Below are 478,154 nucleotides of genomic sequence, written 5' to 3'. Positions count from 1 at the left end.
TTGTCATCGGTCACGACAGCACAACGAGATGAGATTACTGGTTTTCCGGGGTGTGCAACCAGAGCACAAGACAAGACACGTGACATTTCACAATATGTACAAAATACGGAATCGTCTGTAAATATGTGCAAAACAATAAATGTGTGCAAAGCACAATTGATAGGTAGGATAAGGTGGTGCGTTACGTAGGGGTTGAGGAATATTATTTAATCTTTTATTGATTCTTATTCAATTTTATTAAAACCAATTTCCGTTTCTTCGGAATGGGGTGGGTGTTCTGATTATGCTTCATCTGTACGTAATTTAATTTTTGAACGTAACATAAGTTGTTATTGAGACATTATGGACTCGCGGATTAGCATCGTTATGCAAGTTTGTACTAGAGGATCATTTTTGTACAAGGTGATCTTCGCGATATTAAGAGACGTAATCTAGCTCCTTCATCGCAACGAGTCTATACTGGAGAAGGGGCTGGAAGATGGGTGCATGTGATTTCAGGAGGACAGGAAACTGAAAGTGAAAAACCTTAAAAGGGAATTGAGGGAAAATCCGCACCCCCACAACCTTCCCAAAAGCCCGGTTATTTCTGGTTTGTGAAAGAGAAAGCGGTTTTTCTTTGAAGGGGAGAAAAAAAATCAGTAAAACTATAAAGTTGTACTCAAAAGCAAAAAACATTCGACAAGTGTCATCGTATGCAGAGTGTATGTAATGTAATTTATACGAATTGATTTTTTTGTTGTTGAGAATTTTAATATTTAAAATACACACATTGAAGTTGAATATGTAGTCAAATTTTATTAATAAATCTTATGGTGCACTTAATAGATTCATAATAAATCGTAACGACTGGTGCTCTGCTTCTTCCATTTACTACAAATATCCCTTGTTTGTTTCTTATTCTACGCACAGGTAAGTGGAGCGAGCAGCTCATTGGCCTACAGAACTGACAGGCGGGCCAATGCCAATGGCTGTCAATTCATAGGTCATCAACCTGCGCCCCTGGGTTTGTGGTTGTTCTCACTGACTACAGTATACATGTATTAGGGTCTCGCGTGCATCTTTCTAGCCAGTTCACAGTGTCCGTCTGCAGATAACAGCGCCTCCACGGGAATTCAGAGCACTTCCACATGGAGTTGCTGTTACAGGCAGCCAGCACTAGTTCCGTCTCAGAATGTTGATACCGGCAGAAGCACAGTGGCCATGCTGGTTTCCTCACATTTTCACCGAGGCCCTTACACATCATGTTGTTTTTAGAGTGTGACGTTCGCCATTCCCATGCTTCTCTGTCTTCCTGTCCATTAGAGGTCAGCCATCACAACACGGGCGTAAAACAATACATATGTCCAGGCTGCAGGATTTACATAGAGGGCGCATGCTAAGAATATAAATACATTCATTTGATGAATGGAATGGCGTGGAATTCTGCTTGTAGCTGAAGTTAGGATGTACCACAACATCCTCAGCATCTGCAATGCAAGCGGAAACCCCAGAAAGTAAAGGTTCAGCACTGGGGGGGGGGGGGGGGGGGGATGGGGCATCTGTAACAATACACAAGTGACTTTGACCCCCATTTGTTATTGTTTTTTTTGTTTGCCTATACACACTCCCAGCCTGAAACTTCCCCCATGAAAGTGACTCAAGCACAGCTTCTGCTGAAAACGCAGGACTTTATGGCTGTAGTGGAAGCCGTGGCATTTCGATGGCAGGTAGGTGTGTTTTAAACCCCCCCCCCCCCCCCCCCCCCCCCCATATCTCCCTGAGTGGATCTGTGCCCAAATACTTGGTGGACCTTACTCTCGTTCCTATCTGCAGAAAAACAAAACAATAAAACAATTAAAAGGTGAGGAAATGGGTCCTTTGTCCCCTTTCATCATCTCTCATAGTGTCATTCCCATTTCTGCCTCATTTTTTGTTTTGTCAGTATTGCTTTTTCAGTTCTAACAAGGTTTGATTATCCTTCAGCTCTTTCAGTAATTTTTGTATCTTATTTTATATAGCATTAACATAGTAACACAGAAGATCACATGGTTCTAAATACTGGAATACTAATGAAATATGCTAACTGTGTTACTGGAGGTGGGTTTCATGATGAGAAATAACAAGCCTTATATAGATTCGTATTCATTCTTGTGGGAAAAGCTGTTCGTCATTCTTCAGCCATCACTCTATTTTTAAGTTTCATGGAATACCGGCTAAAGGATCAGGAGGAAGTTTCGCTTTGTCTGCCACTAGGTGGCAGCACGCCCAGACTAACTTAAATGTAAATTTAAACAGCAATTAATCTAAAATCTACTGGAAGTTGGATTTTCGACATTCCCATCACTTCATTGCCCAGGTGTTAATGGTTTGGAGCACATATCTTTGGGCTTTGGGATGACTTGGCTGCGGAATGATCTGCGAGTTCTCAGTGTGACAGGGGACGGCTGATGAGAACGCAGACACCAGACCGACGGGAGCAGACAGGAACTAAATCTAAAAATGCTGCCTGAATACAGGTACAGCCAATAAGCAGAGCAGGAGTATGACTTCATTTTGCTGCTGACCTTTTATATACAGTGTACCATTGCACTCATTTTGTCTATAAAGCCCCAGTCGCTAACTGAGGATTTAATCGGCTTAAAGCTTCATTCAAAAACATGCGCGTGTGTCTGGGTGGCTGGGTGTGTCTGTCACTCCTCAGGTTTCACTTCCAGTCCGTCTCCTTATTCTCGGACTCCCTCGGTACATGTTGCAGCACCCAATGCTTTTCCTTTTTAAAAATAATAATTGATACTGATTTACAGAGTAGTGGGAGGAAGAAATCTGCTATTAATTTGGCTCAAGGACAAACTGTATAGGTCCCCCTTGTGTCACCAAATCCCTCAACTTCCCAATTTCTCAATCCCTCCCTCAACTTGCTGCTTAGGGCAGCCACCTGTTGTGGTACCCAGGGAGCTGGGGGTTAAGGGCCTTGCTGAAGGTCCTACGGATTTGCTGAGGCTGGGTTTGAACCGGTGACCTTCTGATTACAGGCACACAGGCTTAGCCCACAGAGCCACACGCTGCCCCCACTGCTATCGATGAGCTAAACTGGAGCAGCGTCACTTAGAAGCACACGGGAGCGTACTCACCCACGGGGGAACGATGCGGGGTCCTCGCCGGGAGGATGCGAGCGAGGGAACACCAACGGGAGGAAAAGGGGCAGATGGAGAGAGGCGAAAGAAAGGAAAAGGAAGAAAGAGAAGGGTCAGAGAGCAGGAGAGCAGCAGGGAAGGAGGATAGGTTGGTTAGCAGCCCGTCGATGAGGGGCAGGCTGTGCTCTGCCTGAAAGCGGGTCTGGTTTAAAAGCAACGGGGAGGGAAATGGGTTAATCATTACCCTGCCAGTCAATATTTAACCGACTTGGGGCCCCTCCCATGGGCCAATGTCCAGTACACACAGGCCCCCGCCATCGCAGTGATGGCAGCACTCTGACAAGCACTAAACACCTCCGCTTTAGAGCAGGGATTATTTCTTTAATCAAAGGAATCTTTGCCAACGCAGCTTTTTAACACACTCACACAGCCAGGAGTTGTGTTTACGTAGTGCACGGTTACAAAGTTTTGCTTTTGAAAAACTTCTTGAAAATCAAATTTTCTGCTGTTTCTGTACTGTTCTTTTAATATCAGAATATTACCTTTTTTATTGTTCATTTCGTGCCACAGGTGCCTGCAATGGTAAGATAACAAAAATAATATTCCAGCAAAGCAGGGGTAATCACTGGCTATAATTTTAAAATTTATAAAGGCTCGGTTGACATGATGACAGTGATATAAAAAGGTACTGTGGGGAGGATTGTAAAGCAGTCGTCATTATTACTTTTTAATACTTTATTATGAAATATTAGTCAATGAGAATAAGAGAAATAACAGAGGTGGTATGTACAGAGTAATAGGGGAAGAAAACTGCTATTAATTTGGCTCAAGGACATACAGCAATCAGCCATAACATTAAAACTACCTGTCTAATACCACATGATGTAACAGAAAATGTGACTCATCAGACCAGGCCACCTCCTTCCATTGCTGCATGGTCCAGTTCTGATGCTCACATACCCATTCAGCAGTGGACAGGAATCAGCATGACCACTCTGACCAGTCTGCGGCTACGCAGCCCCATGCACCACAAGCTGGGATGCCCTGTGTGTTCGGACTCCTTCCCATCATAGCCAGTATCAGCTTTTTCAGCAATTTGTGCTACAGTAGCTATCCTGTGAGACTGGACCAGACCAATTTGCTTTCGCTTCCCACATACATGAGCCTTGGGCACCTATGACCTCATTGACAGGTCACCAGTTGGCCTTCATTTGACCAGTTTGGTACAGTAGGTACTGACCACTGCATACTGGGAACACCCCATAGGACCTGCTGTTTGGGAGATGCTCTGACCCAGTCAACCAGCCATCACAATTTTGCCCTTGTCAAATTCGCTCTGATCCTTACACTTGCCCTCTTTTCCAGCATCCAACACGCCAGTTTCAAGAACGAACTGCTCACTTACCTAATATATAGTGGCCCCCTGACAGATGCCTTTGTAACGAGGTTAACCTCTTAGTCAGTGGGTTTAATGTTATGGCTAATCAGTATATGTTGGAAGTATCCCAGTGTATGTTACGTATGCCGGTGTCTTGTTATGGAAGATGTGCCCACTAGATGGCAGCATCAAAGACCACTATTAATCAGGGTCACGGAATGTGTGCTGCCAATTAGTTTTTATTAAGGTGTAGACTTTGGTCTTCTTATTGAGACAAGATTAGGACACACCTTATCAATGCAATCACAGTAAGAAAAGCTTTTGCACGCACGTGAAAATTACAGTGTTGTATTGCTTTATTGCAAGACACAGCAAACTCCGAGTTTCAGTAGGGTGGAAGGAAAGCACATAAAGCAAATAGACACGGACTGGAACAGGCTAAAGGACAACTGCTGATATGAAAAACACCCCCCCCAGAATTTATGGCACAAGTTATTTAAACCCATCCTATTATATTATGTGTAATATGCAGTATAGTATAACATAATTGATTGGCTGTTTGCATGCAGCTTCATGTCATTCATAATAGACAATGTTGTATCTCCGTAAGACATCAGCAACTTACTCCTCCAGTTACAGCAGGTTCATTCACTGACAGATTCTGCTAATTATAAGTGCAGTTTAAGTTAATCCATTTCTCGAGGTCATTAAGTGGCTGTTTAATTGGGATCACACATAGCGACTGTACCTCAACAATGGGTCACAATAACTAAAGCATCTTCTGCCACCATCTCCACCCACACACTCACCCTCACCCTCTGTATTTACCTCCACATCTTTTTCTCTTTCAAACCACCTTTCCCTGAATGTTTATTCCATTTGACACGGTTGTCTGCTACTTTAGGTTTAATTTCTCTTTGTAAATAATTGTGAGGATTTGGATGGCTCTGTTTTAAAAGCTTCTTTGCCAGACTTGCTTATTTCAATTTCAAACTGACAAAACGGAGACCAAAGGCAGACCTTTCCTAAGGACTCAGCATAAATTAATTTGTTCCAGTTCCGGTTAATTAACAGTATGCAAACTTCACTCGTTCTGAATGCTGGAAATTGCTGTTTATTGGCCTCCAATGAGATACGGGGCAGGAATCTCTGTTAGCAATTCCAAAGGTGCTTGTTCCTGTCTGAATTTCTCTTTTCTTGTAAGCTGCAGTAGTACTGACCCTTTTTAGAAGTGAAAAGTGGAACTAATTCTACCCCATGGTCCGAAACCGACCCCAATTCCTTGTGCCTTGTTTTTTTCTCATAGGGCCGCCTTCCGCATCCAGAAAGCATTCAGTATTTCTCAAAAGCTGTAAGAAAAATACAGTATTTTTCAAAAGCTGTTTAATAAACTTCCTCTGTGACTGTCTAATCTTAGTGGGTGGGGAGGGTTGTTGCTGGTGGTGAGCAGAGTCCAGATTGCAGGTGAGATGCAGCACGGCCACCCCAGGTCCACCGATCCTGATGCTCCGTTCTTGGCTCTGAGGAGATCCCAGCAGAGCAATGGTCTCATATCGGCAAAGAAACTGTGATGCTCTGTATTCTCTGCAGCCCTCCTGTTCTCTTGTCTTGCTCCTGACCACTGGGTAGTTATTAAAAATGTGTACTATGGCAGAAGAAAGACTTTGTGGCAGATTAATGTCGCGTTTCAAGACAAGCTGCCCTGTGACATTCTCTCTCGGAATGCTGAGGTGTGTGACAGAGAGTTGGATAGCAGGCGGCCGGAAAGCAAAATCACACTTAACAGCTGTCATCCTCAAAAAATATAATTATTTTTATTGTAATTCAAATGCTTGTTCTTCTATAAAACATTATGTCAGACCTCATACAACGTAAGTTAAGGCTTTCTTTTAATGCATGTTCTACTATGCTGTCATCGGAATATTGTCCATATAGAGGCGTAACCAATTTGAAACTTGTAATAGATAAATCAATTGGAGCTCATGATATATTAGAACAATTCAATCCAGACCTAATGTAACTGATTGTATATGTTTTATTAAAATGATATTCCATTATTAGTACTTGTTGACTTAGCCTTGTTGACTTAACTGCGGACATCAGTAAGCAAGGCTATCTTGCTTTGACAGGGACTGCTTTCAGCCGTTGGAGGTCACAGTGGAGTGACATCAGCAAGCAGTTCTAGTCCTACAAGATACCACAGAACTGTTCATGTTCTATTCTCCACTGCCATCCATCCAGAGTGAAGGTACTTCCTCTCTGCATTTTATTCTGGACTTAAAATCCTGGCCCAGTTTTCCAAGTCTAATGGGAAATCCACTCCCTCACTGCTATACCAGGAGCTCATATGTGTGCACAAGTATGTGTGCACATTCTGCTACTGAATCGTAAATTTCCTAAATGCCGTGCAAAGGCTGACGCCCACCAGGGGGCACTCTGCAGCTATGAATGATGATCAAACATGCAGCCACATACGTGCCCCTTATTGCTTTCTCAGAAAGAACAGCAATTACATGCGTTCTGGGTTTGCCACGATGCCACGTTTCACAAAACGGTCGTTTGCTACCTTTCTCTTAATAACCTTCAGCTGTTCTCCTGGGCACCATCAAAGGAGTCCCTGCTGATGTGACGCTTTTAAAAATTGCATTCATCCCCCTCCAGAAGATCTTCATTTTAAAGGTCATTACAATGAGCCTGACTGCGAGAAGGTACATGTTGACTTAATTAGGAAATGAGTAACATTTGAAGTAAAGATGACCCATGGTATCAATGAGGAGTTGTACTGTGTGGAAGGGTTTGGGGTGCTTGTGGGGTCCAGTATTTGACATTCAGGATGACTGTCTTTTTCATCCTGCTGATTTAAATCACAGTTGTGTGTGCATGCGTGCAATTGCTGTTATACTCAGTGCTTAATGAAGAAAAAAAAAATCATTAGTGAATTAAACTAGAAAGGAGATCTAAGTGAGTTTTAGAGTGCTCGTCAGTAATATGTAAGAAAATTAAATGTGACTTAAGAGCATTTTCCTTGCTGTTTTCATTAGATTTGAGGTCGCCATTTCAGGGAGGCATCATTGCCCCGGTTCCCCATGATTGCTGGTTCAGGCTTGGCCTGTCTGGTCTGAGTCTGAATGTTGTTGCTGTGTGTGTGTGTCTGTGTGTGTTGTTTCCTGATGCAGTTTGAATGAAACCTCAGATCTGAACCGTTTGTGTTCAGGTTCTCTGTGACGCCTCAAATCCTGCATTTGTCCCATCACTCGTTACTGATAAGTAGCCACAGAAAATGGATGGGCAGGTTTTCCTCTCGGTATTAATTGTACCATGATACAGGCGCAAGTGGCTGGATAAATGACACCCTGCATGCAACAACGAATGTGAAACATCTGTGGTTTGTCTGGTAAACGGCCCCCGTGATGAGCCAGGCAGGCAGAGAAGAACAACGCGGATGAAGGCAAGACTGTCAAGTCCTCAAAACAAGCATTTTCATTCCGCGCTTCAACTTCTGACGTACCCTGTATTTATGCCTGGTTTCGGGGCGAAAATGTTGGAGCTTGTCAGAGGAAAGAAAGCGGTGATAAACAGAGAGGAAAATAGAGAATTAACGCAGAGGAGGCGGCCTGGACAGCCACTAAAGACAGAGGGAATCAGGGCAATGATGAGACAGCGAGGAAGTGAATTCTAGAGAGAAAAGGAGAAGAGTTATGACAAGACGAAGAGGACTGATTCAAAACAAAATGGTGAACAAAACACTCTAAAAGGAAAGAGGGGGTGCTGCGAGGGAGGCTGGGGGAGACGCACACACACACACATGCACCCACAACGAGCAGACTGGCACACCGACAGAGGGAGGGGGAGAGAGAGAGAGCAGTCATTCCAGTAGCCTTTCATCTGCCTTCAAAAGACGGTGGAATAGCAGCAGAGGGAGATGGTATGAGTGACAGAGTGAAGAGAGGCAGTGGGGAGAGAGACTAGCGAGGAAGTCCAAGAAAAAAGCGAGAGGACCAGCCTTGGAGATCCCAGGTCCCCCCCACCCCTCATCGCCCCCCACCCTACTCCGGAGAACGCCAGAATACAACGAGCGGATAAAAGAAAGCAGGAGTGTGTCAGAAAGACAGAGACTTTTGAATGTGCGTGGATACTACATGGAGGACGAGAGGGACGTCTGAGTCCACAACGGGAGACGGAGACGGAAGGAGATAGAGGGAGAGGAGGACATTTCCAGGTCTGTCTTATCAAACTGCAGTTTCCTGAGGAAGAAGAGACCACAGCATGAAAGCGAGAAGTTCGAAGTAGGATGAGAATCAGGAAGACTGAAGGGGAACTCCTTCAATGTGTTAATTTTCAGATGCCGTTTTTTAAAAAAAGAGACGTAGGGTTCAATATATCTGTCAGGAAACCACAGTCAGAACAAAAACAGGAATTCATTTTCCTCCAAAGCATATGGTCCCTTCCTCCCGTCTTCATCCGTCGTTTACACCGTGTTTACAAAAGTGACAGATCAGGCAGTGGATGGAAGCGACTGCAGGAGAGAAAGTGAGAGGGGGAGAGAGAGAAAAAAAGAAGAGGAGAAATGTTCTGGATGGTGTTAAATGCTATTTGAAGAGAGTGTAAAGCGCTTCACTGGCTTAGCCTGGCAAAGATACAGGTACATTTATATTAACATTAACTCTGTAATACAATAATCATATATTGTTAGCTTCATCTCACGCAGAGCTGTGAAACAATGTAGGTATTAGCCAATAAGTTATTTGACATTGTAAAGCATTAACATATTATTATTCTTGTTATTATTATTGTATCTGCAGCTATGTATAACAAAAGTGAAAAATCTTTAAACTCCCAGAATAATGAAAAAGTGATTTCAAGCTAATGGCGTGTCTAAAATAATTATGAATGAATATTACTCATGTGATTACTATTGATTTTCCTTATGGATCTGTGCTATAATAATGCAGCACCATTGTTTAGCAATAATTTTCCTGATTTTTTAATTTTATTTTACTTTTAATCATAATCTGTGTTCTGACAGGCGACTTTAATGGTGAAAATTTTCATTCAGTCAAACACAAAGTTTCTGCAATTTTTATTTAATATATTGAAACGCATAATTTTATGCCAAAAATCAGTTTTGCCTATCACTCTTATTTAGCTGTTTATGAGAAAGAAACGCAACTTTACCAAATGATAACCCGAGCGGGGGAAATGCGGAGTGAGACGAAGTGACTGTGATGCGTAGAGACGGAGAAAGTTGAGAACGGAAAGGCGAGAAAAGGCGATAAAAAAGAAAAGCAAACAAGAAGAGCATCCTCATATAAACACTCTGAAAAGCGACGAAGTGCGTGACACGGCGGGTGAAAAAGCCAGACAGACAGCCGCCACACGCGTTTGCGAAGGAACGGGCGTCAAGAGGAAGACGCAGACAGCCGCGAAAGGACGAGAACCCATCACTACTCTTTCGTTTCTCTTTGTCCTTCTGCAAGTCGAGGAGTGGTAAAGAGACAGAAACGCAAGGAAGAGCATAAAGCGAGCGGAGGGAGGAGGCGCGCCGGGGGGGGCGAGAGCAACACCGCCGCCCGGGGGAGCGGCAGCGCGTTGCCATGGCGTTCACCTTCGCCGCTTTCTGCTACATGCTCACGCTGGTGCTCTGCGCTGCTCTCATCTTCATCGTCATCTGGCACGTGAGTGCTGCTCTCGTTCGGCCCCCGACCCGCATGCACGCGGGTGTACTTACCTGCACGCGTACGTACACGTACACGTATGCACCCACAGGTACGTATACCTTTACACGCTCTCCCTTTGTGGAGAGCCATAACCTCGTTTGGCAGGTGTTTAAAGTTGTTATTTAAATGAGACTTTCGTTTGATTGTGTGGAGAGAAAATCACACATTTCCAACTGGGTATTTCACTAAGATATTGACCAGGTGTCTAAAGATTCCTAAAGATATGTATAAATGTATAAATACAGAAAAGGGTCTAAAAATGATAAAGCTTGAAGTCATTACATGTTTTATCTATTGTATTACCATGAAAAGCACAAAAAAAAATTCATTTCCATTTTTAAGCAGATACTTTTGTCCAAAGCAGCATACAACTGAGGCAAATAGCAAATTACAACATGCATACTGTCAAGGAGTCAACTAGGATTAAGCGCAGCTAGGCTCAGCTTTCAGTGAATGTTCCGGTACAAGTGTGTTATACTGATTGCATGGGGAGAAAGTGATGGCGAGTAAAAAGGTCCCGAGGTCAGTTGTGGAAGAGGATGTAACAGCGTCTTGAACACAATGTGAAGCATCTCCTGGCCACTTTCTATTCTTTGAGCATCGGTCCTAATGCCAGGACGATGAACATGGTGAGACACTTAAAACCAGAAACTCAGGCATTTCAGAAGTACAATTTCTGCTGTGGTAATACTGTATTGATGGGTCACAAATACTTAGCAATAAATTCAGTTACTACTGAAGTGTAAATCATGAACAAATATAGTCGCTACTTGAGATAAAAGATGTGTCACGATTCATTAATGATGAACAAACATGAGATCAGTATTTCACTTGTCATTCATGGATTTTTTTCTTCAGTAGTTCCTTCGGTGATTCACAAAGGTTTACAGAAATAACAGATATAGTAACAAATATAGTAACCACTTGAGATACAGCATGCATCGTTATTCATTAATGATAAATTATCACAAGATCAGTATGTAACTAAGACTTAGTTTGTGGTTAATTAATACTTAAGTAATAGTATAATACTATGTTATTTGTGCCCCGACTAAACTGTTACCTATGCTCTTTAATAGCAGACTAAAATCACCTCGTAAAACAAGAGAGCTCCCTCAGTGAAATGGCAGCAGGGTGCAAAGAAATTAATAACAAAATGAGTAATGGAATTTAATAAGCGCCATGGTGACGGACTGACGCAATGCTGTGTGTCAGTGAAGCATAAAGAGGTTTCAAGGCATTTTAAGACGGGGTCTTGGCAAAGTGAAGCAGACAGGCTGCAAATCTAAGTTCACATCATCAGCATATGAGCAATGATGAAGTGGGTGGTTTTGTCAATGTATTTTACCCAACGATAATGAAAGTAAGACTTAGGACTTGTATGGGACTATATGATTAGTATAATCAATTCATTGATTGATATTCAACACAAACATAAGGTGACTGCCTTAGGCAGCTGCACATTCCTTATACTGGAATAGGTTTTAAACTATATTAATGGCTTTTAATGACTCAGACTCCATTGACGCTGTAAGGTCTTGGAACATCAGACAATTTTTCTGTGTTTTTTTAAGCATAAATAGCATGCATGAAGCTTGTGTGCTCTTAAAAAGATACCCCTGCATGGAAATAGTCACAGTTTGCAAGCTAATAACTCACAGAATACTTTCTGCAAGCAGCTGAACAATGCAGGAATATCTGCACAGTCATTATTAGGCACCATGAGTTTGTGTGAACATGATAACTCAGCCTAATCAAGAGATAAACATAATGGTTCCTCCACTGTGAAGCTCTTGTGCAGTAGGACTGCGTGATCGCTTCATAGTTACCATGGCGCCTGCTTATGTGCTCCTCTGGTCACTATGGCAACCGCATCTGTTTACACCATGAGAGTGATGGAGAAAGAGAGCAGAAGTACACAGTAAAGTGATGCGAGTGAAAGAGGAGCATGTAAAAGAAATGGACAGATTTGTAATAACGCGTAGCCCTGTGAAACCGAATTTCAGAAACCTGTGGGGAGATTTGCTATTTATGGAATGAAAAAGTCGTGTATTGCATGAGATCCATCCAATCCTTCTCTTCTTGGAGTGGCCATATTTCACCATTGTGCTGTCATTTATAAGTTATTTATTGCTTTTTTTCTTAAAGAAATGGATTTCAATCATTATGGCACTCTGAAAACAGACGAAACTTTTAATTATGGTGGTACTAAGTGAGATAAACAAATGTACACAAAAGTCAAGTAAGGATTCTTCGCCAGAATAACTGCCAGGGCAAAGATGGTGGTAGCATTAGCACCGCTCTGACAGCCGGTCATGAGCAATGCGAGACCGTGGGGCGGTGCTTCCTAACAGGAGACTTCCAGAGGGACGTTCTTTGGTGTCTCCGTGCCAGTGGTGCCCTGGCATGTGATTGCGGCAAAGAGCAGAACTGGCTGATTAAATCAGCACAAAACTGTCGTCGTCTTAAATCCAGGACAGGCAGCATCAGAACAATGCAGTGTTAGAAGTGAAAAACATTAGTCATCCACAATTTTACCTAAGTGAGAAAAACAAAAGCTGCACACTGTCAGGAAGATATTAACCGTGATACACCAGCCCTTCTGCATTATCATTCTGGAAATATATGACTTTGTAGTAATGGAATTAGCTTAACCCCCAAGGGGGTTGGCATGCCTGCCTGCCTTCGCGCTACCTACTTCACATAGGGTGAACCGTTTGATTAATTCCTTGTATCAGTGAACTGCAGGGCTGCTCCTTCTCTTTCTGTAGATTATTGCCTTTGACGATCTCCGGCAAGACTTCAAGAATCCCATCGACCAGAGCAACCCCACCAGAGCAGTAAGGCTATTGTCCTTTCACCCCGGTCCTCATTAGCACTGTTCTGTATTGTCTGCTTGAAGGGCGCGCGCCAACCAAATCACTGGAAATCAGATTATTGGAACATAAGTTACATTTCATTAGCACAGGTGTACCCGTGGGCACGGGTTTTGAAGCTATAAATAGATGTCACATCTAAATCAGTAGCATCTGTTATTATTTAGCCCGAGGCAAATTAATTCAAAGCTACATGGAGTGATACAAGGTATTCACCGCAAACTATCAGAATCAGAGCTGACATTCATTAGCATACAGGATTCAAAATTATTATTGAAACTTTATTACAAAGATTATGGCGATGCATTTTTATGTTACTTTAAAAAAAAAAAATCTAATTAGTTACAATTTGTTTTTCAACCGTAGTTGTTTTATCTAGCCACTAACTAATATGACAGTTGTACTGAAAATACTCCTTCTTTAAATATACTATTGTCTCATAGAGTTCATTTAATAGAATGCTTTTATAATGATTACCATAAAAAAGAGAATTTTACATGCTAAATGACTGGATAACATTAACAATATCTACTGAAGAGATGTGATCATTAAGTACTGTTTAGTTCTCAAAACTCTTAGCTTATCCTTTGCTTCTTTATTTAGAGGGAAAGGATAAAGAATGTTGAACGAATCTGTAACCTGCTACGAACTGTAAGTTATTCTTTTGTTTGTTTGGATCGCATTGCTTACCTGTGTGAGAACACAATGTGTGTATGTGTGTGTGTGTGTGTGTGTGTGTGTGTGGGGAGGGGAGTTGTGTAACAAGAAACCAATAGATTTCAGGTATGAGGAGCTTACCCAGCAACCTGCAGGAGCTGGGGGGAGGGGTGAAGGTCTGACTGGCCTTCTATCAGAATCTATTTTGAGAGCTGTGACAGATTGATTCACATTCCTTCTGCACCTGTGTTCGGCCTCCGAAAGGAGCCGATTCTTCCCCAGTCCCGTGGTTTTTGGGTCTGGCTGCGGGTTTTTGCAGTGCAGTAAAAGCGCTACAACCCAACAATAATCACAGTGAATGGCCCATCTGTAGTCTTTCTGTTGTATACACTGGGGCTGCTTTGGCAACAGACTGAGGCCACTTACAGCTAAGTGGCGGAGGGTGAGAGACAAAGTGGAAGAGAAATAATCAGACTATGGGGGGGGGGGGGGGAGAGAGAGAGAGAGAAAGAGAAATATTACATCTGTGCCCAGTCAAAGGTCTGGTCTTTAAATGTTTTTTTTTTGTATTTTACAAAATTATCGCATGGTGTTCTGTGTCTGAACATTCTTTAATGTGCCGGAAAGGCAGTGTGTCTGACAGTGGCTGTATGATATTAACCTGCCTGTATGGGACATACATGAACGTAATCAAGTGACCTTTGTATGTGTGGTGCTTCTTTGTGTATGGTCAGTACTGTGCAAAAGTCTTGTGCAGTCAAAGAAAATGTTTAGGGCTATTTATCTCGGTAGCAAGTGTCCATTTGCTCAGAAAAAAACTATTTAAAATTAGAAGATATGGAAATGAACAGTACTACACTAAAAAAATTAACAAAATTGATTCAGTTCTCCAAATATTTACTGATATCTTGCTGGATGGCGAAATGAACACCGCTTCAGTTCCCAAGCCTCTCCTCAGGGGCACCTCAGTCATTCCACGAATTCATTAAATTTCACCACTGGCTCAATTAATTAAGTAACTTAATTAGTTAAATAATTTGATGAGGTTTTGTTTAGCCCAACAAGGTGGGGTAGTGATCAAGTGAAAGAATAAATTGGTCTTTTGGATGGTTTCTGCAAATACTGGGCTGACTGAAGGAGAGGTTTTGTTATGGCTGTACAATTCACTTCAATTCAATTGTATTTGTATAGCGCATTTTCACAGCATTACATTGTCTCTAAGCGCTTCTCATTATCCCTGCCAAAGCCCCCAGTGAGCAAGCCAGGGGCAACGGTGGCAAGGAAAAAACTCCCTAGATGCAAGCTGACATAACTTGACAGACATTATATCATAGATTTACGTCAAAATGGAGACGATTTAAACATCATTTTTTTTGACTGCATACGGCCTTTGCACAGTGCTCTGTGTAGTCCTCACATTGCAGGTGGCATAACAGTAACGTTTTGCCTGTAGCTGGTGGTCCCTGAGTACTGCATCCATGGGCTCTTCTGCCTGATGTTCATGTGTGCAGCAGAGTGGGTGACCCTGGGCCTCAACATCCCCCTGCTTTTCTACCACCTGTGGAGGTACTCTGTCCTGCAGAATACACACTGCACTCAGCACCACACGCCAGTGCAATCAACTGACTGTAACATTTTTGTTACACGACATCCAGCTGCCTCCTCACTGCTTATCCTGATTGGGTAAACCCTGTGTGGGATGTCAGTTCATGCCCTCTCGACCATGCAGGTGTGCATTATGGGAAATGTTTGAGGAAACAGGAGTCCACAGAGGAAATGGAAAGAATGTGCAAACATCAAGACTGGAGCAAACTGGATCTGTGAAAAAAAATATAAATGTCTTTCATTTATAGATAAATCAGTAAATATCAATTTACATTTATAAACATAAATACCAGTGCAACAGAAAATACAAAATGATGATGATGATGTTATTATTGGTGCTGTTGTTGATGAGGATGCTGTTATTGATGATGATGATGAATCTCGCTGCTGTTGATGATGATGCTGATGAGGAAGCTGTTGCCAATGATGGTGATGATGCTGTTGTTGATGATGATGCTGATGATGCAGTTGACAATGATGGTGATAATGCTGTTGTTGATGATGATGCTGATGATGATGCTGTTGACAATGATGTTGATGATGATGTTGATGATGATGATGATGGCTGACGCACCCATCTGAGATGCATTATGCTGACCCTGTCCCTGCCCTGCCGTAGGTATTTCCACCGGCCCGCTGATGGCTCAGAGGTCATGTACGACCCAGTGAGCATCATGAATGCAGACATCCTGAATTACTGCCAGAAGGAGTCCTGGTGCAAGTTGGGATTCTACCTGCTCTCCTTCTTCTATTACCTGTACAGGTCAGTGGGAGCCTGTGGTATTATCAACACTATCTTCACTGTGCTTCACTCATTATTATGAACTTACAATATATGTAAGAAAGGGGGAACCAGCTCCATATTAATGCCTATGGGTTTAAAATGTGATGTCATAACACTTCCTGTAGGTGTAATTTTACCTTAGTGTATTTGCTGATGTACTTATATATCAATGTGGATCCCATTCATATAGTATCCCATCAGAAAATGCTGGACCTTAAAGCTCTAAATATGGTTTATAACATTTAATACAGAAGCATAATTAGAGCATTTTTTTGGGAAATATGGCATGGATTCATCCATAGTTCGGCAAAGACACACTGCTACCACTGTTAGATTAGCAAATAAAAATACACAAGTTAAATAAACAAGGTTCGCACAGCCAGTGCTGTCATATGTGCGTGGGAAATATGGGAAATCAGAAGTAAATGGAAGAAGTTCCTGCCACAGTTATACTCCCAAAAGATGGTTATTTATTCTCAGAGAAAAATAATATTGAGCAGGATTATTACCATGTGCCCAATAACATAGATATAGTATTGGTCTAGGAGACCAAGACATAGGAAATATAACAAGAAAATATCATTTAAATAGTTCAGGTAAACATGCTACTGTTTTCAAAGATAATATGAACCACATAGAGCAAATACATAACTATTGTGCTAATTTTCTAATACGATTTCCTGTCTCCTTCTGTCTATGTGTGATTTTCTTTCAGCATGGTATACACCTTGGTGAGCTTCTAACCTGGGAAGACAAAGGCGGCGATCCAGAGAGCGTCTTACCCATTGCTCTCCTTTCCACTACACCTCATCACTCCATCCCAGGACGCCACGTAGCTCACTCTCCTCTCCTCGGCCGCTGGGCGGGGAGAGTGTTTACCAAGCAAAACAGCCGGGGGGGGGGGGGGGGGGCACATTTCTGACGAGGGCCGAACAAATAAATGCAGGCGGAACTTTTCCAAGCACAGAGACGTCGCCACTGTGAAAACTGAAAGCAGGGAGGAGGCCATGATGTGGAGAGGAAGGAGAGGAAGATCCCAGAGTTTGAGTCAGGATTGTGGAAAGCGATCGAGGAAAGCAGCCAGCGCAAAGCGAGGCCAGATAACAGGCCACCGGTGTAAAACGGCAGCGAGAATAATCAAAGCAAACAATAACTGGGAAAGCACATCCACGTTCCTCCGCACTGACGACAGATGGCGGCGACAGCCGGGGCTGGCGGCTCAGACTGACGACGGTGGAAATTCGGCCTCTCAAATTCCCAGGACACCAGAGAACACGAGGAAAAACATTGAAGTGGCTTTGGGATGAATCCAGCGATACAGAATGATAACATTCTAATTAATGCATTAATAAGCATCGCTGCTTTGTTCAGCAGCCTCTTCTGTACACTAAAAAATGTTTTCTAATTCTCTAAATGCGTTGAGCCTTCAGTGGATGAAAATTACATTAGGCACCGTCCTGTTCCAGAAATCCTAACAGCTTTCACACACATCGCGTTTTCAATGGGCAAGACAAATCTAATAATTGTGCTGCGGATTGGCCCAGCGGACCCTGGGGCCTCCCATGGAGTGAGGGGTGGTGAGTGGTGGGGTTTGGGGGGGGGATGGGGGTGAGGGCATAACCACTAGTCATTGTCCACTCAGGTCCTCATCACCACTTTGTACCAGTACTTACGTTCTCCTCACTCCATCAAGTGCTTCTTGGAATGGGAGGGAAATCCCACCTATTGCCAGGACCTCTTTGCTAACTGGTGTTCCTGATACCTCTGGGCGATGTTTACAGTGGGCAGCTCTGCATCCAGTGACTTACAGTACTCCTCACAGGAATGTAGGGTGGTGTGCAGCCGTGCGGACATATAGAGGACAGGACGGTGCAGTACGCTTGTTCCGAACTGCACTGTCGCCTCCTGCCGACTTGAATGTATAAGCCATGCGATGGGAACGGGCTATCACTTCTTTACTGTGGAAAATACCGGATTCTAAGGAAACCTATAGTGGGGCCAAACTCTGAAACCAGAACCGGACGAAATTTCCAAGGCCCACACCAATGAACTTTTAACTGACCTATTTAAAAAGCCATGCAGACTGAATCTCTGAAACACGATGACAAAGCAAGACAATAACAGCCATCTGGAAGTGAGGCTTGGCGATCGTCTTTGCAGGTGCAGCTGTCACGGGCTAGCAGAGCCTTCCAGACTGGTTCATTTTGCACAGCGTGATATATACACTTGTAGCTCATTGGCTTTGTTTAGTTTTTCATGCCTTACTCAATAATTAGTTGACACAGTGAACATCTCGCACAACTGCAATTTTTAGAGAACTGAACATGCACCATAGTGATATTACAAGAAATGATACTTAATTAATTCACAGCATAAAAATACAGTTCTATGGCTTTCTACTTCACTTTTAGATTATGTACAGATGTTAGCAGTTTAACAATCACTGTTTTACTATTCTCAAGCAATTTAGATCACATGTTGTAAATAACAGTTACACAGTCGTTAATGTACTATCGAAAACAGATGAGTAGACTGTGTGATTTTGTGAGAGTATCCATAAGTCTGTACACAGTGTTTACCATGGTGGTGTGTGCCTTGGCCTTCCGTCCACAGTGAAGCAGACGAGGCACTGCTTCTTCACGGGCAGCAGGCCAGGCTGTGACAGAATGGCAGGTCGTCTCTGTATGGGAGCTGCTCGTCCAGACAGCAGTTACGCCGTTAAGATGGTGGGCTGCATAGAAACAGCCCCTCCTGACCTTTCTCAGTCCCAGATGTCCGCTTTTAATACTATTCCAATTTCATCTTTGACGCTATTCCAAAGCTGGGAGGAAGAGCCCTCCTGCTAGGATGATGAAATGAAAATCGTTTGTTTGCCAGAAGACGATGACGGCCTTGCTACGCTTCAAAATCAGAAACGCGGCTGTTCTCTGTGTAGATATTTCAGATGAAGTGTTCAGAGTCCCGAGGGTTATTCCAATGGTGGCGCGGAAAATGTATTAACGGGATTAAGAGGCGTGTCATTTACATTTCAGGAGGCAAATTAAACAATTCACGTGCAAAGAGGTTGCCTCTACAGTCAAGTTTAGTAACACTCAAGATACTATTCCGTTTCAATAACACTTAGACTGTGCTTATAGTTATAATTGATGACAGAATAGATGACATACGTGTAACAATTAAATATTTTAGTGTAATGCAGCCGAATGTATGACTGAAAGTACGTTCAAGGTATTTTTCATTTTTTTTAATAAAGCTTATCAAAGCATTCACTGCTTAATGCACAGAATGGGCAGAAGGGGAGACGTTCAGATTGTTAGTATAATGGTGCCAGTTTCCTTTTTTTTCCGTTAGCAGAAACCATGGTAACGTTTCTTGAATCTTTCTAGTGTTTTAGGCACGAACCAAATGTTTTCTATTAACATCGTGGGCCACTTGTGTATGACTGTACTTTGTTGTGCATTCCTGGACAACGCACGTCAGTCAAGGACAATCAGAGAAGCACAAAAGGTGGGGGGGGGGGGGGCGCAGAACCTCATGTCACTTTGCTAAAGTAGAAGACTCTTTGTAACGGTCTTTTCTATCAAATAATACAAGTCACTATATGCTACTGTTGTTGTTATCAGTTTGTATTTTGAACTGATAGGATATTGTAACGCAATAGGAACCACTGTAATGTATACAGAAGTCATTCATAAGCCTTGATATTATAATAAAATAGCAAATAGGCAACTCTGGGCTGCAGTGTCTCAATATGTTGTGTGTGTACTTTAAAAATGACGATGATGATGCGATGGTGTGATTAATATGGGGGCATGGGATTAATAGCCCCCACCCCACAAACAGGCTCTGTGTTTGTGTCTTAATGCTCAGGGACATGAACCCAGTTCAGAGGCCCCCACTCTATCACTCATTTAATAAAAAACACACACACATCCCACCAAAAAATTTCCGTGATTTCAAATTTCAAAAAAACCGTGATTGTGAAAAAATAGACAAATCAAAAGCAGCTCTGGAACCTAAAATCAACAGTGACACAATAATGACATCAACACCGACTCTGGGTGACATTATTGTTTCCAGGAATTTCCTTCCGGGTTTCTGCTGAGCTGTGGAGTAACATAAGAACATAAGAAATTTACAAACGAGAGGAGGCCATTTGGCCCATCAAGCTCATTTGGGGAGAACTTAACTAATAGCTCAGAGTTGTTAAAATCTTATCTAGCTCTGATTTAAAAAACCCAGGGTATTAGCTTGCACTACACTTGCACGCTGTGTGTAGAAGTGCTTTCTCAAATCCATTTTAAATTGTTCTCCCGCTAATTTCCACCTATGGCCATGAGTTCTAGTATTTAAACTAATATTGAAGCAGCCATTTAGCTGAACAGCATCCAGACCTGTTAAAATCTTATACACCTGGATCATGTCCCCCCTTAGTCTCCTTTGCTTGAGGCTAAACAGAGGGAGCTCAGCTAACCTCTCCTCATAAGACATTCCTCCAAGACCTGGAATCATTCTCGTAGCCCTATGTTGCACCTTTTCCAAGGCAGCAATGTCCTTTTTAAGGTATGGTGACCAATATTCTAGATGGGGTCTTAACAAGGAATTATATAATCGTAGCATCACATCCCTTGACTTAAACTCCACACACCTAGAGATGTAACCCAACATCCTATTGGCCTTTTTCATTGCTTCCCCACACTGGCAAGAGTGGGACATGGAAGCATCAACATACATACCAAGATCTTTCTCGTAATCAGCTACCTTTATTTCAGTGGAACCCATAAAATATCGGTACTTTATATTTCTGCTCCCTGCATGGATTACCTTACATTTATCTACGTTAAATTTCATCTGCCAGGTATCAGCCCAGTCACCAATCCCAGCCCAGTTAGCCTATCCTGGAAGCTATAGGCACGAGGCAGGGAACAACCCAGGACGGGGGGCCAGACCATCACAGCACTCAACAAATGGGAGAGAAATGTCCTAGAAAAGCAATATTGTGCATCTGAAAGCACAAAACCTATGTCATCTTAATATATAGTAGCTGCAGTGTAATATAGGTTAATTGGGCCAATTGACATACACATAATTTGGTAAGACATACAATATAAAGAGCAAATCATTGGTCAATGGCCAATTCCAATTGCAAAACACTATTCAATAACTCATATAAGGCATCATTTGATGCCATGTGATTGAATGCAGAAAGAATAATATTTGTCATTCCAAAATATGAAAAGCATTTTCTACAAATGTAATCAATGAAGTCAAGCAATGACCTTATATCAGATGAATCCTGCAGCTTTTTCAAATGATTGTAAATGTTCTTTTACATGGACGTTCAATATATAAAGCATGAATATAAATGACCTAAACCTGACCTGAATCTGAATATCCATCCATCCATCCATCTAGAACAGCATTAATGTAAGCATAGGGGCAAAGATACCCTGGACAGGACGCCCGTCGTATCAGATACCTACAGCATCAAAACTGACTGCCAAGGCTAACACACATGGCATTGATTTAATCAGCACTAAATTACACTCTATTTAACAAAAGGCAACATTGAAAAATATCACATATCTAGAAGCTGAACTCGTGCTCTGTTATTCCCCAGTTTAAAAAGGTGACATTCCTCAACACTTACAGAATAAGGTAAAAAGGTGTTCCAAAATTCCTATAATGGTAAATTAATAAACCATTATTACTTGTGTATCTCAGACTTACAGCTGCATGTACAGCAGACAAATGTGTCAATGAAAAGGTCAGGGTTTTTTATCGTAAATATGCTTTAAAAGAGTTTACATTCAAAATAAGTGATTCCTGTAACCCAGGTAAGTCCAGTGAATCCATCCATCCATTTTCCTAACTGCTTATCCTACTGGGTCACGGGGGGTCCGGAGCCTATCCCAGAAGCAATGGGCACGAGGCAGGAAACAACCCAGGATGGGGGGCCAGCCCATCGCAGGGCACACTCACACACCATTCACTCTCACACGCACACCTACGGGCAATTTTAGCAACTCCAATTAGCCTCAGCATGTTTTTGGACTGTGGGGGGAAACCGGAGTACCCGGAGGAAACCCCACGACGACATGGGAAGAACATGCAAACTCCACACACATGTGACCCAGGCGGAGGTCCAATGAACTGGAATAGGAAATCCTTTAGAGGTTAGAAAAGACAATGCAATACAGAGTGTGATATAGAGGGGTATAGTGTGTGCTCAGAACCAGCCCCTCAGTGAGGTCTGCCAGAGTGCTCCAATATTTGCCCAAAAGGATTAATCCACCAGCACACTGAAAACATAATCCATGCAATGACTGAATAAGTAGCAAAGATCAATTCTCATAAACTCTGGAGCAAACAAGACAGTAAATATTTCAACTACATGCTCACGCAATTGGAACATTTAAGTGTTGACCTTGCACTTTTCAAATGTTGTTAATTTTTTTTCCTCGTTCAAACAGCTTTAGGATGCTGCTTGTTCTCTGCAGCATTGCTGAAACTATGGCAACACCAGTGGAGAAATCTTAGAATTTTGGTGGCAAAAGCAAAAGAGAGAGGGAGAAAGAGAGAGAGAGAGATTCTGTCATTCTTTATGGTCACCATGGTAACCAGAGCATGTTAGGCTCCTATTCATTGAACACTCTTTCAAATCGTAATATCATCCAAATATACTCAGTAGTATTTTTTCACTGTAATTTTAAAATATTTTGTCCAGAGTAATTTTAAATACAAATGAATCATTAAATTGTATTTTTAAAATAACAATGAAAAACACATTCAGCGCATATACCTCCCTTCTCGACACAAACAGTACACAAATAATGACCATTTCCACACTCCATCATCACAATCATAATATGATAATCAATAGTATGTATTATTTGCCACTGAACAGCCCCACAGCCCCTGAGCTCTGTCAAGGCTGTTGCGCTGTCCTCTCCTCTCTGCCCCTTTACAAGTTCTCCCTCCGCACTTTTCTTTTTTCTATTGCTCCCCTGCTTTTGAATCCCCTTTCTCTCACATACTCTTACTTCACAAAGAGGAGTTGCCATGGAAACTGGTTAAAAATGTATATTTTTTTGCTAAAAGCAAAAAAAACAAAAAAACAAAAAAACAAAAGTCACTCAGTCACAAACCTAATTGTTTTTTAACAATCAAAATGTGCGACCTCCCTCCTCGGTTACATTGATGCCTAAATGATGGATATTAACTGCACACTTCACCTTACTTGTTCACACTAGTTGCCATGGGATACTGCCATTGTATCCTCCAGAACTGTAAGAGAATTTGGTACATGCTGCAATAACTTTTGGGACAATGAATTTAGCTGAAAACGTCTGCATTGTGCAATATACTGCGGTTGAATCGTTTTATAGTACATCAGGGCCATCAGGGGGGAAATTATCTGTGTAGTTGGATATTTTGGAGGTATTTTGGCAGTGAAATCGTTCATTTTTATATGAGTCATAAAAGCACACTAAGAGGTTAAGGGCATATATATCTATGTCAGGCATAAGTGTGTGTGTGTGTGTGTTTTGAACTGTGGATGAGAGCATTTGTACCAGCCAGGAAGACACATAGTCATAGATGCATACACACATTACACAGGCAGTCAGACCGCCGCAGACAGCGCTGATGCATACACACATTACACAGGCAGTCAGACCGCCGCAGACAGCGCTGATGCATACACACATTACACAGGCAGTCAGACCGCCGCAGACAGCGCTGATGCATACATGCACGCAGACACACACACACTGACAGGCCAGCCTGTGAGACAGCAGGAATGGGGGTGTCAAGAGACCCAAAGTGAGATGTAGCCATCCTGTGCTGTTAAGACACTGTCCATGTCAGATCTTCATGTACATAGATGATAAGGGGAAAAATAAGGTGAAGTGAGGAGGTTAGGGGTTCACATGGGGTGGGGGGCATGTGACCAGGAGGTTAGGGATGGGGTGAGGTACTTCTCTTATACCTGTTAGATTTGGGGGAGTGACCAGCAGGTTAGGGGTTAATATGGGGGGGGGGGCACTGCTGCTATAAGTATTAGACCAATATTTTACTAAGTTTAATTATTTAGTTTCTCTAACATGTGCCAATGAATGCTAAGACTCACTAGGAGGAGGTGGACTGTCTGACAAAAACAGGGAAAGAGGATGAAATGAAGGCCATATGTGGGGCAGCGAACTCTGCATGGCTGCCTGTCACCATAATACCCACATCCCCCGTCATACCTGACTTTTATTACACACATCATAATGATCGCGATATTTCAAACTAAGACATCCGACTCTTGGAGTGGCTGAGCTGTTGGCATCCCCCCTCTGCTGTGTGTGTGTGTGTAAGTGGGGGGCAATTTCCTCCCTGAGTCCTGAGACGTACAATTAAGCTAATTGTTTTTCCCATATTGCCGCAAATATGTGTGTGGGCCCTGTGATGGACTGGCGTTCTATCCAGGTTGTGCATGTGCTCTGCTTCCCAGGATCAGCACCAGGCTACCCAGGAACCCTGTCCGAGATCATCTACTGGATGCTCGATAGATGATGAACATCTAAACCTTTAGCTGTCCAAAATGATGGCCCAGGTTAGATGTTAGGGTTACACTGCATTTAAACTCGTCAACACCTCCAGGATAAATAATGAACCCTTTGCTTTAGATTTTAGATTCAAGATCTTCATTGTCCACTGGAATGCTTACCCATTCAGCCACATTGTCATCTATGGACATCAAGAGGTTCTCATCCACAGTTTTTCTGAATTACTTGTCATATTGTAGTATTAGTTGCAGGCAGAATCACATGCTAGAGCAGGAAGTAGCTATGGGGACTTCAATTGGATGCCGGATTTCATCTGGGGTTAACAAAATAATGGGGAGGGATGGAGCTCATTCTGACGCAGCAGAAAGAACATAGAGGAAAATAAACCAGGCTTCAGGTTCTAGATCAGGAATCAGTGTCTGGATGTATTCAGATCAGAAAAAATAGAAGCCAATTTAATATCACCTGCAATAAGGCACAAAGAAGAGTCCTCATATGACATCACCTGCGCCCCAGGACATCACACACCTCTCATGCATTTTACCTTGTGCAGTGCAGGACATTCTCATTTGTTTTCTGCACAGAATTCATGTAGGTGTTGTCTTGTTGCTAACTGGCTAGAAGCTTAGTAGCTTCTGATTTGTAACCACAGCTTGGTCACTTTACATAGCAGATGCCATTTTAAATATAGTTACTGTGTCTAAGATGCACATTATACAATAGGTACCTATACCTAACCTGCCACTTCATTTCTATATGTTTATGGAGCTGTTTCATGCCCTGTGATGGACTGACATCCAGTTCAGGGTGACTCTCTGACATGTGCCCCCTCCAGCAACCCCTCCACCCTCAAAAAAATGAACTGTATGCTGGGTAACACAGCTGGAACACAGATAAGGCTGGTTTGTAACAAACACCACTATTCTGCCCCAGAGTTAAGCATTTTCATTTTCATCAAAGATACAGCACCAATAAAAAGTCTGGACACACAAAAACGGGGCCCATTTTTAAGACTCTAAAATTTGAGAAAAGTTTGAGATGTTGAACGTGTCTCTTGGTCGTTGCAATATTTGATATGTATAACTTCATCGTCTCAAGGTTTTTCGCTATAAGGTTACTGACACAGCTAAAATAGAGACAAAGAAATTAAAAGCAGATGTGTCCTGACTTTTGACTGGCCCTGCACTGACTGAAGGTGACACAGGACACAATCCTTGCTAAAATGTGCAGTTTGCCCTGCTATTGCAATTGGCTCCTCTCTATCATCCCCATGTTTGAGAAACATGAGGAAGCACAGGCGAAGGCACCAATCGTGAGGAAACACAGGCGAAGGCACCAATCGTGAGGAAACACAGGCGAAGGCACCAATCGTGAGGAAGCACAGGCGAAGGCACCAATCGTGAGGAAGCACAGGCGAAGGCACCAATCGTGAGGAAACACAGGCGAAGGCACCAATCGTGAGGAAACACAGGCGAAGGCACCAATCGTGAGGAAGCACAGGTGAAGGCACCAATCGTGAGGAAGCACAGGCGAAGGCACCAATCGTGAGGAAACACAGGCGAAGGCACCAATCGTGAGGAAACACAGGCGAAGGCACCAATCGTGAGGAAGTACAGGCGAAGGCACCAATCGTGAGGAAACACAGGCGAAGGCACCAATCGTGAGGAAGCACAGGCGAAGGCACCAATCGTGAGAAAACACAGGCGAAGGCACCAATCGTGAGGAAACACCAGCGAAGGCACCAATCGTGAGGAAACACAGGCGAAGGCTCCAATCGTGAGGAAGCACAGGTGAAGGTACCAATCGTGAGGAAACACAGGCGAAGGCACCAATCGTGAGGAAGTACAGGCGAAGGCACCAATCGTGAGGAAGCACAGGCGAAGGCACCAATCGTGAGGAAACACAGGCAAAGGCACCAATCGTGAGGAAACACAGGTGAAGGCTCCAATCGTGAGGAAGCACAGGCGAAGGCACCAATCGTGAGGAAACACAGGCGAAGGCACCAATCGTGAGGAAACACAGGCGAAGGCACCAATCGTGAGGAAGTACAGGCGAAGGCACCAATCGTGAGGAAGCACAGGCGAAGGCATCAGTCGTGAGGAAACACAGGCGAAGGCTCCAATCATTTCCAAAAGCAATTGGCTCCATAACTCATTTACACTAAACGGCTGCTAATATTTGGACTCCCCATCCCATGGGCTGCATGGACAGATTTATACCCCAATAATGCAAATTCTACAATATTGACATGGCCTATCAGTAATGAAAGGTCAGTTTAGGAATTGATATTTCGGTTCTGTAATAAACTGGACATTGCATTGCGCTCCACGCACTGATGGGAAATGCCACTGTGTCAGACAGGATTCCAAACCATTGACCTGGGACCTTGGACCTGCAAAACTAATTAAACTCATATATTTTAAAAGACCCCATTAAAGGCCTGTAGTTTCTTCCTTAATTTCCCTAAAGGAGGTTCCTTCCCTACTACTGGCTGGTGATGCCACCTTCCCATGCCCTTATGAGTCTGAGACACTCCCCATAGACCCTGCTGTCATTTTTGTCCTAAATCCCATTACAACTATCGCTGCCTCCACCCTTCTAGTACCCTTGCAGCCTGACCAGTGACATTCTTATCATAAAAAGCTGGTGGGTTAAATCAAAGCCATTTACTGACTGGTTCATCAGCTGATTACATGACTTAGATGGAGACTCATGCTTTGGCGATGGTGTGAAAGTTTACCGAATAAACAAGAATTCTAAGATTGGAAAAGCACTGCCAAGAAGCAGGAATGTGTAGAGAAACAGGAGTGAGGGAACCAGGAGAATCTGAATCATTCATGAGGACTTTTGAGGAGTATGATAAATTTACTAGGCGCTATGAACTCGATCACCAGCAGAGAGGCGGAGGGGAAACTGAGAAGGAGAAGGTAAGACTGGCGAAATATGGTGTGATGGGCAAGGAAGCAATGCAGCCAAAGGCGATCTGCATATACTCTAAATGCACACTTTTGGTTATTTTTCAGCCGTGTTCCGTATGGAGCGAAAACACAAAAATACACAGCACGCCCTCGCGAACACCAGATCACAGTCAACAGGCACAGAGGCACTTTTCGACGAGATGGGGGGGGGGGGGGTGGTGTATGTACAGGAGAATCTCTCCAGACACTGGGCCACGAAAAAGACTGCAAGACACTGAGTAATCGCTTTGCAAATAATTTCTCAGAATGAGTCACTGCTTCATTATTTCGGTCTACCTATATACCGCTGCCATCAGTCTTACATTATTACATAACCTCTTACATGTTATCTTTAATCTATATGGAGCAGCTGTCACATTTTTTCCATAAAAAGCTTCAGAAGTTTGTCTAGAAGTAACAGTACAAGTGCTGACATAGGAAACTGAATTTAGACAGACTGGATGTATTTTTATTTTTGAGGAAATACCTGACGGAAAGGAACAGACGGAATCTGACTCATAAAGTCTTGTTAAGGTACATGAAACAGGCAAAAATGTGAACCCTGCAGTGAAAGATGTGGGGGTTAAGAGGCAGAGAGGAGATGTAAGAAAGGGAAAAAGTAAAGGCAGGAAAAATGTTACAGAGAGTACAGGGGCAGGCAGGGGAACAACAGGTGGCCGTGAACAGGAGAAAGAAATGGCTGCAAAAGACACATTTCCAATGAAAATGCATCAATATGCTCAGTTGTAGTTTTATTTCATGAAAAAAATAATACAGAAAAATACACTTAGGAATCACATCTCTTGCTGCTTGCGGCAGCTTGAGGTTGCGACGCGTTACACAGCAAGAACAAAATGACCAATCTTGAGGCAATATTACCCTAACTGGTGTCTAAGCATCCCTTATATGTCAGCCACAAGCAATCAAAATATCAGCCAAAATCCCATTGCCAGCTCTTAATTCATGCGACCTATGCGATCTGTCTCGTGCACAGAAAGCCATCAGACCGGTGGACCACACACAGTGCCCTTGCGTCGTCAAGGCAGACCTGGAAGCGATGCTTCGCAAAACTAAAGGGTAACACACATACAGCAGGTCTCATCACATACTGGATCACAGACTCCGAAAACCACAAGCAAGCAATTCCCCCAGGCGTAACACTTGTGGGGTACACAAAAGGCGTCCAATAGCCCCATACACATACACTGCTGTACACTCGCTTGCACAATGCTTTCAGGAAACAGTTGTCATGGCAACAGGGACAAGTGTTACCGTAGCAATCAGACAGCACAAGAGAGAGAGCGAAAGGGAGACAGGGAGAGGTGTTGGTATGACTAACATTGTCCTATTGGCTATCGACAAAAGAGGGAAAAATGCAGTCTATTAGCCTTGGGTCACAATATTAGCATTACCATCTAATATCTTGCATCTTTTCGGATAAGACGGGCAAGATAGTGAGTAATACTACTGCTTCAGACTTCCAGAAAGTGGGGTTTGAATCCCTGCCCTGTAGTTCGCATGCGTTGCTATTTTCCAAAAATACAAAGACATTAGCTTAGACACACTGATGTCTCTAAAATGCCCACAGTACATGTGTATCGGGATCGGCATCCCATCCAGGGTACCTTCTGCCCCAATACTGCCTTGCACAGGCTCCAAGTGTGTGGAATGTATAAGTTCTTCCCTTGCTGTCGTGTAATTTCCTCTAGGTTCCCCGAATTCCTCCTGCAGTCCAAAAAAAAAAAAAAACAAGCCTTAGGTCAATTGGAGGTGCCACATTGTCCGTAGGTGCCAATGTGTGTGTGTGTGTGTGAATAGTGTATGAGTGTGTCCTGCAATGGGTTGGCCCCCCATCCTGGGTTATGCCTTGCGGCTGTATCTCCGGATGGACCCACACATCCCTGTAGAGAACAAGTGATATAGAGAATGAATGAATGAATTACATTACTATTAACATCCATATAGGACTCCTCTCAGGTGTTACACAAGTCGTGTATATTCTACGAATCTCTCACCTAAAAAACAACATATCGAGCATGCAGTTTAATAATTGCTGGTTAGACAGGAGACATGGTGAATTGGAGACACTCGCTATGTTCCCATGGCAGCCGAATGTTGTCATTAAAATGCCATCGCCAGGTGGACTGCTGAGAAAAGGTCAGTACATTAATTGGTGACAAGAATGTAAAGAGGAAAAGGTGTAAATGAAAATAAAAACAATGTTCCCAAAATGTCGTCTGCAATTAGGTCATTTAGTCTAGAAAATATACAAGTATCTGTAGAAGGAGGAGCAGTGGAGATTAGGAACAATGGGATTCAAGTTTTTCCAAAATGTCGTGAAGGAGAAGACATCAAAACAAGCATAAGGCCGTGTAGAAACTGCAATTTACAACGTTAATAATACACTCTCACTCATTCGTTCATGTTCCACGAGGAAGCGTACAATCACACTGTTTTTCGATGCGCGCACAGTTATGAAATGCTAAATATTCTTGTTTGCAGCTTTGGATCAGTCGTATCTAGTGTTTCTGCAGATCTGGGAACCGATTCAGGAAAAAAAATGGTTAAAAATACATCTAAGTATTGCTGCGAACACTGTGTCAGTGTTCCGTCTTTTTATCACCTTGACACTGACGAATGCATCTCCACCATCAGCACTTATCTACACTTAGTACACCCACTCGCTCTGAGTCACCCGCCAAGAGACAGAAACTGTCCCATTGACTCTCACCCTCTCTCACTCCCGCACGCACACACACACCAATTCACGGCGACACAAACCCTGCACCCAAAGGTTTCTCATGCGAAATGTAACAAGTGCGCACCTAGCGTAAACACACACGAGGGCCAGCGTTCATGACTGACGCATTCATTTACATATACAATTACATACAGAGTAATATATTCTATTTAAAACTTACGCGTCCATGGCTTACGCAACGTGATTAGGGGCGCCGTGTTCTGGGGAACTGCAGGGGTGACACCTACTGGACACTTTCAGCTACTACCATTCCACCTGTTCCAAGTGTTCTCGAGGTATTTCATGAAACAGGTGTATGAATATGCTAACAAAAATCAACACATGCATAAACTGAAAACAACGTGGGCATTACGTGGGCGTGAAACCGAAAAGTGACGAGCACGTACTTCAGGCGAAAATAAAAATGTAAAAAAAAAAAAGTTTCTTCTTTATTATTCTCAATGATGAGATTTAAAAAACAGCAATCGACAACACCAATGCTGATCTGTGAGTATTTTTTTTTTTTACAGGGCCAGGAAAGGGCTGTTTCTGAACACTGTTCCATTACAGAATTACAACCAAGGGCCACACAATGCTTAACATCAAGAATAATCCTTCATTTCATGTAAGAAGTAACTTACGAAGTATATTACATACAGACGCAGTTTAAATGTAAAAAAAAAAACAGATATAATATATAAAATCATTTTTCATCCAGACTTTCTTTGCCCCGGACGAGTATATTACTGGCAAACCTCCAGTACCGAGTCAGACCCAAGCTGACTTCTTCCTTTGTATCAAACTGGTCAGATGCTGCACCCTTGGAGGAACATCACCACAGTGGGAAACCAAGACATATCAAGAGCAGAAAAATGTGGAGTCTCTCACAGACACGCATGAGACTCTCCTTATGGACAATGAACACATAGCCCAAATGAGTCACAGTCAATATTATTTTTTTATAACTTTTCTCATGTCTAGGACAACTGCATATGAGATAATAAAATAGTATTACCATATTACCATGACTCAGTGCAAAAAATTCAATGTAATCCAGTCATCCATCAGATAGACTCACAAAGTTATCAGACCAGGGGCGTCGTTAAAACTGTTTTGGGGGAGCTTTAGCCCCCTCCCAAATAAATATGTATTTATTGGCCTAAGTCATGAATAGTTTGCCATCAGCCCTCCTATCGATTCATATCCATTCACCCCCCCCCCCCCAACAGACAGAGACCTGGGCCAGGAAAGTGGAGGTCACTCTAACGAACTTCTGTCAGAAATTCCATCGGATACTGAAAACTCCTGGAAGTGAACATCACCCGCTAAGACTTACATGTGGAACTTCTACTCTCACTTCTGCAAACACCTACTGTTGGAAAGAAAAACATGCTACCATACCTATATACATTATGTAATGTATTCAGGCAAAACACAATTTAAAAAAGCAATTTATTAAGTCACAATAGTTCTTAATATTTAGCAGAACATAAAAAAAAAACGCGATCACCGGACCTTACCTTCTATGTCTCTGCCCTTTGAACGTTACTCCTTATCATGTGTGATAAGATATGAAAAGTACCAGAACAGCTGTTTTAGACAATGCTGTATTCAAAGTCATTCTGAGGAACAATGTGAATTTAAGGAGATGCTGATTACTTCACCTACACTAGTGTTTAACTCTAGCACAAGGAAATACCTAAATGAATATGAATATATAGCCCCTACATGAAACTACTGCTTGCTGCATGACTGATCTGTAAGGAAGAGAACCAGTGTATTAATAAGCGCAGTGTATTTATTGTTGTTCCACTCTCTGTTTTTAATCATCCAAATTCCTTCAGTTCACTGGTTGGTGTTCCGGTGTTGCCGTCCTCCCAGGGTTTCTCTTTAACTTCACTTTTTGGCAACAACTAGGACAGCAGACGGCACCAGACCTGGGGGAGGGACAAAACCAGTGAGAAAAAAGACATTTTATTAAGGCTTATTTTACCCACACCTACTGACATCAGCTCAACAAATGAATGCAAGACAGTGAAAAAATAGAGCTTAATTAAAATGATTTATTACACATCCGTGTATATTTGATGTGTTTACACTTAGCCGGAGTTAAAGTTTAAAATTTCATTTAAAAAATATGTTTATGTTTTTAAAATAGCTGCTGTCCCAAGGCACTTCATACTGGATGCAGTAGTTACTGAGACCCCAGGCTACACCCTCATACAACAGGCTCCGCCCTCACACCCTCAGGCCCAGGCCCCAAAGGCTCCGTCCCCCCAAGCCCCAAAGACTCCGCCGCCCCCAAGCCCCACAGACTCCGCCGCCCCCAAGCCCCACAGACTCCGCCGCCCCCAAGCCCCAAAGACTCCGCCGCCCCCAAGCCCCACAGACTCCGCCCCACAGGCTCCGCCTCCCAAGCCCCACAGGCTCCGCCTCCCAAGCCCCACAGGCTCCGCCTCCCAAGCCCCACAGGCTCCGCCTCCCAAGCCCCACAAGATACGCCTCCAAAGCCCCACAAGATACGCCCTCCAAAGCCCAACAGGCTCCACCCTCCAAAGCCCAACAGGCTCCGCCTCCCAAGCCCCACAGGCTCCGCTCTCATGTCCCAGGTACTCACCGAGCTCCCGCAGGGGCTTTTCCATGTCCATGTCAGTGTAAATGCGCCGGGGGTAGGGGGACAGCAGGGTGAAGTCCTGGCCTTCCACCCCGTTCATCTGCACATAGACTCGCACTGCAGCCAACGGCTCCTGCGCCTTGAAGACAGCAGTCAGGGTGGAGCCATCCAACAGACGCACCTGGGAGGGTGCAGGGGAACAGTGAAATGAGGAAAGAGTGCCGTCACAATGCGCTCCCCCCCCATCCCTCACACACACAACTCATACCTGTATCCGAGACTCGTCGTAGTCCTTCTTGGCTGGTGGAGGCCCTTGGCTACCCGAAGAGGCAGAAGGGGTGGCCTCAGAGGGGGGAGATGTAGGAGAGACCACTGAGAAGCCCCCCCCAAACTGGGAAGACGGACAGTGCACGTTGGAGTACAGCCAACTGAACAGTGACTGTGAGCCATATCTGCCTTTCATTCTGAATTAAACAGGGCCAGCAGAAGTACCACGATCATACATTTAATCATTTTATTAAGTCATACACAGCAAAGTAGTGACGACCGATATTATTCAAAGGAAGAAATTTGTATTTATGCAGTCTGTCGCCCAGGTGGGTGGTTCATAAAAAGATCTAATATACTTAATGACTATTAGATAAAAAAAAAGTTCTATCACACAGTTCTGTTACATTAATGAAGGCAACAGAGATGTTTCAGTCTAGTCAGTATCTCCAGCCTGCAGACATCTTCTTCTAACAGGCATAACAGACTCTAAGAATCTGAAACAGCAAGACAGAAGGCTGATGGATTCTGTACCTTCTGCGCTCTCTCTTCTCTGTCCCGGGCGATCTTCTCCCGAACTCGCTGCCTGGACCACAAAATAAGAAAAAAAAAAATGAGGTCAGCGTGAAGAGGTTTCAGTATTAAGGCAGTGAAGGCCAGATGACTGGTAATCTACTAGACCTGAGTCCCAACAATGAAATTAAACAACCCACATGGGATTCTCAATGGTGAAATGGAAACGCATTGTAATATAAAAGTCAGAACTAATGTCCATCTGGTGATGACACTATTTGCTGACATCATTGCCACCATTGCGGGTTTGTTTGTCAATGAGATGTTAGTGCTTGTTGAACTGCTGTTGTCTCCATCCATCCAAGAACAGAAGACCTGCACTTAGCGTCAGCAAATTTGGAAGTTAGCCCAGACGCACTTGGCCATCCTATCCTCCATCTTCTCCTTCCGCCGCTGCTCGGTCAGCTTCTTCATCTCCTCCTCCTGGAGCTTCTGCTTGACCTGCAGCAGCTCCTGGCCCTGCTTCCGTCTCTGCTTCTCCCTCTCCACCTCCTCCCGTCTCTCCCGCTCTCTCCTCTCCTCCTGCTTCACTTTCATCAGCTCCTCCAACCTGGGTGAAATACTCGCATCAGTATCGTTTACCTTGTTGTTTGGTCACAAACGGAGCAATGAGTGCACACAAGTAATTAGTTATTTCTGCTACATTACATGGCATCAGTTAAATGACATACAGCAGTTAACTGGTAATAAGATATACCAGCATTTTCAGTAATTTTAAATTACAATTAAGAAACAAAAGCAATTAGCAGATACTAGGTGCAAAGCAATGAAACTCTTTGAATGCTCATTTGTAAGTTCTATGGAAGTCCTACAGAAACACAACCTATATAGTTACAACATTTAGAAAAAAAAGGAACATCCAAAACACCATTTAAAAATGAACAATCCCCCTTTTCCAAACTGCGACCTGCCAGTATTCATTTCACCCATACTCCCACTTACTGTTCTCCCGCGCTCTCACACACACCAACCGTTTGATTTGCTCCCGTTTCTCCTCTTCTGTCATTGGTTTCTTATTTCCCTCCTCCAGTGTCACCTCAGCCCCCTCCTCTGCTGCTACAAGGTGCATACAAAAACAGCTGGTTGGATGCCAGGACGGCAGCGTGTATGGGCGCAGCGGCCCGGAGCTCTAAACGTAGAAGCCGATCTTTCGTAAATTTCCATACACACACAGAATACGCACTTTAAGTGTTCCGACTACTAGCCGTCATAGAATCACCAATGCTGACTATACAACAATGTTGCTATCACATTCATCTTAGCGCCACAATTGCACTCTGTGTAGTTCATTATACTGTGCAATATAGTTGACCATGATCATTATTCTGCAGTAATGCTACAATCGTCAACCGCTGCCTTTCTCAAGTGCAGTAATTTATCTCATGTGCAATAATTCATGTGCAACATTTCTCTTATACTTTTATACTTTGTATTTTTCTTTACACTGCTATATGCTGTTATTTTCCCTTACATTTTCCTTTTAGCTTGTATAGTTTTTTTTAGGCCTGTACAGGATGATCCAAACATCATCTCATTGTACAGTGATAATAAAGATATCTTGGGTCTTGTATAAGATTAAAACAGTACAAACTGTTTTATGAAACAAAAACAGGCCCACAATCCAATGGTTTCCTGGTACACGTCGGAATCAGACGGTAAGCAGCTACAGGGCTGTGCGGATGACAACCCTGTGCATTACCTAGTGTCGGCTCTGTTGGTATCTCTTGGCTGTCATTAGACACCAGGACATTCCCTGCCGGCGGGACGTAAGGCTCATCGATGTCTGGGTCATTCTCATGTTCCATCATCCTGTTGAATGATTTTTATAGAGACAAATTAATAAACAGGGCATCATGAAGTCATGCATGACTGGTACTTCCTGGCTTGGTAAACTCACCAGTCCATAGCTCTCTCTATACCCTGATTGCCAGTATGTGCAACAGCCTTCTCCCTATGAACACAACAGCCATCAGGACAGTAACCAACGCATAAAAAGCTAATTAACATAAAGCAGATGCATAGAGTACGTAAAAAAAATATATAACTTACGCTCTGTTTCTGTCAAAGCCCATTTCCAACAGGCTGTCTAACGTCGTGCATTCCGCCATCTTACTAAAAGGAAAACGGGATTACTTAAATAAATAGTACAAAATGAATCACACGAATCTATAACGTTAAATTTGGAGTATTGATGGTATAAATACATGCAACCAAATGAGTTGCTGGGTAATATTGTTACCCATGGTAGTTAACTAACTTGAAAAGACAGTATCTGGGCATGCGGTGGTTAAAAACTAGGATGATGTAGTCTATATGTAGCTAACGTGCTGTCTGTTTCTATCCTAGCATAGGTAACTGTAGTGGTAGTATGTTATCTGGGTTCGTAAAGACGTTTCAATACCTGTTGTGATTTTATTGTGGTTATGCTACAGCTCACCTAACAAAACTTTATTACACATTAACACTCAGCTGAATTCTATTTTGCGATCAGCAATATTGTCTTCTGTTAGCAAAATATCATCTGCTTACTCACAATCACACTCGCGAGCTTCCAGTCCGCATGTAACTCTACGGATGCCCGAGGAGAACAAAAAGAACGACTACCCGGAACGCGTTACACTCCAACCGGGAAGCAGTTGCGAACCTTGGGCACGTATACATTATTTATACTTAAACTACAGTTTTACTTTTATTTTTTTCATTAGCGAAGGAGTGCGCTTGGATTACAGCGCGGACGGACAAAGGGCTTCTTTGCCATAATCAGTTTTCGATATTTATTTAAGTTTTCGATATTTATTTATTATTCATAATATTTTTGTGCAAATCAGTGACTATTCTCACATTCCCGCAATGCTAACTTTTACATTGTGTGTTATCAGTCATTGGGTTTATTTATTTATAATTGTCTTGTCTATCTATTGACTTTACGCTTATATGTGGCAGTGCATTTTTAAATTACCCCATATCCATGAATATGCTGAGATGGGATGGTGCCCCATTCTAGGTTGTTCTCTGCCTTGCGCCTGTAGCCTCCGGAATAGGCTCCGGACCCACCGTGACTATGAACAGGACAAGCGGTTCCAGGAAATGGATGGATGAATATCCATGAATATGCTGAGTGAGCCAATGAAACCATACTTCTAACTTAAATCCAGGCATATAAAGTTCTGTATGAACTTCTGTATTTATAGTGAGTGAATTTATGGTCCTGGTCTTTATTATATGAAATTATGTGCTGAATATGCACTTGGCTGTCACTCCATCCATTTTCTGTAACTGCATATCCTATTTGGGGGTGGGTGTACAGACCCTACTTTGGAGGCTACAGGAGCAAGGCAGGGAGCATCCCAGGATGTAGCACCAACCCATCACAGTGCACACTCACAGGCCATTTGGTAACTCCGATTAATGTTAGCATGTTTTCACACAGGGCAGCACAGTGGTGCAATGGTTAGCGCTGCTGCCTCACAGTGAGAAAGTTCTAGGTGTGATCCTGGAGCTGGGGATAGGTCCTCTCTGTGTGGAGTTCGCACGCCCTCTATGTGGCTGTGTGGGTATTTGCCAGAGGCTTCGGTTTCCTCCCATGATCCAAAAGCATGGAGGGCTGGTTCATCGGCGAGTGCTAAATTAGCCGTGTTGTGTTGGTTCCTGCCTGTGCCCCTTGTTCCTGGGATAGGCTCTGTGACCCCAGTTAGGATTAAGTGGTTATGGGGATGGATGGATGGATGAATGGATGTTTTCAGACTGTGGGGGGAAACTTCACAATGGCATGGGTAGAATATACAAACTTCACATATACAAATCCATGACAGAGACTGAAACCCAGGTCCCAGAGGTGTGAAGAACCACTGCACCCTCCTGCAGTTACTACATTTTATTTAGTACCAAGTAGAACCCATTTTGGCCTCCAGAGTTGCTTAAGGGTAGACAATTTGTTTCTCCAGAGAGGCTGTTCCACACACCACTGCTGTACTGAGCTGTTATTTCGGCACTTGTGACCTTCCTGTTACCTTCAAGTTTAGCTATTCAGCCTTGACCTTCCTCATTATTAACAAACTATTTTTGACTACAGGGATGCTGTTTTTTCATCTCATCATTCTCTGCATTCACTAGACACTGCAGTGTGAAAGATCACAGGAAGCTGAATGTTTTTAAGATTCTGGAACCAAAGTGCATGACACCTACAATCACACCACATTCAGACTCTATTAGGACGCACATCTTAGTTCTCCTAATGTTTACGTGAACAATAAATAATCCTGTTGCTTTGCTCTGTGTTGTATGTGTTCAGTTTCAGCGACAGTTCGGAGGAATTTCATGCATTAGTAGGTGTGCCTGACAGGTATTACGTGTGTATAGTATACAAAGTGATCTCTAGCATGAATTATATACATGTGTAACAAATGTTAAAAAGCTTTTTCTTTTTTTAAAAAAAAAAAGTTATGAATACGAAATCCACTAGTAAAAAAAAGTTACATTTACTAATGCTGATGTCTAGCTTTTAATGGGATACAGCAACATCATATTTATTGATAACATTCGATACAAATCAACTCTTATCAGAGTAGGTAATTTACTTAGGGGGAAATATCATATTGATCTTTCCAGCAAGGTTGAGAGAAAGCAAAGGCGTGGTCATGAGCCTAAACGTTTGATGCAGGAAGGGTGAGTGAATTTGGGCTGTGATGAGGGACCTGCAAAAGGTGAAGAGAGGACTGATGTGTGTGAACCACAGGATCCTAAGGCAGCCAGCAGTGTGGTGTATGGGCTGTAGCAGGAAACACTACACCCTAGGGCTGGGTGATAACAAAAAAAATGTTATATTTTAATATTAAAATATGCATGAAAAAACACAGATAATCTACTAAACAGCTGGTGTTAAAACCTGCCAGCCGGGGGGGGGGGGGGTGGCGATTGCTGATCATCGTATTTTTAGTCTCTTTGGAAAATAGGCAATCAGCAGGTTGGATTTAATTATGATTTAAAGACGTGTCATGGAGTATCTAAAGAAGGTGGTTCACAAGCTTCTGTTAAGCACGAGCTAGAAACTACCATCATTATAATGGACGTTTATGGTACATACACTGTTACCATAATAAAATCAATGTGTTTGCTTTGTTTTTTGTCGGAAATGTTGGCTAAAAGCGAATTCATAAATCTTTCTCTTGCTTTTTGTGTAGCCTACTCTCCCGATGTCAACAACAATCAGTGGTTAATCACTGTCAGACTGCGCCACTGGGTTACTTATCTTGTGACAGCGATTAGCGATAATATCACCATGTCGCCCAGCACTACTGTGCACCTGACATTCAAACTCAGGCAGAGAAGAAACAAGTTAAGACTTTTGCTTACAATTCTGATACAATATATACAATCCAATAAGCAAAAGACTACTTTTCTAAAACTATTCAACAGATTTTTAGATACATGTTCCACCACCATTAAGATTATGTACTTCTGGCTGTGTAAACACAAACAGCAGCAAACGAAGCAAAACACTCTAGCTCACTGTTTGCCTAAACTGCTTATTCAGTCGTACAAAGAGAACATCTTCGAGGGCATCATTACTCATGCTGGGTCTGAGAGACAGGATATATCTGAGGCCTGAGACTGTACGCTGTACACTAACTTGTGTGACCGGTAGAGGAATTACATTAATGGCCAGTCTATACAAGTCAGGGTTGATGATAGAGGTATTCAACCAATATCTGAAGATATTTTCCTCCCTCTTCAGCCTTTCTTGACTTGCATATGCGTTGAGAGATGACATCACTGATGTTTTACACTTCATACCCTCGCTGCCAGTCTCGCGCTCCCTTGCCACAAGCATCTGCTCAATTTCATCATCTGCATCACTGGTGCCAGGTTTCTTCAGTAAATGTGTAGGAGGTGCCAGCTGTGTGTTTGGTGTGAGAGTCTGGATCATCCCCCAGGCTTGGCACAGGTGTCTTTTGGCCTGTTCAACCTGAGCCTCAGTCAAAAGAACTTTATACCTGGGATCCAGAAACACGGCAGCCAGAAATGCTTCATTTTCAAACAGCATGTGCTGGTGTCGGTTTAAACACTCCACTAACAGGGCTGAGAAAGGGCCGCCTATTTTGTCAGTTTCTATTTTGCATTTGAGCCAAGCACCAAAGAAGTCGCCGGCGGTCATCTGATCCAACAAGAGAAGCTTTGTCGTCATTTTTGCAGGCTGCAGAGTCCAAACCAGCTGATTAATCTCATCCCATTCGGATTCGTTTAAGTACAGTTCTGGAATAGTGGGAGCCATGTCTTCGCAGAAGGTTTTCAAGAGGCAAAGTCGCTCAAGCATATCAAAAGTTGAAAGCCATCGGTTAGGATAGTCAGTCACGGCCTGTGTTTGACCCAATCTCCTCAGAAACCCGGACACATTTGGGGTGCATAATTTCTCACAAACGTGTCTTGCCTTAGCAATTAAGCTAGATGTGTTTCTGTCTTTTAAAGCGTCCTCAACGGCCAACTGGAAGGTATGAGCAGAACATCTGCGGCCTTTCAGAACTGGACCCCCACTCCCAACACTGTGAAGTTCTCCATTCACATTCCCTGATGTCTCATAGATGTCCAACATGAGGAAATCATTGCTCTTTTCTGAAGCCTGTCCACCATTTCCATCAATGCCAGCCTCACCTGCATGCTTTTCTTCATCTCTATCAGCTCCATCAACCTCTGCCTCTTTATCACTATCTTCTGACACTAGACACTCTACATCTAGCAATGTTCCACCATCATCAATAGTGATGGAATAAACCTGTTTTAAATCTATAGCATACATCTTCAGGACTTCGCGCACAACTGCAGATAAATAACGGTCAGTGTGTTTTTCATGGAGTTCCCTAACAGCCAGTGTTAGGAGTATAATATGCTCACCTTCAGTGTACTGGACATTAATACCAAGGACTGATCGGTTTTTGTACGAGGCAATGTCCACCTTTAGCATTAAAAGTTTGTCCTTGAGTCCATTCCGTAGCTTTTCCCGGTCCCTTTCAGCCACTTCTGATACCATAGTACGAACAGTTTCACTATTTATTATGACAGTCTTGTCTATAGCCTCAAGCAACGGATCTATTATCTTTCTAAATCCTGAATCATCCATCAAAGAGAAGGGTCTGCCATTGACAGTAATGAGCTCAACACAAGCTTCTCTGAGGGAGTCTGGTGTGATGTAGACAGCTTCACACCGTGGTTGTTTTGCAACAAGACAGTCTATTGTCCTCTGATTCTCCATGTTGGAGACTGGCCTCTTGTAGGCTGAAGCTGATGGTGTGGAAGGGTCTTCCACTCGTGTGGATGTATGGAGTGTGGCAAAAACAGAAGGGTGCATCCTCTGAACGTGTCGCTGTAAATTGCCACCATGGTTGCCCGCAATCTCAGCTAAGCATCCTTCAATCTGGCAGCGGGACTTGTTGGAAATGGGATCATATGAAAAATAGAGTCGCACGGGATTCTCCTGATGCCGACCCATGCTGCAACTGAAAGAAACCGGCAACGGAGAGTTCTCTGCATTACAATGCAAATATTTAAAAAAAAAAAGTTAACAGCCAATAGATGCTGGTATTATACCCCATATGACCATTCATCAATGCTGCTCAACGACTCAACTGAAAATTCTCAATTGAATGTTGCTATGGATTAAAGCAGGGCTGCACGATTATGGCAAAAATCATAATCACGATTACCACCCTAATAGACGGCAAGGTGCCGCTTTTATGTTAAATATATTTTAACGTTCATCCCGATCATCTAATTACGTATGTATTAAGTCAATTATTACGATTCGAATAAGTACAACTGGCCAGCTACAAAAAACATTACGGTATTTTTTTTTATTGAGCTGTAATGTATTTTAGAAACGTCTTTAGCTCGAGTTTATTTGTTTCCATTCTTAATACATTTTCGCTTTTTTCTGTTCTTTTAACCATTTGTGCCCCGCAAACAATACTTTGTAACTAGAGCTAGAGGATTAGACGCCTGCAAATAATAATCTAAAAATACAGAGATAAAAAGAAATGTATGCCAACGGGGAATTTATAATTTCTTGCTTATTTAATATCCCCGTTGCTTAACTTTTCACTCACCTGTGAACGGTCGGCAGTTACAGCGTGTGCGCAACACAAAGTGGGAACGCGCCTATTGGCCAGTAGGAAGCAGGAAATGGAATGGAAACACATTTCGGCACACGTCAAATGTGTCTGCTCAGCAGTTTACTTAAATGCAAATTATACATAGGGTTATATAACGTTGACAGTGTAGGCATTTACATCTTTAACGTCACCTAACAAACCAGTTTGCATCATGTCTTATTTTTAATATCTGGATTTATTTGTATATGAACAATAAAGTTTGTTCAATTTCACTGACGTAATACGCATCTGCAGACGCCGCTGTCAGGTCCCTTCCGGTCTCCGCATGCGCAGACGTCTCGACATTGAGTTGCGTTGAGTCTGAAACCGTATGTAATTGCGTGACACTGGAAGCATAGAAAAATGTCCCGTGTATGTAAATGCAATCATATCTACATTTTGAATTTATAAGAGAGTACGGAAACTTTACTTTAAAGACAGTGCATAACACTAATCCTTCATTATATTTCTAGATTTACTGATATGTAGGATAAATGCTAATGTGTGTGTCTATATAGGCATACCCATAAATGTAGAAATGAATGAAACTGAAAATTTTGCTGTAGTCTCAATTTTTTCCAGAACTGTGGAGGTCCTCCCACTTACTAGAAAATTTGATGGTAAGTGGCAGGATTGGCACTACAGCCAACAGAAAAAACACACTGGTCCATTTGGGCTAGTGTGGTGCGGAGGTATCACCCATTGCATGGCTGCACTCAGGTTCGCATCTCTGATGTGGTTCGCAGTGTTTTGGGTGTATGCACTGCAATCAGTGCACGCCCCCTTACCTACACCCTGGCCCCCTTGCCTGCTTCTCATTGATGAAGGGCTTCATCTTGCTTTATGGGTCTTCAGCCCTATTTCTAGGAGCTATCTTTATTATTCTATCTTAATAAATTGTCCTAGCAGTGGACTTCACACCTGCATTTAATGTTTCCCATTCTTTTTGAAGGTCACCCTCCAATTTACAAGGCACTATCAGTTAAGTTGATGGTCATCTGTGGCATTAGAAAGTTGCTCCTGCCCTCCACCTGGCTGGATTTTGGTCATTGCCAGTGTCTCCTTCCTGCTTTACCTTGTTGTTGTGTACTGCTGTCTTAGAAACTTAGAGCCTGGAAGCACAACGATCATCAGAGTGAATCTCTTTTTCCAGAGCTGTGTGTGTGAGTGTGTGAGAGAGAGATACAGAAATCATAGAGCACATTCGTAAATTTTGGCATGATTTAAGCAATTAGGTATCCAATTTAAATGTACCATTGTACACTTTGTACTACAGCTATTGAAGCACTTTATTTTTAACTTGATGGGCAAATTACAAATTGAGAAATATACTCAATCCCGCCCAGGTCTTTCGATCTATAACATTGGCTGCATACTTTTGAATATTACATTTTTTTCCAAGATGAACTGTCAGCCAAATTTTGCTGACGTATGTCAAGAACAATGACCAGCTTACAGTCTTTTCCTAGAATTCGAATAAATTAACTGAGTCAGGGAAAGTGGTATTGAGAATACGGCTGTGAATTTACTGCCTTTAAGAGCTGCTGCAAGGGTGTCATGCTGGGTTTGTTATCACTGATAACCCATAATTATGTATTACTCTCACTTATTAACTATCAGCTATCCACAACAATTCAGGATTAAAAAGCACCTACATAGGCCAAAACAAGACTGGCCTATTTAAAGCACTTAGCCAACACCCTCATCACTATTGATATAAAACCATCACTATTTCCCACCCTCCTAAAATAATTTGTGAATTGTGAAATTCAACTTTATAAAGAAGTAAACGTTACGTAATTACATCTTTGATTTATGTACACATTCATATTCTGCTGTAGTCTAAAATAACCAAAACATTTGTTTTTTTTAATTCTGGTGTAGTACCTTTTATTTTATACAAAAATATGCAAGCAACCTTGAAATTGTTAACTAAACACGCAAAAAACAATTGTAATGTGTTCACCTATTCTGCAATTTCCGGAACATTTTAATCCAGCACACTGTATACTTAGTCAAAACTTTGAAAATAAATGGAATGGCATCGTTTCAGACATAGAGAGGTGCAATGGACTTAATGGACAGCATCCTTTTGTGCAATCTCTAATGCAGAATGAAACCTCTACAAGAAGCCACACTTCGGGGGGTGGGGGGGGTGGTGTTACATTTCTCATCCAGACTGACATGTATAATTCAATTTTTGTTCAATTACCTCAACTTCACAGCTACAAAAGAACGCTATTCCCAATCATACCAACATTAAAAATGTCTATGTCAAAATACAAAATATCTTACTATCATTATATATTCAGGTACAAGGTGACAGTTAATGTCGCAGTTATGGATACACTGTTTCATCAAAGCTTAAAATGCATTTATATACACACACACACACTTAAAAAAATCCTAGTCTACTTCTGGAATGATGCTTAACATAATATGACGGGAAGATTTTGTTTGTTGCACAAAACACTTATGCTTCCTAAGGAAGAATCAATTCAGTTTGAAAGTCTGCATAATATACAATAACACAAAAACCAGAAGATACAGAAGGCAAGTCATCTATAGAGAACAGTTTAGCAAGACACACTCGGGGATAACTTTCATTGATGGGTCTCTGGTCCTGCGATTCTTAAGGACCCCCACATGCATGGCCAATCAAAGTCAGATTGATGCACATAATACCTCAATCATTTAAATTTTCAATTTACATCAGGTCAATTTAATTAAATGGAGATTTTTAAAACTATGTAATGCTATCAACGTGCTATCAGGAATTATGACAGAAAATTGTGAACGACATGTAAGAAATTGGACAAGACTTCAGCCAAACAGAATCCCAGTAATTTGCAAACAAAGCAGCATTGCAATAAGTCTGCACAACCAACTAACAATTAGATGAAATCCCAGATATTTGTTTTTTTCTAAAATCAGTCTGACTTCATAAACACAGATTAAATTTAGCAACATTTAACATATATGCACATTTTACACATTAAAAAGCCTACTGTTCAAACTGTTAGGTATATAAAAGTATTTACTTGCGGGTTGTCACTGTATTTGAGCATGAAACAGTTTTGTGTGCCAACAGTTTCACTACCATCCAAGGTTCTTCTGAAGTCTGTCTGGTCTTCCACATTCTGTGCTGTTTTTAGCTGGGAGGATAGTACTGATTGTAGTTCCAAGGATTCTGGTAGCCATAAGCCCCATATTGCTGTTGCTAAAAGAGCACAGGGAACAGAGGCAAGTGTGCGAGAGAAAGAGAGGACAAGCACTGAAAAGGCCATTCAACCAAAAACGATCATATTTCACTTTTAAAAAAAGCACCGACACACTGAGAAAAGCGGTCTAGCTTCAGTACCTGGTACCAGCCTCCGTATCCATAGTGAGAGCCGCTCATATCGCCACCCATCATTGGTGGAGGCGGTGTTGCCATGGCAACGGGAGGCATCGGAGGTGTGGCCATGGAAGGTGCTGGCGCGCTCTCTTCTAGTTTGCTCATCTTCTCAGGGTCATCGTTGTCCCTAGAAGGGGTAACACAAATTGTAACTCAATGTAAAAAAAAAATAACAATTAATGATCCATCCATCCATGTTCTGTAATTAACATCGGCATGTGTTTTTGGACTGTGAGGGGAGACCAGAGTACCTGGAGGAACCACATAACCAACCCACAGGGGCAAAATCAGAATCTGAGAGGAGGGAGAGCACTGTCAGGTACGGAGTGGGGTGGGGGAGGGGGGTGGCAGAATAAGCCACTCTGTACCTTATTAGTCATCATATGTATTTATCAATGCAATCAACAATGCAGCATATTCATTTGTCATTATGCTGTTTTAGCACTTTAAAGCAATACAAAAACTAAAATTGTGATAAAAAAAAAGTTATTTGTATTTAATAGTGTTTAATGATTTAATGTTGAAGGAGGCGGAGCTGTGCTCCGGCAAGGTGCGATTTGCACATAAAGAGGCGGAGCTGTGCTCCGGCAAGGTGTGCTTTGCACATAAAGAGGCGGAGCTGTGCTCCCTCTATGTTTAAACCCTGCCAGCCCATGCTTACCCATTCTCAGCACCTCGCTTTTTGCTGCCAAGTTCTTTCAGCAGCTTCTGATGCTCGTCGTAAACAGTCAGGACGCTGGTAGAGAGGAGAGACAGTCACCTTCGAGGTACAGTAAGAAAAGCCTGAGCACTTTGCAAGACCCAGCGCCCACTGACCTCTGCACCGTGGCCCCGAAGTCTTCAGCGAATTGCAGGCCACGCTGGGAGAAGAGCAACTTGGTGTGAGGAGACAGAGGGGCCGCCAGGGCTCGGCTCACACACTGCTGCACCCCGATCCCGTTACCTCGGGGGTCCCCCGCCACCTCCAGCTCTAGGAGGTTCAGGTGTAGCTTGCTGTTGTCCTGGCGGGAAAACAAAAACAAAATAAAATCAGGGGAGCAGTGAAAGAGGAGCGATTAGCACAATTAAAAGGAATGAAGCAGGGATGCAGAAAAAAAAAAAATCGTCGGAAAACTTGAAGAACGTACAGATGCTCCTCAACTTCCTTCCGATGGGGATACATTCCAATGAAGCCATCATAGAGTGAAAAATACGCAGGTAGATTAGGAATATATGACGTGTCACACTTGGGTGTTTAGTAGACATAATGGTCTTGGGGAAAAAGTGGCTAAATAGGGAAAGAAAAGTGTTACACTGTTAAACGTGATGTGAGATGTTTACGTGGCGCGGCTGGGTGGAAGCTACCATCGGCTGCGGAACGAATCAAAATTCAAAGTTTGTTAACGTTCGAATGCTCAAATGCGCATCGCTATCGCGCCATCATGATGGCAAAATATCATGAAGTCGAACCACTGTGACGATGTTTTAATGGGGACTTTGTGCACAGAGAGGATATTTGTATATGTGTCTCCATCTGGTTAGCGCACCGCGCCTCGTCCCCAGCTGCCGCTCACCGGGCTAAGCTCGATGGCCTCCAGCAGCACGCTCCTGGCCTTGGCTGAGTTCTTGGACAGCTTCAGCAGCAGCCTGGCCAGCTTGATGGAGTAGAAGGCGTGCAGCGTGGGCGTTTCCTTGCTCTGGAGCACGGCCTCCCGCAGCAGCTCCTCCGCCTGGTCCAGCCGCCCCGTGCGGCGCTCCAAGCCGGCCCGTCGCAGTCGCACCATCGCCAGGCCAGGCATGGCCTCCTCCAGGCTCTTCAGCACCCTCCGGGCCTCCGTGATGTTTCCTGGGAGCGGCCACAGCAGGAGTCATTACGAGAGAATAGCAAGACTACTGCCTCTAATCTGCATCCGGGAGAGGCAAGGACAGGGCAGGACGGCTGGGGGGCAACCGTTTCCCCACATTTACACCCCAAATCAGTGTTTTCCAACCTGGTCCTCAGGGACACACTTCCTCTCTCCCCACTTCCAGGGGCAAAAAATGTGGACTGTGTGTGGGTCCCTGAGGACCAGACTGGGGAACACTGCCCTAAGCCATGATTTCAGTGTAATCAGGGAGCTGGAAGGAAGAAAAAACCTGGACTGTCTGCAGGTCCCTGAGGACTGGACTGGGAAACACAGTTTTAGTGCAATTAGGGAGCTGGGCCCCTCCATTGGCACAGCGGCAGCAGATCATGGCACAGAAAGCCGGGACGCGAGCGGGATGTCTCACCGTGCCTCTCCTCGAAGGTGGCCCACTGCAGGTGCATGCTGGGCTTGTGCGACAGGTGGACCTCGCAGGCCCGGCGGTACACGGCCTGCGCCTCCTCCACGCTGTGCTGCTCCAGGAACCGCACATACTGCCAAACGCACACACGCCACGTAAGGTAGGGTAACGGTACGATACCGGGGCGATCGTCAACACAGACACACAGGCGACGGGTGGGGTAGCAATAAGCACAGAGTTAAATAATGCGCTAAAAATATCCAATAAACTATGAAAGCAAAGTCTTTCTGTAGTTCAAAGGGGTCCGAAGCATTACTTTAGGTGAGGAAAAGCTGGATAAAGCTGGTCTTCCCAGATGTGAATATACATCTGCACACACCTCAGTGATACCAACGCATCACACACGCATCGTGTCCTCATTTTAGATCTGCCAGCGAAAAATACTACCCTGTCAGATTCTGTTCAGTCACATTCAGGAAGCCCCGCACTAACTAATGCTTTTGTACTTTATGGTCCCATGCTGGCATATTTCCATCCCTGATGACAAATAATTTATAGCTAAAGGGAGCTACAGTTAAAGGCAAAGGGCTGCAGGAGGCCTCTGGGGGGGGGGTAATAATTCTGTAAAGGGGTAAAAATCTGTAATAATTACAGCAGCAGGAATCCTGGGTCTCGTGGGACCAGTGTTTGGGGGTTGGGTGTTTCTCGATACCAAGAACATGGCAATAAATTGTCTTGCCAACTTGCCTCCCAAGAGTGAACATGTGGCGCAGTGAATCATGGGATATGTCTCGTTTGGCGAGGATGCAACCCATGTGTCCTTGATATTTGGGGGCGGGGCAAGAACGACATCCGGGGATTCCTGTCCTTTGTACTTATGTTCTTGAGAACTGGAACTGGTCTTCAGCAATGGGAGACTATGTAATGGGTACGGGAGAACACGACCGAGGTCGAGTTCGCAAACTGAGAAACACCGCTTGTGTTCCTCAGAGCCTCACCTTGGTCCATAACTCCTCGTACAGTGCGCAGGCGATAAGGCAGCGCTCGAACAGCACCAGTACGCGCCTGCGTCCCGCCCGGCTGCCATCGTCCTCCGCCTCGGGGACCCTCTGCTCCGCCTCACTCATCTCCCAGTCCAGGTAGGAATGCCAGGCCTTCAGCTGGGCTCGGTCCAAAGGCTTGACGTGGAAGTATGGCCTCTTTATCTGGAGGGAACAAACGAACAGTGCAAATTAATATACCAGTCAGTTAGCGAGAGTCAGTATTGATCTGGGTCTCAGTCAGTCTTTTGTTCCCACTTGACTGAACACAAATGGGACACTGATACCGAACTCAGTTAATTATCCTAAATAATGGAGAAATCTCCAAGGAATTAACTATAAATAAATCCACATAAAGGATGTCTTTTTGCACCGACATGCCTAGGGATAAGGCAATAACTAATTTTGAAAAATAAGCATATTTATAAATAATCATCAACACCATCGTCATCACTTAAATCACACATCCATGGTACAACTCAATATTTTATTTAACACGTCTAGATCTCATTTACCAGACAAATATATTTCTGGATAGCAGCAGATAGCTTGAGGCTAATTAATCATCATTAGTGGTTCATTTAATAAATAACCATCTCAACTATATCAATAGGCAAGTCAGTCACCACATCAACAATCTTGTTTTTCCCTCAAAATAAGCACTTGTCACTCTGTCAGTGACACTGACGGTTCTGCTTTGCTTGCAAGGATGGAAAAAGTCTTTTAAAATCATCCTTTAACTTTACATTGCCTGAAAAGGGAAGACTTTTCTGATGCTGCCTGCAAATAGCTTTTATTTGGTTCCCAAACTTATAAAAAATATATATATATACTGCCACACCCATGCTGACAATGTCTAAAAAGCTGAATCAGGACTTGGGTTTAGGGTACCGGGTTCCTGCACAGAACACTTACGGCTGTTACTTACTGAAAACAATAAAATGTGTTTTGATTTATCGATACTAAATCAGTAAGTGGTAAACATGATCACAATTGGATCACATCCCTCTGGCAAACCCAAACTATCACTAGCAGCTGAAGGCCATGAATTTCAGGGGTACTGCAGACAGACTCTCTCTATCTGCAATTACCAGCTATGTCCCTACCTTGTACCGGGTAGAGAAGGAACTAAAAGAAAATTTAATGTCACGAATATAATGACCAAAATTGTCACGGTTATCAGGATTGATTATTTTTAAAACATGCTGAAAGTGTATCAGTACTTTCTGAAAATTAACTAAACAGTTTCACCAAGTTTTATATTGAAAACCACAAACTAGAAGCACTGTGAACTTTTGTTTGCATAAACGGCAAAATAAAAACATGACCAATACCTCATGTAAACGTATGAAACCCATATCAGATACGCATTTCCATGAAAAATCTCCAGGTCGCTGTCGCTGCCTTCCGCTGTGTTTCCACTGACACACAACAATCCCATGTCGCATTGCTCCATGACTGATGCTGCACAGGACTTAAGGTGAGCTATTCAAAGCGTGATAATCAGCCAGGTAAAAGCTGAAATGGTAATACTAATGGCGGTTTACCATGAAACTTGCAATCGTTTCATCTTTACGTAGTACCCAGTGCTTTGGGAGAGCCAGAAGGTCACTCACCGCCTCCTCAAAGGCCCACCGCTTGCCCACCTCCAGCTCCGTCTGCTGATACAGCTTCTGTCTGTCTGCTAGCAGGAGCTCCTGCATTTTCTGTACATCCTCCTCCTGGATGAGACAGACAGCGTTACTCAGCTGCTGAGGCAGGTCGGGCTGGCTCTCGCATTGCCCTCCTTGCCTCCCGAAAATCCTCGTCTCCTCACCGTGTCCTGATCCTTCGTGTTGCTGTCCTCCGGGGTCTCCTCCCCGGGGGGCTTCTCCTCAGACTCCTCCCCCTCTACGGGGGCAGTCTCGCCCTGCTGGCTCTGCTGAAACTCGGCACGGAGGCACTTGTATTCCTCCGGGGGAAGGAGGTCTTTGGGGTGGTGTGCAAAGAGGTGAGCTCGAACCCTACAAAGGCAGTGGATTCTGAGCAATCCTATAAACAGCGACTGCTCTCCCCTCATACACTGTTTGCCAGAATGTTCAATTCAGCTGATATATCCTCATTACTGAAGGCTATCTTGCTCACCATGGACCAGTACAATTAATGTAATGAGCTGGGCAGGTCTGCTGGGATGATCAGGATCATATTCGCCTACACTGCTTAGGGCAGGGGTGTCAAACTCCAGTACTGGGGGATGGAGCCCTGTGTAGTTTAGTTCTTTCTCTGTTCCACCACAAATGATTCAGGTCAAGAGCTGTGTGCTAATTAGCACAAGGAGGTGCAAGGAGTTGAATCTGGTGTGTTAAATGAGAGGAAACCCAAAAATGCACAGGGCTCCAGCCCCCCAGGAGTGGAGTCTGACACCCATGGCTTACGGTGACATCACTAGGGGCAGGTTTAATGCCTTACTGAGCAGCCCATGAAATGATGAGAGAGACCAGGTCCTCGTGGTGGCATGTGACGGAAGGGGAAGGCTACCTCTCGAAGTGACCCCTGTAGAGCTGCGTGGGGATCCTCATCACCCTGCTGTAAATGGCCGTCACCGCCCGCAGGTCGCCCTGCTCCCGCTCCCAGTCTGCATACATCTCCCAGAGGCGATCGGAGTGGAATTCAAGCCCCGCAGCAGACACCGCGGCCTCGAAGGCACTGGAAACACAAGGTCCCAGCGTCAAAAGACTCCCCAGTTATCGAGATATGAAGACATTTAACGGCTGATCTTCATGGTGAGAGTACAGGATTATTAAAATAGATTAAACCCAAAAAGTAAAACTTCAAAAATAACTATAAAATATTACAAGCAGTTAAAATATTCTAAATAAGAGCTAAAATTATTATTAAGAAAAAGCCACTGGTTGGACTTTACTAAAAACCTCTTTTACAGAACATGAGAGACCAGGTCACAGAAAAACACAAAGTGGACAATCCTGGTGCAAGGGGAGCTTGGTCTGACAGCCGCAGACGGTTTGCCCTAAGAACAGAGAGCACACTGCACCCAAAGCTATGTCTGCGGTCCAGTGATTAACAGTGCACGTCAGTTCACCAGCAATGAATCCCACTGGACCGCCAGAGGACTGAAGAGCAGATAAGAAAGCTGCTGTCCGACAGCATGGCGGTCAGGCAGGCTGGGACTGACCTGCGGATGTGCTGCGTGGACTCCGGCAGGTTCATGTTAAGAGTGTCCTGCAGCAGGGTGATGTAGTGGATCCACAGGTCCAAGCTTAAAGGAATGGCCTTCAGTCCGCGCACACACACCTGCAAGTAGACGTCCGTCACACACCGGCACTGCCAGTCACGTAGCCTTTCAGAAAATGCAGGGCATTTACGTTTTTTTTTTTTTAATTAGCAGACGCTTTTGTCCAAAGCGATATACAGACGAGGCGAACAGCACATTACAGCACGTGTGCGGTCAAGGAGTCGTCTAAGCGCAAGTGCGACTAGGCTGAGCTTCCAATGAATGTCCGGGTAAAAGTGTAAGCAGAAGCTCCACAAAATCCTCCAAACAAAGCAAGAACTTCACAAAAAATTGGTCCTATTCAATGAGCAGAAAGTGCAACATTCAGAGCATTCAGGGGTATCCCTGGAATAGAGGGATCTTGTGGGATTGAAAAATGAACCGAGGGCACTGTTCTGAGATAAACGTTTTCTATGGGTTTTCTGCCTATTGCTTCGAATAACCAGGCACGTGACTCTGCAGAGCAGAAGGATGTCCTACAAGGCTAAGCAACAATGCAGGACTGAAAGAGGAAGCAGGAACACCTTCTCATTTCTGCACATCACTGCCACCTACCTCCTGAGCTCTGATCGAGTTCCCCGCGCGCCTTTCCAAGTCTGCAAACTTCTTCCAGTAGCCGTAACAGAGGGGGTACCTGACCAGGAAAGCCCCCAGCGCCCGGCGAGAGGCTGTCGTGTGACTCTGTAATCAGAGTGCAGGTAGGATCTATTATTCCTTATAGTATAACTTGGGTAAATACTGCCGTCTTATTGTTCCAGAGATGTCACCTGGGTGTCGATTACGTTCATGTAACCGTACATGTAGTTCCGGCCACTAAATAATCCTATATATTTCATTAAACATGTTAATATAAAAACACGTGTGACTTTTTACTTATAAATAAACAGTCATTCTTACAGCATAATTTTCCATAGTTTTCTAAATGCAAGTGCATGTCTGTTAATGGTTTCTATGGTAATCTAACAAACTTGCTGCTTCCGGTGAGCAGCCCGACCACACATTCTGTCCTTATAGGGACTATATTCTTAAGAACACGTTGGAACATTACTAATTGATAACTGAACTCATTTTCTTTGGGAAAAATTAACTATGAATAGGTCGTTCTATTATTTTCTATTCGTTGAGCTGTGGTGGAAGCGGGATAAAGCACTTCAAGGAGTGCTGTTATACGAAAATAATCAACAATAATGATAATCATTACAACCAAGGTGCCGTTGATTATTTTCATACAGCCACACACCTTGCCATGGTTCATCCCTTACATAGCTGGTTGCTGTCTCATGGATGCCTGTAGTTGTCCCCTAAGTCATATAAGTGCTGTAAGACAATATGTAAGTCGCTCTGGCTAAGGGCGTCTGCCAAATCCTGTAAATGTAAATGTAAATATAAACCTAACTGGAACAGTGACACAAAACACAGCACCTTTTTATCACAAAACTACGCCTAGTCTCTACTCACCTCTTGTTCACAGTACTGCAGGAGGTCCGTCCAGCTGGAAAACTCCTGTGGGTTGTCATGGGCCACCCGCCACAGTCTGTCGAAATCGACGGGAAGCTCGCCCTCCTCGTCATCGCCTTCCTCCAGGGCTGTCGGATACGCTGCAGTACCGCCGACGTCCTGCGTCTCCGCCGTGTGCTCCGCCGTCTCCTCGGGCTGAGAGCTTTCCGGCTGTGGGGGTTGTGGGAGTTCTGGCTGCTCGGCAGGCATGACCTCAGGTGGGACGGGGGTTTCTGAACAGGACAGCAGAATGCTGAGGTCAGCGTTTGGGTCACAATGGTGCTCTTCTTGTAGTGATTTGTTCAATTAAGCATCATTGTTAATGCAAGTTAGCTTATCACTAACACACACAGACACAAACACATTTATCTCCAGCTTTAAAATCAATAACATCAATTCCATGCTTAATTATTCCAGATTAGTATAAGAAGTGGATAGGACACATGTAAAATGAGAACTCTCTTCCTTTCATTACGAGGTAAACAAATGCCTCGTGAAGCTGTTTTAACAATTACTTCAATTTGTTCAAACACAACAAAACGCCAACACTTTCTGATCGTTAACTATACTATCAGGTCCAAGTTTAACACGTTTCTTCCCCAGTGTTTGTGAAGAATAATTTATAAAGATGACCAAAGTCCATCCATTGGCCAAGAAACGGAGAACTTAAAAGCAAACTCATGATAAACTTAAGTTCGTCCAAATGCGTATCTCTGTATCATACTGACAAATAGCCACCGTAGTTATACTTTTTTATAATAATTAGTTGTAATTTGTGCATTTCTTATACTTCCTGGAATACAAAAGGTGTAGTTTCGTGAAACAATACATTACACCTGTAGATCACACTAACCTACTCATTCAGTAATAAACAGGTGAAAGAATATTCAGTCAAGAATTTCCTCCTCTTGAAACCAGTGAAATAAAAAGTAGAATGACTGAAGGACAGATAACGGTCATGGAGAAATGTTTATGCCTTTTGATCGTTTATACGCAACACTGCACGAATCCGCTGGCAAAAAACAGTCAAATACTGCCATAATACATTTTGAATGAGTCTGGGGGAAAACAAATTACACATAATGCTAGTAAAATTATGAACGCCGCAAATGACAAGAAATCGTTAGAAAAATCTCCATTTCAGGCCGTTTAACCCAAATCGGTCTAAACTAGTCAAAAAATAATTATATTCCAAGCGGAACGTTATTTGCAAAGCCAAAGGCTGTGCGTTTCCTCAGTTAGCTGCCAGCTAACGCAGTAACCTGAGCTTCAGCTTATCTGCGTGAATCAAGGCTGGCTCACCGCCCTCTTCAGTCTAGCAATTACGCGCCAGAATCGCATCAGTTTTTCGGCAACATCAAATGAATATGCATTTAATAACAGACCTAGCTCTGAGCTCACATCCCCGTTGCTACTCATGTCCAGTCCTTCCGCCGCCATGATTGAAGATACAACTGTACCGCGGTGTGTGACGTCATCAACATGGGACAAAGGCTATGGCGACTCCGGTGGCGGTCGATCACCTGTTAGCGGTGCCGTATAATATATACATTTCTATGCACGGCCCTGATGCGTACAATTACAATGAATGAATGATATGTCGTTTCATGAACTATCATGCTACACTATAATGAAGCGTACCTGTAATACGCAATTTAATGGCGACGGCTGATGCTTGGTATTATTTACTGAGGAACTAGTGCCTGCAGGGGCTGGATTCGTTATCGTTAATTATTAATATGTATTTTTTTTAACTACAAGTTTAATTTATTAGTGTCCGAATATCACTTAAGTGTATTGCGGGTTCGGTCATTTAAAGTTAAAGAAAATTTACAGTATGTGCTATGAAATGTCTTCCAATCGTATTTATAGAAATAAAAGCTTGTTTTTCCTGTTCAATGATCTTATGAAATATGTAGTCATCTTAACACTATTGAAATAGCAGCACATTGCAACTGGAGATGGGCAGCCAATTACCATCATTTTAGGTACATACAGGTAGGACACAGTAAAAACTGAAATCAAACTTTGGGAATGTACGGTTACTTTTTTATTTCCACCAACGCCTCCATTTTATGCAAATCGGTGTCAGCACCCCATTTAGACATTTTGGTCAAAGAAAAAGTTTTATTCACAACAATTCTCCAAGAAGCATTACACTAAAACAGACAAACAGTGATGCTGAGGACACTAAAATCTTAATTCTGACAATATCTCTGTCCTGACCAACCATTTACTTGATCTTTAAAACCAATGACACCATGCCATTCATTTGCCTCAATGTAGTGAAATACTGACTTCAAAAAGGACAATGTTGCAGATTAAACACACAGAATTCGACGCGGAATTATGCTGTACTTCACAGCGGTGCAGCCAGGCGCTGGCTTGGTAGTCACCCTGCTCTCAGAGCAGATGCACCTTTTAATACCTAGCCGGAGGTACAAAACATATTTGTCCTTAATAAAGTCAGTTTCGACAGCAGAAGACAGTATGTTTCAAGAAACACTTCGGACCAGTGTCACACCCAAATCTCTTCCTCACATATTTGGGCTGAATTTTAAGTTTGGACTGACTTTTGAAAAACTAATACAGAACATTGGGAGGCTCAAATCAAGCGCATTTCAAAAAAAAAAAAAAAAAAAAAAATCAAGTACAAAAAAACAAAAATGGTACACAGAACCAGGAAAAGAAACATTGCCAAAGCAATTTCACAAGTGAATTGGCCCCTTAGGTTTCTCCACCCTTTTGGGCTTCACCATGTCAAAGCCAACCCCACCTCCCTGTTATAGCTTAGACCACCAAACCACTTCAAAGAAATAAAATAGTTCACAGGTCAGATTCATATGTGTGTAAAGTCACATTGAAATTAAGAATCAAACCCAAATTTTACTTGTATTTTAAATGAAGAATCAAACTGGCATAATTCAAAATTGGCGGATTCTTGATTTTAGGTGATAACCGTAAAACAAGATCCACGGTATTCAATATTGGAATAACCAAGTATATAATTGCCTTTTCCAAAAAGCAAAAAGGTGTCTGTAGCGGAAAAAAAGACCTTGGAATTACTATGGTTGGTGGGTAGAAAGTTAATATGGCCACTTAAGGTCTGTTTGGTTTAAACAAACTTTACATCCCCAAATAACTTTCAGGCTCATGCATCAACAAACAGGGTGTGGGGACAAAGAGTGACATTTGAAGGGTTAAATCAGGAAGTGCCTTTGTAAACATTCTAGACAATATTCAGAACATAAGTGCCATTACTGCCAAATCATTTAGATTTTCAGACCAAAATTAAAACTAATATCTAAGAATAAACCGCTCACAGGGGCAGCGGTAACTATTGAAGAATTCTGGGAAAAGAGGAGGTGAAATGTTACTTTATCTAATTTTTTTTTTCCAGACTAGCTCACACATTGTTCCCATTCTTACAATTCTGACGCAGAATGCCAGGTGTGTGTGTGTGTGATCAGTGCAGTCCTGTTCCCACGTATCAGCGTCAGCTTGCCGGTGCGTGATCTCGGTGATGCGTTGCACTAATGCAACACCATCATCCAGTTCGCTCCAGCGTTGACGCCTGGTTTGCGGATGGTTAACAATGACAAGGAGGTATCAAACTCAAATTCCAGTGGAGATTCTGTACCATCTGAGGAAGAAGATGAGCATCGTTTAGCACAAGAAAAAACAACATCAACAAACTACAGAACGACCCTATTAATAAATCACGGTAATATTGAATTAAATATATAATCATTTGAAGGATAACGTAGACATGTGCCAGATGTGTTCACTGACCAGCAGCCCTCAGTGTGACTTTACTGGGCTTGTTTGCCCCAATAATCAGCACTCTCTCAATCCAGGATGCGGTGGAAAAACTGGAATCTGGCACCAGATTGCTGAGAAAAAGAGAGAGGAGAGAGCACATCTCAGCATGAATGTGTACAGAACAGAACAGAAGCAGAGCTGTGGAGACAGACAATTATTGGCATCAAGTGCAACTCTCCATCATCCAGTTTACAGGTGTGTGTCACATAGAGAGAAGACAGAAAAAAAAAATTAAAAAAATCAACAAACCGGGAGACGAGGGCGTTGTTGGCAAAGGTCAGCTGCCTGTGAATGAACTTGTTCTCCTTGTAGGCAAAGGTGTGGCCATCATCTATGTACAGCTCTCCCTCAGCAGTCCTCTGTCATGACAGCAATAAGATTAAATCGAGCTCCTGCTCACCACATATTCATCAGACTCAGTAGTAACAAAAAAAAAAAAAAAATAAAAAAACAGAAATAAAAGCCAACTGAGGTCCTCCATATTCATTATATCACACAACGTATCATTTGTGGCACTCCAGCAAGAACTTCAATGGATACTTGCGCTAACGTTACTATGAACAGAATGAAAACAAGGAGTGGGGGGGGACGACATATCAAGCTCCACCCCCCCACCCCAAAAAAAAAAAAAAAACATGGCTCTGGTGGTACAGGGACAGAGCAGTTTTCGGAGACCGAAGTCATGGACAAAGTGCCACCCATCACTGACTAAAGGAGCAACACTCAGCATCACACACCTGGGGGCTGAGAGCCACAAAGAGGGTGTAGGGGTCATTCTCCATGCAGGAGGTGGAGCGCCGAATACGCAGCTTCCGAGGAATGATGGATCCTCCTCGCTGGAACACTGGGATCTGAGGACAGAGGAAACCCCATCTCATCTAAAATGACAGTACCTAGAGAAAGGTTTTTTTTTTTTTTTAGGTACCATATTTACACATTCTTGTATAATTATAAAAGGCATCAAAACTATAAAATCTCATGTATGGAATTATACACTGACCAAAAAAGTATTAAAAATATTTGTTAGGGGGGCAGTTCTGTGGTTTGGGACTCAGAAGGTTGCCAGTTCAAATCCCTGGGTCGGCAGAGTGATCCCTCCACTGGGCCTTTGAGCGAGGCCCTTAACCCCAATCCCTCCAGAGACTGGCTGCCCCCCCACTGTCTCCTCTACACCAGGTTCATGAGGTGGCCTCCTGGGATGCTTCTCCTGCTGTCCTGAAGGAGGTCCCACATACACGCCAAGCACTGGCTGCTTTTCCTTTACTCTATGGTCAAACTCCTCCAAAATCATCTCTACTGTGTTCAGGTTAGATGGGCAGGTCATGTGATGCGATTATCACTCTCCTTTGTAGGCAGCATGGAATGTCCAAACTTTTTACAGGCATTGTAACTGTGATTAACACAAAGAAAAGCTGTCCGAACAGGCCACATTAATGACGACAACTGGGTGCATAGCTCACTTAGGTCTATAACTGAGCCCTGAGTTTTATTCAAGTATATGGTGGGTCCAGTGCTTAAAGCACGTATTAAATGCACAGCCAAAGCTTAAAAACACATATCTTACAGAGCTAATGGTGACAGGAATATAGAGGTTCTGGGCTCCGTTGTGCTTCTGGAATGTGTGGACGTCGTACCAGACCTGGGATTGGCAGGAGAGATGGACAGGAGGCGTTAAGCTCATAACACAAGAGTTAACAAGCAGTGAGCGAATCATAACAGTGAAAGAGGCGGCGGATGGAGCAAACAGGAAGGAGCAAACAGGAGGAGAACGCTACGGTCTACTCACCTCGCCACGGCCAGGCAGGTAGGCAGTGACCCCCCGTGCCCCCTCCTCGGTCACAGGGTGAACCAGCAGGTCTCTCCCTGACAGAGAAAGTCAGGTCAGCAGAGCTGACTACAGTAAATCTACAATCATCTACTCAAGTCTGAGGAGGAACATAGCGAACTAAGAGTCAATTCATACAGACCTGTCAATGACTATGCGAATATCCAGACTTTTTTTTCCACTATGTCAGTAGTGAAGAACAAAATAAACCTCAATCCACACTGATAGTAAAATTTTGCTATAAAACAGGGGCATTTGAACCTATTTGCAAGATGTAAAACGGCCAATGTACATGAATATCCGAAACACTCGAGTTGTGTCTTAAAGGTGCAAGATTGCATACGTCAAATGCAGGTCATGTAGGAGTTTTTGACATCTTTGTTTACGATCTTCTACCGCTTGATGACAGACTGTCCATTGCAAGTTAGCTATGGCCAAGTCTCTCTAATCCGCAGATCTCCTGAAATACCAACCCAGCAGGAACTGGTCATCCATGGTAAAGGTGGCTGCGTCTTCAGGATACTCCACCCACAGTGGTCTGCGGCAAGGAGAGGGAGTTAATGAGGGGAGGGGCTAAAGTGTGGGCCGGTGCCACAGTACCTGCGCTGTCGGCTCACCTCATGATGGGCTGGCCGGTGCGGTGGGCATGGTAGAACAGCTGGTACCAGTAAGGCAGCAGGCCATAGCGCTGGCGAATGGCCTCACGGATCACTGCTGTGTTCTCTGGCCCGAACAGCCAGGGCTCACGGCGGGGGGTGTCCACATGGGCGTGAGCGCGGAAGAAAGGCTGGTACGCCCCCGTCTGGTACCAGCGGACTAGCAGCTCCGTGCTGGGGGCTTTAAAGAAGCCGCCCACATCAGCTGCAGGGAGTGGGGGCACACAAGGATTTATTTGAACACAAGAGACAGGAAATTCAGCACAGAAGCTTACTGTTCTGCAGAAGTGGAAAGTTCAGGTCCAGAAAGTAAAAATGCAGACCAAGGTTTTACTTCAAACAACCCGTTGAGTATAAAGAGTCACAGAGGACTCAGCTGGCCGGTTGAAACAAAATCTTGGTCTGGATTTTTACTTTCTGGACCTGAACTTTCCACTTCTGCTGTTGTGTTTTTATGCGAGGGACATATTCCCCAAGAAAAATGACCACTTTCAGATCAACTCTCAAAATATGAAGGATTTTGAAATCCAAATCTCGGACGAAAGAACGAAAATTAGCCAACAACAAATCCAAAAGGAAGAGCCGGGGAATTTGCTTAAACAAAAACGAAAAAATAAAATTCATACACGTGTGACCATTAAAATATTTCACACACATATAGCACCACCGATAGGTCACAGATATGAATTCCCACAATTCCCAAGTCACGCTAAGCTCCATGGAACCGGAATCCCGTCAGACTGGGTGCCAGACGCAGCTCTGAATAACTGATAATCTCCCCAAACCAGAGACGGTACTTTCTTCATATCGCTATGGAAGGCAATCAGTTACTGACAATAACACCCCCCCCTCACCCCCACAGAAGGAGATCCCCACAAGGCCCAGGCTCAAACACATGGGGATGGAGATCTTCAGGTGGCCCCACTCCGCAGCATTGTCCCCCGTCCATACCGCACCTGGGGAGAGCAGAATTTTTATAAACAGAGAGAAAATGGAGACTCAGATCTACAAGGCTTGTACTCTACTGTCAGCTACAGAGTTTTTGCCATCAAGTGCACAAACTGTGGAATCACCGATTTGAAAGATTTAACCCAATGAATCACTCATGGGAGTTTTACATACTCAAAAATGTTGAGGGCAGAATGAAAAAAATGATTGACCAACCAAACGTTTTGGTCCCGCCTCCTCTGTAATCGGATTGGTTTAGAGAGAACCAATCATTTTTTGTTTTGCTCTCAAAACATTTTTGAGCAAGTCAAACTCCCACGAGCCGACGAAACACGACTTACCTAATCGCTGAGATCCAGCAAAGAAGGCTCTGGTCAGGACGAAGGGTCTCTCCACACCTCCGGAGCGCTGGATCAAGCCTTCCGCTGTGGCCATTTGCTGGCGGAGCAGAATGGCTACAATATTATCACCAAAGCATTCAACAGCAATACCCTCCACGGCTGTGTAGAAGCACACAGCCTCCCGGCATATCACACCCCAACCCCCCCATCCGCACCCAGGCTCCCCATCCCTCACCACGTAGAAGCCATACAAGTTGTGCACGTCCCTGTGCTCCCACGCCCCCTGGTGGATGGCGTCCTTGTGCATGGTGACCTCAGGCCCATTGAATACGGAGGGCTCGTTCATGTCGTTCCAGGTGTACAGGTTCTCCATGGAGCCCTGAGAAAGGTGGGAACGGGTGGGAGGGCAACGCATAGAGGAGGAAACAGGAAGAGAGCAGGCAGGTGGGCATAGCACAGAAGCTAGGGCAATTCTTCATAAATGCAAGCAAAACAGTGAAGCGAATCAGATACCAAATACAGAGATTACAAGGAGGCAAAGGCAGTTTCTCACCTCATACTGATCGTAAGCAAACATGCTAGCCCACCAGGCTCTCATATCAGGCCTGGTGAAGTCAGGGTAGCCGGCACTGCCTGAAATGACGGACAAGGAGGAAGATGGTAAGACACAGCCCTGGGACGACAGACTCCACACAGACAGACGCACATCTCTTTACCTGGCCAGCACCAGCCCTCATAGTCAGCGCCATCTTTGTTTTTAATGTAGAAGTCCTTAGCACGAATCTCATTGTGAATTTTATACCCACTGTCCACCTTGATGTGGGGGTCCACTATCGCCACCATCTGGACAGCACAGGAGGAAAAGTAGAGAAAACCAGAGGATGAGGGAATGAGGGCGACTGCTACTCACACCGGTCACGCAAATTCACACAGACCTTGCGCTTCTTGTCCATGAGGCCTTGTAGCATTTCACGGGGCTGGGAGAACTTGTTGGAGTCCCAGGTGAAGTAGCGCTTCCCGTCCGTGTGCTCGATGTCCAGCCAGATGAAGTCGTAGGGGATGTCGTGCTCGTCCAAGCCGGCGTCCACCGCCCGCACGTCCTCCTGGTCGTTGTAGTTCCAGCGGCACTGGTGATAGCCCAAGGCGGAGAGCGGGGGGAAGGACTGCGTGCCTGGACACAGGACGGCACCCCGAGCGATGTCAGTTTGGGCGTCCCGGCAGAGTCGGGACAGCGAAGTGCCAGGACAAGAGGAGACAGTCACCTGTGAGGGAGGCGTACTGGGCGAAGACGTCCGCAGGCTTGGGTCCAAGCATGATGAAGACGTCGATGATGCCACTCTCAGACATCCAGCGGACGTCCGTCTGGGGAGTCTCGCTGGCACCCTGTACATAGTCGAGCATCTTTCCAAACACCGTCTGGTGGGAAAAAGGCAGAAGAAACTAAAAAAAAAAAGTGACGCCAACAAGAGCAAGACTGACATGAAACAAAAGCAAGCAGCGTGTGTCACAAGCCATCATGGTTGCTTGACTGTGGCAAAAACCGTAATCACGATAATTCTGGCCAAAACTGAGATCACGACTGTATAACAAGATTATTCGTTAGCTTTGTAAATATCAAGCATACATTTACCTCTTTAAAAAAAACTTCTCTTTTTAAACAGTGTATTTCTTTGCAGTCTATATACACAACAACCAAGAAGCAAAAAGGGTCTGGAAAGGGGTGCGCTGCATTTATAACAAGACAAAATGGGAGCATCACTGAGAAACGAAAGGCAGCATAATAATCATTTTATTGCGATAATTTTCTTTTGATGATTTCAATTACAATTTAGGCTTCCAAAGGTTAACATTTGATTAAATTGCCCAGCCCTACGATACATTTATGGACATTGAAACTAACTAATATGGCATGAGATCAATTTTCATAGCTTGAAATCTTCGTACTCAAGAGGCCTACCTTCCCAGCAGTGTTGGAGCTGATATCCACCCAGGTCTCTGCGGCATTCAGCCAGAAGATACCCATAGTCCTCTGGGGACTGTGGGAGAGGAGCACGGGCACGGAGCCGTACAGCGCCATGGGGTTGTACAGCTCGTATTGAAACACGTCCAGGTTGTATAGCCTGTAGGGGTCTCCTCCACTGTCAGAGACAAGGGGACCTCAGTGCCTCGTATCAACAAGCGTTTGTTTTATATGTAACCATAAACCAATCACGCTGGACCATAAAATCCTGTAGGCTTAAAAATTCTTAAAGAAACCTGCATCTGCTTTAAGTTACCCCCACTTAGCACATTACCCAAAAAGCATGGGACAGCCAAGTATCCCCCCACGTGCTAAACCCAAGCAGCTGATCATCCAAGCCTGCTTGCCTGGGCATCCGGAACACTCCGGCCAAGTGACTCGGAAGGGACTTACTCTGTGGTTTTGAGCTTGAGGTCGTCAGCGTGCTCAGGAATGCCATAAACGTGCTCCACTCCCGGCAGGGAGAAATCTAGGCCGATGGACGAAGGACCTGCTCCCACACCAAAGTCAAACAGAGCAGCAGTAAGTTCACTCACTAGCAGCTGAGACGCAAACCTGAGTTATACGATCCATTGCAGTCTGTCCATCCATCGCCTGTAACTGCTTGTCCTATACAGATTTGCAAGGGTCCAGAGCCTATCCTGGAGGCTATAGGCACACGAAAGGGAACAACCCAGGATGGGGCGCCAACCCATCACAAGGCACACTCACACATGCACACCTATGGGTAATTTGGACTATGGCGGGAACTTGAAGCACCCAGGGGAAACCCCAAGATGACACGGGGAGGGCATGCCAACTGCACACACGTTGAGCCATGGCGGAGACTCAAAACCCGGCCCCCCGAAGTGTGAGGCAACAGTGCTAACCAATGCGATGCCCTCCATTACACTCCATCACTGTCACTAACTGAGAAGTGCTCAGTTTTACAAAGCCGTGTAAAAGCCAGAAACCATGAGGTCAGAAGAGAGGTTCCTAAATAGGTCCATCGGTGATGTTCCAGAATGACGAGACTCAAGAGACACAGTCTTTTGTTCAAAGCACAAAGCTGTAGTTAAGCGGCGCTAATGGGTTTTGAATACTCAGGCGACTATACCCAGCGAATGGCGGATACAGTGAGGCCTCCCCTCCCCCCCCTCCCCCCGAGAGGCCTGGGTGACGAAGCAGGACACACCGTTGGGTTTGCTGTCCGTGTGCGACTTGAACGTCTCCTCCCACATGCCAGGCTCGTCATCCTTTGCGCTCTCTTCATCTGGTCCCTGAAAGAAAAGAAACGTTAATGACACCTGAGAAACAGCGGCCAAGCAGGACGCCGCCAAGCAGCAGGCAGCTGATGGGGGGGGGGGGGGGGGGGGGGGCCGTAACAACAGAACGGAAGGAGGAAAGAGCCACATAAAGTCAGAGGAGCGCCCCACCTTCTCGCCAGGAGGCTGGTCCGCGTTGGCAGGATCCTCCGCTCGCTCAGACCCCTCCGGGTCGGATTGACTTGAGGGGGCAAAACACAGCGACACAGGAAGGAATTGGGAGGAAGGGAAGCGGGGGAGGGGGGGGGAGAGAAAGCTAATTACTATCAAAGCCAGGCACACAGAGAAGAGAGGAATGAGTTAATTCTGCACTTCAAAGAATTTATATGAACGGCCACATCCCTCATCCAAGACTAATTCAAATCAGCAGAGGCTGCTTCTTACGCCTCGTAAGGGAATTAGATTTAGTCAGTCACAGGAAAGCCAGTCAGGAGAACGAGAAAAGGGAACATTTTATGGGCAAAGTACAACCAGCAAAACGGCAACTTCAAAAAGAAAAAAAAAAAAAAAAAAAAAAAAAAAAAAAAGGACCTGAGGGCAATTAATAGATTATATTTAAATACAGATCAGATTACTGCCATGGGAAAAATCCCAGCCTGCAGTTCAGCGAGTCCAACCACACATCCTGTCTGTAACAGCGCCATGTTATTCGGTGCAGCTTCCAGGAAACAAGAGCACGGCACCTCCTCTTACTAAGAGTCACAGGCAGGATCAGTTTATTTCCTGCTTTCACAATAGCAATGTAAGGTGCAAGCAATTTGCTCATTAGAGAGCTTATATTATTTTAAGGTCATTAGGTGGAAAATTTCTTCTGTTTCAGATGACAAATCATGCTTTCCTGATTGTATTAACACTACTGGTGGCGGCCTAATTTAAATCAGCATCAGCCAATATCTCATCAGAATTTTAATACCAGTAACTGCAACAATATTTGTCTTCTGTCACAGACGGGACCCTTACAGCAGGGGGGCTCCATGGTTTAATTACACACTTTAGTCTAATGCTCACTCGCAATGTCGCATGACTGTTCGGTGAGTACCCTTCGCTTCCCTACGACGTCTTTGCGGACGTTTCCAAATGTCGGAGCCCAGATGGTCGTTTCTCAAGACCGAGCAGCTGGCTTCAGCCACTATCTGTAGGTCTCTGGCCCAGCTAGACACAAACACGGGCTCGGCGCGTCAGAATGATATTCACAAGAACACAAAACGGGCCCCTCGATTACGGCACATCTGAGGACGAGATTCATTCCATCAGAACCTCTTCAGTAAAGACGCACACTTGTGCGGCAAAGCAGAGCCTCCACTTCCTGTGGAGGCTGAGCGACACAAGGCCTCCCCCTCCACCGCCGCCAGAACGGGTGTAACAAAGAGCATGCAGGCCGGCTGCAGCCCCGTCTCTCTTGGGGATTGCAAAGCCTTAAGGTGATGATACACGACAACTTTGAGCAATGTGGCCGAGGCAAAGGACAGCTCATTTGGACCTGGATGGTCACAAAAAGGTGCCCCATGCACCATCACCCTTAGACTGCAAGTCCCTGCAGCAAGTAGCAGGGATGCACTGGTCCGATTTTTCAGCTCCGATACTGGGACCAATACCCGGGTTATGGGTCGATCCCAAGTACCGATCACAGATGGGACTCAGCTTATTAATTAATAAGCTGTACGTCTCACTGTGGAGAGGAGACTGATTATTCTGTTATGTTTACGGTAACAAATACTTGACTTAAATACCATTTTCCTACACAAATGTATACTCTGAGTTTATTATGAGCAGCCAGCCAGCTAATGGTTACTTTCAATCGTTAATCCATATTTGTTTAAACACCCTGTGCGGGTTCCAGGCCATGAGTAAATGTAACATACCTGCGGCAATGACAGAAACTACGAGCTAAGCAGTCGCAAGCTGCGCATTTCTCTGTATGCATGTGATGAACTTCCACTAGATGTTTAGACAGGTTGCTCACGTTTTCACTGTGAAAAGAAAAAAGACTCGAGCATTGTCAGCAGACGAGTGAAATGTAATTATACTTTTGAGTGTTTAGGTAACTCCGACACCGTCGCTAAGAGTGTTCGTGCGCGTACTTCATGTTGCTGTGTAGGAGAGAGCGTGAGATCGGGTGTGCTGCCACGCACGCACGCACGCACGCACGCACGCACGCACACCTCTCTTCTAGGTTAAGAATAACGAAAATGCAGACATGTACACTTCCCCTGTATATCAAAAGTTGCAGCAAAAAGGCAAAAATGGCCAAAGCCACAGACTCTGAATTCATCCATTTGCTTCCCCCCCCCATAGTACCCGAATTGCATGTAACTGCAAGTGCTTTGTGTATTGGGATATTCCACTAAACTCTACACCCACCCCACAATTTAAAAAAAAATTTTTTTTTACAAAAACAATTGCAGATAACTGTCCTACTAGTTGTTAAAAGCACAAAATATTTCCAGATCATCACCCTCTTATCTGATGTTCTTACACTCCTCCTACTATGACATGTATGCACGTGATGTCACAGGAGGTGGAAGTCACTGCGTTCACACCCACCAATTGACATAAGCATTCAGAACGCCACAAAAATATCTAAAAGGGGAAAGAGCCACCACACGACTGATTGCACAAATCAATTTCAAACAAAGCCCTTTCTGTAGCTGCTAAGCCTCCAGCGTTGAGAAGAAACCATCTCACCCTTCCCATGGACACATGGACCGTCTGACAGAAGCTACAGGAGCATCTGAGCCACGTCTCAGGTTCAGCAACAGCGTCTCCCTCACGGCTGCCACTACGCTGAACACCATCACTAACCCCCCTACCCATGTCTAAAAATACCCGCATTCCTCCCCAATGGCACTAGTCACTTTACCCGACTAATTATCTATTTATAAGGAAAAAGACACTATATTTATTCCACTTTGTGCTGCCATCATTGTTCACGCACATTAATGCACTATGCATGCATGTCCTTGAGTTCAGCCCCTAATCTTGCATCATCCTGCATTTTGCACTTTGTATAGTGAATCCCTCCCTTTGCCACTTGCTGTTTGCATGTTGCACCGCAATCCAAGAGAAGTATCATCTGGTGCCACTGTGTACCTTCATATGGATGGCATGACAAAAGCCCACTTCACTTGACAAGAAGCAAATCAGGTCACTGTGTGGTTTAAACGATGTCGTTACAACAACAAGCAGCCTTGCGATTGCAGAAACTCAGTGGGCTGACTGAGTTCATCCAAACCAGGCAACACGTTACCAAAGATCAGCGAACAAAGTAAAGTACATGTCACGAACAAACTCCAAACCAGAGTCTTCAGCGTGCTCCATTTTACAGAGTGTAGAGCGTAACCTTTGAGTGTGAGCACGGAGAGTGATTACGACACTCTACTCACGTGTCCTTTCGAGGCCGCAGGTGCTCAAACACCAGCAGGCCACGGGAGTTGAGCGACAACAGAACCTGAGGTCCCTCCATGATGTCCAGGCGGAAGGGCTGGGCGCTGACGATGAGGCGGCGAGCCTCGGCGCCCAGCGACAGAACCACGCCGTTCTCGTCCCGGGAGACCACCGAAAGACTGCAGGCAAGGGGACATCTGTTAGCCGACACGCTATCCGAGAGCCCGGATCAGGGATCAGCAGCTCAGTTAGATCAGTACAGATCAAGCTGTTTGGCGTCACCCTATATACACTCACGGCTCAGTTGGCGGGTCCGTGACTAGAATGTCCGGCACCTCGTACCGAGGCTTCAGGGGCTTCAACTCATTGATCTTTACCCGGGTCATGTTGCCCTGGAGACGGTAAAGCTCAAGCAGCAACCGCACCTGCATTCAGTCAGGGGGGGGGAGTGCATGTGGAAGTCAGTATCATGAAAGAGATATCAGGAGAAGCCACAGATCAGCATGTAGAGAGTTCAACATTTCCTCGAGAATCCCCCACAGCTGAGTAAAAGAATGACTGGCTGAATGTTCAGATGAGCTTCATTGATTCCGAAGGGGGAATTTTTAGTCAGTGCAAAGTCATCGTGGAGTGATGAACAGACAGACCTTGTTGTTGTCATTGATAAGCTGGAGAGTGAGGCGCGAGTCACTGAGCTCCAATGTGTCCAGAAGGGCCCGGTACGGGGACTGGCCTGGCTTCATGGCCCTCTGCCGCCTGCAGGCAAGGACGCCGTGAGCAGCTGGTCACACATCACACGCACACAGCTGATAATAAACACAAGTTGGAAGAAATCTCTCCCTAGACGATTTAAAAACTACTAATATCTCACCGGCATTAACCAACTGCACAAAAATACTGGTTTTGCGATCTGCAAATTAACTGTGTAATTCTAAGTGAGAATTCCAGTTTTGTTCTTGCTACATCTCATCGTAAATTATCAATCATTATTTCAACAGTTTACTCTGCAATTCCACACCGGCCAATAGGACAGGAATTCTTTTCTTCAGCTCAACCATTTCTAATATCCCAACCTTTGTAACCATTAGCAAAGTTCTCATGATGATCACATCTGAGGATGACCCAGGAAAAAGATAGGTGGCTTGTGTAGATGTTTTGTACAGTGGCCCTGTTCCAGGACAATTCAATTACAATCCTTCAGACGAGCACAAAGACGTTTTTGTTCCAGCCAGACACTAAACCACCTGAATTATCAAACAGTCTTCAGCGAATGCATTTAAGATTCTTTCTGGGCTCTTAATAGCATAATGGGAGCTAGAAAGACCTTCTAAACTTGGTTCTCCAAGACAACTGCTTAAAAGCCTGGCTCTAGGATATTCAGTAACTTTGTTAGAGCAGAGGCTCTGTTACACATTAGCTAATGCAGCAGATTAGACATTAGCTAAGGCAGAGATGCAGACAGCCGGCATTAGCTGCCGTTTTGTTTTCGCGGAGCATCAGCTGCATGCCAAATGACCCGAAGATAAAAGGCGTAAGAAGGGCGTGTTCCCATGGGAGACTTACTTGCAAAATGCACTCTGGTCACAGGTTTTGAAATTGCCGCGATCCACGGCCACAGTAACGGTGAGGCAGAAGGAAAGCCAAGCTGCCCAGAACATCCACATTCTAAAGAGGAAAGACAGGAGAGGAAAGCAGAGATACAGGACATGGGGGAGAGGTGCGGAGGACAGACAGAAGACATGGTGTTTAGGATGAAACTAAACAAAGAATCTGGGCAGAAAACAAAACGCATAATTTTGGATATCCTTCACACAAGTACTATAGAAACTGACAAAATCGTAATGTAGAATGATGACAAAAATTTCAAGGCTCCTTTAGCGCTCATTTCAGCCTAATGACTTCCAATAAAGGCTTTTACCTTCATTAGTGTGGTATCATCATACGTAATACTGTAACAATGCAAATGCCCATGGGAAGCAAATGTGTGATGCAAGTGTGATGTAATCCCAACTTCAGTAACTGTCCATAAAAACATCCCATAAAGCTAATATTATTTTCAACGTAATCTGAGAAGGATCATGTAGAGCCACGAGAAACCGAGCAGATTTTAATTGTGCATGCTTATCCAGATCAAGACGATGACAGCAATGCCATTCATTCAATCGCATTCAGACAAGCTTTTCAACAGTCGACTTAAATAAAAGCACAGGCATACACTACGGTCTTAATAAAGGCGATACATAACAGCGTATAGTTTCGTCTTAATACCAAACACTATGCAAGTAACAAGTCGTTTCGCTAAACAGTTAGCTGCCTAGCTAGCTTCATCAGTGCCGTTCTTTGCGTTAGGCAAGTAATCCGCACAACTGTAATCCGGTACCGGTATCTGACTTTGGACACTAACTCTTTCCTACAACATTGTCGGCTACGCTCTTTGGTGAAGCCTGACGTGCAAAAGTTATCATACGTTCAGCAAGCAGCAATTGCGACTAATAGTGAAGTTAAGACCATAAGCCAGTAATTACGATTCTGATGCATGTAAAGGTGGCCATGCAGTTTACGACATAATTCCAAATCGCATGTCCGCCAAAGTGAGCGAATACTACAATTATGTGTATTTGTAGAATAAATTAACCTTTGCAATTACAGTAATCACACTGTGTCGAGCATACGGACAAAGCCTAAGACACATTTTCGTTTAATTACAGCGGTAATCTTTTTACCTCCCCACGAAAGCAGCCATCTTGGTTAAGCTCTGCTTTCTTCGGCCAGCCCCCTACTTCCTTTCTCTCCACACGGACACGTCAGCCACTTCCGATTGGCTAATTCGACGGAAGGCGTTACTTGCCGAGCTTTCTCTGGGCTCTTATTGGTCAGAGGTGCAGAGCCGTAGGTCAGCGGCATGATACATTTTCCCGGCTATCAGGCCCGGCGTGCTGCGGAAGTTTCTCAGTTAAAGAAACCGGAGAGTTTTGAGTTGTACATTTACACAATGCTGTATAATTGCGTTTGTAATAATGATGTTAACGACTTGGAGTTAAAATTTAATGTTATTTAAATAAATTATAAGTACCGAACCGACAATGATTTGGAAGTGAAATATGACCATCCCAGTAATGGCAGTCGTTTGTTTCTAGTCGTAAACACTTATTTTTCACTAGGTAACAGTTTTTTGACGAGTACGATTGTACTCGTATACCTGGAAATAATGATAATGACAAGCTTGGACACCCAGGCTTTTCAGTGCTTTTGCTGCGGGAGACCTCCTTCGTCCGTTTGTCTTTAAGATGTATTTACGGTGGCAGGGTCAAAGGTCCTGAATCCTGATTCAATTGCTGTACAAACTGAATTTGCGCAAATGAATTTGTACAACAAATATTGCCTTTATATATAAAGGGCTAAATCTGAGTAGGGATTGTTTTAGTTAATTCTGTATAAGCCAGCCAGTGCTGGCAGGCCATAGAACTTGTGGTTTTTCAGTTAACTGGAGACAGTACAAACCAAAAGTTTCTCAATCAGGAGAGTCTGGCAGTGCTTTAGATGGCAGGAAAATGGGCTAAACAGGACAAATATTTCTGCCAAAGCTAAAGACTACGGTGTTTTACATGGTGACTTGCGCCACATTTATGAGGTAATGCTGTCCACATGCTGGGGGGGGGAGGGGGGCTGTACTGTACAGATGTACTGTTAGCGATTTTGTTCAAGTTTCAGCACTGGGTGACCTGAATTGTCCTAGCTGTGGCGGCACAACTGCAGCAGTCTCACAGTGATAAGGCCTCAATAGCTGCGAGGCCTCCAGCATCCATTTTGGGAGCAGCGTGTGGCTTGGGGGCCTAAGTCTCTTTGCCTGTCAGCCCTTGTGAAAGCGCCCTAACCCCAGGTCCACAGGCGCCTTAGGTGGCCTACCTTTTGCTGTGATCCCCAAGCTTGCACTCACCTATATGTCAATCAGAGGGAGAGCAGGATGGGGTAGGCAAAGAGGGATTTCCTCACAGGGATAGATAAAGTATCACTACGGAATGCGACTGAGATCACCGGAACCATCTTTCGTTAAACAACCACTCAAACCACCATATACAACAACACACCAGCAAAAATCTTAGAAATTTTTACTTTCTCTCAGTGTAATAGAAAAAGATGGTTTACAAGAAATACCAGAAATTAATGAAAGCCTACACAAACTGCAGCACTGTACTTAAATCATAGCATAATATGCAACAAGTGTCCGGCTGTGTAGAAATGTTATATTCTGGCAAAAATGCATCTGAAGCAATGTTCAACATCTGCTTGCATAAGCAGACATGAAAAAAACTGTAACATGTAAATTTGCAACAGTGTAACTAAATGCTACTCTAACTTCCAAAATCCACAACATAACCCCCTTCCATCTTCCAGTTCCCATGTGCCATTAGCTCCGACAGTGTCACTGTCCTTCCCTCTTCTATGACAGCTGGAATCGCCAGCACAAGTGACCCAACTGGTCAATGTTTTTGTGTAGGACGCTGTAAAGTGGAGCAAGGTAGCGAGAAAGATCTCCATCCCTGGAAAAGTCTCTGTAGAACAGACCTTTGTCGGCACTGAAAGAGAACTTTTGTGGCATGGGGCTGTTCCCTCGCATGTACTCCCACACGGCCAGTAGCAGGAGACGGACCTCAAAGGGTGTGAGGTGGGGGATGATCTCATGGACGTTGCTCAGCACAGGAGGCAGAAGCTGGCCCTCTCCCATGCAGGACACCAGGAGACAGGAGGCTTGGAGGTGCCAGGGGGAATCAAGGGTCAAAGGCTCTCTGGACGACTCCCAGTGGGCCAGAAGCGTGGCAAGCAGGCCCCGTAGAACCACTGAGCAATAGCACAGTGCAGGCCGGCCGGCAGCAACCACACGCAAGAGGTGAAAGAGGACGGGGTTCTGTTCGAAGCAGCGGCGGATGTGGATATCTCTCTCTACGGTGGTCCTGGCGTGCTCCTCCGGGGGCCAGACGAGCTCTCCATTCGCCACGTCAGGACACACGTTCTCCACCAGAGCCATGGCAATCACCTTCGCTGCTTCAGCACTAATGGGTGCCGGTTCTTCAGGAAACGGGTACCGGGTGCCCCCAGTGCCTGCACCGTTGCCGGCGCCGCCGCTGCTCGAGCCGCAGCAATGAACGGCCACCGCTAGCAGGATCTGCACGTTCTGAGTGACCTGATCCGGATCGGACTGCGGAAAGGAGTGGGGTGTTTTCAGCCCTCTCCCTATAACCCCGGCGTGAAAAACAGACCACACGCTGCCAGAGAAGTTAACTGTGGTCCCAAACTTGCAGTTGATATCAAGCAAAGAAGCTCCTAAGTCTGGTGTTAGGGATGGAGAGAATGAGTCTCCATCAGAATTTTCTCTTTGGCCGCCAAACAAGTCAGCATTCCCCCTGTGCAGAGCACCTTCCACCAGCTGCTGGAGAACTGCCTTCTGGGTAAGTGGGGAGAAGGCGGCCAAGCGGGACAGCAAGCGGGTGGAATAGCTCACCTCTTCTCCCCCCGTGTCTTTTCCTACACTGGCTCCAGCCCTTCGTCGCAGGGCCAGGAAGAAGTGCGCCACCGCTGCTCGAGAGATGACAAGCAGCTGGGCGGGAGAGGCGGCGCGGGACAGTTGGCTGCAGGACAGGAGCCGTGCAGCAGCTCGGGACACGGCCGGGTTTCCGTTAAGGAGTAGCGGGCAGAAATCGTGCAGGTAGGAAGAGATGGCGGCGCCAACCTGGGACGCCATGGAGGACTGTGCCACCGCGCCGGCTCCCTTGGCCTCATCGTCGCTGCCGTGTATGACAGACGCAAGGTTGTTGAGCAGCTGCCCAAGCTCCTTGCAGCCCAGGCTCTGGGTGTGGATCTGAGCCACGCAGCGCACGACGACCGCCGGAAGGAGTCCAGGCAGACAGGTAGATAGAGGGGCATGGAGCTGAGATGCTAGAGCCAACTCCTCCGGGCTGCGAGCCAGAGTCAGGAGTCGGCACAAGGCTTCGGTGGCCACGCTTGGGCCCCCGTACACGGAGAGCAGGCAGAGCAGCTGGTGCAGCCAGAGGTGCCGCTTACGTTCCAACCGAAGGGTCTCGGCACAAAGTTCCCCCACATGCCCCCGCAGCTCCTCCAGGAAAGGGATGATGCGCGGCGGCGACGAGAAGGAAGAGGAAGACGAGACGGGGTAGACATCTTCACCGTCGGGCCGGTTATAGACCAGTTTGTGGAGGTGCAACAGGAGCAGCTGCAGCAGCCGGTCGCAGGCTTCTCTCACGCCCTCCTGCGGAGCTGGCACCGATCCCGACATTATGACTGAGGCTGGAGTGGCAGTGTCCACCAAGAAGCGCAGAACACGTGGCCCGCCAGCGGGGCTCTGGCTGATCAAGTGCACGGTGAGGCCCACCATGTTGTCCAGCTCCTCACGCTGGAGAGCCTGGAACTGATCTTGCAGCTGCAGCAGCACCGGGGGCCGCAGAAACTCCACCAGCTCAGCAGAGACGGCACCAAGCAGGGTGGGCGAGAGCGCCGCTAGCTGTAGAAGAAAGGGCACCGTGGCGCGGCGCAGCTGGGGAGAATTGTCACGCACCACGGCACCGGCAGAGGGTTGGGCAGGACAGAGGCTCTCCTGAAACATCCGCAGCAGCTCCTTCTTGATGCTGTCGGCATGACGCGACGCCAGATGCCCCAAGATCCCCACCACGGAGCCAATTTTGGGAATGCGGCAAGTCTTCTCCATCGAGGTCAGGGCCACAGAGCTCTGCTGATTTGGGATTTCAAGGGAGGCGGCAGAACCCTGGTAGCCATGGGCGCAGAAGTCTTTGAGTCCACAGGCCAGTACACGACTGATGATGGTGCCCGGGAAGGAGGAGCCGATGTGGGCGACCACCCAGTCGAAATGCGGAGAGTGCTGCACGGATGTGTCCAGCAGAGCATCCACGCAGGCATCCGGGCACCAGGCCAACATGGCCGCCAGGCACTGCGAGTAGCTCTCCATCAGAGACCGTGTGGCTGAGCAAGACATCCACAGCTGCAGCAGCTCGTTCAGACTGGAGGAGTGTGGAGCTCCACGCCGACCTGCATGCTTGCTACTGAGCTGGCCTAGGAGCTCCACCGCCCAGGTAGACACCAGTGGGGCCCAAGCTTTGGGGTTCAGTCGGATGAACTCAGAGAGGACACCGTGGATCTCCTGGATCACATCCTCCAGGCCCAGGGTGCCACCACTGCCGATGCCACCATCGCTCTCCCCCTCCAGGTCTTGCAGGAAGGTCAACACATACTCATCATACACCCCCCTCAAGTGCTCTAGGGCCGCGCCCCGGCAGGCTGGTACGGTCCGCAGCAGACGGACGGCACAGCGAGCATGGTCCCGCATGCTCAGCTTTCGGCCTTGAGCCTGGTCCACCCCACTGATGAAGGCCTTTATCTCTAGGGCCAGCTCCTGAGGGCTAAGATTCAAAACAACAATGGAAGATGGGGGCGAATGGATATGAAAAGCAAAATAATAAAAAGGAAGTGGGGGCGGGGGGACAAATGAAAGTAGGACACAACATAGAATTATTTGGCATGGTTAAGTAACACAAAATGCAGAAAACGATTTATGTGCAGTAATTTAAGGTTGCACACTGCATATGAAATATATGACCATCATTAAAAACCATTAAGCAGCAGACATAAAAAACATAATTTGTGACATGCAATGCTGAAAAAACAACAAAAGAAAACCCATCCAAATAATTTATTTTGCAGTCAATAGTCTAACTAAAAATAACCGCTTAGCACAGGGAAAATGTGACATAAGTCACTTATAAAAATGTTATAATGTGGTCTTCAACCCAAATAAACCATACTGGTATACAGAAAAAGGAAGTACTTTACCTGATACTAGTCTGTAGTGGCTGCGAGGGCTGCATTGCTGTAAGTGGCGCTCCGTCAAATAAGGCAGACATCGTTCAATTTTTCCCAAGTGTAAAACATTCAAACTAATTTCCAAAAAAATCCTGTAATTACAACACCGTATATAATCGATAGTGCCTGGACGTTAAGTAGCAAAGACAGACGAGTTTGTTTCCTTTGAAATGTAGCCGCAGAGAAGACTGCCTACACTGCTGTCACATTTTAAAGATTCCCACTAGGAAACAATGAATGTGCACATCAGGTTCCGACTGCTTTTTAAACCGGTTTACTAATTTCTATTCAGGTTTATTTAAGAAGACACTGAACACCGTATTAAATGCATCATAGACTAGAAAAGGGGAAATGTTCGGCTAATTTCAACTGCATGTAAATGACAGCTACTTATAAATTGCATATGCAAATCTTGTTAGGTTTTAGTTTCTCACTTTTCATGATTAAGCCTGCAAATACAACGAATCCTTTGAGGATTTTGTGATTAGGAAAAAATCATATTAAAGGTAACCTTTGCTTGACGAACGTTCACTTTACGACACTTTGCTTTTACGAAAGACCTGCATTACCACCCGTTTTAACTAAGCGAAAGAAATCCGAAGAGATTATTCGCTTTTACGAAAAAAGTAGTAAAGCAAAAAGTGCTTAGCATTTGTTTATCAGCGAGTCAACTATTCATGCGCTGAATAATTCGGGTGAATAGTTTCTGCGCTGAATAGTTTCGGTTAACGACGGAACAAAGATGGTTACGTTACATTATAAGCAGAGCTGGAACATTCTTGTCGCTTAGAGACATCTGTCGTAACGTCGTAGCGCTAGGCTTTTGTGGTGATGCTGATATAAACAAACCAACTACCCTGCCCGTCGTATAAAATATAGCACTGTCAGTTATGTACACGATATAATACTTCATAATGATAACTATAAATTGAGCAACTATATTACTGGTTCAACTATTTACTATAATGTACATTATATTATTTTAGAATGTACTCTTTCTACTTATAGCAGGTTATACCATCTAGGTTTGTGTAAGACTATGACATTCTCACAATAGCCTAGTGTCATATTTCTCAAAATGTATCCCTGTTGTTAAGCAACACATGACTTTATTTATTCTTGTAGATGAAGATACACTGTACATACATTATTTCTACTTTATATGGGTTGTGTATTTATCATTCTTGCTTATACTAAATGTTAGTGTTATTTTTTTGTGTGTGTTATTTGAATTGATTCCGTATGTTAGTTTTTCGGTCTGGGAATGCTAAAAAAAATTCCCTATATAAACTAATGGTTTAATGCATTGCTTTAAAGAGAAACTCATACTCCTTCAGGGTGTGACCAGCATTTGCAGTTCTTACTGTCTGGTAATTTATAGCTGTAAATCTGGAACACAAACTGAACCTCAAATCAAAAAGTCTGTGATGAGTACAGTATACGGATGTGTAGTCATTTATAAGATGGACGATTTACCAAGTATTTATTCAGTATTAGGGTAGGGCATGGTGTAGATGGAAAAAGGGGACAATCCGTGTGGGCTCCAAGACAAAAATGATTTTATCAAGGCCGTAATTATATAATTTTTTTTTTTTTTGGGGGGGGGGCAATATTCAGATGTGCTCACAATACCCCCCCCCCCCCAACATGTATTATAATTACAGCCTTGGTCCCCCTAGTGTTGGGTCCACAGCCATGGCCTTGGGTATTATTAATAAACAGAACTGAACAGAAAAGGAGTAAACCACAGAAGGAGGAACCGCAAGAGGTCACAACTAAAAGAGGAGAAATAACTAAAAAGAACCATGAATAAACATACTAGGAAAACTAGGCAACACTAGGGAGTAGGGTTAAGGAGAGAGGCGGAAGCAGGCTGACCAGTGACGCATGCAAAATATACCAGTATGAACGAAAGCGAATGGCCAAAGCAGAAATTAAAAAAACAACGAGCTTCATTTGCATAGGATACCATCGTCAAAGACAATATTTCAAGCTAAACAGGTCTAGATAATATTCATCTAGAAATAACATACAGCAGTAAGCGTGGTAGTAGTTGTAGTGATGAATAGAAAAAAATATATAAATGTATACTCACCCAGCCAAGCAAATGCAGTTTGCTGTCAGTATATAATTGTTCAAATTGTTAATGATTTTGTATAGTTGAGGTTTATGTTAGGCAAACGTTGGTCTGTAGTTTATATGCCTTACGTTTTTCTTTTGTGTATGTGCTTGGTTTTTAGACCGGGCAGACGAAATTGCCCGGCCACTGTAACTTGGGCAATTCAGTCGGGTGCTTAACCCACTGATCCGACAGGCGAGTATGGATTCGGAAATCTAACCCAATTGCTAAACGTTAATTTATTAATGTATGATGATTTATCCTTTACTAGAAAAGCATTAAAATAACCGGAGAAGTCGGTTATTTAGTGTATGATTCGTGTATGATTTTGGCACTCACACCTAAATACCGCTATTTAAAATCAGTCTCTTTCTGCCACCACTTAGGCTCCGCCCACAACATACGTCAGGGTCTAAAAGGAGCCGAGCAGCTGATCGGTCCTGGTAGCTCGCGCTGTGGCGCTCGAGGGAAACGGTCACGGTCACGGTGGGATACCATCTCATCTCCGATCTCCTCTATTCGGGTAAGTATCCTTTCGGCTTCCAGTTTCCCCTAAAAAGTAAAACCTGCGTTCCTAAATTATCAATCAAGAAAGGAAAAAGATTCACAAGCCTAAATGAGCAGATCGAACGACGCAAAATGTTAAAATTATATGATGAGCTACTTCATAAGTAGTCGGAAAGGTTCTTGTCGTTAGCTAGCTAAATCTGCTGAAGAAATAAAACGCTATATTTAGCAACTTGTCAGTTATCTACGAAGGTGGCAAACGGCTAGCTGCACATTTAGCAAAACATGTTTTACTTCTTTTACTTGGAATTGTCATCAGATCGACATCTAAGAGTTGGTTAACCGGGTAGCTACAATATCCTAGTGGGTTGATAATATTCACTTTGTTTAGTTTGGAAATTCCGCAATAGCTTATCACCGGTAGAGTTAAAATGATAATTATCAGCCTCGCTAAACCTTGAACCAAGTTTAAGATACACGGGACTGATTCAGCAGTTACATTGTTGTAAATGTCAAAAGTCAAAGTGTCAAAAATATAAATCTGCGCGGATGAATGGAAGTGCCAGGTAGGTCCTTTTATTATACATTTAGGGGTATAGTTGTGCGAATACGAAAGTTAAAACTTTGAGGCAAACTGATTTAAATCGAACGAATTTCATTTCGCGTTTCTCATTTGGTTAATGTTGCACCTTGTATTTGTGATTATTACACATTAGTGTTCATCGTAGATATCTATTCCTTATTTATGCTGGCTGGAAAGTTGCCAAACGATGTTTTGTTACTCTGTGCAGTGACCGAAAAAAATTGTATTCATATTTGTTTTTCAGTGTTTGAGGATTCAAACGAGCGGTATTTATTCCTCTGTCTAGCAAGTTGTAATTGTATTAAAATCAGGCCAGAGACCAAACTGTGAGATCTTCATTTTAGCTATATTTGGAATAAAATATTTTTATATATATATTTTTATAAAGCTCTTAACTGTAACACAGTACTTGACGGAGCACAAATACTTAGTAATAAGTTACTACTGGAGCACAAATCTTGAACAAATACAGTCGCTACTTGAGATACGATGCGTCACAATTCATTAATGAACAAACATAAGTATTTGACTTGTGTACGTTATTACTTGTTCATTCAGTAGTTCCTTCAGTAGTTCACGAAGATTTACAAAATTAACAGATATAGTAACAAATATAGTAAATATTTGCGATAAAACATGTCACGATTTATTGATGTTTAATTCACATGAGATGAATATATAACTAAGACTAAGTTTGTGGTTAATTAATACATAATAATGTAATACTATATTAATTGTGCCCTGTCAAGTAAAGTGTTACCCTTTTAACCTGCTACAACCACTGGCTTGGATTAAGTGATTGAGGACAGAAAAAAGATTGGTGCATCCCTGAAAGATGCAAAGAAGATATCGAATAGGCTTTAGATTAATATTGCTTTCATAACGTGACAATAATGACAACTTGGTAAATATATATGTATTTACCTTATTTGAAACCTCAGTTTTCAACTCAATCATGATTCTCAATTCTCAGCTTGAAAGGTCTTTACAGAGGAACAGACCTTTGACTGTATACACTGATTTACAATTCTACGCCATAACCTGACGTGCACATCCCTCCTGAAAAGTACACTGCAACCACGTCTCAGCGATGCAGACTGCAAGAACTGCACGCTTGGTATTGTTCGTATTTTTATAGGAGCGAAGACAGTATACACCCCGATGTACTTATATTGGCGACTGAACCTGAGGCGTTAGTTATATCTAATATTAAATAGTGTATTTAGTTAATTAGATATAACGCTTTGGTTTCACTTTCTCTCGCTTCTCCATAATTTGCGCTATAGACTCGCTGCTAGCATTAGCAAACTCCGAGTACTCTGCACTGTGATGCGTCTTCTGATGTTTGATCAGATTCCGTGTGTTAAATGACGCGCTGTCCCTTCCTCCCCTTGAATCTCTAGCAAAACAGATCTTACAGTCTGTTTTACTTCTGTCGTTGTCCCTTATCTTAAAATACGGCCAGATCGCTGACACCTTCCGTATTGTCTGCATTTATCCTTCCCAAATGTTTCCGGTTGACAAATGTCTCGCTAGATGCCAAAATTTGATTGGACAGCAAAAATAAGACAAAAAACAAAAACGCGGCTTTGAATTTTAATGTAATGTTCCAAACTGAGTGGTATCAGGAAATTTTTACGACTTTTGGCCCGATACCTAATGTCGGTATTGGTGCATCCCTAACATCTTTTCACAGTTTATTTACTTAATAATTTCATATCATATAGTTTGCATTCTCTGATTCCCATATTCTTGTGATCAGTTCGATGATCCACTAATTGCTCACAATACCCCCCCCCCCCCAACATGTATTATAATTACAGCCTTGGTCCCCCTAGTGTTGGGTCCACAGCCATGGCCTTGGGTATTATTAATAAACAGAACTGAACAGAAAAGGAGTAAACCACAGAAGGAGGAACCGCAAGAGGTCACAACTAAAAGAGGAGAAATAACTAAAAAGAACCATGAATAAACATACTAGGAAAACTAGGCAACACTAGGGAGTAGGGTTAAGGAGAGAGGCGGAAGCAGGCTGACCAGTGACGCATGCAAAATATACCAGTATGAACGAAAGCGAATGGCCAAAGCAGAAATTAAAAAAACAACGAGCTTCATTTGCATAGGATACCATCGTCAAAGACAATATTTCAAGCTAAACAGGTCTAGATAATATTCATCTAGAAATAACATACAGCAGTAAGCGTGGTAGTAGTTGTAGTGATGAATAGAAAAAAATATATAAATGTATACTCACCCAGCCAAGCAAATGCAGTTTGCTGTCAGTATATAATTGTTCAAATTGTTAATGATTTTGTATAGTTGAGGTTTATGTTAGGCAAACGTTGGTCTGTAGTTTATATGCCTTACGTTTTTCTTTTGTGTATGTGCTTGGTTTTTAGACCGGGCAGACGAAATTGCCCGGCCACTGTAACTTGGGCAATTCAGTCGGGTGCTTAACCCACTGATCCGACAGGCGAGTATGGATTCGGAAATCTAACCCAATTGCTAAACGTTAATTTATTAATGTATGATGATTTATCCTTTACTAGAAAAGCATTAAAATAACCGGAGAAGTCGGTTATTTAGTGTATGATTCGTGTATGATTTTGGCACTCACACCTAAATACCGCTATTTAAAATCAGTCTCTTTCTGCCACCACTTAGGCTCCGCCCACAACATACGTCAGGGTCTAAAAGGAGCCGAGCAGCTGATCGGTCCTGGTAGCTCGCGCTGTGGCGCTCGAGGGAAACGGTCACGGTCACGGTGGGATACCATCTCATCTCCGATCTCCTCTATTCGGGTAAGTATCCTTTCGGCTTCCAGTTTCCCCTAAAAAGTAAAACCTGCGTTCCTAAATTATCAATCAAGAAAGGAAAAAGATTCACAAGCCTAAATGAGCAGATCGAACGACGCAAAATGTTAAAATTATATGATGAGCTACTTCATAAGTAGTCGGAAAGGTTCTTGTCGTTAGCTAGCTAAATCTGCTGAAGAAATAAAACGCTATATTTAGCAACTTGTCAGTTATCTACGAAGGTGGCAAACGGCTAGCTGCACATTTAGCAAAACATGTTTTACTTCTTTTACTTGGAATTGTCATCAGATCGACATCTAAGAGTTGGTTAACCGGGTAGCTACAATATCCTAGTGGGTTGATAATATTCACTTTGTTTAGTTTGGAAATTCCGCAATAGCTTATCACCGGTAGAGTTAAAATGATAATTATCAGCCTCGCTAAACCTTGAACCAAGTTTAAGATACACGGGACTGATTCAGCAGTTACATTGTTGTAAATGTCAAAAGTCAAAGTGTCAAAAATATAAATCTGCGCGGATGAATGGAAGTGCCAGGTAGGTCCTTTTATTATACATTTAGGGGTATAGTTGTGCGAATACGAAAGTTAAAACTTTGAGGCAAACTGATTTAAATCGAACGAATTTCATTTCGCGTTTCTCATTTGGTTAATGTTGCACCTTGTATTTGTGATTATTACACATTAGTGTTCATCGTAGATATCTATTCCTTATTTATGCTGGCTGGAAAGTTGCCAAACGATGTTTTGTTACTCTGTGCAGTGACCGAAAAAAATTGTATTCATATTTGTTTTTCAGTGTTTGAGGATTCAAACGAGCGGTATTTATTCCTCTGTCTAGCAAGTTGTAATTGTATTAAAATCAGGCCAGAGACCAAACTGTGAGATCTTCATTTTAGCTATATTTGGAATAAAATATTTTTATATATATATTTTTATAAAGCTCTTAACTGTAACACAGTACTTGACGGAGCACAAATACTTAGTAATAAGTTACTACTGGAGCACAAATCTTGAACAAATACAGTCGCTACTTGAGATACGATGCGTCACAATTCATTAATGAACAAACATAAGTATTTGACTTGTGTACGTTATTACTTGTTCATTCAGTAGTTCCTTCAGTAGTTCACGAAGATTTACAAAATTAACAGATATAGTAACAAATATAGTAAATATTTGCGATAAAACATGTCACGATTTATTGATGTTTAATTCACATGAGATGAATATATAACTAAGACTAAGTTTGTGGTTAATTAATACATAATAATGTAATACTATATTAATTGTGCCCTGTCAAGTAAAGTGTTACCCTTTTAACCTGCTACAACCACTGGCTTGGATTAAGTGATTGAGGACAGAAAAAAGATTGGTGCATCCCTGAAAGATGCAAAGAAGATATCGAATAGGCTTTAGATTAATATTGCTTTCATAACGTGACAATAATGACAACTTGGTAAATATATATGTATTTACCTTATTTGAAACCTCAGTTTTCAACTCAATCATGATTCTCAATTCTCAGCTTGAAAGGTCTTTACAGAGGAACAGACCTTTGACTGTATACACTGATTTACAATTCTACGCCATAACCTGACGTGCACATCCCTCCTGAAAAGTACACTGCAACCACGTCTCAGCGATGCAGACTGCAAGAACTGCACGCTTGGTATTGTTCGTATTTTTATAGGAGCGAAGACAGTATACACCCCGATGTACTTATATTGGCGACTGAACCTGAGGCGTTAGTTATATCTAATATTAAATAGTGTATTTAGTTAATTAGATATAACGCTTTGGTTTCACTTTCTCTCGCTTCTCCATAATTTGCGCTATAGACTCGCTGCTAGCATTAGCAAACTCCGAGTACTCTGCACTGTGATGCGTCTTCTGATGTTTGATCAGATTCCGTGTGTTAAATGACGCGCTGTCCCTTCCTCCCCTTGAATCTCTAGCAAAACAGATCTTACAGTCTGTTTTACTTCTGTCGTTGTCCCTTATCTTAAAATACGGCCAGATCGCTGACACCTTCCGTATTGTCTGCATTTATCCTTCCCAAATGTTTCCGGTTGACAAATGTCTCGCTAGATGCCAAAATTTGATTGGACAGCAAAAATAAGACAAAAAACAAAAACGCGGCTTTGAATTTTAATGTAATGTTCCAAACTGAGTGGTATCAGGAAATTTTTACGACTTTTGGCCCGATACCTAATGTCGGTATTGGTGCATCCCTAACATCTTTTCACAGTTTATTTACTTAATAATTTCATATCATATAGTTTGCATTCTCTGATTCCCATATTCTTGTGATCAGTTCGATGATCCACTAATTTCCGTATAAATTTATAGGTAAGAATTGTGGGGGAGACGGCTTTCAAAGAGAAAAATACCTTTTATTGAAGACAAAAGACTGTATCAACAGGAAACCGCTGTCAGTTATGGCCCCGACCTTGGTAAGTTATGTGTTGTTTTTACACCAGTGATCGCGAACTGTCCCATTCTATCTTAATGTATAGCTCAGTTACACTAATAAGGTGGCTTTATTCATTTGACTTTATAGAACCCTAACAAATACTTTCAATTTTAAATCTGAAACGAAAACTATAACAAAGGCATTTCGTCAATCAAAATTAAAATGAAACTAAAACCGCAAGTGAGGCATGAAAATAAAACTGAAATTAAAACTCCAACACTAACTGAAAAAAAATGAGTAGAAACAAAAATCTGTGGTTTCCATTTTAAACTTTATTTTTGATTTTAAAAGCTTGCTTGCAGACTACCAGCAACCAGACGTCCCTCCTCTAAATAATCGATAGTAGCCTATTATAAGCATCTCAAATTGATAAAATTACATATGTCTGAACCTTGGTGCAGATGAAGAGATTAGAGATTAGATTAGGAATGGGTGATACTACTGATAATGACAAAAACAGAAGATGTGTAATACGTTAGTTAAAATCGCATTTAAATCATAGAATCAGTATCAGCAGCTGTAAGAGTTAATATGCACCTATCTGTAAAGGAAAAACTACAAAATATGTATCTGTAAGCCCATCCTCTGCACGGATTTGACCCCACCATTCTCCTTGAAATAATTTTCAATTTGACCACTGGGAGTGATAAGTAGTCTGGTCTTTGAACAGATGAACATTGCAACAACAAGACTGAGAAAAGTGTTAGAAACATTTAGCCTATTTATAAGGTTATCCTCCAGGGCAGGGGTGCCCAAACATGTGATCGTAATGAGCGTCACAAGCTCCCATGCACTTGGGCGCGTGCACCCATTTCTCAGCGTGTGACTAATCGAGGACAACATTTAGCACGCAAACATGTCAGAAGCCAAAAGATCAAAACGCATCATTTTCATTCAGAGTAGGAAGAGGATTATTTTTTTGTTTACTCAAATTCGAAGTCCATATGTCTTGTATGCAATGCGAGCGTGGCTTTACAGAAAAAGGGCAATTTGGAGCGGTATGTCAAAAACGATACACAAAAGCTACGAGACCAAGTTCCCCGCTAAAAACAGCCACACGCAGCCGAAAAGTGCGAGAACTGAAAAGTTAGCAGCACAGCAGTCAGTTTTTACCTAGCTGCATCTTCCCAGTGCCAGCAGCCCCACTAAGGTAGAGAAATTCATTTATTTATACTTATTCAATTTGGAGAAATACCTGGATTTGCAGTGTGCATGTTAAATATGTAGAAAGGCATCAGCTAGAGTAATAATAAAATAAAAGAGTTACAGGTATGGCTCTTTATTTGAACTGGTAGATCTCTGCACACTGGCCACTTGAAAAGTAGATCTTGAAATCGAACCCTAACGATAAAAAACTGTTGTACATCTTACTGGCTGCGAGTAAAAAGGCCCTCAGGAGGAGATGGATCAAACCTGAACCACCGACAACTGAGGACTGGATAAATGTGGTGCAAGGAATTTATACAATGGAAAAAGTGTCTTTCTCTCTTAAAGTGCAGAGGGTTACCTTGTACAAAATATGGATGGAATTTGTTAAGCCTGTTAGGTCTGATTTTCTATAAATCATTCTGCTCTGTATGTTGGTGCGTGGATTCGAACCCTCATCTCAGTGATGTGACTGTAATCTGGCTACCCCCCCCACCCAAGTTCCAACGTTTTTATTTTTTTCTCATAAAGGATAAAATGTGAAAGCAAAAGCAATGCCAACAGTCATGTTACTGTAATATATTATGTGTTTTCTCAATAAAAGAGTTAATATATACAAAAAAGTAGATCTTGAGTTAAAATAGGTTGGGCACCCCTGCTCCAGGGCAATGGCTATTCATTTAGCATCTGGGCTGTGCCATTGATTGCCAAGCACTACCCCCTATACACACACGGTAGGCAAAATCTACCGAGGGCTTCTAAAACTAATACTTTGGTTTACACTCAGCATGCGAACACTTGTCAAATCAGATGCAACCCTGGATACATGGGCCATGCTTTCACACCATTTGGCCAATCAGATGAAGCCCTGGATACATGGGCCATGCTTTCACACCATTTGGCCAATCAGATGACACCCATGCTAGCCAATCAGATGACAGTCATGCTAGCTATTCTTGCTGAGGAAGGATAGTTGAATGAGCAAAATTTGGTTTACAAAGAGCTACATGCTATTCCCCACCATTGACAGAGAGAGAAACCCTTTAGCTTTGTGGAATCTCCTCCAGGTCACTTATCCTAAACTGAGCAAACGAGTTTGGGATTATCTTAGTATAACTGCCACTAGCTCACCCTCAGAGATGCTCTTCGGCGCATCAGGGAATGTGACAACATGTCAACGTACATGTTTGAAACCTAGTAAAATTAACATGCTGGATTTCTTGGCCAAGAAAGATAATAACTAAGGTAGCAACTTGCCCTAAAGGTTAGATATTGTTCCAGATTCTTATCTGTTTTTATTTTCTTTATTTAGTGGTCCTACTGTATTACAGATTCACCCCCTCCCATACTATAGATCTCTGCACCTCTTTGGGCAGAGTCGGGGACCTTGATAATTGTAATTAATTGTTTTATATTGCCATGTTTAATGTTTTATATTTATTTAATTATGTCATTAATTATTTAAGAAAAATTTGTGACAAAGTGAATTGCGATGCAACGATTAATTGCAGTATCGATACAGCTCTCATATTGAAAATATATTCACATTAAGGAGGCTTTATGCAATAATGATTGGCATCCTATGTGGTTATTAAAGGATAAAAAAATAAAATTATGATCTCAGACACAAAAATGCATGTCATGTCATTCACCCAACTGCATTTATTTTCAATAAGGTGTATACAGAATTGTATACTTCCGTTTAATTAAAAAAAAAAAAATTGTAGGTATCCGCCTGGGTCACATGTGTGTGGAGTTTGCATGTTCTCCCCATGTTGTCGTGGGGTTTCCTCCGGGTACTCCGGTTTCCCCCCACAGTCCAAAAACATGCTGAGGCTAATTGGACTTGCTAAAATTGCCCGTAGGTGTGTGTGTGAGAGTGAATGGTGTGTGAGTGTGCCCTGCGATGGGCTGGCCCCCCATCCTGGGTTGTTCCCTGCCTCGTGCCCATTGCTTCTGGGATAGGCTCCGGACCCCCCGTGACCCAGTAGGATAAGCAGTTTGGAAAATGGATGGATGGATGGAAATTGTAGGTATACAGGTAAACAGTTCACTTAGGTGCGTAAGAGTCAAATTTTCACTAAGATGTTGCCATAAGTGGCACTAAATATGTTAAAGTTACGGTAAGTGGAAAGGTCGCGCAGTCTTCTTTATTATTACTAAATTTAATTTAGACCTAGTGCTTAAGTGTCATGTGGGTTTATTCAGCCTAATTGGCACCTCTCAATTGTCCGTTTGTGTTTGTGTGTGCGTGTGTATATTTCCTGCAGTGGGCTTGTATCCCTTCCAGGTTGATTGGCTGTCTTGTATTCTGTGCTGCCTGGGATAGAGTGCAGACCCCACTGTGTCCCTGACTGGGATGGATGGATGGATGGATGGATGGATGGATGGATGGATGGATGGATGGGTGAATACTGTGTGTGTTTGCTTGAGTGACTTGTCTTTTTTTCAGTATGATGAGAAGCCGAAACCTGGTGACCTAATTGAGATTTTCCGTGGGACGTACAACCATTGGGCCATGTATGTTGGAGATGATTACATCATCCACCTCGCCCCACCAAGTGAGAACATGGACCTGAGAAAGCTGCTGTTACATACTTCTGTTTACTCATTCTTCATTGTAGATGTCTTGTTATCCGTTATTTTGTTTTCGTGGCTTTTTGTCATTCTTCTCTCTCTCTCTCCCAGGTGAGGAAGCTTGTGGTGGTGCCTACAGCATGATGTCTGTGTTGCATGACAAGGCCATTGTGAAGATGGACAGTCTGTGCCATGTGGTGGGGACCAGTAAGTTCAGGATCAACAACCTTCTGGATGATAAATATGAGCCCAGGAGTGTCAGCTCCATACTGAAAGATGCTCGGAGTTGGGTGGGTCAGGAGCTGCCGTACTGTGTCTTCCGAGGCAACTGTGAGCATTTTGTGACAGAGCTGAGATACGGCAAGCCAGAGTCCCGACAGGTGGGTGTCTTATTCAATGCTTCCAGAGGCAATAACACTACTCCTTGTGTGTGTGGTTTTAAAAAAAAGTCTACCTCACTTTTTGTTCATAGATTTTTTTCACCAGGAAAATGCTGAGTGATTCTTAAGGCTTGGATTGCCTGGGAGTCATTCTGGGAATAATGAATTTAGTTCACTGGATATTGTTCTGTATTTTGAGTTACCTGTTCAGTCACCTGATCTGAATATAGACAAGAATCTGTTAGATTAAATGGAACCAGCTATTCAGGGGAGAGATGCAGGTTGCAAACTTTTGAAACCCAGTAAAAATGGCATGTGGTGGTGAATTTTTTTTGCCCCTCTGGGAAATTCATGCTATTCGGGGAACATAAGAAGATGAACTCAACTGTTATGTTGGGTGTGCTATAAATGAGAATCCTGTTAGCCTGATTTGCATTCAAAATAATCAAACTTCTGGCAAACGTCATGAAAATCCTATCCTAAACTAGTCCAGGTCAGTGCTTACTGCAGAGAGTGTGTTTGGTTTGTCTTTGTTCTTGTCAGGTTGAGTTTGATTCTGCTATTTTAGGAAAGCATATCGTGACTTATAGAATAGGTAATGTAATGACCAGCAGCCTCTGCTGCCCACAGGTAATCAGAACACAGACCTTTTAAATGCTTATCCTGGTCAGGGATGCAGGGTAGTGAGAAGATTCGTAATTCAGATTTATGTTATTTGCTGTTAAGTGCTGAGAACAAATTTCCCGTAGATGTAGGTCTGGTGTGCAGGAGCTTTAGAAGCTAATGAAGCCACCCCTAGCATAGGCTTCAGACAGGAAGCATTGCTGGGACTGTGCAAGCAGGAGCCTCTCATCTATAACGTGAATGAAGTTTAGCAACTTACAGTTCAAAACACACCTTAATTTTGAGTGACATGTCCATCAACTGAATGCTAATCATTTTTCTGCACCTTTCAGTTTGATGAACTGTATTGTTCCCAAAAGAACTGTATTCGATTTAGAGTTGCATCAGTTATTATTAAATAAATATTGCTTGTACATACAGGGGGCGGCATGGTGGTGCAGTGGTTAGCACTGTTGCCTCACGCCTCTGGGACCCGGGTTCAAGTCTCCGCCTGGGTCACATGTGTGTGGAGTTTGCATGTTCTCCCCATGTCGTCGTGGGGTTTCCTCCGGGTACTCCGGTTCCCTCCACAGTCCAAAAACATGCTGAGGCTAATTGGAGTTGCTAAAATTGCCCGTAGGCGTGCATGTGTGAGTGAATGGTGTGTGAGTGTGCCCTGCGATGGGCTGGCCCCCCATCCAGGGTTGTTCCGTGCCTCGTGCCCATTGATTCCGGGATAGGCTCCGGGCCCCCCGCAACCCAGTAGGATAAGCGGTTTGGAAAATGGATGGATGGATATTACATACAACATATTGGAAGTTTAGTATGCAAATTGCAATTAAACTGTATTTATGCTGTTAAGAAATATTTGTGACCAAACACTATAGAAGCCCACTCTGTCTCAGCTCTGTGTGCATGTCTGTGTGACTCTGCAGGTGCGTGATGCCGTGCAGACGGCTATAGGAGTGGGAGCTGCTGCGATCGGTGTGGGTCTGCTGGCTGCAGCTGCTGTCGCTATATTTGGTAGCGGGAGGAAAGAGCGGAGGAACAGTCAGTGAGATGAAGCTCGACAGTGGAGGTGGAGGGTCAGCTTAAGCACAAACCTGCACAAACAGTGTTCCCCACCCAGCCTGAATGACATCCTGCTTCCTTACTGCTCACTGCTGAAGTATTTACTGGGAAATCTGTAAATGTGTGTCTATCTCAAAACCTTCTCAACCTTCAAATTGATTTTAATGCACAATGGTAAACTGATAACTGCCAGCAAATGGATACTGATGTTTTGCCAAGCAGATAAGCTGACATAAGACTAGTGAGCTGAGCTCTTTTTGATGCCATGCAGTGAGAACTGGAATGATTTGTACATTTACATTCTAATTGTTAGCTTTGTGCCAAGGATTTTTAAAAGTTATACTCTGCAATAAAGGGTAATTTACATGATCTAATACTTTTTAAAAACTGAATATTTATTAAAGTGATTTTTGGAACTAATCTGTTAATTTCTTAAGGAGAAATTGAAACTTTGATAATTCACTTTATATGACCTGACTGTTTTGCTTTCTCTTGGTGTTTTATTGTTTTCAATATAAAATAATTAAACTGCAATAACTGATTTGGCTGCTTCAATTCAGTCTTTCAATTCAGTTCTATCTGTATAGTGCATTTTCATAATGCTATATTGTCTCTTATTAACACTTATTATCTGTGCCCAATGGTTGGTGTGATCTATTGTCAGTTCCTTTGAAATCCCCCTCATCTAACCATTTTGAGACAAATCACTCCGAATTTGAAGCAACAGCACTAGCTGGCAGAATTGCATTTCAGAAAAGTGGTTTCCTTGTTTCAGCCTCTTCATAGTATGAATCGTCCTATAGGTGGCGCCCTTTCCTGGGTTGCACTTGTAGCTTCCGGGACAAACTCTGGACCCCTGTGATCCTGCATAAGACAAGCAGGTATACAAGATGCATGAATGGATGGATGGATGGAACGATGAAGTCATCCTATGAAACCACAGAGGTCTCTCCCCTCCCTCTAACATGCCTGCCTTTAAGCTCTGCCTTGAACATGAAAAGCTTAATTCAAATATCTGGACACTATCGACTGAGAGACATATAACTGACAAATAAATGACATATACAGGCAGCGCTGAGATGTCATACAGGCTGAAATTGCTCTGATTTTGCTGTAGTACTGTTTCAGCCTCCGAAGATGCAGTAACAAGACAGGCACTTTCCAGTTTGTCTTGTCGTCATAATAATAGTGTTAGTTAATGCACTTATAACTGGGCATTTATTGCCTTGGTATACTTGTTCGGTATACTTATGCTTAGTCAACTCCTCCACAGTTCATGTTAGTACTGTGCTTTTTGCCTCAGCGTCTGCTGAAAAAATGTAAATATGCAAATGAATAATGATTCTTACAATAGACCTACCTGTGAAATGTGTGCTGTGGATACAATTACAACTGGGTACGATAAAAATATTGCCACATCGGCCACCACTAGTTGGAACAAAAAGTAACGTTAGTTGGTAAACTACTTTATCAGCTCATAATATCAGCCATATTTAAACTGATTGGCCAAGTGCCGGTTAGTGCCAATGAGGAGAAATGAGGATGAGAGGAATCAAAAACTCCCAAGTACAGAGAAAAAAGGCCTCTGGGGGTCCAAGGTCAACTTGCTTAGCTGGATAACCTGTTGGATTTAAGGTAGACTGAGCTAAATGGAGTATTTTTGTTCCCATACATTTATCAAGAAATCCAGCTTCATGGATCACACCCAAGACTGAAAGGCAGGAGAACATAAAACCATCAAATAAACCGGGAACTTGGTGTTTACATCGAGGGGTGATAATAAGGAACACGGGGATATGCAATCCAACACATACAGTGACCAGCAAAGGCAAAGGACAAGGGCAGGCATATATATGTGCAAGTGTATGTGTATATATATACACACACACACACACACACATATAGGCCCTATATATATACATTCTCTACGTGTTATATAATATTCCATACCATTCGTTCGTGACATTATACCTCCCAGCGGGTTAGGGACTCTTTTCTACGTCATACCGAAAGTACCGAAACAATGAAAAACAGAAAGTGAAAGTGACGGTTCTGAGGTTATATTAATCCACGGACAAACGTTCTGCTGAACACGCCCAACCACGGATTTATTTATTAAAATAATAAATACATTCGATATCAGCCAAATATTTTAAAAGTTAGGTACTGTAGGGGGCTGGTTGTACATCTTAGGTTTTCCCCTTAATTAAGTATGACCTGAAAGGTTTAGTTTCTCTTTATGTAAGGTATTTATATTTACGGATACTGCACGGAATTCCTTAAACGGTTTCCTTACTTAGAGAAAAAAAACTTTTTAGGATTTACTGCATTAAAAGACATTTTACGCAAGTAGTATTGTACGCTTTCCAGAGAGACTGGAGGTGTATTAAGGGTGTTACCCTTTATTTAAAGTTCACTGAAAGTTCTTATTTGTGTGGTTCTCCAGTAAACAGCAAGTCAAATTCCTTGTACAGTACATGTGATCTTATTCGGCCAATAAAAACTTATTCTGATTCTACAGGATTAAACATAATCGTTACATTAAAGGACTGATCTAATAACATTATGCTAACCTACAACTGCTGCTGGGGATGATAGGGAATGCAAATTCCCACACTATAGTTCATATTTGTATACATCGGGGCGAAACGAGGATCGTGTAATATGTAGAGTTTTTCAATGAGGACAATAATACAATTACATTCTTAGAGGCGGTATGAAGAAATTGAAACTTACAGGACCGATGTTATATACTTTGGCGCAAAACAGAAAGGTCATTAAGGGCCGACGCTGCTTACACGTCCCTCACCACAAGCCCATCTATACACCGACAAGGTAAGAAAAATGATAAATACATTCAATACCAGCTAAATACTTGATAATTAAGTACTGTTAATATCTGATATTTCACACCTTAGAACCAGACAAGCGCCAAATGCTTTGATTTTTGTATCCATTAACCTTCGGCTCGTAACTTTGGATATATTCATTTCTTTCAGATGTTATAAAGAAATAAATATTTATATAAAACTATATATTATTGTCTGTCAGATCACTCCAAAAGTTGGCAAATGTACACAAAATCAAAGATACAGTAGAACCTTGGGACTCGAGCGCATCTTAACTCGACCAACTAGACATCGAACGGGTCTGTCGATTTTATTTCAGCTTGTACTTTGATCAAAATCTTGCAACTTGACCGTTTTCGCTAAAACTTCTATGGGTCGGGATGTGTTCAAATAGACCATTTCGGACCTCGATTGGGTCGGTAGAGAACAATCTAGCCGTAACTCAACTGAAAACTCAGATCAAGAAGAAATAAAACAGACCTGCTAAAACTCTCAGTCTCTGAAACAAAGGCAGACGGACCTGCTGGGATGCTGATGCCCATGAATCGGTCTCAGTCTCATTGTACCTCTCGACGGAGATCGGCGTGCAAAAGCTGTGTTCGATGTCATATTTTTGTGCTTAATCTACAGGACATTTAGTGATCATGACCCCTTGAAAAGTGAGCAGGCGCAGGTTGCCAGTTTGTACAGAGCAATTACGACGCGCTTTCGGGTTGAACAGGTGGTGGGTGGCTGCCCGTGACTGGCCCAATAAAAGGTCCGGTTTGTCGGCATTTCAAATGTAGAACTAGACATCTAAATTTTTTAAGCCAACGAGCGAGATCCGTTTCCAAAGTCTGTCTTTAAGTCGAATTTGTAGATGAGCCAGAAAAAATAATACAGTGCATAATAATAATAATAATAATAATAATAATAATAATAATAATAATAATAATAATTATTATTATTATTATTATTATAGTAACTACATACGGCACTGTACTGTACCTCGAGCCGACGAACCGCTGAAACTGCGCAATATTTTCCACGAGCGTCACAAAGTATTATCTGCGTTCGTTTTTACGTATTTGTCGCAGATGTCTGCATTCCTTATTACTTATGCTGGTTGGAATGCCGCTAATGCCGCTCTGCGCAATGACAATAAAGATTATTTAACTTCTATTTTCAGTATTACAGGATGCGAATGAGCAACATTTATTCCTCTATCTAGCAAGCATGTAATTGTATTAAAATCATATCATGAACCAAACTGTGAGATGTTCAGTTAAGCTATGTTTGGAATCAATTTAACATAATTATATAACATATTGGTTTTTGTCATTTTTAAAGCTTTTAACCAAATATTACTAGTGGTTTGGATTGTCACTTTATGGAATTACTATTACCCTAAAACCTACAGCTCGATGACCCACTAATTTTTGTATTAATTTATAGGTTAAAAAATTGTGGGGGAAATAGCTTTCAAAGAAAAAACCTTTCATAAAAGACAGAAGACGCTCTCAACAGGCAACTGCTGTCAGTTATCATGGCCCAAAGGATGGTAAGTTTGATGTTGATTATATTAATGATGTTCCCGTCCAACCAGATTATGGCGTTATATTTCCACCTTATTTCTGAGCACGCATTTGATTGGTGCAAGTACTCCATTCAAGACACTGATTAATGACATAACAGTCCGAGCATGACAATGACATAACCGCCCCTCGGTGGTCAGACTGGCTAAAGCAGCCCCAGTGGGCTCACGAGGGACATAAAGTCTCTGTCTTGTGTCCATTTGGTATCGGCCTCTAGTAGGAGCTTCAGTGGCTGCTTACCCATTCTTAGCTGTGTAACCATCAGCCTCTCATTAGCTTTAGGACTGTTTTTATAGCAATTTTTATAGATGACTGACAGTGCAGGAAGTTCCTTGCAAAATCTTACAATACTTACTGTACAATATCATCAAAAATACAGGAAACAAAGTGAGACAACTTACTTTTGGTTTTCCCGTGGTCTTCAGCTGGCTGAGATAATGCAAGTTCCAGTTAAACATATAACTTGTGGAATGTGACAAATTTCTTGGGATGGAAATGTATTTTGGTAACAAGACAAAAATGTGTATTTTAATTAACATACTACTGATTTACTGTAAAGAAAATGTATGTAAAGCATAAATGGGAAATACTGTCACACAACAGTACAAAAAAAAGTTTTTTTTAAGGTTTTTAATTATATTTCAAGGCGAAGTATAACATTAGTGAGCATAAGTGAACTAGTGACAAACTACTTTCTAGGTAGTTATTAATGTTTTACATTAGGTATTTTTAATTTGCCATAAGGACATTATGGAGGCCACTTTTCTTGACAGTAATATGTATTATAAAGCTGCTTTTCATGCATATTTATCTGTATAATGTACTGTGTACAGAAATGGCACAAATTCAGCAGAATATTAAATAACTGGGATCAATGTTCCTATTAATGACAGTTGGACACTGTGGAGGAGCCAAAACAGAACTACTTGAAGTTTGTTCATCAAATGTTGCATAACGAAGGGCTTTGGGAAACACTGGCAAACCTCACTTGTTCTTTACATGTCATTTGCTATCTTGTTTGTTATTCGTTTACATTGTTCGTCATCAGGAAACACGTCCATAATCAATTAATCAAATCACAGACTTCCCATGCATTGCATTGTCCACTGAATAATCATAATTGAACTGAATTGCCTTGGAGCCAACAATTTACAGCCCTAGTACTTACTGTGCTTGTCTGATTTGCAGGATCATGTTGAGCCAAAACCCGGTGACCTAATTGAGATTTCTCGTGGGATATACCAGCACTGGGCCACATACGTTGGAAATGATAATGTCATCCACCTCACCACACCAAGTGAGAGCACAGACCATGTTCCTGAGACAACTTAGTTTACCTTCCATCTAATTTTCTTGCTTGATTCATTTTTTAATGTAGAAGCAGTATCTTCTCAGCAGTCTAACTGATTTCATGACTGTATCTGTTTCTCTCACCCAGACGAGGCAGGATCCAACAGCACGATGTCTGTCTTGAATGACAAGGGCATTGTAAAAATGGAAAAGCTGTCAGATGTGGCAGGTGGAAATGAATACCGCATCAACAACCGTATGGATGATAAATATGAGCCCAAGAGTGGCAGCAACATTGTGAATGATGCTCAGAGTCTGGTGGGTCAGAAGGTGCCATACAGTGTCATTAATAGCAACTGTGAGCATTTTGCGACAGGCATGAGGTACGACAAGCCTGAGTCCCAACAGGTAGGTGTCTTATTCAGAGCTTTCTGAGACAGTAACACTGCTCTGTGAGTGCCTGTGTGTGTGTGTGCGAGTGTGTGTATGTGTGTGTGTGTTTGTGCTCTGAATGGCTTTTTCATAAGGTCAGTGTATAAGCTCAATGATAATACAGTGAGCCATAGTTTTGCATCTAATATGATCATACTTCTGACAAATTTAATGAAAAAACTCTTTGTAAGGCTGAATGCCTATTTTAAACTAGTCAAGTTCAGGGCTGGCTACAGAGGGTATGTTTGTAAAGCTCTTTGTGATTCTGCTATTTTAGGAATGTAAACTGTAGTTTATTAAATAGGAAATGTAACTACCTTAGACTGAAGTCATACTTTAACTAGAAAAGATGGTGTTGGAGCAACAACCCTGTATTCCCTGGACAGCCCAGTCAGTTTTATTTGACATCAAAACACGTACAGGCTGAAAATAAAGGGTGGGGGGCAGTAATTTAAAATGGAGACAAGGTTCAGTGCAGCAGGAACACTAACTACTAAGGGAGACAGACCAACAGCACCAACACTGAACTCCAACAAAAACTCCATCAAAAGCTACAATGATCAAACTGGGGAATGTGGCAAAAGCAGGTATATATATACACATATAACAAGGAGTCAAGAAGAAGCAGGATTAAGTGATTGACGCATTAAGGCCGGAAACAGTGAAGCATATATGGGTTGACCAGTGACATCTGCTGAGCAAACAAGGACATGACGGGGCTGACTGGGACATCCATCCATCCATTTTCCAAACCGCTTATCCTACTGGGTCGTGGGGGGTCCGGAGCCTGTCCCGGAAGCAATGGGCACGAGGCAGGGAACAACCCAGGATGGGGGACCAGCCCATCCTGACCGGGACAGATCCTGACAAATATCTCGAAATTATGGATGCACAATCCCACTTTATCTGCCCTGTTACTAATACCGATGCCGGGGCTTTGGGCATTGGCCAGTATTGAGTATCGATCCGATATCAGTATTTAAGCTGTAGGCTTTGTCTCACTGTGTGGAAGAGACTGTGATCATTCTTTTATGTGAAAGGCAACATCAGACTTATCTTAAACAAAGCTTTCTTCCTAACTTCGTAAAACAAAATGTAACACATACATGCATATATGTATAATAAATATAAATTCAGTAAATGTATGTATATATGTATGTATGTATGTATGTATTTACTGTCACAACATAGGTAAGGGAAGGCAGGGGACCTGGATTGCAGGAGACCAAGAGGTTTATTCAGTAATACCAAAAAACCAAATCAAGACACCAGGCAGATAGAATAGTCGGGGTCGGAAGTTCTAAAGGTTTGGTAGCCAGATAGATCAGTCCTACGTGGAGAGACGAGACGAGGAAACAGGAACACCGAGAGGCACAGGCAGGCAGGATGGGCAGGGAACAAGATGTAAGAGATGAGAGACAAGGGACTTCAGAGTTCTCAGTACAGTGCATTGAACATTTTTTTAAATGTCCGAAGCCCCTCCAGTGTTCCATATGTACCATTAGGGAATCTATTGCAGTTCTTACTGTTACGTCATGGAAAATCCTGGTCATATTGCAAAAGAGAAATAAATAGAATATAAATATTTAAGCATATAAAAAATTAAATGATATAAATAAAAATTTCAGACATGGACATTTAAACACACACAAAGGGACACAAGCAGCTACCTAATTGATGGGGAAAGATTCTGCGATTGCTAGAGGAAATCGTACAGGTCGGTGAGTGTGAAATGAATACGGATTACATGGGCGGAGTGACAAATACAGGGCTGTCCTTTCTGATGGCCTCCCTTTCTAGTTTATTTATCTTTGAGGGGTAAAACTATATACAACATATTACAAGAGGGAGTGTAGCATGCAAATTGCAATTAAACTGTATTTATGCTGTAAAGAAATGTTTGTGACCAAACACTATAGAAGCCCGCTCTGTCTGAGCTCTGTGCATGTCTGTGTGACTCTGCAGGTGCGTGGTGCCGTGCAGACGGCTGCAGGAGTGGGAGCTGCTGCGATCGGTGTGGGTCTGCTGGCTGCAGGTGCTTCTGCTATGTTTGGTAGCAGGGCGAAAGAGCGGAGGAACAGTCAGTGAGATGAAGCCTGACAGTGGAGGTGGAGGGTCAGCTTAAGCACAGACCTGCACAAACCGTGTGCCCCACCCAGCCTGAATGACATCCTGCTTCCTTACTGCTCACTGCTGAAGTATTTACTGGGAAATCTGTAAATGTGTGTCTATCTCAAAACCTTCTCAACCTTCAAATTGATTTTAATGCACAATGGTAAACTGATAACTGCCAGCAAATGGATACTGATGTTTTGCCAAGCAGATAAGCTGACATAAGAGTAGTGAGCTGAGCTCTATTTGATGCCATGCAGTGAGAACTGGAATGATTTGTACATTTACATTCTAATTGTTAGCTTTGTGCCAAGGATTTTTAAAAGTTATACTCTGCAATAAAGGGTAATTTACATGATCTAATACTTTTTAAAAACTGAATATTTATTAAAGTGATTTTTGGAACTAATCTGTTAATTTCTTAAGGAGAAATTGAAACTTTGATAATTCACTTTATATGACCTGACTGTTTTGCTTTCTCTTGGTGTTTTATTGTTTTCAATATAAAATAATTAAACTGCAATAACTGATTTGGCTGCTTCAATTCAGTCTTTCAATTCAGTTCTATCTGTATAGTGCATTTTCATAATGCTATATTGTCTCTTATTAACACTTATTATCTGTGCCCAATGGTTGGTGTGATCTATTGTCAGTTCCTTTGAAATCCCCCTCATCTAACCATTTTGAGACAAATCACTCCGAAGTTGAAGCAGCAGCACTAGCCGGCAGAATTGCATTTCAGGAAAGTGGTTTCCTTGTTTCAGCCACTTCAGAGTATGAATCGTCCTATAGGTGGCGCCCTTTCCTGGGTTGAACTTGTAGCTTCCGGGACAAACTCTGGACCCCTGTGATCCTGCATAAGACAAGCAGGTATACAAGATGCATGAATGGATGGATGGATGGAACTATGAAGTCATCCTATGAAACCATAGTGGTCTATCCCCTCTCTACAACATGCCTGCCTTTAAGCTCTGCCTTGAACATGAAAAGCCCCCCAGCATTAGGGAACACATCACTACCCTGCTTGACATAATCAAGTTTCAGTTTTATTCAAAGTAAGGATGCACCGATTGTATTTATCTTGGCTGATCCTGATTGCTGATTTTTTTTTTTAGCCTGACCGGCCGATACCAATCTTGACCGATTACAGTTTTCTGAGTAGTCATATCATGATACTTTTAGTAAATATTACCATCTACAATATACATCAGTATTTTTTGAATGTACACAGTAATGTTAAGCAATCATTTTGCTAACTGGTTAAAAAAAAAAAGATAAATTATTTTGAATTCAATGTCTAGGCACTATCGACTGAGAGACATATAACTGACAAATAAATGACATATACAGGCAGCGCTGAGATGTCATGCAGGCTGAAATTGCTCTGATTTTGCTGTAGTACTGTTTCAGCCTCTGAAGATGCAGTAACAAGACAGGCACTTTCCAGTTTGTCTTGTTATAATAATAGTGTTAGTTAATCCACTTATAACTGGGCATTTATTGCCTCAGCTTCGGTATACTTATGCTTAGTCAACTCCTCCACAGTTCATGTTAGTACTGTGCTATTTGCCTCAGCGAACGTTTTGCCCAGGGGCCCACACAACCCATAATCCGTCCCTGCCTATATATATACATTCTCTACGTGTTATATGATATTCCATACCATTCGTTCGTGACATTATACCTCCCAACAGGTTAGGGACTCTTTTGTATGTTTTTACGTCATACCGAAAGCACTGAAACAATGAATAACAGAAAGTGAAAGTTACTGTTCTGAGGTTATATTAATCCACTGACAAACGTTCTGCTGAACACGCCCATTATTAAAATAATAAATAAATTTGATATCAGCCAAATATTTTAAAAGTTAGGTACTGTAGGGGGCTGGTTGTATAAAACGTCTTAGGTTTTCCCCTTAATTAAGTATGACCTGAAAGGTTTAACTTCTCGTTATCTAAGAGATTTATATTTAAGGATGCTGCACGGAATCCCTTAAAAAGTTTCCTTACTGAAAGAAAAAAACCTTAAAGGATTTACTGCATTAAAAGACATATTTTACCCAAATACTATTGTACGGTTTTCAGAGAGACTGGAAGTGTATTTCGCAATGTTTTTAGAATCGGTCTATAGTTACTCTAGCAAACAAAGACAACTATGTGGTGAATCTGTTCTGTTATTATGGTGGCCGCTTTGTTGTTTTGTTTATCGGTGTATAACAGATATTTTATGACGTAAATGAAAGATGCCATCCAAGCAAAACAGGTAAAATGACGTGTTGATGTCTTGAACAATAAAAAATGCTGAACGTTATAGTGGTTTCCAAACGTCACCTACCCGCAGTGGGTTGTTATTTATGTTTCTTTAAGTTTTACATAGATGCCTCATACTGTACTTGTCAGCGCGCGTAAACTCCACTGCCATCCTGTGACGGGGTTCTATGGGATTAAATTAGTGCCAAAAGTCGCGCACGTTTTTTTTTTATTCTGGTCCTTAGATCTAGTGTCATACTTCATCACTTCTATTGTTTGTGAAAAGGTTTACCACGATCAAACAGAGCAGCCACTACATCATCATACATGAACAAGCACCTCACAAAACAAAAACATTTCATTTTCATAATTAAAACTTTTGAATGGTAGGCTTAGTGTGTGGATCAGAGACAAGATCTTGACACCTCATTAACTATAATTTGTTCTGTGAACAGCTCAGATACCACCTTCTCGAAAGTCTTAGCTGCTAGTAAACCGTGGGAAAATAATTTTTTAATTTTCTTACTGCCATCTCGTGGCCAAACGTAGGTACTGCAATTTCGGGAAGAAATCATTTAATTGTTTTCAAACTGCAGTACTTAAATTTTGCCACAAGACGGCAGTATAAAGATCGAAAAAACATTATTTTACTAAACAAAAACAGTTTTTTTACGCAATAAAGCAATTTTAATATTGTTTCACTTTCCAAAAAAGTTTTCATCAATAATTACCATATAAAGCGGCCACAGGACCGTGGGAAAATCATCAATTTAATGTTTAAATTGCAATTATGGGGGGAAATGATAATCTGAATATTCTCATAAGGCCAGCAGAAGGTAGTATGTAAAATTAACAACTATTTTCCTTGTACTGGTTTGTAATTCTGCTGAGGCCCCATGGGATTAATAATTTGCCCCATCTTGTTCTCCATAAAGGCAAGAACAAGCTTTGGGGTCACAGTGAAGAGACTGCTACCTTGAGGCCCCAAGGGTTTTCAGGTCTTGTTCAAAAGCCTGTGGACGTGTGGCTATCCTGCCAATTCCGAGCACGAACCGTCGACCTTCTGATCACAGCCACAGAGTCTTAGTCTGCTGAGCTACACACTCATTATATGTATTTTATTCTTCTGACCCTTATTCTTAAGTTGTTGTAGTGTTTCCATCATATGTAAGAGGGCCTGCCCATCAGAGTAATGTACATCCTGTGACATGTATTGACTATCAAGACAAACTGAAACACGGTGTATTAGGCTGTCAATGAGTACTGGACTAGGGCGAAAATCTGTCTGATAATCTACCTATTAACTAGAAGAGTACAAACTGGAGACGGATCCCCTAATACAGAGGGATTAACGTCTGTGCCACATCCAGAACCATTCAGTGTAGGAGTCTGGTGGTTCTACTGGATACTGACAAGTACCCAGCCCCTTTGTTCCCTCTGATAATCATCAGTCCTCCTCTGAATGCCTTCTCCACTCTATTCCTGAATAGGTAGACATTTAAATATGCTAGCAAGATCAAGGTATTGGGATAACCGTTAGGTTCGCTGTTCAGAGAGTTGCAGTCAAAACCATCATACACAGCGGCCCTTTCTGGATAAGATTACCTCCCTCTGATCTAACAGGTCAAAATCAAAGCAAGGTGCATTGCAATGTCTGACACCCAGCACACTACAGCATATAAAATACAGGTATCCATCAGCTTCCGCATTTGGAACCAGGACCACTTGTTGCAAGTCAATTTGGGCGTATCTCAAGTTATACGAGAGAGGCAAGACATTAAGGACAGTATACACAGTACTGAAATAATAATGTACATATCAAACCACAGCACTTAATAAACAGATACTGCACTTACATTTCACGAAAAAAATAAAGCACAGATTGCACTAAGAAATCCAAAGATGCATGTGATAGCAAACAGTGGGAGCTGAGGGAGAAGCAGTGGTGAAATACTTTATTGTACAGTACAGTAAGTTTCTTTTTATACAATGAAATAGCATACAGGGGGCGGCATGGTGGTGCAGTGGTTAGCACTGTTGCCTCACACCTCTGGGACCCGGGTTTGAGTCTCCGCCTGGGTCACATGGGTGTGGAGTTTGCATGTTCTCCCCATGTCGTCGTGGGGTTTCCTCCGGGTACTCCGGTTTCCCCCCACAGTCCAAAAACATGCTGAGGCTAATTGGAGTTGCTAAATTGCCCGTAGGTGTGCATGTGTGAGTGAATGGTGTGTGAGTGTGAGCTGTGATGGGCTTGTCCCCCATCCTGGGTTGTTCCCTGCCTCGTGCCCATTGATTCCGGGATAGGCTCCGGACCCCCCGTGACCCAGTAGGATAAGCGGTTTGGACAATGGATGGATGGAAATAGCATACAGATTAAGCACCTGTACTGTGCTATCTGCTTATAGTAGCTGTCCATTGTAGATACATCACTGTATGCATACTGTATTAAGAGCTAGATAAGGACAGTGGGTCATTATATGGCTTGCAGTCCTGCTCATTTTCCTGCACCCGTTACACTAAGTGATACCCCCACTAATGTCCTCTTTCATCCACTTTCGGCATCTCTTGATCAGTGTATATTACTTACTATGGACCTTGGACATACATGCGATTGGACACACACACACACACACACACACACACACACACACACACACACACACATACACACTTACACTAATTACCTAATCAACCATCTGTGCAAGCAAGTAAACATTTACCATCTATATAAGTATTACACATTGCATAGAGAGTGTCCAATCTATATTAAAGGTGACTCGAAAGAAGTCAGACTTCAGTAAAGACTGTAAATTTCTCAGCCATAACATAAGCCGTAAATAATTACCAAATGAGTCATCCCCTTTCGGAAACATTTATTGATATTCTTTCATAACACACAGACATGAGTTTTTTTTCAACTGTCAGCATCGGATTCAAATGGGATTCCCATTTCCTTTCTGTGGGATCCAACAGCTGGCTGACCATCAGTCAACATGCCTTCAACCGTGCAGGACAGGACCCAGTCCAGGCCAAACCTCACGGTGCTGGTGTTGATTAAAAAATGTAAGGAACATGCAGCTGCAGCTCACACACAAACACAGTCCACAGCATCCAGAAAAAGGTCAGGCCTTTTTCTTCTTTAGCTGACTCCACCCAGACCGTGCCCCCTTCTGGGTGCCTCGCACTATGCCTTTGAACTGGCCCTGCAGCTTGGCCCATTTCCTGTTTCCCAATGCAAGTCATAAGATTCACCCGTAAATGATATTTTGAATTGGAACGATATTTATTACTATTGTTTAGATTAAATATATAACTGTTTAATGATTGAATATAACTTGATATTGTTGTTTGTGTCGTTTAGTTTGAGGTTCTAGTTTCTGTCTTTATCCGCTTTCGTTTCAGTAGGCAGCTGGTTCATCCCAGGCTCAGGGTCTCTCTGCTCTTCATCAAACCCACACCCCCAGTTTGGGAGCACCCTCTCCCTCTCCTCCCCCCATGGCTGTGATCGTTACTCCTCCTTGAGGAGTAACTGCTCCGCACCCTATCCCAGACCCTATACCTACAGGAGTGCATCACCCAGTGAGCAGCCGCCCTGCCTGTCCCCTCACACAAGCGCACACTGAAATCATGGTCCTAAGCTCTCTGTGTGGGTCACCACGATAGTACAGCACACTGATGATTACCCTCTGACTGAATCAGAATCAGCTTTATTTGGCCAAGTATGTTTACACGTATTGGGAATAGTCAGACATTTAATAAAAATAATTAAGACAAGACATAAACATACAGTTCTGTTGATATGCGATGCATATAACCTCTGCATTCACAGCACTGCTTCAGTTATCGATTGAAGAGCAAATTTCCTAAACTCACTCAGTCCGATAACCTAAAGTAATAAGTCATACTCCTCTTCATACGTTGCAGTAATGGGAATGAAATCTCACTCAGTGTTTATGTAATTGAGCGATGGAATTTCATGAAATTTCCAAAAGTCCACAGAAATCTTCTGAAAAACATTCCTGCGGACTGAGTTTTTGATATTTGCTTTTCAATTAACACAATTTTCTTCAATCTGAGGTTTAACAGAATTCAGCCATATGCTGTTCAAAAAAAACTCCACTGAACAAAAATAGAAAGGAAATCTGTCTGAAAGGAAAATTGACACAGGCTACAGCAGTGAACAAATCAATCAATGTATTGAAGTTAGGCATTAAGTAACTGGAGGCAGTATATACATAACATGATGACATGCCTTTTCTGTACTGACCATATTAAGGACGCTGTAACACTGTCCACCACATACCTGCTTCATTTATTGTTTTATACTTGCAGCTGCTTATTCAGACAGCTCATCTACCTGTCTGTCCATGTTGCCGTCCCATGACAACTAGTCCAGCCTACAGGTGCCGTCCCATTCCGGCATGTTACCCATGAGTCATAGTGGCACCTCCGGGAGCATCTCCAGGTGAGCCCGTGCCTCCCCTCCCCCACCTGCCCCCATGCTGAGTCTCAGGCCCCCGTCTTCCCTCTTGTTCTCGCCTATACCCACATCCTGGCCTGTGTCTGCATCGTCTCACCTCGTTAACAGGTCTTTCACCTTCTTCTGTCCTGATCTATTCAGGCCCATCACTGCATTCTGGGACATGCTTTGATTTATTTCGCGATAGTTACTCTTTGTTTTCCTTTGTACTTTGCACTCTACAAGTAAAATGAATAAAAAATAGGCATTATTTTGATATTGTTTTAGTACAGTGACACTGTAGTATATTTGTTGTTGTTTCCAGGCAACACTGCATGCTGATTTAACGTCTTTAACCCCATTGCTCACACACAGCCAATATCCCAGTTTGTGGTCAGTGAGCTCCTCCTCGCTCACCCCAGTCTCCCAGTCCAGTGGAATGTCCAACAGCTTGGGCTCTCAGTTCCTGCGCAGCTCTACAACTCATTACCCAGGGCTCTCGCACGCGGCCACAGTGCCCCTCTCAGGCTCCCTGCCGTATGACAGCACTGCCCCATCGGAAGTTCATGAAGCCTCACAGTACGACGCCTCTCCCCACGCACGCTTAGCCACCACCTGGACTCCCATCAGTCCTCCTTCACTGTAGGGTGGCGCACTTCCATTATTATTGCAGTTTCTATTGTCGCTCTGTTGCTTTTCCTGGTGCTGGACTTTTGACAGATAAATACAACATTATTTGTTGCATTCAGTGACAAAAGTAAGATTGGTCTGTTTAACACCCTCAGTCTCCACCCTATGAGCCCCTTGTTGGCGGCAGAATCAGGAAGATGTCGGAGAAAGCAGAGGTAAAGTGAATAGTCACCTCGACAATAATGTGGAAACCGCTTATGGTGATCATGCCTGTGTGGGTGAAATGGATCACTACAGTATAAGCGGATGATGATTATAGCCGATTTTTCACTTTTTCTTTATGTCTGGCAGTTTACCATCTAATAGGCATTTTTTTTTCTTTTTATGCACTTTGAGATGTGTCTAGGTTCTTATTTCAGAAGTGGAAAAAAATATTTATTTATTTATTTATTTGTTTGTTTATTTATTAATTTATTTCAAAAATTCAAAATAAAACTCCACAATGGCGGATTGATTTCTTGAAAATCTGTTGAAATTTAGTTGATTTCTGGTGATTTTGATTGTAGATAAACCTTTTGTTCTATAGACAGACATACATAATAATTATGGAGGAGATGCTACCGGTTGACTTTTGAATTAAGTGGCAGTTCCACTGCTCGCCCTGTAGATGGCGGAAAAAGGAATAAGAGAAGACCTGCAGATTAGGGTTGTGAGCTGGCGAAACAGAAAACGCTCCGTCGGACAAAGAACGTTCTGACCATCCGTGTCTGATTGCTACACAACACTAGCGGCCCGTACCGGGATGGCAGTGGCATTTTTTTTTTTACTTATTTTTTCCAAAATCATTTTTATTGATAAAAAATAAATGAGGTACAAGGAACATAGTCCATATATTATACACAAAAAACAGGGGTACATGCACAGATGTGTCAAAGAAAAACAAGGGAAAACTAGTAACTGCAGGCAGTGACTGAAGGGTCCAAAGCGTAGGATGATCGTCCTGGTCGGGCAAACAGTAGAGGAGGAGACTAACAAGTGAATGGCGGACAGAACAGGACTGGTTTGGGTCAGATGGTCTGAGTAGTAGGTAGAAATCAGGATGGAGATTGTTGAGTCTCAGTCTAACAGGTCAGTAGATGTAGGACAGAATGTAGCACTGTGTGGTGCAGTGTTTGAGCCTGATTGAATGCATGGTTTGGGTCTGATGGTCTAAGTAGTAGGTAGAAATGAGGATGGAGATTGTGTAGAACCCACTGATGTAGTGCCTGAGCCTGACTGAATGTATGGTTTAGGTATGATGGTCTGAGTAGTTGGTAGAAATAGGCGCCTTCCTACCTGATGTGGTAAGATTAGATCTTAAGTTAAAGTTTGTTTGTACTGGCTGTGTAAACTTAAGCTGTGTTGCATATTTGTAACAACAGTGCCGAGCTGGGGAACTGCTGCATGTAAGAGCAGTAATATCATGCTTTATCCTGTTGTGGGCTGCTCATTTAGACAGGAGAAAGACTGAAAGTATTGAATGGCATTATTGAAATGGAGACTCCACCTGCTGGGTAATTTATTAAAGAAATTGCAATTGCTGCGGTGTACACAGCCTGAAGTATCATTGAAATTTCTAAAAGTCAAATGGCAGGAAAATGAAAAGGAATTAAAATATGGACTCAGATGAAGGGAAAGGTGATTAATCTTTGAATGTTTTATAAAAAAATAAGGACATTGCAGCTGCATTAGCCAAGGTGGGTCTTAGACATATTTGGATAGTGGCTGTAGCGCCTCCGTCTCACTGATTAGCTCGAAAGGTGGAGGGTCTGTCTGTGGTCCAGTGCTAAATTAGTGGGTCAAATTTTGTGAGGATTGGATGAAGGATGCCTGAGATTTAGCTGTTTGATTGAAATGGGCATGGAGATGGTGTGGCCTGCAGGTGGAATCAGTGCTCCACCTGCTGGGTAATTTAATGGCTTGGGAGCACAGTGCAACTCTGCCAGCTCACTGGTCCAGGATGAAGCAGCTTGGTGTCAAGCTATGAGCTCCATGATGTGATGTGCTAGATCCAGAATGAAAAGGTGAACAACATCTGCTTCTAGACCCTCCACACAAAAGACCTGATCACAGACTCTGATTAGTCTGATGATTTCATCATACTCCGGTGAGAGAGAACTCAGATGCCTGTCTGCAGGAATGGGCCACTTGGCCTTGAGAGCCTTTACTTCACTTAGGAATGAGTCCATTTGGGCCTGTGCAAGCAGAAGCTTCTCAGCAGTCATGTGGCTCTGCCAGAACCCTTAAGAAGTTCCTTCCAGGAGTGGCACTGATTAGCATTGAGACTGGAAGATGTAGGGGCTGCTGAAACTATTCCCCTGAATAAAGACTTCTTCAGTTCACTATGGGCAGGCTCTGAAGTAGAAGTCAGCATAGCTGGCCAGTGGTCAGCAGGCTACAGCAGGAATCCTGGTTCTGCATTCATCTGAGCATCTGCAAGAGCAGCAATAAGCTCTAGGTGTGGCACCGACAAACACTTCTTGGGGGCGACTCAGGACTTAGCTTGGAAACAGCTGACATACACCTCACCAGTATCATCTGAGGTGCAAATGTTGACTACTGACCTGTACGCTTCCAATGAAGCATCTCGACAGACATGCAGGTCCCAAGTAGCACATGGCATGTTCTGGAAGGACCTTAAAGGACCTATACACTCACGTTCATTTCCCTGCAAAGATTCATTTGTTTTGTTCGTCCATATAGCCAATGAGAGTCAGTAAGGCATGTAAAGCTGTGCTGTAAGCCAGCATACGATTGGCTGGGAACTACACCTGGGAATGAACATATAAACCTACAGTGAATGATCAACTGAGTGTCTCTCATTTAGTGATGGGAATTCCGGCTCTTGTTAGTGAGCCAGATCATTCGGCTCGACTCAAAAATAAGAGCTGGCTATTTCAGCTCCCAAATAACTCTTCATTTAGTGCCACTTCTGCTGTTTATAATTCAGCCATATTTAACAATGTTCTGACCTCTGATTGATATATGTGACCCATAACCACAAAATGAGTCTTAAGTAGCACTGGTAGAAATACACCCATAAGACTCATTTCGTGGTGATGGGTCACATATGAGCATATATATCATTTAAATTATTTGATGGGTCCAAGTATCTAACTTGCTAGAGGGGGTTTTGGGAAATAGACCACAGAATGGGAAATGGAGTCGTGAGTGAGTGAGTCGGTGAAGGAGAGATGGACTACTGAACGAGAGAGTCGTACGTCGGTCGTCACTGAAATACACCATCTACTGGTGCAGTATATAGCCTACATGTGCAGTGACTTCCCAGATGCTGCAATTGGATTTTAGAGATGCAACACTTTAACGATTTAAACCAAGGTTTGTTAGTGTTTGGACTCATTGGTTGACTATTTGATGAGCTGTTAGGTTTGCATTTTTAACAAACATCAGTAGCTACGGTATGTTGAGAGACTTAAACTACAGTTCAATAACAAATATTGCTTTTCTCATATGGCTTATTGGTAGCATTTAGCTAACTCCTCAACACTGTTTACCCTAGATAATACGTTATTTTTTGACATATCAGAAGACAAGAGTTTCAGATATATTTTATGCAAACAAAAAGTGCCACTGAACAAGTTGGTTAATGAATCAAAACAAATCATTTAGGTGAACTGAGACAAACAAACTGCATCCAAAAAAATCATTTTGTCCATCACTGGCGCATCCCGAGCAGCCGCCTTTGCTGCCGCCTGCGCATCCCACGCAGCTGCCTCCACTGTCGCCTGCGCAGCCAGTACAGCCGCCTCTGTCTGCGGTTCCCGAGCAGGCGCTCCCTCTGCCTGCGGTTCCCGAGCCTACGCCCGAGGCGCTCCCTCTGCCTGCGGTTCCCGAGCCTACGCCCGAGGCGCTCCCTCTGCCTGCGGCTCCCGCGCCCACGCCCGAGGCGCTCCTTCTGCCTGCAGCTCCCGCGCCCATGCCCGAGGCGCTCCCTCCACCTCTAGTGACTGTACCCCCTGTGACTCCTGATCCTGATCCCACTCCTGTCCCTCCTGCCCTAGTCCCCGAGAAGGTCCTGGACAGTCCAACCGCCGCTCCTCCCTCCTTGGAGGTAGAGGAGCTGGAATGGGACCCCTCGGGGACCCTTCTAATGACTCTTCGGCCCTCACCCCGGCGAGCTTGACCCCTACCAAGGGGCCATATGTCTGTGTCCCACAAGGGGAGAGGACACAGATGTAGGGCTGGGGTCCCTCTCACCCTGCCCCCTGGCTCGCCCTCCCTTGCCTGCGCTGGGGCTCGGTCGGCGCCTGCGGGTCCTGGCCCTCTGGGTCAGCTGTCACCTGTGGGTCCCCTCCACAGCCTCGTCACCCTGCCTCGCTCCCTCCGCCGGCTCCTCGGTGGTCGCCTACGGGTCCTCCCGCTCCAGCTTGTCAGAGGACGTCGCCGCCTGCTGTGGCTCCCCCCCTCTCCTTGCCCTCGCCAGGGTCCCCTCCGACTCCCTTCTCGTCCCCTCTGTCGGTCCCTCGCCCTGCCTCCTCGGCCGTTCCGAGGTCCCCTCCTACTCCGGCCTCCCGGCTGCCTGCAGCCCCTCCGGCTGCCTCCCGTTGCCCGCTGGGGCTCCCTCGGACTCCCCTTAGTTCCCCCTCCTTCTCTCCCTATTTTCCTGTCCCTGTCCCTCCAGTGTTTACTCCTCCTCCTGTCTTTGTCCCTCCGTCTTGTGCTCCTCGTCCCTTCGTTACACCCATCTCTGCTCATTGTCCCCCGGTGTTCCCTCCTAGCACTCCTGGTCCTTTTGTCCCGCCTGTTCCCTCTGTTTCACCCTTTCTGGTCTGTCTGTCTGCGTTCCCAGTCCTTAGTCAGATCCTGTCCTACGTCCTGTCGCTGGCCATGTTTTGTATTTCGGTCTTGTTCCCTGTGTTCCGTTAACAGTTTTGTTCTTTTGTTCCAGGTCCCGTTTCCCTCGTCCCGTCCGTCGCCTCCTCTGAGGTGCGCCCAGAGAAGCGCGCCTTTGGAGGGGGGTTCTGTCATGCCCGGCTCGTACGCTCCTCGTGTTTGCCACGCCCCCTGATTACCCACACGTGCTTCCCTGATCGTCCTCAGCTGTGTCCGATTATTTTGATCAGTCTTGTCCATTTAAGTCCTGGTCTTGCTTGTATCCGTTGTCCGTCATTGTGGTTATGGTGTGGTTCAAAGTTTCCTGCTCCCTGTTCCCTGAATAAACCCCATAGTTTGCCCTGATTCCTGCCTGTGTGTCTAGTCCTTGGCCACCTGCCCGCACGATCGCCGCAAGGTTCCGCATAGATCGTGACAACTGGTTAGTGGAGGCTGGAATGTAGGGAAGGCAGGTTTGGAAATTTTTTACAATTATATCGTCCTCAGCTACAACAGATGCAGGAAGAGAGCGGGCAAGATTGGTACCGACACGACACATCCTGCCAGTCCCAACTTTCAGTCACTACACCCCCAAGGGACAGACAGTTTCTTCCCACGTGACTCTGATGGATCTCCCCCACAGTAACATACATGCTACAACCGAGTGACAGGCCAGGGAATCTTTGCTTCAGTTGTGATGTAAAATTGTAACTCATAGCTCATTGCGTTATACACTTTGCTGTGTATATTGTTACACACTGTTCACTGCACAATCATGCCATCATCTCAATTTTAATACTTTATGTTGCCCTTTACTTGCTAAATTGCCCATAGGTATGCATGTGTGAGTGCATGGTGAGTGAATGTGTCCTGCGATGGGCTGGCCCCCTGTCCTGGGTTGTTCCCTGCCTCCTGCCCATTGCTTCCGGGATAGGCTCCGGACCCCCCACGACCCAGTAGGATAAGTGGTTTGGAAAATGGATGGATGGATGGATGGCAGTGGTACTACTGATTGCCGTAAGCAATTTAGGGATGTCCCTGCAGGTTCTATGTTTGGTTTGGTGCATACGGAGTGACTGCCCATTTGTTCATGCGCAACGTGGTGTTTACTTTACGTTTGGCTAGGGAGTCAGGTTTAGTTCTTGTTTCATTTTTGCTTTTTTGTTACACTTAGGTTTAGCTTAGATTGGGTTGTGCTCAGTAGATGTGTTTTTTTGTTTATTTTGGCCTCTGTCACTCCTGAAGTCTGTTGTACCTACTGTTGTGAAGTGTCTGTGAATAAAATACAAAAAAAAGATCTGTTTGTGTCCCGTGTTCCCTTTTCCCGTTCCCTGGTTGTCTCGTCCACCCCTTACCCAGTCCCTTTTCTTTCTCACGATCCCCAACCCTAGACTTGGGACTGTTACAAGCTGGCCCTTAAGTGTTTTAAGGGGTAACTTTGCTTTACAAAAGTTTTGGTCAAGAGGTGACATGCCATGTTTCAAACAAGGAAAAAAAACAGTTTAGCAGTAACTGTTATTTTGTTATTTAAAGGAGGTGGACATGGTTATTTAGTTACTTTTAATAGTACCTAGTAAGATGCATTTAGAATCAATCAAGCATCAAATACACATTAAAAAACTTTGAAGAATAATCTCTTAGCTGGCCTAATAGAAACGCCCCCCAGCTGGGAGGGGGGTAACCTGCCTCACGCTTTATTAAGCGAGCGAGTGGGTAGCACAAAATACAGATACATCTGAAAGCTTGAAACAGCCGGCCGGTTTACAAGGAAGGTCTTTTTACAAGAAAGGTCCTTTGGCGACATATGTATAATTGTAATCTTAAACCCGGATCAGTCACCTCCAAACCAGGAAAGAACCGTGTTCAGTCCATGTGTACATACACAGGGCCTGTGCCTTCACACGTAAGTAAACAACTGTGGGGAGTAATCGGTGCCATGAATCCTGACCCAGTCACAGATATAATCAAAAATGACCAAGTCAGTATTGCTCTTGGACAGCACTTGTTAAACAAAGGTGGACCATCACGCAAGAATCAACAGTATGTGCAAGAGAAGATGAGAGAAATCGGAAGGCTGATTTACAATGCCAGCAAAGTGACCACCTTAAAAAAACTGGAAGATTTCATAAATCCAAAGAACTACATGGACACTGTCAAAGCTGTCAAGTTTACATGTGGGTATGACAGTGAAACAAACAAGTTCTTAATTCCATCACTGGCAAACGAACTTGGAAATGCGTTGGTTAAAGTAAGCAAACTTTTAAAAGCTCAGGGTTTAATCTCAACCAACAAAGAGCTTGTTGAGAATGCCAGTAAGTTTCTACATGTCCATCAGCAAAAGTGGAATGAGATGATCTCAGCTACAGCATTGAGGAACATCAGTGAAGCGAAGTGGAATGTGCCCACTCTCATGCCCTTTACTGAAGATGTCCAAAAAATGCATGCATATATCAATGAAATGCAGGATAACTGGTACAAATCGCTCTATGAAATCCCTCTGTAAAAGCCTGGATTGAGCTTACAAAGGTGTGTATGACCCAGATCATTCTCTTTAAGGGAAGGAGAGGTGGCAAGCATGCCCTTATCTGCATTTTTATCAAGAGACACCTCTGATCCACATCAGGATGTGGACTGGGCTCTGTCTGAAGTGGATAGAAAACTTTACAGACACTTTACACTGATTGTCACAAGGGGGAAACGTGGTCGCCCAGTTCCAATTCTATTGACTCCAAAAATGCTGTGTGCATTAGAACTCCTTGCTAAGCAGAGAGGGGCCTGTGGGGTACTAAAAGACAATCAGTATATGTTTGCGAGACCAGAAGCTATGACACATTTCCGAGGTTCTGATTGCATCCGTGGATTTGCCAAGGTGTGTGGTGCAAAATGTCCTGAATCACTGACATCTACCAGACTGCGAAAGCATGCTGCAACCCTTTCAACTGTGCTGAACATGACAGACACGGAGATGGACCAGCTGGCCACCTTTCTTGGACATGACATTAGAATCCATCGTGAGTTCTATCGACTCCCCGAGAAGACCCTGCAACTTGTAAAAATCAGCAAAGTTCTAATGGCACTCGAGCAGAGAAGATTAGCTGGGTTTCATGGCAAGAACTTGGATGGAATTCAGATAGATCCAGATGTTATTTGACTTGTTTGACTTTGTTTATTTTTCTGCTTGCAATCTATTCTTTTTGTTTAATCACATTGTTAAGCTGTACTTTGTATGACTTCCACAGAAAAAGATCTGGACAGTGATGAGGAAGACTTCCAGGAGAAATGTCAGGCAGGATCATCAGTTATAGATGGTATGTATTGTCACTAGTTTAAGTCAGTAAGTAAGAGAGTAAGTTAGAGTAAACATACTTTCTTGCTATAATTGAAGTCCCAATGCATAGAATGGTATCAGAATTCTTTCATTTGTTATTTAGCTAACTAATGCCAGGGGCATATGGACGTAATGATTGGGACTTGAAAGCTACAATGATTAAAAAAATCAAACATAATTCATTATGTACTTATCGTAATTCATCGTCAATATCAGAAGTCAATCGAAAATATAATGTACACTAAAAAAATGTACTAATTAGTCTTAAAACAAATGAGGAAAAATAATATACAAATTATTATTATTTTGCTTTTTAATTATGTTACTTCATCAACGTTTTTTGGAAATCATGGATGTTATGTTCTCTGGGCTAAAGAAGAAAAAGACTGTCCAGATGCAAAACAGCATCTGTGATGGTATGGGGAGTGTTACTGCCCATGGCATGGGTAACCTCCACATCTGTGAAAGTACAGGGAGTGTTAGTGCCAATGGCATGAGTAACCTCCACATCTGTGAAAGTACAGGGAGTGTTAGTGCCCATGGCATGGGTAACCTCCACATCTGTGGAGGTACAGGGAGTGTTAGTGCCAATGGCATGAGTAACCTCCACATCTGTGAAAGTACAGGGAGTGTTAGTGCCTATGGCATGGGTAACCTCCACATCTGTGAAGGTACAGGGAGTGTTAGTGCCAATGGCATGAGTAACCTCCACATCTGTGAAAGTACAGGGAGTGTTAGTGCCCATGGCATGGGTAACCTCCACATCTGTGAAAGTACAGGGAGTGTTAGTGCCCATGGCATGAGTAACCTCCACATCTGTGAAAGTACAGGGAGTGTTAGTGCCCATGGCATGGGTAACCTCCACATCTGTGAAAGTACAGGGAGTGTTAGTGCCAATGGCATGAGTAACCTCCACATCTGTGAAAGTACAGGGAGTGTTAGTGCCCATGGCATGGGTAACCTCCACATCTGTGAAAGTACAGGGAGTGTAACTGCACATGGCATGGGTAACCTCCACATCTGTGAAAGTACAGGGAGTGTTACTGCACATGGCATGGGTAACCTCCACATCTGTGGAGGTACAGGGAGTGTTAGTGCCAATGGCATGAGTAACCTCCACATCTGTGAAAGTACAGGGAGTGTAACTGCACATGGCATGGGTAACCTCCACATCTGTGAAAGTACAGGGAGTGTTACTGCACATGGCATGGGTAACCTCCACATCTGTGGAGGTACAGGGAGTGTTAGTGCCAATGGCATGAGTAACCTCCACATCTGTGAAAGTACAGGGAGTGTTAGTGCCCATGGCATGGGTAACCTCCACATCTGTGAAGGTACAGGGAGTGTTAGTGCCCATGGCATGAGTAACCTCCACATCTGTGAAAGTACAGGGAGTGTTAGTGCCCATGGCATGGGTAACCTCCACATCTGTGGAGGTACAGGGAGTGTTAGTGCCAATGGCATGAGTAACCTCCACATCTGTGAAGGTACAGGGAGTGTTAGTGCCCATGGCATGAGTAACCTCCAAATCTGTGAAAGTACAGGGAGTGTTAGTGCCCATGGCATGGGTAACCTCCACATCTGTGAAAGTACAGGGAGTCTAGTACCCACACAAAGCCACATGTGCAGAATATGACTTTGGCATTTTCTTGCTAGAATAAGCAGGAATGTCCCTTTAAAAGACATTGCCTAGATGACAGCATATGTTGCTCCAAAATCTGCATGCACCTTTCAGAATTAATTGTGTCTTTACAGGTGTGGAAGTTACCCATGCCATGTGCTTAACATGGGTAACCATCTGTGAAGGTACAGGGAGTGTTAGTGCCCATGGCATGGGTAACCTCCACATCTGTGAAAGTACAGGGAGTGTTAGTGCCCATGGCATGGGTAACCTCCACATCTGTGAAAGTACAGGGAGTGTTAGTGCCCATGGCATGGGTAACCTCCACATCTGTGAAAGTACAGGGAGTGTAACTGCACATGGCATGGGTAACCTCCACATCTGTGAAAGTACAGGGAGTGTTACTGCACATGGCATGGGTAACCTCCACATCTGTGAAGACACAATTAATTCTGAAAGGTGCATGCAGATTTTGGAGCAACATATGCTGTCATCTAGACAATGTCTTTCAAAGGGACATTCCTGCTTATTCTAGCAAGAAAATGCCAAAGTCATATTCTGCACATGTGGCTTTGTGTGGGTACTAGACTCCAGTCTCTTACTTAAAATGTGTGGTACGTTATGAAGCACAAAATCGCAATTCCCCATAAAGTTGGAACATACTCCCTTTCTTAAAGTGGGGGACCATAACCCCAGTCTGCCAATCCAGAGGCACTATCCCTGACCACCACACAGTGTTTCAAATTTGTGTCAACTAAGTCAGTCAAATAACATCCAGGGCCTTAAGGAACTCAGGGTGGATCTCATCCACCTCTGGGACCCTGCCAACGAGGATTTTTTTTAACTACCTCAGTAACCAAATCCCAGCAACCACATGCATGTTCTCTTTCATCATGTCCATACGCCTTCTCAGCTCCATCCTCCTTCTCCCAATATACCCAGCATCTCTCCTCTGCACACGTTCAAGCCAATGCAATTTTTCCTCTCTAGCTTTGTCTGCAAACCCTCCAACTTGAGTTGACCCTCTAATATACTCATTCCTATCCTGTCCATCCTCATCACTCCTAACGCAAATCTTAACATCTTTAATTCTGCCACATCCAGCTTTGCCTCCTGTCTTTTCATGAGTGCCACCGTTGTCAACCCATATAACAGCTGGTCTAACTGCAATTTTGTAAACCTTCGCCTTCATTCTTGCATTTGTACCAGTCTATCACAAATCACTCCTGACACTCATCTTCACCCACTTCACCCGGCCTACACACTCTTCTTCATCTCTGTTGACCTGACCACGTCTGACCATATATTGTATTTTCATCTAACTTGGTTAATTTGTACTGTCAGTGTATGAATTGAACTAGAAATGGCCAAATGTTGTAGCAGCCAAACAAAGTTCTGCTCTGTCTGAAGATCACAATTCTCAGAAACCCATCTGTGCCATTTGATGGGGTTAGTTGGTTGTTGCTACACTCTACAAGCTGCTTGAAGTGGGACTAGCAACAGTAACTGTTCTAATAAATTAAACATTAGTAATAACTAGCCCCTATATCAACCACCTGTCCTGTGTATTTAATGCTTAATTGATTCTAAACCACCTGTCCTGTTCACAGGGTGCTGGAGCAATTTAATGTGAATGATTGGATTACTTCCAGCATTACTCATAATATAGAAGCAACTCAACTTCAAGCAGCTTTAATATAATTTTCTTGTTACCAAAGCTAATATAGCTATAGCAGTACATAGTTGTACTTGTATAATAGTTGTACAGTATTCCAAAAACATCATAATGCTGTGTAAACCATAAATAATAATAGAATGCAATTATTTGCAAATCTATCTCAACCTACGTTCAACTGAATACAATACAAACACAAAATATTTAGTGTTCATACTGATGAACCTGATTTTGATACCTGCAACATGCTTCAAAAAAGTTGGGACAGAGGCATGTTTACCTCTGTTTACCTCACTTTTTCTTTTACCAACACTCAGTGAGCCTTTGGGAAATTAGGACACCAGTTGTTGAAGTTCTGAACAAGAAATTCTTTCCTATTCATACTGTACTTGATACACAACATTTTGCTCTTCATAATTTTCCACACATTTTCAAAGGGTGACAGGTGTGGTCTGCAGGCAGGCCAGTTTAGATCCAGCACTCTTTTACCATGAAGCCACACTGTTGTAACACGTGCAGAATATGGCTTACCATTGTCTTGCTGGAATAAGCAATAACGTCTCTGAAAAAGACATCATATGGATGGCGGCATATTTTGCATTCAACATTAAAGGTACTTTCACATGCCATGAGTGCTAACACACCAAGTGGTAACCACTGTGCTATCCTTGCTTGTGAAGAACTGAGCCTTTCTTTTGTATTCAGTTGAATGTTGGTTGCATTCTGTTTTTATTTATGTTTTACACAGCATCCCAATTTTTTGGAATCAGGGTTGTAATGTCTTATATAATTACTATATATTAAATACTATATATAGTAGAGTAACTAGATGGTTTTATCCAGTGGATCTTTAATGTTAATAAGAAGATAAATACTGTTGTTTCTTCTTAAAATTTGGTCACTGTGCTGAGCTCACTTTTTATAAATGCACAATAATTGAGAATTTTCAGACAACACAATATGTATTATGTGTTATTATGCTTATAGAAAAAGTTTATCCTAATTAACACAGTAATCAATTCAGTCTAAGTGGCAGAATGCACAAATCAGCATTTGACTGACAATGTAATTCTATTCATAGGTAGATAAAAAAGAATTTTACTTTACTTAGATGCTGCATGTATGCTGATATAGAATTCAGCAAATTATATCTGAATTACAGCACACACTTCCTTATGTGCAAAGCAGCCTACAACCTTTGTGTTACTGAGTAACCTACAAAATATGAAAATAGAAAAACACACTTCCTTATCCTTTCAATTACTAATTAGTTTTTCTGACCACTTTAAGGTAAAATGACCCAGAAGAAGAAGACACCCTGGCAGCAGACAGAGGTGCAGGCAGTGGAAAGGCACATAAATCCATTAATCATATCTGGTATTGAACCAGTAAAGAGTGATTGTGAAAGGTGTATAAGAGCTGAACCAGGAGCTCTTAAGCAAAGGAACTGGCAGAACCTGAAATTCTACGTTTATAACCGCATCACGGCCTACAAAAGGGAAATGCTATGTAAATAGTGTTGAAGTTTACGAATTCTCGGGTAGTTTTTGTTTCCATTTGGCATTATATTGTTTTGCTATAAAGTGCAGAAATTCTTTCCTATTCATACTGTACTTGATACACGACATTTTGCTCTTCATAATTTTCCACACATTTTCAAAGGGTGACAGGTGTGGTCTGCAGGCAGGCCAGTTTAGATCCAGCACTCTTTTACCTGCAAGCCACACTGTTGTAACACGTGGAGAATATGGCTTGGTATTGTCTTGCTGGAAAAGGACTGTAAAGGACTGAGCTAAGAATATTATGCTAACATACAACTGCTGCTGGTGTAACGAGGGTAAAATGTTATGTGAATATTCATCAAAATCATAGCAGAAATGTTCATTTCAGGTTTTGCAAAGTGTTTGTAATCCACTACTTTTTTGATTTTTCTTTCTGTTTTGTTTTACATGCGGAGGCACGCAGGTACTTTCACTTTGACCATGGTTCTGGGTATGTCACGTTGACACGCTTTGTCTCATCCTCATTCCTGCTTACGGACAGGAGAGGTGAGCAGCGATTCTGTGCAGTCTTTGGAGAAATAATTTCACAAAGGGATAAAATGTAAAACAGTCAGTGTATACTGCGATAGTCTGTATTGTAATGTACATAAGTGTCAATTGGGTCTGAATTATGGTTGTATATCTTGATCATATATATATGTGTGTGTGTGTGTGTGTGTGTGTGTGTGTGTGTGTGTGTGTGTGTTTTATTGAAGGGGATTTTGGAGGCAGTTAGTTTGAATGCCTAGCTGAATTATTGAGTCAGCATAGTCATGTACCTCAGCTGAGTGCACATAGCTTTGTTTAAAGCACACTTTCCTTTGTTTGCTAGAACTTGTGTGGAGTCGAGTACCTGGGGTGCCAATTTTCATGTGTTTTTCATTTATGTGTGAACAGAGGATTGAAGGAGGGCAGTGTGTAGGCCGAAGTCTTGTAATAAAGCACGGCCCGCTTCTTTATTAAAACCAACACAATGCAATTTCAGTATTAGAGGATTCAAATGAGCAACATTTATTCTTCTATCTAGCAAATTGTAATTGTATTAAAATCTGATCTGAGGCCAAACTGTGAAATGTTCAGTTTAGCTATGTTTGGAATCAATTTAATCTAATTATATAACATATTGGTTTTTGTCATTTTAAAGCTTTTAACCTACTATTACTAGTGGTTTGTATTGTCACTTTATGGAATCACTATTAACCTAAAACCTACAGTTCGATGACCCACAAACTTTTGTATTAATTTATAGATAAAAAAAAATTGTGGGGGAAACAGCTTTCAAAGAGAAAAATACCTTTCATACAAGACAGAAGACGCTCTCAACAGGCAACTGCTGTCAGTTATCATGGGCCAAACGATGGTAAGTTTATGATCTTAATGATGTTCAAACAAGATTAGGTTACATATTTAAGTAGAGGTATGTACTCAGGAATCCTGTCCAACCAGACAGCGTGCAGAGGGACCTTCACAAGCAGCATCTCCGCTCTGAGCGCGCTCATCTTGCCCTGCACCCGTGCACTGGCAGACCAAAATGGACAAAAATCCACAAATAAACAGGAGCTGTGGGAATGGGGGGGGGGGGGGGGGGGGCACACTCGCCCTGGGAAACTGTAAGATGTTTGCTGCAGGAGGGTAGTACTCCCTGTGGGGTATCAGTCACGATTCAGGACAGACAAGATGCAAGGTCTGATGACTGTATTACTCCAGATGCACATTCACAAGCAGGAGTGCGGATAAATTAGCAGTACTATGGCATATCCTACTTCTTTTAAGTTGGATAGTGTCTCGGAGGAAAGTAGGTAGGTAGGTGAACATGTTTGCATGTAACCACGGTTAAGTTAGCCTCATATTCGATATTCAGTTTTCTGGCTTTAATAACTAAAGTAAGGTTTGGCATTTTTAATGACAGAACTGTGATGTCCAGTACACAAACAACGATGCACACCGATGCGCACTAAAGGGTTAATAGCTGTGAAAAAAATATGCCAGGCATGTCCTATAGAGTGTGCATGTACTCCATTTTATACATATTGATAGTTGTCAGGGGTCAGGGTTTTCCAATACTCAGAAGAACCGGCTCTGAACTCCAGCCGTAAGTTCTTAGAGTTCCTTTGTGGAAGAAAAATCCATGATTTTGCAAATCCAATATATGCAACTCCAATACAAATTCAATCAGTAATTTATAATAACACTTATGATAACACTGTTGATTCAAATATGATAAACAAAGCAGCCTACAACCTTTGTGTAAATTTTCAAAATATCAAAATAGAAAAACACAGATACACAGAAGGTGACTTGCATGTTTAGGAGCTGCATGTGATGTTGGCACTGCCCTCTCTGCCATTTCGTATTATAATCTTCCAATATTTGGAATTACCCTAGATGCTGTCCCCCTCTCCTCCTCTGACAGTTCAGTGGTGGCACATTTGAATGGTGCTGGTCCTCCAAGACACTGATTAATGACATCACAGTCCGAGTATGACAATGACATAACCGCCCCTCGGTGGTCAGACTGGCTAAAGCAGCCCCAGTGGGCTCACGAGGGCCATAAAGTCTCTGTCTTGTGTCCATTTGGTGTCGGCCTCTAGTAGCAGCTTCAGTGGCTGCTTACCCATTCTTAGCTGTGTAACCATCAGCCTCTCATTAGCTTTAGAACTGTTTTTTTATAGCTATTTTATAGATGACTGACAGCGCAGGATGTTCCTTGCAAAATCTTACAATACTTACTGTACAATATCATAAAGAAAATGTATGTAAAGCATAAATGGGAAATACTGTCACACAACAATACAGATTTTTGAAGGTTTTGAATCATTATATTTCATGTTGAAGTGTAGCATTAGTGAGCAGGGACTAGTGACAAACTATTTTTTCGGTGTTCTAGGTAGTTATTAATGTTTTACATTATGTATTTTGAATTTGCCATGAGAACATTATGGAGGCCACTTTGCTTGACAGTAATATGTATTATAAAGCTGCTTTTCATGCATATTTATCTGTATAATGTACTGGGTACAGAAATGCCACCAATTCATCAGAATATTAAATAACTGGGATCAATGTTCCTGTTAACGACAGTCTGTGCTTTTCTCATGTGGACAGGATGATGATGAGCCGAAACCCGGTGACCTAATTGAGATTTTTCATGGACCATACCAGCACTGGGCCATATACGCTGGAGATGATTATGTCATCCACCTCACCACAGCAAGTGAGAGCACAGACCATGTTCCTAAGACAACTATTTTTACTTAGTTTACCTTCCATCTAATTTTCATGCTAGATTCATTTTTCGGGGTGGCATGGTGGTGCAGTGGTCAGCACTGTTGCCTCACACCTCTGGGACCCAGGTTCGAGTCTCCGCCTGGGTCACATGTGTGTGGAGTTTGCATGTTCTCCCCATGTCGTCGTGGGGTTTCCTCCGGGTACTCCGGTTTCCCCCCACAGTCCAAAAACATGCTGAGGCTAATTGGAGTCGCTAACTTGCCCATAGGTGTGCATGTGTGAGTGAATGGTGTGTGAGTGTGCCCTGCGATGGGCTGGCCCCCCATCCTGGGTTGTTCCCTGCCTCGTGCCCATTGCTTCCGGGATAGGCTCCGGACCCCCCGCGACCCAGTAGGATAAGCGGTTTGGACAATGGATGGATGGATGGATTCATTTTTCAATGTAGACGCAGTATATTCTCACCTGTTAAATTGATTTCATGACCATTTCCATTTCTCTCACCAAGGCGAGGCTGGTTCCAACAGCACGATGTCTGTCTTGAATGACAAGGGTATTGTAAAAAGGGAAAAGTTGTTGGATGTGGTGGGTGACAATGGATACCGCATCAACAACCTTCTGGATGATAAATATGAGCCCAGGAGTGTCAGCACCATACTGAAAGATGATCGGAGTCGAGTGGGTCAGGAGCTGCCATACAGTGTCATTCAACACAACTGTGAGCATTTTGTGACAGACCTGAGGTACGGCAAGCCAGAGTCCCGACAGGTGGGTGTCTTAGTCAATGCTTTATGAGACAGTAACACTGCTCTGTGTGTGTGTGTGTGTGTGTGTGTGTGTGGGTTTGCATAGATCATATCCATCCATCCAGCCATTTTCCAAACCGCTTATCCTACTGGGTCACGGGGGGTCTGGAGCCTATCCCAGAAGCAATGGGTACGAGGCAGGGAACAACCCAGGATGGGGGGCCAGCCCATCACAGGGCACACTCACACACCATTAACGCACATATTCACACCTACGGGCAATTTAGCCACTCCAATTAGCCTCAGCATGTCTTTGGACTGTGGGGGGAAACCGGAGTACCCGAAGGAAACCCCACGACGACATGGGGAGTACATGCAAACTCCACACACATGTGACCCAGGCGGAGACTCAAACCCGGGTCCCAGAGGTGTGAGGCAACAGTGCACCATAGCACTGCAGCATGGATCACATTTGAGCACCAAATTGTCCCCAAAGTGTAGAAATTTCCGTACTTTTAGGAACTTCTTTTGAGGTCCCCCTTTGGAAAACCTCAGTTTTATAAAAATCTGTGAGTGCAATCAAAAAAGTAAAAATACCAAAAGTCTTGTATTTTGGTTGGTTACTTATGGTTAAGGTTAGGGCTGGGTAGGGGTTATGGGTGTCGCGATAGGGATTAGGGTTTTTCCCATAGAAATGAATGTATGGTCCCCATTTAGATAGGAAAACCAACTTGTGTGTGTGCGTGTGTGTGTGTGTATGTTTGCTCTGAATGGCTTTTTCACAAGGTCAGTGTATAAGCTCAGTGATTACACAGTGAGCCATAGTTTTGCATCTAATATGATAAAACTTCTGGCAAATTTAATGAAAAAAATTCTTTGTGAGGCTGAATGCCTCAAATTCAGGGCTGGCTACAGAGGGTATGTTTGTAAAGCTCTTTGTCATTCTGCTATTTCGGGAATGTAAACTGTAGTTTATTAAATAGGAAATGTAACTACACCAGACTGAAGTCATAGTTGAACTAGAAAAGATGCTGTCCGAACAACAACATTGTATTCCTCAGATTTATTTGACACCAAAACACGTACAGGCTGACAACAAAGAACTGGGGGGGGGGGGGGGGGGGTAACTTAACATGGAGACAAGGTTTAGGGCAGTAGGAACACTAACTACAAAGGCATACAGATCTACAGCACCAACACTGAACTCCAAAGTGACTGACATCTCCATCAAAAGCTACAATGATCAAACTGGGTAATGTGGCATAAGCAGGTATATATATATACACAGATAACAATGAGTCAAGAAGAAGCAGGTGTAAGTGATTGACACATTAGGGCCGGAAACAGTGAAGCATACTGGACTAATATGGGTTGGCCATCAACATCTGCTGGCCAAACAGGAACATGACAGGGCTGAACGGGACAGATCCTGACAAATATCTCGAAATTATGGATGCACAATCCCACTTTTTCTGTCCTGTTACTAATACCGATGCCAGGGCTTTGGGCACTGGCCAATACTGAGTATTGATCCGATACCAGTATTTAAGCTGTAGGCTTTGCCTCACTGTGTGTGAAGAGACTGTGATCATTCTTTTATGGGTAAGGCAACATCAGATTGAACTTAAATAAAGCTTTCCTAACTTGGTAAAACAAAATGTAACACGCATGTATATTCAGTAATGTAAAACAACCAAATCAAGACAGCAGGCAGAAAGAATAGTCAGGGTCGGAAGTTCTAAGGGTCCGAAAGCAAGAAAGGTCAGTCCTACGTGGAGAGACGAGACGGGGAGGCAGGACAGGCAGGCAGGATTGGCAGGACAGGCAGGGAACAAGATGTAAGAGATGAGAGACAAGGGACTTCAGAGTTCTCAGTACAGCACATAGAACAAGCAAACAAAACTTAGCGAGGATCATGAAGACTGGCTCATTTAAATAGGGCGCCCAAGAAGGCATGGATTCTGCTTACCTGGTATGTCCCGCCTTGCTGGGCGTGACATTTACTTTACTTAAAACCTGAGTTTTTTTTTCAAAAAACTCAATCATTTATATCAGGATTTGCAGTTCTCACCTTGAAAGGTCTTTACAAAGGAACAAAACTTGAACAAAACCTAGACAGAAATAAAAGCGGATTAAAACTACACAGATCGTGCATCATGAAAAACAAGAAGGTTATTTCATTAATTCAGAAAAAAAGAAAAATATTACTCAGAAAATCTTATGCATTTTTCTGCACCTTATAGTGTGAGGAGGCATTATTTCCGGCAGATCTGTGTTCTGCTTAGCATTGCATCATATGTTATTGTATTCCCTGGACTTCCGGATATACATATGCTTTAAGTATATAAATATGATAACTCAAAAAGTATTTAATGGATCTTCTTTTGCAGAGGAACTGTATGGGTGCTTGGAACGGATAAAATTTTGAAGAGACTGAAAACTGAAACAGAGCTGCACAGTGATTGCAAAAAGGGGCAGTTTTGATACTTAATACGATAATTTAAAGTTTTTACTAGATTCTTTCAAACATTGCTGCGGCATTGTACAGATACTGAACTGGAACTGATCAAATTTTGTGAAGGAAGTGATGCTGCTTAGTGATAGCAAAGAGAAGGATGAAAGGTTTGGTGGAAAGAACAAACGGGACAGTAAAAAATAGATTGAGAAAAACTATGGAAGAAACAGGCAGACCGTGGCCAGAATGCTTAGCATTAGTAAAACTGTGGATGAGAATAACACCCAGCACCCTGGCAATCTGCCAGAAGCGTCTGTGTCTACTTTACAGGAGACGGTGAAGCCTGGGGATTGGGTGCTGATAAGAGTACTACAAAGGAAAGACTGGACCTCACCTCGGTGGGACGGGCCATACCAAGTCCTCCTGACGACACCAACAGCCTTGAAAATCGCGGAAAGACCTTCCTGGATCCACAAGAGCCACTGTAAGCTCATTCAACCCTTACCAGATGCCTCATTCGCGGAGTAACAGTGGAAGTCCGCTACAAAGGCACGAAGAAACAATAGGTTTTCGTTGTCTCAACCCGGTGAAGAAAACAGCTGAACTGTACTCCTTTAGGATGGCTCTGGTAGGGTGTCCGTGGTGGGCTAAGGGAATATTAGGAAGTCTTTTCTGTCTTATGGTAATATTGATTCTATGGCTGGTACCAGACACTGAGGTGCAGGAGAAGAAAAGGTGGACTCCGGACGGAGTGCACCTCACTAGCATAAAAGGAGACGAAACCCATCCATTCCTACGGAACTATTGGTATCGATATGTATATGATGTGGTATCCAATAAGAATTTGACTAACTGCTACAAAGGCAAATGGTGATAGAGAATCGCATGGCGCTAGATCTTCTCACTGCAGCGCAGGGAGGAGTGTGCGTATTGTTGAACCAAACTTGTTGTACATACATTCCTGACAATGTGCATTCACCCAACATGACTAAGGCAATGCAAAGGCTGAAGGACTTGTAAATTGCTATGACCACCGACACAAGGACGCAGAACGACTATTGGATGTCCTGGTTCACTACCGGGGCTTGGTGGTCCATATTACTCAAATTGAGTATACCATTTTTTGCATTCTTTGTGATGTTCTTCTGTTGTTGTATCACAGTGATACTTTATTTTCGTATAATGATTAATTCTGCCCTGAGCTCTGCTTTCCGAGCCCAGGAGAATATGTTTTTGTCCCTCACCCAAAACATGGAAACAGATGCAGATGAAGAGGAGCAGGGGTGGATGCATGACGCACCATGACGGACGGGCCGAAATCCTCACCGGCATGGCCCAGTCCCGAAGTTTAGAGATGACATGTGACATGACGTGATGATTTCTTGAACAATAAAAAATCCAAACGTCACCTACTGTGATGCCTGGCCCGTCTGCTCCTCGTGTGTGCCACGCCCCCCTGATTACCCACGTGTTCTTTCCCGATTGTACCCAGCTGTGTCTAGTTACTTTGATCAGTCCTGTGTATTTAAGTCCTGGTCTCCCCGGTTTCCCTTGTCAGTTGCTGTCGAATGTTCCTTGCCCCGTATCTCGCCATTAAATCCCCGTTTGTCCTGTATCCTGCCTATTTCGCCTGCTTTTGCTCGCTCTCGGAACCGTCCGAGCCCCGATCGCCCAGCGCCCCATTCCTGGGTGCGACTGAATGACGGACCTAAAGAAGAAGAAGCAGAGGAGAAGGAGAGCGGAGGAGCCGACGATCCGTCTCGGAGCCAGCTCGCTCTCCCGGTCGTGCAGTCTCCGGAGGTGAAGAAGCCCGTCCTAACTCCAGCCCTGGGGCCGACCCCACAGGACTCTTACTCCGTGTGGAGGTACTGGCCCTCGAGTGAGGACGAGGAGGAAGAGCCCTTCCTCTACCCTTACCCGGAGCGGGAGCTTGTTTTCATGGACGTCGCGCCGCCTCCCGCCACCGCCAGACGCCAGAAGGGGAGGAGGAGGAGACCGGCGATCGCCTGTGCGGAGGAGCTCCCTCCGTTACTGCCGGCGGACCCCGCTCCCGTGCAGCCGCCGCCGCCCGCGGACCCCGCTCCCGTGCAGCCGCCGCCGCCCGCGAACCCCGCTCCCGTGCAGCCGCCTGCGGTTTCAACGCAGGTGCAGCCGCCACTGCCTACGGGTCCCACGCCTGAGCAGCTCCCGGGCAGGCGCCCCCTCTGCCTGCAGCAGCTCCCGGGCAGGCGCCCCCTCTGCCTGCAGCAGCTCCCGGGCAGGCGCCCCCTCCGCCTGCAGCAGCTCCCGGGCAGGCGCCCCCTCCGCCTGCAACTCCAGTCCCTTCTGCCCTAGTCCCCGAGGTGGTCCCAGAAGACTTCATCTTGGCTCCTCCCTCTCCGGAGGTGGAGGAGCTTGAATGGGACCCCTCGGGGACATTACTTGTGACTCCTATGCCCTCACCCCGGCGACGTCTACCCCGACCAGGGGTCGGCATGTCTGTGTCCTGCAAGGGGAGGGGGCACAGACGCAGGGCTGGAGTTCCGCCCGCCCTGCCCCCTGGCTCGCCCTGCCTCGCCTGCGCTGGGGCTCGGTTGGCACCTCCTGGCCCTCCGGGTCGGCTGTAGCCTGCAGGTCTCCCTCCAATGCCTCGTCGCCTTGCCTCGCTCCTCCCTCCGGTGCCTGGTCGGCCGCCTGCGGGCTCCCCGACGGCGGTCCCTCTGGCGCCTGCGGGTCCACCTGTTCGGGCGTGGCAGACGACGTCGCCGCCTGCGGCGGCTCCCCCCCTCACCCTGCCCTCACCGGGGACCCCTCCAGCTCCCTCGTCCCCTTCCCTGGTGCTCCCTCCTGCTCCCTCCCTGGCCCTTCCGCAGGTTCCTCGCCCTGCCCCCTTGGCCCCTCTGAAGTCCCCTCTGGCTCCGGCCTCCCGGCCGCCTGCGGCCCCTCCGGTCGCCTCCCGTCACCCGCTGGGGCTCCCTCGGGCTCCCCTTTGTTCCCCCTCCTTCTCTCCCTGCTCTCCTGCCCTGGTCCCTCCTTTGTTTGCTCCTCCTTCCGTCTTTGTCCCTCCTGTCTCTGTCCCTCCTCTCTTTGTTCCTCGTCCCTTTGTTCCTCCCGTCCCGGCTCCTCATCCTCCTGTATTCCCTCCTTTCACTCCTGGCCCGTTTGTTCCACCTGTTCCCTCTGTGTCTCCCTTCCTGGTCTGTCTGTTCGCGTTCCCCGTCCTGTGTCAGGTCTTGTCCCATTTCTTGTCTTTGTGCCAGTTTTGTCTGTCCGTCTTGTTCCCGGTCCCTCGTTAATGGTTTTGGTTTTTGTTTTTCAGGTCCTGGTTCCCCTGTCTCGTCCGGTCCGTCGCCTCCTCCCGGGCGCGCCCGGTGAAGCGCGCCTTTGGGGGAGGGTTCTGTGATGCCCGGCCCGTCCGCTCCTCGTGTCCCACGCCCCCCTGATTACCCACGTGTTCTTTCCCGATTGTACCCAGCTGTGTCTAGTTACTTTGATCAGTCCTGTGTATTTAAGTCCAGGTCTCCCCGGTTTCCCTTGTCCGTCATTGATGTCAGTTGCTGTCGAATGTTCCTTGCTCCGTATCTTGCATTAAATCCCCGTTTGTCCTGTATCCTGCCTATTTCGCCTGCTTTTGCTCGCTCTCGGAACCGTCCGAGCCCCGATCGCCCAGCGCCCCATTCCTGGGCATGACACCTACCCACAGTGGGTTATTTATGTTTCTTTGATTTAAGTTTTACATAGATGCCTCATTGTGCTTGTCAGCGCGCGTAAACTTCGCTGCCATCCTGTGACGAGGTTCTGGCCAGTATTTCAGGTCACAAATGGAAGATGCCTAATAACAAGGGCGTAGATTTGCTCTGGACATTGGTGGGGACCTATGACTCCACCCCCTCAATGCCTATTGCTCCTATATGAAGGAGCCAAAAACATGCCTTCGCCTCTCGTTAACAGAACATTCAGATTCACCTCCTGTGACCTTGCCTCTTCACCTGAACTACAACATGGCTGATCTGCTTCTGTCCCCTAATAAAAAAACATTGAGGGATTCCTTATGAGCATTGACAGAGAATGCCTCAGTCTATTATAGGTAACAATGTTAAATCTCAGGACAACTAGGTATAATAATATCAAGTCATCGTTCAACATCACCTGCGACCCCTTCTCTCCATCACTGTCTGATACACAGCACAGTTGTTTAGGTTCTGTCACCTGACAAAACAGGATAAACACATGCCATTTAAACAGCAATCATTTTATTTCACTTTTTCTGAGTCTTAGTGTGCAAATCTCGAATCAAATCATTAATGTTTGCCAAGTCAGTGAATGCATTTTAAAAACTATTTGTGCAAAGTGGATTGTCTATTGGTGAACTGTCAATAAAATTCTAGCCATGGCAATATTATTATGTAGCATATCAATTTCTTTCACAAGACTGATTTCTGACAAATAGTCGTCATTAGATTAGAAGAACTGACAGGGATCATATTTATACTTTTACATTTAGCTGTTTAATCTGATGTTAGTTTTAAGTCCGTATTCACAGACTATAGCCTGCCCTGCTATAATGAATGTGCGTCAAAGCGGTAAAAAAAAAACCCACTAGCATTAACGTTAACTGTTGTCGTTACTTTGATGGACTTTGATGGATTCACTAGCGAACTTGAAGTGACTTACACTTTTCTTTGAAAAAAAGCTCCTTATGTCCAGCTTCTTTTTTTTTGCTGCCGCCATCCTCACATGTGTCACCATACCCAACACACCTTCTTGCACGGGGAAAAAAATCCACTGCATTTGGCGCTGATTGTATCTGAACGCAGCCACAGCCTCTCACATGATAGCAGGGAAATGCACAGCCAATCAAAATGTTCATATGTGTTTTGGGAGCGGGAGGACTCAAGGAGAGAACGTGATTTCTTCTGCGTGTCTAGGTTAATGTTGACAGCACGATTGTTTTTTTTTTAAGTGGATTAAATTATTGGTGGGGACATTTCAATGGTCGGAGGATATTGGTAGGGACACATCCCCTCCGTCCACCCTAAATCTACGCCCCTGCCTAATAACCCTTACATTTAAAACGAATTAATATTTATTTAAAAAATCTAAATAAAACTCCACCATATAGTGTCATTGTCATGACCCGGCTCGTCGGCTCCTCGTGTGTGCCACGCCCCCTGATTACCCACGTGTGCTTCCCTGATCGTCTCCAGCTTTGTCCATTTACTTTAATCAGTCCTGTGTATTTAAGTCCAGGTCTCCCCGGTTTCCCTTGTCTGTCATTGATGTCAGTTGCCGTCAAATGTTCCTTATCCCGAATCTCCCCATTAAATCCCCGTTACTCCTGTATCCTGCCTGTTGCCTGCTTTTTGATCGCTCTCTGAGCAGTCCGAGCCCCGATCGCCCATCGACCCTTTCCTGGGCGTGACAGTCATGATATTAGAATAATTAGATTAATCCGCATGTCGAAGGGTATTGTGGTATGGAAATGAGTCCCGGTAAAAACGTGTTAAATGGAAGAACCCCAGTGCACAGTAAAGGCTATATCGAAGCCATGGTCGTCTGTTTTATTTAAAAGCACATCATAAAACATGGTGTCAGAAGTTGGTTGTTAAAATTATAGGACAAAATAAACAACTTACTGAAAAAAAAATGGAAGGGTTAAAGCCGCCGTCAGGACTTGATTTACGCACTGGCAACGTTTCCGAAAATTGGAGAAGATTTCGGCAGCGGTTTGAATTGTATCTAGCTGCTACTGGAGGCGCTAGCAAACCTGCTAAGGTACAGTCCTCGCTGTTTCTTCATGTGGCTGGTGAAGATGCAGTGGAAGTGTATAATACCTTCGCGTTTCACGATGCTGATGACAAGTATAGCTTGGAAATTCTCATGGATAAATTCGAGGAGTACTGCAACCCGAAAAAAAAAAATAACGTACGAACGGTACAAGTTTTTCACCTGTTTGCAAGGGGATATGTCTATTACCCAATATTTAGCGGAGCTAAAACGAAGGGCACAGTCATGCGAGTTCGGTGATTTATTTGACTCACTCATTCGGGACCGTGTAGTCTGTGGCATTTCCTCTGATGCTTTAAGGGAACGACTGTTAAGGGAGGCGGACATTACTCTCGAAAAACCTGTATAGATACAGTCGCGTCGGAAACTACTAAGGCACAAATACAGCAAATGCAAGAGGAGGATAGGACAGCGCAAGCATCTCCACATGATGGTAGGCATATTGATGCTGTGAAGCACAAGCAGACGCGCCGAAAAGTTCCAATGCATAAAAATAAAAGTGAAAAGGAAACAAAATACACATTTCATTGTAAAAGATGTGGCACTGAGCATGCACTGCAAAGTTGTCCAGCTTTTGGTAAACAGTGCAAGAACTGTGAAAAAATGAATCATTTTGCTAAAATGTGCAGATCGAAAAAAAATCATGTGGTTGATGATGAAGAAGACTCTAAAGAGTGTAAAACTTTGTTTGTGGGTGTTGTGCAGACACAACCACCATCAGACGAATGGAGAGTTGACTTAAAAATAGGACGTCAATACATTAGTTTCAAATTAGATTCTGGAGCACAGGCAAATGTAATTCCTTATAGTCTGTTGCACAGACTGGACCAGAAGCCTGTACTGAAGACCAGCACTGTAAACTTGTCTACTTACACAGGAGAAAAAATACCTGTAAAGGGAACATGTAACCTGGAAGTGTGCTATAAGAATGACACATATATTGTGGAATTTCTAGTGGTAAAAAATGAGGCAAAACCCTTACTGGGAATTCAAACTTGTGAAAAAATGAAACTTATTCAGAGGGTGATGACATTGAGCACAAATGATATTTTCACTGAATATTCTGATGTGTTTGAAGGAGTAGGTCGCCTTGAGGGTGAACACAGAATCCAGATAGATGAGAGAGTAGCTCCAAAAGTCCACCCACCCAGAAAGGTTCCAGTTGCATTGAGGGAAAAACTTAGAACAGAATTGCACAGAATGGAAAAGATGGAGGTGATTAAAAGGATTGACGAAACAACACAGTGGGTCAAGCCTTTTGTGATGATGGAAAAACCTAATGGCAGCTTGAGGATCTGTCTGGACCCTCGGGAGCTCAACACAGCTGTGATGAGAGAACATTTTGAGCTACCGACAGTGGAAGAAATAAGTCAACTGGCAAAAGCTCAATACTTCTCAGTTCTGGATGCCAGCTCAGGATTTTGGCAACTTAAGTTAGATGACGCCAGCTCTCGTCTTTGTACATTTAACACCCCTTTTGGTCGCTATAGGTTTCTTCGTCTTCCCTTTGGGATCAACTCAGCACCTGAAGTGTTCCACAGAACGGTGAAACAGCTGTTTGAAGGGATTGAAGGTGTTGAAACGTATATTGATGACATTCTTGTCTGGGCGGAGACAAAAGAACTGCATGACCAAAGGTTAAGACAAGTGTTGGAGAGAGCCAGAGCTAAGAATTTTCGACTGAATAAAGAAAAATGCAAGATTGGAGTTGAGGAAATCAAATATCTTGGTCATATTTTCTCACGAGATGGTTTGAAACCTGACCCCAGTAAAATTGAGGCCATTAGAGAAATGCCCAGCCCAGAGTGCAAAAAAAGACGTGGAACGATTCCTTGGAATGGTCACATACCTTGCCAAGTTTATTCCTAACATGTCACAACACACTGAGCAGTTACGTCAACTCACTAGAGATGACAGTACATGGCAATGGCAAGAAAAGCATCAGCAAGCATTCACAAAGCTAAAAAGTCTGCTTACTAAAACACCTGTACTCAGATACTTCAATGTTCATGAACCAATGACAGTCTCCGTTGATGCGTCCAAAAGTGGATTGGGAGCTGTATTGCTGCAAGACGACAAACCAGTGGCATATGCTTCATGTGCACTGACTGAGACGGAACAATGCTACGCACAAATTGAGAAAGAGATGTTAGCCATAGTATTTGGAGTTGAGCGTTTGCATCAGTTTGTGTATGGCAGAGATGTCAAAGTATGGTCTGACCACAAGCCTCTGGAAGCAATCATGAAAAAACCCTTGAATACAGCACCAGCCAGAATTCAGAGATTGTTGCTGAGGTTACAGAAGTATCAGGTCAGTGTGCAATACAAACCGGGAAAAGAAATGTATGTTGCAGATGCTTTATCCAGAGCATACTTACCAAAGACTGATATGACTGACAAAGAGATTGAAGCTCAGGTTCACCTGGTTATAGCACACTTACCTGTGACAAAACAGAAATTGGTCAAGTTCAGAGAAGAAACAAGTAAGGATGGGACAATGAGGAAGCTAACTGATGTTGTGCATAGTGGATGGCCTGAAAGAAGATGTCACGTTGCTAAAGAAATACAAGAGTACTGGAATTACAGAGAGGAAATTTCGATCATGGAAGGCATTCTCTTCAAAGGAGAGAAGATTATTGTTCCAGAAACAATGAGAGGTGAGATGTTGGAACTAATTCATGAAGGTCACCTAGGCATAGAGAGTTGCAGGAGGAGAGCAAGAGATGTGCTTTTCTGGCCTGGAATGTCTAAGAGCATTACTGATATGGTGAGCAATTGTGATGTGTGTCTCACATTCCAAAAGTTTCAAAGCAAGGAGCCACTGTGTCCACATACTGCACCAGATAGGCCGTGGCAAAAGATAGGTGTTGATTTATTCACATTTGACTAGCAAGACTATTTGATTTTGGTGGATTATTACTCCAAATTCATTGAAATTGAGTGGCTGAAGAGAGACACAATAAGTATTAACATCATAACCCATCTGAAGTCGCAGTTTTCCAGGTATGGAATCCCTGAAACTGTTATTTCTGATAATGGTCCACAATTTAGTTCTAGGGAGTTCCAGAACTTTGCAAAAGAGTGGGAGTTTTGTCACAAGACCTCTAGCCCCCACCATCCTCAGTCTAATGGCATAGCTGAGAGAGGAGTGCAAACAGTCAAAGGCATGCTGAAAAAGGCTAAGGCTGCAGGAAGAGATCCTTACCTCCCTCTGCTAAACTGGAGAAGTACCCCGATGGAAGACATTGGAGCATCACCAGCACAGCTGTTGATGGGCAGGCGGATAAGAACCAGACTTCCACTTTCTAAAAAACTGCTAAAGCCTCGCATACCATACAGTCCAGTGAAAAGTTTGTTAGAAGCCAGGCAAAGGAAGCAGAAGCAATACTTTGATAAAGGGTCCAAGTTGCTTCCACAGCTTCAGGTTGGAGACCATGTACTGTAAGACTTTGGCAGGATGGCATGGGGAATAAGGCACGGGTTACAGCACTTGATCGGCACCCCAGATCTTATGTGGTACAAACACCGGATGGACATGTGTTCAGGAGAAACAGTTTCTGAGGAATACCAAGCAACAAGAAGACATGGCTCTACTGGACTCTGACAGTAAGCAAATGCCACATCAGGAAGATTGCGACAGTTCCTGCACACCCAAGGAACAGGACATTCAAAACAGCACACCAGAAAGGAGTGTAAGTCCAACAGGACCAGAACCACATTCAGTCAAGACAGCGAGCGGACGTGTCATTGTGAAACCAAGGAGGCTTATTGAGGAGTGGCCTCAGTAACCAGTACATACTTCACGTTCTTATGTTTGGTACAATGTGTAGGGAGGTTGTGTACTACTAGTTAATCCTGTACAAAGAAAGGAAAAAGAAAAAAGTAGAAATTAGACACTGGTAATGCTGTAATGTTGGTTTAAAACATGAATATGTTGTTTGCTTTTGAGCGGTTTAATATACCTGTTGAATGGTTAATGAAGATAGTAAGACCTTTTTAGTTTTTTCTAAAAGAAGGGTGATGTCATGATATTAGAATAATTAGATTAATCCACATGTCGAAGGGTATTGTGATATGGAAATGAGTCCCGGTAAAACGTGTTAATGGAAGAACCCCAGTGCACAATTAAAGCTATATCGAACCCATGGTCGTCTGTTTTATTTAAAAGCACATCATAAAACATATAAGAAGAATATACGATGTCCTTAGAAAATATAGTAAGTTCATTAGTACATTAGATTGTAAATATGAAATTTTAATTTGACCAAGTATTCTGTATCATGAATACATGTCTGACATTCGTAAAAAACAAACTTCTTGAAAATCTGTTGAAATTTAGCTGATTTCTGCTGATTTTAATTGTGGATAAACCTTTTGTTCTATAGATGGACATACATTAATATGGAGGAGATGCTACCTGTTGAGTTTTGAATTAAGTTGCAGTTCCACTGCTCGCCCTGTAGATGGCGGAAAAAGGAATAAGAGAACACCTGCAGATTAGGGAGCGGAAGGTAGGCCAATGAGAGTCAGTGAGGCATGTAAGGCTGTGCTGTAAGCCAGCATACGATTGCCTGGAAACTACACCTGGGAATGAACATAAACACCTACAGTGAATGAACAACTGAGTGTCTTTCATTTAGTGATGGGAATTTCGGCTCTTGTTAGTGAGCCAGATCATTCGGCTCGACTTAGAAATAAGAGGCAGCTATTTCAGCTCTCAAATAACTTCAATTAGTGCCACTTCTGCTGTTAATTATTCATCCATATTTACCATGTTCTGACCTCTGATTGATATATGTGCCATGATGTAATATCCATGATGTAATCATTACAATGTAAACATTATAATGTAATCAACACAATGTAATCAACTGAGTATGTATTTGCACCTTTTGTTAGTCTGAGATTCTGTTAGCTACTTTATGTTAGTCCTGAATCTATGAATATTCACTTTTATTAACGTATATTTTATCACTATGTTAAAGGACAAATATATTATCAACCTTTTAGTTAGACAATGTGTAAAAGGCTGAAACTGCGTAGGTTTACTACTGAAGGAAGGGATTCGCCTGAGTTCACCAGAAGTTCACGGCTGAGCGTTTTTAAAAAACCAAGTGGAGCTGCTCATGCTACCATTATGTTCAGCCGAGAGACCAAACGGTAAAAGAAATGATGGACAAACTTATCACCTAGGGGTGTGAATTAAGGGAAAAAACAATTATTGTGAATGGCTGAAGGAATGATGATGCTTAAGTGACGAGATATTGTTAAATGATAAGAACTTATATAAAAATTAGTGTAAAACAGTACTGGACATACTTTTACGTGTCCAGCCTTGGTTGTAACTTCATTGTTGCAATAAAGACTGAATTCTGGATACTGCACAAGCGGCCCTCGGACTTCTGATTTGGCGGGGAAGGAGAAAAAACCACGACATAAATTGGCGTCACAAACAGGATCGGAGAAGAGACCTGGGGAGGCGACCACCTGGCGGAGAACCGGGAGACACCCGTCTGCATTTGAGCGGCGCGCCCAAACATAGGTAAGGAAAGCTTTTTATTATTGTTTAATAGAATAGGGAAATAGAACAGGGAGACGGAGACGGGGGTGTCTCGGGGACATACGCCGCCAGGCAGGGCCTTCCGGTAAGGGTACTCGCCGATTAAAAGAACTAAAGATAAGAGAGCTGTTTCTGCAGTGTCCAGTGGGCCCAGTGTGTGTGTGATGTGAGAGAAATCCCTAAAGGAAGGGTCACGTGTGGATATTCCCTCAGAGATAAGCGCCTTGAAGGAGGGGAAAGTTGACCCTGAGGGCTTGATATACTGTTGCGAGGCGTAGAGGCCTTGAAGGTTTAATAAGTGATTTAAAGGTATTGCCCTGAGAGAGGGCCAGTGTTTGTGCTGCAGGTTCTTGAATTAGTGTGAGTCGGAGACATCGCCCTAAGAGAGGGGGGTCTCCCTGTTCTGATAAAGTAAAGGTTGGGTTGCCCTAAGGGAGGGGCCCGTGTGTTTCAAGTTGTGGGGGAAAAGTGCTGTTATGTCGTGATACAAAGATATTGCTAAGTTGCTAAGGAATTGTTTTAAGCAAAGGTTATGTTTTGTTGCAAATAAAATATTGGTAAAGTAATAAGGCCAGAGAGAGCCTAAGTATTAGAAGTTGTGGGGATTTTAAAGGTCTGCTGGATCAGACTGGTCTTGTTATGCAGAAGTGGGGAAAGTGATCATATATGCAATTTTGGGTTGAATCAGTGAAAAAGCACATATATTTTTGACGGATAAGTTGAGTGATAAGGTGTATAAAGCAGAAATAAGTACCCCAGAGGTAAAACCGCTTAGGAGACTAAAATTAAAAAGGGATCAATCTAGCAGGGGGACTGGATAGAGCATTTGTGTATTTCTATAAAAAATCATTTATAGTAGTGGAAGTGCAGGTAGGTGAGTTTAGAATTTTGACAAATCTCAAAATAAAGTTTTTGAATAAAATGTGATTAGAAGATTCTATGGACTATAGAGACTAAGTTTAGAGATAAAGGGTATTAAAGCACATCTTTGTGAGAGAACAACAGGTCATAGACAAGGGGTTTCGTGACTTTCCATGGAATTAGGGAGTTTAACAGAGAAAGCGTGAGGAGGCTCGTGTGCACGGTGGACAGACAAACGTAAAATCAGGCTGATAAAAAGGAGAGAAGGGAAGTTTTTGAGGATCTAGTACAAGGGAAGTTTCGGTATATGTGTGCCCGTAGATAATTGGGTGCAACGTTAGGAGTAAGTAGAAAATAATTTAGAGTCAGTGACACTTTAAGGTGAAGTAGGTTCAGTCAGGGAGAGAATTCTTATTAAGGAAAAGAAAGGAAAACAATAGAACACGGGTTGGCTGTGAGGAAATTTGCTAATTTTTATACCAGACAGGAAAACAGCCCAAGTGACAGTAGAGTGGAGGAAAGCAGTAAAATGAAGGCCCCAGTAAAGGCAGCAGACACACCAGTACAGCAGCTGGGGAGGGAGCACCCCCTGCTTAAAACAAAGATAGAAAAGATGTCTAAAAAGTGGGAGAATAGAACAAAGGCCCTGGTAACTAAGTGGCCTAAAGGGGGCACATGGGATGTGGCAGTGTGTGAGGAGATGGAGACTCTGATAAAGTATCATAAGGCTAATAAGAACACAGAAAGGCGTAAAAAGAAAAGGCGTAAGGAACTGGAAGTTTTGAGGTTGTTTAAAGTAAAGGGAGAGACCCGGAGAAGGGACCAGGAAGCAATGAGAAAGGCATTAAGTGAGAAAGAAGAGATGAGGCAGGAAGAAATATGGCCACCGTCTTATCAAAGTCAATACCCGTTAGTGGAAGCCCCACCTCCTTCATACAAGGGTCAGTTTCCAGTAATAGAGGGGAAGGTAGAATTCAAAGGTGAGGTGACACAGAAGAATCAAGCAGGAAGTGAGCAGAAAGGAACAGCAAGTTGTTTAGATGGATACAGGGAAGTGAGTGCATTGCTGCGGCAGGCCGTGGAGGAAGGACTGCGAGGGAGTGAGCTAATAACAGAAGGCCAGGCATGTGGGTCTGAGAAAAAAGGAAGTGCTAAAAAGGTGGGGTATGGAGCAGGTGGTAGTGATACAGAAGGGCTGATGCACCTGCTGGACACCCCTAACCCTCCATCTAAAGGATGGAGTCAGTTTCAGGAGAAGGAGACAGAAACAGAAAGTGAGGAAGGAGTAGAGGATAGAGTAGTGAGAAGCAGGAGGGCTGTAAGGCCCCCCACCAGGTACACTCCGATGCTTCTGTTAATGGTGAAAGGAGCACAGAGACAGTATGTGCCATGGGCAGGACAGGATCTGGAGGGCCTGCTTCTCAGACTCCCTGTCCTGGCAGAAGGGGCCGGAAAGTGGATAAAAGCATCAGAGGAGGAAACTATGGGTCGGCTCCTGGCGATAGGTGACATAAAGGTGGTTATGGCTCGCGCTTTGGGGGTGGATGCAATGGAGAAACTGCTGCGAAGCAGTGGCCTGGCAGCGGCGACAGGGACTCCTGTGAATGATGCATGTCCCTTTGACGGTTACCGTGCTAACCTCTGGCACCAGCTGCGATTAATGTTTCCTCCATGTGGAGTGTGGTTGAAATGAAGGTGGAGCCCATAAAGGAGGGGGAGAGCCCAGCTGCCTATCTGCAAGCTCAAGAAAAGCGGTGGCGCACTGAGACAGAGCAGGACCTGCAGAATCCGGCATTCAGAGGTCTGTACCGGAGGACACTGCAGGACGCGCTCCCTAAGCCAGTGAAAAGGCAAGTTGTGGGACTTATTACTATGCCTGAGGAGCAGTACCGTGAGCAGCTGATTCATGCTATTGACATGTACAGAGAGGAGGAGGACTCTGCTAAAGAGCGTGAGAAGGAGCTGACAAAGAAACTGAATCAGATGCAGCTGGAGGAGCAGACCGCTAAAAAGAAAAAAGTCCAGGCACCAGTGGTCTCTCCGGACCCCAGCCCCCGGGGGCAGCCTGTGGACAGTCAACAGTCTCCTGTCGCTGGGGCCCCTCAGAACACTAATTGGCCTTCGGTCCCTGATTGGAATAGAGACAATAGATATGATAGGTGGGGGGGTGACCAGAGAGCACCTGATTTCCCACAAATTAGACAATCCCAGTCTATGGGAAGACTGGGGAACAGGCCACTTCAGCTGGTGTGCTGGAACTGTAACCAGCCCGGACACACCTCTAGAGTCTGCCAAATCCACCCTTTCAGGAGGTGAGCCCGAGACGCCCTATGGGCCCGGTTAATCCAGGAAGCTCTATAGGTCCAATGCCAAATAGAGGCAGGGGTGGCAATCCACAGTTGCAGAATAACAGACCACGGGGTCCGATCAACCCGTGGGCCCAGGGACGTTTATTCTAGGGGTGCCCAGAGAATCCTAAAGGGGGACCTCAGATGCCAATGTTGAGTAAGGGGTCTGAGGCTGAGCCGATGCTGCAGGTTCAAATAAATGGCAAAGTAATACCAATGATGATAGACACTGGAGCCACCTACACTTGTGTAGGACTAAAAGATGCCAGTCATATCCCCCGGTCCGCTGAGAAGGTCAGGACCATAGGATTCTCGGGACAAGTGCAGCATATTCCAAAATCTGCTCCAGTGGAGATTAAGATAGGGGACAAAAATGTAAATATGCCCATACTAATATCAGAGCACACCCCAGTGAATTTGTTAGGCAGAGATGCTTTGTGTCAGCTGCAGATAGACATAAAATGTACAGAGGGGGGTGTAGAGGTGCTCAGTGGACAGTACAGCCTTATGCGACAAAATTTGTTGTTCCATAGAGGGCAGTATAGTTTATATGGGATTGAAGATGTTACTGGAAAAATTTGGGAAATTTTAGAACAGTGGGGCCCATTTATACAGGAACAATATAGCAATAGGTTAAATTGGACACAGGACAAACATATTTGTTTGTTGCGATGGGGAAAATTCAGTGATCCTGAAGTAAAGGGTGAGTGGGATCAGCTGATAGAGTCTCTGCCTGGCCGGGAGAAAGAAAGGATGTGCATGATAACAGACGGGATAAAATTAGGCCCTGAGGGAGTAGCCATTCCGATACGGAAAACGGGAATAGTGGGAGAATGGTACAACATACCAGACACGGAACCCCACATAGCAGTGGCTTTTAATTGGTCTATGCTGGATCTGGGAGAAATGATGCGGCGAGCAAAGCAGGTGGTTTGGGTGCCGACGGTGCGTGAAGGCATGCAGGCAGCGGCAGGAGAGAAGATGTTAAGGATTCAGTGGAGTGCAAAGGTTGTAGGTGATTTGAAGTTAGACAACAGAGATTTGTGGCTGTGGAGCATGATAGAAGTACAGTGTGATGCAAAAGAAAGTACAGAGGAATGTTGGCAGGAAATGGAAAGAGAAGTGCCTGAGGAGGTGTGGACTGCTCATGATACAGATGTAGGCCTAGTAAATTCAGCTAGCCCAGTGGAAATTTATCTTAAACCAGGGTGCACACCACCCTGGAAAAACCAGTACCCCTTGAAACCTGAGGTAGAGGAAGGTATAAGGGAAACGATAGAGGGATTACTGGATGCAGGGGTGTTGGTGCCTACCATTAGCTGCTGCAACACCCCCCTCTTGCCTGTGCCAAAGGCAGGACGTGAAAAGTGGAGGCTGGTTCATGATTTGCGTGCAGTGAATGAGGTAGTGGAGGATCAGACAGCAGAAGTTCCCAATCCACACACACTGTTGACAAATGTGCCCCCCAATGCAAAATGGTTTACAGTTGTGGATTTGTGTTCAGCGTTTTTCAATGTGCCCCTTGCAGAACAGTCACAGTTTCTGTTTGCTTTCACCTACAGGGGTCAGCAGTATACCTACACGAGGATGCCACAGGGATTTAAGCATTCGCCGCATGTTTTTAATCAGGTGCTTAAGGCAGACTTAGATGGACTGAATTTAAAAAGTACAGTGATACAGTATGTGGATAATCTATTGTTGTGTGCTGAAACGCTGGCAGACTGCCACTAGGACTCAGTGCAGTTGCTGAAGGTCTTGGCGAAAGGGGGGCATAAGGTGTCCAAGGCCAAGTTGCAGTACTGCCAAGAGCAGGTTACGTACTTGGGGCGTGAGATCAGCCATGGGAGGAAAGCTATAGCAGCAGAACAGCTAAAGGGAATCACTAAGGCTCCTAAACCCATGACTGTGTCACAGATGCTGACTTTTTTAGGGATGACAGGATTCAGCGTGGACTGGATTGAGGACTATGCTGTGAAGGTGGCACCGTTGCGGGCACTGATAAAGGAGGAGGGCCACACTAATTTGAAGGCCTCCTTAATTTGGACAAATGAGGCCTCAGTAGCATTTGAATCTATCAAGCAGGAGCTACAGAATGCACCTGCTCTGGGCCTCCCAGACTACACCAAGCCGTTTTATCTGTATGTCGGGAACAGGAAGGACGGCTTTGGGACAGCCCTGCTCACTCAGGACTTGTGTCCTGGCAGACGGAAGCAGCCATTGGCATACTACCGCATGAAGCTGGACAATGTGGCTCAGAGATACCCACCCTGTTTCCAGGGAGTGGTGGCTGCCTATTTAGGCTATGAAAAGGCCACTGCCATCACAATGGGTTATCCAGTGACAATTTATACTTCACATAAGGTGGTGGACCTTATTGACAAAGGCAACTTTGTGTTGACCCCAGCAATGCAGCTAGCGTACTTTGCATTTCTCACTTACCCAGATGTGACAATAAAGCGCTGCACTACAGTAAACCCTGCAGACAGCATTCCCCTGGAGGATGAGGGGCAGCCACATGAGTGTGTGGCAGAGTCTTTGGTTTACACTAAACTGAGACCAGACTTGGAGAGCTCTCCCATTGAAAATAGCGAGATGGTGTTGTTTGTGGATGGCTCATGTTGGAGAGATGGGGATGCCTTGAAGGCTGGGTTTGCTGTAGTTCAGGCACAGGGTGATGATTTTTACACTCTCGTTTCAGAGCCAGTGGCACAACCGTGTTCCGCTCAATTAGCGGAGCTAAAGGCTTTGACTGAAGCGTGCCGGCGAGGACAACATAAGACGGTTACAATCTACACAGACTCTGCATACGCACACGGTGTATGCCATCTGTTTGGAGCAGTCTGGAAGCAAAGGGGGTTTCGCAAAAGTGACGGCTCCCCCAGTCAGCATTATAATCAGATTTTGGAGCAATGATGCGTCCTAAGCGTTTGGCTGTTGTTAAGTGTCAGGCCCACCGCAGAGGTCGTGATTTTGTTATTCAAGGCAATGCGGCCTCTGATGCGGCAGCCAGGGCGGCTGTGCAGGTCAGGACTGCTCATCTTTTGCCTATGGTGACTGTAGAGCCGGACCTTACTGTTTCTGATCTGGTGGCCCTGCAGGAATGTGCGGGTCCCTATGAGGCCTCTGTGTGGCTAAAAAGGGGGGCCTCTAAGGATGCTAATGGTCTGTATCGCAACCATGAGGGACGTTTGGCCGCACCTCTGTCTCTGGTGAACATTTTGATAACGGATGCGCATGGTCTTTGCCATTGCACAAGGGGGGAGGTGTTACGGAAAATTACATGACAAGGTTTCTGGGCACCTCAGCTGCAAGTAATGGTGGATGCAAGGTTGTCAGAATGTGAGGTGTGCATTAAGAACAATGTGCGCAAAGCAATCATGGCCCCAGTAGGGCACATTCCAGTGCCTGAGGGACCGTTCAGACACCTAGTGATGGACTATGTGGACATGGGAAAAACAGCATATGGAAAGCGATATATACTTGTGATTGTGGACAGGTTCAGCAGATGGGTGGAGGCAATACCGTCCAAGAACATGGGGGCGATGACAGTGGTGAAATTCCTGATCAGAGAGGTGATTCCGAGGTTTGGGATACCAACTGAAATAAGCTCTGATAATGGAGCTGCCTTTGTGGGGATAGTTACGAAGTTAGTGGTTCAACAGCTGAGAATAAAACAAAGGTTGGGATGCGTGTATCACCCTCAGTCGCAGGGCATGGTGGAGAGAGTGAATGGCACACTTAAGCAGAAACTGAATAAGATTTGCGCCACCACGAAAATGAACTGGGTAGATGCACTGCCAATAGCCTTGATGGCATATCGGATGGAAACGCACAGGGTGACGCATTTGTCTCCGCATGAAATGCTGACAGGGAGACCTATGCCTGGATCGACTTGGAGGGGGCCGTATAAGGGACCCAGCCTAAATCAGCTGGGGATGAATTAAAGTTGTACATGAGGACTTTAACCAAAATACACAAAGCTATTTCCAAACAGGAAAAGGAGAAAGCACAGAAAGAAGACACAGACCGGGAGGAGCCAGTCATCTTTCCAGGAGATAAAGTCTACCTGCGAGTGTTCCAGCGAAAGTGGCACGAGCCCCGACGAGAGGGACCCTTCAAGGTGACACGAGCCACAGCAACAGCAGTACAGGTAGAAGGGAGTAACATGTGGTATCATTTGAACCACTGCACTAGAGTACTGCACGAAAGGCAGATAGTCACTGAAAACGACACAGAGGATGCAGCTGCCCTTGGCTCAGATGGCCCTGATGGAGGTCCCAGAGGAGCTCCACAGCTTGGGGTGGAGCCAGTTTCAGGTTCAGAACAGACTGAGGGTCAAGAGGGAGCGTCGCAAGCAGACCAGCCACTCCAGACAGGACACGAAGCTGTGGGTTCTGGTAGGGCTGACAGCGATGATATTGGTGATGCTAATGATATATTAGGCCCTTCAGGTCTGGGGGCACAGCAGGACCACAGGTCAGATGAGTTCAGAACAATTGACTTCACTGACTCAGCCTTGTCCTTTGATGCTGAATAACTTCTTAGATAACAATGAGCGAAAGCGGAGAGAGATAGGGAGGAGATATGGGAGTGAGGAGAGTGAGCAAATTGTAGAATATACCCAGGATGAAACAGACCTGGATGGATTAGCAAAACGTACGCTTGGAAATTGGTGGTATAAATGGGCTAAGTATACCGCTGCCTCATTAGGGCAGGAGGGTTGTGTGTTGTGTGCAGGTCCTGACCCTTCAGTTAGGGTAGTCCCATTCCCATACACTAATAAACGGTGTGAAGAATGGGAAATGGAGAGGATTATGAGATTCTGGAAGAGTCTGTGTCAGGAGGGGCAGGCTCCTGAGAAAGACTGCAGACCCATATCTAACCAGTCAGAGCGCATACCATACTGCCCCTATCAGTGTCTGATATATCAGGGAAATACTAAATATACTTACAAGGTGGAAAAGCATTGTGGGCAGTTTAAGCCCTGGGAAGGGGGACAGCAAGATATTGTGGTGAACAAATTGAGTTTTTTCAAGGGACTTATTTATGAGTGTTTTACAAATGATGGACCAGAGGAGGTAGGCATCTTCTGGGGAATCTGTGGAACTGTTTGGGATGTGAAAGGTCCCCGAGTACAGAATGGAGAACTATCACGTGTTCTGCTGGATGCGCTAGAAAACCAGAGTGTGCCCCTGGCAGATGTGTGGTGGCTGTGTGGTAAAGAGGGCGGATTGAGGCCTACTCTTCCCTATAATTGGGGCGGCCGCTGCGCTAGGGAAAATGTTAGCCAGCCAGGTGGATATATATTCTAGAAGACGACCATCTAGGTCCCGCAGATTTGTTGCAAATTATGTGAAGGATCCCAATGTATATATAGATGCGATTGGCCAGCCGAGGGGCATTCCAGAGAAATATAAGGCGAGAAGTGAGATAGCTGCTGGTTTCGAATCAATAGTAATTTGGCCTACTCTTAACAAAAATGTGGAATGGATAAATTATTTGTACTATAATCAGCAGAGGTTTACCAACTATACTCAGGAGGGACTCGCATCTCTGGGGGAGCAGCTTCAGGCCACCAGTCTGATGACCTGGCAGAACAGGGTGGCCCTGGATTGGCTCCTGGCAGAAAAAGGGGGAGTGTGTGTGCTGTTTGGGGATCAGTGCTGTACGTTTATTCTTAATAATACAGCCCCGGATGATTCCTTTACTGAGGCTATGAGAAAGTTGCAGGGGTTACAGGATGAGATGGCAAGTAATGCAGGACAACATGACGGGTTGTTTGACTGGTGGTATGATATGTGGGGAAGTTGGCAGTAAGCCGTTATGAAAGCACTCTGTGTGGGTGCTCTGCTCATTTTTGCTCTGCTACTAATCTTTTGTTGTGTAGTTCCTCTTGTTCGCTCCCTAGTGGGGAGAGCACTGTCCCGGCAGGTGATTATAGCTGCAATGTCTAGAATGGTGGGAGGACCGTTTGGAGCGGCATCCTCCTGGACGAACACGGAAACGGATGGCGACATAGACACCTCGGATGCAGTCCTGCCCATAGCTGAAGTTCAGCCGTTCCGTGTGTGAATACTCCGAGCAGGAGACCTGCAGCATGCCTGCCTCCCACGACATCTATAGTCTGCAATGTTATTAGTTAACCTTTTACTTTTCTTTGTATTACATATATTTGTTTTTGTATTGGGTTTGTAATAGATTTTGTAGTCCTGCTGTATATGCAGTATATCCAGGGGAGGTCATTGTATGGCGATCCTCCCCTCCCTTTCCTGATGTACCCCCTGTGCTGCTGTTGGTTGATTCTCAGTGTTAGTAGTTTGTGAGCCATGCCTGCCATGGACCCCGAAGGGGGGCCGTGCCTGTGGCGGGCTGGGAGTGGAATTTCCCTAGATCTTAGGGATTTTGCCCTCCCTCCTAGGTTGGATGGACAGGATTGTGTGTGGGACTCCTTGGAGTCCCAAAGGGGGGAAATATATGGAATATTATTTAGCACTATAATAACGTAGAATACAAGTATTATGATATTATTAAAAAGTATGTCAAATATCCATGATGTAATCATTACAATGTAAACATTATAATGTAATCAACACAATGTAATCAACTGAGTATGTATTTACACCTTTTGTTAGTCTGAGATTCTGTTAGCTACTTTATGTTAGTCCTGAATCTATGAATATTCACTTTTATTAACGTATATTTTATCACTATGTTAAAGGACAAATATATTATCAACCTTTTAGTTAGACAATGTGTAAAAGGCTGAAACTGCCAAGGTTTACTACTGAAGGGATTCGCCTGAGTTCACCAGAAGTTCACGGCTGAGCGTTTTTAAAAAACCAAGTGGAGCTGCTCGCACCACCATTATGTTCAGCCGAGAGACCAAACGGTAAAAGAAATGATGGACAAACTTATCACCTAGGGGTGTGAATTAAGGGAAAAAACAATTATTGTGAATGGCTGAAGGAATGATGATGCTTAAGTGACGAGATATTGTTAAATGATAAGAACTTATATAAAAATTGGTGTAAAACAGTATTGGACAACAAACAGTCTTTGCAAACAATCTTGTGCCTTTGGGCAAATGCGTTCGTCCCTCACCATCAATGCCCCAAGCTTCACAAAGAGCGGTCCGACTTATCCAAAGGAATACCACTTGCCGCACTCCCTCTTCCCACGAAACCTTCAAGACCAAACAGTACTTCTGTTCGGATCGCGAGATTACGCGGGTATAAATCTGCTAGAATACCGTGGCCCCATATCAGCATAAAAGTCCCCTCTTGATATCAAAATAAAGGTCCCCTTTTCAGCTATATGGTTGCTACTCGTACCGGTTACATCTTGTTACACACTGTTCACTGCACAATCATGCCATCATCCCACTTTTAATACTGTGTGTTGCCCTTTATTTAAAGTTCACTGAAAGTTCTTATTTGTGTGGTTCTCCAGCAAACACCAAGTCAAATTCCTTGTACAATACGTGTGATCTTATTTGACCAATAAAAACTGATTCTGATTCCACAGGATTAAACATAATCGTTACATTAAAGGACTGATCTAATAACATTATGCTAACATACAACTGCTGTAGAGGATGATAGGGAATGCAAATTCTCACACTATAGGTCATATCTGTAGACATCTGAAACGAAAGCGCTGGTGCATGTAATATGTAAAGTTATACAATGAGGACAATAATACAATTGCACTCTTAGAGGCGGTATTAACAAGAAAGTGAAACTTACGGTACCGATATTATATTAGTTGAAACAAAACAGAAAGTAAGTCAAATGCCGACGCTGCTTTAACGTTCCTCACCACAAGCCCATCCACACCCTGACCAGGTAGGAACATTAATAAATGAATTCAATACCAACTAAATACTTTTGATAAGTACTGTTAATATCAGATATTTTACCCCTTAGAACCAGACAAGCGCCAAATGCGTTGATTTTCGTACCCATTAATATCAGGCTTGTAACTTAGAATATTTCAATTTCTTTCATGTATTATAAAGTAATAAGTAATATATAAAAAACATGCACTGTTGTCTATCAAATAACTTCAACAAGTTGCCAAAATGACACAAAATCAAAGATACAGTAGAACCATGTAACTTGAACGCCTCTTAACTTGACCAACGGTCTGAAGATTTTTTTTCAGCTTGTACCTTGATCAAAATCTTGGTACTTAACAGTTTCTCCCAATTTGGACCTTGAGCGGGTCGGTTGAGAAAGATCTAGCCGCAACTCAACTGAAAACTCAGAGCAGAACAAAACAAAACAGACCTGTTAAAACTTGCACAGAACGAGGCGCGTCTGATGGTCGGTGGCTGCCTATGACTGGCCCAGTGAAAAAAAAGGTTATTTGTCTCATCATTAGTTTACTAGTTTATGAACAAATAAGTCCTTAGTTTTATTAACCCAAGGAGGAAAATTACACAATATGATTGCTTATACACATTTAGCAATTAATTTTTTTCGACAATGTTCTGGTACAGTGATCAGAAATACCTAAACACAAAAGACGTTTGTCTTTATGACAGCTTACCTGCCAGGAAATGAATTTCTGTTCTCTCATTTGATTATATTATTCAAATACAGAATTTACATAAAGAAACTAAACCAGGTAACCACACAGCAGGAATGAAACATGAAAAAATTAACCAATCAGGGAGAACACACAAGGACTGATGCAAGAAAACAGGCAACAGGCGAGACTAACACTGGGGAATAAGGAAGACAGGTACAACACAACCCAGGCACAAAGCTAGAAACCAAAACAGAAAACCACTAAATCACAGGGACTAGGAAAACTGATACCAATGAAACTCTAGCTAACAAAATACAAAAACAAAAGAGGTGGGATTCAAACACACACCAGAGAAATTAACAGGTAGCTGTATGTTCAACTCTTTGAGCCATGCAGCCAATGAGGAGTAAGTAGAAATACAAAGGCTGACAACACGGAGGACAGGATGCCCTGCGACACCTGCTGGTCAAATGGGGAGGGGACATGAAAGACTGGGACAAACTGGTGCTGACCCTGACACCACGGGTGTCTTACCGCGGTGAAGTTGGTTTTATGTTCGATTTTCGCTACATTTACTGACATCTAATCTGCAATATCCTCGGGATCACGACGGTAATTCTTTTCAGATTAGGCTCCACATGTGAAGTTAAACGAGGAGAATATTTCACACTTTTAGTTAGCTCCACATTCTCCAGCAATATGAATTAAAAATATAAAGCAAGACGGGAATACCCGTCTGCTCATACAAAACTGCCGGAAAACTGAGGGACCGTCTTAAAAGTGCAATGCCAATCACCATAACACCACTTGTACAGTATGTGTCCTATAACCTTGTTGGATAAATTGCAATAGCTCTTTCATTTTTAAACCAATCAACATCAAACCAAGTTCAGTGAGTTCCTCTGGCCCTCTCTCATCTTTCACAGCCTTTCATAAAAGTTTCACACTCATTTGTTTTCTACAACACCTGCTCTACTTGACCTATAACTGTTATGTTATGAGTATAGTTCGGGAAGAACTCAGTTACCCAGGGGGCAACGGGGTGGGCAGCATGGCTGAGGAATGTAGCACTGATGGCGGTACTAAAAATGTAGTAGAAATAAAGTGCGTTAAAAGGAGTTTACACACCTCGTCTGCTGATTATAAAAATAAGAAAGACAACACATGGTGTCAGAAGTGACCGTGAGCGGCTGTGGATAGAATTCGCCACGGGAAAAAGAAGAAAAGAAAAAAAAAGTAAAGAAAATACGCGCTAAACGAGTGATATGTTAACGAAGTGTGCTACATCGTGTGAAGGCTGTAAGCTGCAGTAAAAGCATAGCGGGAACAGATAGGTCAAGTGAAAGAGGATCTTCTGCCCGTGATAGTGGATAACAGGCAACAGAAAACGGCTGTGGAAATCCAGATATCCCGACGTGCAGCTATGGAAAAGCTAAGTCCGCCCGCGTCTATGCAATTGACCGGTAATCTTGCTGATAATTGGAAGCGCTTTAAGCAAAGGTTTAATATATATTTAACAGCAAGCGGAGCAGGGGTGATGATGAAAAATTGAAAGCTCATATCCTTTTGCATGTTATAGGGGAAGATGCTTTGGATATATATAATAGCTTTCAGCTGGACGAAGCTAATATGACTTTGGCGAATGTAATGACAAAGTTTGAAGAGTACTTCGTGCCAAGACAGAATGTGACCTTTGAAAGGTTTTCACCCATGACCAAAAGCAGGGAGTACCTTTTGATCAGTACTTAGCAGAGCTTCACACATTAAGCAAAACATGTGAATTTGGAACCCTGAGAGACTCACTAGTGAGAGACAGGATTGTCTGTGGAACAGTGGACAATGCACTGAGAGAAAGACTGCTCAGAGAAACTGGACTTACACTGGATAAGTGTGTCAGTATGTGCAGAGCAGCAGAAACTACACGAGCCCAAGCAAGAGAGCTCCAGAGGGGTGAAACAGTGCATGCAATGTATAAGGAAGGAAAGAAAAAGAAAACATTTACCAAACAAAAAGATAAATCTGCAGAGTTCAGATTTGGTAAATGTGGAAACAGTCACAAACCAAAATCATGCCCAGCATTTGGGAAATCCTGTAACAACTGTGGGAAAAGTAATCACTACGCCAAATGTTGCAAAGCAGCACCAAAACAGAAAGTTCACACAGTTGATGAGGGAGATGAGGATGATGAGGAGTTCATTGTGGATGAAGTGCACACCTGTACAATGGAGAAAGAGGAATGGGTTGTACCTATTGAAATTAATGAGACAATCATTCCGTTCAAGTTAGATACAGGTGCCCAGGTAAACTTATTATCTTGGGAACATTACAAAGTTCTGACAAAAAAGAGCAAAATTCTACCTGTGAAAACAAAGGTGACAGGATACACAGGAGAGCGAGTTCCTGTTAAAGGTGGATGTGTTGTAACATTCAAATACAGAAATCGACGGATACGAGCACAGCTGCTGATTGTGGATAAGAGTGTACAACCAATCCTAGGACTCAGTGCATGCATAAAGCTCAACTTGGTTAAAAGAGTGTTTGTAGTCACATCACCCGATGCTGCAAATGATCAGGATTCACTCATGGAAGAGTATAAAGACTTTTGTATAAAGAGTTTTGAGGGACTCGGATGTCTCCCAGGAGAACATAAAATTTGTGTGAATAAAAATGTGCCAACTGTTGTGCATCCTTGTAGGAAAATCCCATTTGCACTGCGGGAAAAACTAAAAGAGGAACTGGCACGCATGGAACAACTACAGGTCATCAAGAAAATAGATGAGCCAACTGAATGGGTCAGCTCGCTGGTTATTCTGCAAAAGAAAACAGGTGCTCTCAGAACATGCTTGGATCCAAGGGATTTAAATAAAGCTATTAAAAGAGAACATTTCAAGTTACCAACCAGAGAAGAAATCATGGCACAGTTTGCTGGAGCTAAGTGGTTCAGTAAACTAGACGCCTCATCAGGTTTCTGGCAGCTGAGACTAGACGAGGAGAGCTCGAGGCTGTGTACGTTCAACACACCGGAGGGCAGGTACAGGTTTCTTCGTCTGCCATACGGCATCTTATCAGCCCCTGAAGTCTATCATAAGACCATTCATATGATTTTTGAGCACATACCAGGAGTAGAGACCATGATGGATGACATCATAGTGTGGGGGACTACTAGAGAAGAACACAACAAAAGACTGAGACAAGTGTTAGACAAGATAAGAGAAGTGAATCTGAAACTTAACAAAGACAAATGTGAGTTTGGAGTGAAAACACTTACCTTTGTGGGAGATGTTGTCAGTCAAGAGGGGGTGAAGCCAGATCCGAAGAAAACGTCAGCAATAGACAACATGGAAAGACCGAACAACAAGGATGAGGTCAGAAGGTTCCTAGGAATGGTCACCTATCTTGCCAAGTTTGTCCCACAACTGTCAACCGTATCAGCATCTCTCAGGAGTCTGCTTGAACAAAAGAATGAATGGATCTGGTCCTAGGAGCAGGAACAATGCTTTCAAAAACTGAAAGAGATTCTCACACAAGAGCCGGTGTTGAAGTTTTACGACCCAAAGAAAAGTACCAGGATCTCAGCAGATGCGTCACAGTACGGACTGGGTGCGGTGCTGTTGCAGCAACACGAGGAACAGTGGCTACCTGTAGCCTACGCATCCAGAGCCTTAACGAGCGCAGAGTCATGATACGCTCAAATAGAAAAGGAGCTGTTAGCGAGCATGTATGCATGTGAGCGTTTTCATCAGTATGTCTATGGTCAAACATTTGAAGTGGAAACTGACCATAAACCTCTGGTGTCTATCATGTCCAAATCTCTGAATGACTGTCCAGTATGGATACAGCGTATGTTAATCAGATTGCAAAAATATGACGTGCACATGATATATACGAAAGGAAAGTACATGTACACAGCTGACACCTTATCTAGAGCAGTGGATAAGGAGGAACATCAGGACAGTGAGAAGAGTGCAGAAATACAGGCATACGTTGACATGGTGATGATGTCTTTGCCAGTAACTGCTGACAGGACAGAACAAATACGAAGAGAGATAGATACAGATGAAATCATGAAAGAACTCAAGAGCACAATACAGAATGGATGGCCGGAAAACAAGAAGGACTGCTCTGAGAAAATCCAAGACTACTGGAACTGCAGAGGAGAGCTCACAGTGGTAGATGACATAGTGATGAAAGGGAGCAAGTTTGTCATTCCATCCTCACTACGTAAACAAATGCTCCAAAAGATACACGAAGGTCATCTTGGAGAGGTCAAGTGCAAACGCAGGGCTAGGGAGGTAATGTACTGGCCAAGAATCAATCATGACATCAGCCAGACAACAGCCTCATGTGAACTTTGCTGCACCTACAGGCCAAAACAACAAGCTGAGCCGCTACTGAATCATCCAGTACCACACAGACCTTATTACAAGGTAGGAACTGACCTGTTTAATTACGATGGGAAAAGTTACATAGTGGTCACTGACTACTTTTCAAACTATCCTGAAGTTGGGTTACTGCAGTCTACATCAAGTAAAGCAGTGATCAGTTACCTCAAGACTGTTTTTGCCAGGCATGGTGTCCCATGCATACTGTTCTCAGATAATGGGCCCCAGTTTTCTAGCTGTGAATTTGCCGCCTTTGCCAAAGAATGGGGGTTTCAACATTCAACATCAAGTCCAACCTATCCAAAGTCTAACGGCTTGGCAGAAAGCTCAGTCAAAATAGTAAAAACACTGATGAAGAAAGCACAGGATAGAGATGACTTTCAGAAGAGCTTACCGATTTATAGAAGTACACCCCTACAGAATGAACTATGACCAGCCCAGATGCTGATGGGTAGGCGTATTCGTTCAAACCTACCAGTAAATGAGGACTTGCTGACGCCAAGAACTGCACATAAAGACAGAAAAATAAAGGCTGGACAAAAGGCGAAACAAAAACAGCTGTATGATCGCACAGCGAAGCACCTGCCTTCCCTGAAGCCAGGAGACAAGGTGTCACACCACGTGCCGGACGGGAGATCGCAGGAGGCGGGGGACCAGCAGGCGACCGAGGAGCCGCCTCAGGGGCACCCGCAGGTGACCGCCGAGGACCCGGCGGAAGGAGCGAGGCAGGGCGACGAGGGCGAGGAGGGGGATCCGCAGGCGACCGCCGACCCGGGGGGCCAGGACCTGCAGGAGCCGACCAAGCCCTAGCGCAGGCGAGGGAGGGCGAGCCAGGGGGCAGGGCGGGCGGGACCCCAGTCCTTCGTCCGTGTCCCCTCCCTTTACGGGACACAGACATGACGACCCCAGGTCGGGGTCGAGTTCGCCGGGGTGAGGGTGAAGAAGTCAGAAGTGTGATCCCCGAGGGGTCCCATTCCAGCTCCTCCACCTCCGAAGAGGGAGGAGCCACGATGGAGTCCTCCGGGACCACCTCGGGGACTAGGGCGACAGGAACTGGGGCACGGTCAGAAGCAGGGGCACGGTCAGGGACCGGAACAGGGTCAGCAGGCTGTGGGGGCGCCGGCCTGGGAGCTGCTGGAGAGTGGTCAGGACTTGGAGCGCGGTCAGGACTTGGAGCTGCAAGCTGCTGCAGTGGAGGCGCCTGCCCGGGAGCTGCAGGCTGCTGCAGTGGGGGCGCCTGCCCTGGAGCTGCAGGCTGCGCAGGCGGTGGCTGCGCAGGCGGCTGCGAAGGCTGCCGCACGGGAGTGGGGTCCGCGGGCGGTGGCGGCCGCACGGGAGCGGGGTCCGCGGGCGGCGGCGGCCGCACGGGAGCGGGGTCCGCGGGCAGTAGTGGAGGGAGCTCCTCCGACCAGGCGATCGCAGCGGCCCGGCGAGTTCTCCGGACCGGGGAAGCTGCCCGGGGAGGTAGCTTAGCAGCACCGGGGACCCTCGCGGTGATCGGGAAGCGTTCCGGATCACTTCCAGGGAGAGACGAAAGGACGAGGGTGCGCGCCCTCCTCGAGGGACAGCTGGTCTAGGAGATCCCAGTTCCGGCTCACTCGTCTCCATGCCGGGGCATTCTCCCGAATGCCGGGCTGGGCTACCCAGAATAGCAGCTGGTCGACGTAACTGCCGTAGTCTTCCACAGTTACGGAAGCTACTTTGTCTTGGTCTGTCATTCTGTCACACCACGTGCCGGACGGGAGATCGCTCAGGCAGCGAGAGCGATCAGGAACAGGCAGGAGGCAGAATTCGGGGTAGACTAGGGGTTTATTAACGTAGGTACGGGCAGGACGGAACACAGGCATTGACAACATCAATGACAGACAATGGACTCAGGTAAGACACGGACTGAAATACACAGGACTGAGCAAATTAACTAGACACAGCTGGGTACAATCGGGAGAAAACACGTGGGTAATCAGGGGGCGTGGCACACAGGAGGAGCGGACGAGCCGGGCATGACACAAGGTGCGTATAAGAGACATTTCTATAGGCACATGGAGACAACAAGGACAGGTGGAGGAGGAAGTAGCTCCACGTTCGTATAGGATCCAGATGGAGAGTGGATTATCCTTGAGGAGAAATCGAGCAGATCTTCAGTTACAGCCAGGTGGAAGAGACACAGCAAGTCAGGAGACAATTCAGAAGGACATGGATAGGTCTGCAGAGTCAACTGACAATGGGCCAGAAAATGTGGGATGTGGCTTGAAAGTAGAACCTGTGTCACCCGCTGCTGTGAGACTTTCTAAAATGGTGAAATCACCACACGTGGAAAGAGAGTCAAGGCCTAGGAGGCATGTTCTGCCACCTAAGAGACTGATTGAGAGTTGTTAAGGAGTCTTAAGTGTTGCAGGTTGCTCCAATAAGGAATAATATAAAAAAAAAGAAATGGGTGCTTTTGTTTTGAAGCTTAGAGAGCTGCTTGTTATTGTTAGTATTAGTATTCAAAAAAAGGAAAAGTTTGTTCAAATTAAAAGAGTTATTTACAAGTAAAGTTAAAATGCTCACCAGTAAAGCTATTCCGTAATGGGTAAGTATTATTTTTCTTTATAGGGAGAAAGATGTTATGTTATGAGTATAGTTCGGGAAGAACTCAGTTACCCAGGGGGCAACGGGGTGGGCAGCATGGCTAAGGAATGTAGCACTGATGGCGGTACTAAAAATGTAGTAGAAATAAAGTGCGTTAAAAGGAGCTTACACGCCTCGTCTGCTGATTATAAAAATAAGTAAGACAACACAATAACCGTGTATCAGTATTACAGTTTAGATGTCAGTAAATGTAGCGAATATCGAACATAAAACCAATTTCACCGCGGTGAGCATCACAGAGTAGTATCTGCTTTCGTTGTTACGCACCACTATATTTAACAGTATTGTATTACAGGATGCAAATGAGCAACATTTATTCCTCTATCTAGCCAGCATGTAATTGTATTAAAATCAGATCATGAACCAAACTGTGAGATGTTCAGTTTAGCTATATTTGGAATGAATTTAACATAATTATATAACATATTGGTGTTTTTTAAACATATTGGTAATTTTTAAAGCTTTTAACCAAATATTACTAGTGGTTTGGATTATCACTTTATGGAATCACTATTACCCTAAAACCTACAGCTTGATGACCCACTAATTTCTGTATTAATTTATAGGTAAAAAAAAAATTGTTGGGGAAACAGCTTTCAAAGACAAAAATTCCTTTCATAAAAGACTGAAGACGCTCTCAACAGACAACTGCTGTTAGTTATCTTGGCCCAAAGGATGGTAAGTTTGTGATGTCAATGATGTTTAAACAAGATTAGGTTACATATTTAAGTAGAGGTATGTACTCAGGAATCCTGTCCAACCAGACAGCGTGCAGAGGGACTTTCATACGCAGTATCTCCGCTCTGAGCGAGTTCAACTTGCCCTGCACCCGTGCGCTGGCAGACCAAAATGGACAAAAATCCACAAATAAACAGGAGCTGTGGGAATGGGGGGTGGTGGGGCACACTCGCCCTGGGAAACTGTTATAGTGTTTGCTGCGGGAGGGTAGTACTCCCTGTGGGGTATCAGTCACGATTCAGGAAAGACAAGATGCGAGATTTGATAACTATATACTCCAGATACACATTCAGAAGCAGGAGAGGGGAACAGTTAGCTGTACTTTGGCATGTCCTACTTGTAGTAAGCTGGATGTACACTCGGAGGAAAGTAGGTAGGTAGGTGAACATGTATGTATGTATGCATCGTTCTTTAACAAACAAACAGGTAAAATAAATTACTGCAGTGCTTACAATGACTTAAGCACACAAACCTAAGTTTCATTAACATATTAGTGTAATCAGGGAAATTAAATTAGTCCAGCGTCACTTATCAGTTACATAAAATGATACAATTTAGTACTCACATTTGTCAGTGACGCATACATAATCCCGGGGACCACATTTACTGATGGGAACAATCAGGCTAACTAAATCCCGGCTTGCCTCCGCGGTGCCTCCTCTTTCAGGCTCTCGTCTCGCGTACACCCACTGTCCTTTGCACGCACTGGTTTTCCCTTAAAGCTACAAAATCTAAAAAAATACATATTTATGAATAGTGATGTTGTGGAAGAAAATTTATAAATCAACCTCTCTGATACCACAGAGAATAAAAGTCTGGACCTCTCAGTTTGGTATGTAAAGAAAATCTCTTTTATTCCAGCAATCCAGCAAAGCGCTCTCATCACCCTCTGGTACTTGGTACCCAGAGCACACAGAGCAATCAGTTGTTAAACCATAACTCCCAATTCCAAATAAGGACTTCCAAGTCCTGATTGGTCACAAAACACCAACAAACCGAGCTCAAACGTATAACAAACACAATTCTCCTGCTCTATTGGTTCACGTTGGTAACAAGGTAAAGTCCACTCATCTTGCTCAATTTACCGGAATCTTACTTCCACAATGTATTTGTGGATCATGGTAGGCTACGTATTTATGGATTGTCTTCTGCGGGTTACAAATAATGAAGTCCAATATAAACTTCCATAAATCATCTAATGTTTCACACCTGCCCTCTTGTTAGCCCAGTTATCTGTGTACGTAAGTGCCTACTCCTGCTTTTTCTCTACTCAGTCATTGTGTTCATGGTACTGCGTGTTTGGTCTGCTTGGTATTGTAATAGATGAGGGTTTCCTAACAAATCAGAAAACTGCTACAAATTTCAGAGCCTGTAAATGATCACAAACATTTGTATAGAAAGATCAACAGCCTTTATTAAATCATAAACATATTTTCTTCATTAAAAGAGTGAGAGAGGTCGCGAGGGAAGAGGCAACAAGTAATATCAGACAATTGGCTTCATTACGTCACACGGTAGTTAAGCTCGTAACCAACCACAGCACACCCGTGACCCCCTAAGGAGGCACTGCAGACCATTTAATCAACGTAAACTATAGATGGTTTACGAACACGTGACTTCCTTTGTTTACCGCCGCCATGTTGGAGGTGCTCAAGGTAAACGAACTGTGCGTATTTTGTGTCTAGAATTTTTTTTGCATTCATTAAGAAATGTCTTCAAAATCTTTGTTAGATTACAGGAGATAAACTTAAAATAAGCGAAATTGATCCTTATAGGATCGAAAAATCAGCCTGTGCTGACGACGTGTCGACGTGGGCGGATGTGTCGTATTATGACATAAATTATTTGGTGTACTCCAATGGTGCGTTCGATTATTTCTCTCTGACTCGGATGAAAACGTTACGAAACGTCACGAAAAACGTCACTTCCCGTCGGAAACACGCCTCTTATGACATAATTTTCTTGTCCGAGTTGCCCCTGTGACGTAATTTCAACATGGCGGCTTACACACTCAACAGTAATTCTATTTTATAAATCTTTAAAAATGTTTATTTTGTTAAATGTATTAATAATTACAAATGTAACTGCACGTGTTTGATTTAGAGAATACCGTATACTGACCGTAAACAGTATCCTAGCATGCAATATTAGATTTTTACCAGACTTGTTAGTGTCTTTGGTTTGTTTGTAGTTTGTTCGCATCTCGAAAAAAAGAGCATCGCTATGAATGTACTAAAATATTTTATAAAGCTTTTAATGTGGTTTGACTAATTCGTGTTTCTTGTTTGTCTCTTGGAAAAAATAATTTCACTCCAAATCTGCAAAAATATAAAGCAACAACACACAGCAGCGTATTCATGGAAGCAGCCATGTTTGTTCCGAGATGTGGTAGCTTGAACGGGAGATTGTCGGACGTGATGAATTTCCGAGTTCCGAGAGAAAAACGAACACACCACAACAGCCCCTACACGATGAAGGAACTAAGATCTTTAAAAAGCCTTGATGCGTACAACCAGTTTGTATCCAGATGGGTTCGTGATGTAGGCACATGCAAATGTAAATGATCGCAGAAGCTTAATGAGCCACCGCTAGCTCCCTGGATTATAACTTGGCCAAGGGAAAGTGGTACTGTCCTGACTGTAACAGTGTACCACGCCTCAAACGTAAAAGACGAAGTCGTAAGAAGTAATCATTTTCTCTGTACATCTTTATTCTCCAGTCATAATGAGTTTGTTTGGCCATGTATCAGTGCATAAGTATTAAATCAGGCTATAGTTACAGATATGTCATGAAAATTAGGAAAGTTACAAAATACAAGGTCTGATGAAACTTCATCCATGACGTTGTGTAATGACAGTAATGCTTCTGATGCCTCTAGTTATCTCCTTTTCTCTTCTCTTTCTCTTTTCCTTTTACCCCTCTCATTCCCCACAAGTTTGGTGCATTTCAGCTTTCCATGGCCAAGGTTCAAGCTTGGTGACCAGTCAATGTTACTCTCATTATAGAGTGGGGGGGGGTTTCCTGAAATGAAATAAATGCTTACGATAATGAAATAAGCTTCTACAGCCATATAAATGCAAAGTTTGCAGAAAAGGATTTAAACATAAAATATGAGCCTTATTAACCCACCACCAGCTTGAGGTAAATCTTATAACTTCACGTGCAGGAATTTACAACAAAGCAATTACTGCCTACTGGGTAGTAAACTTTCTTAGAGCAACATTAAGAGGCAAGTGATTTTCCTTTGGGCGGATTAGCAACATTATTAAAGAAAATAATATAATAATGTAGTGAAATGGTGTAACCTACTGTCACGCTCGATCGCGGGCAGAGCGGCGATCGTGCGGGTGAGCAGGCAGAAACGGGCAGACAAGCCGTAATCAGGGAAAACGGGGGTTTATTTGGGAAGTCCGGGAAACGGGGATACAGGACGGCAACAGACATCAGGTAACATCAATGACGGACAAAGAAGGGGCTGAGGAGACAGGGCGAGGGACCCGTGGAGGGGCCAGGGAGGGAGCACCGGGGAAGGGGACAAGGGAGCTGGAAGGGGCCAGGGCGAAGGCAAGGCGAGGTGGGGGCCCCGCAGGCGACCGACCAGGCACCGGAGGGGGGAGCGAGGCAGGGCGACGAGGCACCGGAGAGGGACCCGCAGGCGACAGCCGACAGGAGGGCCAGGACCCGCGGGCGCCAACCGAGCCAGAGCGCAGGCGAGGGAGGGCGAGCCAGGGGGCAGGGCGGGAGGGACCCCAGCCCTGCGTCTGTGTCCCCGCCCCTTTTGGGACACAGACATCATGCCCCTTGGTCGGGGCCGAGGACGCCGGGGCAAGGGCAGAAGAGTCACTGGGGAAGAAGGGACAGGAGCGCCGGCCCGGGAGCTGCAGCAGGCGAAGGGGGCTGCGCGGGCAGCGGAGGCGGCCGCACGGGAGCGGGGTCCGCCGGCAGCGGCGGCCGCACGGGAGCGGGGTCCGCCGGCAGCGGCGGCCGCACGGGAGCGGGGTCCGCCGGCAGCAACGGAGGGAGGTCCTCCGTACTGGCGATCGCCGGTCTCCTCCGTCTCCCTCGCTGGCGCCTGGCGGTGGCGGGAGGCGGCGCGATGTCCGTGAAAACGGACGGCGGAAGAAAGGCTTCCGGCTCCGGGTAGAGGAAGGGCTCCTCGTCCTCGTCCTCACTGGAGAGCCAGTACTTCCACGCGGGATCGGGGTCGCGTGTGGTCGGCCCCCGGGCTGGAGGTAGGGCGGGGTACCTCCCTCTCGTCCTCCGTCGGGAGCCAAATCCTGGAGAGCGAGCAGGCGCCGAGACGGATCGTCTCCTGCGGGACTCTCCTCCGTCTCCGCGTCTTCTTTTGGTCTGTCATTCTGTCACGCTCGATCGCGGGCAGAGCGGCGATCGTGCGGGCGAGCAGGCAGAAACGGGCAGACAAGCCGTAATCAGGGAAAATTTATTTGGGAAGTCCGGGAAACGGGGATACAGGACGGCAACAGACATCAGGTAACATCAATGACGGACAAAGGACTCAGGTAAGACACGGACTGAAATACACAGGACTGATTGAAAATAAGCAGACACAGCTGGGTACAATCCGGGAAACACACGTGGGTAAGCAGGGGGCATGGCACACAGGAGGAGCCGACGAGCAGGGCATGACACCTACCTTTAACAAAATGATCTGAGCAAACACGAACATATTGCGGCGAATTAATATCTGTTCGGCTGATCCTTGACAGCCAAGTTTGTCGTCTTTTTGTCGACAAATCTCTTGTTTTTTCATTGTGATGATAAATTACAGCTGGTAAATGGTAAAATGACACTTGGTCCCTTCCACGAGTGTTACTACACACAACAATTGCGCAGAAATTAACCATTTTCTCCCTATGTTCCCTGCCCTTTTAAACTGCACGCTGTACTACCGTATCACGAATCACTTAGATTACTCCAAAATGGCTGACACACTGTGTGCACAGAGTGTCGTGACGTCATACGAAAAAAAGATTTTTATTTTTTTTTTTATGTTTTTAATCATTATAATTTAATCATTATCAGAATGGAACTACTTGAACTTTGTTAATCAAATGTCGCATAACGAAGGGCTTTTGGAAACACTGGCAGATCTCGCTTGTTCTTTACCAATGTCATTTGTTATCTTGTTTGTTAATATCGTTCGTCATTAGGAAACACACCCATAATCGATTAATCGAATCGAATCCTGGTAGAAATTAAAGATTTTCCATGCATTGCATTGTCCTCTAAATAATCACAATTGAACTGAATTGCCTTGGAACCAAAAATTTACACCCCTAGTGCTTGCTGTGCTTGTTTCCATGAGTAATTCTTTCCTTTCGCAGTATTTTTTTCAGCCAAAACCCGGTGACCTAATTGAGATTCTTCGTGGGCAATTCCAGCACTGGGCCATATTTGTTGGAGAAGGTTGTGTCATCCACCTCACCACACCAGGTGAGAGCACAGACCATGTTCCTGAGACAACTATTGTTACTTAGTTTACCTTCCATCTAATTTTCATGCTAGATTCATTTTTTAATGTATATGCAGTATCTTCTCACCAGTTTAACTGATTTCATAACTGTATCCCTTTTTCTCACCCAGACGGGGCAAGTACCAGCAGCACGATGTCTGTCTCGATTAACATGGGTATTGTAAAAATGGAAAAGCTGTCAGATGTGGTGGGTGACGATGGATACCGCATCAACAACCTTCTGGATGATAAGTTTGAGCCCAGGGGTGTCAGCGACATACTGGAGGATGCTTGGAATCTGGTGGGTCAGGAGCTGCCGTACTGTGTCTTCCTAGGCAACTGTGAGCATTTCGTGACAAACCTGAGATACGGCAAGCCACAGTCCCGACAGGTGGGTGTCTTATTCAGTGCTTTCTGAGACAATAACACTCCTCTGTGAGTGTGTATGTGTTTGTGTGTGTTTGTGCTCTGAATGGCTTTTTCATAAGGTCAGTGTATAAGCTCAGGGATAATACAGTGAGCCGTTGTTTTGCATCTAATATGATCAAACTTCTGACAAATTTAATGAAAAAGTTCTTTGTAAGGCTGAATGCCTATTTTAAACAAGTCAAATTCAGGGCTGGCTACAGAGGGTATGTTTGTAAAGCTCTTTGTGATTCTGGTATTTTAGGAATGTAAACTGTAATTTATTAAATAGGAAATGTAACTACCCTAGACTGAAGTCATACTTTAACTAGAAAAGATGCTGTCTGAACAACAACATTGTATTCCTCAGGCTTATTTGACACCTAAACACATACAGATTGAGAACAAAGGACTGGGGGGGGGGGGGGGGAGGGCGCTAACTTAACATGGATATAAGGTTCAGGGCAGCAGGAAAACTAACTACAAAGGCAGACAGACCAACAGCACCAACACTGAACTCCATCAAAAGCTACAATGATCAAACTGGGGAATGTGGCAAAAGCAGACACATATATACACAGAAAATAAGGAGTCAAGAAGAAGCAAGTGTAAGTGATTGACACATTATGGCTGTAGACAATAAAGCATGGAGTGATATGGGTTAGCCAGTGACATCTGCTGGCCAAACAGGAACATGACTGGGCCGACCGGGACAGATCCCGACAAATATTTAAATTATGGATGCACAATCCCACTTTTTCTGTCCTGTTACTAATACCGATGCCGGGGCTTTGGGCATTGGCCAGTATTGAGTATCGATCCGATACCAGTATTTAAGCTGTAGGCTTTGTCTCACTGTGTGGAAGAGACTGTGATCATTCTTTTATGTGTAAGGCAACATCAGACTTAACTTAAATAAAGCTTTCTTAACTTTGTAAAACAAAATGTAACACATGCATGCATATATGTATAATAAATATAAATTCACGAAATGTATGTATGTATGTATGTATCTATTTACTGTCACAACATGGGTAAGGGAAGGCAGGGGACCTGGATTGCAGGAGACCAAGAGGTTTATTCAGTAATACCAGACAACCAAATGAAGACAGCAGGCATAAAGAATAGCCAGGGTCGGAAGTTCTAAAGGTTTGGTAGCCAGATAGGTCAGTCCTACGTAGAGAGACGAGACGAGGAAACAGGAACAAGATGTAAGAGACGAGAAACAAGGGACTTCAGAGTTCTCAGTACAGCACATTGAACAGGCAACAATACATGGTGAGGATCGCGAAGGCTGGCTGGTTTAAATAGGGCGCCCAAGAAGGCATGGATTCCGCTTAGCTGGTACATCCCGCCCTACTGGCCGTAACATTTACTTAATTGAAACCTGAGTTCTTCTCAGAAGGATCGCCGCGAAATTGAAGTGATGCTGCTTAGTGGCAGCAAAGGGAAGGATGAAGGCAGATGACATTTGACATTTGACCTTGTGAATGTGACGTGAAAAAGTATTTGATGGATCTTATTACTTCATCACAAAAATATTATATGGACGGATGAGAAAATTCTGGAAAATTCACGGAAAATTCTGGTCATATTGCAAAAGAAATAAGAATATAAATATTTAAGCATATAAAAAATGTAACATTATAAATAAAATTTTCAGATATAGACATTTAAACACACACAAAGGGACACAAAGAACTACATAATAGGTGGGGAGTGATGCTGCAGTTGCCATATAAGTGGAATGTGCAGTAAATTAAAAAGTTAAGTTTCAGACTCACGTGTCAGCAGAACTCAAAGCATTCAAGTAAAAACACATTTATTAACTTTCACATTTCCAGATGATCTGTCCAGTGCTAGTATAAATGATACAGGTTAGTGAGTGTGAAGTGAATGCGGATTACATGGGGGGAGTAACGAATACAATGCTGTCATTTCTGACGGCCCCCCTTTCTAGTTTATTTATTTTTAAGGGGTAAAACTATGTATGACATATTAGAAGAGGGAGTATAGTATGGAAATTGCAATTAAACTGTATTTATGCTGTAAAGAAATGTTTGTGACCAACGACTATAGAAGCCCACTCTGTCTCAACTTTCTGTGCATGTCTGTGTGACTCTGCAGGCACGTAATGCTGCTGTACATGGAGGCCTTTTCTTTGCTGGTATACTCATCCTTCGATTTGCATTGGGACGAATGTTCAGACTTTCCAGCTGAGCTGCACATGACAGTACATTTGGGTGGGAGAACAGCCAGTGAGATGAAGCCCGACAGTGGAGGTGGAGGGTCAGCTTAAGCACAGACCTGCACAAACAGTGTGCCCCCACCCAGCCTGAATGACATCCTGCTTCCTTACTGCTCACTGCTGAAGTATTTACTGGGAAATCTGTAAATGTGGGTCACTCTCAAAACCTTCTCAGAAGGTCTTCATATTGATTTGCATATTCATATTGATTGTAATGTAAGAAGAGATCTGCATTCTGATCATTTGGTATAATGATGACAATGATTTGAGTGGAAATTAAAACCTTGATAATTGACTTTGTGTAACCTGACTAATATTTTGCATCTTCTGGGCATCTTATTGCTTAAATCAGTAAAATAAAGTAACTGCAGTAACTGGTCTGGCTGCTGTGATTTATTGTCTGTTTCTTTAAATGACGCTGGACTGGGGGAGCAGCACAGTAAATGTTCTTTATTACGGATGGGGTTCTGCCACAGTCACAGGATCAGGTTCCACATTTTAGGTTCTCAGAGGAGTCGTGGTTGTTTGTTGTTTGTGTGTGGATTGAGTTTAGCAATTTCTCTTTTCTGTAGCCTACTGTGTACAGAAATTCACAAATTCATAATGGTCATTATATAATGTAGATTAGACATATTACTTACACAACATAGCACCTTCTAGACCTGGTGAAATCCTCCACCTATTTGCTGCCAGTCAATTTTACCGCTTTGCGTTCACCGAAAAAGGGGAGTGTTCCCCAAAACTACTGCAAGCTGACATCATGTTGCTCTGGGCGATGGTGACATCAGAATGTCAAATGTTGTCATGCACAATGAATTCTATTTGAGAAAAAAGGGATTCAGAAAAAAGTGATTTTATTGTTTCAGTTTATTTTGTATGTACAGATATACATAGTATAATTCATCCTATAAAAGCACAGCGGCCGCCTCCCTCTCTCCAACATTCTGGTCTTGGCCATGAAAGGCCACACAGCATAAGGGAAGTCACCATTACCCACACTGCCACAGAAAGGTCCTGACAGGAAACAGCAGTTCGATTTTGCTGTCAATGCCTCTTCAGCTACATAATCAGACATTCACATTTTAGTTATTTAGCAGATGCTTATTATTCAAAGTGACATCCATTTTTTTTATCAAGACAGGGCTGACAGTCCCTGTGGCAGTTGGGGGTTAAAGTCTTGCTCTGGTGCCCAGTGGTGACATCACTCTGCCGACCCAGGGATCTGAACTGGTGACCATCTGATCACAGGCACAGAGCCCTATCCCACAGAGGCACACATCGCCTGACTAGTCCTTATGTGGATTTCTGATGTTTGCTCTACATCAGGGTAAACACCAGAATGTTCCGCATTCCCTGATAATCTGCTTCTGTTTACATGTTCATGTCACCCACCCAGCCAAAGAGTCTTTGCCAATATACAGAAAACCTGTCTGTTGTGATGCGTTTATCCACGAGTCCAGGGCTGTGAAACGTAATGCAATGTGAGAGCAGTTGGCGATGAACGTCTCCCTCAGCAGCGATTGGGCAGGGCAGTGCAGTGCAGTGCAGTGCAATCTGCTCACACCACATACAGTGACTCAAATATACACTTAGTATTCACATGGCCTTTTTATCCCCATTCACCGACAAGCAGGAGTATATACTACACACTTTACAACAGTAATATTGTATGTGTATAAAAAAAAATGGAAATAATAAAAGTATTGGGATTTCAAATCCGTCTGCTGTGAGGTCATTGTCTGAGTCTCTTTCATTTGGACACAATCTTCCCACCACCCTGTCTGTCTGTGACAAATGGGGAAAAACAGAAATCACGTCTCCCCCCCCTCCCCCCCCGAGCTGTGTCAGCCTTACTGGGAGACAGCTAGGCTTCGGCTGAGCCTTCACATGTGCCTTGGGTCATCGCCCACTCCCCTCCTGTTCCTTCCCAACTACATCTGTCAGTCCAGCTTGCGGGCGCCCAACTTCAGAGGCCCTTTAGCTGCCTTGCGCTCTGCCCGCTTGGCCTCCAGCTCCTTCCTCCTCTCCTCGCGCTTCTTCTTGGCCAAATCCGCCTTGCTGAAGCCTGTCAACACAGACACAGATTTTAAGGCACCTACTTCAAATTGGCTCTAAGCACAGCATGTTCTCCCTAAACCCTATTCTCAACCAAATATATCTAAAGGTAGGCTAAGATTACTCCTCACATTAGTCCATCATCATTAGTATTATAGCTTGGGGGGCACTAACAGCAGACTGGCTTGCTACATACCCTCCATGGATGTAAGACAATAACTGAGCATGAATGCTGAGTAACAGACTGCATGCATACAGCTTGCAAGTTCTTTCGCTGTTTTTCACTGACCTATATAAACTGCGAAAGGCTTTCAGAACGCACCGTGTTCACTGTCCAGTGACTCCCAGTTCTCCTCCGTACCCCAGTCTGCCCCTGGATCCGCACCCCACGCCTCTGTGTTTTTCTGTGACTGATGATAAAAATCCATCGATTATTATATTGATTTCCAGTCGTCAACCTTCATACTTTCTCAATGCACCGCAGGTGACTTTTACATGGCAAAACATTCCCTGAACACTGGGGCACTTCTGATTGTTCAGAAGGGTGTTGGTTAATTTTCTATGATTGCGCACATAATGCGAGCCAGGGGAATCACAGCAGTAGATCAAAGCACCATAACAACGTTACCTAAAATTTCAGAAATAGAACTAATACATAATAGAATTTAAATTAACCAGAAAAATTGAAATGTTTCTACTAATAAATGCGTCATTAGCTTAAATTGGAGAATAATGTCTTCCTGTGAAAACATGTAAGCCAGATGTGTGGTAACTGTGGTATAAGCAAGCTATTGCACTCCAAGCCTTGCATTATATGTTTTGCATTATATATCTCTGCAGCTGCCAATTTAAAAACATAATGTACGTCCTGTCATACATTAAACATTACATAATATATATCACAGTCAGCCATTTTTACTAAAAATTGTCAGACATGATTCCACTGTCATGCCCCATCTCACCGTGACAGTAGGGGGCGCTCTCTGTGAAATTCCAGAGAAAAAGTCATTTTGTGAGCCCCTTGCACTGGTATTGTCCCAGTTGTACTCGCTGGCCAGACGGGTGCCCTCAGGCAAGGTTGCAGGGCCGCTGGTTGTGGGCCGGCTCTTTTTACTAAAGTCTGGCGCCTCCTTTTGGCCGGAGGTTAAACTGTCAGCAGAGTCGGCCTCTTCATCCCAGTCATGGCCCCAGCCCTCGTCGCCAGGCGAGCTCTGACCCTGGCCATCGGCGTCTTTTTCATTGGACCAGCTGTCATCTGCATCCCAACCGCTGCTCCAATCAGAACTCTGCTTTTTGACTGCTTCAGCGGAGCTTCCACCCACCTGTACAGATGCAAGACAACTATTCATATTTCTTAAATAATCCAGACAGCCAATATTACCCTGTAATATGCAATAAGCATTTCAGCCCAGCAACATTCCTCAGCAATAGATTTCGATATATTTACTATGGGAAACTCAAGCACTTCCATAAAATCAAGCAAAACAAAAAGACATACACGTTTCTCATTGGTCTTCTTTCGAACAGACGAGACTGCTGACCAATCTGAGGAGTTCCAGTCATCAGGGTCTGTCTGTGTTTTTGAGTGTTCGGTGTCCTGTGTCAGAACATCAGAGTTTGCTACCAAATACACCCCAAACCTTTTATTACCGTATGGGATTTAAGCAAAGAAAAATTCTGAGCAATTTCATGATTACCTCCAAACTGCCCCAGTCTTCATCATCCCAGCGGTCTTCAGTGACCTCCTTTTCTTCCTCCTCCTCCTCCTCCTCCTTGGAGGTGCTCCAGTGGCTGGCGGGGGCAGAGGGGGGTGCCTGTGGAGTTGATCCATCCGTCTTTGGTCCCGATCCTGCTGATACACGAGAGAGACTGACAAGCTGAAAAGCCACGTATTCTTCATCAACATTTCCAACATGCAGATAATCTCACATGGCTGCCTTGACTTCCCCAGAACGCTGCCCCTCTTCTCACCTTTGTCTGTACTGGGGGTGCCTGAGCTGACGGGGGCCACAGGCACACTGTTGGGGCTGTCGCCCTCCGTACCACCGGGGGCAGTACGAATGAGTTTGGAGGTGAGAGAGGAGACGCCGGTGACGGCCCACCCCGCCCAGCTGGCTGCCGAAGCCGCCGCCCCCCCGGCCTGCCCAGAGGACGTGACATCTTTCTCTACGGGGGGGGAAGGAGGCCGCAACAAGAAAGAATAGTGATGATTAGAGGCCAGCGGAACATGCAGTGATAAAAGCCGGTCTACGTACAGAGCGCATCATGGCAATTCTGTCATCCATGTAGACTGTATGCGGCTCAGATTTAGGGTCTAGTGGACTTTTTGCACGTCGGTGTGTGTTGACTGTGCGTGTGCAAGACATTGACAGTATATGACTAGGTGCTTTCAGTAGGTGGCAGCACTGATTATCACTGAACAGAGGTCAATGGAGAAAGAGTACAAGAAGAGCAATCGTGCAACTCATCATTGAAAGAGCATTAGGACATATTGTGGTGCATGAATTTATGAGCAACCTTCATTGTGAGTAATGGCACGCAGACAAGTGAAGTATGATTTGGACTTAAGGACATGAGATCATCACAGATAGCTTATTTAGGAGCAGATGATCACTGATTAAACACAGCTTATACCTTGGAAAAGGAGAGCGAATATAATCACTATGCTGACTACATACACTGTACATTTCAGACAGTAGATTCTCCTATTACCCTGTATTTTGACTGGTAATCCAGGTGTGGATGAGTACATTTTTCACACTTTATATATTAATGTTGGTGTTAAATGAGTAAGTTGTTTTACAAAAGGTAAAAAGCGGCACTGCAGGGGGGATGCGATACACGCGGTGAGGGACAAAGCCGTGGTACCTATCTCAGCCAGCTTGGAGGGATCTTCCGACAAGGTTTCCAGCTTCGTCAGAAAACTCCGGATCGCCTTAAATGCCTGCGAAACAAGCAAGAACAAAAGAAACCTCTTGGTCCTCAGCAGAGGGATGATCTTAATGATTCCGGAATAAACCCAAGCAGTCAGGCAGTTGCTGTACTGTGGGGGGGTCGGATCTGTTTCTCCTGTAATTGCATTAATGACACAGCCCAGCCCCCCTGCCCCCAACTCCACAGCTGAACTTCGCCACCTGAAAATGAGGGGGCAGGCCGGGTCTCACCTGGTCCCGCACGCTCTTGTCTGGGTCGACGGTGAGGGTGCAGAGGGCAGGCAGCACGCGGGTAGCGCTCTCTGCCGCGCTGTAGTAGTTGTGTGTGGCGGCAAATCCCAGCACACCGGCGGCCCGAGAGGCAGGGAAGGGATCCTTGGTGGCCCGGGAGAAGGCTGAGACCAGCACCCGCTGCCGTGTCTGGGGGACAGCAAACACACAGTTACTACTGCACTATACTGCACTGAAAGTACTACTATACTGCACTGATAGTACTACTGTGCTGTACTACTGTACTGTGCTAATAGTACTACTGTTGCACTGTCATGTGGTTGCTTGTCCCCATATTACTTCATAAATAGGTGAGTAAATAAATCTGTAATAATAATCAATGTAGCTAATCAATAATCAAAACAGAATACAAATGCTATAAATTGATATAAAGTATATAAAAATAATTAACTGAACCATTAACTCATTTTTTATATATACATAGACACAAACATGAATACCCCAGTATACAGATATTTCACCATACAGAACCAAACAGTAGGTCGTTTTTCATGGTATAAACCATTCAGTGCCTCCTGTATGATTAAAACAAAAAAATCCAGTTGCTTATGTACTCCAGTTACAAAGGATGCTGCATTTACCCCAGCGTTCAGGTAGGGGGCGATCTTGCCTAGACAGACAGTGGTGTTGCAGCGGATTGGACCCTGGTCGTCTCGCGCCTGCAGCCGAGCGAAGTGGCGCATCAGCTCCTGATTCAGGTTGCTTTCATTCAGCTTCGGTGCCAGGAGCAGCATGGACTGAGGAGAGCAGAGGGGTGGGTTTAGGGTCTCGGCTGTATGCAGGGCGCCGGGCCGACGGCCTGGGGAAGGCGCTCACCTTCACCGTCTGCTCTCGGATGGCGGGGTTGGTGTCTGTGAAGCCGTGAACCACGTGGGGGAAGATCTGCGAGTTCACAGCCGCCTCATTCAGGTACTGGATGAACTGCTCCATCTGAACATCAGGGGTGGAGAACGATGAAGATGGAGAAGGCAGCGAATGTCACGGATGCTCTTTGAGTGATTGAATCCAATCAAAGTTTATCTCAGATGCGTAGCAGTACAGAATGCAGCAGCGGACGCCGGCAATCAAACGGGTTTGCTAATAATACAATAATAATAATCTCCATATAGTATGTTTCATACATGGAATGCAGTAAAAGTATTAAAGTATAGGAATAGCAATAGTATTTCTTGCACATCTGTCCCATTTCACCTTATCCAAAAGACTCGTTTTGCTTACTTGTACATACTTGCTGGATGGTTATTTTACGTACTTTACTTCAATGTAACCAATTATACCAAATTCCTTGTACCTGGCTTGTATATGGCAATTAAAGCTATTATGTAAAAAACTAAACAAGTAAATAAATTTGTAAAACAGTAGAACAAGGAAAATAGGGAAATGTGCAAACGGCCCCTACTGACAGCCTGATCGGTTACTGCGTTTCTGCCAGCGGTTGGTATTTTTAAGCCCTGTCTCCTGACCTGCTGCAGCAGCCGTATGCGCATGGCGCGATCGGTGGACGAGAACATCTTCACGATGACCGGGATGATCTTCTGCTGGTACTCCTCGTGGCTCAGGAACTTGCCCACCTGGGCAGAAGGAAGCCGCAGTCACACCAGTGACACTCACACGCGGCGACGAGAGACTCGGATCAGCACCTACCAACCTCGCCTGACTAAGTGCACCAGTGCTTGGTTTGGCTGGGGGGTAACAGTAGGACTTTTACGCAAATTACATCACACCACTGCAAAGAAAATCTACATGACTAGTCGCAGCTGACAAGGACAAACAGATAATTTCTCTTTTAATTGTGATTTGTTAACAATAATGCTGTTAATAAGTTGTTTTTACATTACATATATTTTCATAATATATTGTATTTATGAGATGCTTTTATCCAAATCGACATACTTTTTTGTGAAAGCAAGGTCAGGCAATTCCTAGGGCAGCTGGGAGTTAAGGGGCCAATCACTCTGACAACCCTGGGATTTGACCCAGCACTCTTCGAAACAGACTTTGACTGTCCTAACTTTCAGAGCAACATTCCAGTGTGGAGACACTTTCTAGAAACACTAATGAAAGATCAAAACTGTCCTGCTGCTAAGCGTAGGGATGACGGGGGTTCAGAGTCCTGCCATTTGCAGGGTACACATGGCACAGTCCCGGCCAGGAGGGGGGGCCCACCTTGAAGAGCGGGGTCAGGACCACGGCACCGGCGTTGCCGAACTCGAAGGCCGTGAGCAGCTGAGGCAGAACCTTGTGGCGGCAGAAATCTTCGGGGAAGGAGTCCAGGTGATCACTGAGGTCCTGGAAGAACTTCTGCTTCTCCGCTGGCTCTTTGATCTGGGGGGGGGGGGGGGGGGGGGCAGAGACACTACGGTCGCTGGGAACAAGCAGAATACGGGATCGCGGAAACGAACTCGACTCTGACAGACATGCAGGACTCTGGCAGACGGTGTACATGTAAACAAGGGTATCGAGGCACCAAAGCACACCGGTCCACTGCAGGACAGCACACAGGCACACAGAAAGCAGGTCGGCAAACCTGGATCTCCTCCAGGAAGAGGTTGCTCTCCACAAAGCTGTTGCTGAGAAACCCGCCAGGGGCACGACAGTTCTGCAGAAAGCGGGCCGGATTGGGCCGGGCCTTGGGATTGGCCCCCACCAGCTCGCAGTAGTGTGGTACTAGCGGCTTGGGTATCTGCCGGGGCGGGGAAGGATTTCAAACCATTACAATTATCATTAAAACTGCATATATCTGGCAGTGTGAGTCTGGCCATGTCATGATCATCTTTGGCTTGGAGTCCACTGCAGGACGTACAGTTCAGTTAAGACAGCGCCGCCTTGGAGTAAGGTGAACCGACGCCCCTTTCGCAAATTTAATGAAAGGAAAAACAGACAGATGGCTATTGTGGGGCTGCCTATGTCTGTGACATCACAACTCCGAGTCTCCGGCCTCATTACTACACACCCAAATCAGCTAATGAAAAGTAGCCGGCATTTTGAAAGTTACCTTTCCCAGGGAACGGAGGGAAGAGGCGCGGGGCAGGGTCCCATTGAACACCTCCCAGATGAGGCAGCCCAGCCTCCACACGTCCCCAGACCTGCCAAACACCAGTGTCTCACTCAGTCACACAGGCCGCGAACCTACTCTGTGTCTGACGCTAAAACGGACAACCAGAACTTAGGTTTAAAGATTTAGGCTCCAAATTTAGCTGTCAACATCCATAAAAGTACTTGCATACAATGAAAAACATCAGCCTTAATCAAACAGAGGTCCAGTGAACAATTCTGTAGTATTATCACCCCCTGCCCCATATCTGTGTGGGATTGCCCCCAGGTGCTCTAGCCATGAATACCAACCAATCTGGGTTAACCCCCCCCCCCCCCCCCCATAACACTTTTCTTTTACTCCCAGCCTAGTCACTAGGCACTAACGCGTTCCTGTCCTACCACAAGTTCCCGCATCTAATCACTCTCACCATTTTTCTCCAGTCTTGCCGCTGCTGGTCAGTGCCTCTGGGGGGTCGTACTTCTCCATATCGGGGTTAGACTTCCTGGGGGGCAGCGAGGCGTCCCCCTGATCGGGAGTCACATGATCCAATCCCCCCAGTTTCCACTCGCCAGCTCGGTCGACGAAAACAGCCCACATGCCCAGATTGTTGTGTAGCAGATGGCAGTCATTCACAAGGAAGCTCAATGCTTTCTGTGGGGGGGGGAGAAGAAGTATTATTAAGGAAGAAAGAGAAACAAAACTAACACTATAACAAGTCAACTTAAATGGTGAAGTCCCAATTGGAGCACATATCTTCTTCTCTTCCTTTCTGCCAACTCACCACTATCTGGTGGAGCCCCCAGGACACCCCCAGCTCCCCAGATCCCCCCCGCTCAGCCTGGGCCTTCAGGTGGGCGCTGAGTGGGGTCACAGGTTCCGTGACCAGGTACAGGCATTTTTCCGTCTTCAGAAAGCGAAAGGGGGATTGACAAAGAAAGAGAAACGTTAAGTGTTTTCGGCAGAGTCACAGATAGAAGCCAGAGGCCTACTCTCCCAGGATGAAAAGGCCTCACACTGATGATGCATACAGTTTCATGTCTGGCCCCCCAATGGCGGGACAAGCTGCCAGATTCCCTCTCAACTTTCAAGAAACATCTCAGGACCTGCTCCAAGAATGCCTGAGATACTGCCCTGTGGTCCCTGAATGATGCACTTTCGGCTCACTGAATATGTTACTCCAAAACTACTTACACTTGAAGCTGGACATTCACTGGAAGCTCAGCCTAGCTGGAATGTACTATTTCTCTCACTTGTATGCTGCTTTGGACAAAAGTGTCTGTTAAATAAATAAATGTAAACATATAATTAAAAACATACGGAGAGAAACTGCCTACACTGGCTCGAACGGTTCAAGAAACACGGGGGTGGTGAAACGAATAATTTAACACCAGACAGAGGAACGTGAACTTTGGTGCTGATTAACTGCAGTCATCTGTCATGTATTATAATATAATATAATATACTGAAAGCGAATTGTGTTACTCTTGTCAGATAATGCATTTCATGTGTGGATTCCTGCTACTGAAGATGTCCTCGCGATGCAGTTATGGTGATACAGAATACTGCCCACAGCTATCAAAACAGAGCTTCTACAAACTGGCTTTACACACCTTGCAGCACACAGGCAGGATCTGACAGGCCGACGGAGTCTCACCTCCAACCCATCCACATAGGCCAGGATGTTTGGGTGCCTGAGGGTCTTCATGCGTTTGAACGCCGCCTTGGCCAGCTGGGTCTGCTCCTCTGCCCCTGACGTCACCTCAAACATGAATACCGACACGGGCTCGCCCGTCGTCTGGGGAGGGGGAGGGCATTCTGTTAGTAAGTCCTCCATCTGAATGGCTAATGCAAGCATATGTCCAGCAAAATGAAATGCCAGGGGACAGAGGGAATCCGCCGAGAAACACATTCCATGTAAGCAGAAGGCAAAATTTCCGAAGCATTCTGTACCGATACTATTGTCATTTCCCTTAAACTCAGTAGACAAAGCAGACAACCAGGACAAAGAAGATAAGACCTTCTATGCATCTAATCCAAGGACACTGAAGCTGGCGTAGAGGTGTTCAGACCTCCTCAGCCTATTCATGTCACATACATACTCTGAGCACATCAACAATGGTGTCTTCATTTTCTGATCGCAGCTATACACCTCTATACACCAGATGAAGAGATACTCAACCACCACCTCGATAAACAGACACTTGACAATAGGTTGTTGGTGTTACGTGATCTCTACTGATCCAACCTGCACCTGATGATTAAGTACCCCGATCTTTCCTTGTGTGTTTCAGCACATCTATGTTTACAGGGTAACTACTTTAAGCCACGGTAAGAGGTGCACTTTCACAAAAAATCATTTAGGGATATTTAATACTTAAAGCTATACGTCAGGTATAGTTCAGTGTGTTGACACATTATGAATACAACTTATATTTCCGGTCGCTAGAATTTGTCGCAATTAAAACAGAAAAAAGTATGGTGGCTTACGTCATCGCATGGTCACTATAACAAGAAATCCCACAGACATAATCGAAAATATCAGGTGCTTGTAAATCAATAGATAAATTATGAGGAAACAAAACCCGATCGAACATTGCTTAGAGTGATATACTGTAAATTATACGATAATGGGAAGAAATGTGTAGTTATGTGTAGAGTTTGAGCACCAGCAGCAGGCGACGTGGCGCTGAGACGCGCCTGCGCCGGATGGATCTCGGGCTAATTCGGTTTTAAATCTGACTGCTATATAACGCGAAATCGTTTTAAAACTCCGGTTATATTGTTGTATAAAGGTAATTAGCACTGTCATGTCATTCCAAGCACAGTGCTCCCAAACGGAGCTCAGCGCTGAATCTACACCTATGACTGAACGAGGCCTCAAACTGAATGCTGACTAGTTTAGCTAGCAGCCTCCTCACAAATATCAACCGTCTCCTCACCTTCCGCTTCCCGCGATGAAGAGTCCATATGCCGGACGGCTCTTGAGTATCCGGCAAAATTTCATAATTAAAATCTTTGACGGGATCCCGGGCGAAGAAGGACCACATCTCGCCTCCTGTTCCGGCTACATAAACACATACGATGACAATGAAGGCAGCTCGCTGGATGCGCAGATGCAATGTGCGCCGTCGCCGCTAGGGGGCGGCGGTGCCAAACTGTGCAGGAACTACATCAAACCGCAGGACCCAGATAAATGGAGAAGGTTCTGCATTTGATGGAGGCGCCTGCGCAAAAGCGCCCCCTTCCCACGGTAGCAAGTTTGGCTCAGTCATCTATCGCCTATTCAGTACAGAATGAATATATTTTGTCTTTAATTTAGATATCTATTATTATTAGTTTGGTTTAATTTTCACAAACACAATGACAGCTCTGTATTGCTTGGTCTTTGTGTCTAAATCAGTGACAAAGGCAGTTGGGGATTGTTTTCCCAAACACATAAACAAGATGTCATAGCCATAATTTTTGTGTAGTTCAAGAAAATATATACATTTTAATTTTGTGACTACCTTCATTTTCCCTATTTAAATGACCCCCAGGCCACTCCCATGAAACTAATCACCTTTGGCCTTAATATCGTTGATTATCAGAGACTATTTCTGACATTTTGAAGGCAAGGGGATCTCTTTCTGTATAGGTTTTTGGGTTACTGTTCTCTCAGCAACTGACTTACAGCTGGTGTATCGTGATCCTTAATAACATCGACACTAAATCAGCTTGGAGCAGTACAGTGAAAACCATCATGCCCTGTGACCTTCAGCTGAGTTCTCCACTGAGGATTTAGGGCCATCAACAAGTGTGAGAGGTAGAAACAGAAAGAAATTTCAAGGCTTTTCAGTTACGATTGCTGTACAGTTCTCCAAGCATTCAAAGGTATTTTGACTTAACAGAAGTAAGATTTTCAGCACATTAGTGAACAGCTTGTCCCTAGGAAATAATAGGAAATATTTACAGAACTTTAGGCTATTTGTCTACTTACAAGCTTAATCAGGACATTCTGCAAATAAATTAATATATTGGACAGCATCAGTGGCTCACAGAAAGTTTTGTGACATAACAGGACGATTGGTAAATGGACTGCATTTATATAGTGCTTTTCTACTTTTACGAGTACTCAAAGCACTTTATATTTCATGCCTCACATTCACCCATTCATACACTGGTAGCGGAGGCTGCTATGCAAGATACCAACCTGCACACCAGGAGCATTATGGGGTTCAGTGTCTTGCTCAAGGACACTTTGATGGGGTCAGGAGGAACCAGGGCTAGAACCTACAACCCTCCGGTTGCCAAACAATAGCACTACCTCCTGCACCACCATCTTTGCTTTTTCTGGTGAAGATCACAGTGGCAGCCTGTCGAAAAGCTCAGACCAGACCTCACTCTCCAAGGCCCCAGACTAGGCTTTTCTGAAGCTTCCTCAAATGTTCCTAAACCAGCTGGATGATATAATCCCTCTTGCAACTCCTGGTTCTGTCCCATGAACTTCACCACAGGTTGAATCTTTATAAATTAATCTAGAGACCTCATCTGTCTTCTTGATCCAAGGGAGGATCAACTCGGTTTCAAGCTCCCTCCATGTCTCTAAATCCAACAGCCTAACTGAGATCCTTTGATTTCTGTTGCTGATGACTGACTGTTAACAGCTGATCACTTTTAGTGAAGATGTTGCAATTTACACTTTGAATTCTGTCAAAGACCGCGTACAGCAGCCAAGGAGGTTATTTGTTTGAATAAATTTTACACAGCTCAGCATTACATTATATTGCTTTATCAGGCAATTCCCCAAGCAGCAGTGCTCTCTATTCATGGTCTTGAGCACAAGTACGAAAGAGTTCCCCTTCTTATTCAAACCAGTTCATGCAGTGATGTACACTAAAGTTGCAATGTAATATTTGACTAGGAACTCTAGGAATGTTTATTTAGCATACATACAGATACTGACAGAAGTAATTTAAAGTGCTTTACATAAAATGCATATCCATCTAAATACACAATTAAAACATATTGAAATAGACAAACTTTCAGTTCATTAAAAAGCACTGAAAATAATATGAGATAAAGAGAAAGTGCAGAACAAAAAACACGAGAAAAATCAGTGGTAGAACAGGACAGGTGTTTTTGTAGTTTGGTCTTTAAAATGGCTGCAGTTGGGGCACAAGATCTTTGGGTAGTCTGTTCCAAGTTGGGGTAGCATGGTAGCTAAATAAAGTCTCAATCTTTGGATTTTGAGATAGCTAATACTAGCTCACTGATCTTCAGGGGTTCCCAACCCCTGGTCCTTGGAAAATATTCCACCAGGCTGAGGAACAATATTTTTTAACAAGTGATGCCTTTTTTGATGGCCACTGATGTCTACATTTTGATTGCATAAAGCAGGAGTGTCAAACTCCATTCCTGGGGGGCCGGAGCCCTGTACAGCTTGGTTCTTTCCCTCTTCCACCACAATTGATTCAGCTCAAGAGCTGTGTGGTAATTAGCACAAGGAGTTGAATCAGGTGTGTTAAATGAGGGGAAACCCAAAAAAGTGTAGGGCTCCGGGCTGCAGTTTGACACCCCTGGGAAAAAAGATGAAAATGATCAAACTTACCTGTCCTGATCCATCTGCCACCGACGCCCTCCTTGTCGATAAGCTTTACCGTCAACACCCCCCACCCCCTTAGGTGATCATTTTAGCCAATGAAATTCTTGCACAACATTAACTGGAACCCTTTGTGTAAGTCAGGGGTGCCCAACTCCAGTCCCGGGGGTCGGTTTCCCCTCCTTCAACACACCGGATTCAAGTCCTTGTGCCAATTACCACACAGCTCTTGAGCTGAATCATTTGTGGTGGAACAGGGAATGAACCAAGCTGTACAGGACTCTGGCCCCCCAGGAATGGAGTTTGACACCCCTGGTGCAAGTGGTAAGTGGCCTAGCAAGTTTGCGCATCTCGATTATCCTGATCCTGAGCCACTAAGTGATTTATAAACAAAGTAGCAGTTGCATTACTGGTGACACACCCATCCTGTTTGGATAAGATACTGCCGATTCTTGCTATTTTCCCAAGATGACAAAATGTAGATTTTATTACTGCTTTGATATAGCCGTCAAGGCTAAGATTTGAGTTCATAGCACCCAGATTAACTTTCTAATTTCTATCCTTTAGCGCACTAGTCTCTAGCCACGCCTTCACCTTGAATCGCTTATCATCAGATAAAATTACCTGTTGATCTTCTGCCACATGTAATCCATGGGACTAATGATCGGGGTAGATCCTGTAGATCAGGCTGTCATCTACCAACTATTGTAGGTTATTTTATTTTACATTGTTGCCCTTAAAACATACACAGTGCCAAAAGGCAGCTCTATTAGTAGCTGAACTGATAATTAGCTTGTCTATTTTCAGATAAATGTCATATATTCTCTATGAGGATTGTCTCAATGCAGTAATGCAGGTTAAAAGAAAAGACAAGACTGAATTTTGTCAAAATAGCCATTTGGAGTTTAAGATGCTGCCAAATTGAAATTGAAAACAGCAAAAAAACATTTTTTTCTAACACCAGGTGGGGAGACATTTGAGTAAGCAAGTAGAAAGTACTGCTCACCGCTAGCATGTATGAAGTGGTGAGAACAGCTTCGCTTCTCCAGCTGCAATTAAAACAGAAGAGCTGATAGCCAACCTACTCTTTAAAATACATCACTGACAAGAGATGCAAACCCATCACATTTGCCAACAGAGGATGGGGTGGATTTGGAATTACGCACTTTGCTTTCCCGCATACCCTTCTTGCTGGTGCACTTCTCCACAGCACTTTCTAGATGCAATCAAGTCAAATCGCGCTTCATGTCAGATATTGCCCTCAGTGGCGTTCACAAAATACAGTCTTGTATGAATGACAGGAGAGAACGTGTAGAAATGGTGAGAGGTTTAGTCAGTCAAGAAAACATAGGCAACCGACAGCGGAGTGCTGGTATTCAGCAAATTTCCTACCTTACCTGGTTTCTGCTGAACCACACATGATAAAAGCTCATTAAGACAGAAATCCTACTGGATACTGGCATTCCAGGATCAGGGTTGTCCACCCCTGGTGTATAGCGTTAAGACTTTTAGTAGTAACCGAATTACGTGTATATCCTCAGGTGTGATGCATCAAGTGTCAAACACCAGTCCTTTTGTAGAGTTGATTTTACCAGCACAGGGGGCAGCTGGATGGCCAATGCACTTCAGATGATCAAAATCAGAATTTTTATTTCCATACAATCCCACGAGAACACAAATATGACAATGAGAGAATACAAGTAAAGATGTGCAAGAGGAAAAAAATGCTAAGACAATACAGAAGACATACATCTATACATGTAGTACATAAACACACATCACGCTCAATTATAATATGCAAACAGTTTGTCAGGGGGTTAAAATAAAAATTTGACTGCCAGCAGGTTGGGGGTAGGTGTGTCAGTGGCATTTAGCGGCTGTGAAGTTCTTGTGCCCTGATTGGTTTAGTGCATCAGTGGATAAACAACAAATAAGGAAAGGTTTTGTTAGCGTGCTCACTAGAGCTGTTTGAACGGGGGCTAAAGTTTATCAATGAAATGCAGAATTGCACGTTCTGTGGAACCATGTATTTAGTAAACAGCAAAACTCACTACTGTGGAAAGGGAGCACTTTTGCACAGGCACCTACATCAAATGCAGTTTTAGCTACATTCCTGGCAAGCCAGATTCCCTCCCTTCTTCATAGGCTTGGCTTATCTGCAGACTCTCCCCTGAAATAAGCTGCACCATACAACAGAAGTCAAATTAGATTAGCCCTCCTCAAAAGGTTCAGTAACTGGACCTAGAATTCTACAAATGTGTTTCTCCCAAGTGGCCATAAACTGGTAGGATGAAAATGACAAGGATTTCATAATTGGAATGACCAAAGGTCCTGCACACCTCACCATCTCCTCAAAAGCAGCAATTTTAAAAGCAAAGACACCACAGGGAATTGAACCCCATCCTGGAAACCAGGAGTGCCACCACTGGAGTCTTTTGCTTTTTTTTTTTTTCCCTTAAACTAAAACTAGGCATTCTATAAAGAGGAGAAAAAGCAAAACCTGGAGGAACAAGACAGTGCTTGTTCCCCCAGGAAAAGAAAAACCCATAAACCCACATTTTTGAATTCTCATTTTAGCGCTTGCTGCATGTCGAACTTGAAAACTAGAGAAGAGTTGCCATTTTCCCCCAACCGATGTCCCCATTTGTTCAAGTCAAAGCGTCAGTCTAAATACCAGGGTAAGGAAATGATACACTACTTCATGTTACGACGGTTTTTCATGTCACCATGGATTCCTGAGACGAGCTGCTGGGAGAATAAACTGAGAATTTACTCACCCCCCCCCCCCCCAAACAGATGTGTCCCAAACCAGTCCACACACACTTCATAAAATACCAGGGTCCAACTTAAGAACAATTCCAAATAAGTGCTCCAAGAACGATCTAGAAACCAACTCACTGTTGTGTCCCAAAAGCCTCGTCCTCAGTTTAAGTAGGGGGCCAGGAAAGGGATCCTTACTGGAACCAAGTTCCCTGAAATGCAAAACCTCCCCCAAGAACCAACCCAGCAAGTCCGCTACGGCAAACAGGAACCCGATGAAACTGGGAGACAAGTTCAGACCATTCTGGACCCGGGGTGTACTCCAAACGTTCCTCAAGCGAGTTGCAAAGAGTGTATCTGAAAAAATAGTAAGACATTGTTGTCCCACCCCTCCCAACCCAAAAAGTCCCCAACGCACGGTTTAAGATACCAGTTAAGATTTTACCAAGTGTAAGGTGCATGTTTATGTCAATGTGCATGCAAATTCAGAGCAGAGGTTACTTAACTTTACCGAAGCAACTGCATGGTAATGCTTTGCATGACAAGACTTCGTGTGATTAAATTGAGACAAGTGATTTCCCACCGATTGCCAGAGATCCATCTCGCAGTTAGCCGATCCCAGAAGCCGGTTCTTGCATTCGCATTTGTTTTGCAACATGGGAAATTTCACCTGTTTTAAAAGGACTACAGGGAAAAAGGAAGGGGGCCCACAAAAAGCACACGGAAGGATCTCCACGAAGGACATCAAGTGCTTCAGGTTTTAGGACAAGCAAACAGGTGCAGGTAGTCAAGAGGAAACTTCTTCATTCAAGGGCCATTCACTCGCCATCAGCTCCCACAGACAGCTTTGCACAGAGATGCAGATGTGACCAGAGTGGGCAACAGCCGAAAATGATCTGAAACACAAACAACCTCCCCACATTCTCCCCCAAGGCAAACATCTTAAATTGCATGATTTTGTGTGATTGAATTAAGTGTTAAAAGATGCAAGCGACACTGAAGGCAGTGATAATGCAAATGCTGATTAGCGTTGCATGTGGAACTGAATTCCCTTGAACGTTTATGAGAAAAGAAAACCTCACCTCAAAAGAATATAGCACAAAAGCAATGGATTTAAGCAGGTTTCTTCGAACTTGATAACTCTTACTATGAACTCCACGTTTGGGGACACCAACTTGGCTGGACCTCATTTTGAAGTCTTTGTTTTGGATGCGAATACAAGCCTGTAAAGGAAAGAATCTAGAATACACAGGCCCACCCCACCCCCCCCAACCAACAACCCATACACTAAACAGTTTACTAGCAACACAGTTGTGCTGCCTCACTGAAAATTACATTAAGCTGCACATTTGTACAACTTTAAGCCTACCTGAATTGCAGTTGTACAGTTGCACAAACTGCAACTACCTCACAATCTAATGGGGGCTGCCGCACAGTTGCACAAGCCTTGCCTCTCCCCCAATGGGGGCTGTCGCACAGTTGCACGACTGCACTAATATAATGAAACATATTCAGAGCCTGAAGTCAAGACATTACCTACACAGTTGCATAGGCACTAATGCCAAGGCTGAAGAATCACATTACCTCCTAAAATCTAGGAACTAGCCTGAATTTCCTGCCTGGTACAAGGAGACGGCTGTTCAAATGAACGGTGCACTTCTGGTCGCCACACTTCATAGCCGGACTGCTCCGTCAGACTTCCTTGAGACTGCAAGATTGAAAGCAAGAAACACCCCCCCTCCAAAATCTCCTCAGCCCCCCCCTATTCACATATGGGATTCCACATCATGAATCAAAAGAAACCATGAGCTTCTGACCTTCGACTTTCGACCCATTCGAATCCTTCCAAGAGGCACAGGTTGTCCATTTAAACTGCAACTAAGAGAGCAACAACTTCCACAAGGCACTTGCATTTTCTATCGAGGAAGAAAAACCCCGACTATTTCCGAATCTTTCCAAAAAGATGCCATAAGGCAGCATATCATAGAATGCATTGAAGTACAAGCTTGGGCCTGTTACTTAAGTACAAATGGTTCCTTCTTGTCAAGACATCTAAAGGGCCATTCTGACTCATCGGCTCCACGTTCCAAGCGGCTACCAAGCGCCAGCTGCCTCAGTGCTCTACAAAGTGGCGTGCTTTAAAACCGTACCTGAAAATTAGAAAGAGAGAAGGCCAACACACCCACCCCACCCCAAATAATATACCAAAACATCATCATGACACCATATATTTATTAAAATTCAAAAAGGAGAACCTCTCCAACTACATTACAGATTTACAATGAAATGCATAGGACTACAAGTGTAGATTTCGAATTTAAAAGCATTCAAATACCTTTGGCACCAAGATTCCAAAGTGAAAGTGCTAACAATGCTTACTCAGGAGCTACAGCTGACCACTTCAGCTGGGTTTCGCATTAAGCGCTTGGAAGACAGCGAACTGAAAAGGCAAAGAGCGAAACAACCACCCAACATTCTCCCTTCATTTAGTTAACCCACCCCAAAGCAGTCATTCAGGCTGTGGTATAGGATTAAAAACAAAAACACTCACAAGATTACCTGGGAAAATAAAATAAATTCCACATGCCTCTATGCTCCAGTTCCACCACAGGTCTGACATTATCTTGGCTCTGCAACCGCTGTTCTTTGAGGGGGGCGCTTAAGATTGGGAAGAGTCACAATTATGTTGCCCACCCCCACCACCCATTCCCATTTCAAAGCGACTTGTAACTTTGTTAGCAAGTATGGATTTCTTCCAGATACATCGATGACTATCCCAAATTGATTTGCAGTAACTGCTCACTCGTGTTATCCCAAACCTTGAAGTAAATGTTTCCAGCTAGCCCTGAAGAATTATGCTGCTTCCATGATCACTTGAACAAGAGGGGGCACTGCTGTCTGGATCCTCAGGTGGTTCAGTGGCTTTACAAATCGAACGCATCCATTTGGCTTACTTTAAAATGGCCTTACGAAGGAGCTGAAAAGAATCTGAGATCGACGTTAACCACCCCCCCCTCCCCAAAGGGAAACATGTCCACTATAAACCAAGACGTCAACATAGATGTTATCTGCAGTTAGTTGTGTTGAAAGCGCAAGTCAAGATGCCTAATGTTCTTTTCACAAGTTCCAATAAGAATTAAAATACCTGCCTACGGCACATTTGCGCCATGACCATGAGCCACGCCGAACACGACCTTTAAGCGTCTCCAGCCTGTCGCTTTTTATAATGCTGGGACCACGCTACAGCGATGGGGTAAATGCCATGGTGCCAAACAAGCCAGAACCATTCTTCAGCCAACACGGTCTTTGGAGTCGCGCAAAAATGGATGCACCTGCAAGGAAGAAATGCAAGACCCCAGATTTTCCCTCCCCAATCCCACAGTACCCCATACACTATTCCTCAAATTTCACAGCACAGACTACAAAGGCCATTTAAGACACTTAAGACATTTAACAATGAACACGATTTTCATAGTATTGTAAACGGCTTGGGGAAATACTCATGCACAGCTCACTTAGCTGCAGAGACGGGTGTTGCTTTAGGGGTGGATAAAGGAAGTGAACTTCTGATCCAAACATCTCCAATGTTGGCCACATCATGGGACAGGACCTATCAAATTAATGCGACAGACTTTCCGGCCGGCGGACTACATCGGAACGCAGATTGAAGCGGAGTCCGAGATGATCCTCCCTCAGTTGAAACCACCATGGGACAGACTTGACCATTAGCCCGGAGGAATTAACGCAGAGACCACACCCAGGGGACAACTTGTTTTGTAGTGACGCAACTCAAAATTAACACGCCCAAACCTGTAAAAAGAAAACACAAAACTACGCAAGCAGTGTGTTCTGACCCCCTTTCACAGGGAAAGGATAAATGTGACCTTAATTAGAGCGATACATCTACCGAATACAAACCAAACCCTTGTTGTAAATGCGATGCTAGGCAGTGTAGCCCCCGGATCTTTGGCTTGCCCTCTCCCTTTCCTTCCTTGCCAGGAAACTGCTCCACCACTCTCGCTGACTACAGTCGTGGCCAAGAGTTGAGAATGACAAGTATTGTTTTCACAAAGTTCGCTGCTTCCGTGTTTGTAGATCTTTGTTTCTATGGTATACCGAAGTATAATTACAAGCGTATCGTGTGGCTTCTGACTATTACGTTAAGATGTATGCAAAGTCAATTTGAGGTACTGGCCCTTCTTTTTCAAGACATCTGCAACTCGCCCTGGCATGCTGTCAATCAACTTCTGGGCCAAATCCTGACTGATGGCAGCCCATTCTTGCAAAATTAATGCTTTGAGTTCGTCCAAATTTGTGGGGTTTTGTTTGTCCACATGCCTCTTGAGAATTGACCACAAGTTTTCAATGGGGTTAAGGTCTGGGGAGTTTCCTGGCCATGGACCTAAAATGTCAAGGTTTTGTTCCCCTAGCCACTTGGTTATCACTTTTGCCGTATGGCAAGGTGCTCCAGCATGCTGAAAAAGGCATTGTTCATCACCAAACTGTTCTTGGACGGTTGGGAGAAGTTGCTCTCGGAGGACGTTTTGGTACCATTCTTTATTCATGGCCGTGTTCTTGGGCAAAATTGAGAGAGAGCCCACTCCCCTAGCTGAGAAGCAGCCCCACACATAAATGGTCTCAGGATTCTTAACTGTTGGCATGAGACGGGACTTAAAGTAGCGCTCATCTTTTCTTCTCAGGATCATGTTTTTTCCAGATGACCTAAACAATTGGAAAGGGGATTCAGCAGAGAAAATGACTTTACCCCAGTCCTCAGCAGTCCAATCCCTATACCTTCTGCAGAATATTAGTCTGTCCCTGATGTTTTTCTCAGAAAGAAGTGGCTTCTTTACTGCCTTTCGTGACACTATGCCATCCTCCAAAAGTCTTCGCCTCACTGTACGTGCGGATGCACTCACACCTGCCTCCTGCCATTCCTGAGCAAGCTCTGCACTGGTAGTGCCCCGATCCCGCAGCTGAATGAGCTTTAGGAGACGGTCCTGTCGCTTACTGGACTTTCTTGGGCGCCCTGAAGCCTTCTTCACAACAATTGAACCTCTCTCCTTGAAGTGCTTGATGATCCGATAAATGGTTGAGGTAGGTGCAATCCTACTAGCAGCAATATCCTTGCCCGTAAAGCCCTTTTTGTGCAAAGCAATGATGGCTGCACGCGTTTCATTGCAGGTTACCATGGCTAACAGGAAGAACAACGATATTAAGCACCACCCTCCTTTTAAAGTGTCCAGTCTGTTATACTAATTCAATCAGCCTAGTCCGCATCAATACTTGTACCTGAGCCAATGAGAAAATTACTGAATTGATGTCAATAGGACCTTTTGTGGCAGGGCTGAAATGTAGTGGAAATGGGTTTTTTGATATTGAAGTTAATTTTCATGGCAAAAAGGGACTTTGCAATTAATTTGATCACTCCATGTTTTCTGGAATATATGCAAATCACAATCAAAAATTGAGGCAGCAGACTTTGTGAAAACCAATACTTGCGTCATTCTCAAAACTTTCAGCCACGACCGTTCCGTCTCACGCCGACTCTTCTGATGCGCCCGCTATCCGCTGCCCTCTTGTTGGTCCTCACTCTCCGGATTATACTGGCACACGCGACTTCTCATCTTGCCTGGCTGTCTCCCGATCCTGAGATCCTCCTCCTGCTCCATGATCCCACAACCAGCATTGTCCAGTATTAACTCAGTCCACTTTCCTCTCCCATTGGATTTTAGGGGGGAAAAAACCTTCAATCTTCATACTTTTTTTTTTTTAATGCAGTGTATTTTTTTTTTTTTTTAGAAATGTATTTTTTTTAAACCGATGATCCTGCATAAATTACACCACATATGGCGGTTCCTTAATCTCCCTAACCCTTGCAGGCTGAGAAATCAGATGTCCTTCCCTAGGCAGCCACTGGGGGAGGCTGCTAGACCCTAAAGATTTCTTCAATGCGTCACTAACTGAGAAACATTGGCCCTTGACAAGCTTCCGGTTCTGCCTTCGTCTTACTTATACCTTTTTTTTTTTTTTAAATTGGTGATTGACAATGACCATAGACTTCTAACAAAACCGATACTATAAAAATAAAAATGCAATGAACTTATCTTTTGGTTAAATAAGTACTGAAGTAGTTCATTGAATTTTAAAATAGGTTTCTAACGAACACAGTACAGTCGAACTGGATTAAAAATTCTGGTTACCTCGCTTGTAAATGGGCCTTGTCAAATATAAAATAAATCACGGTTAACATTTTCTAAAGTTAAAAGCATACACTTACGTCAGAAAAATAAAACCGTAATACATTATTGCGTCCCGATCGAACAAGCGTAGTAAACAATGTAATTGCTGGCAACCATTTAACATGACGCAGCACAATAAGAAAAAACAGTCATCCGACAATATTCTCACTTGACCAGTCGCCCACCCTTGAAGCAATAAGCTAAGCACACACCTCGCCGCATCGTTTACTTGCATTAATTGACCATACAGCGATACAAAATATTATTTTAGCTGTAAAAAAAAAAAACTTTTCAAAACTTGATGATATTAATATAGTCAACATACTACCGTGAAAGACCAAATGGACAATTATTTAGTCAATGCTACGTAACAGATTGCTTACCACACCCTTGTTCGGTAGTTTTCTTTGAAACGAAGGGGGGGAAAAAAACTAAACTGTAGCATCACGATCACGCACCGATAAGAATTAAGTACAGTTACGGTTAACATTAACAACAAGCGCTAAACAATTCTTCGAATTCAACTTAAAAAATAAAATGAACCAAAACAGAACAATTGAGAGTTACGACGAACGATCACAAATGCTGCATATTATAAGACCGAAAACCACCTACACCATATAACTCGCTTAACAACGACAAGCAGCATAAACCCTATGAAATGGCTGACGCTACTACGATCCAGTCAAATATATACCCTGGACACAGCGCAACCAAGTCACTACCTGAATGCGCCAAGAAGAAAAAAATAGTCCCTAACAAATAAGTTAACATTAAATACTAAATAAAACAAATACTAGTCTAATAAGTATTGTATGGGTTTTACATATATTCCCTAACGAAAAGTGACCCACCAGCTACATTTAATGTCTTTATGATTTTAGTTTAGTCACGTACCGTCTAACACACATTTTAAACATTTTCAATGATTCATTAGTGTAAATAAAGTTGCCCTGCTGTATTCCATTAAGTGGTTTAAATTATGGTTATTCATATTTAATACGACTGCCCTATAATAGTATAATGCATAAATGAAAGGCTTTTATCCGTCCGATAGCTCTCTAGATTGACGTTATAAAGGGCTCGTTGGGGCAAAAAATTATAGAACTAAGACAATATTAAGTAGTTCGCTGAATGAAGATTTAAAAATAGATTTCTCACAAACACAATACAGTTGAACTGGATTTATAGTTTCCTCGTTTGTAAACGGGGCTACGTGAACTATATGTGAACGGGGATTGTCAACTATAAAATGGTTGACATACTTAAAAAGAACTTAATTAAAAAATCACAAGTGGCAAACATGACGAACTCTGCTTAAATTCCAGTACAATGCAGTCCAGCCCAGAACCACGCCGACGCAAACCTTGCTCGATTTGGAAATTTCAAAAAATAACACGTTACGTCACAAAAACGCACACTGTAGCAGGCGGATGTATACAAGAGACAAAGCTTTATCATACCAGAACAAACTGGAACAAACCGGCCAAAACAACCGAACTCCTTTCCATTTTTGCGCAGTTAAGAAGTGCGCATGTGTAACACGTGAAATACGTGACTCAACCAAAGTTGTTTTTAATGTAGTGCGAGGTAAAACTCGAGTCAAAGAACTATGTCGAACACCACCCAAAATAATTAATCAAGCTCTTTCTATTGTCATTGAGTCAAAAACAGATCAATCTGGACAATGTTTTATTATTACCAGCGTATTACAAAAAGCGAGCTCTAGAACTCTGTAAGTGTCTAGAAAACAGGATACAGCACGTACTGTGTGTACAGCACAAAAACAAGTAAAACGATCGTGTACTCATATAACTGTTTGTGTTAATTTGTATTTTTGTTAGTTAAACAATTTAACCAAAGGGTAAAGTTAAACTAGGGTGACTAAACGTCCTGTTTTGAAACCTAAAATGTCGAGACCTGCAATGTCAGGGATTTCAATTTTGTTCAGGCTAACGTATTTTCTTTGCTTTAACGCCAATTTTTACGTTATGCCCCCAGTGTCCTCTTTTTTTTTGTGAAAATCAAAATTCGATGACCTTAATCTACCACTGAACAATTATCACTGCAAAATCTAAAGACTAATGGTGGTAAATAATGGCAGTGATTAGTCGAAAATAGTCTAATAGTTGATTAATGCTAGAAATCTTATATCTGTGGCCAAACATAACACAAATCAATGCTTAACGATTTAAGCACCTAATCATGTAAACAATACGCATTTGCTAGTCTGTTGTGACTCCACGTACGAAAAGGTGTAAACAAAGCGCTCTGTTTCTGCGCAGTAACCTGCGACAAATGCGCTTCCGGTGCAAATTTGGCTATTTCCGGCGTAAATCGCTTCGGCGATGTTTCAGCGTTCTATGTTTCTTCGTTGTTGATGTAACATAAATCTAATATTTCGGTAATGTGGTATCATTAAAGCATAGTTAGTATATATCAGACCTTGAATGATGCTTTACGTTTTTAAAGATAGTAGGTTGAATAATGTTAAATGTTTATAGAAATACCAAAAATGCTGTGCACTAGAGTAGGGGTTGCCAACCCCTGTCCGCACCCAGTATCCCAGCGGCCTCCGGAACGCTGGGCATTTTGTGGAGAGGTTGGTTGATTTCTAAAAATCTCCTTTCAGTTTTATAAGGCTCCCTCGGGTTCGCACTTCTTTTCCCTTTTGAAAAAGCGGATAGGGTCACACTCATGAAATGGCCGATCGTCCCCCGCCCCCTCTTCGACTGCCTTATGGTATGATTTTTGTATAACGTACAGAAGGTTGGGATCGCCTACAGTGAAGTACATGTTGGGGCTTCCCACGTGTCTTTGAAACAAGGCGATGAGTATAACAGATGTTTATGTTGCACACTCAGCAAAGTGCAGAAAAGCTGTTACCAGTTGGGTGGGGGGAGCAAGTTCCTGAAGTGGACTGAATTACAATTTGCCAAGCCAAGTACGTAGAAATGTGCGTTTCGTGAAAAAGACGCGTTTATTTTTAGCAGTGCAAGACACATTGCGGGTTTCAAATTCAGTGTAATGAGCAAAAATTAACAGATGAAATAAATAAAAATGTAAGAAACAAACACGAGGACAGGAAGTCATCTGATGAGATAAGCAGTAAAGAATATCTTTCAAAGGGGAAAAATAGTGACCGTATACTGTTTATACTGTTATGAGTTAAGGAAGTGTCAGACCCAGCTTCAGCACTTGACCCTCAACCTAAGTCCACATGGGCCTAGATCAGGCCTGCTAGTTTGGTACCAATTCTCTTGTGGGAAATGGTCATTGATAAGACATTGTCTAATATAACAGTAAGATTTGACATTTTTCCTTAAGCTTTTTTACATAGGTTTATCAAACTCTTCAGTACAGAAAGTACAGAGGCAAGGTGCATGGATAACCCCCCCCACCAAAGTAGTGTTAATTGCATTCACATCAGCCTGAACAATTTACTATTTGAAATTAAATTTTGCCGGGGAGGGGGGGTTGGCGCTCAGATTTGCTTACCTAGCAACTCTGCAAGGTAATATTTCAGTATATGTCATTTAAAAACTCATTTTATACATTTTCCTCACAAGGCTACTCACTCAATTGAGGATATTTAATAAAGCTTGTAATATACATATTGTCATTGTTCCAGTATATTAATATCTATTGCAGCTCATGTAGATGCACCCAGAATTACATAAAGAAAGAGAATATGATTTCATACACACAAGAGTTAACACGGCTGCTAAAAATCCGCATGCTGACAGAGGGCACACAGGGCTGCAGAACAACAATGTCGGCAGGTACCTCTGCGTGCACACGTTTTCGGTCTACTTTAGTACTCTTCTACTAAACTGACCGTTACTGGTTTATGAACCAATTCGGCCGTCTCTCAGTACTGAACTCGTAAGCAGCGCTCAAAACCGCACACAGCACCCTGCGCGAAAGGCATTGCCTTGCATCAGTGTCGGATGCCATAAGTATTTGCAGCAGAAGATGTATATCTATTAAATGGTTCACTGACAGCTATACACTGATCTAATAGCCATGGTGGTGGCCACAACTGGACAATTAAATCACTTGTTTTAAGGCTGTAGCAAAATAAGTAAATTATGACATGTGGTGTTTGAGGTCATAGCAAATCTGATGTCTAACAAAAATATTTAAGGTTTCCAACCTACTTAAAATCGGGTTGGAAACAGAGAGGTTATTTCACCCCACTGCAAAATTAAAGAGGTGCTGAACTGCACCATAGTTCCAGAGAGAATATATGGTCTCTGGATCCCTTGGTCCCAACATCTATTCATACCCACCATATCAGAACCTGCTTTTCTGTCATAGCTGATTATCTTTTCTGCTCCATGTCCTACAGCAAGGACCCAATTAGTTGTTCCCCACATGGATGTGTGGGTTTAGCCGGGGGTCTAGGTTGGGGTCAGTGTCAGCCGATGCTCGTCCCAGCTTCGCCATGACGATGATCAGGGTGAAAAATCCCAGAGTGCCTAGCAGGAGCACCAGAAGAACCCTCTGCTTCAGTGTCAAGGATGTCCGCTTGGAACCCGATCGATTTCTAGAAAAAGAAGAGTGTGAAAGGACGCTGAAAGGTTTAAGCTGCTGCTGCAATTTTTTTCATAAACTGGTTTAATTTATAAACTAAACATCACAAAATCTGAAGATCTGGTATTGATACTTTTACATCATTTGAATATGATAGCTGTATATTTGCATACTGAATAAAATGTGTAGGACTATTATTAAACTTAATGCTTAAAGAATTAAAACATGAAAGTGTATGAAACTGGTACTAAGAACGGATTGTAACTAACTTGAGTATCTGTGCGAACCAGCTTAACGCTGGACGACGCCGATATTTGTCGTCGTCAAAGTCGATCTGCGTGACGGACGCGTGTCCAGACTCTCGGGTGTCATAAACTTTCCGGGGGGAAGATGCTGAGGACAACAGGGTTGAGGGGGGGGGGGGGGGGGGGGTTACAACAGGCTACACACAGGAAGCCAGTATATAAGTACAAGAAACTATGAAGTATGCATTCAAACTCTGCTGAACCTAAATTAAGTTAGATAAGAAAAACACGCAGGTTAGTCACACAAATGGGTTTTACGAGAGTCAGAGACCAAGGAATTTGAAGTCTTCAATAATGTAAGTTGAACCGCAGAAGAGAACCAAAAACGCCCAGACTAACCTGTGAGTGATCTCTATGGAAATGAGCATCATTGCTACAAACTTAAATATAAGACAATTAGAAAACTTGGGGAAACCGCTGATTGCACAGTGACAGTTGAAGGAGCTGACGAATGCGTCTCCTGACATGTCAGGACATGACCGAAAGGAGCCTGCATGCCAGCATGGAAAGCAGGAAGTCAGTCAAACCTGCATGGAAACTGCAGCAATAAGCCAGTTAGCCTTTTGCAAAGGTATGGGGCTTCAGAATCAAATGCAATAAGGGTAAACCAGACTGTTGTGCCTGTGTCATCCACCTGCATCTTGTGGTGTGACTTTGAACACGTTTTCACCGGTCTCTGTTAAGTTTATTTCTACCATAAACAGCTTTGCTTAACTTTCTTGTTTTCTTCTGTCTGTATATCAACCTCAGAAAATCAAATTTGTATCGAAATACCAACTCTGTCTCCCATGTTTCAAGGTTCTGTTTGCCATTTTTAGAGACATTGCATATGACTGTAATTATTTGAATCCATCTGAGGGTTGGTGAGAAGGCTAAATTCGTGGTACGTAAACTTGTCCTCTATGATCAAGCTTGGGTAAACTTGCTAAGACGACAAAGAACCACACTAAGTTATAAAAGTTAGCGAGATGCATCCAGAAAGACCTTCCAGCTGTAATCCCAGCCAAAGGCACTTCTATCAGTTATTTCTTGTGCTTTTTTGCTAAAATAATTTTTGGAACTTGATGCTTTTGTAACGAAAATAATGTATTCCCTGGACAGCTCTGTCACCCTTCCCCCTATCTAATCCTAACTCTTCCTACACCCCCAAAACCATTAACTGTAGCCTCCCTATAATAGGCTTGGGCGGTGTCTATTATAGGGAGGGTGGACTTTTCATGCTGTCATTCTGTCTATATATTATACCGCAAGTTACAGTATTTTTAAAGTCTTGGTGTGATATAATCTCCTGAATGAAAATACCATGGTATACTGAAAATTTTACAGTTATACCACGCTAGCCTACCCTACACACTCTCCCCATCTCATCAAAAAACTCTCTATCACAAGCCCAACTTTGTGTGACTTGCCTCAGTGTAATCAGACTCACCAGGTCTGCATCTGTAGCTGTTGCTTCATGTGCCACCAGTAAGTGACATGGCTTTGATTTTGATATGATTCACGGTGAATACAATATTACAAACTTTCAGTCTGAACCTTTATGATTTCATTAAGGTTTAAACATATGCATCATTTTCTTACATCACAGGACAATTTGCCTGAAGCCGACAAAGTACAGGCCCGGAGCATGTCTGCGGGAAACCCCGGAGCACGTCTGCGGGAAACCCCGGAGCACGTCTGCGGGAAACCCCGGAGCACGTCTGCGGGAAACCCCGGAGCACGTCTGCAGCCAGTACCTGAGTGAAGCACAACGGATTCGCTGGCTGACGCGGTGCTCATGCTGACGACACAGTGCGACTGGGACAGCAGGCTGCCATTGTTACTGCTGCTGGGAAAGTCTGCCTGGGTGGGGGCCACGGGGGGCACCGGGTTCGACATGTAGGGCTGGCTGGCTGGAGAGGCTGTGGATGGTGCTGTGAGTGCTGTTGGAAAAGCGGGGGGTGAAGTTTCACTCACGATATCAATGATGTCCTTTTCCAGAAAATTCTTATAGTTCATTCTGTATAGTTTTGTCCCAAAAGTTTTCACTCACAGTCAAAAGAGGACCAGTCGGTGTAGTCAGTGACGTCATGTGATGCATTTTCTTGTACGTCGCTCCTTTCTTCAATCTTAAAAGATGACGATAATCATCATAAATAAAGGTTATTCCCATCCCATGTGGAAGCAGAACAGCACGTTTCTTAGGTTCTCCCAACCACATAAACTGCCTCCCATCTCCCACTGACCACGTACTCCTTCCCTTTGATACGCAAGTGGGCCACCAAGCCCACACTGTCCAAATGGCATGCAATTTCCTTCACCCCCACCCAGAGGCATGAATAGACGGCTGACTAAAGGTGTTTACCACTGCACTTTCAGTACTGGAACTTTTGGTACTGGTACTTGACCGGAAGTCAAGTGGAAAAGCGAAAGTACCCAAAGTTCTGTACTTGGTGCGGTGGAAAAGCGCCCTAAATGACAGCTCCTGGCCCCCAATGCTTTGTACCGTTGATTGGAGTTGTATTTATTGTCCCACTCGGAAAGCTTCCTTGATTCCGTTTCTAGAGGGATCCTGGATGTGTGCTTTCACGCCCAGTTCACCCCTGGCATTAACAGGTGTCCTGGGTGATTCGATCACAAGTGGGCAGCGCTAATTACAGGTGTGATCACACTCAAAATTCAATGAGGACACATCGAGATCTGATCGCTCAGACCACATTCAGAGGTAGTCTGGGCCTCATATGGTCACATTCCTATAGCTGTGTGAACATGAATGTGTCCCGGGCCGCATAGAAGGACCGTCTACTGAACTGACGCCCTTGTCTAGGCGGAAATACGTACATTCTGCAAGTACAGGTATATGTATATACTCAGTTGTGAGTTTACTAGGTACACGTAGCGAAAACTAATGCACTCCTGCAATAAATCCTCGAAATGATTGTTATAATATTTAGCTTATGTTGAAACAGTTTAAGAGTGGTAATGATTCAACTGTATGATCGTTTTACAGGATGTAGTTTGTGGTGCTGTTAAAGTGTACTGAATTAAACGATAGTTTTTCTGTTACTTAGCTTAGCCTTACCTTTACATAGGTGACGCAGGGTTGCCAGATTTGGCTAGCACACTCCTGTACATGTATGTTACAGTTTTAATACCTTGCAAATAGTTTGCAAACTACCGCAACGCTTTTGATGTAGCTAATTTTAGGTTAATAATAGAATAATACAGATTAGCCATATGACTTTTTGCATGGGAGTGAGAATCTGAAAGTGTGAATGTCACGCCAATGTGTCAGAGTTGGCAACCCTGTGAAGGTCAAAAGTGGAAAGAATGCAATACGCAAAATGTAATAGCATACTGCTGACTCCTGTCGGTAAAAATCAACGACACATGTGATCTCTGCATATAAAAGAGATTTCCGTGCTTATTTAAATAACTGCGGGAAAAGTGAGATCCAGTCAACTCCTCGGCAGAAGTGGTTTTTCTTTAACGCCCAGTTGAATAGTATATAACCAGGGATGCACATAACTGGTAGGAAAGTACGCATTTACCTTAAAAAGCGATACATGCGACAATCGACTATTGTAACAGCACAAACACGTACACATTTTATGTGCATTTGCGCTGCTATGACAAGAAATGATGGTGCATTTTAACCTTTATATGCTAATTCATATAGTATTTCATTCACAGTATAAAGGTTAAAATGCAGGGTAATTTCTTGCCATAGTAAAGCAAATGCACATAAAATACGTAAACATGTGCGGTTATAACAATCGATTGCCACAAGCATCACTTTTAATGGTGAATGCACACCTGTGTACCAGTCATGTGCATCCCTGTATATAACATACTATATAACATATTAATATGAGGGCAGCATGGTGGTGCAGTGGTTAGCACTGTTGCCTCGCACCTCTGGGACCCGGGTTCGAGTCTCCGCGTGGGTCACATGTGTGTGGAGTTTGCATGTTCTCCCCATGTCGTCGTGGGGTTTCCTCCGGGTACTCCGGTTTCCCCCCACAGTCCAAAAACATGCTGAGGCTAATTGGAGTTGCTAAATTGCCCCTAGGTGTGCATGTGTGAGTGAATGGTGTGTGAGTGTGCCCTGCGATGGGCCCCCCCATCCTGGGTTGTTCCTTGCCTCGTGCCCATAGCTTCCGGGCTCTAGGCTCTAGACCCCCCGCGACCCAGTAGGATAAGCGGTTTGGAAAATGGATGGATATTAATTTGATGGAAACAAAAAAATAGTAATCCATCCATCCATTTTCTATACCCGCTTGTCCTATGCAACGTTGTGGGGAGGTCCAAAGCCTGTCCTGGAAGCTATGGCACAAAGCAGGGAATAACCCAGGATGGGGAACCAAATAAGTAAATATCCATCTACAATATATCATCACAGACAATAAAAAAGAAATATTAAATTGTATTTATTAGGCGCTTTTGTGCACAGTGACGTGCAACTGGGAAAGCAGGGTCCACTAGCTCCTGGAGGAACTGGAGTATAAGGGCCTTGCTCAAGGACACAACATTCGAAAGACCCTGGGATTTGAACCAGCGACCTTCTAATTACAGGCACAGTCTCCTAACCCACACTGCCCCACACTTCCCAGATTATGACTCGTTACTCTTACAACCCTGAAATGAACTGGCTTCTCATAAAAAATGCATGAGGCAGTTTCAAGCAACAACTCTGTTCTAAAAGCCTGGCGTCTCACTTCTGCACACACGTTCCGAGTTAAGTGAAAGACCGACGGCAGTGCGACTGGCCGTGGGTGCAAATTCTTACCAGTGGCAGGCCCAGGCCCGCGCGGGCCCAGTTCACTGAGGAGAGGCGCTCCCTCAGCACGTCTGCCACCGGGCTGGCCAGGTTGGAGGGGGGGAACACAGGCCCATGGCAGGAGGGACACTGGTACCCGGCCGGGGCTGTGTGTAGCGGCAGCCGGGCTGCCAGCTCGTTCAGGCAGGACCAGTGGAAAACATCTGTGGGGGAAAATGAAGAGAAGGCCTTCTGTGATACAGCCCAGATACACAGAGTTACCTTAAATACAGCGTGCGCATATATGTTAGAAACAAGGTCAGGCAACACAGGAGACACCCTGATGCTGATGTCAAAGATCAGAACTGGGTCCAAGCCAAGGACTTTATACTTGATCAGTATCAGCTACCAAAGCCCAATTCAAAGCCTGATCTATTTAGCTTCCTGCATCCACTTAATTTATGCCAGTTGCACAGACTGTAAGGTTCTGTGACACGCTGCAGTAAGCCTGAGGTTCATGGCTTTAAACTACAAGCTATCAAGATGTCGGCCACGTGGAAACTGTTGAAACTGGAAACTCAACGTAGCCCAAGAGCTGCCTGCCATGTTTGCAATGCCATCCCTTAGAAAGGAGGTAGCAACAGGACATCATTTAATACAACAAACTTAATTGAGCATGAGCAGAAACCCCACAAGGAGGAATACTGCAATATCCCGAGGTTCACTGAAGATAAAACACTGCACTGACGCCTATGGTTTGTGTATGGATATTTAAATTGTTATTAAAATATCAGATTGGGACTCCGCAGTACATTCTCCTCCTGCCCTGAAGGGCTGCAGCTCCTCTAGTATTTAATTCTACCTGAGCTTTTAAGAGTAAGACAGAACTAATCAAACTAACATTTTCCCACAATGGTGACTTCTGTATAACTGTTTCATTCTAAAGCCGCCTCATAAAATCATTCCAGATATATAGAGGACATCGTTCCTGCATCATTACAACATCTTCATCATAACTAGAATACACTCATATAAGCACCCTGATTAAACCTTATTGGGAATAAGACAAGATAAGTAGTTCTTTTGTACAGCACCGTTCAAGAGCAAAATGTCAAAGTGTAATAAAATAAAGAAAATCAGACATCAACAAAAGGCCTGTCTGTACGAAAACATTTTCAGACGCCGTTTAAATGCTCCTTTCTGCCGGCTGATCTCATGACCACAGGAAGGCCGTCCCAGAGCTGTGGGGAAACAGAAAATGCTCAACTTGGACCCAGGATAACAAGCAGACCTCGTCAGAAGACATGAGGGTCTTATTTGCTGAGTTTGGGGTCAAAAGTTCACCGATATAAGTGAGGATCTGGTTAAGAGCCTTAGAAGTAAATAAAAGACTCTTATAATGTCTGATGTTTTTTCTGGGAGCTATCGTAGAGAAGCCAAAACAGGAGACATGCTTCCAGGTCCAGTCCTGTGTGTCACAATTTCTAAGTAGCTGAGCTGGTAATTTGCCAAATGACACTGATTCATATTTCTCCCTCAGTGACGGGGACGGTACTGCCTTTCAGAGATTAACTTATTACCTTCCCACAGAGTGCCAGATCAGTTCATGGTGTTGCCACGAGTTGCGTCAACAGACACAAAGCAGTGCTAAAAAATAACTTACTTTATGGAGTCCAAAATATTTCCATACAGCGAAAGGTAACCAGTTCTTGTTTGACTTTCTCCTCATTCATTTTTGTTAAACATCTCACAAACACGCCACACTGTCTACAAGTCAGACTGACAGCAAGGACAAAAATAATTATGACGGGCTTGAAGAGTGCATGCACTCTTTTGTTCCCTATGAGACAGTAAAAATGTCATTGTCTTAACCTAGCTGATTGTTGGGGTCCTTGTTATGCAAAAATTACATGTGTATAACATGCAATGTTAATATTAATATGGTACATTGTGCATGTCTTCAATATTGAAAGTGACTGGTGGTTTGCTGTACATGCAGAGTCTGTATGTCACTCACTGACAACAAACTCTGTGTATCCAAAAATCCTTAAAATCAGAGTTAATTACGTTATACCAGACAGGCTTCCCTTGTAGATTAGTCATAGAAAATGAGAACTGTGTGAGTTTTCCTTTTGTATCAAGCAGCACAAAACTCATAACATGACACATCTGATCTAATTTACTTTACTTTCGATTGCACGTCCTGCGATATAATTATTGCACTTGCACACTTTGGGACGTGGATGCTGAAGTGATTTATCATGCAGCCATAGTGAGCAGTCAAAGCTGTTTCGGTCATCCTCACCATAGCAAATCAGTCTGACGGTTTCCTGGGAGGCCAGGGGGGTGGAGCAGAGGCGACAGTTGGGGTTGTAGTCACTGTCCTGGAGCCATTGGAGGTAGGACTGAACGATGCACTGCGACAAAGAGAAAGACAGCAAGGTTCAGGTGTGACTGGAACATTGTAACCAACACTGTAAAACCACCTACAAATACATACAAAATGTACATTTACTAAAATCTTATCCTTAAACAGCAAACTTTCACAAGTAGTGCATTACCATTTGTAGATCTTCATTTTTAGTTTTATTCAATCAGTGATTTTGTTTTTGCCTTTTAGCTGCCTAGTTTATTCCTGCATTTTAAACAACACTCAGTTTTTTTCCATTCACATGTGCATGTTGCCTCTACAGCATGAAGAGCTCAGGCATGTCTTTGCATTTGAATCAATTCATAGAAAAGGCAATTGGCTGCACTGCCATTATTCCAGTGCACGACTCTAAGGCAAGCTTGCAGTGATCACCAAACACCAAGCTGCTTTAACACTAGTAATAACTTTTTTTTTCCACTGTATCCACTTCGCTTACAAATTTAATTTCATTAGTACATTCAACACCATAATCAGTTTAACATCCTTTTTGCATGCATGAAACTAAAAATGCTAGTAAATGCTGAGAGTATGCAGGTGCTTTAACTTTCAACACAGTTTTTATCCATATAAAAAACAAAATGAATCGCTCTTCAGAGTAAGGCTAAACAAATACATTCTTAAACAAGCTTAAACACTTCCTGTAACTATATTTTGTACTTTGTCAAATGTCTTACAAACAGGTGGGCACGGTCCACTCAGACAGCTATATCACTAAAGTAAAGTCGACACTGACTGGTATGTAGCGAGTGACTCCTGAATGGTGAACCAACAACCTACTGACCCAGACCCCACCAGTCCCTGTAGCACAGACAGTCATTATCAGGTTTGAGCCTGCCCTAGACTGTAATACAAGCCAGACAATCAGGCAAGTCAGGGGAGAGAGCTCTTTCTGGAAGACCTACCTCATGTTTTTAATATAAAAGCGGCTTTAATTATATCAGCAGGTGCAGGTGAGGTTCAAACCAGCAGCTCCCCTCTCCAGGTAATTCAATTCAATTTTATTTATATAGAGCATTTCCACAAAGTTACATTGTCTCAAAGCGCTTTACATCACCCCTGCCCAAAGCTCCCAGAGAGCAAGCCAGAGGCGACAGTGGCAAGGAAAAACTCCCTAGAAGGAAGAAACCCTGGGAGGAACCAGACTCAAACAGGGAGCCCATTCTCCAGGGACTGGCAGAGGAAGGAAAATGAATAAGACGTTTAAAAAAATAAATAAAACTGCTCAAACCCACTTACCTTACTGTGGTTGGTGACAAGGCAGTGTTCGCACACATTGACTCGGTGTTCAAAGCAGAAGAGATTAGTCACCTTTCTCTTGGGACATTTACACAGACCCATGGCCTGATCTATCAAAGAAACAACATAATCAATAAACATGGAGATCAGTGAGTACAAATGAAACATGAACATCAGTGACAAAGTTTAATTATAAAAAAACGGTGAATAAATCTAAGATACCAAAGCTAAAAATAAATTGCGTTCAAATTACAAAACAGTGTATGTAAAGCCTGCTTTAGTCACTCTCAATACTCATTCATAAGCAGCATGTCATAAAATAGTATATTAAGAACAAACTGACTACATTGAAAAAGGCATTTTATTTGCAGTACATCAATTGAGGGTACTCGTGTATGCTGTACCTCAGGCTTGTTAGTTTTTTTTCTGGAAGCTACGCTGTCTTCAAGTTGACCTACAGGTGTATCCAGCTAGCTGGCTAACAAAAATACGCCTGCTAAAACATTGAGGTTATTACCACTGTGACAATATTTTAGATTTAGCTGTAATTTTAGATTTCAGAATCAGTAAGTTTGATTAACCTAGCTAGAGTAACTGTAGCGCTAACTACTTCGGAATCATGTGACACGAGCTGTCAAGCTATCCTGAAAACAGCTTCGCACCACACAGCGCGTAGAGTTCACATTTAAGGAATATTAAGCACTTTACCTGTATTTCACAAATTGTCAAAGTCCCTCTTCTGGCATACGCTGCAGGAATATGGAAATGAAATGTATCTCTATTTCTGGTGACTACCGACTTCCTCTGACTCGGATGCCACGTCTCTTCCGGCAGCGTCGCAGGCTGATGACGTCAAGTGCGCAGATCTCATCGGCCCCTATAGCTGTCCTAAACTTCTAAATGTTATAAAACCTAGTGTTTTTTTAAAAAAAGCACCTAACGATGCACTGCAAAATTAGAAATAATTGATGTAGTATTGATTGTCTTTTATTGACGTAATTTTAAAAAAACAGTGAATTTTTTCAATTGTCTGAAAATATAAAATGACCATTTCCACCCAGCCAATCCGGAAGTTCCGCCTCCGCAAGCGCGCAGGCGGGCAATTTAAAATAAAAAAGCAGCTTTCGCCGTTCCGCTGAAGACGGTGTCTTTTTTGGGAGATAATATAACTTTTAAATTAAATTGTTGGCGTCTAGCCACCAAAATGAGTAATAGGAAAGCACGACCTATGTCGGCTGGACGAATGAAAGGGAAAGAAAAAGATGTCCGTATGTATCTGCATGTTACTCAAAGAGTAGATATCCGCCGATAGGTGACCTGGAGCTCTATTGAGTTATAAAACTGATGTGCAGTTAGTTACTGAAGTTGGCGTCGACCGATCTTTTCACCGAGCGACCGACGGCGGCGTGTTTAGCATCTGATATGAACTTTCTCTCGTCGTTTAGGCGTCCGTTGATTTAACTCAATATGTTTTCATTGCTGTGCCTGTTTTGCAGAGCTAATCAGCCCACAGGCGAGGCGGTCGCCCAGGCATTCTGCAGCCGCGAAGAAAGATGAGGTGAGGAGAATAAAAACCAGTCGCCGTTTAACAATTTGTATTATTCTGATATACATTATGTATAACACATAAATGTGTATATGCATGCATGTATATGTATGTGTGTGGGGGGTGGGGTTGCATAGATCACATTTGAGGACCAAATTGTCCCCAAAGCGTAGTAAAACTGAAATTTCCGTACTTTTGGGGACATCTTTTGCGGTCCCCATTTGAATAACCTCAAAAATCTGTGAAAGCAATGGTTGGTTACTTATGGTTAAGGTTAGGGCTGGGTAGGGGTTAAGGGTGTCGTGTCTGGGATTAGGGTTTTTCACATAGAAATGAATGGACGGTCTGCATTTAGATAAGAAGACCAACGTGTGTGTGTAAAAAAAGAGGTCATTGAAATTGGATGGGTGTGTGGGCTTGTGTGTGTGACTATACTCCCAGTTGCTTGCATCGCGTTGTCTATTAATTTTGATTGGCCTGTGTGTGAAAATGGGACTCCATATTAATTGGGTGTGTGTTTCCTTTGTAAGGCAAAGAGCCCCAGACCTCCTGTTAAGCGGTCCATCACCGTGAGGAAGATCGCACCGAGGAAGACGCAGGTTTGTCAGATACCAGCCCGCCTCCTTTCTGTGACAGGGTTTTAGAAAATGACTTTTGTGTGTGTTCAGTTCCTGTTGAAGAGGCGAGAAAATATCTATCATTTGTATTTTGTTTTTTTTATTATTATTATTATTATTTTATTTATTTTTTTTGGACTTGCAGACATTTTCTTTCATTTTCTTTCCTCTGCTGAACTTCTCTTTATCCAGATCCCTGAAACGCCCACCCCTTCAGTAAGGCGGAGCCCACGAGTAAGTCCATATACTAAAATTCTGATGACAGACTTGATCTTTGCTCTCTTGTTGGCTTGTACGGAGATGTTATGTTAAACGAGAAGAGCCTCCTCCCTGGCCTGGGCAATAGAGCAAGTTTGATATAGATTAGATTAGATTAGAATTTATCGTCATTGCACAGGTACAACACAAAGCAGTTTAGCGTCAAACAAGAAATGTGCAATAGGCAGAGGGTGCAAATAATGTGTTAAAGTGCAATAGAGAGTACGGTGCAATAAGAATTTCCTATCTCATTTATTGTTGGAAATCCATTGATCATGAACGCAAGAGTGATTTCCAAGGATAATCTCTTATTTGTTACCTGGTTCTCTAGATTTCTGCAGAAGGGAACAAGGAGAATGATGGGTCTACAGCTGGAAAGCCAGAGACAAAAAGATCCACCCCGGTCCCTAATCCAGCTCCCGCTGCATCTCCTCTGCGACCCACTGCCATGTCCCCTATCCAGGCTGCGGCCTCTCCCAGCACCCAGAAAAAGCAGGACCTCCGTGCTCTAGAGTGGTCCCAGAAGGTGCGGCGCTCCTACAGCCGCCTCAGTCACGGGGACCACTCCTTCACTGGGTCACCGTCATCCCCTGGAACCGACCATAGAGAGAAGTTCTTTGGCTTTGAGCACCTGCAAACTCCGCCGGTCATGGCCAGGAAGGTGGAACAGTCAGGGTTGAGGATAGAAGCATCCATTTGTGGGGGATCCTTCACGCTGCTGGATGGGAGCACCTGTGTGGCGGACCCCCCCAAGCCAGACCTGAATATCCCCGGGGTGGTGGTGGTGAAGGAAAAACGAAAAAGGTTTAGGGCACCACAGATAAAAGTGAGTATGAAAATAAGAACCACCTGGTCTTTCTGCCACTGTCTGGATTTACTTATCCATCCATCCCAGAGGTTCTCAAACATACCTTTTGGAGGACCCATCAGATATGTAACATTCACTATCCATCAGCTCATGTTGTAACTGTCGTAGAACAGAAAAGCGATTTTTCTGAAACGTTTAACATTGTTTCTCAATAGTTAACGCAATGATATGGGCCCCTCCTGGTTTTAAAATTGTCTTACCTGTTTAAGTGTGAATTAAGTCTGTGTTTGAACAGCTTTTACTTCTCTGTAGGCTGATATACTTATGTGTTACAGCTTCATGAAATGGTTACCCTGTTTCCTACAGTGTCTTTAGTCATTACTTAACACTCTGTTTCATCTCATTCTCAGATGTCAGAGCTGGACTCGTTAGCAGCAAAGATGAATGCAGAATTTGAAGAGGCAGAGTGCTTTGACTTAGTGGTGGAGTAAAGTTTGTCTTATCGGCTGTTGCAGTTACATATTGCTGTCTTGCAGTGTGGCCAGTCACATGTTCATCATTTCTGCAATGACATCACCAGATGTCTCGGTTGGTAAAATACAGTTGTTGAATGAGTTGCATAGTGTGATCGACGTTACTGGATTACTGAGACCAGTATAAGAATTGCCTCAATCCTTAAATTGCCACAGTTGAACTGAAACTATGTGTCACAAAACAAGAAAAATAAGTGAAATGGAGAAATAATTTTTCCTTTGTACCTATTTGTAAATAAAACATCCAGTTTCTGTAGAACTTATTTCATTATTATCTTGCAGCTGTTGAAGATCCAGTTTTACTATAATGTATTTTTCTTTTACAAGTATCGTCAAAAAACTTTGTAATTGCTAATTGGCTAGTTTCTGCTTAATTCTTTCTGTATTAGCCAGTCCTCATGATAGTTAATGTCTACATGACCTACTGTATATAGATTTCTGTCTGCCATTATTGAGTGTATATGTGTGTCTAAGCTTTAGTTTTTTTTATGTTTGCTTTCTCTCTTTTCTGTCCGCCCAATAAATGAGGACCTGTACGTGCTTTATGGAAAGGAGATGGGAATCCTGGTGCCTGGTCTTTTTCAGTATCTGTTCATGCATAGGAAACTGGAAAGTGATGTGTGTAGTACTAACGCCTTACAACTCCAGCACTGAGACCTCTCACATATGTTCACATCAGCCATATGATATTGTTGAATTGTCTCAGCTTTTTACTAATGATTTTAAATGAAAATATTTTAAGGAATAAAAGTGGATAGTGGTCTCAGAATTTTTTTACCACTCCCATGTAGCACATTGGCAGGGCTCTCCCTGCTTATGTCACTGTTACTGCAGTAAGGGCAAGGAAATCCATGGCTGCTATTTAGGTTTTACACTATGTAAACACTATGTAATTTTTATGGTTATGACACGTTTTATAAATATTTTAAAGCCTCTTTGTATTTATGGGTTTGTGGTTGTAGCATATTCTATTTTCCTGGGTTAACTGGGTATATGTGTTTACTGGCTTAATGTAACTCTGACTTAAACTATTCGCTTTACCACATGGGAGGACAGTGCTGGAGACAGGGGGGCGGGGCACTCTAGGCCCTCCCCGCACAGCTTCTGGCCCACCGGGCACCCATGTGATTGTCCCGTCACAGCGTGACTGATAGCAGTGTCACAAACCTCTCCTCATCTTCCTCTTCCTGATCGCCGGAAGCCAAGCTGAACTTGCAACTCAGAGTCTCCTCTGTGAATTGCGTTCCAGCGGAGTCCTGAACGGTGTGTAGAACTGAACTGACCCGCTCTGCCTCCCTGCCCAGAATTCTTCAGGAGAGGATCGAGGTTCTCCAGCACAGCATTCTGGAGACTTTATCGCCATGGAAGAGATATTGCTGCAGCCTTGTGAAGAGAAAAGCTTTAAAGAGCTGGACCATATCCTCATAGCCCCTCTGTTTTTTGTCTCCTCATGCTCTTTAGCGAATTTTCTTACACACTGCAAACTTTACAGAGGAAGTCAGGCTTCCCCTGAAAGAAAAATACTCATCATGCCAATAGCAATCTTTGCTGCAATTCCATTCCTGTCCAGCAGAGTGTGCTGGCCAATGCTGTTTGTTTTCATTGAATGTACTGATTAAATGATATCAAGTTAAGCAATTACGTAAGCTGTTACTGAAAATTGAGAGATGGATACTTTTAAATGTAATTTTTAAAAATCAATTTTTATATTTATCGATTTAATATGAGTTCGCTTTAGTTTTAAAGGCACAAAGCTAATTACAGTATAGATTTTTTTCAGAGTGCTGAAGTGAATGGAAGTAATGAGACTTAGGTCTTAATGTTAGTATACAACATGTCCAGCTTATGTTTAATTATAACAATGGCGTGCTTGGTTTCTCCCCTTACATGAGTCACTAGCTGCTCATCCATCTTTGTGGAGGTCAGTCATGAGTCACTACCTGCCCATCCACCCTTGTGGGGGTCACTGATGAGTCACCACCTGCTCATCCACCCTTGTGGGGGTCACTGATGAGTCACTACCTGCTCATCCACCCTTGTGGAGTTCACTCCTGAGTCACTACCTGCCCATCCACCCTTGTGGGGGTCACTGAGTCACTACCTGCCCATCCACCCTTGTGGGGGTCACTGATGAGTCACTACCTGCCCATCCACCCTTGTGTGGGTCACTGATGAGTCACTAAATGCCCATCCACCCTTGTGGGGGTCACTGAGTCACTAGCTGCTCATCCATCTTTGTAGAGGTCAGTCATGAGCCACTACCTGCCCATCCACCCTTGTGGGGGTCACTGATGAGTCACTACCTGCTCATCCACCCTTGTGGAGTTCACTCCTGAGTCACTACCTGCCCATCCACCCTTGTGGGGGTCACTGAGTCACTACCTGCCCATCCACCCTTGTGGGGGTCACTGATGAGTCACTACCTGCCCATCCACCCTTGTGTGGGTCACTGATGAGTCACTAAATGCCCATCCACCCTTGTGGGGGTCACTGATGAGTCACTACCTGCTCATCCGCCCTTGTGGAGGTCACTCATGAGTCACTACCTGCCCATCCACCCTTGTGTGGGTCACACATGAGTCACTACCTGCTCATCCACCCTCGTGGAGGTCATTTAATGGCGAGACTTGAATGCTGGCAAGAGCACCAAGAGTAGATTTTGCGTAAAGTTAATTTAACTCTCAAACTCCTCCCTGTTTAAAAACACAATGATGGCTAGACATTGTTTTATAAAGATCCACACTGAGGGCAACACACTTCCTTTGGTCACAGCCAGACTGCTGTGCTCTTCACAATTTTATTGCTGCAGAATAAATTGGATGTGTTGTCCTGACCTAAAGAGATGTGGGAACACAGAAGATGAGTCAGAGGCAGGAGGCAGACCACAGTCACGAAATCCTCCTGCAGATACCCCACCGTCAGCTCAGCCACAGAAATCTGTCTTTGTCCTGCTGTGGAAGCTGCTCTCAGCAGCTTAAGGGGGACAGCCAGTAACCTGATGGAGGAGATGGACCCATTGACTAGAAGAGTCCAGGTATTTTCGAGAAACCCAGTTAGGGTCCACAGTGCAGAGATGTCGCCTTTACACAAACAGGAGCAGGGTCGAGCCGAAATGGTTCTGGGTCCACACTGGGTCCCACCATTTGGAAGGCACTGCACCGGTTTACTTGAATGGAGAAAAGACCCAGTCTAACTGGAGAACATGTGACAGAAAGGCAGTATTACTATGAGAATGACCCAGAGCACAGCACTGCCATGGTGACCTACCAGCCTGCCCAGAGAACTTTGGATGACTTCCTGTGACAGCTGCACCCTCCAGAGGGGGCAGAATGGATGCCAGACCTTATGGGGTGAGAACTCAGTTAGGATGCAGAACCTTACGGAGAGAGGATGCAGAACCTTATGGGGAGAAAACGCAGTTAGGATGTAGAACCTTATGGGGAGAGAACACAGATAGGATGCAGAACCTTATTGGGAGAGAATGCAGTTAGGATGTAGAACCTTATGGGAAGAGAACACAGATAGGATGCAGAACCTTATGAGGAGAGAATGCAGATAGGATGCAGAACCTTATGGGGAGAGAATGCAGATAGGACGCAGAACCTTATGGGGAGAGAACATAGTTAGGATGTAGAACCTTATGGGGAGAGAATGCAGATAGGATACGGAACCTTATGGGGAGAGAACGCAGACAGGATACGGAACCTTATGGGGAGAGAACGCAGATAGGGTGTAGACCCTTGAGGGGGGTAAAGACCACCCTTATCTACTCTCCAGTATGAAAGAGGTCACCATATTGATCACTTCTGTGCTTTCACGTTTTAATACATGTATTAAAATATCCATCACCTTTTCAATCGGGTTTTTCTTTTCCAGCTCCTGTTATGCTTGACTTTCTGTGAATCTGACGCCCCAGTTCCAATGGTTAAGGGCCAGATGGCACATTCCCCCGATGCTCATAGCTAAATTTATACCCATCCCTGAATAGATCAGCAGCACGTCTCTCATTGCCAGCTCCCTCTATGTGTTTTAGGAGGCACTTCTGACTGCCACTTGGTGAACAGGAACCTAGCATATGACATTGTATAAGTGCTGTGTGAGCTGTGATCTGTCAGAGGTGCAATGAGCCTATGGAGCCATCAGCTATAAAGGCCACACTGAAACATAACACCCCAGAGCCTGAAAGGTCATATAGTTTGAGGGCCTCCATGACCTGTCTGACTGCTCCAGTGACTGTGTGAGGTTGCTCAATGGTGGAATGCACTAGCCACGCACATCCAGTCATCAGAATCCTCTCAAAAGCCACAAGAGCGATCTGTTGTGGGGCTGACTCAGCTAGCCAGCCACTACAGCCACGGTCCTGCCTTTTATGGATCCTGAATGCTCTTAGTTTTCTACTTTCTCTTTTATTCCAATGGCTCTCTTCTTAGGTCTTTGCCCTGTTTGTCCATATTTTATATGCGTTCGTATAGCTCTCGCTCCGATGCTGACTTGTGCTTCTTATTGGATGCTCACTGGAAGCTCAGTCTAGCTGCACTTAAGCCTTTATAGTTACATGTATCCTGCTGAAAAAATCAGCTGGTAGCTGGTTACAGATGGTCTAATATGGACTAAGATAGTCTTAGATGGTCTTAGATGGTCTTAGATGGTCATGTCCCAGCTCTTGCTGCTCTTTGATGTTTTTAGCTGGGAGGGTCACCAGCTGGTCAGCCTATCATATTGGTCATGCTGGTATGATCAGCTAAACCATCAAACTATCAAGTGAAAATGTGGTGGCCCAGGGTGTAGGACCCCCACTGCCTAATGACTATTTTTGTACTGAGTCTTTAATTCTTCCCCTTAACCCTTTCACACAGCACAATGCTACCCACACACCCTTTAGGATCTCCTGGGGCAATGACACAATGGGGCAAACAACTGGGTGAGCTGGCACCGATTTATTTGGGGCTCGGTTACAGATACTCCAAACTCCCAGGCAACAACCACCTCCCTCCCACCAACAGGTAAATCACACTACCACTACAAGTGTTATTTCTCCTTCCCCAATACTACTCCAAAACAACCCCACAGCACTCACACCTCCCCCAATATCCACTACAACTAATCACACAGTGGCACAGCACACGGCACCCTTATATACAGCACCCTTACGCAGCGGGGAGAGGAGGTCAGTTAACATAGGAGAGGACAAAACCGAAGGGTGACCTGCAAAGGTCCCCCCTACATAAACCTAACCCCCAAACAAAAATGTAATAATAATAACAACAATAATATTATTAATAATAATATTAATAATAATAATAATAATAATAATAATAATAATAATAATAATAATAATAATAATAAGAAGAAGAAGAAACAAAAATGAAAAAAAAGAAACCAAAGACTCAGTCCTGGGCCGGCGCACCTCCCCCGTCCGGCCCACAAAAACAAAAAAAACAAAAAATAAAAAAAACAAAACAAAACTTAACTATCCCTTTTTCAGCAATGCCGCTACCCTCCGGCCGCGTCCACCTCCTCCCGGAGCTCTCTCGGTCCCGTGGGAGGTAACCGAAACTCTTCCCTCTGTCCTTCTCTTAGCCTGGTAGCTCGTACGCCGCTCACCGCCTCAATCCGTTGGCAGCGATATGCACCAACCCGGTGCCTCCCAAGCCAGCCGACCCACGGCGGCGAGCTTAGACCTGTGGGGGAAACAAAGCCCAAAACAACCCCGGAACCACACCGTCCCGGCTATAACCCGAACGGATACGTCCTACACCCCACCGGTTAGGAACCTTCCCTTACTTCCGGGTTCTAAGCACAGTATCCCAGGCCACTCCCCCCACCGTCATCTGCGTCGCCTTCCCACTGCTCTTACCTCCCCAGACGCTATGGCTGCGCGCTCGCTATCCCTCTATCGATACCGCGGACCCGTGACTTGTAGCCTGGTACCTCAGCTCACTCACGTCCGCGGTCCGCTTGGGAAAGCCCGCATCGCCCCACCGACGCCTCCTTAAAACAACCGCCGCGATTACCTTCCGTCCCCGGACCGCGCTCCCGTCCACTCTGATGTAGCCATCTTTAAACCCGATCAAGCCCCCGCCTCCGCCAACCAATCTAACAAGTCCCGCCCCTCAATTACCAATGAGGGACGGCGCAACCTCCCCAAGCTTTCGTGGCACTGCTGACAGGAGAAAGAAAACAAAAGAGAATAGAAAAAAAACCAAACCATAAACAACCCATAAATTATAATTCCCCCTTCCCCTCACAGGGGACACCACACTCCCCCCCACTAAATGGGGGCTCGCCCCGAGCACCTACTCTCTATACCGGGCTGGCCTTATCCCAAAGTTGGCTCGCTGGGATCGACGCACAGGCTCCACAACCTCCGGAACTGGCTCAACCTCCACAACCGGCTCCCCATCCTCCGCCGGTAGCCGCCTTTCTACTACCTGTTCAGCCGTCCCAGCCCATGGCTCGTCCCAATCACCAGGCCAACCCCTGGGACGAGACGGTCCTGGTCGAGGACAGACCCCAGCCCTCCGTAGCTCACCCCCCATCTCCGGTGTCACCGATATCCATCCTGGGGGGCATGGCCGCAGGTGCCGTCGATGGAGAGTCCGGAGAGGGCCCTCTCTTCCGTCCGGCCGCAGCTGAAACACTGGGCTCTCCAGATCCCGTTGTCGCACCACCACCCAAGGGTTAGTTTGCCAATATGGGCTCACCTTGCCTCCAGCTCGTCGACGGAAGTTCCTCACCAGAACACGATCCCCTGGGGCCAGCAACCATCTACGTTTCCCTACATTGTGATAGCGCCGATCCCCTTGCCGCCGGCGCTCTGTTCCCCTTTCCACTTCCTTGCAGGCTGCCCACATTCGTCTCCGATGCCCACGGACCCACTCCGACCCGGCCTCTCCTCCGGCCAGATCACAGGTCCCCCATCGCTGATCTATAGGTAACCGAGGTTGCCGCCCAAACAAAACCCAAAATGGGGACAAACCCGTACTGCTATGCGGGGTGCAATTATAGGCCTGCACCAGCTCCGGTAGATGTACCGCCCAACGACCCTGCTCTTGCACCGAGAGCGTGTTCAACAGACGTAGCAGCGTTTGGTTCCACCGCTCACAAGCCCCATTGCCCTGCGGGTGGTAGGGAGTAGTTCTCACTTTCCGGCACCCATACACTTCACACAGTTCTTTCACCAACTGTGACTCGAAGGCAGGCCCCTGGTCAGACAGCAGCCGCTCGGGGCAGCCATAACGCTGGATCACCTCCCCCCAGATCACTCTGGCCGCCGTCGCGGCTGTCTGATCCCTGGTCGGTACTGCAAAAGCGAACCTGGAAAACAGATCAATGGCGACCAGCACATATGGATAAGTATCTCCGGGGCGCCCCATGGACAGGTAATCCACCGCCAACACCTCCCAGGGGTAGCTGGTATTAATCCCCCCTAGGGGCAGGGGCTCTCCCTTCCCCCGGCTCCCAATCAGGCACTCCTGGCAGCCACGCTGCCTCTGCTCCACATCCCTTCGCATGCCAGGCCAGTAGAACCTCTCTTGCAGGGCCAGGACCATCCGTCGCCCTCGGGCATGCCCCAATGCCCGATGATACTCCAACCACACTTGTTGGCGCTGTTTCTCCGGAACCACCACGGCCCAGCTCTCTTCACCTCCCACTGGGGATCTACGCCGCAACACCCCTTGATCCACTCTCAGTAGCTCCCAATCTTCCAACAGGCACCGGCCCATCCCTCCAACAGTTCGGCCAGCCATCACAGTTGGACGTTCCCCGGATAACACCCACTGCCGAATCTGGGCCACTGCCGAATCTTCACTCTGCCGCTCCGCCCAATCCTCTATGGATCCAATCTGTGCCACCACCGCCATACCTGATCGTCGCGACAGGGCATCCGCATTCTGGTGCTCCCGGCCAGGTTTATGCCTTAACTCATAGTCAAATGATGCCAGCTGACCCGCCCACCTTTGCTCCACAGCCCCCAATTTGGCAGTCTTCAAATGCAAGAGGGGGCGATGATCGGTGAATACTTCAAACCTAGCTCCCCACAAGTAGTCCTTAAACTTCTCTACTACTGCCCACTTTAAGGCCAATAGCTCCAGTTTAAAGGCACTATAGTTCTGATCATTGCGCTCCGCCTCATGGAGGCTCCGGCTGGCATAAGCAATCACCCTTTCCTGCCCCCCTTGCACCTGGGTCAAAACAGCCCCCAACCCCCGAAGACTAGCATCAGTATACAGGCGAAATGGCAAGGTATAGTCAGCATAAGCAAGTACCGGGGCTTCAAGTAGGGCCTCCTTCAGAGCCTGGAATGCTTCCTCACACTCCTTGGTCCATTCGATCTTCTGTCTTGACGAGGAGCCAGCACCTTTCAGCAGCCCATGGAGCGCAGCTGCTTTTTTAGCAAACCCCGGTACAAACCGCCGGTAGTACCCCACAAACCCCAGGAAAGACCGCACTTCCCGTACTGTTCCTGGGCGAGGCCACCCCCGTACTGCCTCCGTCTTCTCGGGGTCCGTGGTCACCCCCTCACGGCTGACTATATGACCCAGGTAGCGGACGGCCCGTTGGAACAGCCGACACTTCTCTGGCTGAAGCTTAAGACCGTGAGCCTCCAGCCGTGCAAACACCTTCTCCAAATGTTCCAGATGCCCCCCAAAATCGGGAGAATAAACAATTACATCGTCCAGATAAATCAGCAAGTAGTCATAAACCTGCTCACCCAGACACCGCTGCATCAGTCGCTGGAAGGTTGCTGGTGCATTGCACAGACCAAAGGGCATCCGTTCGAACTGGTAGAGGCCCATAGGTGTGGTAAAGGCAGTCTTTTCTTTATCGTTGGGGTGCACCTCCACCTGCCAGTATCCACTTGCCAGGTCCAGGGTGGAGTACCAGGCTGCCCCTTTCAACCCTGTCAATGACTCCTCGATCCGCGGGAGAGGGTAAGCATCCTTATGGGTCACAGCATTCAGTTTTCGGTAGTCTACACAAAACCTCCAGGAGCCATCCTTCTTACGGACTAACACTATCGGGGCAGCCCAGGGACTAGCACTCTCTGTAATGACTCCCCCCTCAAGCATGGATTTCAACAACTCCCGCAATTCTGGATACAGACTGGGGGGAACAGGCCGGTAACGTTCCCTCGAGGGAGCCGCCACCCCCGTGGGGATGCAATGGTATACCACATCTGTACAACCATGGTCCTCCTCGTCCCGGGCAAACACCCTCTGCCACCGCTCCAACAGTTCCTGCAGCTGCCGACCCTCCTCACGGGTCAACCCCGTGCTGTCAGCCACCAGGGCGTGCAGTTGCTCAGGCAAAGCCCCGGCCACTGGCCGCACCTCCACGTCAACCACCCCCCCCTGTGGCTGGCGCAACACCAACTCCTTCTGAGGCTGCACACACCCAGCTGTGATCTTCTCCACTCGGGCCAGTGGACGTCGAGGAGGGAGTTCCACAGGATACTGATGGAGATTACAAATACGAAGTGGCACTCTCCCCTCACATACTCGTGCCACAGCTCGAGCCACACACCACTCCTGCTGGCCCCCTCGATAGTCTTCCACCAGGACCTGGTCCCCATCTCGCAAATGCCCCCGGGGCACGTCAGCCCAGATCAGCTTCTCCGTGGCGGGACTCAACACCCACGGCTTCTCGGTCCGCAGTCTGGCAAGCTGTTCCACCACCGGTCCCCTCACTGCTGCTTCCAATCGCCGACATACAGTGAAAGCCTGATCCCAGGCTCGCCGGTCACTCTGTGGGAGGGCAGAACGAAACAAGGACACCTGGGCTCCCCCCCGTGTCTGCAATACCTCCCAACAATGCCTAATTACGTTCATCCCCAAAATCCCATATGGGGCCGGGAGGTGCTGGTCCTCCACGATCACCACCCCTCGCTGAGGAATCTCCACCCCAGCCACCGTGAAGTCCAGCACCACATAGCCCACATACGGGAGGGACAACCCATTCACTGCCTTAAGGGCTAGCCATGGGACTTCAGCCGCCCCCTTGACCTCAATACCCTTCACACACTGATTAAATATACTACGACTAAACAAAGTGACCTGCGAGCCAGTATCCAGAATACAGGGTACCAGCCTTCCAGCTGCCAGCACTTCCAGAACCGGGCTCTCCCCCACCAGCGCCTCCCGCAACCCAACAGGCGTCGTGGACATGCTGGCTTCCGGCTGCACCCCTCGACTATTCACCACCGTCGTTTCTCCCCGAGGGCAACTCCTTGCCATATGTCCCGCCTCTCCACAGCGCAGACAAATGGGACGCCCCTGTTCATCCCAACGAGGTCCCCCCGAACTTACGTAAGTGCGGCCACGCCGACGAGAAGGGGGAACTACCAAGGTGGTCCCAGGAGCACTCGCCTGCCCCTCTCGAACCTGACTCCATCCTTCCAAAACTTGCTTCAGCTCCCGTACTTGGTCACTGATCTCCCTCAAAAGGTCCTCCCTCAGGGATGACCGTAATGTTTCCAAATCAAGTGAAGGGGCAGTGGCGGGCTCTGTGGCTGCAGTAGGCACGGGCAGAAACGTCCTCCGGGCGTCCACACCTTCCATTACGGTGCCGGGCCCCTCCTCCTTCTCCATTTCTTTCACCTCCCGACATGCCTCCATAAATGTCAACCGGCTGGCTCGTCGAATAAGTCGCTGCAATTCCCTCTTAGTCGACCCCGCTAGGAGGCCAGTCACCAGTTGACTTCGAAGGGTAGCATCGTCATCATCCTCATCCCGGACTGATTCCTTCTTCCGCCATCTATAATGACACTCCCGGAGACGGAGGATGAACGAACCCACCCCTTCCCCAGACTGTTGTTGACAGGTAAAAAACTCAACCCTCAACTGGGCCAGCCCGGCACCCTCCCCATAAAGTCTATCCAATGCCTCTAATATCTTCTCAGCCGTATCCCGCTGATTTTCCCTCAATAATTCCACTTCTCGCCTCGCTTCCCCTTCCAAAGCACTAAGAACAAAATCCACCTGTTGGACTGCAGAGAGTGACTGCGCCCGGAGACCCACCCCGACTACCCGCCTCCATTCTTGATACGTCCCCTTAGTGGACCCATCGAAGCGGGTCATCCAAGCCCCCCCCAAAAACCATGGCCACCCACCTGACAACTCCTGTACCCCAGGTGCTGTCCCATCCATGTCGTGCTCGAGGAGATCCTGCCGACTACGCCAAATTCAAGCAGTGTGGTGGCCCAGGGTGTAGGACCCCCACTGCCTAATGACTATTTTTGTACTGAGTCTTTAATTCTTCCCCTTAACCCTTTCACACAGCACAATGCTACCCACACACCCTTTAGGATCTCCTGGGGCAATGACACAATGGGGCAAACAACTGGGTGAGCTGGCACCGATTTATTTGGGGCTCGGTTACAGATACTCCAAACTCCCAGGCAACAACCACCTCCCTCCCACCAACAGGTAAATCACACTACCACTACAAGTGTTATTTCTCCTTCCCCAATACTACTCCAAAACAACCCCACAGCACTCACACCTCCCCCAATATCCACTACAACTAATCACACAGTGGCACAGCACACGGCACCCTTATATACAGCACCCTTACGCAGCGGGGAGAGGAGGTCAGTTAACATAGGAGAGGACAAAACCGAAGGGTGACCTGCAAAGGTCCCCCCTACATAAACCTAACCCCCAAACAAAAATGTAATAATAATAACAACAATAATATTATTAATAATAATATTAATAATAATAATAATAATAATAATAATAATAATAATAATAATAATAATAATAATAATAATAAGAAGAAGAAGAAACAAAAATGAAAAAAAAGAAACCAAAGACTCAGTCCTGGGCCGGCGCACCTCCCCCGTCCGGCCCACAAAAACAAAAAAAACAAAAAATAAAAAAAACAAAACAAAACTTAACTATCCCTTTTTCAGCAATGCCGCTACCCTCCGGCCGCGTCCACCTCCTCCCGGAGCTCTCTCGGTCCCGTGGGAGGTAACCGAAACTCTTCCCTCTGTCCTTCTCTTAGCCTGGTAGCTCGTACGCCGCTCACCGCCTCAATCCGTTGGCAGCGATATGCACCAACCCGGTGCCTCCCAAGCCAGCCGACCCACGGCGGCGAGCTTAGACCTGTGGGGGAAACAAAGCCCAAAACAACCCCGGAACCACACCGTCCCGGCTATAACCCGAACGGATACGTCCTACACCCCACCGGTTAGGAACCTTCCCTTACTTCCGGGTTCTAAGCACAGTATCCCAGGCCACTCCCCCCACCGTCATCTGCGTCGCCTTCCCACTGCTCTTACCTCCCCAGACGCTATGGCTGCGCGCTCGCTATCCCTCTATCGATACCGCGGACCCGTGACTTGTAGCCTGGTACCTCAGCTCACTCACGTCCGCGGTCCGCTTGGGAAAGCCCGCATCGCCCCACCGACGCCTCCTTAAAACAACCGCCGCGATTACCTTCCGTCCCCGGACCGCGCTCCCGTCCACTCTGATGTAGCCATCTTTAAACCCGATCAAGCCCCCGCCTCCGCCAACCAATCTAACAAGTCCCGCCCCTCAATTACCAATGAGGGACGGCGCAACCTCCCCAAGCTTTCGTGGCACTGCTGACAGGAGAAAGAAAACAAAAGAGAATAGAAAAAAAACCAAACCATAAACAACCCATAAATTATAATTCCCCCTTCCCCTCACAGGGGACACCACAAAAACATACCTCAGGTTGGTCAGCCTTCATAAATTGGTCACCCAGCTTCAGCTTTTCAGGCTGGTTTCCCCAGCGGGGTGTATTGTACTGTGTTGTGTTTTTCATATTGTTCATGTTACACATTTTGTTTTTTTGTGTTGCACCATAGGGAGCCCAATGCAAACGGTATTTCATCACACGGTGTACTTGTACAGGGACGTGTAGACAATAAAGAACTCTTGATTCTCGAGTTTAGTCTAGTCGGCTCCTTGACTGCTGTTTGCTTCCTCTATTTGCCTTACTTGTAAATTGCTTTGAAAAAAAAATGTAAATGTTCCACTTCTGAGATGTTTTCCTTATATAATCCAAGTGTAAACAAAATCAATGCTGATTTTAGCTACTGCGTTGCAGCACCAGCACCAGACCAGCACTATCCAGCATAGACCAGTGTGGAAGTCATGCTGGTCTATGCTGATTTTTCAGCAGGGTATTTTTTTGGAAAGGAAAATTGTTTAGGACTTTTATTTATTCTGATAGCTCTAGATAACTAATTTCAGTTCCTTGTTGTTCATGTTCTATTTAATTGTGCTATATTTATTATAGACAGAGAACTGAGGGTCAGTTTTTATCACATTTAGCATCATGCACCAGCAGTGGCAGCTGTGTGAGGAGTTTTGTGGTTTATGCTTCCTGATGGCCTGTTGGGCGAGTTAAGAAAAGAAGAAGAATAATCTGGTCTCAGTTATTTATAAGCAGGCCTTCTACTGTCTACGCAAATAGTGTGGCATCCTGTGTAAGGCTTGCGTTTGTGCGATTCAGTTACACAAGGTTCTGCAGGTCTGGTGTTTTTCGGCCTGGTGTGGTGAAGAAGCTGTGTAGAGTTATACTGGCTGCCAGAGGTGGAAAGGTCTGGTCCAGAAAGTACAAATCCAGACCAAGGTTTTGTTTCCACCAGGCAGTTGAGTATAACGAGTCACAGTCACGGAGGACTCTGCTGATTGGTGCAAACAAAACCTTGGTCTGGATTTGTACTCCCTGGACTTATCCACCCCTGCTGGCAGCACTAAGGCAGTAATGAGGTCAGTAATGAAGCTACCATGGTTACAGGAAGGGGGTGTAGGCTTCAAGTGCTGCTTATATCTCACTCTAGATCAGCTTCTCTCGTCCATATGAAATTATTTTTGTTATGAAAATATTATTTAATCCGAGGATACACTAATGGAAGAACCAGAAGTAAGTAGGGCTGTTCTTAGCGATGTTTAATAAATATTATCTGTGTTTTCATTATAATTACTATTTTCACTTTCAAATACTATCCTTTGATCTGTTGAGTTAGATAACATAGCACACTTGACTTGTATTAATTTTGTCGAAAAGGCGAGTTAAATGTGTTTTGTTTCTAATTAGAATTCAGCGACGTTCTTAGTATGGCTTCATTTATTGTTTTTATTCAACAGCTCAGTCATTCGTCAAAGGACCAGTCACCTAGGGTGCAGGTTTGGTCCCAGTGCTGCTATGGGCCCATCAGCCCCGAACCCCCTGCCCCAGTTAACACACATGGTACTCCCACATTATTGGTACAGACCAATCAGCCCCTAACCATCCATCCATCCATCCTCCAACAGATTCTCCAATACAGGGTCATCAGTTAGATGGGGACCTGAAAAATGGTCCCCATAAAGTCAAAATAATGGGCTTTTATTACATTGAGGAGGACATTGGGTCCCCACAATGTAATATAAACATAACCCACACACACACACACAGCTGAATGGACATCACATCAAAGAATATGTTTATAATGACTAAACACAGACAGTGCTCACAGAATATCTTTAAAACAAATGTATTGGTTTTATAAGAAACATTCTATTCATCTATCTACCAGGTTCACACTATACTTATACATTTACATTATTTTTTTCAAAGTGCAGCCTGGTTCTTCTCTGTTTCTCGTTAATGAAGAGCTTCTTCCTTGCTTTATGGGACTTCAGTCCTGCTTCTACGAGCCTGATATGAACTGTCCTAGCAGTGCACTTCACACCCGCACTTAATGTTTCCCGTTCCTTTTGAAGGTCACTTAATGTCATAATCCGATTCATGAGAAACTGTCGGATAAGTTAAGAATCATCAAAATTTCTGGTCCTTCCCAGTGTCTCCTGCTTTACTTTGTTCTTGTGTACTACTGTCTTACAAATTTTGAACCTTGAAGCAACCTGCTGTTTAGCGTAGCCTTCTGCCAGCAGAACTATGATTGAACCAGGATTTAAAAATGCAGATTTGTTTAAAACTAAAGAATTGTCTCTTAATTTTTTCCACGACTGAGCTGTTGATATATATATATATATATATATATATGTCTCATATCTCATATCATATTATAAACAAATAAACAACCAGTACTTTTAAGCAAAACATTTATTTCAAGCACCAATAAATTGAAACCTAAATTATAGTTCTAAAAGAGCTAAGTTAAAAAGTTCACTGGCAAACAGTCTGACTGGGTGCTTTTTCGTTACACCTTTGCCATAATATTAATCACTAAATATCTGTGAATAGCATCCATGTGGGAGCCAATAACTACAGTTGCCATTAATAGAAAAATGGCAAGAACAGAATTGAATGAGTCAGTCAAAAAACTCAATGACACTTAATAAAAAGATAATATTTGTGTGGAAGACATTATGCATGTTAAACATTGCTTGTCAATGTACTTTTGTTATGAAACCAATAAATGTGCGATATTTTCGCAGAATTAAGCAAGCACCCCAAGCTTTTCTGTGAACATTGTGTGTTTTGGTCATGAGCGTTTTATGTAAATCCATTCATAAACAGTCCAGCAGGACCTGTGACAGGTCCGAAGCAGCAGGAAATCTGAAGGTAATAACGACAAACTTTATTTAAATGTTTACCGTGTCCGTGTTCCCTGTACCGCCTGAGCATTTAGCAGTGATGTGATGGTATTTTTCTGTGGGATCTATCTAACAAGCTGATAATTAGGGACGTTAAGTAAGCTAGTCCTTTGCCCCCCCCCTTACTGTCACCTTCGATTGAGGTCTCTGGTCTGACAGCATCCACTCTGCAGAGGGAGTTTGCTCAGCTTTGCTGAGCCGACACTGGCCTGCTTTCCCATTGGAAGGTGCTGTTTAATAGGATCGCAGGGGGATTAGTGTTCAGATGGGTCCATTACCTGCGACTGGGGTATGTCCAGTGTGTATTTGTCCCATCGTGGGCATGGAGGCTTAAGGGTGCTGTGTGTGGGACTGCGGGGGTCCAGCCAATCACATGCTGGCTCTTATCCAGTTTCGGGGGGCAACAACAGCACTGCTGTGACTCAGCACTAATCCTAAGTTTTGAGGAAATCAAAGGAGTTTGGGATTTGATTTTGTCTGTTTAGTACCTGATCCTTCCACTGCATAAAGCAGGGCCAAGCTCGGAATACACTGGAATTATTCAAATAAGAGATTCCAAAAGAATTTTTCCCACACTTCTGGATTATCATTCCTTTTTGGTGCTTCATTGTCCAGCACTCGGTTGATCTTCCACCATCTCCTCCGAAGAACCACACCTACAGATCCAAGCCTCATTTGTGTATATACTTACATCAGCGTCGACCTTGTTGTAGCCAACCAGCTCCACCCCACCTGAGATCCGGAGCAGAACCTTCCGCTCCCATCTGCACCTTTCCCCAGGACCCATCTCAGCACCTCCATTTTTTTATCACTTCAACCCAGCTCTTCAAGCCCAACTCCACCCCGCACCCCTGGTCTCCTCCCAAGTCACCTTCCTCCGATTTCCAATTTCTCCCAGACGATTGTCTCTCACACCTCCCTGCCCTTTTGATTGTCCACCATGGTTCTTCTAAAGATGAAGTTCCCCTTCCAGAAGCGGGTGCGCTTGGCCCAGGGTCTGTGGCTGCTTTCCTGGATGGCTGTCATCTCTGGGACCCTCACCTTCTCCATGGGTCTGTTCCTCAAGGCAGAACTTCACAGACAGGCGGAGGTAAGGTCAGACGTCATCATTGCCTTTGTCATGCATAAATGGCCTTTGTGTCTAAGACTGAATGCATTGCTTGTCAACCAGTTTGCATAATTTATGGCAATTGGCAGCAGGTACTTTATTTGTCAAGAATGGCTGTCAGCTGAAGTTTTGGGGTGATCCTGCTCTTATATCCTTAAGCAAGTCTAGACTGCATTAATAGTAATAATCTACTAATACCCTGCATGCATACATAAGTGTCTAATATTAAATTATTTCTACTACATGGTAAATGCATTAAGCATATTATATTATTTTTTACAGCATATATGTACACCTGTTTTCCACACATACCAGCCAGTATATTAGACGATTCAACACATTCCAAATGAGAGCTAAAAAGCCACTGGTAACACTCTATTTGAGCTACGCTTATTAGCTAATTAGTAAAACTATCATAAATATGTCACAACAGGACGCCAACAGGTCGTAATTGTTCATGACAGCTGTTATAATATCTGCAGCAGCCAACATAATTTATTATGAAACCCGGGACTTTAAAAAGATGGTGAGATCATGATTGCATTTTTTCGTAATGTGTATGTACTCAGGTACAGGTCATGAAGGCATGTCCACTTTAACAAGTCCCTGGTGAGTATGTGGATGGGGGAACATTTCAGCGTTATTATCTTTTATTGATCACTGGATCTCTGCTGAAAAGATTCTGTAACATGCAGCACTGCAGAGGCCCTTTAAATAGTCTTGCAGTGGGACTGCAGTTGCCCTTAAGGAGGCCAGGCTTAGGTGCTCCTGACAGTGAATGTAGGCCTTCTGAGATTTTCCATACAGCAAATCAATGCAGTGGGCTTGTTTTTAGTGTGAACCAGCAGAATTAGATTACGTTTGGGAGACTTTATTGTCCCCAAGGGGCAATTTGGTTTGCAGGCAGCAGTCAACACAACCAACACATATGTAGTAAGATACAGAAAAGCTTTTTATATATAAAAAATGGACACAATACATGACATCTTACTACAATTGCAATTACATATGAAACACTAAAAATGGATTAGTCCTGTGGAAATTTATACAGAACCCTGGGCAAAACATACAACTTGACGGAACAAATGATCTCAGGGTGAAAATTAAATGAGCCTCAGAATTGACCAAATTCATTAACGACCCCTCCTTCATCATGATGTTTACAAGAATGATGAGGATGATTTTCGTAGGTGATGGACAACACCCAGATCCACGCAGTGCCCAACACCTTGATGATGATTGGTCTGGCATCACTGGGTATCAACTTCTTTGCTGGGCGGATCTGCCAGGACTCCCTGGATGCAAGTCGCTTCCCGCGCTGGAAGACCTTCATGCTACCCTACTTCTCCCTCTCCCTCTTCTTCACAATCCTGATGTTGGTGGCGATCATCATGAGCTACGCGATGAAGGGCAACCTCGAAGAGTCGCTGCAAATAGGCCTGAGGAACGGCATCCGATTCTACAAGGACACGGACACACCAGGCAGATGCTTCCAGAAGGAGACCATCGATCGGCTGCAGATGGAGTTCCACTGCTGTGGGAACAACAACTACAAGGACTGGTTTGAAGTGCAGTGGATCAGCAACCGTTACCTGGATTTCACCTCCAAGGAAGTGAAGGAGTGAGTGAAGCAGAGCAACATAGAGCTTGCAGTAGATATGAAGGTGCATGTGGAGGAGCTGTAAAAATAATAGAGGGCACTGATAGCTTGCTGTGAACAAACCTGTTCAAGGGCTACAGCAGTGTTTCCCAGTCCAGTCCGTAGGGACAGTCAACGTGTTTGCGGGAGCTGGGAGGGAACAAAAATGTAAATCATCTGTAGGTCCCCGAGGACCAGGTTGGGAAACACTGGACTACAGTGTCAGCAGTATGTTTCTGCATGTCAACTGGCATTTCATAGGGTGTGGGGCGATGGGCGGCCGCATCAAAGCATTATTTAAAGCAAGATCTTCACAGGTGGGCTGCATGGTGTTCATTTTGAATTCCCTGCACTGTTAATCAGTGATAGTTATATAAAACACATAATATATGCAACATATGTAAAATACATATATTATGTGTATAAACGAGTCTAGCATCAAATAATTCTCTACAAAAGAATGTAAAATTTATGCTGGCAGCAAGAAAAAGACATTTCTAGGAAAACCTTGAGATTAAGGAGGTCTTCCAAACCAGACTAATATGAGATATGACTACAATGTGATTTAAACAACAGAAGAGCTAATATTTACATTCATCATTCAATGGGAGAATATACTCCAAGGGCAGATGTCATGGGAGGGATCTTCTGTTTTTTTTTTTCCTTTTATGTCAATATGGCCGTCGCTTTTTTGTCCCCCAGCCGGATCAAGAGCAATGTGGACGGACGCTACCTGGTGGACGGGGTCCCCTTCAGCTGCTGTAACCCCGCCTCCCCGCGGCCCTGCATCCAGCACCAGCTCACCAACAACTCCGCCCACTACAACTACGAGCACCAGTCGGAAGAGCTAAACCTCTTCTCCCCCGGATGCCGTGAGGCCCTGGTCAGCTACTACATGGGCCTGATGAACAGCATCGGGGCGGGAGTGCTCTCCTTCTTCCTCCTGCAGGTACGCTCACCCCCCGACAAGTACACTATATGGCCTAAAGTATGTGGGGACCAGCTTGTCAAACATTTCATTCCAAAACCAAAGGTATTAATATGAAGCTGGCTAACCCTTTCTTGCTATAATAGTCTGTACTCTTCTGGGAGGGCTTTCTGTTAGATGCTGGAACATTGCTGGTGGGATTTACTGCCATTCAGGTTGAGTATTGATGCTGGGTGATCAGGTCCATTTCTCTGGGCTTGTGTGGCCGACCGATTCGCAGCTGAATTGCTCCCAGATGTTCTGACCTTCACAATTCGCTGACCATGGCAGCTCTATCAAGACAGAAATGCAGAGAACTGACTTGGAAAGCTGGCATCTTACCATAGTGCTAACCTCTCCTGTACAACCACGCATTCTGCTGCTAATATTTGTTGCAGTCGAATGTGTGACTGTGTGCTTAATTACACAGCTGTCTCAGCAATGGGTACGGCTTAATTAGACCATTACTCCTATTAATCGGCGTCCACATACTTTTGGCCATACAGTTTATCTAAAACTCTTAAACCAGGGGGTCCAGTATGGCTTAGGGAGGTTTTTGTCACTGTTGTTATTTATTTATTTTAATAGAGCAATTTTTAATGGATTACAGAAATAAGTGTCAAAAGTATTCAGTATGCTAGGGTGTAAGTATTTTGTCATAAATGAAAGTATTATCTTGTCTCTGTCTCGCTTGCTGTGTTCCCACCCCTACATCCATCCACTTCTCTGTCGGTCTGGCCCTGCTACCCTGACTTATGTGTTCCTATTGCCTGTTTCCAAACAATCAAATGTTACCATTTCATTTATTTATTTCCCCACATCTTGTCTTGTCCACACCTTTTCCAAAAACCCCCCCGAAACTTCATAACTTATTTCCATCCCTTTATTTCGCCCCCAAACGCTCTATGCCAAAATGTCTCTGAAGGTGTCAGTGCTGCTGAGCTTAAGGTACCTGCAGACCTCGATGGAGGCAGTGCTGGGACAGGAGAACACAGAGATTGAGACAGAGGGATACCTTCTGGAAAAGGGAGTGAAGGAGACCATCAAGGAGATGATGGATAATGTCCTCAAGTTCTTCCACTTCAACCAGGTGGACGCATCTGTGGAGCAGGAGGCAGAGGCAGGGGAGAAGCCTGCAACACCAACTGGTTAGAGGATGGGGGGGGGGCAAAGTATCTCTGCTTATGTCCAGCTAGGCTGCAGTGTGCTGGGGACAGGGGTGCTTGCACCTAAGCACCTGAACATCTCATTAAACTGATTAGTCCCCTAATTGAACTAGTCTAGTTAAAAAATATGGTTAGCTCTTTTACATTGAGCCGGGAAACCTGCATGCACTGCATGCCCCCCCCCCCCCCCCCCCCCACCCACAAGGCTGTGACTCTGGGATCCCAGTAGAGAGGCTGAATGGTGCAGAAATGGCCACTGAACCGGACTGAGCTCCACATTGATTCAGAGAAGGATCAAAGCTCACACCACATCTGCTGATTACTTCATATGTCCTTTACGTGGATTGGAAAGACAACCAGAAACTGCTGTTCCTCGCAGAGACATGCATCTCTATTGCAGAGTTTTTAACCCTGGGCAGATAGTTACTCAATACCCCTGTAAGACATAATCAGTATTACTACCACGAAATACTAGACATTTTTCATGTAGATTACATTTTCTTAATTTTTCCTTAATATTCTACTGATTTTGCCCATGTAATGTCTCCCAAATTCATCCATCCATCCATTCACTTTCTATAACCACTTGTCCTATTCAGGGTCACAGGATGCCAGGGGTGGGGGGGTGGGGGTGGTTCCAGAGCCTATGGGCACAAGGCAGAGAACAACCCAGAATGGGGCACCAACCCATCACAGCGCACAATAACACCTATTGACAAGTTGGTAACTCCAATTAACCTGTTTTTTGAACTGTGAGTTGACACCTGAGAACCCAGAGGAAACCCCACAATGACATGGGAAGAACATGCAAACTCCACACACATGGAGCCATGGGAGAGACTCCAACCCCGGTCCTAGAGGTGTGAGGTCACTGTGCTGCCCTAACTCCCAAATTATTTTGTATGAAATGTAGCCAGATTATTAAAAACTCTTAAGACAGTACTTGCAGCATGACCCTCACAACTGCTCACAGCTCCTTACTGCTCCTCATTGCTCCTCACAGCTTTGCAATGCACCTCACTACTGCTCACAGCTCCTCATAGCTCCTCACAGCTCCTGAGAGTCTGGGTTTAAATGGAGAATGGGGGTAGAGCTTCCTGGTTGTCTACCAAGGAAAGGGAACCCGCAGTACAAAACCCCAGGAGAAAAGGAATCTGATTGGCCACAATTTCTCTATGACCATGGCAATGTAACATTTAACTTACATCTTTGGTCCCTAGCATAGAAAATGGTGTTATATAGTAAAATGTAATATTATTAAAATACATGATTGAACAGATACAAAAATTTAAACTGTGGAATGCAATGTAAATTCTTGTCCTTATTGTATGTTGTATGTTGACTGTAGTGTGTGAATTGCTGTTTGTAAACAGTAAGAGCACAACCGTCACAGTGGAGACCATTAAAGTTTGTATCTGCTTCTTCAGGTTGAGTGACATTATATGCCCAGCTTACTTTCTTGCTAATGGAGCTGAATGTCCTTTTTGAAGAATTGTGTATGCTGTTTTAGAGAGGTGACAAGCTGCATGTTTTGAATATTCTGCAGGGTTTTCCCCAGTACAGTCCTCATTAGGCCCCTAGAGGACACCTGTCTGACGCGAACAACGTTCTGCCAAAGTAATCACAGGCCGTACACAGTGGAATAATAAGGAAGCCAGTTAAAACCAGAAACCTGTCACTTTGCTACCGCTCCCTTCCACAGCCTCAGCTGATTCCTGAGGCAATTTATTTTCTGTCTTCCTCCATTCTCACACTCATTTGCTACTCATTCTTTCCCCTGTCATTCTCCATCTATCCTTTCCTATCTTTTCCCCTGTGTCTGTTTTTTCTCTCTCTCTCTCTCTGTTTCGCTCTTGTTGTTCCTTCCAGCACCCGTGACTCTCTCAGTATCTTCGTAATGTCATTGGCAGACAGGAATAGGATTATGCAGACTGATGGCTGATGTCAGTAACCCAGAGAAAGCTCATTGTCCGTGTCCTCTGCTCGGACAGCTCATAAACTGCTAATCCCTCTAAATAATTCCTAAACTGCTGTCGAAGCAGAAATGTACACCTTGAGGTGACCAGCTGTGTATTTTTGTCATGTTTATGTTATGTTTGTTGTAATTCATCCGGCCAACAAATGTAAAGAAAAGCTGCATTTATGTGTTTTGTGCTTTTAGACGCCGTTTTAGATTCCCACCTTTAGACGCCTCATTTCTCACATCAGCACCTTCCGATTCAGAAGACCATTTCTGAATCGATTTTTTACAATTTGAAGTATCTCATTACAAATTTTTACATGTTATCATTTGTGATTTGCTAGGTATGAGCCAGATTTCACTCAGTTTGGTGAAATATTATAACTATAACTATCAATAATATATTTCAAGGTAGTTTATAAGAATTCTGAAGTGACGACTTTAATGTACTAGTTTTCGGTTTATGTGTGGTGTGCATTGGAATTTTGATTATTTAATCATTCATCCTTAGGAGATGCTCAAAGAATACGGAATATTCTAAGTTTAAATAAAATATACTGTAGTTACGCATACAGAACACTGAGAAAACTAGCCTCCTATACCATAAATTCATCACTAACTTCTGTTGAATCTGTTGTTTCCTGAACATGACAGTATTAGTCTGTCTCACAGTATGTGAGCCTGTGCACCTGGATCATCAACGGCTCTTCACACTCTCTGCTCCTCGTTACTGATACCCCAGTGCATTGCTCTCACACACAGCCAGCTCTCCACTGGACAATGTCTCCTACTGCACTGCGCATATCAACCTTGTGTCCCCCACTAAAAACACTAGGGGGCGATATCATACAATGATACCTCTATGATAGCTAAAATGAAAAAAAAAATAATAATATTTGTCCATATATTTTACACATTCTGCTGTTTAATGCTTAAAAAAACTTGCAGGTGTGTTTCTGTTTCCATTGTTTCTCTCATCATTCCACCTTCCATCGTGAAAACTCTCCCAGCCACAACTGCAAATTTGTAAGAACATTGAAGTGACGTCTAAGTCTGATTGAATCAGTGGGCAAAGGGGCAGACCATGCCCTGAACGACTGAAACCAGGACGTTGCTGAACCATTTTTATGATGTTTGTGTGTGGAGGTGGACCTGCAGCAAAAGCTTTAACTGACAAAAAGGGCGCGTCTGCAGCGAGATGCCTGGGTTTCAGAGGAAAGGCTTCCACCACATGGACTGGCCGTAATCCCAGGGTGGTCCAGTGCCTCCTATTTACAAGGTCACAAATAATTCAGGACAACAAACACAAAATGCATCTATCTTTAAATAGAGTGTTTATATATAGTGGATATTTTTCTTTAAAAGAGCCTTTTCAAAGACTCAAAGATGCTTACATAGAAAGCGTAAACAGATAAGACAAACATCAAAAAACATTTTATGGATAGGGATCGTTGTAGGCTTTATTAAACAAGGCGGTTTTCAGATTGGTTTTGAAACTGGAGACTATGTTCAACTATGTTCAACTAAGGGAGTGAGTTCCAAAGTCGAGGAGTTAAACAGGAAAAAGCACAGTGTATGGACGTCGATCTTTGTCCAGGCCTTCTCCAAGCACGCATGCCCCCGGGCAATTCACAGGCCACCAGCAGTCTTACACCCACCTAACACACTGGCCCAGACTTCCTGAATTGATTTTCAAAAGCCAGAAGGGCAATTTCAAATGGCGCTCAGCAATGCAAGTCCTATTTCATCAGATATCATGTCTGCACAGGACCCCTGAAGATGAGGGGCATGGGATGTGTTTTGTACGTGCCTGAGGATCAGGGTAAGCCTTTCTTTGGACTATCACCCACAATGCAACAGACAGAATGTTAGAGTAGTGATATTTTCTTCATCCACATGGGGAATTTCTGCCTATCGCATCTAGCACTCTATGAGATACACAGATAGGTATAGAGGTGACAGCAAGCTTGGGGGCCACAGCAGAGGGTCAACCAGTGTCAACCCCTGGAGCTGATAGTAAAGGGCCTTGCTCAGGGCCCAATGTCAGTCTGTCGATCCCAGAATTTGAACCTGCAACCTTTTGATCACAGGCACAGGGTCCTATTCTGCCAAGATACTCATGAAAACTTTGTGCTTGCACTTCTTATAAGCAATTATTTACCCCACTATTTAATAGTCTTAAATAACAAAATAAATAATGAGTATGTTATTTATCTATTTATTTATTTACTCATTCATACATGGAATTTATTCATTCATTCATCTATTTGTTTATTCATTCTTATTATTTTATTTGTAATTTTACTGTATTTTTTGTCGGATGTCTTTTGTGTGATGGAGGGGTACGTCTACTTGTGTTTTGGTGGATGCAGCTTCGTAGAGTCCAAGTGAAGTTTCTATCTATCTATCTATCTATCTATCTATCTATCTATCTATCTATCTATCTATCTATCTATCTATCTATCTATCTATCTATCTATCTATCTATCTATCTATCTATCTATCTATCTATCTATCTATCTATCTATCTATCTATCTATCTATCTATCTATCTATCTATGCCATGTCTGCCCAGAACTTCTTGGCTTGTTAATAGTTCTGTTTAACCCCTTTTCAATTGTAATCAACCTCCCCATTCCCTCTGTATCAGGGGTGGCCAATCTTATCCAAAAAGGGTCGCGATGTTCGCTGCAACTCCTTCATTAGTTAACTAATTATAGGGTTGATTGGCTGAAGAGTACTCACACCTGGGATTGGCCTAAAGTGTATCCCAAAAACCTTGCCTACACACTGGCCCTTTGCGGATAAGATTGGCCACCCCTGACCTAGATCTATCAAGCACTAGCATTCCAGTTGTCAAAGAATGGTCCGCTGAAAATATCTCAAGCATCATCTAGAGAAGCCAATGACACAGGAGGCCTTAAACTGATTGAAGGAGGTGCCAGACCACAACACATCGACCCTCCTCAATGTTCCAAAAAACTCATATCCAGGTACATTAATCCTTTTCCAACTGAAAAGAGGATCAATCCTATAACTTACTGTTTCAAATTGCCCATACATCTGAGAATCCACCCCACCTTCCATGTCTCCATGGTAAACCTGGTCCCCATGGTTCAGAAGATGCACCCAGATCCCCGGCTCTACCTGCAGTTTGCTAATCAGCCACTAGAGCTCGCTGCTCAGTCTGGTTTGGATCTCTGCTCAGTATCCTGCGTTAATCTTGTGTCAACTTAGAGCTGTTGTTGGCCTTCTTGAGTCGAGATTCTGCTTGCTAGTTTGATTTCTGTGTTCCTGTTTGTTTTTCCTTTTACTTGTCAGTCTTGAGTCAGCTGGTGACCCTCTTCCGGTTAGGGGCCCAGTTCCTGTCAGAAATAAGCCCTCTTGCCATAACAATGTTGGTGCAGTTTCCGCCATCCAAGGCGCACCTTACTTCACGTCCAGGATTTCCTGGGAGTAGCACCCTTCAGATGTACACACAAATTTGGAGTTTAAAATGGTATATTTTAAAAGTAAACAAGGAAATGCGAGTGTTTCGGCACTAAAACTATTGCCAAAACAAATTGCTTTAAATTATCCATCTTGTGATATTTAGAAGAATCCTTCATATTAAAAGCAGCCAATTTACCATTTGGGTTAAACGCCAAACATGTATCGAAAGCCCACTTTTTTTTGGTTACAAAGTTTCCAGTTTGTCTCCTAGTGCGCAAAGTGACTTCACCATGTAAAGATTTACGCCTACAGAACATCAAACTCAGCTACTGTCAGGCAACCGGCTTTTTTCACCTAGGAAAGTATGACGTGACTGACTGGGGAGCTAGTAGTTGTTCTGGGGGGGTTTTCAGGAGCATCCTACACGTTTTATTTAATTGCAACGAGGCATCCTACGAGAGAACTCGATGATGAGTAAAATGTCGCTATAACTATGCCTATGATATTAAAAGCGTTTTTTTTTTCTTCGGTGCGGCAAGGTTTATGTTTACCCGTGGTGATGCGTCACCCAGCAGGTTAACTGTGTGTGGAAACAAGCGCTAAGGGCTGCTGTATAGTTATTATCAGAAGCGAAGCAGTTGCGAAATTCCGGTGCGGTTTAGCTGAGTACCAGTGCAGTTAACAGACAGGGCAGGGTACGGCATGCCTCTGTGCCGGTAGCCGGGCAGGACTGTCAGAATCCACCTGTTTCATTTTTTAACGACCAATTCGTTATTTAAATGTAATTATTATGAAGTAACGTCACACGAAGAATAAGACATGGAATGCCCGACAAAGATGGACGGTATTTTTGCTGACATGTTAGAGGAGTTCATGGGGAGCGCCCTCGTGACTTGGGTAAGTGACACCCCGAAGTTATGTAGAAAATAAGACAGAAAATCATAATACGTCGGGAAAAAACTACTAATTGGATAACGGCCGTTTTAAATGATTAGCGTGGCTGTTTATACGATGACATTTGTATTTTATTCTTCCTGTTAGGTGATTTAAAAAAAGTTATCGTCTTTTCCATATTATATACAGAGTTGCGCACACAGAAGTATAAAATACAGTAAACGTAAAAGTAAACAATTTTAACATAAACAGCTTCTCCTTTTTCTGCTGTGTGTCACCCCTGTGAGTATTTCCTTGTTTTAGATATTATTTTTCCTCACCATCTAGGTTTTTCTTTTTGGTCTTCGTTCCCGTTTTATGCGGCTCCTTTTCCACGTTGCACTGTAATTCTATGGAGGACTTACTATGAGATTTACTCATCTGTACTACCCAAACTTTATATATACAATGTAAACTCTGTTTAGATATTAATAAGGCAAGTGTTATTATCGATCATTTGTTATTCTGGAAGGCATAAGTGAGTCAGTAAGGCATTTTTTGATGGCATTAATCGTTAGTAGCCCATCCGTCCATCCATCCAACCATCCACCCACCCATTTTCCAAACCGCTTATCCTACTGGGTTGTGGGGGTCCGGAGCCTATCCGAAGCAATGGGCACGAGGCAGGGAACAACCCAGGATGGGGGGCCAGCCCATCGCAGGGCACACTCACACACCATTCACACCTACAGGCAATTTAGCAAGTTCAATTAGCCTCAGCATGTTTTTGGACTGTGCTGGGAAACCGGAGTACCCGGAGGAAACCCCACGATGACATGGGGAGAACATGCAAACTCGAACCTGGGTCATGCGGAGACTCGAACCTGGGTCTCAGAGGTGTGAGGCAACAGTGCTAACCACTGCACCACCATGCCGCTCCCATTAGTAGCCCATTTTAGTGTTATTTTAGGATTTATGCCAGTAAAGTACATTTTCTGTGCTTCTGCCGTTATCTGTCATTTGAGTCATGCGCCTTTAAATGCCATTTTCTCTCGTGCTGCCCTCCCAGGTTCTTACGTTTGACGGTGTGATTGATGGAGAGGGACCCATTTCTGCTCAGTACCTTGAAGTGAACTCCAGTACCCAGAATTCCCAGAAGCAGTACCTGGAGCTCACCAATGGAATCTTCCTCAATGAGGTTATGAGGGTCATGTGAGTTGTGCTTTGTTATATCAGTGCCTCAGAAAAAAAATATATTGCTTTTTTTTCAGTGTATAATGTTTGCACAAGTGAGCTTCAGGCTGGGATGGGGTGTCTGAAACTGGGATTAAGGGTGTGCTGTCTTAATAGATGAGTTACTGTTTCATAATTCCCTCACTATTCTCTTACTGTGCTGTGAGTACGGCTTGATGACAGGCATTCTGACCTCTGTCTGTACTTTGGCATTTCAGTGACCCCAATCCGAAGGTGGAACGAATATATTGGGAAGAGAGCAACGATGAGGTTCTAAGGGTCCAAAACTTCTCTGTTCTGAACCGACACCTGCGATCCTATTATCAGGTGAGAGACTGCAATAATGGAGTAATGATGAAGTAGTTACTAGCCTACTTTACACACCTATGATTTATCGGGACTTAGTCTAGTAGAAAAAAGTAAAGTGAATACAATTGTTGATTATACTGTCAGAGATTTATGTCGACATCATGCATCCATCTTCCAACTTTGTATACACTGCAAGGATGCAGGGAATTGACTAATAGGAAATAAAAAAATATGGAATCTGAAATATGGCTCAGACCTGCAGTAATACATCGAGACCATATACTCATGATGACTGCCCAAGTTTTCTAATATCTACAGTATGTTATACTGTTGAAAAATGTCAGTAGTGACAGTAACATCATGTAGGCACCCCTGTACTTGGCAGACATCTTTAAAAGCATGAGCCAAAATTATGGCTCTGTGTGAAGTATCCAGTGAGCGTGCAGTGCAGTTATGCATCGTGCACTTTAGTGAGCATGCACAGTTTTGTGTATGAATTTTGCTCTGGGATCAATAAAGTTAATCTTTCTACTCAAATACACCTTTAATAAAGGACTTCATTGTCATTTTTTCAAACCATAAACTACCTTTGGAATTTTATGGAATGAATAAAGGGTTTGTTGTTTGTCTTTGTGAATAAGCTTTCCTGCTCTTGGGCTAGTTGGTGGCAAACTTCTCTTAATGGTTTCACTTCTCGCTTTGAGCTTCCTGGTCACTGTTGGCCAGAATAGGTTCACAGTTTCTTTCTTTTGATTCAGACATGTAGAAGTTGGTTTGCTTAATATTCATACCTGAAATTGAAGTTTAAAGTCTGATGAATGGTTGAAATGAATTATGTCTCTCCTGGATGGTTTGATAAATGTGAATGGTGTTTGCTTTTTTGCTTAGTATTAATTTTAGTCTGTCACTTGTTTTGTAGAAAAACACATGAATGTTTTTGTTACGATTGTACTGAGAGGAAAAGGAAATGGTTTTATTTTTACCTACTGTATTATATTATATTAACTGAAATTCCAGTTCCAGCTCAACTATGAGTCAAACCTTTTTTTTTATCTTTTTGTGGGTTGGCGGTTTCCACAGTAACACATTCACAACCTTAAACGTCACTTCCTGTGACTTACCTAAACTTCCCTTTCTGAGAAGAGATTCTGCATTTACTTGCCACTCCCTCTCTACCAAACCACTGCTTTTTTTTCCTTCACTAAATCTGTTAAGCGCAGAGGTACTTTAAATGTCATGTAATTCATAATTTCAGTATAAATCTATTTGGAAATAAACATGTGGATGTATTTATAATTATTCGGTTCTTGTGTTCTTGGTGGATGAAAAATAAAGTGTTAATGGTATGATGTGTAGTGCTGTAACTACCAAATGTATGGGGATACCTATATATACTTGACTTAAGGGACCTACTTTACTAGACATGACTCTCTTGCACTAGGACAAAAGAAAGAACATACTGTGTAAATACGGGCTTCTACACAATAGCATAACAAACCTCTGTTTACATGTCCATGTCTTTCCTCTCTTCTTGCTCCTGACAGGAGAACTTGCAGCAGTTAATTTTGGTGCCCCTCCCGAACGTTGCTGTTTTGGGAAGAGACCCTCTCACAGGTCGGTACTTATTTTCGGCACCTTTGGCTCATCTTGGAATCCAGCTTGGTTCTGTAGCTTCTGTTCCACCGTTTTCCCACAAATCGCTGGCTAACAGAAATTGCTGCACCCCGGACTACTGGCATCTACTGTTGACCAGTGGTGATCCACGGCATCCTCTTTCAGTCGCACAGATATTGGTCTTTGGTGCATTTCTTTTCCTCTGTGTCTCAGTCTTTGAACGTCTGTGGTGGTTCTCAAGTGGCCCCTGTGCCTGGTTTTACACACATTTCCTGGACTGTGGACTGTGTATAATTAGCTAGATTGTGTGCTATGGATGTTTCTTCAAAGTTTTGCTTTAGTATTAGTGTGTGTGTGACTCTGTGCCATCAGAGGCGGCTCTGGAGGAGCTGAGGAACTTGCTGCTGCTGCTGCTGGGCTGTGCCGTGCAGGTGAGTTTGTATTTCACGCACACACTCAGCTGCGGAGCTCAGCAGCGTAGGGAATGCGGACCACAGCAGGACAGCTGAACGATACGCCGCAGGGTTCTGCTTCTCAAGATGGGCACTTTGACATATCTGAAATGGAAGTGAACCAGTGCTTTATTTGCCGTCTTCACAAATATGAGTGCACTGGAATTCTTTGCTTTGCATAATGTATGTTCTCTCCTTTGTGACACACACACACTCACATATACAGCTGAAAGAGAAACTTGGGGTCTGAGCACAGGCTTAGACATTTATCTGGCTATCCTGCAACATTTTGGGGGGGGGGGGTTAAGGGCCTTACTCAAGGGCCCAACGGACTTGTGACTCTTTTGCTGAAAATGGGATTTAAACTGGCAACCATTCAATCACATCGACAGAAGCTTAACCCTAGACCCACATGCCAACCCCTCTCAGTTCAGATTATATTTCATCTGAATCGCTTCACTAAGCCTCCATAAACGAATAAAGAGATCATTTCAAAGCTGTGCAGGTTGCTTTAGATAAAAACATCTGGCTTAGCCGCTCTGTAACGTTCAACTAGTATCTTATGAGCGTGACACATTACACCATGATGTGGTGAAAACAGGAGGCAGTGTCGAAAATCAGGAAATGGCGAAACCAAATATTATCTCAAAATGAAATGTATCAAAGTAACGTGGATGTCTTATGTCAGTATGTCGTCTGAAATTTGAGAAGTTTTTAAAAACTTTGTTTAGCCAGATCGTGATGTTTTACATGTTTGTTTTGCACATTGTTATGTAGGCCAAATGTTTTTTTCCAGTGAATTTTCCTTGTGACAAATTGTGGTTTGGATATTGTGAATATTGCACCCTGAAAGTGGAATCCTGTAGTGCAGGGGTGTCAGCCTCCAGTCCTGGGGGGCCAGAACCCTGTGTAGTTTAGTTCTTTCTCTGCTCCATCACAAATGATTCCACTCAAGAGCTGTGTGACAATTAGCACATGAAGGTACAAGGAGTTGAATCAGGTGTGTTAAATGAGGGTAAACCCAAAAATGTGTTGGGCACCGGCCCCCCAGGACTTGACAACGCTGCTGTAGTGCAGTAATTTTAAAATCCTGACATTGGGGTGATCAGCCTATTTTATTCAATAAAAAATTTTGTTTATGATCAATGCTGTTTTTGGGGAAATGAAGTGTAAAGCAGCAAAGCCGTGTATTAAGTAAGGATGAGGCATCCCCGTGATATTGTTGGATGTGTGGACATCACATGTGGCTGAAACCAGGAAGCCCAAAGAAACAACAACAAACCATATACTTATTCTGTGTCTTTCTGTGCTGTTTGCGATTACAGTGTGAGAGGAAGGAGGAGTTTATACAGAAAATACAGGCTCTCGACATAAAGACTCAGGCCGCCATCGCCTCCTGCATTCAGGAGGTGTGTTCCGGCGTCCTCCCCGCTGATGTTCCCGGTGACATCAGTCCCATCTAAACTCCACCCCACACACCTGTCTGTAGTCTTGTCTTTACTGACTTTCAAATACCAACACAGGAGCTTAGTACTAGACAATAAGTCATATCTATGTATATGATATAGATATGTATAGATCTACATGTCTTTTTTATTTAAAAAAAGCATATCTTCTGTGTTTTGTAGACTGGTAGGCTTGATATTGTATTTCACATAAGCACATGTATAATTAATAAAAAAAAAATTGTAAATATATAAACAATTATAATAATTATTATTACATGTTGCGATTCTTTTTGAAATTAACAGCAGGCGTACGGCTGAGAAAGACTAGCGCAGATTTAATTTACCCTGAATTTCTTTGCAGGTGACCCAGAATCCGAGCAATGTGCTGCCCCTCCAGTGGGGGGAGCTGTGTACCCTGGAGACGAATGAGCTGCAGAGTGTCTTCAGCTCCATGGCTCAGCACATCCAGAGCCTCCTGGCCCAGAGGGACACTCACCTTGAGGTGGGTGCCCTAGCTGTGCACTCGCGCTCCCAGTCCTTAGCTCAGGGTGCTGAACCGCTGCCCCGTCCTAGTCTGAAGCACGCTGCTGCACTAGAGCAGTTTTGCTGAATGATGCTAATGTGCATTACTGTGTGTTACCCTTGGCAGCGCTAATGCAACACTTTATGGGTGAAATTGATCACTATAAGCGGATGATCATTGTAACTGAATTTTTTCTTTTTCTTTATGCCTCAGGTAGATTACTATCTAATTGACAGTTGTATATTCATAACATGAATATACGGCAATAAAATGGACAGTGTTGCTATTTACTGAATTTTTTTGACTTGTTCAGAGTACCGTACAGCTGTTTCAAAAGATTTTCATATTACTGAACTGTACAATTTAAATACGCTCTAATCCAATACTGTACATTAAAATACACCTTATTGTGGCGCATCTTGATGGCTCAGTTTTGGCAGTTTATTATAAGCTTTGATGAGTCTATTTTTGTCATTGAGAGAAAATGACTTCATTTCCTGTCATTTTCTGTGCATGTAGCATTAGCCTCGGGTGACTAGCCAGAAGCAGACAGGTTACTGCAAGGCAAAGTAGGGCGAGCAAAGTAACGTAACTATAGACTTCACGTTAAGCGCTTGCAATTGTGAGATCACAAGGATCGTGATAGTCAGCTGGGTGACTTATGCTTGGGTAGTATTTAATTTTTCATTTTGTCATACCATCCGGATATTATACTGCGGTATACTGTATTTTCAAAAGCAATAAAATTGGCCCCAGGGGTGCGGTCTGGGGGACTCGTGTGCCGTTTTACCGTAGTACTGCCCATCCTCACATATATCATCCACTAGCTAAAACAGTTTAGCTAAAACATTTACCCTGTCACAGGAAACAAAACATGGCAAACTTTGCTATTTTAGTGATTGATCCTTTGTAAATTATAAATTCTATTTGGTTATAGTTTTTTTTGGCAATTTGTCTTTATAAATATCACAATATTTGACACAAAAATTCACATTGTGATAGTTGAAATTGTGTGCAGCCCTAATCACTACTATTTTCCTCCCTTCTGGCCTCATTATTGTGAGGATCTACTTCATACTGTTGACAGCCAGGGCTGAGGCTGTTGCAGCTGCTGTGTATTACAGGTTTGACTGATTCTGTGACTTTGAAGAGACTTGTCAGCTTATCAGCTTTTTCCCTCATCCTGTTTCTCGCCTTTAACCAGGGCTGACGAGTCCCACGGGCCACAGTGTTACCTTTAGGGTAACTAGTAAGGGCTGGACGACATAAATGATACGCAGAGGTGGAAATTTCAGGTCCAGAAAGTAAAAATCCAGACCACGATTTTGTTTCAACCAGCTAGTTGAGTACTGTGTGACTCTGACTCTTTATGCTCAACTGGTTGGTTGAAACAAAATTTTGGTCTGGATTTTTACTTTCTGGGACAGAAATTTCCACCTGTGATGATACGTCAACTAATCGTCATATAAAATTTAAACTAAAACAAAATGACTGCAATGGGTTGGTGCCCCATCCTGGGTTGCTCCTTGCTTTGTGCCTATAGCCTCCAGGATAGGCTTGTGACCCTCCACGACCCTGAGTAGGATGAGCAGGTACAGAACGTGGATGGATGGACAAAATAAGACTCTTCAGTAAACGTTTTAAAAGGAACATTGTACGATAGCACACATCAGCCAGTCACATCACAGATAGAACGTATGGTAGTCTTATAAGATTAGACAGCCTAACAAGTGCACTAGCAAGAGTGATTAAGTTAGTGGAGCACATCACATGTTACTGTTTAGGTAATACTATGGGAGACATAACTGCTCCCTCAGAGAAAGCCAGTCGGTGAAGAAAGCAACAGCTCAGCAACCAACACATCCTTTTAAAAAGGAGATATTGTGGATAAACGAGATAAAAAGACGTTGGTTTTGTGGCGACACTTTTTGCAGTTTAAAGTCTGACAGATAAAAGGCTGGTGCTGCGTACTGTAAACTCTTGGCAACTGATACTGGAAACTTATTTCACCACTTGAAGCATTGCCATCCAGTACAATATTCAGAAGTGTCTGCAGTCACAGACAACAGCAATTAAGGTTTCCACTCAAACCTCTTGTCCTCCATCATTTATTTTGGCAGCGGATTGTGGAGCTTTGTCGGGAGCACGATTCGGCCAGGGGACACGCCCCGGCGGTGACCCCAAACAGCCACCCTGATGACGCGCCACAGGGGCTGGCTGTGCAGCTGGCAGACAGTCGCGCCAAACTGCGCCGGGTGCGGCAGGAGCTGTAAGTGATGATTGGAGAGGGTGGGTCAGGGGTGTGGGGGGAAAGGGGCGCATTAGAGGCCGATGTGCCTCGAATTAAAAGGCTGGAAGAGAGTGAGAAAATGGCAGAAGAGTTGCTTTAGAGTTAAACAACAAGGTGTATTTATCATCCATTTCTTACAGGGAGGACAAAGGAGATCAGTTATTGGACTACAAGCAGGAACTGCAGGCTATGGAGGCAGAGCTTAACAAACTGCGTCAGGAGGTGAGGCCCTGCATGGCGCGGTGACTAAATGGTCGTCATTCCTGCAGCTTGATGACTGACAGCTGCTAACATCTTCCCTACCGTTTCCGGGCTAGAACCGCGCACTGCAGGGAGAGCTGCGCGTATCACGGGGTCTGCGCGACGAGCTCGACTGCCTGCGTGAGCGCGCAGCTAAGGCAGACCGGCTGCAGTCTGAGCTGCAGAACTGTGCCCACCGCCTGCGCAGTTTGGACCTGTACCGCACACAGCTGCAGGTATATGGGCCGTAAGGGGACATTTTCATAAGGTTGTTTTTTTTTTTTCAGGTAACAAACAGTTTATTTAGCACCTGGATGGATGAATGGCTGTAACAGAGGCCATTTCACCAACAAATGTTTTTGCATATTTTGATTTACATCAGTATCTTTTACCTATTATTGACAGGCTGATATGGCAGTGGAAAACACTCACAGATATACTGGGTTCTTAATGAATGAATGAATGAATTTTGACTGAGTTGTTTATGAAGTTTTGACTATCAGTTGTCTGAATATTTTATGGTCTATATATGATAGACTCAGTAATGTTAAACATATTTTTTTTTTAATTAATTGACATTAATGTTTGCAAATTAAAATTCATGTACGTTTATTTGGCTGGTTCTTGGGCAGATAATATTTAATGCATTAAGTCTTAAATAATAAAGTAGAATCTTAAATTAAAACTTAAAGCAGTATAATTTAGCTTGGGGCATTTAAACAGAAGGATAAGCAGTCCAAATTTTACACTTTATTGTGCAATTTAACCCATAAACATTTGACAATAGTAATAATAATTATTGTAATAATATAATATATCATTAACAAATTGGAGTGCAGTGTGATCTCCTGTATTGGGGTACAATAGAGGTTCCCCTTCAAAGATTTTAGCGTCCAACGTCTCCTCCTGTTCACATGTTTCTGCTGCCCTTCTGGCGCCCCATACAGGAGCAGCAGCAGTACTGCGCTACACTTCAGGAGACGCGGGCCCTGCTGGAGGAGCAGCTGGGGGAGACTCGGGCTCGATGCTCCGGCCTCCGTGAGCTGGAAAGGGACAATCTGCTGCTGCGCCAGAGGCTCATCGACCTTGAGGCAGTACGGAAGTGCAATGTAGTACCTCACTGCACAGCATAGTACAGCTGAGCATAACACTGTGCAGTACAGTGTGGTATAATGCTCCACAGCTCGGCCCAGTACAGTACAGAACAGCACAGCACAGTTCAGCATAGTACAGCTCAGCAAAGCGCAGTTCAGTATAATACAGCCAAGCATAGCATAGTTCAATACATAACAGTAAAACACAGAACAGTAGAGCACAGTAGAGCATAGTACAGCTTAGCATAGCATAGTGCAGTATGGTTTAATACTCCTTAGCTCACTACTGTCAAGTACAGCATAGTACAGTACAGAATAGTAGAGTACAGTACAGTGTAGTAAAATGTGCAATACAGCACAATTTGGTATAGCACAGTACAGTACAGGAGAACAGCATAATAAAATACCGATCAGTCAAGCGCAGCGTAATGTAGTACAAATCATTACTATACAGTGAAATGGAGGTTAGAGCATATGAACACAGTCATAAGCAGATATATAAAAGATGTTAAAACTAGAACTGACACAATTAGTCTGAAAATGCATCAGCATCAATATTGTTATTTTAATGAAATTACCTTTATTATTTCTAAAATGCTTCAGTTCATTATAAAAAATGTCTTCCTTTAATATAATTAATTATGGGAATAGTTATAATAAATAAATAATAAAACAAAATAGTGGTTACCCAGTGCAAAGGGACATGCCACACGGCACTGATATGCACAAGCACCTGAAGGGAAGGGAAAACATACAGGCACTATTCTGGATGGGGGGGTCACCAGAAGCCCCAGCATAAGTGTTACCAGTTTATGTTTATTAAATTACCATTAATATGGAGATATTTTAATATCTTGTCCTTGTAGTTGATAAACACCCTCTAAGTCATAAAGTTGTCTGCCTTCACTGAATAAGTGTTTGAGAAAATGTTTAGGCTAAAATCTGCACTTATTCTACTTCGATTCACGGCACCAGTGTGTGTGCTGATGCGCGTTGGACTTGTTGGGACCAGTGTTATTATCGTAAAATAAAAATGAAAGGAAAACGGGAACTAATGAAAAAATCGTTAATGAAACAGAAATGAAAACTATATTAACCAAAAAACATGTCAGAATTAATCAGTAAATAATACTGCCACCCCACCAATATTTTTTTACCTAGTTTAACCACAATATATCCTCTTTAAAGAGGTGTAGCAGATGCTGAGCTGTGCCTTTCCTCCCCACCTCTTCAGTGCTTACTGCTTCCATTATTTACCAGAACAGTAGCATGTGGTGCTCTGCTAACCAAATTTGATAAGCATAAAGATACCGATCACTGTATAAGTTTTGGCCATCACAGTATGCATTTCATTAATGTTTTAGGCGTATTATCAATCTGCTTACTGAATTGTGGCCGAAGATAATGGCCGTATAGTGCCTAAAATCCTGTGTCTGTTATCTAAAGTCTTGCAGTGAAATACAGATTGTTGTGCCCCTACCAGAGGTTCCCTGTGTAGACATGACGGCCTCCAGCACATGAATGTCCTGTAGACCCGCGGCTGTGTTTGTTTGTGACACAGGAGAAGGACATGGAGCGGCACAGGGTGGAGGAGATGCTGGAGATGAACATAAGCCTGGAAGCTGAGCTGAAGCGCAGCCAGAGCCGCAGGGCACAGCGCCCCCTTGTGGAGTCTGATGATGAGCTCGGGCACGAGAATGAGCCAGGTGCCTGTGTGTGTGAGCTCCAAAGCACGCATGTGACCCCTCACCGGGGGGAGGCCTGGCGCCTGTGTGTGTGAGCTCCAAAGCACGCATGTGACCCCTCACCGGGGGGAGGCCTGGCGCCTGTGTGTGTGAGCTCCAAAGCACGCATGTGACCCCTCACCGGGGGGAGGCCTGGCGCCTGTGTGTGTGAGCTCCAAAGCACGCATGTGACCCCTCACCGGGGGGAGGCCAGGCGCCTGTGTGTGTGAGCTCCAAAGCACGCATGTGACCCCTCACCAGGGGGAGGCCAGGCGCCTGTGTGTGTATCATAGAACAAGGCACTGAGAGCTTTCAGTAAAAACATTCGGCAGAGTGTGAAACTGAAAGTGAAAGCAACGTTCTCGTTTGGCAACATTATGCTAATGCGTGTAAACCCTCTGTGTCAGTGATCCCTTTGGCTCTGGATGGCTTGGACCTGAAGCCCCTTAGCGAGGAAGTGAGTGAGGCATCGTCCTGGAGACTGTTGGGGGCCGAGCATGAGAACATGGAACTGCGCAGGCGCCTGGAGCAGCTGCAGGCTGAGCGAGAGGCCTGCGCAGACTGGTCAGACCCTGCGCAGGCGTCTTCGGTGAGAACACCTGTGTTGTCCAGTCTAAAAAGCCATATATACAGGGGGATTGGTGTAAGGGAATGATTTCAGATAGCTTTAGGATTCAAGGATTCTAAGGATTCAAAAGGTTTACTGCCATTTGTACTGGTACAAGTACTATTTGTGTGTTTCCTGCAGACAGACATGGGTTAACAAGACATAGGACAAACACTTAGTAACAGGACATTGGGCAATACTTCGCAACAGGACGTGGGACAAAACACTTATTAAAGGAAGATTGGACTTCACAATATTTCACAATAGGACATTGGATAATACTTAGTAACAGGACAGTGGACAGCGCTTAATAACAGAACATAGGACAAACACTTAGCAAGAGGACATAGGACAAAGGACCTGAACAGGGTAAGCAGTTTCAGAGGATGGATGGATGTAACTGGGTCACATTTGGCTTTGTGAATAAACCAAACTTAACAGCCAGCACTGTTGAACGTTACACAGGATCTTTAGCAACAGTGGACTTCATAACTCATAACTTCATAATTCATAATTAAACTTCATAACTTCATAATTCATAACTCATATGTCTAATGGTCTATTTGTCCTCTTTTAATAATATATTGAAAATGGTTTTCCTCTCAGGATTATCCTTATTCCCGGTCAGGGTCACAGAGTCCTTTGTCAAGAACAACTAATATGATTTTTAACTAAAAAAACTATTTACAGTAATTGGGATTTTGGAAGAAAATGCATGTTTAGTCTGTTTGTGTGTGTGTCCATGTCCATTTTTTGTACCTCCTCATATATGTGCATGTGCCCACGTCTTAAAGGCTGATCTGCTGGAGGAGAAGGAGAAACTGAAGGGAGAGCTTCATAGAGAGACAGACAGACTGATCACACTGGAGAGTAAACACCAGGACGTGGTGAAGGAGGTGAGAAGATGACTTGTGACATCTAGCTAACTTCTCACTAAAGGCATTGTGACTGAAACAACGAGACCTGCTAATATTTATTATTTACTCAGTGAATATGTTAGAGACATTTTCTCCCTTCTCTGGGGCAGGAGTACAGACCAAGGAGAAGTACTGTTACTTAATAGTTATGCTGTTTACTCCTCAGCTCCAGAACCTGAAGGATGAAAACAAAGGCCTGAAAATCAAGTTGGAGTCAATGAGCGTGCAAAAGCGGGGTGAGGAAGGAGGAGGTCAAGGGAAAGCAGAGAAAGGGCTCCCCAGGGAGGTGGGAGAAGGAGGCCAGGAGGTGGAGGAACTGGCATTCAAGAAAGAGGAGCCAGGGAAGGAGAGAGAAGCAGGAGGTGCAACAAAGGGGGTGGGGATGACACGTGAAGATGGGGAAGGAGAGGAAGTGATGAGTTTGAAAGAGAAGAGAGAAGAGGTGAAGAGGGCGAGAGAGGACCGGGAGGAGTTGCAGGAAATCTCCAAAAAAAGAGAAGATGGAGAAGGAGAGAAGGAGGTGGACAGAACCAACAGACTGATAGAAAAGAGAGACGAGGACAGAGAGGGGGAGGTGCAAAGGACTAAAGGGAGCATAGAAGGACTGAGGGAGGCTGGACGGCTCACAGAGCGAGAGAGGACGGAGGGTGAGGAGCAACAGGAGATGCAGGCAGAAAGCGAGGAGGCCGATGGGGAGCTCTCCTCCCTGGCCCTGCAGCTGCAGCTGGCCCTCCAGGAGGTGGCGCAGCAGAGCCAGGAGGCCGAGAGGCAGGCCAGCTTGGTCCATGAGCTGCGCGCCAAGCTGGCAGAGCAGAATCGCAGGGCCACCAGCGCCGAGCAGCGACTGAGCGTGTTGGAGGTAGAGGTGCAGCGGCTAAGGAAGGCTGGCGAGGGCCTGCTCCAGGCCAGGAAGCAGATCGAGGTAGGGCTGCGGAAACCGCAACGGCGATTCGGACCCCTGCGCGCTTTCACGTATATCTATAGCTGTATACTTACTTTGAGGTACTGCCGCATTGCCCAGCGCAGAATCCGCAGCTGCAATTCAGATTGCTGTGCGCTTTCGCATATTTATCTATAGATGTATTTACAGCTATTAATGATTATCAGTTTAAAAGATCTTTATGTCTGAAAGCAAAGTATTGATATATTAAATCCGTGACTCATGAGTTCTGTTAGTTATACTATTTAGATTAGATTGCATTAGATTATATTAGATTAATAATATAAATAAATAATAAATAACTTATTTTATAATAAGTTATAATATAACTTTTTTGTATGGATTAAAAAACTGCTAAAAGATGCTTTTATTCACAATGGCTTGGATGTTTGTATCCACAGGGTGACTCTGCAGGTAGAGCCTTTATTGTATGTTATATGAATGAATGGATTCAGATTGAATGAGAGGTTAAGGGGCACCTTTAGCAGGCATATGTGACTGGACTGCGTTCAGTGTGGGTATCGCATGTTCGTACATTGCTTCTGCTAATTAATCATCTCTACTCTTTCTCATCATTCTTGGACATATATTCAGGCTTTATTGTTAGCATTAATAGTGCTACCAAAATGGAGATTTTGCACAGAGAAGGAAGATTTTTTTGAGAGAAGGTATTAGGCTTATGCTTGGAAGCGGACACAGTTCATACTAATATAACTTATATATGGGCTGCAAGCTGGCTGCGTTTTTTTTAATGCTAAAACACACTTGATGAACTTTCTCAGTGATATTAAATAACTTAATGAATTAGGTCCCTAATCAAACTGTTGTTAAGTCAATGCGCCAGAATACAGAGCTGTGCTTTATTCATGCAGCTCGCCCCCCTCTGCTTTGCCGGCAGGCCCTGCAGTCAGAGTCCGAGCAGGCCGATGAGGAGCTGATGCGCCTGCGGGCGCAGCTGGAGCTGCAGAGGCTGGAGGGGGCTGTGGCTGCGCAGCTGCAGGGGGAGCGAGCACAGCTGGAGCGGGAGAGAGACTGCCTGCGCTCCACCATCGACTCGCTCCGTGCCGCTGCCCGCAAGGTGCTCATGTTAGCTCATATATAACCCCTCCTCTCTTACTGGTCTGTGTGATCACTCTCAGCTGGGGATGGATTCTTTAAATACTTTGGGACTTCAGTATCTCAGAGGACACTGGGTTGGGGTCCTAGTGTGGCAGGGGTTCGGATCCCCTTGCACGAGGACCAGAGAGGGTGATCTAAAGTCCCCTACTGAAAACTTTGGGCGTTTAAAGTGGTATTTTATTATTATTATTATATTATTATTATTATTATTATTAATAAATGATTCTATATTAAATGTTTTTCTCTGTGCTTATTGTTAAGCTTATATTAATTCCTTCCTTTTAAATGTCTGTAAAGCACTTTGTAAACCCTGTGGTTAAGACCTGCTGTTAAGTGCTATTTAAATAAAGATTGATTGATTGACTGATTGACTGATGGTAACTAGGGCGACCAGCTGGAACTGGCCAACCAGGCGCTGAAGGCAGAGCTAGAGAGGCTGAGCCGCAGCTTGGAAGCATCGCGGCGGCGGGAGGAGGAGCTCCAGGCGGAGTTGCGGGAGGCGGGCCTAGAGGCGGAGGCCCTGGGGCGCCGGCGAGATGAGGCCACACTGGAGGCCTCTCGCCTGGAGCAGGAGAAGGAGGTGTGCCTGAGCCAGCTGGACGCACAGCAGCGAGAGCAGAGGCAGCGGGAGCGGGAGCTGGGCCGCCTGAGGCAGCAGCTGGAGAGCACAGCCTCCGCACTGGAGCACAGCAACCAGAGGGCCTGTGGCCTGGAAGCCGAGCACAGGTCAGCAGAGTCAGACCCCCCCATCTCACCTGACCACAAAAGCGTCGGCCTTCAGCAGCTTCCTTTTTGCCTGACAAAATGTTGAAATGAAACAAAGCTGATGCCAACATCCGCCATGGATCTGAGATTGTGGTAGCTGTCACATGACTTGTACATGCGGCCTAGCTGTCACTGTGGCATAACTCCGTGTTTATCACTGAAGGTAGTGCTTAGTAGTTCATTGTGATTTTGTGCCAGATTTTGTTATTGTGTTTGTTTTAAAGGGCCCCTATTATGCTCCTTTTCACTGTTTGTATTTTTATTTTGGGGGTCTACTAGAATATATTTACATGCTTCAGTGTTCCAAAAACGCAAAATTGTTCTTATACTGTTCATCTCTATTCACCCTGTCTATACTTCTGTCTGAAATGTTTTGTTAGAGCTTTAAGCCCCACCCCGTGATGAGCCTGGTGTGCTCTGATTGGCCAGTTTGCCATACAGGTTCCGCCCCCTTTCTTGCAGTCTGCAGACAGATCCTTTGCAGGAAAAGCCAGTCAGGATCGTGTCACGAGGTGACCTCACCACGTCACGGAAGTAAAGGGTGGAATTCCAACGAGTCATTTCAGGCAGATTAGCAAAGAGTGGTTTCTGTAGAGAGAATTCCTCCCATTGGTGTGTACATTGAGCCTTAAGACTTACGACCGTCTACACGCACATAAAGCTATATAACATACTGAAGGAAAAGGAGACACTGGAAAAGCATACTTGGGCCCCTTTAATGTAGTTTCAGAAACTTGTCCCTCGTATCCAGTAAGAAAGTATATGTCGGGTTGGGTTTTAATTGTAATGGGTTATCATAACATACCCCCGCTTTCAGACATTCTGACTATAGGATGAGGTGCTAACAGCCTGTACCACACTGTCCGCAGACGAGTGTGTCAAGAGGTGTCCCAACTGAAAGAGGACTGTGCTGAGCTACGGGAGCTGGAGGAGGAGAGCAGGCAGTTGAATGCACAGGTCGGAGACATGAGGACTCAACTGAGCACGCTGAGTCAGGTCAGAACACCCATGGGGAACGGGGGGGGGCATGAGAGAGGAACATAAATGAGACAAAAGACTGCTTATCTAATGATGGAAAATGAAGATGAAATTCTTTATTAAGTACGAGTACAGGTACATTGGAATGCTTCTTTTCACATATCCCATCATGCTCATACCACACCCCATAAAAGTCAAGCAGCCAGTAGGAGGTGTAAATACAGGGACAGTAGATGGATTTGTAACCCTAACACTGGTGGCTGGAGTCCTGGCAGGGGCCTACTGTTGTACCCCTGAACAAAGTCCTCCAGTGATGTAATCAGCTGTGTGCTGTTCAGGATAAAAAGCAGTGAAGCAAGCAAACGTAAATGCAAAGGCATGAGGCCTGCGAATATCTAGTTCTTCCTGCTGGTGGGTAATCACACTCGTGGGAGGTCTACTTTCACAGAAATATTCTGAGGACAAAACGAAAAATGTAATTAGAGGAGGCGGGACCATGACATCCGATTGGTTGGTCCCACCTCCTCTAGTTCCTATGACCCACCTCTTCTACAAACTCATTGGTTATCTAGCTGAACCAATTATTTTTCGTTCTGCCCTCAGAACATTTTTGTGTAAGTAAAACTCCCATGAGCGATAAGCTCAGACATCCTAGCATTTCAGACACACGCATGACAATATTCAAAAATGCTGTATGCTACATGAATATACAGCAGAAGATAATCAGCCTTTGTCCTTCAGATATCAGGCCTCGATGGACTTATGTGTGTTTTACTGAGGTTGATTATGGGCTGGCTGAATAAAAGGTGGTGTGCATTGTGTATCGATCAGTTATTCTTCCTGCATGCCCTTCAACAGGAATTGGCCAAAGAGAAGATGCTGTCACAGGAGCTGGCCAATCAGCTAGCGAGTGAGACAATGCAGTCCCAGGATATTGTCTGTCAGCTGGCCACTGAGAAGCTAAATTCCCAGGAACTGGACAGTCAGTTGGCCAATGAGAAAATGCAGGTAAAGGAGCTGGTCAGACAGCTGGCAGAGATGCATGAGAGGCATAAGAGACTGGAGGCCCAGTGCAAGTTGTCATCTTTCTCCGCTGAGGACACGGGTGTCCAGAAAGGAGGATCTGGCGGTGACACCTCGCAGATTTTGCCAGGAGCCGCCTCCAAGGAAGCCCATGACCAAGACACCAGAACAGATGGGGAAACAGACCCGGAATGGGATCCTCAGAAACAGAGAGAATATGTGTCACTCCCTAAGGCTCTGCAGGCAGTTGAGCATCAGCTCTTGGGGAGCCAAGACAAGGCCGCTGACGTTGCTGTCACAACTGACACCCTAGAGACCAAGGAGCCGCTGGGCAAGCGATTGATCGAGGTGGAGAGGCAGGTGTGTACGTGCATTTTGTTTCAGTGTTGAAGGTGATTCCTGATTACTGAGAGCTTCTTGCAAATCACGTCTTTCATAATTTGTCTTTTTCTTCTGTTCTTCACCCCTGCCTTCCAGAATGCAGTCCTGCACACTGAGAAGGCCGTGCTGTTATCCCAGCTGTCGCAGTCGCAGTCCACCTGTGCACAACTGCAGGAGCAGCTGGATGGCGTGCGGCGACAGGCCATTGTCCTGCAGGAAAACTGCACAAACCTGCAGGTTTTCAGCACGAAGCTGCAGGTCCGCATCCACATGCCTTTCCCTGCTCTCAGGGAGGTCGCACAGTTACTATTCCTCCATGACCCCTGTTTTTAATGCCTTATTTCAGGTTCACAAACTATCTATCTATCTATCTATCTATCTATCTATCTATCTATCTATCTATCTATCTATCTATCTATCTATCTATCTATCTGTCTGTCTGTCTGTCTGTCTGTCTGTCTGTCTGTCTGTCTGTCTGTCTGTCTGTCTGTCTACAAACACATATATGTGTGTATATATAAATGTGTGTTTGTATACAGGTATATGTGTGTATATATATTTTTTAAGAAGCATGTGGTCTATAGTATGTAGTCATATGAATTTAATGGCCTACAGACACTAGCTGAGAGTTAGAGAGAGGATAATGTCTGCATGCTGTTAAACCTTCAGCTTTGACCTGCTTGTTGCCACAGGGTCGTTCTGCAAGAGTAACAGTTCTCATCTCTGTGGTCAAACTGCCACACTGACTGCTCACCACCTCACCCTTTGCTCTACAACAGACGGAGCAGGCGTCACTGAGCTCCCAGCATGCATCGCTCTGGTCCCGCTGCAGTGAGAGCGAGGCCCGTGTTGCCACCCTGGAGGCGGAGGCCAGGGTCTGGGCGAAGGACCGGGAGGAAGTGATGCTGCGTGGCGATGGCCTGAGGCGCGACCACGAGCGCCTGACCGCCCTGCAGCAGCGGCAGGAAGCCGAACTGGAGGCCTTGCTCTCCAAGCACAGCCAGCTGAAGGGCAGCATGCGGAACCTTGAGGCTCAGCACCGGGAGCTGGAAGGACGGTAATTACAGCGACCCCAGTGGGCATGCCCAGTGAGACCTCACACTCAGCACAAACACAGCTCATTAAGACAGCAGCCGTGTGATGTCATTTTCACAGACCCTGAGTATAAACAGCATGGCAGAAACTGCAAATAAAGCTGTCCTCCCTAAATCAGGAGTTTTACTATGAACTGTTATAAACCGTTTATGAAGTTGTAAACATTGTTATGAACCCACTGCAAAGGTCCCTTTTCCATAAACATTTTTAGATTAGGCTGCACCTTGAAGAGGCCTTCATAATCTCAGACACACACACACACAGATCTGTGATCATATCTTTGTGGGGACTGCTTATTCTTTTCTATGGAAAAACTGCCAATTCCAGCTTTGACAACCTTAACCCCTCCCCAGCCCTTACCTTAGCTATAATTAACTGAGGAAAATGCAGTTTTTGCATTTTTAGTTTCTGATTGCAGTCATGGATTTTTAGAAAATTAGGGTTTCCCCATTTTTCCTGTTTCCTGGTTCCCAGGAGGTAAAAAAATAATAACGGGTGTTCATTACATTTTGGGGATATTTGGCTCCCACAAGGTAAGGTATATCTGGACCACACAGACACAGACACACACACACACACACACACGCACGCACGCACACACACACACACACACATACACACGCACACACACACGCACACACACACACACACACAGTCGTTTGCACTGAACAGCATGTCTTCATTCGCACACACCACAAACGCAAAGGGATGGGGCCGTGGAGACCTGGAGGCTCTCGAGTGAGTTGTGCTGCCCAGCCTGCAAACAGCACTGCGACGTTGTGTTTTCATTAGGTACAAGGAGCTGCTGGACCGCAAGACCCTTCTGGAAGAGAGAGAGGAGGTCATACGGGCGGAAAGAGAGAAGATGGAAAAAGAGAGACAGGCACAGGCCGAGAGGGTGAAAGAGACAGAGAGGCTGAGAGAAGAGAATGAGAGGCGAGTGCTCCTGGGCACCGGTGATAGGGGCTGCCTCTGGGGATGGGATGTCGCTTCCCACGGGGGGAGGCAAGGCGCCTTACTGGGGAGCACTGCGGCCACATGCCACCAAGTTTGTGGGATCGATTCCCACGGGGGGAGGCAAGGCGCCTTACTGGGGAGCACTGCGGCCACATGCCACCAAGTTTGTGGGATCGATTCCCACGGGGGGAGGCAAGGCGCCTTACTGGGGAGCACTGCGGCCACATGCCACCAAGTTTGTGGGATCGATTCCCACCACAGCTAATGTAGTTTAGGAGTATTAGTGTCCCTAAAATGCTTATAGTTTCCGATTGCATGTTTCCTGTGGTGGACTGGGATCCCATCCAGTGCTCTCTGCGGGGCTGGAGTAACGCATAGAGTACCCTAGGATACAGCCTAATGCGCTGGCAAACATCAGTGCTCCGCTCGGATGAAAATCCCAGTTAGTTAGATCAGCAACACCCGAGCTTTCATGCTGAGGCCAGCCTAGGGCCCAAAGATACGTGCATCTGCCCCTGGTACTGTGCCTGCTGCTTCTGGGGATAGGCAATGCTATGCAAAATGGGTAAATGATATGCATAATTAGGAAGTAAAATAAACATCAAACAAGTTGTATGACATATTAAGTGGTTATTTTTATTTTATATTTCTCCATTTTGGGTTCCTATAAGCAGCGCATGAAGCCTCTGGCCAATTGGAATCAGTAATTATTAAACTAATTACCTGGGAGAACTGAAAACAAGGCCTGGATTTGGAATTGATACCCAGACTCGATTAGGAGGGATCTAAGCTTTAGTTTAAGTCCAATTAAACCTCAGTTTTTGTCTGGCATGTGTCACTGACAGTAATTGGGAGCCCCCTGGTGGTGGGAGGAATGAACTAGTCGGGGCATATTGGAAGACAACTGCCTTTTTGGTGCTTGTATATTATGTGCTATTGGTGAAGGTTATGTCTTCCGTCGTCCCTCTAATCAGTGCTCACCCCCTTGCACTATAGCATGTGATTTGCAAAGTTAAATGGAGTCAGAGTGGGTGGGGCTCTAAACGGCTGAATTTCCTGCCAGTCCCTTCTTACGTGATAAATGGAGTTGTGCTAGGTTCAATATGACTGTCTAGCTGAAAATAAGGATAAAGTATAATGGGAAAATGCCTATGGATAGCTTCAGAATTGCTTTTGGGTTTTACCAATAAGTACAGTAGAAGAAATAAGTTTCTGTGGGAGGCACTGGAGCAGCGATCCTCCTGGGCCGGTCCTGACAGGACCGTGGTCCCGATGTGCTCCAAACAGGCTGCACAGCCAACAAAAGGAGTCTGCGCAGGTGCAGTCAGAGCTGCTGTCCCAGGGCTCGGTCCTGCGGGGGGAGCTCAGTGCCGCGCAGCTGGAGCGGACCCGGCTGGAAGGAGAGCTCAGCCTGCTGAGGGAACAGAACCAGCAGTTGGACCTGGACAACGCCCGCCTCACCAGCCAGTACCAGGTCAGTACGCACGTCAGGGGTGATGGGACGGTCAGATCCTGCAGAGTGCTGTTTCCGTGGGTCTGTCTCGTTGTCTCTTGGAAACGGTTCCATTGAAATATTTGTCTGTGAAAACTGTGGTTGCAATTCTAACTATTTCAGAGAGAAAGCATTAAAACATCAGGATAATAATAATAGGATTTTTAGCTGCATAAAGGCATCCACCCATCTTTGAAGCCAGTGTTTTCCAATTCGGGCCTCAAGGACCTGCAGACAGTCCATGTTTTTACTTCCTCCCAGCTCCTGATGGGAAGCAAAAATGTGGACTGTCTGGCAGGTTGATGGAAGGGAGCAAAAAAGTAGGCTGTGTGTGGGATCCTGAGGACTGGATTGGGAAGCTCTGTTCTAAGCACTTATTCTGCTGAGGATAGTGGGAGAGCCTGGAGCCTGTCCTGGGCAGCACAGGGCTCATGTCTTAGTTTGCCGGCCTGCCCTGCTTGATTAGCTGTGCCTGTGTGCTGCGTTTTGTATGCCTCTATACGCATGTGTGTTTCTTTGCCTACTAGCTGCTGACCCAACTGAAGGGAAACCTGGAGGAAGAGACCCGGCATCTGGTGGAGCAGAACCAGAATCTGGCCCGGGAAAATCGAGCGTTACTGGAGCGGAGTCTGGAGAGTCGGGACCAGCACCACCAGCAGCATAGGGAATTTACGTATGTGTATAGTGCATGGCTCTGGGAAGTCAGGGACCCCTAGTGGCAGGGAGGTGTCTACACAGGCTTTCCTGCCCCTTAATCCAGTGTTTCCCAACCCGGTCCTCAGGGAACCACAGACGTTCCATGTTTTTGTTCCCTTCTAGCTCCTGGCAGGGAGCAAAAATGTAGACTGTGAGGACCGGGTTGGGAAACGCTGCCCTAACCCAGTAATCAGTATGGTGAACAAGAACATTCCTTAACTTTTTTAACATTCTCCTCTTAATGGTTCTAAAAATGGAGGAAATACAACACAGGGCGTCTGTTCAGTATGATTACTGTTATTACACGTACTTGTTATTAAGTGTGTTTAGTTCTAAGTGATGTGTCATTGCTGAACATAAATATAGACTCTTGGACACCATTTGTAGAATATGGCTGTTCTCAAGGTTATACAAATGAGTTTCACAAGCAGATAAGTAAAGAAGCGGATACAGCCTGCATACATATTTTTTTATCAAACTTGTGCAAGGGCAGCAGGTGACTTCAGATTACAAGGATGAAGGCTTTAATTATGATTACTGGTGGTGCTAAGGAGGCTGCTGCTGATTGGTTGGCTGTGACGAGCAGAAAATGGCTCTGACTTGCTTAATTTGGTTCATCCTCCCTCATGAACCTGTGTGTTCCCTCCTTGTCTGTTTCCTCTCAGCGACAAGTTGAACGAGTTGCGCCGAGAAAAACAAAAGCTGGTGGAGAAGATAATGGATCAGTACCGAGTCCTGGAACCCTCTCTGCCTGTGCCCAGCAAAGCCAAGTCAGTGATTATCCAACCGTTGCTATGCCTGCAATCAGGGCTCATCCAATCAGCATCCAGAATTACCTAGCCTGAGCCTGAATACCTACTCAAATACTTTATTTAGTGAACCCATTTTGTACCAGAAGTGAAATAATTCAGCCTTGAAAATTCCCTTAAATAGCCTATGAGGCAGGCCAAATATTTTAGGATGTTAAAAGCAAGAATCAGAACATAGCACATTTATTTAGCAGCAGCTTTTATCCAAAGCGAAGGCGGGGTCAGTCAGTCCCAGGAGTGATTGGAGGGTGAGGGCCTTGCTCAGGGGCCCCAAAGGTGAAATCACTCTGTTGACCTTGGGATTTGAACTGGCGACCAGAGCTGGAGCATCAACACAAGCTGCACTCCTCACACTGCCTGACGAGTTCTCTGTGCTGCTTTATTCATTATTTCAAGGCATTATCATTTTTAGTAACAAACATTACAGTACGTCAAATTCTCTCTCTCTCTCTCTCTCTTGCCCCCTGTAGGAAGAGCAACTGGATAGCAGACAGGATGAAGAAGCTTATTAAACCTCGTTATGTGAAGGAGGGCAGAGAAGGCAGAGCTCAGTTCATTGCTGCTGGGAGTATGGAGAACTTGAACGAGATCAGTGAATGTTTACCAACATCAGTCCAAGTACCTGGTGAGAGACTGTGTCACGCCACATGCCCATCGCATAATCTAATATAATTCTTCACCTTATTTGAGGGTATATTCGGTATTACAATGGTAAAGGGTCTAGTTATTAAAAGTAAAATCAGTTTTCAGCCCCTCTCTTAAGGGTATGATGTGCTCCTCTCCGTGACTCTTAGAAGTGAGATTGATGCTAAAGTTTTCGGTTGTAATCCCAATGAATAGAAATTGGACTGTTCCAAATAAGGGAGAAAATGGGGGGAAATGATGATGCACTAAACATATTATAACTCCTACATAAGTTCTGTAGCTCAGCCAATACTCTGAAAATGCCCTAAATGTCCTGCCTCCCGCTCTACCCCTACACTACGTCTTTCTTATTCCCTCTCTGGGATGTATTCCCCAGCTGTGAACCCCACGAGTGCCCCTGACTCCCCCATGATTCTGCGGGGGGCTCCTGGTGAGGTCCATGATCAGCCACGGGGAGTCGCTCGCTCAGCTCGCCGTAAGCTGGGCTCACGGCACGGCTGGGGCCTGGGCAGGGGTGTCTCACAGTCCTTCAGCCCCGGGGACCAGCATATGCCCCTGCGTGAGCGCTTCCGCTCTCACGGCACAACCTCCATCATGTGGGAGGGTGGCAGCTCTACACCCAGTCAGGAGAGCCTGAGCGAGGACGGGAAAGGTGGGTCTGTCTGCTGTGCATGGAACACTGGGAACAGGGATCCGATAAGCACATTCGTCTGAAGGAACACAGGGATCCAATACGCACATTCATCTGACAGAACAAAGGGAACAGGGTTCCGATAAGCACATTTATCTGAAGGAACACTAGAAACAGGGATACGATACACACATTCATCTGAAGGAACACAGAGAACAGGGATCCGATACGCATATTCATCTGAAGGAACACTGTGAAGGAGGGTGTGCTTGTGGTTTCAGCTGAAAGTGAGGAGAGTCTGACAGCCGAAGACGGTCTGACGGCCGAGCAGAACTCAGACACCCCCTGCATGTCTTCTGGAGCTGAAGGTCAGTGAGGCATTTTGTGGGACCATGCACCACTTTACGCCCTGTGTATACCCAGTCTTACATATGGCTTAAGTAATACTCGGCTGAAAAAACGTCATTCAAAAAGCAGCCAGCAAGAATCTGTAATGTCAGTTTATGGTAAAATATTTAAGAATTCGAGACTTATGTGTGACACCAACACTAATTCTGGTTTCTGTTGCTTAGATGGCCACTCCAGTGATGATAAACTCGATGTGAAAAAATCCACGTGACGACAGTTCCAACCGCGCCACCTTTCTAACTAGTATTATGAACACTTTGGATGAACAGATCCAGTTTAGACTTCTTTGTATGCACTGAATGCTTGAAACATTTATATGTCAAATTTGTATTTTAAAATGAAGGAACTTAAATATATAAATTAAAAATCATTTACGAAAGATATATAATGAAATTCCGAGTGTTTCTTCACAAAACAGTTATCCCGCTAGAACTGATTTGTTACTGCCTACTGAAATGCATGTGCCTCCCTTGGGTGTGTAACAGTTTTCGCATGACACTGAAAATGAAACAAAGCATATGACTGGTTTTTCTAGGTGGCTATAGAAACATATACCATGTGAAAAGGATGAAACCTAACGATTTGGAACCAAAACAAACATCCTGTGAGCCAGGCTTTCTGTACGCCACTGTATCCACTCTGGGTGCCATTTGCACTAAGTGGTAATGGACGTGGCGCTATGATCTCGCGCACGATAAGAGCAGGTGCTGCCCCATGCGTGCCAGTCAAACACCCGAGAGCATCCTGACAGTTGTGATGTGGTATTGTTGTACACATCACAACTGTCAACATTGAGAAATGTGACTGGCTCAGCACCAACTGAGGACCGGGGAGCTTGTGTGCCAGACGGCCCAATGATCTCAGGACTTTGCTTAGGTAAGACATGCTGAGAAGGGGGCACAAAAGATCTTTTGATGACAATAATAACCTTAACAATGGCAATCTGGTTAAAAAAGGCAGTACATTCAAACACTGGAGCATTATGGGATATTGTTTCTCAGTTTCTTCCTGGAGACACTTCACATGCTAGTGTTTAGCTTAGCATCCAAATCATTCATGCAATTAACTGGATTCATTTTGTCCATCTATCCATCCATTTTCTATAAATACTTATCCTATTCTGGGTTGGGGGGGGGGGCAGGGAACAACCCAGGATTCATTTGGTCAAAAATGAAAATCCTTAACATAATATACAATTATTTCACATATTCCATTCATCATATTGCTCTTAGAAGTAATTATGGAAAGTGTAGTTAGGTTCTTGATCTATTAATGAAGTTCTTGAGTTCATATGCTTAACATGGGGCTTCCGGGACCAGCAATGTGCCCCCCTGCCCTATGTGATAGTCCTAGTGACACGCATGCACCGGCAGCAGGGGTGCAGAGAGTGGACACAAACCGAACGGTGCTTCTGGCCATGTCATGCTGCCAGGTCGCGCTGTTGATTAGCTAACGTTCCAATGCCTCACATTCTGTTTTCCACCGGTGATGCACTGCACTTCAGATTAGTGGACACTTGCTTTTTACTGTGTCATGTGATCCGTTTTGGCTCGACGCACATTGTGTGAGCACTATCCACACCCTGCCCCGGGGAATCTGGGAGTGAGTGGGGCGTGGTGGGTGGCTGCATCTGAAAGAAGACATGAAAAGCAAAGCAAACTGGGTTGAAAATATGGGAGGAATAAAATCTGGGCCAAAGATGTGCTGTGTCACTGCACACTCGCCTCACATGTAAGCACAAACAGATGCAAAGGGTAAAACTAACTCAGGAAGACTTTACTATGGATCTGCAATTCATTTGTTTTTTCAGAATTCCTCACAAGATGCGCCATGTATACACCTTGGGCTTTCACATAAATAAAACTGACCACGCTTCAGAGCAGTTGCACAAAGGGATAAATCCCCCCCAGCAGGGTTATGCGCGGGACATACTCATCTTAAAACAGGTTTTTGATTTTCTGCCGTCAGCCCCACGCCCCCCTGGCTGGAAGCCGTTCCTCTTTTTCGCAGTCCGCCCCCTTCCTTCCTCTCAGTATTGCACAACCCCAGACGCTCCTCCCGGCTCGAGCTGCGCCTGAAAGGCAGTCTGGGACTTTTCGGCTTCCGTAGCTAAAACATCTCGCACGCACAAAACAAGACTACACTACATTTTTAAATAGTTGTTCACGTTTGTTTCCTACAGGGGATCAGAGGCGAACATTTATCGCAGTAGCGTTTCTCTTAACATCCGGAAGCGCTGCAGCGGCGGAGCGCTTGAACGGTTTCTTAATTTTTGTGTAGTAAATTGACGTTGCATGCATCGCGTATGTCTGCTTGTTTGCATTCTGTCAATGTGAAGGCTAGTGCACCCTGAGCCCGTACCCCGAAAGAGCGGCGTGAAAGCCTGACCCCGCTCGCAGAGCCGGTGTCAGCGCTGTACGCGAGGAAGCAGCGTTAACCAGTCTAGCTAGCCCGCGATCGGCGACCGGCAGCATCATGGGCATTAACTAATGACACTCGGCGAGAAAATGACCGCGATCAATGGGAACGGAAGCGTCCCCGCCGACAGACGTTGAGCATTCGGCCGCACTGTAGCTAGGCTTGTCCCCGGTGCTAAAGTGCGGACTGCTGGCTACTGCGGTATCGCCGGAGGAAAAAAGAGGAAATCTGTATATCGAGAAGACCATGACAGGAGTGACACGGATCCGGTCCACTTCAGCATGGCGGTGCTGTTTTACGAAGGTCTATTAGTTTGAGCTAATAAAAGCCGGAGGGGGAATAAATCAAGACGTGCTCACAGCCCGAATGTAGCTGACCCGCACAACGCTAATCCCGACGTCTGATTCTGCATAAACCTCTAGTATATTAATCTGCGACAGGACATGCACGGAAGAAAGAGGGCTAACTGCGCGGATTTGTGTCAGATTTGTATGGCAATGGGGGCCACCCCGAGTGCAAATAAAGAGAAGTAAATGCGCGTCGACTCTGCACTGCAAGCATGAGCGTGATCTCACACTGAAATCCGTCCAAGGGCATTTTCTTTATTGTCTCTCTCGCTAATTTGCACCCGGACTTTCGCACCCGTGCCGTGTTGTGTATCACACATTTTGCTGTGTAAATATTAGAGACGGAAATAAGCAGAGGCGTCCATACGCACCATGTCAGGAGACAGCTCGGGAAGCAGCGGCGAGGACACCGGTGAGGAGGTCCGGGAGGAGATGTGCACTATTAAACATCAGCTCACCAACGGTACGTGCTGTGCTTAGTGTGTCTCGTGATGCCCTGTTACCCCCCACTGTCCTGCCAATAAGGTGCCATCAGCGTCGAGGCATCTAAGCTTCTTGATTGATAATTGCAAATAACTTTAAATCCAAAAGATGCATTTTATTATGACTGTCGGTAAGTCTAAACATTATCTCTGGATAATATATATGCCTGAGTTATCCTTGCACGATGCATATAATACAATAGAGATGAAAGTAATATTTGTAAGTCTATGGAAGGCAGTGAAAAACAACTAATTGGAAGGTTAATTTATGTACGTACCTCTGTAGACTCACTGAGAACCGTTTTTAAAGTTATCTGTATTGTTATTTTTTTAGCTAACCTTACAGGACACACTGAGAAAGTAGGGATGGAGAACTTTGAACTCCTGAAGGTGCTTGGAACCGGAGGTGAGTTACAGAAGACAGTCTGATTTCAACATAAGAAGCCGTAGATTACCCAGGGCATCTCACACATCTGGCGTGACACTCGCACTTTCAGACACGCTCATGCAGGAAATCTTATGGCAAATCTGTATTATTCCATTACAATCCTAAAATTAGCTATGTCAGATGCATTGGGGTACTTTGCAAAACCTACAGACTATTTACAGGGCGATAGCACTGTTACACACATGTAAATGCTTGTGCATGTGTGTGCAGACTTGTCTCATAAACATCTCAGACCAGCCAGCTGACCCAAGTTGGCAACCCTGCTGAATTTAGATTCGTTTTTATTCAGTTGCACACATAAAGTCTTAAGTCTGCTAAGAGAGCAGAATGTTGGCTTTCAGATGAAATGCACAGGGTTGCCAGCTCATATGCATCTGGCGTGTCACACTTTCAGACTCGTGCTCACGCAAGAAATCCTACAACAAATCTGTATTATTCCATTATAAACTTAAAATTAGCTGCATCGAAAGAGTTGGGGTAGTTTGCAAACCCTATACCCTACACAAGGTAACAGAGCTGTTAAATACATGAAAATGCCTGTGCAGACTTATCCCGAATTGAAAATCTCACTCCATCCAGCTGACCCATGGACGTCCCTGGAGCCATGTCTGATAGCCCAGCAGGCTTCTGGGATATTTGTTCCTTGGGTTGTTCAATAAGGAAATGCTGTGAGGATAAGACAAGCATAAAGCCTAACATCTTTTCAGAATATGGTAGTTCACAGAAGGAATTTTTAATCAGATCTTCTGGTGGACGTTGTGGTTACGTACTTCAGGGTTACGGTCTGGAAGACTTAAACTTCACAGTCAGACTTGTCAGTAAATTACAGTTAATTCAGTCAGTCAGGGAAGGAGATACAGTCATTGGTGGGTAAGTTTGTATCTATGAAGGTTAAATAAGCACTTAATCGTATAAGTATGGAGACAAAAATTGTTAGGTGAGAATCTAAAGTGACATCATCATACACGATAAAAATCACTACCCTTCTTTCCAAACAAGTCTGGATAAGTACGGAAAAAAGGAAAGGAAATATTTTGGTTTTTTCAGACAGGCTACAAATTGGCCTACTATGTGTTCTAAAAAAACATCTGGATTCACTTCTGATTAAATTACAAATGTGAGCTGGTTGCCAGAGCAAGAATATGCACCGAGTATAAATTGAACAGTAACGTCCCAAACCAAGCAGTGTGGGTGAATCTGTGGAGTGCACGCTTGATTAATCTCCAGCAAGAGATACTGATGTAGGCTACCTGGTAATTTGCGACTCTCAGTGGGGAAATGCAGGTTTTCATCTGCTTGGCTTGCCAATCCCAAATATTGCAACTGGTTGGCGAAGGATCCCAAATGTTAACGGAAACCAAAATGCAAAGTATGTGTGAAGCTGTTTGACATTTCGAACATGAGCGGGTTGTTAGCTATGTGGCAGGCAGAAGCGGCACTGTCTAGTCACAGGTGGATTCTGGCAAATGCGAGGGGCACCGTTGCCCTGGGTGACACCTCCTGGGGGTCTCTGACTTAGCAAACTGCTGGTGCCAGTCCTCACTCTGGCAAACTGTTTCCATACTTATACCGTCTTTTCTGTCATCTGTCACACTTACATGGATATGGACCATCCCCTGTCAGAGTAATGCTGACGTTATACTCTGTGCCGCCTGCCTTCTGATACAGTAATCCTAATCTTCACTCTGTGTGTCTGCTGTCCACTCTGGGGGAATCCCCTGCTGTCCACTCTGGGGGAATCCCCTGCTGTCCACTCTGGGGGAATCCCCTGCTGTCTGCTCTGTGCTGGAATGTCCTGCCGCTCTCCAGCATATGGGAAGGTGTTTCTGGTGAGGAAGAACAGCGGGCACGACAAAGGGAAGCTGTACGCCATGAAGGTACGCAGACGCTCCGTTAGGTCAGAGCACTCAGGTGCGGAACCGTGACATCTCGTTATTATATTATGAATGTATTCCAGTAGCACAGTGGGAGCCTTAAAGATGCTATGTTTGTACGAGTAGGAGTATCACAGGTCTCTTTATGTTAGAAACTGAAGGGCCCCACAGTCTGTCATTCAGTGGGTCATTTGTCAGGAATTTTTGCTGATTTTTGTTTTGATCTGATACCAAGTAATACCAGGGCTGGTATCCTGATATGAGTCCCGATACCTGACCGACCGTTTTTTGGGACCCTAAGCCAGGATGGCAGTGGGCTGGGAACTGATGATACAATTTGCCCTCTTGGTGTCGGGCCAATCAAAATCTTAATTTGTGTCCTACTAGTTTGTACGAGTAGGAGTATCACAGGTCTGTTTATATTAATATAAACTAGCGGTACTTAAATTGCAACTTCGGTTCAGAACACAATGTAGTCTGGACCCCTTTGTGTGCCTGGTGAAATCTGGACCTTTGGGGAACATAATCAATAACCTCCAATATAAACATTTTAAAATGTAAAATGGGTGTGCATATATATAGATATATATGTATATATTCTATTTTTTTTTTTTTTTTTTTAAACATTCTTGATTCTGAAAGTAAGCCATTGAGATTGTTTTGGTGTCTGCGTCGGTCCTCGTGTGCGAACTTGGCAGGTGTTGAAGAAGGCGGCCATCATCCAGAAGGCCAAGACGGCGGAGCACACGCGCACCGAGCGGCAGGTGTTGGAGCACATTCGCCAGTCACCCTTCCTGGTGACGTTGCACTATGCCTTCCAGACGCACGCCAAGCTGCACCTCATCCTAGGTGAGAGAAGTAGGGGGAGAGGGGTTCAGGCTGTCCCTTTGGGGGAGGCCGCTCTGGGCTATGTTGTATCAGTTTGGCTGTGTGTGTGCAGCACAGTGAGCTGCGAGTTTGGCTGCGCGTGTGCAGCACAGTGAGCTGTGAGTTTGGCTGCGCGTGTGCTGCACAGTGAGCTGCGAGTTTGGCTGCGCGTGTGCAGCACAGTGAGCTGCGAGTTTGGCTGCGCGTGTGCAGCACAGTGAGCTGCGAGTTTGGCTGCGCGTGTGCTGCACAGTGAGCTGCGAGTCTTTTCCGAGTTGGTGTTTATACCAAAGCTTCTTCATGAATGACTGGTATGGAAAAGCTAGTAAATCTGTTGGTAAATCTGCCCCTGTTTTTATTTACATTTTAAGTCTCTGTGTGAGTGAGGAGTGTGGGGGGGTTTGATTAAATAATTATTTTGACCCTGTGGGGACAATTCAATTTGATAAAAAGCTGCGACTGCAATGAAGAAACAAACGGCAAAAAAGCTCGTATTCTGTTTGATTGTATATGGTTAAGGTTGTCACTGCTTGGGTTTTTCCCATAGAAATGAATGGAGAGTCACAATGACATGAATGCAAATTGTGTGTGTGGTGTAAATGCCTTCATTTTGAATATACTGCATCAGAGCGTTGGTGTGAAATGTCTGCATGCAGATTATGTCAGTGGTGGAGAGATGTTCACCCACCTGTATCAGCGGGACCACTTCTCGGAGGATGAGGTGCGAATCTACATCGGGGAAATCATCTTGGCCCTAGAGCATCTGCATAAGGTATCTGCCTGCATTTTTCTTGTCATGATCTCCTTTTATGTTTGAGTTGCCCAGGAACTTACTTTGCTGTTCCGGCTGCTATTTCCACTAGATCCCGCTTTCTCTTAATCCCCCCCCTACATCTGTTAACGTGCATGGACTTCATTCCTCAACCTTTTAATCTTTGTCTTTCCTTTTTAACCTTGATCCGTTTTAACATGTGCTGCCTTTGCTTTTTAAGACTCTTCTGTATCGTCTAATTTCCCCAACAGAATGTAACCAAATGTGACTACAATATAAAACATGCCTTTGTCTCTCTCTCTCTCTCTCTCTCTCTCTCTCTCCATCACTGCACAGCTTGGCATCATCTACAGAGACATCAAACTGGAAAACATTTTGCTGGACAGTGAGGGACATGTGGTTCTCACTGACTTTGGCCTGAGCAAAGAGTTCCTGGGGGAGGAGGTAAGTAAATTCCTAATAGTATGTTGAGTAAAACTGGTGTCCAATACTGGTCATCTAGGGTATTGTTTTAGCTTTTTAATCTTGATTAGCTCCTTATCTCTACTAAAGACATCACTAATGAGGGCATCTGTTCAGGTAATTATTCCTATAAAAAAATCCACAAGCTGAATTAGTGTAGAACTCCGTCGGACTGTAGAACTCGGACACCAGATGAAAATATCAAGTATATCTGTTCTGATCGGGCAACTTATGTTGTAGGCTTTGTGAAACACTCTGTCTTGGTGTGTTTAGGTTACAGTTGGTGTGTTTAGGTTACAGTTCTGTGTACACGTGTGTGATTTAGTGCATGTGTGTCCGTGTCTTGACAGAAGGAGCGCACATACTCGTTCTGTGGAACCATTGAGTACATGGCCCCAGAGATCATCAGGGGGAAGACTGGGCACGGCAAGGTGGCGGTTGGCTCTGTCTGTCATGGGCTGGGGGGGGAGTCGGCTCTCAGTACTAGAGTCTGTGCCTTAAACATGGTGGTAGTTGACTTAATGACACCATTCATTAAATACTGGGCTCTTGCTTCATTGAGATTTTTAAGTTCCATAACTCGGTTCCATCGTGAACAGTCCGCAGGGCCTCCCAAAGCACCTTTATTTATCACAGAATCCTCCAGCACTGGATGTTAATCGGAAAACTGCCACCTTGTCTCTGCTTTCCTGACTGCTTGGTGTTACTCTTCCCATGCAGTCAGTGGACTGGTGGAGTTTGGGGATACTTATGTTTGAGTTCCTGACGGGGGCATCGCCGTTCACCTTGGAGGGGGAGAAGAATTCCCAGTCTGAGGTGTCCAGGTGAGTGGGGTGGAGTCTCTGGCCACTAGTTTTCAGACATCATACCCACACTTCGCACGGTTGGCTTGTACTGTGCCTCTGCCCGAGCATGACTGACCAATTGCACCATTGATGTCATGTCTGTGCTCGGGCTTGATTTGCTATCACACTACATGCATACTGTGCCCAAGCCCACCTCTTCATGGACATTACATGGAGCAATCGTGCTAGTCAGACGAACTGGATTTTGGGGGTCAAACCTGCTCGGACACGGTACCTATCGCCTAACATTAGTACCAGAGTTCTGGTTCACCAAAGGAGAATCCTTAATTTCATATATTATGAGTGGATACTGAATTATTATCTAAAAACACACTGCACAGAAACAGAGCAGCTTCTCATCCCTCTCATCCATCACCATGGTGATGTGTTTGCCTCTAGCTGTTGCCCCCCCTCAGTCCTCATGCCTCCCCTCAGGCGGATTCTGCACTGCGAACCCCCATTCCCTCCGGAGATCAGCCCCCTTGCCCGGGACCTCCTGCGCAAGCTGCTGGTGAAGGACCCCCGTAAGAGGCTGGGCTCCGGGCCCCGGGGGGCCGAAGAGATCAAGGGACATCCCTTTTTCAAGGTTCCTCTCGCACGCTGCCGCCCATCCGCTAGCAGTCAGCCCAGCTGACTGTGGTGTGTCATGATGCCATCAGGAGACAGCAGCTCTCACCTTAAAGGGCCGCCGTCCTGCAGGTTTTGTGAGACGCTGTTATTAAAAAGCGACTGGCGCCTGTAGCAGTAGGTGAGGAGATTTCCTCTCCAGTTAGCGAAGGCAGCACACTTTTACCTCGTTTCCACCAACATGGAGCCTGCTGAGCTGGTTTTCGCTTGTTGCCTTTTGAGAACCTGTCTGCGTTTCCACTGATTTCAGAAAAGAATGAAATGTTACGTGAATGGAAGTGAGAGTAAAGGTCCATGTGAATTCTGTTTTTTGTTGGATTTGTTATGTGTGCTGGTGGAAATTTAACTCGCTGTCTGCTTGTTGCTGTCTGCTACATCTCTTCACCACTCAAGCACCACAATACTTTATTGATTCAACCTGCAACATATTTATACTTTATTATTAAATCTGGCCAGCAGATCAATCTTTCATTTTCCACAGAACATAAAAAGATTTAACGTTATTCTGGTAATAAGCTGGCACCTGCAATACGAGACAAAACTGTATCAGTTATGGATCGAATTTTCTGGGTATGAGGAAGGTTTAAACACGACAGCCCGTCCCAATTTCACTGACATTACGGTGCCAAATTCTGAGACCAGATTTTCTGTGGTGCTGCTGGAGCGGTTTTTTCTGGCCTGGTTTTTTGTGGTGGAAACTCGCGGAACCATGAAAACTCCGTATTAGTGCGGGAAATTGCTGGATCTGTATGGTGCACCGTGGGACCCTGTGGTCATCAGGGTCTAGGTTTGCAGGTCTTTGGGCCATAAACCTGCCTCTGACCCCCCCCCCCCCCCCAGGGACTGAACTGGGCAGACCTGGCTGAGAAGAAGGTGGCCACGCCCTTCCGTCCCGAGCTGAGGAATGAGCTCGACGTCGGCAACTTCGCCGAGGAATTCACAGGCATGGAGCCCATCTACTCCCCAGCCAGCACCCCCCCGAGCACGGACAGGCTTTTCCAGGTATTCTCCCCTGGGGGGGGGGGGCGGTGAGCTCGATCTTCAAGGCTCAGGTGAAGGGCAGCATCCTGAACATACATCAACACACAGTGTTATCAGCACCCTGCAGATAAATACCACAACCCAACAGACTCCTGGAATTAAACGTTGCAGTGACGCTGATGTATGATGCACATCATAAGAGGATGGAGACATTTTTAAGTACATCTTCACCTTTCAGAGATATGTCCATCATAACAGAGACATGATGACTTGCTACGATGTGACTTCCTGGGTTTTTTCTTGCCCTTCTCTTACAGGGATACTCGTTCATTGCTCCCTCTATTCTGTTCAACCGCAACGCTGTGATGGGGGACATTCTGGAGGCACAGACGAGCCCCGACCGGCCCGGTTCTGCCAGCGTGGAACGTAGTGCTACATTGAAGGTACCAAATTATTTAGTGTGGAAATGACTTTGCAAGGTAATCAGGGAGCTGCTTAGTCCAGTGTAATATACAAACACACACAGTGCTGTGCAAAAGTCTTATGCAAAGAAAATGTGTAGGACTATTTATCTGGGTAGTAAATGTATATTTCCTCAGAAATTTTTTTTTACAATAGAACATATGTAAATTAAGTTAATACATTAACTGAACAAAAAAGAATTTCTTGTTCTTCAAAGAGTTAGTTCCCAAACCTCTCCTCAAATGCACTTTAGCCGTTCCAAGTATTTGGAATTAATTAATTAACGTAATTCAGTAAAGAGTGATGTATTGATTACCTGAACAGGGTGGGGTAGTTGATAGTTTGCTGCAAATACTGGGGTGACTACAAGAGATTTTGAAATAAGCTAAGCTGAGGTATCATGGATTTATGCCAACATGAAGACCATTAAAAATCATTTAAACATCGTTTTCTTTTTTGCGCAGTACTGTAACTGGCATACTGGAGTGTTCCAGGTCACTTGGATTTTCCTGCACGACGGTTGATGATGCATAATTTTAGTCAATGTCATCAGTATTATTTGATGATAATTACCGGTTTAGCAGGCGAATCACAGTTTGGGTTGAGGCACAGCTTGAGAGTCAGGATGCGGACACTGAATATTCATGAATGTGGCATGAACACGGCCAAGCTGCCTTGGCAGAGTGACTCAGGCTCAGGCCTGAAACAAACAGCCTCTGTATATTGCTGTAATTAAAAAATATCAATACATGGCGTGTTTCTTATTGCCTCAAGACTGAAATTATTATTCTTCCTGCCATGAAACTGAAATTAACAATTACAAAGTAGTTGATTAGCATGTACAGAAGATAAGCTGAAATCCAGAGGGTATGGAAAAGAGGAGGGGAAGACTCCCTCGCCTTGGAGGGCCCCTCTGCCCTGGCTCCGTTTGACCACGCATGCCTGCCCAGGCGGGGCCCGTCGCATGTTAGCTGCAGGCGTCTGCATTGCGGGCAGCAGACCTTCTGTCTCCTCCAAGCAGCTGGCTACTGTCAACAAGGGGCGGGGCTACATGCATGGGGGCGGGGCCACATGCCCAGGGGCGTGTCCACGTCACTCTCACTCTGATAGGGTGGACGGCTGGCACCACCTCAGCTTGAGTGCGCAGTGTACCAAGTGGGTGTGTGTGCAGGTACACTCACATCTACATTACGGTGAATAGTCATGCTGTTTTTTTTTGCCAGTATCAAATAGGTAGTAATACAGGTTTTAAAGCATTTATAGGTTTAACGTTTTGAACTAAATTAATGGTATTAATTTGTTTTTTGTCTTCAAGAATGACTTGGTGTGTCTGTATACAAAACCTCTTGCAAAATGGCCGCCTGAAAGCACTTAACGATGAATAATGCGACAGTGGCTTAGGGTGATGGTGGCGTCAGCGCCACGCGGGCCTGAGCACTAATGTCAAGGTGCCTTTTTCCTGTTGCTCCCTTCAGGACTCCCAGTTCTTTCAGCAGTACGAGCTCTGCCTGCAGGAGACGCCGTTGGGCGAAGGCAGCTTCTCTGTGTGCAGAAAATGTCGACACAAGCAGACCGGGCAGGAGTACGCCGTTAAGATAGTGAGCCGAAGGTGAGACCACCTGTCCGCTACTTCCTGTCCTTGTTGCGTGTGCAATTGGAATAAACAGCCTTGGCATAGAGGGGGGCAGACATGAAGTCTAAGACATCGTCTGCAGCTAAGAATAGTGCTTTTCCTTTTTTTCCCCCACTAAACTATGTTTTAATAAGCGCATGCAGACTGCAATTGACATTCTAGTCACTGCAGTCCAATCCATTGACATTGCAGGTGACATTAGACTTTATTGGGATTTAAAAAATGTTTAAACAAAACAGTTTAAACTAATGTGTAAGTAAAGCATTGTTAAAGATGCAAGTTGTACAACTTCCTGTGCAACTTAATCTCATTTTCAGAAATAAATGCCAAACCGCAATCTTACACATCCTGAAAGCACGCTGAAAGTGACCCGTGTGTCCCTGAGTAACTTGCTCTCAGGGAGTGTGATTGAACGGCGCAGTTTGCGGCTTAATGTTAACATCGTGCTGTTTGCGACTCTTCTAGGATGGAGTCCAACACCCAGCGAGAGATAGCAGCCCTGAGGCAGTGTGAGGACCACCCCAACATCGTCAAGCTGTATGACGTCTTCCATGACCAGGTATCTCAACACACATACCACACACACACAGTGCATCCTTACTGCTTATGCTGTATGTCACATGACGCGGTCACATGACCCCGCCCCCTGTCTAGTACCACATGTACTTGGTGATGGAGCTGCTGCGGGGGGGTGAGCTGCTGGAGCGGATTAAGAGGAAGAAGCTGTTTGGGGAGGGCGAGGCCAGCCAGCTGATGCGGAGCCTGGTGTCGGCCGTCAGCTTCATGCATGACGCTGGAGTCGTCCACCGCGACCTGAAGCCTGAGGTATGACCGGGGAAGGAAGTTTGTCCCCGAATTCACCCGAAATACTCAATACGGCATGAAAAAGAGCTGCTGTTTTAAGTGCTCGCTGCAGCTGTGCCTATGCTAAAATCGGAGTGATACAGTGAAGATTAGTGTGGCAAGGATGACGCAAGTGTGTGCAACGTCCCTTATTTTCGGGAGTGGTGTCACTTGGTGGGTGAGAGGTTTGCGCCCCTGTCCGGAAGCCTGTGGGTTCAGATCGTTGCGGTCGGCCCTTTATGAACGGCCCCGACCCCAGCGACTGCAGGAGTGTTGGATGCTGGTTGAGCCTCTGAGAAGTAAATAAAGGTGAATCTAAGTGCTCTGAATGTCCTGCTGTCTTAGGATAGGTGGGCTCTGCCCCTTCCCACATGAATATTCACTGCACGTGACTGGCAGCTGGAGCCTTAGCAACCGGTGCGCTCGTCGCTAAGGGCCGCTGCCTGGTGACAGCGTTGGCTGCGTGGCGAATTGCCATCCGAAGAAGGAGGCCGTGTGGACACCATCTCGCCAGTGTATCTCTCACTGATAGACGCTTCCCTCCTTTTGTAAAGCGCTATCTGCTGCAGTGGGGGGGGGGGGGTCATTAGCTGTCTAAGACAAGCTGCTTAATGAGTAACTGTGTAATGAGCGAATAGTCAGCCGTCAGCTACCGTCATGGATTATACACCCAAAATCAGACTCCAGATGTACCCCGAATCTTAATGATGTCAGCAGTCACCAGCCAATGGCGCCTTCTGCCGACAGTGTTCAGTGTCTTTTTTAATAAAGCTTAAGTCTTCATTATGGGATGTTCCTACTGTGGAAGTCTGGACATTGCTGGATGCAGAGTTCCACCCAGCTGTCACTCGTAATGCCTTTATTAGGATAGTCAGTAGCCTCTTCTCGTCTTTGAGATGTTAATGAGGAATGAATCCCCCTCCCCCCCACAGAACGTGCTGTTCGCGGACGAGGGCGAGGATGCGGTCCTGAAGCTCATCGACTTTGGCTTCGCGCGCCTCTGCCCGGCCGGGAGCGCCCCCCTGCAGACCCCCTGCTTCACGCTGCAATACGCCGCCCCTGAGCTCTTCCACAGCACCGGCTACGACCAGGCCTGCGACCTCTGGAGCCTCGGGGTCATCCTGGTATCTCATCTGCACCTGTCTCTCTTTCTGTGCCGTCCGTCTCTATCTGTCCCTCCTCGCTGCCTGTTTTTGTCTCCAGGCAGTCACTCTGTTCACCTATCCCTCGCCGAGGCCTGTCGATGTAAGATGTATCTCTGAAACCTGTGCTGGGTGGAACTCCAGTGTAGTGTCACTCACTGATCAGAAACAGAAAGTCACCAATGGGGAGACAAGCACACAGCGACTGATTGGCTCATTGTAATCTAAGTGTATAGTTATTTGGAGCCAAGCCCCTGTCGTAAATGCAACATTTTGATAGATTGTTAAATGTACGAAGCGTTTCTGGGAAGCGCATCCCGTCGGTGTTTTCGTAGAACATGGCAAGACATCAGCACTGATGGCGGATCGCTGTCTCCTGCAGTACACCATGCTGTCGGGGCAGGTGCCCTTCCAGAGCGAGCTGAAAAGGATGCCGCTGTCGCACGTCGCCGACATCATGCGCAAAATAAAGGAGGGGGACTTCTCACTGGAGGGGGAGGCCTGGAGGGGAGTGTCTGAGGAGGCCAAAGAGCTGGTCAGAGGTAGGAGCCTGTGTGCCCCCTGGCGCCCCCCTACCTGTGCTGTGTTGCTGTATGGCGTTCACTCACCCCCAGCTGCATTCCAGGCCTGCTGACTGTGGACCCTGAAAAGCGACTGAAGCTCTCTGCCTTGCGGGAGAATGAGTGGCTGCAGGGCGGGGGGGCCCTCTCCTCCACACCCCTGCGCACCCCCGACGTGCTGGAATCCAGCGGCCCTACCGTCCGCACCTACGTCAACGCCACCTTCAAGGTTGGTTTCCTCGCTCCTCCCGTCTAACATTTTCCATCCATCATCATCCATCCCCCAGCTCCTTCTCTCTTTCCCTCCATTGTTTACCGCCCCGCACTCTGCGCCTCCTCACTGTCCCTCTTCTCCGGCAGGCCTTCAATAAGGGCAAGCGTGAGGGCTTCTTCTTGAAGAGTGTGGACAACGCTCCCCTGGCCAAGCGCCGCAAGATGAAGATGACCAGCACGGGCGTGGAGACACGACGCAGCTCCTCCTCATCCTCCTCCTCCTCTTCGTCCTCCACTGCGGTTCCACAGGCCCCAACTGTGGGAACCAGCAAGACACGGGTGGCTCCCGGCTCAGAGCCCACGGCCCAAAGCTAGAAGTAGGAACCTGCTGACACTCCCCCCCCCCCCCAAGGCTGTTCCAGGATCAGCTCACCCAACCCAACACAGCCACTTGAAAACCCAGCAGAGAGACAGAGGACTGCTGGATTTTGGGGGGGGGGAAACTCCAGTTCAGCACTTCCCGGTCTGTCTGTCCCGTGCCCTCAGGGGTGACAATCCCAGTGCCCACGGACAGTATGGTTGTTTCAGAACCACAGATCTTCAGGGCTGGGGGGAGTTTGTATTCCACACAGTGGTAGATGGCGAACAGGGTCACCTTGTTTAGTAGTATCCCCCCCCCAGGATGGGGCAGCCTTGCTTTCAGAACAAATACAGCTTGACGGATTTGGTTCTCCCTCCTATATCGCTCTTGGATTTTAACCCCCATACTTGCTCGTTTTGCTATAATCCCCCCCCCCCCATCTCATTTCACAGCCTCCAGTGCAGTCCTCAGCAGAGCATGTTTCCACATGGGACATGTTTGTCTCAGAATCGCCCGTCGTGGCTGCCCCCACTTTGAGTGCGCCTCCCCGAGGCCCAGTGGGGGTTTGGTCGGCAGATGACGGGTCTCCTAGGAAGGAGAGTTCCTCCTGGACTTGCATGGTGGTCTCTCTGCAGACTTGACACTCTCTTCCAACCAAGAAACCAAAATTTACTGTATGAGTATTGCAAGCACAAGGGAAAAAAAGTATTTTAGTCCTTACAAGTCGAGTATTGAGAACATGAAAAGTATCCTTACGGCACTAAAGTTGTCTTTTTAAATATAGATGGATTTTTATATACAAATTTGATACATTCTTTGTTTTTTTTTTTTCTTGCACCTCATTTTGAGCCTATGGATGGCTGCGAACCGTCACTTTGAGCTGATTGGAGTTCAGCTGTAGTGCTTAACTACTAAAGACCCCAAAGACCCAAGAAACCCAAGAACAAAAAAAGCAGATGTGCCAGAAGAGCCGGGTCGTCCCATCCTGTGGGTCAGGGTCCTGTAAGGGGTCAGGGTCCTGTAAGGGGTCAGGGTCCTGTAAGGGGTCAGGGAAAGACCAGTGCACTGATACACCGATGCATTTGAAAAAGACTTCATTCATCTTTTGGTCTGAAAAACTGATTTATCCATTCTTTAAAACTTGCAATACAGCTTTAATTATTTAGATTACTTTTTTTTTACTTTTTGATTTTGTTTTTTACTTTTTTGTATTTGTATTGATTACCCTACCTGTCGGAGTAGTGGGTTACCCACCTGCCATTTCAGACATGGTCGCTGATCATGTGACCTGCCCTTTAAGCAGGTGGTGTGGTGAACATGGTGTCCATCACTGTAGCCTTTGACACACATTGCTCTCGCCACAATGTACCACTGCCGTGGGAAGCCACCGGCTTGATGTTTTCCTGTCATGCTTTATATAATTGTTGTTGGTTTATACATGTGCAAAAATCCTGCTCCGACTGAATGTATCCAGTTTTGTTACATTGCTTTTTTCATTTGGTTGGAGTTACTGCTGTCATCTTCAGCGATTGTTTTTAAGTTGTTTTCATTTTAAATGGGCTTCTAAATGTTTTATAATTTGCAGGAAAGGTAAACAATGCTGATTGTTTGCACAGCCAAAAAAAAAAAAAGTTTGTGAAAATGACATGATGATGGATTGAACTGATAAAGATGTTAATGCGATTGTTATTTTGCATAAAGATGTTTTAAAATCTGAACTATTATGACAAGTTAATTTTACCGAACTGATGGTATTTCTGTATAAAGAATTTTAACCAAAAAAGGGAAAAGAAATTAATAAACTTGGGAATTTTTATTTAATAAAGTTCACTGAACCATTTCTGAGATCCATGGAAAAGGAACAAAATTATGTTCTAGTGTGTTTTCGGGGAGTTAATCCATTAAATATGTTTAGATTATTTACATGAATGAATCTTAAGTAGTTGATGGGTTTGCATCTACATACACTGAGCTTTTCAGTTGATCGGGTAAAAATCTAGATTGTGAATTAGAAAAACTATGGCATTACAGTGATGCTTATAATCCTAATACACAAACCATAAACATTCAATAATAAGACTTAATTGCCATTTGGAAACTGGGGTACATCAGGTTTTAAGCGTTTGTCACCTTAGAATTGCATAAGAAAAGTTATTGGGTAGAGGGACAAACATTTCACACCCATTTCCTAAAAGCCTCTTTAAAATCAGGGGTGTTAATTTGACACTGTCACTTCTAATACAACTCCAAGGCTGCTCCCAGGCCTAAAACTGGAGGAAGAACATTCGCTGTACAGCCACCAGGGGTCAGTGTTGGGGTTATGCTGATGGACTGCTGACACTATTGGGATGGGCAGGTGTCTCGCCTGGGGAACCTTGCAAGTTATTAAAGCCAGCTGATTGTTTTCAGAAGGGTCTCTCTCAACCAAGGGCACTCAATATGGAGGGAGAGGCTGAATGGTGAAGGAGACACAACCATTCGTTTGTGCATATTAGTCATTTTCAATGCATTTTCATAGGCTAATAGCAATTTTCCATTGCCACCAAGAACCGAGCTGTGTTGAAAACTCCCAGCCTCCTGCTTAAGAAGTATTATAGAAGAGCTGAACGAAATGGATTTGTAATGCAAATTTACGCAAGCATAAGCTAAGACCGCAAGCACTTGATACTTGTATAACACCACAGATGGGCTAGTGGAAATTAGCATACGGTAACAAATATATTATACATATATAATTGCACATTGTGAATGTACACCACGTGAACAGTAAATAAGTGTATTTTCAGTTTTACGTGACTGTCACTCTCCAAACCCCGCCTTTACCGAGCCGACCCTTCAGCGGTGGAAAACCAAAGCGAGCTGGAACCGCACTGTATATGGTTTCTGCGGTTCAGCTCGGTTCCTGAATGCCAGTGGAAAAGTGCCATAAGGCTGGATTCTAAATGGACCTCTAACTGTGACCAAAAGAGGAATCTAGCAGCATATTTTTTTGCTAATTAAGATTTTATCTGTATATCTAATGGTACATGGGCTGTCCGACAATTAAAATATAGACAAATCAAAGTCCAGATAAATGGTAAACTCCAGAGTGGTCAAATCGCAGTCTACACAGCGGTTACAGTATCAATACTTAGATACACTCAAAAACAAACACACAGGCACACAGTACACTGACAGAGTACAACATCAGTGTTTACATCCAGCCAAACACACACACACATGCACACACGCATAAACAGCGCGCGGTGTTAAACATTAAAGAACCACAGCTGTGGAGGAAACGTAAATGCGGGTTGTTTTCCCCCTCCCTCCAGGACATTAAATAATGAAACGTGAGAAATGATGTGACGTTAACGGTGCCAGCCTCCCCAGCTCCACTCCTCTCTTCCTGCCTTCACCATCAAAGTTTAATCCTGGCTTCCCAAAACACCGAGTTCTCCATTATTGACTAGCTAAGCTTGACTGGCTACTGTGAATGCACATCAGAGCTGCATACCCCTCTCAAACACACGCATGCACGCCGGCTCCCTTCGGGCACCGCTCCACTGAGTTCACATACTATGATACAAAAAAAACCTTCTAGAAGCCCAGGAACAATGGGGCCAGATGGGGTTGCTTTTTAAATTCAAGGCAAAAAAGCGTGAGAACGGGCGAGATTTACTTATCATTCTGTGTCTATGAAAGCTTTTTAAAACGAGCAGTCTCACGATGTTGCAGCCTGGCTTCCTAAGAGCCTCGTCTCTACTTCTCTTTTAAAGTCTGAGAATCTGAGGTCTTTCGGAAAAAGACCCCCGATCCCCGTGCGCCACAGGAGGGCCGATGGGCTGCACGTGAAGCACGTAAGCGGGGGCTCCGATACGCGAGGCACTGCCGTCACCGTGCGGATGCACACGCTTCACTTTATTCACTTTTATTTAGGGCAGGAGCGCCTCACATCCCGTCCCTCACGGAAAAACCTGAATGCGTCTCACTTTCGGTCGCCTCTCCCCGGTCCCATGGCAACACCGTCCCTCCCACTGTCCTTCAGTCTTCCTACACAACCTCTCTTTCCCCTCTTTTCTGCATCGCACTCCCCCGCCTCTCTTGACCTCTGTTTCTCTTGCAGTGTACCTACATCAGCGCCCCCCCCTCCAGCCCCCAACCCCACCAGCTCTCTCCCCACCTTCATCTCGCCCAGTGTATTAAAGCCTCAGACGCGCCGAGTAAAAAGCTGATTTATTCTCTCCCAGTATCGATCGCTCCGTGCATTAAAGATTATAATTCATTACCCCAGCCTTTTTAATACATTAAACACTCAAAATAAAAAATAAAAATAAAATAAAACAAAACTTGGGACGGTCGCAGGAACACGCTGTGGTCGCCCCCCCTTCCAAATTTAGGGATATATAGACTGTTTACTGTTCAGTGAAGCAGTTTGATCAGCTCCGCTATTGTTTTGTGTAGATAGTAAATGACTGTAGATTGCTTTTTTAACACTTAATATTTTATGCAGAACCGGGAGCAGCGGAGACAAAGTACAAGACGCCGCGCCGCTCAATTCGTGCCCGCGCTGCGCGGGAACCGGCGGCACTGGATCAGCCGGCGGGCCGGGAAGCGCTGCTTCCGGATCCGTGCGAAGCCCGAGCCGCCGTTGCCCGAGCCGCGCAGAGCCCCAGCAGGGCGCCCACTGGCGGCTGTGTACGCGTTCACCAGGCCACACACGCCTGAATTTAAAAAAAGCTGCTGTCAAAGGTGAGAAATCACATGCCGATTTTGGAGTCGGCACGACTTTCAGCCTTTACGTGTAGCTTATTTTATACCAGAATCATTTTTTCCGACATTCATTGCACAAGTACCTCTGCCCTCGATCTGTGACTTCACATTTGAATAAAACAGTACAGGAAATTGAAGGCGTGCATGGATCCCTTGGAGATGCCATGCGAGGTGACGTGCTTCTCATTTCTAGCAGGTACCCTGTCCAGAGGCTGGGTGTTCAGGCTAGTGGCTTTGCCATGATTCACGACGTGGACTCACGTGGATTCAGGGCGTTGCCGCGCTGTGACTGAGGTGCCTGTAGAAAGGACCAGGGGTCCAGGGGCTCTAGCTGATGTCTGCATTTCCACAACTGCACTGCAGAGCAGTCCATGCACCTGTTTATGTCGGAAAGCTTCTTAGCATGCTGGAGGAGAACGCAGACCGATGTGCCTCACATGTTCTGACTGGTGAAGGGCAGGGGCCACTAATACGTTTATGGGCATGTTTGAGTGGCTCTGTGCATTTGCATACGTATCTGCCAAACCCTTATATGTGAGCCCCCCATGAACACCAACACCCCCTGGAGTGCCTGTAGTGATAGCAGTATCTAAGGGCAGGTCTCAGGGATCTCAGGGATACACATGCACACGCGTACCTATGCATGCACAGATATACGCACACGCATAACTTTGCACGCACACCTATGCATGCACACATACACACACTTGTGTACCTATGCACATACATATATGGATGTGCATAAATATATATATATATACATATACACACACACACGCACCCTGACCCCCCAAAATGCACCTAAAGTGTTCACACGTGCTGAGTCCTTCAGCAGGCGCACACACGCTGGTGTACTACCCCTACGCGTCCACCAGGAGGAGTGTCCTCACCCCTGCACCCCTCGCATCACTGCCCCTGTTTCCCCGTCTGGTGACAGGCTTTCAGACAGTAAATCAGCACATTGATCTCGTCCTGGATTCAGCTAAAGAGCCATTTTCATTTCACAAACCCCCTCCACCATTAAATGTCACCCCCCCAGCCATGACCCCCCATCGCTTCTCTCTCCTGCTCCCCCCCCAAGCCCATGGTACTGCATCCTCCCTACTGTTCTGCTCCTGTGATTGAATCCTGCTGCACCCTGCCACTCCCCCCCCCAGCCCATTGTAACCCCCACCCCCCCGAAATGGAGCTCAGGCTGCAGAGTATACCGACCTATGGCTCAATCTGCAGACAGACTGACACCTGCGCCGCTCAGACTGATGGGCCCCCACAAATTCTCACGGCTGGGAGGGGGGCAATCCCAAACACCCCACAATTAATTTTCGAGAGACACAGTGTGACTGCATTATACACAGATTTATTAGCGGCTGAGTTATTCAATTATCATTAAACTGGTCACCTCATTTCCTTCCGTAATCAGTGTATAATGTCAGGGCCGCGTTACTCTGTCTCAGTGTGAGAATCGCATGCATATAAATACATGTCACAGCTGCATTTACCCACAGTTTTCCTGCCAATAACAAATGTTAAATTTACCAAGACAAAAACAGAGATGAGATGTGGAGTGAGTATGTGAGGTGTCAGAATTCCTCTTTGCAACTAATAAAACTTGTATGTCAGCATGAATGTATGTATGATCTATCTGGGGGGGGGGGGGGGGGGGGGTTAGGGGGTCAGCGATAAGCATGAAGAGGCTCCCCGGGTTTGTCTCATGAACTACAGGGTTACTGGGGGACTTATTTCATTCAAGGTTAAAAAGAGAAAGCAGATTTGTGGGGGAGTGAAGGAACCATTAAAATGAACAGTCCAAGACACAAGCGTGCAAACACACACACACACACACACACACACACACACACACACACACACACACACACACACACACACACACACACACACACACATTTGTATTCCTATCATTGTGGGGACTCTGCTTTAATTCCTATGGGAAAAACCTTAACGACCTTAACTCCTACCCAGCCCTAATCTTAACCATAGCTAACCAAACATAATACAAGATTTCTGACATTTTTAGTTTTTTTGATTGCAGTCACAGATTGTTATAAAATTGAGTTTCCCCTCGTGGAGATATTTTAGCAGGTTTTTGCTCCATTGTGGGGATATTTGTTCCCCACAATGTAACGTTTACATAACACACGCGCTCACATACGCTCACATGCGCACACACACATGCACACGCCTCCCTTTCTCACTCGTCTCTATCAACTCCAAAGATCACAATGGTATCCTTAACACAATTAAAATATATTACTGAATGATGATATTTTATAATGAGCCTCTGGGCCCATGTGGCCTTAAAGCAGCACCGCTTTGCAGAGCTGGGAGGAGATGTGAATTGCGCTTTATTACTGTTCCGTTTTTTAGCCGAGCTCCTCACCCAGGGTGACATGCGGACATAAACACACAGCTCAGCACAGCTGGAGATGGTATAGATCCCACCATGTGCTCTTGCTACCCAATTTATCCCACTTTCCCATTTTACTTCTGTCGGTTCCTTCTGGCACCAGAGCTGCCGTCGGCCATTTTCCATCTACCGCGGAAACGCTGGAGCAAAGAAACCACCGTGTTCCTGCGCCACCACGCCCCCTTGTGACCACTATGATTCTCCTTTGGTGCGCTGTGTGGCGATAGGACGGTGAAAAGAAAGGTTTAATGGGCGAATAGAGCTCTGCACGCTGGTGGATCTCGCTGAGAATGTGATCGGCATTTGGATTTGGATGGGGGGCGGGCCGGAGGGGGCGAGGAGGAGCGGGGAGTTTGCGGCAGCCAGCCAAGCAGTGGATCTTTCCCTCCTCATGGCAAACCTTCACAGCTTACTCTTCATCTGAGGGCCTGTGGGAAACACAGCGTCGTCATCTCTGCTCTCATTACAGCGTGTCACAGCCGCTCCGCTCGGCGTGTCAGTCGCCCTGCGTCAGGTGGCAGGACCCGCAATGGCTCGGGGAGTAGACAGTTTAACAACGGGTGCGGCGAGTCTCCAAGAGGGGGAGCAACCGGCCGGCTCCTCCCCACCCCCCAGTTAGTGCTGCAGTGTGAATCTCTCAGTCAGTGGGTGTCACTCAGCACCCTAAATATGTAGCATGCTGTTTACCAGTCGCCTCAGATTTGTTAGTGAGCGAGTCAAGCTGAGTGTGCATCTCCAACCAGATAAATGCCACTAATACGCCGACTAGTTCAGCTGCCATGACACACGCACACCTTACAGGCCGTGCAGGTTACCTGTCACTGAATCGGGCTCTCTGATTGGTCAGAAGGCTACAGTCACATGTGGGGGGGGGGGGGGGGAGATAAAAACAGTGATTTCATTAACTATAGCAAACACACATGGGAGTGTAATACATTCAAAGCAGCATTCACAGCTGTCTGAATATGCATAAGTGAGGGCAAACACAGAGGCACTCATATGCAAAGAGCTCCCATGAATAATTTACTGGGCCCAATAAACGTAATTACTCTGGCCCCAGTTGCGTGGCCGAGACGTTTTACGTTGCTGGTCGGGGCTAATGTGTACCGTAATGTGACCACGGTAAAAAACACCTGCGTTCACTGCGATTTCACAGCCACTCCGCCCTCCTGCTCAGCCCCACTGAGGCTCTGCAATGGCATGACAGTCACTGCAATGAGCTAGCGTGCTGCACTGCACTGCCTCGTGCTCTGGGACTGCGGGGACAGCCTTTAGGCCCGGCGCGACCCCGTACGGCTAAAGAGTATGTGAGCCGGATGGAGAAGTCACATCAAAAGGGGACAGCGTGCTGCCGTATCCTGTAGTGCTGTTTTGCAGCTCTGCGATGGTTGAGCGGTTGAGTGTCTGTGTAGCATGTTGTGTGACACGGCTGACAGCGGCGCCGGGGGGGGTGCTGAGTCCGATGTGACAGCACGCAGGGCTCCACGTTGGGGACTCACCGCGAGGGAAGTATAGCGGCAGCCTGGCCCGGTACAGCTCTTCGTCGGACTTCAGGAACACGCAGAAGATGACGCGATCCAGCTGTCGGGGAGATGGACACAGCGATGGCCGCGGGGATGTGAGGCTAGTAGGGCCGTGCTGGGAGACGGGGGCGACTCCTGTTCGCTACGGGGGCCCCGTGCTGTTACACAGAGGGCTTTGTGTGTAGCTAAACCGAAATGGTCCTCCTGCCCCCCCCCCCACTCCGCCCCCGCTCACAGTGGCATGAGAGCAATAATGCTAAGCTACATTACGCTACACAACATGAGGTAAGCTAATGCCCGGTCCACTGTAAAGAACCCCACTGCCTAGCATAGCTCCATTAGCACTGTTAGCACATAGTTACTGATAGCCGGCAGACAGCAGCAGCCAAACAGAGCCTGCAGCAGGGCAGAGGGGTTTCCTCAGCAGCCCGCAAAGGGTCACAGGCCTCGGGCCTGGGAACCGCAGGCCGGAGGCTCGGCGACTCCCCATGCGGCCGACTGCAAGCAGCTTCAGCTCCTCTGCACGCTGCACACCGACAGCAAATCCCCACCACCCCGAAATTCTTTTCTTTTTTTTTTCCTCCCCTCTTCCAGAAACTTCCAGAAGCCATGCAGTGATGTGGAAAACGAGAACTTTAATTAGGAATCTTTAATTAGGTATGTTTAATTAGTCATTTCACACATCTGTGGAGTGAAAACAACACTGTGAATAGTGAGCAGCAGAATGAGGGCTGATGGGGTTTGGGGGGGCAAAATGGGATGGAGAGACTAGGGGTGGCAAGAAGAGTGGGAGCCAAGCGGCACGCGCTCTGCAAGGAAGCTGCCCCCACCTCGGTGAGCACATCATCACTGAGGTCCCACCCAGAGCCAATTAAAAGCCAGTGTGGGCTGGCTGCATGCCCTCCTGTTAAGCCGTCCCCGTGCAGTGAGTCCTCTGCCCTGCCTAGCAACGGCTGTATCAGCAGTGGGGTATGTGGGATGGGTGCCCTACCTGTGCGTGCTTCTCCTGCAGGTACTCCCGGACCACACCCAGGGCCACGTCCACAGCTTCGCCTGGGGGGTACCCTGCACAAGGAGCACAGCTATTAGCCCAGCCCTTGACCTTCCTAAGGCCTTTAAGGCGCCGTTTCCTAATCCGGTCTTCAGGGACCCAGTAGGTCCATGTTTTTGCTCCCTCCAAACTCCTTGCCAGATCGTCCACATTTTCGCTACCGGTAGAGAGCTGGATGTGAGCAAAAACAGGGACTATCTGTGGGCTTTACAGTAACCTGTTCACATGCACCCAAGTCACATGACAGGTAACACAGCCTGGGTTATGCGATCACAGGACCCCACTTACCATGAAGCCGCATCAAATGCATCTGCTTCTTCATCACAGCATGTGTTAAAGTTATCATCCAGCCCATAAACAGCTGTAGCCTCTGGCCGTCAGCCCAAAACGGGCCCCGGATCCACAGTGAGCGCGGCGGCGGTGAAGGGTGTCCGGTGATTGCCGGCGACGGCGTGGCAATGAGCAGATGGCACTGGCTGTCCGGTCCATGCCGGTATGCCGGGTGGGGGGGTGGCGGCGAACACGAGGGCCACGCGATTTGCGCGGCACATGATGCGACGCGGGAAGAGGGACAGACACTCCCCTCCCCAATCACAGCCACGCACAGAAGGCCTGATGGCAGTTTTTCAGCACCGGCTCTTCCACTGAGAGCTTAATGCATGCTGAGCTTAACAGGTTACCGGTCGGCTGGCACCGGAGCCGCAGGCAACGGCAAACCCTCTGAGTTACGGCAGGTCGCTATTTGAAACGGGGGCCGTAGTGCGAGAGACGATGTGTTTACAGAGCGCCCAGTGGAGAACATCTGCTCGACAGCCTGGGTGACGGGAGGGGGGTCTGTCCCTGCGACGAGCATGCCGGGGGGAAACGCCGCTCCACACAGCCAGGGGGCTTCAGGCCCCCACCATCTCTCACCTGCTCCAGCCGGGCCTCTTAACCGAAGAGGCCGCTTTGCATATTCATACATCTGGAGCAATTCCGCTAAAATGCCTGAATCAGCGAAGGGGACGCAGCCGGGGAACAGCACAGCCTGGAGGTCACCGCTCTGCCCTTCCTGCTCCGCAGCCGTAACTCTGGGAACAGTCGCTTAAAAATAACTACGATTTATCACATGGCCTGTTTTAGATTTCTTATCAATAAAGCAAAACGGGTAACTTATCAATAAGTTCCACTGGTTTCACTTGACACGCGCAGCTACACATGAGATTATAATTTAATATAACTGCTTATTAGCTGCCTAAATTGATTGCAAAACAAGCAATTATATCATGTAATGGCAAATTACAGCATTGCACTACACCAGTGAAAACTATCCTGCTAGGTAGCTTGGCACAAAACAGAATAAAACATTAAAGAAAATAATCCTTATAAAAGAATAATTGTTAATGATTGGTTCCACCTAGTAGAACATATAACAGCAATTTCAGGGAACTGTAGTATATTCAAACGTATATCATTAGGGTTCAATTTGTGTGACCGATTTACTGGCAGGATTAAATGGGTAAGACGACGCCTTTTGTCAGCTTCAAAGTGAGCAGCTCGTCGTCCACCTGCTGGAACGCTCAGCTCAGACAGCAGCGTTTAGCCAGCTAATCCCGCCCAGCCTGACGACATGCACCTAGCCTGGGGTGGCACTGTGGATGCGTGTCTGCGTGCCCTGCAACGACCTGGCATCCCAGCCGGGATCTCCCATGTCTAGTGGCCCGTATTGCTGTGACTAGGTTCCAGTGCCTCCATGATCCTGTAGTGCATAAGCATTTAGAGAAGTGTTTCCCAAGCTGCTACTCCGCGACCCACAGATGGTCCATATTTTTGCTTCCTCCCAGATCCTTGCCAGACAGTCCATGTTTTACCGATTGCTTAGAAGGAGCAAAAACGTGGACTGTCTTCGGGTCCCCAAGGGCCAGACTGGGAAACACTGATTTAGAAGGAGGGGGGATGGATGAGTTTAATGCGAATCTACCAGCTCTCAGTGCTTACTTACGTGTGTATTAACAGCTGTCTAATTAAAATTCTCAGAACTACAATATGCTGATAAGTGGCCCAGACCTCTTGTTAATCATTCCCTGGGTTGGGGTACCTGACTGCGCCTTTGTCTTTGCGGTGTCAGGACGATCCCACACAGTTATACGCGAGCAGACAGAGAGCCACGAGGAAAACCAAGCACTACTACACAATAATGTATGAGAGCTACATTTATACAGCGCTTTTCAAGGCACCCAAAGCGCTTTAGAGACCCAAAGGGGAGCTACTTCAATCACCCCTCTGTAGGACCCACCCGGATGATGTGACGGCAGCCATTTTGCCCCAGGATACTCACCACACTAGCTAAGGTGGTGAAGGGGTCGGAGAGAATTCACCAGTTAGATATAGGGGATGTAAGAGGCCAGATTTGATAGGACCCCAGAGGGCAATTTTAGCCAGGACATCGGAGTACCACCCCTACTCTTTCAAAAGAAGCACAGGGATCTTTTATGGCCTCAAAGAGTCAGGACCTCGATTTTCTGTCTCATCTGAAGGACAGCACTGTCCCTGCACTGGGATCCACACAGATCACAGGACGGGCTCTCCTCTTGGTTACACTCTTCCAGCAGCAACCCAGCTTTCCTAGTTGGTCTTCCAACCAAGTACTGGCCAGACCCAAAGCTGCTTAGGTGCAGATGGATTGCCTGGTCTGAAGTGATGTGGCACATTCTAACCTGTGTACATGATGTACTCATGATGTCTCTTTAAGGAATATGGCAAAGAATCTCAGCACTGCGTTTCATTAGACAACAGATTCTCACTCTTGACTTAAATACCTGCTGTCTACATTGACTTCAATACCTGCTGTCTACACTTGATCTTTTGAATCAAGTACTTTTGACATTTACTTCTCAGGGTTTAACTTCTAAACCTGCTATTATTTACACAGGTGTCATGTTTCTGGCAACTGCTTTGTGAGACGGGGAGGTGAGAGACACGAACTGCCTCACTTGACCTCTGGACACACATATCCAGGTCCTGAATTCCCCCCCAGTTAACATGTGAACATGACCACAGTCCTTGAAAATGCACATAAGCCTTTCTTCCCTACATTAGGATCCAGGAAACAACTCAGACTCAATTCTATTTTATATGTGTTTTTTCTCCTTTTTTCCCTTAACAATTAGGTCACAACTTGTTGTTGTTAACATTCCCAGGCAGATGTCTGATGGTCCTGCAGAAGCTGCCGGAATGCGAGCCAGGTGGCACAGGCGGAGCGTGAGCGCGCGGAGCGCCGGTGGTGGGTGTGGGCGGGGCGGGGCCCAGGTACTCACCGTACACCCCCGTGGAAATGCACGGGAAAGCCTGTGGGAGAAAATGGGAGGAATTACACGCCGGCAGAGCTGAAATCGCTGCCAATCTGCGGTTTGCTTTCAAAGTCACGCTCAGTGTTTGATACGGTCCATAAGAAGCAGCTTTTATCGTGGATTTAAAGGACCATTACTGAGTATGGCTGCCAACTCGCCTTCAATGGGGATTCTGATCTACTAATTATATACTTATGGAGAGTTTAGCGCCCCCATCAGGGCTGCTGTCTTTCCAGCATGTGACAGTGTGGCAGTGTAACCCCCCCCAGTCCATCCCATCCGGACAGCAGTCCCTTTATACTCCTCACTCCTTCGTTTTCCCATGACATCTTCTCTTCACTTGGACTAATTCCTTATCATCCCCCCCCCACCACAACCCTCTCCATGCACGTTAACCTGCCTCCCCAGATCCTCTAATAGTATAGCCAAAAAAAAAACACATTTTCAAAGACCTATTTCAGCACCACCCAACATAAATCAATGCCTTGCTGCAATACCCATTTAAATAGTCAACATTAATACAAAAAACTGGGATACTGAAAGAAATGGCCTCTATTAAACAAACGAGCAAACGGAGGCATTTAACGTTACTTGCTGGAACCTGCTAATTCTAAGGTGTTCGGTGACACATTTTGGGTGCCCCCACACTGCTGCACCTTAACAGCTTCTCTTTCCTGGTCGTTCTCAGTGCCCCACCCCCGAGAAAAGGTACCCCTTGTCCCTCACCACTGTCCGCAGCTGATTCTGCGTGCCCACTTCCAGGCAGTTGCGGTAGCAGGAACGCAGGGCGTCTCTCTCACGCTGGCTGACCGTGCCCTGGGCGATGGGCCCCACGGTGTGGATCACATCTGTGGGGTGAGAAAGTCCTCAGAGCTCATCATGGCGGACGCCTCTACCCTCCATCACTCCCCAACATCTTGTGCCCCCACCCCACACCCCCGGCATATGATGGCTACAGAGCCTCACTCCCCTGCCAGCTCGTCCCGTTACCAGGGCTAATTTACAGCTCCACTCCGCTCCTGTTTACAGCATTGATCTGCAGAGTGTTTGTTTTATCTGTCACCCCTCGGCCATCCATCACCCGCGAGGAGTGATTTCGGGAGGGAGGGGAGAAAAGCCGAAGAAGAGGATCGGGCCAGGATGGGGGTAAGAGACTGGGAAAGTGGTGCTGGGGCGGGTGTGGATGCCACACGGGGGAGGACAGAGACAGAGCAAGAACAGGATGAAAGAAATGACACTGGAACACGACCATCTTCAGTGGGGAGTAGGAGAGACCATGTGACAGCTGTTTTATATCAAAGCACTGAAGCAGGTAGACAGAATGCGCTAGTCACCCACGCTAGCCAGGTGGAGCAGGAACCGCTCACTGCCCCTGAATTCCCCCCGTCTGCTCCACGAGGAAGATCCCGGGTGTCCCAGAGTAATTCCGGCGGCCTGACAGTCAACTTCGATACAGCTCCAGTGGCAAGTCTCCAAACCCAGAGAGCCAGACAGCACTGCGCTCCTCCAGCGTGGGGCTGAGCTCTCCAGTGTCTCGGGGAGCTTCGTTAATGTTGTTTTAAAACCATCCGCGGGATGATATGCACACGGCATTCTGTGCAGCTTACAGACCCAATGACAAGCCCAACACCCAATTAAAATCTCAATACAAATACGGTATAATCCCAAACGGCAAAGAAAGAAAATGTCCCCAAAGCTTCTGACTCAGCCGCTTAAACACGGCACCTGAAAATTAAAGACAGATTAGAAGAAATGACCTGTACATATCTGTGACAGGGGTAATTCTGCTCCTAATATGTTCCTTGGAAAATAAAAAGAAATATTAGAGGAAGGTAGCATGTGAGCAGAATCAGCCATTATGTATGTCACTGGCTGCCTAATTTTAAGTCCCGGGAGGGCGCAGACTCAGGCCTGACTTTTAAATACTTTTCTCATTAACCGTCTTATTTACCGACTGTCCCTTTCACTGCATTATTGCTTTATCAACATAAAGCACCAGATGCTTATCATACTGATGAAGTGCTTACAAGCTGAAACGTGACAGGAAGCCCTCAGGGTGCAAAGCTTTTTGTCGGTTCCCCACGCGGTCCAGTACAACACACGACACGCAGAGCGCCACCGCTGAACATGCGGCATCACCTGAACACCGCAGGTGCTCAGAACGTCCAGCAACGGTATGAAGTGGGCGGTCGACTTGTCGCAGGAAATGTATTCCGCGATATCTGGAATAGCTAATATGAAATGCTGAAAACACCTTTTTATTGTACGGTCACACTGATGCGTAGAGGGAAGCATAACCATAAGGAAGGGCACACCAGAGTGGAGACGACGGCTGTAAAATAAGAGCTGACAGCTGGGGGGAGGTAAATGATTCGTACAGTCACAGATCTGGGGGGGGGGGTAGCTTGAAGCACGAGGAGGTGCTTCTCCTGAAAACAGCCAATCGTGTCACTGCCGGGGGGACTTTGCCTACGTGTATGATCTGATGCTAGGAGACACACGGGGGAGGGAAGGGGTTGGAGAACATAACGGCCAAACGGCAGAGGTCAGGACGGCAGCCGGGTCGCTGCTGGCGGGCCGCTGAGATGGGAGAACGGGGAAGCTGTAGGCGCGCATCGTTCGACACGTACAAACCACACGGGGTCTGCTCCCACCCCCTCCTGTGAAGCCCTGCAGCAAACCCCCACTGTCCTCCTGTCTCTCTCTCATGCTCCAGTGGTGGCAGTAAAAGGCCAGAGCCCCCCCCCCCCCTCCCACATGCGCTGGCCTTCTCTGTTCTCTGCTCTTTGAAGCGGACAAACAGGCCAAAAATTTGGTACAACCGATGCCTCCTGGCCTTAAGGGCCACCTGACCTGGCCGTCCTGTGTGCTCTTCGTTTAGCCTAGCCCCCCCACCCGCATCTCCCGCAGGATACCCGGGGCGGGACAGGGCGGGGTGGGGCGAGGGGGAAAGTCATCCAGAAAAGCACCCAGGACAAAGGAGAGGACAATAACTGGCAGGACGGGAAGGCCTCTTGGCCGCCTGGTAGCTTAGAGCCGGGCCTCTTTCTTGCCGGGTGCTTGCGCTCGGCCGCACACCAATAAGCCGCTTTGTGCTGCTCCCTCTCAGGCTCCTGCACAGCGATTTCCATGAAAAGGCCCAGGAGCCCATGTGTAATAACAATAGTCAGCCCGTGTCACAAACACCCGGATAGGGAGCAATCTCTCTGTTGCACACGCGCGCACACGCACACACACACGCACACGCACACACACACACACACACACACACACACACACAAACAAATGTCTGCACATGCACAGTACCCTTCAGGTCGTGCGCGTTGCAGCACCGCTGCACCCCTGCAGAACTTCCCTTCACCAGCCTGCACCGGCAGCTGCCGTCCTGCAGGTGGCACATCGCCTGGCCCACACATTATTCGGTTAGCCTCTAATTAAGGCCTCCTGTAGGGACAGGTGATTTCACCGCTAATCCCCGTAATGGCGGCTAATGAAGGCGGGCGGGGAGGGGGTTGTGGATTGAAATTGGGCCACCCGCCGCTCGAGCGGGCTGCAGCCATCCCGGAGAGTCACACCGAGCAGCCTGCTTTCCTCCGAAACGCGTGCAGAAACACGAGGCCAAATCTGCGGGGGAGCTGAGAGTCACAGTCAGCCAGCTACTCTGCAGTGGCAGACAGACTTAATAAGGCTGAAAAGGAATTAAGCCCTTAATTAACTGTCCTCATTACTCAGATCACAAAAATCAGCTTAATAAGTTAGTGCTGAAGCAGCACAGTGTATATATGTGGATGTAACACACAGGTGTGTATCAGTGTACAGAACAAGCAGATATGGATCTATCCTGCAGGGTATATGTGCTAACCTTTCACTGATCTCAGAGAGCTGAAGTAAATCCCCAAATTCAGAATGCCACGCCTGACGATTCATCCTCAAACAATATTCTGAAGCTGTAATGCCATAAAGCGATTAGCACCATAGCCTCAGGGCTCCAAGGCTGAGGGTTCGAATCCCTTCCCCAGTTCTGTGTGCAGTCTGCATGCCTTCCTAGTGTCTGCACAGGTTTCCTGCAGGTAGGCTGGTTCCCCCTTGCGATCCAAACCCATGCAGTTAGGCTACCTGGCTCTCAGCCCCAAGCATGTGACGGTGTGTGACAGTGTTACCAGGATGCCATTCTGGGGTGTGCAGTTGGTAGGGGGGCACCAAGGCCAAGCTTTGGTTCAGACCATGGTGTTTTTTTGTTTTGTTGTATTTTTTTTTTGGGGGGGGGGGGGGGGGTGAATAAGAAAAACTGAAGAATGTCTTAGATTAAGTTCACCCTAACTTCACATAAAATTACTACATAAACAAAACAATAAAAAAATTAAATACTATAGTAAAGCTTTCCGACACCACTGACGTGAATCCCGCTCTGCAATCTGCTATCCATCTTCGGCTAATGAAACTAGCTTAGCTTCATTAGCCATTTTATCACCCATCATGAGCCCAGCAGGCATGATCTCTGGACACATAGTAGGAGGACAATAAAGTAGGTGTGATGTGTAATAATTAAAAAATATACCGCTTGCCCTAACTTTAAACAGACTAATCGTTTCATGATTTGCATGTGCTGTAGTGTTAATTGTGAAATTAAATTAAATGAGTTTTGTAACATAAGTGACTGGGTGCTCAACTGTGACTCTTTGAGGCTCTTGAGGAGGATACTGCGGTTCCGTCTTCCTGTTGTTGTTGGGGGGGTGGGGATACATTTAGGTGGCCACGCCCCTGCCCACCTGTGCCGCGCCCCTCCTGTGTGACCGTGCCCGCCTCCCCAGCGCCTGACAAACGGACCCTAACGATACACCAAGCCCTGCTCTGTGATATACATTCACGGCTGCCCTCTTTATAGAGAGTCCCAGTGCTGGTGCACACAATAAATCGTGTCTATTCGCTGCGCTGCTCGTTTGCATGCGTGCCAAGACTCCCAGCTTTCTCCCGTGCGCAGAGACGCTCCCCGTTGCGTCCGTTGCCGAACGGGGCCAGGGATCACGGGCGGCAGGCTTCCAGGTGGCACCGGGAGGAGGGGAGAGGAGAGGCAGGGTGGAAAAAGTTCCTACCGCGATTCCATCGGGGGGGGAGGCGCAGAGGGGAGTTTTGGTAGTGTGGGTTTTAATTACTGTTAATTGGCCACTAAGGGAAGCTGAGCTCGTACGGCAGGGTAGACACTGATAGCGTCCCTGATTTCTCCCATTTTCACATCGCTAACGACCGCCGCTCTGTTTGTTTTTCGAGTGTCTCTCCAGTGGGCCCTGTGGGGGGCTGCCGATTGGTACACAGGAAAGCTTTGGGACCGAGCCAGTTAGTGCCCCCTCCCTCGGCCCAGGGTCCCTCAGGAGCCTGACAGGGGCCGGGCCCCCCTGGTGGCTACCGGGCTCCTCCCTCTGCCAGTCCTAGCCCCCCCATATCCTTTGCTCACTTCCTCACGATTGCACATTTTATTGCTAATTCACATCTGTCCTTTAAAGTCTAGGGAGCTGGGCAAACGGTGTTCCTTTCCACCTGACTCCCTTGGATTCACCTTTACAACATCCCAACAGTATTATAACTGCCACGCAGTCCCACTTTTTGACCTCTTCTACCACCGTGTCTATTTATAAGCAAGGGCCAGACTGCGGCGCACAGCTGGGCCAGCAGGAGCTCTCCTCGGCCTGTGAGGGAGCTGTGAGCACAGACGCCCGCTTTGCAGAGAGACCGGCCTGTCCTCCAACAGGCTGCGAGTGCACATGCCCAATCAGCAGACAGACCGCCCTGACTGCTGACCAGCTGTGAGCGGAGATACCCAATCAGCAGAGAAACCAGCCTGACTGCTGACCAGCCGCTAGCGCAGACGCCTAATCAGCACGCAGACTGCCCCGATTGCTGACCAGCTGCAAAGACGCCCAATCAGCAAACAGACCACCTCGACTGCTGACCAGCTGTAAGTGCAGACACTCATTCAGCAAACAGACCGCCATGACTGCTGACCAGCTGTAAGTGCAGATACCTATTCAGAAGACAGACCACCTCAACTACTGACAAGCTGCGAGCACAGAGGCCCATTCAGTAGACTGACCACCCGACTGCCGACTAGCTGCAAAAATAGACCCCCAGTCAGCAGACAGACCACCCGGAGTGCTAACCAGTCACAATAGCAGATGACCATTCAGCAGACAGACCACCCAATGTCTGAGCAGCTTCAAGTGCAGACGCCCATCTAGCAGACAGACCGGCCGAATGCTGAGCATCTGCCAGCGCAGACACCCAACCATTACATAGACTGCCCAGATTGCCAACCAGCTGCAAGCGCAGACATCCAATCAGCAAACAGATTGCCCTGCCTGCCGAACATTTGCAAGCACAGGTGTCCAATTAGCAGAGAGACTGTCCTGACTGCTGACTAGCTGCAAGCACAGACAGCTGATCAGCAGACAGACTGGCGGTCCAGAAGTGCACTGGCCCAGAGTTGGGTAATTCAGGTCCAGAGAGCAAAAGCCCAGACCGGGATTGTGTTTTAACTAACCCCTTGAGTACTCTGTGACAGTAACTCTTTATGCTCAACTGGTTGGTTGAAACAAGATCTTGGTCTGGACTTATACTCTCTGGACCTGAATTGCCCAACTTTGCACTGGCCACACCAAAGCTGGGCCGACAGCTCTGCACAGAGATCAGAGACCCATATCGATAGTGCTGATCGATTCATCACTGAGCCACCGGTGACTTAAAGAAGTACTTAGAGACGTCAGCGAGTCTGCTGATAAGACATGGTTGGACAGGCCTAGAAGGCTTTTAGACTCCTGATAATTCAATTTCCATGTGGATTCCATACAGTGTGCAGAGAAAAGTCAACGTGTTTTCAAATCCCAGATAAAAAGAACGAAGGTTTGCTTTCATAACCTGCCCCTTTAACTGAAAAGAGCCATCCCCTTTAAGAGCTCAGACATCCTATTTAATAGGACACCAGCTGTTATAACGGATCAAGATACTACTTTTAATAGAATGGTAAATACAATTCCTCAAGATCATATTTCAAAACATTCTCAGTAGCATATAACAATGCATTTTGCATCTGGATGTTTAAGCTGAATTGTCTCCCAGTCCACTTAGGTAACATTGTAATAACAGTACTTAACAGCTTGAGGAGGGATGCAGCTGTTGTACCTTTGAGCAGGGCACTTACCCAGAACTGTCAGTGAACATCCACTTATTCTCATTAGTGTAAGATGAAAGCTGTTTTCTCCGTGTGACCCATTGAGACAGTGGGTCAGGTTAAGCTCTGTGGTACTTCACACCAGCAGCCAAAGCTAGACAAGTCCTCCAACAGAGCCTTAACCATCATGAATTGTCAGGCCCAGCATCAGGGAGACTCACCAGCCCGAACCAGTAAATCTACTCATACTTTAATATGTCTACCAATTACCACACGACTTCCTTTATTACGACAAATAAAGTGTTACCCCTATATTACATTACAACAAATTCGCCCCTGGGATCAATAAAATATATCTTATCTTACAAGAGCCCCTATGTTTACAGGCGAGCTGTGAGTCAGCAGACAGCGAGAGTTTAACAGAGGGGAAAGGGCAGAGAGGGACAGGAAGCAATGCAGGGGCCGGGACACAGACGTCTGACCAGGACAGCCATCAATGTAATAACAGGGCGTGCAAAAATGCTTTCATGGGCATGAAAGAAATACGCAGAGTGGTCAGCTTCAGGCATTTATCACTGCCATGGGTACATATACAACAACTGCAAATACTACTATCCACACAGTGAAATAAGACACAGACGACTCAAACCATGTTCAAGCGTGAAACTACAATACCACTGTATTAGAAATGAATATTATGAAGTAATAATATATTTCAACATTTCCGAGTAAACGGTTCAAATACAATATATATATATGCAGTTAGAAAGTCACTTTATATATCTGCTGTGGGTCATTTCTTGAGTAAATGTCATGCTGCATTTCTGTAGTTAACTGGCAAAGTGTGAGGGAAGGCGATCCATGAAAACAGGGGTTATTACTCCCCATCATGTTCTTCAGGGCAGCGGTGGAGTCTTATATTTTTTTTAATCTCATGCCCAAATTCACAGGCTTTCATTCATAATTACTCGCCATTTAACTCCAGAGTGAAAATAGCTACCAATCACGCGGACTCACCTGTCTCAACAAACTACCAAACGACTGCAGTTATCACACATGCTAGCGAGCTAATTCACAAGGTTCTGCAAGTGAGACTCCAGCAAAATATGCAAAGAATATCTCTGTTTCATACTCTTAAAGCTTTTGACTAGGGGGCCAAAAGAAACTATGGCAAGTTCTTTAATGACCGGCGATACTAGTTGACCTTATTTGCCTCACGCTGAATGCAATCTGAATGCAGACCAAGGAGTAACAGTTAGAGCCCAACTAATTGGTTCAAGACTGTGAAAGAGATGAGAAGAGGCTGTATATTATCACACTGTTTATTTGAATATAGCATGTGAAATTCCAGGGTAGCTTAAACAGGGAGAAATATTAATCTCAGATACGCGGATGATGCTACTCTGACGGCTGAAAGTGAGGAGAAGCTGAAATGTCTGTTGCTGAAGGAGAAGGTTGGCATAAAAAAAAAGCTATGATTATGTCACCAGGCCCCAATTATTCTTTACAAATAGGCGGAGAAGAAGTGGAGGCAGTGACTGATTTCATTTCCCAGGGCTCAAAGATCTCTGCAGATGACGGCTGGAGCCATGAAATTAAGATGCCTGCTTTTTTGGGAGAAAAGCTACGGCAAATCTGGACAAGAAATGAAAGCGTGAAGACATCACACCGCCAACAATGGCCCGTACAGTCAAAGCTATAGTCTTCTCTGTAATAACATGTGCTGTGAGCACTGGACTATCAGTGAGGCTGAGAGCTGGAAAATCGACGCTTTTGAACTGCGGTCTTGGAGGAAATTGTCGAGAGTCCCTTGGACTGTACGAAGATAAAAATCAGTCAATACTCAAGGAAATGAAGCCCAGACTTTTCACTCAGAAGACTGATAGCAAAACTGAAACACAAATACTTTGGTCACATAATGTGAAGAGAGGATTCAGAGAATAATTCTCTGATGCTGGGAAAGATCAAAGGCAAACTGAGGTGGGGGGGGGGGGGGTGGCGAAAAGCAGAGACGGATTGACAGTATTACTGAAATAATGAAGGGGAGCTTGAAGAAGCAGCTAATGACTGGCAGGCCTGCTGGAGTCCATGAGGTCGCAGAGAGTCGGACGCAACAGAACGGATGGTCACATGCTACCTACATGTTCCCGAGCCGCACCCAATTGTGGAGATCCCCACGGTGCCGGACTCCGGCGTGTGGAAACGCGGAGCGTTCTTTGGCCCCTGCAGTAGGCCGAACGAGCGCAGTCAGAGCCGCCTTCGCCACCTGCTTCCACTGGCCTGCCTGTGCTCGCTGACCTGTGCTTTGCCAAGGTGTTCTTAAAACCTCTCAGCAGCCTGCCTTGTGTGTGAGAGTGTGTCAGCTCCCCGGCAGGCCCCATGTGTCCGCTTTTGAGCCGTCATATGGTTTACGTGATTATCTCATCAGCGTCATGTTGCCGACTCCCAACCCAACACAATGTGATGTCGGGGGCAGATTAGGGTTCGCGGCTATGGCCGTTACTGCACACCTACAGTCATGGCCATAACCACATTGGTTAAAAAGTAGAGATTGCCCTGTAGAGATAATAAAGGCCATTTTTGCAATACTTATTAATGTGTCACCATTTGAGGAAGGAGGTAGAATTCTACCTTTATTAGGGAAGCCAAGCTAGTACTGGGTAGAACCAATTTTGCCTCCAGAACTGCATTAAAGGTAGACAGGTTGTTCAGACTTGTTCTCCACACCCCTGTTACACTGAGAGGTTACTTTTGCCCTTCCTGTCAGCTTTAACGAGTCTGGCCATTCTCCTCTGACCTCTCTCATTACCAAGGTTTTTTCGGCCACAGAAATGCCAGTGAATGGATGCATTTCGTTCTGTGCCATTCTCAGTTACCTCTAGTCATGATAGCTTGTGAATATCACAGGAGGGTGGCTGTTTCTGAGATGCAGGGTGCAGCTCGCCTGGTACCAACAATTGTACCATGCCCAAAATCACTTAGATCATACGTCTTAGCTGTTAGAGTGCTCTGCCGTATACTAACCGAACCTGCCTGTCTTCTGCATATATTTAGATTCTCTGTATGGAGGAGCAGGCTGTGTGTATTAACAGGCTGGTGTATCTAATAGATTGGTGGCTGGGTGTATTTTTCAGAAATGTCACTCGTTGGAAGCTTGTGGCCCGTCTTCATTTGTAGGTGTATCGGGCCGCAGTGACATCATCGCCGGGTGCGTTCCATGCGGTCATTAAGCTCCTGCCTCAATGCCTCTCCCGCCTGGCCGCGCTCGGAGCCCATCTCTCTCCCTCCCTCCCTCTCTCCCTCCCTCTCTCTCTGTCTCTCTCTCTCTCCCACCGTGCATCTCGTACACTTAGCGCTGCCACAAGCTGTTTCCCAGCCATGCCGCTTCATTGCCCACCAGTGCCTGGCACACACACAGTCAGAACCAAGACAAGTTACACAAACAATTTTGTATTGCTTTCTTCCAATGGGGACTTCCTATTGACTCACGCTCTATTTTGCATATTTATTTATTTATTATTTATTTTTTATTTTACAAAGGCTTGGTGCCTCGAGTCGAAGAACAAAGGACCCACCTGTGCCAAGTACAGGGAAATAGGAGAAGAAAAGAACACTTTCAAGCATATGCTTTGGATTTGGAATTGAAATGTTTAATTCTGCAGCAGGTGACCTTAATTCATAGCATTTCACACAGCAAATGGTCCCAGAATCACCATGTTCTGCAAACCATTTATACAGCAGGTGTTAAGCTCGAGTGACTAGTGAAAATTACCGTGATAAATGGCAGTGCTCCTAAACTACAGCAATTTGCTTGCAATTTACTCACAATTTTTTGCACATTTCCTTGTTGGTAAAACAGCACAGTATTGCCCAGTGCTGAAAATCATGTTGGAATTTGTATCCTATACATTAGAGAGGTCTACAGACCACAGAAAACCTTCCCAGGCATCACTGGCCAGTTCTTCAACCCCAAGTACTGTATAATGGCATACTACTAATTAACAAGCTCTAATGAGCTTCAGCACACTAAGACTCCCATACTGCAATGTTGGGCAGGTGGAACACAAAAGAACAGGTCAAAACTCTCTTATCAGGTTTTATACAGTACATTAACCCTTTGCATGCCAGTTACCCCACAAACCCTTTCTGTACTACAGTAATAACAGAACACACTCCATCTATTTTTACATTTGGTTCCAATATCTCTCCATGGCAACACGGCACACTCACGTTAAGTTGCCGTACAATTAAAACCCGTCATTCCCGTTGTGAAGGCCCGCAAAGTCGTTCAGAGGGATGCCAGTCAATGGCCGCTACTTAAAGCCTTTCGATCTGTATGAACCTAGTAGGGTGAAGTTTTTAAAAGTGCTGGGCGTGGGCTGATACAGTAATGCATGCTCCTTCCAAGGGGAATGGGGGGAGGGGGGAGGCTATAAATTATAGTGGGGAATTACTACTAAGTGTGGGCATAAATTAAAGAGCGCTTGCATCTGTAAACACAGTCTGACTGCGTAATTACTGCACACTGCTGCTGGAGGGGTGGGGGCTCGTGTCAGCCAGAGACACTGCGTACCGGAGAGGACCACCAGGAGGGGTCACGGAAGGCCATCAAAGGGGCCCTAAATACGAAAAATAATGTATACATATGAAAAACATACATAGACATGGCAAATTCAACTCACCCCATGGCTCAGTCATTTTTTCCCTTTTTTTTATTAAGCCAAAGTGACTTACAGTACGGGGAACGGTAACAGTTTATGGATGCTCCCTGGGATTTGAACCCACAACCTTTGCTTTACTAGCGCAGTGCTCTACAATGCCCCACCCACTCCCCGGCACCATGTGCATCACGCTCACAACAAGACAGCTCACGGGAGTCCTGACAGCTCAGCACCAGGTCACCATTCCGAACCCACCTCGGGATGAAAAGTGTCCATGGAAATGATCGCCTGCACAGAATGTGTGATGGAACAATGAGGCACGGTCCGCCCGGGAACCCACAGTTCTGACTAGATCCACAGTTGAGATGGCGAACGGACAGACCCATAAGCAGTACCCTAACCCCTGAACCACCTCCAGCATCTACGCAGTCACGTGTACCAAAGCCCCACATCTCTATCCCTGCCTTCCTGTCAGAGATTTGGGGAACAAGAGGAGGTATGCCAGAGGTGCAATGGCCAAGGTCACCATGGGGGGTGCACCGTCTTGCTACCGATACCTACAGGGCTCCGGGTTTACTCACGCTTGGCGGGCAGTCCATACGCTCCTGTGATTTTGGCCAGGCCAGTCTCACACCCCCCCAGGGTGGCACACTCCTTCTTCAAGAGGGGCCCTGCCCCACGGTGGATGGACCCGTCCACTGTGAGGAGGGGGGAGAGGGAAGAGATATGTCAGGAGAGCAGCAGGCCCAGGAGCTGTACCACCTGCCAGTCCCCAGTGGGGTCATTATCAGCCCCGTGTCTGGGTGTCTTCAGTCTCCCTTTTTAAGAGCCCTCACACGGCTAAATGAACTCAATTCACATCATTATTACTGCACTGCAGAGCTGAAGTACTGGGGAGACGGAACAGTGCCACAACTTGGGGCCACAAGGACAGGAGGACAAAATCAGTGTCGTAACACACACACACACACACACACACACACACACACACACACACACACACACACACACACACAAGACATTTGGTCCCCATAATGTAATATATACATGACACCCCCCCCGCACACAGAATCATTGACTAGAAATGTGAGGATTTTACTGCAGTGGAATACCAATAATCCGTTTATTAACAGTAACTGGTTACCTACTGCCTCTAATAAACACCGTCAATTTAAGAAGTTGCTGACTTGTTGGGAATGTCAGAACTGATCTGTTGTTATGGCTGCAGCTGTCCTCCTCAGAAACAGCTTTCAGTTTGTTCACTTTGCTGCTTCTCCACACCCTCTGTGTCCCTGACTGTTTAGGTCAGACTCTATGTCCAGAGGCAGTATGGCAGGGGACTCGAACTGGCAACCTTTCATTCACAGGAAGACATCTTTAAGCACTGTGCCGTGGGCCACTGCGGGCCTCGCAGGGATCCCCAGCGAGGTAACACTGCACTCCGAGGTCTATCGCTTACGGTCAGAGCGAAACCTCACCTCACACTTCCATCGTCCCTGCAGGCTGCGTTTTCATCACCGTGACACCCAGCAGCCTTGCTTACAGCCTCACTGGCCCCGCCGCCACATCAGCAAAATGACGGACAACCACCCCATCCAACCGCAGGGCAGTTTCATGAACAATCCAGATCATGTACTTGGAATGGTAGGGGGGTGGATACAGAAAATTGGACAATATGACAGCAAACAAAGCAGCTATTAAGTGTCATGAGGAGGTGAATATATGGGTAAGGAGAGGAATCAAGGAGAGAAGAAAACAGACAAGCAGAATAATAATAACAGAACCTTATAGGGAGACAGATAAACAAGTTTCCTTTGATCAGAAAGAAATTGTTACTGAAATATTTCCCGTCAATGCGAAGTGTGCTGTGTGTCTAAGATGAACCTTCACGTAGCTTCTCCACAGTCTTCAGCACTGTACAGCCCTACAGAAAAACCGTCAGTGCCTTTTCTACCTGATGTAAATCATTTCTTCTTCTATACTGTGAGATCACTGGGTGGTTAAATAAAAGCTTATGCGTGTGCTTTTATTGCAGATGATGTTCGAGAGCTGGTAGAGGTAGTGTTATTGAAGCAGCAAACAGAGAGATGTTATGACAGAGGATTAAAGATGGATGGAGAGGAAGAGGTGAAGAGGAGGAGCCTGAAACACTGGGGTGATTGTGCACAGCTCAGTTAATAGAGCTCAGTGAGTCAGAGTGTTTGTGCGAGGGAGAGAGTCAGTCTGTGTGTGTGGGGGCGGGGGGGGGGGGGGGGGGGGGGCGCACTGGCCTTGGGGATCAGCAGCCTTCCTGTGTCACTGGCCGCACCTCCCTTTTATAGAGGCAGACAGGGAGAGTGAGCTCGTTAGCAGGTGCTAATTGGCTCCATGCTAACGAAGCAGGGAGCTACAACATGTCGCCAACAGTCCTTGCGTACACACACACAGACAGAGCCACGGACCACGGCCAAGATTTTCTGCAGCAGAAGGTTTAGCCCTAGCTACAGCTGATCCCTGCACAGATTTCACAGGGAAATGGCAGCCAAATGTAGGGAAAATAAAGGCCCAACCCTAAATCAGCCTCTTTCCAGACAGTGCAATTCCACCTGAACTCTCTGCAGCGCAAGCTCAGAAAACCGGGGTGCCGAGGGACCCCGACACGAGCTGACATGGCAAGCGAGTCACTGGAAAACACAAACATCCTCGGCAGGGAAGGCGGCTTAAGTGAGTGCACTACTGCGGCGCGCCGAGGGATTAACCGACACATGACTTCTAACCGAACAGGCACGCCGAGATTAACCAGTCACAAAGAAACAGCAGGACACTTCACACAGACACAGAAGTGAGCACGATAGCGAGGTTACACGACATGGTCGAGCATAAGCGGCTCGCACGTCTGCTGGCGGGCTGGGGGCCATGGCCTTTGGACCTCGAGTGTCAGCACTGTCCAATGAGAGACTGACTGACGGCTCATCTGCTAAGTGGGCAGCACACCTTCCCCGGAAAGTGACGGCTGGCGGCCTGACAGAAACCCCGCCTACCTTTACCCTGATTGGTGGGTCCCATTCACAAGGGCTTTCTGGCAATACGCACCGGCACGTGCCCACCAGCGACCGGCCATCGGTCAGGGGCATCGGGCTGGTGGCCGCGCATCCGTCACGCGGACCTCCGAATCCCTTGCTGGAAGTGTGGCTGACTCATTTCCGTCCTTTTGGGGGCGCTTGGGGGCAGCCTGCATCCTGTCTGCTCAAGGCCGGCGCCGGGCGGATGCCTGAACTCCGGCCCTCGCCAGCCGATTCACTCTCATGGCCTTCCTCCCCTGCCCCATGGAAGCCTACCATTCTGAATACACTAATTTGTGTTCTGTTCTGCCCTCAATTAAGCACGGGTGCTTCAGGAAGCCCTATCCTTACAGGCAGCTCATACAGTATTTATACTGCTTACGAACGATGATTCTCAAAAAAATCAATAGGAAATTTGAAGTGTCTGTCTATAAATGTGAATTTCTCTCTCTGAATGGCTTCTCCGTGTCTCTTTTCACTGGACACAGTTATATAACTTGCGCTAGGGATGCTGTGCCCATCAGTCCAGCATCACCTCCAAAACAGGGTCAAAATCACAGCCGCCGGGCAGTGGGGCTTCACATAAAACAGGCAGCAGGGTGTGCGGCAGTGACACCGTCACATCACTGGAAGTCCTACCTCGCCTGCAAGAGAGCCACGGGCAGGAATCACTAACACTTTGAAACAGAGCAAGTAAAGTTCACTGTGAGCGACTGGAATGGCAGCAGAAAGGCCCACCTACTCAGACAGCCTCTGTTTCATTAATTCCGACAAAAGTCTAAGGTCAACAAAGAAAGTGTTTAAAGCTATTCTGAGTATAATGTGCACATTTGCTCAGAAAAGAACACAATGCAAAACTAGAATATATGCAAATTAACAGTAACGCAATAAAATAAATTGTTTTAAAAAAAAAAATTACTGATATCTTGTTGGATGGCTAGATCAACACCGCTTCAGTTCCCAAACCTCTCCTCTGGGGCACCTCAGCCATTTCACTTTCACCACCAGCTTACTTAATTAACTTAATTAGTTAAATAACTTGATGAGGTATTGATTAGCCAAACATGTTATGCTGGTGGCTGGGCTGAATCAAAACATGCATGGATATATTGTATGGTTCCTGCAAATACTGAGGTGACTTTAGAAGAGGATTTGAAATGGCTGAGCTGACACACTTTGACAAATGTAAAGTTATAGTTTTACACCAAGTTGAAGATCCATCCATCCATCCATCCATCCATCCATCCATCCATCCATCTATCCATCCATCCATCTCCTATACAAATGTAATTTTCTTTGACTGCCTTAGACTCTTCTGCAGTACAATAAATTAGGAAAATATCCCAGAGCCTATATTGTTATTTTTCTCACTGGAAACCAACTCACAGGAATGTCCAGGTGCAACCATGGCAGCAGAAGGTGAGCGATCAGGTCCACTGAGGCGTGGGGGGGCCGGGGGGGGGGGGGCTCTGATGTGAAAGGGCTACATGCTTTCCCCACCCCTGCCCCCTCCCTTGCCTCTCCTTCTCACCCCACCCCACACCAAAGCCGTTTATCTCGATCATCTGCTGATTCTCTGCCACCTGAAATCGCAAGCATGCTTTCCGTCACCCTCCCTCGGCTGCCTAAACGGCCTCCGCTCCCCTATAAGTCCCAGACTAATTAGCACCCAGGTTCTTGTCTCGCTCCTTAACGAACCCAGTGAGGAGTTAAGCGGGAGGTGCAGAGCGAGAGCGTGAGAGAAGGAGGAGGAAGTGTGCTGTGAAAAGAAACAGGAGAAAGAAACTGACTGAAGGACAGACAACAGACCAGAGGTGTGGGAAGGGGGGGAGCGGCTTGGGGCAATCAGCTGAATTTCAGGGGTGTTTTACTAGAGTTTGTGTTAAATTTTATTCTACTCTGGTTGAATTAATGTGGAGAGGAAAGGGGTCAGATAGAGGGGGGAGAAAAACTGAAAGAAGTAGAGAAAGAGAGAGAGAGGGAAACAAGAGGGACTATACAGACAGCGAGGAGGGAGAGGGAGAGAGAGAGAGAGAGAGAGAGAGAGAGAGAGGGCAAAGGCACCATCAGGGCAGAGGGCCGGGAGGCTGGCAGGGGGAGGAGAGGGGCGGATCTGATGAGTAGGAATTTGCACTGCAGATTTATCACTGATATTGATTAGCACGCGGGCAGGCACTTAACACCCCCCACCAAGCACTGAGTCAACACTGAGAAATTACTGTTTATTTACACAGCACTCCACACCCATAAATTACACACACGGGCCCTGCTAGGGACACACACACACACACACACACACACACACACACACACACACACATAGACACACACACTCATACTCCCTGGCACAGCGAAAGCCACAGACAGCGGCATGGTGACACGGTGAGACACACACACACACACACACACACACACACACACACACACACACACACACACACACACACACACACACACACACACACACGGACCGTCTGTCTGACACCCATCATCAAACTAACTAATGCAGCTGCACCCTGTGATGTTTTTTAATCACAGAACTTTTAGTAGAATTAAGTGTCAACTTATACCACCAAGGCTTTTATGAAATACATAAAAATTAAAATGGCAAAAGGAACGGGAAGTTTCATTACCCCTCACTGCTGGCTAGGGGTCCAGCTCGGACCAGGAAGTGACGACACACTGTGGACGTGCTGTAGCTTTCAGGAGTCTGACCTGCAGTTACCCAGCAGGCCTATAGAAGGCGTGATTTGGGGCAGCCCGCTTACATATCGTCTGCCCGTCTAATGTACAGTGCTCAATGAAAGTCTAGGGACGCTTGCTTAATTCAGCAATAATATAGCAAATTTATTGGTTTTATAACAAAAATCATTATTCTTTTGTTTATAAAAAAATATACATCACTTTGGAAACAATCAGTAATTTTAAGAAAATTAGTATAATGAATAAGTAAATTATTCAAGTAGTAAAATATTTTAACCCAAATTATAGTTCTAAAAGAGCTGAGTTTAAAAGTTCATTGCCAAACAGTCTCATTAGGTGCTTTTTAATTAGTGACACCTTTGCAATAATATAAAACGCCAAAAATGTGTGTTTAGTATCCCTTTGGGGGCCAATGGCTACAATTGCAATTAATAGCAAAATGGCAAGAACAGAACTGAATGAGTCAATCAAAAAAAAAGAAATATGACACTTAATAAAAAGAAAAGATACACGAGGATATGTTAAACATTGCTTGTCAATGAATTTGTAACAAAACCAATAAATTTATAACATTGTTACAGAATTAAGCAAGTGTACCAAGGTGTCCACCCCCTTGTGGACATGTGTTTTACATTTTCAAATATATGTATAAAATTGTAACCAACATTTTAAAAATAAGTATGTGCCATTTAGAACTATGGTCCACCCTTGCTCAATTAATTTCCTCCTACACCTGTACCTCGATTTTTGGATATTTTTCACCCATTACATGGAAACTTGCAGTTACCCATCGAGTACTTGTGGGTACAGGAACCCGTGCAGGACACTGTCCCCTCTTCTGGCTGCAGTCACCATACTGTCCGACAGTGATGCCTAACAAACTCTGTCCTTGTCTGTCTAGTTAATCCTGCGGTGTGGGCTGGTTAGACTGTCCTTAATTTACCTGATACCTCTAAATCCAGCAAAGCTCAAGCTACAGCTTGGCACGGCTCAGGATGTTCCGATAAGGGACATTACATCAGTTGCATCTCTGCTCAGGGACCATTTGCTTCAGAGCCTGGTTCTTGTAATTGGGCCATAAATAAATATATTTATATGCATCAGAATAATTACACTTTTTTTTCATTTTGTATATGTTAATACTGATTTGTTCAAGGTGACAGAAGTGTTGTAAAATGATTTTAGGTGTAAATGAACAGGGTTATAGCTGAAACATATGTGCACACACACGCACACACACACACACACACACACAGATCCTCGTGGCGGCAGCGTGATGCCTCTGAAAGCACAGAAAGCCCCAACCTTCCCATCTCCGCAAAGCCGTTATGCCTCTTGGTGGTTTAATTGTCAGACGTCTGACGCTGACCTCTATAAAAGCTTGTCCATAATTTTGATTAATGAATATGAGAAATTATCCCTTTTTTATTATTACTTACATGGCATTATAGGCGGCAAGGCCATTATATATAAACTCGCATGACATAATAAACTGAAATGATAGAAAAATAATGTTGAAGTAGCAGAAAAAAAATGACTCTTCAATAGTAAATATTAACATTAAAGCTACTTCAGTTAGACATAATAACCTTAAGTGGCGAATGGAATTCAAGAAGGCTACTAACATTTGATCATTTCAGTTCCTCCTATTATTTATTCTGTCACACACAGCCTGGACATTAAGTCACTTTGTGAGGGTGTGTGTAGTGCTCGGCTTCCTTGTCACTGTACTTCCGTTTGTGTCAGGTCAGCGTGACCCCCGGCAGTCCAGCCCAGAACAGGGACCCCGTTCCCCGTTCTATCCCTCACTGCCAAGCCGCCCATGCCATATGGTTCTGTTCTCTGGCCCAACCGGAAACACCTATAACATTGTATTATACGTAATGCAGATCTCGGTTTCTGTTGAACCCACACCCTGCTTCAGCAGTGCGTCTCACAAATGCAGACATGCACAGAAATAGCAGATGCAGAGTACGAGTAAAACGTGGTCTTACCTCCTCCTCCTCCTAGCAAGGTCTTGTTAGCTGAAACGAAAAATGCAAAAAAAAAAAATATGCAGAATTACTCGGACAGCAGGGGAATCTTCTATGTACGAAATGCTTAAAGCGTCTTGAGACTAATTCTGTGAAATGGATCTCAGTGAGCCTTTCTGAACTGACACTCAGACCAACTTAAGCTGGCCCGCTGACTGCTTGCACCCGGAGTGTGTGCTGCTGGGTGTCGGTGACCACGGCCTGCTCGCGGCAGGCAGCCAGGACAGCCCTACGGAGAGCCGGCACCACTGCTGCGACACCCTGGTGTGGTGCAGGACCCAAGCCAACATTCAGGGAGGGAGAGGGGCTGTGTGGGGGCAGCCTCATACACAGGGAGAGACATACACATATACTCACAGAGAAAAACACAGAGACACACAGGGAGAAACACAGACAGACAGGGAGACACACAGAGAGAAACACAGACAGACAACACAGAGAGAAACTCACACAAATTCACTGAGCAACAGATAAGCGGACACATACAAACACACAAACACAGGGAAACATACAAAACAGAAAAACACAAAGAAAGACAAACAAACACAGACAGACACAGAAAAACACAGAGAAAAACATACAGAGACACACAAACAGAAAAAGAGAAACACACAGACACATGCTGAGAATTACAATCTCACACGCATAGAGAAAGACACAGACATCTGGAGACAAAACTCACATGTGCTAACTGACACACGCAGGGCTTGGTATTCCACATAATACATGGCATCCGGCTGGGTGACGACCAGCAGTTACAGCGGCCGCCGTGACATCACACGTGCACAGAATTACTGCAGTGTGAAATTAATAATACTTTTTATTTAGCCGTACAGTCAACAATAAAATAAGTAAAAGGATGAGCAGCATCGCAGTAAATCAGCTAGCGACACAGGCGGCCGAGCACAGAGACAAGGGCCGGGCAGTGCTGTGCTGAGGCCGAACGTGCAGCTGCTGCACGCGCACACACACACACACACACACACACACACACGCACACACACATGCACACGCACATACACACACACACACACACACGCACACACACATACACACACACACACACACACGCACACGCACATACACACATACACACACACACACACGCACACACACACACACACACACACACACACACGCACACACACACACACACACACACACACACACGCGCACAAGCACACGCACACAGGATTGTAAATATATCTTTGTGGGGACTCCCATGACCCCTACCCAGGCCTAACCTTAACCATAAGTAACCAGACAAAATATGATATTTTTGGCATTTTTAGATTTTTGATTGCATTCACAGACCTTTGTGGGGACTTGAAAAATGGTTCCCACAATGTCATAATTACTAGTAACTAATCCACACACACACATGTGCCCGACACGGACCCTGCAACCGCACTCGCCCAAACCGGCAGCGGGCACGGGAGCCACGTAACCATGGAGACCGTAAAGCTTAAAGCCTCGTTACTGAAATGTAGTTAATTGCGCGTCGCGCGAGAGGCAGAAGATCGCTCGGCCTGTTCTCTGCCGGCATGCCCGTCTCCCCCGACAGTATACGGGAAGACGTGGGGGAGGGGTGCAGTGAGCAGGGGCAACAGCAGGGCGCTGAGGGGGAGAGAGGGCAGTAAGTTGCCGATACCCCAGGCAGGGGATGGCGCCATCTGTCTCACCCCGCCTGGCTTTCCACAAGGGACACAAGGCAGGGGAGGCGGAGGGGGTTAGGTACTGTCGTTAGGGCCGACCCATAATGCCGAGCGTGGGGCAGAGAGGGCAGCGGAGCGGGAAACTGATGTGGTGCTGATGAGGGACGGGGTATTAAATATTCACTGATTCAATTACTTGAATTATGAATCAAACTATATTTAGCTGCACTTATCAACAAAATATTCACATTTTACAGCAGTTTGGAATCAGTCAATCTAAGAGGCATCATAGAGTATACTGTAAATAAATCTTTATATTGCAGTGCGGGACACTTTCTATTATGCAGTATATATTTACCATTTCTGTTTGAGTAAATTAATAAAAAAAAAAAACACTGGCTTGACTCCGGCGCCCATGAGCTGTGCAGATTGGCAGCACGCGGCTCATCTGCTTCACTGCCGTTCGGATCTGTCCTCATCTCAGACAACTCAGTGAACAACAAGGCCAGTCGATTTGGTCTCATTAAAGTCACTACGGTGCCCTGAGTTGGGATCGGCACCGGGGTCTCGCTCGTGCTGGGGACGCGGCTCTGACACACGCAGGACATGCGTCGCGTAGTGAAGGCGCTTACTGCCCCGTGCTTCTCGAGACGGGCCTCAGGCTCACCCTGTACCAGATCAGAATTACAGATCACGGATGAAAGGATCCACGTTTGCGATTTACAACCGCCGAGACCAAGCGGGGAACATTTAACAAGCAGGAGGCTGAAGTCAGGTTCCCTCCAGCTTCTGGCAGGGCACAGCACTACGGTACAATAAAGGCTGACCAACGTGTACCTGGTAGGCTGAGAGAGATAGCAAGTCTATGGAGACTCACTGGAAAAGCAGAGCAGAGCCAGGAAGGAAGAGCCAGCCCAGCCCAGACCAGCCCCCAGAGAGCTGAACACACATGTGGCACGCTGTGCTTCAGACAAACAGATGAGACGTACCAATATGCACATTGCAAAATACAGTGCAGACATCTGACCAAAATCTGCGTATTCAACAGCCTTATTTTCATTCCTACAAAGGGGCAGCCAAAGATTTATAACAGGACAGCTTAAGAAAGGATGTCCGTGTTAGATATTTAAAAACGTGCAAAACTGCACATGTCGAATGTTATAAATGAAAATACTATTGAGAAAATGGAAGATAAATATACTGTTGCAGCAGCAAATGAAAGGAAAAGGTTATAGATTATTGTTATACATTTTACAGGCTTTCGCTGGATGCAACTCAACACATACAAAGTACTCTCAGAAGGCAGGTAATTAGATGCAACTGCTCCTCTAAGCAGCAAATCACAGCTGCAGCTCCATATATGCAGATCATGGGCCAGGTCAAGAGGGTCCGTTAGTATTTGGCAGAGTACTGCAACAGCTAAGATGTGTGATCTAAGCGATTTTGGACATGGTGCGATTGTTGGTACCAGGTGAGCTGCACCCTGCATCTCAGAAACAGCCACCCTGCTGTGATATTCACACGTTATCATGACTAGAGGTAACTGAGAATGGCACAGAACGAAATGCATCCATTCACTGGCATTTCTGTGGCCGAAAACACCTTGGTAATGAGAGAGGTCAGAGGGGAATGGCCAGATTTGTTAAAGCTAACAGGATGTCCACAACTGCACAAAAAAAAAATAGCTGAGTTCTGCAGCCGTGTACAGAAGTGCTTCTCTGAACAGACCCGTCTACTTAAATTATGGAGGCAAAAGTGGGCTCTACCTGGTACTAGTAAGGTGTACCTAACAAAATGACCCTTGAGAGTATTTTAACTACATGGAAATGTATTGGCTTTTGTGGATGGGGGGCATGGAAGCAGAGAAAGAAAAAATGGTGTTACTCAGAAGAAAACAACCGCATATATAAATATTCTGTGTATGTGTGTGTGTTTCTGCAGCCCGCTTCTAACCACCTGGGAGAAAGAGCAATAAGGAAATCTGAAAAAAGCAAACCTACAAAAAACAACACGATTTTTTCACCTGTCACCGGTGAAAGTCATCCAGAAAACTCTGCACTGCTCGGCACAACTGAGAAAGAGCACCTCCTTAGCATCAAACACGAAATCCCTCATCACCTGACTGAGGTTGAACAGGGGAGAGAAAGGAAGGGGGGAAAACAGAGAAAGGGAGGGAGGCAGGACCAAGGGGGAGAGAGGGAAAATTCACAGAGAGAGAGAGAGAGAGAGAGAGAGAGAGAGGGATTGGCAAAAGGAAGAGAAACTGCTAGATTTTCGAAGACAAGAATAAAGAGACAGTTGGTCCAAAGGTTCCCAGTGCCACTAGAGGTAAGAAAACCAGGGGGTGAAGACGGGGAGAAAGGCTGGACATGTTCTAGGGCTACCATTTCAAACTGGGCAAATAGTGGGATGAAAAGGGATGGGGAGGTGGTGGGGGGGGGCAGGAAAAAAGCTGGATGGAGCTTAAAAAGAGAGAGAGAATCCACCCAGTACAGGCAGACTTGTGGGTTTGGTGACAAAGAATCACTGTTAGAGAGGCTGGGGAGAGTGGCACGCAGGAGAAGAGGCGAGGCAGGAGAGCAGGGAGGGTAGGGGCACGCTCCCCGCCGACTGTCTGCTCGTGCTTCATGGGATACTCTGCTGCTGTATCGTGCCGTGCTCCTGCTGCAGAGTATGAATTCTGCAGTTTACTCGTGACAAACTGTCATTCCGAGCTCATTGTAATGGTGACATTAGTATTATTATTGATTATACATTGTAATGCACTTGCAAAAGTAAACAATATGTGCGGGTAACAGTGCAAAAACGGAGAAATGCCTGTTTATTGACATGTTTAAAGCTGTTCTGATCATTAACAGTGGATGATGGTAAGTCAGTTAATGGAGCGGCAGCCTGCAGATCTCTGAGGTGTCCCTTACCTCAGGCCCTCCGCGGCCACCTCTCGTGGCCCTAACAACCTCTGCTTTCTCTCCACCAGTCCCTCTGTCCCAGTGCCACCTGTTTTCCCCAAAACATCACGCAATCTCTCCTCCCTCTCCGCCTGATGCCCAACCCCCCCCCCCCCCCCCTCCCCTCCCCTCCCCCCCTCTCCGCTCCCGCCCCTGCTTCCTGCCGCGGCCAAGGCCTCCGCGAGCTGCCATTTCCCAGTTTTCAATTATGCTGCACTTTCCATTTGGGTGTCTAACTGCTTCCCCAGAGCAAGAACAAAAATTAAATGCAAAATCTAATTCCTTCGTTTTTTTCCCTTCTCTGCTTCATCAACATGGTGGGGAAACGGTTTCAGGAAAACAATCAAACAAGGGGTGGGTAGAAAGGAAGCTGGGGGTGTGAAGGAGGGTATGTCATTAATACTTTCATTTCTCATGATTTGCTTTTAAGCAGAACTATATTGGATTATAAGACAGATATTTGTCTTATTTTCCTATTACTGTGATGTTATTTTCTCTGCAACCTTACAGAAGATGACCAAGTTCGATGGTTGGTTTTATTTCATTCTTATATATCGTTCACTAAACTTCTTCAGGACTGCCATCTTTCTTGAGCCTTACAGCCCAGGTCCATAACGGCGATGCCACCTGCAAGCCTGTACACAGGCCCTTTGCCACTGTCATCCAGTCTGTCTGACGCTCTCCACCAGCCTGCTGTATGGCTGCCACACAAACATTTTGTTATACCGATGGCACACACTACAGGAGGACTGCATGCAGGAACAGTGGGCTGCTCACACACCGTGACGGGTCTGGCCGGTACAGCCACACCCACATAGCGTGTGTTTGCAGAGCCAGCTTACAGTCCTGTGCGTTCACCGCAGAAGGGTGACTACTGAGTCTGAATTCTGACTTTCCATGATAATAGTTCTTAATCAGAATCACAGCGATAACTCAATCACGGCTAATAACAGACCTGGATTTTTAAAAACGGTTGCAACAAAGACAAGAAATATAATGAACAGTAATAACGCATTTGCCGTCACACATTTTACAAGCAAATTAAAAGACAGAATATGCCGTATGTAACACGTAAGAAGTGTTATGCCACTGGCTTCCTGAGTACGTGAAAGGAAACTATTGCCATAAAGTTAGGTGTATATGCAGAGCCGATACATCACGCAGCAGTAACCGTGTTATCCGCCGCTTCACTTTTAAGACGCGGTAACATTCACTTAACCCGTCGGCAGCGATCAATGCACATGAATAAACACGGGATCGGACTCCAGCTCCAGCCTTAACTAGGAAAGGCATCACGCCGGCGGCTCCATCTCCTCCATCGGTTGCGAACCGGTGCCCCCTCCTCCTCTGGCGCTGCCCCCTCCCACCGGCGCTTCTCCGCTCTCTCCATCCCGAGTGCCACAGACTCACGCGCTTGGAGTCGGTGAACCGTGCGGGGAAAGCAGATCATAGGAGCAGCCGAAATATAAATCAAACTCTTTTCAATTAAAAATCATAAAATAATAATAGATAACACTAGACTCACTTTATTTCTGGGGACTGCTGGATAGGGAATATGGGGTGTGTCGCCCACCAAATATAAATGAAATACGTTACAATGCGGCTGTAAGTGCAAGTTGCTCATATAAACACTGAGAATTAGTGATTTCTGTGTTTCGCCGGGCGGAGAGGGATGACGGGGCTGGCAGACGGCGCAGTGATGATGATGGTGCCTGACGGACACGGAGGATCGTAGGAGCGGCGCGGACTTGCTCCGGAATTACAGTTCAGCCGAAGCGCTCCGGCGTCTTGGAAGCGGCGGTTCGCTTTGGAGCCGCCAGATCCGGCTCGGAGAAGCGAGGGAGAAAAGGCTTAGAGCTCCGGGGCTGAGGAGGACAGGAGCGCAACGGGGCCGTTTTAAAAAGGTAGGATTATCTCTACAGTTATTTAGGAACATTTCCTTACCGGCTTGTGTTTATCAGGTTGAATACAAAATACGTGATGCTGTTACAGATGCATCCGTTTAATGTTAAATTAATTCAATTCAAAGTGGCATATTCTTCACAGCTATAAAATATTACACCCACAAAAAAAATAATTCTAAATAGATTAGCGCTAAGTTGATTAGCGGGTAATCGGAGATATTTGCGACCTGCATACGCAGGCAGGTATTTTTTTTAGTTTATTTTGTATATCTGTGCATTTGTGCTACTTGCCATGAAACACCGTGCCAGACGGAGCAGGCTCATTGAGTGAGGGATGACAGGTTATGGCTGAAGAGCGGGTCCGGCCCGGGTCCCCGGCTCACAGGGACGCACACCCCGAAGTGTCGGCAGCCCCTCTCTCCGGACTTGCGCCTGTATTTCCCCAGTTTGCGGCCGCCGTGCCAGTTAGGTGTGCGCATCCCTGTTCCCCGACAAGACTGCCTGTGTCGGCGCGCATTAACACGCCACATTAGTTCGGATAAAGAGCTGATTTGGCGCGATGGCGAGCACCTCGCAGACTGCTTCAGCCGAAAAACGGAATCGTCGCCGCGGGGCCCCACCTGACGCCCGCACCGACCCGTCAGTATCATATACTGGGAAGAGAACTTCACGAGATTCAAGTTACAGTTCAACGTCACACCCATCCTTTTGCACAGAACAGTAATGCATGAGCCCAGTTTATCTGCTGAAACTATTAATCTCACACACAGACATAATTATGTGCATTTTTATGATATATAGTATAAAAACGCAAAAGATAATCCTTCTTTTACAGTCACATTGCATGGCTCTTACTCGCCTTAACTCAGCTTTAAACACAGTCCATGCAGCGCCTGTGTGTGCGGCCGTGCATGTTTGTATTATTAACGCTCAGTCAGAGAAATCGTCCTTGGAGACGCATAATTCCCCACTCTGACACTGACTTTTTCGTTTCCGCTGAACTCTGAAGTGAACCAATTTATTTCCCTAGTATAATCCGCTTCATAGCTTAACAGTGGAGGGACGGCAGTGGAGTATAAAGAACGATGACGATAATAAGTTGTCAGTGTGTTTACAAAGAGCCAGAACAGGCATGGCAAAGAAGCGGCGTGGCAGAGATAAACGGAGGAGACGGACGTGAAGGGAGGCCCGTTAGTAAGCTGACCTTTGCTGCACCAACAGCCGGCAGACACACTGGATGCTGCGAGAAGGGGATTTCTTTGTAGTTTGCGTCATCAATAAGGGTATACCCTTTTACGCTATTTAAAAATTAAATATAATGTAATTTAATGTTCACTTTGTTCACTCAGTCACTGCTGACTTTCAGTGTTCAGGTTCTAAACTGCAGAACTGGCCAGCTGTGTCAGTATTTTACAGGTGCGTGTGTTTTTCAGTGGGACGCCCCCTACTGTCACAATCCTGTCTTCTCCCATTCCCTCCATCCACTGCTTCTCTCTATCTCCAGGCCTACAACCCTGACACTTGGTTTTCCTACAACAGTGGCCAGAAAGAGGGAGGGAACAGAGAACGGAGGGAAGAGTGATGGGAGAGAGAGAGGGATAGAGGGACAGGACAAAGGCCAATGCCTGCGGGAAGGGGGTTGTGGTGCTGTAGTCGTCCAGTCCTGTCCGTGCCTCTTGCTGGGAGACAGCTGGTTGCCAGTAGGGCATGGTTGTCGGGCCAGGAGAAGCGCTGCCATCGCCAGGTCCCGGCGACGGCGAGAACACACACCGCCTGTGAATGGCGCCGTCATGGGCTGTGTGGTCAGGGCAGAAGGGCTTCCAAAGCTGGGTGTTCACTCCAGTCATTAGTACTTAAGCCAGTCACCCTGACATCCCCCCGATCTCAATTACCATGGCTTCACACGCGTGGAGCTGCACGCTCCCGCTCACCACGAGGCCCCGCCGAGCCCCGTGCGGCCCCTTGGATGGCAGCACGTACAGACAGCACTGTGCCGAAGGGCCACATTACCACACGAGCCTGAGTCACTGGGAGCTGTCAGATTAAGACGCTGGTCACACAGCCCAGGGAGATCAGGATGGCACCAGCGCGGGGCCAGTTGGAGAGAGTGCCACCATGCCATAAGGAAGGCAGCGAGCTTTCCCTCTGCTTTGGCTGGCAGGCACTAATGTGTCAAACTCTCATTGACATTTTATATCATCCCCGGTAATATTCTCTCTGTTGCCCTTTAACCGAAAATCCAATTTTTTTCAAATAATATTTGTTTAGCATCTGTAGCCTGGGAAATTGCTCAATTGTTGAAGAATTTTCAGTTTAATTTGTTTAGATTAATCAAGCCCCAAGCTTCCATTTATATACCGACTAAAGCATATTTAGATGAGGAAGCTTCCCTTATTAAAGTATGTCAGATAAGTTCCTTTGGGACAGTATATTGTTAAAATTGTTAGTTTTTTTTCCCCATTTATAAATAGTATGTAAGTCATGTTTTGAGGCAGCTTTGGAAAAACTGGCCCCTGAATTTTATAGCCTGCAGGCATTTTCGCGCAGACCTTCTAACGTGAGACATCTTGATTCAGAATAAGATGTGTTTTGGGCTACCTAAGACACACAACATAAAAACTCTGCTTGAGAAAATTTCAATATCAAGCTGGAATCACATTTTCTCCAAGGTCACTAAGTTGTCAAGGTAGAAGTGCTTTCTGCTCTGAATTTCAGCTGGGTATATTGTTTTGATTCTGCCTATGTCTTTTTCATTTATAGACATTTCAGTATGAGAATGCAGACTTAGGAAACATTTCAGCTAGATGCTAAACAGACCGTGATCTGATGTAATGCTTGAAATTATAAAGTATGTAAACCAGTGTGGATCCAGATGAGATTATGGCGTTACACACGTTGCAGCACAAGATTAGGACCACACAGAAGCTTGCAATAGCACCATATAATCCTGGACTATTATAGCACAGACTAAGCACTTGCTCAATCATCCCAGATTACAACTAAACACTCCAGAGCTAAGGATGGTAAAACACGCACTACAGAATAAAGTTTTGCTCAAAGAAACCAGGCATACAAATGGAACAGACAAACAGAAGTTAGTAAGATGGCTATGGGAGAAAGTGCTGAAAGCGGAAGGAGGTGTCAAAGCGTTACGAGATAGGGACCGACAGGAAAGGTAATTTAACCGTCTGCCAGGAGGCTGTCACAGGCGGCAGCTGTAGATCGCACGCGCTCCAGTTTGGGGCTTCAGATGAAATCGAAAAAGCAGTCATCGCCAGTGCGTGTTAGGAGCTGCGATTCAGGCTGCCTGAGAGGGTGGGAGTTTCCGATCCTAGGACAGCCAGTGCCTCCAACAGGAACAGGGCAAAACAAAAAGCGCTTGGGGTGGCTCGGCCAGCTTTTCTGCTGACTGGCTCCCGTGCAGCGTCCGCGGTCCGCTGGCGGGGAGAGCGGGGCTCACGGCACCGGCGTAAATAAGGAAAGACAAAGCGAGGGGAAAGGAAGGAGGGACGGCCTGTGCTGACCTTCGTGATCACAAGGTGGTCTGGCAGTTTCTCTCCCTCGAGGGAGACGGCGGGGCCGGAGCGCAAGCTCCCTGCCGCATGTGATGTGTGATGCGTCCGGCTGGGCCCCGCACATCGTGGGAGCTCTGTCCCCGAGGCAGGAGCAGCACCGACTCAGCCCGAACGTCTCTGGCATGTCTGAACAGCACAACATTAGGGTCCGAGGGCATTCTGTTTCCATCTCGCCTAATGTACGGAGAGCGGCCTTGTCTCTCCACAGCTAGTACTACTTTTTATTGTTCGAAGGCCCATCGTGGTGACAAATCGAGGGCTGTTGCGTCCAGTTGAATGCAATGCAGTAAACACCCACCTTCCCTTATCAACTCACAGTACCGAGTCTGGGTGACGCGCCATACATGGATGCTGTCCGTTTGGGCGGCTCCATCTCATTCGCATTCCACATGGAGGTCGGATTTGCATCACGGCCTTCCCGGCACGGCAAGCGCCACTCCGGAAACGGCGGAGGGGAATCTGTGCACCGTGCCTATTGAAATCCGGAAAATAATTTCAGAGGAGAAGATTGAAGTGGAGTATCGGCGGTGGGTTTATTGCCAAAGCGCTGGTGGGCGGTCTCTGGACAGACGAGAGGGAACCTGGGTGGTGAACGTTCGCGGCTGCGGTGACGGTAAATGAGGTTTAAGGGGGATAGCGGAGAGAGGCAGGGAGAGAGGGGGGCAAGAAGGGCTCACCCTCCTTGGTCACACATGGCAGACTCTCAGATGGAGGAATAGGTGGGAGTGGAAGGCAGAGAGACAGGCTGTCAGGTGAGGTGGGGGAGGGGCTGCCATACAGGAAGAGGAAAAACAGCTAAGACATACAGAGAGGGACAGAGGATCCCATTCCTGTGCTATTTCATTGTCAGAGGAGTGACATTAATGTACCCCGGGGTGAAATGATGCTGTCACTTAGGGTACAGGAGAGATGGTAGGACAGGGGGGACCTCAATTACTAACCAGTGCTGCTGCCCGTTTGTGACTGTGCTGAAAAGGAAGAGGCAGTGTTTCCCTATCTGGTCCTGGGGACTCATAGACACTCCACATTTTTGCTCCCTCCGAGATACTCCAAATTTTTGCTCCTTCCCAGTTCCCGAGCAAAACCACGGAATGTCTGCGAGTCCCCGAGCACCACATTGGGAAACACTGATTTAGACTATAGAGCAGTCAGCATCAGCAATGACAGTTTCAAAGGGTAAGGTGTAGGAATCTCAGCCCCAAGCTCTTCCTGTGTCTTGCCATGGGCATGTACTGATAAAATACTGTGCAATATGCATTGTAATATTTTTTGACAATATGATGGGTAATAAGAGCTTATACAAGTAAACATTACCAATTAGCAGCTGGGATTGGATGGATTTATGCCTTTAAAGGTATTCCAGTTACATATTTGCTTGATACAGGCATAACCCGGTCCTCAAATATCCCAGTACTTGTTTTCTTGTCAGCATCTTCTATGAATATCACCATTTTCATACACTCTGAGTGATGTCGATCACAGACTGCGGATCACAGCTTTTCAAAATGCACGTACTGTATGGGGGGCAAATGTAATTGAAATAGTTCCCAAGACTTGTTTTGGCCTGTTTGGCTCCATAGGACTGGGTGGCTCTGTGAAAGTTAGTGGACTAACAGGTATCTGGTAGGTAAAAGCTCTCCAATGTGAGCTGTCATTTGGCTTTCACAGACTCATGGAAACGTTTTGCTCAATATTATTTATTGCCTTTGTGTTTTAATTAAAGACACAAAATCGCATGCAATGTTTTTGCGCACTGTTTTGTGGCCTGAAGTAATGTGGACACGTTAGGGTTTCAGTGTGTCTGTGGTAGTTGTATTCCGATGGTATTTTCACTGCTCAGGTATCACAGAGTTTTAAAACTGGACAATGAACTAATTGCTTTGAAGTAACCTCTGTGTGACGTAAGCCTTGCAAAAAAACATGTGACGTGATGCCGAGTGTCTCAGATATGGAGGAGTTAGGCTGCTTAGCAACAGAACCCACAGAATACAGCTGTTTTGAAGCCTTGTTTTTGAAGTCCTGACCATTGTGCTGTATGCATATTAATAAAACGGTGCAGCGTATTGGGTAAATAAACATAGATTAAGAGGTCATAAGTGTCTGATTTGTTTTAGCTTAATAGAAATTAGCGTAATATTTTTCCTTATTTTTTTCTGGATAAGCCATAATTATTCATTTAATTTAAGAAAATACATTTTGTGCAGGTATTAGAAAGGCATTGGTGGCAGCCTTCATTTTTCCTCTTTAGATGCCTCCCCAACTCTACCCTGAAAATCATCTGAAGCCACTCTTGTCTTCAAATGGAGTTGCCAAAAAATGAAAAATGTTTAAGCAGCGCGTGTCATCCAAAAGTCTGCGAGTTATTCTAACAGGACAGTAAGGCTGCATCGGCCAAGGAGATGACCTCATGCCTCATGCTGTACCTGTGAGGGGCGGCCGGTGTGGAGGAGCAGCGAAGGATCCAGCAACAAAATTGGCTGTTTATTTCCAGTTAGCGCATCATTTACTGTGACGGAGGGAGGGAGGAGTGGGGGATCCAATGCCACAGGGTGTTATCAAATAAAGAGCAGAGAGGGAGAAGGGGAGAAAAAGCAGAAGGGGAGAAACAAGTGAAGGAGAAAAGGAGAGGGAGGGAGGGAGAGAGAGATGACAACAGGAGAGTAAAGCAGGGGAAGACAACAAGAAAAGTGCTGGGGAAGGAAAGGACTGGTGCTGTCAGCTCTGAAAGACAGAATGAAGTAGGGTGCTATGGGGGCAGCGAGAACCAGAGGCAGAGTGAAGTAGGGTGCTATTTGGGCAGAGAGAACCAGAGGTAGGGTGCTATGGGGGCAGCGAGAACCAGAGGCAGAGTGAAGTAGGGTGCTATGGGGGCAGAGAGAACCAGAGGTAGGGTGCTATGGGGGCAGCGAGAACCAGAGGCAGAGTGAAGTAGGGTGCTATTTGGGCAGAGAGAACCAGAGGTAGGGTGCTATGGGGGCAGCGAGAACCAGAGGCAGAGTGAAGTAGGGTGCTATGGGGGCAGCGAGAACCAGACGCAGAGTGAAGTAGGGTGCTATTTGGGCAGAGAGAACCAGAGGTAGGGTGCTATGGGGGCAGCGAGAACCAGAGGCAGAGTGAAGTAGGGTGCTATGGGGGCAGCGAGAACCAGACGCAGAGTGAAGTAGGGTGCTATGGGGGCAGTGAGAACCAGAGGCAGAGTGAAGTAGGATGCTATGGGGGCAAAGAGAACCTGAGGCAGGGTGAAGTAGGGTGCTATGGGGGCAGCGAGAACCAGAGGCAGAGTGAAGTAGGATGCTATGGGGGCAGTGAGAACCAGACGCAGAGTGAAGTAGGGTGCTATGGGGGCAGCGAGAACCAGACGCAGAGTGAAGTAGGGTGCTATGGGGGCAGCGAGAACCAGAGGCAGAGTGAAGTAGGATGCTATGGGGGCAAAGAGAACCTGAGGCAGGGTGAAGTAGGGTGCTATGGGGGCAGCGAGAACCAGAGGCAGAGTGAAGTAGGGTGCTATGGGGGCAGTGAGAACCAGACGCAGAGTGAAGTAGGGTGCTATGGGGGCAGAGAGAACCAGAGGTAGGGTGCTATGGAGGCAGAGGGAACCAGAGGCAGAGTGAAGTAGGGTGCTATGGGGGCAGCGAGAACCAGACGCAGAGTGAAGTAGGATGCTATGGGGGCAGAGAGAACCTGAGGCAGGGTGAAGTAGGGTGCTATGGGGGCAGAGAGAACCAGAGGTAGGGTGCTATGGAGGCAGAGGGAACCAGAGGCAGAGTGAAGTAGGGTGCTATGGGCTGACAGAATGAGAGGCAGTCAGTCAGGAAATAGGAGAGAATACAAAGAGGAGAGGCAGGGAAATGTGGGTTCAAGGCATAGGATGGAAATACAGCCCATGGGGGATGGAAGGAATTTGTGGTGTAGAGAGAAGAGCAGACAGAGCCTCAGACAAACAGAGCATTATTCAGAGCTGGGTGGGAAGTGGGGGGAGCAACAGAAAAATCCAGTTTATGGTATTTTCTAGATTCATTAAAGAGTGTGAGTGAGGGAGAGATGAAAGGGGTGGAGTGAGAGCGGGAAATTATCTCAGCTGAGAGACGATGCATAAAATCCATCAGGCCGCATATGCCCCCTCACAGTGCCCTGCGTTAATAAGACGCTAACGGCTGCACTGGTGGGAACTGCGGGCCTGCCCCAGATCGCAGGCGTGGCGAGTGACCGTTTAGTGACGCCCTTCTGTCAGCCACAGATGCCCAGTGCCTGGTGTGGTACAGAGTGGCAGAAGCCACGGTGATGCCCCATGAATCATGGTTGAGTCTCTGGGTCTGACCGTTACACACCTGTCTAGAAAGATGAATCAGCGTTTCCCGCATGCTGCCCCAAGTGCTCGCCCCAAAACAAAAAACAAGGAGCAGAATGAAAAAAACAGACCCCAGATCTGCTTTGGTGTCCGTCGCTCCAGGACGGGTTCAGGTCAGGTGGTACCTTTATCCGGCGGTCGCCACCTTCTCCTTGGGCCTTAGCAAGCTATGCGGGCCTGGATTCTGTGCCACAGGCGCTGGGTGTGGTGCACCTCTGTGCTGAGTCAAACCGAGCCGTGCAGGACAGGGACCAGGAGGGCAGTTTGATCAAACTGTTACACACACATTTGTATTCATATCATGGGGAACCGCCATTCATTTCTACGGGCAAAAGCCTAAATCCCAACCCTGAAAACATTAACCCTACCCAGCCATGACCTTAACCATGAGCAGACAAACAAATTACAGGACTTTTGGCATTTTTTGTTTTTGATTGCAGTCACAGATTTTTATAAAACTGAGTTTCCCTTTGTGGAACTGGTTCCAACAGGTTTTTAATCACGGAACATAAACCCCCCCCCCACACACACACACACACACACCCACACACACCCAGGGCTTCTGGACATAAGCACTGCAGTGCCGGTAAGATACAGCAATCAGCTAATAAGACGAGCTGCTCTTCATTAGCAGGGCTGAACATTTAAAGTACTCCATGTCGGCACCTCAGTGGATGCTGATCTCAGTGTCTGCCCCATCCCAGGCCTTCGCCTTCCCGGTGCCTGCACCCCCCCCCCCTCCACCCTCAGGATGCTAGGCAGCAGTCGAGGTCAGGAATGGGTGAGGTGACGCGCCAGAGTGGAAGGGTGACTGGAGACAGAGCCGAGGAGAGGGAGCCTCTGACAGGTGCTGAAGAACATTAAAAGGGCTGGAAAGGAGATTTTTTAAATTTGACAGGTGGGGGGGGGGGGGGGGTTCCATTCACAGCCATATTGAGTGCTCGTTGCTCATGGAGATGTTGGGGAGGGGGGTCTATCATTCAGAGTCAGGCGGAGCGAGGGCAGAGTACAAACCGCACGTCACAATTCACAGGGGTTCCTCTTAATTAACCCCGCTAAAAGCACGCTTATTACAGCGGAGCGGGGGAGAGTGGTTCACGCGTTGGCCCTGCCCCCCCTCTGGTCCTCCCCCCCAGTTACCCCTGAATGGCCACTGTGTGTTGCTCCGTTGACAGTCCGCTCACATCCTCCCGCAGCGGCCTGCTCCGCTCACCGGACCCACTGCCAGGCGCCACAGCTAATTAATACTGAGTCCAGGCAGCAGCCTTGTAATGCAGATGACAGACGAGCACACTGAGCACGCTGATCACACTGAGCACGCCAAGCACACTGAACATGTTTGATACCCTGAGCAGGGCCTCATGCATATCAGTACCCTTAAAGGGCCAGCAGGTGTTCTCAGCAGGCTGGTCCGGTCTGCCCCTCCGACCCCTTCCGAGGCTCCGCCCACACCTGTCACCTCGGGATTCCATGACGCTAATAGCGTCCCGTACAAACATGCCCGACGGACAGGTTGGATTAACTTCTGACCCGGCCCCCCCGTGCGTGAAGGGTAGCAGGACGGGGAGACCCAAATATCTGTAAATTGGGTTACTGAGGAGACCCCACCCGGCGAGCGGCGCCCTCCCAAAACAACTGCCACAGTCGGTTCGGGCCATTTAACGCCTTAACTCACCCGCATTATTTATGGGATCAGCGTGTGACCAATGGGACGCATGGCGTGTACGAGTCATTAGTGTGAATTACTTTGCACTGCGCTTGCTGGAACTCCAGTGCGACAGCAGCCACAACACTCGTCTGTGTTATGGGAGCCGATGATGTCAGAGACACACGTGAAGCAGCTCTGTTTACCTCACCTCCCCGCCTCCCCTCTCTTCTGAGCTGACAGCAGGCTACTGATTTACAGTGTACAGTGTGTGTGTGTGTGTGTGTGTGTGGGGGGGGGTGTAAACTGCACGTCTGGCGTTTCCCGCGCGTATGGGCATCACAGTACGCCGTGAGTGAGAGAGAAAGAGAGGAGAGCAGGCGGCGACCTCGGGAAAGACCTGCCTTATTTATGTTGATGTCGGCACCAGATTTTGTTTGACCCGGGCTTTGCCATTTCCCTGCTGCTGAGGGGGAGGAGAGGCAGAGAACAACCTTAAGACCCCCCAGTCTTTAACATGCCTGGGACACCCTGGACAAACAAAAAAATAAAATTCTGAGGAGGTAGAGTTATGGGGTTGTTATTATTTTAATAATAGAATAAGCTAATAAACACGGGCAATAAAAGCTGCACATCTTCACGGTTTACGGTCTGCTGTGGGATAGGAGTCTCAGGCCAACCGATATTTACCGGATCCCAGAAACAAACACTGACAGCTCGAGGGAGAGGAGGAAGCACACGTGTGTGTTCATGAACACACACACACACACACAGGCACACACGCACAGTTTACAGTGCTCATCTGGCACAGTCAGTCATGTGTCCATCCGTCAGTCAGTGTGCAGACTCAGGCTCCGGTGAATTTAAACCTTGCTCGGCCCAAACAGTAATTTCTGGCTCCAAATTACATTCCAATGGGTTCATAAATCTCCCCCAGCCCACCCATCCCCTCCTCCTGCTTCCCTCCATCTGCCTCTCTCTTTCTTTCACTCTCCCTCCCCTAAATGAGAAACTGAAAGGCAGAGATGGGCATAGTACGTGTGCTGGGTGGTTAAACAGCTGGACATGGGCGCATGCATGCACACGCACAGACACGCATGCACACGCACGCATGCATTGTGCCTGACCGCGACACTTAAAATGTGCAGGCTTAATCAGTGTGCCGACAACCTCGGAGATGATTCTGCTGACGAGTAAACAACTCCTGTGCGGAAAATACATATGTATGACCGACTCAAACAGCCCACAGGAGCACTCTTCAGCTCTATTATGACAGGCTACGGGAGAAAAAGGAGGAAAAAAAGGAGAAAGAGTGTGAATCCCCAAAATGGTGTGTCACATCCTCGCCCCAAGGGAGAGGCTGCCTCTAGGGGTCAGACAGGAGCAGGTCACAGGAGCAGCTGATGATTTGGTTGTCAGAGCAGTGTGTGTGAGGGGGGGTCTTTCTGGTACATAGCGTGGGGGTTTCCTTAATGCTTCAGCAGGTGTCAGAGCATCTCTGGGTGCCACTGCACCGTGGTTCCACGGCCGGCTGGTTCGCGCCCACGCTCTGCATTTTATATTGCTCTATGCCACGCTTATCGCCCTGCTCTTCATCAGCCGCTCCCAAGCAGCATGAGAATTGGTTTTTCGCGTCTAGATGTTTATCTAGAAAAAAACACCGGTGTGGTTTGGGGAGGGGGGGGGGGGGTCTTTTGAACAAACAGAACGGCATCCAGAGCCCGGGTCTTTAATAAAATCTAGCAAAGTGCAGAAGCGTGGACCCCCGTGGCAGAGGTGACATCACAAAGACATTACGCAGTGGAGGCACACTGTGACTTCTTGCACTTGCACTTTTTGCCCCCCCCCCGTACGTATAACAGCGCATGTGAAATGTGCCCGGAGCTTCTGCAGGGGCAGTGCCCCCCCCCCCCCCCCCCCCCCCCCGCCGCATCGGCAGATCCGAAGGACGGTGAGCCTCCTTAATACAGTACACCCCCCCCGCCACCCACAGAGTCCTGCCAGAACCTCTAACACTCAGCGTTTAGCAGTGACCTCTAATGTCTTCCGCCTTTCTCTCCACGGTGCGGCGCTGTGGTCAGAATTCCCAGCTACGCAGAAATGGACCGCGGAGCAGAGTGAAATGGTCGTGCTCAGCTGGCCAGCACAATCAGGACAGAAGTCCGGTTGTCCCGGAGAGTGGAATGACCCAGATGTCAAATGGACCAAGTTAAAAATAAATAAATTACTACATCAACTCCTCAGCACACGCTAGACATCCACTTGCATGGGGAGGCAGAGTAATCACTACCGCAACTGGGAAGACAAGGAACTCCGCCGGTCCAGGTAGCCCCATGGAAAAGCTGGCAATTCCTGAAAATTTCGGGAAAAAAAGGAAACACTGAATCCCACAGGATGGCCCACAGCACAGCTAAAGCCCAGGATTCGCTGACTGTTTCAGAATAGCTTTGACTGGCCTGTATTAGGGAGGCAGATTTTAAGACTACATCACCCATTCCTGTCCTTATTGGGTGATTCTCCCTGGCCTGCATGACGTGGGCTTTGTTACAGAGAGGCCGGGCGGGACTCACGGCACCGAGCTTGTTTTTCTCGCAAGACCCTGCAGCTGGCCAGCAGACTCCCAATAGGCAGTGCTACCGGTGCAGACCCTGGAGCACGGCACAGCGAGCCTGTACACAGAGCCTGTGCCCAGTGTGGAGCTGTCCTGACATGTGCCATAATCCCACCTCCCTACAGGCTTCCAGTCTGTCTGTAGCCTTGCATCTGTTTTCCTTCTGAAAACATCCGTTTACATCAGTGTTTCCCAATCTGGTCCTCGGTGACCCACAGATAAGTCCACGTTTTTGCTCTTGGGGGCTGGGAGGGAGCAAAAATGTGGACTATCTGGTAGGGAGCTCGGAGGGAGCGAAGACGTGGACCAACTATGTGGTCCCCAAGGAACAGACTGAAAAAACACTGCTTTAGATAAATAAATAAATATTTAGTAGTGATTTCCCTCCTGATCCAGGTTATGTTGCAGGTTAAAAAGAAAAAAAATCTGGGAGAGGTGGTGCTCACTAGAGGGGAAAAAGAGGGGACAAGGGAAGAACAAAAGAGAGGAAGAAAGGGAGAACGGAAAAAGGAATTAGCCAAGACTAGTAGACATGAGGAGGAGATCAAAGGGAATGTTTTACAACAGAGAACGAGGGCGGTGAAATGTGGGGCTCTCAGCATGTCTGTCTGCGCCTAGGTCTCCTACAAAAGAGGAAGATGTGCAGCACGAGCGCAGACTGACACTGAAATCTGCCGGAAAGTGACTGGTGGAGATGACGCGATCGCGGCCAGCTAGACAGAGTGATAAGAAGTGAAGCATTGTCAAATGTTCAAATATGAGTGTGTAAGTGCACGAGAGAAGCAAGCAAAAGGGAGAAGAGTTTTGGGGGGGGGGGGGGGGGGGGGAATCCAGGAGGAGGTTTGAAAGTCCCAGCCGTGATGAAACAGAGCAAGTGGAAGAGATCATGTACGAGGGGCAGAGAGAAAATATCTCTCAGCGAAAGTTTTATTCATTCAGAGCATGTCGGGCTTGACGGAGGGGAAAGGAGGCTGCAATGTGAAATGGAAGGAGTGTACCCGCATGCACATCTGCATACACACCTGCACTACACGCATACAACTTTGCATTGATTAATGAATGCACGCACGTGTCACACATACACCTTTACACTGATTATTAACGAGCGCACCTGTATGCACACGTCACACATACACCTTTGCACTGATTATTAACGAGCGCACCTGTATGCACACATCACACATACACCTTTGCACTGATTATTAACGAGCGCACCTGTATGCACACGTCACACATACACCTTTGCACTGATTATTAACGAGCGCACCTGTATGCACACGTCACACATACACCTTTGCACTGATTATTAACGAGCGCACCTGTATGCATATCACACATACACCTTTGCACTAATTATTAACGAGCACACCTGTATGCACACATCACACATACACCTTTGCACTGATTATTAACGAGTGCACTTGCACACATATACAATATTGCATTGATTATTTCAGCTGATCATTTATTGTTAGTATTTTCTTTATGCAAATGAAATATGGCAATGAAGCAAGCATTTCATTTCAAGACAGAGCATCCAACACCCACACGCCCACAGAGTCGATTCGCATTCACCCACTCTGCCTACATCCTGTACATCTACATTTAAATGTCATTTAAGGAGATTAATGATCTCTATTGACTGCCTGATTTAGGGCTCAGCATCAGCATTAGTGGTAATGGTAGTGTGCTTAAATGTAACCAGATGGTGAGCGGTTCTCTTCATAGTGATGGGCTGAACTCCTGCCACTACATAGCTGTAGTGGCTCCTGTGAGAGATTCAACTGTATTAAAATACAGTGGTAATTAATGCAAGATAGCTAAAATAAACTTGAAGCTTGAAATGAACAAGAATAAACCTGAAAAAAGTTCTAATGTCCTAGTCAGACCAGAGGCAATTATGAGCCCACCCAACAGGAACTGCAGAGCCTAACACAGCTAGCTCACCGAACAGGAACCACAGAGCCTAACACAGCCAGCCCACCCAACAGGAAACACAGAGCCTAACACAGCCAGCCCACACAAAACGCCTAACACAGCCAGCCCACATGACAGGAACCACAGAGCCTAACAGAGACAGCCTACATAACAGGAACCACAGAGCCTGACACAGCCAGCCCACAAAAGAGTCTAAACATAGCCAGCCGACATGACAGGAACCACAGAGCCTAACACAGCCAGCCTACATAACAGGAACCACAGAGCCTGACACAGCCAGTCCACAAAAGAGTCTAAACATAGCCAGCCCACAAAAAAGCTTAACACAGCCAGCCTACACAACAGGAGCCACAGGGCCTATTCCACAACAAGCACCACAGCACCACCTACCCTGGCAATGCAGAGGGGACAAAAATGGGAAGGACAATAATACACACAGGCTGACAGGAGGAGGGGCAGGGTAGGGCGGGAAGTGAAAATACGCAACAGCACTTTGCACCCCCTCATGAGCAGGGAAAAAAAGCTGAGACAGAGCCAAAAGCCAGCAAGCACACTGCCCATCATCAATCTGTACTTTTATTTACAGCTGCCTGGAAAGAAACTTCCCTGTTTTGCTGCATTTTCATTATGGATACTCCTTTAAATTCATGGATACATCAGCATTCAGAGTGTACTTTTGATAACCAGGTACTACTACTAATTTTTCGGATAAAGGCTTTATTTTTACATTGAAGCTAAAGGAAAAGGATAAAGAAATGTGGATCCCCACCTTTTTAGAGGTACTACTGGTAGGTAATTCAGGCTAAGATTGCAATTATTTCTTAACATTGTTATAAGTAATTTAATTAGAACTTAATAGCATAATTAAGAACCTTGCATGGCTTTTACACAGAGTTAAAATTATATCATTATTTTGAATGTAGATAAGACACAGATTATTATATTCTACATTTCTGGTCATGTGCATTTATTACGCAGCTCAATGTCCTGTCAAAATCTGGGAGAGAGAAAAATGGCAGGAAAATAAAAGCTTTTTCTCTCCCACACCAAACCCATATCAGGCCTTTTCAGCATATTGCCAATTTAAAGTCAGAGAATGGACAGATAAAGCACTGGTATGAATCCTGAAAGCAATTTAGCTCTAGCAATAGCATAGTTTTCATTTAGGTTTAAGCCATTAACAGTGACTTTAATATGCATGATATCCGTTTTAAGATGAATGACCAGTGTGGGTTACAGAATCACGGTACATTAAATTGAAATTTCCGCCCAGATGTTTGTCCTTACGCGAAGGCAAATAGGCTAAAAACTCTACCAGTAATCTCCCGCAAATCATTACCATGAATTGAAAGAAAAATGTTAAATAAATTTCTGTTTACTCAGATTACATGTAATGTTGTTGCCTCATTAGGATTTCCTGAACTTAATATAATTCCTGTCCTTGGGAGAGTCTTTTTCAGGGTGATTAAATGTAATCAAAAGGAGCCGTCTCTCTCTGTGCTCCGCTCGACAGTGTTACTCTGTAGGAATTTCATTTACATCAGCTCATCCGGAAGAACTTTTAAGAGATAATCAGGCACTGATCCGGCCGGGAATGGGCTGCACTGATTGCCGTCAGCACAGCTGAGTGGCATGATGTACAGAAACCCTCAAAATGCTGCTACAAGTGACACTTCAGCGTGCTTCTGTTTAGTGTAGAGCAAAGAAAAATAAGAAAACCCAAACTGCTCTCCTTACTCCTACTTCTCAGCCTCCCTCTCTCCTTATTCCTCCTTCCCCCATCTCTCCTTACCCATACTCCTGCTTTCCCCTCCCTCTCTCCTTACTCGTACTCCTGCTTTCCCCTCCCTCTTTCCTTACTCCTGCTTTCCTGTCTCTTTACTCATATTCCTGCTTTCCCCTTCCTTCTTTCCTTACTCCTACTTTCTCCCCACTGTCACTCCTGAGACCTCTTTCCCCATCTCCTTATTCCTGACCATACCTCCCTGTCCTTACTCATGCCTTTCTCCTTACTCTTACTACAACCTTTCAGTTTCCCTCTCTCCTTACTCCCACTTCCCCCTCCTTCTCTCCTTATTCCTGCTCCCCAACTCTCCCTACTCATACTGCTGTTTTCCCCCTCCCTCTCTTACTCCTGCTTTTCACCCTCCCTCTCTCATAACTCATACTGCCGTCTCTCCTTACTCATACTCCTGCTTTGCCCCTTCCTCACTCATTACTCCTGCTTTTTCCCCTCCATCCTTACTTCTCCCCTCCTTACTCCTCTCTTTCCCAGTCCCTCCCTCCCCTCCTTACTTTCCCCTTACATCTCCCCCTCCCTCTCCTCACTTTACTGCTCCCCATCGCCCCTCACAGTTGGTGTCGTGCATGTAAATTCTGCTGTGCAGTACAGCAATTTCGTCTTCATCAGCTGCCACTACTGTTTTTTAGCCTTCCTGCCACTCCAGACCAAACCACTGTTTCCAAAGATGGATTACAGCGTTTGCTTTGTCGCAAACTGGAAATAGCCCAGGCCATGTCTAAAGCTGCTGAATGTAAATAAATAAATGCCCCACCCCAGCACCAGCACCTCCTGTTAATTTTGCATGTTAGGCGACTCTGGTTAATGAGCTGCTTTGCATACCCGGCCGAGGGCGTCCGTCTCTACAGCCCGGGGAGAACAGGGTCCCTTGGCTGCAAGTGAGCCCCTCCCCAGCTAACAGAGTCATACACAGGGGGGCACAGTGCACAAACATCACCCTGGCAAGTAACTAGTAAAACGTTGGGTACAAGTCAGTGAAAAACAGCGACGAAAAAGAGTCCAGAGATCTTCAGCATTTCATTTCAAGTTCTTAGGAAGAAATGGACTGAACTTTTCTGGAATGCATACCGAGAGCTCAAATCTAAGATAAACTGGATAATACATGTATTAACTCAAACTGAAATAGATTGTTACAGGCATTGCGCACTTGGCCAAAATGTCACGTTTCTGACTAAACTGAATGGCGCAGGATGAAGTCACACCCTGGCTATGCAAAGCAGCGGATTAAAATGTCTTGTGCATTCAATTTAAATAAGAAAATCTGAGCCAGTGGGAGAACTAGCCACCCAAAATGAGTGGCAAACGTATGCCGTCACTTCCGAAAACAGTCTTAAAGCTGGGAATCTCATTCTGAGGAAACACGCAGTATTTCCTGGCACACGGCAGCTTAGCAGGTTCAGAGGGGGGAACACGAGGTGCTCTGCCTTAGCTTCGCAGAATATATATTTCTAAGCTCCTGGTGTCGGATGCGAGGCTGATTGATGGCGTTTAGCGTTTGTTCCAGCACCTGCTAAATCCCCACAATGACATTTCCATATTCCCTCCCATTTTAATTTTTTTTACCCAGCTAAGCACTACATCACTGCGTCACCTTCCATCTCCGTCAGCCACCTGTTAGAGTCTCATTGTACATCTCATACGTTCATTGTACTGTCCTGTCCTCTGTACACGTTGCAAGTAAAGCTGTCTGCGGCAGGTGCCGCCAGTCCCTTAGGGATGTGTTACTGTGTAACATGGAGGCAAATTCCTGCTACATGCTGAAACATTGGTACTTCTGCTAACAACCTCCCCCCCAATCCCACCCCACCCCACTGTCTCAAGCTAAGAGGAAGGCCTGCATCTGACTAATTTGCCCACACTCTCAGCATGACACGGGCTGCCCGGGCTTGGGAGGGTCCATTAGAGACGCACAGTATCATGGATCTGTACTGGGGTGATGGAGGCATCGTCCGGAAGCTTAAAGAGGAAGCCATTAAGCAGTGAGCCGTCAGTAATGGCTGGGCACCTCGTGTCTCTACACCGCTGCCTGCTCTCATTCTGACTCACTCTCTTCTTTGACCTGCAGGCTGTCAGGAAGACGAGGAGGTGATCGGAGGATAGCAGTGCAGAGAAACCGCTACCACTCAGCATCACGCCTCCTCTTCCTTTTTAGAAGGAGTGTGGGGTAGGCCTTAGAGGAGAAGCACAGGGAGGGAGCAACCGGGCAGGCGGGCGGCATGGCCCCCGACGGCGTGGCGGAGCTCCGCGACTGGCTCTTCTTACTGCTGCTCTGCCTGACGCTGCTGGCCGAAGTGCTGGAGCTGGCAGCGGCAGCGGCGGAGGCGGCGCAGGAGGCAGAGCGAGAGGCGGATGTGGCGTGTCCCGCCGTGTGCCGCTGCGACGAGGGCTTCATCTATTGCAACGACCGTGGCCTGAGCATCATCCCGCCGCTGCCCTTCTCAGCAGCTGTGCTCTACCTCCAGAACAACCGCATCGACAACAGCGGCCTGCCCACCTCGCTGGAACACCGTGTGGCTGTGCGTGTCGTCTACCTGTACGACAATGAACTGGATGACTTCCCCATGCACCTGCCGCCATCGCTGCGTGAGCTGCACCTGCAGGACAACAACATCCGCACGCTGCCACGCTCGGCACTGGCACGGCTGCCGCTGCTGGAGAAGCTTCACCTGGACGACAACTCCATATCAACGGTGAGCATTGAGGAGCAGGCCTTCGCCGACAACCCGCGACTCCGCCTGCTCTTCCTGTCACGTAACCACCTGTCCAGTATCCCCTCCGGCTTGCCATCCTCTCTGGAGGAGCTCAGGCTGGACGACAACCGCATCTCCACCATCCCAACGCACGCCTTCCGGGGGCTCTCCTCACTACGCCGCCTCGTGCTGGATGGCAACCTACTAGCCAACCAGCGGATCGCCGACGATACCTTCTCGCGCCTCTCCAACCTGACCGAGCTCTCACTGGTGCGCAACTCCCTGCAGACACCACCGCTGAACCTGCCCAGCGCGCATCTGCAGCGCCTCTACCTGCAGGACAATGCTCTCACCCACATGCCTAGGGGCTCCCTGGACGGCATGCGCCGGCTACAGCGGCTTGATCTGTCAGGCAACAATCTGACCACTCTGCCGCGGGGCCTCTTCCGTGACCTGGATGGCCTGACGCAGCTGCTGGCGCGCGGCAACCCATGGCACTGCGGCTGCAACCTACGCTGGCTGCACGACTGGCTGCACGCCCGGGGCTCCTCGGTCACAGTGCGGGGCCTCACTTGCCAGGGCCCCGACAGGGTGCGGGGCATGGCCCTCAGGGACCTCAATGTCCACATGGAGGACTGCGAGGCCGTGGGTGGAGGCCTCGGAGGCTCGGGGGGAGCCGGGGGTGGGGGGAGAGTCGGAAGCCCACCTGTCACGCCATCCTCCACTACCATGCCCCTGCCCCAGGGCTCCCTCTTCACGCTGCGCTCCAAGCGCCCAGGGTTGCGGCTCCCGGACTCCCGCCTAGACTACCCCATGGGCGGCAATGGTGCTGGCAAGACTCTGCTGCTCAAAGTGAAGCCACTGACGCCCGACACCATCCACATCACCTGGCTGGCCACGCACCCCGCCCCCTCCTTCCGGCTCAGCTGGCTGCGCCTGGGCAACAGCCCGGCCGTGGGCTCTATAACGGAGACGCTGGTGCCAGGCGACCGGCGCGAGTACTTGCTTAGCGCCCTGCAGCCCCAGTCCACCTACATAATCTGTATGGTGCCGTTGGCTGTGAGCTCTGGCAAGGGCACCATTGCAGCAAACACAGACTCCGACGAGACCCCAGTGTGCGCCAAGACAGAGACCTCGGACATTGCGGAGCCCGGCTCCGACCCTGACGGGGAGCGCAGCTCTGAACGGCTCGCTGCTCTCCCTTTGGCAGGGATCATCGGGGGGGCCACCGCTCTGGTGTCACTGGCCCTCATCTTTGGCATATTCTGTTGGTATGGACACCGGGCCGGCTACCTCTCCACTCGCGAGCAGGCCACCTACAGCCGCGGTGGTGCCTCGCGTGCTGGCAAGCACTATGACGACTATGTTGAGTCGGGCACTAAGAAGGACACCTCCATCCTGGAGATCCGGGGGCCGGGCTTCCAGATGATGCCCATGGATGCCCAGCAACCGCTGCGGCCTAAGCCCCGGGAGGACTACATAATCCACACCATCTTCCCTTCCAATGGCACCAGCCTTTACAAGAGCAGCCACCAGGACGTGGCAAATGCTGGGTACGGCACCAACCGGGGTTACAGGGAAGGGGGCATCCCCGACATAGACTACTCCTACACGTGATAGCGCCCCCTGCAGGCCCTCGGCCCTCTCTCCAAAGCGCTCCCTTGTGCCTCATGAGTTCCATTCCAACCGACCTTTACTTTAACAAACCGAGCCTTCGAAATGCTATTTTGAAACCCAGAATTTTATGATTAAAAAAGAAAAAAAAAAGTTTATCAAAGAGAAAGTAAAAGTTTCAGCAAATGATATAACTTTTAGAGCACTGGTACTTAAATATACCTCTTGTTATTTTTTGTTTGTGCTGTATTTCTTTTTAAAATGGACTGAAATAGGGCAAAGTGGGTCAACACTGATTGGAATGGAAAAGTGGGATATAAAGGGGCTGGGTGTGTACAGAAATGTGTGTAGGGTTAGTCACTGCTTTCCCGTAAGCTTCTCCTCTACTTCTTCCATTTCTGTCGTAGGCTTAGTCCATGGGAGGAGCTGACAGTGCTGGTGACAATGTGACAATGCAGGGAGACCTGAATCGCAATGGATTTCGGTTAAATTAATTTATTTTTAAAGAAGGAAAGTGTTGGGGAGGGTGATGTATTCACACTTCCCAAAAATGAGGCCTGTTCGTCAAGCATCCCGACACAAATAAAAGACAGAAATGTCGCTGCAATTCCTCAATTCTGACATTTCAAAATGTAAAAATCAAGTCTTTAAAAGGAAGCATTTTTTTCCAAAACCTAATTGCTGTAATAATACTTGACCAGTATGTGCCAAGCCAAGCGGCCCCGCTTTCTGCAGAGTGCCGGTTCAGATGGTGTCAGAACATGCCTCAACACATTGTCAGTTATTTTTTTTTCACAAAGAAAATCAACAGTGACAATCGCAAAAATTCCTTGCTCCCGTGTCGTGCGAATGAAGCACTCCACACACCGAAGAGACGGCAGGCGAGGTCAAATAGAAATTCATGACCCGCCTCTAAGAGTACAGATAAACTGATAAAGGATGCTTCCAAAAGTTTTTAAAAAGTGGCTGCAGAAAATGGACACTGGGCGGCCCGGACGGTCATACACTGTCAGACTTTAATGGCTGGATAGAGTGGTGGTTAGAGCTGGGGGGTGGGGGGGCTCCATGGAATTCAGGGATACTCATAACCGCAACACTGTGGACCTTCTCACTGGGCGAGTGGTGAGACTAGCAGGTGGTTCTCTCTCCTAAGCTTTCTTTTTCACCGCCATTGGGTTTGAAGGCTTAAAACAGCCCACTTTCTATTTAACTGGTGCAGCACTTAAAAGCAGCAGACAGGGAGAATGACAAAAGGGCCTGAAAAACAAAGGGATACACTGGGTAAGAGGAGCCTAACAATAAGGATCATCAAACGGCAGCGATCACGCAGGACCTTGGCTGTCTATGTACGTTTGCCCAATCGTTCTATTTAGCTGAAGAGTGCTCCAGTTGCCTGTCATGGAAGACTATTACTGTACTCTTGTGAAAAGATGGCTTCGGATTTTACAGTTGAATTAAACACTAGACACATATAAAGAATACATGTTTTATACTATACTGACACACCAGTATGCGAATCCATCCATCCATGCTCCCTTTCAATTTACCTAGTGCAGGGTCATTGCACTGCATGTATAACGTTACACATTCTAGGCCAGGGAACAAACATCCCCCCTTTTAAAATCTCATTAGCGCCGAGCTGAACTGCAGTGGTTGCGGTGACGTGTAATGTAGACTTAAAAGTAGGTAAAACTTTCCCCCAGTGCGGTGCACAGGTGAGCGTGTGTATGGTTATTACGGTAATCCATCTAAATCAGGGATCTCCCTCTAAAACGTAATCCTTAGAAGTCAAAGCCGAAATCCGTGTCACCTTTATCCAAAGCAGGGGTTTGCTTTAACAAGAATGTTTCAACGAACGAAAGGGTGTTTCCATTTTGGGCTGGAATTCCCCCTCCGCGTGGTCAGATATCTCCGGAGCATACTGCCAGTTTGAATCCTCTACCTTCGTTTCATGCACCTTCACTGTTTCAGTTGTGGCGTGTCATACTGTTTATTTTTGGCTATACCTTCCTGCATGTCCATGTGTCTGTCCACCTGTGGCCCATCCATACAGTCATCTCAGACCCCCCAGAAGCTACTAGGTGTGCTAGTGAAATGCCGAAGACCACCCCTCCCCCCATACGTACTCCTGCAAATGCTAATGGTGGTTTATGCTTTTCAATTTGCCTCCACAACAAAAACCTATAAAGCTGAAAGAGATAAATGCAGGGCGGACGCCAGATGGTTGCTGTTTCGTTTTAATGGCGCCCCATTCTGCCAGTTAAGACGTCGCCAGCTAATTACAGCTAAGGGGAGGTGGCAGGTAGCCGCAAGGTTAAGAAGCGACCGGCGGTGTGTTTGTGGGGGTGTGTGTGTGTTAGCACACCTTTTCTCACGGGTAAGCAGTGTGGACTGATGGCCTAGAGACACTGCGGGCAATACTGCTGAACAAACAGGAAGCGGTCACAGCTGGGAAACTTCCAGAACATGCCGCATGGTTCCTTCACCCGCCTGTCCTCTCTAGTGTGCTGGGGGGGGGGGGGGGGGGGGGGGGGAGAGGAAAAGGGAAAGTAAGACGAATAAGGACGATGGTGACACGGCTTTCGGTTGCCTCTTTGGAGTCTTCTTCCTTCCCTGGTATTTTCACAGGTTTTTGTAGGTTGCTGCTTTCCAAACATCTTTTTCTGTAACGGACTCTGATGTAAATTGAAAAAGGGAATATTTTGTCTATAGGCTGTTTTATCCAATTTTTTTTTTGTTTTTCTATTCAATTAAAGGGGAGTTGTGCTGAACTGCGTGTGATTTGTGTTTATTAGGAGTGAGATGAAGGTGCAATGGGAAGGCACATTTTCTGAAGGCTAGGAGAGAATTTTCACAAGTTCAGTAAGACATTTGATTTGTAAATTTATTCTGGCGTAAAAATAAACCTGTTTGACAAGCTGACAATTATGGAGCAAAAACACTGTCCATATTCATCAGTGTGCATCACTGTTTGTATATGAGCTTGGATCTGTACGGAGGTTTGTTGTGCATATGGTGTGAGTGCATATGTACGTGCGCGCGCATGCATCTTGCTCTGTGCTAATCTGTTGATGTAGCATTAATTAGAGAAGATCATCTGGTGAGTGTCTACGCATGCAAACATGTATGTGACCCAGTGGAAGAGATAATAAGGAGATTACTAGTGGTTAAGTGTACGTGGGGGGGGGGGGTAATGCATCTCTACCATTGTGCTGAAGAGATCACATTCCAAGATATTGCGATGGCCACATCAGCCTCTCCTTAACGCTCAGAAATTCTCTGCAGGACTGCGGTGTCCTGATTTTGCCATGTTCGATATATCCCTGGGCCAATAGGGGAGGCGCTTACGTTTCACCTCTTTAACCAATCACAGTCTTCATTGTATGACATCACCATATTAATTAAATTCAGTGTTTTCTGTTAAGCAACAAGGTGAACAGATTTGTGAAGTACCTCTTTTATTGTGTATGCCTTTTGTTAAGGGAAAGGTCATAGATGCAACACACTGCAACATGTTTACCTGCAAAGGGTAAGGGTTAGGTCTTTCTTCTGATGATATTATTATTATTAGTATTATTATTAATAATATTATCATTAATAATAATAACAACAACAGGCTTGAACTAGCAACCTTGCGATCACAGGCTTAGCCTGCTAGGCCACACACAGCCCCCTATCCTGTTCTAAAGAAGAATATAATAAAAAAAGGAAAAAAAAACTAACCAATGTGGTGATGTCATACAATAAAGACTGTGATTGGTTGAAGAAGTGAAAATGAAGCACCTCCCTTGTTTACCCAGGGGCTCGGCAAAATCAGAATGCCCCATAATCACACACCAACACACAGGGGTTGATTCCTTATGATCTTCACACCAATGGCTGACATATCACATCCTAAACTGCACTGATTTAAATACACATCTCTCTGCATACCCGTGATACAATTTGATTTTATGTTAATGAAAGCATGATTTTCATTATTTATTTCATAAATAAAGCTGAATCTCTTGTCCTATAACAATGCAGTGCATACACTGAGTCTCCATCCAGCAAAATAAAGTGCTTCGCTTATGCAATTCAGTAAGTAATTCAGTACAGCTCCACATACTGATTTACACACACACACACACACACACACACACACACAGGAGAAAATAATTGGGCTGTCCCTGTCAAGTTTGCTTGAGCACCTGCATTTCACTCAATTAAACAGAGCTTCCATTCTCCCAGTTTCAGGCAAATACAGGAGAATCGGGGCATCTGATATGGAAATTGGCAGGTTGATGTCGTCTGTGACGTTTCCCGCCTGAATGGCGGCTGCATCACTGTCACTGGCCTGAAAGACAGTGCTACGTTACGTATTAGCCTGCGAGGGCATGAAATCAGACTGCTCCAGAGGCAAAGGTTAACACCAGAAAATGCAGAATGGCTGGACCATCAGGCACACATTTTTATATGCAAACGACCCGGTATTCATCATTAATGCATGATTATTATCATCTTCATTACCTTACCATAATCCTTCTAATACACATTCCTTCATCAGCACTTCCACTTACAGATTTGCACCGTTACACAGCAGTGTGTTCATCATATGGGTGCTCCTGCCCCTCCACCCCCACATACTGTAAAACTAATCAAAGCACAAGCTCTGAGTGGACTTACTGTTATCCTACATAGATATAAATACTCAAGAACATCCATTCAGTCAGACCGGTGGGGATTCAAAGACTATACAGAGAAGCATATGCTGTTATGGTAGGTACACACACACATACACACATACTAAGGGCATTTCCCAACTGTGTGTTGAGTATGGGGCAAAACATGCAAGCTCAGCACACACAGATGAAGCCGGGAAGCATGAGGCAATAATGCCATGTGTTAAGACTCTACACCAGCCTGTTATGCGTCATCTATGCGTGCATATAACTACAGTCAGGACATGAGAGGGTTAATGCGGGGAACTTATGCCACATCAGCTGACAGACTGTAGCAGCACCAGGGCACGATATTGACCCCTTACACTATAACGGCTGACTGAAGTTAAACCTCTCTGAGCGGTCTCTGCATGAGGGCGCCATCTGATCAACAGCGAGACTCCTTGTGCATTACCACACTGAGGCAATTAAGCTAATTAGTCTCATTGAGGGCTAACGATCCAGCTTCCTCAATACGAGCTACTATCCTGTTACAAAAAAGGAAAGAAAAAGGCTGCAGCAGAGATTTGTATCATGGTGCTGGGGGTCCTGCGGGGTTCTCAAGTAGGGGAAACTAATTGTCATTCATGCCAAATTACAGCGATACATTTATAGATGCATCACTTGTCATGGATCTTATTTTTGCCCCTTTTACAGCAGAGAAACAGACAGACAGTGATGGAAGTCACTGCCACAGACATCCGCCACCCAAACATCTCCATGTGTCTCTGCAGCCTTGGGTGATCTCTGCACTCTCCACTCAGTCACTGACCTGACGGTACCGCCACCGCGGTAAATCCAGAGCGACACGCGGTACTGGTACAGCCTCCTCCCAAGGTCTCGCTTCACAAGGCTCCCCACGCAGGTCGGCTCTCCTGGAAGCGTGCCTTAGGTTTAGGGACACCTTCACGGCTACGCCAAGGTCCGCCGACTGCGAGCACGGACGTGGGGAGTGTGAACATCTGCGTGTCAGCAGGCACACGGCTCTGCGCTGGCCTGCGGCTCCACCAGCCTTCAGATCTCATTAGCTCCACGCGTTTTCGCAGAGCGTACGGCACAAAATGCACTTTTTCTTTTTTCTTTTTTGGGTCTTTCGCGGATCTGTGGCAGCCGCTGCCGCACGGGATAGGTACTCTGCAGAGTCATGATTCACGTCTGGTTGTGCGAAGCAGGACCTGGCCCCCCCCCCCCCCCCTCCCCCCCAAAGCACACACACCAAGTGCTCCAGAGCGCCAGACACCACTATTCAAACCGACAGATTGCTGGGACTTGGAGAGGCATTTAAATAGTATCGTGCCCACAATGGGAAAGAGCCTATCACCTCACCTGACGCTGCAGGAGAATTTGACTGTTACGGAAATGTGTGTAAATTATACATCAGTATGCCCTGTCTGATAAAAAATTCACAGGCAGTAATATGCGCAGGTCACGCTGCATGGATCATTCCTGACACAGACTTAGCCCTGCGGACCCAACAGCCCACCCCAATCTTGTGAGCAGAGGGACACTTAGGAGATCAGGTCCTGGGTGAGGAAACAACGTTGAATGCTGCAGGTGTCCTGCTGAAGGCTGTGAAGACAGCAGGATGCACACATGCTGAAATGCGAGTGCAGCGCAGCAGGTAAACCACACCTCTCGCCCTGCAGCTACTGCACATATTTTCTTCGGTGGCTAAGGAGGAACACCTATCTACTGAGACTCACAGATGCTCCAGTTTTACACTTTTGTAATACACAGATGGATATTTTGAGGTGATTCAGATTAAAGATATAACAGCAAAACTCTTTCTTGACCTTAAAACCACTAATTTTTATGTTTAAAAAACCCATTTCTTCCACATTCCTCCACAACCCAACAAAAACCTTTACGGAGTGGGAGACTAACAGAGAACTGTCATTGAAAGCCCTGTTTTTGTTTACTTTATTTGAATTATTTGGTAACTTAACAATAAAAACAGCTACCAACAGATAAAATACATTTTTTACAGAAAAGGTAACACCAGGACAGCCTAAGCCTCATGAGGCGATTCATACATTTTTGATGAATTCGCACTGATTGGTAGAGAGCCCCAATGAGGTTTTCCACAGACAGAACCCTAATATCTGGAGAGAAGCCTTAATTCCACCCAACCCAACATGCCGCCTGTTCAACCAACCGGTGATCATCATGTTATCGCGGCCGCAGCCACCTGCATTTCTCAGGTTTTACACCTGAGAAGCAGGAGGCCTGCACACGCTTACAGACAAGCTGGTCTGTCTCAAAGGACGACTCGCTCTGTAATTTACTGGCCAGCCAATCAGAGATGATGACCCCCACCCTCTCCCATCCAGGCGAGGCAGCACCGAGCGGCTGAGTAGTGTAAAAAGAGTCTTTCAATCCCCCCCCCCCCCCCCCCAAAGCACAGCCCTTAAGTGCTTGTGGCTTTTTGTTACTGTGTTTTATGGAGGAAACACAGGAGCCAAGGTGCAGTAAAAATGTGGTTGGAGGAGGCGGGGCAGAATGGTTACTGTAAATCCGATTCTTGGTGAGAAATACAAACACCCCTCCCCTTCTGAGTGCACTCCGTATCGATCAGCCGGAGTGAGTGCCCAGGCCCCCGTGTGCTCCGTGGTTCTGGCCTCCCGGCCGCCGCTTCATGCCTCCTCAGCAGATCCGCTACCAGCATACCTGTCCACGGGTCCCTTTGCGCCGCTCCTCTAGGTTTGGGTGACGTAAATACCTTGCGATTCTCCCTTCAGTAACTGAAATGCGTTTTATACTTTAATTCATTTCCACCGAGCTGTACAAGTCACACAGAAACCAAAGGACCATTCTGTCCTAATTATTCCCATTACATGTGACACGAATAGACATGTAAATTTGCAGAACATATTTCAATGTCACATCGTTCTACCTTAATTTCCCGCCAGCTATGAACTCTAACCGGTTTCCAGCCATTTGACTGCTACAAACTTTTACTAAAATGACATGTGCAGCCTTAAATACTCACACCTGTTTTTTTATGCAGCTATATAAAGGAACACAGGTTAGGTGCCGTACTCACCTACACTGACAAAAGACAAGCCTGGTGACACAACAGTGAACGAGATCCCAAGGCACACCAGGGTCTCGGGACAGGCACATGTACTGGGGCCCGGCCAGGGCTTACAACTGACCCTTAGACCCCATCTGTCACCCAAGACAGCCTGTTAATATCTGTGACTTTACAGGGGCACCAGGAACACTGGGTGGATCAATGAGGCTGGGATACACACATCCAGTGAGCTCAGAGCGACATACCGCCAACGAGGCCCACCGCAGTACTCATCCGAAACAACTTGTCCTTCACTCATTTCTCTATGACTACTCCTTCCACTCGTTCTGTCTATCCCTTTCCTCCCCCCTTACCTCACGTCCCTCCCACATTCCTCTCCCCTCCCTGTGACTCCTCGCATTTTTTATCCCAGCACTGCCTCCTCTTCAAGCAATCTGGCTGTGCACTGAGCTGTGACAGACCCTCCCCCACTCCGGCTCCCCACCCCACTCCTCCCCTCCAGAGCCACGCAGCATCTCTCCCTCTCCATCTCTCTCTCCTCTACATCTCTCCCTCTGTCTTTCTACCTCTCCTCCCCCCTCTGTCTTTCTCCCTCTCCTCTCTCTCATTCTGTCACATTCTACCTCTCCATCTCATTCTCCCTCTCAGTCCGTCTCCCTCTCCCTCTCAGTCTCCCTCTCAGTCTCCCTCTCAGTCTCTGTCCTATTCTCCCTCTCTGTCCCATTCTCCCTCTCAGTCTCCCTCTCAGTCTCTGTCCTATTCTCCCTCTCTGTCCCATTCTCCCGCTCAGTCTCCCTCTCAGTCTCTGTCCTATTCTCCCTCTCTGTCCCATTCTCCCTCTCAGTCTCCCTCTCAGTCTCTGTCCTATTCTCCCTCTCTGTCCTATTCTCCCGCTCAGTCTCCCTCTCCATCTCCCTCTCCGTTTCACTCTCTTTCTCCATCACCCTCCGTGTCTCATTCTCCCTCTCTAATTCACCCTCTCTAATTCTCCCTCTCCATCTCCGTCTGTGTGTCATCCTCTCCCTCTCTGTCTCCCTCTCAGTCTCTGTCCTATTCTCCCGCTCAGTCCCCCTCTCCATCTCCCTCTCCGTTTCTCTCTCTTTCTCCATCACCCTCCATGTCTCATTCTCCCTCTCTAATTCTCCCTCTCCATCTCCGCCTGTGTGTCATCCTCTCCCTCTCTGCTTCATTCTCCCTGTCTGTCTCCCTCTCCCATGTTGACTGGAGTTTCTTCAAAATGCCCAGCAGAACGTCACAGAACCAGGCACACGTTGCCAAGCGACATACGAAACACGCTTCGGTGGTGTCCACTTAACGGCACGTTGACATACTGAGCCATAAATAAATGTGTTGGCACTTTCTGAGGTGTCCCGTGGAAATAATACCACTGTAATTACCAGAAAATAACAAACTGGTTTATAGTTTATGATTGCTGGTAATTCTCTGTTCATTAGACAGCTATATTTCAGCATAAGCTTTATTAAACACTTAGGCATAACTAATGTTAATACAATAAATTGGTTTTGAATGTCATCCAAAGCACAAGGATCCTGGGTTTGGTGTGCATTAATTAACATTTAAAGCATTAAAGGTTTAATGCCTTAAGAAGATTTTGTCCTCTAAAAAGTCACAAACACTTTGTTGACCAGCAGACAGCCCTCGATGGTACACATTGGACCTCAGTACATGCACAGTGAATGAAGAGACAGCTTGTGGCTTTCTGAAAAGTTCCTTCCGCTAACACTAAAAGAAGTTTTGAAAATATGCAAATTGTCAGTATACATTATCGGCAGATATCCATGCATCACTCCTAATTAGCCCCCATGTGCTGTTACTCATGAACCCATGGTACAATAAAGTAGAGATATTCCTTGATGAGTGCAAATTCTTCCTGGAGAATTGTATAAAAATCAGAAAATGAACTAATCTTAGTCCATATATTTAAAACGCCTGAACAAAATTAGTAATTGTTTGACTGTATGTTCTATACATGGTTATAATCTCCATAAGGGTCATTCAGACAGGAAAATGCCCATACACACCTTAGTTACATTCGCTTTCATTCTGAAATGTGTCATGGTGAGAAGTGCCACAGTAAAGCAACTTCAGACTTAACCATCTTTCTCACTTTGAGAGGGAAAGATCGATGAATGACATTGCATCACCTCAGATTAGATTTGGGACCAGCTAACCTCAACCTATTTGCATAAAGAAAAAGATTAAGGTGCCCTGGGGTCAGAACCTGGGGGCTCTAAATCTTCCCAGGAATACAGATCAGTTAGGGCTTCATCTGTGCCATTATGACCAGACCTCTCATTCCACAGCCCAATTACATCACCCACGTAAACTACAACAGTGTAAGAACTTCACAGCCTCACATGTTTGTTACAGACATTCCATGGTTGTATTTCATTTTATTGGCCCACAGTGAAGGACATACCAACAAAAGTTCAAGATAATTAATCAGAAGGCACCAAGTAATATGTAATAAAGTTATTGTCATCAATGCTGGTATGTGTTAGTGATCTTGGAACAAAGGATCCGTCACTGGGGTGGTAATGTGTAGAGCATTAAAAGGTCCCCCCCCAAGCTGAACCATAGGATCATTCTTAACTACTTGCTTATTGACTTCCATACCACATTTTTTAAATCTGCATGAAGTGCTGTCCATCTTGGGCACCCATAATTAACCACCAAAGCTATATAAACCTGCAGCATTAGCATTTCATTTACCCACAGATTTCCAAACTGTATCACAGAGGATTGAAAGGCAGCAGATGCAGCAGATTGGGACTGAATAGCTGTAAATGACGTCTAAATTCATCCTAATCTATCAATTAACTTTCCTATAATGCTGCAAGTATTAATGCAGCAGAATAGTTTTATTTAGGGCACTGTGTGCAATATAGGACATTATTTTGACCTGCATCTAGACAAAGTATTTGTCACAGTCTAATTTTCATCTATAAAACATCAACTATGCAGAACGAATTCATGACTTCAACACAGTTACAAAAATATCATTGTTTATATTATGTACCATTTTATTTAACACAGACCGGGTATTCTAAAAAATAAAGGTTAACAAAATACACTCCAGTTTCCACTGTATTGTTACTGCACTCATTCTATTCCGGCAAAGAAAAAAACAGTTTTTTTTTTATTAAGTGTTTAGTAAATATTTACATGTGTATAGAGACTCCACATGACACAATCAGCTGCAGAAGTTCAGGGGAAGATACGGAACATCCACTCGTACAGGTGAAGCCCCATGAAATGACTGTGATGTTATCATCAGTGCTTTGACACAATGAGAACCCAGCTCCACACTGAGAATGGCTCGGGGCCAAGAACACACAATTTCCATGCTGATTGTCTCCTTTTTAATTTGCATGAAAACACCAGGATAGAGCTCAGCGCAACAGTACAGATACATTGAGACTCTTTGGGCCATTCCCCCAATGCAAACGACACGCTGGGGTATTTGGAGCAAATTAAAACCAAATATATAAATAAAACACACCTGACTGATGACAGATGACTGGGATGAAAAGCAGACCAATCTTAAGTCTTTCTTTCCCTGGGTTTTAGGTCAGTGTTGTGAAATCTGACACCATGCAGAAGGTGAGGACAACCAGAGTCCAACTCGCAGACTCATTCAGTGGGTGCTGCACATGCTACTCACAGAAAGCCTTGGGACACTTCCTTAATTCTGTAACAATGCTGCAAATTTGGTTTCATAACAAAAGTCCATTGGCAAGCAATGTTTAACATATCCTCATGAATCTTCCACACAGACATTTTCTTTTTGTTAAGTGTCATAATTTTTTTTTTTGACTGACTCATTCAGTTCTGTTTTTGTCATTTTGCTATTAATTACAATTGTAGTCACTGCCTCCCAAAGGGATAGTAAACCCGTTGGTGTTTTATGTTATTGCAAAGACGTTACTGTACTAATTAAAAAGCACCAAATAAGACTGCGTGTTACTGAACCTTTTAACTCAGAACAGCTCTTTTGGAACTATAATTCTGCTTTCAAATTATGACATAAAATAAATGTTTTACTTAAAACTACTGGTTGTTTCTCATTATAAAACCAATAAATCTGCGATATTTTTACTGAATTAAGCAAGCTTCCCAAGATTTTTCATGAGCACTGTAGCCCTACAGTGCAATAAGGGCTTACATTCTCCTAACACAAGCGTGACTTTGCGTACAGCAGCTTCATCTACCATTTCCAGTACATACGTATACATGTGCACTGGTGACAGGTGTTCATTAATTCATTAATGCTCTGTAGGAACATGCACCTGTCTGGACAACCCTGCTTTCATCAGGCTCTGCTGGATTCTCATCACTCTTTCATTCTGTGCTCTCCATCATCTCACTATTTTTGTTTTCCAGAGACCCCCACCACCATCACCCCTGATATCTCCCAGGTAACTAATTGCCATCGGCTGATTTAAGACACTGACGGGGGAGCACGCAAACACAAAATATTCACACAGGTAATAAACCTCCAATCCACAGACCCTCAACCCACAAATTGCAAATTGCAAAAAAAATAAAAAAAAATATCTACACGACAGCTCATTTTAAAAATCACCCACACACGGGAAATTACAAATCTAAAGGCAAATTATCACTTTTTCAGAGGAGCTCTCTGTTGTAAGGTTTGTGGGGTGAAAGGGACGTAAGACGCACACATCCGGCTCATAGAGCATTGGAAGCGAATCACAAAAGGCACATTGAAAGCTAAGCAATGAAATCAGCACAGCCATCAGCTCAGCATACCTCATTGTGCATGAATGTCATAACTGGGACTGATGTCTCCAAGCCTGCCCCATTCGCACAGCAACAAATGATGTGTAATCTATCTGTGGTGTCAGGATTTTGTGCATAATCTTCCTTACATGCTCAGTTATAACTGTGTGTTTTTGCGGTGATTGGGGTCCATTATGTCTGCCACAGTGCATGCAAACAAGTTGGTAATAGTGCCGGACTGACATTTACGACCCAAGTATGTGCTTAGCATTGAAAAATGTGGGAGTCAGTGAGTCCCTGTGAAACACTTGATTCATTCCTGCCACCTGGTGATCAATGTGAGTAAATACAGGTCAGTTTAGAAGGTTGCCAAAAAACCGACACCAAGAATAATGGGAGATACTATACCCACCTGACACAATTTCACTAAAGCAGGAAAAGATATTTTATTTTATTAATACATCCCTTCAGACGTTTAGATACACCGTTCAATTATAAACTGTATTGATCCTGTTATCTGCTACTTATCAAGTACCATGTACCAGAAAAATTATTAAAAAATAGGTCTTTGTCAAGTACTGAGTCATTATCTGGGGCCTATCAAACATGAAACACAACAGGGTAAAATTTGGATGAGATGACAGTTCACCTCATGCCAAATGCACATAACCACACAAACTACAGGCCATAGAGAGTCTAAGGCTCAGCTGATCCATGCAACTTCTGAACCATAAACATGAATGTGAATGTGCACACACACTGCACTAGGTACAGAATTGATCAAGGAAACCCTGCTGTTTATGGGATCAGCACTACCTACTGAGTCAACATGCCTCTTGAATTGTGGGTACATTGTAGAGAGGTAATGGTAACTGCATTGGAGATTTTCACGTTAAACGGTGCTCCGGATTAAACACTGCGACGTATTAAACACTGCTCTGTGTTAAACACAAGCTCTGTAAAAATTTGCTACGTTTACATTTGATAAACACTAGTCAAACCTGTTCAAGTCTTCATACTTATTCTTTTATAGAATTTCACATAATATTTTCCCATTAATTAGATACATTGTGCTAATGAGCCATAAATTCAGTTAGTACACTGGACTGCGAGTTAGAATCATATAAACTGAAATATAATTTAACTACATGTTGAGTGTAACTAATTCTCTAGTCACAAAGTGCACTGTTCATGCTAACTTTTATACATTTTAACAAGGCCTTGCATGCTAACGAGCATCCTGACCATGAGAAGGCACACCACATACCCAAAAAGAAGGTACTTTTTTAAAGCTATGTGAGAAATCCCACACCTAATAAAAACGCTAAAAAACAAAAGGTCTGCTGCTGGAAGCTCAAATCCAGGTGGGCACAAATGATCTCTGCTCAAGCTCAGCGGAGCACAGACCACGTGGTATTCTTACCTGCGTTAACAATGGCGTCAACTTCCAGCCGGGTGATGTCACCTCTGAAGAGTGAGACCTTGGAGTTCAGTGCCTCATTAACCTGGTACAGAGGTTTTTCAGTAACTTGTCCTTGGAAAAAAAAACAGCAATAAATAAAATGTATTTAAAATCAAATTATTTAAATCATTACAGCTCTCCATTTGGAAACATCCATCCATCCATTTTCCACACCGCTTATCCTACTGGGTCGCAGGGGACCCGGAGCCTATCCCAGAAGCAATGGGCCCATTTGGAAACAGCACCAGATATATCCAACATATCATCATACTCATCATCATTTTCACACCGCTTTTCCTGGTGAGTACAGGGACACATGTAAAACATATAAACTCCAAGCCTTGTCTTCCAAATGAACTCCTACTTCAGCAGGCTGCTTACTGCCAGCAAAAACCACAGGCACCGGGCGATCTCAGGACCTTACCGTTACCATCATTCATTGAGACAATGCCTTGGTATTCATTTAAGCATCTTCAGAACAATCTACTCAAATCCTAATATATATAGCTATGCCTGGCTAATAAAGTGAATTCTGAGGTTCTGAGATATCCTTAGATTTGAAGGTGCTAATTCTCATCTCTGCTGCTTCACACTCAAAAACCTGCTCAAATGTATCCTGGAGGTCAAGAGCAAAAGGTTTTGTAAATAACAGGAACATCACCCCAGGGTGTTAATGTACATCCTGATTTTGCAGAGTTCGATGTGTCCCTGGCGCAACAAGGGAGGGGCCTGCATTTCACTTCTTTAACCAGTGACACTCTTCATTGTATGATATCACCACAAAAACCAGTGCTTTCTGTTAAGCAACGAGGTGAACAGATTTGTGAAGTATCTGTTTAAATTGTGTATGCCTTTTGTTAAGGGACATGTCATAGATGCAACACACTGTAACATGCTTACTTGCAAAGGCTGTATGGAACCATGTAAGGGAGTGTCTTCTTCTGATGATGATGATGATGATAACAACAAGGCTTGAACCAGCAACCTTGCGATCACAGGCTTAGCCTGCTAGGCCACACACAGCCCCCAGGCTGATGGCCGGAAGCCTCGAGTTTGAAAATGAGAAACACTGAACCAACATGGTGATGTCATACGATAAAGACTGTGATGGTTAAATAAATGAAAAGCAAGCCCTTCCCTTGTTTACCCAGGGACTTTGTATATACACTAGGGGTGCATTCTGTCAACTAGCCCAAGATTCATCACAATAACACTGTCACGAGTCAATGCATCACAAAATTACCATTGTATTTTGATGGTTAACACTCCAATAGTGAAATAATGGAAGGACTAAAGATTTACAACAAGCCAAATGTAATTAACAGGTACTAACTGCCTTTAACTACCAAGAATCAATCAGTATCTTGAATAAAGTTGTTGCACACTTCAACTCCAAGGTTGTATGAACTATGTGTGGCCTTGTCAGTACAGGAAGTACACATGTAAAGAAATGTCTCGAATGAAACATTTGACTTGTACTTTAATAATTCAGAGATAGACACTTCATTGCACTTATGAACTGCAATTAACTTGGCACAGACAACATAAACAGCATATTTTAAATCAGCAAATGTTGAAAAAATGTTTGTTAAATAAAAAGTACTGCAATAAATTAATAAATGAATGCAAAGTTTCAAAATACAGATTAAAAATCATGACAGACTCAATCACAATTTAATGATTAGTTGTAGCATTGATACAGCAGGACAAGATCTGCACTATATCCATCAGGGGGAAAAAAAGACATTTTCAAACCTTAAAGTCTGAAAATCTATTTTAAGCTGTTCTAAGGATCTGCAGGAGCCCTTGGCTTGCAGTTTATACAATCAATCAGCCTATCCTCACCTATGTTCTTGAGCTGTAGGTAATGCATGAAAGAACAAGGTTGTGAATACAAGTGGCCAAAATGAGGTTTTGGCGCAGTGTTGCCAGACTCACTCTCTGTGAAAGATGGAGTACTTCATAAATCTGAAGGGAGGTTACAATATTGCTGCAGCTCATTTGGATCAGGAAGATACAGTACTTATGGTTGGGGCATCTTATAAGGATTCCATCTGGTCAGCTCCCAAGGGAGCTGTTTTGGGATTGTCCCAGTAGTTGGAGGCTCCAAGACAGATCCAGAACAAGGGATTATATCTCCCTGCTGGCTGGGGAACATCTGGGATCCCCCAGAACAAGCGTGTGCCCTTGGAAAGAGGGGTTTGGTGTGACCTACTTGGCATAGTGCCACTGTGTCCCTCACCAACAGAAGAGGTGTGTGGAAATGGGTATGATAGTGTGATATTCCAAACTCTTCTACGAAAACATAGATAACACTTCAGTCATGCACCCACCTGTACAATAACGTGTAATATGAAAACACAGCATCCCGATGCATCTGTTTTTTGAACTAGTTTTTCTGCTGTCTTTGAAGTCTATCCCAGAACCTACAGGCTCAAGTAGGGAACAACCTAAGTCAGGGCACCAAGCCATTTGTAGAGCACACTGACACATGCACACCTACAGGCAATTTGGAGTGTGGGGGCAAACAGGATTACCCGGAGAAAACACCACAATGACACAGGGAGAACATGCAAACTCCGCACATCTGACTTGAGACTTGAACTTAGGTCTCTGAGGTGTAAGGCAACATTGCTAAACACTATGACACCATGCCACCCCACTGCATCCCAATATCTACCATAAAGTAAGTTATTTCTGATCTCACCAGAAGGGGTCCAGATAGGGATGCTCTTCGGGTGCAGCACACCTGACACCCTGCACATTGCCTGCCTCTGCTGCTGTGTTGCTGAAAGGAGCACCTCTGGAAGGGGAGAAGTTAACGGAGTTGCGTTCATTATGCAATCCCCGATTAAATTGTGGCACAGTAATACTAGTAAACAAAAATATGTATTAAAAAGTACACATGGTAGCCTGTTTATATGTAACATTTGCACCACGTTTACTTGTTTGCTTTATATGTACTGTCTTTGCATTTTGTCCGTTTACATTTTGTTTTTTTCGATATGCATCAGAATTTTCATCTAGAATCAGTAGTGTCCATTTTAATCTCAACCGTATATGGCGTACAATAAACATTGTGTTATATATGTTATCACGCTTGAATGCATTCATTTTCACACATTTCGTGACCTTTAAGTCTGAAAATCAATTTTACTCTGACAGCTAGGTACAAGTGTTCCTCGTTGTGCAAAAAAGCTCGGCAGCCCCCTCTAAACTCTCCCAAGAGAAAGGTCAGGGGTAGCACTGACTTTTGGCCTCTTTCCAGTCGGAGTCAGGGGAATCCAAGTCAACGGTGCTGGCCCCGGAGGTCATGGCGAGGAGGGAACTCGAATGCAGGGAGGCAGTGACGGCGGACAGCCCAAAGGCGCCCAGCAGAGCCCACACACCCGGTCTGGACAACAGCGTTCGCCTGTTGCTCAAAGATGGATTGCCGCTGATCGGCTGAAAAACCGTTGACGAAGCCGCGGAACTAGTGGAAAATTTAGCAGCTTTCCCGGGATTTATGAACCCGGAGTACAGCGCAATTCGCTGGTTACGGAGTCCGGGGAATGCCAAGCAGTCTAGCTTACTGACGAAACGCTGCAACGGTACATTTGGTGTAAAGATTACAGATTTAAAGCCGGGAGCATGCAGAGAAGCACAGCTCAAACCCTGGGTGTAAGGGAGCGTAGCCAGTGCAATACGGCTTTTAGCGCGGCAGGCAAATGACATCCGAAACGCCATGGTAATGACACGGACCCGAAGGGCAGCCGAACCAGCCTCCAGCTGTCAGTATGGCGTCACCGAACAGCGCGAGCAGCTCGTTAGCTAAACAGCTATCGCTTTTGGTTCGCTAAGTGAGCGCCTGGCGACTCCTAATGGGGTAGGAGGAAGGTTGTAGTTCATAGGTCATAAAATACAATCTTAGTCCAAATAATTTCATGAGCAGCGTGCGGTCAGTGACACCTGCGTGTAACGGCGTCTTAGCTTCCTAATAGAAAAATCATTTATACAGTTCCGTGACCTGAGGGTATAAACAACGGTTGAAGCACATCTAACGAATTAAATACTGAATATGGAGTTTAATTTAAAAGAAACTAATGTGGGGTTATTCGCTTCGTTTAAAGCGTGATTTCGAAAATGACAACTGGTGAATTACGTTTTGATAAGCAACGAATATATCGGTTTTTTTAATTATTTGTTATGTTTCCCTAAACGTGCGGCCACAGAAAATGCTAGAATGTAGCGGAACAAATCTGTAGCTAACTTTACTTGGCCAATCGTGAATGCCGAAGTTTCCAGAAGACTGGAAACTGATAGGTCGAGAAGTTTCGACGCAGGTCCCGCCTCCTTTGCTTATGTATGGATAGGACATTTTTCCTCGCACCAACCGCGCCCCGCCCTGCCCTGCCATTAGCCAATGCGCCGCTCAGGTTGTTTACCGACTGACAGCTTTTCTTTCCAGTCAGACAGAGAAACAGCGCATGCGTCATCACAGAAAGCCCGGCGGTTTTCGGTGCGGCTGTAAATGGAGTGGCAGGAAACGTTATTGATGGGTCTAACTCCCAATGAGGGCTCAGTTAGCCCTCGACTTCCTTGACTCTGAGCGGCTAATTAATATATTCGTAAGGGAGGGGCCACCGCATAGTCACCTCACAGTAGCTTCTGGAACCTCATGGTAGCACGATGGCTAAGGTATGTGTGGGTACCGGTCGGCATTTGATTTTTAAGTAAAGGTTACGTGTTGCTTCTTAAATTGTAAAACGTTTGCGTGCTCATTAATCAGAAGCTCAAGTTAGTTAATTTTCTGGCTCCTGTTTTGATTTTGTTTCGTGAGTCGATTGAAAACCGCATTTCGCATCTCTACGGACGTTAGTGAAAAAGATGCATCTAATAAGTTAAGTATTTGGCTTGCTTGTGGAATTGCGTTATTTATATTTACTGTGTATTTTTTGGTCCTCATCTGAAATGGTATTAGTCTAGCTCTCGATCATTTTAGTGTTGGACTAGTCGGTAGCTACCTGTGTATCTATGCGCTGTGTTAAAGTAGGAAGGCCATGTAAATCGTGGTAGGTCGATGAAAGGCGTCCTTTTTGTGTGCTCCTGGATGCCTGTGAGCTCCCTAACGTTATAGGTTAAACGCGGTTGCATAAATTGAGCTGCCTTTGCCAGCTGGCTCTCTGGATGTCGTAGGCTGTCACGGTGTTTCTACAGGGCCAGTCGCATAACTTATGGCTCTTAGCAAGCTGTTCATTCAGCTGCTGCAGTCACACACATGCCTGACTAGCGAGATTTCTGCAGCCTTAAGCTAATATTTCGAGCTAGTTATATTGATAAATAATTAGGAGTCAAAATGCTCCATAGTCTCTCTGCTGTGTGAGAAAAGGCGATTGTGTTTCATAGCTGCTTCCAGCATTTTTTTAAATACGACACTAGGTGACAGTCAAAACTGTCCTTCATTATTGAACTGTGGTTAGATGTTAACTAAATTCTTCACAAGCTTGTTTCTGTGTGATTAATTTTGTCCTCAACTAATGTCTGGTCACAACATCAGTTGCATTTCTTGTAATTAAAATAGGATGAACTTTATCGATCCAGGGGGAAATTGTGCTGTTTAATTGGGTTGTAAATTTCCTTGTCTACTTTATTCATGTACTTGCTTTTTATTCACATGCTATGCATTTTTTTGTGTGTGTGTGTCTGTCTGTCTGTAATGTTTCTCCTCCTTTTGCGTACCCCTCCATTGTTCATCACCACACACCTCTTGGGTTCCCTTGTTTGTATCTCACCCTGTCACCTTCTCTGGTGTTTCCGCCTTTTTTTTTCCTGACCAGGTGTCAGAGCTGAAAGACAAAGGCAACAAGGCACTGAGCAGCGGCCAGCTAGATGAGGCGGTGCGTTGCTATACGGAGGCCTTGACCCTCGACCCCTCCAACCATGTGCTATACAGCAACCGCTCGGCAGCCTATGCCAAGAAGGGAGATTATGAGAATGCTCTGAAGGATGCTTGCAAGACGGTGGAGATCAAGCCTGATTGGGGCAAGGTAGGTGGTGTCGTTCCACTACAGATTCATAACTGCTGGCTTCATTTGTCCATGTTTTGTATTGAGTTCTAAAGCCAACCTATGTTTTTCATTGTTTCCTAAGGGCTATTCTCGCAAGGCTGCAGCATTAGAGTTCCTCAAGCGATTTGAGGAGGCCAAGGCGACCTACGAGGAAGGGCTCAAGCACGAGCCAGCCAACCAGCAGCTGAAGGATGGACTTCAGAACATGGAGGCGCGGCTAGCAGGTAGAGGAAACGCAGCAGTTGTCTGAGTGCAAGTGTTTGTGTTTGTCGATTTATTCCCTGCAAAACGTAAGGTCTTAATGAAAGATGTTGCCATCTTTGTAGAGAAGAAGATGATGAACCCTTTTGCCATGCCCAACTTGTATGAGAAGCTGGAAAGTGACCCTCGAACCCGCGCACTCCTGGCAGAGCCTGGATATAGAGAACTATTGGAGCAACTGAGGAACAAGCCATCTGACCTTGGCACGTGAGTTGTTTGGGGGAAGCTGTTCTAATTATTGGTTTGAAGTGCCTTAAGCTTTTAGAAGTGAAACTCTTTAGTTTGTTGTCACTCTGTTGTCATGGAAACTGTTTCACAGTCAAGAGTGGCACTTAATAGGCTAGATATTTGCATATCATCCACATCTAATCTGTTATATTAACTAAAGTTGAATGCATGTATTGCACGAAATTAAGCCTTTCATTTAGCTGCTTGAATTGATCTTTACAAATTCCTGCAGGTTTTTTCACAGATCATCTTATGGTTTAATACTGTGTTAAATATTTTGTAGCTGATATGCTTTGACTGAAGGTAGAGGAGCTTTCAATTGCTATAGATATCCTGTGATTTTCATTCTCTTCATTATACGACTGTATAAGGACTTAAACTATCCCTATTTAGTATTGACAATGTGCTGCAGGTGGTTGGTGGGGCTGCAGACTGGTTTAACCAGCCACCCGAACGCTTAATACAGATAGCTGTACCTGAAAGGTGTAACGCCGTTCTGTTTGCAGCAAACGGCAGGTTTTCAGTCCACGCTTTGCCATGCAACCACGTCTTCAGGTGTTTTTTAAAACTAACCCGTTTGTTTGAGTTCACTGGCCGTGTTCAGGGATCATTTCTGTGGCAGAGTGATGTCTTTATAAAGCTTTCCCCAAATGTGTGTTGTATTGTTGGTTCTCTAGATATTGTGCAGGACAATGTTGGTGCTGATTTTGCTTTTGCTGGAGTTCCCTTTAAATCTAAAGTTAAAAACCATTTTCCTGTCTTTTGCTACCAGCTATGAAAATATGTGAACTGAAAGTTACAGCTAAAGTGCTATTTGTGTACCGGCTGTATTGTATGTGTTTGCCACTCATTGATGCCCCGTGCTGCTTCTCCCTGTCTCCATCCTCCTTTTAGGAAGCTGCAGGACCCTCGGGTGATGACCACACTCTCTGTCCTGCTGGGCTTTGACTTTGCTGGGGCTGAGGAAGATGAAGAGGAGCCCACCCCTCCACCACCCCCCAAAGCAAAACCGCAGCCTCCCCCACCCAAAGAGGAAGACCTGCCAGAGAACAAGAGACAGGTACAGACTTGCAGATTGTGCTTCTCTATGCTGGTCGATGATGCTGACTGAAGAGGAGCCGCTCTCACTGTATTTCCAGGCTCTGAAGGAGAAAGATCTTGGCAACGAGGCCTACAGGAAAAAGGACTTTGAAACGGCATTGAAGCACTATGAGGCTGCACTACAGCATGACCCCACCAACATGACCTACCTTTCCAATCAAGCAGGTATCACATCTACAACCCACCCATGAATCCCCTTCAGGAGACCTAAAACTGGTGACATGCTGATGGCTGGTACGCCTGTCTTTGTCTTGTCAGCTGTATTTTTTGAGAAGGGCGAATTTGAGAAGTGCCGAGAGATGTGCGAGAAAGCCATCGAGGTGGGCCGGGAGAACCGGGAGGATTACAGACAGATCGCAAAGTGAGTCTCTAAGCGGAGGATGACCGTGACTCCTGGGTCAAACCTGCCTTTTTCAGAACTGTATTTTCTCAATTTGTTCACTATTGGCAGAAACTTACAGCTTTGGCAGCTAATTGAAATATTCTGGCATCGAGATTGCTTTATCACTGTACGTATGTTTAATGATAAATAGTAACTTAAAGCTCTAGAACACAAGTGTCTGACTTGACAGGCTTGCATGTTCACATTTTTATGCTAACATTTTTCGGTTACAAGTATATTAAATATTGCAGTGTTGTTTCATTTAATAAAGCTAATTTAATAGTCATTTATATAGCACATTTAAAAACAGGAATTGAGCTTTCCAGTTTAGAAAGAATGAACAAATACTGCCTTAATAGTAAAATATATATATATATATATATATATATATAACATGCAACAGTGAAATATATATCAATAAAATAACACGAAAATGTGCATACAAGAAATAAGAAAATAATACACGCATGCATACACACAACCTGTTAGGTATTCACTTTGATATTTATGCTTTGTGAAATGAGGACTTTGTATTTTATAGTAACACTGAGAAAAGGTTCTTGTTATCTGGGTCTTTTTTGGCCTTAAGCTTTATAATCCAGTCTTTCCCTACAGTCTTCAAGGACCCACACCTGGTCCACATTTCTGTTCCCTGTGAGACAGCCCAAATTTTGCTCCCTCCTGGGAGCAGGAAGGGAGCGAAAATGTGGACTTTGCGGGTCCCTGGGAACCAGATTGGGAAATGCTGTTATAACCTTTTTTTTTTTTTTTTTTTTAAAGGTGTTGATTAATTCCTGAACTTCTCACCTCCCCCCCCCCAATTAGGGCTTATGCAAGGATTGGAAACTCCTACTTTAAGCAGGAGAAGTACGCAGATGCCATCCACTTCTATAACAAGAGCTTAACTGAGCACCGCACCCCTGAAGTGCTGAAGAAATGCCAGCAGGTATGGCGATGTCACTGTCACCAGTGTCCACTGCCCTAGCTCCATGACCCCTAGATGGTCTTTAAATACCCTTGTTCCTCCAGGCAGAGAAGATTGTGAAGGAGCAAGAAAAGCTGGCCTACATCAATCCTGAGTTGGCCTTGGAGGAGAAGAACAAGGGGAATGAGGCCTTCCAAAAGGGTAGGGGGCAGCAGATTCACACCTCGTAACAACTTAACTTTTAGAGGTCCGCACATATACACCTGTGGGGGTACTGGTAAAAATGGGGTGGGGTTCTAGTTTCTAAAGTCAGTGGCTGGTTGGTGACTCGTTACGAATGACAGTATGTCTGTGGTTTTGCCTAATTTGTGTTCTATTTCTGTACCACATCTCCTCCTCCCTGCAGGTGACTATCCGCTAGCCATGAAGCATTACACAGAGGCCATCAAGAGGAACCCCCAGGATGCCAAGCTGTTCAGCAACCGTGCCGCCTGCTACACCAAGCTGCTGGAGTTCCAGCTGGCCCTGAAGGTAGGGCTTAGTGCCGCAATCGACACTCTAATCGTCTTAGAGAAGATCTTGTGGTTTTCCCTGGGATTCATTGCTCATTGATCGCATGTTATGCAGATGATACTTGGGTTCGTCTTTCCTCCCTCCCTGCTCCCTATCAACTTGGACTGTCTGGCAGGGAGCCGGGAGGGAGCAAGTATGCGGACAGTCTGCAGGTCCCCGAGGACCAGATTGAGAAACACTAGAAAGTCCCTTTAGCTTTAGTGCTTGCAGGACTGGCAGTAGGCTGAGTTCATTGCTTGGATGCTTGAAGCTATATTGGCAGTGTTCTGCTAATCATCCAAGGGGATGTTCTTTGCTGAATCACAAGTGACTGGTGCTTAAATAGCAGAACGGTGCCACCGATTTGACTAAAACACTGAAGGATCTGTTTTAAAGTAATTGTAGTTTTCAGCTCAATCTATTCGTATTAAAGTAAGTTTTATTAGCTATGAATAAGTACATATGGGTATTTTTCTTGACCTTTACCTGAAAGGTAAAAGCTTAAGGTAAACTTGACCTTGCTCATCCTATTCTCGTTGTAGGACTGTGAAGAGTGCATCAGACTGGAGCCTTCTTTCAGTAAGCTACTACCACCCTGCTCGTGGTCTTAAGTCATGATTGTCCGCATACTGCCATTCCTTCTTGTCTCCATCGCACGCCTTGTTTTCTGCTTTCAGTAAAGGGCTATACGCGCAAGGCCGCCGCCCTGGAGGCCATGAAGGAGTTTAGCAAAGCTATGGACTTCTACCAGAAAGCCCTGGATCTTGACTCCAACTCCAAGGTACCAAGACTCATTAAGCTTAGTGTATACTTCACTTGTATGTGTGCCATTTCGCTCCGCACAGCGTGGGCTTTTGCATAGATGTTTGTCCAAGTACACATCTGGTCGCAGTCATCGCGTTGGTACAGCAATCCTATTCCACCAGGCCATCAGTTTGACATACACGGCCGATGCCTGATATCCCACCTCTCCCGGAAGTTTCTGGGAGTCTCCTGCAAATTGGCAGCAGCTCCCTGACACCTGCAATTGAGTCCTGGAAATCAGTCACTGGTAATCGGATAAGAAATACTTATACTTTAAATTCTTATTAAAGATCAATAGTAGCTATTCAAAAGAGAAAAAGGACAGGTCTCTTAAAATGACACTCAAGCATCTCATTGGTTTCCTTTTATAGAAACCTTTTCAATGGTTAAACTGCATACAATATCAAAAAAAACTAAACCTTTGGTGCATTTTGCAATTTTTTGCATGGAGCATGCTAAACTTAAAATTAAGGAATTAACAAATATTAAACTTTCAAACAATTTTGAATCATTTCCCAATTGAATTAACATACAAATAATATTGTGTAATGTTTCATAAAGGCTGCCGGGCAAAATGGGCCTTCCGGTTTATTTACTTCTTTAGGAAAGTACCCACCTCGCAAAAGTATCCAGTGATCAAAATTGATTTTCATCCACAAAACAAGCTTAGTTTTTGCGATATTTGCCCAATAATAACTATATGTAATGTGCCATTCATGCTTTGCACTTTATGGAGAGTGATACTGGGAGTAGTAACAAAAAATATATATATATTTATATAGGTAAATATTGACGAACAGAATGTCATTGAAATAAAATAACTTCTAAGTAATTCACGATGGAGACAAAATAGTGTGACCGAAACACTTAGTGTATGTAAAAATACAGACATTAGGGTTATGTGTTTTTTTTTTTTTTCTTCATTTTTGTCAAATTAATAGCTTAAAATATTTTGTGGCAATCTTGGCATAAATTTGGTAGTAAATTCACACTGAATTCGTGTGACCAGAAGAGAGCTGTAAACTGATATTTTAATAAAGTGTATTAACATGGTAGCAATGCTGCTAACTAGTCATGAAGCCATTAATAAGCAGAACAGCTTAAAATGTAACATTACACGGAGTCTGTATTAATTGACAAACTCTTTAGTGAAACGGGAATGTTAGCATCGATAGCTAGCTGTTAAACTACCTTCGTTCCTAACTATTAATTATGATAAACATTAACAGATAATGTTGAGCACATATATAAGCAAAATTATTGTATTAATGACAGCTAATGTATCAAAATAACATTTTGTTAAAAAGCATTTATCAACATGCCACTTAAAGTGCTTGGTAAATAATGGAAATGAACGTGATTCTATGCCGTGAATGTCAACGTTTCTAACTATTTACCGTCCCCATGACCCAGAAGTTTGCCGGAAATTTCTCCACCATTTTTTTTACAATGGGTCCCTATAGGAGTGTTGACACTGTGTTTCTCCACCGCTCTGCTACACAAAATGCAGCATAAGCACAATGTGCGACAGTAATGATCCAGTGGAACACGGTGATCACTGAGCAGTACATAGTCCTGTGGATTAAACAAAGCATCGAAGCCAAGAATTTGCATCCAATTTTTTGCAATCGAGTTATTTGACTTACTTGAGTTGTGTTCATACTTTGACTGCAACATCTTTCTTATTCATTCTGGAATGCAGGTTTAAGAACATTAGAAATTTGCAGACGATAGGAGGCCATTTTGCCCATCAAGTTCGTCCGGGGAGAACTCGACTAATACCTCAGCAGAGGTGGCAATTTCAGGTCCAGAAAGTAAAAATCCAGACCAGCATTTTGTTTCAACCAACCAGATGAGCACTATGTGACTGACTCTATGCTCAGCTGGTTGGTTGAAACAAAATCCTGGTCTGGATTTTTACTTTCTGGACCTGAAATTGCCACCTGTGTAGCTCAGATAAGATTTTAACGACCTTTACTCTGATTTTTTAAAGGTATCCATGGTTCTAGTTAGTGTAGTGCAAATAGGAAGACTATTCCGTATTCTAACTACACGCTGTAAAGGTGCTGGGTGGGTAGACCAGTCTGTTTTCTAAACAGTGACGTTTTTAAGAGAAGCTTTATCTCATTACATACTTCTGGGTTGATCTGTGGGATGTGGCAATCCACATATTTGAGTGTCTATATAGACATGGCAAACAATCTGGAGGTGGTAATTGTTAATATGAAAATGAAATTTAGTCAGGTGGTTTTCTGAATTGTCCAGAAGTCAGATTTGATCTCCAGGCTGAATTGGCTGGCTTGGTATCTGAGGTAATGTGGGACCTGTGGGTGTGCAAACCCTGCAGGAGGCCTCGGAGGGGCTGCAGCGTTGCCTAGTCAACCAGGCGATGCGCAACGATGACCCTGAGGATGTGAAACGCCGGGCCATGGCCGATCCGGAGGTGCAGCAGATCATGAGTGACCCGGCCATGCGTCTCATCCTGGAGCAGATGCAGAAGGACCCCCAGGCACTTAGCGAGTAAGGAGGGCTCTACCTTCATGGCTGCTTTATTAACGGTTGTTGGCAACTGGTTTGAAGGCACTTTCCGCCTCATTATTCCACATAGACCCAAGTTCTGTTGCCTAATAGCAGAGTGAATCATAACTCTGCAATGTTAATTTTATTACTAGATTCACTAATTTTACTTGGACATCTAGTTCAGTAAGTAATTATTAGTCAGTCATCCAGATGCATATGAATTTGTGGTTCCATCATGAATTAAATGTAATGAAGTCATTGAACCTAAGTTTTATTTTTACTAAATGGCAAAGCCAATCAAATCCATAGGCCTTATCAGAGCTGTTCCTAAAGCTCAGTTGTTAACTCTTAAATTTATTGCGTACTTGCAGTCGGTAGCATAAATGCTCTGATGTAAGAGCAAACATGTATAGCCCATTTAAGAATGCTGTGTTGTGTATGGATACTGTGTAGTCATCATATAAACACACACAAGGGGAAGCTAGCCATGTTAAAGAGCTCCTCTTCCCGTCTAGCCACCTGAAGAATCCAGTCATTGCTCAGAAGATCCAGAAGCTCATCGATGTAGGCCTGATAGCCATTCGGTGATTGGAGGGAAGCCAAGTATGGTTCAAGCACAGGACGAGATGACATTGAGGCTACAGAAGAGCAACGCAACCCCCTTCTCATCTCTTACCTCCATCAGACATCAAAATCTCCAGTCAACCCAGTTACTCTCAGCCAAAACAGTGTTTTATGGCAACAGCAGCCAGTTGCAGAAGACTTAATGATTCACATCCCAGAATTTCTAAATATTTTGAAATGCATGCTTTAACTGTTATTGAGCAGGGGTTAATTTTGATTTTGTAGGTTTGTCATTTTAAGCCAGACAGTTATGCTTACTATAGCAGTCAATTAGATTTTTTTCTTCACTATACGCGCTCATCTGGAGTTGCTGCGTGATTACAGCAAATACTCTATAATTGTATCTTGTTAAAGTGAATCATAATCCCACTTTATATCTGTGATTTCTCCCCCCCCCCCCATTTGAAAAAGAAAAATATCAGTTCTCTGAACATTTTCTTCTGCCCCTTCTTGAATTGTGCAATTTCATGCATTGATCATGCATGAAAGAAGCATATTGCTGTTTGATCCTAAATGGTTGTTCTTTTGTCTTTGGCTAAATGATCTTAAAGATGCTTGAGCTAGCCCAGTATCTGGCTGCAGTATGAATGTGTGGTTTTTCTTTTTTGTATTTTTTTTTATATACATATATAAATGTAATCGGACCTCAAAAGGCAATGTTCTACCTGGATGCTGTGTTGGCCCGAAAAATGACATCGAGGAACGTTTCACAAGCTGCTCTGCCCTACCCTGGTTGCTTTCACCCACTAGATGGTGCACTTTACCTACATTTTAACTAGAATTCTTGTACATTTTGCACCACAACTACACAGAACTTCTGTATTTCAGTGAGACTGGGAGAGGTAGTGCTTGTTGCCAAGCCACACTGCAATATTTATGACATGTTAGCCTAGCACTTAATGATTGGTTCCCTCTCTGGAACATTTGAAAGTCTATATGATTTTCCCAGGTATAGCTATATTGTTTTGTCATTTATACTAATGCAGTAATGGGACTTCAGTCAAGCATGGGCTATGAAGATGTGGTATTTTTGCACTTGGGCCTTGAACCACATTTTGTTTAACTTGGTTTTGACATTGATGCTGTAATGGGGTTTGCTTATCAGTAAAAGGATGCCCATTCTTAATTTTCATTAATATCGAGTGATTTTGCGTTTAATTTTTATTTTCTAAGGAAACACAAATATAATTTCACAGCTGACAATTGGTGACCGTGCTACATATTTCTATGAAAATTTTGGGTTCAGTTGCAGTGTCAGGATTAAGTCTATGAACCCAACAATTTGTAGCACTTACTGGAACAGGCTAACTTAATGATCTACTTCATGTTAGAATAGTAAGTGCAATTTTTGTGACTGATTGTATTCCAGAAGTCACCCGCTTCCATTGAACGGGGCCTTCAAGCACATGCTTGTCTCGCACTGCATTATTAAACTTCAGCCAACCCAAAGTGAAGAAGTTCATGGTTGTGCTGGAGGGGAAACAACTTTGGTCAGAAATACTGATTGAAGGAAATCAAAAACTTCCAACAATCTTCCCCGATTCACTGTAAATTAGGCTTTGCTAGACCTTAGAAGAGCTGGGATAGTATAAGCGCTTTCTATTCACCTGTATCACTTTACTATATTAGTTGTCGATCCAGTGCACTAGGTATAGATAGGGTGTGTCTATGTCCACAACTATGTCATAAAAATCTACGTTAAGGAAGACAACTGGACACTGTAATCTGGTTTGCTGATGGAATTGACTTGGTGAGATGAAAATACAAGCCGGTAGGCTTAAAAAAGAAGGGCGAAAAGAATGAATGCAGTGACATTCCACATAAGCAGCGGTCTCTTAGGTTGCCTATTGCCATTTGGAATCACTTCTCATTCTTTGTATTGTCTGTCTAACCAACTGCTAGCCTTTCACATGCCTTTCAATGCTCATTACTGCTTCAGCAAGACTCATTCGGAGTGTTCAGGTTGGTCTTTGGGTGTAATGCAAAAAAAAAACAAGGGAAATGGCAAGGAATGGCAAGGCACCACGTTGAACAATCGGAGGGTCTGTTGTATTGCTACGAATTGCATGATTGTATTTTTGTCAGCAATAAAGTAAATGTAACTGCTGGAAATGCTGTCTTACCCATATAATAGGCAGATATGGAACTTCTGAAATACAAGGTACTGCTTGTTTTTGTTCCTGGTGATTCTTCATTTCTTTTTTTATAAATCCCAAATAATTGTCATTGTATAAAGACTTCCGTAAGAGGTGATGCTATGTAATGCTTAGTGCAAGTGGATTTAAATATAGTTTAATTATGAGTTAATGCTAACATCTAGCAAAAGAAGGTACCAAGAGCTGCTTCTTCCTCAAACTCCGGAAATTCGTCTGTAATCAGTCTATGATCTCCACTGATGATACATGTGCCTTGCAGAGGGAAGACACTCCCATAGACCCCTAAAAAGTAATCTCTTGGTGACACACAAACATATAGCTCTTGAAAAGTTCAGTACGGAAGTTGATATCAGAGGAACACAGTCTTGACACAGAAACCACAAGTAGATGTAGTGAGAGAGCGTTCAAGGGGAAGTGAGAGATACATTGGTCAAAGCTCACAAAGAGAACGCAACGACAGCAGAGAGCAGGCGGGGGACCTTCCTGGGGGGTTCTAAGAGCAAGAACTTCGTTCAAAAAACCAAAAAAGGTAAGACTTATCCAGATTTGAAGTGGCCGATTTCGGTGTTTTTCGACACAGATGGAGAATGAGAGATGTGTGAGAAAGCCGTGGTAGACAAGCCCTAACGTTTTAGGACGTCTTGCTCTTTATGGCCTATTCTGGGCAGTAACCAGTCATCCCCTAGATGATATTTTGCACAAATTTTGTTAAAGGCCAATGGAGACTTACTATAGTTACTAGTTATTAGTGCATTTTTGGGTGACCTGGGGTATTTAGCAGTGCAAAGACACGATTGACTTCGCACCGTAGGAAATGAGAGCTGAAGTAAGGAGTGGCCTTTTCTTATATTCCCCGTGTATCGGCTCCCCACTATTTTTTTTTTGCCGCGCGTCCTCTTTAGTTGAATCATCTTGCAATCTATCAAACCATATTTTAAGAAACTACATGCTTGTTTTCAGTATTTGTATAGCTGTTTCTTAAAATGAGTTGTATGACAGAACCATTCGCACCGTATCGTCTGTAGATAATTATGAAGTAATGGCGCCTGTAAGATGTTTTCCCAGATGAATGGTACCATGTTAGACCAAAAACGGCTACATTCGGTCCCTAAACACGATGCTCGCGTGGCTGAGCGCCTGGGGTGCAGGGCATCTGAGCTGCACTGTGGGCCTTGTCTTGCGATTGGGAAGCATGGGTCACTCTGATAGTGGGAGCTGGAAACAGGAAGTGGCCGTGGGCTGGTGACCAGTGCTGTCATGTGAAAAAGTAGCCATGGATTCCTGAAAATATGGCTCGCCTTATCCAGGCTTTAGGTTGATACGGTGTCAAAACAGCAACATCAAACTGCTCAATTCCTACTATTAAAGCATCATCCTTGGCAAGGAAATGGTTTATTTCTCCATTAATGTGTTGGTTAAAAATTCCTGGGTTAAGCTTAATGATCAATTTATGGTCAATTTTAATTGTGTCTGAAACATCAGCCTGGTGATTTGGCATGAAAATACCCATAATAATGTTAGTGAGGTGATTTGTAATTCAAACTCAACGTACCTTGTAGTTCTTGAACACTGGAGGTGATTTCAGGAGCAGGAGTGACGATGCACAGCCAATTTTTTATACGTGGTATATGGTGTTCAGGTAATATCAGCTTGCTGATGTGTATAGTCTCCAAAAATACTGGCAGATGAAGGAAAACTGAAAATTAATTGTTGTTGGCTCTGTGATGGCACACAGAGCACTTAGTCATACAGTTATTGTCAAATATAGAATTAGAATTAGGTGAAGTTATAGTGGATTTATCTGTTTGTACGTATCCTACTGTATTAAAGCAAAGGACAAACACAGGATGAAACCAGCAGCAGGACTCAGATTACATGGCCCATCCACTTCTTTCTTGGTGACTCTTGCAGAATGGCCGTGTGGGACCTGTCTGTCACGGTGGAGGAGCTCGGTCCGGAGGCTCCCCCCCTCTCCATCAGCGTGACTTCGGACCTGCACATCGGTGGGGTGATCCTCAAAATCGTGGAGATGACACGTGAGTCCCCAAAAGACAGCAAACACGTCCTCAGTCTGTCACAATAATGTCATGAACCTGATCCAGTCATGCTTTACTTCTAGGTTTGTCGGGACGTTTAGCCAAAAAGGAGCTTTTCTTGTTGATTTCCTCTCTGTTAAGTGTGTTTTGGTGGACTGGCGATCCTAAGGGTTCTCTTCAAACTCTTTCTTTAATTAGCACACAGTTTTACAAAAAAAAAACACTGTTAAGATATATTTTATATATATTTATGCTCCATGTTCTGGCTCCCTTGCAGCTCCCTACCAGGAGCAAAAACATAGGGGTCCCCGAGAAGCAGGTTGAGATACACTGGTCTTGGATACAAGTCTTTCAGCCTTATAATCTTATTTTTAATGCTTTACTTAATGCCCCCCCCCCCCACTCCAACAGAAATCAAGAAGGACTGGTCAGACCACGCCCTCTGGTGGGAGCAGAAACAGCAGTGGCTCCTGCGGCCTGCCTGGACCCTGGATAAGTGCGGCATCCACGCCGATGCGCGGCTGACCTTCATTCCCCAGCACAAGCCCCTGCGGTTGGGCCTGCCCAACGGGGCCGTGGTGAGGCTCCGGGCCTCCTTCTCAGGGCCCCTCTTTCACTCGATCATAGGCATCTGCAGAATCCTGAGTAAGTACATGGATAAGGCTCTCCATGTCAAACACGTTACACAGTCTGCACTGTATCACACTATATTACAAAAAATAACCAATCAGTTATTTTTGTGTACTTTTGTTTATTTGGCATTTTTACAAGCAAAGTCATCATCGAGTGTTTCACATCAGTACATTTTCCAAAGACGACCAAAAAACAGAACAAAATAAGTTATTCCCTGAACACCTCAAAGACCACCTTCCATCCATAGACATCTTCTGTCTGTGTATCCGATACAGGGTCGCAGGGTCTTCATTATAGACCACACACAGGTACAGTCACACACTATGGAGTAGTCAGTTTGGATAACTGTGTGTCTTTTGACTAAATTACACATTATTAAATATAGTGATTTTCTGGTTAGTGTTCCTGCTTGCTTTTGACTTCCATCCATCCATTTTCCAAACCGCTTATCCTACTGGGTCGCGGGGGGTCCGGAGCCCATCCCGGACGCAATGGGCACGAGGCAGGGAACAACCCAGGATGGAGGGCCAGCGCATCGCAGGGCACATTCATACACACCATTCACTCACACATACACTCCTATGGGCAATTTTAGCAACTCCAATTGGCCTCAGCATGTTTTTGGACTGTGGGGGGAAACCGGAGTACCCGGAGGAAACCCCACGACGACATGGGGAGAACATGTAAACTCCGCACACATGTGACGCAGGTGGAGACTCGAAACCAGGTCCCAGAGGGGTGAGGCAACAGTGCTAACCACTGGACCACCATGCCGCCCCCTGCTTTTGACTTAGAATATACAAATGTCATTGTAATACATGTGTACCTATATAAACAGGTAACATAGAGCAGCAGCTACACCATCATCTCTGGAGGAAAGAGGCAACAGAGAGGCCCACTGAGTCCATCCACTATGGGCCATAATTAAACAAAAATGCACACATAATATAAAAAACACTACAGATTGCCCCCACAATCCTATGTATGACTGTCTTGATTACGTCTGATCTAGGTCATGTCGATTTCTATTACCAGTAATGCCTACCAGTTCCCAGTCATCCTCTTCTGTATGTTTTGACCCTTATTTTCATCGTGACGGATCTTGTGTTCTCCATATTCCCGAAAGACATCCGTCACCCCGAGGAGCTATCGCTCCTGCGCCCTGTTGAGGAAAAGAAGAAGAAAAAAGACAAGGAGCCGCCGGAGCAAGTGTATGACCTCACGGAAGTTCCCCTGACAGTAGGTGAGGGACGAAGCAGGGCTAGATTCTCCGCCGAGTAAAGAGAGAACAGTCTGTAACATGGCATTCCACCCACCAGATAATATAGCCAGCCTCCACAACGGCATGCCAGTCCACTTTGCCATCTCCCCAGAGACGGAGGCTGCCTATAAGATGCTCTCCGTGAGCCAGCCACCGCCTGCCCCCGAGACCATCGCCAAAATGTACCGTCCCGCCAGTGTGGTGGACAAAGCACACATCCACAGCAGGTGTGATGCAGGCTGTGACGTCGCCTAGCAACTGGCCCATCTGTCTTTCTGATTTTCTAAGTATCCAAACCTCCTTCAGCATGTGTGCTTGATTGTGTGCGTGAGAGAGAACCTCTCTCCCTGGGCTTTTCATAAACTCACAAATCTCACAGGTGGCTGGACTCCTCCCGGTGCCTGATGCAGCAAGGCATCCAGGAGAACGACAAACTGTGGCTGCGTTTTAAATATTACACCTTCCATGAACTAGAGCCTAAGGTATTGCCGCTTCCTACATGTGTATGTTATAAGGAGAACTTACTTAAGGAGAACTTAAGGAGAATTCACGCACTGTTTTGATAATATGTTGACACATTCCAGCTGTGATACATTATTCTGGTTTTTTAGTTTTTTCTCCCGTTTTCCATTTGGAAAACTACTATATTGTTGCCGTCCAATGAAAAACGGATATCTCCAAAACCCCATCATTTAAGGAGCGTTAAATATACGGATTTTTTTCTGAAACTACTTTAGAAAATAAACCTAAAACAATGTAATGAGACACCTTTAGGACCACAAAGGGAAATCTATCTTTACACAGCAGTCAGTGAAAAGTTTCATGTTTTAAATAGACTTATTTTTAGAACTGAAAAAAGTTGAAGTTAAATATCACTAGATAAAATATCAGCAGCTAAGAACTGTTCCTCTGAGACAAGTGTGTGCTTAATTTAGCTGAGACTTGTTACCAAGAAAAACAATGATTGTTATGCAATTATCTGTAAGGAAAGCTGGTATAGTGTCTAGACCAGGGGTCACCAACATGGTGCCCGCGGGCACCAGGATGCCCCCAAGGACCACATGAGTCGCCCGCGGACCTGTTCTAAAAATAGCACAGCTCACGAGTGAGCCGCATCTAAATTTTAATTTTATCCTGTTGCTATTCTTCTTTAATCACATTTACATTTATATAGATTTGAAAATGACCATATCTAAAAAAAGCATTTAAAACATGTGTATTATACATGAAGTTTAGGAGGGCGTTTCAAATTGGTAGCCCTTCATATGGTTCAGTACCTGTGAAGTAGCTCTCAGTTTCAAAAAGGTTGATGACCCCAGGTGTAGACTAAAGGCAATTGTAAGAAACGTGTGAAATATGCTATTTCTTTAAACATACACAACCTCCCTCTGACCCCTGCTATGACTATGTTGGTGGACAGATATGGTTTTTATTTGAAAATCTATCACTATTTGCGTCTGACTGATCATGTGACCCCTACCTGTAATGTCATTGGTTGGAGATCTGGATCGAATCCCACATGGGTGTTATGTCTATGCTCTTTGTTCAGTCTGACTGTTACCTGCAACACTCTGAAGCTCCATATCTCTGTCCATCTCCCTTAGTACGATGCTGTCCGTCTGACCCAGCTATACGAACAGGCCCGGTGGGCCATCCTCCTGGAGGACATTGACTGCACAGAGGAGGAGATGATGCTGTTTGCTGCCCTGCAGGTGATAGAAGGAGCTTCATTATCTTAGTATGCAGAAGAAACAACATCACCCAGCAGGCATATGTTAACTTGCAGTGCTATGTCATCAGGAACTCAGTGTTTTCAAAAGAGATCAGATATAGTCAATTTGACAATATATGTGACTAAAAAAAGTGCCCTACCACTAAAAATAAGTAGAAACAGTAACACCTTAAGTAACACTCTCTATGAATGCCATGTGTACAAGAATCTGTGAATACATTCATAACACATTATAATGCATTCATAAAGCATTATAAACATGGCTATAAATATTTATAAAAAGCTAAACATATCATAACCATGTTTATTATGCATCATGAATGTTTTATGAAGCTCTCATCTGTAATGCACTATAGATACCTTCAAAATGCAGGACAAGGCATCCTTAATTTTTAGAATAACCATTTAATGATGCATCATTTATTTGTTATTTGCACGAGTATGAGTACAGGTACTTTGTAATTCTTCTCTTTGCCTGGTCCATCTTGCTCTCTGTAGCTTGGAGGGGGGTGACCATGCAGGGTCAGCCAATGGTTGGTACCCCTAGAGCTGTTAGGGGGAGGGGTGTTAGGCACTTGCTTAAGGGGCCATGGACATGTGACTCTTTTACTGAGGCTGGTGGCTTGAATCGGCGACCTTCTGATCAAGGAATCAGGGGCTTAGCCCACAGAGCCACTCATGACTCCCATTGCATAATTCATTATGAAGATATCTATGGTATATTATAGATGAAGTATTATAATTCTATGATTATATATATAACATTATAATGCCTTATGACTGTCAATAGAAGATTCTGTAACGCTTCAGTACGTTTCTCACCAACCATTATAATGCATTACGAAGGTATCCATAATGCATTATAGATGAAGTATTATAACTAACATTATGATAATACCTTATGATTGTCAATAGAAGATGTAGTCATTAAGTCTCACACCGACCATTATAATGTATTACGAAGGTATCCATAGTGCATTATAGATGACAACTTCAAGTTTTTGAAGGAAGTATAGTAATGACAGATTTGGTGTCTGTCACACACAGTACCACATCAACAAAGTCTCGCAGTCGGAGCCCCAGGCCATGATGTCTTCTCCAGCAATGGATGACCTAGAATCTGCCCTGCAGTGCTTGGAGGTCAAAATGGAGGGCGAGAGCAGCTGCATGGACATGCTGGTCAGTCACTCGGCTCTTCCACTATGTTATCATCCACTAGCATAAGAGACTCACCGGTAACAGAGATCAAAGGAGATCACACTTGGGGTAATAACACCATGAACCATGTTTTTCTAATTAAAGGTAAGTGGTTTTTGGTTATGTGTACTTATATTACAAATATGACTGCAATACTGTATGCCATAAATATTTTGGGCTTGAGGAATTAGGAATTAGGAAAACACTTGAGGAAGCACAAGGAATTAGAAATTAAGTGTTAGTTACATACTGATCCCATGTTTGTTTATCATTAATCAATCATAACAGTCCATGTATTTCATGCAGTTACTATATTTGTTCATTATTCGTGCACGACTAGAACCTGAGTTACTAAGTTACTTGTGCCTTCTCAAGTGAAGTGTCGCTTCATTGTTAACGAAGGGCAAAGGAGATGGTGACTGTGGGGTGTAGCACCAGTGAATGATCATGCTTTTCTACTTAAACAGGAAACCATGACAACAGCTCCTGAACTGCATGACTACTTGAAGATATTTCGGTAAAACTTCATAATAAAATGTTATGCAAACAAATGATTTCACAAGTCAACTGACATTACCGATGTTTCCCTGGTTGGATGTGTCCGTCTGTGTTAACTAAGGTTTAGCTGTTAAGCATTTATGCTTTAAATATGTCAACAAAACAATATATGGAGAAAACAGATACAGGTTATTCATTTTTTTCCTTCTCTTTCTCTGACATTGATGCAGACCAAAGAGGCTGACACTCAAAGGCTATAAGCAGTACTGGTTTTCATTTAAGGACACTTCAATCTCTTACTTCAAGAGCAAAGAGGAAAGCATTGGAGAGCCCATTCAGAAGATGGACCTAAAGGGTACTGAACACAGACACCGTTTCTCCGTCTTTGTGAGGGATTCACACAGACACGATCTTTAAAAGAACGAATCCTAATGCCTCAAATAAAAAGGCCCAGAGTCTTCAGCTATTTTTTAAAAAAAAACTCTATCCACTCACACTGTAAGGGATATACTGACACACAGGGCTGGACAAAGACATATAATTTGCATTGAGACTAACATATCATCATGTGTGACACACACACATTGCAAATTAGAACTGGAATTTGTGAGTGATGCTTCATGATCCACCAGGCTGTGAGGTCGCGGGCGACGTGAATGTGGCAGGCCAGAAGTTCTGCATCAAGCTCTTGATCCCGAGTCCAGAGGGCATGAACGAAGTGTATCTCCGCTGCGAAAATGTGAGAGGGCGACGCCCATTTATGACTAAAGCGAATGACTTGGGAGTCATATGGGTAGATCCCAGGAACACTCTGCACACCCACAAACTTTATTTCAAAATGCTATAAATCCTATAATCCCCCTGTTCAGCAGGTTTTTTGTTCATAAAATTTTGCACGCAGAAGAGTTTTTCTATATCCTGAGAGATATTTAGTCTTTAATATCTGTTAGCTATTAGCAGTTTTTTAGTAGATGCTGTCGTTCAAAGTTTACAACATCGCACCAGATTATAGAACTGGGTATTGAATTGATTAAAGGTTAGGATCAGCAAACTTTTGTTTAGTTCACATTCTTAACCAGCAAACATGCCCCCCCCCCCTCAAAAAGGCAGAGACTCATGGGTATATTCTGCCCCCAACAGGAGCAGCAGTATTCCCGGTGGATGGCTGCATGCCGCCTTGCTTCCAAGGGCAAGAACCTGGCGGACAGCTCCTTCACCAGCGAGGTGGAGAATATCCAGAATTTCCTCTCCATGCAGCGCGCCAACCCTGGGACCACGTCCGCCCAAGCCGACGACAACATCAACACCCACAGCCTGGTCTCCCCCCGCTACCACAAGAAGTACAAGACCAAACAGGTCTGACATGATCCTACACTCATGAAAATTAATTCTTTTACTGTTCTGTAACCCTATTGCAGCATGTTCTTTGATGGGGAAAAGGATTCTAAGGTCACTCTTTTTTCATTTCCAACGCTACAAATTATTCAGTATTCATATCTCTCCAAAATCCTCGAGCTGACTGATAAAAAATGATTTGAATGATTCAGGATGTAGCTTAAATCTCACCCTGAGCTCCCACTAACAACTAAATGTCCCTCCTCCAGTTAACCCCTCGCATCCTGGAGTCCTATCAAAATGTGGCACAGCTCTCCCTAACTGATGGCATCCAGAAATTCCTGCAGATCTGGCAGGCACTGCCTGACTTTGGGGTGTCCTACTTCGTGGTGAGGTAGGCTGGCTGTCCTAGGACCACATATTTCACAGTTCTAAGTCTAAATTAGTCTCATGGGTAAACGTAAAATATTTGGAATATGTTTAGCTTAGGGGTCACACAAACTCATGGTGTTGCATGGTGTTGTGAAAGTGCTGCAAACACAGCCCTGTTGTGTGTGTATACTGATACCGACAAACATCAGGGATGCAGAAGACAAATGTTCCACAATAGAATGAAAGACACAATGTATCACTATTGTATTAAATCTTGCCACTACATGGGATTCATGTCCAAAGAAAACCTGCATTTTATTATTGACCAATATAAATTCCAGATATAATATTTTCTGTATCACTTTACAATAAGGCTCCCTTTCGCCACTTGTAAATGGTAGTAACTCGTTAATAACAAGAAAAATGTGTTATAACTTGTTTAAAATTGTCTATTAATAATTTACAAAATGTTACCGCCTAATTAATAACCAGATTGTAAACCATTCGTAAGCTCTATATACGGGCAGCCTTATTGTAAAGCGACACCATATTTTCTGCTTATTTCATTCATAAGGATGTCAGCAGATAAGGTTTAACACATAGGTTTGACAGATGAAGTCAGGATGTAGTGTAGTGTTATGTTCAGGGGACAAAATCATCTCCAGGCACGATCCCAGTTCGGCATGATCTGCTTTATGCATTACAACAGAGGGCTAAAGAAGTGATTCCCCCCCCACCAGGTTTAAGGGCAGTCGGAAAGACGAGGTCCTCGGCATCGCTAACAACCGGCTGATCCGCATAGACCTGGGTGTAGGGGACGTAGTGAAGACCTGGCGCTACAACAACATGAGGCAGTGGAACGTGAACTGGGACATCCGGCAGGTGGGCTGTATTTCTCTATATCGGAGGGGCAACAAGTCATGGGAGCGTTACTGAAATTGGGAGGGACGCACAACCCCAGACTCTGCACCCATGGGCCCATTACATTGGCAGTAATGAGTCTGGATGAGCACTTCTGTCAGTATATACACTTTGTTGAGAAGCCTTGGGATGCTTGCTTAATTCTGTAAAAATGCTGCAAATTTATTGGTTCCATAACATAATTGGTTCCACTGACAAGCAATGTTTAACATATCCGCAAATGTGTTCTGCACAGACACTTAATTTTAATTTTTAAGTGTCATCATTTTTAGACAGACCCATTCAATTCTGTTCTATTTTGCTATTAATTACAATTGTCATTGGCTCCCAAAGGGATACTAAACACAAATGTTTGGTGTTTTATGTTACTGCAAAGGTGTTACTAATCAAAAAATCGCCCAGTGAGACTCGGCAATGAACTTTATAACTCAGAACAGCACTTTCCTAAGTATAATTTGGTTTTCAGTTTATTGCTGCTTGAAATGATTTCCTTTAAATTGGTTGTTTCAAATGTGGATATATATATATATATATATATATATATATATATATACATATGAATGTATGTATGGAAGCTTCTGAGAACCATCTCTAAGGTCACATCAGAGGCTGAGCTTCTACTGTGGTTTGAAGAGTAACTCCTGACTGCTATATGCTTATTGTCAAACACTCTGCAACCTTTAACATCAATATAGCACTATACACTAGTTCAGTGCTTCCCAGTCCGGTTCTCGGGGATCCACAGTAAGTCCAGGTTTTTGTTCCCTCCAAGCTCCCTACCAAGAGCAAAAATGTAGACTGTGTGTGGGTCGCCGAGGACAGGATTGGAAAACACTGCTCTAATTGACTGAATACAGTCCATACAGTACTATTCTGATTATTTTACCCTGACACTTTCTTACATGGAGCAAACCCAAGGCTAAAAAACAAAGTGATTATGATTGCTATACAACCCAATATGCATGTGTTCTGCAGTGAGGTTGACTCATATTCAAATAATAACATGATACTTTAATCATGTTCATGTCTTCATTTGAGGTTTGTACTATATACTACAGTAGCAGAAAGCTGGATACACAGTTGTTAATAACACTCACCCTGGTATCCTGTTACTAACCTCCATCCTTCCCATGTTCCTCCAGGTGGCCATTGAGTTTGACGGCAATGTGAACATAGCCTTCAGCTGCGTGACGGCAGACTGCAAGATTGTGCACGAATACATTGGCGGCTACATATTCATGTCCACCCGCGCGCGTGAGCAGAGCGACATCCTCAACGAGGAGATGTTCCACAAGCTAACCGGGGGACACGAGGCCTTATGAAAATGCAGCAACCTGTCACATCTCTGTTCTCCAGCGGCCTTGATTTTCTGCTGAGTCATTCACAAGCCACCAGTCACAGGGTTTCATTTTTTTTCATTTTCGTTTCTATATCAGCATCATTAAGAATGTTTAATCCGTGTCTATTTATAAACGATTTACAGTTTAACACTTGCAGTGATGGAGGAGAACGGTTTATAACTTCAACTGTATGTAACGTTTGCATTTTCACACCTAATAAAATAAAAAAACTGCATCCGAACTGATGGACTATTATGAGGTGAAACATTCTGCAACTTGATCATTTTTTATCAGTTCTAGTAATGGCATTTAATAAGTTTCCTAAAGGGCTGGCATGGATTAGGTTTTGCTGATTCATGTTTAGGCGATAAACTTGAGAGCTTAGAGAACATTATGTTACAACGATACCACTGAATCGAGTCTGCTGAATGCAGAAACCAATCTTTCAATGAAAACGTTTGAAAGTTTGAAAGTAAATTACAGAATGATTTGCACCTGAAACAAAATGAAATGATGTACTATAAAGGTGCACAATCACCATGCAGCCCCTTACAGTTGGAATTATCTGGATTTCTACATGCAAGGCTCGTAATATTTGACATGATCTTTATTCAAGTCATAATAAAGTTTTATTTAACAAACAGCACCTAGACCAAGGGGGTGGCATGGTGGTGCAGTGGTTAGCACTGTTGCCTCACACCTCTGGAACCCGGGTTTGAGTCTTCGCCTGGGTTACATGTGTGTGGAGTTTGTATGTTCTCCCCATGTCATTGTGGGGTTTCCTCCAGGTACTCCGGATTTTCCCCCCACAGTCCAAAAACATGCTGAGGCTGATTGGACTTGCTAAATTGCCCGTAGGAATGCATGTGTGAGTGAATGGTGTGTGAGTGTGCCCTGCGATGGGCTGGCCCACCATCCTGGGTTGTTCCCTGCCTCATGCCCATTGCTTCCGGGATAGGCTCCAGACCCCCCGCACCTAGAATATTTTATATTGCTGTGAGTTTTTTGAATGAATGCTTTAAATCCAGGTCACTGATGTAAGTATGTGAATATTTAGTGGAACCTCCTTTATTTGCCTTAACCAAAAGCTTTCAGTATCTTATAACCAGACATTTGCAGTGATTTTGAAAGAACTTCTGCTTCAGACAACGCATGTTTTTGGATGTCTTATTTGTACAGTCTGCTGCAGATCACTGGATAGAATTTAGAGGTGACTGAGGTCACGAACCTATCTTGTCCATTGTTGCTTACTTACTCCTGTGTTTGGATCATTTTGCATGACCCAACTTCTGAGTATGGGATCCCAGGCCATTGCTCTGAAATCCATCTGTAGAACTTCATTATATACACTATATGGACAAAAGTATTGGAATACCCATCACTGAATATAGGTGCTTCATGCAGACCCATTGCCACAGGTATATAAAATCAAGCACCTAGCCATGCAGTCATGAGCTCAGTGAATTCAGGTATGGTGCTATCATAGGATGCCACCTTTGCAATAAGTCAGTTTGTGAAACTTCTTCCCTGCTAGATATTCCCACGATCAACTGTAAGTGGATCCATTTAGGAGCAACAGAAGTTTGGTCACAATGTGGCAAACCAGGTAAAGTAAGAGAGCAGGGTCACTGAGTGCTGAGGCGCAGTGTATGTAAAAGTTACCAGTGCTCTGTTGACTCAATAACTGCAGAGTTCCAAACTTCTTGTGGCATTTACAAAAAACTGTGCACCAGGATCTTCAAGGAATGATCTTCCATGGCCGAGCAGCTGCATGCAAGCCTCACATCACCAAGTGCGGTGCCAGTCAGATGGAGTGGTGTAAAGTCACTAGGGTCTGGAGCAGTGGAAATGTGTTCTGTGGAGTGACGAATCACACTTCTCTATCTGCCAGTCTGATGGATGAGTCTGGGTTTGGCAGATGTCAGAACGTTACCTGCCTGACTGCATTGTACTGATTGTAACACTGGGTGGAGGAGGGATAATGGTATGCAGTTGTTTTGGATGGGTTGGGCTAGGCCTCTTAGTTCCAGTGCAGGAACTAAGCATACCAAGACAATTTGGACAAATCTATGCTTCTACCCTTTTCTGTTCCAGAACAATTGTGTCATCCCAGTGCACAAAGCAAGGTCTATAAAGACATAGTTGGGTGAGTTTGGCGTGGAAGAACTTGATTGGCCACAAAGTCTTTTGGGATGAACCAGAATGGAGATTACGAGCCAGACCTTCGTGTCCAACATCACAAATGCTCTTCTGGATGAATGGGCAAAAATTCCCACAGACACACTCCAAAATCTCGTGGAAAGTCTTCCCAGAAGAGTGGAAGCTGTTATAACTGCAAAGGGTGGACCAACTCCATATTGATGCCTATGGATTTAGAATGGGATGTCATGAAAGTTACTGTGGGTGTAATGGCCTGGTGTCCCAATACTTTGTCCATACAACGTAGTTTCATCATACCCTAAATGACTGTAAGGCACTCAGGCAGCAAAGCAGCCTCTTACCACCATGCTTCAGTGACAACAGCTTGTTTGACGTATTGCATTTTGATTGACTAAGGGCAACATGGCTTTAGATAGTCTTGGGTGAGCAATAACGCACTGGCTCTGTGGGGTCACGGTTAAAAGGTCAAATGTTCTGCCTTTTCTGCTGTCAGTTGCATCATTGAAGGGAGGTACAAACAGTGAAACTGGTCTGTTACACCACAGGAAGCCACAGGGGCATATCTGTAGCTGTGCACGCTGCCTGACTTGAATGGACGTTTCATAAAGACGGTTGATCTCACCGCCTGTGGAGATTCTGCACTTCTAACCCACTCAAATGTGGAAAAGGCCACTCTACTTTGTCCACCAATTATTCAAAGTTTATTAGCTCAGCATTTTCCATAACAGGACAGTGTGGAAAACTCGTCTTTTATCGACACTTTGTTTTTTTTATATATTTTCATCCTTTGTTTTGGGCAATTTCAAGTTCATTATTTATTTTTTCTTCAACTAAGAAATACTTGTGCAAAGAATGGAGCAGTGGCCTTCATCGCTTTAAAGACCCATATATGGAGAAATTAGCCAAAGCTCTGCAGGAAGTTATTCTTTACTTTCCACTGCAATTCTCCAGCTGCTGCGGGAATCCACCAGTTCCCCTGTTCTCCGAATGCAGCAGTGCAGTGCCTGTTATGCACGCTCATAGCCATGCTTGTTTCTTCTACCTACACCAGTGGAAGTTCACAACCTGTAAAACAGTAAATGGACCATAAATTATGGACCAACAAAAAAACTACATTCTCATCAAAGATCTAACATTACAGCAGCACTGGCAAGCAGACCCAGCAAGAGAGAAGTCTCACTTGTAGGTTTCAGCCTGATAGCACGGCTAAAATACTGAGGAGGCAGCTTCCCTTCTGCATTGCCAGGCGTCAGTAGGACCCCATTGGATGACCAGAAGAACCGGACACCGTCTTTAGCATAAGGCAAACATAAAATTTATGAAAATCACGTTTACATAAGAATATCAATAGGATCAGCATTTAATGTTGGTTTCAGTTAACTAGCACAGGGATGCTTATCCCAGGCCTCACCCACAACGTGTGGCAGATTTTTTTGCATGACCACAGCTGCTAAGAGCATTAATTTGGACAACTAATCAATTCACATAGCATGTCAAGAGGTAACAAAGTAATGCATTTGCTGAGAACAGAGAAAACGAGAGGCAGACATCTGTCTTGCTTTAGTGTGTTGGTGAGACATTCGTTTGCTGTTTATTATTGATAAATGTTTCTCGCGTTTGCTCTGCTGTTTATTGCCAGGTCACATCTGAAAACGGGTGTTTTCAAAGTTAGCGCTGCTGTCAGTGGCGGGTCGTTCGAGCGAGAGAAGAAAAGGCCGGCTTGTTTGCTTAGCTAGCTAGCTAATAGAAGCAGGATGACTCGTGTCTCATGTTTCCAGTGAATTATGAATGCCTGCTCTATATATCTGTATGCTGGTACATTTGTGGTACAGTTTTTAAAGCCATATTCTCATACAGTTGTCATTTTCTCGTGTTGTGCCTGGCTTGCTCATTGGAGTATTGTTTCGTCAAAGGGTGCTAAATAATATTTGAACCCTTATAGAAAACCGGCAATTGTAGAAATGTTGGATACATATGGCGTTTCTTTCATGATTGGACCATAATAAAGATTTCTTTCATTCAGATTCAAACTAATCAATTCACATAGCATGTCAAGAGGTAACACAGTAAATGCATTATCTGAAAAATGCAGGACAGTTAAAAAACGGTCTGATGTGTTTTTACCTGCCAGTGCCTTGGGGACATCAATGTAAACTGCCAATGTGCAGTTGTGCCGCATGCCTGTACAGGAAAACAAATTTCCACCAACAACAATCACGCAGATAAAAACACCGCCCTACATCTCCTCCTCCTTCCCCCTTATGCAGCTGCAGCCTTGGTCCCTACACTCTCACTAACCACTGATGACTCCCTCTACCCCTGGCAACCCAGGTGCCAGATGGATGTGGGTCCGTGCCATTCGGTTCAAGCCCTGAGTACGAATGGAAGGCCAGTGCTGGAAATACGAGCCATGGACTGCTTCCCTGGGACAGTCTGGAGCATCCAGCTGAACCTCCCGAAGATCTAGGTCTGCAACCTGAGTCAGAGGAACAAGAAACACAGACGCCCACCCACATTCTCAGTAGGATCACATTTAAACTAGCAATCCTGGTGCTGTGAAGCACAATTGTGTGACCACTTTTAGTTTATATGATGGTGAGGAGGAGAAGGCTCACCTGCAGGGAATGACCCTGATTGGCCCGGATCTGTAGCTTTCCATTATCTGGATGGCGGGAAAGCTTGAAGCGCTGCTTGTCATTATTGGCCACCACTTTCTCTATGTCCTCCAATGAGAAACCACGAAACTGAGGGTGCGACAATAAGTCATCCACCATCACAAATCCACCTGAGGGTGACAATATCACTGCTGCTTAAGCAACAGTTAAATTTCATCCTTATACTTAAATTACTGTACATTAAACCACTTTGGTCATCCAAAGGCTTTAGATCATATAAAACAACCACATACAATCCCCACATACAAGAGAAACCAGTGATAACGCTTTTACAGAACTATGATTAATTTAACCATGCAAAACTCTTACCAGAAGTCATGTTTAGGCCCATCTGAGCTGCTCCATGGCGCAGAGCGTAGGACAGAGACTTGGAGAGGCGAACATCTCTGTCCTACAAAACACAACAGGAACAGGATTACTACCACACGTCACTCGCTATTGCTATCACTAAAGAAATCACATCATCTTCTCACCTCTCCATCACGATTACCACGTTGTTTTCTGCCTCCTCTTCCTCTTCGTCCACTCCCTCTCACATCTCTCTCCATATTCTACCTCAAACCTCTATGGGGGACTAAGGGGACATCAAAGGGATTCTGAAACTTCATTAGAAGCTCCTTAGATAGAACTGAAGTCAGTAACATCAATAAAACTACACAGCCCAATATAATTATACAGGTAAACTTGAAATATTTAAAGTATAAAGTCTCATGCATTAAAGGTTTATATGTAATGCATATAAATTACAGTAAATATGTATTCAATATACATGTTTAAGGTATAATGATGGGTTAACAAAATGCATGTTTATTAGCTTACTAGTAGAAAATATGGTGAAATTATTATATATTTAGCCAGGGCTATAATAGTATTATTGCCACCAGACAGCACCCGAGCATATAAAACCATACAGACATGGGTCAAGGATTTTAGGTAATGGTCAGATCAAACATGGGGAAAAAACTGTGGTCTAAGTGACTTTGGCCAAGGCATCGCTGTTGGCGCCAGATGGGCCAGTTTGTGCATTTCTGTAACTGCTGATCTCCTGGGATTTTCACACACAAGTCTCTAGAGTTTACAGAGAATTTTGCGAAAAACAAGAAACATCCAGTGAATGGCAGTTCTATATGCAGAAACACCTTGTTGATGAAAGAGGTGGTGATACTGCCTCGAGCTGACAGGAAGTCCCCATTAAGTCAAAAAACCACAATTCACAACAGTGAAGCATATCGCGCTGAACCCTGAGGAGGATGGGCTGCAACTGCAGAAGACAACATCGGGTTCAACTCCTGACAGGCTAAGAACAGCAAACTGAGGCCACAGCAGACACAGGCTCATCAAAACCTGACAGCTCATGACTGGAACAAAGGTGCCTGGTCTGATGAATCTCAATTTCTGTTGAACCATACGGATGGAAGAATCTGAGGTAAACACAATGAATTCATGGACCCAACCTGCCTTAATTGTGTCAACAGTTCAGGCTACTGCTGGTGCTGTAATAATATGGAGATTGAGTTCTTGGTACGCGGAGTTCCCCATGTGAGTATAGTTGCTGACCTTGCGCATCCCTTTATGGGCACAAATTATCCATCTTATATAGGCTAATTCCAGCAAGAATTAGGCATCATGCCAGAAAATACAAGTCATCTGAAACTGGTTCCATGAGCATGACAATGACCTGACATGACAAGGCCTCCCCAGTCACTGGGTCTGAATCTGTTTGGGATGTGGTGGAATGGGAGATTCACAGTATCGACATGGAGTCAGCAAAATTGCAGCAATCATGTCAACATGAATTAGAATCTCTATGGAATGTTCCCACAACCTTGTGCAGTTCAAGCCACTAAGGGTGATGATACACGCGGCAACTTGTTGAGCAATGTTGCAGGGCAGTGTTGTTCACCTATGTTACTTGGGCACGTTGCCATTGATACTTGCCAACAGATTTCTATTTAAAGAAGTTTTATTGACAGAGGGCAACTTTACACTATCATCCGAATCCAAATGAGTTGGGAGCTGCTTGGCAGTTGCCTGGCAACATTGGTGAAAAAGCTGCCTTGTGTATATCATTGCCTTAAGAATTCAGTCTGTTTGAGAGGAGATGGGATCCTACCCAGTATTAGAATGGTGTTCCTAATAAAGTGGCCGGTGAGTGTATATTACTGTATATTTCACAATTTGTTTTATACTGATTATAGACATGAAATAATTTTGCTAACATCACATTTAAAGGAATTTCTTTCATCACCTAAAACGAATAATCTGATGATCGTAAAAATCGTATGTTCATAAATAACGAGTAGAAAAACGTCATGCCTTACTTTTGTTCCCAGGTCAATCCCACATACTACTCTGTAAAAATACCGGAGCGATACTAAAATCCACTAAATGACAAATGAAACATCCAACAAGGCGATTGCACCAGGCACTTGTTTACTATGGCCCGAGATTATCGCGTGCATAAAAACCCATTACAGATCTTACTGTTGACAATTTCAGATCCTCATTAAACGCTAGCCAGGCGGGACTCTGACCACTGTCTATAATCGTGACTAAGGAGCGCATACCTTAATCTTATTTGCCGCTCAAGGACACGGAACTGGGAAAGTGACACAAGATTTGTCGAGAGATACAGCTGCTCTTCTGTCAAGACCGAACAAACCACAGCACCGCGTCTCCACCAAAAGTAGAAAAAACACCAGCGTGTAGAGCGTCTGCAGGCTGGAAATACCAACAAAATGCGACCAATGGGCTTCTTCAGCAAACCTCTGAGCCAATCGGATGAAGAGATTTCCCCCCTAGCGGGCGGGTCTTACCCAGCGCCATTTTTGCTGAGAACAGAGAAAACGAGAGGCAGACATCTGTCTTGCTTTAGTGTGTCGGTGAGACATTCGTTTGCTGTTTATTATTGATAAATGTTTCTCGCGTTTGCTCTGCTGTTTATTGCCAGGTCACATCTGAAAACGGGTGTTTTCAAAGTTAGCGCTGCTGTCAGTGGCGGGTCGTTCGAGCGAGAGAAGAAAAGGCCGGCTTGTTTGCTTAGCTAGCTAGCTAATAGAAGCAGGATGACTCGTGTCTCATGTTTCCAGTGAATTATGAATGCCTGCTCTATATATCTGTATGCTGGTACATTTGTGGTACAATTTTTAAAGCCATATTCTCATACAGTTGTCATTTTCTCGCGTTGTGCCTGGCTTGCTCACTGGAGTATTGTTTCGTCAAAGGGTGCTAAATAATATTTGAACCCTTATAGAAAACCGGCAATTGTAGAAATGTTAGATACATATGGCGTTTCTTTCATGATTGGGCCATAATAAAGACTTCTTTCATTCACATTCAAACTTTGATCACGTTCTGTGCTGTACTTGTTTTGCCTGTGCATGCTGCAACACTAGGAATGTTGCCATGAAGTAACATTATCGAGATACATAAATGGTACGGTCAGATAAGTGTCACTGATACTAGCAGTTGTTTCCCAAGCTACCATTTAAAATGGTTCACTCGCATAGAGTAGGTGACGATGACGAATTGCAGCGAAATGCTGTAGTATATCGTACAACTATTGTAGTAAATGAAGATCCGTGTGCGGTTTTATTGGTGATACCTCCAAATAATAAGCGGGTTTTTCCAAACATCTCAGTTGTGTTCTATTGAACTTTCAGTAAGATCTGGCCGTTTTTTGTGTTGAATAAAATTGACGTTAAATTTCTTAGTCGTTTTATTTTTCATGCTTGTCTGTCTTTTCCAGCTAGACTTCTGCCTTCTTCCTTGCTGGCCCACAGGAGGAGGGATGAGGGATGGAGTGCTTGTAGCGTTTATTCTCTCTGTTCCACCACAACGAGCTGTAGGCCCACGGAAAGCAGGAGGCGGTGGTAACACTTCTGCCATGAGATGCAAAGCAGGATACTAATGTCTGCAGAGCAGGACACTTGTAGCCTTTCTGCAGCTATTCCTATTCACTTCTTCCTTCGATAACCTTATACTTTCATCTCTACTGCTGTCTTTCTTCATTTTCTCTGTCTGCTTCTCACGCTCCTCTGCTAGGCTGCTGGGGCAATGGAGTTCCCGCAGCATAGTCAACAGCTCCTGGCCAGCCTGCGTGCCCAGCGCCTGCAAGGATTTCTCTGTGACTGCACCGTCCAGGTGGGCGCCACCCGCTTCCTGGCCCATCGCGCCGTTCTCGCTTCCTGCTCACCCTTCTTCCACATGTTCTATTCAGAGCAGCCGTTAGGCAAGAGGGAGACAGTCACCATCAATGGGGAGATTGTTACCCCGCTGGCCTTTGGGCTGCTTCTGGACTTCATGTACGAGGGTACCTTAAAGCTGGCCGCCCAGCCACCGCCGGAGGATGTGTTAGCTGCCGCAAGCTTCCTGCATATGAACGACATCGTACGCGTCTGCAAGAAGAGGCTGCAGGGCCGGGGACTGGCCGAGGCGGACAGCACCAAGGCCGAGGAGGAGTGCATAATAGTCGGGGGAGGTGTGACGGGGATTAGTGTGACCCCCCGGGGTGGCTCTGGAGAGGATTCTGGGGGAGGTGGACCTGAGGGAACGACTTCTTTGACTAAGGCAACAGCAGTATCTGTGCCCCCGTACCCCCTCCTCAACCAGTTTGCCCCTCATGGACCAGAAAGCAAAATAGATGAGCGTGAGGAGTCTCCCAGTCCCAACGATCCTGTCAAATCTGGCTCAGCCAGTCCAGACCTAGCAGATACCACCCAGCCTGGCATGGACTCTCACCCTGCAGGGATTGGTTCGGTGTGTGCTGCAGTCCGGCCTCGCAGCAATGGGGACACCGCCCTAGCAAGTCCCTGTAGCTCCACTGAGTTGTACGCTAACAACCACCCATCCTCTTCTTCATCCTCGTCCCTTATACCGCTTCCACATCGCTGCACCATCTCCGAGACACAAAGCACCTGGGCCACAGCTGTCACACCGACTCAAACCAGCAACGAGAGCCCCGAGCGCGGGGGTCCGGCGATCTCCAGCGATGGTACCACGGAGGGAAGTGGTGCTCAGACGTCGTTGCCGAAGCCGGTAACGGCTCATCTCTCATCGCAGAGCCCCCCAGAGCACCAGCTACAAGTTCAGGCCCAAACTCTGACCGAGGAAATGACACCGGGGCAAGAACGAGCATGTACAAGTCAGGAAGTGACTGTGGGTGACTTGCAGATTGTGATGAGAGAAACGACCACAGCAAGAGGGGGTGAGGAAGAAGAGCTGGAAGATGATGGGTTGAAGGTGAAAGTGAAGGTGGAGGCTATCGTCATTTCTGATGAAGAACTTGATGACATGGAGGGGATGCTGGACAGGGAAGGGCGGCGAGGGACAGATGGGGTTGAAGGTGCTGAATTTGAAGAGAATGAGCAAGTGTTCCTGCCCCACCCCTCACTCCTACACCTGCCTCACCACCATGAGACACTGACCTTCCCCCTCTCGCCCCAGGGCCCCAATACCTCAGACTCCGCCTCATTCTCGGCCACCCTATTCCCATCCACTTCACACCACCAGCACTCCCAGCAAGCCGACCAGCCAGCGATGTACTTTCAGGACTTCCAGGACCCTCTGGGCCCCTACGTGGAGGACGTCCCCACCTGCACTACCTGTGGCAAGACGTTCTCCTGCGCCTACACCCTCCGGCGACACGCCATCGTGCACACCCGCGAACGGCCCTACGAGTGCCGCTATTGCTACCGTAGTTACACGCAGTCTGGTGACCTCTACCGCCACATCCGCAAGGCGCATGACCATGGACTACCCGCCAAGCGCAGCCGCGTGGACCCAGAACCTCCATCCACCCAGCCTCCACCGCAACCACCTCCCCAGTCCTAAAGTCTTAGGGCATCATAAGGGTGGGGTCAGAAGTTTGATTATCACAGGTACTGATGTAACCAGGAAGTGAATGGATGACATGGGAGTAAAGAGACAATGGATTGTACAACGGTGGTTTGGATTGGAATTTAATAATAAGCCAGCTGTGTCTTTCAGGTGTGTTCGTTTTATAATGTAGAGTACCAAAAACTAGACACAAATTGAGGAAATCTAGAGCACGTCAGTTGCCAAACTACTTTGTCTGAGGGTACGCAACGCAGTAGACAATACCAGAATAGTTTGGATAGGTTCATCGCACCAGTTTCCCCAGTCACTGGTGTAGCGGGGCGGGGCAATTCGCATGCGCATGGGCCACAGGTCTGCGTATTTTAGATGCCTTTTAATTGGTGACTTAACGGCTGACGCAGCAGTTGTGAAGCCTGATTGTCCACATGAAATGAAATCCAGCCCAGAACCCTGTACAAAGCAGTACAGTTGGGAGAGTATTTAAAATGCAAACAAAAGCAGAAAGCAGTGATTTGTATATTCTTCTTGACCTCTATTAAATCGAAAGCAGACAAAAAGACAAAAAATGTTGTTTTACCTTATCAGCTTTGTCTTTTTGCTGATATATGCTCGTGTGAATTTGGTGCCTGTAACATGATCCGAAACAGTTGAGAAAGTGTGGTGTAAGACTAGGAACATTGTGGAATGTGCAGCAAAATGTCTTGAAGAGATACAAAATCCTAGACTTCTTAACTGTTCCTCTTTGAGCCTTTTGCGGATGCGGCTTTTATATGCAAATAGTGTCACCAGGTGACCCCTTTCGCAATGAGCATTTATTTTCCAAAAAGCTAGTAAGGATTATAGATAATTCATCAATTTTCACGTCTTTTCAAACAGGTCAAAGAAAATGTACAAACCACTGCTTTATGTAGAAATGTTAGATAGGTTCTTGATGTGAAGTTCTGGTTTTCTACGTAAACAGTTGTGCAAAAGTTTGAATACAATAACTTATCCCTAAACTTTTGCTGTGAAAAGGTGTACAATGCTGTATTATAAATATTTATACTTTTTTATGTTTTCATCAATGAAACGTTAAATAAATGTTTATGATTAATTTGACTTTCAGTTTTGCATCTGTAATCAGTTGGACACGATATTTATAGACATGGCCGCACTGATGCCTATGAATGTGTAGGCCTCTATGAGCGGAACACGGCGGGTGCGACTTCCTGTTTCGGCAGCACACGGCCCATCTGTGCTGTCTTCGTGTCACGACCCCAGCGTTTGTTCCTGTTTTTTGTTGTCCATTTTATCTCCAGTGTAGCCTAATTTCTGAAAAACATGCACATTTTTGCTTGGCTGGTGCTGCATTCGGAGCTTTTATAAATACAGCCGTGATAAAAAGACGACGAGACAAGTTTTTGTTTCACTCATTACTCGATTTATGGGTGTAAATTGTAGCCGGGTTCTTCTCTGTTTCTCGTTAATGAAGGGCTGCTTCCTTGCTTTATGGGACTTCAGTTCTGCTTCTAGGAGCCTGATATGAATTGTCCTAGCAGTGCACTTCACACCCGCACTTAATGTTTCCCATTCCTTTTGAAGGTCATTTGATGCCATCCTCCGATTCATGAGAAACTGTCAGATAAGTTAGTGGTCGTCTCTGACATTAGAAAGCCGCTTCCGCCCTCTGCCTGGCTGATTTTTGCTCGTTCCCAGTGTCTTGTTTCACCTTGGTCTTGTCTACTGCTGTCTTGGAAATTTTGAACCTGAAAGCGCCCTGCTGCTCAGTGTAGCCTTCTGCCAGAAGAACCAGGATTAATCCAGCATTTAAAAATGCAGTCTTTTTTTTTTTTTTTTAATAAGGAGTGGTCTCTTAATTTTTTTTTCCAAAACTGTATGTAATATTTTTAAATGCTTAAGACCAAAGACATGTATCTTAATGGTTGCAGGTTCAGCTGTATCTGAAAATATAATGGTAAACCAAGGGTAATTACAGTATTGTGTAATGTTGTGATTTTGGTGACAAATGGAGCACATTTTTAGAAATTAGGCAGTATAAACTGGACCAGTTTAATGTGAAATTGTGAAAAGACTATAGTAGCCGATCACGTTTGTATGGTGAGAAGGTACTGATAGCTAGAAGCCTGCAGTGGTGATGCTGGGCCGAATGGAGCTAATTTTGCTGGTAATTTCTCAGGTAATTTTTAAGCAATATCTATGTGATTGTAAATGATAGCAGAACTCCTCTTTCATTCAATCCAGTATTTGCTGATTAATGTTTGAAAATCTTTGATGGCAAGGCTGGGCCATGTCTAAAATAATATGCGATAACTTAAATGAAGATGTCTGTGATAGACGATAATATTGAGTCATCCAACAGCCTACCTCCCCACACGTGTCACCAAGCAGGCCACTTCATTTTTTGAGTTGAAAGAAATGGTGAAAAAACTTTATGGATGAACCTGAATAGCTGGTTAAGAGCCGTCGACTGTGGGTGTTGCTGTTGGTGCAGGTTATCGTTCTTCAGTCTCTGTAGAAAATGATTTATTTAATTAAAAAGATTTCTAAAAGCGCCAGATTTAGTTATCTTAAAACATTGATGTACCGTCCAAAACTGTCCAGAGCAGTGGTTTCCAAACTTTGCTCACTCCATACCACCTCCATCACACACTACCACCAGTGGCGAAAAAATTGGAGACGTAGAGGATGACGGTAAGCGGAAACCACATAGTATTATGACCAGGGGAGCCGCTAAAGTTGTTGTTTTGGGCCCCCAACCCAGACCAATCGAATTCTGTTCTAAATCTTTTAGGGCCGTTGTCACTTGGGGGCCCTTGGAATCTTCCTAACTTTCCTCTGCTCTGTAGCGCTCCTGATTACGACCGATGTTTACATGCACTAATACCTCTGTGTACTACAGTTTAAGAACCACTCATCTGAAGTACATAATTTTTACGCAAATTTTGAAAATGCTGTTAGAAATGTAGAATGTCTTAAGGGACCACAAGAGAGTCTTCAGGACCCTTCACTGCTGGAAACGAATTCATGTCTTCTGGCTGCGGATGAGTTTCATTTCACCATGACCTTTTTTCCTACTGTCAAACTACCCTTTGCTGTGCAATCTCACAAAATAGTATTTTTAGATGTAAAAAAAGGGTTTATGTATTGCAGCTTAAAAAGAACAATACCCATAGTTTTCTTAACTGTGTCGGCTGAACTGAGAGCCACATAGGAATGAAACTTAGGAATGAAAATTATTTTCAGGGAGAACCATGGTAAAATTCCAGATGCTTAGTATTGCTATTTCAATATAAAACTTGGTGAAATGATTTCAGTTTGTGTATCAGTACATTTTTGGCACATTTTAACGATACCGTGATAATACTGATAACTGTGATAATTATGGTCACTATAATTGTGATGATAAATTTTCATACGGTTTCATCTCTGGAGCCACATCATAAATATCCTACATGTTGCCTTTTGTGTAACATACCGGTGATGGCTGTCACATGGATTGATTATAGCAGTCTTTATAGACCAGTATAGGGTACTGAGAAAATATTGTAATTGTAAATAGTCTTGTTTGTCTAAAGCTACCCGTCTTTGTTTTTTTGCATTACATACCTTTGTGGTAAGGATGGTTATTCTTTATTATTTTTTTCCTACTTTAAAATTTAAAAATTTGGATAATTGTGTAATTCATCCATCCACTGAAACCACTTATTCTTTTTAGGGTCACAGAGGAGCTGGAGCCTGGGTACAAGGCAGGGAACCACCCAGGATGGGCCACCAACTCATCACACAGGGCAATTTGGTAACACCAATTAGCCTCAGCATATTTTTCGACTATGGGGGGGGGGGGGTTCCCCACGATGACATGGGGAGAACATGCAAACTCCTGCATGAGACTCAAACCCTGGCAACAGTGCTAACCACTGAACTACCATGCCAGCCCAATTTAGTAGTATGTGTTTTTTTTAATTACTTAAGTTAGAATACTTCAGGAAGTAGCAAGGACTCTAGAGTGTTTTTTAGTAACGTTACAGCTACAAACTTGCAGGACAGCAAGAAAAAACATCAGACAAGACAGGTTGGGGCAGGCGGAGACATTAATTTTGGGGATGGTCATGTGCAAATTCATCAACGGTTGATTCACTAATTAGCCTGTTTTAAGCGTTTATTAATAAATATGGCATAATAGCAATGATGTGTTTAATTGTTGTCTTTCTACATTTTGAAAGTTACTCTGGTGTGTCTAGCTTAGAAACAAGTGATATGGATGTATTTAAAAGAACCAAAAACACTGAATAATATTTTGACAACCACCCCCTTAATGTGTGCCAATCAACCCCATAATGGGCTTGGTTGTCACGTTGACAAAAAGTGTTTGATCCTTTATAGCTTAAGTCAATAAACAGTTATTAAAATTAAAAGGATGTGATGCTTATTATCCTGCCACACATACTGTCTCTCCCACATTTTCCCAGTATTCATCACGTGGGATTTTCTCCCATCTCAACACCAGTCACTCATGTGTGTGAGAAAGAGAAAGGCTTCCAGGCATAGCCGACTGATCTTTTTTGTGTTTAACTTGCACTGCATGTAAAACCACTGCATTACTTGTGAAAACTCTGCACTATTGTATTGTGTGTTTTAAAAGCTCATGGTTTGTTGTGCTTACACTAGTCGTTTACTTCCATGCTTATTTTGCTTGTTTACTCATTTTCAGTTTTCTGTATTACTTTTTTTCTTATCTAATGCACTATCACTATAGATAGTAGCACTTTCTAATGCTATATCGGTTTACGTCATCTAGTCTTTTCAGCCAGCGACTTAATTGGCATTTAGCAAATAACAGGCTCTCTCTCCCCCCACAAATACAGATCACTATGTCCTACTGATAATTTTGTCCAGATTTAAGAACATACTCCCAAAAGTAAGTTTAGTTCATATCATAATTGTCATATATTTTGGGATATCGAAGAATCCATCCAAAAAACATCCTCTTCATCTATACAGCAAAAAACATAATGATTCCGTGGGTAAGACTTGGCATGTATGATTACGATCCTAGCAGCATGGCGGTGCAGTCGTTAGTACTATTGCCTACCAAAGTGGACCCAGCAGTTGGCAAAATCTACAGAAGGAGACTACCTGCCCCCAGTTTGAGAAATCTACCAATGGACCCTCCCCATCCAAGGTTTGCATACTGTACCAAAATGGACCCCCTCCCTACCCCAACTGACAAAACTGGGGACTGACCAATGCTGCTGTGTGGGTGATGTAATTTGAAATTGGACCCCTGCAGTAGATGATGACATTGGAGAAACAGGGTGATGTAGGTTACAATCATGGCCACTAGGTGGTGCAAGTTGAACAGAGCCATAAGGTAGCAGTTGCTGATGAAGTTGAAGTTGCCGAGTGGCTGCCACATGTGACGAGGAGCTGGGCTGCTTGCCTTCTTCCAAGGCTGACGTGCTTGACACAGAAATATAACTGATTCGGTAAATCGACGGAGACATTGCTGGAGGCGAAGGATCCTAAGAAATGCGTTTCAGCCATCTGAAAACCTCTTCAAAACAGTTTGAGGAAGTAGACTTCCAGGTTTGAGGGCTCACAGTAACTTAGCACCCAATCTGAGAGGCGTCGGATTAGCATGGATGCCCTTGGCAGATTCAAGGGGGCCAGCACTTTATTGGGCCCCAAAATCTAATTGACAGAATCTACTGGGAAATTTTGCTGGAGAGTCCAGAATTTCCAGCTATGCCCCCGCCTGCACGTAAAGCCCAAGTGGATTAATACAGTAAGTTGCAGATACGTGAAGGTCAATGTAACCCCCCCCCCCCACATGTACATAAAGCTAAAACTGCCCCCTTCTTCTTCAATCATCATTCGTAAACCTGTGAACTCTAATAACTAGATTCAGAAACCCAGCGGATACAAGCATGCAGCTGAAGTAACTTTCTGTTTGAACAGTTACTACAGCAGTGGGGAATGTTGCAGCTGAGGATGTTGGGCAGGAATCAGCTTACTCTGCAGGTGACTGAGAGTATGAGAGTATGAGAGAGTATGAGAGTATGAGAGGCTGGTGCCATTGTGTGCCTCCTTCTGCAGTCCCGCTCCATGAATCAACGTGGCTTTTCCTACCAAATACAGCTCCAGATGTCATAAGCTACATTTTATTATAAAGGCTCGATTGTCTTTGTCCAGTTTCATGAAGTCACGTGTTTTTTTAACAATGGTAGAAAAAAATGTGCTCACAGAATGTCAGCAATGTTTCTTCTGTGCAGTTTTGTCTCTGTGCTGAGGATTAATGGGTATTTTATAGTCTTTTCCCCCTTCTTACTTGATAAAAAAAAAAAAACCTGAAACATGATCCAGCCTTCCTCAAAAATGTAGGGTGTGCGATCGATTTACTTTCTGGCACCTTGCCTCAAAGTAGAATTATTTTATTAATTTATACAAATGAGACCCTCCATACTGCAATCACCCATGCCTCCATTTCTCTTGCTCCTTCTCGATTTTTTTCCAATAAAAAAACCACGGATGGCAAGTGAAATAACTGCAAAATTTCAATATCCCCTTAATCCTAGCAGTGCCTGAACACGTCCGCATTACCACAGGTCTCTTTAGTGTTTACAGTCTCATTCGGATCTGAGAGCATGATGAGTGGAAAACTGCATTTGTCACCACTAGAGGGCACCACAAGTGCACAACAATGGCATAAGGACTGGCCAACGCCCCTTCCATCTTCCAATCCTTCATGACTGAAATATTTCTGTGACATGATTGATGGGTTTGTTATTGTTTACACCCATCTTAATTTACTCCACTAACCTCTCTGAACATCAAACAAGTCCTCCAGCATTTGTAAAAGAAAAAATATACGAATGTTGCAACTGTATCTTTCCTTGGTTATATCTTAAGTCCTGAGGGGGTTAGATTGGATGATTCTGTGGTGATGGCTGTGTGGGGTTTGCCCACGTCGCACATTAAAGATCTAAGACGCTTCCTGGACTTTGCAAATTTTTGTTAAACATGTAAAGATTTTACCATTAAAGTGTTGAAAATCCCTCGGACTTATTAGTTGTGTAAATGTGAGTTCCCTCAGATGAAAGTTCGGATCGCTTCAGCACACGTGCTCTGCAACCCAGCCTGGAACCAGTGCTAGTCAATGTGGCCCCTATGGCGCCACCTCTGGTGTGTCAAGCTGATGTCACTTTGTCTTGTTCCCCCAGAAGTACTCAGAACGGCAAATGGTGGTTGGGCCCCCATGATTTTCGAGCAGCACTGTCTGGAGCCCCCATTGATAGCCGAATTAGAGCCATCAGCTTTCCCAAAGCAAGGAGAACCACTGCAACTACATCACAAGGTTCATCCAGACCCATCCAGGTTTTATTTCAACCAGCCAGTTGAGTATAAAGAGTCACGGTCACAGAGTAGTCAGCTTGTTTGAAACAAAATCTTGGTCCGGATTTCTACATTCTGGACCTGAACTTTCAGCCTCGGTCTGTGATGGATTTTGTGAGTCACTTCCCCAACACCGCACCTCGTCCAGCTGCAGCCACCCCAGGATAACTGGGAACAACATTAGTCAGCTATAGTGGTTTGGCACCTGGCCTGGGCTGACTAGGCAAAAGTCTCTGTTTTGCGTTTCTCTGAGACTGAAGCCATTCAAATGTGGTTATCAGCCACTCCATCATCTTTGGAAGAGGGATGCTACCGTCCTAGTGGTGGATGAATTGTTTAGGAGGACTGCAGAGGTGTGGAAGACAACTACAGCATGTACTGAAGAGAAACGCTAGCTGTCTACGCCATCCAACTCGCCTGTTACACCACAGTTGATACATCTGGCTATTAACTAAGAACACCAAGTTCCATTCTCCTTAAAGGAAATGCAAACTGGAGTCTTTAAAATTCTGTAATGCATGAATCTGGTTACACATAGCTTGCAGCTGCTCCGCTGTCGCGGCATCAATCCCACCTTTCACATCTGCTTACTGACACTTATCCACTATTTCCCCCCCTGCCTCCCCGCAGGGCTCCCGCTGACCCCCAGCCCTGGATATTGAGAGGGAGCCTGTATGCTCAGATCAAGCATTGCTGGATTCTCAGTGAAGAGGAGGTCAGTTACAGTGCGTGGCGGATTGGTGTGGTGTTTGGCCCAGAAGACCAGTCCTGGGCGCTCAGAGATATCCCCAATTCTTGTCTCGTAGAAGGATTTCATTGGTCACACTCGGATGGTTTAGCTCCACACCCGAGGCGACAACATCCTAGGGTGACTGAAGTGGCCCAGAGTTGCTTGTGCTACTCAGACCAGGTCCTGTTTTCCATTGCTCAGCCTCATTCGAACACTGAATCCCTCTAAATCCAGTTGAAGTTCATCAACCACCTATTTAAACACTGTCCCTTTCCTGTGTCGGGCACTGTGTGAGTCATTGTATTATTCACTAGCCCTGAGTCACTGACCTGATTCTGTGTCCTGACTAGTGCTTGGTTGATATCCTGGCTCCGATGCTGCTTCACGATTTTTAATTTTAGCATTCTTTTCTTTTTGCCTCTTAGGCACCTACATACTTTGCACTCGGATCTCGTGTCTATTTGCAACATACTGCAATACTAAATAAGTCAGCTTCATTAAGTGTGAGTATCACTGAGGATCACTGAGATGTAGCTTTTCAGATGTCTTCTTGCCCTAATATGAGTCCTAAATCTTGCTTATTGCAATGTGTTTGTATTGTAAGTTTAGACCATTATTCATCTAGCAAAAACTACGCATAATGGTTTTAGTATGATAAATATAAAGTATGAAAAAGATAAAGTACTGTACTATTGTGCTGGTTCTTCCTGCATGGTTTATAAACTGAAGAAAAAAAAACTTTGCTTTTAATGGGAATTATTTCAAAACGAACTATTCATCCGTCCAACCATCTTCTAAACACTTATTGTGTTGGTGGGAGAGGGGGGGTGGACTGGACCATATCCCAGCCAACATACGGCACAAGGACGAGACTAACTATTCATTGTTAATAGAAGGCAAATATAAACATCTAGCTCTAACTATGTTTAGGATGCCTGTCTCAGTTTCCTTTAATCACACAAAATATATTGATGTCATGACAGAAATAAAGCCTGTTTTGTAATGTGCTTGAGTGATGGAAAGATGTCAGGAAATCAGTTGGTGATCGATATTACTGCTTCAGTTTTATCCAGTGAACAATAACACTGAGCACAGCAGTGTCACAAACAACTCAGAAGTGTGTATGGCATTCTGGAGAATTCCCATTTACACAACCATTGCATTTACTCACATTTAGTCAGAGCGAAACAAACTACATGTACGGAAACAGCCACATGTGTGTTCCGCAGAACGAGGTGGCTGTTCATGTGTAATGCACTTAGGGAAACTATACTAAAAATGTAAAGACTTTACCCCTGTCTTCTGACAGTTATACCGTGCGTTGTGTTTATACACTGTGTGTCGGAGAGGTCATAATGAATCATAATTTTATCCAAGAATTTCATACGCCACCCTAGACCCTCTGTAGCTCAGCTGAATATGAAATTCAAAACACGGACACACCATCACCCAAAATATTCCTCCATTCCAATCCCAAAATAATACCCTTAAGTAAATTTGTGTTATATATTTTACATAATAAAAACCAGAACAACACTGATACAGTTTTATGCAACTGTGTGAAACAACATTGTTACGCAACTACAGTGTTATGCAAAAATCCTTTTTGAAGTCAATTAATCAAGACCCCTAGATGAAAAAAAAAGATATTCCAGTCAGTGGAGCCCTCAGTTAACTTGAGATCAATAAATCATGTCTCTTTAGGCAAGGATATCCTGTGGAAAGGTTATGAAAGCTTACGATGAGAATTCTTTCTTTTAGATTTGTATCCCTATGACCTTTCGCAGTATTACAAATAATTATCGACAATAATAGAATTCTTATTTTAAAATCACACAAACCTCAATTATAGCATCTCACCGTCCTCCAGGACTGCACTGGTCCTCTGGCATATTTTCCTGCTGGACAAAGGGTATGTGGGCTGGCAAAATTGACCCCCTCAGGGTGGCAAAACGCATTGGTTGGTAAAAGTTGTCATGTGGGAACCTGGAATTTTCCATGTGGCCACAGGGAACCACAAAGTTCAGGCCCAAATTTAAATCCCAGTCTAGCCATCTCCCACCCTCACCTACATCTGCTTGCTTTTTTTGATCTGTCCGATGTGACAAACGTCCTTCGGCTGACTTTCCAACAAAGCTTCAAATCAACAAACATTCTGCTTTAACTGAGCTGTTTTGCATGATTCACATGACAAATAAAACATGTTAATTAATGACCTCCCTTCATTTAATTGTGACTCGGCACTGGGCTTTGGCAATCCTCTCTTGTGGATGCAGAGCCAGAAGGCTGGGATCTGCCAAGCCGTACATAGACAGCTGTGAAACGTCTGACTCCTGAATGTCAGTTTGTTACGTTTTTGGATACCAAATGTGTCTGTGCTGAAATCTGAAGCAGCTGTCCGCAGAAAGCTGAAAAAGTGGGATGGAGATGTTAACAAAAGCAGTGACAGAATTCCCTAGTCAGAGATGCTGGTGCTGGTGTTGACTGTTTTGTAAGTAGAATGTGGCTTACACTTCGGAGACTGTCAAAAAATGTTATTATCACAAATGTCCTTTGTACGTGTTATTTTCTTGGATCCAGGATTCAAGTGTGAAACGCCTGCTATTGATTTGGAAAACAGAGTTATGCCAGATGGGAGAAAGAGTACACAGAATGTTAATGTCTCATGTGATTATATTCGCGTCCCACTGGGCCTCTCAGGCCGAGGTGTGTAGATTTTGGGAGTGTTCATATTTTTGCAGTGAAGCAGTGAAGCAGTGATCGGACAAGCAAAGCCAGGTAAAAAGCAATTTGTCTCACCCCGATTTGTAATGGGCCGCCTAAGCCATATGGGCATGGAAAATCAGAAGATTGGGGTTTTCACCGTTTCAGTGAAGTTTGCAGATCGAACGGTTACTGTAAAAAAAATAGAAACGGACGTTTCCAGTAGGGGCTGTGAGTGACATCATCCACATATGAGGTCAGCTTGTGTTTGTCACAGTTTGTACTCACCCTCACATGCAGAGGAGACACGCGGCTGTAAACATTAAGATTATCAGAGGGAAGAAGGACGGTGGGTAGTACTATTGCCTCACACATCCAGGGTTGGGGTTTTGAATCTTGCGTCTGCTCTGCGTCAGTGTAATTTGTGTGTCCTTCCTGGGTTGTGTATCCTCCCAAGAGGCTGCTTCCATTCTGCCGTCCTAAGATGTGCAGTCAGTCTGAATGGCATCTCTACAATGTCTTGAGTGTGTTTGTTTATGTTGTCCCTCCCAGGAGGCTCCCTTGCCGAACTAATAACATTTCATTTGCAGTTTACAAACACCTGTAGTTCAGTTACTAGAATGGACAATCATGTAAACTGTGCTTGAGAAAGTCTTTGAACTGGTACATGATCAAAAGAATAGTCAATTTTAAAAACAAATAATCCTAAATTAATTTTAATCCTATTCTGTGACACAATACAGTCTAATTATGGATCTCACAGACACGCAATGTCCAAGAGAAAGAATTGCTTGAAATTATTTAAACTCCGATTTTCTTAAAAAAACAAAATTAATGCAACAGAAGAATTATTAGACTTACCGGTTTGATTAATGCTTCTCTCATGATAAATAATCTGTAAATATATCACTGCAGGTTCAGCTAAACATAAGATGCTCCTGCATGGTACTGGAGGCCTTATCTTCAGTTTCAACTATTTTACAAGGCCAACTTGACATGATAACACAATAAGGTCTCGAACAGCAATCTTTGTTCTTCCTGCTCTTGTTGAACTTATACACGTCAACTCAAAATTAGAATTATGCCTCCCAGGTTTTTTTTATTTTTTGTATCTCGTTTTATGCTTTTTTTTCTTCCAACAGAGACTTCAAGAAATGATGTAACCAACAAGTGAGAGATCTCCCTTGAGATTCTCCCCTTTAAACGTCACACATCTGAGAAGACACAGCAACACGAAAGAGGACCTTCTTCCTATCTGATTTATGCATTGAATGCTTTTGGTTTGAATGCTTTCCATCCATCCATGTTCTAATCGCTTATTCTGCTGAGGGTCCCATCCCAGGCAGCATGCAGCACATGGCATAGATACAGCATATATAGAGTGACCACAATTTTTATGCTTCAGAATAAGCGCAGAATGATTCCATTACAGAAGTAAAAAAAAATTTTCAGAAATGAGCTTAAAACACAAATCAAAGAACAGTAACATAGATTCTTTTTTGTAAATCTGACTATGTTTACGATTCCTGACCTCAATTGTGGATGAAATCATCTGTATCAGGAAGGACACTGAGCTAGGACAGGATTTGTAAACTACCATTTCAATTAAAAACTTAAAGCACTGAATTCTTGCTGTGTCAGTCAGTCTCCTATAATCGTGCTATTAATCATGCTATTCACCAATATTAATGTGAAACAGCTGGATGGGTTTTTCTATCAAGGAAACAAACCAAAAGCACAAGAAGAATTTAACTATTTAGCCAAACAGGGGAGCCTTTCGGTTTTAAAAGCTCATAGTGTCCCCCTGTCGTGGATTAGCGAGTCACCCTAACCCTGTATGGGATGCAGGGCACATAACACACACATAATCACAAGCTATGGGCAATTTAGAGGGAGCATGCAATGCACGAGGACATGCAAACTCCACAAGCAAAGAGCCGAGGTGGCAGTCAGACCCCCCCCAGCCACAGAGACATGAGGCAACCAAAAAAGAGGGAACGCAGCGTCAACAAGTCGAACGTCTTGGTGCTCAAGTCATTTCTCAAGCATTTCGCGCAGCATCTAACTTCTCTGATGTGGAAAAAGAAGAAATACAATCTCACACAACCGAGAACTGACACCTTTAGCAAGGATAACTTCAGCCAAACACTTCCTGTTATTACTGGTCTCTATACTTTTAACTGTCAGATGAATATTGTTCCAGGAGTCTTATTGACCACACTCTGAGTTGCACCGGATGGAAGCATCCACATTCTTCCCAGTGTACAGTAGATGCTGCCAGACAGCTGTATCCCAGGGCGTTTCTGGTGATGGAACAGTGCCCTGATTCCTGAAAGACCAGCAATAAGGTGCCTCAGTTTAAGTGTTTAGAATCAGTCTACTACAAAACAGCCGCTGATGCATCCGTAACAGGCATGTGCTCTGAATGTGTGTTTGTATTTCAGGAGCTGCTCTTCCTGCGATGGTGCCGCACTGCTTTGTTCACCTTCCGGTTATTACTTTGATGGTTTGAATATCAATTTTTTCTGTTCGGGAAATCTGGCACAGATGATCTCGTCAGAAACAAAGACTCTGCTGAGTGGACCAGCAATAATGTGGGGCCGGTGTTTTTATAAACCTTTTTACCAAATACAAATATAAGTTTTGTTGAAATAGTGATTGCGTGTTTAAGGCTTCAGTTCTTCCTTCCAGAACTTCCTTCCAATAACTTGATACCATTGTCAACTTTCATTTTGAAAAGGTAAATCAGTTTGGCATTGCTGAACATGAAGGACAATCTGTTCTGCGCTGCACACAGGAAGAAACATTAATTAACATTATGGCTGTATTCCGAGATACAGAGCAGTGCAATAGACAGGTACGTACAGTTTCTGGGTGTGTGAGAGGGGAGAGATCACCCTAGAGCTGTGCTTCCCAACCCAGTCCCAAAGGACCCCCAGCCAGTTCTGGCAGCAAGCTTAGAGGGAGCAAAAACATGGACCATCTGGAGGTCCCTAAAGACCAGGCTGAGAATCAGCGGCCTACAGATTACCTTACATCACCACAGTGCAGTGACAAGCACGTAAAACGTAGTAGCCCCTTAGTTTTGACTTGTGAATCTGAATGATCTCAGTCATCGAGTTTCATATTACACAATTATTGCCAATAATTAACTTCCTAACCCCAGATTCGTAGCTACTTTTATTGAACTGAGCCACCATTTTTAACAATCTTTTCTGCTTCAGAACAGGTGCAGAATGATTCCATTACAGAAGCAAAAAAATGTTTCCAGGAATGAAATTAAAACACAAAATCAACTGTCACTTTCAAATACAAAAGATTCTTTTTTTGTAAATCTGACTTATTTTTGCCAGGACCTCAATTGCGGTTGACATAATTCATTTATCCAGACATGCTGCAGACCCCGCTACTCTCCATGAATTACTCCAGACACCAGAGTGAAATGTTTATACATATTTTAAGTACATTTTAATGTGGTTCAGCTCTTTCAAAACAGCTTGTTTTCAATGGAGCTCATTTTAGATAACAGTGTTTATAATGTCACTTTTAGCAGCATGTTTCCAGACTCAGTGCATTTATATTGTCAAACTCACATGATGCTCATCGCAAGATTTGTGTAGGTCTGTAGGAAAGTGTTCCCAGGACTGATAACCAATTTTCCCAATAAAGATTCAATTCCCTCTCCCAGTATTACTAAAGCATAACTTAATTTAACAGAATAAAAGTCCCACTGAAATGAAATAGCACGCTTGTTCTTAGTTCTTACATGTTTAAGTTGTATCAGCAGATCTTAATTGTTGCCAAAGCGGTATTTAATAACTGACTACTAAATAGGCTGGCATCATTTTATTTACCATGGAGGGGAAAATGCAACAAAATAACACAAATCACAAGTTTTTTGTGTTTTAAGTACAATAGCTTGACTTCTTTCCCTCGAGTGGCGGAACTTTGAGCTGCTGTTTCGTTTTATAGATACATCATAAAGCCACAAAGCATTAGAAAGCCTGTATCTTATTACAGAATTTTGAGAAAATCCCCTTCCAGTCATTTTTGTGTTATACCTTTTTTTTTTTTTTTTTTACCCGATTGTTTCTCAGAAAGGGGGATAAAAGATGGGGTGTAAAGGCAGGCAGGCTCAGTCACTCAGTAATTTATCCTATTCCAGGTGAGTGTATCTCTGCTACACAAGGTCATCATTAAAGCTGCATGTTGAAGTCACCAACACGAACCTAAAGCAGAGACTTAGAAGAGCATCATAATTCTGCAGTATTCATGGAAATAAAAATGTAGAAGCCTTTATTTTGCTTGCCTGACACTGTTGTTCTGTGTTATATCGGCCAGTATCACTGTGCCGCTGTTCCTCTTCAATCAGACCACTTGCAGCCGATTATTTATAAAGTGAATCTGTCATATGAGGCTTTCTGGCAGAATTAAGCTTCGACGCTTAACTGTGGCAACTACAAAAGTCTTCAGAGGGACTCCGAACGTTAGAATCAAGGTCATACAGACATTTCTGCTGTAACTCCATACCTGCAGTGCTGTAAATACAAACAAAACAAAAAAAATGTCCAGATTTTGGGTTCATAGAAAAATGACGCCTACCTCTTAGTGCACACGTACACACTGACACACTTACAAACAAAACTGCGTCGAGTCCATAAGTTATCTGAGGAGCAGGAAGGCACCAAACAAAACCTGGTCATCTGTCACTGTCAACGAGAAGGACATCACGTCTGTGAGTGGTAAGGCTAGGGCATGACTTAGACTGCTAATGATATTCCGAGAGCTAATACGCAAGTACGAGATACTTTCACTCCAATAAAGAACAAAACACCAAATTTAAACAAACTACCTCTGGATTTTTTGCTCGTCGTTAGACTTATGTTGTTGGACACTGTCTTTATGGACGATGTTTATATAGTTTTTGATTTTTTTAAAAAGGTTCTTTAAATACTTCATTGTGCTACACCAATACTAAGAGGATCTTCAGCGCATTACAAAAAAATGTCACACAGCTCAACACAGTTCTGAAAGGAAAATGTTTCATGCGAATGAATGACCTCACACACACACGCAACACAGTACAACCTGCACACTTTCTCTGCATTCTAAGACAAACCAAAGCGTAACGCAACATTATGTGATTTAGTCTCACACACACACACAAATATATATACATATATATATATATATAAGCTGAGAAATGTCTGAAAAGTGATATAGATAATATATAGTGTATTAAAGTTGTGGAACGCAAACACAGTTAATGTAGCTCTTTGCTGCCCTCTAGTGTTCCACTTGATTTTGCCTGGAAAACCTTTATTTGATTTGCTGGGATGTTGTTCTGTGGACAAAAAAAGCTTCAAAATTAGCCTATAGTCCTTTCTATAGCTTCCTCAGAGGATATTGATCTGAATTCCCACAGAGCAGAATTAATACTCCTACTTCACCATTTTGATTGGATCCTACTACAAACAGGAGACTTTCCAGTCTGTCAAACAATGAAGTGTGTAATTCTGGCAGCAGCTGGGAGACTACAGTACGCCACACTGGGTTCCAGTAAAACAAACATGAGTTCATGTAATTTCTTTCAACTGATATTTCGGTGTATAATGCTTTATGCCCATTCCTTGCATATGGTGTAGCACGGCCCTCGATTAATGCCAAAGTACTTTTAGTGATTCGTGAAATATTTGTGTAACATGTAATTTCCCCAGGGAATAGTGCAAAGGCTTGCATAAGGCACTGTAAGGATTTACTCTCCCGTTTCTGCTGGGGAGACATTATAGGCAGAGTTCTCCACTCAGGACCATAGTGCAGCCTCCGAAAGCAGTGTGTCATCTTAACCCTCACACTCTTCAGGGTGGACAGCAACTGGGTGACACTAAAAACAAGTCCCACTATGATGGCTACAAAACAGGAACAGGATTTACTGAAGGAGATCTGTGTAATGTTACTTGTGAGCCCCAATTCATTTCTGCAATATGAGATACTCTCACCTAAGCCAGCTGGGAACAGCGACCATTATGTGAAATTTACCAGCAGGAATATGTTTAGAAGACAACAAAAAAATCCCGTAAACGCACTACTAAAAGTGTTTGAGAAATAAATTACTTCTCCATTCATAAAAAAACTACATTCTGATTATCACTCTAATTCTGAATTATTTTAACATAGTTTGGTGAATTAATGACAGCTACTGAAAACTATCTTATATGCTATGAATATAGTGTATCAGTTAAGGAACTTGCTGAAAACCAGATTTTGCTTACAAAATGCAAAGCATGACAGAAGAAACATATTGAGACATGGACAGTGTTTTCTGTATAATGTCAAAAGAGTTTTCTGTGTCTCTTCCTGCCAATATCAAAAGCATCTACTGCACTGGCTTAGTGGTGAATGGCGATTTGTTGGTAGCTGAGAATTTCCTTTCAGCTCCATGTACATGATTGCTAAGAACACAAGGAACCTGGCTGTACATGTAGCCCTGAATCAAATACAGGTCTGGTGATGAAGAATTTGCCTCCATCATGCTTTTAACAGTACGGACAGTCTGGAGGACTTGTCTTTCCACAATTCAACTACACAAATCATAAAGGTCCATCAGCTTTTGCTTAACCCTTTATCAACTGCAATGTATGCCCACCAAAAAGTATTTAGAATATTTCCCTATACACTTCAACCTCAAATCACAGTATTTTGCTGCATTTTACTTATTTGGCTTCCTAAATTTGCATACTATGTTTTCTCTAATAATGCAGGAACATTAACTATGTCCAACATTCACCGACAAAAATACCTCGGAGCTGCACTTTCCTCATGTATATGAGGCGGACCGGCCAAACACAGCAGTATCCAGGTGATCTTCACTCATCACTCACTTTTCCTCCTATCTACATGTTTCATCTGCCTGTTCCAGGGACACAGATTTTACCCCCCGTCCAACAGCACTTTCTTTATTCTCTCCCTTATTAACATGTCTGGGATTATGTGAAATTAGCACGTCTTCCTTCTCATTTGGTTAAAAATAAACTTTTGCGCATTTTTGAGTGTCAAAAGTACCACTGACTCTTTTCACCTTTTCTTGTAAAAATATAGCAATCGTGATTGTCAAACATGTATTATGTACAAGAACAAAATAGACATTTTTTCACCAGACTGTCAAAGGCACTGGCAGGTTTCCGATAAAAAGACAGGTAGTGATAAAGACCCCCGACTCTCCGATTTGGTTGTGTGTAACATTTCTGTAAGGTTACCGACAGAGAGAAGAGACAGGGAGAGAAGTCCAGACAAGTTCAGCCAAGAAAGGAGCCCGCGGTCAGACCGCGCTTGGGTCACATATGACCAGAGCTGTCCGCACGGCCCGAGTCGCCCTCACGGCCGGTACGTCTTGATGACGTCCTTGATGGGCCTGCGGCAGATGGGGCAGCAGGCGCTGATCTGCTTCTTCAGCTTGAGGCCGCAGTCGTTGCAGAGGCACATGTGTCCGCAGGTGTAAATGACGGTGTCCACCTCCTGGTCGAAGCACACGGTGCACTCGCCGTTCCTGCTGGTCAGGGGCAGCTCCAGTGGGGAGAAGGCCGGCGACAGGGGGGGGCTCAGAGGCGAGCTGGGGGCTGTCACTGCGGGCGGGGCAGAAGACCGAGGCAGGCGTGTGAGGCAAATGGCAAATAACGGGGGCTGCTCTCACGATTAAGAGTGCGCTTTTTGCATTTTATTTACTCTAGCATGGGGTGGCGCAGTAGTTAGCACTGTTGCCTCACACTTCTGGGACCGGGGTCGAGTTTGCCATGGCTCGGTGTGTATAAGCCCCAGGGGCCCCGGTAGTCCCCTTGCACCCTATAGGCTGGGAGCCCTTGTGGTTAACTTGTGCTGTATATGTCAAGAGGCCCAGGGCATCAATTCTTGCTATAGATACAGAGGCCCCTGATGTTGCTGGTCAATGCTCACTGTATACACTGAGGGGCCCAGGCTACCTGGTGGGGGTCAGCTTGTGCTGTATATGCAGAAGGCTCTGGAGGCCCCTGGTGGTTAATTGTGATATGTATGCTGGTGGCCCTGGGGACCCTGATATGCTCTATATTTCAAAGGGACTTGGGTTGTCCCTAATTCTCTATATACAGAGGTCCCTGTGGCTTGGGTGGTGTCTCTTGCTGTATACGCAGAGGGCCCTGGGGACCAGGTGGTCTCTCTTACTCTATATACAGAGGGCCCTGGGTGGTCTCTCTTGCTCTATATACAGAGGGTCCTGGGTGGTCTCTCTTGCTCTATATACAGATGGCCCTGGCTGGTCTCTCTTGCTCTATACACAGAGGGCCCTGGGTGGTCTCTCTTGCTCTATATACAGAGGGTCCTGGGTGCTCTCTTGCTCTATATGCAGAGGGCCCTGGAGACTGGGTGGTCTCTTTTGCTCTAGTCTATATGAAGAGGAGCCCTGGAGGTGAACTCGCGTTGTATGTGAAGGCTACAGTGTTTACCTTGCACTATAAATGTTGCGACTCGCAGCCACTAGTGCTCTGAGGGCCTCTCTAGCCAAGGGCCTGGGGCACAATCCAGCCATGAGCACATGAACAGGTACAGTTACTTTGGATTATCAACAGTTGGTACCCCGTACTGGATACCTGATTAGCATTTGCATGTTCTCCCGGTGTCGTTGTGGGGTTTCCTCTGGTTACTCTGATTTCCCACACAGTCCGAACACATGCTGAGGTTATTTGCAGTTGCCAAATTGGCCGTAGGTGTACATGGGCAAGTGACTGGTGTGTGAGTGTGCCCTGTTAGGGTTAAGGCTGGGTAGGGGTTAAGGTGGTATTGTTGGGATTAGGGTTTTTCCCATAGAAATGAATGAAGAGTCCCCACAACGATATGAATACAAACATCCATGTTGTGTGTATATGTGTCACACACAAGGGTACTTTACCAGTGACTGGTACCTAGTACTGGATACCTGATTGGATGCACAGTACTTACCCAGTGAGGATTCTGAAGCTGATGAGGACCGGTTCACACTGAATGCTAGGTCCGAGTCGCTGTCATCTGGGGTTCCGCCCGGTGAGCTCGACGGGGAGCTGGAGATGGGACTGGACTGCACCGTCCCTGAACATGACAGATGTAGATAAGAGCGTTAAGTTCAATGCGTGAAGGAGAGGCTCAGAATACTCAAACGTCAGCTGCGTAAAACGCATACCAAGGATGCGCAGGCGGTTGATGGCGCCGTGGAGAGTGAAGAAGACCCACAGGACCTGAGAGGCATCAACGCAGAGCAGGCGCCCTCGTGCTGCACCGTTGACGCTGTGGTGAACCTCCCCGTTGGACAGCAGCGTGAAGCTGAGCACGTCACCTGAGCTGGGTGTAGGGATGCCCCGGTACACCACCCAGTACTCCTTACGATCCAGGAGAACATCAGGGTCGGCGGGCAGGTCACTGGGGCGAAGGGTGCCGGGGTCACAGGAGGTCACGCCGAAGAGGAGCGCTCCGAAGTAGGGCAGGCCCAGGTGGCCTGCCTGCACGAAAAGCGTCTCGCCCACACGCAGTGGGCGCTCGCTGAACACCAGAGTCCGACTGCTGTCCAGGAAGTGGATGCAGGCCGACGAGCGGTCTGCCGACAGGATGACGTCGGAGCCTCGCACTGGGTGGAAGTGCAGCTCGGTGTCCAGTGGGGAGGGTGGGCCCCGCGGGGACCGGGGCCCACCGGCTGACACGGCAGACGAGGACGGCGGTGAACAGCAGGGGATGAGCTGGTTGCAGTGGCCAAGCTGCAGTGTGGCCATTTTGGCGGCCGCTGCCTGATTGGTCTCCAGCTGGTTGTTGCTGTAGTTGGCCGAGTCGTGATTGCTCTGCGGCAGGTAGGCGCTGAGGCGGGCAGCGCTGAGGCGGCTTGAGCTCATGCTGTCGGCAAAGGTGCTCTCTGTGGGGGGGGGGGGGGGGGGGGGGCACACCATCAGCAACAGCCAGGTCACTGCGCCCCCTTAATCTCACTCAGTATTTCAAACTTGATTCCACCTTAACCATGAGCATGTTCCTTTTCATAAGGTACAGGTGTCATAAGGTACAGTTACTCACCCTCACAGACACTGGAGAATCTTAGCATCACTGTTTCATCCTGTCCAGGGGCATGGGTGAGTACCCCTCAAAACACATCGCCAGTTTGAACACTGGGGTGGCTACCGAACAAACCCAAATGCCCACTGCAGCCTGGCATCCTGGTAACACCACTGGACAAACTACACATCGCTGCCTGCGTTTACTCAAAAACCGAACTGAATTAGAAGAGAAGCTTCTCACATAATGAAAACAGAACCAGGTAAAGCACACAACAAAGGCAGGGTTAATAAAGATCATCATCGCCATCATTTCTTTAAAAAGGTTCAGGGTAAAATGGTTTCTGTCCAACTGATTCTAGTCGATTTCATGACCCGCGTATCTTTACATGTAATTAGCATGTAAGTATCGCGCCGTCATTCCTGTTTCTGTGGCAGAGCCTCTGCGATGTGTTTCAAAGGGAAGCTTTACAATGCATGTTAAAAAGGCAGCAATGTGCCGAGCGCCCCGACCTGCGGGGCCCCCGCACAGCCGGCGTCTGAACGCACCGCCAGCAGGATCTGCCGCGGGCTTTACCAAACATGGTCAGGCCTTCTGCCAGACGGAGCAAAACAAAGTGGCGGTGCCGAGAGAGGCCCCTTCCCCGATTCCCAGGTGGGAATACCACTGTGTATTCTTAGGCTCTGGCCTCTTGAAGCCCCGGCCTGAGACCCACAGCCCAGAGAGGACGAGATAGTGACCCCCCCCCCCCCCCCCCCCCCACACATACATCTGCTTAACCCCCATGCTGACCTCAGCTGCTATTCTGGGCTGAGTTGTAACACATTCCATAAGCTGCCCTCTACCATAGTCTGCATGATAAAGTCCAAGCTTCCAATTAATGCCACGCAAATACAGGTGGGAAAGTTCAGGACCAGGAAGTACAAATCCAGACCAAGATTTTGTTTCAACCAACCAGATGAGTATAAAGAGTCACAGTCAGTACTCAACTGGTTGGTTCAAACGAAACCTTGCTCTGCCTTTGTACTTCAACTTCAAAACCTTTAAAAACCTCCCTGGGTGCCATCATCCCTTCAGATCCCTGGGGGTGATTCAAAGCCACAAGCTTCACATGGGACGGATTACCTTATCTGGGGCCCCTAACCTGGCATTAGCATGGCCACTTGGGTGTTGACCCCGATGCCCCGGGCCACAGCATTGATCTGCCCATTTGCTTCGTGGTGGATTCAGGTGACTCACCGAGCAGCGTGACCTCCTGCGTGATGCCGTAGATGTCGATGATGGCCCAGAGGGGGGAGCCGACATTCAGGCTGCAGTGGAAGAGCACGGGCTCGCCCTCGTTGATGCTGTAGAAGACCCTGCCGTGTCGGTCGGCCCAGAAGGCCAACACGTTGTCCCTGAGCGCCAGCCTCTCGGGCAGCGCCTTGGCCCAGTAGCCGGGCCGGGTCACCAGGTCCGGACAGGCGTACTTGGGGATGTCAGCGGCGGCCAGCTCGCCGGGGTCCAGGCTGGTGAAGCCGAAGCGCAGTGCGCCGCTCCAGCCGCTGTGCACGCCGGACAGGCGCAGACGCACCTTCTCGTAGAGCCGCACCGGCCGCTGGCTGAAGGTGACGCCATTGCAGAAGCTGCTCTTACGCGCTGCCCGCCGCAGCTGCGAGTCCAGCCGGATGTTCTTGCCCTTGGCATGCGGGTGGAAGCGGGGAGGCTCGATGCTGAAGCTGAGCGGCGGTGGCAGCACACGGCGCTCGATGCTGTTGCCGGGTAGCGTGTAGTAATGCCTGCCGGCCACTGGACGGTACTGCAGGTTAGCATCTGCGGGACAAATCGCTTTTATCAACAATGACCATCAGGCTCATGGGTATTCAATTCAACTGGACAAGGACTATAAAAGCATAACTTAGAGCGATGTCAGAGTACATGACAGCCATCAAAGCAGACTTTACACACAATTGATGATTCAATACTACAAAAACCATTGTTTCACATCCTGGTTATATGTTTAAGCGAGATAAACAAAAACAAATGTTTTGAAATGATGTTTGATGACAGGACAATGATTGGATATCAATTACGCAAAATTCCGATGATACTGATAAACGTAAATACACTTCAGTGCAATTTTTCAACATATATTTCAAAAAAACAACAACATTTTTTATAAGCCATTTTTTACCTTTCAGATGGAATTCTATTAAGCAGACTGATCAATGCTCATAAAGTCACACACGACAGTCTTTTGCAACACCACACAGAAAAATAAAAATGAAAAGAAACGCTTTGTGGATTGTGGTGGAAACAGGATCGAGCCGCTGAGCACCTCATCAGCAACATGCCCCCTTCAGCACTGCGCTTCAGTGTGACTCATCCCAAAGGAATGGACCATGGGCCGTTTTCTCGCATTCGCTCACAGTGGTTAATACGACACGACGACCATTTCATAGACAACAGGGATTTGATTACAGTTATTTATTATATAACGAAGCCAAATGTTAGATTTGCTTTACACTGGAGGCCGTGTTTTCCGGAACCATGTGGACAGCACTCTGTAGACTGATGAGAAGATAAGGTGATGACTAATGGTCTTGTTCTTTGACTTTCTCTGCCAGATGTTCAAACATGATGGAAACTGAGATTGTAACAATATTTCTTGAAAAGTCAACTCAGTCTGATCAAATGAAATGAATGTCCTTACATTGAGGAAGTTCAAAGATTATACGCCTTGGGAATAGTATTCCGGTAAGGAATGTTGTGAACCATAATAATGGCTGGGAACTGGCTGACTCACCTCCCATTTTATTTCTTATTATTTATGGTGCAAATCCACATCTATCTCCATCCACATAAACGTAGAGGCAACAAGCTGTTAAAGTGCCCATGATTAAATGCTAAAGCCATGCGCCCAGTGTCTGACCCGGTCACGGAGATCGAGAATGAAGAAGCTGAGATAATCACAGATGATCCTGCAGCAGCACTTAGAGGTGCTGGGTACCTCAGAAGGCCATCAAGACTTACATGGATGCGATGGAAAACAGTTCATATAGAAATCATACTAGGATATAATTGGGAATACTAGTGAGAATAAAAAACCTAACTGCTATGGCCAGGCATGGTGAAGGTATGATCCACAATGTGGATTATCGACAATCAGGGAACTTTATTAGACATTAAACAGACTAGACATGGAACAAAAGGATCATGACGGGCTAAAACAATGGCAGGTAGGCTACACAAAGATATCTACGGCCTGGAACTATGAGAGGACAAGCCGAAAGGACACAAGCAAAACACCTATAAACAATTACAACAAGACTATCCACATTAGAGAACATGCAGGAAGCAAACATAGTGACCACAAGGGAACAAAGCAAGGGCAGGCATATATATATATATATATACACACACAAGGGTAATAAGGAACAGGTGTGAGGCATTACAATCAAACAAACACTAAAGATTTGGAGCAGCAAGAAGGTATGGGTCAATTCACAAATCTCGAAAGACTCAAAACACTAGGCGAGGGGTGACTGGCCAGGAAAGGAAATGACAGGGCAGGATCCTGTCACCCAACTAGGAATAATCGGGTATGAGGGTCCTATTACAACATCCAATCAGTGTCTGAGTTAATTCAGGGACCTGTGTCCAGCTTAGAAGTATCTTAGGCTTATTCCCACAAACCCTAAGCACTGATTCATTAAGTGTCATTCCCATCTACCCAAGAATTATAGGGAAGGTCAGGCAAACATCATGAGTGCATTGGCTCCTAGCGCCGATGCCCCTAAACACCACGCGCCAAACATGGAACAAAAATTCGATGTCTTCTGAGGGCTTCCTTATATACTGTAGCCAGTCAAGGCAATATATAATGTACTATAAGAGGGTGACACAAAACTACTGTCCAGATATTGTGAGTTTTTTCGCAATTTACACATTAACAGCTCTACTAAAAGGAAGGTCGAGAGTCTGATATTGGGGTAGGGGCACGTCCCACCTAGTTATTATGCCTTAGAGTAACCTAGGAATATTTCCCATAGTTACCAATTTAAGCTTTCACTGCTTTTCCATTCTTAAATAGGTTGTTTTCCCATGACTGGCTACTAATCACCAATGATATCTATAGAAATTCACTGGTCTTTTGACATAGAGCGGATACTTTTTCACTACACGCAACTGGATTGCGTTTTACCATTTGCCTCGTTGCATGTTTGTTCACTAGGCTTCTGTCAGTTAAGATGGGTTGGCCCCAAGCCCTTTTCCCTGCCCTTTCCTAAGTTGACGCATTCAGGCCGTGGAGCATCACACAAATTCCGCTCTTCTTTTCAGCCCAGTTCCTGTGGCCGAACAGTAATTAAGAATATGTTCTATTTATAACGCCAGTCTTGTGATTCATTATATGCAGGGGAACAATGAGCCGTAATCATTCGGTGTAAAAATCTAATTAGTGATGCTGAGTAATTAGGAGGCGCGACCGGAGAGCAGGAGAACCAATCGCGCTGGCCTGAATGGGTGCAGTGTGCAGATCCAGCTCAAACTGGTCACTGGGACGAGAACAAGCAGCACTGCGGGTCCTCTGCGAAGCAGTACTGTCTGTTCTCGGGTTCGCCTTTATCTTTACTTGCTTTATATCCTGTGTGTCAGCATCCCTTCCCCTTGACATATCCTGTTCTCTATATCATAGTCTTCCATCAGACTGCACACAGAAAACACTGCCCTGCTGCATCGTGTCTGGTTCTGTCTGACCTATGGAATGCCATTTACCCCCAAGTCTGCTGTCATAATCGATGATACACTCCGTTTGTTTGTGTCCCATCTGCCGGTATCTGTAGAAAAAGTGCGTCCATTTGCCCAAGTGGAAGCCGTTGCTAGTCGAGACAAATCCTTCAACCTACACACATCGTCTCGTTGGCCTCTGAGACAGCCAGGCCTTCAGAGGGTTAATGTTCTTAATGTTCTTAAAAGGGGCAGCTTAGATGTCACACTCCGCATTAATGCGCATCCAGACTTGCAGGATCTCAGACTTGAGACAGCATCGTCCACGATTCAAGGATGGCAGCCTAAATTATTTATTTTGCTGAGAGCTAAATTCCTTAAATTCTTGACCACGGTGATGTTGTACACAGCATGTACAGATGAGTACAGAATTAGCAGTTTAACTTAATGTAAACAATTCAACAAGCATGTCGTGCCAGTGAACAAGGCTGACACCAGTTTTATGGCCTTGCTTGCACCAGTTGCTCTTAATACGCGACACAGAAGGTCAGCACAGTGCCCCTGTATTTGTAGAAACCTTATACCCAGTGGATTGCAGTTATTTATCAAAGGGGGTTTCATAGCTATATAGCGACTTCCTTTCCCACAGAAACGGCATTAGATCATTCTGCACTGTCGCTGCCCCAGCCTGTTACCCAGCAATCCCAGTAAAAGTGGACTTTCCCACAAATTTTCTCCACCACGGGCTCGACCCTCCTCCCCCACACTAATTACTTTAAGATCAAGGAATGCTGCTTCTTACAGATGTGTTTTCAGAAAGATCTGCTGAGTGATGAGTATGTGACCAAGGACAGATAAGAGAAATACATCCTTCACAAGGAAACAAGGAATCTGTGAATAAAATGATGTGGGTGTGAATCCTAGGAGGGATTCCACTGTTGTACATTTGAACAAGGGAATTAGCTTTCATTGCCTAGTTAAGCACACATGGCTGTCCCCTCAACTGAAGAAAATATAACCTATATATGCATTCAATAAGTAACACGCATATTCATGTACCGTATTTTTCGGACCATAAGACGCACTTTTTCTCACCGAAAAATTGGAGAGAAAGTCACTGCGTCATGTCTTCTGAATATTTCTCTGCTCACATGCTTTAAAAAAGAAGATATGCAGTAACGTGCTGGTCCCTATGCTATGGCTAACCCACCTTTTATGTGCATGCATATTCTCCGTTTCATTCATAATTATTCTCAGAGTGCCCTCTCACATCACATAGCCACGCCCCCTCTCCCTCCTATCTTAGTGACAGGCAGCTCCACCGGGAAGATAGGAGAGAGGGATGCATGCAGCATGCCGAAATCGCATCCACTCACATCCCGCCCCATCGGTCTATCCTATTTTGTTACTGAAGTGTCTCCTTGTTTTTTTGTACTTTTATACTTTTATTCGGTTTTTATTGACTTTATTTGTTAATGACGGTGATAATGGTTCTTAATGCTGCTGTTGAATGCTGTTCAATTTACATGGTTGACATTAAATATTTTAGGACACTATTTGGTTCGAAATCTTATTTTTCTTCATTTCCCTCCACTAAAACTAGGTGCATCTTATGGTCCGAAAAATACGGTAATACTTTCTTGCTAGCCAGTACAGTCGTGTGTACATCATCATGACATTTATATTTATGTGAGTGGCAGAATGCTGGCATATAATCATATACATGTTATATATGAAAGGCATCAACAGAACATTTACAAATCACTGAGAAATGCACTGACTTAATTATCCTTTATGAACATTATGATTACCCAGTACTCTATGTACCATTCACATTCACTAAAGCGACATGCACATTGTGGCATGAAATGGTTAAATAATGACTGAGAGAAACGGCAACAAAAGCTGCACAAAGGCTGATAAGACGCTTCAAGAGAATCTTTGCGGATGTGCGCTCATTTATAGAAATGACAAAATCCTTCAGTTACTTTGCCGTGGAACAGAACATATTGTCTGTGAGCTGCAACTGAGTGACTATCACAGATAGCAATTTCCTGCGATGCTGCATGACCACAGAAAAACAGGATTAAACAGTGAGGTGAACAGTGGGAAGCCAAGGACTGCAGCTTAAGTACAGGTCCAACGGCAACAGAAAGAAACGCAGTGAGACCAGCCGTCTTAGTAAGCTGGCAGGATATGCGCCATCCTTCACGGCACGACGGCTCCGCCGGCGCTGCTTCCAGCGATCTCCCAAGATCACCGTCTCGCCGTAGACACGGCCCGAGCGCGGCTCGGAAGCGCGGACTGCACGCAGACGCATTAGCGGCCGTGGCGAGAGGTTTTCTCCTGTCTGATACACACCAGATGACTGTAGTGACACCAGCTCCTTCACAAGACGCCATAAAAAACTACTAATGTTTTTATTCCCCATTTAAATCAGATGTGCGCCTCCATTTAAAAAACACATAGGGCTTCCTTAATGGCCTCTGGACAAAGGCTGGATAAATAGCACTATTTGTGGTGATAAGACAGGTCAAATGGGTAAAGACTGCAGCAGTAATAGTAAAAAAAGAAAAAAAAATACTACAATATCAGAGAATGTTTTCAATGTAATTTCAGTAAATGTTGACAGCTTTTGCTAGTTTGACAGTATTGGGAACAGTACAATTTAGGCTGCATGGTGATTGATTTATAAAAGATACACTTCCCAGATGTACAATGTGTCCAGGACTGATCATAATATTATTAATGATAAAAACATGGGTTGGCATGGTGGCACAGTGGGTCGCATAGTTTGCTCACCACTGCAGGGTTGGCATGGTGGCTCAGTGGGTCGCACCGTTTGCTCAGCACTGCAGGGTTGGCATGGTGGCTCAGTGGGTCGCACCGTTTGCTCACCACTGCAGGGTTGGCATGGTGGCACAGTGGGTCGCACCGTTTGCTCACCACTGCAGGGTTGGCATGGTGGCACAGTGGGTCGCACCGTTTGCTCACCACTGCAGGGTTGGCATGGTGGCACAGTGGGTCGCACAGTTTGCTCACCACTGCAGGGTTGGCATGGTGGCTCAGTGGGTCGCATAGTTTGCTCACCACTGCAGGGTTGGCATGGTGGCTCAGTGGGTCGCACAGTTTGCTCACCACTGCAGGGTTGGCATGGTGGCTCAGTGGGTCGCACCGTTTGCTCACCACTGCAGGGTTGGCATGGTGGCACAGTGGGTCGCACAGTTTGCTCACCACTGCAGGGTTGGCATGGTGGCTCAGTAGGTCGCATAGTTTGCTCACCACTGCAGGGTTGGCATGGTGGCTCAGTGGGTCGCACAGTTTGCTCACCACTGCAGGGTTGGCATGGTGGCACAGTGGGTCGCATAGTTTGCTCACCACTGCAGGGTTGGCATGGTGGCTCAGTGGGTCACACAGTTTGCTCACCACTGCAGGGTTGGCATGGTGGCACAGTGGGTCGCACCGTTCGCTCACCACTGCAGGGTTGGCATGGTGGCACAGTGGGTCGCACCGTTCGCTCACCACTGCAGGGTTGGCATGGTGGCACAGTGGGTCGCATAGTTTGCTCAGCACTGCAGGGTTGGCATGGTGGCACAGTGGGTCGCACCGTTTGCTCACCACTGCAGGGTTGGCATGGTGGCCCAGTGGGTCGCACCGTTCGCTCACCACTGCAGGGTTGGCATGGTGGCTCAGTGGGTCGCACCGTTCGCTCACCACAGCAGGGTTGGCATGGTGGCTTGGCGGGTCGTACCATTTTCTTGCCACTATCCATCTCTGGGTGTGCCCCTGCTTATTCTGGGCACTATGCTGAAATGTAACCCAGCATATGTCCTATGCCGCCTGGTAAGGTTCCGAATGACGTCCCCCTCCCCCCAATAACCCTGTCCTGGAAAAGTGGTTGGAAGATGGATGGACTGAAAAAGTGATCTCAAAACAATGCCCAACAGCAGCACTACCAAGCAAAAATAGCCCGAGAGAAATTCTAAAATGCATCACGGCCCCCATAAAGGAATGGGTCCCACTCTGTCTGTTGCTGTGGTCGGCTAATTGTGTAAAATGCTACTGTGGTTCTTAGTCCAACAGAGCTGTCCTTTGAGGATAAAGTTCCCGCATTTGATTATGGCCCTGATTTACTGTGCCTGAGTTTCTGCTTGAGTATTACTCAGTAATCTGCTCAGATCTTCGAGGGGAATCACTCAGCTCAATGTACCACAGCACATTTCCCAAATTAGACATTACCCTTAATTACGAGCTAAAGAGAAGCACGGCAACGAAAGCGAACATCTGACAAGGCAGACATGTGTACCTTCCTTGTAATCCCGAGAACATTTGTCGACCATGGAAGATTGCTTGATAAAGATGAACGATGGGGCAGTGTAGCCAATAAACATGCTTTAGAACCTCAATTGTCCTTTTAGGTTCCTGTTAGTGGAACTAAATCAGCACCGAATAGCTTATTTCGGGAACTATGAAGAAGAATGGGTCCATTTTCAACCCCAAATTGAACCGTGTCTTGAATTCAGATCACTCAAATATCTTAGTTGACTGCTGTGAGTAAACTGTGAAGGCTGGGCATATTTGATCTTTCCTGATTCATAATTTCTGGTAACTGGTGGTGGTTTTTGCAAACCTGGGATGGGGGGGGGGGGGGAGTACACTATTCTCTGCGGGAGCATTAAAATCAGTTGACAGAACAGCTATTGCCTTGCTGCAGGCACTCCGGGGGCGCTGGATAAGCCGGACAGGACGACAGGTGAGGCAGCAGCTAACATGACCACACGGCCTGCTGAACAATTCCAGCCACACTCCTGCTGTCCGCACACTTGTACTTATTGCAATATGTCCGAAACTCAAGCCATTTTAAAACAAGAGCTTGGCTGCATGTAGAAATACAGCAGACAGTAGCATTGCAACACTACCGGTGAGTTCTGCTCCCCCTCTACATCCAGGTCAGCCAGGATGAAAACACACGGTTTTTCCTAGTGCAATTTTCTGAGCTCACATTAAGTCCGAAGGATTATGAAACAGCTCAGCTATCTGTGATTTTTCAGTCTGCACGTTTGTTTGCACTCAGTGTGGGGTCAAGGTGTGATTGCACTGGAAAAAAGGTGTTTAAAAAGATATTCTTGCCAAAATGACACAATTATGTGTTTTGTGCCTCTCAACTGAAAGTCTTTATTTAACGTCTGTGAGTGTTTTAAGAAGGATAGGAGTTTTGCGATACCATTACTATACCAGTAAGCATCTCACATGCTTCGTGGAGCTAAAATCTAGGGAGAATTGAAGATTAGGAAACGGAACGGATGAGGGGATGTTCTCCTTTAATGCCAGTGTGCCGAAATCGATGCTGAAGCTCACTTACAACACATGCAGCAGCTCGACTTCCCTTCAAATGCAAAAAGCAGGAGTTCTCTGCCCAATAAGCATTTATATTAATGTACAGTCATTTCATGAGTCTGATTTCCATCGTTTTAGAACAGAGCTGGTTAGAAATCTGAAGAACCGTGCCTGTTGTCTTTTGTGACTTCACCGATATCCACAGAAATCAAGCAAGGCAAGATTGGCAAATACCCCATTCAAGCACATTCAGCAGTCTTTAATTTACCATTCATTATATTATTGTACTATAAACTATAATCAGCCCTTTTGCTGCAAATCTTAGCAGGATGGCACAAATTTCAAAACTGGCAGAAAACCATCAATTTAAACAAACAGATCTGCCAAAATCATTTGAAATTGTATTTTTGCACCTTTTAAAATCAATTCACCACTCAAAATATGTCTAATTTGGACATTTTCAAATGTCATTGGAGCTAAGAGCTTTGCTCAAGGGCCAAACAACAAAATCACAGTCAGCCCTGGGATTTGAATGGGCAATCTTCTGATCACGGGCATCGGCTCCTATCCGGCGGAGCCACGAACAGCCAGGCAGAGATGGGCAGCCTAGAACAGTTGATGTTACTGCATCGAATGCTGCCCACAATGCTTGCTGGCAGGTCTGGCACTTTACATGCATTACCAGCCCACGTTTAACTATTTGTGTTAGAACCTGCAGTGCTCAAGATGCAGAGTGTGCGTTTCCGGCCAATAAATGTGCTTAGTTTGCAAGACAAAAGAAAGAAAAGGTTACTGATAGAACAGGAAAAAGCACATGCATGTCGGTAAGAGATATTTACAGATCTTGCAGATCTGAAGGTTATGACTGTACAGGTATGTAAAGGTAGCCTTATTATGGAACAAATAAATCCCACCTGGTTACTTAGTTGCTTGCATCTTTTAAAAGAATTGAGAGTTCCACCGCAACACTGAATTAAACCAATATTTTTACAGGTCAAAGTAGTAAATGTTACATCATAACCGTAAAAAGCAATTCTCAGACTATCCAATTCCATTGCTGCAGGTGACACTTGGAAGCCTTTGAAGAACTGGAAGCTTTTAAAATAAAATTAGAAAGTAATGCTTTGAGTAATCTTTTCCACAAACAGTTGGGCCATAGATTAAAGGCCTGAGACACCCTGGAGACTAATGAATGAATGCAGGGAAAACGGCGGTAAATAAATTGAAATACTTCAAAAGCAAGGCTGACTTTACTCCAGCAAGCCCCTTGATTTTAAATATACCTTTGATAACAGGATAACAACCTTTTAGTGATGTATCAGAATAAAATAACAGAAGATAAAGCAAAAATGGTGGATGAAGAAAAGCACACTTCGAACAACAGACCATCTTTTGAAGGCAACTTGAAGAGTTACTCCCCACATACCTTTATTTTTGTATCTTTTTCCACCACATTATGTTACATGAAGGGATTATACTAAAATTAAAAGCCATATCGGACTTTTCTGCAACCCCGAGGACTGAGTCCAGCAGGAGAGCTCTGCTTTAAATAGCCATTTAAACATCCCTTATAATCCGTCTTTTGTTATATACGTGTTTGGGCGTGTATAAATTACATAATCTGTGTGTGCGTGCGTGTGTGGCTTATTTATATACTACATCATGGGGACCAAATGTCCCCACAATGTGATAAAAACCTGTTATTTCATCATTGTGGGGACATTTTTTTATAAAAAATCTGTAACTGCAATCAGAAAAATAAAAATGCCAAAAGCTATATTTTGTTTGGTTACCCATGATCTAGGTTAGGCCTAGGTAGGGGCTTAGGTTGTCATTGTTGGGATTAGAGTTATTGCCATAGAAATGAGTGGCGAGTCCCCACAAAGATACAGATAGATAATCAGTGTGTCTGGGTGTTAAATGACAAAGGATAGCGGAACAGAAAGCGAGCTTCACGTGACAGGGCTTGCAGGGTGATGGCTGCCCATTAATCGGCGTGCTTCCCAGCAGTGCAGGGCTCAGGGCACACTTGGCACCTACGGTGGCATTTGATGCAATACCGGTGCCATGCGGCCAAACCCAGTGAATTCTGACACTGCTCCGCCCCTGGTCTATGAAAGAGGCTTCCCCCAGCTTCCAAATATAGATCCTGCTCCTCCGTGCCACACGTTGCAGCAGCCAGGGAGCGGCAGCAGGCCGAGGGGACGACAGCTGAACCGGCTCTTGAGGCCAGGTCTGACGCCGAAAGCTACCAGAGAACTTCAGCTCCGTTGTCACAAGAGATTTATACATCAGAGTGTATGATGACATGCCATGCTCAGGCGGGGGGGCTGGGGGGCAGCGGGGGTGGCGTACCTGGTATTATTACAACACAGTAATACAGGGCTGAATTTCCAAATCTCCATCTCAGTGATAATTAGCTTTCTGAAATAAGATATACAGCCACGAAATGGTGGTACAGTGGATTACATTTCACACTACTACATGATATCATAATTATCCTGCAGTTTGACTAGGCTGCTAATAATAGTTAAAACCATCCATTCATGAATCCATTCATCTACCACACCTGGTTATCTAGGGTCATATGTGACAGTAACTTTCTGCAATATAAATGATGGGAAATTGTGCATCTTAAAGAATTTTCTCTGTTCAGCCGAAAGACGGAGGCGGTACTATGCATGGCCTCTTACTCTGCTGCAGCTGAAATACTCCACACTGGTGTTTCCCAACCCGGTCCTTCGAGGACCCACAGACAGTCCGCATTTTTGCTCCCTCCCAGCTCCTCAGGTGAATAAAAGCAGCTACTAACGTGGGGAAAAATAAAACAATGGTTGTGTCATATGACACCCGATCGCTGAGAACAGTCAAAGTCACAAGTCAAAACTAAAGGGTTACTACATTTTACGTGCTTGTCAGTGCTCTGTGGCGATGTAAGGTAATCTGTAGGTCGCCGATTCTCAACCCGGTTCTCAGGGACCTCGAGATAGTCCACGTCTTTGCTCCACCAGGAGCTGGGAAGACCGGACTGGGAGGTATTGCTCTACGCAATCAGGAGAGACGTCCCTCAGGGCTATTTGTACAGACGACTTCGCTCTGCAGGGTTTCGTGTTCACGCCGTCTCCCACCGTGGTGGAGCACTTGGCCCCACTCCATTTCCCATCAACCTCAGTTCCCACACCTGCAGTCATGCCAGGTAGTCAAGAGAAGGGGGCTGATGTTTGATCTAGGCGTGAGAACAGAAAGTTTTGTTGCTCCAGAAGAGTAAGACAAAAAAGGCCTTCATAAAGGCCTTGTAGAGACTGTTAAGAAAGAGAGAGCTTTCTAATATCTGATATATACCTACATATCTGTCCTGTCTATTCCTGCTTAATAGACAATGATTCAATCCACAAGTATGTTTAGAAATTTATTTTCTTTATTAACTTATAAACACAGTAATGCCTTGATATTTCTAATGGCTTGATTTTTTTTCTTGTTGAAATTGCTAACCTGATGTAGAAATAGACTTCAGCCCACAAAACTATAAAGATGGTTTTTAACCCAATTCCTTAATTCTCACATTATTTACACTTTTTACTAAAGATCATCTTATGACTTTAATCACACTGTAAGGCAAATGAATGTGGCTGATATCAATAAATGCCTTTTTAATCATTTCACATAACCATCTACCACTTAATCTGAATGAAGACAATATGTTATTAACAGCAGGGATGGGAATCACTAGTGACCTCCTGATACGATATTATCACAATACCTAGGTGCCGATTTGATATGTATTGCCACTTTGTAAGTATTGCAATTCTATGAATATCCTAATTCGATTCTACGATTTTCCCGTTTTTTTTCTTTTTTAGAATTTTGAAACCTTGAACCATGTAAAAAAAAAAGATGTTGAGTAATACCGTTAAAGTTTTATTCAATAGCTGCACAACTGAATTGAACGTGAGTAAACGAAGCATACTACAAATACTTTTTCTCCTCAAAAAACCAAAGGCAGCAATTAAACAGTGCGAAAAAACTTTAAATACAACAGTATAAATTTTTACGTAAAATTAGAAGTTGACGAAAAGCTGCATTTGCTGCTGGCATGCTTCTCCGCTGCCTTGTCTGTCTCAGGATGATGTCTAGCAATATGTGCCCGTATGTTCATCATATTCATACAATACTTAACTTTGCATGACAAAGTTTGCATGTAGCATGGCTCATGTCCAACTCCTCTCTACCGCTTAAGTTTTGAAAGACAAAGTTCCTCCATACATTGGATTTAAAATGCGGAGGTGCAGTACGAATCTCTGCTATGTCGTCCTCCATTTCTATTATTGCTAAATAAAGTTAGAAATATTCCTACTACAGGTACACTGGATGCTGTGCTGCCTGTCAAAATGATAATAGTTTAGAGCACGCCACCTGTAGGATTATAGAGGAACTGCAATATTTCGCAACCTCGGATAAAAATGTATATAAATTATAAAATAATAAAATACTAAATTCAGAGTTAGTATGGTGATACAAACGAATCGCAATACATATCTGAATCGATTTTCCCCCTAATTGACAGTGAACCCACGCTTACAAAGAAATGAAAGAAATTTGATCCAACCGATGTTTGCAATCTGCCTAAAACCAGCCTATACTGTATAAATAAAAAATAAACTGTGTTTTGTTTTTCACCTCACCTGTGTTCCTCATACAATAAATATTTTCAATCACAATAGTCCTTTGTCCACATTAGTGTGTTCTTTCAGCCGTATGCAGCTGATGACGTCTTGTGCTGCTTCAGTTACATATATCGAAATGACAATAATCGCAGACTTAAGAAACCATAGTTTCTATTAGACACAAAGCAACCATTCTTAGTTTAATTTCTGAAGAATCTACAATTTATAAGAGTTTCGGCAGGTTTCAACAAGTTAAATTCAAGACTTTTTAAGACCTTTTTAAGACCATTCTGAATGCAATTCAAGTCGTATTTTAAGTCCATACTGGCAAAAAAAGTATGAAGGATGTCAAAGTAAAAAAAATTATTCACATTCAATGCGAACATTCAGCTTTTTTTTGTTTATTTTGTTTTTTGATGAGAGGAGACACCAGGTTACCCCAGACACCACAATTCAACACTAGGCGTGCTCCGGTAAAATTCTAGCCAGACTAGTTCGCAGTTAGTGGTTAGAGATTATTGGTTCCATGCGGATTTCGTTCTGTATTTTTGTCACACTGTGATTTTTAAAAACAAATAAATAAATAAAGGCCGCCTTATGATTTTTTTTTTAAATAACTGTTTTGTAACTGTTTTTTTCTTAATGTCGGTTTGTATTTTTACTGACTTTTGCATTTAGTGGGTTGATCAGAATGAAAGTCCTGAGATCCTGATCCTTAATTTCGCCTCTTTTAATACAAGAGTAAGCAGCAGTAAACCTTTTGCATCCATTTTCATTTGTCATTTATCACATCAAATATAAACACCATCAACATTAATCACATTCCATTAAAAATATTTGTGTGTTAGCACTCAATGCTTGCGGCACAAGTGCCTCGAAATCAATGCATAGCAATAGCACATCAAATGAAACATCCGGAATCTTTCGGAAACCTGGGAACTGGAGGTAAAAGCCGAGGTGTTCACCGTGTGCTAGCATTCAGGAAAGTGCGAGACACGCAGTCATGTATGTGTCGTAGTAGAACATATGCAGCAAATGTATTGCTTTTGGTAAAAAATGTAATTCCACATTATTCACAACATTAAAGATATCGAACTGATGCATAGATGAGACAATAAAAAAAAAAATGTGTTTGCTATCCGTTTTCTATGAATTTTCATGTTACTGACCCACTTCTGGTTGGTGTGAAAAAGCTCTATTGATTTCCTGTGAAGCAAACAAGAGTTTCTTGATCATTACAAGAAAAAATAAGTACAGAAAAAATACAATGCAAAGAAAATACAGAATTGTTTTTAGTTTTAGTTTTTTAAAAATATTTATTTCCGTTACCATTAAGTACACTGGAATGGTATATTATAAATACAGAAGTGGACGGTGCAATGACTCATCTAAAAATTAAAAACAAAATACTGTCTTTGATCTCAATGTCCTTTAAAGGGATTTTTACTTTGCAGTATAACTATGTGTCGGATATACATCTTTGCCATACGACTTATCATTAAAGGTTTCGCGTTTGTTGTTGAGTGATTTTTCTGATTAGTGATGGTCCTTCCTCACAGGTCTCCCCCACAACACGCAGTGGCTGTGCCAACTCAGCAGGTCTGAGGACCAGCGCCCACCCCCTCTGATGTGTACTGCCAAGCCGGCTGCCTCCTGGCCCTCTACGTGCTGCAGGCCATACTAAACTCTTTCACACCGCTCGCTCACTCCTACCCACCAGCCTACGGACCCCCAGCGACGACAGGGAGAGAAGTGCGGCTGTCCCGTCCAGCTCACGGAGCGCAGGCAGGCTCTCTGCACCTCCCGGACGAAGACAGCCAATGCGGCACTGCAGAGATCTGTCTGGTGCCCACATTGTCTCTTTGACCAGTGCGCCAATAAAGACCCTAGAGCGTACCCCAGTGTTTCTATTTCTGCTCCTTGGGGACCTGCAGACAATCCATGTTTTTGCTCCTACTGGGAGCTGAGAGGAAGCAAAAATGTGGGCTTGGTAAAGCGCTAGGAGGGAGAAAAAACATGGACTGTCTGCGGGTCCCTGAGGACCAGTTTGGGAAACATTGCCTTTGCAATCCACTTGATTTTGATCTCTGATGCTACCAACCGCAAAATATTTGTCAGTTACTGTAATGTTCAAAAGGATGCTTTTTCCTGTGATCAATGGAAATCTGCGCTTACAGCACTAATATCAAAAGAAAAGCTCAGCTACTCGATCAAGAGACAAACTTCTGATTCTCTAGCAAAAGAACATATTCAGAGTGTGAAAAAAAATCACGGCTTCAATTCAGACTCAGGTGATGCTGCAGACAGGGTGGGGCTGAATGACTACAGCTTTCTAGGACATTCAAGAATTTCCATTGTTTTTCCTCAAATTAAACGGCTGAGTCATAAAGTATTCAGGTGGCATGCAAATGAATGTATGGTTACCAGTAAGTGACTGGTGTATAAAAAAATGTATCTGCAAATAATTCAGCTGATCCAGTTGGGTTGACCTTCCTAGTCACCTCAACAGAACACCTTTTCCCTACTTTTCATATTAGCCATTCAACTGAAATCAACTTTCCTTGATTAATAGAAACTGTATCAAATACATATATATATATATATCTCAATAAGGTCATTAGTAGGTATTATTCAGAAACAATGCACGGCTATACAGGATAATCACGCTGTGATCAGTAAAGTTATCTTAACCTTAACTGACATTTTCAGACAGCATACTAATCTAAACATTTCTCAGATTGTGTCTCCATGTGAAATCATTAATTTGCCCAAGCATTGCAGACTAATAAATGGATTCGTTTATCCTGTGTAAACAATGCTGGCAAAATTTTCAGATCAGTATGTAGGTCACAGACTGATTTCATTATAAATCAATGAGCTCTAGACAAAGTCTACATGGTGCTTTCAGTGTAGAAAACACACGATTTGCTATGCTGTAATGGCAGCAAGCACAACTATCTCAGTTTCACCTGTTGTTTCAACTTGGATTAGTTTGGGGGTAATTTCTGGCTTCCAATAATGGTTTTACATTATAAAACCCTTATCTGAAGACTGAGTAAACCTTCCAAAGCAATCCACTCTATTATTCGTAGGTGTGAAAGGGTGTAAATAAAATATGCTATAAAAATATATATTTTTTGTGAAAGCGGTGAATCAACAACGCAATGAGGTGCAAGGTAAGAGCTAAAGTGTTGAGGATCCAAGCTGCGAGGGAAGGCGTGAAAATGCTGCCTCTCAGCAAATGTTATAACCGCACTTTTTGGATGACGTGCAGACCCTACGACAAGACGTTTGGTCAAGCTTAAAAATTTGACAGTGCTGTCAAACAGCATATATCATTGACTACAAGTTTGACGAACGCTTTCGAAACCCATTTCAAACTCCACTCAGAGAGTGCTCCCTTTCTCAGTCCTTCGAGGAAGTCACAAGGAAGAATCTGACAGAATATTTTCCTGGACAAGAACCTGAGAGTGCATCTTTACTCTAAGGATGTGGAACATCTCCAAAGGAAGCCGTAAGACAGTGCACTAGCAAAGGTTTCCTGATCAACCAAACACCTTTGGAAGCTTATTTGTGAAACGGCCTGTCAAATTTAGAATTTAGTAAATTATATCCCTCCAACATCTAGTATTTTAGCATAGATATACGCTCATAGGTGATAATTTTATGTTCATCATCAACAATAACCTTGGAGCGAGACGATATTCTTGAATAACATTGGCGCTTATAGAAACTATGGCTCACAATGTTGTTTTTTAGGATTACAAGGCAATGATGCGATGGCAGTGAAACAAAAAAACAGCCCTAAACTACCATCTATTTTAAGCTTGACACCAAAACAGCCATAATCACATCCAGGGCTATTTCATACGTTGATTGCAGTTTCATTTTGTTGTATCTCCTGAATTTGCTGATATCGCTGAACTCCAGCCCTGAACAGAAATAGCCCAGACAAAAAGGAAATGTCAGGATTTTCCCACATAAAGAGCCAAAAGACTTCTTGCTACATGTGAGAACACAAATCTTAGAGTCATTATAGACATTTGTTGCTAAATATCAATCTAATATTCCAAAAAGAAAGAATTTAGTTGCAAAATCTTAGTAACATTGTTGATAAGATACTTGCTCAAAAACTATTCAAATTCTGAGCTCCTTAGGAAACCAAATAATGGGAAATTCAAAGGGACTCATCTCCTCGATGCTGATTTCAATCATTCTCAGCCACCTCTCTGAGATGGTGTATTATTTACCCTCAAAACATGAATAACACACAGAGACAAAACTGTGAGCTTGCAAATACTGCATGAACGGACAATGATCAAAGCTTAAAAATGGCTCAAGAGTCAATCAACACAAATGGCCAAGAACAAAATGAAACCGAGGGCTTCAAGCATAATAGTTTTTGTATCATCATCACTTACAATTTGTTTCAATTAAGTATAAAATGAGGCTTTTAGCCAAAGGGCAATTATCAGAACACATGTGAACTAAGCCATGATGGTAATGAAATACACCCTAACAGCTGGAATCCCATGATTTGTAAGAATCAAAAACAAATTATAATACTGACTTATGTAAGGCAAAAAATCTCCCCAGAATAAGGCCAATTAATTTTTTACAACACAAGTAATAAGATTAAATATGCTTTATCTCCAAGGCTTAAATGTGTCCCAGTTTTGGTCTCAGGCCACTGCACTAATTGACACTGTTAATTCTGGAAAGAAAAGCTTTAATGTGTGTAAGTTGCTATGCCTGTCCTCTTGTGTGACAATAGCTGAGGTCATCATTGTGGGACTTTTTCAGCTGGTGACGTGCCATGATGTGCGATAAGGAGGTTCCTTCAAGCATCAGATTTTTATGGCATGTTTGAGCAGAGCTTTGTACTTAAGTGCCACTGAAGAATTCAGGCAAAAGGAGAATCTAAACGTCAACACGAATCCCACGTGTTTATAAGAAATCGAATAAAAGTATCTGGTGAATTTGCTTTCTTCTGACATGCAACTTAAAGAAACGATTTGTAGAAATTATTCACATTAATCACAGTGCAAGGAAATATGGCTACAATATATTTATTCGTATACTGCGATTCATATGATGTTTGGTGGCTTGATTATCAATGTCAGGCATAGAACTGAGGACAGAAAAAAAAGTGTCTGATAATTGGTTCCATGTCCCACGTCCATGTCACAAGCACCTAACCTAACAAATGTTTACTTACATACAGGTCTGGGATTAATTTGGTACAAACTGAACCAACTGTTTCACAGTAATAGTAATGGAGGTAGAATGGATGACTTTTTTGCTCACTGAAGAAATGGACGGGTATTAATGGCATTAGAACAGTGACAGCACAGCTAAACACGCATTGCTCATCAACAGGTGTCTTGCATGTATAAATTACATGCATAGAAAGGGAACAGAAAATGCATACTGAAAATGAACATACCTGAAAATATCACCTGAACACCATCCATTTGTGAAAACTAAATCTGGGCTATTTGATGTGGAGGCACAGTGAACGTGTCAAAGAAACTAACGCAGTTATCAAATTACAGAGGAAATTCCCTTTAATTGGGGCAGTGAGGGATCTTCACATGGAAAATTTAAAGCTAATTCACACAGTTTGCTGCATGCTAAATATGATCTAATGCTTCCCAAAACAGGCTTGTTAGCATTCAAAAGCAAACCTTGTGGTAGGAAGAGGGTACTGCATTTATTAGGTCAACTCCCTTATGATGATGAGACTGAAAAAAATGTTCTTCATTGTACCATCCACCTACAGCATGGCTGCATCTGGATTCTGGCCAGAATAGCAAGACATCACCAATCTTCCTTTGTCTTCACTTAATACCTTCATTTGGCTGCCTTATTTTTTCCAAGACTGGCCAAGCAGGAATGCTGAAGCCCCAAAAAAGTTATTCTAAGACGTCCTACGGGAGTTCATGAGAGTTTGTGAGGAAAGCAGAAGTTTGGTCTAAGAACTGAGCCGAACGTTCGATATTTCTGACCCTACATGGAATCGAGCTTGCAAGTCTTTCCGAATCCTCTATGAATTCGTTTCATAATTTGCATGATTTTACTATTCATAAACATAGCAATATGAAAGCTATTTGCAAATATGAGACCATGACTGAAATCACCTCGGTTTCTCTGACAGTATGATATCTGTGTTTGATTCCTTATTTCCTTATAACACTAGGCTGTGGACAAAAGGAAAAACTAGTAATTTCACATATTGCTCTAAAAATGGTTAAAAAAAACTTCCATTCTCACAATAGCAATTAATTGGCATTAAGTTTGGCCTACAATTCTAGAATATGCAGAAAAGTCATTCATAAACATACAATAATTAATATTCCAGGCAAACATTCAATAGCTACTAAACTGTATGTTAAAGCTGTTTTACAGACTTATATGTAACGACCATATTGATATATTTCAGGTTTCTTTCATTAACTCTAAGTATAAATATTACATGTATATATGTATGTATACTGAAAAGACAGAAACGTTCACTGATTTCAATGCAAATTAATACATCGCCGTTCATTCAGACTGCTTATCCTGGACAAAGTTACAGGGGTCTGAAGGTCAGCAAGACGAGTCCACAATACAGGGGTGAAGCTTGAATGGGACAGAGGCCAACTGCAGGGCCCACACACTCAGTACTGAGGGGCCAGTTAACCGAACTGCAGGAGTAACCACGGGAAACCCACATGCCACTGGCGGAACATGAAGTCTCCACATACAAAGAGCAGGAACAGGATTTCAGTGCAAGCAGAGGTGCAGGGCACTACATCACCCTAATTCATAACGCATATAACAGTCACATAGAATTATAAATACGCAGTACTTACACTAATATACGAGCGTCAAAATTCTTTAGAATAAATATGTAAAAAACGTCTTTATATGCTACTGAGTTAAATCATACCCAGGAACTGAAATTGACTTACAAACCCAACTTCAATCATTAGTGGACTAATAAAATATTCCAAAACCAACACAGATATAAATAACCCATTGAGGTATTTATTGCTGAATCTCATATTAATCACACTAACAAAATAATCCGTACCTGTTTCTCCTTAGATTTCATGTCTGACGTAAATCGCGAAACGCGTCCTGCGAATATACTGTAAAATAGCCTATATATTATTCCTATGATTAAAAACGTGTGAAACAGGTAGCTTACCTTAAACAAATTAGACTCCCCCCTACCCATGCAAATACTGAACTATCCGAACGAGACCAAATTAAGATACCTTAAGGTTATTTAAAGTTTATACATAAATTAATAAACAGCAACGAAAATCTGTATTTAAAACTAGGACAAGCCATGGGAAATTCGACTACCGCGGTTTACAGCTCCCACGCAATGATCGGACAGCTAAAGCGGCAACGACCGGGGATTTAATGAAAAGGTTTAAGTCATAAAAACAGCACTATCCATCTTTATCAAAATTAATCATGCACTACAGAAAGAAACACAGATTTGCACATATAGACCACGCATATAATATTATGTCGGCTGTCTGAGCGGCACGTTAGAACATACCTATAAGTGGTTTCGGTGTAGTATTCCCCATTATTTCCAGTATATCGTCTTCCCCAATGACATTTGAATTCCAAATGCAAAACCTTGTCCTCCTTCCATTTATTATATCTCGGCGTCTCGTATTGATAGATGTCGCTTCGCGTCCAGGTGATGTGGCGACTAGGTTAGCGCAGAATATTTCCGAACTAAACGGATCGGATCGCGCTTATCTCATCCCTGGCCGATCTGCGGCAGCGCTTCACCCTTACTGGTATAGAGCCACCCCCCCGCTGGAGTATCTTCTGGCTCGTTAAAGACACAGCATGCCGTCAGTCTTTTAACGAGCATTACTTCCAGCGCATCATTGACCTGCATTCACAAATCAAAGAATCGGACAAATCAACGCAAAGTTTTTTTTTCTCCTGTAAAATCACAAGTGTATGGTAGATTACGGGAAATTCGGTCCTGAAGATTTACAGAAATATAGATATAGGTCACTGCTACCTCAAGAAGTTGCTAACTTTGCTCTAGTTTCAGCTGAAACTAAACATTTCTACGAAGCAGCATAACATGACACATATCAGTTTGTCCTCTGGGCATGAGACGGGCGTAGTGATGTTTCAGGAAAGTTACACCACGCCACGGTACTTTCTGTTCATTTTTACTTCATCTACATCAGCTAGAACTTTGTTCACGTGGCTTATCTTCTTGGTTTAGTCACCTCTAAACAAATGAAAAAGTCTAAATAAAAACCCAGGAAGTACGGGTTATTTTGCTAAAAAAAAAAGAAAGAACAGACATACTTTTCAGATTTTTGGCCCTTGGGAAAGATGCTTTACGTCTTTGCTTGTGCAGCTATGGATGCTGGTACGACACACAGAATCTCAAACTGGACTTGGCGAAATGGTGGGCGGCTCACTAGTTAACGTACCTGTTTTGCCTCCCATTTACAGGACTGAAGCCGCTGTCCACTGCTTCAGGGAACAGATATAATTTAAAAATTGGCAAGTAGGCTAAATGTGGACAGGACCCAGACCTGGGTAGGATATCCGGCTCCCCAGTGCACGGCTTTAGCAACCTTGACCACTGGGATTCCCCCGAGCTGTTTCCTGTCTTGTGAACCGCATGCGTGCCTGAGGAGGCTTGGCGGAATGTGCCGGTCAAGACCACTGGCAGTCACAAGCCGTGTCTCTGGGGCTGATGACCTAAATGCCCCGGGAAGGTGCTTGGCCCATCAGACCATGACCTTTCTCGGTCAACTTGCCATTGTCTCTCTCTCGCATATGTCATTCCTCTGTGGTTAAAACACGAGCACATTTCACACTGGATGTTTAAGACTTTGTAGGAAAAATCAAAACACAGAAGTCACAGGTGTTATTTTATGGGATTGTTGTTCATGGGAATCTCACTTGGTGCTGGGATCGCGACAAAGAAACACGCCACCATTGACGGAACCTGGGTGCAGAGTGCATTGGTTTATCAATACGGCCTGTTACGCCTCGGTGTATTTGCGGTGCTTTGCTCTGTGACTAGTTGCGTTGCAGGACATTCCAGTGACGGCGGTGGTTAATTGCTCCTGTTCCTGCCATTGGTGATTGGGTGCGCGACTGCATAAAGGGCTGCTGTCCCCTTGAGAAGACGTCGCGCTCTTCCAGTTGTGATGCTCCGCCCCAGTCACGTTCTGTCGTCGTGACCGTTTGCCGCTTGTGTGACAGGCAGGCATGGCTTTGTACCATTTTTGTCACTGGATCTTATTTTTCCGTCTTTTGTTATACGAGCCATTATTCATATTATTTATAATAAACTTTTTGTTCTACTGTTTTTTTTCTTCGTCGCGTGCTGGACGTTTTTGCGCCATCTCCTTTTCTTTGTGTGCCATCGGTGTAACTTTGCGGGGAAGAGAAACAGGTGAACAGAATAGTCAGTGCCCCATGACTGGCGGGTAGAAGAAGTTTGCAAAAGCCAACGACAAGCTTGTATGAAAGTAAAATATGAACCCAAGTAGCCTCTGCAAAGCATGAGTCATAAGAGGAGCTGACAGACGCAGCGAAAAAACGACATCTGGCACTCTGTAATCCTGCAGGAAAGAAAATTCCCTAGATAAAAATTAACGCATTGTCAGGCATCAACAGCAACCTTTCAGTTTTACTTTTATTCTTCACTTGTTACCCAGGAAATGATAATAACCACGAGATCCCTACCAAAAAAAAGGCAATGAAAGTATTCTACCTAAGATGGTCAGAGCTGTTTCTGTAGAACGCTTTCATAGCGGATGGATTCTTAGCTCTTGGGAAAATCCCAGTGTGAACCAGCAAATGACCATTACAGCTTAGTTTACGATTATTTTTTTTCAGAAACAAAGCAAACGACATCTCTGGGTCTTATCTATTTGTCCAGGCGGACTGCCTCAGGATGAATGCAGTGACACTTGCAATGTTTAATCCTTTGGAAAAGAACAGTCTGGTCCCACAACACCTTTATTCTGCATTTCTTTCTATTCTTTTATACTGTAACATCACAGATGTTTATAAAATCAGCAGAACAAACCAGCCGATCCCCAGTACTTCATACATAGTGTTCAAAGACTGTTTGCTCTGTTTGTGTTCTTCAAGAATTCTGCCAAAACTCTACTTTATCCAAATACACTCTTGTTTTCAGTAATTTTCTATAGAAACTGTTTTAGAGCTAAACAGAAAGGAAGACAATGTTCTCGGATTTAAAGCTGTAAAAGGAGCTGAATTTTAATGGATGCACTTAAGTATAGGATTCAAAATATTTGGATGTTTAGGGATAATTATACATAATCAATAGGTTATTACTTCAGAACAAGCTTTCAAAAACCAGTTTAGTTGTCAACAAATAAAAATTTTCAAAACTAAAGCAGCTTAATATTTAAATATTAAAAACAAGGAATACAAGAAAACAACTGAGCTCCATGGATCAGAGTAACTTAAATTCTCTGACAATGACTTTAAACAGACAAAAGCGATGATCCCTCCGTGCTTCAGGTCAGCGATTTCACAATACAGTTCAAACTCGGCTTGCCTGTGTATTACAGGTCTGACTGCAAATCATCAGCATCTGATCTACTTTTTCATCTTGGCCATTGTGTGCTTGGACGACACTGTCAGAGAAAAAAGTACCAATTTGTACCTTTGAGGCTACACTTACTTGTTACTGGGGCTGAACCCTCAAGGGTCTGCTGACTGAACGCTAGCTGTGTAGCATCATCTCAGCTTTGGAACTTTTGAGAATCCTTTCCAGTCTTCATGAAGGATTTGTTCCTCACTTCTTCAAATCACACCTCAGCCATGAACTCCTGACTGCAATCGGTGTCTTGGACAATTAAATTATATTTATAGATCTTTATGCCATTCCCTATGGACATAATTCACTATCGCTACCTCAATGCACTTTTCCACTTTCATTTTACTCTACTAATGTTGTCAGTTTACTTTCTAATTTTTTATTGCGTGAGTGTTTGTTAAATTGGTGAACGGTATTGCACATATAGAGCAATATTGTATATTCTTAAATTTCCAAGAAGCAATAGCAGAAGGTTGTTGCACGTGTTAGTTACATTTATGAGTTAATATTCTTCTTTTAACTTATCGTACACGCTGACCTGTGAGGAACATCTGCAGAAAGTGTCATCTAGGTAGGCGTATAACTGTACATATAGACATAGGTAACTGAACCATTCTCTACAGGCTGAGGAATGAAGGCGTCAAACTGGTTTCCAAGATGCGATACTGCTATGTTTGGGCTCTGATGTTATTAGTGAAGCACGGAAAATACTGGCATTTTCCGGATGCCTTACAGAAATTACTGACAGTGGCTTCAAAATCTGACCCAGTCACTCATGTGACATTCATGCACATAAATAGCCATGATGAATTACCTTAACACGAATATGATGAATTGTCATTAAAAGCCCTTAAAAGCGTGCTTTGCTAAAACAATTGCCCGTGCTACAAGATAAATGTTGGACAGTATTCTGCATTTATATACTTACTTTACAGATATAATTGAAAGGGGCTGAACATTTGATGGATCACAATCTCAGCATTCGTCTGCTTTCATCCATTATTATAACAGGAAATGCATAGTTGCACAGATATGTTCAAAAAAGACAAGAAAATCCGCATTTTAAAAGCCAGCATTGCCAAAAGTATGTCCAGTCTGTACATGTTTTGACTCTTTACCAATGACAGTGTACCATTTCTGTGACACCTACCAGCTGGGTACTATATATTCATTCTAGAAGCACAAACTGGACGGACCGTGATGCAGACACAGAAAGTACAAATAAAAGTCAAGGGTTTACTGCTAAAAGTAGTCTGATGTTATTAAGCTGTTTCTACAACAGGATAAGGTCATCCCCCAGTCTTAGATTATGCAAATCCATTTAAAAGATTTTTATGGAAATGAGAAAATAACATATCCATATGAATGACCGATCAACGGCGGTCTGCATTCTAGAACAGCAGTGATGTTAACATTTATGCTCACAAAAAAATGCCAAAAGGCGGCATTAATTTCGCTCTGGCAAGGAGTCCAACCTGTGTGCATCGCCGAGCTCCTCAGCAAAACGACAAGGCACAATGTGCTGTACGCTAATGTTTTATTAATGGACTGTAGATGGATGGACGGATGCTTGCATGCACTCCTGATTGCACACATGCATGCATGCATGCATGGATAAACACGTCATAAGCATAACAGACGTGCAACATGAACAGCATGTCGAATTAGAAAAATGCCATGTTTCTGAAGGCAAAGTAATAGAAAACGTTCCATTTTTATTTGTTAGCGGTGGCCCCTCCCCCAGTGATTAATTACAGCAAAAACATTCCTTTGTCAACAAGTCAGCTGACATTTTGCATTATATTCATGTCGAATTCAAAAGGGCGTTCAGCTTGCAGGCCAATGCTGTCCCTGGCCTACAAACACAAGAGCAGGAAATCCAGCACGACTGCATTCCTGGCCCATCCCAAGGACCGCCTTGCGGATTATTAACGTAAAAAAGTACAAGTGTGGCAATTGGCTCATTACACAGTCCTGTGCACCCTTCCCTCCACATACAGGCTGCAGAAGAGCCGATGTAAATAAGAACGTGCAGACAGCGTTTCCATGGCACCGGGGCATTGAGAATGTGGCACTGCTGAATGCTTTAACTTCTTTTTCATACCGACGTGATCATCTCTGTGACTATATTCTATAAATATTCCACTGCAACATCAAACACGCAGCCGTGGCCGATTTCCCATATTCAGTTGTGAATTTGGTCCTTGGCTGTTCAGACGCTCTCTTTAAACGGAATGCCATACGACGGGTTTTCATTAAGCAGTGTCCCCGGCGCAGTCAGGGGTCTTCATGACCTGTATTCCTCATACGAGTCTTGACAACCGCTTCTGTGACAGGCTGAGCATTAGGGAGTCTTTGGCTGAGTTACGGTCTCTAATCTCACAAGAAGCAGGCGGCATTCTTAAAACAAGACACAAATTGCAGCCTACATGCTTTTGGCTGCAGGCATATGAGTTTTCTATACAAAGCAACTCTGGGGGCTGACGGAACGTTCTCTAGCTGGTCTTATGATGGTCCCATTTTAAATAGCCTGCGGAGAATAAGCTGCAAAAGCATTTACAAGATTTAACAATCACGGGAGAGCTAATAAAGCATTTTATTCTCACTATATCTTTTATTCAGTTTATCACATCGCACGTAATGCTCACAGAAAGATACAACCTAGCTGTTTAATTTCAGGCACTGGCAAAATGGGTCCTTAAACGTCTTCATTAAACAGAACTACTGTTTATGTACCTGCCTCAAAAGAAATAAAAATACTAAATAAAATTTAGATTCTAACTGTACAGCTTGCCTAGGGCCATCACTTACATATCTAACATAACACAGTGTCAGGCAGTGTGCGACTCAGCGGGCTGAACCTCAACCCCTGTGATCAGAAGGTCACTGGTTCAAGCCCACCCCTGGCATATCTGTGGCTCTTTGAGCAAGGCCCTTAACCCCCAGCTCCCTGGACACCGTGACAGGTGGCTGCCCTTTGAGGCTAGCTTGCTCCTTCACCTACAAAGAGCAAGTCAGGGGGAGGTGTAAGAAGAGAAAATCCCCATGGGGATGAATACAGCATCATTATAACATTGTCCCCCATGGAAACAGACAAAATACATAAAACACGGAATGCACACACCCAGTTTAATGAAGCATATTACAGTATCACTTAAATGGAGAGAAAGACAGGTCATCATACAGCTTTTCAGGCATGGATCATGAGCTGTACTCTTCCTGAATAAGGCCAACAGGCTTGATGAAAAGGGCCCCTGGTAGCAATCTGAGCTTTTTTTTTGTTTGTTCTGAAGAATCCTGACAGGTGTTCATTACTGGAGGGTCTAGCCATGTAGCTAAAAACACTTAATGCTTAGAAAAAGCTGCTCATGCACTGTTAGGACATAAGAAGACAAACCAAATGCATATGTACTACTTTAAAATGACGAAATAATACAAAAAAACAGGTATTGGTGCTGCACTGAGGTCAAAAACGCTTTCCAGTTGCTGTGAGATTAAATTTAAAAATCATATTAAAAATGTGTCAGATGATCAGTCTGTGTTAGGATCCCAACCAGAGGCGATGCTATAGGTTGGCAGCCAGACTATCCATTCCCAGTTTGACACTGGCGGAGCGAGAAGTACTAGTGACTGGTCTGCCTCTTCATCGCTGAGGGCTCTTCTCTGGTACCAAGGAAGGGCCACTCAGCACTGCATCTCGTAAACAGACTGATTAGCAGCAGCTGTGGGGACACAGTTATTTAGATAAAAAGTGGGGCACATGGCACTTCTCCACCGCCACCAAGAACCGAGCCACACTCCCGACCTGCACCGCGAACTGGCGGTTTTCCATTGCAAACCGAACTCGGGTCGTACCTGCACTGACATGACCTGCTTACTAGCAGGGCTGAAAGCGTGACCAAACTCAGCTGGCCGCCACACCTCTGCCTGATTGGTCGAAATGCACCGAGACACTGGTGTTCTGCACATGCAAAACGTGATGCATTGATGCATTCTTGTTAGAGAAGCACAGATCGATCGGCCAGGGACCGGAATCGGGCGATTTTCAGTGTGCTCGGCCTGGACCAGAGACCGGCCAGTCAGTCTCACGCATTTCTGATACCGAACCGGCCCATTTTACGCACGCAGCACACGTGATATGCACAGCGGCGCAGCTGATGGCCTGACAGCCGCCTGCACGCTCACGATTGCACACTAACATGTCGTTAGCATGGAAGTTCTTCACTGTGAGTGAAAACAACACAAAGACTGCAATTTGTAATGCATGTAAAACCAAAGTAAACCACGGGGGAACCAACAAGAAATCATGGTGAAACTTTTAACTGTTTATTAAACATATACTAGATAATCTTGAAAAGGAATAATCATTGAAATTTCAAAGCTAGCTAAGGTCTATGATGGAGGATAAACATTTTAGCGAAACTTTAACCCCCCTGCGTTACAATTCAGTATGAAGGCATGAAATAGTCTGACCTTAATCTAGCTACTTGCAATATACAAATTGTATGTGTATAACATGCGATGTTGGTATTAATAATATTACCATATACCTGTTATTATTTGAAAGCGTTTAGTACACTTCAGTTTTATTTGAAGGTTTGTAACCGTTGGACTTTTTTATTTTAAGATGAGCAAAAAAAATAAGAGAAAAAGGTCAGAGTCGAGTTCTCTGGTGAATTTAATCCTGCTGGAAAATGATGTAAGTAACTGATATTTGTTTTGTTATTAAATTCTGTCACACCTGCTCTTGTTTGGTAAAGTAAAATATGCCAGTTAAAGCTGGATGTACAGCAACTCGTTTTCAGTTAATTGTTTGTACCTCTTACCAGTCACAGAGCACTTTATTTAGAGACTTGTTTAAGTGAGAGAAGATCCTGTAACTGTGAGGGAAGTTGTGAAGTATAACATTATTCTTTTTATTATGAAAATAAAATTTTGCATTGAAGAAAAACTGATTTTTGTTTGTATATGCTGTTAATTATAATCATAGTAAAATCTGAATTGGTAAAAACTGGTATCGGTTGCTCACACTTCAGAATCGGTGAAGAAAAGATGCAATCGGTGCATCTCTAATTCTTGATAACTCGGAACTTGAAAATTTCCAACCACCTACTTAGAAAAGTACTATAGAACAGTCGTAATGCAAATTTACATAAGTGGATGCTAACATAACATGGCGATTCTCATAGATGTGCTACAAAATTAGGAAATTAGCACACAGTAAATCATGATTACACCACACGAACAGTAAATAAGTGTCTCTTTGGTTTTACTTAACTATCACTCTCCAAACTTGGCAACTCCTTTACTGAGCCGACCATCTGCAGTGGAAAATCAAAGTGAGCCGGAACCGCGCTGTAACTAGACTCTCTTCGACTTGGTTCCTGTATGCCAGTGGAAAAGCACCAATAGAGATACCCCTACATGTGAAAATGAAAGACGTTCTGTAGCATGAGGGAGGAGGGTCATACGCACCGAAGAGGCACTGGGTGGGGGAAGGTGTGTGAGATGATGCAGACACAGGAAAAGTAAAGAAATGGATGGAGATTGTCTGGTGTTACGATATACAAATCAAGACGAGTGTGGTTCTCATTGTTGCCTGACACTTCAATTATGCAAAGGATTTGGTTTAGAAGGTAAACCTACATCAGGCATGAACTGAACTGATCAAGTGTGGTTAAAAAAAAACACTGGAATGGAGACTGTGTGTCGAACAATCCGTCTTGTATGGCGTGGAAGGTCTACACAAGCCGTCAGTAAATCAAGTGCTGAACAGCAGACAATGAAGATTCATTTCACCAGAGCCTCAGAGCACTTGCACCGCCACGTAATAAATTTAGGGTTGTGTTCTAAAAGGCATGATTCTTTTAATGCATGAAAAGCAAGATTTACATAAACAATAGCTTTAATGTGTTAAGATCTAGACCATAATTCCCAAAATAGCAGTCCGGGGTGTAGAGAGAGATGTTTAAATCTAAAATCAACAGTTTATACTGAAATCTTTATTTCTCAAATAAGTCAGCCACGTTCCAGTTTCAAAGTGCAATTTGAGGCTGCAGTAACCTATTGAGGCAGTAGTTTTCGCAGCCTTTGTAATGTATTAAACATCTTAAAATATCTTCATGTTTGAAACACATTGTTATTACAGTCTAGTTGAAATCAGTGACAAAATCAGCGATGAATTTATTTAAGCCTCAATAAGAAACAAACTCCAATCCAATGCATACCCCCCCCCCACATTCCCTCCCATTTATTTCAGACAGTTTGTAAGATTTTTATCTGACATAGAAAATAGTTTATACTGATTCACCTGAGTCAGAGATTTTAACTATAGAACTGAATTTATCATAAAACCATTATGGATATCATAAGGAAGGAGACTGGGAGCAGTTTGTGCTGAAAATACACCAGCGTGTGACATCCCAGTGGACGGTCTTGTGAGGGAACGGACGGTGGGGGTGGAGGCCTAATTTTAGCAAAGAGACAAAACCGTTTTGTTCCAGCACTTTGAATGCTGTTTGTGTTGTCAGGAAAGGCAGGCAGTAAAACAGCCCCGAGAAGAATCTCTCTCTGCGACTTTCGCCACCGCCGACATGCAGGCTGGAGGCGGGGGGAAGCGATGAGCTCGAGGGGGGCAAACACGAAAGCTCGCTACTCCTCTGGGCCACGTTGCAAATTGCAGCCTCCTCCTGCTTTACGGATTTTCACGTGCTGTTTGTCCCTGGACAGACGGGCCTGGAAGATGTACTCAATTTGCATCGAGCCCCTTTGACTAATAAACAGAATCATTTTTGGTTCTCGCTTGAGTTAACGAGCTCATGACAAACGCTGCTTGTATCCTGTGCACGCCAGGCTGGCATATTTCGGGCATTTGAAGAGAGCGCATTCACGTGTTAGGGGAACACTAGTCAAACCCACAGGGCCAATTATAATGAGACAGTCATTTGTGCTTCTTACATTCAAATAAACATCCTTACATAGAGCTGTTCTGATATCTGCTGCTCTTTAATTGGCTCTGACATTTGCAGGGTGGTCTTGGTGTCTGTAAGGGATGATCCCAGGCACTGATTATTTGGCCTTCGACTCGGCTGCCGGGAAACTTCACATGGCTGAATTTCAACATCATCTCAACAGCTGCGGCGCGGTGTGTATGTGTGTGGTATCCGTGAAGGTCTAGGGCTTCCCTGGCTTCGCCTGCAGAAACCCACCGGGCCAGTTCTGGGCTGGATGCTCCGCTTCCAACCCAGGCTGCATTGTGGTCCCAAACAAATCCTTCAGTTTCACATGCCATGTGCTGCCTCTACAGCAAACACATTCGCATGGAATAATCAACCTCGCGTAACTGGTCCGAACAAGCCCTGTTTGTTCACCAAGTGAAACGACAAAATAAAAAAATTAAAAAAAAATTTAAATCCTTATTGGCAATAAGCGAGGCGTTTGTTTTGTGTTTAGCCCAACTCTTCTACCCCACTGCCTTTTTCACACCTGGGTGACAGCACAGACTGTCTCTAGTACAACAGTAGGAATGTCTAGAACTGAAAACAGCAACATCTATAAGCAGACAGCCTGCAGGGCTTAAAACCAGGCACCTGTCAGCCAAAGTGGCAAGAGCTCTTTCTGTATGACTCTTACTGTATAATGTTTTTTTTTTTCTATTTGTTATCACAATGGCTCTGGCGTGAGTCTTAATGGCAGGAGTGATAATGTGAGAACTAACACAGAATGACAAAAAAAAAATACAATAACTAATGGAAGCATGACACTATAAGAAACATGGTCTATTCCAATGAGAAAATTGCTTTCTAGGACAATTCATCATCTCCATGACACATAAACAGGTGAATGGACAAGATGCAAAATCCTGCTTGGTAAGCTTCTTACTGCAAGGCACAGTCGCTCAAGTAACTTAGGCTGTGAGCATGTTTGCAGGTTGTTTGACAGAGAAATGTTTTTAAAGTAAGTCAGCTCTGCACTAATTCTTCCCCTGACTCCTAAATGTATCTCTGCAAAAGCAGTGGCACAGTCTGTACACCATGTTCATCAGGGGAGAGTCAGAAATTACATCTGCATAACGGATCGATTATTGGCTGTCCATTAAAAGTGGCTGATGTTGAAAGAAACAGAGGCAGAAGTTCAAACAAGTCATCTGCACCAGCAGGCCATGGGTTAAAAGTATACAGGTGTCCAAGCAAAAGCAAACTGACACTGATGCAAGATTTTTAAGCAGTTTATAGAAGTGCCAACTGCCTTTTTATGAGATGAGTTGAATTCCAGATCCCAGAGTAGGCAGACAGAAGCCTCTTCACAACTGCCACACCGGACATATAGACCTTGTGTACTATGACACCAGAGACAATATCTCCAGGAATTCCTGGCACAGAGGTCGATAAAACCAACCGAGCAGTGGATGTTCGATAGGAACTCTAAGGTCAGAAGCTGCAGCACACTGGCCTTCCACTCAGTCACATCTGCGACATTCTTAAAGATGAGGTTCTCGTTTCAAAGGCCGTGATCATCCACTACAAACACGAGATTAATAACGCTGTTATTTATGATAAAACTAATAGGCAGCAATCAAGACCGGATCCCAAAAAAGAGTCAATGACTAGAATTGGCGCGATTACCGCTAATGAGGCCCAGTAATCTCCAGAGTGCATGACAGATGAAGCGGCCATTTACAGCAAGGTTCTCCTCGGCGTTTTCAGACAGAAATTTTCCGAGCTCGATATTCCTTCCTAGGATGGCGTTTAATTAGCCAGTTCGGCAGGGCAAATGCGGGTCCCATGCCACCCACACGCCGCATATGCTGCACGGGTGCATGCAGCAGGTTGCCGCCGTGGTTTTCTTTCCGTTTTTTCTCTTCTTTTTCTTCTCTCTTTCTGTTGAGAAGAAACAGAGCGAACTAGAATATGAAATTACAGCGTGACGTTTCCGAGGGCATCTTGCGCATTCATTAGCGTGGTTTATGTCTGCAGAGGGAGAGTGCCCAGACTTCATCAAGCACATAAACACTGTCCACTTGAATAATGCTTGCAGTTAGGTTAATGCAAGTTGACTGCTTTTCTTTCTGCATTGTGATTAACCACTTGGTTTTCCCATATCACTCATTTTTATTCATCATAGTAATTATGCTATTAAAATGCATAACTGCATTATTAGATTCATCTTGATATTAAATAGCCAACAATATGTTAATAACATACTAGATTCAGCATACTAGATCAGTGTTTCCCAACCTTTTTTGAATTGTGTACCCCCTGAGAGATTTTCTCATACCACAAGTACCCCCTTTGTCAAATGTGTTGATGATTCAATAAAAGTAGAACGTACAACTGATTATCAAATTTAAAACATTTTATTAAATCTCCATAACTTGAACATTTAATTCATTAAGCAACACATCCCAGATAGATTTTCTTTCTATACCAGGGCACAGCTAATGGAATGGCTGATAATATTTACCCATCATCAGGGAAATTAAATATAATTTTTTTTCCACGTACCCCCTGTAATGTGCTCACGTACCACTAGGGGTACGCGTACCCCCGGTTGGGAATCACTGTACTAGATTATAAGAACAACCATTGTCTTTGACCTCAAATAATTAACCAAAGGGAGTGTAGCTTATAAAGACATCTGATATTTTCTCTTTTATCCTCATTTTGCATTATGGTGACATTAACACCAGAGCATCCTGCCTACCTAGAGCCCCTGCTAGAACAAGTATGTCATTTCCTGTCTATTAACTGGACGAGGGTTAAGAAACCTATGCTGACCACACAGGTCAGCTTCCAGGGTGTGTTTATCAGCCTCACAGATAATTTATCAAGAAGGAAGTTGAACTGGGACAAAGGGCAATTTTTGGTTGCTGGGGGAAGCACTTTGACGTCGTTGAAGCCCCCCCCAAATAGGGTGTAAAATCGCCCTGTGCTTTGGTTTATAGATACGTCGGCTCGCGAGTCACTCTCTACGCCGAAGGGGCAGTATCTCGAAGTGCAAAATCACATGAGAGACGGAGAGCAGCAGCCCGCGAGAGGCAGATCTGGAAGCGTGCGCACGAAAAAACCGCTTGGCGTACAGCGGAGAAATTGTTGCCATGCGTCAGAGCGAGCGCTGCCTGGACGGCGAAGTGTTAGATTTGCAGCGTTTTCATTCCCTTTAAGTTTCGACGGCCCAGTAGAAATGTTAAGCAGATGGCCTTTATTTTCCATGGTGTTTTTTTGTGGTCGTCTTAGCGGCAGGAAGACGCTGCCCAAATCCACTTGCAGGTCTCATGAATCCATGAGTCACGGCCCCTCTCTGAGAACACAGCACGCCGTGTCATCATCACCCGCCCCGTGGTGGCCTCGCTGGGTTGGGCGATAATCTCTACACTTTCTCCACACTCAGTTGCTTTAGATTGACCTGCCACCCCAACTAACTGAGTATCCCCAGCCAAGTCTAACCATTTATTAATTTATATCGGCATTTATTCATCCCAGTTACACTATAAAACAATGAAAAACCAAAATGAAAAGCTTCAGTGGATATGCATAGCTTTAGAAAATACTGTATATTGCTTTATTGTAAACAATGCAGTAATGCTGCATAAATTGGTAAACAGCAAAACTGAGAAGCCTATGTACATTAATACAAATTAAAATGAACTGAACCTATATTACAGACTACAGATACTCTACAGGCAGCTCAGACGGTCCTCTGGGTTCCAAGAAATAATTATGACTATCCATGCATCTTCTGGACTCGTTCTGGACAGGAGCATTTACCAGGCGGCATGAAGCACAAGGAGGTGGGGGACACCCAAGATGGGACGTCATTCTGTTACTGACATACTACCGGCCATTCAGACACAGCGCTTACCTTAACTGCATGCCTTTGCGCTGTGGGAGGAAGCAGCCATGGCATGGAGAGAACAAACGTATTCTGCCCGCAGAGCAGAAGCGGGAACCAATCCCACAACCATGGCAACCACCGTGATGTAGTAGTGTTACCCAGCTACCCTAATTTTGTTCACTTTTGAGGACTTAAAATTATATTTTAGTATAAATTTAGATTCAAGAGAAGTCCGTTGTTCTACCTCTATACCAAATCTACGTGTAGAATATTAGCGCTTAGAACAGCTAAAGTTTACAGCATGCGTTGCAGGAATCGCATAGGGCCAGACATAAATCTGGGCAAGTTCTGAGCTAGAGGGTCCTGTCACCATAACTGGCTGAGGACCACTAAAGCCATTATTTTAATTTCCCCCACACTGGTACGCTGAACATTAGTAATGAAATAAAGTTGTTGATGTCAGTGTTTTGGGCCAATGCAATTGCTCATCAAAGCCAAGCGACCAACATTTGCTTTTAATTGGAGTCATTTGAAGGGAAATTCCTGCCATGTGTACTGCATCTCACAGGCTGTTTTCATCACAGAAAGCTCCAGAGCTTGGGACACTATGGTTAAGGTAGTTATTCACAAAAAACCAAGTGCAAGTAAACAACAACAGCAACCAGGAAAACATCACATACCTATTACATATTACATAAACAGCCGTCTATAATAATCATCATCTCTAGGACAAATTATATAACATGCCAAAGCATGAAAGGAAAATTAACCTTTGAATTCCTCTTTCACATCAATAATGCCTGTCTCACACAGATATCTCACTTTAATGAATCACTTAACCCTTGGGGGGCCTCCCCTCAATACATGTTGTTTGTAAAATAAACACAAAATTCTTCATTATTGAACATGTGTATCGAAGCAATTAATATATCACCCACACAAACCGGCAATTTCCTTTGCTTTGTTTCTGTGTTTAGTAAATAAGGGTTCAACTCACTAACCGCACACCTTTGTGGACAAAGAGGGCAAAAGGTGAAACATGGAGAAACATCTCGGCTGAAAAGAAGCCAGTTCAATTTTTATACCTTCCCCAATACGGTGGCCCCAAGCCCTTAGCAAAAATGTTACCAAAAGGGCTTCATAAATTAGAGATAAAGATTAAAGTCACACAGTAAAACTGAATATCCAGAAGACCGCAGAGGAACAAAAAAAAAGAAAAGAAATGTTAATTCTGTGAAAATTATAGGGAAAATAAAACCTGTAGGGGTACAAAACTCCCCAGGCCAGATCCTACAAATGTGTCATGAACAGCAAAGCAAGTTTCTACATGGAAGCTTAGAAATATTTTTTGGCTCAAATTTCCCCATTTCTGACATATAACACAGACATGTTTCTTACAAGGCTTTGGCTTATAAGAGGAAAGTCAATACTGAGCAATGAGGCAAGATAGCGTGTTCTATCATTCTGCTGTCATGCAATGACACGCTGCTGGCGTCGGTGTTCTGCATCGCTGGATTCATGTAAGAATACATTTAACGCTAAGCATAGTCAACAGTGACAGGCAAGAATGGGACAAACGCGGGTGAACATTCACACGGACATGGGTAGCATGGCAGCATCTGGGCCTTCTTTGCTCTTATAAAACATGTATCTGTTTACTGATTAAATAAAAACCCAGAGGTGGATAGTTCAGGTCCAGAAAGTAAAAATCCAGACCAAGATGTTGTTTCAAACGACCAGTTGCGCATATAGAGTCACAATCACAGAGTGACTCAACTGGTCAGTTGAAACAAAATCTTGGTCTGGATTTTTACTTTGTGGACTTGAACGATCCACCCCTGTACAAACCACCCGGATTCTCCACAGATGCACAGATCCACAGTACATGGTGACTGACAGCCTCAGTCTAGCTAAGGTGAAAGGACGGTTTAGGTGTAACTTTACATGCTACAAACTGTTAAGTTTGTTAACTGACTGTTAAGATGCACTGTTGTAGTGTGACGTGCATTTTTTTTTAACTAGCCAGTAGGCTAGGGTTCAGATTTTTGCACTCGCTCTTCTAAATTACTCACCTTCATTTCCAGCCCTGCTTCTAGGGCAGTGTTTCCCAACCTAGTCCTTAGGGAACCGCGGACTGTCCACGTTTTTGCTCCCTCCCAGCTCCCAGCCAATCAGGAACACCGAATATCTGGTAGGGGTGCTGGGTCCTGAGAGGAAGCAAAAACGTGGAGTGTCCGGTGTATCCCGAGGACTGGGTTGGGAAACACTGTTCTAGGGGAATCTAAATAACAATGTTACTGATTCACCTACAATTGTTAATGTTAACATGTTAATGAATATAACCTAAACAGTCCTTACTGTCTAGCCCTACGTATGATAAAATGGTCCCAAAGAGGCTGACATCCTCCAAGACGGATCGAATCAATCAACTTTCATTAAAGGATGAACTAACGTCATTTAATCTAACAAAACAATTGTCCTACTTCAATGTAACAACACAGCAATGAGTGCAACAAAATAACTAATGAAGTTTGCTGGTAGCTTTCTTCGACACTCTTCTACAAAACAGATGAGTCCGCATTGGATCTGTTTTACGCATCAACCGAGGGCAGGTAAAAAAAAAAGCACCTTCTCCATCCTTTATATTTGATCATAAATCGATAAATCTATAATAAACTAGACAAGATGCTGTTGAGAAGCACAACAATGTCTTCCCTGGACAGCATTGTCACCCCTCCCCCATCTAATCCCTGCTCCTCCCACACCCCCCAATTTCTAGAATTTCTGGACTAATTAACTGGAAATGTGAAAACCAATAAATGTGGTTTTACCTGAATGCTCCTAGTTCTGACATGTAAGTGTGAAACTACACTAACTATATATACATATATACATACACACACACAGACACACACACATACACACACGCACACACACACACACACTGCCCGGCCACAGAAAAAGTCACATTTGAATTTTTCGTTGGACCGCCTTTGGCTTTTATTATGCCACACATTTGTCACTGCATTGTTTCCACAGGCTTATGCAACATCTCACCCTTTATTTTCATCTAGATTTGCATTCATTTCTCACCGAGATCCTGCATTGACAAGTGAGTTGAACCACCCTATAAAGCCTCCTTCGGCACATCCCAAAGACCTAAGTGACAAAGTCATGTGTGAAAATGATTCCTCATACTCCCTGAACCACTCTTTGACAATTCGAACCCAATGAATTTTGGCATGCTTCTCCTGGAATATGGCCATGTCGATGGAGAAGAAAAAAAATCCATTGCTGATGGATGGAGGTGTAACCTGGCCATTCAGGAGATTCAGGTAGTCAGCTGACTTCACTTTATTGCTGCATAACGTTGCTGGGCTGTAATAATGATCCAGTCATTGGCTCTTAAGTATCTGTTGATATAAATTCAAATTTTTCCCTTGTTTTTGGCCGGACAGGGCATGTGTGTGTATGTTTAAACTATGGTTATTATGTAATGCATTATGCGTCCACCCATCAATTTTCTATGCCCTCTTGTCCTATGCAGGGTATTATTGCATTATGTATGATGCAGCTAAATGACAGGGCTAGCCTTGATTATCTTGAAATACGGGAACCATAGAAAGTAAATTAGGCTTAATAATTTAAGTCAAAGGGATGACAGAGATAGGCTATTCTACTAAAGGGCACATACTTCATAACTGTCTAACCCTAACCACGCATCACTGGGCGAGTCCATGGATGCCTTCTTTTGAGATGTTGCATTGCAGTTTTGCTGCTCTGATATTTAACTTCTACTTTGCAGTACTGAAAAACAACTGCATTTTCATTCACTTTTGATGTGAAGTGCTCTCACACGATGAAGGGCTCTTTGTCTGTGCCCTCATTCACTATGCTGAGTCTTCCGTCTGCCACATTTACAAGTAATCAAGAAGTCAAATTTTAAATCTAGATATATAATGCTTGCATTAAGGTTTGGAGATACGTAGTCTTATTAAAAGCCCAACTTAGTCTGAGTTGTCTCAATGTAATCAGGTCCACCGAACCTGTGCCTGTTCCCTTATGCACCACTACTGAGTAGAATTAGTGCTAAGTCACATAATTCAGTTCCCCCACAATAAACTTCGCCAAGTTCCCCATGACTAATTTCACCAATCCACTACCAAACTGCTGCTGAACAAATCTGTTGAGTTTGAAAAGCATTCACATTCAAAAGATGGCTTCCAGACCCCCCCTTTTTGTCCTCTGCTGTCACCTGGTGCCACTGCTTCAACCTTCGGGTCATTTGTTTCATGTGTAGATTTTCATCCATATAATGTTTTTCTGATGTGGTAAGAAGATCCATCAAAGATCACACAGAGCAGAAGTTCCCAAACTGGGGGGCACGTCCTAATTATTTGAATTTGAAGTGCCGCTTGAACACAATGAAGTGTCAAAATTGCCCTTTTCTTTGCTATTATTGTACAGTGTTGCTTCAATTTTACGATGAGCTGTGTCAAAATTTAGCGAGTTCCAGTTCATCACCCATACAATGCTTGAAGTTTGAAAATGATCTGTCAAATACTTTTTGAGTTATCGTTTTAACGAGAAAGTGATTGCAGCAGACCAGTCTACTGGAGAATACAGTTAACTAAATACTTAACACAAATGATAGTTTGAACGTTGCATTGTTTCAATTTGCTATTTGTAAAACTGGATATTTCTGCACTCAATATACTATACTACTAGCATTCCATCCAGAGTGTACACCAGCCTGGTGCCTTAAGCCACCTAGGAGAGGCTCCAGGCCTTTATGACCTTCTGTGATTGAAAGGTGGATGGATCTATTGTATTGAATGGTCAAGAAAACATCCTTAAACAAGCCAGATATTTACAGATGGGCAGTTTACAGTTTCCTCCTAAATGCTGTAACACATAGTCCACCGTCTGTCAAAATTGGGAGATAGTAAATGGTGATGCTCACCATGCTGAAATAAGGGTCTAATCATCCACCAACATCGCTTACTTGAAATGCAGACAAATGAGTATGTTTATTTCAATTCTTATGCTATAGACCAGAGTGGACCCTTTTAAAAACAGAATTTATCCGCACTTTCCATCATCCTGCACTCTCCAGAATGAGATGCTGCTCAGGCATGGCCTAACGCCAGCAAGCTAAACATCCTACTGAACATTGTATATATGTTTGAAAGCGGAACATATTCCTGCCACATTCTGGCACGTCGAGCAGTCCGGACCAATGCGCCTGGCTGCATGCTTCTGAAATTGGGTTCTGACTGAGGGTGGTGTAGGGGGGCGGAGCCAGCCGGACATGTGATATACACAAAGGACGGGGACGTGGCTGTCCTTGGTGGCAAGAGGAGCCATTCCAAACAGCTCGAAGCAGCTATGGACGGCACCGCGTAATGGAGTATGTCTTGACAACTTTCTGAAGTCTTTTCCAGTCATGGCAGCCAAGTAGGAGATTATATAACCCCAGTGAAGCCAGCCATTCCCTGCTCTGGATGTATATTACACCAAGGCCGAATCACTCACAACACATGTATAATACTAGTAAAACGAACCATATTGTTCTTGGTCATCTTTCTTTCCTTATCTTCTCTCTGAGCTTGGAATCTCTGACTACTCCAGCATCCAAGAAACTGTCCCATAACGCGTCATTAAAGCATGTTTTATAGACTCACTTAACAGATCTTACTGAAGAGAAACATTCAAACATATTTGTATTTCATTTGAGTCGGATAATGGCGCGAGCACCTTAAAATAGCCCGATTGTGCTTTTTCCAGATGTGGGACCCCGGCTTCGCTTCCCACAGCTGTTCTATTGTACTCGCGTTCTTTGGCATCACGAGCGGAAGCCAAGAGAAACAGGGCAGCGCAACTGAAAAAGCTGAAGGAAATGCATACTGCCATTGAAAAAAAAAAAATGTTTTTCTTGAATCTTTCTTCCTTAGATGAGACCATTTGGCTTAAAATACTTGTGAATTCCCCTTTTCCACTGTCCGCGGCTCAAGCATCCAGCAACATCTGCTCAGGTCATAATGCCCAGAGCGGGCTTGTAAAATCATTTTCTCAACCTGATATTACAAGGCACTGACCAAGGGCCAGGAAAATCGTGCGTATTTAATGAATCAGGACGTAATGATCTTATTCACTGATGTTTAAACACTGCATTGCAGTGGAGGGGATGGCTGTACTTAGGGCGTTTCCTCAGTTCAGGATGTCAATGTCGAGCTGGATCAGAACAGGTTGTTTTCGTTTACCTTGCTCTAGTTCTTCAGAAACAAGTAATGTAGGGCAGCCCATTATACTAGCTGGACTATGGTTCCACAATTCCCGGGTTACTGCAATAGGCTGGGTATAAGAACACTGGGATCTCTGCACATCATGTAACTATTTGAAAAGTGTCCTCTCAGCCAGCCACTACACCTCAAATAGTGATATCGCCGATTCCAGCTTCAATTCAGGAGGAAACATTTATTTGTCTGACAGAATGATTAACAAACCTTTTCTTTTCAAAAGAAATACTTCTGCCATTTATAAGTCAGAAATCTTACTATATCATAGTATTGACTTAATTGATTGTTTTGGTCAGCCGAAAAAACCGGCTTCCATAGCCAATAGTCCAGTTGAGGCTCGAACCCATTACCTCACAGCAGGTCACAGGCCTCCCGTTTCTGCATTGCGGGAAGTGGCAATTTGATTTCCCCACACAAACAGAGGGAGAACATGCAAGCTGCACAAATTAACAGAGAAATCAAGTATGAGGCAAATTAAGCGAAAAGTCTTTAATTGAAGTTGTAACACACTTAATAACTTTAAATGGAGTAATCAACATGGCACAAACAGCAAGTAAGCAAAATATACTTACATTTAAATTGAAGTGAAATATGTTTCAAATTTTAGGAGCCCATTTTAAATGGTTCACAATTATTCCCCACTTTCCATAATGACACCAAACATTTTTGCATGCTTTAGTGACTGCGGCTCATTAATGTCCAAACTACCTGCAATGAAATTTCATTGTTTTCTGACGTCAGGCAATCTTGCAAAATATACAAAGTTGGTATTCAGAATAAGGCAATGTTTCTTCTCTGTTCCTTTGGCAGTGTGGCCATATTGCAAATACTTGTGGGAAATATTAAACAGGAATCTGTCTTGAAGAAAAGCCAGTTGCAACCTCTCCACATCATTAAAATTTATGACACAATTTGGGAAATTGCTCCCCAGGCATTTTCTGGAAAGCGCAGAACCTGCGTTTGGACCTCCGGATACTTTATTTTAAATTGATTTTTTTTTCTGGAATAAACGGAACCTAAAATCGGGTTTGGGACAAATCAAGCAGCCTGTTTTCCGAAGAACCGCTGAGTTACAAGGCTCTGTGATTCTATTTTAACAAACCATCACGTTGATTTATTTAGTTTTCCGATCACCCCTTCTGAGCTGGCCTTGAAGAATCATTCTCCACTATTTCAAAATCTGCTTGGCGTTGATTGCACTGGCCACATGACAACATATATTTGATAAACATTGAGTCCTGCCAACCATCCTCTGTAAGGGAGAGCAGGCCTCCAGCCTATCGCATATCCCGGATGTCCTGATTTTTCTGAGTTCGATGTGTCCCTAGGTCAACAAGGGAGGGGCTTGCATTTCACTTCATTAACCAATCACAGTCTTCCTCGTATGACATCACCACATTGGTCCAATTTTTTTCTCATTTTCAAACTCGAGGCTTCCGGCCATCAGCCTGGGGGCTGTGTGTGGCTCAGCAGGCTAAGCCTGTGATCGCAAGGTTGCTGGTTCAAGCCTTGTTGTTATTATTATTATTACCGTTATCAACATAAAATAAAGACACATTGCCTTTGCAGGTTAGATAATTCCGATGATTTGTCTTTGTTTATCTACGACGTCATGTCCCTTTACAAAGAACATTCACAATAAAACAGGTACTTCGCAAATGTGTGCACCTTTCCACTTAACAGAAAATGCTGGTTTTAATTAATACGGTGATGTCACAGGATGAAGACTGTGATTGGTTAAAGAGGTGAAACGCAAGCCCCTCCCTTGCTCGCTCAGGGACACGTAGAAAAATCGGCAAAAATCATAACGAGTTGCGGATCCTCGTGATCAACAACAGAGTGCTGCTGATGCCAAGGGGTCATCCAGGCACACAAGGCCACAGCGCTCATTTCTGCCATGGGACTTGGGTTAATGAGCCCAGGCGACAGTTGTAGGCTGTTCAAGCTGAAGATCTCGCTGCTATCAGGGGTGGAGAGGCGTGTAAGTGCACTGGTCTCCCTGAAAAATAAGCCACGCCTTTCGCCTCTTTTCGGACCCACTGACAAGGCTATGGGGGGGGGGGGGGGGGGGGGGGGAGACTGAGCTGGGACGCGTGTCAAGTTATTAACATGAGTTGGAGGGAGAGAGGACCATTAAACAGCTCCCGTGATTGCACCTCCTACTTAGACAGCCAAACACCTGCAATCATGTGAGCAAAGATGCTGTGATTGCCGCTTATTCCACGCATTCGGCTGTGAATCAGTCGACGCTGACGCGCAATCAGACGGCGATGCACGCTGTGTCAGCGCGGAGCCCGAGAGAGGGACCCCGCGGAAGCTTGCTGCTGGACACCGAGGGCGCTGCACACGCCCCCCCCCCCCCCCCCCCAGTGCTGACAGGAAACGAACCGCCAGGCCGACGGCTCCGGCCTGCAGCCTTTTGTTTAAAAACACATTTCCTCCCTGTAAATACTTCGCCTCTCCTATATCGCGTTGCAACGTAGCTCCTTTAAAAGATTCAAAACAAACAAAAATCACCTGTTATCGATATAAATCTAAATAGCTGTTTTTCAGGAATATCTGGACAGGTATTTGGTTCGACAACCTCTTCACAACTGTCACTGTGATTCACATTTCGACGGAGGCCAGTCCTATTTCTATCCCAAACACGGGAGCGCTGCAAAATTAGAACACAAGAGGCAAAGACCTCGTACTACAAGTATTAACACGCTAAGAACACAGTGGGGAGGGGTGGAGGGGCCAGATGGGTGCTTAAAGCCAGGAATACTGCATGCTTTGTACATGCAGGAAATTTAAATTTGGAGGGAAAAATAATCCTGCTCATTCAAGACTTCCTGTTACAAATGTGCGTTTGACAATGAGAAAGGCAACAAAAATATAACAGTGTTTTTTTTCTGAGTTTATTGCTGCTCCATTTTATTAATATTAGATGAATATCAGCATCGGAATGGATGAAAGTGAAGCGAAGCGGAAATGCCGTGCCGTGGGGGGGGGGGGGCTAGCTCCGACGTGGTGACCCACTGGACAGTCTCCCTTTCCTACAATAGCACTGACCTGCCAAACAGCCCTCTGATATTATTGTGCCCCCAGAAACAGGAAGGCATTACATATTAGTCTATATGAACAGGCTCTCTGCCACCTAGGCTCACAATAGAAAAGACTTTAACACCCGGGGCCAGAAATGATCTCCACAAGGTCCAGAACAATGTGTGGAACTTGGATTCAACAAAAGATTGACTAAGAGAGGCTGGCCAGCAAAAAAAAAATGCAGTTTGATTCCTGGTCATTTATTTACATGTCGTCGTCTGAAGAAGAAAGGTTCCGTTATTCCGACAGTAATACGGGAGAAATTACTGGAAGCTTCTGTCTTTGGGTCATCAGAGGTTTGCTACCGATGAAACAAGACCAGCGACTAAGATGGTGTGGAAGTATGAGCCGCGGAACGTTCCGTGTGTGAGAGCAAGGCGAGGCGAGCTTGGATATGAACAAAGCAACAGACGCTTAGGGTACACACACTGGACAGCTCTAGTAAGAGTCCTAATCTCAGCACTTTGCACAGTGACAAGAACAGAAAATTCAACCCAAAGGGCTTAATTGTAACTGCCTAGCTGTGAATGCCAACAGCCCAACGGTAATATACTTAACATAATTTAACATAATACATTAATATAAAAAGCAATAAAAGCCTGATTGCACATTCTGCCGGCTGCGCTTCATTACTTTCGGCTTGTTCCTTTAACGGTTAACTAAGCTTTGCTTGTTAACTAAGAAGTTTGGCAATGTAAATCTAAGGCCCGGGGGGAGAAAGCCTGTTATTTAACTTTGGCACAAATTCACTCAGAAACACGTCATCATAAACAGATGGAATGAGAGATCAGTGTGTGACATGGCATCCCCCCAACCCCCCCCAACCCCCCCCAGGCCCCACCCCCCACTTGGTTCATCCCGCCACTCGTGTAGCCGCTTAACCCCAGATCAGTGAGTGACCATGTCCGTGTTTAGGTTCCCTCACTGCCTCTCTCCCTAAATGTCGGAGGCGGTATCGCTTGGCGCTGACCCCCCTACCGGACTGTCCGGGGGCAGTGCTCGGGTCGTGGGAAACAGCCTCTCCAGTCTCACGTCACCCCAGTCCACCCTGTTCACACTTGTCCCCTTTGCACTGTGACCTCCCTAGACCCCTCTGACATGCACTTCCTCATTCCGCCTCGTCCAATCACGTTTGGCTGCCAGCTGTGGACACCACATCTGATTGGACAGTGAATGGCCATGTGATACCCTTGAAGCCTACAGAACGAACAGTGCACAATGCTCCTTAATTTATGTATGGAAATACCACATATGCTGCTCAAATTACATACAAATTATTACTTAAATGCAAACCTATTTTAAGTGATCAGACAGTTCATTTTTTATGTTATTTGAGTGCGACAAAAACTTCTGGGAATTTAGACAATAGTATTTAAAGATACTTGTAAGTTCCTTTGCAATTGTCTTTGCAATCAGCCCATTTATTAACTGACCTCTCAAAGCTGTCCCCCTTTTGGCATTGCAACACCCCTTTAAATTGTAGATTCTTTTAAAACAACTCCACAACAAGGTATCTAGGTCAATACACACTAATACAGAATTACGGATTTATCTTAACGTAGAACCCAGAGCAATAAATGAGAACTAATGATGCTTTTCCATTTAAAATCACCTGCATACAGCGGTGATCCTCTTGCATGTCTGACGTGGCGGAAATAAGTTGTCATTATTTTGAAACCAGTGGTCACTGGGCGCTAAGGCATGTATCACTACTGTACTGTAAGTCTGTCAGTGCGGGGCTATTTTTGGCCATGGAGTATAGGAACTGGACGCTTCCCAGCAGCTTGGCCAGAGAAACTGGGCATTCCAGTAACGGACAGTGTCCAGTGACCTAAACCGCAGACCAAGTTTTACACACATCAAAGTGGAAGACTACCATTGTGGTGCTTAAATCCTCCATGGATTCACTGTTAGTTTATGGAGGGGGGGGGGTTCCATTTTTTTCTCCCCGGAAAAACACCCCTATAAAACGCTGCAGCATACTCAATATATTAGCATTTAAATATAACTCAGTGTTGTTAAGTATACTGACCTTCACCTACAATGTCAATAATCTGACGAAATGCTTTGCATTGGAATATTTAAAATCTTTTACCCCGTCGGTTCATGGCTGGCATGTTCACAGCAGCTGTTGTGGGAGGACAAATGACTGTAAGACAGCAACTTGTACGGCCACTGAAATGACAGGCATTGAGAATCCACAGGGTGAACCACTTACGGAAAGAGCAAACCATGAGCTCTCAAAAAACATACAATGTATAAGATCTCCAAAATACTTTATTACAGTGTTTCCTGACCCAGTCAGAAGGAGCAAAAACGTGGACCGTCTGTGGTCCCCGAGGACTGGATTGGGAAACACGCCTCTTATAACAGAACATACCGAGGAGATGATTTCCACCAGTGGCAGAGATGTTGTCTTATTGTCCTAAATAAAATATGACTGGGATGTTGGCATACAAACATACACGATGTCCCTACGGGGGTGGGTGCTGGGTTGACCGGCACCTGAGCCCCCGCCACTGAATGTAATAAGATGAGATGCCATGGCAGGATTTCGGGGCTTGTAAAACACTTCTCACCCTGAAGGTCATCTCTACGCCCTTTCCCCTGAGAACACACCCGACCTTAAATGTAATCTCTTCATTTCACGGTCACTCTGGCATGTCCTCACATGAATGTGAACAATGTCCTTACTATGCCCTCCTAATGTCTCAACACAGCTTCCTGTGTTTACAACAGAGTGTCTAAAGTTTGCCGTCTCCCCCCCCGGAAAGTCTGCATGTAAAACAAAAGCATCTGAACAATCAGTCATCGTTTTCCATATTTGGTGCAGCCGCATAACATGCGCATTGTCCGGGCTCATCTTTGCAAAACTATATTCTGAATCATTATTTGTATTTAATTACGTTGCACCATTTCTCTGTATATGCAGCTCTTTTTAAAATTAAAAAATTTAAGAGGCTGCGCTGAATGAAGCAAGATAAAGGATTTAGTCACTGCAGCAATCAAAAACATCAAGAAATATGAAATAGTAAAAACACAAGGTCTCAGCATTTCCTCCTGAAAGCAACAGGCCAGGCACTGGCTGGCACCTTCATGGTGGTAAAGTAAGCAGCTATCATTACCTTCTCTCTCAGGGCTGCATTTACAGTCCATCCTTATTCCAGCTTTAGCTGCCATTTTGTCCTCTGGAGCTTACAGAACTATGCAGGTGTTTCTTGTGCCAAACTCCCCTCTCCCTCTCCTTAGTTCCGTCAGGAGTGAAAGCACAAAGGCTAGTTTTAAATGAGCAATATGGGGACTGGGGACTCATATCTTTTCCCTTACAGGTAACCAAAGCAGCACTTGGAATCTGAAGCTCCTGTTCCCAAGGGAGTCACCTGGAAGCCGCGGTTTCCATGGAAGAGCAGCTGCTTGGCATGTTTCTTCCTGCTCAGCTCAGATTTCCTTCGGTGTTCCGCTGACCACCGTCATTCACCCACTGAAGCACATCCTTACAAATTGCAATTGTGTGTCTTTTTATATGTTTTTATTGCATTGTATAGCTCAGACAAAGATAACTGCTGACAAGCAGTCTTTGTCGATGCAGGTAGTACTCTTGGTAAAAATCACATTGAAATTTAGCGAGGCGTTTCTGTGTAAATATGCAGAAAACAGCTTTTAAGCAGTAGTCCAAATAGGTAAATATCGCTCATTCCTTTGACGGCATTTTTCACCTCACTATATACTGTGTTTCGAGATCCCAAAAGTAAGGAGTACAGGCTTTGAGTTAAAAACAAAGCAAACACGTAAAAAAGTGGAGACAATTTGTAGCACTCAGAAGCCACGGGTCTCCCACAGGGCAATTGCAGCATCTTAAATACATCCGATGGCTGAGACTGATGTACTAAATTTGTCGAACTGTCCACTTTCACAGGCTGACAGGTGGTAGTGTGACATGGTCCTATTTCCAAACCATGCCATAATAATCGGAGCCATTCTGGGCCGTCTACTCCGGCCCCAAAGGGGTTCTGTCATATATGGGGAAAACATGCTCATTGTGTGCAGAAGATGATCGTACTTTAAGGGGCACCACTGCAACGTTTTATAGGATACGGGGACATTATTAAAAAGATAAAAATATGTGGTGTAATTTTTCAAAACAAGTTTAGAGGTCAACTGGGAAGTGATCTTGGATGAGCTTCCACTGGAATTAGATCAAGATAAAATCAATTTCGAACAAATTATTTCGTCATCTCGATTGTTCAGCTCCCCTCCGGCTTTCATCTTGCCACTGTCCTAAATTCGGACTGCGGTTCCACTCGGCGATGTCCACTTTTTTAGCCTGTTTCAAGCATAGTTTGTTTATCCAGATGTGGGGCTCGTCAAATTTATTTTTTGTTTATAAAAAATGAGCGCCCCCAGACACAGCCACTTGGCATGTTTAAAAAGAGTTTTACTGCAGTGACTGAGAGGCGGGCCGCGCGCTCTACAAAGGAGCAATGCATGTGTCAGTGCGACGGACAAGTTTACTGATTTACTATGACCTACAGCAGAGTTTGGAGTTTCTGCCCTAAAGTATGTCATGAGGATGCCTTGGCAGCCTAGGTGACTGTGTGGGACTGGGCCTCTGCCAACGGAAGCCTAAAAACAGAACGATAACAGATTAGCATGGCTTAGCACAGAGGTCTGTCAGTCAGAGGTCCTTTGCCTGTCACCAGGCTCTCAGCATGGAGAGGTCAAGGGTTGGCCCATACAGTCGTGGTCAACAGTTTTGAGAATGACACAAGTATTAGTTTTCACAAATTTTTCAGCTTCAGTGTTTGTAGATGGTAGATGTTTCTATGGTATACTGAAGTGAAATTACAAGCATTTCATGGGTGTCAAAGGCTTTTATTGACAATTACATTAAGTTGAAGTGCTGAACATTCTTTTTCAAGAGCTCTGCAAGTCACCCTGTCATGCTGTCAATCAACTTCTGGGCCAAATCCTGCCTCCTGGCAGCCCATTCTTGCATAATCAATGCTTGGAGTTTGTCAGAATTTGTGGGTTTTTGTTTGTCCACCCGCCTCTTGAGAATTGATCACAAGTTCTCAATGGGATTAAGGTCTGGGGAGTTTCCTGGCCATGGACCAAAAATGTCGATGTTTTGTTCCATCATGCTCCACGTGCTCCACCATGCTGGAAAAGGCATTGTTCATCACCAAACTATTCTTGGATAGTTGGGAAAACTTGCTCTCGGAGGACTGCAATCTGATCACTCCTCATAACATTCTGGAGTTTATGCAAATTGCCATCATAAAAACTGACTTAACGAAAACCAATACTTGTGTCATTCTCAAAACTTTTGGCCATGACTCTACACACAGAGTGTTTCCTAAATAACCAGCACATGTCCCACTTGCTGCTAACACACATAATGGCACTCTCTATCCAGTTTTCTTTCAAAGCCATTCTGGGAAATCTCTCAGTAAATGTATTCTGGGTTCTGCTAACAGCGTTCTCATCACCTATTACATTCACTTATACAGTCGGCCTTATGTATCCGCGGGTTCGACCAAAGCATCATCATCATCATACGAGGGTTATAGAAAACTGTAAGTCTACTGAAATCTAAGTCTACTGAATAATCAGATATTCATTATGAATGCATTATACTGTAACTATTTCTACCTTCATTTCTGCTCAGGTAATGAGATAAAATTAGATAAGATCAGCATGATTTTATTTTTTAAATCCACAAATCAAACTCTTTAGATTAAGCACCTGATTCCTAATTGGACTGCATGCTTTTAAATCAGTCTTTCAGCTTAAATAAAGGGTAATTACTGGCTGCCCAAACCGTAACACGGGCTAAGTGGAAGGAACTGGACAAATGGAACATAAAAGAAGTTTATGCTCCTGCTGACAGGTAAATCTGAACATGTTCTACTGGAAAATATATTTAAATAGCAATCATGAAGAATGACACATAAAGCAACCGTTGAAGGACTTAAATATCCAAATATCATTCTTCCTTGGCAGGCAAACACATGGAGTTGTCCACCCAGAACTCAGATTGTAGGATTAAGACACATTCCTTTATTTCTATAACAAACAGAGTCCAACACAAGCTACGCCGAACCAGAAGGTCCCTCCACAATGTAAGGTTCTGGGACCATCTGACAGCCCACCACAGGAAGCAGGCAACCGGTGGAATTCGGAACTGTCATCTTGATGGGGGGCACTAGGGTGAGGCATCTAAGGACACATCTCCAGTCTGGACAGGCCTTTAAAGATCTCTGAGGAAATACTTACCATGTTGGGAACCATGACCTTGACCATGAAATTTCTGCAAACTTCTAAACTCCAGGGAAGCTACTTCCTGGTTGTACAGGGTGGAAATTTCTTATCTGCCAAGCAACTGAAATGTTCTGCCAAAACATATAAAGCCATTCACCACTTACAATTAATAAATTAATAATGTTGAATGAAAGAAAAACTTAAACCGTGTCTATTTTGTATTTATTGTGTATTTCTACTCATAATAAATAACACAAAGGGCACCACACACTTCTTTTGACCTGTACAAAGTCACTCCCTTTCTGTACAAACACACTCCCTTTCACAATCTTGAGTAATCAACTCATTCAAATTATCTGCACATACTTCAGTCACAAGAGACTAATCAGGTTCCCCTACTACGGTTCCAAGGTTTCACCTGGAAGACCGCATTGGGGACTGCCAACTCGATAAGCGGCACCAGGACGAGGCGTGTAGGAAACACTCTCCATATGCTAAGAACTGGGGAAACCAGCAACAGGAACTGGGACACGCGATCCAGGAAATGGTGTTGAAGTACGGAAACGATAAAGACAACAAGACAAAAACAAAATGTCGGTTGCACGGCTAACCATGGCCACAGACACAGGCACAAGATCTTAACTAACCAAAACCATGAAACCCAAGTCAAGTCACTGGTTAACTAAAACCATGAAACGAGACACTGGCACAGAGAGCTGCCAAGCCGGTAATGACAGTCTAGGAACCCTGACTGAGACCCAGAAATAAACCACTGACAGATTAACCCTGGCTTCACAAACCCGGGATCTAGACTCCAAAATGAACCAAGAGCTGTGTCTTATGCTCAGAGTGCAGCAACAACAACACAGAGCCCTGAAGAACTGCTCCGTCCAAACAAGATCTGGCCATTTGGAGGAGGCTGCTTCACAAAATCTTTACTCAATCCCAGAAGTAAACAAACGTACTGCAGGTATAACAGGTGAAACTTAAATAGTTTATATATCTCCTTCGGTTTCTCCCGAGATAGTTGCTATTTCAGCAACGACACGCCAAGTACCACTGAGTCTGGAATGAGAACAATCATTATAACCTTCAAGGAAAATACAGAATGGAGTGTGTCAGGTTCTCCTAGGAGGTGCCCAGGTCCTCAGATGGACAGCACAGTCACCCTGCTGGCCCTGCAGCTGCGGGTTGCTTCCAGAAGGAGTTCAGCCATAGAGTCAGACGCAAGGCCAGAGCACGTAAACCAAATCTGAAACCGGCAGCTTTTGTTTCTGTGATGATACAATCCGCTTATTTTGGCCCCTCCAGTGCTGTGCACCGCCAACATAAACAATGTTGTAAAAGAGCTTTTTCAATTAATGAAAGACAAACAGCCGGCGAAGGACCATGTCGATTGCATTGTCTCCCTCTTACTATAGATTGGACTTCATCTGCGATCAGAATCATCATTCTTTGTGCAAACCACAAATAAGAGGCCAGGAATGGAGAACAGGTAGGAGAGTGATGATAACAATGTGATGTATCAACATCATTAGATGTGAAACTGATAGGAGTAACAGACATGGGATATCATTGGGGACCGGTCGTCTGTCCACCTAATCCTTACCATCCATACTTAATGCCAGCCAGCTAAGCATACATCTCCTGTCTGCAGAGGTGGAGATTTCAGGTCCAGAAAGTACAAATCCAGGATTTTGTTTCAACCAACCAGCTGAGTTCTCTGTGACTTGTGACTCTTTATGCTCAACTGGTTGGTTGAAACAAAATCCTGGTCTGGATTTGTACTTTCTGGACCTGAAATCTCCACCTCTGCCTGTCTGTACAGGACTTTCAAGATATCAGAGGAAATACTTGCCATCTTGGGGACCTGAGGTCTGCTTTGATTCTCCTTAACCCTGGCATTTCCACTATCTTATATAATTTCAGGGGAGCAGATTTTGTGACTGAACACGGTGCTAATTTCTTATCTACCAGACATGTCCTGAAATGTTCTGCCAAAACATATTAAGACATTCACCACTTACGATAAGAATTAGTAAAATAATGTCGAATGAAAGAAAAACTTTACAGTGTCTATTTTGTATTGATTGTGTTTGCACTCATAACATATAACACAAAAGACCAGTAACTGGACAAACATATTCCATCTTGAGAAATTAACCCACGTAACTTATGTGCACATATTCTTGCAATTCATTCGCAGGAGATTAATCAAGCTCCTCTATCAGGCTTTGTCTGGAAAACCACATTCTCATTCATCCCATAAATTGCTAAATCAAATTAAGGCCTCCAATCAAACTCTACTCGCAGCTTTAACCTAATGACCTGAAAATAACCTCTCCAGCCTGTCCACCGCTGGCCAGAACACACAGCGGCTACAGTGACCACAAGGGACCCAGTGTTTATATAGCAAAAACAGTTATCTGGACACTAAAACGTCCTTTCCGAGGTATAACAAAGCAATCTTCTTCATACATGAGGTGTTACCTTACAATGTTTTTTCAACAGGCATAACAGAGACATTACACACACTGGATTGAAAAAACACCAGTGAAGGGTTCCATACGTGCTGTCAGTTGATTGCGGGGTTAGGTGTTCGGGCAACTTTTAATTTTTGGTGTTTATCTTCCCAACATTGATATGTATAGCTGTATATTCCACATGTAAACCTAGAAGGGGATTAATTCGTCCACAATTACAATGTGAACCCCACCCACTGCCTCTGGCCAACTGACGACTTGTTTTACTTTATAGCTCTCATCTTAGAAAAAACATATTTGAAAAGATCTAACATCTTTCTATAACCATTTACTGACACTATGTCATGACAAAGACGGGCTTTTAAACATTCACCAACATTCCCAAACTCTTTGTCTATGAACAGTTCGCTGTTGCTCTTCCTAGGAAAGCATCAATCCCTCATCGCCCTCAGTGCACCGTCCCACAACTTCTCCATGTCTGTGACTCTCTTTCTGTTAAGGCGGGAATTTCCTTTCTGACCATGACATCATTGTCTGATGTATAGGAAAAGTTCTGTGGACTCCCTTTTTTGTTGGGGGGTAAAAACATGGACACACTAAGAGTACCCGGGTTACGGGGCTATTTTAAGTATCAAAACATAAGACCGACCTTCCTGCAAATGTATCCCACAACCCAAAAGAGTCTCTTGCATTCTGGGTGATTACTAGCCTCAGCCTCCGTAACGCCTTCCCTGTGCTTCTATAGCCCAGGCAGAGTTATAAGTTAATATATAGCATTTTAGAAAAACAGGAAATAACAGAGAAGCCATCAATATACAAACCTATCAAAATCCAGCAGGTATAAGCAACAGAACTGATCTTTTTGCAGTGTTCATTTTTTTAATGATCAAAATCAAAATTCGCACCAAAGCACACATTCACAATTTTTCTGCATTAGATATTTATTAGATTTGCCATCTGTTGGCTTATAAAAAATCTGTTAGAATACACAAAATCATCAAAACAAGCTGCTATTTTGTTTCAGCAGACTACATTTAAAATATAATTAACCAGATTGCCTTTATCAAGGATATATTGATATAGGTCAGTTTTATGTCACTAAAGCCTTATTATTGGCTGTAGGCAGAATATAGAATCGACACAATAAATGCCTAACAAGAAACAGGTAAATGAATATGCGAATCAACAACATGAGGACACATGCTGTTTGCTTTCTAGACCAACCTAGAGAGTGAAGTATGAAGAGCAAATTTAAAGCCACCCTCCATCTATATCTAAAGGTCAGCTGGCCGGTGAACCTCTCTTCCATTTGTTCACTGGTGTGTCCTTCATCTTGTCCCTTCCTTCCCAGGGCTGAGAATTTGTCCACATTTGTTCTGTTGATATCTATGTGTGTGTTAACTGCTCATCTCCCACAGTCTCTTACCGGCTCACCACCAGCTCAGACATGGATATATTTTTTCTCCATGGTATTGAAATTAAGGATTCCTGAGATGTCCCTTGACATTGACCTTTTCTCTTTTCTTCAATGACATAATTCCACCACGATAATCAGAATCAGACTTCAAGCTAGATAGTTGCCGTTGATGTTTTGTTTCCCTTTTACATAACTGCTAGTCATTTTCTACCAGCTGAAGGACACATATGTTATTAATTGTATTATACATATTCAGGGGTATAATTCTCTTTTCCCACTTACACTAAACATACGATCCTTCATCTCTGCTCATATGCCCCCCCATTTTAGGCACGACTAAAACCTCCATCTGTCGTCTGATATATAACGGGTTCGTGGAGGGAGAGTGCCGAAAATGGCCTGCAGTTACGGCGCCCCATCTCAGGAATGGACCCACCCAACGCGTGAACAGTGAGCTTGGGGAGATGGGACCGGAAGCAGGAGGTTTCCTGTGGAAGAACGGGAAAGACACACGCGGAGCTCCCTGTCATGTTACGGGAAACTGAAGCAGCTGCTCTCCTTTGTTCGCTCCGTCTTCACCTCTGTTTTCCTCATTTAGTTCTCGTGTTAATGTCCACGCCAAGCTAATTTTGGCTCCATAACAGACTTTGTTTTGCATGTATCATTCACCACGGAATGATCATTCGACATGAGGTCACCTTTAAACGGTTCACGGTTGCATTGCCCCTCTGTCTATCGTAGGAGTGGCATTGTCCACTGAGCGTCACCACAACTTTTACAGGATGCTAATAGCTTAGCTCAAACGCATGAATGTAAGTAATAAGATTTCTATATTCCAGACGTTTTAACAAGGGCCCCCTTTCTTATATCTATCCATTCAGAGGCAGACATTTCAGGCCCAGAAAGTACAAATCCAGGCCAAGATTTTGTTTCAACCAACCATTTAAATACTCCGTGACTGTGACTATTTATGCTCAACTGGTTGATTGACAAAATTTTGGTCTGAATTTGGATTTTCTGGACCTGAAATTTCCACCTATGCATCCATCCATGGGAATGATCTACAACCTATCCCAAGCAGCAAAGGGCTCAGCCCAAACATCTATCTATCTGACAACTGCTCAGAGGAGACTTTAGAGACGACTTCTCCAAAAAGTCAAGTCAAGTTTATTTGTATAGCACATTTTCAAACAAGTGTCATTAAAAGTGCTTTTACAGAAATAAAATGCATAGTTATATCGACATAAAATACGAAAATTAAAAATTTTAATCAAAAGAACATAAAACTTAAAAAAAAACTGACATTAAAAGTGAGAAAGTGTTGGCCACATAAATTATGCAAAAGCAGAAGATGATAAAGCTGTTTTTAGCAAGGACTAAAAAGTAAGAACATTGGAATCCCAACCCTGCAGATGTGAGGTCACTGCGCCACCTCCCTTTCTTTTTAAAGAAGTATAATTTGGAAATAGAAATGATAAGATAAAAAGTACATATTGTAATAGTGACTGATAGGCCTGTTCTTGCTTAGCATATTCTTTCATATATACTGCAATAAAAATGTGCATATCATTATATGAATCGATTCAGGCTATTATTCATTTTTATTTATGCCGACACAAATTTTATTGTTATTTTTGTCTTGGTCTACAGCTATTATAGTAACTAGAAGTTTTAAAATGCAACTGAAACTGTGCTTTAGTGCAAAAAATACAATTCAAAGCAGGAATCATATACGGTGCGTGACTGAGGCAGTTATTCTTAAGCAACAATACAGGATATGTACCTTATGAACAGTTTGTACAGTTTTAACCTTAAGATTATTTTCTATATTAGAACTTCTGTATTTCTCTATATTATGTACACATTTTTACCTGACCCGACCCCGGATAAGTGGAGGATAATGGATGGATGGATTTTTAGTTATTGTAAATTTTTAGTTTATTGAGATTTTTGTTGACTTATTCTTTGATTTGCACAGTCTAAGGGTCATTCTGGGTACATTTCACTACATGTTGTACTTGTATAACCATGTATGTGATGAATAAAGTATCTTGTATCTTATGAGGAAACTGGAAAAAGGTGTGTTTAATCGCAAAAGTGAATCAAGGTATAGTGGAGTGATTGATGGTTTTTTTCTACCCTAAACACTGGAAATGGTAGGCATTTCTTTATGATCTTGGCATGTAATCTGAGCAATGCCCCGCTGGGAAGTACGCCATGACAGCGTTCCTGCTTGGGGTCCTACAGGCTGCTGAACGTTCTTCTAGAAGCTGGATAACGTATTGAAAGAGGAAACCTGCTCAGACAGGAGAGGGACCTGGAGGCCACAGCATCACAGGGAACTTCCTGCGGGCAAAGCAGTGCATTCTGGGAAGGTGTCAATGTCTGCTTAAAGATTGAGGGGGACCCTTTTGACACCAGACTTTAGACTTTCACTTTGTGTTTCTACTGTACCTAATTCTTAAACTCCCGCCTGTCATAAGGGTAGTGGAAAACTAACAAACACTCAATCACCAAATCAGCCGTATGCTTAAGTAAACCAACAAGACCATATTTCCTGAGAGCAAATGTAAACAATTTAGAAATCCAGCATGGTACAAATGCAGTGGGTTGACTATGTATACAGAACAGAATCAACTTGGATAGGTAATATTTATTGCTTTAATTTTCATATCAAAACATTTACGTGTAATTTAGGCCTGTACTGTATTTTCATTCAGCCTGCTTGGTACTTGATGTGGGCTTTCGGAGTTTTGTCAGTAACTGTTGCAGCCAGAAATATTCTCCAGGAGCAACAAAGAGTAATAGAGGAGGAAGCATGAGACTGTTACACAACTGTCCTCAAAGCTCCATTTACAGTACTGTTAGCTTGTGAAAGGGTTTGAAATTAGTTACGTAACCTCACAGGCTACCGTATGTTATTTATTTTACGTACCAATCAAAACTGACCATTATCATTAGGGGTGTGTTAATCTGTGTTAATTAATTTGGATTTTGGCAATATGAGAACAATATCGCCCCTAATGGGAACGGTCTCAAATTGCACAATTTTTCCAGACTGGCACATGTTTAAAAAGGCTATTCGTCAGATATTTTAAAACATTCTACTTTTAAGAACCCGAATCTAAATGCATAAGTGTGTGGAGAGTTGATAACGCTGCAAGTGAGGCCAGAAGGATGGCCGTTAGGCTGTATTCAGGGTCGTGAATAATGGAGAGGCCTTTAAATATTCAACAGGCCATTGTCCCTCTGGCGAGCACCTGCGAAGCGGGTCAGAAACCTGAAGCATTTAGTCACGGAGAGGAGAAGGGAGGGGGCTGATTCCAGGCTGTTCTGATGTTGCTGGTCCGTTCCTCATCTTCAGCGAGCCCACTGCTTCCAGAACAGTGCCTGCTTCTGTTGGAGCTAAGAGCTCTCGTTAGACTCCCGACGAGCAAAATGAGCAACTTGGCGCTTCCTCTATGAGTCAATAGAGTGAATTTTAGTCTCAGGCCATTTTGTGGTTCAATGGCCTGCACTGATGTATCAGAAACTTCACATAAAAAAGTTCTACTGATATTTCCCCTCTGGGAGAGAGAATATGGTTGCGGAGAGGGTCACATGACACATTATTGACATTACTGAACATTTTTACGCGTTCCCCTCACACACCAAAAATGTGGGCCGACCCAGTGGCCATAAAGGACTGTGTAGTTTTACAAGCTTGGATTAAAGAGCCTCAAAGTACAGCAAGATGACATCATAAGCAAGAGCCAGGCGCCATGGAACAGGTACACAGTAGCGGCTGTTTAATAATGACAAAATACCGTCCATCACGGACAGACCCACATCAGGCACATTAACAGCCATTACAGGCTACCAACCTCCAATTTTATCAATTTCATTGAATTTAATGAGCACCATCTTTTCAATGACCCCAAAGGAACACTTAATCTGTATGAGTATTTGATTACTTAATTTCTATGACTATTTAATTATTATTCTACTGAAGCTCATATTCGTACACACGCCCAGCGCACATTTGATCCCTAATAGACACAACTTTTTAAGAAAAGACAAGTACAACCCTTATTCTCAGTTTTACTTTTTGATCTAAACACAAAGTTCTGTAACAGACCGAAGAAATATACTGAGCTTATAAAAAATCCTCCCTTTAAAACGAATAAGTGTAAAGACAGTAATTACGAGAGTAATAACAATTCATGGCAGTGGGGTATTTACCACAGTAAACTTCCTGTGACCACCCGTTCATTCCCCTGCTGTGAGACAGGAATGTCCGAACTTTATACAGCTATCAGCCCAATGGGCTCAAGCTATAACTATTTTCAAGGGCCGTGAACTGAGCAATCAGGCATTGTGCCTGTGCAGAATGCCTACACATGTGCAAAACACCGCTCTTGCAAATGCTGTCACACGGAGCCCAGATGTTCTCGCCGCAGTTAGTCTCCGAGAAACTATGTTCAAAGCCTCTAATGTCATAATCACCATTATCAGAGGTGTGTTAATAGTCACAATGCGACATTTTAATTCCCAAACATCTGTTATTCCCAAGTTACAGACAGTAATTCATGTAAATATAATAACAAAAAGGAAGGGTTGTAAAACATAAATTGTGTCCCTTACAAGGGCTTGTGGCTTGTGCCATGTTTGTTCTGCAGCAACTGTCTCAAGGGTCGTTTATCAGAGAGCTACAGCTGTCCTTCTTCATGGAATCCAAGACACACGTCAGTGGAAATTCCCTGCGGATATTTTTATTAATAAAACAATGATTAACGTTAATTATAAAAATGCAAATACCTGCTTTGACTAAGAACTTGCGTAGAATAACTAATCATGGAAATATATTCTTAATATATGGTAACATATACATATTCATTTATATATATTTCTATTCACCATTGTGATGTCGTGAAAACATGATTTAGGTGGTACGGCATATGGTACGGCATTTAAAATTAGAAACAAGGATTTCACGGCAACATTGCGACGATATGGCAGTATATCTGTCTCATGTCAACAAGAGATGTCAGGCTTTGAAGTGTTCAGTGCTGCCTGGACACATTCATTCCTTACCCTTACACCCCTCAACCCTAATCTATTTGAAAGATACACCAAATTAGCACTTAAAGATCAATTAGTTGCAAGCAACCTTAAAAAGCAGTCACGGTAACAAATATGAGCCTTACTAATTAGAAGGAGATACAAACGGTCTTGAAAATGCTAAAGCATATAGCATTAAATAGTTGACATGAGTTCATATTTAAATATGGATCTACAGGAAGAAATATTGCTGGAGATCCACTGTAAAAGATGTGCGACATGGTCATTTTTCCCCTTTGAAAGGAATTAAAGTATGCCACCTACAGACTGCACACAGTACTACAATTCAAGGGTACTGCTGGCCATACCTGCTGGTCCATATACCATATGAAAAATCGCTATTTCAGCGCAGAATCCCAATACAAGAATATAATCTGCTGCGAATAATGACAGAGGAGACAGGTAAGAAATGCTTATTTTATTAAACACAAACTCAAAAAGTGATACGTAAGCGTACGTAATCGATAACATCACAAAACTCCGCAGCCTGGACGTGTTTATCGGTTTTATTCGGTATAATGAGATCTGCCTCTATGGGCTGGAATGCTTCATTGGCCGGGGACCATTTGCAGACATCTCAAGGAGCCTGTATATCCTGAGATTTACTCTGGCCTTTGCTTGGGGAGTCATTTTGAGCAGAGCCAGACTACATTCCTTCCCACCCACTGCTCCTGCCTGCCCTCACTGTCCTTCCCTTCACTCTCTCCACACCCCCCCCCCCCCCCCCCCAAGATGAGCAAAGACGCACCCAAATTCAGGGCCGTTCCCCCAAAAAAAAAATCCATCCTAGTAAATGACACCAAATACAGACTACCTCATAGACATGGACGTCAAGGTCCTTAGCAACAACACAAAGCCGTCACTCTCGGCATCCAATCAGCTGCCTCATTATAGAGTACCAATTGGTATCGATAACTTTAAGGTGCAGAACAGCAACGGATCGCAACACTTGGAAGAGGGTGTGTTTTTTTGATGTCCTAAACTATTCCTTGAGGTGCCTGCAATTATGACGTCAAACTCTTCCAAAAAATATCGCTTCAACTTCTCATGTACTGTAGGCCCCAGGAAAACTGCACAGTGATGAATTAGCTCTTGAGTGATTTGGATCGGATTCAGGGCTATAAATCATGGTTGTGTACGTCGGATATATTCTGAGTGGGGCACGGCTTTGAGCACATAGTGTGGAAGTGAAAAATGTTCAATAAATATATGTGAAATACTATTACAAAACCAATCCAAGCCACCGGGTAAAGGCATTAAAGGGGAACATAATATGAAATTCTGTCCAGAAAGCTAAATGCTTCCTTAATACCTACATACTTAAGGTTTATGGAGTGCTTTACTCATAAACTGACAGATTGTGAGACTCATTAATTTTCCTATTTGCATTTAAGCTGGGGGAGGATTCATAAAAGAGATGGTGACCTGTTTCTATATAAATTTGGGAAAAACTTAACATCTAAAACAGCAGTAATTGGCTGTCACGGGAGAGCTGCCATTACAGCCACTCTGACGTGAGGAGAAGCCGGACTGCTGCATGTGACCTGCCGCTAATGAGCGAAGCTTATACATTATTCTGAGGTATCGGTGACGACTCAGATTGCAGAACACTGAGACGAGGTCTTTTTAACACTAAAAATGAAACATCTAAGCATAATGCTCCTCATTCACACCTGCATTTTATAGTTTTCAATCCTTAGTTTTAATAATATTGCTAATTCTTTTACCTATTTAACTAAAGTGCCATTTTTCTTGGGTACATTAGTCGAATCGAACAACCATGAGTGGTAACATTGGTCTTGACCAGAGTTTTTAAATGAAATGAGAGCTGAAAATCACAGACCCCGACCAACAACCCATTCATGCATCATCTCTTCCTGAACTAGCCCAGTGCAACACAGTACGGCATTGACAGAATCGCTTGGCAAAGCTGAAGCCATTCAGCCATGATGGAAAATATCTGATAGCTAAGCTAAATTTATCTGGGAGCATGTGCGGACAGGTCAGAGACTCATAAGTCAGCCAACATGCACCCTGTATCTTACAGCCAGTGTATGTTATGCATCGACGCCCAGAGAAATGTGGTCCTTTAACAACTGTGGGCATGGACTGGCAAGGAAAAAGAAGGTCGATGGTTCAAATTACAGGAAGGACCTGAAAAGTAGGTTCTTCACCACCAGTACCACGAGCAGGGAGCAAACTTTCATTTGTTTCAGATTAAAACATCAGCTAAAAAAATTGAAAGCAAGAGGCAATGAAACACATGGCTGCAAGACATTCACTATCTAATATAAAAGAATGTATCACTCAAATCATCGAATATTAAACAACAATTCTAGATCCTTTAAATTTGGCCACAGGAGCCCAGCCAGAAGGCACAAGATAAGCTCTTTTTACAAACATTTGTAAATGTTTGTAAACAGAAAGATTTGCGTTTGTAAAATGTGGACCATATACTGGGAAAGTGTCCTTCTAACCCTTCTTACAGTTTTCCGCCCTTTTAGGCCAAGGTGTGTATGGACAAGGCTCACTCACACCAGAAAGGCGAAACCTCCATTTCGCCACACAATCGCTTAAAGCAATAAAAAAGAACAGTGAGTGTAATTTATATGTGTGCGACGGCACATTTTTAAAAAAAACCAAACATGCCAACGCGTGTGTAGCTGACGACAGTAATTGCACAACCTGGAACACCTGCTGCATGTGCGAAGTAGTAGAGTGGGCGTAACGTCAGCTTGGGAATAGCATGGAAGCAGGGCTGTGTTTACTTTGGATGTGGCGTAAATGTGAGTGTTTGGGAGCAATAAATCACATTGGTACGAGGATCTGTTCTGGGGATGGGACATAAAGAAAAGGTATCAGAGAGAAAAGCAGTGGTCAACAATGTCAAGGAGAGTATTGCAGGGGGCGTAGGAACCTTCAACGGCCTGGTGTCACCGTGCCCGATGTGAGCGGCATCAGAAAATGATGCAGGGGGAGCGGATTTCTGAGCAAAGATGATGTGCAAATTCGTGTTTCGCCGTGCTCCTGACAAACGACCATGTGCCAATATGGCACTGGCCCAAGGATATTAATGATCCTAAGCAGCTGGTTCAGGCAGATCTGTAACGGTGCTGGCTGTCCTTTCCTGGCGTGGCTTGTGTCCACTCGATCCATTAGAAGTTAAGTCTATTTCAATGAGACAAATGCTCTTCCTGTGGGGTCATTTATGACTGAGCACGTCTCCCTGATTGTCCCCTCACTGAGATTTGCCCACCCCCCACCCCCCCAGCATAATAGCAGCCACTAAATCTATTAGCTCTTATGCTATTATCAGTACTTTACCTACAAACAAAATCATTGTGCGAAATAAACGATCAGTGAGAGATTTCTAACCACATGCCCAAAGGGTGTGCAACAACATGGCGTCTTGGAAGCTTGACACTTTGTGTGTTCGCCATCGTCATCAGACCTCACTCTCCATCCCCCTCATCTAATCGCCGGGTCATTTTGGGGAGTCGCCAGGATCACAAGGGGCCCCACAGCAGACTAAACTTACACAAAGCAGACACGTGTGTCTATTTCAAGCTGACGCGGTGATGATCTCAGCGTCTGGCATGCAGACCTCAATCTCCACATCCTTCATAGAGTTCCTCTATCTCCCTGTGTCTTCTAGAGTCCCCCTTCTTTCCCAGAGTCCCTCTCTCTCCCCCTCCTTCCCAGAGTCTATATTCCCATCTTTCCCAGAGTCCCTCTGTCTCCCCACCCTTCTCAGAGTCTATATTCCCATCTTTCCCAGAGTCCCTCTCTGTCCCCATCCTTCCCAGAGTCTGTATTCCCATCCTTCCCAGAGTCCCTCTGTCTCCCCATCCTTCCCAGAGTCTATATTCCCATCTTTCCCAGAGTCCCTCTCTGTCCCCATCCTTCTCAGAGTCTATATTCCCATCTTTCCCAGAGTCCCTCTGTCTGGCTGTCCTTCCCAGGGTCCCTCAATCTGTCCACATGGGAAACTCCTATTGTCTGGAACATAAATGGCCACCATCCTGTAAGAGTCATGATCACAGCATATTCCTGTGTGTGATACACAGCTAGGTTCATGTGTTTCGTGTCCCTGGAAATGACAGTCAGATTTAAATGAGGGCACATCCCGGCTGATTATCTCAGAATTTGTCTTACAAAAAATAATTTCTAAAAGACAGAGCAAAATGCTGGTTTGCCTGTTTCTTCTGTGACTTGAGACAAAGTACCATTGATCACATATTGATGAATCACAATTCTGGCTTCTCAAAATATCACATTCAAATAATGAAATTATATAACAAATTATATATTAAATTATATTACTATAAATTATTTCTCAGTCACGTCATGAACTGAGATAATGTTTGCAAACAGCTACCTTAGCTAAAGAATCACATACATAAATCCAGCATCCAGAAATACAGTGAATGAGAGGTCAAATCACAAGCCAGCCTGCCTGACAATACAGATTGTGTTTAATCACGTCTTCTGGACCACCGTCTAACCTCTGACCTCTCTAACAAGGCGCACCACTGTCAGCACCTTCTGTCCAGGGAAGACCAGCTCCGCCCGATGTGCCAATGCACTGAAGCCTTTGGCATTTGCACCGGCTGAGAAAGAATCTTTGGTGCCAGAAGAGGCGGTACTGTGAACGGTGCCTGCCTGTCAGAGAGTACAGCACAGCACACGCCAAAACAGTGCGAAAAGGTGATGGCACCGGTCTCATTCATAAACTGCAAAAATTTCAAATTCAGACGTATTTGCACAGACCTGCGACAATCCAAGCAAACTTCACAAGTTAGCCAGCACTGCTACTTAAAAAGTCACAATCGGCAGCGTGTCCCGCAACAGGTGGCTGCCTTTCGCTTGCTGTCACCTAGAGAGAGCAAACTGGGGGAGGAAAAAACAGAATTTCCCCACGGGGATCAATAAAGTATCAATAATTATTACATCAGAGAATGCAGTATTCGCTAACTTTCACTACTGACTCATAGTCAAACTGTTTATGACAAGTGGATGACTGTAATGCAAATGAAAGAGGTAGAATATAAGAATTCAATAACTCTCTGCGTGCTAATATATATATATATAACACACACACACACACACTATATATATATATATATTTTATTTATTTTTTCCCCAGGAGATTCACATTTATGTTACAAAGGGCTGAAAATTACATGGTGTGTTCCGGTAATGAGCCTCACACTGAAATCATTCTGCTCCTCTCAGTAAGAACAACCGTAAAGATCACAGAACTACCATGAGGTGCACATGTACCAATGAACTCACGTTTTTGGGAGACGGACTGATGTAACAGTACTTTTATGAGACACAGAATATTCGGTGTCTCCCTGCCTCAAGCCTTGATGTAGCAAAGCACGCTCAGACAGGCTCCATTTTGCAACACTTGTGCAATTCTGTTAAGACCCATAGATTAGACTGACAGTATCAGGTTTATGGGAGTTAACGGCAAAGAAAATGTGCCTCCCACGCTCGTTTTACCTTTTTATATAATTGGATCTGTTTTTACAATGTGCCGTTTCATGAACTTTGGCTTGTCACACGAATCTGTCCATCCAATCATTAATCCGTCACCCAGCTGCTCATCCTAAGCAGAGTTACAGGGGCCGGGAAGCTATGCAGAGCGACAGAGGGCACATGTGCGGCTTATCAGCAGAGATGAAAGTGCTAAATTTAATATTCTGCCATTCTTATTACCACGATACAGTTTATAGCAGACCATTAATCAACTGACACTCACCAAACTAAGGAATAACCTGCAGGTGATGTATTTGCTGACTGCTTGAAGTTTATACACAAAATAGGGAAATACTGTTTGTAAGCTTAAATGCACACAGCAGCAGTATACCTTACTCTGTTTATGAGCTCAAATGCATAGCCCGGGAGTATACCTTACTCTGTTTATAAGGTGAAATGCACAGTCCGGTAGTATACTATACTCTGTTTATAAAGTCAAATGCACATGCCGGCAGTATACCTTACTCTGTTTTCCGTCCACAGTCCAAAAACATTCCGCATTGGCGTGCGGATGTTAATAACTTTCCCCTGTTTGTTTGTGCGTGTCCTGGGATGAAATGGCATCCTGTTCAGGCTGTCCCCTGTCCTGTCCCCCAACCCAGTGCAGAATAAGCTGTTATGGAAGATGGATGAATAGATGGATGGATGGATGGATGCTGCTGGAAAGTTCCAATGCGTTATGAAGGAGTACGATTGGGACCTTGGACACCTTGATAACTGCTCAGTCTTTTAATAATATAGCGGACCCTATAATATTGATAAACTCATTTACGTTTCAATCTACCGGAGTACAAATGAGATACAAAACCTTTAATTTACCTGGCAAAGCATAATTTACTTTAAATATTATGAACAGCACAACACAAGCCCATCGCCGTGTTCATATGCAATATATGTCATAATCAGATTACTGTAATCAGGCGCATAGGAGGGAGTCCGATATTGGGGGAGACAGAATGCAAAAGTCTATTTATACCAAAGTAATGTTACTCTCTATTAGTTACATAGTAGCAAGTAGTTTCACTTCACCTGTCCGCCAAACCACATCATGACCATGACCTTGAATATTAATTTACATTTACTAACACAGTGATCAAAGCAAGACCTCAATCGACATTAATGGCAAAATAACAAACCAATCTTAATAGATATAAGACATTTCTCTAGATTGTTGTCTAATATAGTTTTCATCATTGAGGGAAAATATAACAAAGTAAAATCAAACAAAACATTATTTTACTTTAGTCATATTATTCAGTGGGGTGGCATGGTAGTTAGCACTGTTGCTTCACACCTCTGGGACCCGGGTTCGAGTCTCCGCCTGGGTCACATGTGTGTGGAGTTTACATGTTCTCCCCATGTCGTCGTGGGGTTCCCTCCGCGTAATCCGGTTTCCCCCCCACAGTCCAAAAACATGCTGAGGCTAATTGGAGTTGCTAAATTGCCTGTAGGTGTGCATGTGTGAGTGAATGGTGTGTGAGTGTGCCCTGCGATGAGCTGCCTCGTGCCCATTGCTTCCGGGATAGGCTCCGCGACCCAGTAGGATAAGCGATTTGGAAAATGGATGGATATTATTCAGTAAAAAAGTAAGCCGTCTGCTACTAATGACTACTGGGAATTCGACCACATATGAACAAGAACGTAAAGATGGTAGTTACAAACTGTTAATAACACAAATGATGGGTTGACGCATAAAGTCATTATATAGTTTACTCACTTTTCAACCATAGAAAATAGGGATTGGTCACAGAAATGCAATCAAGGCAAAGGTACGAAGCTAAACCTAATACCTAAAGAGCACACAATACATGCGCCATATATAATGCATACATATACAGTGTGTACAGGACTTGAAGTGCATGCAATACAGGCGGTACACAATGTATACCAGGCAATTAATGGAGTAACAGATCTCACGGACTCACCAGCACAGACAGATCGTTTCCATCGGTTTCCTTTAACCTGAAAAGTCATCTCATACAATGACGGTTGGCGGATGAATTGAGAGGACTCTGTGTTTCCCATTCTGATGTTTGCAGACAAACCAGTTCGGTTCCAGCTTAGAAATAAATGCAGTGTATGTCATAAGGTGACACGAGCAGCAGTTCGTAACAAAGTATTCCGTTGCAACGGACCACTTTGATTTTATTGGGAAGTCTGATTAAGTTTTAACAGAATCTCCCGCCTGAACTTTGTTTAAAATATTAAAAACAACAACACGTGGATAGTACTATCTATGAACAACCGTCCAATAGCCGCACTGATTCTGCCCCTTCCCGCTGTGGGACGGGTTTGGCAGCGCCTCGAAGGCAGGCTATATTACAACTGAAAAACGGGCACACGGATATTACTACAGTCACCCGTAAGCACTGAATTATTGTCGCGTTACACGGAATTAAAACATAGGTGCGCAAATATTCTGTTCATGAATTTTTTTTAATCATGCGCATACATTGCATACTGAATGGAAATTATCTCCGTAACCTTGTGCTGAATAAGCGCGGATTTTGAAAGTGTATCTGAGTAGTATAACTGCATTGGTTCAGTTCATAAATATATTCATACATATATTTTTTACACGCGTATGTATTAATTATTGCTGTTCAACCGTAGATCACGACGAATCACAGGTAATAAAAGTGTAGTCTATAAACCTATATTAAAGGCAAAGGGTAAGCAAGTTATGAGGAGCGTCCCCTAAAATATCCTGCAAGCCAAAATTTTGGACTAAGTTTGAATTTACCACTTTGCACGCGAATACGAACAAATCTAAAGCAGATTTATCTGAGAACAAGCAATCCGTTATGTTACTTATTAACTTAAGATAAAAGCAAACAGCAATGTTGCGCCACGGCTTGGGCACCGAACAAAAGACTAGGTGGTTTATATCCCCACTTGATATTCATGACAGTACCCAACTGATAAAGTCGCGGAGCGCCTATTGGCTTAAATGAATTTATTGGGGCTGCGTTTTTAAATGAATTTTTTATAGCGAAGCTGACAGGTTTTTCAAAAGGAAACGCTATAAAGACTGGCGGAATTTCAAATGTATTGAACGAATGTGTATCGATATCTGGAATCCAAAATCCTTGGTTGATTTCCAGATTTGTAAAACATTTCCTGGGGGGAAATAAACATCAAGAGTAACTCCTGGGAATAGCAAATTTAAGAAAACATACATTTTCAGACATTTTTATAAAGCAACCAAAGTAACAGTGAATTTTATAGGAATACCAGTATGCCCCATCTGCAAGATCAGATCTGGTCACCTAGAGACGATTAACTTCCTAACAAAATATCACATTGGCCACAAAGTGGCGCTGTAGTACTTGATTCATCGTGTTAAATTAGAATAAAACCGTACATGCTTAATACATATATTCAAACGCCGGGGGTCAGCATTTAGCTTTTCAGTGGCACAAAGAAGAAGCAGATTTTTATTAAATTAACGTCCTGTAGAAAGTCATATCAGGTCCTGGACACCGTAAAATAATGCAGTAGTCCGTCTTACGTATAGATTTTAAACAAACTGAAGTGAGATGCTGTTTATGTACCAGGGATGTTTTTTTTTTTTTTTAATAATGTTGATTAACTTCCCATCAGAAGTAAATGTGATACTTATAGCTGCAATCTTCAGCATATTTTGGTGACATCAAATAAATGTAGAAAAACACAAATCCTCGAATATTTTGCTGTACCAGATTCAAAGTTCTGGACGTACACTTCATAAGAAGGTCATAAGCATAATGCCATGGCAAGTGGACTGAACCTTCTGTGTTCATACTGCTTCTCATCCATAGAAAGTTTTGCTGTGAAATTATACCATCCAGGTGATTTGCTGTTGTCCTTATGTCGCATTTCACAAAGCCTGTTGTCCCATAGGGCGGCATGGTGGTGCAGTGCTTAGCACTGTTGCCTCACACCTCTGGGATCTGGGTTCGAGTCTCCACCTGGGTTACATGTGTGTGGAGTTTGCATGTTCTCCCCATGTCGTCGTGGGGTTTCCTCCGGGTACTCCGGTTTCCTCCCACAGTCCAAAAACATGCTGAGGCTAATTGGAGTTACTAATTTGCCCGTAGGTGTGCATGTGTGAGTGAATGGTGTGGGAGTGTGCCCTGCGATGGGCTGGCCCTCCATCCTGGGTTGTTCCCTGCCTCGTGCCCATTGCTTCCGGGATAGGCTCCGGACCCCCCGCGACCCAGTAGGATAAGCGGTTTGGAAAATGGATGGATGGATGTTGTCCCATAACCAATCAGATGATGATGTGAAACATTAAGATCTGAGATTTACAGAATGTTTACTTTCTGCTTCTGTCATATCTCAGATTAAGCATATGATTCTTCAGCAATGGAACTAGACCTCAGATTCCTCCGGATGTCTGGTCCGCAAAGCAAAGGGACTTCTGCTCGCATGGGAGACATCTGTGTTGTGACACTTCTAGGAGATACTCGTAGATTCTCCTCTGTATGTCACAATTGTAAAGGGGTTATAAATTCAATGTGACAGCAAACTGGGCTTCCCCAAGGAAGACCGACGGTTCCTGTAATTTGCTTTATGTGTCACAATATAACTGATTGTGTTTGACATTACGTAAAATAACACGATGGGAACCAGCAGCAATAATTATACTGAGTGCTGTCATTCCATTTTTGTTTATAACCGGAGGTTCCGTTTTTAACCAGACAACCTTCTCACATTTCATACACACTGCAGTACTGTGACCCCTGAACTTTTTTAGCTGGACTGAACTCATCGTGACACACTTTGCCAAGTGTTTGCCTGGTTCTCGTCAACCATATCACTAATGAAAAGCATCACAATCGATGGGATGTCTTAGTCTTCAATTTAATCTTCATACTGATGGGAAAAAAAGCATGGTTCGTTTTGTTGATCTCTTTTATAACACTTGGTATATAATAAAGAGTTTGTGAAAACACAGTAAAGTTAGACTGTGGGTTGGCAGTTAGCTGAAAGTTTTGTGCCTATTTAGGAGACGGAAAAGATGGATTCCCCAACATATATAATATTCTCAGCGTGTTATGAAGGATACGATAAGCGATCTCTTCTGGGTCTCTTGTTTAGCTGTCAGACACAGGAATGTGTAGAATGAGGAACACCCTGCAGATGTCTCCTACGTCAATTCAGGCTCCTTGGCTATTAGCTGTCTGCTCTGCAGGCCCAAACAGGGGCATCCACCCAGTCTTTTGTTTATATCTGGGCAAGTGTGGTCAGATATGAGTAAATGCAGTATTTTCTCTGCATGAAAGAATTCTACACACACACACACGATAACAAACAAACAGTGTGAACAACAATAACAGGCATAGTTGTATATGTTCATCAGAGCTGATGTGTTTTGATTACACAGTTGGTAGAACTCCCAGTCCTGGTATTTTGTTTAAATTCTTTTTAACTGACCTGGCTCTTCGGTCACTTAGGTTTGAATTCACTATTATTGAACACATATGAATTATGTCCTAATATTTTTCATGCAACTGCCATTTATTAATGTAAGTTTGCTCTAAAATAATTTCATCCGACATATATTAGCCAACAGAGATGTAATGTATATTTGTCTGTGTTAATGATGTTGTAATGTTTCATAACACACCCATGTAAAGCGCCTTGGGGCAACTTTGTTGTGAAAGGCGCTATATAAAAACAACTTGAACTGAATTGTGTAGGGGGCTTGGTGTTAAGTGCATAGCACTGTTAGCCCACACTTCCTGTGTTGGGAATTTTTATTCCTCTCCTGCTCTGTGTGAAACTGTAATGTGAGAGACGCCCCCTGTGTGAAAATCAGCCGTTGTGATGCTTCAGTTTGCCGTATGGTCTGCTGACTTTGCTGGTCGCTTGTTTTTATCTATTTTTCAAACTTTGGTTTATTTTAGCTTCCTCTGGCTTGCCGCATGTAATCTCTCAGCATCCTCATGTAGGAAACAAAGAAGGGATACAGATCGGGTGATGAAAGCATCACAGAGAGCCACACGTAACAGGAAAGCATATCTGAAGTGAGCTGTGTGCTATTCGTGCCCATACACAAGGGTCCACAGGATGTTAGTCATAATGGGCCTCCCAGCGGACAATCAGACAGGCAGATGAACAGGCCGGCAGACAGACAGACATACAGACAGACAGGTAGGCAGGCAGACAGATGTACAGACAGACAGGTAGGTAGGCAGGCAGATGTACAGACAGACAGGTAGGTAGGCAGGCAGACGAACAGACAGACAGGTAGACAGACAGACAGGTAGGCAGGCAGACAGATATACAGACAGACAGGTAGGTAGGCAGGCAGACGAACAGACAGACAGGTAGACAGACAGACAGGTAGGCAGGCAGACAGATATACAGACAGACAGGTAGGTAGGCAGACAGATGTACAGGTAGACAGGCAGACGAACAGGTAGGTAGGCAGATAGACAGGCAGAGAGATGTACAGACAGACAGGTAGGCAGGCAGAGAGATGTACAGACAGACAGGTAGGCAGGCAGACAGACATACAGATAGGCAGTCAGATGTACAGACAGATAGATAGGTTAATTACAATGGTAATTAAGACCAGCTATTGTAAACATGACCATAAATGGACTAATGTGTCCGTGGCAAAATATTTTGATTGGGGAACATAAACTGTGTATGTTACGTTTTTAAACACCATGTCTGTGGAAAAAGGTGCATTTCGATCAAAATGTCCATCAGAATTTGCCATGGTAATGACCCCGATCAAGACAATAGAAACCACTGTTAATTTAGTAGATTAGTCCTTAATTCCAAGCATACTACAGTTTATTTGAAAGGCATTAGACACTTGCTGGAGCTGTGCTTCAAGAAGTGTACTGCGCTATAGTCATGCTTTGGATTTGCTGTTTCTCCGCATTGTCTCTCGTTGTCTGGCATTGGTGGACCATCACACCGCAGCAACCTTTCGCCTGTCTGGCACACCTGTCTTCCTGTGTTGTCCTCAGGTGACTTCCCTGCTCCCGGCCAATGGCAGCATCAGTGCCTGTGATGACATCATATCTGCTTTGACAGAGCGGCCAGTGTTAGGATGTGATATGGCTGCGGGGACCAGTGCTCTGACGTTAGTTGCCCGTGCGTTACGCACGTAGGTAGGCATTAAAGCATTCAAAGAGACACTACATGAGGTAGCTGCTTGGATTCAATACTGGCTCTGAAAGGTTAAAATACACACTCTGAGATAGTTTATATTTGGGGTGTAATAGGTAGTACAGGCACATAATTCTGAGTTTGAAAGAGTTTTGACATGGCACACAGTGTACCTCAAAAATATGTTCGGGATCTTTTCCAGCTGAATTTCAGAATGTAAATGCACTTCAATGGTGGGTTTGCATTTTATTATCAATGTTAATTCTACACTAAGCCTGCTCTGTACTGTTTCCATAAAGAATATTTTTCATAAAATATAAAAGAATGCAATATGCTTAAAGGGGGGCTTCTGTAGGGTTGTGTTAAGATTTTATCTCCCCTATAACTATGAAACAAAAAGCTCATAGTTACGTTTGTATAATTAGGGTTTTCTATACAAGTTACACTGATATCTTCACACTAAGGACTTTGTGTGGCCTCCCCTCACCAGTGAATGAAGACATCTGTTTAAAACACGAGATTTCGATGCATTCTTCTCTTTATTGCGTCTCCGGTGTCGTATGGGTTGGGTGGTACGGGCCGCGTTTGAGAAGAGTGGAACAAAGCAGGTCTGTTGGCGAGCCGTGTGACTGTAGCTTTCGGATGACTTCTCCTCCTGCCTGAGCACACAAAGAACCGCGGAGGGCGTGCTCTGCTCCAACAGGCTTCAGCTCTTCCTGATGGGTCTGATGGGGCAGGGATGATGTAGCAGGCCATTGTTTGGTGGGGGAAAGTGCTTCGGTGGTGGGAGGTTGAGCTGGGGGCCGTCGCCCTGCCCCCCTTCCTCCCTTCCTACCCCCCAGAGCATTTACCCTGTGATATAGCGTGTGCTCGAACAATATGGGGACAGGAAGGACCAGGGATGTGAAAGTCCTATGATGTCATTATGTAGCAACAGAACTGCACCACTGGGGTGGTGTTTCATGGCGGGCAAAGTCATGAGTGATGAGACAGTGAGGTTTACGTCAGCTTCTGACTAGGTCCTATAAGGGTAATTTTTACATTTCCATAGTATATTCCTCTAAAGACCTGAATAGTTTGGTAGCTTAAGCCTCTGCCACATGAATAGCTATGTATTTATTTTATTTAAGAACAACAAAATCGGGAAAAAGAAGAAAAATAAATTAGTTCTTATACAGGAGGTGTGTTTGCTTATTGGAAGTCAGGATATGGCACAATGGGAGGTGTTGCAAGTGGTTGGTGGGGGGGAGCTGTCAGTGTTGTGCTAATTTGCCACAGTAATTTGCCTGGTGCCCTTCCGCAGGAGATGTGTGACGCCGGGTCCCTGAGAGAGAGCTCATGACGGCCGTTTGGCCGCCGCTTGGCCAAGCAGTGAAAAGGCCCTTCACTGATCCAGCTTTTCCCAAACGCCTTGCAGCTGTCTCTATTGTCCCTGGACCCGGGCTCCCGTCTTGGCTCATTTACAAGCCTGTTAACCCCCCTGCTGCAAGGCCAACCCGCCCCCCTCCCAACCCCAAGATCACTTTTCACAGAAAGCAAACTTCATAAACAATTAAAGGCCCCGTGTTCACATTTTCCTTTTGAGGACCACTGTGCCATGAATAGGAATCTAACGGGGTTGCATGCCTCAACACAACACCGCACACCCTCATACTGTAGGAGGTCAAATTACAGAAGAAAAAAAAAAGAAATAAGAAATAACGTCGTTAAAAAAAACACATCAGTGTGATGTAATGTTTATTCATAATAATGATGTTATTTTATAAATGATATATATTTTGTTTCCATCCATCCATCCAACTGCTCATTCTGGTCAGGGTTGGGGGGGGGGGGGGGGGGGGGTGGGGGCTGGAGCCTATCCCAGGCAGTAAAGGGTACAAGGCTGGCAAGTTGCTATTTAATTCCAGGAGTAATAGTTAGTTTTGTTACCATCAAAGTGTTTAACTCATAGACTTATAATCTCCAGGTTGTCGTTTGAAGTGCTTAGAAGTTCTGGCATTTGCACATTCTAAAAAAAGTACTTAATCTGTTTTTACTTAAAACCACCAGTAAATCAATAAATACTTTACTTCCTTTAACTCTAAACATGTCAATTTCTTTCTCAGGCAGGCATTACGGAGAGATCTCACACAGCTGTGAAGGTTTTTACAGCCCAATACAGCAGCTGTGAAATATGTCAGTCTCAGCTGTGCCCAATACGTCGTATGCCTGCCATGAAGTTCCGACGGTATCATCTCAGTCATGTTCATTAAAGCCATGGGGTCACTCTGGGCCAGGCGTAACACTGACTGTAGACGATTCTGGAGGACCAAACACGGCGGCAGCCCTCTTCCATCTTTCCATTACCATACTGTGCAGTAATGACTAATACTGACCCAGGCTGGATTTTATATTATTTATTCAATGCTTGAAACTAATGGTAACTTGAAATTAATTATAGTAGTGTAGGTTTACTGACACACGAATTCTAAATAAAAGTTACTTGCAGAATAAGGTCTGAGCCGTTCTGATTAAGATTTCAATTTTAAAGGATATTCAAGGATTTTCAGCCACCAAACGAAGATTCTTGCCATGGTACTGCAGGAAATGGTACCTGACCTGGTCA

The 478,154-nt window shown here is 44.6% G+C and overlaps 23 protein-coding genes and 1 long non-coding RNA gene across 47 annotated transcripts; 14 read left to right on the top strand and 10 right to left on the bottom strand.

The window, feature by feature from the left end:
- Nucleotides 1–6,763: 6,763 nt before the first annotated feature.
- LOC125751118 (protein cornichon homolog 2-like) lies at nt 6,764–17,033 on the top strand. 2 transcript variants are annotated; one of them, XM_049029677.1, is made up of 7 exons: nt 6,764–9,133; nt 9,969–10,166; nt 12,980–13,048; nt 13,688–13,735; nt 15,195–15,307; nt 15,966–16,109; nt 16,846–17,033. In XM_049029677.1, exons 2-7 carry the CDS (start codon nt 10,086–10,088, stop codon nt 16,871–16,873), a joined length of 483 nt encoding a protein of 160 aa, XP_048885634.1. In that variant the 5' UTR covers nt 6,764–9,133; nt 9,969–10,085; the 3' UTR covers nt 16,874–17,033. The 2 variants fall into 2 exon arrangements, with proteins under 2 accessions (XP_048885634.1, XP_048885635.1); XM_049029678.1 differs by having other exon boundaries at nt 9,638–10,166.
- Nucleotides 17,034–29,770: 12,737 nt separating this feature from the next.
- LOC125750775 (uncharacterized) lies at nt 29,771–31,316 on the top strand. Its single transcript, XR_007400420.1, has 3 exons — nt 29,771–29,796; nt 30,910–31,004; nt 31,190–31,316. It is a non-coding gene; the product is annotated as an uncharacterized LOC125750775 (long non-coding RNA).
- A 29-nt stretch (nt 31,317–31,345) lies between these two features.
- On the bottom strand, nt 31,346–36,489 carry ubxn1 (UBX domain protein 1). 3 transcript variants are annotated; one of them, XM_049029015.1, is made up of 10 exons: nt 36,367–36,489; nt 35,883–35,945; nt 35,731–35,784; nt 35,533–35,642; nt 34,805–34,889; nt 34,192–34,383; nt 33,795–33,846; nt 33,262–33,384; nt 32,997–33,174; nt 31,346–32,316 (listed from the first exon to the last, which is right to left on the bottom strand). In XM_049029015.1, exons 2-10 carry the CDS (start codon nt 35,939–35,941, stop codon nt 32,276–32,278), a joined length of 894 nt encoding a protein of 297 aa, XP_048884972.1. In that variant the 5' UTR covers nt 35,942–35,945; nt 36,367–36,489; the 3' UTR covers nt 31,346–32,275. The 3 variants fall into 3 exon arrangements, with proteins under 3 accessions (XP_048884972.1, XP_048884974.1, XP_048884973.1); XM_049029017.1 differs by having other exon boundaries at nt 35,883–35,941; nt 36,367–36,429; XM_049029016.1 differs by having other exon boundaries at nt 36,235–36,374.
- A 1,203-nt stretch (nt 36,490–37,692) lies between these two features.
- On the bottom strand, nt 37,693–42,125 carry LOC125750773 (uncharacterized). The gene is made up of 2 exons (XM_049029014.1): nt 41,930–42,125; nt 37,693–41,323 (listed from the first exon to the last, which is right to left on the bottom strand). Exon 2 carries the CDS (start codon nt 41,314–41,316, stop codon nt 39,334–39,336), a length of 1,983 nt encoding a protein of 660 aa, XP_048884971.1. The 5' UTR covers nt 41,317–41,323; nt 41,930–42,125; the 3' UTR covers nt 37,693–39,333.
- A 1,990-nt stretch (nt 42,126–44,115) lies between these two features.
- On the bottom strand, nt 44,116–54,951 carry si:ch211-114c17.1 (pre-mRNA-processing factor 39). Of its 2 annotated transcripts, XM_049028301.1 has the most exons (14): nt 54,809–54,951; nt 53,385–53,656; nt 52,482–52,607; nt 51,828–51,946; nt 51,173–51,340; nt 50,472–50,658; nt 50,272–50,376; nt 48,614–48,820; nt 47,622–47,748; nt 46,925–47,196; nt 46,188–46,372; nt 46,033–46,107; nt 45,336–45,498; nt 44,116–45,194 (listed from the first exon to the last, which is right to left on the bottom strand). In XM_049028301.1, the coding sequence occupies exons 1-14, from the start codon at nt 54,861–54,863 to the stop codon at nt 45,126–45,128; spliced, it is 2,130 nt and encodes a 709-aa protein (XP_048884258.1). In that variant the 5' UTR covers nt 54,864–54,951; the 3' UTR covers nt 44,116–45,125. The 2 variants fall into 2 exon arrangements, with proteins under 2 accessions (XP_048884258.1, XP_048884259.1); XM_049028302.1 differs by lacking the exons at nt 44,116–45,194; nt 45,336–45,498 and adding an exon at nt 45,536–45,665.
- A 509-nt stretch (nt 54,952–55,460) lies between these two features.
- On the bottom strand, nt 55,461–70,552 carry ganabb (glucosidase II alpha subunit b). The gene is made up of 24 exons (XM_049028300.1): nt 70,447–70,552; nt 69,287–69,388; nt 68,371–68,479; nt 68,021–68,148; nt 67,723–67,902; nt 64,451–64,520; nt 64,210–64,294; nt 63,429–63,525; nt 62,973–63,153; nt 62,278–62,431; nt 61,951–62,186; nt 61,732–61,858; nt 61,569–61,648; nt 61,251–61,394; nt 61,016–61,112; nt 60,581–60,682; nt 59,688–59,931; nt 59,544–59,608; nt 59,032–59,108; nt 58,810–58,884; nt 57,983–58,096; nt 57,495–57,604; nt 57,216–57,316; nt 55,461–57,066 (listed from the first exon to the last, which is right to left on the bottom strand). Exons 1-24 carry the CDS (start codon nt 70,464–70,466, stop codon nt 56,957–56,959), a joined length of 2,808 nt encoding a protein of 935 aa, XP_048884257.1. The 5' UTR covers nt 70,467–70,552; the 3' UTR covers nt 55,461–56,956.
- Nucleotides 70,553–71,817: 1,265 nt separating this feature from the next.
- Nucleotides 71,818–77,182, bottom strand: ints5 (integrator complex subunit 5). Its single transcript, XM_049028695.1, has 2 exons — nt 75,584–77,182; nt 71,818–75,153 (listed from the first exon to the last, which is right to left on the bottom strand). Exons 1-2 carry the CDS (start codon nt 75,652–75,654, stop codon nt 72,165–72,167), a joined length of 3,060 nt encoding a protein of 1,019 aa, XP_048884652.1. The 5' UTR covers nt 75,655–77,182; the 3' UTR covers nt 71,818–72,164.
- Nucleotides 77,183–78,104: 922 nt separating this feature from the next.
- On the top strand, nt 78,105–164,197 carry LOC125750609 (phospholipase A and acyltransferase 3-like). 3 transcript variants are annotated; one of them, XM_049028703.1, is made up of 7 exons: nt 78,140–78,255; nt 81,487–81,623; nt 83,988–84,091; nt 87,710–87,818; nt 87,946–88,214; nt 89,753–89,895; nt 163,925–164,197. In XM_049028703.1, exons 3-6 carry the CDS (start codon nt 84,077–84,079, stop codon nt 89,873–89,875), a joined length of 516 nt encoding a protein of 171 aa, XP_048884660.1. In that variant the 5' UTR covers nt 78,140–78,255; nt 81,487–81,623; nt 83,988–84,076; the 3' UTR covers nt 89,876–89,895; nt 163,925–164,197. The 3 variants fall into 3 exon arrangements, with proteins under 3 accessions (XP_048884659.1, XP_048884660.1, XP_048884658.1); XM_049028701.1 differs by lacking the exon at nt 163,925–164,197 and having other exon boundaries at nt 78,143–78,255; nt 89,753–90,430; XM_049028702.1 differs by lacking the exons at nt 81,487–81,623; nt 163,925–164,197 and having other exon boundaries at nt 78,105–78,255; nt 89,753–90,430.
- LOC125750610 (phospholipase A and acyltransferase 3-like) lies at nt 92,264–98,676 on the top strand. Its single transcript, XM_049028704.1, has 5 exons — nt 92,264–92,723; nt 94,172–94,277; nt 95,500–95,608; nt 95,750–96,009; nt 97,999–98,676. Exons 2-5 carry the CDS (start codon nt 94,263–94,265, stop codon nt 98,119–98,121), a joined length of 507 nt encoding a protein of 168 aa, XP_048884661.1. The 5' UTR covers nt 92,264–92,723; nt 94,172–94,262; the 3' UTR covers nt 98,122–98,676.
- Nucleotides 109,460–122,540, top strand: LOC125750167 (phospholipase A and acyltransferase 4-like). The gene is made up of 3 exons (XM_049027589.1): nt 109,460–109,594; nt 121,626–121,734; nt 122,254–122,540. The coding sequence occupies exons 1-3, from the start codon at nt 109,460–109,462 to the stop codon at nt 122,538–122,540; spliced, it is 531 nt and encodes a 176-aa protein (XP_048883546.1).
- Nucleotides 164,198–165,035: 838 nt separating the features above from the next.
- Nucleotides 165,036–175,398, bottom strand: scyl1 (SCY1-like, kinase-like 1). Of its 2 annotated transcripts, none has more exons than XM_049028696.1 (18): nt 175,146–175,398; nt 173,861–174,001; nt 172,988–173,110; nt 172,634–172,857; nt 172,165–172,255; nt 171,697–171,852; nt 171,336–171,494; nt 170,633–170,740; nt 169,986–170,099; nt 169,751–169,906; nt 169,110–169,298; nt 168,814–168,889; nt 167,917–168,111; nt 167,643–167,797; nt 167,444–167,542; nt 166,908–167,267; nt 166,268–166,355; nt 165,036–165,955 (listed from the first exon to the last, which is right to left on the bottom strand). In XM_049028696.1, the coding sequence occupies exons 1-18, from the start codon at nt 175,251–175,253 to the stop codon at nt 165,831–165,833; spliced, it is 2,667 nt and encodes an 888-aa protein (XP_048884653.1). In that variant the 5' UTR covers nt 175,254–175,398; the 3' UTR covers nt 165,036–165,830. The 2 variants fall into 2 exon arrangements, with proteins under 2 accessions (XP_048884653.1, XP_048884654.1); XM_049028697.1 differs by having other exon boundaries at nt 167,643–167,794; nt 175,146–175,395.
- A 14,349-nt stretch (nt 175,399–189,747) lies between these two features.
- Nucleotides 189,748–200,884, bottom strand: zfpl1 (zinc finger protein-like 1). Its single transcript, XM_049028698.1, has 8 exons — nt 200,741–200,884; nt 200,033–200,142; nt 198,671–198,782; nt 196,396–196,589; nt 193,660–193,735; nt 193,364–193,549; nt 191,592–191,715; nt 189,748–191,335 (listed from the first exon to the last, which is right to left on the bottom strand). The coding sequence occupies exons 2-8, from the start codon at nt 200,132–200,134 to the stop codon at nt 191,149–191,151; spliced, it is 981 nt and encodes a 326-aa protein (XP_048884655.1). The 5' UTR covers nt 200,135–200,142; nt 200,741–200,884; the 3' UTR covers nt 189,748–191,148.
- Nucleotides 200,885–201,094: 210 nt separating this feature from the next.
- On the top strand, nt 201,095–204,345 carry cdca5 (cell division cycle associated 5). The gene is made up of 6 exons (XM_049028700.1): nt 201,095–201,300; nt 201,529–201,590; nt 202,109–202,177; nt 202,388–202,429; nt 202,785–203,279; nt 203,672–204,345. The coding sequence occupies exons 1-6, from the start codon at nt 201,237–201,239 to the stop codon at nt 203,750–203,752; spliced, it is 813 nt and encodes a 270-aa protein (XP_048884657.1). The 5' UTR covers nt 201,095–201,236; the 3' UTR covers nt 203,753–204,345.
- Nucleotides 204,346–220,318: 15,973 nt separating this feature from the next.
- rom1b (retinal outer segment membrane protein 1b) lies at nt 220,319–224,245 on the top strand. Its single transcript, XM_049027575.1, has 4 exons — nt 220,319–220,468; nt 221,677–222,107; nt 222,828–223,074; nt 224,018–224,245. The coding sequence occupies exons 1-4, from the start codon at nt 220,319–220,321 to the stop codon at nt 224,243–224,245; spliced, it is 1,056 nt and encodes a 351-aa protein (XP_048883532.1).
- A 5,689-nt stretch (nt 224,246–229,934) lies between these two features.
- ccdc88b (coiled-coil domain containing 88B) lies at nt 229,935–255,295 on the top strand. The gene is made up of 29 exons (XM_049027910.1): nt 229,935–230,547; nt 231,593–231,735; nt 231,975–232,083; nt 233,610–233,679; nt 234,052–234,110; nt 235,457–235,540; nt 235,941–236,081; nt 238,223–238,371; nt 238,533–238,614; nt 238,710–238,868; nt 239,580–239,726; nt 241,288–241,432; nt 241,858–242,039; nt 242,852–242,953; nt 243,141–243,896; nt 244,813–244,992; nt 245,419–245,759; nt 246,668–246,794; nt 247,635–248,159; nt 248,277–248,438; nt 248,960–249,237; nt 250,068–250,211; nt 251,520–251,706; nt 252,252–252,397; nt 253,086–253,190; nt 253,700–253,854; nt 254,251–254,526; nt 254,787–254,873; nt 255,078–255,295. The coding sequence occupies exons 1-29, from the start codon at nt 230,470–230,472 to the stop codon at nt 255,122–255,124; spliced, it is 5,166 nt and encodes a 1,721-aa protein (XP_048883867.1). The 5' UTR covers nt 229,935–230,469; the 3' UTR covers nt 255,125–255,295.
- A 1,678-nt stretch (nt 255,296–256,973) lies between these two features.
- rps6ka4 (ribosomal protein S6 kinase, polypeptide 4) lies at nt 256,974–272,075 on the top strand. Its single transcript, XM_049027911.1, has 18 exons — nt 256,974–258,141; nt 258,495–258,566; nt 260,418–260,485; nt 261,181–261,331; nt 262,006–262,121; nt 262,458–262,565; nt 262,934–263,014; nt 263,304–263,407; nt 263,864–264,014; nt 264,896–265,057; nt 265,354–265,479; nt 266,974–267,107; nt 267,597–267,690; nt 267,786–267,956; nt 268,907–269,098; nt 269,499–269,658; nt 269,742–269,905; nt 270,037–272,075. The coding sequence occupies exons 1-18, from the start codon at nt 258,051–258,053 to the stop codon at nt 270,262–270,264; spliced, it is 2,373 nt and encodes a 790-aa protein (XP_048883868.1). The 5' UTR covers nt 256,974–258,050; the 3' UTR covers nt 270,265–272,075.
- A 4,264-nt stretch (nt 272,076–276,339) lies between these two features.
- Nucleotides 276,340–347,605, bottom strand: macrod1 (mono-ADP ribosylhydrolase 1). Of its 4 annotated transcripts, XM_049027857.1 has the most exons (11): nt 346,871–347,592; nt 346,327–346,422; nt 343,581–343,691; nt 302,892–302,921; nt 295,735–295,851; nt 284,057–284,178; nt 283,298–283,328; nt 279,942–280,015; nt 278,927–279,008; nt 278,243–278,278; nt 276,340–277,855 (listed from the first exon to the last, which is right to left on the bottom strand). In XM_049027857.1, the coding sequence occupies exons 1-10, from the start codon at nt 347,343–347,345 to the stop codon at nt 278,271–278,273; spliced, it is 1,146 nt and encodes a 381-aa protein (XP_048883814.1). In that variant the 5' UTR covers nt 347,346–347,592; the 3' UTR covers nt 276,340–277,855; nt 278,243–278,270. The 4 variants fall into 4 exon arrangements, with proteins under 4 accessions (XP_048883814.1, XP_048883813.1, XP_048883815.1 ...); XM_049027856.1 differs by lacking the exon at nt 278,243–278,278 and having other exon boundaries at nt 346,871–347,591; XM_049027858.1 differs by lacking the exons at nt 278,243–278,278; nt 302,892–302,921 and having other exon boundaries at nt 346,871–347,605.
- flrt1b (fibronectin leucine rich transmembrane protein 1b) lies at nt 306,740–332,192 on the top strand. Of its 2 annotated transcripts, XM_049027851.1 has the most exons (3): nt 306,740–306,913; nt 309,204–309,437; nt 327,421–332,192. In XM_049027851.1, the coding sequence occupies exon 3, from the start codon at nt 327,572–327,574 to the stop codon at nt 329,660–329,662; it is 2,091 nt and encodes a 696-aa protein (XP_048883808.1). In that variant the 5' UTR covers nt 306,740–306,913; nt 309,204–309,437; nt 327,421–327,571; the 3' UTR covers nt 329,663–332,192. The 2 variants fall into 2 exon arrangements, with proteins under 2 accessions (XP_048883808.1, XP_048883809.1); XM_049027852.1 differs by lacking the exon at nt 309,204–309,437.
- Nucleotides 347,606–347,831: 226 nt separating the features above from the next.
- Nucleotides 347,832–359,059, top strand: stip1 (stress-induced phosphoprotein 1). The gene is made up of 14 exons (XM_049027855.1): nt 347,832–348,296; nt 349,436–349,645; nt 349,749–349,890; nt 349,993–350,134; nt 351,050–351,215; nt 351,295–351,421; nt 351,515–351,617; nt 352,464–352,584; nt 352,668–352,764; nt 352,970–353,094; nt 353,658–353,694; nt 353,793–353,896; nt 356,267–356,439; nt 356,955–359,059. Exons 1-14 carry the CDS (start codon nt 348,288–348,290, stop codon nt 357,025–357,027), a joined length of 1,629 nt encoding a protein of 542 aa, XP_048883812.1. The 5' UTR covers nt 347,832–348,287; the 3' UTR covers nt 357,028–359,059.
- Nucleotides 359,060–359,513: 454 nt separating this feature from the next.
- Nucleotides 359,514–370,785, top strand: LOC125750283 (fermitin family homolog 3-like). Of its 2 annotated transcripts, XM_049027853.1 has the most exons (15): nt 359,514–359,748; nt 361,131–361,255; nt 361,667–361,900; nt 363,015–363,131; nt 363,208–363,376; nt 363,529–363,631; nt 364,754–364,861; nt 365,929–366,060; nt 366,546–366,595; nt 366,807–366,931; nt 367,209–367,315; nt 367,717–367,932; nt 368,181–368,305; nt 369,024–369,165; nt 370,347–370,785. In XM_049027853.1, the coding sequence occupies exons 2-15, from the start codon at nt 361,132–361,134 to the stop codon at nt 370,524–370,526; spliced, it is 1,932 nt and encodes a 643-aa protein (XP_048883810.1). In that variant the 5' UTR covers nt 359,514–359,748; nt 361,131; the 3' UTR covers nt 370,527–370,785. The 2 variants fall into 2 exon arrangements, with proteins under 2 accessions (XP_048883810.1, XP_048883811.1); XM_049027854.1 differs by lacking the exons at nt 359,514–359,748; nt 361,131–361,255; nt 361,667–361,900 and having other exon boundaries at nt 363,015–363,127.
- Nucleotides 370,786–373,379: 2,594 nt separating this feature from the next.
- trpt1 (tRNA phosphotransferase 1) lies at nt 373,380–378,095 on the bottom strand. Of its 3 annotated transcripts, XM_049028823.1 has the most exons (8): nt 377,947–378,095; nt 375,853–375,953; nt 375,689–375,770; nt 375,320–375,489; nt 375,003–375,180; nt 374,829–374,885; nt 373,885–373,995; nt 373,380–373,769 (listed from the first exon to the last, which is right to left on the bottom strand). In XM_049028823.1, the coding sequence occupies exons 2-8, from the start codon at nt 375,925–375,927 to the stop codon at nt 373,747–373,749; spliced, it is 696 nt and encodes a 231-aa protein (XP_048884780.1). In that variant the 5' UTR covers nt 375,928–375,953; nt 377,947–378,095; the 3' UTR covers nt 373,380–373,746. The 3 variants fall into 3 exon arrangements, 2 of the variants coding, with proteins under 2 accessions (XP_048884780.1, XP_048884782.1); XR_007400394.1 differs by having other exon boundaries at nt 373,885–374,885; XM_049028825.1 differs by lacking the exon at nt 373,885–373,995.
- Nucleotides 378,096–378,143: 48 nt separating this feature from the next.
- On the top strand, nt 378,144–382,310 carry zbtb3 (zinc finger and BTB domain containing 3). 5 transcript variants are annotated; one of them, XM_049028822.1, is made up of 4 exons: nt 378,144–378,261; nt 379,128–379,251; nt 379,424–379,522; nt 379,599–382,310. In XM_049028822.1, exon 4 carries the CDS (start codon nt 379,682–379,684, stop codon nt 381,209–381,211), a length of 1,530 nt encoding a protein of 509 aa, XP_048884779.1. In that variant the 5' UTR covers nt 378,144–378,261; nt 379,128–379,251; nt 379,424–379,522; nt 379,599–379,681; the 3' UTR covers nt 381,212–382,310. The 5 variants fall into 5 exon arrangements, with proteins under 5 accessions (XP_048884779.1, XP_048884776.1, XP_048884778.1 ...); XM_049028819.1 differs by having other exon boundaries at nt 379,424–382,310; XM_049028821.1 differs by having other exon boundaries at nt 379,128–379,522.
- Nucleotides 382,311–395,209: 12,899 nt separating this feature from the next.
- neurl1b (neuralized E3 ubiquitin protein ligase 1B) lies at nt 395,210–470,682 on the bottom strand. Of its 5 annotated transcripts, none has more exons than XM_049028471.1 (6): nt 424,350–424,918; nt 414,821–415,353; nt 403,323–403,895; nt 401,230–401,949; nt 401,013–401,138; nt 395,210–399,664 (listed from the first exon to the last, which is right to left on the bottom strand). In XM_049028471.1, exons 2-6 carry the CDS (start codon nt 414,891–414,893, stop codon nt 399,417–399,419), a joined length of 1,740 nt encoding a protein of 579 aa, XP_048884428.1. In that variant the 5' UTR covers nt 414,894–415,353; nt 424,350–424,918; the 3' UTR covers nt 395,210–399,416. The 5 variants fall into 5 exon arrangements, with proteins under 5 accessions (XP_048884428.1, XP_048884431.1, XP_048884426.1 ...); XM_049028474.1 differs by lacking the exon at nt 424,350–424,918 and having other exon boundaries at nt 414,821–414,934; nt 415,029–415,149; XM_049028469.1 differs by lacking the exons at nt 414,821–415,353; nt 424,350–424,918 and adding an exon at nt 470,365–470,682.
- LOC125750536 (keratin, type I cytoskeletal 9-like) lies at nt 409,182–411,431 on the top strand. 2 transcript variants are annotated; one of them, XM_049028476.1, is made up of 2 exons: nt 409,182–409,910; nt 410,055–411,431. In XM_049028476.1, exons 1-2 carry the CDS (start codon nt 409,502–409,504, stop codon nt 410,606–410,608), a joined length of 963 nt encoding a protein of 320 aa, XP_048884433.1. In that variant the 5' UTR covers nt 409,182–409,501; the 3' UTR covers nt 410,609–411,431. The 2 variants fall into 2 exon arrangements, with proteins under 2 accessions (XP_048884433.1, XP_048884432.1); XM_049028475.1 differs by having other exon boundaries at nt 409,182–409,958.
- Nucleotides 470,683–478,154: the final 7,472 nt, after the last annotated feature.

The sequence above is a fragment of the Brienomyrus brachyistius genome, chromosome 10 (assembly GCF_023856365.1).
Source record: "Brienomyrus brachyistius isolate T26 chromosome 10, BBRACH_0.4, whole genome shotgun sequence".
In the NCBI taxonomy this organism is placed as follows: domain Eukaryota; kingdom Metazoa; phylum Chordata; class Actinopteri; order Osteoglossiformes; family Mormyridae; genus Brienomyrus; species Brienomyrus brachyistius.
This window is presented reverse-complemented; position numbering and strand designations above follow the sequence as displayed.

Excerpts from the sequence above, each read along its gene's own strand:
- LOC125751118 (XM_049029677.1), top strand. The coding sequence starts at position 10,086 with ATGGCGTTCACCTTCGCCGCTTTCTGCTACATGCTCACGCTGGTGCTC. Across the intron at positions 10,167-12,979 it reads TCTTCATCGTCATCTGGCAC|ATTATTGCCTTTGACGATCT; the intron begins GTGAGTGCTGCT and ends CTCTTTCTGTAG. Across the intron at positions 15,308-15,965 it reads CTTTTCTACCACCTGTGGAG|GTATTTCCACCGGCCCGCTG; the intron begins GTACTCTGTCCT and ends GCCCTGCCGTAG.
- ubxn1 (XM_049029015.1), bottom strand. The coding sequence starts at position 35,941 with ATGGCGGAATGCACGACGTTAGACAGCCTGTTGGAAATGGGCTTTGAC. Across the intron at positions 35,785-35,882 it reads GGCTTTGACAGAAACAGAGC|GGAGAAGGCTGTTGCACATA; the intron begins GTAAGTTATATA and ends TTGTGTTCATAG. Across the intron at positions 33,847-34,191 it reads ATGGAGGATAGGATGGCCAA|GCAGCGAGTTCGGGAGAAGA; the intron begins GTGCGTCTGGGC and ends TTTGTGGTCCAG.
- LOC125750773 (XM_049029014.1), bottom strand. The coding sequence starts at position 41,316 with ATGGGTCGGCATCAGGAGAATCCCGTGCGACTCTATTTTTCATATGAT.
- si:ch211-114c17.1 (XM_049028301.1), bottom strand. The coding sequence starts at position 54,863 with ATGGCGGCGGAAGGACTGGACATGAGTAGCAACGGGGATGTGAGCTCA. Across the intron at positions 52,608-53,384 it reads TGCAGTACTGTGAACAAGAG|AGTCACACGACAGCCTCTCG; the intron begins GTGAGTAGAGAC and ends CTCTGATTACAG. Across the intron at positions 46,373-46,924 it reads AGGCCATCGAGCTTAGCCCG|GACAACAGCAAGCTACACCT; the intron begins GTGAGCGGCAGC and ends TTTTCCCGCCAG.
- ganabb (XM_049028300.1), bottom strand. The coding sequence starts at position 70,466 with ATGGCTGCTTTCGTGGGGAG. Across the intron at positions 64,521-67,722 it reads CTGCGGCCTCGAAAGGACAC|TCAATCCGACCCGGAGGGGT; the intron begins GTGAGTAGAGTG and ends TGCCCCCTCAAG. Across the intron at positions 57,605-57,982 it reads TTGTGGCTCTCAGCCCCCAG|AGGACTGCTGAGGGAGAGCT; the intron begins GTGTGTGATGCT and ends CTGTCATGACAG.
- ints5 (XM_049028695.1), bottom strand. The coding sequence starts at position 75,654 with ATGTCTGCCTTATTTGACGGAGCGCCACTTACAGCAATGCAGCCCTCG. Across the intron at positions 75,154-75,583 it reads CCACTACAGACTAGTATCAG|CCCTCAGGAGCTGGCCCTAG; the intron begins GTAAAGTACTTC and ends TTTGAATCTTAG.
- LOC125750609 (XM_049028703.1), top strand. Across the intron at positions 87,819-87,945 it reads CATCCACCTCGCCCCACCAA|GTGAGGAAGCTTGTGGTGGT; the intron begins GTGAGAACATGG and ends TCTCTCTCCCAG. Across the intron at positions 88,215-89,752 it reads GCAAGCCAGAGTCCCGACAG|GTGCGTGATGCCGTGCAGAC; the intron begins GTGGGTGTCTTA and ends GTGACTCTGCAG.
- LOC125750610 (XM_049028704.1), top strand. Across the intron at positions 95,609-95,749 it reads CATCCACCTCACCACACCAA|ACGAGGCAGGATCCAACAGC; the intron begins GTGAGAGCACAG and ends TCTCTCACCCAG. Across the intron at positions 96,010-97,998 it reads ACAAGCCTGAGTCCCAACAG|GTGCGTGGTGCCGTGCAGAC; the intron begins GTAGGTGTCTTA and ends GTGACTCTGCAG.
- LOC125750167 (XM_049027589.1), top strand. The coding sequence starts at position 109,460 with ATGCCCGAGGCGCTCCCTCCACCTCTAGTGACTGTACCCCCTGTGACT. Across the intron at positions 109,595-121,625 it reads CCGCTCCTCCCTCCTTGGAG|GATGATGATGAGCCGAAACC; the intron begins GTAGAGGAGCTG and ends TCATGTGGACAG. Across the intron at positions 121,735-122,253 it reads CATCCACCTCACCACAGCAA|GCGAGGCTGGTTCCAACAGC; the intron begins GTGAGAGCACAG and ends TCTCTCACCAAG.
- scyl1 (XM_049028696.1), bottom strand. The coding sequence starts at position 175,253 with ATGTGGTCCTTCTTCGCCCGGGATCCCGTCAAAGATTTTAATTATGAA. Across the intron at positions 172,858-172,987 it reads GGGGGCTCCACCAGATAGTG|AAAGCATTGAGCTTCCTTGT; the intron begins GTGAGTTGGCAG and ends CCCCCCCCACAG. Across the intron at positions 165,956-166,267 it reads GTCACTGGACAGTGAACACG|GCTTCAGCAAGGCGGATTTG; the intron begins GTGCGTTCTGAA and ends CTGTGTTGACAG.
- zfpl1 (XM_049028698.1), bottom strand. The coding sequence starts at position 200,134 with ATGGGTCTGTGTAAATGTCCCAAGAGAAAGGTGACTAATCTCTTCTGC. Across the intron at positions 193,550-193,659 it reads CGACTGGTCCTCTTTTGACT|CACTCACAGCACCATCCACA; the intron begins GTGAGTGAAAAC and ends CTTTTCCAACAG. Across the intron at positions 191,336-191,591 it reads TGGTTCGCACAGATACTCAA|AAATCGATCGGGTTCCAAGC; the intron begins GTTAGTTACAAT and ends TTCTTTTTCTAG.
- cdca5 (XM_049028700.1), top strand. The coding sequence starts at position 201,237 with ATGAGTAATAGGAAAGCACGACCTATGTCGGCTGGACGAATGAAAGGG. Across the intron at positions 201,301-201,528 it reads AGGGAAAGAAAAAGATGTCC|AGCTAATCAGCCCACAGGCG; the intron begins GTATGTATCTGC and ends CCTGTTTTGCAG. Across the intron at positions 201,591-202,108 it reads CAGCCGCGAAGAAAGATGAG|GCAAAGAGCCCCAGACCTCC; the intron begins GTGAGGAGAATA and ends TTCCTTTGTAAG.
- rom1b (XM_049027575.1), top strand. The coding sequence starts at position 220,319 with ATGGTTCTTCTAAAGATGAAGTTCCCCTTCCAGAAGCGGGTGCGCTTG. Across the intron at positions 220,469-221,676 it reads AACTTCACAGACAGGCGGAG|GTGATGGACAACACCCAGAT; the intron begins GTAAGGTCAGAC and ends TGATTTTCGTAG. Across the intron at positions 223,075-224,017 it reads TCTCCTTCTTCCTCCTGCAG|GTGTCAGTGCTGCTGAGCTT; the intron begins GTACGCTCACCC and ends ATGTCTCTGAAG.
- ccdc88b (XM_049027910.1), top strand. The coding sequence starts at position 230,470 with ATGGAATGCCCGACAAAGATGGACGGTATTTTTGCTGACATGTTAGAG. Across the intron at positions 248,160-248,276 it reads TGATCGAGGTGGAGAGGCAG|AATGCAGTCCTGCACACTGA; the intron begins GTGTGTACGTGC and ends CCTGCCTTCCAG. Across the intron at positions 253,191-253,699 it reads CCTGTGCCCAGCAAAGCCAA|GAAGAGCAACTGGATAGCAG; the intron begins GTCAGTGATTAT and ends TGCCCCCTGTAG.
- rps6ka4 (XM_049027911.1), top strand. The coding sequence starts at position 258,051 with ATGTCAGGAGACAGCTCGGGAAGCAGCGGCGAGGACACCGGTGAGGAG. Across the intron at positions 263,408-263,863 it reads TCCCAGTCTGAGGTGTCCAG|GCGGATTCTGCACTGCGAAC; the intron begins GTGAGTGGGGTG and ends GCCTCCCCTCAG. Across the intron at positions 269,906-270,036 it reads ACGTCAACGCCACCTTCAAG|GCCTTCAATAAGGGCAAGCG; the intron begins GTTGGTTTCCTC and ends CTTCTCCGGCAG.
- flrt1b (XM_049027852.1), top strand. The coding sequence starts at position 327,572 with ATGGCCCCCGACGGCGTGGCGGAGCTCCGCGACTGGCTCTTCTTACTG.
- macrod1 (XM_049027856.1), bottom strand. The coding sequence starts at position 347,345 with ATGGCGTTTCGGATGTCATTTGCCTGCCGCGCTAAAAGCCGTATTGCA. Across the intron at positions 346,423-346,870 it reads CGACTGGAAAGAGGCCAAAA|AGGTGCTCCTTTCAGCAACA; the intron begins GTCAGTGCTACC and ends CTCCCCTTCCAG. Across the intron at positions 343,692-346,326 it reads CCCTATCTGGACCCCTTCTG|GACAAGTTACTGAAAAACCT; the intron begins GTGAGATCAGAA and ends TTTTTTTCCAAG.
- stip1 (XM_049027855.1), top strand. Across the intron at positions 351,216-351,294 it reads TGCCAGAGAACAAGAGACAG|GCTCTGAAGGAGAAAGATCT; the intron begins GTACAGACTTGC and ends CTGTATTTCCAG. Across the intron at positions 352,765-352,969 it reads GAATGAGGCCTTCCAAAAGG|GTGACTATCCGCTAGCCATG; the intron begins GTAGGGGGCAGC and ends TCCTCCCTGCAG.
- LOC125750283 (XM_049027853.1), top strand. The coding sequence starts at position 361,132 with ATGGCCGTGTGGGACCTGTCTGTCACGGTGGAGGAGCTCGGTCCGGAG. Across the intron at positions 361,256-361,666 it reads CAAAATCGTGGAGATGACAC|AAATCAAGAAGGACTGGTCA; the intron begins GTGAGTCCCCAA and ends CCACTCCAACAG. Across the intron at positions 363,377-363,528 it reads AAAGCACACATCCACAGCAG|GTGGCTGGACTCCTCCCGGT; the intron begins GTGTGATGCAGG and ends CAAATCTCACAG.
- trpt1 (XM_049028823.1), bottom strand. The coding sequence starts at position 375,927 with ATGGAGAGAGATGTGAGAGGGAGTGGACGAAGAGGAAGAGGAGGCAGA. Across the intron at positions 375,490-375,688 it reads GGGCCTAAACATGACTTCTG|GTGGATTTGTGATGGTGGAT; the intron begins GTAAGAGTTTTG and ends TGTCACCCTCAG. Across the intron at positions 375,181-375,319 it reads ATCAGGGTCATTCCCTGCAG|GTTGCAGACCTAGATCTTCG; the intron begins GTGAGCCTTCTC and ends CCTCTGACTCAG.
- zbtb3 (XM_049028819.1), top strand. The coding sequence starts at position 379,436 with ATGGAGTTCCCGCAGCATAGTCAACAGCTCCTGGCCAGCCTGCGTGCC.
- LOC125750536 (XM_049028475.1), top strand. The coding sequence starts at position 409,502 with ATGTACAATGTGTCCAGGACTGATCATAATATTATTAATGATAAAAAC. Across the intron at positions 409,959-410,054 it reads TTGGCATGGTGGCTCAGTGG|GTCGCATAGTTTGCTCACCA; the intron begins GTCGCACCGTTT and ends GTGGCTCAGTAG.
- neurl1b (XM_049028469.1), bottom strand. The coding sequence starts at position 470,464 with ATGGGAAACACAGAGTCCTCTCAATTCATCCGCCAACCGTCATTGTAT. Across the intron at positions 403,896-470,364 it reads GAAACGATCTGTCTGTGCTG|ATGCTAACCTGCAGTACCGT; the intron begins GTGAGTCCGTGA and ends TTTGTCCCGCAG. Across the intron at positions 399,665-401,012 it reads AGCTTCAGAATCCTCACTGG|TGACAGCCCCCAGCTCGCCT; the intron begins GTAAGTACTGTG and ends CCCCGCCCGCAG.